This window comes from Triturus cristatus, chromosome 8 (genome assembly GCF_964204655.1).
Source record: "Triturus cristatus chromosome 8, aTriCri1.1, whole genome shotgun sequence".
Classification (NCBI taxonomy): domain Eukaryota; kingdom Metazoa; phylum Chordata; class Amphibia; order Caudata; family Salamandridae; genus Triturus; species Triturus cristatus.
Window position 1 is genome coordinate 864,356,318 of NC_140591.1, and position 576,716 is coordinate 864,933,033.

General features: G+C 46.8%; 1 protein-coding gene, 1 long non-coding RNA gene and 1 other non-coding gene across 3 annotated transcripts; 1 reads left to right on the forward strand and 2 right to left on the reverse strand.

The window, feature by feature from the left end:
• Nucleotides 1-19,872: 19,872 nt before the first annotated feature.
• LOC146805187 (uncharacterized) lies at nt 19,873-470,111 on the reverse strand. Its single transcript, XM_085623778.1, has 6 exons — nt 470,087-470,111; nt 469,331-469,370; nt 332,431-332,557; nt 84,922-84,963; nt 61,317-61,358; nt 19,873-19,917 (listed from the first exon to the last, which is right to left on the reverse strand). The coding sequence occupies exons 1-6, from the start codon at nt 470,109-470,111 to the stop codon at nt 19,873-19,875; spliced, it is 321 nt and encodes a 106-aa protein (XP_085479904.1).
• Nucleotides 222,586-222,693, reverse strand: LOC146805188 (U6 spliceosomal RNA). Its single transcript, XR_014968135.1, has one exon. It is a non-coding gene; the product is annotated as a U6 spliceosomal RNA (small nuclear RNA).
• On the forward strand, nt 226,016-238,676 carry LOC146805189 (uncharacterized). The gene is made up of 4 exons (XR_014967434.1): nt 226,016-226,060; nt 236,683-236,795; nt 238,120-238,170; nt 238,617-238,676. It is a non-coding gene; the product is annotated as an uncharacterized LOC146805189 (long non-coding RNA).
• Nucleotides 470,112-576,716: the final 106,605 nt, after the last annotated feature.

Here is a 576,716-nt window from a genome sequence, read left to right on the forward strand (position 1 = left end):
AAGATTGCAGTATAGCTGAATGTTCTGGAAGCCAGCTGGCAGATGAAAATGTAGGTTGTATCAAAGCATAAAGAGGATTGATACGCTGGGCATAATTAGGAATGTAAGTCCTCCCAAAATTTAAAAATCCCAGCAAAGTCTGAAGTTTCTTCAGTGTAGATGGAGACTGCAATCTTGCACATTTCTCCAGAAAGTGGGGGGCTAGGCCCCTACCTTCATTGTTGAGCTCGTAGCCCAAAAGGAGCACTCCATGGTAAGCGATGTGTGATATGGCAAAGTTGAATTTGTAACTGTACTCGGCAAACATAAGTATGATGCGGTCGACACGGCATAGATGCGGCCATAGTTCATCGTCCGTCAGATAAATATCATCAACGTACGAGTATGCATCAGGGTCAATGCTGTCTAGCAAAGAGACAACACACGCAGTGAACACCCCGGGGCTATTCTTATATCCCACAGGCAAATGGCAATTTATTTTTGTTTTCCACCGGCCGTGACTGCTGTCCATTGACTGCATTCAGGAGCCAGATAACGACTACAGAAGCCATTGGAAATATCAAGTGTTGAATTATATTTCTTATGAAGAAGGCTGTCTACAAGTACAGAGCTATAAGTAAACTGTACCGCAAATTTGCGACAATGAGAATTCAAATGTCGGTAATCCAACACAATGCGATAAGACCCATCGGGTTTGGCTACTGTAAAAAGAGGATTATTCATCGGTGACACACGTCTCAATCACACCTTGATACTCCAACTCAGTCAGAACATCATAAATGGGGGCTTTAGCCTCCCGCCGGATGGGATATTGGGGTTGAGCTGTGGCATGGAACGTAATGGTATCTCATGTGCCGGAGAATCTTCATCCCAGCCCACTTGGTTACTGTACACCGCCGGTGCAAGGGCCAAAGCGCACTCAGATGCAAAAGCTTTTGCATGCTCCTCAGGGACATAACGCGAAAAACTCAGAAGTATCCTGTCCTCCCCTCTAGATGCAGCTAGAACAAACGGTGGGGGCCAATTTGCCTCCGTTGACAAAATGTTGTAAGAAGAGGTTAGATTTTCCCCAAAACCCCTGTAATAACACGCTCTATGTGACCTTCAATTTGAAAGACAATGTTATTCAATATATCTGGGGGGCAAGTCGGGTGTCTGCTGTTTCCACAGTAATGAAAGTTTCAGTTGCTGTCACCTCCAGACAAGGACGCAGTGCCTCCCGTACTATGGTAACTTTCCGCTGCGCTGTCGAGCAGAGTCACTGCCTAAGTCCAATCCAGTAGTCGGATTCTCACCGTCTGAGGCATATCTCGCTGTCAAAGCAGCAACCTTCTTTTGAAATGGTGGATGAAACTGAGGCAGCTCCTCTTGTTTGGCTTTAACGTCAAACTGTCGAGGTTGATCCCGTCCCTTTTGCGTCGATGGCCCTTTGACACGACCTAGGTGGTCCCCAGCACCAAGTTGTGAGCCCAATGTGTCCTGTAAAGAATGAGGAGAGCATTGTTCAGAGACTTGAAATCTATCAGGTGACTTAAGTTTAGCGATATCGCGCAAATCATAAGTATGTTCAGAAGTCTCAGGGGTTGGTGAACCAGCACACGACCCCTGCTTCTGTTGCTGCTGCCCCTTATTTTTATTTTTCCAATTCTTTTTTAGAAAAGAATGGTTTTCCATCCCTATCAGATTGGGTTTTCGGCACTTGGGGCTGCGCCTGTGCTTGAGAAAAGGGCTTAACCCCCAGACTATTGCGCCCTATAGTTTTGTAATCTTTTGCAATAATCTTCGCCAATTCTCGTGATTTGTCTACGTCAGCCACGGTCTCCAGGTGGTTAGCCACCTGAAAGCTCATAGCATCCCCCTTAACATTAGCAAGGATCATATCAGCCACCACGTCGAACACCCTCAACAGTCGCATACCCAATTCCACAGCCACTTCGGCTCCATGCTCATCTTGAGCATGCTTAATCACGGACGAGAGTACGGTCATGGAAGGGGAGCCGAAGCACATTGAATATACCGCTGCAAATACTTTACCTTAAGTAGTACAGTCAGCTAAGTCAATAACCAGGTCTTTAGGTAAGATCACAGTGAAAATCCTGTGTTTTTCCATAAGAGTAGTATTTGGAAAGACTGCCTCAAGTTGCCCAAACTTTTTAGCAAGCCAATAAGGAAACTCGTCCTTATTCAGGGGATGCTTGCCCATTACAGATTTGATCATGATGGGACTGATGCTCAAAGCAGCAGGCCCTGCCTGTTGCGTAGCAGCCCCAGGCGGTCCCGCCTGGAAATTCCGTGAAACTAAGTGAAGAACAGCTCTATGAACGCGTATCAACGAGGTATGCAACACGCGAAGCTCTGCAAGTGTAGCAGTAGTAGCATAACGCGGGTGTGGAGTATATCCAGTCAAAAAGGGCCATGTGGCCCCATCAATCGATATGGGGCCCAAACGGACCGGCGTTAGTGGGTGAGGAAGGGCGCCATTGGACCAAATTTGGTGTTGCCAAGCTGTGAGCAGAACTTCAAGAGACATGTAAGGGCGATAGCCTACAGGAAGGGCCGTGGCAGTATATTCGTGAAGCAGATTATCCATTCCGTTAACTGCCGGAAATGTGACCCATGAATAAAATACCTCGAAAGGATAAACTGCATTATCCTCAACTACAAAGATGAGCACAACCCCAGCATCAGGGACTCCATGCTGAGTCAAATAGGCTTTGATTGCGCCTCTATTAGGCGGCGGAATGGCTACTGCCGCCATGATCAAGAAAATATAGAAAAAACTTCTGTGTGGCAGCATGATAGTGAGTCTAACAAGTAAAGGGAAAGACCTTTTAAAATTTAAGCTTGAAAAACCTATAAAAAATTCACAATATAGGACAATACACCATCACGACCGTCTCCGGAAACAGAAGTGAAGGTATTGTGGACAAGCACAAGACCTACTCAAGCGTCTCGCAGATAAGAACCAGACTAAACATTGGCGGCGCCATGTTTCAGGGATTCTGCACATATACAGAACTATGCACAAGAAACCAGGACCTTGGTTTTTACGGGTGTACCAACCTATCACCTTTGTGCCCGCAATCCCTAAAACCCATAAGCTATAGTGACTCATTCGTTCTCCGAAATAATAACGAAGCTACCAATGATTAGACAACCCAGAACACAACACTCCTGACTTGCTCAGGAGTCACGGTAGCAAGACAACCCTTTTGCTTACTCACTCATAGTTGTCCACAATAAGAGTAATCAGAGTCAAGGTATAGTTCAGAATGTTTATTTAAACTAAGGTGCAGTACAGGTGCCAGCAACAATATGCATAAACACAATATCGTTAGCATTGTTACAATTCCATAGAATACAAAAGGGGATGTCATTTTATAAAGACAGAGGAAAAGGATTATAGGACCTAACCACCCTCCCCGTGGTAAGAAATAGTTTATTACAAAACAAAAGACCTCTGGGCGTTGTCAGCAGACCCCATACCTCAAGGCTTAGATGAGAGGTTTACATCTCAGGGCCAGCACATCTCTCCTCTCTGAAAACTCTCCAAGTGTTCAGAATAACATGCAGTTCTGCAATATTAATGCACGCGACTTTCAGTAGTACAGCTGTGTGTTTGTTATGTCTAGGTGCCAGGGGCTGACCAGAACAAAATAACAAGGGGCATTGTTTATCGACCTTGTACATCATGTGCAGACTAAACCCCAGAGAACAGCAGAGAACGTGAAAAGCAGACAGTTCTCATGTGAAAGGCAAAAACAAAGTCTTTTAAAATAAATGCATGTAGTAACGTGCGCAAAAGCAGCCTCATGGCAGCTCATGCTAACTTAGCAATGTCGACAATGAACCTACCAACCATACAACACTTTCTGCAAGTGTTCTCTATCATAAGTTGAGGAGCTTGTAATGGGTTCTCTTTATCTGACATGCCCTAGCAGAATTACAAGTTCTATCATGAATGTGCCCACTCCTTGTTTGTAATGGGCTTACCCAATTCCTTTTCCTATCTTTTCTCAGCCAGGGCTTTGCTGGTATCATGGAGAATTCTATATATAATGGAGATTGTATGTTTATTAGTTTGGGTGCTTATGAGCCACTTCTCAAATGCTGTCAGTGGTCCAGAAGCACCCTCTCCTACATCAGGGTGGAGGGTCCAGAGTTGCACCTGGAAAAAAGTGAGGCCTTTGCTCTCATGGAAATGGTACAAATGCTTAAAATCCTTGAACGATAATATTTACCCATTTTTATACAGGAATCTCACCATGACACGTGTAATCTCTTCATTTCTTTTATGCGAAGGTATCCACAGCAGGGCGAAAATCAGGATTAAATGATAGTAAAAGGGGAAGGAGAAGTGGTGAGACCCTCTATGTCATCCCTTACCCCATGCCTGTAATGTGGTTCTTATAATAGTAGAGGAAAACAGGCCCCAGCTTCTGTGTCATCAATATAACCATGGAATTTATGATGTGGGCACTATAGCTATCAAATGGTCTATGCTGCGCTATTGTTTATCAGTTTCCATATTTCCCAAATCTGCAAAGTATCTCAATACGGAGGCTAGGTGGTAATTAAGAATGTGTGGAACCTCCAAGCCCCCAGCATGCGGTGTTCAACATGTATGTTTAGTCAATATTCTATTTTTTTTTTTAAATGTCTTTATTGATTTTCCTTTTACAGTAACATCACCCCTAGCCCACACACCCCCAACCCCTCTTCCCCCCTTCCCCTTCTATTCAAACATCAGCACCATTTACAAAGTTTCCAAAGACACTTGGAGCATAAAAACGGGTGAGGAGCGTTGAAGCTCGCATTTGCTAGAATACAAAAAATATTGTCGTTCTTACTTTATTGAATACTTGCCTTTTGATGATTTTTTCAAATCTAAGTATAGTTAGACATCCATTGTACCAGTGGATCCCATATCAACATGCCTCTCTTATATTTATTGCGCCCTTTTCTTCTATATATGGCTACCTCCAGACTGCATGTTGCTAATAGCCGGGCCCTCCATTGTTGGAACGTCGGTGGGTTTGGATCTAGCCAGGCTGAGGCTATGCATATCCTTAGAATGGCCATAGCTACAAAGATCAGACAGTGCATACATTTTGGACGGATGCAATCTGCTGTGCCCAACAATATTTCCTCTATAGAAATATAGATAGCTGTTCCAAAAATTTCTGATATAAAATCGGAAATCTCCCTTATTATATTTGACAAAGCTTTACAGGAGGCAAAAATATGTACACTGTCGGCCTCAAATAGTGAACATCGTGGGCATGTTGTACCTTTCCCTATCCCCCACTTTGCTATTTTCTTCGGGGTATAATATAATGAGAAAAACGTTTTATAGTACTGAGCTTGCAGTTTAACTGACATAAATCAGGACTGTGACATTTCGAAGGATCGAAGAGGGGTTTGAGGTAATAGATCTAACTTTGTCTGCCACATATCAATCTGTTTCTCCATATCATCAGAACCCAATGAATTCAGGAATTCATATATCTCCCCAATAGTTAAGCTAGATTTTTTGCATATCCGGTCCATGATTTGTGTTGCCTGGAATTTTTCCCTACCCCCCCCCCCCCCCTTTTTTGTCAAAAAGTCCCTAACCTGCAGGTATTTAAAAAAATCCCTATGGCTGAGGTCGTAGTCGTTACGTAGTTCTTCAAAGGTCTTCAAGCCAGATCTATTAAAGAAACAGCCAAGCTGTAATATCCCTATTTGTATCCACCAATCCATACAACTATCATCAAATATCTCGGGGAGATCATTATTTTTGGATACAGGGGTATAATATGAGTATCATCCAAAACCCAGCATTTTACGAGCACAGCTCCACACCTTATATATCCCATAGATACTCTTGAATTTTACTTTCTTAAAATAATTATCGTTAATGTGTCGCCAAAAGCACCCTTCAGAGCACCTTCCTAGTATAAGTGTTTGTGGGGTAGGTATGATATTGCCAATGGGCTCTAGAGATATAAGTGCTGAGCAGTATCTCAAAACCTTAGCCCAATAATACAATTTGAAATGAGGCATAGCCATACCCCCTCTATCTTTTGGGAGTGTGATATACTTTAAAGCCCGGCGTGGCTTTTTATAGCCCCATTAGAATCTGGAGAACATAGAATTGATAGATCTGAACAGTTGAGGGGGAAATTCTAAATAAATGGTCCTGAAAAAATATAAGAATCTGGGAAGATACAGCATTTTAATCACATTACATCTCCCTCCTATCGTTAGATGTAGGTTGTTAAGACGTATCAGTTCTTTTTTTGTACGTTGAATCAGAGGCTCTACGTTATTCCTAACTATGTTATCCACCTCTGCCGAGATACTCACTCTGAGATACATGGCTTTGTCAATAACTCTGACATCTCTCATCTTGATCTTATCATTGAGAATGATCTGCGTTTTACTCTGGTTTAATTTATAGCCAGAGACTGCTCCGAAAAGTAGAGCCTCTTTTTCTATCGCGACAATTGCTTTGATTGGATTACTGGTAACTATAGCAATATCATCTGCGAAGGCTAGTGTTTTAGTCTCGAATTCTTGTACCCATATTGGAGGAATTAACATATTTTGCTCTAACCTACGAATAAACGGGTCAATGTAGATCGCAAAAAGAAGAGGAGAACACGGACACCCCTGTCTTGTCCCCCTTGTGATGGTTATTTTTTCTGACAACATCCCATTTATTAATACCCTAGCGATAGGTTCAACATATAGCATTTGTATTGCCTTAAGGAATCGCTGACTAATCCCACTATGTAGCATTGCGGCCCAGGAGACCCTATCAAAAGCTTTTTCGGCGTCGAGTAAAATGAGCGCCATAGGGTCTCCTGTCGCCTGGGTAAAGTCAAAAAGAGAGATTACCCTTTGGACATGGTCGATTGTAGATCTTCCGGGGATAAACCCGTGTTGACGTTCCAATACACTCTTATGAATAATTGGTGCTAATTGGTTTGCTAGTAGTTTAGAGTATATTTTAGAATCTCCATTGATCAATGTAATGGGGCGATAGGACCCAGGTTCTAGAGGATCTTTGATTTTTTTTAGAAAAACTACAATTTTGGCAGATGACCATGAAGCTGGTGGTCTTCCACCCTCGAAGATATGAACAGTTCCTGCATGATATCTTTTAGTTGTGTTGAAAATTTAACATAAAATTCTGTTGGGATACCATCCATTCCAGCGGCTTTCCCTGTAGTAAGGCTGGTCATGGATAACAAAATTTCCTCCCAGAATGGAATACTATCTAAGCTTTCCTGGTCCTCTTTTTCCAATCTTGTTGAGACGTTTAAGTTTAAGTTTAGGTATGTCTCTGATCTACCCGTTTGATTCTCTATTGTTTCCTAGAGATTCTGATAGAATTTTTGAAATACCATTCTAATCTCGGAAGATTCAGATTTGAGGCCAGTCTCTGGATCCATAATCTCTTTAACGAGATTGGCTGAATATTCTTCCCTAATACGTATCGCCAGCTGATGGCCAACCTGTTCGCTCCACTCATAGATTTTCTCCTTATGAGCTGTGGCTTTGGCGACTACCTTTTCCGTTAGAATATCAATGATCTGGTTTTTAGCTGCCGCAACTCGATTTAGTTCATTCTCAGGTGCACCTCCCTCCTGGATAACCTTGGTCAGCTCCCCTTCAGCCCTACCCAAATTACCCTGGAGTATTGCCATTTTTATTTTAGCCTCTTTATTAGAGCTGAGAGAAAACTGCATTGTCTCCCCTCTAATACTAGCCTTTAAGGCATCCCAGACCACATCAATTGTAGTACTACCAACATTAACCTCTAAAAAACCCGGTATCCATTTAATCATATGTTGACAAAATTTCTCATTCCCCAAAAATGCTCTTTCGAATGTCTTAATCTTAGGCTTATTTAGCCCATTTTCGAGATTTAACACAAGAGGATTGTGGTCCGATAAAATTCTTGGTGTTTTTTCCATTATACTGCCGAACCTCAACGTACTAGACATGAGTATATAATCTAGCCGGACAAGCTGAGAGTGCGGGTATGAATAGTACGTGAATCCCGGATCCCGAGGATGCCCCCCCGGCCAGCAATCAACTAAACCATGTGATACACACAAATTTTGTAATGCCTGAAAAACTTTTGGTTTCCGCCCTAAATATCTGAAATCTGGATCTGACAACCACTCCCCTGGTAAATGTATATTAAGGTCTCCACACACAATTAAAGGAAGAGGCCAGTGGGATAGTTCGTTAGCCATATGTAACAGCACATCAGGATCATCACTGACATTTCCATAGATAGTACACAGAGTCATTTTGTTTCTCCCGGAGTCATAATGACACTCTGCGATAGCCCAGCGACCGAATTTGTCCGCTAATGTACGTGTGAATTGGAGATCTCCCCCTTTAGCCAGGATTGCCATCCCCCTTACTCGTGCCCCTTGTGTTGAGGCTGTAATCAGTTGATACCCTAATGTTTTCAACAAATATTGTTGTGACCCCTCTACATGTGTCTCTTGTAAACATAAGATATTGGCGCCAATCCCCTGTAGCCCTACCATAACTCTCTGCCTTTTCTTGCTGTCGTTAAGACCACAAATATTTATAGTGGCAATTTTCAATTTGGCCATGTTGTTATTTATTCAAATGATCCATGTCAGAGAGAGATAATCTCCCTTGTTGCACACCAAATTTGTCAGGTACTAATACTAGTATTCTTAGTCTGTTCTTATATTGGCCCCTCCACCCTCTAGTTGTCACATAATCCTTGTGTCTGGAACTTCCCCTCCCCCCCACCCCCACCCCCAACCCCCACCATACTTTAGGCAACCAGGCTCAATCCTGAGCCTGTGTGATAGCGTCTGAACAGATCTCGCCCACCCTCCACATCCCCCATCACCAAGCCATTAATACCTACAGTTGCCTCTTGCCTCTTCCCTTCTCCTCTTCCCCTCTATCCCTCTCCCCACTCCTCATCACTTTATCCCTCAGATTCTCCCAAAAGAAAAAAAAGAGAAAAATAATAAGGGGGAGTGGGAGAACGACAAGAAAAAAGAGATGGAGTGTCATTAGATCAAACAGGAGAATCCTACTGTAGTCCAATTAAATAACCACAAGATATAGTATAGGACAAGAAATAGTGTTCATATTCTAGGCGGATCCTGCTTTGACAATAGTTATTTCCTTAAGTAATTGCTCCGCTTGGATTTCTGAGGTAAAAAACCGTGTCCGACCTAGCGAGATAACCTTCAATTTGGCGGGATTTTGAAGGAAAGCGGCAGCACCAGCTTTTTGAAATGGTGTGATCAGCTGTCGTAATCGCCAACGCCTTTCCACTGTTGCGTGTGCAATTTCTGGTTTGGCGAAGAATGAGAAATTATCCCAATTCCGTTTTTTATTGGGTCTAGCCAAATCGTATATTGCCTGACGGAGCAAAAAGTTTCCAAAATAGATCAGAATGACTCTGGGATATGTCTGGTTATTTTGCGGACGTTTAGATAAATACATTGGGAATCTATGCACCCTCTGGATCTCCTTCTCCCAGTCCCAGTGTGCTAATTCCGGAAACGCATTGTGATCGTGGGGAGTCAGCGGGCTGGAATATCAGGCAAGGAGGCCGTATATAGTGTGCAATATTCTTCTTTTATTGTGCCGAGGCACTTCGTGCAACAGGACAGTATATGGAGACAGGTCCGAACAGAAAGATACACGAGAATCGGTGTTGGGTTCGTCTGTCGCGGTCATCTTCCTTGGGGCTCCCCTGACCTCCAGATCTTCGTCGTCGTCCGCAGTGTAGGATGGATGGGCACCTCGGAGGGTAGTGAGAGAGAAAATATAGAAGGAGCCGTTAGTCCTGCTGAAGCTCTAGACCGTTGCTGTCACCGTAACCAGGAGTGAGAAAGATGAAGAGACCGTGAGGAAAAGGTATGGGAAGGAGGTGGGATGAATAGGTTTAAGATAAGAGGGGTGCTCGGAAGAAAGTTGTGCGGGCTGTTATGTACAATGTGGAAGATGCTGTACAATATCTACAACGGGACCTATCAGGGTGCAATGGCGTGCCTAGGATAGAGGGTACATATATACAGGGGAACTATCGTACATACGGGCACCTAGGGTGTTCTACCGAAGGAAGCTGGTACTCACGGGCTCCGCCGTAACTCTCCTCTGAGTTACGGCCGCTCTTCAGCCACCTCCGGAGGACTCCACCAATCTTCAGACCACTCTTCGGGTTCGCCGTTCCCATCCTCTCCGTCCGCCGCACCTCCTGCCGAAAGCTCCTGCCACGATCCTCTGACGCCTTCTGTCTCTCGTCTTCCGTCTTTTCTGTCTCCGGCTGGGAACTGGGAGGAGGGACTTCCGGGAGCAAGAGGTAGTCCTTCCGGTGGGTCGTCGTTCAGGATAGGTTTCTGCAATAGAGAGAGGGGCGGGGTTCCTGTGGTCACGGAAGCTGTGGCTGACACACCGGATCGCGCGCCCTGGAATGAAGGAGTACTGTGGGGAAGTGCTACCCCGGGTAGGGGAAGTAAGGGAGGCAGTACCCGTGGGAGGGAGACTTCGTCACATTCCCTTCCCCTAGCTGTCTTTCTTGTAGGGGGTATGGACAGTGGATAGCGGGAGAGGAAGTCCGCATTGCCTTGTTCTATACCCTTCCGATGCACCTTTTGAAGTGGTATGGTTGGAGAGCCAGAAACCACCGCAGAACACGATCGTTGTGTCCTTTGTTCCGAGCCATCCACTCAAGGGGGGCATGATCGGTGAAGATAGTAAAGTCTCGTCCTTCTAGGTAATAGCGAAGGCTGTCCACAGCCCATTTAATTGCCAGGGCTTCCTTCTCCACAACGGCATAGTTCTCTTCTCTTGGGAATAGCTTCCTGCTGAGGTAGAGGATGGGCTTTTCGTTCCCCTCAGGGTCTTTTTGTGACAGCACCGCCCCTAATCCCTGTTCTGAAGCGTCTGTCTGGAGCAGGAAGGGTTGAGAATAATCAGGGCTTACTAACACGGGACTGGAGGTCAGGGCGTTTTTCAGATCTGAAAAAGCATGCTACAATAAGGACGTCGGGTTTTTCAGGATGGCCTCTGTTTTCATGGATTATTTTAACAGGTCAGTGAGCGGGGCCGCCCTTTGGGAAAAATTAGGCACAAATCTTCGATAGTATCCCAGGAGACCTAGAAAGGCACGTAGGTCTTTTCGGGTCTGGGGAAATGGGAGGGAACGTATCGCTTCTGTTTTGCTTTTCTGGGGCCGGATCAGGCCCTCTCCCAGGAGGTATCCCAAATATTTAACGGTTTGAGCCGCTAGGGTGGTTTTGGCGGGGTTAATCGTAAAACCATAGGAGCCCAGGGAGGCGATGACATTGTGAAGATGTTCCAAGTGTTGTGACCAGGTATCGCTATAAATGACTATATCGTCTAGATATGCTCCTGCATACTGAGTGTGAGGCCGTAAGATGTGATTCATGGCCCGTTGAAACGTGGCGGGTGCGCCATGGAGGCCAAACGGGAGGACAAGTAACTGATATAGTCCTTCAGGGGTGGAAAACGCCGTTTTCTTTCGGTCTTCTTTTCTGAGGGGTATCTGCCAATACCCCTTATAGAGGTCTAATGTGGAGATGTACTGGGCTTTTCCTATGCGCTCGACCATCTCGTCGACGCGGGGCAATGGATACGTGTCAAAGGAAGATATTTTATTGACTTCCCGGAAATCGATGCAAAATCTAACAGACCCGTCAGGTTTGGGTACAAGCACTATCGGAGAGTTCCAGTCGCTTACTGAGGGTTCTATAATGCCCATTTTTAACATTTGGTCTATTTCCTGGTGTATAACAGCCCTGCGGGCTTCAGGGACCCTATATGGCCTTTGTCTGACCACCTTCCCAGGACTCGTGTGTATGGTGTGTTCGGTGATGGTGGTACGACCGGGTGAAGAAGAAAACACCTGTCGTAATGGATAGAGGTGATGTTTCAGCTCAGTACATTGTGGTGTGGGTAGGACGGGGTCTATGCAAGGGGAAAAAGAGAGGGATTCCCGAGCAACAGAGCTAGCTAGGACGGGACGAGGTCCTTCCCATTTTTTTAGCAAGTTGATATGATAAATCTGGGTGGTACCCCGTGTGGGGTCCAGATTCACTTCATAGGTGACAGGGGTTACTTGTCGGAGGATGGTATAGGGACCCTGCCACTGTCCTAGGAGTTTTTGGTCGGATGAGGGCATCATCAAGAGAACCAAATCACCCACGGAGAATACCCGGTGTTTTGTGCCCCTATCGTATTGACCTTTCTGTTTTTCTTGAGCCTGTGCTAGGTTCTGGTGTACGATGTCCCTTATGAGAGACAAGTGTGTTTTCAGGTTTTCTATGTATTCTGGGAGGGGACGAGTGCGATCTGGTTCCGTCTCCCAGGCTTCTTGGGCCATATCAAATAGGGAACGAGGAGGTCGGCCATAAAACAATTCGTATGGTGAATAACCTGTGCTGCTCTGAGGCTTACAACGGATCGCGAATAAGGCAAGGGGTAGCATTTCCTCCCACCTTTTCGCTTCCAGACCCAATAGTTTTTTCAGGGTTTGCTTTAAAGTGGCATTGTATCGCTCCACTAACCCATCGGTTTGTGGATGATACGCTGAGGTACGTATTTGTTTAATCCCTAGCTGGGAGCAGACTTGTTTCATGAGGGCTGAAACAAAAGGCGTACCCTGATCAGTCAGGATCTCCCTGGGAAACCCCACCCTAGAAAACACAGAGATGAGGGCTTTGGCAACGTTTTGGGTAGTGGGATGTCGCAGTGGAAGGGCTTCAGGAAAACGGGTGGCATAGTCCACAATAACGAGGGCGTATCGACAGCCGCTCCGAGAGGGAATCAATGGCCCTATGATGTCCATCCCTACCCTACTGAACGGGACGTCAATAACGGGAAGGGGTTGTAGGGGTACCCGAGGGGGCCGGTATCTACTATGTTTTTGACAGACCGGGCACTCCCTGCAATACGTTTTAATGTTTTGGTGCACCCCGAGCCAATAGAATCTTTCTAAAATCACTTGGCTGGTTTTCTCGTCTCCGAAATGTCCACCCAGGAGATGGCTGTGGGCAAGAAACAGGACCTTCTCGCGAAAGGGGCCAGGTATGAGAAGTTGTGGTTTTTGTTGGGTCCCTCCCTTTCGATAGAACAACCCATGTTTCTTATAGAAGTAAGGACCTACGATAAGGGGATCCTCGTGGTCTAACGCCTTGGCCCATGCTTCCTGCAGTACGGGATCCTCTCGCTGCGCTGCCCTGAACTCTCTGTCGGTTTGCCACGGGTGTTCATCGGGGACCACTGGGAAAACAGCAGCGTACTCTCTTTTCTCCTTCTTTTTCTGGGTCTTGGTCTTTGGCATTTTGTATGCAGTCCCAGGGGAGGAAGGTCCCTGAGGGAACGGGGCTTCACCCCACCAACGAGTCAGGGAATCAGTTGTGTCCTGTAGAAGCCCCGGTAGGCCCATATAGTCACTCCCCAGAATGGCCTGTTCCGGGAGAGTAGGGACAAGACCGACGGTGAGGGTGGTTCCGGGATCTTTGGGGTGTTGGACTTGTACTTGTGTGGTGGGGTAGTTTTTTGTATCTCCGTGAACGCACTGAATGGCGACCATACCCGACGTAGGGCCCACGGGTTTTGGCAAGAGCTGGGGCCGAAGAACGCTCTGTCTACATCCTGAGTCAGCCAAGGCCATAAGTGATTGTCCATCGATATTTACCGGATAGTGGAACGACGGAGGTGCCATACTGGGACCGAACACACAGTTCCTGGCTAGTCCCACCTCCATGGGTTCCTCCTTGTGGGGGCACATCCGAGCAATATGACCAAAACCCCCACAATTGTAGCATTGGGGTCCGGGGTTAGTAGGTCTGGGTGGTAGAGGGTATGGAACCAGAGGGAGGGGTTCGGGTCGTTTCTGGAGAGAAGGACAGGGTGGTCTGAGGCCTATGGAGGGATGTGGTTTGTGGGACTGATCCTCCTTGCTTCGTTGCGTCTCCTGTGCCCGACTGTAGGCACTCGCGATTTCCACCGCTGTGTCCAAGGTAAGACGTGCATGTTGTCGCACCCACCTTTGAGTGCCGGGGTGTAAAGAAATCAAAAATTGTTCTAAGTATATTTTTTCTAAGATGTCCTCCTTGATGGCGGCTTCTGGTCTCAACCAGCGATTGGCCAGGTCCTTAATCCTGAACGATAGGGCTCTGGGGGTTTCTTGTGGTCCTTCCTTGATTTGGCGTAATTTCATGCGATAGGTTTCGTCATCAATGCCCAACCGTTCAAGGATACATTTCTTGATGTCCGCATACGGAGTGACACCCTGTACGTTAGCCTGTTGATATGCAGCCTGTAAGTCGCCGGTCAATAAGGGTCCCAAGTAGTGACCCCAACGGTCGGCCGGCCATGAAGCAGCCTGTGCCAACCTTTCAAAATTAGTAAAGAAAAAATCAGGGTCCTCGCCGGGCACGTACTTTTGGAGAATCACTGATGGCAGGGAGGCCGTTGGTCTCTGATGTTCCAACACAGAGGTCAGTTTCCCCATGGCTTGCTCATGGGTGTCTCCCTGTCCCCGTAAGACATCGTGAAGTTGGCCTCGGTCATCTTCGGCTGTCTTCAAAAAGCACTCCATTAGTTTTCCCAACTACTCCTGAGACTCAGCCATTTTCTTCATCACGGCCTTCATGCTTCCAGCTAATCCCACTTCTGACTCCAACTGTGATCGTGGGGAGTCAGCGGGCTGGAATATCAGGCAAGGAGGCCGTATATAGTGTGCAATATTCTTCTTTTATTGTGCCGAGGCACTTCGTGCAACAGGACAGTATATGGAGACAGGTCCGAACAGAAAGATACACGAGAATCGGTGTTGGGTTCGTCTGTCGCGGTCGTCTTCCTTGGGGCTCCCCTGACGTCCAGATCTTCTTCGTCGTCCGCAGTGTAGGATGGATGGGCACCTCGGAGGGTAGTGAGAGAGAAAATATAGAAGGAGCCGTTAGTCCTGCTGAAGCTCTAGACCGTTGCTGTCACCGTAACCAGGAGTGAGAAAGATGAAGAGACCGTGAGGAAAAGGTATGGGAAGGAGGTGGGATGAATAGGTTTAAGATAAGAGGGGTGCTCGTAAGAAAGTCGTGCGGGCTGTTATGTACAATGTGGAAGATGCTGTACAATATCTACAACGGGGCCTATCAGGGTGCAATGGCGTGCCTAGGATAGAGGGTACATATATACAGGGGAACTATCGTACATACGGGCACCTAGGGTGTTCTACCGAAGGAAGCTGGTACTCACGGGCTCCGCCGTAACTCTCCTTCGAGTTACGGCAACTCTTCAGCCACCTCCGGAGGACTCCACCAATCTTCAGACCACTCTTCGGGTTCGCCGTTCCCGTCCTCTCCGTCCGCCGCACCTCCTGCCGAAAGCTCCTGCCACGATCCTCCGACGCCTTCTGTCTCTCGTCTTCCGTCTTTTCTGTCTCCGGCTGGGAACTGGGAGGAGGGACTTCCGGGAGCAAGAGGTAGTCCTTCCGGTGGGTCGTCGTTCGGGATAGGTTTCTGCAATAGAGAGAGGGGCGGGGTTCCTGTGGTCACGGAAGCTGTGGCTGACACTCCGGATCGCGCGCCCTGGAATGAAGGAGTACTGTGGGGAAGTGCTACCCCGGGTAGGGGAAGTAAGGGAGGCAGGACCCGTGGGAGGGAGACTTCGTCACACGCATTTTAAAACAAATTAATAGAAAATGCGCGAATGTCGCTCCCTTCGCTGTTCTCTGGGATCCCTAAAATCCTTAGGTTGTTCCGTCGTTGGCGATTCTCCGCCTCCTCGAGTTTCCACATAATGTCTTTTACCGCATCTTCTTGAGATGTTGCCTGAGTTTTTAGCATATCGACAGTAGTTTCCAGGCCCCTGTCCGATTTCCCACCATAGACATTCTTTCTACTATTTCAGTACAGGTCTTCCCAATTTTGCGTACCGAACCCTGCAATTTTTTTGCAGCCACTCGAGCATGGCGATTTTCAGTTTTGACCTCATTTTGAAACGCATTTAATTTTCGCAGAATCATGGTTAATGTAGGTTCAGAGGATAGATCAGGGTCTCTAGGAGCCTCCAACCGCCCTGAAGTTACCCCATGTAGTGTCGCCAGGGATTGCATATGTGTATCTGAATAATCCCATTTGAGTTCTTTCTCTTCCTCCATTCCATCCTGTGGATAGGTTTTTTTCTTTCCTTCAGAAAGTCTCTTAGATTTCCTGTGAGTTTTTCTGTTCTCCTGTTGACTACAGTTACTCGTGGAAGTATCTGCGCATCTATCGTCACTACTACCACTTTGTGATTCGATAAAATCTGAATCGGCAGATTCCTCATTCAATGAGAAAAAGTTCTCCGTGGGGTCGGGAGATAGCTAGCCCAATTCTGTAGCTTCTGCGAGACGTACTTCCCCCACAACTGTCACAGGGATGGCCTGTTCAATATTAACATCCATTTCCCTGTTTCCGTTAACTTTAGCTTTAGCACTAACAAGAAGGGTAGATATTGCCAAACAGTCCACACTCTCTTGCTGGATGGTTGCAGGGGAATCGGCCATAGCCAGCACCGTAGTCTCATTGTTAACCCCCCAGGAGGCTCGCCTACTTCCCAACAAGTCTTCATCGACCTGGGCTCCCCCGACTCTCTCAGAATTATCTTCAGTGTTAATCATACTAGTATCCTCTTTAGATAGCTTGCTCCTTTGCTGCCCCTCTCTGTTCATGTCTTTCTTAGCGAACAAGCTACTAATTACCGGCTGATTTCTCACTAGTCCGACGGCTGGTATGCTGCCTTCAGTGCGAGCATTACAGTTCTTTCCATTCTTGGATTTACTATTTTTAAAGCTCTTACCCGTGCCTTGGCCAGGTTTCTTGGCCCCAAAGTCTGCTTTTAATTCCATAGCCGGGTGTACCCCGGGAGTACTTGCTGGGATCGAGGAGCGCGTCTTGCTGCGAGCTCCTCGCGCTGCCGTCACCATTCCTTCGTTCTTCCTCCTAAGCACCACCGTAGCGTCTGCGTTGCTAGGCAACTCTAGCTGGCGTCCGGTGGGATTCCACCCGGTTACCACCGACAGCAGTAGCCGTGCAAGTGCCTCCCAGTGCGAGTAACAGCTTTTACTCAACCACAGTCCAGCCTCCCGCTTCACCGTCGGTCCCCGTACTTTTCTTTGCCAGCACAGGGAATCGGCATAACCAGGACCCATCTTTAAGCAGCGCCCGACAATGCAGCCATCCACGAACTGGGCGAAGCGATGGAGCGATGCGGAGGTGAGCTCCGAGACCTCTCACTCAGCCGCCATCTTGCCCTCATTCAGCGTTTAGTCAATATTCTAGATGTAATATTAGATCAGATATAAGAATTTATCACCAATTGAAATTGGGTTATGTAATCTTTCACAACCCTAACTGGAAGGGCTTGAAATAGGTAAAGGGTTCTCTTGTGGTACTGTAAATTTTGGAACCATGTCGGAGGCATGGCCCTACCATGACGATTTTGGTATCAGCGAACCGCAAATGACAAAAGCGGTATGTACGAGTGTTTTCGCTATGTTTCACCGATGAATTCACCGTGTATGCGATACTATATATTGAACCTTCGGGTTCCATTTTAGAACAGTAGCCATTTTGTGGTTGCCCTCACATAGGCCGCGCATGAAGGCCATGCAGAGGCCTGAAGGACACGTACACCTTTTGTGACTTCTTCGTGACCTGTGCAAGCTGACTCCACTGCCCGGGTTCAATCCTGTCCGGCCGGTTGCTGTCACTGCGGCCAAATGAGATTAGCATCAGGGCTCGACACATCATAAAGTCTTTTCATCCTACGCATTCCCTGACCAATCTCTTTCACATCTGACTCTGTTTCCTACTTTATAGCTTGAACTGAAATGTGGGAATGTCATCATGATTCTGCTTTTCCTTTGTTGTAAAAATATGCGAATGACCACTTGTAAAGTAAGGGCGGTGTTGCCCGAAGCATAATATTCTGTATAAAAGAGAAGATTGGTTTTTGGTTCAGGGGCAGTCTCCTGAGAACATACACTGTGCTGTACTTCTCGGACACCTGTGATTGGTCTGCAGCCAATAAATTTGATCTTTGACTTCACCTGGAAGACTCTGTGTTTCTGTAGTCTGAAACAGGAAGAACTCGAAGTCTTCGGGTATGCACCCTGGCACCGCTGGGTTGGTTCCGAAAAACCCAGTACTTCAGTTGGCTCCCAACGTGGGGCGATTTCAGCGGTACCGGTCCAAGCCAGAGGTTCGTGAGGAGCTTCGTGTGAAAATTCTGGAGGAAGGCCGCCACTTCATCGACCCCTGCATGTCGACGTGGTCCGAAAGTCTTTACTGCGAGGTTCTCCGCGTCCCGACGGCTACTAAGGACTGCTGCCCTGACTATCGCCCTGTTTTGGACCCTCGATAATTTGGTAGAGCGAAACGATTGAGAGAGTCTTCTGGTGACGTCATCGATACCTCAGTTAAGTATAAGTGGAGCGTCTCCCAATAAGTCTGTTTGGTATCCCTTCGGGATCGCTTTGATTTGGAACTTGCAAGTCCCAAAGCCGAAGGACTCGTGTATTCACGAGACTATCGTATTCGATAATCCTTTGAAGTTTGAAACTAGACTAGTGAGCGAAGATGCCTGGTTCTAGTATATTTGGGAATTTGTTTTGTTTGGGTTGTAATAGGGATTCCCGGTTAGAGGAATCGTGTCCGGTTCCTCCGATTGGGACTCCAACTTATGAGCTTTATGTGAAACACGGCGTGGGCCCCATTACGTATAATGAAGTATGGGTCCGGTACACCAGGAAGGATGGTGTCTTAAAATGGCCCCAAAATGGTAGTTTTGAAACAGAGGTTTTGGATAATTTGGAGGTTAAATTATTTAAGAAGAAAGCCCGGCCGGCAATGTTTGATTCTTTCCGCCTATGGCGAAAGGAAGCCAAACAGAAAGAGATTAAATTAGCAAAGAAAAATAAAAGAGAGAAAGGTATGTCGATAATGCAAGCAGCTTTGCAGTTTAAAGATAATGAAGAAGAACAAATGAATGAGCAGTTGCACAGGCAACGCAAATTAGTGATAGACAAATGTTATCCAGTTTTGACGCCTCTTCAGCAAGACGCGTCAAAAGATAAAGAGAAAGATTGCCTAATGTCACATTTATTGAGTTCGCCACCCCCGTATGCGCAGAGTGCTACAGCACCTCCGCAACCTTTAAATGTACAGCCTCCAGTAAATCTACCGCAAATTCTTCCTCAGACGCCAGCTCCTTTTCAGTTGGCTCCTATCCCTACGGCGCAGGCCTCTCAAGGGCTGCCGGCTTCGCTATCTGTCCCTTCTGTGCTTCCTGCAACTTTGCCTAGTTCCTCAACTGCCTCTCCTGGTGCTCTTTCTGATACTACTTCTGTACCGGTATCTGCACCCGTTTATCTCCCTTCTGTCTTTCCTCCCATTCTTGCTTCAACTTCTCCTTCTGCACGACAGCGAATTACTAGTGCGGTCGCTAGTCTTATGTCGCCTCTCTTTGGGTCATCGAGTGCAACCCCTGATTCACAACGTAAGCAGTTGCGTAGTCAGCTGCCTGGTTCGGTTGAGAAAGAAGTATTAAACCGTATGGCGCATAAATGGGTTGTTTATCCTTCACGATATGATGTGGAGTCTGTCGTAAGTGTCTTTCATCAATGGGAAGAACCAAAACAGAGATATGTTTTTGAGAAAATGTGTGAATTCCTTTGTGAGGAATTGGAAGATCATGGTTCAGACTCAATCCCGCAGGAGTTGTGTCGTATACGGTTCAATTTCGCTCAAGGTATGATTGTAGGCCCAGATGTAGATAAAGCAGTTGCAACATTGTTGTCTTTCAGGAATGATGATTGTCCTCAATCGTTGTTAGATCAGGAGTTCCCTGTGGGGAAGAAGGTAAAAGCACGACAATATCCAATGAGAGAAGTTCCAGGTATTGTTGGTGTGCCAGCTCATTTTCAGCGTGTTTGGGTACATGTTCCATGGAAACGAGCTGAAGTGATAGCGCTTAAGCAGACATTGCCTGACCCCCGTAAAAATCCTGCAGGATATTATAAGGAGCTATCACAGACTGCAGAATCGTGTATCATGTATCTAGCCGACATAGATATGTTGTTCGGAAACGTTGTTCCACAGCCTTTGTGGGGACAGATTCGCAATACAGATCATGCGCCAGAGTTAGGTGATATATGGGCTAATATCATTGCTGCAGACACTAGACAAGTTGGTGGTGCTAAGCCTGAGCCTTTGGTAGCAGAACTCCCTGGTAAAATTATCACCTACATGAAAACTTTGATGCCCGCAATGCGTGTGAATTGGGACAAATTATCTGCATGTAAGCAAAAGAAAGATGAGTCAGCGTCAGATTTTTTCACCAGGTTTGAAGAAACGTTTATTGACCATAGTGGACAAGATATGAGTACGGAAGGTGGTCAAAGATTATTTGTTGATACATTTGTGCATAACCTACTTCCAGAGTTGTGTAAGAAATTGAAAGATTCTGAAAGTTCTTGGGCTGTTTCCTCTTCAGCGCAAATACTGGCTACTGCACAGTATTATGAAAATAGGGATAAAGATGAGAAGGATAGAGCAGACAAGAAAACGAAAGAATTAAAGACGAAGGTTCTTTTACAGCAGGCATACCCGCCACGTGGAGGTCAGAATAACTATAAGCAAGGTCAGAATAACTATCAACAACCTCAACAGTTTCAGAATAACTCACAAATGTTCGGGTATTCTCAACCACGTGTCCCTAAAGGCCCCAATCAGTGTTCGTATTGCAAAGAAGAAGGTCATTTTAAGTATAGTTGTCCTAAATTGTTGCAGCGCACGAATAATGCTTATGGTGTAAGAGGTAGAGGTGGTCAGCAAGCTTCTAGAGGTAGAGGACGTGGGAATGTTCCTCAGAACACGCGTTCACTCCCGCCACAAAACACGATGAATAGTTTTGATCAACAAGCTAATGCAACTACTACGACAGCTCAGTATTATAGTAATGACTATTATGCAGAAGATGGGAATGACGGAAGTAACAATTACTAGGACAGCCATAGACAAAGAGAGGGAGTCATTTCAGTGCCAGTGGATCAAAGTGGACCGTATGTCAAGGTGACTACAATGAGTGTGTCAGAACCTTTCCTGTTGGACACTGGTGCTGCGAAGAGTTCAATTAAGCATTCAAAACTCCCTGGCGCGCCTTTGTCTGGCAACATGAATGTTTCGGTAGGTTTTTCTGGCGCCCCTGTTAAGAACCCTATCTCTAGTCCTATGTCTCTTTCTGTTGGCCCTTGTAAGTTGGAAGCATCCCTTATCCTTACGACAGGTTGTGGTGAGAACTTGTTAGGATTGGATTTTTTTAAAAGATTACATGCAACATTGTATTGTTCTCCCTCGGGAATACAGCTTACACTGGGTAAAGAAGTAATTTCTCCAATGTATTTGTCGAAAAATAAACTGCCAACTGAATTGACGTATCTTCCAGATGTCCTTTGGGCTACTGGTCCTAATGATGTGGGACTCTTGGAAATACCGCCATATGTGGTTACTTTGAAAGAAAATGTTAAAATGCCACGCATTCCCCAGTTTAAAATCTCTAATGAAGGTAAGGAAGCGTTGTTAGCGATCATCTATGATTTGATTGAAAAGGATGTAATTGAAGAGACAAGAGGCAACATTTGCAAAATAGTCCTGTTCTGCCTGTTTTGAAACGTACTGACCCTTCTCAGCCACCTGTTTACAGATTTGTGATTGATCTTAGGGAGGTCAATAAGATAGTTGTGCCACAGTTTCCAGTTGTCCCTGATATAACTGCTTTGTTGACTATGATTCCAGCTTCCGCTGCTTGGTTCTCAGTGATTGATTTAAAGAATGCTTTCTTTAGTATCCCAATTGCAGAGGACAGTAGGGATATTTTTGGGTTCAGTTTAGGAGGCCGAAGTTTCCGTTTTAAACGTGCTCCACAGGGCTACTGTGAAAGTCCATCAATATATAGTCAAGCTTTAAAAGCACAGCTTGACGCACTTGTTTTACCTGATGGTGCTACTCTAGTTCAGTATGTTGATGATTTACTCATAGCCGCAGATACTGAGGAAATTTGTAAAAAGGCGACCTCGTCATTGTTGCGTCATTTGTCTGATTTGAATCACAAAGTGTCTCTTTCAAAAATGCAATATTGTCGACAAGAAGTGACCTACTTAGGTCATCTCTTATCGAAGGAGGGAAGGAAACTGACCCCAGAAAGAATCCAGGCAGTTGCGAAATTGAGTGTGCCTAGAACACAGAGAGAAGTGCGTGCTTTCTTGGGCATTACATCCTACTGCAGGCAGTGGATACCGAGTTTTTCGTTGTTGGCCAAACCTTTGATAGCATTAACCTGTAAAGATGTACCAAATCCCGTCCCCTGGTCTGAAGATTGTCAGAAAAGTTTTTTGGAATTGCGTAAAGCATTATGTTCGGCTCCTGTGTTGGGTACTCCCGACTACAGTAAACCTTTTACATTGTATGTTCATGAGAAGGACGGTTGTGCATTGTCAGTGTTGACACAGTCTTTTGGAGACAAACAACGTCCATGCGCGTATTTTTCGTCGGTTAGTGATGAATAATACGTTGATTGTGATGGTTTCACATGCAGTAGACACATTGTTAAACAGGACCAAGACACAGCACTTAACTAGTGCTCGATTATCGAGTTATGAGTTAACATTGTTAGCGAGTAATGTGCACATAAAGAGGTGCGACACGTTGAATCCGGCTACATTATTGCCGATTGCGACAGACACGGATGGTGAGATTGAACAGCATGATTGTCTGTACAAGACAGAAGAAGAAACAAAAGGGAGAGTGGATCTTAAAGATACTCCTCTGGTTGAGTGTGATGGTACCTTATGGGTGGATGGTTCGTGCTTCAAGCTTCCGAATGGTGATACGACTGCAGCATATGCTATCACGACTTTGCACACGATTGTTGAAACTGCACGTATACCACATAATTCGGCTCAAGCAGCAGAGTTAATTGCACTTACAAGAGCATGTGTGTTGTCGAAAGGAATGAAAGTGAACATATATACTGACAGTCAATACGCCTTTGGCGTGGCCCATAGTTTTGGGCGTTTATGGAAAGAACGTGGTTTCCTGACTTCGCATGGAGCTAAAATTCAGAATGGTCAACTGGTGAATGAGCTCCTTGAGTCATTGACCTTACCGTTACAAGTTGCAATTGTAAAATGCAGTGCACACAAGAAAGTTACTGATGATGTTGGTCGTGGTAATGCATTTGCTGACGAAGTTGCGAAAGAAACAGCAAAGGGTGTGACAACTCGAATGTATGTTGCAGGCACAGCAAGATGGGTTGGCGATGTTGGAATGTGTGAAGACACGATAGAAAGTGTAAAGTCCCTTCAAGCTGAGGCCACAGAGAAAGAACTGAGTATGTGGAGAGAAAGTAAGGGTAGATTGGATGAGAATGGTTGTTGGGTTGATTTGTCAGAACACCGGCGATGGTTGTTACCTGATGCGTATGTACTTGCAGTAGTGACAATGGCCCATGGAATGGCTCATATTAGTGTGAAAGGAATTTGTAAGTTGTTGGCTCCAGTATGGCAAAATGCTGGGATTCCAAAGTGTGCGGAAAATGTGGTCAAGAATTGTATGGTATGTCTGAAATACAACCCTGGTAGGGGAACCCCAACTCCAGCTGGTCATTTTGCGCCTCCGACGTATCCGTTTGAGGTTTTGCAGCTAGATTTCATCCATATGGAAAGGTGCAACAATTTAAAATACGTACTCGTTGTTGTCTGTGCCTTCTCAAGATGGATAGAAGCATATCCCTTGAAAGACAATACTGCCTTATCCACAGCTAAAGTTCTTGTCAAAGAATTTTTCCCTAGGTTTGGAATGCCGAGAATAGTCTGGAGTGATAACGGGAGTGAGTTTGTTGGTCACGTAATGCAGAATGTATGTGAAGGATTAGGTATTAGGCAGAAATTCCACGCTGCAAATCATCCCCAATCAGCTGGACTAGTAGAGTGCTACAATGGCACCCTTAAACTCAAGTTGGCTAAGGTCCAAGCAAGCTCTGGTCTTAAATGGCCTGATGCTCTGCCCTTAGCACTCCTATCCACAAGAATGACTGTCCATTCGAGAGTGGGACTTAGTCCCTATGAAATTGTCTTCGGCCGCCCAGCAAACATTTGGGGTGTGCCAAGACCGACAAAATTCAGTGAAATTGAACATCCAGTACTGCTTGATTATCTGTATGAATTGACGGCTAAATTGCGTGTCTTACACCAACAGGTTCACGATACTCTGCCTCAGGTCTCTGCAGCTCCAGGACACCCTATCAGACCTGGCACCTGGGTGCTGATCAAAACCTTCCAGCGGAAAACAAACGATGAGCCCCGCTGGACCGGTCCTCATCTCGTCCTTCTCTCGACAAGATCAGCCATCCGTGTGAAGGGGAAGAAGAATTGGATCCACGGCGTCCACTGCAATAGGATTCCTTTGCCTTTACCTTACGACTGGTGGGTCCAGGAGGGAATTGCTGATTCTGAGACCGAGACTGTTAGAATGGGGAACCTCTGGTTGGCACAGGTAGGTACTTGTGACAAGCAGCGGTCCCTTCTATTCAGGGCGAGAGAATTACCCCTTCAGAACAACCCCTGCTCACCCTATAGGTAGTGTGGAGCGAGCAGTCAGGGCTAAACTTCAGGGCGCTGTCGGTTAAGCATTTATAATAACACACAGTAAATCACAACGATCCCCCACAAACGGACACCAGGCGTAAGTTGTATCAAAAATACGGATGCTTTATATAAAAGATTCTTTGTTACGCAGGCATGTACAAGACCATCAATAACGGTTGCGAAATGGAAGCCACAAGATGATAATTAGGCACTGTTCTTGTCTTTGGTAACTTATTCGATCACGAGCGCTTCACAGGGCTCGGTTGAGTCGGTCCAGTCACGATGATGCGCAGTGCACCCGGGGTACAGTGATACGGGGAAATCAGAACGTTGCGGACCCCGAGTCCGATAGAGAGTTCACTGTACCTGGGAACGTGCGATGTGCTTGGACGAGTCTTCGGGGGAGATGCAGGTTCTGCACCTCGCGGGTCTCCGGATCAAGAATTCAGCGGGCGGCTCTCGGTAGACAGGTGCGGCCCAGGGCCTCCGACACGGACTGTGCGGGAGGTCACTGCGGAGGGCGGCACGGTCAGACTCAGGCTGGGAGGTGAAGCGGGGCGGCCGGATACGTTACGACGTACGGGCGGCCGTCCGAGGCTTGGTTTCACTTCCCAATTAGAAATCCGGCGAGAGGGCGAGAGGGCACCAGGCACGCTCCAGTGGCAGGCAGGTGACAGGGAAGCGGGGCGGCCAGCCTCGATGGGTCCAGAGCGACTCAGGTAGAGCGGGGCTCTCGGCGAGGGGAGGCCGCCAGGCTTCTGGGTGTCACGGCCCTAGGAGGGGTGGCAAGGTGCGCAGAGCACTCCGGCGGGAGAAAGCACACGGCTCGAGTTCTCAGACGAGCGGAGACACGGTGAACCCACTGGTCCTGGGGTTCAGTTCAGGGGGCAAGCTCTTCTTCCAAGCCCTTGGAGATAGTTGAAGAACAAAGTGCAAAAGTCTCTTTCAGTCTTTTTCCTCTCCTTCCTCAGCAAGGCACCTACTGCAGGCCAGTCCCTCAGGTCAGGGAAAGTTACTCCTCCTTCAGCTTCTTCCAGGTCCTTCTAGTCGGGCAGAGTTCCTTCGTGGTTCAATCTGGATCTGATTTCTTAGGAGCCAGGCTCCTACTTTTATACAGTGATTCTTTTGTTCTTTAGCACCAGGGGGCCTGGGCCTGGCTCAGTCCAGTTCTGGAGTACTTTTTTTGGTGACTCTGCTCTTTCCTTTCAGCAGCAGGGCAGAGACATCAGCCGCTCCACAGGGGGCGGAGCCGGCTTTGTGGTGGCAGAGCACAGGTCTATTCAAGAGTCAGGGTGTACTCCTCCCACCCATCCTGGTGTAATCTCTCTACCCACCACCTGGCAGCCAACCTGTCTCCTGGAATCCCCCAGCCCTGCTCCTGTACTGTTGCTAGGCAGAACACACACCCACAGCAGAGGCGGACTGAGATGGTTAGGCACGCAAAGGCTAACTTTCTAAAAGTAGCATTTGCAAACCCAGGATATTAAAATAACCTTTACTAAAAGATGTATTTTATTATCCCGAGTTCAGGCATACTAAACATGACTTTCTACCATGCTCTCTGAGTCCACTGGGGTCACAGCGTGTAGCGATCCCAGCAGCCCATTCTGGCCTATGGAGAGCAGGTAGCCTTCAATAGTGAAAAACGAAAATGGCTGTAATTCACTATTAAGACATGCCACACACATCAGGGCATGTCCTACCTTATGCCTACAATGCACCCTGCGCTTAGGCCTACCAGAGGGGTGACTAACATGTAGTTAAGGGAAGGTTTAGGGACTGGCAAGTGGGGACACTTGCTCGGTCAGCGCGACGGTACCAGACCGCGCGCAGGTTCTGCAGTGGCAGATCTTAGACACATTTTACCCCGCTGCTTCGTGGGTGGCACAATCAGTGCTGCAAGCCCACTAGCAGCATTTGGATATACAAGCCCTTGGCACCCCTGGTGCACTCTACTAGGGACTGATAGTAAACCAAATATGCCAAACGTGGAAGTCAATTCACATAATACATTTTACCATCGGGAGCACTTGCACTGTGGCACTGGATGGCAGTGGCACAGTGCCCTGAGCAGCTAACACCAACACAAAAACACATTGAGGCACAGACAAAAATGGAAGGGTGACCCACGCCAATGGTGCCAGGTCTAACACGTGTCTCCTCCAGCTGAAAAGTGGGGAGAACTACCCTACCCCAGGGAGTTCTTCATCACTAAGGCGGAAAAACCTGGACAGACCGTCAGCATTGGCGTGATCTGTGCCAGGGCGATGCTCCACCGTAAAGTCCATACCCTGTAGGGAGATGGACCACCTCAACAGTTTTGGGTTCTCACCCCTCATTTGCATCAACCATCTGAGGGGCCTGTGGTCGGTCTGAACTCGGAAGTGAGACCCAAACAAGTAGGGTCTTAGCTTCTTCAGCGCCCAGACCACAGCAAATGCTTCTCGTTCTATCGCACTCCACCTTTGTTCCCGGGGAAGTAACCTCCTGCTAATAAAGGCTACTGGTTGGTCAAAGCCCTCCTCAGTGATCTGTGAGAGAACAGCCCCTACACCATGCTCTGATGCATCCGTCTGTACCAGGAACTCTTTGGAGAAGTCAGGAGCCAAGAGCACGGGCGCCGTGCACATGGCAGTTTTCAGGGTGTCGAAGGCTTTCTGACAGGTGTCAGTCCATATCACTTTCCTGGGCTGCTTCTTCGAAGTCAGCTCTGTCAAGGGGGCAACGATGCTGCCATACCCCTTGACAAACCTCCTGTAGTACCCTGTGAGTCCTAAAAAGGCCCTCACCTCCGTCTGGGTCTTTGGGGGCTCCCAAGCCAGGATGGTTTCAACTTTGGGTTGGAGGGGCGCACCTGGCCGCTCCCCACTTGGTGTCCCAAGTACACCACTGAACCCTGCCCGATCTGACACTTGCTTGCCTTGATCGTGAGGCCTGCCTTGCGCAGCGCCATCAACACTTCCCAGAGATGTTGCAGGTGTTCTTTCCATGTGCCGCTGAACACTGCGATGTCATCCAGGTAGGCGGCGCTGAACTCGGTCAGCCCAGCCAACACCTGGTTGACCAACCTCTGGAAGGTGGCAGGGGCATTCTTCATCCCAAAGGGCATCACTCGGAACTGGTAATGCCCATCTGGTGTAGAGAATGCGGACCTCTCTTTGGCCCCATCAGTTAAGGCGATCTGCCAGTACCCAGACGTTAAATCAAACGTGCTGAGGTACCGTGCAGCCCCTAACCGAGGGCGCGTCAGTCTTCATGACTGAGTTGAGTCCTCGGTAGTCCACACAGAACCGGAGTTCGGGCGTGGCACCCGGCGCTGCAGCCTTTGGGACCAAGACCACTGGGCTGGCCCAAGGACTGCTGGAGGACTCAACCACCCCTAGAGCAAGCATCTTCGAGACCTCCTCTTTGATGCAGGCTCTGACCCTGTCAGTTACCCGGTAGGCTTTGTGCTTCACAGGTAAGCTGTCTCCTGTATCTACATCATGGACGCACCAATTTGTGATTCCAGGAACCAGGGAGAACAGGTCAGGAAACTGCCCCAGCAGCTGGCGGCAGTCACCCTGTTGCTCAGGGGTCAGGGTGGGTGAGAGGTTAACTCCATCCACTGACCCGTCTCGCTCTGAGGCTACCAAGAGGTCAGGAAGAGGCTCGGACTCCTCTTCCGTCCCATCATCGGTGGCCAAGAGCATGCCCACTTCGGACCTCTCCAAGTGGGGCTTCAGTCGATTGACATGTAGGACCCTTAAGGGGTTCCTAGGAGACCGCAAGTTCACCAAGTAGGTGACAGAACTCTTGCGCTCCACAATCTCAAAGGGTCCTGTCCACTTGTCCTGGAGTGCACAAGGCTCCACAGGGGCCAGGACCCACACTTTTTGACCAGGTTGAAGCTCAACCAGAGTGGCATTCTGGTCGTACCACCGCTTCATTTCCTCCTGGCTGGCTTCCAGGTTTGCCTCAGCAAGTTGCCTGAAACGCCTAGTCTGGTTCCGGAAAGCCAGCATGTAACTGTATACATTCTGGGGAGGTTTCCTGGGAGATTGCTCCCAGCCTTCCTTGACCAGACTAAGAGGTCCTCCTACTGGGTGGCCGTACAAAAGCTCAAAGGGACTGAACCCTAGAGACTTTTGTGGCACCTCGCGGTACGCAAAGAGAAGGCATGGTAAGAGGACGTCCCACTTACGCCTCATGGGTTCCTCGAGACCCATAATCATGCCCTTCAGGGTTCGGTTGAAGCGCTCAACCAACCCGTTTCCTTCGGGATGGTAAGGAGTGGTGAACTTGTAGGTCACACCACACTCTTGCCAAAGGGACTTCATATATTTCGATATGAAGTTGGTCCCCCTGTCAGACACCACCTCTAGAGGGAATCCTACTCGTGAGAAAATTCCCATCAGTGCCCGTCCCACCACGGGGGCCGTCACTGTCCTCAGAGGGATGGCTTCAGGGTACCGGGTGGCATGGTCCACCAAGACCAGGATAAACCTGTTGCCCATGGCTGTCTTGGGGTCCAGTGGCCCCACAATGTCAATCCCCACCCGCTGGAATGGGGTACTGACCACAGGGAGAGGTTGGAGTGGAGCTCTCAGCTTCCTTCCACTCTTGCCACTTGCCTGGCAAGTCTGGCATGTCCTGCAGTGAGTGTCAGAACTCCTGCGCATTTGGGGCCAATAAAAGTGGGTGACAAGCCTTTCAAAGGTCTTGTCCTGCCCCAAATGTCCTGCTAAGGGTACGTCGTGAGCCAGCCCCAGTAGGAAGGCTCTGAACTTCTGGGGTACCACCAGCGCACGGGCTGACCCAGGTTCAGCAACCTTAGGCTCTGAGTATAGGAGGTCGTTCTCCCAGTAGATCAAGTGAGTTCCGGACTGATCACCATTGGCCTGGGCTGCAGCCTGCTGCCGCATACCCTCTAGAGAGGGGCACTCTTTCTGCTCCCTGCAGAATTCCTCCCTGGTGGGGCCTCCTTCTTGCTGCCAATGGGTCAGCTCAGGCAGGTCCCCCAGTTCGGCTATCTGTTCCCCGGTAGGCTCCAGGGCATCCCCCTCAAGGTCTGCTTCCTCCTGGGCCGTGGGAACTTCAGGAGCCGGATTCCCGTGCCTCCTGTGCCCTCTCCCTAAGGCCGGTTCCTGGGCCTCTCCCTCAGGCTCCAGGGTTCCTTCAACACCCCTACTGGCTGCCATTGACCGGGTGGTCACGCACGCCCAATCAGGTAAGCCCACCATCCGCAGGTGAGTTGTCTTCTCCACCTTTTCCCAAGGGGAGCTCTCCAAATCGTTACCTAGGAGACAATCAACAGGCATGGCCTCTCTCACAGCCACTTGCAGAGTACCAGAGACCCCCCCCCCACTCAAAGGGAACCTGAGCCATTGGACACTGACTCTCTGTGTTGTCGGCGTTGACAACACGGCAGAATGCGTGTGGAACAACCTGCTCTTGAGACACCAGGTGTTGCTTGACAGCAGTCACACTGGCTCCTGTATCTCTAAGAGCCCCCACCCTTCGGCCATTTATGGTCACCCACTGCCCATACTTTTGAGTATTGGCGGGCAGTTGGGCCTCAGCGACCATCTCACTGTCTCCTAATGAGACCAGGGTCATCTGTACGGGATCCCCCGCCCCTTGGACATCTATCTCCCTCCCAAAGGCTACACTATTCACCTGCTTAGGGGGTGGAGCACCAGAGGGTGCTGGTTTACCATACAGGGGGCACTTGGGATCCACGGAAATGTGCCCCAGGTTGTTACACTTGTAACATCTGAGGGGCCCTCTTTGAACAGGGTTACCTGTCGGGGCCCCGGTCGGCTTCGGGGGTGGGGGTGGCTGAGAACCTTTCCCTTGGTTCCCTTGGGAATTACTTTGGGGCCCTCTGTAGAACTCCCTCTGTTTACCCTTGTCCCCCCCACTCTTCTGCTGGGGACCCTGAACACCCTTGGCGGGGCCCCCCACGGGACCCTTGTGGACCCTGGTGCTGATCCAGCGGTCCGCCTCCTCAGCAAGCTTCCTAGGGTTAGTCAGCTTGCTATCGATCAGGTGCTGGCGTAGCTTAGGAAAACAATTATCCGACAAGTGCTCCCATGCAATTAAATCAAACAGCCCTTGGTAATCATTCACTTTGCTACCCTTCACCCAACCATCCAGCGCTCTGCAAAAAAAGGTCACATATTCTACATAAGTGGTACCAGGTTTCTTGGTGCAATCCCTAAATCTCTGTCTGTACAATTCAGGAGTTAACCCATACCTCGTCATAAGAGCCTCCTTCATGTGTGGATAGGATGTTTTGACCTCAGAGGGGAGATCCAGCAGTGTGTCCCGCCCTTCACTCAGGAACCTTCCCCACAACCCCGCTCCCCAATCTTTCTCAGGGACCCGGTGGGAGGACATGGCTACTTCATAGGCCCTGAACCACTGCCCAATATCATCCTGCTTATAATATTCTTTGACTACATCTTTAGGAATGTGCACCCTTGACTCTGTTGAATTGCTGCCACCAGAGGGTGAGTTGTCTAAACTCCTGGCCTTGAGATCCAACTCCCTCATTTTTACCTCATGCTCCATGCCCAGTCTTTGCCTTTCCATCTCCATTTGCAGTTTTGCCATCTCCACCTCATGTGCTCGTGCAGCACTCCTGTCGGCCATCTCCTCTGGCGACAGGCCTCTGCTAGGCTCAAAAACACCTTCTGGGGGTATCACCTCCCGTGCATTCTCTGGGAACTTTGATTCGTGCCAGGCTCTCAGCGCTTTCACGTACTGATCCTTGGTGCCAAGTCCACTTTGCTTAATTCTGTACTTGGAGAGATATCCTTTCAGGACATCATTTGTGCACTTCCTCAGTGCCTCTGGCTCCCAATCGATGTCATCCACTCCAGAGAATACAGAGGACACTCCGCCTCCACTGACTGAGCTAGGCATGGTTTCTTAAAGTGGAGATTCTTCTTTAGCAACAACTGTCAATCAATCTGTGGCTGCGTTATAGGTCTGCTCTACGTGGTGATCAATAATTCACTGTATGTAAATCATAAATGCAAATTCGAAATCCCACCGCTGCCACCAATGTTAGAATGGGGAACCTCTGGTTGGCACAGGTAGGTACTTGTGACAAGCAGCGGTCCCTTCTTCTATTTAGGGCGAGAGAATTACCCCTTCAGAACAACCCCTGCTCACCCTATAGGTAGTGTGGCGCGAGCAGTCAGGGCTAAACTTCAGGGTGCTGTCGGTTAAGCATTTATAATAACACACAGTAAATCACAACGATCCCCCACAAACGGACACCAGGCGTAAGTTGTATCAAAAATACGGATGCTTTATATAAAAGATTCTTTGTTACGCAGGCATGTACAAGACCATCAATAACGGTTGCGAAATGGAAGCCACAAGATGATAATTAGGCACTGTTCTTGTCTTTGGTAACTTATTCGATCACGAGCGCTTCACAGAGCTCGGTTGAGTCGGTCCAGTCACGATGATGCGCAGTGCACCCGGGGTACAGTGATACGGGGAAATCAGAACGTTGCGGACCCCGAGTCCGATAGAGAGTTCACTGTACCTGGGAACGTGCGATGTGCTTGGACGAGTCTTCGGGGGAGATGCAGGTTCTGCACCTCGCGGGTCTCCGGATCAAGAATTCAGCGGGCGGCTCTCGGTAGACAGGTGCGGCCCAGGGCCTCCGACACGGACTGTGCGGGAGGTCACTGCGGAGGGCGGCACGGTCAGACTCAGGCTGGGAGGTGAAGCGGGGCGGCTGGATACGTTACGACGTACGGGCGGCCGTCCGAGGCTTGGTTTCACTTCCCAATTAGAAATCCGGCGGGAGGGCGAGAGGGCACCAGGCACGCTCCAGTGGCAGGCAGGTGACAGGGAAGCGGGGCGGCCAGCCTCGATGGGTCCAGAGCGACTCAGGTAGAGCGGGGCTCTCGGCGAGGGGAGGCGGCCAGGCTTCTGGGTGTCACGGCCCTAGGAGGGGTGGCAAGGTGCGCAGAGCACTCCGGCGGGAGAAAGCACACGGCTCGAGTTCTCAGACGAGCGGAGACACGGTGAACCCACTGGTCCTGGGGTTCAGTTCAGGGGGCAAGCTCTTCTTCCAAGCCCTTGGAGATAGTTGAAGAACAAAGTGCAAAAGTCTCTTTCAGTCTTTTTCCTCTCCTTCCTCAGCAAGGCACCTACTGCAGGCCAGTCCCTCAGGTCAGGGAAAGTTACTCCTCCTTCAGCTTCTTCCAGGTCCTTCTAGTCGGGCAGAGTTCCTTCGTGGTTCAATCTGGATCTGATTTCTGAGGAGCCAGGCTCCTACTTTTATACAGTGATTCTTTTGTTCTTTAGCACCAGGGGGCCTGGGCCTGGCTCAGTCCAGTTCTGGAGTACTTTGTTTGGTGACTCTGCTCTTTCCTTTCAGCAGCAGGGCAGAGACATCAGCTGCTCCACAGGGGGCGGAGCCGGCTTTGTGGTGGCAGAGCACAGGTCTATTCAAGAGTCAGGGTGTACTCCTCCCACCCATCCTGGTGTAATCTCTCTACCCACCACCTGGCAGCCAACCTGTCTCCTGGAATCCCCCAGCCCTGCTCCTGTACTGTTGCTAGGCAGAACACACACCCACAGCAGAGGCGGACTGAGATGGTTAGGCACGCAAAGGCTAACTTTCTAAAAGTAGCATTTGCAAACCCAGGATATTAAAATAACCTTTACTAAAAGATGTATTTTATTATCCCGAGTTCAGGCATACTAAACATGACTTTCTACCATGCTCTCTGAGTCCACTGGGGTCACAGCGTGTAGCGATCCCAGCAGCCCATTCTGGCCTATGGAGAGCAGGTAGCCTTCAATAGTGAAAAACGAAAATGGCTGTAATTCACTATTAAGACATGCCACACACATCAGGGCATGTCCTACCTTATGCCTACAATGCACCCTGCGCTTAGGCCTACCAGAGGGGTGACTAACATGTAGTTAAGGGAAGGTTTAGGGACTGGCAAGTGGGGACACTTGCTCGGTCAGCGCGACGGTACCAGACCGCGCGCAGGTTCTGCAGTGGCAGATCCTAGACACATTTTACCCCGCTGCTTCGGTGGGTGGCACAATCAGTGCTGCAAGCCCACTAGCAGCATTTGGATATACAAGCCCTTGGCACCCCTGGTGCACTCTACTAGGGACTGATAGTAAACCAAATATGCCAAATGTGGAAGTCAATTCACATAATACATTTTACCATCGGGAGCACTCGCACTGTGGCACTGGATGGCAGTGGCACAGTGCCCTGAGCAGCTAACACCAACACAAAAACACATTGAGGCACAGACAAAAATGGAAGGGTGACCCACGCCAATGGTGCCAGGTCTAACAGAGACTGTACCTCGTTTTGTGCCTTTCAGTGACGCACGTGTAAAAGGAACAATTACTGAACAACAGAGTGACAATATTTTGCAAGAGGCTGTCCCGCCGTCAATTCGATTAGACACTACAGAACCTGAACTTTTATTTCAAGATCAGACAGTACCGGAAAAAGATCGCTATAACTTGAGGTCAAAGACTATGGACAAATAAAATTATCGTCTCTTCCTATTTTTGACACCGCCGCTCTCCCATCTGAAGAACTATTTTGATTTTTGTTTTTCGAACCACCATCCGGGTTCAGCTGTAGGGTCGCGGTGCCAAGACTTTGGAATACAAACCGAAGACGTTAGGTCAACGGTTCTGGTTGGTCTAGGGCATTTCCCTGGACTAACAGGCGTATTCTTTAGCAGAAGACACCCAACCGCCGCGAACAGCACGATTAGAGGATGGAGTTTTTCGAGATGGAGAGACCCGCTGAGGAAATAAATTTCAAGAATAGAATATGTAAAGTAATGAATAGGAAAAGTTTTATAATATTATGTTTGCTTGTGCTATTTAGTATCATGACATTTTCTGTAGGTTATGTATTATTGTCTTTTAAAGTGTCATTTGCACCCACTATGCAACCCATACCTCCTCCTACTGACTCTTCGCACTCTTTTCACCCTCTGCCTGAACATGAACAAGCTAGACGTTCTGAGTTCGTAAACAATTCGTTTATTCAGCTTTTGCACCAACACCAACTAGTTATGAACACAACAAATTGCTGGGTGTGTGGTCTGATGCCACATACCATTGAAAAGGGTATTCCGTATCTGGTGCTGCCGTTTAGCTCAATGGGTCATCATGGGCGTTCCAGACCATGTTCCTCTATGCTCTCGAAACTTATTCCCCGCGACCACCGCGTTCTATTAGACCTAACTCCAACAATAAAGCATTAATGAGAGGAGTTACAGACATGAGTAGAGATATCGAGGCATATTCATCCATTCCCAAGGATGAATTGCGACCTTATATTGGTTGGAACGCGACGGGGTATAGCATTAGTCTGAACGAAAAACAGCGTAGAAGTTCATCCCCGATTTGGGTCGTACCCCACATGGGTCGGTTTTGCTTGCAAGGCAATGGTCAGAATCCAAGAGCTCAACTAGGGAAAAGTGACTGTACTGAAACTTACGCTTTCCCATCACAGTTTTCCCCTGCATTTCTGGCTGCCAAGGGTACATACTTTGTTTGTAATGATCGAGCATATACGTGGTTGCCCCCTGATTTCTCGGGCACGTGTTATGTTGCAAACTTGTTACCGCCGACATTTACTGCTGCCTCTGATTATCACAAGACCAGAGTTGTAAGAGGCGTTGTTAGTCAGGAAGATACTGCCGGTCAGGAAGCAGGAGACTTCTTCTTGGGTTTCTTGCCGTTTTGGAGACCAATGGTCAATAGTAGGAACCTGAGACAACTGATCCGTGTAGTTGAATCGACTGTTAATGTAACGGCCGGTGCCCTTGGTAACTTGACAGCTGAGCTCCAAGCGGATCGCCTCATGACGTTGCAGAACCGTATGGTTCTAGATGTTATACTTGCAGACCGTGGTGGGGTATGTAAGGTTATCCAATCAAGTTGTTGTATTTTCATACCAGATAACGCACCAACAGTTTATCAGGCCATCTCCAAATTACATAAAATTTCCGAATCTATTCACGTGGATAAATGAGATTGGTCGATGATGGGGTGGTTCTGGGAAATGATATCAGCTTGGGGATGGAAGATCCTAATAGTCACTGGGATGATCTTAGCTATTCTTTTCCTGTTCTGTCTATGTATACAGTGTGCTCCTGTAATGTGTAGCCTCTGTGTTACATCATGTGTAAGGAAACCTGTATCAAAAGACGAGCTAAGCAATAGGATGATGCTACAGCAACATCTCCATGGCTTTATGAATACAGACTTGGACTCAGACTAAAATAAGATTAGATAGTTGTTGCCTATGTAAGGGCAAAAGGAGGGTCTGTGGTACTGTAAATTTTGGATCCATGTCGGAGGCATGGCCCTACCATGACGATTTTGGTATCAGCGAACCGCAAATGACAAAAGCGGTATGTACGAGTGTTTTCGCTATGTTTCACCGATGAATTCACCGTGTATGCGATACTATATATTGAACCTTCGGGTTTCATTTTAGAACAGTAGCCATTTTGTGGTTGCCCTCACATAGGCCGCGCACGAAGGCCATGCAGAGGCCTGAAGGACACGTACACCTTTTGTGACTTCTTCGTGACCTGTGCAAGCTGACTCCACTGCCCGGGGTCAATCCTGTCCGGCCGGTTCCTGTCACTGCGGCCAAATGAGATTAGCATCAGGGCTCGACACATCATAAAGTCTTTTCATCCTACGCATTCCCTGACCAATCTCTTTCACATCTGACTCTGTTTCCTACTTTATAGCTTGTTTTACGAGGAGGAGGTACTCACTTTTATTGGGGTCTGCCGATATCTGATGAGGGTTCTGAAACTTGCTAGGTAAATAATTATGGGCCGGATGAACTGAAATGTGGGAATGTCATCATGACTCTGCTTTTCCTTTGTTGTAAAAATATGCGAATGACCACTTGTAAAGTAAGGGCGGTGTTGCCCGAAGCATAATATTCTGTATAAAAGAGAAGATTGTTTTTTTGGTTCAGGGGCAGTCTCCTGAGAACATACACTGTGCTGTACTTCTCGGACACCTGTGATTGGTCTGCAGCCAATAAATTCGATCTTTGACTTCACCTGGAAGACTCTGTGTTTCTGTAGTCTGAAACAGGAAGAACTCGAAGTCTTCGGGTGTGCACCCTGGCACCGCTGGGTTGGTTCCGAAAAACCCAGTACTTCCCTCTGGAGAATATTTGTTTTGACAATAGCTATTCTGTCTAGCCAGGAGAAGAGTTGAAGTTTACACCTTGCCAAGTCTCTTTTAAGCTCTTTAAGCAAAGCAGAATAATTTGAGTGAACGACTTTAGCAATGGAAGAGCACAACTTAACCCCAAGTAAGTGCTCAGCTTTATATCAAATGGGATTGGCAGGGTCACTCCAAGTTGCTGTAGTAGTGGGTGCAGCAACAGTGCCTTTGTTTTCCCCAGGTTCATTTTAAACCTAATTTGCTATACGTCTGAAGTGGGACAGCTCAGTAAGTAAAGGAATGCTTATATGCATCTGTTTGCCTCTCTCAAATGGCAGCCCTGTGTTCCTTCATCCAAAGTCAACACACTACCTATGATAGGTGCAGCTGGTGAAGGGTCTTTCACCTTTTGCAATGCTTCTAACAACTAATCTATTTGGGCCTGGACGAACCTTCTTAGCCTCCCTGTTTTTACTGACTTTACCCCAAATTTCGTTTTTGCCTGTATCCTTACTTAGAAATGTAGGAATTTCTCTGGTCTTTACATTTCACTTTGGAGCCAGTCTGTTAAAGGGTTCTCTCTCTTTCTGGCCTAGAGGCATGCTACTCTAGTCCATTGTTAGCTAGCCACTTGTAAGCCAACACTGCAAGCTTCTGTGAATCCCCATAACTTAAATCAGGTATAGTGCCAGTGGGGAGAACACTCCTCCTTCAGTCACTCTATAATCATTGACTGGTTAAGGTCATGAAAATCTTTGGCCTCCATATCTCTCAAACACTCATTCCAATAGCGCAATGCGCCATCAATCTCTAAAAGAAGCTCTCTCACTTTCTTTGGATCTCTGAAGGAACTGAGCTAGCTTCGCCCAAACGATCTGATCAGAGCTTGCTTCATTTATTCATAGTTCATTCACTCAACTTCAATGATTTTTTTCACGCACTGACTAGCGCTCCTCCTGTGGACAAGTGATTAATGAAAAGTGCTGCCTTATTCACATCATTCGAAACCTACGCTCTACAAGAGATCTTAAAACTCAAAAACCACTCCAAAATATACTAACTTTCCACATACATGGATATAGACGCTGTTGAAAGCTTTGCAGGTACACCTGTAGTGTTGGATATGGAATCACTTTTGCCAGATGTAGCTGTCTCTGCTTCCATCCTGAGTTTTTTCTTCTCTAAAAAAATTTCCTCTACAATTCTCTCTCTTTTTCTAGCCTATATATTTCATTTTCCTGCCTTTTCTTTTCTATTTCCCTATCCTCTTTCTCTCTCCCTTTTTCTTATTCCTCCTGTCTATCTCGCTTCAACTTGTTCCCGGTGAGCTAATCTCAACATCTGAATTTGAACTCCACAACATTCTTCTCTTCCTCAGGTGTAGGTTCTGGAGTGCCAACTGCAAGTTCAAGGTATCAGTCAGACCTAAATCATTCAAAGGAATAACTCTTAGAGTTAATGGCAGTGGTCCACTAAGAATTGGGGTTATGGAGTATGTCTCAGGGAAATACTGGAAGGCAAATTTAGGAAAGCACATGGGGTGTGTATGGGGAATGCCTTTGCCAAGAGAGGCTGAAACCACTGCGCTCCATTCCTGGGTTCCTGTCACAGTACTCACTCCAGAGCCTATCACATTCTCTTCCCTACCACGGGTTTCTGTAACTAGTCTTCAATAAAACTGTCAAGAATTTCCTTATCCTTGTTTCTGAAAGCCCTCATCCCTTTCCCCAAACAAAGACCCCTCAAATGTTCCAAGGACGAGTGTTAAAGTCAACTCCCATCAACCATGTATCTCCATTGTACTGTGCAGGTAGTGCTGTGTTCAAGATGAACTTACACTGTTCGGTTCAAGAAAGTTGGATCTGAAACTTGCAGATTTCACTGCTAGCTGACAACTGTCAGACACCTTTCAGGGGCTACAGGGCTTGCAGGGGCTACTGAGCCCCAGAGGTTCTTTTGCCACTAGTGATCATTTGCCACTAGTGTCCTGGGGCCCTTCCTATCATGACTCTACAAACTGGGCCAAATACAACTCTTTCTGCATTTGACTCTCAGGGTAGTGCTGGTGTAAATTCCAATGTATCTTATAGAGGTAGTGTCAGAGGCAAAAGTCAAGAAATCAAAATCTATTAAGAGTACAATAACTTAATGTCTAGCTGAGTGCTTGTGTTTTTGTAAGAGCAAGTTCTTTATTCACAGAAAAAAACCTAAATACTACAAAATGAAATGAGGTCAGACGATACAGGGCTTTATCCCTAACTGTGATTTTAGTAAGTTCTTCACCCCGCCTCATGGATCCCTCCCCAACGTGCGACCCTATCTGTGCAGTCTCCTATATTGTAGCAGGGGAACGAATTAGGCACAGATGACATGTTCTCAGATATGGCTCTGACTCAGGGTATCTCCACATGCCAGGTCAGTCAATTTGGCCACAGTCCAGCTATTCTATGCCCGTCAAATAAAACACGCTGTTCAGTGAAAGCAGTGGAAGAAACGGATGTAGGAGCCGTACCTGCGATGAACATCACTGGCATCGACTTCAAGTCTGAGACCCAGATCAAGTGTCCTACGATTCCTGCACGTGGCCAAGATGCTGTTTTTGCATTTTAAAATCTGCCACTCAAGGAGATTTCTTGAGAGTCTTATGGGGACACTGTCAGGTTTTGTTCTATGGGGACTTTGGTGTATTGTAGGACTATTCCCTGCCAGACATTGCCTACCTCACAGAGAAGAATCGTACAAGGGAGGCCAATTTAAGACCACCTATTGCCTTGTCACAGACTTGATTCTAACTGTGTTTTGTCTATCCAGCTGACCGTTATTACTAGTCCTTCTAACGTAGTATGCCATCTTCAAAGGTTTCTTTACTGGGTACAATGAACTCTTTGAACTATGATCTATCTAAGTCTGCAGGGCCTCAAGTACTTGTGCTGATGTTTAATCTGGAAGGGGAGGAGGATGAAGCGGGTAGGGCTCACTATGACATTTTATTGTGTGTTGAAAAGGTTTTATCTTCGATTTTGGCTTTACTGGATAGATCAGTTGCTAATTCTGATCATGTGCTGTCCCCAATTTTAATAGGGGTGCAGCACCTCACCTCCTTTGGCCCTTGCCCAAGGAAGGAAGAGAAGGGTATTGAAGTGAAATCTCAGGCCTCCCAAACTAACATGGTGGCCCAAAAAAACAAGCATTGAAAATGCAATAGGTCCTGCCCTCGTTTAAGTTAAAGCAATTCTGTTTGTAATTAGGCGGCTTTCTAGCTATTAGTGTTTTTCAAACTTTCGTAAAAATAACATGCATATGTATGCATATATGTATATGTGTACGTATGCATGCATTTATATTTGTATTTATATAAATATGCAGATGTATATGTATGTTTATATATGTATGTATATATACACATACATATACATAAATGCATATGCATATATATGCATTTATATATATATATATTTATACATCTGTGTGCGCGTAGAGAGAGGTAGAGAGAGGTAGCGAGTAGTAGAGAGAGAGGTAGTGAGAGAGGTAGAGCGGTAGAGAGAGGTAGAGAGTAGAGAATAGAGAGTGAGTAGTAGAAAGAGTAGTAGAGAGTGAGTAGTATAGAGTAGTAGAGAGCAGTAAAGGGTGAGTAGTAGAGAGTAGTGGAGAGTGAGTAGAGAGTGAGTAGTAGAGAGTGAGTAGTAGAGAGTGAATAGAGAGTGAGTAGTAGAGAGTGAGTAGTAGAGTGAGAAGTAGAGAGTAGTAGAGAGTGAGTAGTAGAGAGTAGAGAGTAGTAGAGAGTGAATAGTAGAGAGTGAGTAGTAGAGAGTAGTAGAGAGTAGTAAAGTGAGTAGTAGAGAGTAGTATAGAGTATTAGAGAGTAGAGTAGTAGAGAGTGAGTAGTAAAGAGTGAGTAGTAGAGAGTAGTGGAGAGAGAGTAGTAGAGAGTGAGTAGAAGAGAGTAGTAGAGAGTGAGTAGTAGAGAGTAGTAGAGAGTGAGTAGTAGAGAGTGAGTAGTAGAGAGTAGTGGAGAAAGAGTAGTAGAGACTGAGTAGTAGAGAATAGTAGAGAATGAGAAGTAGAGAGATAGTAGATGATAGAGAGTAGTAGAGAGTAGAGAGTAGTAGAGAGTGAGTAGTAGAGAGTAGTAGAAAGTGAGTAGTAGGGAGTAGTAGAAAGAGAGTAGTAGAGAGTGAGTAGTAGAGAGTAGAGAGCAGTAGAGAGTGAGTAGTATAGAGTAGTAGAGAGTGAGGAGTAGAGAGTGAGGAGTAGAGAGTAGTAGAGAGCGAGTAGTAGAGAGAGGTAGAGAGGCAGAGAGGTAGATAGAGAAAGGCTTTGAAGATGAAACCAGAGACGGCAATAATCATGCTGTTCTTTTGAGATCTACCAATACATCCAAAATGGCGGACAATACACCACAGCTGACACGGGTTAGGCGGAGGGTCGAACCCTTCACCCTGCATACACACAGCAAAAGCGACCTTTCTTTCTCTTACATGACTACCACGCAGGTTTGGATGGCAGGTCTCAAGAGTCGCCTTGTCCCCCAACCCCACTGTTCATTCAGCACACTTAAATGTGAGGGATTTATTCAAAAGCATGAATGCCCTGGGGGCGTCGCCACTCACAGAAACTCTTCACCGCCTGACAGGAGTAATAATTACAGTTAGGGCTGCTCGGGTAGTTCAAATGCTGGTTCCATATGTGACTGGCTCCTGATCAACCTATGAAATATATCACCTCATCTACATGCGCAAGTTCACCTATACCAATAAAGCCATGGCACCTGTGCAGGCTTCATCAACTTGGCACATGCTGGGACGGTAGATGGCAGTCAGGTCTAACCCAAGACAGGACCTCACTTCAAGCACATGCCTCCCCTCCGTAACCTGCAGGAGCACTGATACGCCCATTACCCGGCTGTTATGCTGTGCAGCATGTGTATAGTGCTTACTACCCATGTGTGAGGCTTTACAGCGCTTACCGCACGGGCAGCAAGCTACACCGTAGGGAGTGTGTTTGTTTTGGGCCTGGGTGAGAAGTGTTTTGATGTCGTGTGTGAGGATTACTGAGGTGAGGTTACGGGACGGGGCACCTGACGGTCCCTAGTGTCACCTCCGAAATCACTCTGACCTTCCGCCAGACTTCAGAGGCCTTGCACAGCCTTGCTTTGAGATCAAGAGCCTTAAAGACTTTAAAAAAATGCCTGCCAGTTGTGATGCTAAGACCTTTAGCAATAAGGTCACCCAAGTGATCCAATACTCCAAAAAGAAGTAGTCACCCTTACCTGATAATAAAAAAAAAACAAGCTGAAAGACACGCCGTGCGCGTGCCCATGTGCTATCCGGGCCCAAGCTGATGCAGACGCCATTAGGCGAGACCTAAAAAAAAAACTAACATGGTGGCAAAAAATTTGAGGTCACATATTTGGGGCAATCTAACTGCAATCCAGAAGCCACAAAGGATGCTGACATTGGGCCTTTCTCTTCTTCTCTTAATCACTTGTCTGAAGAGCATTGTCAAGAAGCTCAAAGCGCCAATGTAAGCATGACTGAGAAGCCCTTTCCTATTTTTTCAATCTTTAATAAAGGGGCATCCCCTCCCACTGGTGTTGTTGTCCCCCTAGATGATCATTCTAGTGTTCATTCAAATAGGGCTTCCACAAGTGGTGTTTCTTCTGTGAAAAGGGCCCCCTCTGGATGTAATAGTGTAAAACGCCTGAAGGAAATAAGGAAAGAACCCGGTTCATTATAAATTTAAGTCTAAAAAAATAAAAATTTTAAAACGTTTTACAAGAGTTCCCCCCTTATTCCGTGACCTAAAGCAGAAGTGTCAAAGAATGCCCCCTTAAATCTAGAACCGGAGTCTGATTCTTCAGAAATAATTAGTAGGCATTCTTTCTCTGATATAATAGAAGTACCAATTTTGAATTGCCATCAGCAGGAGAAGGGGTTAACTCCGGATATGGGGGTACCTGTTTATAGTAGAAGGGTCAGCACAAAAGTGGGTTTAGTGAAAGAGGATATCAGGTTGGGATCTGCAGATGTCAACTTGTTGAGCATTGGAAAAGAAGGTCACGAGCCCCCCATGAAGTTGAGAGGCTCCCCAAAAGATCTTCATGAGTCTCCCCCTGTGGGGTATTGTCTCCATGCACTGTTCCTAAGTTTGACAGAATCCTAAATGGGGCGGCTTCTCAATTTTTTCCATCAGCACAGCCAGCCCTTTCGGGGGCTGGCCCAAAACATAACATAATAATAATTCTAGTGGAGGACCAGAGTTTGACAACATCTCTAATTCCTTGAATTTTATTTCTTTGTTTGATAATGAATTGGGCCCACTGAATAGAAGGTTCATTCTACCTCTCTTAACTAGAAATTGTGGCCCAGCGTCTTTTAACAAGCAGAGATATTGATTATATGTATCTGGGTATCCTTGCCCCCCTTCTGAGTTCTAGGGTCACATTTAGCTTGAGAATTGTTGCAATGCTGATCCTAGGCAATGGAGATCACTTCTGGAAAAAAAGCATTGATGTATTTCCATTTGAGATGATTACAGCTCCTAAGCTTGCTAGCCTTTGTTTGGGCCCTCAGGAGTCTACTCAAGATCCACACAGTAGAAGGGGGACTGCAAATTTGAAGGACGTCCCAATCTCTATTGGTAGAGACACAGGGAGCACAGTGATAAACATTGTGGGATATCAGGACCCATGGGCCAGGGAATCTGGGAACGGTGAAGAGTTAGCACATTGGAGTTGGGCAGCAGGCATCGTGAATGCTTCAAAAAGGATTACTAAACTTCTAATGTTGAGAGGTAGCCCCTTGGGTAAAATTATTTCTTCTAATATGGCTGGCCTGGGACAGTCTAATTCTAAATTGAATGTTATAATAAGCGCTTTAGTCCATTGATACTTAGCTGCAGGGAACTTGGATTTTTTCAGATTTTAAATAGGAGAATTACTTTGAGTTTTCCTGTGCGGCAAAATTATCTCAGTAAAAGGCCACGCCAGTGTTGGTATAGCTTTTCTACTCAATAGTGGCATAAATTTGAATCCTAAGGTGTTTCTTCATTTCTCAAAACTCTGCATCTGCATAAAGTTAGCCTTGTTCAATGCAATAGGAGGACCGTATTCATCCTTCCTGTTAGTAAATGTTTATATCCCTCCTGGGAAGTCTCACAATATCTTAGTTGACTCTATGCTCTCTTTTGTCCAAAATATCAGTGCTTCAGAAGACAGCTCGTTGATTGTTATTGTAGGGGATTTAAATACCAAAATCTCGAACTGTGCCTCTATGACTTTTGGAAATTTGAGTTGGATGATATATGGAGCTCCCTGAAGTCAACCGATCAGATCAGATAGACGGAGTTTACGTTTCCTGGAATGCCTGAGATCTAACTAATTAATTGCTCTGAATGGCAGGTTTCTAGAGGACTCCAGAGACTCCTTTACTTTTTATTCCTCTTGAGGGCAATCATTAATTGATTATTTGGTGGTATCTTACCAAATGTTTGGTGTTTGTACCCAATTTGAGGTATTGAGGAGAGATTTGAGCGATCACAGCATCCTCTCTGGGGTTATTGACTTAGAGTTTAAGGCGCTCAACTACTGGAACTCCAGAAAAAGACACTGCAGTCTATGACAAAATAAATGGCTGCACTTTTTGGTCAAGTAATAATATACTGAACTGGGCCTCTCATATTAAAACAGCAACTTTAGGCCCCCTTGTTACCACATCAGATAACCCTATCCCTGTGGTTTGAATAGCAGTTGTCTCTTTTTCGAACCTTTGGGAGCAAAAATAGAAGTACTAATCTTAAGTCCCCTGTGACTATCTCTTGGGTGGTAAAAAAGGTAAACCGTGATATTAACTCCCCAGTGAGAAAACAATTTAAGTTGCTGTCATTAATGAGGCAAAGGGAAATTAACCTGTTGAAGTGTGCAAGAACTAGATTGAAGATGGCTAAACAAAGAAAGGAGAATGGTCAGAAATTAATTAAGTTGAGAAGCAGTCCTGTCTTGTGGATGTCCACACTTGGATGGGAGAGTCCTCCCTCAAACTAAACGGCTCAAAGACGGAATTACTGCTGCTGGGGAGTAAATCTACCCTCCTTCCCCCACTCAGCTGGCCTGGTTGTATGGGTGAACCTCCTGCCCCCAAGGAAGCTATTAAGAGCCTTGGAGTCTGGTTAGAACCGGACCTGTCACTCCGTACCCACGCCAAGAAAACAGCAGGAGTGTGTTATGCCTTACTTAGGTCGGCTCGGAAAATCTTCCCTCTTCTTCCGTTAACATCAAGGAAGTTGCTGATTCAGGGTCTCATAACATCTCGACTTGACTATAGCAATGCTATTTTCTTGGGCGCCCCTGAATCTACCTTTAAGATCCTGCAACAGGTCCAAAACGCGGCGGCAAGGCTGCTCATGGACATCCCGAGGATGCAATCTGCGAAGCCGGCACTAAAGGCATTGCATTGGCTCCCTGTGCGGGAGAGAGTGACTTTTAAGGCACTTTGCTTGGCTCATAAAATCCTTTTAGGGAAAGGCCCCCTCATCCTAAAGAATCTTGTCACGGCTTACAAAGCAAGCAGAACGCTGCGCTCAGAGAGGCAACACCTCCTATTTGTCCCTAGAGTAAAAAAGGCCCGCACTGGGGGAAGAAGATTCTCCTTTAATACAGCAAAGCTCTGGAACTCGCTCCCGCTTAAACTACGCGCTGAGACCTGTACATTGCGCTTCCGCAAAGGTCTTAAAACCTTTTTATTCCCTGGATAACGTGTCATTGCTGTTCTCCATCTTGGATTGGATGTTTGTCGGGAAGCGCCGGGATGCCCAAGGGTAGCTGCGCGCTATATAAGATTTTAAATAATAATAATAATAATAAGCTGCTTCATCTTGTGATTCATGTAAATACTGGTCTTTAATAGCCCAATATTGTGATTCCAAAATAAGGGTGTGGCCATTCATATATCCGATGAAGAGTGGACTCAATATATTTCGCATATACACTTTCAATTCTAGCTGTAGCACTCAGATGGAGTTTAACATTGGGACAGCTTCTTTGAATTTATATGGTCCTCCCTCTTGTGAGAAGATGAGAGGGTTTCATTAGGTCAGAAGGTCCTCTGGGGCAATGGCCAGTACAAACTCCGATATTCCTGACTAAACATGAAGTTACTGTGTGGGCTGTTTGAAGATTGTTACCTTACTGGGGTTATACCGTACTCCAGGAAGGGAAGTGTTGTTGTTCATTTATATAAAAAGGGTCCCAAAACCTCTCCTGCCAGTTTTAGGCAGATGTCATTACTGGATGTTATTGGGAAATTGTTCGCCAAGAGGATACTTCTTCAGCTTTAGCATTGGGCTTGTAGTAATAATATTGTTCCAGTTGAGCAGGCCAGCTTTCGCAAGAACTGTGGAACTTCAGATAATGTTACAGCCCTTCAAACTTCAATAGAAAACTACCTTGTTGGTAAAGGCATGAAGTGCCTGAGTGGTTATCTCCCAGGTTGGGTACAGTGATAGTTTCCGACACGTCTTCTGTTCTTTGACAGTCTCTCCTCTGCAAATGTATGATGGAGGTTGCAGCATACCAGTTCCAGGGACCAATGCACAGCATCTCGGGCTTTTGCAACCTCTCAGACCGTGTGATTCCATTAGGAGTAGCATGTTTACCTGCGCCAGCGATGAGTCTTCCTCTTATGTTAGCTGCTACACAGCACCATCTTGCAGTGGATGGCATAGACACAGGCATACTTCGAGTTGATAGTGTCTTTGGCGGCAGTTCTCGACCAGAACTGAGTGAAGAGATCAAGAGAATTTCTCACACTAAGGGTCGCCAATGCTTTCGCTCTCTAACACAGTCTGCTTTCTCTGAGTGTTCCTCCTGCTGAGAACATGCTGGGTTTCTCATCCTGGATAGGCTTTACTCCAACAGGGCAAGGCACACTCCTTTTCCTTCTAAGAAGGATGGCTTCTGGGCACTAGACATCACCTGAGCTCTGTCACCAGAAAGTGAACACTTCAAGTTCTGTCTACTTCCCTCTAGGAGACTGGCCGTCACCCAGACACCAGCCCTGGTTGTGCAGCAGCTTTTTGAGTCCCCATAAAGAGCAATCCTTGTGGGTTTATTTGGATCTCACTTTTGTACACATTTTCTAGACAAGGGGTTTGGATCCACTGTCGCAAACTTGAAAAATATTTTGGGGTGATTTGGTCCAAATCTAGATCAATGAAGGGAACTCAGGACCCACCCTAGACCTCCCATCTTTCTATCTTGCTATCCAATAAATGTCTGTATTTATTCCTGGCAAAAGACCCCTGCTAAAAAAATAGAGTCGTAATAAGGAGGTCACTTAACTTTTATTTCTGGTCAGTAAATTTGATGAAATGGTCAAAACCTTTGACCGGATTTAGAAAAGAAAATGGCTACTATTGTCCCTAATGAGTTACGAAGGTCCCTTTCCTCCAGCCGTGTTAAATATATAAATGTAAGCACCGTAAGGAATGAGGGTCCCAGGGGCATAGCTTCCATTGGTGCAGAAGATGCAGTGGCACCAGGGCTCAGAGTGCTAACAGACCCTTTGAACCCCGTATATTTCCTTGAAATAGGGCCCATGACACACTGGCTATGGCACAGGAGGGTCCATAAAATTAGAATGGCGATTGTGGGATTTCAGGGGTCCATAAAATTAAAATGGCGATTGTGGGATTTCATTCCCTAAAACCATTTTCCAATGGCGTTAGGGACTATTTATATTTTATTTCATAGCTTAGTTATGGTTTAATACAACAACATAAACCTGTTTATGTACAAGTCAATGCATTAATAAATATACATACATAATAAATACATTTCATCCACCATCTCTTGCTATTTAGCGCCGGTTTGCGTGATGATAATTCATGAAACTCTACCAAGTATTTACATATTGAGTAAACAGTGAAATAAAAAACGCATCAGGCCTGTGAAGGGATTCTGTGATGAGTGTCTGTCTAGTCACGCCGCACATTTCACAGAGCGACTGACGTCAATACCATTGTTACATAGGAAGCAGCAGCCGTTGTAACGTAGCGACAACCGGGATGCCCCACAATCCTATCACGCTTCAAACCGCTAGATTTACAGTTGAAGAACACTGAGTAGGGTTGAAAGTACGCCGGATTATCCACCAAAGAGCCGCAGTGACGTGTTCATCAGCGTTATCACAAGATCTGTTAAGGTAACCGCAACTATGAGGCTTTTGTGAGGCAATCTAAGCCACTTGCGCAAAAATAGCATAATGGGGAACTCGGGTTGCCTCTTTGCTGTAAAAATATATGTGCCACAGGCGCACAACACCCATTGGGCTCACCAGGCTTCAGCCCCAACCCCCCCCCCCCCCCCCCCCCTCCCCCCTCATGTGTGTCAGCCCGGGCTGAAACAGCCTCGGGGGCTGGCGTCAGTCTAATTGCAGCCGGACCCGAGTACTTCACAGGTCCTTAAAAGACCATTCACTCGTTAATGAGGCTTTTGTTGTGTTTTCACCCCTTCTTACAGCCACTCTGCCTATGGCTGGAAGACTTAGCCCCCCCAAAATCTTTTTCAGCCCCCCCCCCCCCCCCCCCGAAATATGGCTCTAGTTGCCCGCCTGATGTACCATACTACCATAAATATATGTGGACCTCACAGGACTCAGCAGGGACGAAAGAGATGTAATGTGCTCAATGGGGGCAAGGGGTGGCAGGCAGGATGTGCTGGGGCCGTATCACGAAGGGTGTTTCTGGCAGAGTGCAGAGCCGAGTGCCCGTTTTATGCGCTTGCAGGGCGTAAAGTGAATTAATATTTTTATCCGATTTTTCTGAGGTAGTGTTTTACTTTCAGAAATCATAGTTCGGAAACGGCAATTTTTTTTTCTATTTCTGAGCTGTGCGGTCTGAAAATAAAGTACTAATGGCCAGATGTATCAACGCTTTTGGTGATTGCAAACGGGCCGCTTCGCAGAATCGGCCCGTTTCCGAACGCAAAAATGTGTTTTGCAATGTATGAAAGATTTTGAATTTGCAATATGGGTAATCTCAATTATTTGGTTGGGGGTCATTTGCAAATTCCTAGAAAAATTCATTTTTAAGCATTTTTCTAAGTGCCATGTGGCGTACTATGTGCACCACATGTGCACACATGCATATCTTAGGGGTACAACATGGTGTCCTTTTGGCACCCTTGAAATTGCATGCGCAATTTGCGAGTACCTATAGGGTACTCGCAAATTGTGCATGCAATTCCCATTCATTCCTACGTGCCTCTAGGCCGATAGAAATGAATGGGAAGCCATTCCTTATTTGCGACTCGCAAATAAGGAATGCGTAGGAATCACAATTTTATTTGCGAAACCTACATACATTGCATTTTGCGAGTCCATAATAGCAAATCGGTAAAATTTGCTATAAAGGACTCGCAAAATACAATGATTATACATCTGGCCCTAAGGGCCAGATCTTGGACCATTGGCATTAAGTCGCAATTTGCAAGTCGCTAATGCCAATGTACTACATGCGATTCCCAATGGGGTCGCAAATTGCATGCCTCCTCAATATTCATGAGGCACCCACACTTTGCGATCCCGTTTGCAATGGCTGGCCCTCCCAGGTATGGTGGCCTGCTGGGCTCAGCAGACAATGCCTGGATCTGCTTTTAAATAAAGGTGTTTTAAAAAAAGAAAAATGAAACTTTTTGTTTCATTTTTTAAGGTCAGGTAGTTGCCCCTGGGACCACTGCCTGCCCCTAAAATATATTTTCCCCTGCATTCACAAAGGGGAAGGGGTGCTTTACCACCCTCTTGAAGAGGGAAGTAAATTTCGAGTGTTTTGCGACCGCAATTGCGATTGCAAAACATTCTTACATAGGGTAGCGAGTCGCTATTAGGAAGGGACGCCCTTGGAACGCCCCTTCCTAAAAGAGAGTCGCAAATCCTAATAGATTGCAACTCGATAAATAGGGTTTGGACATGGCCCATTGGTATTTTAGCATGCGCATGCATAAATGGGGCGTACATCTGGCCCCTACCTCTGAGAAATGCCGGTTCAAATGGATCCACTATATACGCCCTGCAAGAGTGTAAAACTCTAAGGGCCAGATGTACGACCCACCAATTTGCGATTCTCAAATTGCGTTGCATTTGCGACTCGCATTTTGCGACTTACAAATTAGGATGTATAACAATGTTCCAGACAATGTTTGCGATTCCCAATGGGGTCGCATATTGCATGCCTCATGAATATTCATGAGGCTGTCGCAATTTGTGACCCCATTGGGAATGGCTAGCACTCCCAGGGATGGTGGCCTGCTGGGGTCAGTAGACCACCATGTCTGGGACTGCTTTTATATAAAGCAGTCTTTTTTTTTTTTTAATACAGCCCGTTTTCCTTAAAGGAAAACGGGCTGCATTTAAAAAGAAAAATGCAACTTTTCAGTTTCATTTCTTTGAGGGCAGGCAGCGGTCCCTGGGACCACTGCCTGCTTATAAAAATATTTTCTCACATACTCACAAATGGAAAGGGGTCCTCTCTAGACTCCTTCCTGTTTGCGAGTGGTTTACTACCTACTTGCAGTTGGTGGTAAACTGTAAGCATTTTGCGACCGCAAATGCGGTCGCAAAACAATTGCACATGGCATGGTGACTCGCTTTTAGGAAGGGATGCCCCTTGCTAATAGCGGGAGTTGTAAATGCTATTTTGCGAGTCAGTGACTCGCAAAATTGCATATGTACATGCCCTTACCCTTTTTTGTGGTTGCAAACAGGAGGATCTCTTGTTTGCGGCCTCAAAAAAGGGTCGTACATCTGGCCCTTAAACTGTGGTGGGCAAGCAATGCTTCATTGTATGGTTTGTCCACAATCCAAAGTGAATAATTGGGTAAACAGCTGTTTTTAAGTTTACCACTGAAAAATGTTAAGCATCACATCTCAAAGACAGCCGAAGATTCAACTTGGTCTCGCCCTACCCCATGTAAAGGTGTCCCCGTACCCAGTCATCAGTAGAACCCTCACATACATCTCTGTCCTGATTTCCATCATACACTATTCTACTGGGATTGGGAAATTTGCTGAACTTTCACAATGCACTTAAAGAACAAGTTACTTAGCTTCGGTAACGATGTATCTGTAAGAAACATTAGTTAGTTAGATTCCTCACCTTAGAATATCCCCAGGCGTCAGGCTGGATCCGGAAGATTTTTTGTAGCAATACCCCTTGCGTCGCTAGGCGTCGTCTGCGGCTCCGCGTCCGTCGTCGGCGTCGTGCGCCGGGATGACATCGTCGGAGTACTTAGACGCCGCCCTCACGCGCTGACATCAGTTCTTGGACATAGCTTTCCGCGCCAGGGACGCTGAGCCATGCAAGAGACTGACACTGGTGCCAAAAAACTAGGGCCCTGGAGGGAAGATCCTTAATCCTAGATGTCGGTTCGCAGAACGGGGAGGCTGGGTAGGTCGGTGAGGAATCTAACTAACTAATGTTTCTTACAGATACATTGTTACCGAAGGTAAGTAACTTGTTCATCTGAAAGAAACACGTTAGTTAGATTCCTCACCTTAGAATAGATACCCCAGCAATACCAACCCCGGAGGTGGGTCTGCGAACCAAGATCACACCAGAAAGTCCTGGAGAACAGAACGGCCAAAGTGGCCATCTCTCCGGACTTGACTGTCCAGGCAATAATGTCTGGCGAACGTGTGTAGTGAAGCCCACGTCGCCGCCTGACAGATGTCCTGCAAAGGGACTCCCCTTACCAAAGCAGTAGTTGCGGCTGTGGCCCGGGTGGAATGGGCTCTGAGCCCAACAGGAGGGACCTTCTTCGCCAAAGAATAGCAGAGTTTAATACACAACACGACCCACCGCAAGATGGTCCGCTTGTGTACGGCTTTACCCTTCTTAGCCCCTACGTATCCAACAAAAAGTTGGTCGTCCACCCGGAACTTTTTTGTGCGGTCCAAATAAAAAGACAGCGCACGTTTTGGGTCCAGACGGTGGACCCTCTCTTCACCTTTTGAAGGATGCGGAGGCGGGAAGAAGGTGGGCAACGTGACCGATTGCCCGATGTGAAAGAAAGTCACGACTTTAGGAAGGAAAGAAGGACGTGTCTGGAGGACAACCTTATCCGGATGAACCGAAAGGAAGGGAGGTTTGATGGACAGAGCCTGGAGCTCACTCACCCGCCTAGCGGAGGTGATAGCCACCAGGAAAGCCGTTTTCAGAGTCAGAAGACGAATGGGACAGTTGTGAAGGGGCTCAAAGGGAGCGCACATCAGATAAGTGAGAACGAGGTTCAAGTCCCACTGAGGCATTACGAAAGGGATAGGCGGGTACAAATGAGTAATGCCCTTGAAAAAGCATGAAACAATAGGGGACTTGAAAAGAGAAGGCTGATCAGGCAGCCGTAAGAAAGCAGAGATTGCAGCAAGATAACCTTTCAAGGTGCCCAGAGCAGAGCCCTGCTGGGCCAAAGAAAGAAGAAAGAAAGAGGAGAACCTCAGAAAGAGGGGAGGAAAGGGGATCCACAGCCTTTGCTGTGCACCATGCCACAAATTTATTCCACCGGCAGGCGTATACCGTCTTTGTGGAGGGACGCCTGGCTGCCAGAATCACATCACAGACTTCAGGAGGCAAGTCAAATGGCATCAACTGCCGTCGCTCAATCTACACGCATGGAGGTGGAGACTAGACAGGTTCAGGTGGAGGACTGTCCCCTGCTGCTGCGACAGAAGGTCCTCCTGAAGAGGCAGTCGAATCGGGGGATCGATGAACATACTGAGTAGCTCGGGATACCAGTACCTTCGTGCCCAATCCGGAGCCACTAAGATGACTTGGGCCCGGTCGCGCCTGATCTTCTTCAGCACTCTGGGCAGAAGTGGTATGGGCGGAAAGGCGTACAACAGACCGCAACTCCACTCGCGACAAAAAGCGTCTCCGAGCGAGTGCCATCTTGGAAATTCCAACGCGCAGAACTGCTGACATTGCGTGTTCTCTTCGGTGGCGAATAGATCTAACCAAGGCTCTCCCCACTGTAGAAAGAGACCTTGCGCCACGTCCGAGTTCAGACGCCATTCGTGATCCATCATGCACCGGTGGCTGAGTTCGTCCGCTCTGGCGTTCAGAGAGCACGCCAGATGTTGAACCACCAGAGTGATGCCCTGATGTTCCAGCCATGTCCAGAGGCGCAGAGCCTCCTGACAAAGGGCCCACGACCCCACCCCGCCCTGCTTGTTGCAATACCACATGGCGGTGGTGTTGTCCGTGAACACCTGCACAACACTTCCCCGGACAGAGGGAAGGAAGGCTTTCAGTGTAAGTCGGATCGCTCTCAGCTCCAAAAGGTTGATATGGAGCCGAGTCTCCGCCGGAGACCAGAGGCCTCTGATCTCCGCCTCTCCCACATGGCCCCCCATCCCAGGAGGGACGCATCCGTCACTACTACATGCTCCGGTTGGGGTAGGGAGAGGGATCTGCCGCTGACCCAATCGCGATTCGTGAGCCACCACTGCAGCTGTTTCGCAGTGCCCTCCGAGATCAAGACATGGTCGGACAGGTTGCCTCGATGCTGGGCCCACTGAAACTTCAGGTCCCACTGCAGAGCCCGCATCCGCCACCTGGCGTGAGGTACCAACAGGATGCAGGAGGCCATCAGCCCCAGAAGCCGCAGCACCAACCTGACCGAAACCCGGGATAGAGGCCGAAAGATGGGAATCACAGCCTAAATATCCCGGACCCGCTGTTCCGGCGGATAGACCCGGAATAGCGCCGAATCGAGAACCGCTCCGATAAAGAGGAGCTTCTGAGAGGGACTCAGGTGCGACTTCGGCACATTGATGTAGAACCCCAGCGAATGCAGGAGGTCGGCCGTAGTATGGAGGTGGGAGATGACTTACTGGGGCGAGCCCGCCTGCAACGGCCAGTCGTCGAGATAGGGGAAGACTGGAACCCCTGATCTGCGCAGATGAGCTGCGAACACCGCCATCACTTTCGTGAACACCCGAGGGGCACTGGTGAGTCCGAAGGGGAGCACGGTGAACTGAAAGTGCTCCTGACCCACCGTGAACCGCAGGTAACGCCGGTGGGCCGGCAGGACGGGGATGTGGAAATAAGCGTCCTGCAAGTCCAATGCTACCATCCGGTCTCCCGGGTCTAGGGCAGCTAGAACCTGAGCCAACGTTAGCATCTTGAACCGTTCTTTTCGAAGGAAGACGTTCACGCTCCTGAGGTCCAAGATTGGGCGCAGGCCCCCTTTGCCTTCTTGGGAACCAGAAAGTAGTGGGAATCACAACCACGACCTACTTCTGGACCAGGAACGCGCTCGACAGCCCTTTTGGCCAAGAGGGCCGATACTTTCTCCCGTAGAAGATGCAAATGATCCCCCGACATACGGTGGTTTTGTAGTGGCATGGCTGGAGGGGTCGTCTCGAAGGGGAGGGAGAAGCCCCTTCGGACAATTTGCAGCACCCACCTGTCCGACGTGATGGTGCGCCAGTGGAGTAGGTGATGGCGAACTCTGCCGCCCACTGGCGTGGAATGGGCCTGAAACTCGGACTAGGAGGGCTTTGAGGCGGATGCTGCCGGGGTGGATGTGGACTGACCGGCACGTTGTCCTCCAGTTCCGCCTCGGCGGAAGCCACGCCCGCGACCACGTGCAGGTTGGTTCTGCGGCCAGTGGCTGGGCGGACGTGAGGAGGCCCCTTCCTTGCCCACAAAAGGGGCGAAAGGCGGAAGTTGCGGCCGCGGGGCCGAGAGACCCAAGGACTTGGCCGTGGCCCGGGAGTCCTTGAACCGAGCCAGCGCACTGTCCGCCTTCTCACCAAAAAGGCGAGTGCCATCAAAGGGCATGTCCATGAGGGAACTCTGGACATCCCCTGGATCTCAGCCAGGCGTGACGCCGAAGCGCCACCGTGGTGCTCATCGCCCGACCTAGCGAGTCCGTGGTGTAAAGTCCACACCTGATGGCATGCCGTGCTGCATCTCGCCCATCTGCAAGTGCTTGGGTGAGCCGTGTCCGGGCCTCCTCCGGACACAGGGGCAGCACGTCCTCCACCACATCCCACAGAGAGTGGGAATAACGATCCAAAAGGCAAGCGGTATGTAAGGACCGCAGTCCCAAACTCAGGACTGAGAACAGTTTCTTGCCAAACTGTTCGAGGCTCTTGGATTCCCGATCCGGAGGAGCGGACGGGAAGGAGGATTGGGAGGTTGAGGCCTGGATAACCAGGCTCTCGGGGTGGGGTGTTGAAAGAGGAAACTGGGGTCGCCCGGAGCAGGGCGGTGGCGCCAGGCAACGTTCCGGTCCACAGGAGGGACTGTGGAGGGCTTGGACCAAGTGCCCTGTAGAACGTCTATGAGGGCCTCATTAAACTGCAGCAGAGGCTCAGTGGAGCTTGCTGTCGGTTGTAGGATCTCGGTGAGGACGTTCGTCCTCACTGCCACAGCAGACAACTCCAACCCAAGGGCTTCGGCCGCCTTGCGCAGCACCACAGAAAAAGCTGCTCCCTCCTCCGAGGACACAGTCAGAGGAGAGATGAAACCAGCGTCTGGGGAGTTATCCAGACCGCTGGCATCCCCCAATTCCTCTGCCCAGTCCTGGGAAAGTTGGGCCTGTGCGGCCAGAGGGTCCTCAGACCCCTCCCAGTCGCCCTCGTCATCCGATTCCCGATAAACGGGAGGAATGATCGGAGCCGGACGGTAGATGAACCGGTCACCCATCGGCGCCGGCGTCGGACGGCGCCGCACCGACGCCGGGTCCGGACCGGGGCTAAACTGGGGAATGACGGCGTCGGTGGTGGAACCGGTGTCGGTGCCGGCATAGGAGGCGTTGTGAGGTCGACCGGCACCGGCAGAGATCCAGGCCTGGATCTCTTGGGGACCTGCGGTGTCGGGGCCTGAGCCGTCGACGGCGCCGGGGCCAGAGCCGCCGGCATGCGAAGTCGCCCAGTCGAACCTGCGGGGCCCGAAGACGCGCCAGCAGGCGTCGACGGCGGAGCCTGGCTCCTCATGGCCATGAGGAAGGCACTGACCTCCGTCGGAGTCGCGTCAGTATGGGGGCGGACACGACTCCTGTGGCTCCGGCGGAGCCGCGGTGGTGGAACCACTCGGACCCTCAGCCGGATCGCGCGACCGGCGAGGGGAGTCCGAAGAGCGATGTCGTCTCTTGGACTTCTTAGAATGTTTGGAGTGTTTGGACTTACCAGACGACCCAGACGAGCGATGATGATGGCTTCGACTCCGCGACCGGTCCTTGGACCTCCTCCTGGACCAGGACCGAAAGTGGCGCGGAGCCGAGTGCCGAAGCTCGAGTAGCTTACGGGACCGCTCCCGCCTAGCCTTCGACGTCAAGGCCTGGCAATCCAGGCACGACTCCGCGTCGTGGTCGGCTCCCAAACAGTACAGGCACCGGCGATGGTGATCTGTCACCGACATCAAGCGATGACAGGCGTCACAGGCCTTAAAACCAGGCATGCTACCGGCACCATAGTCGAGTCGATGACCAAAAAGGGTTCAAAAAGTTAGTCAAAAAATGACTAGGGGTAAGCTCTCCCGGATCGGCGCTTACTGGCACGGAAAAAGAAGAACTGACGTCAGCGTGCGAGGGCGGCGTCTAAGTACTCTGACGACGTCATCCCGGCACACGACGCTGACGACAGACGCGGAGCCGCAGACGACGCCTAGCGACGCGCACGGGGTATTGCTACAAAAAATCTTCCGGATCCAGCCTGACGCCTGGGGATATTCTAAGGTGAAGAATCTAACTAACGTGTTTCTTTCAGATTCCGACTTATTGTATTGCACTGTATTCCAAGCACAAATATCAACAGAGCTCTCACAACATAATTCTAGCTTCACCTTTGTATGCACTAATAGAAATGATTCAACGTCGATACAGGTAAAAAAATGTGGACTGCGGAATCCCTGCCCATCTTAATCCAACTTCCCACTGCCAGCATTACCTAACCTAGAAACATACTGTTAAGAATGACAAAGCTTGTGTATCTCACTTATGTTTATTTGTTGTTAAAATGTGTTATTTTTTATATGGCGCTTGCCACTATTCATCATCATATTTCTGAATTGCCTGTGCTTCATACATAGGTTTTTAATTATGACCTTTCAACTGCTAATTGCCATGTGGGCCACTGTTAGAAATGGGATCTCTGGTTGGCTAAGGCTTGCGCCAAAGCCAGGCAGAGCCCAACACTCTAGTCAGGGCAAGGGAGTTACACACCAAAGATAACCCCTGCTCACCCCCTTGGTAGCTTGGCACGAGCAGTCAGGCTTATCCCGGTGGCAATGTGTAAGGCATTTCGCACGCACACAGCAACAACATCCCAGGCACACTGCAAAAGGAACTCCACACAAGGTTATATAAAAAAATAGCCTTTGTAGTCTCATAACACATTAGAATAGTACTCACATAATAAACATGGCACCACCTGGCACTAGGTCATATTTAGGCGTGATATACATTCTGCGCCAACCTCACCAGCATAAACACATTATGCAACCCTCTCATAAGTCTAAACGCATTAGACCCAAACCTCCTAAGCATAACTCACATTAGGAGATAATCTCACTGGCATAAACATATTATGCAATAACCTCATAAATCTAAACGCATTAGACAATAACCTCACACATAAACGCATATGCATAAAACAGGGTGCATAAATCATAGTACATGAATCACATTTCCTAGCACCACATAAACCACATTAGGGCCTGGCGCCCTATTACCCTCACAGTCCCCCTGGCCAAGTTGCCTTCTACAAGGGGGCTCAAAGTGCCCTATGTCCACAATGTCAGGGCAGCTGCCAATGTAGCAGAGTCTCAAAGTTCGCCATTGCGCTAGGGCACAGGAGTGCATCTCACTCCTATCTCATCTCTCAATAATACCCCCAAAGAATGAATGGCCTAAACGTTGCAGCTGCCCACTACTTCCTGGGCAGCTGTGAATCAGATAAGGCCTGGCACCACGGTGCCTCTTCTGTCCCTCTCAGGGACTCTCTCACACAAGGTGGCCAAATGGGCATGGGCCCCTCAGGGCCCTACGAACAACTGTGCCCACGTGTCAACTGCCCGCTACTGCGGTGTAGCTGTGACATCACTCCAAAAGGAGGTCCCCGCCACATCTGTGCCCTCTGGACCCCCCTTGGCTCTCAAAGCAAGCCACCATTGTTGGGCGGCCCGCTCTCTTGCGGGACTGCCCAGGCACCAACAATGCGCCTCGCTTTGCCCATACAACTCTGGGGCCCACTGGGGCTCTCTTTCACCAAAGGAACATGCCACCCAAACGTTGGAGCGGCCCGCTGCTAGGCGGGGCCGCTCAGACTCGTAGCACTCACCGGGACAGGCGAAGGCAGGGCTATCCTCTCTCCGCTGAGGACCGGTAGCACTTTGCTTGTTTTCTGCTCGCGGCGTGGGGCCTCCCTTCCCTCCTGGGAGTCCCGTGCTGCCATCGGCGGCCTCTGCCACCTTTTCCCTTCACCTGGGTCCTCTCCTGGGACTCGGGACTGTACCGCGGTGCATGTGGAGGCGAGGTAGGCTCCCGTCCTCCTTTCCTTGCCGGGGTTCCCATCTGCTCACGGGAGACCCAGGCTACAGTGCTCACATCAGTCGGCCGGCCCCCTCCTCACCAGTGGCGTGCGCGGGACTTCCCTCGAAAAACCGGAAGTCCCGCCCGCCATCAGGCACCATGTTGCCTGACTTCCTCCTGGCTGCGGTGGTGATCGTTTTCCCAGCTCAGAGGCGGGGTGGGCACCCGCGAACGCCGAAAACGCGGGGTGGGCATTATTCAACAGCAAAAGCGGCCATGTGGGGTGGCACCCACCACCCAAATAAAATAATAAGCAGGGTGGGCACACGCAACCACGGATCACGGGGAAGTCCCCACGCTAGGGACTCCCTCTCTCTCCCTCAATGCAGCACGGCGCTGCAAAGCCAGTTCGCTCCTTTTCTGGGCAAAATGAGAATCCAGCACAGCGCTCATGAGGCACATAGAGCTCCAGAAGAGTCCTTTTCAAAGATAAAGGGGCAATGCAGGGCCCAGGGAGGCAAGCCCTCCTGGCAGCCTCCCCCTGGGCCCCAGCAGCAGCACACCCCAGTGGGAACAGCACAAATACAGCACACTGGACATTCTCATGGGGTCACAGCCCCTATATTTATATCACTCTTCCCTTTGTGTCACAGCACAGGGTTTGGGGATACCAGTCAGGACTGGTTTAGGGGGGATTTGAAGCACTTTGTTTTGCTCGGCTCCTCTCCCCTTTGTCAGGTGGGGGCTCAGTGATCAGACACACCACAGGGGGTGGAGTCAGGTGTCAGGTGCAGCTCCGCCCTCGCATCTACATGCAGATCTCTCTATTTATCCCTGGGCTGACTCACCCTGTCTCCTGGAGTCACCCACACCTCTCAGCTCCTGTCAATCACAAGCCAGACATGCAATTCACATCAGGCAGGCAGACACACGGCACACAGAAATGCAAACTTCTAAAAGTGGTATTTCTCCACCAGTCACCATAAATCTGCGCACACCATTGCGCAGCATTCATTCTCACGAGATCATACATACTAAACTCGCCCCTGCACTCCTCTCATACCAGAAATTACCATGGATACACATATCACCCATGCATTCCTATGGGAGGGCAGCCCAATCTCACCACATGCACTCAGAGTGCGCACGCACTTTACACTGGGCCACAGTGCTAAGGTGCTCGGAGGCCTAAAATCACTACCACTATGTCAGAGCTTAAGGCAAAAAGTTCAGGGGTGAACCTGCCACAAAGGGCCAAGTCCAACAGCCACTTTCAGTCAGTCCTAGATATGTATGTATCAATAGCCCTTCTTATGCTGTGAAATTTAAGAGTATATTCTATATTCGTAGAAATTAGGCCCAAGTGGGATTTCGATTACACCTGTGCAATTTGCTTAATTTCTGTCATTACACATTTTTTTCCGTAAAATTAAGACATTACACCACATGGTGTAATTGGGGGTCATTTGGCTGTACAGTCCTATCGTGGGAGCAAAGGAACAATGCGGACAGACACAATGCAAGCAGATGCAGTTCGCTGCACTTCTGCATTTTCAGCTATATTTTGGTACAAAAGAAATCAAAATAAAGATGCACTTTGTGCTGAAAAATAGCACACAAAAGCCAGATATAATGTTTGTATAATTTAGTGTTACTACGCAAACAGAAAGTACGAACAGTTTGCATACCCCTACGAACGAAACTAAGGGGCACATGTATCATTCTACAGATAGCAAAGGGGCAGGTTGGCAGAATCTGCCCCTTTGCAAGCGGCATTTTCGCATTTGTGATTCCTATGGGCCTCTAGTTCCATAGGATTGAATGGGAAGCTATTCCTTAATTGCGAATCGCTATTTTTTTTGCAATTCCTACATTCATCAGGAATTGCGATTCCTAAACAGCTATTTCAAAAAAATCGCTATTAGGGAATTGCAATTCCTTATGTTGATGCATGTGCCCCTTACGGCCTAATTTGGATGTCGGTGGGACTGCAACTGACAGGTTGTTAGTGGTGGTCTCACTGGCATCCAGGGCAACAGTCCAACCACCGGATTACAATGAGGGCAGTTGAAGTGTAGTGGTCGCAGAGATAGACCGCCGCCTCTACCGGATCAAGGATCCAATTGGGTGCTTGGCACACGGTGCACTGATGTGCACAAAGTGCTTTTTCATACAGCGGCTTGTGCTGCGGCTCTTTTCCTGGACTACAGCACAAGCCACTGTAGAAAAAGGCATTTTACGACTGCCAGCACGCCCGTCCTATTGTAATCGGGCAGATGGAACCTCTGACAACCATAGTACTGATGGCCTAAGTCCCAGAATGCCAATTGCTATGATATAAAAACAAATTATTGAAAAAAACACATTATTTTATATTGGAAAGTTTAAAGTGGTTTCAACACCATCCTACGTTACTGAGTATTGTTGTATGGCTAAAACCAATAAAAAGCCCCACTCTGAAAAGATACACTACACAAATTTCAAATAATGAAAAAAAGACACTAAAGCTCTAGATTATAACATGCCTACAGGATCACATTTCTTAAGGCTTGTTTCGTAAGGGTTATGCATCTGCTCCTGTACTGTCCAATGAGAGGAGAGAAGGAGTTGGGATAGGAGTGATAATTAGGATTTAAAAGAGAAACAGACGCACTTCAAAATATTGAACATTATAGAGTACACCAGAATCCTTTACAGAGGCCAGACTCTGGATGAGAAGACCTTTACTTCAGAAGCTGTTAGCATATTACACAGATGGAAGTGATAGGTTGGCAATGCCAGTAAAGTACCTACAGTGCAATTGCGACCAAGACACAGTTCCAACTTCAATTTTAACCCCAGACTAAATATTATTTTAAAATGCAAATAAATACTCACAAGGTAGGACAAGCGTTTATTCTCCGCATTGATTTTCTCCAACTGCAGTTTTGGAAAAATGTGAAAAGAACAAATTAAATTGTGTTGCGATTTGTATCACTGAGTTCACGATAATGTGTAACATAATCTTAGCAGATATTTATTTGTAAAAGTCAATCAACTTTACGTACAGGGAAGATGCAATGTGCCGAGTTTGATTTGCAGGTAAACCTAAATATCTCATTGGTCCAGTCCCTTGAATAAGGATAAATAAATTCCTATTTGAATCTGAATACTTACGGTTAATTTTCATTGCACTGAGTGATAATCTTTATCAAAGTCTTTCTATTAGGAGGGTGTGTCATGTCAGGTTAACGGGCAACCATGCATGTCCTTAATATATAACTGGTGCGTTATCACTTTGTCCCTTTGTCCCTTTTCTTCATCACAATCTTCATATGATGACGATATGTGTAAATGTACCAATTCTTTGGCCAACAACCATCTGTATTCGCCAACAACTCGGGGCCTCTTGTGTATACTGACGCCAAATCATAATTTGGGATGTTACACAACTGTCTGCAAATAAGTCAAATCAATGGCTTAGAACACTGCCATTGCCACTCGTGCTTTGAGAACATGAAAACGCCTAATTGCAGAAAGACAATATTTCTAATAGACTATAATATAATGAAGAAATAGAAGGCCAAACTGAAACCTGTAGAGACCCTACACCATAATATCACGCATATATACTATCCTCCAAGAATGATACTGGCTAAAAGATGTCCAGGGACTGTAAGAGGCGACAGTTCGGTGAAGGGCACATATATTCTTTTTAAACTTTTTTACAAAATGTTAAAAACTTCAATGTACATACATGCAGCCCACGATTTCTCCAAAGCCGTTAATGGTAACCGACAAAATTTTATTTTACAATCAGCTTCCCAAAGCACTAGCCACAACCTCTGGATAGTGGTGTGGAAATGAGCAGCTCAAAGTGTGGGTTATTTGTCACAAATAGTCGAACAGACCGCACATATCTTATTAAAAAACACACTGTTATCGGTAATCTGGGCTGCCCACATCAGGCCAGCACCCCTCCATATGTTATCCTCGGCCACCCTGCTTGTTCAGGGCATGATTGCTCGTATGTTAACAAGAATGCCTGTACCAGGCCTAAGATAGTCGTGGGTCTGCTGGCCCGTGGACTTATGGAGTAGTAGGATTTCAACTGGTTATGACAGTATAAAAGATCTTTTAGCCAGGTTTGCACAGCATGGAGCCCATTCCTTCCCCAAGGTTATGTCACTAGAGCTATGCAGGTAAACCACTGTACACTAACTACATGGGGTGTTAATGATTCATTGTCTGGGATCACGCTCCCCTGGTCTGCTTCCCATTGTGCCCTTACATTGGGCACCACAACTAAAGACTCAACTTGCATTATGAATAACTTCCTGTTCTCTATAAGCTTACTAGATTGGGTAGTAATAAGCAGCATTAGTATTTTACAGGAAAAGGGTTCCTGAGGAAAAGACAGGTAGTACTCCTTATATAATGCCAGGAATCGAAGTTATGTAAAAGTGTCAAGTACAGAGGAATCCTCCCCACCCATGAAAGCCAAATAGTCTAAGATTTGAGTGTCCAGAAAGATATCCCTAATCTTGTGTGCCCCCATTTTTGTAGTCTCTGAAAAATGGATCTCTCTCCGGTAAGTTGTGTTAGTGGATTTTGATTAAGGGGCTGCTTTAGGAGTAGAGTGTAGGGCATGCCAGTGTTTGGAGAAACCCATTTTAAACTAGTTGGGTGCTTACCACTGAGTTTTTTTTTTTTTTTTTTTTAACAAACAAGGTCTTTATTGGTATCATCAGTCGTACAGCTCAACCCCTGCCTACATCCCTTCGGGCCGGCAGGGCCAAAGTAACAGTGCTAGGTGGCACGTAGGGTGGGGTGGGGCAAAATACACAGCAAGCCGCCTACAACCCCATGTGGGGCCGGCCGCGTCAGGGTGGGGCAGCGGTAACGACACAGGGTGACTTAGATCTGGTTTTTTTTAGGTTTTTCTTCTGATATAATCATTTAACAGAGACAGAACTAGGGAGGGGGAAACCACAAACCGTGAAGTGTGTGCCAGGGTATGCGCGCCGAGGTAGGTCGTGTTAGTATACGCAGTGGGGATGTAGACTGGGGGCGGGTCGGGGACGTCGTTGCTCATGCAATCCTGTTGTGTCTAACCTGGCGAGATTACTCTCTGCCTCCGCGCTAGGGGGGCGCACCCGGCCAGTGTGAAAGGAGGGATGCGATCCATTCGGTGTTGTGGTCAGAGTATGGGTGCTTACCACTGAGTTAATCTCAGCATGGCTATGGTGGGAAGCTTTTTCAATCATTGCAACCAGTGGAAGTGGGTGTGCTGTCCCGTGTTCTATCTCCAAGTTTGTCATGTACGGGGTGGATGCAGCCAGCCAAAATGAGCCTAGGCACGGTAACAGTATAGCTCATTGTCCGACACCAACAGACCCCTTTGATGACAAGGCAGTGCCAGTATCTTCCAACTGACTCTAGGTTGTTTGCCCACCCAGTCAAGTGTTTTGAAGAATTGCTGATTCAGGGGAATGTGGACAATACAAAACAAATATAGCAGCTTGGGCAAAACTATTATTTTCATAAGGACAATCAGGGATATAGGGAACTGTTGCCAAAGTCACCCCGTATTGTTCGGCAATAGCTGTGGGTTTGTCCCAACCAATCCACACTCCGAGGAATCTGTCTGACGTTGAGCTACAGGGAAGGGGAATCCAGTACATAACCCTGCCTGCCGTTAGTGGTAAGATTGTAGCTTTATTACACTTTATCATAATACCTGACAGTGCTTTGAGTGGTGAGTGAAATTGGATTGTTGGTTGATTAGAGTGTGAGTCCTGTTCAAGCAACAGCCACAATCCCTTACAGGATGAACAACAAGAAACACCTAAATAAACCTATGCTTAACTCTGGGTAGCTTAGCAGAAAAAGCAGTAAGGCTAAATTTACAGGCAATGTTTCCAGTATTTATGCAGCACACAAATAGCAATAAAGTGAAAAAATAACATAAGAAAAATCCCACACCAATTTAGAAAACTAGAGCAAATTGTAATAAATTATTTGACACCAACACAACAAAAATCGAATTCATAGAACCAGAGTTATGAATTTTTAAAGTTTTTAGTAAAAATGAGCACCTAAAAAATGAAAGCATTAATGCTGACATCTAGTCGTTTGAGACTGGGTCAAAGTCGAAAAATGTGACTGACTGCGATGAAGCACAGTTCGGATACAAGAAGTGTATTGGGTCCAGTAATCGCTTACCTTTGGATGGAGAAATTTTGAGAAAAATGCTCTGAGAAGATAAAGTTCAGTGGGGCAAGGCTGCAGGTGGTATCCAAGGAGGAAGAGTTGTCCTTGGGGAGCCTTGGGTCAAAGTCGTGGTGAAGATTTCTATGTCCAGACTTGGTCACTTTTTTGGAAGTCGAAAATCTCCAGTGGGAAGAGACAGGAGTTTGTAGCCTAAGACAGTTCGAGGGGCCATTGGTGAAGGACCTACAAGATTTGCAGCTGCAGAGAAGAACGTAACGGGAACAGCTGCAAAGTCAGGCCGACCGGCAATGCACTATGGACAGATACACAAGTAGGTTGATCCAGGTCTACTCTCGATGCTCAAAGAAGTTTTTAGCTACAAAAGTCCTCAGTTTTTAATTTTGGCTATCTGGGAACATTTAGTACCGCAGTCAAGGGTCTAGACTGGTGGGACACAACTTGGGGGTTCAGCCCTCAAACAGGCTGGGTCCAGGTGCGTTTTCAAGATGGTGGGAGCCTTTTATGTCTCTGTGGTTCTGAACAGGTGGCCTGCTTAGTAGCCCTTGGAGCCACTCTGGTTCAGGTGAAGATGCAGGGCTCAAACAGCCGGGCTGGCCTCTGAGGACTAAAGGAAGGCCCCAGGCAGAAAAGCAGTCCTTCTATGTACAGTAAAGCAGTCTTGCAGAGTTCACATTAGGTCACAGCAGCAGACAGTCCTCTGAGAGTTGTTCTGCGGGTCCAGGAGTGAGACTGATTATCCTTTTTTTAAACCACATGTCTTTCCTCTGGGAGATGGGAGAAACTTCTAGAAAGTCTTTGAAGTGTATAGAATGTCTTGACTTCCCTGCCCTCGCTCCAAGCTGGCTGCAGTGACAATGTGGATGTGATAGTCCTTTGTGTGAAGTCAAAGCACAGTCTATTCATTTGCAAGTGGGGCTATGCTCAGCTCTCCCCACCCCCATCCTACCAACAGATGGACCAATCAATTGCAACTAATCCCTCCATTGTGTGACATTGAGGAATTCACAAAGGGCCTGATTAACAGAACTAATTTAAGACAAAATCCTAAATTTACTACCATTTACTCATTTTGGTATTCAAAGAAGGCACTTACTCATTTTGGTATTCACAGAAGGCACTTACTCATTGATGAGTAAGTGCCTTCTGTGAATACCAAAAGAGTAAGTCCCTTCTGTGAATACCAAAATGAGTAAGTGCCTTCTGTGAATACCAAAATGGTAGTAGGATTAGGATTTTGTATTAAGTTAGTTCTGTGATTCGGGCCCAAAGTCTGTCAGTTACGTCCAGTCATGTGACCCAAGACAGGCGGCAGACACAAAAGGGCTAAGGGCAGGAAAATGGCAATTTTCTAAAAGTGACATTTCCAAAACAATAATGTAAAAATCTGACTTTACTGCTGAAGAGATTTTTTTATTTCAATTTCATAGATAACAAACATGAATTGGCTACCAGGTCCCAATTAAAACTTACCACTTTTTAATGTAATAAGGCAACCCAATGTTATCCTATGAGAGAAGTAGGTCTCACAGTAGTGAAAAACACTTTTAGGTGTTATTCACTACCAGTAGATGTGAAATTTTAAAGTGCATGCCAAACCCTTTAAGTACAATTCACCCGGACCTATCGGCTACCCATGGTTTACCTTAAGTGTGACTTATATGCAATATAAGGGGAGTTTAAGGCTTGGGTGTTTCAATCTAACAGACAAGTGATCAGAGAAGGTGTGTTCAAGGTGCTCTACCACTTTGGTCCATCCACATACATTATGTGGGCCCAGCCAGTGGTTGAATCATGCCCATGCTGGGTGGAAATCTATGTCTCCATAGCAATATAAGCCCATTAGTGTTCATAATGTCCGCTAGGGCTGCCACAGCATAGTGGTGCATGCAGGTCTCAAAGTTTGAGCAGTCCAGATACTTGTTTACGACTAAATAGAAATCACCAACCCACAGTATCGGTTTGAGTTGATAATGAAATGTATTTGTTCCAAATCTGTCAACGAAAGTCAGGGTTGTCAGTGTTCAGGCTGTATGTGTTAGTATAATATGTTCCTTATTTATTAAAGCTTGGATTAAATTGAAGAGACCTTGTGTGTTGTTAACCTAATGAAGGGTTTTGAAAGGGAAACCATGCTATACCTGGAGGGCGGTCCATCTGTTGTAAAAAGAGTAGCTAGTGAGTGATTTTACAGTACACAGATTTATCAATATTACATTGAACACAGGGTTTGACACTTCAACAAGTGTTAGATCTTGAGCACCAAGATACCCATAGTCTGCATTCATCAAAGGAACACCCCATCCAGGTCAGCGTGAGACAGAGTGTCAAAAAGCAGGGGGATCATTCCTGGCCTATGAGCTACCCTGCTACTTCCCTCTGTACTCCCCCACCTCCCCCACACCTTCTCCCACTTCCTGGAATAGCCTCTGCTTTGATATATAACTCTCTCTGCCTGACTACACCAATCCAAGTGTTGTTTCCAGGTTGTCAGGTTTAGTGGGAGGTCTGCACCCCAAGCCCTGGCTATGTTCCTTTGCCATTATAGCAGACAGCATGAGTCACTTCTTCTGGTATTTAGGCCAGACCTCTTAATCCCTTATACACAGGAGAAGCCATCTCACTTCTAGTGGGACCTCCACCATGTGCCCTCCACCATAACCCTTGCAATCTCTCCCCAATACCCCAGGATAGATGGACACTCCAACAGTATGTGGAAAACTGATCCCTTCGGTCATGCAGCCCCTAGCACATTTGTCTGAGTCGCTGCATCCCAGTATATACATAAGCGACCTAGAGAAATAGGACCTGTGCAGTATTCTTAGTTGTACTAGTCTTGAATGAGACCTAATGGCCACTTCCCTTGGACTCTGGAGCACCTCATCTCAATCTCCGTCCTCCATCAGTCCCAAGTTGGCCTCCAAAGCCTCCCTCAGCAGCCCCAGGGGATCCGGGGAGTTGTGTACGATCTTCTCTTACGTCAGAGAGATGGCCTTTGCCGTCATAGGGTCTGGCAGAAGCCTTTCCTCCAGTGGCATGTACTCCATTAATTGTTATCCCATTGTGATGTATCTTGAGTGCGTGACTCAGTTGTAAGTGGCGAAACCTTTCTGTTTCTGCCAAATTGTACTCTGTCGGCAACTCCTCAAACGGGGACCGGATTTGCCAAATGTCACCCAATGAGTCTTTCCCCAGTAGTCCCCACCTGTGAAATTGTGGTGAATGAGCCACTTTTGTGGTCTGACACCCTATGATGACCCTCAACCACCACTATTTTGTACTGACTTAAGTGTGTTATGTTACCTTAGCCTTAATGTAGGATGGGTTTGCATATGCCTGCTTTTCTTCTGCCTTTTAGTGGAATAGTCTTTCCAAGAATAGAAGGTATGGGATGTTGATGTGCAGTCTTGTGGGTGGTGGTGCACACATGTGCTCAATGTTGTATACTGAGGGATTAAGTGTATAATGTTATTTGGGTTAGGTGAATTATGACTTTGACCTATTGGTTTTGACGTGGTCTAATGTCATTCTGCCTTCTGACTTTACCTTGCTTCAAAGTTTTCTGTGTGTACAGTGGTGCTTGTAAGTTGTGTGGATGAGAATTATAGGTGCTCCTTGCTTTTTGATTCCATCTTGCTTTGGGCCTTTGTGTGCATGGCTTAACTAACTCCATTTTCATGCAGAAGCCATTTTCTGTGCCTGCACGAAGAAGAGGGCATGTTTTGCTTTCCTCCTGTTTTTACTGACTAGAGAGAACTGGTTCTTATCAGAGGAATGTACATGGTTTGACTCATAGCCATAGCAAAGGCCTGATCAACCGTTGCTGTGACCTTAGAGCAAGCTGGTACGGGCTCTCATGAGAACGAGGGGGCGGGCTTGCTAGAAGCTGCGCTGTGTTTTGAATGTGTATTAAAAAGGGGAGTCTACATTGGCCTGGTGGAAGTTCATCCGTGGAGCAGACGTGCTGTCATGGAAAAAGTGGTGTCACCTCTGAGCTTTCGCCCCCGGTTCAAGCAATGGACTCCCCTTGAACAAAGCGGGGTGAAATGATGGAGCATTAGGTGAGGTGTCTCTGCTACTGTCTCTTGATTCTTTTCTGAATTCTTTCCTTTCCTTCTTATTTTCTGATTCTTATATCCATACATATATATTTCTACATATATATTTGCCTTGATTTTGTTTCAATCATACTATTGATATGTTAGAGTCTGCTATGTTAGGTGCATTTGGCTTACTGTGTGGTGCTATTTACAAATAAATACATCCCAGATATACCAATTCGTCTTTTCCTTGTAGCAGGTGGTGTGAACTCTTCTTGGCCAAGTATTATGTTGTAGAAGGATGGGTGAATTCCCTTCTAGCAGGTAATTGTGTTATAGGAAGTTGTGCTACTTACTCCTGACAAGTGATGCGCAAATTATTGTTTTCTTGCCTTGCCTTTGGGGGAGTGTTGAAAGTTTGCCCACCTTAGGAAGTGCTGTGTATATGTTATATTCCATAAGTTTGGAACTGATATTCTCTCCCTGGGAAAGTGACGGTACATTCCTTGGTCCAGGGGAGATCGGTTGCAGGATGTGAACGTTGATTTAAAAAGGGGAAGAAATATGTTTTTTAGAAATTGAAAGCAGACTGTTAGATATCAATTGATTTATTTGCATGAGGGTAGCCCATATGATGTGTTGGCTCGTGAAGTGAGCTAATTGTGCTGTGTTAGAATTGGTGTGTGTGTGTTTAAGTGTGTTTTGTAAAAAGTGCTTATAAATAGCTTGCTATGTTAGGCAGAAAGGGCTGGATCCCTTTCAAGTGTTTGTTAAGGAATGCATATAAAATTTTTCAGTTGCAAAGTGATTGTACGATGTCAGAGCATAACAGTGATACGTGGGACTCCGAGATTACAGACTCCGGAGTTGCGATGGAGGGTGTTAATCAGCAGGAGATTTATGACATTTTAGACAGAGACAGCGGTGTTATTTTAAATGTGTTGGTTTATATGCATCAAACATGTGAGCATTTGCTAAAAGAACGTAGTGAGTTGAAAACAGAGCTAGTTGATGCCCAGTTTGAAAATATACCTTTGAAGACAGAATTAAACGTGTACCAGGCTCTGAAGCTGTTTACTTTGACCAGCCAGAATGATGCAGATGTGATAAATGTAACAGAGAATGCAGACTACGAGCTACACAGACAGTTTTAATTAATTCTTCTGAGGAGGTTTTTCAACCAGAAAGAAATGTGCAGGAAAGTAAACAGACTAACGTTTTAGGCTTAACGATCACCGGTTGCGGATATAAATTAGACATGACGGTGAATGATACATTTTGCTTCAAAAGAGAAATGCAACAATATGATTTTGACAGGACAGTGCAGGGAAAGAAAAGGTCATTTTTAAATTCAGATACTGGACAGAACAGCGTTAGAGAAAATGTAGTTTGCCTATGGGAGATTGCAATGGTTATTAAGTGGCATGTACAGACAGAAAAACAGTTTGCACAGGATTTAATAGAAGGTCCTGAGGTGGAATTTGAAACACAAGATTTCCAAGTGAAGGTGCCCCATGTTACAAAGGAAATTAATTTGAAACAGTACAGAATGCCAGATGGGGGTGAAGGGATCAGTGAGATCATGCAGGGCTTGACAGATTGAGGTGGTGACCCTAATTGTGTAGCCTGTGCGCAAATGTGATAATTCTTGGCGCATGACAGTTGATTATTGTGAACTGAACAAATATATACCTTCTTTGACTGATGCTGTCCCAGATATTGTTACAGAAGTAGCATGGGACTTGATATGTGACTTCTGATATTGCCAATGCTTTTTTCTTTTTGATATGTCAAGAGCAGTTTAGTTTTTTTTTTTCCTGGGGTGATAGACTAATGACAGTTAAGGATTTGCTTGAATTAGTTAGACAGAATGGGGGAGCATTTTCAGATTAAAGAATGTGAAGTCTTGCTGGAGGTCAGGAGAGGTCAAAGCTGTTTTTCCTCTCAGACATGTAAAGAGCTGTTCTGGGAGTGGGTCATTTGAAAGCGTCTTTGAGATTGATGTTTTGGAGGCTTGCAATGAGATCATCCAGCAACGCTGAGAAGAGTTCAGGCTTTCAGTGAAGTCTGAGGAGGAATTGCTACAGGAGGGGTCATCCCAGCTCCTCTCCCCGGCAGACAGAGACAGCTTCTTGGAGATAGACATCTGGGAGGCTTGCAAAGGCGCAGGTTCTCCTCCCCCCCATGAGGAGAGTCGCAGAGCAGATAGAAGCAGACAAAATTTTGGCAGGAGTGCAGAGCACTTCGACCTTGGAAGAGATAAGGTGCGAGCTAGAGACAGCAGAGAAGTCTCTGCTTGTTATGTTTGGCGAGGGGCCAGTTGGTGTCCGCAGAGATTTTTTGTGAAGGGGGGCAGCACCTGTGAGGGGTGCAGTGAGAGAAGTGAGAAAAGGAGACTGCCCCAGCCCTTCTTGCTGTGCAAAGAAAAAGAGAGATTTTACCAAGAATTCAGAGGCTGAAGCGTTGGTAGAATTCTTAGACAATTCCCCAAAGCTAGAGGAGAGCTATGTAGACAGACATGTAAATATTATACTTTCAGAAATGCAAGACAGAAAAAGTGTGCTTTTGAAAAATGTTTTTGGCAAGACGAGTGATGCTTGTTTCTTTTTCAGATTCGCCCAGTTCTCCGCGTGTGAGTGGGACTCCCTTCTCCCGTGTGAGTGGGGCCCTCCCTTCATTTGTTTTGAATTATGTATTTTTGTGTAGCCACTTCAACACATGAGTTGCTGTTTCAACATGTGCTTTTTAGTAGTTGTGCCTTTCAATTTAGAAATGTGGTTTTACATGATTTTGCTTTCAATTGAGATATGCAGTGCTTTAATGATAGTTTTGTTTTTCAGTTATGATATACAGTTGCTATTTGCGTTGCAATGATTCAATTTTTGCAGTTAAGAGATGCAGTGCTTCATTTATAGTTGTGCCTTTAGTAAAGAATTTAGTTTTTGAAATATGTGAATGGTGATGATCGATGGTCATGGGGTGCAATGTGGTGAATGAGCCACTTTTGTGGTCTGACACCCTATGATGACCCTCAACCACCACCATTTTGTACTGACTTAAGTGTGTTATGTTACTTTAGCCTTAATGTAGGATGGGTTTGCATATGCCTGCTTTTCTTCTGCCTTTAGTGGAATAGTCTTTCCAAGAATAGAAGGTATGGGATGTTGAGGTGCAGTCTTGTGGGTGGTGGTGCACACATGTGCTCAATGTTGTATACTGAGGGATTAAGTGTATAATGTTATTTGGGTTACGTGAATTATGACTTTGACCTATTGGCTTTGACGTGGTCTAATGTCATTCTGCCTTCTGACTTTACCTTGCTTCAAACTTTTCTGTGTGCACAGTGGTGCTTGTAAGTTGTGTGGATGAGAATTATAGGTGCTCCTTGCTTTTTGATTCCATCTTGCTTTGGGCCTTTGTGTGCATGGCTTAACTAACTCCATTTTCATGCTGAAGCCATTTTCTGTGCCTGCACGAAGAAGAGGGCATGTTTTGCTTTCCTCCTGTTTTTACTGACTAGAGAGAACTGGTTCTTATCAGAGGAATGTACATGGTTTGACTCGTAGCCATAGCAAAGGCCTGATCAACCGTTGCTGTGACCTTAGAGCAAGCTGGTACGGGCTCTCATGAGAACGAGGGGGCGGGCTTGCTAGAAGCTTCGCTGTGTTTTGAATGTGTATTAAAAAGGGGAGTCTACACTGGCCTGGTGGAAGTTCATCCATGGAGCAGACGTGCTGTCATGGAAAAAGTGGTGTCACCTCTGAGCTTTCGCCCGGTTCAAGCAATGGACTCCCCTTGAACAAAGAGGGGTGAAATGATGGAGCATTAGGTGAGGTGTCTCTGCTACTAACTGGCTCTTGATTCTTTTCTGAATTCTTTCCTTTCCTTCTTATTTTCTGATTCTTATATCCATACATATATATTTCTACATATATATTTGCCTTGATTTTGTTTCAATCATACTATTGATATGTTAGAGTCTGCTATGTTAGGTGCATTTGGCTTACTGTGTGGTGCTATTTACAAATAAATACATCACAGATATACCAATTTGTCTTTTCCTTGTAGCAGGAGGTGTGGACTCTTCTTGACCAAGTATTATGTTGTAGAAGGATGGGTGAATTCCCTTCTAGCAGGTTTTTGTGTTATAGGAAGTTGTGCTACTTACTCCTGACAAGTGATGCGCAAATTATTGTTTTCTTGCCTTGCGGGGAGTGTTGAAAGTTTGCCCACCTTAGGAAGTGCTGTGTATATGTTATATTCCATAAATTTGGAACTGATATTCTCTCCCTGGGAAAGTGACGGTACATTCCTTGGTCCAGGGGAGATCTAAATTTTGTCATTACAGAAATTATTCCAGGTTTCCCACATCTTTTAGTAGATCACTGTCCCAGAGAGGGATTTTCTCTGTCAGTTTGCCTGCACAATTCAAATACTGAAGGACTTCATGCCATATTTGAATCACTGTCTGGGTGTGCAGTGGCATCTGACGTATTTCGTTCTTGCGGTATAGCACCGTAAATTTCAAATGTTTTGCGACCGCAATTGCGATTGCAAAACATTCTTACATAGGGTAGCACGGCGCTATTAGGAAGGGATGCACTTGGAACGCCCCTTCCTAATAGAGAGTCGCAAATAATAACAAGGGTTTGGACATGGCCTATTGGTATTTTAGCATGCACATGCATAAATGGGGCGAACATCCGGCCCCTACCTCTGAGAAATGCCGGTTCAAATGAATCCACTATGTACGCCCTGCAAGAGTGTAAAACTCTAAGGGCCAGATGTACGACCCACCAATTTGCGATTCTCAAATTGCGTTGCATTTGCGACTCGCAATTTGCGACTTGCAAATTAGGATGTATAACAATGTTCCAGACAATGTTTGCGATTCCCAATGCGGTCGCAAATTGCATGCCTCATGAATATTCATGAGGCTGTCGCAATTTGCAACCCCATTGGGAATGGCTAGCACTCCCAGGGATGGTGGCCTGCTGGGGTCAGTTGACCCCCATGTCTGGGACTGCTTTCATATAAAGCAGTCTTTTTTGTTTTAATAGAGCCCGTTTTCCTTAAAGGAAAACATGCTGCATTTAAAAAGAAAAATGAAACTTTTCAGTTTCATTTCTTTAAGGGCAGGCATCAGTCCCTGGGACCACTGCCTGCTTATAAAAATATTTTCTCACATACTCACAAATGGAAAGGGGTCCCCTCTGGACCCCTTCCTGTTTGTGAGTGGTTTACTACCTACTTGCAGTTGGTGGTAAACTGTAAGCATTTTGCGACCACAAATGCGGTTGCAAAACAATTGTACATGGCATGGTGACTCGCTTTTAGGAAGGGATGCTGTTGTGTTCTTACATGTATCTTTTACTATGCTTGTTGTGTTTTCTCTTACATTCTAGTTCCATTTAGAATGTACTTGTAGAACTTCAGCTTGCACTGGGCCAGTTGTACTGGGCCTCCCTGAGCATCTGAAGGTTCCTGTTGCTGTGCTGCTTTAATCCACAATAAATTTCTTAAATCTCTTAGCTATCAATTTCTTTCATTGGCGACGCGCGTGAGGAACACTTTTCTCAACGGAATAAGAAGGCCATTTCCAGTGAGATCCGGTTATTTTGGACAAGCGCATTACCACGGAAAAGAAGAAGAAAAGAATTACCAGCACTATAAAAAAAAAAAAGGAGAATATTGGACATTCAGCACAGGTGGAGATCGTTAACTACCTGCGGGTTTTGAATACACCAACGACGCTTTCTGCATCCTTTAAACTTTCCCCATCGTCTTCGCAAGCTGATTTGGATCGTAAAGCCATCATTTTTCCTGAAGAATTTTCCTCGTCAGCCTTCCTGAACGTCATACATGCGCATTGCATTCTGGGAGCCGAAATGGTCTCTGGGAACGTGCATGTATGACGCAAACGACGTGGCGGCCATTTTATTGTTGTTGGTTACTCTCTTAGCAACCACACGATCGGAAAAAGGAAATCACACACAGCGTGCAAGAATTCAGACCGTTTCTGTTTTGTGTGCTGCATCGTTGCTTGCTACTAGCAGTTACCAGTCAAGAGGTCAGTACACTTAAGAAACTGTGAGGAATAGATATTATGGAAAAGAGAGTCACAACTTTAATTTATAAAATATGAAGGCAGATTCAACAAACTTTTGTTTAAAAAAAAGTATCTTCTCTAACTTATAAATCGTAAATATTTTAATTAAGAGATTTCTCTGAAAAAAAAACTTTTGGTGGATATTTTGGGTCTAATTGTTGCTTCAGCTATATTTATTTTCCGGCAATCACACAAAGAATATCTTCATTGTTCTTCATTTATAAAAAAAAAAAAAGAAGGGGGCTTCACAGACAACTTAATGGACAAAGACTATTACAAAGGAAGTTAAAGTGATTGAAAGTTAACACTATGCAATTTGATCCGCCAGCAAAGTTTTTGCAAACAAAAGGTGACCCACCACTTCCATGGGCTAGATGGAAGGAGGAATTTATTAATTACATGAAAGCGATTGATGGTGAAAGAATGGGAGCGGAAAGAAAAAAAAAGTATTTTGTTACACTGTTTAGGTTCAGAAGGACAAATGGTGTTTAGAGCCTTACCACAGATAAGTATTACATAAAATGGAGAAGCAACTAATGTATACAATGAAGCATTACTTAGGATAGAAAAGAGATTGAAACTGAGAAGTAATATAGCCTTGAATAGGTTCAAATTCTATACTAGGGTACAAGAAGAAGGTGTCATTTGATGGCTTTTTAAAAAGTTTGCGCACTTTAATCTTACATTGTAACTTTGGTCTCTTATCATTTCATCTGTGATGTTACCAAATTACAGTTCATGTAAGATATAAGGAAACACAAAAACAACTATGGGTGATCCAAAATTATCAGAAGCCATTTCCACAGCAAAAGCGTTTGAGCAGACGGAAAAGTGGATGCATGTAGTAAAGGATAATTGTAACAAATCTGATAAACCTGAAGAAATTGCTGTGGTCAAAAGCCAACTTGATCTTAAAAATGAAACTCATAATTTGAATTCAACGTCAGTTCAAAATTCTAATCTTAATACCCCTAAAAGGTTTGATAGAATGGGGAAAAATTTACTTTGCTACAGGTGTGGGAACAGAAATCATATGGCTTCATTTTCTGGATGTCCAGCCATTAAAAGAGAATGTAAGAACTGCGGAAGGATTGGACATTTTGCAAACATGTGTAGGGATCAGAGGAAATATCCTGCACAATATCGTTCCAGAATTTCATGTACTTCTCAAGGACCCACACAGGAACTTAATGATACAGTAAATGGTGATATATCACAAACTTCAGGTTTTGTTGTGTCTCTCCTAGATTACATTTCTATCATTAAGGATAATGAGATTTTGGCAACTAAAAAAACACCTATGTGTGTGGTTCAGATATGTAATGTGAATTTAGATCTCATGGCAGATTCTGGACAATAATATCTAAACAATATTTTGAGGAAAAACTTATGGGTGTTTTTGACTTGGATAAGATTTATTCACCAGATATAAATCCAGTAAGTTATGATGGTTCACGAATTGACTTGATGGGTTATTTCAAAACATCAATAGTGTTCAAGACCAGAAAGGCAGATATACACCTGTATGTTTCAGTCAAAGGGATAAATGTATTAGGTTGGAGGGACCAATGGAAGCTTGGAATAATGTTGAATCTAAGACTTAAAGAACCCGAGGTATTGGATGAATCATTTAATAATATGTACATCTCATTTACAGGACCTGAGGATATGGAAAAGTTCATTAAGGATTCATATAAGGAAGTTTTCACAGACTCTCTAGGGAAACTTTATTCTCATCAAATTAAACTCAAAAGTAATGCTACACCGGTTAGACAAAAAATTAGACCGGTACCGTTAAATGTAAGAGATGAGTTAAAAGAGATGTTAACAGAATTAGCATCAGAGGGCATTATTGAACCTATCAATTCATCTGAATGGGTTTCACCCATTGTTTTAGTCCGCAAACCGGATAAAAAATTAAGGTTGTGTGTGGACTTAAGAGCATTGAATTCTGAAATTGTTGTGGATTGTCACCCGTTACCAAATATAAACGAGGTGGTGTCACTATTGGAAGGTGCAAAGGTGTTTTCCACTTTTGATTTGAGGTCAGCATATCATCAAGTTCCTCTAACAGATGATTCTAAAATGTTAACAGCTTTCATCACTCCACAGGGCTTATATCAATATAACCGAATGCCCTTTGGTTTGGCCTCTGCGGCATCGTTGTTTCAGAGAATAATGTTTAACATCTTCAAAGACATTGATGGCTTCGTAAAATGCTTTCAAGATGATATTTTGATCTTTTCTTCAAATGATGAAGAACATCTAAAACATCTGTCACTAGTGTGTGATAGATTAAAAAGAAATGGATTGACTCTTAAAGCTCACAAATGTAAAATGTTTAAAAAGTCGATGGAATATTTTGGTCATACTTTAACCTGGGATGGAGTGATTCCTAAAAAATCTAATGTTGATGGAATTTTAAATGCTCCTTCTCCAAAGACCAAGGAACAGTTACTAGCTTTTGCAGGAATGTGCGAGTATTATTCTAAATTTGTGCCAAATTTTGCTAGTAAAATGAAGCCCTTGAGGAGATTGTTGAGAAAAAAAAAAGTGTTTGAATGGTCAGAAGAACAAGAACATGCTTGCAATGTTATTAAGCAGGATATTTTAAATGCTCCAATTCTAAGACCTTTTTGCATGAACAAACATTGTGTGAACACTGTTGATGCAAGCTTATATGGAATTGGTGGCGTACTCTCACAAAAATGTGGAAATGAAGAGTGGAATGTATGCTTTGCCTCTAGAACCCTAAATGAGACTGAAAGGCGTTATGCCGTTATAGAAAAAGAGTTACTCGCATGTGTATGGGCAATTGAACATTAGAGGAATTATATTTGGGGTGCGAACTTTACTTTGAGAACAGACCACAAACCCTTAGTTAACATACTTTCTCCAGGTTGAGGGTTGAACTCCACAGCTAGAATTGCTAGGTTGACATCCAGGTTGCAAGAATATTGTTTTAAGGCTGAGTTTGTCCCAGAAAAATGTTACAGCAGACTTTATGTCACGTCATCCTTGTCACTCAGATTCAGATATAAAAGATGATGAATTAGAAATTGTTACTACTATTCAGGATGTTGTAGTAGGTGCGTTTTCAGATATATCTGAGGAGTCATGGAAATCTAGTGAAGTGAATGATTCTCTGTAGAAGTTAATGAAGGAATACATTCTGGAAGGCTGGCCTAGGAGAAAGGATATTAGCGAAGAACTTGTTCCCATGTTTAATGTTGCAGAACAATTAGAATTAGAGGGTGATTTTGTTTCTAAAAATGGAAAGTGTGTTCCACCGTTTGGAGTGCGTGCGATAATTCTTAAGTTAGCCCATAAGTCACATCCAGGAATGTCGGCTATGAAACGCTTAATTAGATCTTATTTTTGGTGGCCAGGAATGGACCGCATGGCAGATCGTGTTGTTAGGGAGTGTGATGTTTGCATTTCTAATGAAAAAATGTTTAAAGTCTGTGTTCCTCCTCTTAAGAGTACTGAATGGCCGGAGGAACCCTGGAAGAAATTGGCATTTGATATATCTGGTCCTTTCTTAAATCTTCCATTATGCGTTAGTTCTAGTAGATTACCACTCAAAATGGCCAGAGGTCAAATTTGTTCCGATGGCTACCACGACTAGAGTTGTTGAATTCTTTAAAGAGATTTTCGCTAGAGAAGGTTGTCCATCAGTCATTGTCACTGATAATGGGGTTCAGTTGACTTCAAAAGGTATGGAAGGGTATCTTAAATGTCACAATATCAAACATGTCACTACATCATTGTATGCACCACACGGTTGAACGCTTCAACCTTGTACTAAAGAATTACATATCTGATATTCTTAAGCAGACACAGGATTGGAAGAATGCGTTAAGGGAAAATTGTGGATGTAAAGAATTACTCCACATTCTGTTACTGAAGTCAGCCCATTTCGTCTGTTGAAGGGAAGAGAGCCTGTTTCTCATATTTGTCCATGGTGGCTCAAAGAGAAGTGTGACAATAACATCAGGAATGATTGCAACAGTATAGATACTAGCATTATTGTTAAAGAAAAACAAAAAAAATATAGAGAATGGTATGACAATATATGGAATACAAAGGAGCATAATTTTAGAGGAGGTGAATATGTGAGAATTAAAAAACCTCGTTTCCTAAGCAAGTGTGCGAGCAAGTTCTCTAAATCCATTAAAATCACCAAAGTTTTTAGAAATTCACTTATAACTCAGGATGGTAAGATTTGGAATGTCAGAAGTGTCCTGTGAATACTAGGCCCATCCATAATTCCAGTCAGGTCAATTATAATCTCTTGCATTCAAATTTACCTGCTCCCGTCAGATCTCAGGAGTTACCTCACACTAGTTGTGATACCACAATGTTACACAATGATTCTGTTGCTCTGAGAGTTAAAGACTCCTCTCGCCCAAGGTCTTTACCCACGAAATTGTTAGGGTGTGTTAGATAGTTTTTTTTGTATGCTCCTGTTCAATATTAGTTGCTCATTTGTCTGTTTGTTTTTTTAAAATTATTTTTATATAAGGGAGTTATGTTGTATTCTTACATGTATCTTTTACTATGCTTGTTGTGTTTTCTCTTACATTCTAGTTCCATTTAGAATGTACTTGTAGAACTTCAGCTTGCACTGGGCCAGTTGTACTGGGCTTCCCTGAGCATCTGAAGGTTCCTGTTGCTGTGCTGCTTTTATCCACAATACATTTCTTAAATCTCTTGGATATCAATTTCTTTCAGATGCTCCTTCCTAATAGCGGGAGATGTAAATGTTATTTTGCGAGTCAGTGACTCACAAAATTGTATATGTACATGCCCTTACTCTTTTTTGCGGTCGCAAACTGGAGAATCTCCTGTTTGCGGCCTCAAAAAAGGGTCGTACATATGGCCCTTAAACTGTGGTGCGCAAGCAATGCTCTTCATTGTATGGTTTGTCCACAATCCAAAGTGAATAATTGGGTAAACAGCTGTTTTTAAGTTAACCACTGAAAAAGTGTGTTTAGCATCTCATCTCAAAGACAGCCGAAGATTCAATTTGGTCTCACCCTACCCCATGTAAAGGTGTCCCCGTACCCAGTCATCAGTAGAACCTTCACATACATCTCTGTCCTGATTTCCATTATACACTATTCTACTGGAATTAGGAAATTTGCTGAACTTTCACAATGCACTTAAATCCGACTTATTGTATTGCACTGTATTCCAAGCACAAATATCAACAGAGCTCTCACAATATACTTTTAGCTTCACCTTTGTATGGACTAATAGAAATGATTCAACGTCGATACAGGTAAAAAAATGTGGACTGCGGAATCCCTGCCCATCTTAATCCAACTTCCCACTGCCAGCATTACCTAACCTAGAAACAGACTGTTGAGAATGAGAAAGCTTGTGTATCTCACTTATGTTTATTTGTTGGTAAAATGTGTTATTTTCTATATGACATTTGCCACTATTCATCATCATATTTCTGAATTGCCTGTGCTTCATACTTAGGTTTTTAATTATGAACTTTCAACTTCTAATTGCCATGTGGGCCACTGTTAGAAATGGGATCTCTGGTTGGCTAAGGCTTGCGCCAAAGCCAGGCAGAGCCCAACACTCTAGTCAGGGCAAGGGAGTTACACACCAAAGATAACCCCTGCTCACCCCCTTGGTAGCTTGGCACGAGCAGTCTTATCCCGGTGGCAATGTGTAAGGCATTTGCGCACGCACACAGCAACAACATCCCAGGCACACGACAAAAGGAACTCCACACAAGGTTATATAAAAAAATAGCCTTTGTATTCTCATAACACATTAGAATAGTACTCACATAATATACATGGCGCCACCTGGCACTAGGTCATATTTACAAGAGATTATTTACACCTGACAGGGCCCACTGGACCACTGTCAGAACGATTACAAATCGAACTTAGTAACATTAAAACATACTATAAACGTACAACCAGTAACCACTGGTAATCACTGTACTTAGCATCAACCTGTAACATAAAATCACATTATGCACAGTATCACATTTAGGCGTGATATACATTCTGCACCAACATCACCAGCATAAACACATTATGCAACCCTCTCATAAGTCTAAACGCATTAGACCCTAACCTCCTAAGCATAACTCACATTAGGAGATAATCTCACTGGCATAAACATATTATGCAATAACCTCATAAGTCTAAACGCATTAGACAATAACCTCACACATAAACGCATATGCATAAAACAGGATGCATAAATCATAGTACATGAATCACATTTCCAAGCACCACATAAACCACATTAGGGCCTGGAGCCCTATTACCCTCACAGTCCCCCTGGCCAAGTGGCCTTTTACAAGGGGGCTCAAAGTGCCCTATGTCCACAATGTCAGGGCAGCTGCCAATGCAGCAGAGTCTCAAAGTGCACCATTGCGCTAGGGCACAGGAGTGCATCTCACTCCTATCTCAGTTCACAATAATACCCCCAAAGAATGAATGGCCTAAACGTTGCAGCTGCCCACTACTTGCTGGGCAGTTGTGAATCAGATAAGGCCTGGCACCACTGTGCCTCTTCTGTCCTTCTCAGGGACTCTCTCACACAAGGTGGCCAAATGGGCATGGGCCCCTCAGGGCCCTACGAACAACTGTGCCCACGTGGCAACTGCCCGCTACTGCGGTGCAGCTGTGACATCACTCCAAAAGGGGGGCCCCGGCACGTATGTGCCCTCTGGACCCCCCGTGGCTCTCAAACCATGCCACCATTGTTAGGGTGGCCCGCTCTCTTGCGGGACCGCCCAGGCACCAACAATGCACCTCGCTTTGCCCCTACAACTCTGGGGCCCACTGGGGCGCTCTTTCACCAAAGGAACATGCCCCCCAAACGTTGGAGCGGCCCGCTGCCAGGCGGGGCCGCTCAGACTCGTAGCACTCACCGGGACAGGCGAAGGCAGGGCTCTCCTCTCTCCGCTGAGGACCGGGAGCACTTTGCTTGTTTTCTGGTCGCGGCGTGGGGCCTCCCTTCCCTCCTTCGGAGTCCTGCGCTGCCATTGGCGGTCTCTGCCGCCTTTTCTCTTCACCTGGGCTCCCTCCTGGGACCTGGGACTGTACCGCGGTGCGTGTGGAGGAGGGGTAGGCTCCCGTCCTCCTTTCCTTGCCGGGGCTGCCATCTGCCCACGGGAGCCCCGGGCTGCAGCGCTCACATCACTCGGCCGCCCCTCCCCAAACCAGCGGCGGGCGCGGGACTTCCCTCGAAAAACCGGAAGTCCCGCCCGCCGCCAGGCACCATGTTGCCTGGCTTCCTCCTGGCCGCGGCGGTGACCGTTTTCACGGCTCAGAGGCGGAGTGGGCACCCGCAAATGCCGAAAACGCGGGGTAGGCATTATTCAACAGCAAAAGCGGCCATGTGGGTTGGGCACCCACCACCCAAATAAAATAATAAGCAGGGTGGGCACCCGCAACCACGGATCATGGGGAAGTCCCCACGCTAGGGACTCCCTCTCTCTTCCTCGAGGCAGCCCGGCGCTGCAAAGCCGGCTCGCTCCTTTTCCGGTCAAAATGAGAATCCAGCACAGCGCTCATGAGGCACGTAGAGCTCCAGAAGAGTCCTTTTCAAAGATAAAGGGGCAATGCAGGGCCCAGGGAGGCAAGCCCTCCTGGCAGCCTCCCCCTGGGCCCCAGCAGCAGCACACCCCAGCGGGAACAGCACAAATACAGCACACTGGACATTTTCATGGGGTCACAGCCTCTATATTTATATCACTCTTCCCTTTGTGTCACAGCACAGGGTTTGGGGATAACAGTCAGGACTGGTTTAGGGGTGATTTGGAGCACTTTTTTTTGCTCAGCTCCTCTCCCCTTTCTCAGGTGGGGGCTCAGTGATCAGACACACCACAGGGGCTGGAGCCAGCATTGTGGAGGGAAGGCACAGCCCTATTCAGGTCTCAGGTGAAGCTCCTCCCTCCCATCTGCATGCAGATCTCTTTATTCATCTCTGGGCTGACTCACCCTGTCTCCTGGAGTCACCCACACCTCTCAGCTCCTGTCAATCACAAGCCAGACATGCAATTCACATCAGGCAGGCAGACACACGGCACACAGAAATGCAAACTTCTAAAAGTGGTATTTCTCCACCAGTCACCATAAATCTGCGCACACCATTGTGCAGCATTTATTCTCACAAGTTCATACATACAAAACTCACCCCTGCACTCCTCTCATACCAGAAATTACCATGGATACACATATCCCCCATGCATTCCTATGGGAGGGCAGGCCAATCTCACCACATGCACTCAGAGTGCGCACGCACTTTACACTAGGCCACAGTGCTAAAGTGCTCAGAGGCCTAAAATCACTACCACTATGTCAGAGCTTAAGGCAAAAAGTTCAGGGGTGAACCTGCCACAAAGGGCAAAGTCCAACAGCCACTTTCAGTCAGTCCTAGATATGTATCAATAGCCCTTCTTATGCTGTGAAATGTAAGAGTATATTCTATATTCGTAGAAATTAGGCCCAAGTGGGATTTCGATTACACCTGTGCAATTTGCTTAATTTCTAGCATCACACATTTTTTTCCGCAAAATTAACCCATTACACCACATGGTGTAATTGGGGGGTCATTTGGCTGTACAGTCCTATCGTGGGAGCAAAGGAACAATGCGGACAGACACAATGCAAGCAGATGCAGTTCGCTGCACTTCTGCATTTTGAGCTATATTTTGGTACAAAAGAAATCAAAACAAAGATGCACTTTGTGCTGAAAAATAGCACACAAAAGCCAGATATAATGTTTGTATAATTTAGTGTTACTACGCAAACAGAAAGTATGAACAGTTTGCACACCCCTACGAAAGAAACTAAGGGGCACATGCATCATTCTGCTGATAGCAAAGGGGCAGGTTGGCAGAATCTGCCTGTTTGCAAGCGGTATTTTCACATTTGTGATGCATCAACCCAAATGCAAATTTGCAATTTAATCGCAAAATTTGCGATTACTTAAATTGCAAATGCATTTAGGGACTCGCAAATTGCAATTCCCTAAATGCACTGCATGATGCAATTGTGAATTGCGATTTCGCAATTAGGGATCGCAAATTACCATCAACTTAAAAGTTGATAGTAATTTACGAAAACTTTGAAAAATGCACTAAAGTGCATTTTTCAAATTTCCATGTTACACACACACATGCCCTTGTGGCATATATGTGCGCAACATGTGGTCACATGGCAATTTCAGGGGTGCATCAGGGTGTCCTTTTGGCACCCTTGAAATTGCATGCGCAATTTGCGAATACCTATTTGGTACTTGCAAATTGCGCATGCAATTATTCAATCCTATGGGCCTCTAGGTCCACAGGATTGAATGGGAAGCTATTCCTTAATTGCGGATCCAATTGGGTGCCTGGCACACGGTGCACTGATGTGCACAAAGTGCTTTTTTCTACAGCGGCTTGTGCTGCGGCTCTTTTCCTGGGTCGCAGCACAAGCCACTGTAGAAAAAGGAATTTTACAACCGCCAGCACGGCCGTCCTATTGTAATCGGGCAGATGGAACCTCTGACAGCCATAGTACTGATGGCCTAAGTCCCAGAATGAGAATTGCTGCTATATAAAAACAGCTTATTGAAAAAAAACATTATTTTCTGTTTGAAAGTTTAAAGTGGTTTCAACACCATCCTACGTTACTGAGTATTGTTGTATGGCTAAAACCAATAAAAAGTCCCCCTCTGAAAAGATACACTACACTAATTTCAAACAATGAAAAAAACACACTAAAGCTCTAGACTATAACATGCTTACAGGATCACTTTTCTTAAGGCTTGTTTCATAAGGGTTATGCATCTGCTCCTGTACTGTCCAATGAGAGGAGAGAAGGAGTTGGGATAGGAGTGATAATTAGGATTTAAAAGAGAAACAGACACACTTCAAAATATTGAACATTATAGATTACACTAGAATCCTTTACAGAGGCCAGACTCTGGATGAGAAGACCTTTACTTCAGAAGCTGTTAGCATATTACACAGATGGAAGTGATAGGTTGGCAATGCCAGTAAAGTACCTACACGGCAATTGCGACCAAGACACAGTTCCAACTTCAATTTTAACCCCAGACTAAATATTATTTTAAAATGCAAATAAATACTCACAAGGTTGGACAAGTGTTCATTCCCCGCATTGAGTTTCTCCAACTGCAGTTTTGGAAAAATGTGAAAAGAACAAATTAAATTGTGTTGCGATTTGTATCACTGAGTTCACGATAATGTGTAACATAATCTTAGCAGATATTTATTTGTAAAAGTCAATCAACTTTACGTACAGGGAAGGTGCAATGTGCCGAGTTTAATTTGCAGGTAAACCTAAATATCTCATTGGTCCAGTCCTTTGAATAAGGATAAATCAATTCCTATTTGAATCTGAATACTTACGGTTAACTTTCATTGCCTTCTGTGAATACCAAAAGAGTAAGTTCCTTCTGTGAATACCAAAATGAGTAAGTGCCTTCTGTGAATACCAAAATGGTAGTAGGATTAGGATTTTGTATTAAGTTAGTTCTGTGATTCCGGCCCAAAGTCTGTCAGTTACATCCAGTCATGTGACCCAAGACAGGCGGCAGACACAAAAGGGCTAAGGGCAGGAAAATGGCAATTTTCTAAAAGTGACATTTTCAAAACAATAATGTAAAAATCTGACTTTACTGCTAAAGAGTTTTTTTTATTCAAATTTCATAGATAACAAACATGAATTGGCTACCTGGTCCCAATCAAAACTTACCATTTTTTAATGTAATAAGGCAACCCAATGTTATCCTATGAGAGAAGTAGGGATCACAGTAGTGAAAAACACTTTTAGGTGTTATTCACTACCAGTACATGTAAAATTTAAAAGTGCATGCCCAACCCTTTAAATACAATTCACCCGGACCTATCGGCTACCCATGGTTTACCTTAAGTGTGACTTATATGCAATATAAGGGGAGTTTAAGGCTTGGGTGTTTCAATCTAACAGACGAGTGATCAGAGAAGGTGTGTGCAAGGTGCTCAACCACTTTGGTCCATCCACATACATTATGTGGGGCCAGCCAGTGGTTGAGTCATGCCCATGCTGTGTGGAAATCTATGTTTCCATAGAAATATAAGCCCATTAGTGTTCATAATGTCCGCTAGGGCTGCCACAGCATAGTGGTGCATGCAGGTCTCAAAGTTTGAGCAGTCCAGATACTTGCTTACAACTAAATAGAAATCACCAACCCACAGTATCGGTTTGAGTTGATCATGAAATGCATTTGTTCCATATCTGTCTACGAAAGTCAGGGTTGTCAGTGTTCGGGCTGTATGTGTTAGTATAATATGTTTCTTATTTATTAAAGCTTGGATTAAATTGAAGAGACCTTGTGTGTTGTTAACCTAATGAAGGGTTTTGAAAGGGGAATCATGCTATACCTGGAGGGCGGTCCATCTGCTGTAAGAAGAGTAGCTAGTGAGTGATGTGACTGTTCTATTTTAGTCTTTTAAACGTTCTGTGTATTCAACATTTTACAGTACACAGATTTATCAATATTACATTGAACACAGGGTTTGACACTTTAACAATTGTTAGATCTTGAGTACCAAGATACCCATAGGCTGTATTCATCAAAGGAACACCCCATCCAGGTCAGCGTGAGACAGAGTGTCAAAAAACAGGGGGATCATTCCTGGCCTATGGGCTACCCTGCTACTTCCCTCTGTACACCCCCTTCTCCCACTTCCTGGAACAGCCTCTGCTTTGATATATAACTCTCTCTGCCTGACTACACCAATCCAAGTGTTGTTTCCAGGTTGTCAGGTTTAGTGAGAGCCACTTCTTCTGGTATTTAGGCCAGGCCTCTTAATCCCTTATACACAGGAGAAGCCATCTCGCCTCTAGTGGGACCCCCACCATGTGACCTCCACCATAACCCTTGCAATCTCTCACCAATTCCCCAGGATAGATGGACACTCCAACAGTATGTGGAAAACTGATCCCTTCGGTCATGCAGCCCCTAGCACATTTGTCGGAGTCGCTGCATCCCAGTGTATACATAAGCGACCTAGAGAAATAGGACCTGTGCAGTATTCTTAGTTGTACTAGTCTTGAATGAGACCTAATGGCCACTTTCCTTGGACTCTGGAGCACCTCATCTCAATCGCCGTCCTCCATCAGTCCCAAGTTGGCCTCCAAAGCCTCCCTCAGCAGCCCCAGGGGATCCTGGGAGTTGTGTACGATCTTCTCTTACGTCAGAGAGATGGCCTTTGCCGTCATAGGGTCTAGCAGAAGCCTGTCCTCCAGTGGCGTGTACTTCATTAATTGTTCTCCCATTGTGATGTCTCTTGAGTGCGTGACTCAGTTGTAAGTGGCGAAACCTTTCTGTTTCTGCCAAATTGTACTCTGTCGGCAACTCCTCAAACGCAATCAGGGCCCGGCTTTGCCAAATGTCACCCAATGAGTCTTTCCCCAGTAGTCCCCACTTGTGGAATTATTCCAGGTTTCCCACATCTTTTAGTAGATCACTGTCCCAGAGAGGGATTTTCTATGTCAGTTTGCCTGCACAATTTAAATACTGATGGACCTCATGCCATATTTGAATCACTGTCTGGGTGTGCAGTGGCATCTGACGTATTTCGTTCTTGCAGTATAGCGCCGTTAGGTAACCCCTCTCGCCCATCGCCTGACGGTCCACTCGATAAAACGGCTCCTCTTTGTCAGCATAATCCCACGCATTGACCTTGGTCAACTGCGCTGCCCAGTAGTATCTCCTGATGTCTGGGACTGCCAGACTCCATCATACACACTGCTCTGTAACTAGTATAGTGCTATTATGGAGCGCCCCCATTTCAAAGGAACACGCGTAATTCCTCATCTATTTTTCTGAAGTGTTCGGGTGGGACCTTACAAGGTGCTCCCTGGAGAATGTATAGAAACTGGGGCAAGGCCATCATTTTAAAGAGGACCGCCCTGCCCATGAGAGACAAAAGGATGCCTCTCCAGTGCGTCACATCCCCCCTAAAATGCTCAATCAGTGGGAGGAGATTATCTTCTAAGAAATCCTTAGGGTCCCTGGACACCTGGATACCCAGGTACTTAAACCATGTTTGCACAAGCAAAGGCGTATCACTTGCCAATCTAGGTGGGGTGTCCCAGTTAATCTGGTAGCCAGAACAGCTACCGAAAAGCCAAAACTTGTGAAGCAGGCTAGCCACCGTGCCACAGGGTTGGGTGACGAAAAGGAGTATATCATCAGCGTAGAACGAGATACGCTTTTCCCACTCTCCAGTTTCCTTGATGTCCCGCACTAGATGGTCTCCCCGGACCCATGTGCCAAGGACTCAAATGCCAGCACTAAGATCGTAGGAGACAGCGGGCATCTCTGCATTATTCCGCACCGCAATGCAAAGCCTTTGGACACAGAACCCTTGACTCTAACCCATGCCCTTCGGTCGCTGTATAGGAGATAGATAAGATAAGATAGATTTTAGTGCAGAATTACTTCAAATCATTGCAATTCTTCCAAAGAGATCAAAGAGATATTAAAAACAGTTTTCTTTCTCTATTAAGAAGAGTTTGTGTCTGGCGTGGCTAAAATTCCTAGTGGTCTTCTGTAGGAAGAATAGATTTTATTGTAGACATGAATTTGACAAAATGGGCGTCCATCTGGGCAGAGTCACCCTTCATGCACTCCTCTACGGCCTCTTGGCATGTCCGTAAGTTAAGGATGCGCCAAATTGGACGGAGCCAAAAATTTGCAGGGGGCGCAGGATCTTACAAATGCATATACCATGAATTAAAGTTTCTTCCCCTTTGCCGCAAAAACGGCACTGAGAGGGCGTGTCTTCCTTATACTTCTGTCCATACTTATATGCCATCAGAAGTATTAGACCAAAATGTAGCCTCATTAAATGGTGTTTCACTGACGGCTTCATGGCGGATGTTAAATAGTGTGGTAGGGTTTCAGGAGCATAAAGTTTTGACGCCCAGCTGCCATTGGAAAGATTTTTCAAGCCTAGCATATCATGTTCGGCTGACAAGATCTTTGCTTGTTTGGATAACAGTTTTTCAGCCACACCTATGGGTAACAAACTTGACCATATGTCGTGGGCTTCCTGTGCATTCAAACAGTGCATTAGAAATGAACTCCAAGTGTATTTAGGGTTGTTTAACAGAGACCAGATTAAGGGTAATTTGGCATAGTTTCTATAAAACTTACAAAAGAATGAAAAGTGTAATATAGTTTGCCTGCTCTGGCCATCACACAGGCAAGGCAGAAGATCAAGATTGGCATGAAAACCGAGGGGAAAGCAAAGTAAAAATTTCACAGTGCCTATCTTCTTAAGCAGAAAAGGAGTCCCCTCTCCCACTGACCTATAGGTTTTGTAAGGTAGCTAGCCAACTGGTAAAATGTAATCTCGATTGACATAAAAGCAACTTCAGATGGTTTCTTGGACTCCCTGTCTAGCCATGCCTTGATGTAATGTGTATAGACTGCAGTTCGAACTTCTCTTTTGCTAACAGTATCTGTCTCATTTGGGCTTACAAAAATGTGTTCGTAGTTAATCCTGCCTAGACTTGAGCGCACCTCAGCTAGCCATGGAATGTACATTCCCTTTTCACATTTAAGGCAATCTTCTATAATCTCTTGTGTGAGGGTGGCCGCGTTTTTTCCCCCAAATAGCTAGCCACGAGAAAGCAGAACGTGACTGTATGTAGCCTTTGATATCAAGTAAGTTCAATTTGCTACGGCAAGCGTATTGGGGCGTGGAGATGGGGGCACCTAAAAGCTTCCGGTAAAAGCTATTTTCTTCACACTGGATGCTGCAGCCCCTTGAGAAGTCCCAGCCCTCTGCGCCATAGGTGGCCATGCGGATGTACTGGAGTTAAAAAAAAAAAAAACTAAGACAGCTCCAGTCATCCTCGGTTGTGGTAGGCTAGGAAGTGAGTTAATAGATTTGGAGAACTTGTTCCTACAACATGCCATGTGGTCAGACCAGGAGCTATTATCAGCAAAAAAAGCATTTGCAATGCAATAGGTCTCGCAATGACCTTGTTTTGAGCTATTGGCATTGAAAATGTAATTTTTTTTTTTCTCTTCGTGAAGCATTAATCAAGTATTGGCGTTGTAAATGACAATGTCTTTTATCCCCTGTTGAGCCCCGCATACAGACATACAAACTGGCACACATGCATCCACATGCTGAGAAACACACGCACCCCGTGAGACAGACACACTTATACACAGAGGCACACCGGTGCACCGAAGCACGTGATCACACACGCAGGCACACTGAATCACAGGCATACTGAAGCTTTGGTTCTCGTAGACTAGCCGACACAACAGACACTGTTACACTGAGTAGGGGCGCACACATGCTGAGAGGGATGTTTTAATTATCAAGCTCAAGGTGCTCACTGTAAAAGTCAAGAGGAGTGAAAGACTGACGTGACATTATCAAGTTGAAACTGAGTAATTACACACGTCTGCAACACATGCTCAGCCTCCTGAGCTAATTTTGTGTCAAGAACACATATACCGGAGACCTTGACCCAATGCACTTCCATTGTGAGCCTGAGGATGCTGATGGTAAGTGCTGCACTTTCCAACATCATCCTCAGGCCCGGGGTGGGTGTTGGTAATGATGATATATAGACTCACCCTCTGGAAGAAGCTGTAAGTGCCCAGGGGAGGTCGTGTAAATCCCAGAATGCCAGGGCCGCAGTGGCTATTGTTACGCCACTGGTATCACACCGGCCACAAACATGTATCACATACACTTAGATGTTGATACTAAGTACCTTTTGTTTGTACAGTTCCTCCGCTGTGCCAAAGTAACAACCTAGAATGGGTAAGGCAACAAAACAAGGTATACCTCTGAATGTGCATGGCTGAGATGCTCTCAGCAAGTGCCAAATAAATCCTTTTAGTGAACGAGAAACGCCCTCTATTACAGACTAGTGAGGGAAGATCATTAATGAAACTTTCCTTTTTCGCACCACTTTGGCTTGTGCTGCATACAGACCCTGTACCAAGGTTGGGATACACCAGTCTGTGCTGCAAAGGGCTTCCATAAACTTGGCATGCAGTAGGCTGGGGCTTTTAATGTTTACATGCTCTGTACACGTGGACTCTAAAATTTAAACTGTCAGCCCTGCTGCACTTTTTAAGCACTGGCGCTTTAATTGTGTGGCGTCGCACCATCATTGGACAATCACTGTGACAGGGCAATGGTGGCCACTGCCCACTGCCTGACCAAACAACCAGCTGGCACAGTAGTTATCATCAACTGACCCTACGGTACCTTCAAGGCCAGCACTCTCAATCATTTAGCACAGTTATTAGAGACTTGACCAAAAAGGTTTTCAAAAGGTCCCCTTAGACTATGTACATGGTTTTTGTCTACTCATGTTACCTTTTTGTTTTTTAACCCATTGTTTTTATCATGTAAGAGCTCTAAATAACTGTATCGTGATTAATAAAATCTATTAGAACATTGGAATGTTGGAAGCTCCATTGAAAACAATGGAGTGCTCCGGGCTTATAATGGCTGGTATAAGCCCGGAGCACCAACATTCCAATGTGTCTTTGTTCACAGCTCTGGCTGTGAACAAAGACTTCAGGGAGCCTGAGGGGATTTGAATCCCCTCGCGCTCCCTGAAGGCTTTGTTTTGTTAGAACATTCTGCCCTCTAGTGGCAGAATGTTCTAATAGCCTTATAGCCCGTCGTAGCAGGGCTATACCGGCTTTTAAAGTCCCTCTGCTTTGTTAAAGTCCCTCGCCTTCGGCTCGGGCCTTTAACGCTGCAGCGGGCCTTTAACAGCCGGTATAGCCCGCTACAGCGGGCTATAAGGCTATATTACATTGTTCAATACTACTCAAAAGTCACATGACTTTCCAGGGAGTCTGGCTGGAAGCCTGCGACTGACTCAGCTCCCAGACATACTTTTGGAAAATGTTATGGATTCCAAATAAAGGCGGCACGTTCGAGCGGGAGAGGAAATTTACAAAAGTACTTTTACACATTTTTTCTAAGAATCGGGGCCAAAACGTTCAAGGTGGCTTGCTAAAATACATTATAGAAAGACAGCATGGTGGAGATGAAAGCTAGAACAGCGCCGCGAAGCTTTACTTAATAGGAATACGCCGCTAAACAATTGTATTAAATACATGTGTGATGTGTACTTATCCGATTTGTGCGTACTGCAGGTGGATTGGCGCGTTTCAAATGTTCTTTTTATCCATACAGGTGGCATCTCCTCTCTAGAGAGGTTCGCTGAGGCGGATCCAGAAACGGGGATTCTTAGTACAAGCTGTAAACGAGACATTCTCTCCGAGGGGGTCTCGCGCTGCCCTGGGCTGCGAACGTACTCCTCGTAGTAGACCAGAATATCCATGAACTACTATTAAAAGCACTAAATGTATGCAAATGACACTCTCTTTCCTCAAAAAGAGGTTTCAATGTTGCTGGTCATTTTGGGAATTTTGTAAACGCTGCAGGTCACAGCCGTTCGGTCACTTCTGAGCGCGTTTGATTATCAGCCCAATCATTGTAGAGGGTGGAGTCATTTTGTGCGGAGAGTGCTATTACATACTCTTTGCCAAGGTGGTGGCATCATGTTGTAACCAGTTGACTATGTGAATCAACGCAGAGGTGGCCCCTGGCACGGGAAGCAAACAGGTGGCCGACTTCCTGCTTCAAGGCAGATGAAACTGCAGGCAGCTAATGGTAACGTCGTGCCCTCGGTTACCTGCAACAGGCATATTATACTAATAATAACACCTCCAATATTTCAAAAAATAGTACTAGAAATAATACCGAAGGAAGAAAACATAAAATGCCAGCGAACATATTGCAGATAAAAACAATACTACAGCTAGTAATATTTACAATGACACTAACAAGTAGGAACAGCAATAAACGGTTATACTTGTTAACCGTAAAATAATAACAACAAAACCATTTGTTATTACGATTATCGATGTAAAAGAAAAGCCTCCTTTTCGAAGCGACCCTTCCTTGCAGGGATCTAATTTAATTCTTTCACCTCCGTTCTCGATCTTCTAGTGGAACAATACATACATTGACTCACTTAATATAATAATATACCAATAATAAAATATAATGGGGTAAGAATAAATGTAACAGCAATATTAGTCGTCACAGCCTGTCCTGGAGTGTCTGGTGGTGGTGGTCGGGGTATGGGAATTTGCCATGTTTATTACCTCGACAGGTAAGGTCAAATTGCTGATGTCTGTTGCGTAGTTTGGTTGTGTGAGATTATCTGCATCTTTTATTGTTGTTGTTTTTCGGGTGAGGTCATATTCTTGTTTATCATCAGCTTTCGAGATGCTGGCCCGAACGTCTTGTGTGTCAATAGTCCTTTGCACTGGAGCCTCAAAGGGATCATGACTGTACCACTGGATTCTTGTCCTAGTGCCAGTCGTGTTGCCTCCTGGTCACTCACTGCTACAGGGGCGTTCTTTACTTAGTATAGAGAACAAATACCAATACCCAGCCCACAAGCTACACCAAACCTAATCTACAGCCTTCAAGCCAGCTCAGTCAATTCGAACCGCTAACCACTAAAGATGTACTCTCCTTGCTCGCATCGGCTAAGTCCGGGGCTCCCAGTGACCTGTGCCCTCCGAGGGTTATGGCCTTTATTGCACCATGCTGTGCCGCAGAAGTCCGAGCTATATTTAACAGCTCTATAGAAACAGGCACCATCCCTCCTAGCTGGAAGGAAGCCTTCGTTCGCACTATCTTGAAAAAGCCAACGGCAGACCCCCTCATGTTCGCTAACTATCGGCCCGTATCACTGCTCCCTCTACTGGCAAAATCACTAGAAGCAGCCATAAACAAACAACTGAATCATTATCTTGAAACGAACGATCTCTTGGATCCTTCGCAATCAGGCTTTAGACCGGGCTTCAGCACGGAAACGGCTATCCTTGCGGTCACAGACTCACTGAGGCTAGACATGGATGCGGGAGGATCAGCCATCCTTGTTCTCTTAGATATCTCCGCAGCATTCGACACGATTTCGCACTCTAAGCTGCTAGAGAGACTGAGAGGTTGTGGCATTCAAGATCTAGGCCCCTACATTGATTGCCTATGTTATGTTAAACAATACGTATGTTTTATTTAATATATGTTGGAACTATTGTTCTATTGTCTGTCAGGTTACATTCATTTATTGTAAATTTAGAAATGTTATTACTTCAAGATCTGCATATTCGTTATATCGGATTCACTGATACATGACCATAATTGGTAGACTGTGTGCCGATTAATCATTTGAATTTGGAGTATTGTTTTTAAATCGCTGTTCCAATTGTATCCTACCCCCGGTACACACAGACCTTATTAGCCCCGTTGGAACTACAGAGGCCTTGCCCCGGTGAGTCTTTCTACTCTGACTCTCTTAACGACGCACCGTCACGACGTGCACGGTTACCCGGTGCGCTTCATATAACTAGAGCGCATGCGCCCCCGGTTCCTCCGGTTGAGACGCCACGGGAACACACTCTGCATTAGATGCAGGTAAGAACGCTAGGATACCTTCAGTTCCTAATCCACGACGCGGGCCTACTGGTACTCATTCCCCTTGGTTTCCCCTTAGAACGACTGCCGTAATTGAATTCCGGTTTCCCTGGAACAAGCTGCCGAACGGATTGAGTCCGCGTTACAGAACGGCCCTTGTCCGGGATATGTGATGCCCAAATTGGCTCCCTGTGTTACACTGCTGATCGGATTGAGTCCGCGTTGCAGGTATTGTGAATTTTAAATAATCTTATGCCCCCACATGCGCATCCCAGCGAATAGATCGCCGACTTGGCCCTGACACCGTCCACTTCTGTTTAATTTCAGTTCCAGTGTCTGTGGACCACACACATGGTTTTTGAATTATTGCCACTATAGAATTCTGGTTGAACCTATCCTGGATTCACGCTAGGTAAGCATACACCCGCTCTGTCAGGTGTTAATCTAATGAGCTATACAACATCCTGATTATCTAACTGACACCTCCCCTCCCTCCTTTTTAGACCCCCTAGTCAAGTTGAGGACTCCGTCAGGTTGCCCCTCCTTCTCTATTGTCCTGAAGAAGACCCGCATGGTCAAGGCAACAAATTACCGCAGTACCCTAAGACGGGTCGAAACGTCGACACCCCCTTACGAATGAGCCTGGTACACGTCCCTTACCCAACGTGCCAAAATATGAATTGGATTCTATATTGAAAATTGTGACTCTATCTATGTATACGTGACCAGGACACCCTGTACGGTGAATTGTAAACCGTCTAATTTGTTATGCATCTTAATTCTTCTATTGTTTTCTGAGAAATTTCTCTTCACACACTCACTTCTCAGCACCCTTATTCTATGCACGTTCCCTCTGGAGCAACCCTGCGCCGAACTTTTATACGAATTGTTGTAAATAAATAAATACCGCTAAATCCAAAGTAGGATGTTGTATTGCTTCAAATTTAGTTTCTTGAGCTATGATAAATGAAATTCAGCTCCAAACGTAATGAGATGACACATTACTGAATTGTGAAGTATTGAGTCAGGACCATTGTTTGTTGTATTGATGAGTTGATAGGCAGACCTAATTATTACTTGGGGCTAATGCACGAGATCCATGCTGGTCATTTCTGGACATAATACTGGTTTAAAGTGAGGTCCCGATCTTTTTGGAAGTCTGGGACTCCGAACATGACCATGGCTGTTGATGAGCCTCACTAGGTTTCCTGTTGCCGGAACGTCTGGGTTCGCCCAAGAGTAGTTTTTGTTTAGCGAGTCGTCAGGTCGGCTTTCTCAGGATTCCCTTTGAAAGGTGGTCAGGACCTTGATCTCTTGGTTGAGTAGGGATATGGGCCGATAGGAGCTACACATTTCTGGGGGATTTTCCCTGTCTAGGTATGGCCACAATGGTAGCCGCACGCTGGTCTTCTGGGAGGTACCCTATATCGTTGGCCATCTGAAACATATTTAGCATATGTTTTGCCACTATGCTTATTACCCCTTTATAGGGTTCGACTGGAAGGCCATTGGGGCCTGCCACCTTGCCCAATTGCAGGTCTTTACCATTGCTCAGTGGTGCCTACTCTACTCCTAAAACCTAGTTGACATGGTTTTAGAATAAGATTATCTTTGGACCAAGTTTTGATATATGGATTTTCCTTCGATGTACCAGAAGCGTTTTCTGGCTCGTTGCCCCAATAACATCATCACATTTGTTTATATTGCAGTACGAGGCCAATGAGACAAAGAGCCCCTGGAGGCCCACTGGGGTTCGGTCAAGGAGAATCGTGTCATCTGTGTATTGTATTGATTGAATTTTGGTGGATGTGATTTTAGGCGGAAATGCTCGAGTGAGAGCCAGCCACTCGGGCAGGTCCGATAGGTACAGATTGAAAAGTAGTGGAGCCATTATGCACCCTTGCTTTAGGCCCCTGTTGGTCATGTTTTTTTTTAGTCATTGACCATTCAGAAGAAACTCTTATTTTTACCCAGGTATCAGTGTACAGTGCGATGACAGCATTTGATAGGGATAGCGGGATACCACAATTATTTAATTGAACCACAAATCTGGGGCAGAAATCGCTTTCAAAAGCTGTTTGGAAGTTGATGAACCCCAGATACAGCGACTTTCCTTTTGTGGCAAGCGTGCACTCGATCATGTGAGCCAGACAGGTCAGGTTGTATTTGACGTGGCAGCCTTTTCAAAATCCGGTTTGAGCGTATGGACTCAATATGCGGTCTTCCACCCAGGTAGTGAATTCTTGAAGTAAAATACTTGCATAGCCCTTCCCTTCAACGTCAAGGAGAGCGTTCATCCGGTACTTTTGGTGGCTAGAACAGGAGCCTTTTTTATGAATGGGAACAAGGAGAGTACCTTGCCAGAAGTCAGGATTCGATCGACCCATTCTGCTTACCTCGAATAGGGAGCACAAGAGTAAAACCCACTTGTGCGTCAAAGCTTTGTACACCTTCGTCGGTATGCTTTTTGGGCCGGGCACCCCTCCTGGGTAAATTTTTTAAATAATAAGTGCGACTTTAGTTGGTGTTATGTTGATGGTGGGCTCCCATCCTGTCTGAAAGTTGGCATGGCTAGAGCTGTGGTGGCCAGACCGTTTGCTATTAGTGGGCTCTACGTAGAGTGTTTCAATGTGAGCCTCCACTCGGCAGGAGTAATGTTTGTTACAGTTGATGTCTGGCACATTTGTTAACCCAGCTCCAGAATCTCCTTTGGTCCTTTGATTTTATAATTTCGTGAGCAATTACCCAGAGGTGGTCTTCTTTCATCCTCTGGTAGGGGACTCTTGCTTTCCTGTACTCCTTGCGAGTAATTTTATCCTGCTAGGGGGTCACACAGTATGGAACTGGTTGAGGGCCTAGTTTTGTTACTATAGATCAAACTTTTTCATTGATGTCCATCGGAGTGCTGGAGGTTCTTTCTTTTAGGAAAGCTGGGTACTTAACTGGTGCCACCAGACTGGTCTGGATTCCCCAGTCCCCCTGTCGATTTTTGTTCTTCGTTAGGGCAGAGTCCACGTCTTTACTGTAGAAGCTTACTTCCAAGGCCTTATTTTTCTGATGGATACATCTGCCAGTGGATTCCTCACCTTGTGAATATCCCCTGCGCCAGCAACATTCGGAAACTTTTGTAGCAGTCCACGCCGATGGGGTCGAAGACGACGTCACACAGACACGGCTCCGCTCGCGACTCCACTGACGTCACCGGCTCCATAAGAAGACCTCGTTGGCGTGATGACGTCAGTTCCCTTTTTTCCGCGCCGTCGATGCCAACGGATTTCGGGAATCGTTGCTAGTAGCTTCACTGTTACTTTGTGTATTCTTCTGAGTTTCATCTGTATCTCTTCGAGAAGATGTCGACAAAGAAGTCGGGTTTCAAGCCCTGTCGGGAATGTGGCAAGCACATGTCTATTACAGACCTACATGAAGACTGTGTTTGGTGTCTCTCATCCGACCACGATGTGGATGGTTGTTCCAGCTCCCCCAAAAGATGAGCTCCAAAGCTCTTAAAGAAAGGGAGGCAAAGCTTTTCATCGCTCGGATGAAGAAGGAAAAAAGAGGAAGAAGGAAGTCTAGATCCAGGTTGAGGTCGGCGTAAAAGCTTTTCATCGCTCGGATGAAGAAGGAAAAAAGAGGAAGAAGGAAGTCTAGATCCAGGTCGAGGTCGGCGTCAAAGTCGACTTCGGGGCATGCTTCGAGAAGCAAGAAGCATAAGAAGAAGAAGAGGCATTCTTCTCATCATCACTCCGATAAAAGTTCGGCTCCGAAGTCGAAGTCACCGACTCGACGCCAGAGGGAGTCCGTGTCTCCTTCTCCAGTCCCGACGTCACCTCCAGTTCCTTCTTCTCCAGTGGCTTCGCCGGCTCCGGCTACATCTCCGGTTCCGGTGCCATCCCCGACGCCGGTTCCATCTCCGGCTTCATCTCCGGCTCCGTCTCCGGCCCCGGTGGAGGATCTTCAAGCCCCGGGTGAGCCTGTGACGCCGTTTGTTCCACCGTCGGCTCCGGCAGGCCCGAGTCCGGTGATACCTGACCAGTACCCTGCATTCCCTGGACCAGGTCAGGACCCCTCGCATTATCTAAATGCCATGTACGGGGTGTTTTCAAGGGCCATGTATACCTCTGGTGCACCTGCGGGTCCGATGGGTCCGATGGCTTTTAATTTGGGAGTGCCGCAGGTCTATCCTCAAGCTCCATTCATGCCGTTCTTTCCGGCAATGCCGTCTTGGCATCTACCGGCGCCGAGGATGTCGAGGCCGCTTCCCTCTTCACCGGCGCCGGCTCGACCTCGTACGATGCCGGCTGCTCCTGCGGATCCACGTTCGACGCCGGTGCCGGCGCCGTCGGATTCGAACACGGTGCCGCCGACGCCGCTGGTGCGGATTCGATCCAGAAGGGAAGCACAGAGAGTGGTGGATGAAAGGAGGTGTCTTTTGGAAGAAGCTGAAGAGGGAGAGCTGGTTGAGTCTGATGAGGTGTTTGAGGAGCTAAAGGAGGCTAGTGGGCTGGATTTGTCTCCTGAGTGGGAAATCACTCCACCATCAGATGAGCCCTCAAAAGATGCAGCGCCGTATCATGCGGTCATCAGGAAGGCTGCGGAGCTGTTAGACCTTCAGTTACCAACCACGGAATTCAGGTCTAATATTCTTACTGAGGTGCTGCATTCGCCTTCTGCAGTTTCGGAGCCTTTGTTGCCCTTGAATGAGGCCATTATTGACCCTGTACTAGAGGTATGGCGTAAACATTTTTCGGCTTCCGCGGTCTCTAGGACAGTCGCAAGGAGGTATAGGGCGGCTCCAGGGGATCCTGAGTTTTTAACTTCGCACCTATCGCCTGAGAGCCTGGTGGTTCAGGCTGCTTGTCCGGAAAGTCCAAGGGTGCCTTCCCTCAGGTTCCAGGGGACAGAGAGGCCAAAAAGATAGACGAGTTGGCCAAAAAGGTCTTTTCATCGGCCAGCATGGCCCTAAAGTCGACAAACGCAACTTGTCTCTTGGGGCGCTATATCCATGCGCTCATGGACTCAGCGAAAAAATTGGCACCAAAGTTATCGGAGGAAGATAGGGCCGGCTTCAATGAAGTTCTGACTGATGCCCAGGCGGCTGCACGCCAAGTAATTCAAAGTGGACTGGACACAGCAGACTCAGTTGCCAGAGTCATGGGGTCTTCTGTCGCCACCAGGAGGGGTGCGTGGCTAAAGTCCCCTGAATTCTCCCAGGATGTGCAGTCGACTTTGATGGACCTGCCATTTGATGGGTCTGGTTTGTTCGGTAAAAAGGCGGATGCTGCTCTTGAACGCTTCAAGGAGAGCAAGGCTACGGCTAGGTCGTTGGGCCTTCAATCCCAGCCAAGGGGATCTTTCACAAGATATAGAGGCTTCGGAAGGGCGACTTTTCGCTCTTTCAGACAGACCCAGCAATAGCAACAGCAACAACAGCAAGGTTCTTTGTCCAAAGGATACAGAGGAAGAATCAGGGGCCGCTCATGTGGCCGTCAACTCTCCTCCTCTTCTTTCTCTTCCTCTGCCCCTCCCACCTCCGCAAAGCAGCCCTAGATCCGACATTCTGGATCATGCTGGTCCTGTGGGGGGCCAGCTTACCCATTTTCTACAAGATTGGGAATCTGTAACTACAGGTCTCTGGGTTCTGGATCTTGTAGAAAATGGGTACGCCCTTCCCTTTCGGGAATTCCCTCCAAATTACCCTCCTTGTCAAGGGGCTTGCTCGGAGGACCATCGTCTTCTCCTGCAGGAGGAAGTCCTGAAGTTGTTTCAGAAAGGTGCGATAGAGGTGGTTCCAGAGCAGGAGAGGGGTCAGGGATGCTACTCCCGGTATTTCCTGATTCCGAAAAAGGACGGCAGATTGCGTCCGATATTGGACCTCAGAATCTTGAATCTTTTTCTAAAGCAAGAAAAGTTCAAGATGCTCACCCTTGCTCAGGTTCTTCTAGCGCTGAATCAGGAGGACTGGATGGTGTCGATCGACTTGCAGGATGCGTATTTCCACATCCCCATCCTGAAGTCGCACAGGAAGTATGTCCGGTTTACGGTAGGATTGCAACATTATCAGTTTGCGGTCCTTCCGTTTAGTTTTACTTCTGCACCCCGAGTCTTCACGAAGGTGATGGCAGTGGTGGCAGCCCATCTCAGAAGGTCGGGGATCTCCGTTTTCCCCTATCTGGACGACTGGCTGATCAAGGCGGAGTCGCTAGAGAAGGTGCTGCATCATCTGCGGGATACAACTCAGCTGTTGTACAACTTGGGTTTTTCAATAAATGTGCCCAAATCTCACCTGGTGCCCTCTCAGCGCAACCTGTTCATAGGTGCGGTACTGGACACTACTGTTTGTCGAGCATTCCCTCCTCCTCAAAGGATTCTCGACATTCAGGAAATGATTCCTTTATTTTACAACGGAGCGGTCGTTCCGGTTCTGAAGGTCCTTCGCCTGCTCGGTCTGTTTGCTTCCTGCATTCTGTTGGTCAACCATGCACGCTGGCACATGAGAGCGCTCCAGTGGTGCCTCCGCAAGCAGTGGTATCAGCACAAGGGAGATCTCAGGGAGTCTGTGAGGATCTCCAGAGAAGCTGCAGCGGATCTATCTTGGTGGAGCATGGAGGGCAATCTGTCTCAAGGAAAGCCCTTTCATCTTCCTCCATCGGTAGCCACAGTGATAACGGATGCATCCACCTTAGGGTGGGGTGCTCATCTGGGGGATCTGGATCCAGAGGAAAGGTTGCTTCACATCAACCTTCTGGAATTGCGGGAGATACGTTTGGCGCGCAAGGCCTTCCTCCCTTCCCTTCGCGGTCAGTCTGTTCAAGTCCTGACGGACAACACTACCGCGATGTGGTATATAAACAAACAGGGAGGAGTGGGGTCTCTTTGTCTCTGCAGAGAGGCCCTGCGTCTATGGTCCTGGGCTCAGGACCATCAGATTTGTCTGATGGCAAATCATCTGGCAGGGGTGCTAAACGTGCGTGCGGATAGTCTCAGTCGGCAGTTCTCAGCCAACCACGAGTGGAGGCTCCATCCGGAGGTGGTTCGTTACGTCTTTCGGACGTGGGGGACTCCTCGGGTGGACCTGTTTGCCACCCGCGAGAACGCGCACTGTCTGTCATTCTGCAGTCTCCAGTATCCTATGCAGGGAGCATTGGGGGACGCGTTTCAGTTGAGTTGAGGCTCACGACTCCTTTACGCATTTCCTCCCATACCCTTGATTCCTCGGGTTCTGAGGAAGATTCGCCAAGACCGGGCCCAAGTCATATTGATCGCCCCGGATTGGCCAAGAAGGGTGTGGTATACGGATCTTCTCCACCTCTCCTCGTGCCCTCCGCTCCGTCTCCCTCTGAGGGCAGACCTCCTCTCGCAATAGGAGGGGCAGGTTCTACATCCCCACCTCCAGAGCTTACACCTTCATGCCTCAAGATTGAACGGGGCAACCTGAATTCTTTCTCTCTCCCGCCGGATGTGGTGGATGTTATTTTATCGGCCAGGCGACACTCCACCAAATCTATTTATTCATATAGGTGGTCTAAATTTATTTGCTGGTGTGGAGAGAGGTCCATTGATCCCTTGAAGGCTCGTCTGTCTAACATTTTGCAGTTTGCCCTTTCTCTTGCTCAGCAAGGCTTTGCTGTGGCTACTGTGAAGGGATATTTGTCGGCTTTATCGGCTTTCCTTTGTTTGCCGGATCAGCCATCGCTGTTCAAGTCACCTATTGTTCTTCGTTTTATAAAGGGCCTTACAAACAAGTTTCCTCCAACTCCCTTTATTGTGCCTCAATGGGACTTAAACCTTGTATTAACCTATCTTATGGGTTCTCCCTTCGAGCCCTTACACAAGTGTCCCTTGAGGCTGTTGTCCTTTAAGACAGTATTCCTCGTTGCGATCACCTCGGCAAGGAGGGTAAGTGAACTTCAAGCTCTAAGTTCAAAACCCCCATTCTTGACCATTCATGCTGAACGAATGGTACTCAGGACCAGGGCTGCGTTTTTGCCTAAGGTGGTAACTCCCTTCCATCTGGGGCAGTCCATTACCCTTCCTTCTTTCTATCCTCCCCCTTCCAAGGAGGAGGAGAGACTTCACCGCTTGGACCCTAAGAGGGCGGTGAGCTTCTACCTGGACAGGACAAAGGACTCCAGGATTGATGACCAGCTCTTTGTGGGCTTTGCTGGCTGCAGGAAAGGTCGAGCGGTGCACAAGCGCACCCTTTCCAGGTGGATTGTCTTGTGCATCACGATATGCTACTCCCTAGCTGGTAAGGAGCCTCCGGAGGGTTTGAGGGCTCATTCTACCAGAGCAAAGTCTTCTACATCTGCCTTAACTAGGGGTGTTCCGGTGGAGGAAATTTGTAGGGCGGCAACTTGGGCCTCCCTCCACACCTTCGCAAAACATTATTGCTTAGACACCGAGGTGAGGAGGGACGGACATTTTGCGCGATCCGTCCTTCAGGACTTTCTGGTATAGAGGGATGGACACCCTCCTCCGGGAGTGGGGACTGCTGTGGAATCTATTCACAAGGTGAGGAATCCACTGGCAGATGTATCCATCAGAAGAACAATTTACTTACCTTCGGTAACGCTTTTTCAGAAAAAGCGTTACCGAAGGTAAGTAACTTGTTCTTTAGCTGCCATCTTTTGGCGGTTTTCTTACATTCACCCAGTTCCAACTCTAAAATAACCAGTGCATGATCCGGGAGCCCGTTCTGAAGAATTGTTTGTGACCTAGTAAAAACCAAACGCCTAGAGATAAGAAAAAAATCGATACGCGAGAAAGAATGGAATCTACCTGAAAGACAAGTATAAGCGATTTCAGTAGGAAATACGGCCCGCCTAGGGTCAACTATATCAAGCATTGAGCTATAGCTTTGAAACGATTTAAAAGATTTTTGCTTTAACTGTTTTTTTGCATTAGATGAGGAATCAAGTTTCGGATTCATTAACAAATTGAAATCCCCTCCCACAATTATCGCGCCTGAAACTTGGATTAATGATTGAAATAATTCTTCATATGGGGCATAAAGACTAGCAAGCGTCAAAGATCTATGTCCTAGATTACAGGTGACCCAATACCATCTTCCGTTTTGATCACTCGCTAAGTTAACTACCTCGGCCTGAAGTTTCTTACTGAGAAAAATCGCTGTGCCCCTATGGGCTGCAGAAGATGAAGAGAAACCCCTATACGCAGCCCAAGATTTGAACATTGAAAAATCTACTATTTTCCCTGCTGGAATATGGGTCTCTTGTAACAGGATAGCAGAGGGGTCCTCAATCCAGGCCTCAATGGCCCTCATTTTCCTCTTATTATTAAGGCCATTTACATTAAGAGACCACCTTCAATAATTCCCTATTTCCCATTTATCTTGTTTCCCATTTGCCTTTTACGATAAACAAGACAGGTTCCTATATTCCCAGATGGATATAAAAGACAATAAGAAAATTTTAGAACTCCCATTTTGGCACACAATATACACATCGAGACAAACAAAATAACTTGCTCCCCTTCTTCATATCTAAATAGCGATGAACAGATGTATTGGAATCTAAAATATTGTTTTTGTTTTTTCCCACATGCTCCCTTTCCACCCCCGTGTTGCCTCCTTGAGCCATTGTTGCCTGAGCAGATGGCTGCCCCAGCTCAGAGCCAGGCAACCTAACCCCCCACCCTTTTACTGGCACAATGACCTAGTGCCTAGTGCTGCTGATCAGCACCCCCCCTGCCCTCCCCTCCCCTTCGTAAACAAAAAGAGAGAAGCAGCCTATTAACAGTATTTTGACATCAAACAAGAAACAAAAAGCTCACACCAAGGGAAAAAAACACAAAAACCGACAAAGAAGAGAATAACAACCCACTAAGAACAAGTAGCTCTTTGCCTTTCCAAGAATAAGCCCCTTGCAACCTCCTAACTGAGAACTGACTTAACGCCATTAGGGTTTATCCATAGATATCTGCTGCAGTAATTCCTGCGCATCTGGGACACTGCAAAAGATGTGGAATCTACCCTTAACTAGCATCTTCAGCTTACTCTGATGGGCTATCATAGCTTGCGCCCCTTGAGCCTCCTTAAACAAATGTAACATTTTAACAAATTCTTTCCGCCTTTTTGCTGACATATCTGAAAAAATACGGCATACTGGTACGTATGCAGAGGAAAACTGTGTTTGTCTAATGACTTTTGATAAAAGCTGTTCCTTGACCCTAAAGTCCCCAAAGTTAACCAAGATACTCCGTGGAAACTTGGGATTAGGAGGGAGGTGTGCTGGAAACCGATGAGCTCTCCACTAAAGGACATTTTTCTTTAAAAATTAGTCGATCCATTGTAGCGTCTGTTGGCCCTCAATGCCCTCTGGGATACCCAGGATTCGATGACTTGAGCGCCTCGAATGGTTCTTCAACTCTTCCAGCTTAAATTCCAATGTGGTTCTCTGGGCCTGAAAGCTGGCAACTTTGAGATTCATAGATGACACCTGATCTTCCAATTGAGAAATCCTGGTTTCGGCCTCTGAGAGCCATGCCGGGATCTGAGCCATGTTCTCCTCAATCTTTGTCAGGCGCGCATGGATTGCTGCGATCTCTGCAGATTGGAAGGTTTTTTAACTTACAAATTTCTCAAACTAAGCAGACTCTTGGCGTCCCATTGCATGGAAAAAGAGCTGCTGTCTAGAGAAGGATTAATCTGATTTACATTAGACCTATCCTCCTCCTTAAAACTCTCTGGATCGACTAGCACAGATATCTCTGGTAAAATCAGAATAGGCACTTCTGGGACCACCGGAAGAGGATGACCCATAGACCTTTCTCCGGCTAGTAGGTTGAACACGCTTGAAGATGGAAGGGTGGCAGGAGAGGGATGAGTACCAGTCTCAGTGTTCACGTTTTCGGGGCCTAAGTACGAAGAGTTAACAGCTGGAAGGAGGTAATTCCCTTCTATCTCCTGCTCGGCTTCAGCTGAGACCCTACCTTGTTTAGTTTTGGCAAAAATAGGGTATTTTCTATACTCTGTAGACCCACCCACTGTGCCATCAGATGTCGTGGTTACTTTAGTCAAAGCAGCGGAAATTGGAGAAATCGCCCTTAAGGAAGCCATCTCACTAGGGCTTATAGAAGAGTCTGAATCCGTGAGAGGTGCTCCATACAGATATGGTTTAGTGGCCTCAGCACATGTCATCTCAGCGAACTCAGATAGGAGGGGAAGATCTTTTCTAAATGTGGCTGCGTGGTTTGACCGCGCCGTGGCCTGTCCAACTCATTTTTTCGCTTTTTGGCCCAGATTCGGAGACTCAGACTGAACAATCCCTTTAGCTCCTTTGGTAAGTTTTCGCATGATGTACTGCTGACCATGCCCCACTGCCAGTCACTGACCAGGAATGCAGCCCAATTTACTGAAGGGGCCTTATGGGGCCTCCCCAGTGACCCTCAGCCAAAGTGAGTAAAAACGAGATCTTCACTTACCCCCTCTTGGTGAGAAACCTAGAGCTCCCAGAGGCAATGATGTCCAATCCTCGTGCCACTGCCGTCAGCATCCGTGCAAACCAACAAAAGCCAGAAGTAGCATGGCCCTAGGGCAGGGAGAATCTTGTCTTGCGTTAACACCCGCGCCAGTACCAGAGTTTTCTGTTCCTGCTATTCTGGCCTGTCCTGTGGTGCTAATGGCGCTATTGACTCCTCGTACTGGTCCCTGGTACTTTCTCAGGCTAGGAGCGGAAGAGAAAGAAAAAAAAAAAGGGAGTGGGCCTGCAGATGGGGAAAAATATAAATCCCTTCCCTCTTTGAAGAATTTTAAGGAACCGCCGGTTGCCGGTTGTCTGCCTGCCTGCTGGAGTGTCAAAAAGAAAAGACCCCGGCTTCTGAGGCTTCTGAGGCTCCGCAGCTCCAGAGCTTCGGCGCTGATGGCAGTGGCGGTTCCGTGGCTCCTCGGAGCTCCTCGCAGCTGTTGCCGTTGCTAGCGTCTGACGTCAGAGGGGAAGTGAGGGAGAGTGTTTGCGACCCTCTCTCAGCCGATCAGCATCTCCGACACAACAATAGTGCAGTGTAGCCATCTCTTGAACGTATACTAGCTATTGACTTCGCCTTTCATTTGACTATTCATATGCTGCTCCCATGGTCAACACGATGATAGAAACATGTCTTTGAACTCACGCTCCTCACCCAACATTTTACATTTAGGACATTCTACTTCCAACATCCTTCCAATCACACACTTCAAAAAGGACATTCAGAAACCTGAAGCAAGTCGAAGCACTTTGCAGCCTTGTCAGAGTTATAAAGTGCTTCACTAATGACGTAATGCAATACAATACTTAGCATTGGCAAGATAAACAAAGTACTGCATATATACTCTTTAAATCAATTTAGTCTTTCCGAGCCTGAGTGGATGTTTTAATGCCAGTAGAAGTTAAAACATCATCAAACAGCTAAAAGAACGCTTAACGCTAACTAAGAACGTTCTACAATTGCAAGCAGTTTGCGCATTAATCGGGGTTTTGAGTTTGCAGTTATAGTGCTGTCTATGAGGTTTCAACTATATCTTTTAGACTATTAAAAACGTGTAGAATTTCTGCAGGAACAGTAGCAGAATTCCAAGTCTTTGCACCTCAGAATGGCAGAAAACGCATTGTACTATCAGGTTATCATTGATTCTGTGGTGCAAATCTCAGAATGAAGTAGTAATACCACAGATACAGCAGCCTGTGGTATCAGTATTATTTGTCTGGTGCAGTATAATGACACAGATATCATAATGAAGCTCACAGTATCTCAACATCATGGCATAGAAAGGAATGACTGTTTCTTATTTCTGAGAATAACATAGAATGGAGTAGAAATTGAAAAAAAAAATGAAAGAAAAAGATTGTTGAGCATGAACGGATAGCTTCCAAGGAACCTAGTGGATGATAAAGGTATTTGATGCTTGTAGACATGATGGCTTTTCCAACATTGAAATTATGGTCTTGAGAAAGCCATTAAGATGTACGTATTGGCATCTTTTCTTTGCTTTACACCGCACCTGTACCTAAATGCTATACATTTGACTCAAGAATTGTAAAGCTGGAAAGAGGACATATAAAGATATGTTAATCTTTTAATAATTCTAAGGAGCATCACTGTAGTTTGTACATATATATATATATATATATATATACACCACTATTAGGAATATTGCAGTAACAATGTTGAAATGTTTAATCTGTGTTGTGGTTCATTGCAAGCTGCACGTGATTGTTTGAAAAAGCAGACAATGCTTGTATTTTTTTCCATGGGCATGTTCGCCCTAATTTTGTAGGTCCTTTTACTGCTCTTCACCGCTATGGTACATTTCCTAATAAAATTACTTCAAATAGCGAAAAACGGGGACAAAAATCACTGTACTATGAAGCAGAAACAAAAAAAGTGCCTAATTAGTCGCCAAAATGTATATACTTTATTAGGTGTAGTAGCAGGGAGCTATTTGAGAGTGCACAGGAGCAGGCCGACCTTCCATATTATTAGAACCAATGGTGTTTACTTTAAGACTCCCATTCTTTTTCAAATGAGGAAGTAAGTCATCTTGAGCGCTCCTCCCAAGCCTTGGTATTCAAAGTAACCTTAGCCGCAGAGGATGCTTTTTAGGTCTCCGCTTGACAGTACACGCGCTGTCTCGAAGAGACGTGTTTATTCTGTGGGCTTCAGCCCACTCACAAACTTCCCATTTGCTCACTCCGTCGTCTTTCTCTTACTCTTTGTCACCATTTGTCCCTGGCATGCATGGTCATGTCTCTCCTTTTGTATGGCCCTCCCCTCACAGCATGGACCAATTACTTGTAAACATCCACTGCTCCTGCTTTTATGACCATTTATGACCTACTTTTCTCTTTCTTTTTCAGAACCCTACACAGTGCTTGTGCTTTTGCCAGTTACATATTCCCCCTTCCAACCGTACTCATTCCCCGTCCACATATCACCCCTTCCTCTCCCGTCACTGCTTTTCCCACTCTTGCTGCTTTCTGTTTCCCCCGCCCCTCCCTCCCAACTCTGCCTGCTCCCACACACCTCCTGGTGCTTGCCCCATCCACAGAACAGCCCCTCCCACATAACTGCTTTTCCCATCGTTTCTGCTTTTAGTTTCGCTACCTCCTTCTTTCTGTCACTGCTTGCTTCCTCACACTTCCTGGTGCTTGCCCAGTCCACAGATCATCCACTGCCCCGTCACTGCCTAAGCTTTACTTCACTGCCATCTCCTTCCTTCTGTCTGTTTACTCCCTCACACCTCCTGGTGCTTGCGCCATCCACATCTTCCGCTCCCCCAACCCTGTCACTGCTTTAAACCCCCAATGCAGTCTGTTTCGTTCTAGTGAGTGGTAGTATTCTGCCTTTTAATGTCCTATTAGTGTATACCTGACGTGCTGATAGGAGCATGCGTGCACGGCTACTATTACTTGGCACACGTGTAGTCTCTATCTATTTTCTGCACGTGTGGGTACTAGGTATGTGTGTATGGTTACACTCTATGTGGTAATTCTGCAATGGTGTTTATAGGTGGAAAATCAGACCCCAAGTGTATCAGATATGCATTATCACAGGGCATGTCAGAGCTTCTAAAGTACCTGTGTCTTTTGTTGTGATTGCATAGCCACGTTTCTCCTGTGCAAAATGATTGAACTGTTCTTGTCTCACTTTGTTGCTTTTCATTTGATAGGGTGGGATTCTGTTTCTTCAAATTTCTCTCGTCATGACATTTTCTTACTTTTTCGGCATTCATCGGTGAAGCGCTTCCATGCGCCATTGTTGCTTAGCTTGGATTCTCTTCAAACGAGCCAGACTGAGTCTTGATGTCAGAATCTCCCACAATAGATATGTATCCCACAGTGGTGGAGAATACACATTAGTTGTTAAAATACCCCTCACACACCAAAAGGGCCCTTGGTGTCATGCTTCATCATAGGGGTCTTCCCGCCCCTCTACGGGACGAGGCGTGCTACAACCTACGTTTGCGTGGGAGCACTGATATTTATGAGACAACTATGTGTGATGCGGGGGTGTGAGAGGAAGGGTCTGGAGTGAATGGAAAAGTGAATTAAAAAATACCTGGCTCTGTGGTTTAGAAAATTTTAATATACTATTGAGCTGGTAGTAGTAAAAGGTGGAGGGGAGGAGGTGTGGATGCCTCAATGAGCTGTGCCTCCTATGTCTGCCGACATGTTTCGAAGCTCCCCAAGCTTCTTCTTCAGGACCTGAAGGATCCCTTCCTAAAACTTACTTTGTCGTGTAATAACGTAAATGTAAAGTAGAATAGGTAGTGTGCCAGGAAGTAAGTAAACTCCCAGGGTACGTAATGCCTAAACAGGTCTTGTATGGTCGATAAACCTAAAAGAAAACACAAAAGGGGAAGATAAAAGCCATATTCACGTGGCTAGATGATCAATCCAAAGTGAGCATTCAGTGATTTGAAAAAGAAGTGATATAATAATCTCCTTTTAACGCTATCCATAACGTTATCACGTGTTCTGTTGTGAAAATAATGGGTGAAAATAGACACAAACATTAGACAGAACGCACATATAACATAAAGCACACACTCTATACAAAAAGGAACAAGGTTCCTATAATCATACTGTCCCAATTCAATAGTTGTCCAGATCGATGGGAGGACGTCAAAATATCAACCTACTTGTTGTAGAGAAATGAAAGACCTCATGAGCTTGTAGACCGAGTGGTAGGAGTGCCTAATAGGCTATCTACAAGAAGGGAAAAAGAATGGTATATGCAAAAATAAGCCTCAGGACTTACGGGGAAAACCGCCCGGATTGGGCACACCCTGGACTAACGGCTATGCCGTACTTACAACTCCAAGGAACAATGCCCTGCCACGATTATCAGCCCGGTCAGCTCCATCGGTAGGACTGAGCAGGAGGGCGGGTGTTTAAGTACAGGCTCCAATCGGGATAAACGCGCGAAAACCAGTGACTGCACCGTGGCGCGTTGATCCGCTGACTCTGATGTCAAAGACCCGGAACCGGAAATAGACGGGCCGGGTCAAAGACGTGTAATAGTGAATAAAAGGTGTTTTTTTAAATAAAGTGTTATTTAACAAAAAGAAGATTAAAGTATACCAGAGCACTGGGTAAGAAGTAGAATCGGAGGGAAAACCCTCGGATTGCAATCCGTTGGTGGTGGGCAGAAAAATATCCGCATCGGTGGAAAATTCATTACCGATATAATAAAGTAAAATAAACCACAGTTTAATGTAATAAAGTTTGGACACAATAACTCTCCCGAATATTGGAAGTAGACTATTATTGGATGTGTCAGAGATGGACCCGTAAATATTCAATGGCAGCGAAATACCAAGAATGGGGTGAGTTAAATAGTCACTGCAGTGAGCCTAAAACCGGCAGAAACACAATGTTGGAGAGGCAACTAGGTGTATCAAAAAAGGAACGTATGTACTCAATGGGAGCCATCCGCCCTAAAACGGGGGTGATTCACATAGTCATTGGAGTAAGCAACAGACGGGCAGAAGTACAGTGTTGTGGCGGCAATAACCTGGGAGACGGTTATCAGAGGACAGCTCTTTGTATGAAAAAAGAGGGAGGGAAGGGGGTTGGCAACAATCGCACATCCTAGTGACCGTCACTGTTACATAAATTATCGGTATGTCAATGGTTACACAGATGTGTTTGAGATTCACAAGAGGAACTGATTCCATGGTATGTCGTCATTGAGCCCACAGATATGGGTTCCAAGGCGGAACACCCAGCGTTGTTCCTTTTCAAAAAGGCCATTTTCTCCATCAAGTCGTTCGATCACTGTCCACTGTAAGTCATCAATACCATGTTTGTTAGATATATAGTGACTGGACATCTTTGTGGTACTACTACCACATCTGATATTACTTCGATGTTCTCCGACACAAATCTTGACTGGTCTGGTGGTCATACCCACGTATTCGAGACCACATGGGCAAGTGATTAGGTAGACCACATTTTTGCTATTACAATTAGTAAAGCTTCTCTGGTCCCACTTATCACCATTCCTGAATTTGATGTGCCTACTTCTTTTAGTGAGGTAGCATGTACTACAATCCCCGCATGGGTGGTGTCCCTGTATAGGTGGTAGCATGCCCTCATGTATAGATCTAGGTGTGTTCCTAGGTCGGGTATGAACGAGCAAGTCTCTGAGATTTCTACCTCTTTTGTGTGCAAACATAGGTTTTGTGATGTTGAGACCGCAACTATTCAGAAGACGCCAATGTTTGTTCACTATCTTTGTGATTTTGTTAGAATGTGTGTTATAAGTGGTTACACATATAGATCTCTCTGCGGCCTGAGTGACCACTTTGTCTTCCAACAAGGCTTCTCTGTTGTTGTTCCTCGCCCTCTTAAGGGCTCTGTCAATGACTCTGTTAGGGTAATTCCGTCTGATCAGTTTAGTACGCAGTTCGGATGCTTGCTTCTTAAACTCACGTATTTCAGTACAGTTCCTCCGTAGACGTAGGAATTGCCCATACGGTAGATTCTCCCTTAGATGGCGGGGTGAAAGCTATCGAACAGGAGTAGGCAGTTTTTAGCGGTTGCTTTGAAATGTGTGGTGGTTTTTAGTGTGCCTTCATCTGGATAGATATTGAGATCCAGAAAGACCAAGTTGTCACATGATACTGTGTGTGTGAATTTGAGAAATTAATTTTGTTGATTGAGCCACAGTATAAAAGCTTCGGTTGAGTCAGCATCACCCTCCCAAATGACCAGAACATCATCAATGTATCTTTTCCAGACCTTGATGTGTGAGAGGAAAGGGTTGATGGTGTTTCAGAATTTTGTTAGCTTCTAGATGGTGTTCATAGAGGCCTGCCAGGCTCGGAGCGAAGGTACTCCCCATGCTGGTACCGTGTCTTTGTCCATATATTTGATTAGCATACATGAAGAAGTTTCTGGTGAGTGCTAAAGATACGCACTCCATTACTACATTGCGTGGTGTCTGATAATCCCAAGGTGCGGAGAACAGTACTTCCTCTATAATGAGCAACGTTTCATCATGAGGGAGGCTTGTATAGAGACTCTCCACATCTAGTCCCATAAGGAGATTCTTAGTGGGGTCAAAATCAATGTCCTTCAGCAGTTGTAGGACACTTTTTGTATCTCGTAAGTAGGTACTCGTGGTTTGGACCAAGGGACGGAGAAACGCATCTGCGAACCTAGATAGTGGTTCCAAGATGGAGTTTAGCCTGGAAACTATGGGTCTTCCAGGAGGAGACCCGAGGTTTTTGTGGATCTTAGGTATTGTATAAAAATAGGGGACCCTGGGACACTTATTAACCAGAAAATCAGCCTATTTTTTAGAGATCCAGTCATTAGCTAGCGCCTCTTCCACCATTGTGGTGATTCTGATCCAGATAGATTCTGTGGGGTCTTCCTGAAGAATGCCATAATTCCTACGATCATCGAGGAGTTTCCTACACTCGTTATCATAGTTGTCTGTTGTTTGCAACACAATCGCTCCACCCTTATCTGCGGGTTTGATTATGATGTCTTGATTCATTGATAATTGGCGTATGACCTCCTTTTCTTCCCTTGACGTATTCTGAAAGGTGTTATTGTTCACTGTTGAGATACCTTGTATTTCCCCCATTACAGCTTTCTCAAAGGCAAGGATTTCCACAGAAAGTGTGGAATCAGGAGGGACAAAGGTAGATTTGTTACGTAAACCTGTGTCCTTTCTGTTCCCCTCAGTTGCAGGTAGGTTTTTAAAGAACACTTTCAACTTGAGTTTGCGAATGAACTCTGTAATCTCAGTACAAGTTTTGAATTTATCAAAACGGTTCGTGGGTACAAAGCCCAGTCCTCTCTCAAGGACTTTCCTCTGTGTTGGTGTAAGGACCAAGTTGGTTAGGTTTACCACTAGATTTACTTCCGGCTGGTTGATGGCTGGGGGGGCATGTTGTTGGTCATGCTCCTGGTTGACACTCGAGGGGTCTCCGTCTCTGGTGTGGACCAATGGACGTTGTACCCACCTCTGTTCCGACCCCTTCGTGGTCCCTGGCGCACCCCTAAAAAAGGTGGTGGAGCCTGATAGTTATAATCGTATTCTTGTGGAGGTGGTATCCACTGTGGAAAAGGTCCACCCATCATGGGCGGACCATATGGGTACGGGGGGTATGATGGTGGTCCTTGATAGCCATTCCATCCCCTACCTCTTGGGAAGAAAGGACGTTGATTTTGATTGTCCCTCCCTCTGTTATAACGTCTCCACTTCCTCTACTAGAGTTCGAATTATCCGAGCCAGTATCAGAGGAGTCTCCGTCGGAGTTATAGTCTTGGTTCTTTGAGACATAGTCATCTCGTGTATAAGGATACACTCGTTCATGACTGAAGCGTGCTGTGTCCTTCTTCAGTTTGTTATATTTGCTTTGTTTAAAAGTCATTTCAAAATCAGTAATTTCTTGGTTGAGTTCCTCTAAACGCTTCTTGAGAACACTAGGGGATATATAGGCTTTCAAACGAACTTCCAAGTTTTGAATATCGATCTTCAATTCTTGTGTAAGTCTGGTGGCGGTTTTAATAATCAGGACTAGCCAGTCCCGAGTGCAATGCCAAGATATCAATGACCAGTCACGTTTAAAAGTTTTATCCTGTTGGAAAATATAAGGTTCGTTGCGGACTATAAGGCCCTGAGGGGCCGCATTTGCCCGTAGATATTCAGTCATCACTAACCCATGAAGAGCAGTCCTTATTTGGGTCCTCCTCAGATTGGCTAGTTCATCCCAATCCGCATTGTTTGGACCAGGGTCGGTGTTACTCAGCCCTTCAAAGGGGTTAATAGCTGCCAAGATCCTCTCCACTTCATCCTCCACGAAGGTCAAACCCATATTATCTGCCATGTTAAATTGTAGGGGATGGGATAATAGTATGACTAAATAGAAAGAATGTGTGCTTAGTGTGTGTGAGAAAAAAGGGGGGGGGGGGAAATACCCCTGGCAAAGGAATCTAAAGTACTGCAGAATAAAGTACTAGTACCAGAAATACTGGAGATAAGAGGGAAAAGAAACTCCCACAGCTGCACGCTGTCTATAATATGAAAAGGAACAAAGTGGGGAGTAGAAAGGTACCACTCAGAGGAGTAGTGGGGGTGGATACATCCTCCTAGTCATAAGTTAATAAACATAGTGACCCACAGATAGGTATAATATGTTAGAATCTCCCACAATAGATACGTATCCCACAGTGGTGGAGAATACACATTAGTTGTTAAAATACTTTACATTTACGTTATTACACGACACAGTGAGTTTTAGGAAGGGATCCTTAAGGTCCTGAAGAAGAAGCTTGGGGAGCTTCGAAACATGTCGGCAGACATAGGAGGCAGAGCTCATTGAGGCATCCACACCTCCTCCCCTCCACCTTTTACTAATACCAGCTCAATGGTATATCTAAACCACAGAGCCAGGTATTTTTTTATTCACTTTTCCATTCACTCCAGACCCTTCCTCTCACACCCCCGCATCACACATAGTTGTCTCATAAATATCAGTGCTCCCACGCAAACGTAGGTTGTAGCACGCCCCGTCCTATAGAGGGGCGGGAAGACCCCTATGATGAAGCATGACACCAAGGGCCCTTTTGGTGTGTGAGGGGTATTTTAACAACTAATGTGTATTCTCCACCACTGTGGGATACATATCTATTGTGGGAGATTCTAACATATTATACCTATCTGTGGGTGGATCACTATGTTTATTAACTTATGACTGGGAGGATGTATCCACCCCCACTACTCTTCTGAGTGGTACCTCTCTACTCCCCACTTTGTTCCTTTTCATGAGTCTTGATGTCACCAAGGTCTGCCTGCCCCTTAGTGTCCATGGCAAAAGTAGCCCTTTTGATGTGGTTGCTGATGCAATGTATTTCCTCATGTTCACTACTGTAAACCATCCTAACATTCTTATTCTTTTGGGCAGTTATATATAGCACCAACACCACCTGAATGTATTGGAGCGCTTTACATTAGCACCAGTTCCTTTTTTTGTGCAGTTTTATTCAGCGCCAATACTACCCAAAGGTATTGGAGTGCTTTACATTACCACCAGTTACTTTTTTCTAAACTTTATTTACCATTTTAAACATACAATAGCATTGTTTATGAGTGCTCACTGTCTTATACACATCAACTTAGGCAAACAGAAAGAAAAATGCAGCCAGCGACTAATGTATGATACAGTACTGAAGGCAATCGTTTTATACAAGTCTAAAGAATATCAACTCTTGCTTGCCCATCCGTCCCACCCACCCCAGTGAATATTCTCCCACAACCGGGTATAAGTTTAACAACAAGCTGTATGAATTCTTAACTGAGCAATGTACCAGTCAACACTCAATACTAAAGCTTGACCCAATACCTCACTCCTGTGGGGACTATACCCTGTTCTAAGGCAGAAGGCGAGTGTAATGTAGCCACATATTTTTTAAGGGAGCCCTAGATATCTTTCGGGCGTGAGGATTGTGGCAAGGTGCTAGCATAGAAATCGCTATTTATGTTGCAATATGTTAGGATGTTTAACCAGCTCTTTAGTGCGGGTGCCGATTTGCATCCCCATTTGATAGCGATCTCTCTCTCTGCCAATTACAGACCAATGGCAAAGAATTTCCAGACCCCTTGGGGAAGTTGGCCACATATCCTAGTAGAGCAACCTCAAGTGTGGGTGAGAACTCCAACTCCACCATTTCCCCCAGTGTCTGAAACACTGCCTCCCAATAATTTTGGATCTTAGCGCAATTCCAGGTGAGGTGTGAGAAGTCTTCGTGAGGAGCCCCCCATTTCAGGCAACAATGAGGCCTGCTCGGATCAATTCTATGTGATTTCACGGGAGTACTGTAACTCTGACACAGAAATTTGAAGTGAATCAGTTTATGATGACTATTCAGGGAAACTTCTTTTGTTTGTGTGCAGCACTTGGACTATTGTTCGTCTAAAATGGGATTCCGCAGGTTTGCCTCCCAGGCTGCACGGATCTTGGTGTTGTCAACGGAGATTACCCATGCACATGTTCTGTATAACTTAGAGATGAGTTGTCCCCCCCAACGTTCTCAATGATAGTGGTAAGTGGGGTAAACGATTCAGGCTCCAATGGAAAGTTTGGCATAGCGCCCTTAAAGCCGAGTGAACCCGGTTCAGGACAAACTGATCCATAAATGACGCCGTGCTGAACCTTTCCCCTTCCGTAACTGGAAATACATGCCCACCAGGGAATAAGTCCCCCACTGTGCTAATGTCATAATTAGTGAGTGTGCTCTGTATTAATCTCTCACCCATAATTGGGACCTGTTGGACTTGGCCCTTTTTCAGGGTCATCCCTGAACGTTTTGCCTTCCTTCTATATTTTTTCTGACTTGTTGGCTGTTTTATGACTCTGGGCACTTTCCCACTGCTGATCAGTGCTAAAGTGCATATGCTCTCCCTATTGTAAATTGATGCATGGATTAGTAACTCCATGATTGGCTGGTTCTGTTTACCTGTCAGACCGTAGTACAGTACACCAGGAGTGCCCAGGGCTGGTGATCCAAATGCTGCTGGTGGGCTTGCAGCACTGTTTATGCCACCCACAGAAGCAGCCTGTTAAAGTGTGTCTCAGGTCTGCCATTGCAGAGCCTGTGTGCAGTCTGGTCCTGCCATGCTGACTGGGCAAGTGCAGCCACCTGCCAGTCCCTAAACCTTCCCTTTTCTTCATATCAGACACCCCTATGATAGGCCGAAGGGCAGGGTGCATTGTCGTGATGTGTGTGGCATGTCCTAATAGTGAATTACAGCCATTTTCGTTTTTCACTATTGCAAGACTATCTGTTTCCCATAGGCCAGAATGGGCAGTTTGATTATTACATCCTATAATCCTAACTAACTCAGGGAACATGGTAGAAATTCGAGTTTAGTATGCCAGAACTCAGAATGATAAAATACATCTTTAGTGAAGTTGGTTTTAACATTCTGTGTTTGAAAATACCACTTTTAGAAAGTAGGTAGGTATTTTCTTGCCTATCCATCCAAGCCTGCCTCTGCTAGGTTGTATATTCCTTGTCTGGAGTTTAAGTGACAGAGGCGGGGGGATCCCAGGAGACAGGGTGAGTTAGCACAGGGCTGAATAGAGAGATCTGCATGCAGATGGGTGGGAAGAGTTGCACCTGGGACCTGAATAGGGCTGTGCCTTTCCTCCACAATGCTGGCTCCACCTCCTGTGGTGCGTCTGATGTCTCTGCCCTGCTCTCTGAAAGGAAAGAAGGAGTCATGTAAACAGAGTGCTCCAGGACTGACCAGAACTGGTTTGGACTAGGCAAAGGCCTCTCTGCCTTAGGAGAACAAAGACAAATTGAGTATAAATATTGGGACCCAAACCCAAGAACTTTAGATCACTTTTGGGAAACAAGAAGAAACCTTTGCTGAGGAGAGGAACCAGAAAGACTGAGTAGAGACTATCCCTAAGCTTGAGGGATTGGCCTGCAGTGGTTGCCTGACTGCCACAGAGAGGAGAAAGTAACTTTGTGTGTACTTTATTCAACTTGTGAAGGATCTCCAAGGGCTTGAGAAAGAGCTTGCCTCCTGCTGAAGTCTCAGGGACAACAGACTTCAACCACCAGCTCTCCAAGAGTTCTTTGGAAGTATCTGCAGTTGTGTTGGGCTCTCTAAGGGACTGCGTGTCGCAAGGAGCTGGAAGCGAGACTCACGAAGAAGAAGCGTAACACCACCACAGCCGCTGTCGTCGCATCACTGAACAAGGGTGTCGCCACTGAGGCTGTCGTATCGCATCGCAGAAGCGTCTCGCATCACTGAAGATGCGTGTCGCCGCAACAGTCGCTGTCGTCACATCATTGAAGAAGGGTGTCGCCACTGTAGCTGTCGCATTGCATCGCAGAAGCATCTCGCATCACCGGAGAAGCATGTCGCCGCCACAGCCGCTGTCGTCGCATCACTGAACAAGGGTGTCGCTGCTGCAGCTGTCGCATCACATTGCAGAAGCGTCTCGCATCACTGGAGAAGAGTGTAGCCGCTGCAGCCGCTGTCGTAGCATCACTGAACAAGGGTGTCGCCGCTGCAGCTGTCACATCGCATCGCCAAAGCGTCTCACATCACCGGAGAAGCGTGTCGCAGGGCCTGTCGCGGCTCAGAAAAATCGTTGAGTCGCTGCACGGCCGTTGGGCGTGCACGCATCATGCCGCATCAAGAAGAAGACGCCATCTTTGTTTCATTGCACCGGATCTTCATCGCATCACGGCGTTGCGGGCCGCCTCACCACGGAAGCGCAGTAAGAAACCGATGCATCACCGTTCCTGCGTGTAAGGAACCAACGCATCACCTTCCCTGCAACACTTACCCACCCCCCGCCCGTTGCTGTTGTCCCCCGCTGAGCTCTGTTGCACAGATCCCCTCCTCCACCAACTCTGTTTTTCACATTTTTTGCACAATTTTATGTTGCGCCAACAACACCCGCAGGTATTGGAGCACTTTACATAAGCACCAGTTACTGTTTTTTGTGCAGCTTTATATAGTGCCGACACCACCCGAAGGAATTAAAGTGCTTTACATTAGCACCAGTTACTTTACACAAGGACACATTCACTTTTGTTGGGAGGTGGAAATTAAGTGATTTGCCCAATATCAAGGATGTAAAGCAGACGCCAAAACTCGAAAGCGGTTTACCAGCTCCATAGTTGTCAGCCTTGGCCCTCACGCCACAGTCTATCCCGAAAGGACTCCATATCATCTCCCTAGCCTCTGCCTCAGTTCCACATTTTGTGATTACGGATAAATCACTTAATCTTCCCGTTTCTAAACCCAACAAGCATTGGCATAGTCAGTAGTTATCTCGAAGAGGCGTGTTGTGTTCTATCTGTGGGATTACAGGCTTTCCATCTCCTGCCATTGGTAAACTTCAGTTTTGCTCTTATTTTCTTTGCTGCCATTTGTCGTGGCTTGCATGTGTCATGACCCTTCTTGTGTTTGGCCCTCAAATAGTGAATGGACCAAGTATGTATCTCCTTACACTGCTCCTGGTTTACGCAGCTATTTTTCCTTCGTGTTCAAGCTGTCTCCCTTGTACACATACACACATATTACTAAAATACATGCACATGTACTCAAACTAATGCGTTTCTTAAAATGTTGTTAAAACATGAACAGCACTTGTTTATTTTCTGCACGATCTGATGGTATTGGAGTGCTATCCCCGTCCTCCGTGTTGCCATGGTGTGAACATGAGCCAATGGTATTGGAGGGCTTTAAGTGCTCACCAGTTACATCCCACAACTACACATTCATTTTTGTTGTTGATCCAGCTTCAATTAAGGTATTTTTCCCTCCTTCATTGTTGCTTCCTCTCACTCTCTCCCGCCATTGTTTTCCTATCTCACCATCGCCTCCTCCTTCCCTGCTTGACCCATCGCCCTACGACCTCCCTCATCATTGCAGCTTTTACTTAAAATATTTTTACACGATCCAATGGTATTGGAGTGATTGCTCCATCCTCCATCTTGCCATAATGCTAACACCAGCTGATGGTATTCTAGCGTGTATAGCGCTCACCAGTTACATTACACAATGACACATTCATTGTCGGACGCAGGGGGAAGCATATGTGATTTGCCCAGAATCGCAAACTGTTCAGCCGACCCGGAGATTTGAACCCGGCTCCCCAGTTCCCCTGTCAGCAGCTCTGTCCATTATGTCACATCCTCGTTTCACTTCAAAGCTCCTCATCTGTTTCTCACTATCACTTCCACATTTGTTCAGCAATAATCCATCAACACCAAAGAACACTGGCAAAGACAATAGATTGTGACAATGACCGAGCTATTGGCCTTGTCAATGTGAATGTCAATAGCTCGGGAATTGCTGAGGCCTATTGGCTTTGCCAATGCTTGTTAAACTCCTGGCGCGCATGCATCTTATGCTGGATATTTGTCCAAAAACTGGACTTCTTTGGAGCTAGGTTTCTTTGAAGAGACCTGGCCTGCTCACTTTCCGAGACCCATATTCAGGATTCAAAGGGGTGCAATTTGTTAACTGATTCTATTTAAAAACAAAAGTATGCATTTTGTTGCAGAATGCAGCCATTCTTTATGTTGTTTTATATCCAAATATACTTAGTTAATAATGCTTTACTTCAAATCACTTTCAATGCAACACTTTGTCCACAAAACTAACCTTCTTGGCATTAAATCAAAAATGGATAGATGAAAAGCTGTGTTAACCGTGTGTGTAATAACTTTAATAAGTATAAATAAGTAGATTCACTGCCCATGACCTACTGTCAGTGCAAGTATAGAGTGTATCTTGAGAAAAAAACATTGGAGAGCAGGTTGTGTTCTGCGTTGTGCTTGTTAATCAATTAGTTTGCCATCAAACATATTTGAAGGAAAGTGATGGGAAACAAGGTGCTGACCCTTAAGCTACATTTCTTAGTGAGGCACAATAAGTGCTAAAGCAACTACAGTTTTCTTTTTACTGGTGTGATTTTGTGATGCAATGTCATTTTTTTGCTATTTGGTGTGCGCTACAATCTTTTGGACACTTCAAACTCTGCATAAAGATGTTTTTCCGTTTACACTAGATAGTACGCAATCGCCAAATGATTTTACTGATTTCAGCAAAAGAAAAAAGAAGACTTCCAGTTCCAATAACTCAAAAGTGAGAAAATAAGCAAGATGCATGGTACATTGCTGCTCCCAACACTGCAGATTGTCCCTGCCCACACCCATCACCAATTAATTGCTGCTTTCAGCCTTTGAAAAGGAGTCCATTTTTCAAGAGGGGGAGATAATAATATTATTCTTCTGCAAGGCTCCTGGTTAAACCACATCGCAAAAGGGAATGATCCCTTCTTTTTGTGAGAGGCATTATATCAAATGATTAACCATGGTTTCCATGTGAAAATAACACACATTGCAGAGTTGACACAATCCAGTGTTAAATGTACAAGTAAATTCTAAAAGAGATATTTAGGCTGGACTCGGAATGCTGTCTCGGACTTCTTTTGGGGGCATTTACTTGCGGCAACATCACCCTGGTGGGATTTTAATCCCAGGACTCACCATCAGCCTTCCTTTTCCACTCGCTAGGCGGCAACACACCCTGGAGGGGCTCAAAGGCCCAGGGAGCCTTGCGTGACACAGGTGCAGGTGCTTTCCTTGCGCTCAAAGGCACTGCCTCTCTTCCCACGGCACGGGACTCGGAATGCTGTCTCGGACTTCTTTTGGGGGCATTTACTTGCGGCAACATCACCCTGGTGGGATTTTAATCCCAGGACTCACCATCAGCCTTTCCTTTCCACTCTCTGGGCGGCAACACACCCTGTTGCCCCCACAGCCGGTCGCTCCTCACCCCTGCTCTGCCGCTCCTCACCCCTGCTCTGCCGCTGCTGGCCGCTTCTTGCTGCCTGCCTGACCACTGCTGCTGACGCCGATTCCGCTTCACCGCCGCTGCCCCTCGCCTCCCGGTAGGTGCTGCTTCCTGCTCCCTGCCGGCCGCTGCCCCCCTTCTTTCCGCTCTCTCTCTCCGCCGCCGTTGCCCCTGGGTAGCTTCCCTCGTTCTTTCCCGCCGCTGACCCCACTGACCCGCCTCCCCTCGCAGCCCATTGGCCACCCCGCTCCCGCCTCCCAGCTGACCCTCCCTCCCGGCTCCTTACTTATGACGCCCCCTGAGCGTGCAGCGGGAGCGCCGATTGAGCGCCGAAGGTGCGCCAAAGGTAAGCCCGTCCGCGCCTGGACCGCGCCGAGCGCCAGACCCCCTGGCCCCCGCGTCCGCCCCCCCCCCGCAGGACCTACGAGGCCGCCACACTCAACGCACTCAACACCGGCCGGACCCCCGGATGCTACCGAGCATCCCCGCGACGCACTCAGGGACCCTTCATCTGCTGATCCTGCAACTTCTCCTGCCTCCGAACGTGCTCCGACGGACAACAGCAACCACCTCAAGTGCATCCTGATCAACACCCGCTCCGTCCACAGACACGCAGTGGAACTCTGGAACCTCCTCGACACCGCATCTCCAGACGTCGCCTCCAGACGTCGCCTTCCTCACGGAAACCTGGATGAACGCCTCCTCAGCCCCTGACATCGCCATCGCCATCCCGGACGGCTACAAGATCATCAGGAGGGATCGCATCAACCAGACCGGAGGAGGTATCGCCATCGTCCACAAGAACACCATCCGCATCACGACCAACTCCGAAGACACCCTCACAGCCGCCGAACACCTGCACTTCCAGATCCACACCGACCCCAAGACCACCCTCAGAGGCACCCTCATCTACAGACCCCGGGGACCGCGCACACAATTCTGCGAAGACATCACGGACTTCATCAGCCCACATGCCCTCCCATCCACCGACTACATCCTCCTCGGGGACCTCAACTTCCACCTGGAGAACAACAAGGACCGCAACACCACCGCCCTGCTGGACAACCTCGCCAACCTCGGACTCAAGCAACTGGTCAACACCCCCACCCACTACGCCGGCCACACGCTCGATCCCGTCTTCTCATCCAGCAAGCACATCACCTTCAGCCATTCCACCGGACTTCACTGGACTGACCACAGCTGCGTCCACTTCAGTTACAGAAAGAACACGGTCCACCACCACCCGAAGCCGGTTCCCCACAGAAACTGGAGCAAGATCACCGCCGACCAGCTCGCCACCTCCCTCAGCCAGAGCCCACCTGTCAGGACAACGGACCCCAACGCAGCAGCCCGCAACTTCACGCAGTGGCTGACCTCCTGTGCCGACGACCTCGCCCCACTGAAGAACCCACTCACCAGGCCACCTGAGAGACCTGCACTGGCCCCCTGGTTCACCGAGGAACTCAAGGACTCCAAGAAGGCCTGCCGCATCCTCGAGAAGGCCTGGCTCCTCGACAAAACCACCGACAACATGACCGCCCTCAAACACGCCACCCGCAGACATCACCAGCTCATCCGCACCACCAAGAAGAAATCTCTGAAGGAACGACTGGACAACAACGCCCATGACAGCAAGGAGCTCTTCAACATCGTCAAGGAGTTCTCCAACCCGAGCACCGGCAACAACGACATCACTCCTTCACAGGACCTCTGCGACTCCCTCGCCTCGTACTTCCACCGCAAGATTGCCGACATCCACAACAGTTTCGGTGCTCCTCCCCCGCACCCATCGGTCAAACCCGCGCACCCCGCCGCCACCCTCCAGACATGGACCGAGGTGACCGCCGATGACACGGCCCGCATGATGAACACCATCCACTCCGGATCTCCGACCGACCCGTGTCCCCACCATATCTTCAACAAGGCAGACTCCACCATCGCACCCCACCTCCAAGACATCATCAACACCTCCTTCGACACAGCCACCTTCCCGGAGAGCTGGAAGCATGCCGAGCTCAGCGCCCTGCTGAAGAAACCAACAGCAGACCCGACCGACCTCAAGAACTTCCGCCCCATCTCGCTCCTTCCTTTCCCTGCCAAAGTCATCGAGAAGGTCATCAACAAGCAACTGTCCGCCTTCCTCGAGACGAACGGATCCCTCGACCCATCGCAGTCCGGATTCAGAGCCAACCACAGCACCGAGACCGCCCTCATCGCAGCCACCGACGACATCCGAGCCCTGCTCGACAACAGAGAAACAGCGGCGCTTATCCTCCTGGACCTCTCCGCAGCATTTGACACGGTCTGCCACCGCACCCTAGTCCAACGCCTCTACGACACCGGCATCCAAGGGAAGGCTCTGGAATGGATCACCTCATACCTCGCCGGCAGAACACAGAGAGTACGCCTCCCTCCGTTCTGCTCCGAGGCCACCGAAGTCATCTGCGGCGTCCCGCAAGGATCGTCGCTCAGCCCCACCCTCTTCAACGTCTACATGAAACCCCTCGCCGCCATCGCGCGCCAACACAACCTCAACATCATCTCCTACGCCGACGACACCCAGCTCATCCTCTCCCTCACCAGAGACCCCGACACCGCCAAAGCCAGCCTACACGAAGGGATGAGAGACGTCGCCGAATGGATGACCATCAGCCGCCTGAAACTGAACGCAGACAAGACAGAAGTCCTCATCCTTGGGCCATCACCCTCCGCATGGGACGACTCCTGGTGGCCCCCGGCCCTAGGCACCGCACCCAAGCCAACGGACCACGCACGCAACTTGGGCTTCATCCTGGACTCCTCCCTTTCGATGACCAGACAAGTCAACGCCGCCTCCTCATCATGCTTCCACACCCTCCGCATGCTCCGCAAGATCTGCCGATGGATCCCGACCGAAACCAGGAAGACGGTCACCCAGGCCCTCGTCACCAGCCGACTAGACTACGGAAACACCCTCTACGCCGGAACCACAGCCAAGCTTCAGAAAAAACTCCAGCGTATCCAGAACGCCTCCGCCCGACTCATCCTGGACGTCCCCCGACGCAGCCACATCTCGAGCCACCTGAGAGACCTGCACTGGCTCCCTGTCAACAAGAGAATCACGTTCAGACTCCTCACCCACGCACACAAATCCCTCCACGACCTGGGCCCAAGGTACCTCAACGACCGCCTGACCTTCTACACGCCCACCCGCCAGCTACGATCCGCGCACCTCGCCCTCGCCGCCGTTCCCCGCATCCAGAGAGCCACCGCCGTAGGAAGTTCCTTCTCCTACCTGGCGGCTAAGACTTGGAACTCCGTGCCCATCCGCCTGCGGTTGACCCAGGACCACCTCGCCTTCAGGAAACAGCTCAAGACCTGGCTGTTCGAGCAGTAGCAAACCCCCTCCCCCAAGCGCCTTGAGACCCTTCCGGGTGAGTAGTGCGCGATACAAATTCCTTGATTGATTGATTGATTGTTGGGACTCCAAGTCCCAGGGAGCCTTGCGTGACACAGGTGCAGGTGCTTTCCTCGCGCTCAAAGGCCCTGCCTCTCTTCCTGTAGTGTGGGACGTGCGCGGGCTGCGCGCGGGCGAAGCTGGGCCAAGGGTAGGCCCGTCCTTGCCCATCAGTGCCAGGAAGTGGCGGAACATGGCCATCCCTCTTACATTTGGTTGCGACTGCACTACGATTTTGCTTGGACACTCATTGGACATTGTGGTTTCATTCAAGTACTGTACAAATGTGCTGTCTCCCCATCTGCAGGGATTTCAAGCATTGTACTAACTATGAAAACCCATCGCGCTCTTGGGGGGCTAGTGTTGTGCTCCTGTGGAGCATTGCACATATCTGGGAAAGGCCGGCTTGGTTCCAGTTGATATCTTGAATCTAAGAAGCATGGGGAAAAGGAAAACCATGGAGAGCAGTGGAGGCGGGGGTGGTTGTGGGAGGAATTGGGCGAGACAATAAGGGGAAGAGGACCAGGAAAACGCATAAACATGCAGGCAGTAATTGTGGTTTGGACCAGATAGATGGCCTCATTAGTGAATGTGAGGATATCTTACAAGGTAATCCAACCACGTAGTCTGAAACTGTTAAATACCCCCCAGCACCTCACTCATCCCACCAACCCTAGCATGAGCCGCCAGCCAGCTATTCCTGCTATGTCGCACAAATCTACTAGATAAGGGGGCCCGCGCCAATCGGGGAGGGAAAAATAGGTACTGTGAGAGATAACCAGCCTACCAATAAGTCCATAAGCAGTAGTTCCCAACAGGCGGGATCCGTTATTTCTTGTTCTAATAGATTTTTACCATTAGCGGATCCGCCTGAGGGGGATAGGGTAGACCGGTTGCAGCATTCCCCCCCCCCCCCCACTCTGCCTCCCCGGCCCCCACAGATTTCCAGTATAGAGTTAGGCCCAAGTCATGATACCGACCCCCAGGAAACACACAGTCTCATTAATACTCTCAGATTAGAAATAGAGACCATGAGAACTATAATTGAGGGCCTCACTTCTATGGTTAATCTCCTATTACATAAGGATTCATCTTGTCCTGAGTAAACTAAGCCTATGACAAGACATTAATTCCAACTCTGCAAGGCAAATCACTCCACACGTGAGGTAGCTAATAGTGACAATGGTCTCCACCATAAGGTTCCCACGCCGCCCACCCCTACCGTTAAGTCCCAAATATTAGCGCCAGTTCCTCCGAGGACCAAGGGCCTAAATGACTCAAGCATAAGTCAGCATAACACTGACCGCTGCAGGCCATCATCAGTGCAGGCACATTTAACCTGTACTAGACCTACTTCCTCATCTCTGGAACATTACTCCTCACATAGCTTAAAACAATGCCCGGCTGATTTCCCTAGTTCAAATTTGTACAATGTACACAAAATCTATATGGTCAACGTATCCAAGTATGATACCAGAAACGGCATTGAAAATGTAGACTAACAAAGCCATCCATTGGATTCGCCATGTTTGGGGTTGCCGTTCAGTCATTCGGGAAGATATAATCAGGGCGCATAGACTCACCTCCCGAGTGCAACCACCTGAGTGCAACCATTAGATTGTATTGAGCTTACATTGAATGGGGCTGATCTTGTCGAAAATCTCCTTTCTCTGGTATTCTCCACTTGCTCCCCAGAAAGTTCTTCCATCCAGTTCAGGCAGTTTCCACCTAGTAGCACGAGCTGGCGACCCTCTGAGCAACCATCTCCTTGACTTGCGGTATCTTCCTCCCTGGAGGCTAATGATTGACTGCAGCATAAGTTACAAAACTATCCGGAATCCCTTGCTGGCTCACTTATGCATAGGGATACTCTTTTTAATATTCCCTTTAGTACCCAGCTCTCAAGCACACCTCCTGATCTGGTATTGAGGAACACACCTATAACACCTCTCTCTCTGATAGGGATGCAGGTATCCAGTGGTGCTGTTTTTAACATTCCCAATGGGCAAAGGTCATGTTCCCATATTTCAACCAGGATATCTGTGATATCTTGGAATATAGCTGGATTGAGGTCAAGGGTCACCTCTCCTTTATTGACCAGTTTGACATCTGTCTTTTTCAAGAAACCCGGTTGCTGGATCCCCTCTACCGTACAGGTTATTTAAATTATTATATCTCTGCCTCCAGTGGGGGAAAAGGACCACCTTCAGGGGGCCTGACAATTTGGGTCTGCCAAGAAATTGGCTTTGTAATTCAAATACTCTGGATGCAGAGTAAGGGCATTCTCACAATCAGGTTGAAGTGCATAGTTGACATGTATAATGTCTACGCAAGAGGATCCAAGGGGAAGAAGTCGGAAGTTTTAGTGGCTCTCGACGTCCTATTAGATTTGCCCTCCCGGGGTTCTAACGTCCTAATTGCGGGTGATTTTAATGTTTCTTTTGAGCCTCTTACCAACGAGAAATGTGAGCTTACCACTGAGGAAGATGCTCAGTGGGGTATCCCTAAATTAGAATTAGCACCCATAAAAAATGGTCGGATGTGGCTATCCAAATTAATGCCATTTGCCTGGAAAATAGCCTACGGGCGGCAAATGGTAGATCCCCATCTGATAGGCATTGGGCTAAAACATTTAGTAATGCCTTCAGCGCTAGCCGCTTAGACTATTTACTGACCAATTTGCAACTATGGCATGCTCTTAGGGATATGGTCGTGGAAGAGCGGCCAGAGAGTGATCACAACCCCCTATGTGCGACTTTGGATATGATGCCACAGAGGGAACCTACACAGTCTGGGAGTAACTTGCATACTCTTGATGAGGTCCCAGCAAACGATATGAGACGTCTAAAATGGGTTAATATACTTGATAAACCTGAAGTTCTTGTAATAATATCTACGGACACTGTTGGTGCAATAGCTGAGCTTGAGGCTTGCGTGGCCAACTCAGCGGCTTTGAAGTCCGTATTTGGCATACATGATAAATTCTTTGCCCAGTCACGCACCTACTTTATTAGGCAATGTAAGGCTAAAGGTATTCAACCACATAAATCCTCCCACTGGTTTAGCGAAGAATGTAAAGTGGCGCATAGTACACTAGGGGATGCAATTAAAGAGGGGGACCCTGGCAAAGTACGGTTATTAAGGCAATCTTATAGGAAAGTTCAGGAAGAGGCCAAAAAAGCCTGGGACGAGAATAGGTGGCAGGATCTCCTACTAGCATGTGCCAGTAAAAATCCTAAGCAGTTCTGGAATATAGTTAAGTGGGATAGGGATGGCCAGCCATCACAGCCACAGAATCATGTAACACAGGGCCAATGGGTCAACCACTTTAAGCCCCATTATGCCTGCAGTGTAGATGAGAGGGTGGTGGAAGAGCCCCTGCATTTGTATTATCTAGGCACGGCTTTTGATGAGGCTGATTTTAGTTTTGCCCTGGGAGCAGTTTTGGGCGGAAAAGCACCGGGCCCAGATGGTATCCTGGCAGACATTTTTCTCCATAACAAAAATAAATGGTGCCAGTACATTTTGTTGCTGGCCAATGCAATCGCCCTGGGTGCACCAGTTCCAGATTCCTGGATAGGGGCTTAGATTATTCCCGTTTTTTATAAAAGGGGATAAATCTCACCCTGGGAACTACAGGCCTATTAGCTTAAAAGATTCCTTGCATAAGATAATGGGGCAGCTAGTCCTAAACAAGGTACAGGATTGGATTGACGAACAGGGCATCCTATCCCCTCTGCAGGCAGGCTTTCGGGCCTGTACCAGTACTATTGACCAGGTACTTCGATTCACCCTGCTTTACTGGAAGACGGTGGTCTTGGACAAGGGGAGCTTGCATGCTGCCTTTGTAGACCTTAAATCAGCCTTTGACCTTGTGTCTCGTAGCAAATTATGGGTAGTACTGTTAGAGTTAGGGATGTCCCCTGAATTATATTAACCCTCATTGTTAGACTCCATGAGGGAAATTTTGCTAAAATCTGTTGGGGCGCGCAGAGTAATGTTACTAATCCCTTTTGTATAGAGAGAGATGTGCGCCAAGGTTGCGTAATGACACCACACTATTCTCTCTGTTTATTGATGGGGTTGCTAAATTCATGGAGTCCACCCCCACAGACACCCCAGACCTCACAGGTGTTAAAATCCCTATTTTAATGTTCGCGCAAGACACGTTAATTATCCCAAAAACGCTGTGTGGACTCCGGCAAGCTTTACTACTCTTTGTGGAGTTGTGTCACTTACGGGGCCTGTACATTAACGTATCAAAAACAAAATATGATGTCTTTTAATCCTAATAAAGCATTTAGAGGAGGCATAGTGTTAAATAACCGACCCCTAGAACAAGTCACTGACTTTACATATTTGAGGGTCATCTTGCAGAAGGACCTGAGGGGGAATCAGCAGCTTGATATGGCCTCGTTGAAGCACCGGCAACTGGCAGGCGTTTTACAAACTGAGTTTAACTCTTCTTTCACAAGACCAGTACGGTTCTACAAATATATAACATGAAAGTGGTCAGTTCCTCCTTATACGGGGCCGAGCTTTGGGGTTTCGAGAACCTTTCCAAGTTATCTGCTGCAGAAAACAGGTTCCTCCGCAAGATCACCAACCTCCCGCAAAGCACCCCAGTGTGCCCACTGCTCTATGATCTAGGCAGGAAGGCACTGGCTGACATATCAAGACTGTGCCCTCTTCTTTATTGGCGGAGAATCTGGTACACACCAGAACTGGCTACCTATGCCGCAAGCCTCAAGAATTTAATCAGAGCAGACCGTTTTAATAAAATAAAATGTCTGCAGGAGGTTAGAGACTCCTTAATAAGTATTGGCATGGCATCATTATGGGAGAATCCTGCGGGCACCTCGTTCCCTCCTAAAGCGGTTTTAAAAGCAAAATACTAGGAATGTGTGACCTAAAACACATATAGGAATAGTGACACTTCATCACTTACTGGAAGATTCCTAGAAGGTAAATTAGTCCCAAGACTGGAACAGTGCTGGGATTTAATTACCAAGCACACGATCGGAAGTTATACTTCCAATTTAGAGTTAGCTCTTTACCAGTAAGTTCATTTACTGCATAATGGGACAATTTAGGTATTGACTCCTGTCCCATCTGTTGTACCCATTTAGAGTCATTGGCCCATTTGCTGTTTGTTTGTCCAGCTTACGCTGTCCCTCACCGAGCATGGCTGACACGATTTTGCAGATTACTGGGTATCAGAAGTAATGACATTGCACTAATACTATTGCGCTCGTAAACATCAGCACCCATTGTCATTGCTTTGGCAAAGTTTTTGGGGTGATCTTGGGCCATTAGATCACAGGCTCGGGCTCTTTCAGTGGACTGAAGCCGTATATGTATATGATAGGTGGAGCTGGTCTCCTATACATTAGATATTGTTGCATTGTTCTGGTTATGTCTGTGATGCAATAGTTATGTCCTTGTACTTAATCTGACCAATTGTTAGTGCTTGAGAGGTTTTATAAGTCTAATACTTTTAGCTCTTTCTTTATTCTATTTATGAATTCTATTACCTCAGAGGACAGTTTTTAAATAGTTTTAACTGTTTTAATATTAAGGGTTTTTTACCTGTGTATATATATATGTTTTAATGTACTTTTTCTATGTTATGCTTTGATGACACTTCTGTCGAATAAATGAAATTATATTTTTATTGACTGATTGTCCAGGCTCGGTGACCAATTCTGACAGAGAGAGACGATCAGTTACCTAGTCACTAAAGCTGTCTCAATCCCAGTTACAAACTTTATGCAATAACCGCCATAGACTTCAAAGTGGTGGTCCTGATGCTGAGGATACAGGATGTTGAAAGATGCACTTGGTGCAGTTGGGGATCTTCCTGTGGTGGGTCCCAGGTCAATGGTCCAGGTGGGGTGACCTTGGTCACTGGGGTCGCTGTCCTTCGAATTCTATTTTGATTCAGCAGAGGTCCACTCATGACTGGGCTATTGGTTTCCAGTCACAGCAGGTCCTGCAGTTTCCTTAGGTGAAGGCTTGTGTCTGTCGTTGGCAACCAAACTGCTTCCTGGTGACTCTCCTGGGTCTGACTTATTCGGGTGCAACTTTTGAGGGATGAAGAGTGGTTTCCTTGGCTGCATGTTGGCAGTCAGCAGTAATTCGAGGGAAGTGGCTACTGACAGGCCAGGACTGGCTACTTCAGCTTTAATGGCCCTGGTGCTGGAACAGAGTCAACCAACTGACTCTTGGAGTTCACTTTTTCTGTCTGGAGCTCGGGACTGTCTTTTCCACAAACTGGGCACCATAGGCGCAGTCCTCTCTTTGCTAGCCCAAGGAGTAGCAGGTGCTGTCCATCTGCTGGTGCAGTCTCTTTTGCCAGGTTCAGGGATCATCAAGGCAGCCCTCCTTCAGTTCTCCAATCCAGATGTGATCTGAGGTTCAGAGTGCCAGTAGGGCCATTTTATGCCCAGAAAGTACCCTGGGGAGATAAAGGGATTACTAGCCAATAGGATACAAGGTATCCTCCTGCCTTATGACTTCTGACTATGTTTGGCATGTTATATATCCCAGAAAGCATTATTCTGCCCACTTCTGAAGATGTCTGAACCCCCTCTCTCATTGTGAGAAATTTGGTAGCTCACCCTAGAGGTGTGGCTACATGTTGTCTACACGCCCACAGATTCCCCTCTCTGTTCTTATTGACAGCCCATCTACCTGAATCCTCTCGAGTGTGGTTGCCATTTGCCCATTAAAGGTGGCTTCTCCTTTGAAGCTTGCCATCTGGGAAACACGATGTGTGGCTTCCTGTGAGAGGGAAGTATCACCCCCATATGCAGCAGACCGCTATTGTTCCTGTGCTTGGGAGTCATTCACACTCCTCCCAAGAAGGCAAAAGGCTGTCTGGTGGCCAGCATTTGTGAATGGCCACCAGAATAACTAGACAGTAGAGTGGCAACTTTCTAAAAGTAGCTTTTCCCTAAAAGTGACATTAATCCAACTTAGACATCAAGTTGGGTTTGATGCCACGATTAATTTCATACCTTGAAGTACCAAGTTTAGTAGTCTCCATTCAAAGTTAGCAGGGCTGAGATATCAGCCTGTAACTCTTTTCTTGGCAATGGGGATACTAACTTTTCCACAGGAAAATGACAAATTGGGGCTTTTACTGTTAGGACACAAGGAAACATGGGTCTTACCTACTATTATACAGCACCCAGCGTTATGGGTCAATATACCTTTCTTAGGGATGACATATATATTCAATCAATCAATATTTACTATATTTCAGCTTATAAAAAAACATTAAAGTATTACATACATAAATAGAATAAAAAACATTGTAACATACAAATCAATTCTCAGCGTTATAAAGGGCATGGTTAAAAATCCACCTTAAAAATATGTAGTTTAGAATGAGAAAGTAAGCTCTTTAAAGTGCACTTACAACATGTGACAGAGAATGCATGTGTTAAGGACGCAATGGCCCCAGTTTGAGCTGTCAAACCTCTTTAGCTAGCTTGCTCGATCTACTTCTCCATGCCCAGAGAAGAAACCTAGAAGTGGCAAGAACAATTTGCTCCTTTGTGACACATCTTAGGAGCCTAAGAGCTTCCCAATAGTGTAATGTACCCAAATGTTTGCAGATTGGCACAATCTACCTTCTACGAGGAAGAGCTTAGCCTTGGCAAAAAAAAAAGAAAAAATACTCTTCCGTCTCTGGTAGAGTAGGGCAAAAACAACAATTAGTAGATGACGTGGACCCCACTTGCCTGTGAAGGATCTGAGCAGTAGGGTACCAGTTCTAAATGTAATATACGCTTTTGGCTTGCAAGGGTCTGATCCTATCTAGATAATGCTCAAAACTAGATACACATTTGTGCTAGAGAAATTTTTCAGTATATACTTCCCTCATTTCAATCATTCCATATTCTGGCAAATATAAACTCAGAAAAGCTTCCCTCACCTTAATGGCTATATCTTTACTCATTACAGTTGGGTTGTGCAATGTTTCCGCTATTTTAATAGCTGCACAGAGATGTTTTACCTTCTTTAGCCACGGCGTGCATGCACTTTTGTCTACGGTAAGGAGTTCAGCTAAAGCGTCCCGGTAAGATATCAGTTCCTGTGTTGTCCAAAGGAGTATGCAGTACATCAAGTATTACAGGAGCACCACAGAGACTACTTTACTTAGTGCCAATTCGAAGCGTAAAAGTGTCAGAGGTGAACTTAAAAGCAAGCTGAGCAGTGACCTGATGAATTTGTTCTCTGTTAGTACAAGAGAGGACACATTGGCATAGCCCCAGACCCCTACTCCATATGCAGCCCACTCCAGGGCAGTAGCCCTGTAGACTTTAAGTGCTGGGGATACCAATTCACTGGAAGTGGCCTTATGTTTCCAAACTACAGCTGCTGCTCTTTGGTGTAGCGTGGCTCTACTTTTGTCTATCTGGCCAGCCCAGGACAGATTGCCGGCTACTCTGACGTCCAGATAGTTGAAGTACCTCACTGGTTCCAGTGACTCCCCCTCCCCCTCCACCACCATCCTCCCTCTAAAGGAACAATTGGGATTCAGAGCCATAAATTTAGATCTTGTGGAATTTATCTCTAGGCCCCTTGATGCACAAAAGATGTTAAACTGTCGAAGAGGGACTGGAGGCCTAATGCAGTACTAGAGAACAATAGCGTGTCGAGGGGCGTGGCTACGCTGTGCTGCGAAATGGCCGCGCATTAGCTCGGCTCCGCCGGCCGAGTATAATTAATCTGGGTAATAATCCTCCATTCGGCCCCAAAAGCCTACTGACGGTACGCTGCAGGACAAGTGTACACAGCGGGAGTGGGGAGACCCGTACAGCGACGACAATACAGCGTCTGACTGCGGTGAAGAGCGTGCGGCCCTATCTGACTCCGGGACAGAGGAGCCCGGACCTCGGGTGATTGCTGCCCCGGAGTGCTGGAGCCGTTGTGAGGAGAGCACCGGGGCGCAACAGGCGGCATCCGGAGGTGAAGAGAGGCACTCAGCGATCCGGACGTGGGGCTTGCGTGAGCCCCCCATCCCCCAGCGCATTGCTGCGTTGACTGCGGCTGGAGGCACCGTACCGCCTGGACCATATGGTGAGTCCCGGGGGGCGAAGGAGGAGATACGCGCAAAACATGGAGGAGGCCCAGCACGCAATATAGACTCGGCGCGTTGGGAACATAGATGTGTGGCGTGTGAGCGCTGTGGCATACCAGTGCCTGATGATGCCATCTCGCTGGAGGCTTTTCGGGAGTGCCGATTCTGGAGGGCTCCGCGTGTAACAACCGGCGGTGCGCACATGCACGCTATGTTAGACCCCTGCGCTTGGACATTGCATAGCGGCCCTGGATGTTGCCTGCCACGGTGGTGGAGGAGGGGCGGTGCTCCCAGATCCTTTACGGGCTCCCGTTGACTTGGGGCAGTAGACATCCACTATGGCAGTACTGGCGGCCCTATGTCTCTAAACAAAGAGTAGCCTTGGAGGGCTGCTGGCTCAATTGGATTGTCTTGGGGGCCCATCTGGAATAAGCGGTGTATGAGTGCACAGCCTGTGTTCAACACACCCCACACGCCTCGGATATGCAGATTGCGGTGGCGTGTATCGGTCTAAGGTGGTGCCCAAGAGTGATAGCTATTATTGGGAGTTCAGCGCTAACTGTACAAAACTGTGGTCTTTGCGATTGAGTGAGGATTGTTTAATTACAATTGAGAAATAGCTGCCCGACCAGCCCGCAGCGACCCTAGCGCCGTGGAACAAACAGCAGCACACTTCGGGTGGAGACTGGCACATGTCGAAGGTGCGGAGTTTTTACGATACGAGGCGTGCTCCTGTGTGAGGTGTCGGATATCTGCACGAAAGGCAGCTCTGCTCTGGACCCACATTGCTGTAAGTCACTAAACGCCAGCCACAATGGGTAAACCTGACACACGCCAACCAAAAATACCCTTCGAAAAGAAAGCCAGCAAGACACCTGAAGGTGAACTACGACAGCAGAGCCCAACAGACGACACAGCCGGGGCGCTCCTACCGTTAGAGGACATTCGTACTATGTTCAAGGATCTGAAATCCAGTATCCAGGGTCTGGATTCCAAGATGGACTCAATGGCGGACAGACTCGACAGGATGTCGCAAAGGGTAGACAAGCAGGAAGGCCGAACGGAAGCACTAGAAACCAGAGTTGCGGAGAATGAAGAGGGACATGCGGAAATGGAAAAAAAACTGCGCGAGATGGACGGGGTGCTGCACGCCATCACAGTGAAAAACGAGGATTTGGAAGCCAGGTCCAGAAGAAATAACGTACGCGTTACGGGAATATCGGAAACAACAGACATGCAGAACACAGAAAAATACGTAGAGACTATGTTGAAAGATCTCTTCGGGGATGCCTTATCTGCCATGTTCCTGGTGGAGAGGGCTCATAGAGTGCTGGGCCCTAGGCCACGGCCAGGAGCGCCGCCACGTCCCATCCTAGCGAGGATCTTAAATTACAGGGACCGAGATACGATACTAAGATTGGCACGGGAAAAAGGAGATATACAATATGGTGGTAATAATATTGCGCTCTACCCTGACTTCACGCAGAAAGTCCAGGCGGCCCGTAGAGAGTTTCTACCAGCAAAGAAGCTATTTCAACAGGTGGGAACCCGATATTCACTGATCCATCCAGCCAAGCTGCGAGTCCAGGGCCCCGGGAAGCCCACATTTTTCATTGATGCAAAGGCAGCATTGACATATGCAAAAAAACTGCCCAAAGAACAGAGGTCGAGTGGCAGCCCGTTGGCCCGTCCCGAGACAAATGATCTCAGTGACAATGACTGAGGGACTTGGTGGAATGTGGTAGTTGTGCAGATAAGTATTTCATACTGACCTCCTTTTTCTTTTCACATAGAAGGTAGCTGCCGAAGGGTACTCCCTCCACATACAAATATGCGCTGTTGTCACATGATAAGCTGTTAGCGCACCTATGTTTTGTTAATAGTACAGTCAAGGCTTGCAATAAAGATGTATATGTTTTATGTTTATGTTTTCTTTTGGGGCATTTAGTTTATACTCGGCCACCCTGCCAAGAGTGCAGGGGAGTATGACGGCGGACCCACGCTCCCCTGGGATGATTGCCTCAAAGTTCCTAATATGGAGCTCTTATTTAAAGTTGGGGGGTTTAGGAGGGGAGGGCATCACAACCTGATTGGGGGGGTTGGTGTGGGTGGGGAGGGGGGGAGTGTAACGCTTACCCTGAAAACTATATTACAAGGGAATTGCACACCAAGATATATGCAGTGAATCCGGTAGAGGATCCGTCGGCTCCGACGCCGGTTCCTCCCCGGCTGGATACAGGTTTGAATCCATACCCGCAATTCCTGACTCCAGGGGCGGATCCATCGCATTTTTTAAATGCAATGTATGGAGTTTTTCAAAGAGCAGCCTTTCCATCCGGTGCACCTTCAGGTCCCATGGGTCCGCTGGCATTCAGTTTGGGTGTGCCACAACACTATGCTCAGGCACCATTAATGCCCTTCATGCCGATGGCGCCGTCATGGCAGTTCCTGGCGCCGTCAGGAGAGCCTTCCTCCCGGCCTCGTCTGGATCGTGTGCCTTCTTCGGAGCCTCCCTCGATGCCGGTGCCAGCTCCAGCTGCGCCACGTGTGACACCGCCGACTCCATCGGCGCAGACGAGTCCGCGAACGGCGCCACCGACGCCATGTCCACGGATTCGTTCTTGAAGAGAGGCTCAGAGACTTATAGAAGAGGAGCAGTATCGTGCAGAGGAAGTGGAGGAAGGTGAATTAGATGACTCAATGGATGAGTTTGAAGGTATTCAGGAGGCAAGCAGATTGGACACCACTCCTGAGTGGGAACTTTCTTCTTCGAGGTCTTCTCCGCCTCAAGAGCTGGCTCCTTACCATTTGGTAATAAAGAAGGCTGTGGAGAGGTTCTTCATTCGCCTTCCTCAATTGTTGAGCCTCTCTTGCCTTTTAATGAGGCCATCCTGGATCCTATTATGGATGTTTGGTGCAAGCCACTTTCTTCGCCTGCTGTTTCGAGGACTGTGGCTAGAAGATATAGAGTAGCTCTAGGGGATCCGAGCTTCCTTTCTTCTCATCCGTCTCCAGAGAGTTTGGTAGTGCAAGCATCCTGCTCCATACAATCTTCGGGGACTTTTCCACAAGCTCCAGCTGACAGAGACTCAAAGAAAATTGAACAGTCAGCTAAAAAGGTTTTCTCACCAGCTAGTATGGCACTGAAGTCAACTAATGCCACTTGTTTGTTGGGCCACTACATTCACGCTTTAATGGACTCTGTAAAGTAATTGACCCCCAAATTGCCTGATGAGGAGAAGGGTTGTTTCATGGAGGTTCTTTCAGACGCTCAGGCTGCAGTTAGGCAGGTAATCCAGTCAGGCCTGGATACGGCTGACTCTGTTGCCAGAGTAATGTGTTCTTCCATAGCCACAATAAGACAGGCTTGGCTCCGCTCTTCTGGATTTTCACCTGATGTTCAGGCCACTCTTGTTGACTTACCCTTTGATGGGACAAATCTTTTTGGAGAGAAAGCGGATTCTGCCTTACAGAAGTTCAAGGATAGCAGAGCGACTGCGAAATCATTAGGATTGCAGACCCAGTCGAAGGGTTTTGGCTTCAGAAAGTATAGGGGTTTTGGAAGGTCTTCCTTTCGCTGCCATTTGCCTGGAAAATAGCCTACGGGCGGCAAATGGTAGATCCCCATCTGATAGGCATTGGGCTAAAACATTTAGTAATGCCTTCAGCGCTAGCCGCTTAGACTATTTACTGACCAATTTGCAACTATGGCATGCTCTTAGGGATATGGTCGTGGAAGAGCGGCCAGAGAGTGATCACAACCCCCTATGTGCGACTTTGGATATGATGCCACAGAGGGAACCTACACAGTCTGGGAGTAACTTGCATACTCTTGATGAGGTCCCAGCAAACGATATGAGACGTCTAAAATGGGTTAATATACTTGATAAACCTGAAGTTCTTGTAATAATATCTACGGACACTGTTGGTGCAATAGCTGAGCTTGAGGCTTGCGTGGCCAACTCGGCGGCTTTGAAGTCCGTATTTGGCATACATGATAAATTCTTTGCCCAGTCACGCACCTACTTTATTAGGCAATGTAAGGCTAAAGGTATTCAACCACATAAATCCTCCCACTGGTTTAGCGAAGAATGTAAAGTGGCGCATAGTACACTAGGGGATGCAATTAAAGAGGGGGACCCTGGCAAAGTACGGTTATTAAGGCAATCTTATAGGAAAGTTCAGGAAAAGGCCAAAAAAGCCTGGGACGAGAATAGGTGGCAGGATCTCCTACTAGCATGTGCCAGTAAAAATCCTAAGCAGTTCTGGAATATAGTTAAGTGGAATAGGGATGGCCAGCCATCACAGCCACAGAATCATGTAACACAGGACCAATGGGTCAACCACTTTAAGCCCCATTATGCCTGCAGTGTAGATGAGAGGGTGGTGGAAGAGCCCCTGCATTTGTATTATCTAGGCACGGCTTTTGATGAGGCTGATTTTAGTTTTGCCCTGGGAGCAGTTTTGGGCGGAAAAGCACCGGGCCCAGATGGTATCCTGGCAGACATTTTTCTCCATAACAAAAATAAATGGTGCCAGTACATTTTGTTGCTGGCCAATGCAATCGCCCTGGGTGCACCAGTCCCAGATTCCTGGATAGGGGCTTAGATTATTCCCGTTTTTTATAAAAGGGGATAAATCTCACCCTGGGAACTACAGGCCTATTAGCTTAAAAGATTCCTTGCATAAGATAATGGGGCAGCTAGTCCTAAACAAGGTACAGGATTGGATTGACGAACAGGGCATCCTATCCCCTCTGCAGGCAGGCTTTCGGGCCTGTACCAGTACTATTGACCAGGTACTTCGATTCACCCTGCTTTACTGGAAGACGGTGGTCTTGGACAAGGGGAGCTTGCATGCTGCCTTTGTGGACCTTAAATCAGCCTTTGACCTTGTATCTCGTAGCAAATTATGGGTAGTACTGTTAGAGTTAGGGATGTCCCCTGAATTATATTAACCCTCATTGTTAGACTCCATGAGGGACATTTTGCTAAAATCTGTTGGGGCGCGCAGTGTAATGTTACTAATCCCTTTTGTATAGAGAGAGATGTGCGCCAAGGTTGCGTAATGGCACCACACTATTCTCTCTGTTTATTGATGGGGTTGCTAAATTCATGGAGTCCACCCCCACAGACACCCCAGACCTCACAGGTGTTAAAATCCCTATTTTAATGTTCGCGCAAGACACGTTAATTATCCCAAAAACGCTGTGTGGCCTCCGGCAAGCTTTACTACTCTTTGTGGAGTTGTGTCACTTACGGGGCCTGTACATTAACGTGTCAAAAACAAAATATGATGTCTTTTAATCCTAATAAAGCATTTAGAGGAGGCATAGTGTTAAATAACCGACCCCTAGAACAAGTCACTGACTTTACATATTTGAGGGTCATCTTGCAGAAGGACCTGAGGGGGAATCAGCAGCTTGATATGGCCTCGTTGAAGCACCGGCAACTGGCAGGCGTTTTACAAACTGAGTTTAACTCTTCTTTCACAAGACCAGTACGGTTCTACAAATATATAACATGAAAGTGGTCAGTTCCTCCTTATACGGGGCCGAGCTTTGGGGTTTCGAGAACCTTTCCAAGTTATCTGCTGCAGAAAACAGGTTCCTCCGCAAGATCACCAACCTCCCGCAAAGCACCCCAGTGTGCCCACTGCTCTATGATCTAGGCAGGAAGGCACTGGCTGACATATCAAGACTGTGCCCTCTTCTTTATTGGCGGAGAATCTGGTACACACCAGAACTGGCTACCTATGCCGCAAGCCTCAAGAATTTAATCAGAGCAGACCGTTTTAATAAAATAAAATGTCTGCAGGAGGTTAGAGACTCCTTAATAAGTATTGGCATGGCATCATTATGGGAGAATCCTGCGGGCACCTCGTTCCCTCCTAAAGCGGTTTTAAAAGCAAAATACTAGGAATGTGTGACCTAAAACACATATAGGAATAGTGACACTTCATCACTTACTGGAAGATTCCTAGAAGGTAAATTAGTCCCAAGACTGGAACAGTGCTGGGATTTAATTACCAAGCACACGATCGGAAGTTATACTTCCAATTTAGGGTTAGCTCTTTACCAGTAAGTTCATTTACTGCATAATGGGACAATTTAGGTATTGACTCTTGTCCCATCTGTTGTACCCATTTAGAGTCATTGGCCCATTTGCTGTTTGTTTGTCCAGCTTACGCTGTCCCTCACCGAGCATGGCTGACACGATTTTGCAGATTACTGGGTATCAGAAGTAATGACATTGCACTAATACTATTGCGCTCGTAAACATCAGCACCCATTGTCATTGCTTTGGCAAAGTTTTTGGGGTGATCTTGGGCCATTAGATCACAGGCTCGGGCTCTTTCAGTGGACTGAAGCCGTATATGTATATGATAGGTGGAGCTGGTCTCCTATACATTAGATATCGTTGCATTGTTCTGGTTATGTCTGTGATGCAATAGTTATGTCCTTGTACTTAATCTGACCAATTGTTAGTGCTTGAGAGGTTTTATAAGTCTAATACTTTTAGCTCTTTCTTTATTCTATTTATGAATTCTATTACCTCAGAGGACAGTTTTTAAATAGTTTTAACTGTTTTAATATTAAGGGTTTTTTACCTGTGTATATATATATGTTTTAATGAACTTTTTCTATGTTATGCTTTGATGACACTTCTGTCGAATAAATGAAATTATATTTTTATTGACTGATTGTCCAGGCTCGGTGACCAATTCTGACAGAGAGAGACGATCAGTTACCTAGTCACTAAAGCTGTCTCAATCCCAGTTACAAACTTTATGCAATAACCGCCATAGACTTCAAAGTGGTGGTCCTGATGCTGAGGATACAGGATGTTGAAAGATGCACTTGGTGCAGTTGGGGATCTTCCTGTGGTGGGTCCCAGGTCAATGGTCCAGGTGGGGTGACCTTGGTCACTGGGGTCGCTGTCCTTCGAATTCTATTTTGATTCAGCAGAGGTCCACTCATGACTGGGCTATTGGTTTCCAGTCACAGCAGGTCCTGCAGTTTCCTTAGGTGAAGGCTTGTGTCTGTCGTTGGCAACCAAACTGCTTCCTGGTGGCTCTCCTGGGTCTGACTTATTCGGGTGCAACTTTTGAGGGATGAAGAGTGGTTTCCTTGGCTGCATGTTGGCAGTCAGCAGTAATTCGAGGGAAGTGGCTACTGACAGGCCAAGACTGGCTACTTCAGCTTTAATGGCCCTGGTGCTGGAACAGAGTCAACCAACTGACTCTTGGAGTTCACTTTTTCTGTCTGGAGCTCGGGACTGTCTTTTCCACAAACTGGGCACCATAGGCGCAGTCCTCTTTTTGCTAGCCCAAGGAGTAGCAGGTGCTGTCCATCTGCTGGTGCAGTCTCTTTTGCCAGGTTCAGGGATCATCAAGGCAGCCCTCCTTCAGTTCTCCAATCCAGATGTGATCTGAGGTTCAGAGTGCCAGTAGGGCCATTTATGCCCAGAAAGTACCCTGGGGAGATAAAGGGATTACTAGCCAATAGGATACAAGGTATCCTCCTGCCTTATGACTTCTGACTATGTTTGGCATGTTATCTATCCCAGAAAGCATTATTCTGCCCACTTCTGAAGATGTCTGAACCCCCTCTCTCATTGTGAGAAATTTGGTAGCTCACCCTAGAGGTGTGGCTACATGTTGTCTACACGCCCACGGATTCCCCTCTCTGTTCTTATTGACAGCCCATCTACCTGAATCCTCTCGAGTGTGGTTGCCATTTGCCCATTAAAGGTGGCTTCTCCTTTGAAGCTTGCCATTTGGGAAACACGATGTGTGGCTTCCTGTGAGAGGGAAGTATCACCCCCATATGCAGCAGACCGCTATTGTTCCTGTGCTTGGGAGTCATTCACACTCCTCCCAAGAAGGCAAAAGGCTGTCTGGTGGCCAGCATTTGTGAATGGCCACCAGAATAACTAGACAGTAGAGTGGCAACTTTCTAAAAGTAGCTTTTCCCTAAAAGTGACATTAATCCAACTTAGACATCAAGTTGGGTTTGATGCCACGATTAATTTCATACCTTGAAGTACCAAGTTTAGTAGTCTCCATTCAAAGTTAGCAGGGCTGAGATATCAGCCTGTAACTCTTTTCTTGGCAATGGGGATACTAACTTTTCCACAGGAAAATGACAAATTGGGGCTTTTACTGTTAGGACACAAGGAAACATGGGTCTTACCTACTATTATACAGCACCCAGCGTTATGGGTCAATATACCTTTCTTAGGGATGACATATATATTCAATCAATCAATATTTACTATATTTCAGCTTATAAAAAAACATGAAAGTATTACATACATAAATAGAATAAAAAACATTGTAACATACAAATCAATTCTCAGCGTTATAAAGGGCATGGTTAAAAATCCACCTTAAAAATATGTAGTTTAGAATGAGAAAGTAAGCTCTTTAAAGTGCACTTACAACATGTGACAGAGAATGCATGTGTTAAGGACACAATGGCCCCAGTTTGAGCTGTCAAACCTCTTTAGCTAGCTTGCTCGATCTACTTCTCCATGCCCAGAGAAGAAACCTAGAAGTGGCAAAAACAATTTGCTCCTTTGTGACACATCTTAGGAGCCTAAGAGCTTCCCAATAGTGTAATGTACCCAAATGTTTGCAGATTGGCACAATCTACCTTCTTCGAGGAAGAGCTTAGCCTTGGCAAAAAAAAAGAAAAAATACTCTTCCGTCTCTGGTAGAGTAGGGCAAAAACAACAATTAGTAGATGACGTGGACCCCACTTGCCTGTGAAGGATCTGAGCAGTAGAGTACCAGTTCTAAATGTAATATACGCTTTTGGCTTGCAAGGGTCTGATCCTATCTAGATAATGCTCAAAACTAGATACACATTTGTGCTAGAGAAATTTTTCAGTATATACTTCCCTCATTTCAATCATTCCATATTCTGGCAAATATAAACTCAGAAAAGCTTCCCTCACCTTAATGGCTATATCTTTACTCATTACAGTTGGGTTGTGCAATGTTTCCGCTATTTTAATAGCTGCACAGAGATGTTTTACCTTCTTTAGCCACGGCGTGCATGCACTTTTGTCTACGGTAAGGAGTTCAGCTAAAGCGTCCCGGTAAGATATCAGTTCCTGTGTTGTCCAAAGGAGTATGCAGTACATCAAGTATTACAGGAGCACCACAGAGACTACTTTACTTAGTGCCAATTCGAAGCGTAAAAGTGTCAGAGGTGAACTTAAAAGCAAGCTGAGCAGTGACCTGATGAATTTGTTCTCTGTTAGTACAAGAGAGGATACATTGGCATAGCCCCAGACCCCCACTCCATATGCAGCCCACTCCAGGGCAGTAGCCCTGTAAACTTTAAGTGCTGGAGATACCAATTCACTGGAAGTGGCCTTATGTTTCCAAACTACAGCTGCTGCTCTTTGGTGTAGCGTGGCTCTACTTTTGTCTATCTGGCCAGCCCAGGACAGATTGTCGGCTACTCTGACGTCCAGATAGTTGAAGTACCTCACTGGTTCCAGTGACTCCCCCTCCACCTCCACCACCATCCTCCCTCTAAAGGAACAATTGGGATTCAGAGCCATAAATTTAGATTTTGTGGAATTGATCTCTAGGCCCCTTGATGCACAAAAGATGTTAAACTGTCGAAGAGGGACTGGAGGCCTAATGCAGTACTAGAGAACAATAGCGTGTCGAGGGGCGTGGCTACGCTGTGCTGCGAAATGGCCGCGCATTAGCTCGGCTCCGCCGGCCGAGTATAATTAATCTGGGTAATAATCCTCCATTCGGCCCCAAAAGCCTACTGACGGTACGCTGCAGGACAAGTGTACACAGCGGGAGTGGGGAGACCTGTACAGCGACGACAATACAGCGTCTGACTGCGGTGAAGAGCGTGCGGCCCTATCTGACTCCGGGACAGAGGAGCCCGGACCTCGGGTGATTGCTGCCCCGGAGTGCTGGAGCTGTTGTGAGGAGAGCACCGGGGCGCAACAGGCGGCATCCGGAGGTGAAGAGAGGCACTCAGCGATCCGGACGTGGGGCTTGCGTGAGCCCCCCATCCCCCAGCGCATCGCTGCGTTGACTGCGGCTGGAGGCACCGTACCGCCTGGACCATATGGTGAGTCCCGGGGGGCGAAGGAGGAGATACGCGCAAAACATGGAGGAGGCCCAGCACGCAATATAGACTCGGCGCGTTGGGAACATAGATGTGTGGCGTGTGAGCGCTGTGGCATACCAGTGCCTGATGATGCCATCTCGCTGGAGGCTTTTCGGGAGTGCCGATTCTGGAGGGCTCCGCGTGTAACAACCGGCGGTGCGCACATGCACGCTATGTTAGACCCCTGCGCTTGGACATTGCATAGCGGCCCTGGATGTTGCCTGCCACGGTGGTGGAGGAGGGGCGGTGCTCCCAGATCCTTTACGGGCTCCCGTTGACTTGGGGCAGTAGACATCCACTATGGCAGTACTGGCGGCCCTATGTCTCTAAACAAAGAGTAGCCTTGGAGGGCTGCTGGCTCAATTGGATTGTCTTGGGGGCCCATCTGGAATAAGCGGTGTATGAGTGCACAGCCTGTGTTCAACACACCCCACACGCCTCGGATATGCAGATTGCGGTGGCGTGTATCGGTCTAAGGTGGTGCCCAAGAGTGATAGCTATTATTGGGAGTTCAGCGCTAACTGTACAAAACTGTGGTCTTTGCGATTGAGTGAGGATTGTTTAATTACAATTGAGAAATAGCTGCCCGACCAGCCCGCAGCGACCCTAGCGCCGTGGAACAAACAGCAGCACACTTCGGGTGGAGACTGGCACATGTCGAAGGTGCGGAGTTTTTACGATACGAGGCGTGCTCCTGTGTGAGGTGTCGGATATCTGCACGAAAGGCAGCTCTGCTCTGGACCCACATTGCTGCAAGTCACTAAACGCCAGCCACAATGGGTAAACCTGACACACGCCAACCAAAAATACCCTTCGAAAAGAAAGCCAGCAAGACACCTGAAGGTGAACTACGACAGCAGAGCCCAACAGACGACACAGCCGGGGCGCTCCTACCGTTAGAGGACATTCGTACTATGTTCAAGGATCTGAAATCCAGTATCCAGGGTCTGGATTCCAAGATGGACTCAATGGCGGACAGACTCGACAGGATGTCGCAAAGGGTAGACAAGCAGGAAGGCCGAACGGAAGCACTAGAAACCAGAGTTGCGGAGAATGAAGAGGGACATGCGGAAATGGAAAAAAAACTGCGCGAGATGGACGGGGTGCTGCACGCCATCACAGTGAAAAACGAGGATTTGGAAGCCAGGTCCAGAAGAAATAACGTACGCGTTACGGGAATATCGGAAACAACAGACATGCAGAACACAGAAAAATACATAGAGACTATGTTGAAAGATCTCTTCGGGGATGCCTTATCTGCCATGTTCCTGGTGGAGAGGGCTCATAGAGTGCTGGGCCCTAGGCCACGGCCAGGAGCGCCGCCACGTCCCATCCTAGCGAGGATCTTAAATTACAGGGACCGAGATACGATACTAAGATTGGCACGGGAAAAAGGAGATATACAATATGGTGGTAATAATATTGCGCTCTACCCTGACTTCACGCAGAAAGTCCAGGCGGCCCGTAGAGAGTTTCTACCAGCAAAGAAGATATTTCAACAGGTGGGAACCCGATATTCACTGATCCATCCAGCCAAGCTGCGAGTCCAGGGCCCCGGGAAGCCCACATTTTTCATTGATGCAAAGGCAGCATTGGCATATGCAAAAAAACTGCCCAAAGAACAGAGGTCGAGTGGCAGCCCGTTGGCCCGTCCCGAGACAAATGATCTCAGTGACAATGACTGAGGGACTTGGTGGAATGTGGTAGTTGTGCAGATAAGTATTTCATACTGACCTCCCTTTTCTTTTCACATAGAAGGTAGCTGCCGGAGGGTACTCCCTCCACATACAAATATGCGCTGTTGTCACATGATAAGCTGTTAGCGCACCTATGTTTTGTTAATAGTACAGTCAAGGCTTGCAATAAAGATGTATATGTTTTATGTTTATGTTTTCTTTTGGGGCATTTAGTTTATACTCGGCCACCCTGCCAAGAGTGCAGGGGAGTATGACGGCGGACCCACGCTCCCCTGGGATGATTGCCTCAAAGTTCCAAATATGGAGCTCTTATTTAAAGTTGGGGGGTTTAGGAGGGGAGGGCATCACAACCTGATTGGGGGGGTTGGTGTGGGTGGGGAGGGGGGGGGAGTGTAACGCTTACCCTGAAAACTATATTACAAGGGAATTGCACACCAAGATATATGCAGTTGTTGCTACCTGTAGTTGCTTACCAGATGTTTATTGTTGCCGAAGACGTAGATCCTGATACCTGGGCTAATACTCTTGGAATGGCTACTATAGAGTATGATATGATATTTGCAATATGCCCAGTTTCTTGCTTGCATGCTTGACATGTCACATCTAAGATGTCTTACGTGGAATGTACGAGGTCTTAACGACCATAGAAAGGCGAGACTGGTACACTCATACCTCACTAGACATGCAGTAGACATTTGTTTACTACAAGAAACGCACCTAACGGGAGATATGGTACGCATGCTTAGACATAACAGGTGGGGCGAGGTGGTGGACTGTGGATACTCCAACTACTCCCGGGGGTAGCGATACTCCTACGTAGGGGACTGCAGTGGCGCACGCACAACACTGTGTTGGACAGTGAAGGACGATATATAATTTTACAAGGTACACTGTACAACACGCCCATGGTGATAATCAACGTATATGGCCCGAACACTGACGCTCCAGACTTTTTTCAACATATTAGACACCTGGTGCAGTCCTTGGCCCCTGCTGCGGTGCTCTGGGGCGGAGATTTCAATGTAGTCCTCTCGGAGGGGGTAGATAGAAGTGGAACATCTCGTGAACATCATAAGAGGGCAGCCACAATGCTACAGGACATCAAGTCAGAACTAGAGCTTGTAGATTCCTGGAGATCGTTACACCCCACACTTAGAGAAGGTAGATGCGTGTCATACTATTAGAACGCATGGTCATGGCTTGATTACTGGCTATTGTCTAGAGACATGCACACGTGGGTAACTGAAGCAGCTCACCACTCACGCACCCTCTCGGATCATGCGCCTGCGCAACTGACACTTAAAATACCAGATCCATATATTACCCCATTTAGCTGGAGATTTCCTTCAGGGGCGCTGCTAGATCAGGTATTCCGTGAGGAACTTCGGGGAAAGATAGAGGAATACTTTACAATTAATGCAGGTACAGTGGAATCTCACGGTGTGCTCTGGGAGGTGTTTAAAGCGGTGATACAGAGAGACTGTATAGACCTCAAGAAAGGGGTTCTTGGCGATATTCGCAACACACTACAAAAACTGGAAAGGGAGATAGGTGAGCTTGAACGGGCTAGAGGGGGAACAACCTTTACAACGCAACTATTACAACGCACTACACTTACAACACAACTTTTACAGCGCAACATCCACTACAACGCATTCCATTACATCGCATGACACTACAACGCATTTTTAAAAACTACCTTTACAATGCATTCCATTACATCGCATACTACCTTTACAACGCATACCATTACAACGCATAATATTACATTGCATTTAAGGTAAGTATTACTATTCTTACTCCAGGGGGTGCAACAGTGGGGTAAGTATTGGATAGTATAGGGGTACAACCCTTACACTATCCAACACTTACCCTACTGTTGCACCCCCTGGAGTTAGAATAGTAAATTTTACCCCTATACTATCCAACACTTACACTACTGTTGCACCCCCTGGAGTTAGAATAGTAAATTTTACCCCTATACTATCCAACACTTACCCTACTGTTGCACCCCTTGGAATTAGAATAGTAAATTTTACCCCTATACTATCCAACACTTACCCTAATGTTGCACCCCCTGGAGTTAGAATAGTCATTTTTACCCCTATACTATCCAATACTTACCTTAAATGAATGTAAAATTATGCGTTGTAATGGTATGCGTTGTAAAGGTAGTATGCGATGTAATGGAATGCGTTGTAAAGGTAGTTTTTTAAAATGCGTTGTAGTGTCATGCGATGTAATGGAATGCGTTGTAGTGGATGTTGCGTTGTAAAAATTGCGTTGTAAGTGCATGCGTTGTAAAAGTATGCGTTGTAACGTCATACATCCGGCTAGAGAGCACGACCGGTCCCAGACTATAGCAGCGCAGATCAGAAACAAAATGTCAGAGTTCGAAGCGGAAGCGGAAAGGGAAACAGCGTATTTACATAAACATGCCAAAGCGCGACGTTATGGAGAGGGAGATAGAGCCGGGAAAACGCTAGCAGGCCTACTGAGAAAGCCTAAAGGAGCTGACTACATAACCGAATTATTCACAGAGGATGGGGTAAGGGTCAGAACACCGCCGCAAATCCTCACTACTATGTCTGGGTACTATGAGAAGCTATATACCTCCCAATCTAACACTCCACAATCTGACATAGTGGAATACCTGGAAACTGTGGCGTTGGCATGGTTTAGTGACAGGGCTAGACAGTACATGGAGCTACCCATCATGGTCGAAGATATTAAGCAGGTGATCAGCGACATGCCGGCGGGCAAAGTGCCGGGAGCAGACGGGTTGACGGCAGCCTTTTATAAGGAATACTCAGATCTAATAGCACCACATCTCCTACAGGTATATCTGGAGGCGATGGAGAGAGGGTGCCTCCCGCCCACTCTGCGTGAGGCTACCATTATCTCCCTGCTGAAACCAGATAAAGATCCTACAGCACCTGAATCGTACCGGCCCTTATCCCTAATAAACTTAGACGCAAAAATATACGCCAAACTTAAAGCAAACCGACTGCAACCCATGCTGCCGCAGATAGCACTGCCGGACCAATCCGGTTTTATACCAGGCCGCTCTGCAGCACACAATCTGCGTACGCTGTTTGGCTTGTTGCATTATCTGGCCCCACATGTTCAGGCCATAGCCACATTGTTAGACGCCACAAAGGCGTTTGACTCGCTGGAATGGCGATTTTTATTTACACTGTTACCCCGATTAGGATTTAGCCCCCTATTCACCCGACAAATACAGCTGCTCTATGTGGGCCCCACGGCACGAGTAAGGATTAATGGGCAGGTGTCCGAGCCGTTTGCCATAACACGGGGAACTAGACAGGGATGCCCGCTATCGCCCCTGCTGTTTGCCAGTGCCACTGAGCCATTGGCGGCTCGGCTGCGGCAGCACCATGCTCAGAGGGGTATAGGGTTCACGTCCAGGGGACTGTTGATATCTATGTACGCAGACGATATGATAATATATCTCACGAACCCGAAAGAAAACTTTACAACTGTTATGGGAGAGTTAGTCCGATATGGTGGGCTTGCAGACATCCAGATTAACTGGGCAAAATCGGTGATCTTCCCACTCACGGAGGAGACCACTCCAGTGGATGTGGAGTTTCCTATACAGTGGGCAGATGCTGAAGTTAAATATTTGGGGATACGGGTGAGCAGATCACTCCAGGAAATATGGCTTGCTAATTATGTGAAAGTAATGGACTGGATAAAGAGCAAGATAGTGAGGTGGAGACAACTACCTATCTCACTGATGGGTCGTATATCTCTCATCAAGATGGTACTCCTGCCCAAATTACTATATTTGTTTGTCAACATCCCAATGCCATTGAATACACACTTCTTTCGGAAATTGCGCTCCAATATGATAGGTCTGGTATGGGCGGGTAGGCAGCCTAGGGATGCATGGAAGCTGCTGACTCTACCATTTGCGCAGGGTGGATTGGGAGCTCCCGATTTTAAATTATATACATATAGCGCCCAAGCACAGTATTTACATTTTTGGCAACACCCAACACCTTTTTCAGCCACATGTGGCGATAGAATTAGATAAGGTGGCCCCCATGCCACTGCGCACAGCTGTATATCAGCCTTACAAGAGACCGCATTCAGAAATAGACACGGTAGAGACCGTGCGGTGGGCTTGGATGAGAATTGCGCAGAGAGCCAGGCTTGGGGAACTTTACGCCCCATCCAGGCCAATTGGGGGAAACCCGCTATTAACTCCGTTAATGGACAAAGCAGTTGCATCAAGAGCAAAGGCACGGGCATTGGATACAGGTAGCGACCTATTCCCTGTCGACATGTTTCTGTCATTGCAGCAGATGTGTAACCCAGATACCCCTACGGCGTCAGACATGTTGCTGTACTATCAGATCAGGGCTGCATGCCGCGCCAGATACTCATCATTTCCACAGGCCCCCCCTGCACTGCCAGCATTAGAGAATATATTGGCAAACCCCTCACCCCGTAAACTGATTACGCGTATTTATAAAATAACACAAAAAGAGTCACCCTTAATCACATGCACCGCACGGGCAGAATGGGAAAAAGACCTCAACTTCACTATAACGGAAAAACAATGGCAGTATTGCTGTTCACAATTAGAAAACCTATCCCCCAATTATAGACTTAGATTAATTCATTTTAACTTTTTACATAGATTGTACAGGACACCCTTCCAACTGCATCGTATGGGCATCTGCTCAGACACGACATGCTGGAGATGCGGGGCATGGGAAGCCACATTTGCCCATCTAGCGTGGCGCTGTAAACCGGTCGAAAGCTATTGGATGTCGGTGTTGAGGCATATCAGGCAGATAACCCATATCGAGATACGGGTATCCCCGCTGACAGCGCTTCTGGGTCACGTGGCGGACGTCCCGAAAAAGTCTCGTAAACTCACGTCCATGCTACTTTTGTTGGCTAAGAGACAGGTGGCGCTTACTTGGAAGAAACGACAGGGCCCTACAATAGCGGCATGGTTAAATAACGTCATATATTGCAAGGACCAGTTTGTTTCTGATCTGGATATTTGGCAACCATTTGCCTCTTGGCTGGAAGCGGGAGGTTCGGACCTTTGCAAGAATTAGGAGTATGCACCGTGGGCAGGCGGCTAGGACTGGAGGTGGTCATTGTTTGTATCTGTAGGTGCTGTAGGGTATAGTAAATAAGAGGTATGAATCCGGGATCGGGGACATGTAAGGACATAGACGCTTAGTTAAATTACATCACTACAAGGCATCACATGGTACACGGGGTAGCAATACAGTTCATGTATATAGGGTAGGCACGAGGGGACGGGGGGATTTTCGGGTGGTTACATTAAGTTATATTGTGAATAAATATATGACACATGCTGTGACAGGCTCATCAAAAGGCGGTGGGATGCCTCTGCAACCAAACTTGTTCTCGCTGCCGGCCCGTTGGGTTGTAGGCATGAAAGCTGTGTATTGGTAGTCAAGTGCTATTGCAATCGATGCTGCCGGCCTCCGGGTTGTGTGCAAAAAGCTGTGTCGGGAAATTTTGTTTAAATAAAAATTTAACAAAAAAAAAGAACAATAGCGTGTCATCTGTGAACATATGAACAGGGCTACTAATGCCTGCAGATTTTCATGCATCATGTTTACAGTTTGCCAGGTAGTCAACCACAACATTAATATATAGACTAAACAGTGCGGTGTGAGCACGCATCCCTGTTTTATGCCACGGTTTTTGGTAGCCTAGGCATGAGGTCCCCCATATTCCACCTGACCTGGCCAAAGGTCTTAGAGTGCAAGGTTTTCAGAATTCTTAGTAGTTCATCAGGGATGCCTTAATATTCTGGAACCCTCCATTGGTTATCCCTAGGTACCAGCTGAAAGCGGCCCTAATGCCCATGAAGGCCGCGTATATGTGATCTCGCTTCAAGGCAATGTATTTCCAACACATCGTCTTGAAGGAGAACACTTGATCCAGGGTGCTGACCTTGCTCCTAAATCCGACTTGCCTGTCATAGAGCATATGGTGATCTGTTATCCATGATAGTAGTCCACACAAAACATGTTTGCAGAAGATTTCCTGACTGATATCAATCAAGCTGATTGGTCTATATTTGGCAGGGATGTCCCAACTTCCATTCTTGTAGATGTGAACTATGATGGATTCACGCCAAGAGGGTGGAATATCCTCCCCTCTCATAATGGCGTCACTCAAAGTATTCAAGGAAGGGACCCAGATTTTAGGTTGGGATAAATACATATCTGCTTGGATGCCATTGGGCCGGGTGCTTTTTGCTCTTCATTTGATGTAATGCATGTGCTGTTTCTACCAGGCCAAATACTATCATGGCTCCATCCTCATTTGCATCATTGTGCTCAGTGTAAGCCATTATGGGTTCACAGTCACAGGAATATGGGTCACCATCCCACTTCCTGTAGAACTCTGAGAAGTGGGTGACCCAGAAGTCTAAGTGTACACCTGCATCAGGATGACTATCTATGGTGCTACTCCCATTGGCTATCATTTTCCAGAATACCTTCATATTCTTGTATCAAGTGAATCTGTTAGGTTGTCCCATTGTGCCACCTCCCAACTGCTTTTGCACTTAACCAAAATTGCCCTGTCTTCTTCTGGCCTCAATTATCTCCCTGAGTTCTCCTTTCTTAACCACTTTGAGTACAGCTATTTTGGCAAAACTGCATTCGCTCCCATGAAAATCCCCAGCACTTCCCACCTCCATCAGAAACATCCAGAAACACCTGTCTTTCAGGAAGACTCTAAAGACCTGGCTTTTCACCTAAGACTGTTCTCTTTTTGGTTCTTCTTCTTAGACCATTCCTGCAGTTAGTTTTTATTTCTGGACTAGCGCTGGGAAACCCTGTCTTTGGAGCAGCTATGCCCTATATACAATTTTTAACATAACATACCATACCACCCAAGGCGAGATCCCGGCAACTGACAACTTGCCTCTCCTTAGTAAAATAGTATTTTAGCTGGTCCATCAATTAACATAATTGCTTATGAAGTTGATCAGGCTTTTGTCAATTAGCTCTTATGGGCCTATTATTACACGTATGATTGAAAGATTTGGGACATGGTTGTAACATTTTCTGAAATCAGGGCCCATTTTGCACTCCAACTATTATTCGTAGTGGTAATCATGCTAGAAGGAATGTTGCATGTGAGAGGCATGTTCGTAAAGGGACCAGTTTGGATTTGGGCGCACAGCACTTCATGGTCCCTGTCCATTCTAGGGACCACTTCCATGTCGACTATGTGGGGCCACAGTTTGGTGTCAAGGATGATATAATCAATGTGGCTTGTATAAAACTCTCTTTTGAAAGTGGGATGGGGAGGAAGGTCAGTGAGAGTATGCCCATTCAGTTCCCTCAGCCTATGTGTGGCCGTCAGGTCAGAAAATATGTTCAACAACGTTTGACTGCCTATGGTCTGTTTCTGCGGCAGCAGAAGACACCCCCTGGAATTGATGCTCTTCATCAATCAGGGCTAGAAATGGAGTCCCTACCCGGAATGGTGCATTCCAGTCACCTGCAATGCAATTATTTTAGGCCAGTTGTGATGTAACTGGTCAATTATATCAGAGATTCGATCTATAGTAATTGACTGTGTGTTAAAGGGGAGAGCGCGTAAGTTGATGTTTATGATGGTGATGAGGCTAAACTCACGTGGACTGTCTGTGGGAATACCTATGCCCAGTATATCTTTGCAGTCAGTCGAAATTCTTTTAATTTTGGGAAACATTTCCATTTTTATCCATATCAGCAAGCCTCCCGAGGCTCTGCCTGCTGATGGAGGTATAGCATTTGTTGTAAATGAAATATCCCATGACCTAAAGACCGGCTCTGTTGCCGATGTCTCCTGGAGCAGCACAATAGGATGTTGATCTATAAAGGTACCCCATTCTGGGTCTGCTAGCTTGGCTCTTAGCCTGCTACATTCCAAGATAGTAACCTTATGGTATCAGTTGAGCAGGAAAGCCATCCAGGGTTGTGAGCATTTGAGTAAATACACTGAGGCTTATCTGCCTCTGGGAGAGGCAGAACAGCCCTGTAATTGCACCTTTCCCCTGCTAACATAAACATCGCACATGGGGGCAGCCAGGATTTTTGTAACTATTAAGGGGTGTTTTTACTGCGATTGTATTAATATAACCTTCTTACTCTTGTGATTTTGTAGTCTATCTACTGCTGAAAATTTTGGGTAAATGAGGGACTCTTGACCTGGCTGTGGACAAAGAATAGGCTTAGAGCTGTAGGCATTAGTAATGTCAGGTGTAAACTGTAGATGGTTGATCTTTAGGCTTATGTTAGACCCTAGGTTTGGCCTGAACCTGTATTCCAGTGGTGTAAGTCCATCAACGAGCTCGTAATTTACAAGCCGTAATCCAATATAGTTTAGAGTTGGATGTTTATCTGTTAAGTGAGAAGCACTTAGTATATCCTCCTTAAATCAATATTACTAAGGGAGGTTTGGGCTTTGCCATGAGTTCAAATGGCAAAATCAAACTAGCAGTTTAAAACTGCTCTTCGAGTCTTCAGTGGCAGGCTGGGAGCCATGCTGTGCTTTGTCACATGCAGGATGGCAAATCTGTGCTGCAGCCCTGAGTGGGCACTTTAACCTTCAGGCCCTGGATACCCCTGGCTCCATACACAAGGGACTTGTAAATAAGGTAACTTATAGCAATTGGGGGTAGCCAAATCAACACATGTTTTGAAAAAGGTTATAGCCTTGTCACTAAGGTCTGGAGGCCTCAGTGCACTCTCAGAGTAAAAAAAAACAACAGCAGCATCATTCCAAAGCTTTTGGGGCAATCAAGCAAAAAGAGGCATTTCCTTACAACAATTCAGCAAAAGATGGTTCTTTTCTGCACCACTTTTCCTTTATTTGCTCCTGTGAACCCAACAGAGAACCGATCGTCCACTCAGTGTTCTCTGGTACAATTGATTTAGAAACTAACAGTCCCTTTTGGATCTAGCTGATGTAACAAGGATGCACAAATCCAAAGTACCAGCATGTCTAGGTAGAAGTTAGCATATGAAGGGTTAACAGATGAGGCCTGAAGCTCGCCCACTAGTACCCTTTAATAATGCCTAAAGCAAGGCATTTCTGAGCTAGGGACAACACAAACAACAAAACTTTGGATAGCTTGGCATGAAGTTGGTCGACCTGTTTGGTTGTTCGCCAGGCCACAAGCTTGGCCCACTGAGAGGTGTATACAGATTTGGTAGAGGGATGCCTGGCTGCCAGGATGATGTCAACGAGAGATGGAGGTCAAAAGTATTCAACGTTTGCTGCTCAATTTCCAAGCATGGAGGTGAAGGATGCACATGTTAGGGTGCAGGACACTGCCATGTTGCTGTCACATGAGATACTCCTGGAGGGTAGCCTAATCAGAGGACAAATGCTCATGCCTAGGATTTTGGAATACCATACTGTCCATAATCAATCTGGAGCTGCTACGAGGACTTGGGGCTGATTTTTCTTTATTTTCTTCTAAACTTAGGGCAGGAGTGGTATCGCATCTAGGAGTCCTGTGTTTCACTCCACGAGTAATGTGTCTCTGAGTGCCAGCCTCTTTAGAAACACCAACATGCAGAGAAGGTGTAATTTCATGTTCTCGTGAGCCAAATTGAGCCCAGGTTTGCCCCATTCACAGAAGAGACCTTACTTCACTTCCATGTGCAACTGTCATTCATGATCCACTAGACATCAACGGCTTAGTTTGCCCTCATTGGTGTTCAAATATCGTGTGAAGTGGCACACCACTAGGAAAATCGCCTGCTGTTCCAGCCACATCCAGAGGCACGGTGCCTCCAGGCACAGGGCCCACAACCTCCCACACCCTGCTTGTTTATGGTCCATGATGTTGTGGTGTTGTCTGTGAACAACTGAATCAGCCTCCTGTAGATGAATAGCAGGAAGGCTTTCAACACGAAGTGGGTGGCTCTTAAATGCAACAGGTTGATGTGGAACCGAGCCTCCACCAAAGACCAGAGGTCTCTGATCTCCACCTCTCCCGGAATAGCCGCCCCAACCCCAAAGTGATGCATCGGTCACCATTGTCAGCTGTGGGTGGGGTAGGGGGAAGGGCCTTCTGCTCACCCATTTGTAGTCCTGCAGCCACTACAGCAGATCCTGTGCAGTCTTCTCTGAATTCTGGACCTGGTTGGAGAAGTCCCCAGAGTGCATGTTGCCTCTGGGACTTCAGAGCGTCCATATGCCACCAACTGTGTTTCGCAAACAAATGATGGATGGAATGCTGAATAAATCATACATTCACCCCCAGTCAAGAGATTTGGGTTAAATCCATCGTTCTTTTGCTCACCATGCCATTCCAGTTTAGACTCAGCCATATGCAAATCAGTCTTGACCCTGTGCCTCCTAGGACCAGTCTAGACCGAACTGCCAAGCTAGGTCCTCCCTGGACCGGAAACAAGCATCCTGGGACCGGTTTCTGGGTATTACCCTTCATCAGCCAGGCTAGCTTGAATCCAGTGGCAGAGTGAGCAAGGGACCCACATCTGAGCATACCCATCCCCCTTAGGGTGAAAAGTGCTACGCAAACAAATGATGGACGGAATACTGAATAAATCATACATTTACTCCAGTCAAGAGATCTAGGTTAAATCCATCGTTCTTTTGCTCACCATGCCACCCCAGTTTAGACCCAGCCATATGCAAATGAGTTAAACATAGGATGCCTATGCACACGTTAACAGGTAATGTTTTGTAAGTACAAACAGTAATGGAGAGAACAAGAGTTCAAAAAACACTTAGTGAGTCCAATAAAGTGTATCTTTCTTGTTTTAATATGGATCCGTTGCCCAGCCAACATGTGTTTCATCCGGGTGTGAACCCACGACTTCTTCAGGGCTATCAGGCATACCGCAAGTCTTAAACTCTTCTCAAGTATTCATATGCAAATGAGTCTTAACCCTGTGCCTCCTGGGAACAGTCTAGACTGAACTGCCAAGCCAGGTCCTCCCTTCTTCAGGGCTATCAGGCATACCGCAAGTCTTAAACTCTTCTCAAGTATTCATATGCAAATGAGTCTTAACCCTGTGCCTCCTGGGAACAGTCTAGACTGAACTGCCAAGCCAGGTCCTCCCTGGACCGGAAACAAGCATCCTGGGATCGGTTTCTGGGTATTACCTTTCATCAGCCAGGCTGGCTTGAATCCAGTGGCAGAGTGAGCAAGGGGCCCATGTCTGAGCATACCCATCCCACTTAGGGTGAAAAGTGCTACGCAAACAAATGATGGACGGAATACTGAATAAATCATACATTTACTCCAGTCAAGAGATCTAGGTTAAATCCATCGTTCTTTTGCTCACCATGCCATTCCAGTTTAGACTCAGCCATATGCAAATCAGTCTTGACCCTGTGCCTCCTAGGACCAGTCCAGACCGAACTGCCAAGCCAGGTCCTCCCTGGACCGGAAACAAGCATCCTGGGACCGGTTTCTGGGTATTACCCTTCATCAGCCAGGCTAGCTTGAATCCAGTGGCAGAGTGAGCAAGGGACCCACATCTGAGCATACCCATCCCACTTAGGGTGAAAAGTGCTAAGCAAACAAATGATGGACGGAATACTGAATAAATCATACATTTACTCCAGTCAAGAGATCTAGGTTAAATCCATCGTTCTTTTGCTCACCATGCCACCCCAGTTTAGACCCAGCCATATGCAAATGAGTTAAACATAGGATGCCTATGCACACGTTAACAGGTAATGTTTTGTAAGTACAAACAGTAATGGAGAGAACAAGAGTTCAAAAAACACTTAGTGAGTCCAATAAAGTGTATCTTTCTTGTTTTAATATGGATCCGTTGCCCAGCCAACATGTGTTTCATCCGGGTGTGAACCCACGACTTCTTCAGGGCTATCAGGCATACCGCAAGTCTTAAACTCTTCTCAAGTATTCATATGCAAATGAGTCTTAACCCTGTGCCTCCTGGGAACAGTCCAGACTGAACTGCCAAGCCAGGTCCTCCCTGGACCGGAAACAAGCATCCTGGGATCGGTTTCTGGGTATTACCTTTCATCAGCCAGGCTGGCTTGAATCCAGTGGCAGAGTGAGCAAGGGGCCCATGTCTGAGCATACCCATCCCACTTAGGGTGAAAATTGCTACGCAAACAAATGATGGACGGAATACTGAATAAATCATACATTTACTCCAGTCAAGAGATCTAGGTTAAATCCATCGTTCTTTTGCTCACCATGCCACCCCAGTTTAGACCCAGCCATATGCAAATGAGTTAAACATAGGATGCCTATGCACACGTTAACAGGTAATGTTTTGTAAGTACAAACAGTAAAGGAGAGAACAAGAGTTCAAAAAACACTTAGTGAGTCCAATAAAGTGTATCTTTCTTGTTTTAATATGGATCCGTTGCCCAGCCAACATGTGTTTCATCCGGGTGTGAACCCACGACTTCTTCAGGGCTATCAGGCATACCGCAAGTCTTAAACTCTTCTCAAGTATTCATATGCAAATGAGTCTTAACCCTGTGCCTCCTGGGAACAGTCCAGACTGAACTGCCAAGCCAGGTCCTCCCTGGACCGGAAACAAGCATCCTGGGATCGGTTTCTGGGTATTACCTTTCATCAGCCAGGCTGGCTTGAATCCAGTGGCAGAGTGAGCAAGGGGCCCATGTCTGAGCATACCCATCCCACTTAGGGTGAAAATTGCTACGCAAACAAATGATGGATGGAATGCTGAATAAAATACATACATTCACCCCAGTCAAGAGATCTAGGTTTGTGGGTATTACCTTTCATCAGCCAGGCTAGCTTGAATCCAGTGGCAGAGTGAGCAAGGGACCCACGTCTGGGCATAACTATCCCACTTAAGGTGAAAAGTGTTACGCAAACAAGTGTGTTTGGCCAACAGGATGCAGGGTGCCATCAGTTCCAGCAGCCTCAAAGTCATTGTCACTGGTCTCAAAGACCGAGGCTGAAACATCAGGGTCAAAGCCTGAATGTCACGGACTCTCTGTTCCAGGGGATAAGCACAAAACTACACCATGTCCAAAATGGCTCTGATGAAAGAGAGAATCTGTGACTTTGGCACATTTATAATGAATCCCAACGATGTTTGTTGATCCGCTGTGGTCTGGAGGTGATTTACAATTGCCTGGGGCGAGCCCTCCTTCAGCAGCCAGTCATCAAGGTAGGAGAAGACTGAAACCTCAGACCTCTGAATGTGGGCTGCGACCACCACCATAGCTTTTGTGAATATCCAAGGGGCACTGGTGAGGACAAACAGGAGCACCGTGAAGTGAAAATGCTGCTGACCCACTGTGAATTGCTGATAGTGCCTATGGGCCTGCAAGACGGGATGTGAAAATAAGTATCCTGCCAGGTCCAAAGCTATCATCCAGCCTCCAGGGCAGGGCCAAGCTGAGTATCTTGAATTCGTTTTTCCAGTGCCTGGGGTATGGTTGACTGGGCCACATGTTGCCTCTTGTTCCCCCATGGCCTGTGGAAATCTCAGTCATGGCCACAAAAGGGCTGAGTATTCCACTGTGCCTGAGGTGTGGTTTGACGGTCCTAAAAGCCACTAAAGAAACCACCACAAGGGTGAAAATGAGAAGGCATCTGACATGGTATTGTGAACAAGCCCAAGTAATTCACTGTAGCCCTAATGTCTTTAAACCACTCAAGCTCAGCCTTGTCCACGAAAAAAGAGAAATCAATAAATGGCATCTCCATAAGACTTTTATTCGGAGTACTACACAAACTTGGCACACCGACTACGTTGGGTCCCAGACTAACGCTGGATCCCCTATCCAGGCTCCATTCCTGAGGCAGGCGCGGTTATCTTTCCTGCTGAAACACCAATGGTGATGCAGCACGTGCAATGAAATTTGTTTTATTTATTTACATTACTCCAGTCGGCCGTGAGCCGGAGTTTACTACCCCCTACCCTGCCCCTCCCCCGCCCTGCCCCACCATCCCGCAGCACTCCCTCCAGCTACTGTGGCTGGACCATAGCCATCATGTATGGCTTGTGAAAGGATGTGACTTGCTTAGTCAACTGGACAGATCTGTCCCATGACCCACCAGGCATGTGGTATTCACGGAACGGATGTATGACGTTACAACGCATACTTTTACAACGCATGCACTTACAACGCATTTTTTACAACGCAACATCCACTACAACGCATTCCATTACATCGCATGACACTACAACGCATTTTTAAAAACTACCTTTACAACGCATTCCATTACATCGCATACTACCTTTACAACGCATACCATTACAACGCATAATATTACATTGCATTTAAGGTAAGTGTTGGATAGTATAGGGGTAAAATTTACTATTCTCACTCCAGGGGGTGCAACAGTAGGGTAAGTGTTGGATAGTGTAGGGGTAAAAATTACTATTCTAACTCCAGGGGGTGCAACAGTAGAGTAAGTGTTGGATAGTATAGGGGTAAAAATTACTATTCTAACTCCAGGGGGTGCAACAGTAGGGTAAGTGTTGGATAGTATAGGGGTAAAAATTACTATTCTAACTCCAGGGGGTGCAACAGTAGGGTAAGTGTTGGATAGTATAGGGGTAAAAATTACTATTCTAACTCCAAGGGGTGCAACAGTAGGGAAAGTGTTGGATAGTATAGGGGTAAAAATTACTATTCTAACTCCAGGGGGTGCAACAGTAGGGTAAGTGTTGGATAGTATAGGGGTAAAAATTACTATTCTAACTCCAGGGGGTGCAACAGTAGGGTAAGTGTTGGATGGTATAGGGGTAAAAATTACTATTCTAACTCCAGGGGGTGCAACAGTAGGGTAAGTGTTGGATAGTATAGGGGTAAAAATTGCTATTCTAACTCCAGGGGGTGCAACAGTAGGGTAAGTGTTGGATAGTATAGGGGTAAAAATTACTATTCTAACTCCAGGGGGTGCAACAGTAGGGAAAGTGTTGGATAGTATAGGGGTAAAAATTACTATTCTAACTCCAGGGGGTGCAACAGTAGGGTAAGTGTTGGATAGTGTAGTGTAATATTATGCGTTGTAATGGTATGCGTTGTAAAGGTAGTATGCGATGTAATGGAATGCGTTGTGAAGGTAGTTTTTAAAAATGCGTTGTAGTGTCATGCGATGTAATGGAATGCGTTGTAGTGGATGTTGCATTGTAAAAAATGCGTTGTAAGTGTTGTGCGTTGTAAAAGTTGCGTTGTAAACGTTGTTCCCCTCACGGAACGCAAGGCAAGGTTGATGGATAAGAACGCTCTGCATCCAAATGTATCAATGTTTGGACTTCCTATCAGGAAGAGCCATAGGGAAGACACTAGGGTTAATTTTACTGACCACTCATCAGACTCTCAGGAGGAGGGTGTTAAATGAGAAAGTCCCAGTCACTAGGTCCAGAGCGATGGCGATGGGCAAACTGTTGGTTGACCTGGGGCCCCGTATAGAGTTTGGCCCAGGTTCCCAAAAGTGTGTTGTAAGAACCTTGTTAAATGGGAATAGAGGCTAAAAACTAGTCTAGCCTGGCTAATGCACTTCAGTTAGCACGCACTTCAGTTAGCACTTTGGTCTTCACTTCCTGATTGGGCAGCTGGATTTCTACAGCCTGCCTAATCAGCATAGCAATGGATGCGTTCTCCTCAGTAGCAGGCCTGGAGGTGAAAAAAAGACAGTGTCTGGAGGTGTATCTAGGCCACTAGCGTCTTGAAGGTCATCATAGTAATTGTCATCCTGGTATTGCAGGGCAATTTTGTCTCCTGCATTCAAATATCCGTTGTCAGAGTCAGTACCAAATGTGCCATGGAGAAACTGTTCTTTCCCATGTGATAGAGAGACACTATCAAAATCAGAAGGATTGCCTGGATTGAAAGGAATAAGCAGCGTTGAGCTTGGCCTTGTGCAGTGTCGGTGTGGCACAGTCTTGGAGTCGGACAGCACTGTGGGTTGGCTGCTGTCATCTGGCATCAGTAAAGTCAGTATCGGCATTGGTGGATCGCACTCCGCAATAAAGAGTGACGCTGGAAGCATATCCGGTACTGAAGTCAGTACTGATTCTGTCACGGATCCAGAGACCCAATTGGTGCTGAGGGACATCCCACCGATGGAGCCCCAATTGAGTAGCCTCTCAGATCGATGGGACTCGATGGCATGGCCGGGGAGCCGGCTATGTATATTAGTGAAGCATCATCTCCTGGAACTCTAAAATCTGCTGTGGAGTCACCGAGGGAAAATCAGGACGTTGCAGGCGGGGTTAGAAACAGGATCTGCAGAATGACTTTGGGAGTGGATCCTGGAGGCTCTATGATGATCTTGTGTCCTCTCTGGGGATGTAAAGCAGTGGAACAGGGACAAGTTCTGCTTGGACTTCTAGTTCGTCTTCTTGGACCTGTTGTGGGAATATCTTCAGTCCGGGACCAGGATCTCTTTCATGACTTCAACCAATGTGAAGACTTTCGGTGGCAGCCAATGAACAACTTTAACTTCCAGATGGCTTTAGGGTGCAACATTCGTTGCAAACATCAGAGTCGTGGAATGCCCAAGGCAGATCAAGTAGGGATCAGAGACAGACGTGTCCCTGACATTTCCAAGAAGGCCAAAACTCTGTTTTGTTGCTGGACATTCCTTTGCAGACTGGAAGACATTTTAGAAAAAAACTAAAAATGTTTGAGAAAAAGTGGTCAAATGACCAGAGGTAGCTCTGGATTCATGAGACAGAGTTGAAAGTTCCTCCTCTTGGGGCGCAGGAATACTGCTTCAAAGTTTTCCAGATCCAGTTTGACGCCTGGGGACTATTCTAAGGTGCGGAATCTACAGTTAGAAGTCTCTATCAGGAGAATCTTTTACACGCAAAGTGTTTTGTAGTACTTTTTTTTTAGAAAGTGCTTCTTCCAGGTGGTTAGCTGTGCATAAACAAAATTAACTCAAAACCGACCTTCAGAAAACAAAAATTAAAAGATGGCTAGCCTAATCCGCATGAAAGGCGCCTTTATTGAAATAACTCGACAATGAAGGATATAAATAAACGGGGAGAAAGATTGGCGCTAGAGTACCTAAAAGCCTGTTTTGGAGTGCCTGGGAAAAGGAGTAATTGCAAGGTCCATCAGATCAGATTTTGTGGCATAAAAATAGAAGTGTGGCATCTTTGGCATACATCATTAAGAGTTAAGAATGTGCATATACAAGCTCTGTTCCTCACCTTGGCACTGGAGCGAAATGCCCGCTGTAGAGGGTGAGGGGGCATACATATTTTCTTTTGCACATTGAAGGCTAATGTTGCATTCTCTTGTTGCATCTCGGCACCGAACGTATCTGGGATTGTTGAACATATAACATCAAAGGCAATGAGCGTCTTTGATGGACAACTTAAGCATGTCCAACAACTCATTGACTATGCTGCATTTACAGCGCGACTGCCTATAGACTGTGCCAGTATTTCGATCTGTGCTTGGAAACAGTCAAGCTAAAAATGTTGGTCTTGCATGAACATTCATTGAAGGGGGTAAAACTCTCCACAGTTATCTAGGGTCTGCTCATATGATCACGCAGATACATTCATTAATTAATTCCCCGTTAATCTCTGCCTGCAGTCTTCTTCTGGAGCTCAACTTCCAAGTCTGAAATCCATTTTTCCCCACCTGTGGTAAAACCCAAACACAATTCTGGAGCAACGCTTAAAAAGAGACATATTTCCCCCAGCCTGCTGCGCTCCTGCAGGCTGGGTGAATGATCCCATCTCCGGGAAGGCGGCAGATAATGTTTTCTACCTACCTACACCATGGGTATATTCACAGCATGCGCCGGCACATCGTGACCTCTTGTGTGCAGAGCCAATAGCGGGACAGGATTGAAACACGGATCAAAAAGCCTTTCTATCAAAGACAGATCAAAGAGGCTGTCTATATGTGCTACCATTGCTTAATTTGAGACGGTGGTTGCAAGAGAGGGAAAACACCCAAGATGGAAAGTATCTGGCTTTCAAGAGCGCCGCCGCCCCCCTCACCTGGTGTCTTTTTTCCTTCTCATTGTGAGATTCTGGCTGCAGGAGGGAGACTCATAAGGCTGGGTCTTCTTCACCTCACCTGCCTCCATGCCTCCTATGATTTCTGACCTTGGAGATTGGAGTCAGAGCGTGCGGTTGGGGCTTGTTGGACTATGTAGCTGAATCCTGAATTTCCTGGACTGGGTCACGTTGGCCTTTCATGCTTTCACTCACAGCTGACTTGGCAGACTAGTTCTTTACATCTCCAACAACTGGGCCCATGCTTGTGCATTTGGATCTGCGCTCTTTGTCGCGTTGCGGGGAAGTCATTGGCCTCGTTGCCTCGTTATTCTCCTTGTCTCCACCTCCTTATTTTGAGGTTCTTGTTGAGACTCCTTATGCTTGTGATATAGGGGGCCATATCTTGAACAATGTGCAGATCAGGTGTGCAGACCTCCATTCACACGGCTGCAGGCATGTGTCTGTTATTTGTAAACCCCTAATCACCGGTTTTGGTGCATGCCACTGTTCTGATTACAGCAGATGTCCAGAATCAGTCAGTGCACATGTGATTTGTTTGGCTCACAAAGAATATGATAAAATAGCATAGTGTTAGTAATTTTTACCATGTCCTCAATTAGGAACACCTGATCATGAAGTGTGTATTATCTGATGCAAATCGTAATGTGAGCACCAGCACTAGTCACAGCAAAGGGCATGTGCACAAACCCAACTAATGCCACGTGCACATGTTTCACAATATGCCCCCTTGTTTTTATATTTCATGCATTTTACATGAGTGTGGCTGTTATAATACATATCATTGACTGATTTTCTCTTTTTTTTCACGAAGGGTTGTTTCTCCTGGCCAATTGTCCTGTCTTTATTCTTGTATTCTTTATCAGCTTCTGATGGGATACAGTATAGATTTATTAAATGTTGTTAAACTCTTTGCTATAAGAGTTGGAGAAATCTATTACGTGTTCTGTTGCCCTTCATCTAGGTAAGTTCACGCTATAGAAAAACCAAATTTCACATTCAGACATGCATAAAAAATGAATTAGAGATAAACTCAGCCAGGCAATTTGTCTATACATTGCAGCAAATTGTACTTGGTGTGAATAGAACTCACTCAGCTTGAGATGTGGGACACATTTTGTTACTGTGAAGGGCTTGCACAAGTCATCTATACCACTGACTTAGTGAGGAGCAATAATAGAAATGGGTATTGGAGGAGACATGACTAGGGTTCATGCTCAGATTGGAAGAATTATGTGACTGTTGAAAGGATGGGGGTGAAGACTGGAGTTTATGGCCAAAGTGGAGTCCAAATGAAGGAGACCCACAACATGGTTGCAGTTGGCAGCTGAGCGGAATTACTGACTGGAGCTGGATAGAGATGCAGACTGGCAGTCCAAGTAGGTATAAGGCTCTTGGTTGAAACATGTGAGTGGGGGCAAATAAGCTTGTGTGTACATTTGCTGGTCATCAAGTGCTTCAGCAAGGTATCTACTTCAAGGTTACCCACCAGGTGCCTCAGCGCACACGTCTTGTAGAGGGTGTGGAATTTGCTGTTTACTTTGAGACACCTCCCTCAAGGGGCCTAGGGAGACACTATATAAGACAGGCTGCACTTAGTTCCCCATTCAAGGCAAGTCCCAAAAGCACTAAAGCTGCTCAATAGATCGCAACAACTCACCATTATTGCTATGCTCCATTTGTTAAAGACTACCGCCTGAGTTAAAAATATTCCTGAAACTATAAGTGACAGATCGATCCTCTTTTTTCAAGAATTTGGGCCTGATTTAGATCTCGGCGGATGGAATACTCCTCACAAACATGAAGGATATCCCGTCTACCATATCACGATCTCCATCGGATATATTGGGATCATAATAGAGCTGACGAGATATCCGTCGCGTTTGTGTCGGAGTATTGCTCTCTGTCAACATCTAAACCGCCCTTAGTCTTAACGCTTGCACCCTCCAGGTGTGTTCATCTTTCACTTTCCACAGCTCATGATACTTGTGGTTTTGTTGGCTTGATCGGCATCATTATCTTTCACACTTCATCACATGCCCCATCTTGGTCTTCAATCTAAATAGTCTATTTTTAAGGGACTGTTTGATGCCGAGGTCCACCTGTGTCTTGATTACCCCACCCCACAATAAACCAAACTCAAAAGCATAACATGCACTGGTGGTTGAAAGTTAACTTGGCACAAGGCCAGGAACAAGCAAAACCAGTGGCTGAAAATAATAACTCTTTGGTAGAAATTTGGAAATGTAAAACATTTATACACTCACAAAAGGGATGGAAGTCTGTTTCATTCCGTCTGAATAATAGAGGGACTTCAAGATTCTACCTTCAAAGATCTCTTACATGCACTGACAGGTTTACATGAGATATGCTATCGTAAAGTTAATGTGAGGGTAAAAAAGTAAATCTTAAACGACAATGCTTGATTTAAATTAAGGGCTCTGGAGGATGGGGCATGCGAGCATGCCTCCCTGCACATGCTGAGGCAACCCAGCTGGGTTCTTCTCTCATGTTATTTGGCCCTGCCTGGCTCAACAAGCCTACTGGGTCTCAGTCCATGAACAGATCATGAACAGACTACAAGTAGCAGCAGAGTTGGATCCTCGAGTGATACTGCTGGGGATAATGGATGGCTGGCTCTACACTACATACCATAGGTTATTTTCAGGTATTGGGTACCTCGTGGCAAACGGAACATTGGTGGTCACCGATCCTTCTGCCATGGTCTACCTGGTAGAGAGGTATGAACTTCCGCTGTGATGCTGAAAAGAAGATATATAGGTGGAGAGGTTGTGTCAAAAAGCATATGAAAGTCTGGGGGGCATGGATCTCATAGTGAGAGGGTGTTGTGATTCTGTTCACTTGGACTGGGGTGACTACGTTAAGTTTGTAAGTGCAGGGGTGAATGATCCATACTTTAAGTTTATCTATAATATTATTGCTTGTCCCTTGCAAATATGCAACCTTTTATTGGACAAAGCTTTGTTCAAAATCAAGAAAAAGATTTATAAAAATAAACAAATAAATGTTTTTCATAAATGCCAACATGTAGTTGTATATCAGCCACTTCTCCCTTTGAAGACACTTCCTGCAAATCCATAAAAAACAAAAGTACACTACGGAAAATGTAATGAAGCCCTCTTAAAATTAACAAGCCGATGCTTCAGCACTCTCTCAACATCCTGACGTGCCGTCTGAAATTGGGCTGGTATATGAACCCCATACTGGTAGGGATTGTAAAATAATGTAAAAGAAGGCATTAAATAACCTCACTGCATGCGTAAAGCAGTGGACAGAGATATAGGATCCCCTCCACCATCCCTGGTGCAGATGAAGAGGTAAAGGGCCTTCAGCAGTCTTTCATAGTTCAGATTCAGAATGCAAACCGGATTCGAGGGGGAGTATGTGGTAGCAGCACAGGCTGGAAGCGGAGGCAAGAATTTCCTGGCCACTGAAGGAATCCAATGCAGGCGGTTTACAGGGTTGTATCAAAAGTGAAAGCCCTAGGCATACATGAGAACAAGCATTGGCATAGCCAATAGGTCTCGCGTTTGGGACCTTTTAAATGTTTAGCCATGCAGCACAGTATCCATTATATTACATTAGCCATAAAGACATATACTGGGTCTATTACTTCCAGGCATTACTTCAAGTCCTTTGACAGTGTTGGCATTCTGATGCCTATGCAAATTCGAGCATGCAGACACACACAGAAGAAACACTGCGTGCGCGCACACACACACACACACACTACTGACAGCCACTGCACACAGACACCGCACAGACAGGCACCGCATGCGCACACACATTGCAGACAGGCACTGCATACACACACTGCAGACAGGCACCACACACACATACAGCAATGGCATACCATCTACCACTACCCTACGGCTCTGTGCGAATGGCTGCAGACTTGACTCAGGTGGTAGGCCTTACATATTTTTTTCTACAGTTTTATAAAGTGCAAACTCAAACCAAAGATATTGTGCCAGTTTCCATTTGCACCAGTTACATTACACAATGTCCCTTGTTTTTTTATTCGAGGGCAAAAAAGTTATTTCTACGAAATCACAAAATTTTAGACAGGCGAACGTGGTTCCACAGTTACAAAGTCGGAAGCTCGGGCTGTAGTGGCACAACTTGTCCAAGCTGTATGAGTCAATGAGTGCAGTGGGAGAAAGGAGAATGCAGCTACGTTTTGGGGAGAGTCTTGCCTTAGGGGATGTTATATGAGCCTAAGACTGCTTCCATCAAAAATAATGTGAGGTTGTTCCTCACATATAAACAAATATATATTTTGAGGACTTGACGGTACATTAAAGTTGAAATGTCTATTGTAATAGGTCTAAAAGTTAATATTCATCGTACATGCAGAAAGCAATGTGTAAGACCTTATTTGGAAAAAAGTGCTCCTGCACTAGTAGCCATTGACGCTGGATACCGCTTTCCAGCCTTTTATATCAAACACATTCCGGTGCAGGATTAGCAGATGTAGGCAGAGGCCATTTTAAATCGCCTTGGGAGGAAAAATGTGGCTATGAAAACATTGTAGCAGCTATTTATGCAAAGGGTGCTTAAAACACTTCATATGTAACGAAGATTAAAATACAAACTGAGGCACTGTTAAGAGGAGAAATAATATTATTGAGGTGCTCCAAAAAGCTGCATACTTTAAGTTTGAAAAGACAGCGATAAGGCAAACAAGTCTATGTCTGCCTGGCCTCGCTGCAAACTTTCACGGACTTCAGTATTCAATGAAATCAAAAAGCAGTACTTAAGAGCAGCACTCTGACAAAGTCGATCTCAGTAATATTTATGGGTGATAATACAATGGTAAACTGTAGTTCATGTAGCGCGTGTGCTTCAAGTGCAGGAAAGCGCTAGGTCGACAGACTCGGCGCTAGCGTAGCAGCGGGCCTTAACCCCTTCGATGCTCATAACGGAGCAGTTCCGTCATGAGCATCGGTTGGGCTGTGCTTATGACGGAACCGCTCTGTCATGAGCACAGCCCCTGGGGGAAGTGCTGGCGCTCCTCTCCTGGGGCATCGATTTTGGCACCACATAGGGGGTTGGCAGTGAAAGAGTTTCCGCTGCCACCCCCGAGCCCCCCCCCCCACGCTTTCCCATGACGTCAGCACGCACAGCGCGTGCCAACATCACCAGGAAGCGCTGGACGCGCTGGAAATCATTTCTTTCCAGCGCGTCCAGCGAAGGAGGTACGTGTTTTGTCTTCGGTGGGGCGGGGGGCCAAATCAGGATGCCTTGAGGCATTGGGGAGAGGAAAGAGTATTTCCTCTCCCCTGATGTCTCAATGCAGGGCATTCCTGCTTCACGATCGCGCACAGCGCCGTGATCGTGGAGCAGGAATGCCCCACTAGACACCAGGGATGTTGTTTTTAAAAAAAAGGAAGCGACCCCTTGGACAAGGGTCGCTTCCTATAGGGGCCAATTGTAATTAAGACTTTTCTGACCCCCATGGGGACAGATCGATCATTTTTTCGGCCGTTTCTGGACCGGGGGGGGGGGGGCAGAAAAGCCCACTAGACCCAGGGATTAGCTGTGTTATTTAAATGGAAGCGACCCCTTAGGCAAGGGTTGCTTCCAGGGGGGCAGTTTTATTTGATTGGATATTCTGCCTCATTGTTTTGGCCTCACTGGCCCCAGGGGGGGGGGCAGAATCCCCCACTGGACACCAGGGCATTTAGTTAAAATGTGATGGAAGTGTCACTTCCAGGGGGCCATTTTATTTTGTAATGGGAATTCTGCCCCCCCCCACCCCCCCGGGGGCAGATCGGCCCATTTTTTGAACCCCCACTAGACGCCAGGGAATTATCTTACATAAAAATGGAAGCGACCCCTTGGGCAAGGGTCACTTCCAGGGGGCAATTTTTTTTTTAATGTGTATTCTGCCCCCCCGGGGGCAGATCGGCATTTTTATTGGGCATTTCTGCCCCCAGGGGCAGAAATCCCCACTAGACACCAGGGACTCATTTTAAAAATGAAATTGGAGTGACCCCTTGGGCAACAGTCGCTGCTAGGGGGCACATTGTTTTTGTATGCCTATTCTGCCCCCCCCGGGGACAGATTAGCCTGGGTTTTTTTGCCTTTTTGCTCGGGGGCAGAAAACCCCACTAGACACCAGGGACTTCTTTTAAATTAAAATGGAAGCAACCCCTTGGCCAAGGGTCACTTCCAGGGAGCAGATTTTTTCATATGTGTATTCTGCCCCTCTGGGGGCAGATAGGGGGCAGGTCAGCCTATTTGTGTGCCCTTTCTGCCCCCGGGAGGGGCAGAAAACCCCACTAGGCACTAGGGATTTTGTTTTGTGAGTAATGGAAGTGACATGGTTGCTTCCTGGGGACAGATCTGCCCCTTTTTTGGCCTTTCTGCCCTAGGCAGGAGGGGGGAGGCAGAAAACCCTACTAGGCACTAGGGATTTATTACTTTTGCAAGGGGGCAAATTTCTGTCTGCTTATTTCTGCCCCACCTGAGGGGCAGATTGGCCTGGCAGACAACCTCACCCGATTCCTTGGGCAAGATCACCCCCTATTTTTCTCAGCCCTATTTGAAGGCCTATCTGGCCGATTGACCATTTGGGTAGTAATATAGCATGTTATAATGTTAATTGTTTTTTTTTTGTGAATTGCAATTGTAATGCTTTATTTTTCATTTTTTGTTCTAGGTGAAGGCTTTTGCTCTTTAGACTGTTCCAGGTTGCGGTTTCGTTACTGGTGGTTCTGCTGTTTGTGTAGTTGCATATGTTTGGTAAGAGACTTTTTCTGTACAATGTAAATGAGTTTCATTTCTAAGCATGAATTTGTTTTTTGCAAATGGTGTAATAATAGCAGTATGTTTGGCTTCTAGTTTTTGAGTGTCAAAAACTTTTTGCATTTGTGCTCGATGTGTATTTTGTTGTCTTGTGAGTAATTTGTTTGGTTTTTTCTTTCTAATGGGATATCGTTGTTTTTTGCTGTGTCTCTGCAGAGTAGGTGCTGGTGAGTGCAGCTGTCTCTTGTAAGTGAATTGTATAGTTTTTGAGTATATAGGGCCTCATGTAGGTAAATAAATTTTACCGTTTCTAAAATACCGAGCCGTACCGAATCGGTAAATTAGAATCGGTAAGTTATATGTAGGTAAAAATTCGGTAACAGTTACCGATTCGGTAACATTCGGTAATCACGATTCGGAATTCACCGAATCGGTAAATACCGAGGTGGTATTTACCGATTCGGTAAATACCGAGGTGGTATTTACCGAATCGGTAAATACCGAGGTGGTATTTACCGAATCGGAAAATACCGAGGACACTACCACCTTCCCATTACTAAGAAGCTAAAATTATTTCTATGCTAATAGAAGGTCTCTTAGGCGTGAATAGGGGACCCCATACCTCAAAGATCAGCTTAGTGAAATCACATCACAGGAGCATCAGGAGTCTTCTCGCAGGAAGGCTCGTCTTCGGTCTGAATAATAAACATGATGTCTGTGATATTAAAAGCACCAACTTTCAGGTATTTGCAGCTGCGCGTGTGTCATGGCTAAATAGTGGGTCGATCAACCTAGAGTGGAAAACATGCATTGTGTAATATTCCAGACTGTTTGTCACACCATGTACAGACCAAGGTCGCTGCGCAGAGCTTGGGATGGTAACAACAGATTGCTCTCGTGTGAAGCAAGTCTCGAGTCAGCAGTTTATTTAAGAAATAACATGTAAACGCAGTGTCGTGTGCAAAGACAAAAAGATGGCTGTCTAACATTTAACGTGGTTATGCGAACTTAACAATGTATGTACGTATTCAGGGAGAACTCACTACACGCCCCCTTGATCGAAGCACTATTTAATAGGCAAGAAAAGAGAGAACGCAGAGTTCAGTTTCGTCAGAGCAGAACAAGGCGTAACCAATGCTGCGCCAAAGTCCGAAACTACAAAAAATAGCAGCATAGAATTCTAAAAAAAAATGCAAGTAGATAAAAAAACTCAAAACGACCATCAGGAAGAGAAAAAAGAGAAATAAAAGAAATAAATGTTGCGCCAGGGTGCTGTCCAGTAGCACAGGCGCAATGGACGACAGTCCAGTTAATCCATGAATGTATAGGCAGCATATGTGGCCACTGCTTCCAACAAAAAATCGTTTGCAGGGCCACTGAAAGTCTCAGCCATCCAATTAAGTAAAGAAAAGGAACATACGTGTTCTCCAACCATCGGAGCCTCTAGCACAATCAGAGGGCACCCGGAATGTTCCTCCAAATAGCTCATAGCCAAGAAGTCGTAGGCGGCCGCCGAGATGTCCCAATTACCCAGGATACCATGCGTCGCACCACAGGCCATAATCCGGACACCAGAACAGGCCAACTCGTGAGACACTAAGGGCCTCATCAGTCGATCGAAATCCGGCACCGGAGACACCATGTTGGTCAAGCACAAATCCAGAGGCCATTCAAAGGGACAATCCAGGCAGTGAAATACAGGTTGTACGTAGGTGAAGTAGGAATACCTGAAGGATAATCCATAAGCCAGGCTCACAGTCGCCAATGGCAAAGTACCATACAAGTCAAGCATCCTATCACGAAGAAGATGCAGACGGGACAGGTGCTCGTGTGGCACAGAAGGAGCAGCCATTCCGGAGTATAAAAAGGAAAAGCAGCACACCTGCCACTAGCGCCAGAAGCAGCGGGACACCTCCAAAGATGCTCGAGAAAAGTGAATGAAAAAATGCCGGAATCACACCAAAAATAGTTTGGAAAGAGGTCACGAGACCCGAGCCCACAAGTATAAAAAAATGAGCCAGGCCGGTCGTGGACGAGGCATTGAAAATAGTTTGGATCAAAGAGCCGAAATGCAGGGGGAGGTCAGTATTCAGAAGCGCCCGTACCTCAGTGCGCGTATTAGCAACGTGAAGGACAAATGTTTCACGAGAGGAAGTCAATGGCACCTCTTTTTGGGACAATAGCGCTCTTATTCTGCTCAACTTGTTGAACTCTGCTTTCAAGGTCGGAATCGAAGGCCAGATGGAAACATCCAGCCGCCCATGCGGGGGTGGAAAGAGAACATTATTGCAGCAGACAACCCTCTGCGATACAGTTACTATATATGGGATTCCCACTAACATCCCGCAGCAAGCTTCATTATTCAAAATTAAATAACTACCGTTTGCAAGCAGCGTGAAAGAAGGCGTAATCACAGCCACTGGGACACCTCGTAGGACGCAGGCCAAATTCGGGGCTTGTACATTGCATGCACCGTGTAATTGAATGTGCCTACATACCAAGGAATGATCTGGTGTCGTGGTACATTCCTCGCCTTTCAAATACACCTCAGTTCCGTCCCTAGTACATCTATACGTAAAGGGGAGGGACCAAACCTCATGCATGAAAGCGGTGCGCAGCGGTTCATACCTACCCAAAGCATAATGTTTCATACAAGACGTAAACTTAAACAGCGCGAAAGGGAGAGTTATCAATCCGTGTACTAACCACGTAGCTGAATTGATCTCCGCTACAGAGAAAGGCAACGGTTCTAACTTTTCAATCTGTAACAATGAATATGTAGCATCCTTCATGGACATAAATCGCTGCTTGTCAGTAAGGTTGTAGGGAAGGAATAACGATGTAGTGGTCAGATAGTCCCAAGGGACCCTCCCTGCCTTTAACGTCTGCAACGTCCATGCAAACTGCATAACAGAACGCAACTGGTTGTGACCATGATATAACACAGACATATCATCATGCACAATATCAACAACCGAAGAAACAATATTGTCTAATGTATAAATCCTAGAAGAGAGAGTGCTAATGCTATTATCTATAACGGCTACAACCTTCTCCATGTTTGCTTGATCAATAGCTCTCAATCTGGAAGCCGCCTCAATCTGCGACAACTTCCAGACTTCGTTGTAAATAGCATACGCCCGCCTTTTGGTTCTGCCACCCACAGGACCCTTAACAAAATCATTCAAATCGGTATGCACATTGATGGAGTGGGTGGACTTCCTGTTCCTGTAGATGTGCTCTGTGTCAGCTGGTGGACAGATTGGGATGTGTGTACCATCAATACAGCCGATGACATGGGGGAACTGTGCCATGTGATAAAAGTCTGTTTTTGTTTTCTGCAGTGCAGCCTGTGTGTTGGGGAAGCTGATGTAGTGGTGCATTCTCTGCATCATGGCATCCAGGAACTTCCTGAAGAAACGTGACAGGCAACTCTGGGATACACCACCCACCGCAGCTATCACCACCTGATAACTGCCGGATGCCAGCTGATGTAGGCTGCAGAGCACCTGCACATGTGGGGGTATGGCGTGCGCCCTTCTTATTGGCTGGTCCAGGAGTGGGTGAAGGTCCCTGATTAAGTCCATGATGGTTTCGGGGTGTAGCCTGTACCTCTCATGTATCTCTGCATCAGTCAGCTGGAATAGTGTGATGCGCTGTCTGTAGATGCGTTCCTCCCGTCGCAAAACCCTCAGTCCTGCTGCCTGTAGACGTAGGCGCCTTGCAATGACATACATAGCGGCCATGTTGTCCACGCTGTTGCATTTTGGGATTGCTTATATGCACTGTTGATGGTTACCACCTGCTTTCAATCCGTGTTAATTACCGACTCTTATTTACCGATTTTCTTGGATTTCTTAATTACCGAGTGCTCCTACATGTCATTTTGATTTTTACCACTTCATATTTACCACTTCATATTTACCGATTCGTTAAGTATGTATTCGGTAAATCTGATTCGGTATTTTAGAATTCGGTAAATATGATTCGGTATTTACCGCCTCATATTTACCGAAAAGTCGTTTTTGGACTCCTACATCTCACTTGTCTGAATACCGGTCGGTAACGGCATATTTACCGAATATCGGCCGTTACCGACCGGTATTTGGCTACCTACATGAGGCCCATAGATCTTTGTGATAAAGGCACACTTTTTTTACTTACTTGTTTTGCACAGTGTTGGTTGTTGTTGACTTGTTTGTGCAGTCTTCTTTCTTAGTAAGGATAATGGCTAGCCGCAGGATTACTGCTCAGCAGGTTGTTGGTATGCTTTTTGAGTCTACCTCTGACCATGGTTCAGAGAGTGACTCTGCATCTGAGGCAGAGGAGGCAGGGGACGATTCTGGCAGTGAGTTTTCTCTCCACATGGAATCATCGGATGATGAAGATACTCTAAGTGCAGATGAAGTGCCTGTGTTAGAGGAGGAGATTGATGTGCCGATAGTGCGGCAAGAGGCATCTGGGCTGCAGCCTGGGGCTGCAAGGGTTCCCGTTGGTGTAGTGCAGCAAGAGGCATCTGGGCTGTAGCCTGCGGCTGCAAGGCTTCCCGTTGGTGTAGTGCAGCAAGAGGCATCTGGGACTGCAAGGCTTCCCGTTGGTATAATGCAGCAAGAGGCATCTGGGCTGCAGCCTGGGGCTGCAGGGCTTCCTGTTAAAAGTGCTGAGTTGAAAGGGTTGCCCCAGGCTTGGTGCAGCCGGCATTGCCAGACTTTACTGGAGTTCCAGGGTGTAGAGTGAATACTGAAAACTTTTTGCTGATACATTTTTTTCAGTTGTTTATGGACGATGTGCTTTTGGCAGAGATTGTTGAGCAGACTTATTTGTATGCCGAACAGTTTTTGAGGGTCAACAGTGCCAGTCTTAAGCCCCACTCTAGAGCTACCCAGTGGACTCCCACAAATCTAGAAGAGATAAAGAAGTTCTTGGGTTTAACTTTTTTGATGGGCTTGCTAAGGAAGCCATTAATGTCTTCATATTGGTCTACTAGTCCCTTGATGGCAACTGCTATTTTTCTGGCAGTCATGAGTCGTGATAGGTATTTGCTTCTGCTTCAGATGATGCATTTTGTCGATAATGGTTTAGCGTTGCCACAAGATCGGATGTATGACGTTACAACGCATGCTTTTACACCGCATGCCGTTACAACGCATTTTTTACACCGCAAGATCTGTTACAACGCCAGCCTTTACAACGCATGCTTTTACAACGACGTACACTAGATGGAGTGCTGACATTAGAAATGTATAATTTACTATTCTAACTCCAGTCCACGTTGCAGTAGGGAAGGTGTTTGGATAGTAAAACTACACTATTTCTAATGTTAGCACGCCATCTAGTGCATTTCGTTGTAATAGCATGCGTTGTAATGGCATGCGTTGTAACAGATTTTGCGTTGTAATAGTTTCGTTGTAATGGTAGTGCGGTGTAAAAGTTGCGTTGTGAAGGTTGTTCACCCACAAGATCACCCTTTTTAAGATTCGGTCTGTCATTGATCACTTTGTTGATCGATTTTCTGAGATCTATTCTCCTGGGAAGGAAATTGCAGTGGATGAGTCTTTGGTGTTGTTCAAGGGCCGCTTGGTTTTTAGGCAATACATTCCTAGTAAGAGGGCACGCTATGGAATTAAGCTGTATATGCTGTGTGACAGTAGGACTGGATATGTCTCTAATTTCAGGGTGTACACCGGTAAGGAATCCAGGATTAACCCCCCCTGGTTGTCCATCCACTTTTAGAGTGACTGAGAAAATTGTGTGGGAACTTGGTAGAGGATTTTTTAACAAAGGCCACCATTTATATGTATATAACTTCTACAGTGGTGAGCGGTGTGGTGGACACTGTTGCTTGTGGCTCAATCCGCTCTAACCGTAAAGGTTTCCCAAAAGAACTGGTTTGTCAAACGCTTGTGCGGGGACAGTGCAGTGCGTTGCGTTGCGAGGAGCTTCTAGCTGTGAAGTTTTCAGACAGGCGAGATGTCTACATGCTGACTACTATCCATGATGAAAGCACTGTACCTGTGTCTGTTTGGGGTCAGGTTGCTGAAGCGCGCAAACCTGTGTGGATTTTAGACTATAATAGGCACATGGTTGGTGTTGACAGAGTAGATCAGAGGTTGGAACCTTACGCTGCTCTTCGTAAGGCTTACATTTGGTACTAGAAGTTGGCTATCCATCTTTTCCACTTGGCAACCTTTCATGCTTTTGTTGTGTTCCAGGATTCTTGCCCTGAGTCAAAGATGACTTTTGCTAAGTTTCAGGAGTCTGTAATAGGCAGCCTTGTTTTAGTGGAACAGGCAAGTGTTCCTAGAGTTGGAGTGGTGGAGGATGTTGCTAGATTGAAAGATCGCCACTTTCCTGATCACATTCCTCCCACACCCTCAAAAGACTTTCCCAGTAGGAGATGTAGAGTCTGTTGGCGAAGAGGTATGCGGAAGGAGACTCGTATGTACTGCCCCGAGTGTCCTTCTAACCCTGGGCTGTGTGTGCCTTCTTGTTTTAGAATGTACCACACACAAAATAATTTTTGGGAGCATCCATGAGTGGTAAAGTGAACTGTCTTGCCTCTATTGTTTAATATTTTTTGTTCAGTTTCAAGGTTGGCATTTGTGTAGTGTATTTAGTTTCAGTTTTTGTGTTAGTAGATTTTTATCTATTTGCAATTTTTTTGTGTTTTCTTATTTATATAAAAAAAATCCTAAATGTGATGGCGGTGTGCATGGAGTGGCGCTTGTCTGGCGGTGTACGTGGTCTGGCGCTTGGCTGGTAGTGTGTTTGGATTGGCGCTTGGCTGGCGGTGTGTTTGTACTGGCACTTGGCTGGTGGTGTTTGTGAACTGGCGCTTGGCTGGCGGTGTGATGTGCGTGGACTGGCGCATGGCTGACGGTGTGGTGTGCGTAGACTGGCGCTTGGCTGGCGGTGTGCATGGACTGGCGCTTGACTGGCAGTGTGCGTGGACTGGCGCTTGGCTGGCGGTGTGGTGTGCGTGGACTGGCGCTTGGTTGGCGGTGAGCGTGGACTGGCGCTTGGCTGGAGGTGTGTTTGTATTGACGCTTGGCTGGCGGTTTGCGTGGACTTGCGCTTGGCTGGCAGTGTGCGTAGACTGGCGCTTGGATGGTGGTGTTGTGTGCGTGGACTGGCGCTTGGCTGGTGGTGTGCGTGGACTGGCACATGGCTGACAGTGTGGTGTGCATGGACTGGCACTTGGCTGGCGGTGTGTTTGTACTGGCACTTGGCTGGTGGTGTGTTTGGACTGGTGCTTGGCTGGTAGTGTGCGTGGACTGGCGCTTGGCTGATGGTGTGTGTGGACTTGCGCTTGGCTGGTGGTGTGTTGTGCGTGGACTGGTCCTTGACTGGCGGTGTGTCTGGACTGGCACATGTCTGACGGTGTGGTGTGCATGGACTGGTGCTTGGCTGGCGGTGTGCATGGACTTGCACTTGGCTGGCGGTGTGATGTGCGTGGACTGGCGCTTTGCTGGCAGTGTGTGAGTAGTGACTAGCTGCTGGTCACTACACACACTGCTAGCCAAACGCCACTCAACGTAATCCGTGTGCTGGTGTGGTTGCTGTGTCAGGAATGTGGGCGTGTGAAAGTGATTGGCCCTTGAATGGCGCTGTCTGCTGGTGTGAGTGTTGTAATGTGCTGGGCCCGTGGCTGGCGTTGTGAATGGTTTTGTATGTGTCACACGTCTGAAAGGTGTATGAATGGCCTGTAAAGAGGTTGGTGCCTTGTCGTGGCTTTACAGCTCACGAGCTGTGAGTCAATGGTTCAGTTTCTCGTCCTTTCAATTAACAGTGCATTTCATTTTTGTGAAATCTCTGGTTAATACAACTGTATATACTGAACCATCACTCACCCTCGTGCCAAATCCAACCAGTATGTATGAGTGCTTGAGGAATTGGTGGTTGTGCATAAAAATGTGTCTTTTCTATTTTTGTCAAGCAGGGTGTACCTTGTCCTTTTTTGTGAATGTTGTAATGTGTTGGTTTTGTGCCTGGTGGTGTAAATGGTCTTGTGTGTATCATGTTTGAAAGGTGTGCGAATGGCCTGTAAAGCGGTTGGTACCTTGAAGTGGCTTTACAGCTCACGAGCTGCGAGTCACTGGTTCAGTTTTTTGTCCATTCAATTATTGACAGTGCATTTCATTTTTGTGAAATCTCTTGTTAATGCATTTTTATATACTGAACCATCACTCGCCCTCGTGCCCAATCCAACCAGTATGTGTGCGTGCTTGAGGAATAGATGGCTGTGCAGTAATCTGTACAACTGTAGTTTTTTTCGTAAACTAAACACCCATGGGAGTGCATGGTGATGTCTCTCTTGTGGTTCCCAACAAGTTATCTTACCCATAATGTCCTGCAAACCTCAAAATGTGACTGTGACATTTTCCTTGTATTATTGTGCCCAAATTTACACACGGCGGAAAGTAACAACAAATTTCCAACCCCCCAGCATTTCTCCAAGTATCCCAATAGAAATGGTACCTCACTTGTATGGGTGGGCCAAGTACCATCTATTGAGGCGGCATCAAAATTACCTATCACAAACCAACCTGGTTTTGCATGGGGGTTCCATGACTTTTTGGCCCGGTGCTCGGCAGCCATCTAGCGAAACCTACCTAACCCACACATTTCTGAAAACTAGACACCCAGGGGCTTCCAGAGAGGTATGGCTTGCGTGGATCCCCCAACATTTCCTTAAGCAGAATCCCCTGCAAACCTCAATTTTAGCTGAAACAAATCACTTTTTTCACACATTTTTGTGTGGGAAAGTTGTGGCATCACCGGGCTCACACAAATTTTACACCACCCACTTTCCCCCAGGTCTCCCGATAAGAATGGTGCCTCACTTGTGTGGGAGGCCCAAGTACCCGTGAAAGGCAAGGGCCCAAAACGTAGTGAGGCGTCATCAAAATTGGAAGGAGGTTGGAAGCACAAAAAATAGCAAAAATAGGCTATGTCCCAGAAAAATGCCCAAACTGTATAAAAAATGTGGTTTTCTGACAAAAGTCTGTCATTCCCTAAAAGCTGGCAAAATTGTGATTTCAGCCCCACAAACCCTTTTTTGATACCATTTGCAGAGGAAAACCCAGACGCTTTCATTTGCAGCAAATTTTTCCAATTTTTCCCCCAAAAAACAACATTTTGCTGTATTTTGGTTAATTACTGGGACCCCTCCAGGGGAATCCACAAACCCTGGGTACATTGAGAATCCCCATGATGTTGGAAGAAAAGGACGCAAATTTGGTGTAGATACCTTATGTGATCAAAAAGTTACAGGGGCCTAAGCGCGCACTACCCCAAATAGCCCAAAAAAGGCTTAGCAAGGGGGGGGGGGGGGGGGGGGAGGCCTAGCAGCGAAGGGGTTAACTGATTTCAAATTCCAAGTTTTCTTAATTGATCAGGCATTTACCTCCACATGCCACCGGGTGGCGAACATGCCTATTTCATGGAACTGTTTGGTTTCCAACTAAACCAGTGGACAAATGAAAGAGTTACGAAGCAGAAAACTATATATTTCACGTCGTCAACATAGAACACTCTAAACTCGTTGGTTGGAAACGACATCACTTGTTGAAGTATGTGGAAATAAAACAACGTACCACAAGTAGAAAACTGCACAGTACAATAAAGCGGGCTTTTCTAACGTGCGCTGCGAAAGTGAAAGTGATCGCGATGCACATCACTTAATGACCAGTGAAAGACAGATGGCGGCAGCGCACGTGCACGCTCACGTGAACGCAAGCGCTAGGCCAGCCAAAGCATGGGGTAGCAATTTCAAAACCCCGCTTACAAAATGTCATAAAATATTTAGGAACATGGTTACTTTAAAGATGGTATGGCAAGTGGGTGAGGCTGCATGTAAATATATATGTTGCTCTAAAGGAAGCTGAATGATTGAAGAGAAAATGCTTATACCTATGTTTTAACAAAATTAAAAAAGATGGGGTGCATGTAACCCCCGTAACATTGCATGCTGACTGGTGAAGTAAGGCTGCTCTGGATGTAGGATGGCTTCTGTAGCTATGAAATCGAGGTTAATTTCATTTGGGTGTGAATATGGATCAAGTGTAGCATCAGTGGGTCAATTTTTCTGATCTGAAACTATACTTAGAAAGTTGAGAGGATTGCAAGGCCGTTAAAAAGAGGGCACTGAAGTTGAGCGAATCAGATTTTCTTAAGGTTGATCACCATAGTTAAAGGTTGGTGGAGCAGGAGCCCCATTGTAAATTAGTGGGCTTCCTGCCAAATTTGTGGTTCCCCCATTCTATTCAGGAGTGTGTAAAGCACCAAGAGTTTTGAGTCAGAGCCTCAGCTGGCTCTGCAGTCAATCAATTTTGGTCCGGCAGCCTGCTTCCCATAGAGACGCTGGGTCACTGGGGTATTCGCCACTCACGACTGTAACTCGTTTTCGTTGCTCAGGTTCACTTTGCTAGACATGGCGGACCTGGGCTGGGAAAACGTGTGTGTGTACATTTTGATTTTGAATGAGGCCGAAGTCACTTTGGATCCTGTGTCTGCTTGTTGGAGTGGGGAATTCCAGGTTTTACAAAGTAAGGGGCATATCATCAACGGCCAGCGATAATTATCGCTGGCCGTGTTTAGCGTGCACAAAATTAACGCAGCCTATCGCCGGATTCTATCACCCGGTGAGCGCACTATCAGCAAGGCGCATCGCCGAGGCGATAGAAATCACGGCAATAGCGGCGATAAGGGGCAATAACGTAGGATAACCTGCGATACTAAAGCAGCGACAGTGAAAAACATCGGTGATAGGGAGATGTTGACTCAGGATGACGATCCACCTCCCATGTTAAACATGGCTACGTCAAAGATTTAGCAGGCGTAAGGAACCGGCGATAAAGCCGGTGAGCGCTACTTTTAATGTCGCTAGGCCGGTTAGCGATTCCCTTGTTAATAGGAAGATCCTTTGTTAGCGATCATTTTTGCTGTATTTCTCAGGGGAACGCCTACCTCGTATCTCATTAGCGATGTGAGGCGATGAGAAAATGGGTGCCGAAGCATGGATTCACGCGTTAGCCTGTCCATGCTGATAGGGCGATAAAATTATCGCTGCCTTTCGTCCAAAAACGGACGCAAAAGCAACGATAATTTTTTATCGATGGCTTCTTGATATTACCCTTAGATGTTTAGCAGTTCCCCCCCATCAGATAAAATTATTAAGAGGCAGACTATAAAGAAAAAATATTTTAGGTCCAGGAATCCAGGAGCCAGGGTATCACACTTGAAACCCCATGTAGGCTGTTCATACTACATATTAGGGGAGGCACTTTGCTGTCTGCTGAAAATGAAACAAATATCCCGGAGACTCTAATATGAATTCAGACATTAAAAATATAGAGATAGTACTTATGACTGAAGGTGAGATTTTCTACTAGGCCACAGCAGAAGAGATATTTTTCCTGAAGCGACAGGAGGCTGTATTAATTAATCCTACAAGGGTCGGGCCAAGCTGAGGACATCTTTTATCTGCTTGCACTGATGTTAGATTAGAGACTTGTCTCACATTGGACAATCCTAACCCAGAGGAAGTTCCTGCTTTTGTCCTACTATGTGCAGGCATTAAAAAACTGATTTCAAAAACCTGTAGTTCCACTCAGTCCTGACCCTAGGTGATTTAACAGCACTTGCTCTAGGGCAAACAGAGAACTTAGAGCCGCTCTATCAGCTTTCCCCAGAGACCCTAACGCTACCAAATTACTATGGTATATTTATAAAAGAGCAGTGAAACAGATGCAAGATGTGATTTTAAAAGAGCACTGGAGTAACTTTGCCTGTGCTGCAAAGTTTAGTAATACAAATGGTTTTTGGACAGCCGCCAAGTCACTGAGAGCGTTTGGCAATACACTCACCCCGTTAAGTTGTAATATAACGAGTGAAGCATGGGTAGCCCATTTTTCAAAAATATATGCTGTTACATCTCAGTGCGAAGATACTTTTGGCAACCTCGCTGCTGCTCAAATCCAAATATCTTTATCGGAAATTGAGGATGCAATTAACCAGAGTCTGGGCAACAAAGCTCCGGGCCCGGATGGGCTACCAATCGACCTTATAAAATCTAGGCCAGAGTTCTGGGCCCCTTTGCTACTCAATGTTTTTAATAATTTGACAACAACTAAAATCCCCAATACTTGGTCTACAACTGTAATTGTTCCCATCTTTAAAAAGGGAGATAGATCCAACCAGAGCTGTTATAGACCACTCTCTCTAATTGATAATACTCTTAAGATATTGGGGAGGGTCTTATTTAACAAAATCAGAACTTGGGCAGAGGAGGAAGACATATTAAACAAATGCCAGCTGGGTTTCCGAAGTCATCTTCGAACGGTGGAACAGTGTCTCAATCTTAATTTAATTATAGGAAAATATACCATCGCTCGACACAGTCCCCTTTACCTAGCATTTATGGATCTCACCTCCGCATTTGATTTTGTTAATAGATCTCAGCTTTGGCAATGCCTTTTAGACTACGGGTTGGACAAAGTCATGGTGTATTTTTTAGCGTATCTACATAGGGATTTAAGGGCTCGGGTGAGTATAAGCACGGATGGGGCAGTTTCAGGGGACATAGTGGTTGGAAGAGGCGTCAGACAAGGGTGTGTCCTGGCCCCACTTTTATTTATTTTATATGTTAATGAGCTACATAATGCGTTGTCTGACCAAACCACAGATGTCCCAATAATTAATGGTAATAAACTGCCTGCTCTATTATATGCAGACGATGCTGTTTTAATGGGACGCACACCCAATGCTCTGCGTATTTTAGTTAGGGGTTTTGTAGTTTTTATGAATAGTCTGAATCTTTGCACGAATTTTAACAAATCTTTTTTAATGTGTTGTGGTCCTAAAAAATGCCTTATTAATGTCATTACCTCGGGCTCAGATACCCTGTTACGCACTCGCACTTTCCCGTACTTGGGTTTACAATTTTCAGATAGTGGATCCTGGGCACCTCATTTGGCATATGGCCGGACCAAATTTTTAAAAGCAGTTAATTCGATAATAAGTCTCCCTCAACCAAAAAGAATCGAGGTAGTACTGTCCCTACTTAAAATTTATAGGACACAATGTGTACCAATCATGACTTATGGGGCTGAAATTTGGGGTTTCATAAACCTGAAAAGTGTCCAGGTTGAAGAAAATAGATTTTGCAGGAGAATTAAAATTATCTTACTTTCTTACTTATAGGATTATTTTAGGGTCCGCCCTGTCATGTTTTGGCTGAAGGTCTGGCAAAACCCGGCAGCCTCGCTAACAAGGGAGATTATAGTTGATTGTTTAAATGTGACAGGGGAGGAGACATACCATGGCTCGCACAAGTACAGGCAAATCTGAAAAGAGTTAATCTTGGTCATATCTTTCATAAACCAGACCAACTAGATGGAATTGATAAAAAGATTGTCCGCAAAGTCTTTTACAAATACTATGGGGACATAAGATATGCACATGAACACACCTAAGTATCCGTGGCACAATATATATCAATGGCAGAAGAAGGTGAACCTTTCTTTTGTTTACCAGCTAGTTATCTTTTAAGAGATATCACTCGTTGGGAGCGAAGCCTTCTTTTTCGCCTTAGATCCGGCACACTAAAATACTTGCTGTGTTTTCCCTTAGGCTATCAACCCAACATTGAGGATTTGGCTTGCCCCTGTGGCAACCTAGGAAAGCAGTGTATGTTGCATTTCTTGTTCTTCAGCACTTTCTATCAAAAGTATAGTATGTAGCTACTGATCCCATTTTTTAGGGCTAATGGAATAACAGATTTTAAGGTTGCATATAAAACTATTCTTCAGCTTAATGGCAAGGATTTAACATTTCGAGTTTGCACTTTTAAAAAAATGGATATCCGCTCACGTTCTTCCATGAATTCTTGAATGTTGGACTAGGACGCACTACATGCACTTTTTTATTTTATACTTAAACAGGGTAATATGTGATATGAGCGATATCTGGACGTATAGAGCACATGTGTGGAATTTAATAAGTTTGTCCTTTATGTGCATAAATGTCTATCTAATTCAGGTCCAACTAGTTCTCTAGTGTCTTCCTAGCCGATCTTTGCTGTCAAGCAATCTTGGCCTGGCTCTGGTTCCCAGAATCAAAAGGTCTCGGCAAGGGGGTCGAACATTTTATTTCCTGGGACTAAAGCTTTGGAGATCCCTCCCTCCTGATCTAAGGTCTTGTCATTCCCTTCTGATGTTCCAGAAGAAGTTAAAAACCTGGCTTTTCTAACTGTTTGGAGTAGGAATTATTTCTTCTACAGTGTTTTCGGATCGGTTTAGTTGGCAAAGTGCTGGGAAACCCTTTCTGGCTATATAAATCCTATTAACATAACATAACCTGCAAAATTCCTATACAGCATGTCTTTACAAGATCAAAACTGCCTGCTTTGAAAATATGGGCCACTTTTCTAGCTTTTGGTTTCGCTAGTGGTGGCCATTATTATTTTGGTGCCAGGGCCTATTTTCTGTCCCAGTTCGACCTTGCACTTGATGATAGTGGACGTTGCTACAAACTAGGACATTGTACCCAATGAGTACTGCTTTGTCTTGTCATTTAGATTGCATGTCAAGGACAGTTAGGTAACAGAGATTTGGCCTGCATTGGTAAATGACACCCAAAATTATTTGGCTACATATCCTCCTCAGCTATCAGTGCTCTATGCTGTTTACCACACATAAGTAACAGTGAAAAAAAGAAAGATCAATGCAGAGACGAACTCATGAACAGACATGGAAAGAGTACAAGACAGACAAAGAGTCAGACAAATGCAAAGAAACAGGTAGATATAAAGAGTGAGGTGTGATGAGTGTGCATGTGTACACTGAGAGAAATATTCATGGAAAGAGACCGATGTCAAGATACAGATTCATTGAGGAAGGGAATAGCCAGAGGCAGAGGAGAGCCAAATATAGACAGAGATGGGTGTTTATTCAGAGAGGGACAAACAGGAATGGTGGGAGCATGCTATGTTTGGAAATGGTGGCTTGTCTAATTCACCTCTGGTGAAATGATTAAAGGAACCCTAGATTGTTCTCACATCACTAACAAGGAAGCTACTCCTGAGGCTCTATCACCATTTGGTGGCTTTTCTGTTACTTTAGTGGTGGCTCCATAAAGCAGAATCCTGACGTGGCATATATTTACCATCAGACTCTGTCCTGGAGCTTTCTAATGAATAATTCTATGGGCAACTCATGAGTTCACCCCAGGTGCTGGACTTGATCTGGAAAAGTTGAAATAGCTCTACTGCACTGGTATGTGCTACCATGGCTTCAGATCGACTCCTGTGCCTCCCTGAACATTACATAATAAGCCATGTAAGGCACCTCTCTGGTGGGGTGACATTAGTTTCACTTTTTCATGCCCTTTGACACAGATCCAGAGTTGCTGTCTGCTGTCTGCTGGAATGTCACAGGGCCTTTATGGAAAATGCCAAGTCCACAAAAGTCAGGATCTCACTGACTTCATTCCTGCCCAAAATCTTTCTGGATTCCTAATATGTCTGTTGTTGGAGTATGGATCCTGCACATGCTTTCAAGTCTGCCTATGTTGTAGCTTCATGTATTCTGTGTCTATTGAGGAAAGGGAAGGGACTTCTTTAACATCTAAATTGGACATAGGTTTCCAGCTCAGATCCTATTCACATGACAGATGTAAAGGGAAAACTTAATTCCCAGAAATGTCCTCCCACACCGGGTGAAGTACATGCCAAACAATGGAACCTTCTTCCTCTTGATATCTCTCCAAGTGTCTGGCAGGTTATCTGATTGGTGGGGCCATTCCCTGACTCTGACCTCAACATCTCCTTTGGAACTGTATCACGTCCTAGACGGTATGAGCCGGCACTGGTGCCCTGTTCCATTCTAGCTCTACTACCTGTGCTTTCAGTCTTACTACCGTCTTTTCTGACTTTTCTGCATCTTCTGCGGACCCTGCTCAAGTGGTGGTTTTCACCCAAAGTCTTGACGGCTATAATCCAACCACATGTTGGTCCCTCTATTGCACATTTGGGCCCAAGGTACCTGCAGGATTTTGACCATGTAACCACTGGAAGCCTCTACCCAGCAGATGCAAGAGATGTAGTTCCAGCTGCCCTTTTGCAACCAGAGTCCTTGAGGGCTGTTCCCGTAGATGCTGCCACTCATGGCACTGGGTTTGAATGCATATTCAGAGTTCCCTAGGGCCAGGAAAGTTCTGGCCAAAGTGAAATGCTTGGTGAAGGCCAATCTCGAGTTTCCTGATCACCCTATTCGAAGTTAAGATAAAGTCTTTCAGGTGAAGAAGGGCAGTATTGAAGAGGACACCTTTAAATCATATTCAGATGCTGATGAATATCCCTATTTGAGTCTCCAAAATGTCAGTCACTTAAATATTTATAGTGAGGTTTACCCTGATTTTCTCTCAGTTGTCTCTTCAGAAGACAGTTTTTCTTTCAATCCATTCTTAATGCAAAGCCGCTGAGGTCCTAGAATTTTTGTTACCAGTTGCAGAGATAAAGATTATTTTGCTGACAGAAACTCTTTAGCTCAGTTCCTCCACAAGGGAACCTTTATTACCTCTTCATGAGATCCTTTTGACCCACCTGGATTAAGCTGGCCTCTGCCCAAACCATCTACTGGATCATTTCCAAATGATCTAAAATGTGTATCTTCTCACCCTTCGCCTGAATGTCTAGTACTTCAGTCTCCATTATGTTCCACACTTATGATACTTTTTCCTTATATCAATCTGATAGAAGAGTCTCAATAGACCAAGGTGTTGGGGGAAGATATTTCCCTAACCTGGAGCCTGGCTCTTTGTTTATGAACGGCATGACAAGGCAGGTCTTCTGGCTTCTTGGATCCGGAGTTCGATTCGACCACAGTGACCTGCTACATTACGATGTCTTGGTGAGCTTCTGGAAGTATTTGTCCCAGAGCTTTCAGCAGGTAAACCATCCCAATCAAGCCGATTCATGAGTCGACAATACCAACTTAACTCTCTACGTCGAGCCAGTCTCATCCCAGAGCTTATCTGCTAAACTAAGCAGAAAGTTTCTAAACTTTCAAATCTTGAAGTTTCTTGGTCCACTAGCTCAGACCTAGGGTTTCAAGATCTAGATTGCATCTTGTGGACTAGGACTCTGTTTCCCAGAATGCGCCTGCACAGTCCAGAAAAAATCCAGTTGCAACTGGTCTGTTGGGGTGATTCTGTCTTTGGGTTTGCAGGCGACTTCTTCTAGCTCTATCGTACCCGTTGCTGATCAGGGAGTCACTTCTTTTCCTTTGAGTCAGGCACAGTCCTTTTGATATGAGTCCCGTGCAGACCCATTGTCATTTTCCCTATGTTATCATGAGCACATTGCAGACTGTCCTTTGCCTTGCACACATTACTCTGAAGATATGTTTTGCTATGTCACGTAATGTCCTTTCACACAGAACATGCTATTGTTTTTGCGTTCTGTTCTTTCCCGGGATTTAGCTGAACATGTAGACAAGGTCGAACAACAATGCCCCTTGTTATTCTGTTCTGGTCAGGCCCTAGCACCTAGACAAAACACACAAACGCAGCTGTTGGTTGAGAGCTTGTACTTCTTGTCATATAGGTATGCACAAATAGGTAACACATACTTGGAGAGGGACCTTTCCAGGGGAAAAATGGTGACAGTGCTTGGGATGTAGAACTTTCCTCTGTGTTTTCTGAGATACGGGGTCTGCTTCTAACAACTGGAGATCTTCTGATATATAATCATTCTGCTTCTGTAGAATGGGAGGGAGGTTACATTGTCCCATATAATGACTGCTCCATTTATGATTTATGGACTACTTGCTATGCTAACCGTATTTCTGTTAGGCATTCTCTTACTTGTTGTGGCATGTATAATGCACACTAGAGCACAATAGTTAAAATAAATATTTTAAACGTTACTCGGACCTCTATCAGAACTTATTATGGACTACTACGAGTGTGAGAGCAAAAGGGTGTGTCCTGTCATCGTGATACCTGAGAGGGTCGGGAGTGCCATGTTCTGGGGTGTCTAATCACTTGCTCCTCTGTGAGTGAGTAGGAGGGCAAGTGAGACACCATAGCTAGTTGGTACTGGGCTCATGGGTCCCCAGGTGGTAGGATGACTCAGTCCCAGCATACTAAAGTTCCATGATCACAAGCATAATTCTGTGACTCCGCAGAATCCCTGCAACATGGCGCCGCCAACGTTTGGTCTGGTACTTAATCACGGGACCCCTGAGTAGCAATTGTGCATGTCTACAATACCCTCACACCGTTTTCTGGAGAAGTCCATCCTGAGAGGGCTTTGCCTCCTCAGTTTCAGGGTACACCTATTGCTGTAGGTTTTTCAAGCTTGAAGTTTAAAAGGTTTTCGAACCATTTTGTGCTACCGTTTGTTTCCATTGTCTTTCAGTTATGGCGAAGCCAATTCCAATTCCTGCTCATTGTCGTGCTGTGCTTACTCAACATTTGTTGCAACCTGGGGTCTCCAATGCGGGGTCTATTGTTGCTAATATGGTTGAAGCGGATCCTGCGTATTGTTTCGAAGTTTTTACTCCTGGGTTACATTTCCTGCTGTGGGTGCGAATGATAATTCTTTTCATGCTTATACTCCTACAGCTGTACCGGCAGCTTATCATCCTTATGCGGTTATTGAGGTTCCTCTTATGGCCTGGGAGCACCAAATTTGGTTTAATGGTGCCCTACCCCATCCTATTTCTTTCATTCGTATGGGCCCCTTGAGTATTGATGGGGCAACTTGGCCTGTTTATCTTAATGCGAATTTCGCAGTTTCGCAGAGGTTTGCTTGTTGTATGGTCAGGCTGTTCTTCATGGACACCTGATCCAATTTAGTACCCTTGCTTTTCTGGTGGCCCCACCTGGGGCTGCACCTCCGGTGCAGCCTGCTCCAGGTGGAGGTCTTGTGATTAGCCCCATTATAATTAATTCAGTGATGGGCAAACGTCCTCCGAATCATGAGGACTTGCTGTTTTGGATTGCTCAGAAAATGGAGCAGTTTGATGCAGTTTTCTCTCTTACGGGTCCTGTTAAAAAGCACAGGATCCTTACTATGTGCTTGTCTATTGGACTGATTCCTCTTTTAGCCAACTACAACACCTTGGGGATGGTGTTTGCCTCATAGTATACACTTTGGTATGGCACCCCCTCCATGGGCGTTCTTCCAAGCATTCTTACACAGGTACAGGATGAACATGGGGCAGGTCCTGCCCTTGATCTGGAGATGAAATTACTGGGCATTTTTCCTGTAGTCTCTGGAATGATTATTTCCAATATTAAAGGTGAAGCAACATCTTTAATGATTCATCAACGCCTTTTGGCAGCGCCTGACCTTGATTGGGAATGCGAGTTACCGATTATTATTGCTAATGTCTTTGGGACGCAATAATTTGGGAGTTAGACCGTCTCCTCAGTCTCAGGGTAAGCCCCCAGCTGCTAAGGAGGGATGTCCAGTCTTTCCTAAAAGGACTGGGGACAAAAAAATAAACAGCAACAGAGCAAGGGTCTCACGGTGGTTCGCCACCACTGGATGCTTCTGAACGTAGATATGATTTGCGTGATCTCTCTAAGATTCAAACTCCTGAGAGGTTCCAGGTTCCTGATCCTCGTTCCTTTCAGGAATCATCGGATCAATGGTACGACAGAGGAGGGTGACAGGATCGCAGACAAGGTGAGTCTATGCAACCCCAGCAGGACCCGCAATGCTCTTTTGATGTGAAGGTCAAAAGAGAGAAACCCCTTTCGTATAGAGCCCCGTTCCAGAAGGAAAAAGTTGCCCCTTTAACGGCAAAGTATGCCCCAGATGGTGAGAACCCTCCTCCTGGACAGAAGTTAGGCAGTGACCCTCCTCAACAGCGCAGAAGAAGTTACCGTAGTGCAGTAGAGACTCCACCCATTTCTGGAGGTGAAAACAACTGATACTTTTGTCACTGTTGAAACTGCAGATACCCGTATAGCACCACCTCATTGACTTTATTAAGTCGACATGCAAATTGAAGGTGACATTAAACACACCGTAAATGCTGTTTTTGAGGACAACTTGACGTCTTCTTATGAAATTTCACTGGTGTAGGTCGATTGGTATCCCCCCTTTGTTTTTGCTTGACCTCGAGGTGAGGATGTGATAATTCCTTACTTTTTGCAATACATCCCTGATGAGAATAGCCATGTCTATGCCTCGGAGTGGGCTCTTGCCCCTAGTTCCTGGCTTATACCGCAATCAAGCTGGTTGGTATAAGGATTCTCCCACCCATGTTGGGTCTGTTCACTGTGTTCCACAACCACAATATCTGATTAAACGTGACACAAAGGCATCCGTTAAAGAGTTTCTGACTAAATTGGAGTATTAGGGTGTGATTAAACCCTGAGTCTCTTTTCCGGTTTTGAAACCTGCTGGCTCATATTGCATTGTTTTAGATTAAAAACATCTGAATAGTCATACCTGTACTTTTGCAGTACAAAACACACCTACAACGGCATTGATAAATAATATTGTGCGTAAAAAGTTTAAAACTACATTGGATATTTCCAATGGCTTTTTTAGTCACAACCTGGCTCCAAAGAGCCGGGACTTGACTGCATTCAGCGCCCTTGGCAATCAGAGACAGTATGTGAGATTGCCTATGGGGTATAGGAAGAGCCCTGGGGTTTTTGTGGGCTGTATTGTGTCGCTTTTAAATGAAATTGATCCTGATGCCTTTTCTTATGTTGATGACATATACCTGACAGACGATGAATTTTATCGCTATCTTGTGTGAGTGGATCACATCATTACACGGTTTGCAGATTTAGGATACAAATTCAATTTTGCGAAATCCCATGTTGCATTTCCAGCAGTTCTCTTTCTTGGTTATGAATTGAAAATTGAGGGTAGGTGTTTGGCCCCCCCATTTTTTGGAGAAGTGTGCTCAATTGCAATCTCCATCTACTATCAAGAAATTGTTGTCCCTACTTGGTTTTATTTAACTTTGGCCAGACTTACATTCCCGATTATGGTCTGCATATCAAACCTCTCTATGCTTTGATACATCCTTTCTTTTCAGCTTTTTTTCTGCTTCCTCTTGGCTTCCAGAATATACCACTTTGCTGTGTGCTGTGCAGTCTGACTTGCTTGCAACGCAGTTTTTACCAACTAGATTGAATACTACAAATGTGGCCATCCGGGTTACCCCCGGAGCGATCGGTTTCCCATCTGTATGCTACTGCAGAATTACGTTTCTCTGAAACTGAAAAAATTCTGACAGCTGTGCAGATGGCAGCTCTGAGAGAACATCCTCTGGCACAAGGTAAGCACATTTTTGTTGTTTTCTCCCATCACCGCCCTGGAGCCAGTCACAAAGGCCGGTGCCCCTAATTCTAAAGCACTTCATCCCCATTGGATTCAATGTGCTGCATCATTGATGTCGCTGATGTCAGTTTTGTTTTTGACCCCTCTTTACATACACAAGAATTTCTTCAGTGAGAACACGTTAACCCTCTTCCTTCTTCCATTCTTCCTTTGGATAATTACAAATGTCTCATTTTCACTGATAGTTTGACTCAACCAGCCATTGGTTCGAAGCAGGCTTATTCAGTCGCCTGTATGATTGTGGGAGGTACCATGAATTTTTTTTTTTTACATCTACCTTGGTGTACACACTGTCACTTGGAGATTGCACGGCTCAATTGTCCAAGTTTTGTGCACTCTTATTGGCTGTTGAATATACTGATCCTAAGTTACCCACCCAAATTGTGTGATTCGTTTTACGGTATACAATCCTTGAATGACAACTTGTTTCTTTGCGAACAAAATAATTTCTGTGATTCTAAATGTAGCACAATCAAGCACAAAATGCTTTGATTTTGGGTAGCTGCCCTTAAGGCACACTTACCTTTTGCACCTGTTGTCCATACATTAGGACATCAATGTGCGGGAGCTCATGCTGTTTGTAATTTATTGGCTGATGACGCAGCCAAATCTGCAGTAGCCACAGTACGAGTAGCAGCTGTTACTGAAATTGACGATGACATTTTGGTGACGATTGCCGCTACTAAGGAGGGCACTCAGTTTCCACAGGGTTTCCTTTCATGATATACTTATCAGTTAACTACTGACAAAGTTCCCTTTGTTTCAATTCCTACCGTTGGCGATCGCATGATTCCCAACCTTGACTTCAGATATTCTCCCATTGTAGCTGCTCATGAAGGCATGGCTTCTGCTCACGCTGGAGTTCCAGCTACTGTTTCTCTTTTACAACTTTATCAGTGGCTCAGGTTATGTCAGCAAACTCATAAATATGTCCTTTGTTGTGATGTATGTCAACAAATTAAGAGTTCTCCTGTGTTGCGTCCACCGCAGACTCGTCTGTTTATTTCTAATCATCCTTTTGGCTGTACCCTTATCATCAGACACTGCTTTCAAATTTATTTTGGTTGCAGTGGATTCTTGTACCAGGTTCCTCTGGGTTTGGCCACAGCGCTCTGCTGACGCTCGCCCTGTTATAAAAGATTTGCATATCTTTGTCGGGACTTATGCCTGTGTTACTTTTCATTTAGACCAAGGTCCAGCTTTTGCCTCCAAGGCTTACCATGATTCGATGAAGTCCTTGAGAGTGCAGGTACATTTCTCATCTCCATATAGGCCCGAGGGCAATTCAGGGCTGGAGCAGATGAACCGTTACTTAAAGCAATCTCTAACAGCAAGGGTATTAGGTAAGGCCGTGGCTTTTTAATTCACCTTTATGGGGTTCAACGTGCTCTTAACAATCTCCCAAGAAGATCTCTAGGTGGGCAGACCTTCTCCGAAATGCTCTTTGGAATCTAAATGTTTGTTCCAGACCTTGAAGGTCTAGACGTTGTGGCTGCAACCTTTGACTTTGATAACCACTGAGCTGTCTTACAGGATCGACAAAAGTGTTGTGATACACTGGCAAAGTCTCATTTGACATCAACTTCCCCAGAGGAAACAGCAGTTCTGATTCCAGTTTCCAGCTGGCTCCCTAAATTTGGTGATCTGGTTTGTGAAAAGGTGGTGATCAAGAAAGAATTTGGTCCCTCCTACCGTGCTCCTGTTCCAGTGCTTGGTCTCCGGGGTGCCCGAATTGCGATTTTACCTCCTCTGCCAGGATCCAAGCATAATTTCTTTATTTCAATTGACCATGTCAAGCTACACCAAACGGCCAATACTGAATAGTATGCCTCAGTGTGTCCCAGGACGGAATATCCCTTTACAGCCTGTGTGTTCCATTCTTTCTGATTCTTCCTGGCTGTTAGGTGGAGATCTTGAGTATACTTATGAGATGATGTCTGTCTTACCTTCAATACCATCCACAATGGAAATCGTTTATTATGATACACCCCTTGAGTCCCCGGCGGGACTGCAAGCCTCAAGTTTACCTCCAGTATCATAGCCTCCATTATTTCAGCTGAGTTCTTCTGGATATTATATTGACCGAGACACTTTTTTTTTGGCCACTTCTTCATTGTCTTCAGTATTATCCCAATCACCGGCGATGACTTGTGTATTTATCTTGTTTGAAACGCACGTATCCAGTTCCACCATGTACGTATGTCTGGAACATGTTTTCTATGGTATTTTTGTTCATGTGGATTGGATTTGTGATAGTTTTTTTCCTTTTGATTAATGGTCATTACCTCCCAGAATGTTCTGCTGCAGTACTTGTCGATGGGATGTTGGCCCCAGGTTTTAATGTCTGCCCCAGTCTCTCTAGTAGTGGCTGAATGTTCATTGTCCAGGCGAGCACAGTGTCAGGAGTGACGTCTACTCCTAGGTATTTAAAACCTTTGGAGACCATTGGTATAGCAGATGCCCATTGTAAGTTTTACATGTGAGGAGAGACCGGGAAGAAGGTAGATTTGCTCAAGTTGATTAACAGGCCAGATAATACTCCAAATATCTGGAGGATCTTGACTTACCGAGGTCCCAAAGTCTCGGTAGCAATTAAAAAGATCAAATTATCATCCAGATACTGGGCAATTCTGTCTTAGGGTCCAAGTCCCCATTCGAATCATGTAACCTGCGTGTCAATTTTAAGCCACCCTGCTAATAGTTCTGTTGCAATAGCAAACAACTGGAGCGACAATGACCACCCCTGTTGTGTACCCATCACCACAGGAAAAGACTCAGAAGTCATAGAGCCCATTCTAACATGTGCAGTCAGATCTGTATATAAGAGCTTACCATAATTAATTTTGCCCCAATTTTGAAGCTTTGGAGGAGGAATAAGTATGTCCAACTGACCGAGTCAAATCCTCTCTCAATGCCCGCCAGCTGTATTTCTGTAGATCTGTTTAACTTGTCTGCTAGGGCTATGGCATTGTTTAGTGGCCTAATATTGTGGCGAGTGGTGAGTCTGGGCACAAATTCTGCATGGTCTGGGTGAATCAGTGAGGAGACAATTTAAGCTAATCGGTGCACTAGTGCCTTGGCCATAATCCTAACTTCTGCATTCAGAAGGTAGATGGGGCAGTAGGAGGAGCATATATCTGAGGGCTTTCCCAGCTTGGGGAGCACCACAATTTCAGCCTTACCGAAGTTGGGGGGACATTTGCCATGTTTGGTCGCATCATTGATTACATTCGTTAAAGGTTCACTCAGTTTGTGTGTGAATGACTTAAAAAACTCATTAGGAAATCTGTTGGGACCTGGCATTTTTCCAGGCTGGAGTCAGCTAAAGGCTGCAGTGAGCTCTCCGTCTGACCGGTCTTCTTCTAGTGATTGTCCTCCAGAGTCAGAGAGTATCTGAAGGGGTAAATCAGCTAGGAAGCTATTGATTAATGTTATGGATGGATTGTCGCTGTGTGTGTATATACTATTGTCTTATTGTGCAAATTAATGGGCAATGGCTGTGTCCCCGGTGATTCTTTGGTAATTCGAATTAAGAAGATTTGGGATAGGGCCATGAGGCATGATATTAGAACAGAGATAGTGTAGCAGTTTGCTGGCCTTGTCCATCCATTGGTAGATATGCGATTGTGAGGCTAGCCAGACCATTTTAGTCTTGTCAAGTAGAGTACTCCTCAGTTGTGCTTGAGCTAGATCAAGTTTGCTGTGCAGCATTTGGTTAGGGTTGGCTACATACTTTTGTTCCAGATGTTGAATCTGCGCTTCCCGTTCCCACATTGCCCGTTATTTTCTGCTGTTTTTTTGCAGTCAAGTAACTAGTAACTTGTAGTCAAGTAAGTATTGATCTATCGTATCTCCTATGTGTGAGGTTAGCTCAGGGTTGCGGAGGCACCAAGCCAACAGTCGCCATTGTAGAGAGGCTTGGTGTTGACCCTCTCTTAGGTTAAGTATAACGGGGGAGTGATGGGAGAGGCTCTGAGGAAGGATTCATTTGTCAAGCACTTTATGCATTTCTGTTTTAGGAACAAAGAAGTAATCAAGGTGAAATAACATGCCATGTTCCCCAGAATGAAAGGTGTAACCTTTCCAGCTGGGTCAGTTTGATATCTGAGACAGAAAGTAAGACCCCGGGGAAGATTTGGTGTAATTTACTGGGTGTGAGATATTCTCTGGCTAGGATATTAAACTGTATGAACGTGAATCTGTCAGAGCCCCCCAAGGCTTACCTTCCGCTTGAGGGGTGATCCTGCAGAGGCGACAAGAACCACCACCCCCGTTTCCCACCTCACCCTAGTTGGGGGTGAGCACCGACTAGGACAAGGGGGTACCAGGGGTAGAAGTCAGATAGGAGCGAGTCTAGATGGCGCCCTCGACACCAAGCTGTGTGGGGAAAGAAGGGAACACGATTACCTTACTGCCAGTCCCTTCTCTCCACCACTCTGTGTCATACCAGCCCACTGACCACGGGATTACCTTGTGCGATGTCGCGTGGCAACCTCCATGGAACGTGTCTCCAGTTCCCAGTCCCAGGACTGCAGCGGCCTCAGGATTGGCGAACGTGCAGCACAGCAGTTAGTGTGAACCAAAATCAAATAAACAAAACCAGCGCTCCTGCATAAATAATAAGGATGTCCCCTGTGCAGCTAACCGACACACTCCTGTGTTTCGTTACTAGGAGAGGGAAATGGAACTCCCACGTAGGACCACAAGCTTGCTAACGCCTGCACGGGGTTCTAATCCGGCCAGTTAGGGATGTAACCAAAATCATCAAACCAGCGCTCCTGCGCAAATAATAAAATTCACTGTGAGTAACCCAACCCACCGTACACACGCCGGTGTGCAGTGGCTGGAGAAATGAACACTGAGTAACGGGTGCCCCACTGGTGCGAGGCGGCATAGACGGTCGTCCCAATGGCCTCTGTGCACCCTATGTGGGAAACAGTACCTGTGCGGGTAGAAGTCCGAAGCAGCGTCCCCTCGTCAGTGGTTGTCGGAGTTGTCCGGAGCGGCGTCTCTCCTTCGGTGGCGTTGGCAAGAATCCAAAGCGCTTGTCAGCCGGAGTTCCCGGCTGTTAAGCGCGTCCACCCGGAAGTGAGTATTTCGGCCTTCCGCTTCCGTCTCTTGTGATCTAGACCGCTAACCCGTTTCTCCTCGGGTAGCAGTACGGCTCACGGAACCATGACAGAATCGTGAGTTTCTGGACACTTTCCAGGGATATTCTAGGTCACCCCCTATTGTGATTCCTTTAATAGTCATTGTATGAAGTCTTCCCACTGCTCCTATAGGGGCTGATGGAACACTCCTGTTGGTCTAGGATATCTGTGTCTAGCCAATCAATCAGTGTGCAACTGTTGCCTATAGTGTGTATGCAAAAGCTACTCGATCCAGGACCGCCAGTGGGCTATCATTTGAGCTCCCACTCAAAAAGCTTAGAGAACTTGCCTGAGGTACCCTCTAGGATATTGAATGCCTGTTCAAGGGCATTCTGAGCCTCTGTTGCCCCAGTAAATACTTGAGGGAGATAGAGGTTAGTTAAGAAGTTTACAGGAGGTGTTGTTGTGGCAGGCGGGGAGAGGTGTATAAAGTGGTGTAGTACTGTCTGAAGGTTACATTAATTTCATTACGAGCATGTATCAAGTGTTCCTCCGGGGTTCTAATGGCAGTGATAGGGTGCTGTGGAGCTGGAGGGCAAATTAGCCATGCTAGCAAATGGCCTTCCTTATATCTTTTGGCATGTACCTTCTCTGTGTATGTCACCCAGTCTAGGCTGATATATAAAGTGGACAACCCAATATACCCTTGAGGGCTTGGGTAAATACAAATGTACTGGTAGAAGGATGCCTTCAAGGGATTTTTTTTGAATACTCTGTTGTATAATTGTTCAATATAGGATAAATGTATACCTATAGATCAAATCTCACATGGAGTACAAGTATTGTAGGCTGTACACTATGCTTTTGTCAGTCAGTCAAAAGCTTTTATTCGATATGCAAGATATCTTGTAAGCACATTAAAAAATACAATAGACACATAAAAATCACAGTTACAAGAAGCCAGTATACGAAGCATAAGAATATAAAAAAGGGCATAAATTTCCCATAATAAATTACCTAAAAAGAGAATTAAACAGCTACTGACAATCTCTTGCAGCGAATAAGCCAGGACCACTTTAAAAATTTCGCAATTCCACACACAAAGAGAGGGGAAGTGTCCGTAGTTAAAATACGCAGGGCTTCAAGGTGACTACGTGTACCCATATTGCGACAGAGGGGTTTCAACCAGACACCCCTGGGCCTTGCATAATCCGGGCAAACAAATAAGACATGTGCAATAGTCTCAGCCTTGCTAGGGCAACATGCACAATTGGGAGAAATGCGGGGCACAGGTGACCAACTCGAAACCAATGCACCTAGGGGGAGGCATCCAACTCTAAATTTGAAATAAAGGGCTCGGTCATAAGGGAGAGTTATCAAGTCCAGGTAGGGTTCAAAAGCCACAGTGTCTTTAATTTGCAAAAAGGCGACAGTCGACTTGCAGTGGTTAGAGGTTGTATTTAACCGCTCCGCACACCAGTTCCAATAATGCGCCTTGACAACTTCTTTTGTGGGGGCTGAACGTGATGCTTTTGTCATATATATGTGTATCACCTCAAAGTAGTTGAATCAAATAATCAAATAATCAAATAATCAGAAAAAGCAAAAGGTGTGTAGAAAAAGTCAAATTTATATCAATAAATGTTAATTAGGGTACCTAAAATGTGGACAGCTATACATAAATTTGGAAGGAAAGGAGTACATTCAATAGGTCCTTCACTAAAGATAGATCAAACACTTTTTCTCAACAATATTACAAAATTATGTAGAAAACAGTGTGAAAAGTCGACGTTTCGGTCTTTTAAATTTCAATGCGTAAGACCATCTTCAGGACAAAGTGGATTTAAAAGTTGACCCCTGGAAGTATGCTCTTGTATAAATCAAGAGTGGATGTTTACAATCTCCGCTTTCACCAGTCAATGGTAAAATGATACCTTCTTGTAGTCAATCTTATTTAAACACAGCAGACAAACGCGTGTCTTTATGATTAACAGGATGCTAGTCATTTGTTAATCAGCCTTCAAAACGCACAAATTTAGTTTGAAGTATTACTTGTTGTGCACGGACATTTCGGCTACTTTATTAGTCGGGAGGCTTAAGGTTCGAAGCGAGGTTCCGAACAGATCTCTTCGTGGAGTATAAATATCTTCCTTCGAAAGTTACTGACAGTAGTTCGGCAGTTGTTCAAGCGGCATGAAGTCGGGTGACACAAAGGCGTTGTGGCGTTGGCGAGAATCCAAAGCGCTTGTCAGCCGGAGTTCCCGGCTGTTAAGCGCGTCCACCCGGAAGTGAGTATTTCGGCCTTCCGCTTCCGTCTCTTGTGATCTAGACCGCTAACCCGTTTCTCCTCGGGTAGCGGTACGGCTCACGGAACCATGACAGAATCGTGAGTTTCTGGACACTTTCCAGGAATATTCCAGGTCACCCCCTATTGTGATTCCTTTAATAGTCATTGTATGAAGTCTTCCCACTGCTCCTATAGGGGCTGATGGAACACTCCTGTTGGTCTAGGATATCTGTGTCTAGCCAATCAATCAGTGTGCAACTGTTGCCTATAGTGTGTATGCAAAAGCTACTCGATCCGGGACCGCCAGTGGGCTATCATTTGAGCTCCCACTCAAAAAGCTTAGAGAACTTGCCTGAGGTACCCTCTAGGATATTGAATGCCTGTTCAAGGGCATTCTGAGCCTCTGTTGCCCCAGTAAATACTTGAGGGAGATAGAGGTTAGTCAAGAAGTTTACAGGAGGTGTTGTTGTGGCAGGTGGGGAGAGGTGTATAAAGTGGTGTAGTACTGTCTGAAGGTTACATTAATTTCATTACGAGCATGTATCATGTGTTCCTCCGGGGTTCTAATGGGAGTGATAGGGTGCTGTGGAGCTGGAGGGCAAATTAGCCATGCTAGCAAATGGCCTTCCTTATATCTTTTGGCATGTACCTTCTCTGTGTATGTCACCCAGTCTAGGCGTCACATTCGTTCCAGCACGGTGGCGTGTGTAATGCATCCCTCCTGTAAGCAGAGAAGCTTTGTTGGGTTGCATGCTGCAGCTTATTCCATTTCCAATAAGAATATCTCTACCTGTCTCAGTTTAGTTCGGAGTGCCCCATAGACCCCATTTGTGGTGTGGGTGCAGGTTCCCCGGATCAATACTTCAAAGCTTCCCATTCAGCGAGACGTGATCCAGTCGTATATACAAGGGGGCCGATTCACAGAACTAACTTAAGACAAAATCCTAAACTTACTACTGTTGGTATTCACAGAAGTTAGGATTTTGTCTTAAGTTTGTCTTAAGACAGACTTAAGACAGACTTAAGACAGACGTAAGACGAGGAGCCTAGCGCGCAACCAAGATGGCCGCGTAGGTGCGAGGCTCCCGAGGACCTCCGCGACCTCCTGAATTAATCCTGGCGATATCCTGTCCTTGTTGAGGGGACTGTGTTGGGGAACCGGAGCTGAGGCGCCACCCGTTTTTTGGGCTCGAATCGGACCCCGGACGCCGGTGGGAGCATCGATCGAAGGTTGCGGCCTTCTCCTCGCCGGCCCCCCGGATTGGAGTAGTGGGGCGATCCGGGGACAAAGTGAATAACAGCGGCGAGCGGGGCTGGGCGACTGGCGTACCCCGCACTTTCACTTTCGCTTTTGCGCCCTCCTAGCTCTCAAGCGGGGTCGGACTGCGGAGCGGGGTGCGGTGGTGTGGCCTTGTCCAGGAGCCCGGCTGACCCGCCGGCGGTGGGTTGACCCGCGGTTCGGTGGTCGCCCCTGCCCCCCCCCTGGCACCCGTGACTTGGTATAGCGGCCCGTTTGGGGAGCTTGGCACGACGGTGGAAGAGCCAGCATGTCCACCAAACAAGATGGCGACCGGGCGAAGGTGAAGACGACCCGCCGTGGCACGGCGCACCAGGCCAACAGTATGGACCGCTACACGCTCCAGAAGGGTTCTCCGGAGACATCGCGTGCATCCCCGGTGGGCCCGACGGAGGCATCCGCTCATCCGGTGGATCTGACCCTCCGGGACGTCATGGGCGCCATCGCAGAGATGAAGGCCTCGGTGGACCAGCGTTTCGACACCTTAGCGCAAAAAATAGACTCGGTCCTGGTGGATGTGAGCCTTGTGAGGGCAGACTTGTCCAAAACAAACGACCGAGTCGACTCCCTGGCCCACACCACAACGAGCCTCACGACAGACGTGGTGGCCCTCCAGAAGGAGGTGCGCCGGCTTGGCCAGGCGAGCGCCCTGATGGACCGGCGACTGGAGGACTCCGAGGGTCGGGCCCGGAGGAATAATGTCCGTATTGTGGGGGTGCCGGAGGGACGAGAGGCGGAGGCGGCGGATCTTTTCGTGGAAGAGTTGATCCTGACCCATCTCCAGCCCCGGGGGCTGAGTAAGCTTTTTGCGGTGGAGCGTGCTCACCGGGTCCCCGGGGGCAGACCTAAGACTGGTGCCCCGCCGCGGCCTCTCATTGCCCGGATTTTTAATTTTCGGGACAGAGATGCTATCCTCCAGACCTCCAGACAACAGGGACCGGTCAAGCTTGACAACATGGAGGTACATTTCTACCCAGACTTTACTCCGGCGGTCCAGAAGCAGCGACAGAGCTTTCTTGGTGTTAAACGTCGCCTAAGGGACCTGAACCTCAAGTACTCAATGCTCTTTCCAGCTAAGCTGAGGGTAGAGGTGGATGGTCGCACGCACTTCTTCGACCGGCCCGAGGCGGCTGGACACTGGCTGGACACTCTGCCTGGAGATCGGGGCCGGGGGGGCGGGGGGGGCGCGGCTGGCGAGGAGGGCCCGCCGGATCAGAATTGAGGGGTGACTGAATAGGCCTTGCTCTGGACGTTGTTCCTTCACCATTTATTGATTGCGTATGCTCCCCTCCTATGGAGGTCGTGCGGGGTCTGTTGGGGGCTTCCCTCCTCCTCTGGGGGACTAGTTAGTATTTTAGCTATGGGGCGACAGGCACACTGCACTTTGGGGGGGCTGTCTGGGCTCATGCAGGGGTGCAGGGAGGGGGGAGTTTTGTTGGGACCGGGGGGTGGGGGGGGTGTGTTGTTTGTTAGCACCGCAGGGCAAACCCGCTACTATGTTGTTGTTTTTAGGATGCTCGATGGGGGACGACCGATTGTTTCGACGTATGATGGGGGGTAGGGATTTGACTGTGTTGTCATGGAATGTTAACGGCCTGGGGGATAGGATTAAGCGTGGTGTGGTCCTGCAGTACTTAAAACGTATTTCACCAGATGTTGTCTTCCTGCAGGAGACGCACCTTATAGGTAACTCCTTTCATGCAATGAACCGGCGGGGATATCGTTTGGCGGCCCATTCCGGCTTCACCTCGGGCTCGCGGGGGGTGGGTATTATGATCAAGAACTCGCTCCCGTTGGAGATTGATGAGGTGCGCCATGATGAGAGGGGACGCTACACGGTTCTGGTGGGAAGAATGGAGGGTAGAGTGTTTATCTTTATATCAGTGTACGTCCCGCCTGGGTTACAAGCCACCACATTCGCGGACCTGGGGCGCCTCCTTCTGGACCTCCCGAGTGGCCTGCTGGTGGTTGGAGGGGATTTTAATGCGGTAGCCTCTGGGTCTATGGATCGCCATCCCCCTAGGGACCTCCCCCGGGCACAGGCGTGGCTGCCCGGCCTTCTGGACACGCTGGGCCTGGTGGATTGCTGGCGATTAAAGCATCCCGCATTGCGACAGTACACCTTCCACTCGGGTGCCCATGGTAGCCTCTCGCGGCTTGATTACATCCTTGTCCCGGCGGCCCATGCAGGGAGGGTGGGGGAGGTGCGCCATCTGGCGCGGGGTATCTCAGACCACTCCCCATTGTTGTTGCATTTCGATGTCTTCCCGAGGGGGGATGGCAGGGTGGCCCCAATCAATGCATGGTATTTGCGCGACCCCACTATTCGTGCCGATTTGATCAAATCCCTACAGCGATATTTCGATGAGAATGTGGGGTCGGTCTCTTCGGCCATCTCCCTGTGGGAGGCTTTCAAGGTAGTCCTTAGAGGGGAGGCCCTCTCCTTTATCTCCCATGCCCGGCGGCGCGAGCGGGAGGAGGTGACCCGGGTAGAGGCCGAGATTGCAGAACTGGAGGGTGACCTGGGGAGCGGGGTAACAGACGACAAGTTGCATGTTCTACACCTAAAGCAGGCGGCCTATCGGGCCCTCGTCACGGAGGCGGCCAGGGGCCTCAGTAGAGAGCAGCAGGGGCGATTGTATGATGTGGGTGATAAGGCTGGCAAATTGATTGCGTGGTTGGATAAGAGGGAGAGAGCAAGCCGCGTGGTGCCTTTGATTGAGAGTGTTGATGGTGCGTGTGTCACTGAGCCGGAAGCCATTGTCTCCTGCTTCGCGGATTATTTCCGCGAAGTCTACTCCCCGGTTTCCCCCTGCTCGGAGGCAGATTCCCATGCCCTGCTTCGGGACATCGCACTGCCCTCCCTAACGGTGGAGGACAGGGATTCGCTGGACGCCCCTCCCACATCGGACGAAATTGCCTTGGCTATTCGCTCGGTTGCATCCGGCAAGGCCATGGGCCCCAATGGTATTCCCATCGAGCTCTACAAGCTACGCCCGGATGTGTTGGCGCCCCACCTGCGCGCGATGTTCCTGGCGGCCCACTCGCGGGGTTCCCTCCCGCCGGACCAGCGTCTGGCCACAATTGTGGTGATCCACAAGGAGGGGAAGCCCCGTGAACGGGTCACATCCTATAGGCCGATTTCGCTTTTGAACGCGGAGCCCAAAATCCTCGCCAAGGTGTTGGCCAACAGGTTGGTTGGCGTGGTGGGCGATTTGGTCCACCAAGACCAATCTGGCTTTATACCGCACCGCAACACGGCGCTCAATCTGCGGCGCTTGCACGGGGTGCTCGCGCGTGTCCCATTTGTGCGGGAGCCGGCCATCTTGGCGTCCTTGGACGCCACCATGGCGTTTGATACGCTTGAATGGCCATACATCTGGGCGATGCTGGCGAAATTCGGGTTTGGCCCGGGTTTCATTAGCTGGGTCAAATTGCTATATTCGGGCCCATTGGCGCAGGTGGTAGTGAATGGGCGAGTCTCGGCCCCATTCGCGCTGGGGAGGGGTACGCGACAGGGTTGCCCCCTGTCGCCTCTCCTGTTTGCCCTGGCCCTGGAGCCCCTGGCGGAGTGGCTGCGGTGGCACCCTTCTATCCGTGGTCTCCGCTGGACCCCCGAGCATGAGGACCGTGTGTCCCTCTATGCTGACGATATCCTTCTGTATCTCGCCTCCCCGCGTAAATCACTGATCGTCCTGGTTGATGTTTTGCGCTCATTCGGTCGCAACTCAGGCCTGGTCATCAACTGGGCGAAATCCTGTGTCTATGTGCTTTCCGGGGAGGCTCCGGCCCTACCACGGGACTGTCCGATCCAGATTGCCTCCCAAGGTTTTCGGTACCTGGGTATCTATATCACTCTTGACCCGGAGGCCCGCTATGAGCGGAATTTGCTGCCCCCCCTCCGGCGCTTGAGGGAGGACGTGGTGCGCTGGCGGCGTCTGCCGCTCTCGCCGCTCGGCCGAGCGGCCTTGTTTAAAATGATGTCCCTGCCACGCTTCCTCTACGCCCTCCAGAATACTATGGACTTGGTCCCGGCACGCTATTTCCGTGAGGTGGAGGGCCTCCAGCGGCGCCTGTTCTGGGACGGGAGGCCGCGCATTGCTCTGGCTAAATTGACGCTCCCGTGGTACGATGGGGGGATCGCCCTCCCTGACATTAAACGGTATTGCTGGGCCTCCCAACTAGCTGCAATTAATCATGGCCTTTACGGGCCCGCCTTGAACCCGGCATTTGAGATGGATAAGATGCTCCTGCCCGGTGGCGATTACAATCGAGCGCTCTACGCTGGCGCGCCCGACTCCCGTTTGACGGGACCGACGCGTGTCATGGTGCGTGTCTGGCACGCGGCTAATGCAGCTATGGGGTGGAAGGACCGTTTGACCCGGGCGTCACCGCTGTATGCGTCTGAGAGGTTGGGCTCCCTGTGGACGTCGAAGGGCTTCGAGAAGTGGGACACGATCGGAATCAGCACGGTGGGAGATCTCTGGACGAGGGGGGGATTCAAAACTTTTGAGACGCTGCAGGCGGAGTTCCAGCTGCAGGGCAGTGAGTACTTTCGGTACCTACAGGTCCGCCATGCGCTGGGCTCCGTCTTCCCGGATGTCGCATCCATTCCGGAGTCTTCCCCCCTGGAGGACAGAGTCCTAGATGGCCATGTCCCGGACAGCACGATCTCCCTCATATACAAAAAACTGATCAACGATAGATCGTGCCTGCTGACTAGTCTCCGCGAGGCTTGGGTTGCCGACGGGCTGGAGCTGGACGACGAGGATTGGATTTCCGCGGTGGCCTCTCCGAAAGAGGTGGCCATCCCGGCTCGCCTTCGTTTCGTCCAGCTCAAGATCCTTCACCGGGTTTACGTGACGGGGCCAAGGCTTCTGCGTATGGGTTTTGCTGGTGACGGAATGTGTAAGCGTGGCTGTGGTGCGTTGGCGACTTTCATGCATATACTGTGGGAGTTCCCGAAGGTGGAGCGATTCTGGCGTGGTGTGCATGAGGTCCTGCGTGTGGTTACGCGTGTCGCGCTGCTGCCTGAAGCGAGGAGATGCTTGCTGAATGTATGGGAACCGAATGACTATTCGGTCCCGCAGACGCGGTGGGTGACTCTGGGATACATGATAGCCAAGCGCGACATTGCTCAATTGTGGGGATCCCAGAGGCCCCCTGCGGTGTCGGCCTGGAAAGAGCATATGGATTGGTGTATGTTTTGTGAAAAGGTGGTGTATGTGGCGAGAGGTAAGCCTGGGGCGTGGGTGAAACTCTGGGGCCCCTGGAACGCCTACCGCGGGGGTATTTGTGAGCCACCACTGCTACCGGCTGCCTCGCCTGCTCCGTCTCCCTAGACGGCCCCCCTCCCTCGGCCGCGGGCGCGCGGTCCCCCAGTCCCTGATCTAGTCCCATTCCCCTCTCCAGAGTTCTGCTGCTGGTTTGGATCCCCCACTTATGGAGCACGTGCTGTCACTTTGGATCGCGGGTTGCCTTGCGGGTGTGGTTTTTTGGTGTTGTTTTGTTTCAAGAAAAGGGAACCGTACTGTGGGCTTGGAGCTGTGTGGCCTGCACCATTGATTACTCCTGTTTCACTGCTCTGCACTGCCGAGAGACTTTTACTGTATGTATGCAATATGCTTTTGTCATTCTAGCGGCCGGCCGGATGGTTGTAGGCCCATACCTGTAACTTTTACAAACTGCAATAAACGGTTTCAAAAAAAAAAAAAAAAAAGACAGACGTAAGACAAACTTAAGACAAAATCCTAACTTCTGTGAATACCAAAAGTAGTAAGTTTAGGATTTTGTCTTAAGTCAGTTCTGAGAATCGGGCCCATTGTCTTGAAAATAGGGTTGGATTGCCTAGCTAAGCTCTTCTTTGAATGCTGTGTCTTCCAGTCATTTTGGCAGGAACTTCCATGTAGGGTATTTAGCTCCAGTTCAAAACCACCTCTATATGGTTATGAGCTGATAAGGATTTTCCAAGTAAACTGTATGGAAAGGTCCTAGAATGTTCAGTGTCCAAATAACAGAATTTGTGGTCGCATCCGGAAAGTGACTCGGCATCAGTGTTACACCGTCCATCTCCTACTACCCAGGACCCTCGAGATCAGGCCCACCCGCCTCCCTCACACGAACACTGGACTGTTCCTTAATGCTGCTTTCCGGCTTTTAACACGCCAATACTGAACTTCTGAACACTCGCGAACTCTTACTCTGCTTGTTCATATGAAGAACTATTGCAGACACCCTCTGCACACTCTCAATTCTGGACACCCAGCCGGGTTGGAATTATCACCGGCTTGTGGCCCTGAAGAAGTCACGGGATCACTCCCATAGGTGACGAAACACGTGTCGGCTGGTTGCTTTTTTCGTACCACATTGATTAAATTTATTTTCAACTCATCATTCCGGTGTCGACCACAAATTCTGTTATTTGGACACTGAACATTCTAGGACCATACTTTAACCCAAACTACGTGTGCCGGGACTTTGTTGCTCATCCTATTTTGTGGGTTTCTGGACTCACATAACTACGAGGTTTTTGAGGTGTTTTGTTCCCCTGACCTGGTAGCACCGTATACACACCTGACTTTGCCAACATACGCATAATTTAGATGGAGCGCCACACTCCCTGTCATCACGAACAAATCCTTAATTAGACATACACTGTATGGTAAGTCAGTGTTTGTAAGGCAGTGGTGTAGAATATCTGGTCTAGCCACACATGTAGTTGGCGGAGGGTATAATTAAAATGAATATTCTAACTGTTCTGGGTGCAGTAACCTCCACACATCCACTAGGTGGTAGAGAGTGTAACCATGTTGTTAAGTCTTTAGCATTACATGCTGCTGGTGTTGTAGGGAGGGGAGGGTGTGTAAGATCAATAGTAAAATCATTAAAGCCACCACCCGCACTAGCTGAGTGCTTGGTGTTCCTTATGTTCTAGAGATAGCTTCTCAGGGCTGATTTGAGGATGTCTTTATTTTGGGGTGTCTAGACTTGTTCTACATATGCAATCCAGTTGCTTGCAGTGACATTTCGTAAGCCTGATTTTACTGTGTACCAGCTAGCCAGTTGTCGGGCTCTTGCCATTGGGTTGCTCTTTAGAGGAGCTAGGGTGTTGGTGCGTGCGGTGATCCAGCTTTTGAGGTTCTTGATAGAATTCAGCTCTGGACGGTGTGTGGACAGCATGGAAGCCTACTGCTCTTCTGTGATATTTTTTCATCTGCGGTGGGTGGTTCTGTGGTGGTAGGTCTGTGTGGTGCTGAATGGGTATGCTGAAAGTGAAGAGAGAGTGGCCTGTCACGGTCATAGTTGCTGGCTTGTCACCTGTGATGTTGCTGAGTGAGAAATAAACTGGGTCAAATAGGTGGGTTATGGAACATCTTGGGTGACACCAAGGTTTCTATGTTTTTCTAGAAATACTTTAGAGTGTGGGTCAGTGTGGTTTACTAGTTGAAATTTAGGTACTCCGAAAGTGCTGACGTTTTATTATGAGGGTTGCGACAAAGTCTGTGATACTGCTGGCAAAATTGGTGCGGTGTCCTGGTGGTTTGTATACAAGGGTTCCGCTAAGGGAGAAGTTGGCTGTGATGCATATCTTGAACGTGAGGTATTCCATGTAGCTGGTGTGGGTGTCCATGTAGGTGGTGCAGCTGATGTTATCTTTGAATATGATGGGTACTTCTTCACCTCTGGGTTTGTGCTGTCGGTCTTACCCTGGCAATCTTGTAGCCTGCGGGGTTGGCTGTAGCACTGAGCCATGATTCCCTGAGGAAGAGCAGGTCTGTAGCATGGTCATGCAGTAGTTCCCATTTCTGATGGATACATCTGCCAGTGGATTCCTCACCTTGTGAATATCCCCTGCGCCAGCAACATTCGGAAACTTTTGTAGCAGTCCACGCCGATGGGGTCGAAGACGTCACAGAGACACGGCTCCGCTCGCGACTCCGCTGACGTCACCGGCTCCATAAGAAGACCTCGTCGGCGTGATGACGTCAGTTCCCTTTTTTCCGCGCCGACGACGCCAACGGATTTCGGGAATCGTTACTAGTAGCTTCTTTGGTTACTCTGTGTATTTTCTGGGTTTTCTCTGTGCTTTCTTCGGGAAGATGTCGACAAGGAAGTCAGGTTTCAAGCTCTGTTGAGAGTGTGGAAAGCACATGTCCATAACAGACCCGCACGAGGATTGTGTTTGGTGTCTTTCATCCGATCACGATGTGGATGGTTGCTCCAGCTGCCGGAAGATGAGCTCGAAAGCTCTTAAAGAAAGAGAGGCGAAGCTTTTCATCGCTCGGATGAAGAAGGAAAAAAGAGGTAGAAAGAAGTCAAGATCCAGGTCGAGGTCGAGGTCGGTGTCGAAGTCGACTTTGGGGCATGCTTCAAGAAGTAAGAAGCATAAGAAGAAGAGGAGGCACTCTTCACATCATCATTCTGATAAAGGTTCGGCTCCAAAGTCGAAGTCGCCTGTTCGACGCCGGAGAGAGTCCGTGTCTCCTTCCCGGCTTCACCTCCAGCTCCTTCTTCTCCGGTGACTTCGCCGGCTCCGGCAGCATCTCCGGTTCCGGTGTCATCCCCGACGCCGGTTCCATCTCCGGCTCCAGCTTATTCTCCGTCTCCGTCTCCGGCCCCGGTCGAGGATCTTCAAGTCCCGGGTGAGCCTGTGACGCCGCTTGTTCCACCGTCGGCGCCGGCAGGCCCGAGTCTGTTGTTACCTGACCAGTATCCTGCATTCCCTGGTCCAGGTCAGGACCCCACGCATTATTTAAATGCCATGTACGGGGTGTTTTCAAGGGCCATGTATACCTCTGGTGCACCTGTGGGTCCGATGGGTCTGATGGCTTTCAATCTGGGAGTGCCGCAGGTCTATCCTCAAGCACCATTCATGCCATTCTTTTCGGCGACGCCGTCTTGGCAGCTACCGGCGCCGAGAGCATCGACGCCACTTCCCTCTTCACCGGCGCCGGCTCGACATCGTTCGACGCCGGCTGCTCCAGCGGATCCACGTTCGACGCCGGCTCCGGCGCCGTCGGTTTCGAACACGGCGCCGCTGACGCCACTGGTGCGGATTCGATCCAGAAGGGAAGCGCAGAGGCTGGTGGATGAGAGAAGGTTTCTTGTGGAGGAAACTGAAGAGGGAGAGTTAGGTGAATCTGATGAGGTGTTTGAAGAGCTAAAGGAGGCAAGTGGATTGGATTTGTCTCCAGAATGGGAAATCACTCCACCATCAGATGAGCCCTCAAAGGATGCAGCGCCGTATCATGGGGTCATCAGGAAGGCTGCGGAGTTGTTAGACCTTCAGTTGCAGACCAAGGAGTTCAGGTCTAACATTCTCACGGAGGTTCTACATTCGCCAACTGCAGTCTCGGAGCCTTTGTTGCCCTTTAATGAGGCCATTATTGATCCTGTACTGGAGGTATGGCGCAAGCCTTTTTCTGCTCCTGCGGTCTCCAGGACAGTCGCAAAGAGATATAGAGCGGCTCCAGGGGACCCTGAATTTTTAACTTCGCACCCATCGCCTGAGAGCTTGGTAGTTCAGGCGGCTTGTTCGGGAAGGTCTAAAGGAGCCTTTCCTCAGGTTCCAGGGGACAGAGAGGCCAAAAAGGTGGACCAATCGGCCAAGAAGGTCTTTTCATCAGCCAGTATGGCTCTTAAGTCTACAAATGCGACGTGTTTCATGGGGCGCTATATCCACGTGCTCATGGACTCGGCGAAGAAATTGGCACCAAAGCTATCGGAAGAGGATAGAGCCGGCTTCAATGAGGTTCTGCACGCCAAGTCATTCAAAGTGGACTGGACACAGCAGACTCAGTTGCCAGAGTTATGGGGTCTTCTGTCGCCACTAGGAGGGGTGCATGGCTAAAGTCCTCTGAATTCTCCACGGATGTGCAGTCGGCTTTATTGGACTTGCCTTTTCATGGGTCTGGTTTGTTCGGAAAGAAGGCGGATGCTGCTCTCGAACGCTTTAAGGAGAGTAAGGCTACGGCTAGGTCGTTGGGTCTTTAATCCCAGCCGAGAGGATCTTTCAAGAGATATAGAGGCTTTGGAAGGACGACTTTTCGTACTTATAGATCGGCCCAGCAGCAGCAGCAACAGCAAGGTTCTTTGTCCAAGGGTTACAGAGGAAGAATTAGGGGTCGCTCACGTGGCCGTCAACTCTCCTCCTCCTCCTCTTCCTCAGCTCCTCCCACCACCGCAAAACAGCCCTAGATCCGACATTCCGGATCATGCTGGTCCTGTGGGGGGGCGGCTTACCCATTTTCTACAGGATTGGGAATCTGTAACTACAGATCTCTGGGTTCTGGATCTTGTAGAAAATGGGTACGCCCTTCCCTTTCTGGAATTCCCTCCAAATTACCCTCCTTGTCAAGGGGCTTGCTCGGAGGACCACCGTCTTCTCCTACAGGAGGAAGTCCTGAAGTTGTTTCAGAAAGGTGCGATAGAGGTGGTTCCAGAGCAGGAGAGGGGTCAGGGATGCTACTCCCGGTATTTCCTGATTCCCAAAAAGGACGGCAGATTACGTCCGATCTTGGAACTCAAAATCTTGAACTTTTTCACATATTTTCACATTCCCATCCTGAAGTCGCACAGGAAGTATCTCCGGTTTACAGTAGGGTCGCAACATTATCAGTTTGCGGTCCTTCCGTTTGGTCTTACTTCGGCACCTCGAGTCTTCACGAAGGTGATGGCAGTGGTGGCAGCCCATCTCAGAAGGTCGGGGATCTCAGTTTTCCCCTATCTGGACGACTGGCTGATCAAAGCGGAGTCGCCAGAGAAGGTGCTGCATCATCTGCGGGATACAACTCAACTGTTGTACAACTTGGGTTTTTCAATAAACGTGCCCAAATCTCACCTGGTGCCCTCTCAGCGCAACCTGTTCATAGGTGCGGTACTGGACACTACTGTTTGTCGAGCATTCCCTCCTCCTCAAAGGATTCTCGACATTCAGGAAATGATTCCTTTATTTTACAACGGAGCGGTTGTTCCGGTTCTGAAGGTCCTTCGCCTGCTCGGTCTGTTTGCTTTCTGTATTCTGTTGGTCAACCATGCACGCTGGCACATGAGGGCGCTCCAGTGGTGCCTCCGCAAGCAGTGGTATCAGCACAAGGGAGATCTCAGGGAGTCTGTGAGGATCTCCAGAGAAGCTGCAGCGGATCTGTCTTGGTGGAGCATGGAGGGCAATCTGTCTCAAGGAAAGCCCTTTCATCTTCCTCCATCGGTGGCCACAGTGATAACGGATGCATCCACCTTAGGGTGGGGTGCTCATCTGGGGGATCTGGAGATCAAGGGTCTTTGATCTCCAGAGGAAAGGTTGCTTCACATCAACCTTCTGGAGTTACGGGCGATACGTTTGGCGCTCAAGGCCTTCCTCCCTTCCCTTCGCGGTCAGTCTGTTCAAGTCCTGACGGACAACACTACCGCGATGTGGTATATAAACAAACAGGGAGGAGTGGGGTCTCTTTGTCTCTGCAGAGAGGCACTGCGTCTATGGTCCTGGGCTCAGGACTATCAGATTTGTCTGATGGCAAATCATCTAGCCGGGGTTCTGAACGTACGTGCGGACAGTCTCAGTCGGCAGTTCTTCGCCGACCACGAGTGGAGGCTTCATCCAGAGGTAGTTCGTCACATCTTTCGGATGTGGGGAACTCCTCGGGTGGATCTGTTCGCCACTCACGAGAATGCTCACTGCCCGTCATTCTGCAGTCTCCAGTATCCAATGCAGGGAGCGTTGGGGGACGCGTTTCAGTTGAGTTGGGGCTCACGACTCCTTTACGCGTTTCCTCCCATAACCTTGATTCCTCGGGTTCTGAGGAAGATTCGCCAAGACCGGGCCCAAGTTATTTTGGTCGCCCCGGATTGGCCAAGAAGGGTGTGGTATACAGATCTTCTCCACCTCTCCTCGTGCCCTCCGCTCCGTCTCCCTCTGAGGGCAGACCTCCTCTCTCAGTCGGAGGGGCAGGTTCTACACTCCCACCTTCAGAGGTTACACCTTCATGCCTGGAGATTGAACGGGGCAACCTGAATTCTTTCACTCTCCCGCCTGATGTGGTGGATGTTATTTTATCGGCCAGGCGACACTCCACCAAATCTATATATTCATGTAGGTGGTCTAAATTTGTGCTTTGGTGCGGAGAGAGGTCCATTGATCCATTGAAGGCTCGTCTATCTAACATTCTACAGTTTGCCCTTTCTCTGGCTCAGCAAGGCTTTGCTGTGGCTACTGTAAAAGGGTACTTGTCGGCTTTGTCGGCTTTCCTTTGTTTGCCGAATCAGCCGTCGTTATTTAAATCACCTATTGTTCTTCGTTTTATAAAGTGCCTTACAAACAAGTTTCCTCCAACTTCTTTTATTATGCCTCAATGGGACTTAAACCTGGTGTTATCTTATCTTATGGGTTCTCCCTTCGAGCCCTTACATAAATGTCCCTTGAGGCTGTTGTCCTTTAAGACAGTATTCCTCATTGCAATCACCTCGGCAAGGAGGGTAAGTGAGCTTCAAGCTCTATGTTTAAAACCCCCATTCTTGACCATTCATGCTGAACGAATGGTACTCAGGACCAGGGCTACGTTTTTGCCTAAGGTGGTAACTCCCTTCCATCTGGGGCAGTCCATTACCCTTCCTTCCTTCTATCCTCCCCCTCACCCTTCCAAGGAGGAGGAGAGACTTCACCGCTTGGACACTAAGAGGGCGGTGAGCTTTTACCTGGACAGGACAAAGGACTTCAGGGTTGATGACCAGCTCTTCGTGGGCTTTGCTGGCTGCAGGAAGGGTCGAGCGGTGCACAAGCGCACCCTTTCCATGTGGATTGTCTTGTGTATCAAGATCTGCTACTCCCTGGCTGGTAAGGAGCCTCCGGAGGGTTTGAGGGCTCATTCTACCAGGGCAAAGTCTTCTACGTCTGCCTTATCTAGGGGTGTTCCTGTGGAGGACATTTGTAGGGCGGCAACTTGGGCCTCCCTCCACACCTTCGCAAAACATTATTGCTTGGACACCGAGGTGAGGAGGGACGGACACTTTTCTCGTTCCGTCCTTCAGGACTTTCTGGTATAGAGGGATGGACACCCTCCTCCGGGAGTGGGGACTGCTGTGGAATCTATTCACAAGGTGAGGAATCCACTGGCAGAGGTATCCATCAGAAGAACAAGTTACTTACCTTCGGTAACGCTTTTTCTGGTGGATACAGTATCTGCCTGTGGATTCCTCACTGACCCACCCGCCTCCCCGTTGTCCATCCTTCTATACCTACAATTCTGTTGATGATTTTTCAATATGTATCTGTGACTGTTAAAGGCATTGTAATATTTCTTTTGTCTTGCTATTATTCTCCACACTATGTGTGTTGCTTTGCATATTGTGTACTGTGTATACTGTGTATGTATATTACTGTCAGTCCGTCCGTGTGCCTCGAAGGCACGGAAAAAAGGGGCGGAACTGACGTCATCACGCCGACGAGGTCTTCTTATGGAGCCGGTGACGTCAGCGGAGTCGCGAGCGGAGCCGTGTCTCTGTGACGTCGTCTTCGACCCTATCGGCGTGGACTGCTACAAAAGTTTCAGAATGTTGCTGGCGCAGGGGATATTCACAAGGTGAGGAATCCACAGGCAGATACTGTATCCACCAAAAAAAGCGTTACCGAAGGTAAGTAACTTGTTCATCTCTGTTGTGTGTTTGGTGAACAAGCGAGTGTTAAGGAGCATGTGTGGCATGTTGTGTGGGTGGTGTTTGATCTCAGTGAGTGAGTGGCTGGTTATTGTGATTGCAAGCAAGCGGGTGCTCTTGGTGCAGAAGTGGTGGGTATAGGGCGTGGGAGAGTGCACGAGAGCACGCAGGCAGCACATGTGAGCACTCCTTGCGTTTTCTGTGGTACTGTGTGGCAGAAGTACAGCGAGCAACGGCCAGGGTTGAAAGCATGGAGGAGCATGACAAGGTAGTTGTGGGAAAGCAGAGAATCAGGTTTCCTGGTGCTGGGCGCATTTCAGGTGCAGAGAGGCACATATAGGCTTGCCCATGGCTGTCCACACTGCAGCCACCATTCTTAAAGTCTTAAGAGTGGGAGAAGCTCATGGTGTCATGGGCAGGAAACCAAAGATATCCCTTACTGTGCAGCTGGATGATGGGAAATCAAGTTCTGTTGCTTGACTTGTTTTAAAGATGGTTTTGGCAGGAAAGCACAGATGACACTTCCTGTGCAGATGGATGATGGGAAATCCAGTGATGTCACTTTCTGTGCAGATGGTTGTTGGGAAATAAGGCCTCTTGCTTGGTTTCTGATTTAAAAAAATAGTTTTGGTGGGAAAACTATAGATGTCAATTCCTGTGCTGATGGATGATGGGCAATCTAGTGATATCACTTCCTATGCAGATGGGTGATGAGAAATGAAGTCCTCTTTATTGGCTTCTCCTTTTAATGATGTTTTTGGCGGGAAACCAGAGATGTCACTTCAGTTTGCAGATGGATGATGGGAAATCCATTGAATACATTTTCTGTGCAGATGTGCGATGGGAATTCCAGTGATGTCACTTCCTGTGCAGATAGGTGATTGGAACAAAATATAAACTGGCAAATTTCAGGACGTTTTCACTTTTGTGAGGAGCCACAACTTTCAAATGTAATGCAGATTCATAAACCAGCAGATATGGTTTTATTGAAAATTTCACTCCCATTGACCAAACAGCTCAAAACTAAACATTATCAGCAGAAATCTAAATCTGCTAAAAGTCTGACACCTTTCATGTGGATTCAGTAAAAGATGGCGATTTTAGTAGCAAATGAGCAGTATCCCCCCCCCCCCCCCCACCATAAATGTGCACCCTCTTTGAGGGACCTGCATGAAAATACAAAAAACAAAAGTAGACCCACCGTGCTAAGTGACTGCCAAATCTTGTGCAGGGCCATCAAATGGTGCCACATTTATAAGCAAATCAGTGATGTTTTAACCACCCCTTTAACTTTGCCTCCTCCCCTCAATCCCCATTGGACCTGTACACAGCATGAAATACTCTGCTGTAACTTGCTAACTGTTTAGCATATTTTATGCAGATGGATTCAATCGTGCAAAAGTTATAAGCAAATTGAAATTTTATTGCACCCCTCCCCCATTGATGGATTTGGACAAAAGTTAAAACACCTATGAAAACAGATCCTTTTAATGGTTTACCAACTTTGGGAAGACTCATCACACAGTGGATAATTACAAGAGTAGAGGAGCACATTATCCATAGTGGTTTACTAGTTGAAATGTAGGTACTCTAAAGGTGCTGATGTTTTATTATGAGGGGTGTGACAAAGTCTGTGATGCCGCTGGCAAAATTGGTGCGGTGTCCTGGTGGTTTGTATACAAGGGTTCCGCTCAGGGGAAGTTGGCTGTGATGCATCTCTTTAATGTGAGGTATTTCATGTAGCTGGTGTGGGTGTCCGTGTAGGTGGTGCAGCTGATGATATCTTTGAATATGATGGGTACCTCTTCACCGCTGGGTTTGTGCTGACGGTCTTACCCTGGCAATCTTGTAGCCTGCGGGGTTGGCTGTAGCACTGTCAGGTACAGAGGCTGGGTTGAGCCATGATTCCCTGAAGAAGGGCAGGTCTGTAGCATGGTCATGCACTAGGTCCCATATCTCGGTTGTGTGTTTGGTGAACAAGTGAGTGTTGAGGAGCATGTGTGGCATGTTGTGTGGGTGGTGTTTGATCTCAGTGAGTGAGTGGCTGGTTATTGTGATTGCAAGCAAGAGGGAGCTCTTGGTGCGGAAGTGGTGGGTATAGGGTGTGGGCGAGTGCACGAGAGCACGCAGGCAGCACATGTGAACACTCCTTGTGTTTTATGTGGTACTGTGTGGCAGTAGTACAGCAAGCAACGGCCAGGGTTGAAAGCATGGAGGAGCATGACATGGTAGTTGTGGGAAGGCAGAGAATCAGGGTTCCTGGCGCTGGGCACATTTCAGGTGCAGAGAGGCACATATAGGCTTGCCCGTGGCTGTCCACACTGCAGCCACCATTCAAAAGTCTTAGGAGGGGGAGAAGCTCATTGTGCCATGGGCAGGAAACCAAAGATATCCCTTCCTGTGCAGCTGGATGATGGGAAATCAAGTTCTGTTTCTTGACTTGTTTTAAAGATGGTTTTGGCAGGAAAGCAGAGATAATACTTCCTGTGCAGACGAATGATGGGAAATCCAGTGATGTCACTTTCTGTACAGATGGGTGTTGGGAAATAAGGTCCTCTTGATTGGCTTCTGATTTTAATAAATGGTTTTGGTGGGAAACTATAGATGTCAATTCCTGTGCTGATGGATGAAGGGAAATCTAGTGATATCCCTTCCTATGGAGATGGGTGATGAGAAATGAAGTCCTCTTTATTGGCTTCTCCTTTTAATTATGTTCACTTCCTGTGCAGATGGGTGATTGGAACATAATATAAACTGGGACATTTCAGGACTTTTTCACTTTTGTGTTTGAGGAGCCACAACTTTCAAATTTAATGCAGATTCATAAACCAGCAGATATGGTTTTATTGAAAATGTCACTCCCATTGACCAAACAGCTCAAAACTAAACATTATCAGCAGAAATCTGCTAAAAGTCTGACACCTTTCATGTGGGTTCAGTAAAAGATGGCGATTTTATTAGCAAATGAGCAGTATTGCCCCCATCATAAATCTGCACCCTCTTTGATGGACCTGCATGAAAATACAAAAAACAAAAGTAGACTTACCATGCTAAGTGACTGCCAAATCTTGTGCAGGGCCATCAAATGGGGCCAAATTTATAAGCAAATCAGTATTGTTTTAACCACCCCTTTAACTTTGCCTCCTCCCCTCACTCCCCATTGGATCTGTCCAAAGCCTGAAATACTTGGCTGTAACTTGCTAACTGTTTGGCATATTTTATGCAGATGAATTGAATTGTGCTAAAGTTAGAAGCAAATTGAAATTTTATTGCACCCCCCACATTGATGGATTTGGACAAAAGTTAAAATACCAATGTTAAAAAATCCTTCTAATGGTTTGCCAACTTGGGGCAGACTCATCACACAGTGGATAATTACAAGGGTAGAGGAGCACATTATCCACAGGTGTTACTAACTGACATCAAAGAGTCCCACACAATTAAGGCATAGAGCATATATCCTACATTCATATATAGAAATTTATTTTTGCAGATGAAACAACAAAGCCACTTTTTCTCATAAAAACTGAAACTTTTAGTGTCCTTATTTTTTACTTCTTTTTTTTTGTATGTCTTCATATCATTATACAAAAAACACGATACATCCAAGACACAGGCTACGCGTTCGTCCCAACTTCACTGGACTTTTTCAGGGCAAAAGTTAAATCTTGGATAATCCAAGTCCCCAAAGTAATCAAGCATCAATCCCTCCAAAATGTATCTAATCCATATGCAAAAGGCACATAATCCATGACGAGTTTTGTCAGCAACCACTGCGCGTTCCCAGAGTGCATTCCAAACATGCCCAAGTCTGGTTATACAATGTAACCAGACTTGGGCATGTTTTGAATGCCTTAATTGTGTGGGACTCTTTGATCCCTTACCGAAGTCGAATACTACATTTAGTGGTTAACCTGTCTTTTTATAGCATTCGAAGACTAATTTATGCCAATTTTAGTATTCAATAGTGTTCTTTTTGGGAAGGCTAGTGCATGAAGACTACTGATATGTGAGTGGTACTTCTCGAGTACTAACAGAATACTAAGCACATACCTATTTGTAATCGCATTGTCTTCATTTACAATGCAGAACATTTAGTGAATACAAACAATTTGAATACTACTGGACTTTACCCAGACTACTATTAACATTCTATTCAAGCTGCATGCTGAATGGTAGATCGTTGCCTTATTTATTATACTATTTGTATGCCTTATTTATTATACTATTGTGGTATTTTTGTAGTGTAGGGTAGTGTTTTAGGGTTTAGGGTAGTGCTCTGGGGTCGTGCAGGGTAGTGTTTGAGTGTGGTGACTGGACTGGAGGTCTGGGGAGGGTTGTCCTGGGGTAGTGTTTTGGGGTTTAGGGTAGCTTTGTGGTGTTAAAGTGTAGTGTTTTAGAGTATAGGGTAGTGCTGGGGGGTCGTGCAGGGTAGTGTTTGAGTGTAGGGACCGGACTGGTGGTTGTGCTGGGGGTAGTGTTTTTGGGTTTAGGGTAGTGCTGGGAGGTCGTGCAGGGTAGTGTTTGAGTGTAGGGACCGGACTGGGGGTTTGTGCTGGGGGTAGTGTTTTAGGGTAGTGTTGTGGTGTTTGTGTAGGGTAGTGTTTTAGGCTTTAGGGTAGTGCTGGAGGGTCATGCAGGGTAGTGTTTGAGTGTGGGGACCAGACTCGGTGTCGGGGGAGGGTCGTGCTGGGGGTAGTGTTTTGGGGTTTAGGGTAGTGTTGTGGTGTTTGTGTAGTGAATGGTTTTAGGGTAGTGCTGGGGGTTCGTGCAGGGTAGTGTTTGAGTGAAGGGACAGGACTGGGGGTCGGGGGAGGGTCATGCTGGGGGTAGTGTTTTAAGGTAGTGTTGTGGGGTTTGTGTAGTGTAGGGTAGTGTTTTACGGTTTAGGGTAGTGCTGGAGGGTCGTGCAGGGTAGTGTTTAAGTGTGGGGACTGGACTGGGGGTCAGGGGAGGGTCATTTTAGGGGTTGTGTTTTAGGGTTTAGGGTAGTGTTGTGGTGTTTCTGTAGTGTAGGGTAGTGTTTTAGGATAGTGTGGGCGGTCGTGCAGGGTAGTGTTTGAGTGTGGGACCCAGACTGGGGGTCGGGGGAGGGTCGTGCTGGGGGTAGTGTTTTAGGGTAGTGTTGTGGTGTTTGTGTAGTGTAGGGTAGTATTTTAGGGTAGTGCTGGGGGGTCGTGCAGGGTACTGTTTGAGTGTGGGGACTGGACTGGGGGTCGGGGGAGGGCCGTGCTGGGGGTATAGTGTTTTAGAGTTTAGGGTGTTTTCAACTCTGCAATTAAACCTACAGTGCACGCATCAGAGACTTCAATGCTAGAAGGCCTAATGTGCTATGCAGATAATAAATCCCAAATTCAGTTTATTTTCAAACAGTTGCTTTTTATATATGTTAGCTCAAATCCGGGCCCTGTCCTCCAGGCGCCCGCTGCAAAGACGGATCATACACCTGCACTTGAGCAGCCGTGAGGTTACCTGATGGCCATGAGTGGCATTGACAGGAGCCGAATGCCCCAGTTGTCTTCCATTAGAAGCAGCGCGGGGACAGTCCGTGCTAGGGGCTAAATATGTCCCCGTGCAGATGCGGCGTACACAGAACAAGCCAGCAGATATAAAAAGCGTTAGAAATCAGCCCTTCTATCCCAGTTGCACACGTTACACGAGAGCTCACGGTGCCAGCTTTCTCCTACCCAAGTGTTTCTCCCACAGTGCACGAAAGAGCTCACGTGGACAAATAAGGCAGCAAAATACCAGTGGGGCAGCACAGTATGCTAATACAGTTTTAGCATGCCACGCTCTTAATTACATCGGCCAATATGAGAGATTTCTCGGGCCAATGTCAAGATCAGACTTCTAAACCAATCGGAAATGCTCCCCGAAGTTCATTGGAACGCAATCTGCACAACACCCGTCTTCTAAGAACTTTCCCTGAGAGAAACAAAAAAGGGGCAAAAATAGCATCAACTTATCTGTCTTCGTGGACAAGCGGCAGTGGCCATTTTGAAGCATCATATCATGAGCAATGCCCTGATTACTTACCAGTAATCTTCATTACTCCGAGTATAGTCTTCCTCGCCACATGACTAACACAGTGAGCTTCAGCTCCACACCAGAACCCTCCAAAGCAAAAAGTCAGCATCCCATGCCTCCCATCCCCTCCCAATATGGCCGACCCAGTACACCCATGACCTCTATAAGAGGCGGGCCGGCCCAACCCATCAGCCTGAAACTACCAAGCACAAACATGAAGCCGATAGCCAGACAGGGAGGGAGGGATGGGAACTCATGTGGCGAGGAAGACTATACTCGGAGTAATGAAGATTACCGGTAAGTAATCGGGGCATTACCTCCTCGTTAGTCTTCCTCGCCACATGACTAACACAGTGAGCACATACCAAAGCCAAACGGCTTCATGGAAACTCACAAGAAACCAGCAGACCAGAAGGGAACGCCCACGAACGAGGGCAAAACCCAACAGGCCAGAACGAGCGGAAGGACCACCCAGGGGAGAGGCAACCACGAGCAGGAAGAACCAGCCCGGGACCGAAAGACACCGGGAAGGACAAAAACCCGGACCCCAGAGAAACGAAGCGCCGGCAGGAACAAGCCGCAAGCAAAGGCCAAGGGGGGACAGAGAAAGGCTCCGGACCAGACCGCACGGAGCCAAAGGCCACAGAAAACAGGCCCCAGAGAGCAAGCCGGACCACACACACCAGGACCGGCCAACGGACAACCCGAAAAAGGGAAACCGAATTAACAGAGGGCAACCCCACCACAGCGACCCAGCAAAAAAGACACAGCAGAAAGGGAGACGCAGTCTGACAAACACAGCAACCCCTCAAGGGAGAACACCACCCGCGAGAGAGCCGAATCCACCAGAGGAACGGAGCAGCGGAACCAGACATAAGCAAACTGGCAAGAGCCGCAAGAAGGGAAAAGGGGTGCAGAAGAGAAACAGAAGGGGAAAAAAAACCCAGTCATACAAAGGACCCCCCGGAAGGGACCGCGACCCCAAGGAGAGAACCCAGGCAGGAACAAGGGAACAAAAAGACCCAGGAAGGTGACGGAAATGACACCGAAGAGACCCGGCCACCAAGGGAACTCAACCAGGTCACAGCAGAAAGCGGAGAACCCAAATGACCACCCACGCACAGAAGGCAGGGAAAAGGCAGCGCCACGGAACGAGCCCGCACCTCACAGGGACCAAGCAAGCCGCCGAAGCGAGCACCCACCAAAGGCGAGAAGGACAGAAGGGCAGGGTGAAAACCGAACCCGAGCCACGTCAAGACCCCCAGAGAGCCACCAAAGCCAACAGGCCCCGGAACCCCAAACCCAGGGACAAAAGACGAGGACACAAGCCATACCGGAAGCGCACGGGCCCGCCAGGGAGCAGAGAACCGAAGGCACAGCACCCCCGGACACCCAACAGCACATCCGGAAACAAAAACCCGCAAGTGAAAAAAGACATCAGGGGCAGGCCCAAGCGAGCACCACCAACCGGACAAAAAGCCCGGCCCACAAGCCCAGAAACTCCGGCAGAAGAAGGAACGAGAAGGCCGAAGAGCCAACACCGGAGACCCAAAGGGAGCAAACAGCACCAAAGGGACCCAGAAGAACACCGCCACACAGGCAGCCACAAACAGGGGAGAACGCCGCAAACACCCGGGAGCACGAGGCAGGGCCAGCAAGGCAGGGGAAAACCTCAGAGCAACCACGGAACGGCAAACAGAAGCCAGACGGGCCCCTGACCCAGCACAGAACAATAAAGTTCACGCCAACCCTAACGGGTATTGTAGAGCTGAATAACACATGCCTGTCATCGTCCAACAAAATGGACTCCAACGTAACAACCACAAAGGGATAAAAGGCAGAGTGGACTCAACAGGATAAAAAACTTCGACCAAGAGGTCGAACATAGGCCCCTGCGGGAGACGCATCAGTCCATTGAGCCACCAGAAACCAAACCTCCCAGCCGTACCAGGACAGAGGCGGGAAGGGCCCGGGGCAAACCGAACCAAGGAAGAACCAGAGGCACCGAGACCAACTGGAAGGAGAAAAAAACAGCCAGGCAACAAGACTGTATGGAACGCTACAGAATATGCGTGTAATCCGTGCGCAGGGACCATGCAAATCCTCTCCGAAACGTACCAGTCCGAGAACATGCGCAGCCGAAGCGAGCACCCAAAACACGATACGAGGAAGGCCCCCACCAAGTCAGACAACCCCAACAGTAAAAACCAGGGGAGCAAATCAAACCCCACGACAGGAGCCGACCAGAGAAGGACACGCGAGACCGCCAAAAAGCGACCCAGCAGAAAAAGGAAAGAACGCCCACCCCACCAGAGGCGGGCACCGAACCCCTGGACCGACCAAACAGGCCCGAACAGAAGGACCACAACAAAAATACCAACCCCCAGGGGGCAAGGAGAAGCACGGCGAATGCAAGAAGCCGACAGGAAAAGGGGAGCAAGAGCCACCCGCCGAGACAGGGAGCAGGAGGAGGAGGGAGCGGCAAAGCCGCAGACCCGGACAAGACAGGCCGAGTCCAAGAAGGACCCCATAGCCCACAGCACCTGGAAGTCCCAGGCGGGCCCCCAACCGGGCACCAACCCGGCCCGACCCAGCTCAACCACTGAAAGCAGGCTAGGCCAGGAGCAGTCAGGGCGGCAAGGCCCAGGCCCCACAGCCCCAGGAAAACCCCGGAGGACGGCCAACCAGCAACCGACAGGGACAGACCCCGCACAACAGCGGGAACAGGAGCCCACAGAACGAAAGAACCGGGGGTACAGAGCGGACACTGACGGCAAGCCGAAAGCCAACCGAGCCCCGTGCCCCTAACAGCACACCCACAACAGAGGGGGCCGAGGGACCCTCACGCTCACAGGCCCAACAGTCGGAAAAACAGATAAGCCCACAGCCGCCCCCACAGAGAGGGGCAGCCAAACGCCCAAACCCAAACCCCAGAGCCCGCTATAGCAGGGCATCAAGCACAAGGCGGCGGGGGGAGGGGGGAGTGCAGGACAGGGCCGCGAGGGCCAGAAGGAGGGGGAACCAGCAAGTGAGCCCGACAAAGCAGTGCCTACACCCGGGAGCCCCGAACAAACGGGGCAGAGCAGCAGGAGCGGGGGGAGAAGGAAGGCAACACACCGCCCGTGTGCAGGAAGGACGACAGCGTAGTATAAGAACAATCGCATAGAGCCACCACCGCCTGCCCCCGAAGGGAAGGCGGTTGGCGCAACCCACCCCCACACGGCCATAGTGACAGAGTCAGCACACAGGCGCCCGAAGCGGACGCAACAGATCACCAAGCCACCAGGCCAACGGAACACAACAACGCCCCCAACGGGGCGACAAGGGCATGGCACAGCCGCCAAGAGAGGGCAACACAGAACCGGAGGAGGAAGAGTCAAGCACCCGGCCATACCCCCAACCACCAGGACAGAACACGCGTAGCAAAGTGAAGCAAAGCCATGGAAACCAAGAAGCCCCAGAAGCAGGACAAAACCAAAGGCACAACACACCTACCACAGAAGGACGAAGGGCTGAGCGGACCCCCGGGATCCGAACCGGCGACCATGTCGCCTAAACAGAATCTAATGAACCTGCAACCTGGAGAGCAAGAGGGTAGGTGCACTGTGAACTGAAGGAAACGCCAGCGCCCATACACCAGCCAGAGCAAGCAGAGACAATGCAAGACCAGGGAAAGCCGCAGCGCGAAAAGGACCAGCGCGCATGCCAGACATCACAAAAAAGCGAAACGACCGGCGTCTCAGAGCATTAAGTGTGGATAGTACACAACATACTCCACCATGCAAAGAAGAGTATGAAAGGCAACCAATGCACGACACCTAGCAGCATATGCGCAACTCGAACCCTAGTCCCGTGAGAACAGCAACAACCCTAGGCACAGGACGCACCAATGAGCAATAGCTCCAGGTCGTCAGGGAGAGCCAGCGCGGGACAAACCAAACCCCGCCACCGGGACAACGAGCCGGCCAGAAAACAGAAACGGCATGGGGAGTCCCAAGCCGGGAGGCCCAGAGCCGAAACCACGCAGAGACCGACACCTTAAGGTATCAGTGCGCCGTTAGTATGTCACAAGCGTAAAGAGGCACAGGGAAATAAGGCGAACAGCCCAGAATACTAAAATTCTGCTCACGGAATGCATGTCCCGGGCTAACCTCAGCAAACTAAGCATGCCCCATAACAACTGCCCCTCCACGTATCGCTGTGCGAGTGGAATCCCATGGGGGACCTGCATGGTTCAAGGGAGGATGGCAGCGCATTTCAAAGACTTTAACCCCGTTCAGCAAGCCAGGCCCCCCAGCCCCCACCCGCCACGGCATCCAACTCGCAGAGCCGCCGCCCGCCTCCGCGCCGAAGCGGGAGGCGCACGCCGTAAGTCGCAGCTCGGGGCCGAAAACAGCCACGTGAACCCCCCGCCCGATCGAGAGACCCGGGGGAGGCAAGGCAGAGGCCACACACGGACAACGCCGCACAGCCGCCGCCCGCACGTCAAGGAAAGGCGGGCGGCGCAATCAATGGGAAACCGGAAAAAAGCACAAAGGGAGCGCTTGTAGAAGGGGGGAGTCACAGCGAGGTACAGAAGGCACGAAGCCATACAAACGCCCCCCAGGGAAACACAGAAAAGGGCACAGAAATAACCGCCCCCACGCATCCCCGCCCCCCCCTGAAAAACCCACGGCTCGCTAAAGCAGAGCCTAACCAGCACGAAGGAGGAAGCAATGGATTCCATAATCCAACCTCTATACCGGGGGCCAAAAGCAGGGGGAAACAAACAGAGTCCAAGCCCCTAGGGTCCGCTAGAGCAGGACCTCCAACCTGAGACCCACGTACCTGCTACAGCAGGCACCACTTACCTGACGCATCTGGAGAGACGTGCGCAGAACAAAAAAAAAAAAAATGGGTTGGGCCGGCCCGCCTCTTATAGAGGTCATGGGTGTACTGGGTCGGCCATATTGGGAGGGGATGGGAGGCATGGGATGCTGACTTTTTGCTTTGGAGGGTTCTGGTGTGGAGCTGAAGCTCACTGTGTTAGTCATGTGGCGAGGAAGACTAACGAGGAGGTAATGCATTCACGCCTAAAACGACAGCGGTTAAAAATAGTTTTACAAACAAATAACCAATTCCTAAAGAATGATAGGATTGTAACCTTATATTTATTGAATTTAAGGCATCTATTTTGAAAAGGTAGCCGAGTAAATTGTATCATCATAAGACGGGAGCTTCAAAGCTATTAAATGACAACGTATTGTTTTATTATTTCTGCAGCCTTGGGTTCGTGTTCCTAACATCACTTCAAGATAACGGGTCTGATTCGTGAACTATTTCTCCGCGTCCTTCTTTTGTGTCTTTACTTTTTTATCTGTATCATTCCCCAATGTCAGTGTGCGAAGTGCGGAACGTGGCGATTGCATGGTTAGGCGATTCCCAGGATGCCTCACGACTCTTCCCAGCCGCCGGGGGCAATGGAGCTGCCTGGAGCGAGCCGCCTGGGGCCTACATTTCGCGGGAAGCTTTGGCAGAGGTAGGACATCGGAAGTCCAAAGCACGACAGGTCCAATAAAACAGCAGATGGATGCAAAGGCGGGGGAGGGGCGAGAAAACGCACAGGCCCTGTTGTTAACTGCTGACATATCTGTCCTGACCAGTGTGTCTGGCGCGGTGGCACCTTATCCACAAGTCACACTGCCAAATCGACCTCGCTTGTGTTGCGCAGCTGCTTAAGTTTGAGCCAGGATTCGAACAAGTAACGGGCATGCGAGGTCCATCAGCAGAAGGGAAGGCCATAAAGCTTCTAAAATCTTACCTTCCCAGTTGTTGTCTCCATAGAGAGAGGCCAAGTCGAGCCGCGGCACCTCGTGGGCAAAGCTCTCTCACGCAGGTACCTCCACCTCTTGGCCCCTCTGCGTGGAAACCTGCAAGAGAACCCAAGAGCCAGGCTTAGAAAGGCGGCATCCGCTAGAAACCACCGAGCAGCCCTCTGTTCAAAGCCACAACAAGGTCTGTTGCTTCCAGTTCACAAGTCCCAGCCCGCTTGCCAGTGACTCGCTTGGTAGGGCGCGTTATTTTAACTAGGTTGAAGGATTGGGCGGTCGAAAATAAGATTTTAACAGATTGTCAGTATGGTTTCCAGGCAGGACGTTCGACTATAACACAGTGTCTTAATCTGTACCTGTTGCTTAACAAATACACGGTGGTAAATCCTGGTTCGATTCATCTCGCCTTCATGGACCTCTCATCAGCTTTTGATTGTGTCAACAGGTCTAAGCTCTGGCGGGCCATGGAGGCGAGAGGGGCAGACACGGGGTTGGTTAATTTTTTGAGGGATTTGCATTCCTCGACTCGAGCAAATGTCAGGTATGACAAGGATTTAAAGGTCACAGCGGACTTTCCCATTAAGAAAGGCGTAAGGCAAGGATGCATTATGGCCCCGTTTTTATTTAACTTTTACATTAATGACCTTGAGAGGACCCTGGTTGAGACTGGTGCAGATTTCCCGCGAATAGCAGGAAGGGGTATTCCCCTCCTGCTGTACGCGGATGACGCTGTACTTTTAGCCAGAACCGAAATTGGGCTTCAGACACTGTTAAATGCCTTCCATGGGTTTATGTCCATGTTAGATCTGAAGATTAACACCTCAAAGTCATATACTATGAGTTTGGGCAAACGATCAAGGAAGTCTTTTATTTTTAAAACAGGGGGAGACAAAATTCCAAGCACCAATGTTTTTTCCTACCTGGGAGTCCTATTCGATGAAAAACTAAAATGGGATGCCGTTATACATAAAAAAAGGGGGGAGATGGCTCGGGCTAATGCAGCAATTTTTTAACTTCGCCACTAAAATGGGGAAGAAACCCACAGGGGCTATGCTGCAGGTATACAAATCAAAGAGCATTGCCATAGCAACTTATGGAAGCGAGTTGTGGGGACGTGTTGTGACATTGGCTCATTCTCATTATTAACACCGCAAAGAGAATAGCGGATGCCTTGCTTATCAAGATCCAGACAGCGGAGGGTGCTATTAAGGTCATCATTCAAACCACTACATACAAAACCAAGTTAGCAGAAATTAATGCTGAACTTGCAGAGAATAGGGAGTACCTGATGAAGCAAAAGATATCCAAGCTTCAAAAAGATATCAAGAAGTTTTCTGCTGAAAAGGTTTACCCCTATCTCCGAGCAGATTATACCTCAACAGTCACAGGGTATTCGTCAGATGAAGGTTCAGGACCCTCTAGACGGAATTCCTCATCAAACAGTGATTCGAGTACAGGGAGTTGGAACGGCAACAATAGGAAAGCAAGACCATTCCAGGCACCAAGATTTCCGGCATTTAACATACCCCCATACCAGGTACCACCTATGTGGCAATATCCCATGTACCATCAAGGCCCTCCACCACCATTTTTTCCACCTGGCATGCAACAACCTTTTACTTCTGTTATGCAACAACCTTTTTTAGACAGAGGCTGGGGCAGAGGAAGAGGGCGCAGAAGAGGGCGACAACAACAAAAAAGAGTCCAGTGGCAGGAACTCCCTCCCAGGACAATGGAAACCAGGAGTCAAACCAGGGACATGAGAGATTGATTGTCAATCTCTCCTCCCGAATAATCACTCCTGTGGAAGAATTAGTACTCCAAAAAGGACTGGGCTATGTTCCTACACCCAAAATTGATAGGTTTCGAGATACTTGTGAGGTTCAGAACCTTTTCCGCAAAGTGAGACTTCAAGCTTTCTTCCAGGATAGCCCCCCGCCAACCAATGATGATTCAGGGCTCCATAGACCATCGACATTCACACCCACTCGCAGTATGGTCCCTCCTGAAGTACTAACTTTTGAACAGGCTGTCCTCAAGGACTTGAACACTGATACCAAGTGCGTCCCCTTCAACAACTTGTCCAATATTGAGTCATTGGCCATTAAAACCTTGGCCAACGATAAATCTATCGTTATCAAACAAGCGGACAAAGGGGGAGCCACTGTTATTTGGTCCGCAGATGAATATGACATTGAATGTCGTAGGCAACTCAACAATACCAGATACTATGTTCCTATCAAAGACGATCCTACCCCCAGGTTGAATAGGACCATTTGTGCCATGGTCTCGACTGCTGAACTAGAAGGGTGGATTTCGAAAAAGGAGGCCATTTTTCTGACAGCAAAAGAACCAGTGACCCCCTTTTTCTACTGTCTCCCCAAAATACACAAAGGGACTACACCGGTGCCCGGCCGACCCATTGTGTCAGGCATAGGGTCCATCCTGGAACCGCTGTCACAATTTGTGGATCATTTCATTCAACCCTTAGTGACCAGGACAACTTCTTACATTCGCGACACGACCGATGTCTTGCGCCTTCTTGAGGGGTTTCAGAACCCACAGGAAATAGACCTTTTAGTGACTCTTGACGTTGAGTCGCTTTACACAAATATTCCTCAACAAGCGACTCTTGAGGTCATTGAGGATGCCTTGATGAACAGCGATCATTCATTTCACACTCCTGTGCCATTCATTATGGAGTGTGCCAGTCTTGCCCTCACTCAAAATTTCTTTGAATATAATACCCAGCTATATCATCAAATCCAGGGGACTTCCATGGGCAGTACATTCGCGCCGAGTCTAGCATGTATGTACATGTCGGCCTTCGAAGCTAGGGACATACACCACTCCTCCAACCCCTACGCCGCGAATGTACTGCTCTGGAAAAGGTTCATTGATGATATCCTTATCCTTTGGAAAGGAGAATACACCGAGTGCATAGCATTTTGCACCTGGATGAATACATTGAACCCTTATTTGCGTTTCTCACACACCATTTCTGACTCAGAAGTTCCCTTCTTGGACCTTTGTATCCGCCTCAATGACAATAAGGTCACCACGAGTCTTTACCGCAAACCCACCGACAGGAATAGCCTACTCCTCTTTAGCAGCTTTCATCCAAAAGCATTGAGGGAAAATCTGCCATTTGGGCAATTCTTGCGCATCAGGAGAAATTGCAGTTCTGTGACGGATTACCAGAAAGAATCAGGTATGCTCATGGAAGATCTGCTTAAACGAGACTATCCTCGCCATGTGGTAGCAAAGGCTCGCAAACGAGCCAGAAACAACAACAGGGAGAGCTTGTTGGACATTAACATCAAGGCACCTGATAAGTCCATCACATGTGTCACTACCTTCACCCCGGACTCCAACAGGATCAAATCCATCATTAAAAAACACTGGGGCATTCTTAACACCGGCGATTTGGATTTACAGACCCCCAGATTTGCATTTAAGCGCACGAGCAACCTTAAGGATCTACTGATCCATACTAGACCTAGGAAACCTATCCACAGTTCGCAAAGAATGCTATGGGATCTTCCCCCAGTCAAAGGGCACTATCCCTGTGGGTCATGCTCCATGTGTGCCCAAACTCTCACCAACAAAGAAGTGATATTGCCTAACGGTCTTACATGGAACATTACCAAACACACAAACTGTAACTCTTCGAACTGTGTTTACATGATGCAATGCCCATGTGGCCTTCCCTATATAGGCATGACGACGCGCACAGTGAAGACTCGTATGTTAGAACATAAGAGTAGCTTCCGATGCGCAAAAACCAATACTAAAATGACTACCCATTATCATCTTGAACGTCATCCTCCAAACTCTTTCAAATGGATTGTCCTTGAATCACACCCTCAAATGTCAAAGAGAAGCCTCTTCAGACTTGAACAACGTTGGGTCCTGAGATTGGCCGCGGACACTACGGGCCTTAATGAGGACATTCCGTGGAGTATGCTGACCTGATCTCACCAGTTTTCTTTCCTTGAGTTACTACTTCCTCTTGACTGTCACCCTCATAAAATAATACCTTCTTTTTTGCAAGTAAATAAGAGTATCCTGGTGTATGATGGGGCACTGTTAATATGAACTCCCCAGCTGCTTCATATAATTTCCCAGCGGGCCACTCTGACCCCTATGGAGTCCTTTTCTTAACCCGAGTGCCTCCTACACTTTGCCACGTTAGCCGGTGTTGGTGTGCGCCGTCCATTATTGACGGGGTTTGCCTTCGTGCGTTGTCATATTGCCATGACAACGAGTAGGACGCGCAGCCCCGTACGTTCGTTTGCTGTTAGCGTTCTAGCTAACCCGGCGTCAGCACGCTCCCGTCTGACTCCTGCCTCTCGCGTGAGCTTGCCGGTGGGGGCTGTTATACGGGCAAGGCGCGTTTAGACACCACCAGTCTACAGCGGCTGGCGCGTCACTAGGTGGACGGCGTGTATCGAGTAAACAGAACAGTGAGTACTGAACTATTGACCCTGAGAGCATCGTCCTTGTCGGTCACGCTTCCATTTTTCATCCTGTTTTGTATGGTTTCTGCAAGCGCATTCTATGTACAATTAGCGCACCACGCTGGCCACACGAATTCCATGATCAGACTCACTTCTTCTTGTTCCCTCGATCACTGGCGTGTTCATCCATTATAGCTCGCACAATGTTGGGAACTGGCTTGTTTAATTAGTAACACTCGGTAATTTGGCAGCCTCATTGCCATAGCTCCCCCTGATGGTGTCGAAGCGGTCACCACGGAGTCTATTGCCATGTGTTATTCGAGTAGCAAAGCTTGGAGTGACACTGGTATTTCCGCTTCACGGACTAATCCCAATGATGTTGGATACAATTGCTCTACTACCTGTGATTGTTCTATTTATGTTCTTTGTTTCCCTCATCCCAGGACACTATAATTTAGTGTGTACTCCTCCCAGCCTTATATACAGCACAACCAAGGAGGGTGAGTTCCTTTGGATGAATTATTTATCATAATGTGATTTATCTAACATAAATTGATGGGTTGTGGCATCAGTTATTGGATATTGTGCCTCTTTTATATATTTTTATATACTTGCGTTTGGTTTCTTTACAAGTCCTCCATACATTGCTCACCATTTATGCATGCCACGGTTGGCTTGACACCACTATTTGTCCTAAGTAACCGCTGATGCAATGCATACATTGTTTTAACTTTATTTGTTGTTTATGCTTTCGTTGTTATTTTCTTTCTCTGCAGGTGTGCTTTTTAACTACGGTACCACACTTTTTTAGGGTGCTGTATGCGTGCTCACTACTCTGTCTCTTATAGACATTGGGCACCACCAAAGAGGTGTAGGTAGCCGCATTTATTCCCTGGTCCTGATGAATTGCCATTTACTATATACAAAGGCAAGAAACATGTTGACCTCTTGATCACGTCAGCACATACACTCACTTAACTATTGGTGTCACATGTGCAGACTGTATATTTTTTAACCAGGATGGTGACCACACTGCATTAAAATTATTTAGTGGATCACCTACCCCTGTTTTAATCACTTTAACTCCATTTGCACCTACACTCACATATGTCTTAATACTGTTTCTTCAACCCCACACACACATCACTCACCGGCGTTGGAATAAAAGATCTCCGCTAGGAAGGCCCTACTAGGTGCCTGATCGGGCATTGCACTCGCCGGCCCGATAAGGAGCAAAGACCCGGTGATGAAGCAAGACACCCGCTTGTTGGGTGTGTGAGGGTCTTCTTTTCCAATTAAGGAGTAACCTTTACTCCTGCTTCTCACTATAGTTCCCTGTCACCACTGTGCGACCCACTTGTTATTCTGTCACACCTTACGTTAACGTTAGGAACTGCATACCTTCTGTTTTCACTATTGCTTGGGCATGTATGCTGGACCTTGATAACGATAAAATTTATTGTTATTTTTTCAAGCCCTCTTCTCCCTCGATTTGTTTAATAAGGATGCATTATGGCCCCGTTTTTATTTAACTTTTACATTAATGACCTTGAGAGGACCCTGGTTGAGACTGGTGCAGATTTCCCGCGAATAGCAGGAAGGGGTATTCCCCTCCTGCTGTACGCGGATGACGCTGTACTTTTAGCCAGAACCGAAATTGGGCTTCAGACACTGTTAAATGCCTTCCATGGGTTTATGTCCATGTTAGATCTGAAGATTAACACCTCAAAGTCATATACTATGAGTTTGGGCAAACGATCAAGGAAGTCTTTTATTTTTAAAACAGGGGGAGACAAAATTCCAAGCACCAATGTTTTTTCTTACCTGGGAGTCCTATTCGATGAAAAACTAAAATGGGATGCCGTTATACATAAAAAAAGGGGGGAGATGGCTCGGGCTAATGCAGCAATTTTTAACTTCGCCACTAAAATGGGGAAGAAACCCACAGGGGCTATGCTGCAGGTATACAAATCAAAGAGCATTGCCATAGCAACTTATGGAAGCGAGTTGTGGGGACGTGTTGTGACAACTCCTATTCAGGTCGAGGAAAACAAGTTCCTAAAAAGACTTTTATGTGTCCCGTCCAGTACTTCAAACTTGATGGTTCACGAAGAACTTGGAGTACCCTATATAGCCGACCAGATCGCAATGAGCCCCATGACTTTCTGGCTACAGTGTTGGATAAACAAAGATATACCCCTGACTCAGGAGATATTCAGAGACTGCCTGTCTTTAGAGAATAAGTTACGGATCCCGTGGTTTTCCTATATCAAGAAAGGATTTGAATCAATTGGAAGGGGTTCCTTGTTCTCTAAACCTGAAGAAATCCATAAAAAGGACATTGAATTGGTCAAATCCCTCTTCTTGAATTACAGGATACAAGAGAGGGAAGGGATTGAGTTAGCAAAACCTAGTGTTCGGTCATACATTGTTTTAAAAACCTCATATACCACCGAACCATATCTGATGTCTACCCTTACCTCCCACGAAAATGTTTTATTAACCAGGTTTAGGTGTAACACATTCCATCTTTTATTGGCTAGACCTAAAGTGGGTCATTTGGGACAGACGTTACCGATATGTGGTTGCGATGGACAATCCCCACAAAACCTAGTACATTTTATGTTCTTTTGTAACTTTTACTCTGTCCCTAGGAAAACATATCTGATACCAATTTTAAAGAAAATGAATTTTACCCAAGTTAAACCTGCTCTAATGTTTTTACAATTACTGCACATGGATTGTATATATTTTATTGTCTGTTTTTTAAAATCAATAATGAAATCAAGAGCGGTTATGGATTGCTAAACTGTCAAGGGAACTTTATATGGGGTTGTGGTTTCTTTTTAAATTGTATGTATATGACTTTTTATGAATTTAAACTCTAAATTCGAAATAAAGTATCTTTTGACTTGACTTGACTTGACTCGCTTGGCGAATACGAAAATATCTGTCCCTCGGCCCACCTCGAACCCGGCTCCTTGAGAGGGGGTTCAGACATTCAGGGATCTGTGGCCCAGCCGAGGCGGCAGAGGCAGTGATCACTTGCATTTATCAGTGTTGTGTGAGATCAAGGGAACTGTGGCGAATGGCTTCACCGTTCACCTTAGCAGATTTTGGACGCGTTATATGCGCCTTCAGATCAGGCTCTATTCAGGCCTAACAGTCATTAATTGCTCCTGCAGGGGGTAGCACCCACTTGTCAGTGTAAGTCTTCAGATGTTCATCGTTGTAGTGACGGAGTCCGGCTAAAATCCGATCGATTTAGGACACTGTTTGTGGGATCTTTCATTCACAGTAGGAGTCAGCTTCCACCTGTATGACAAATCGCCGGATTTCTGCTCTTGAAAGAGGGTTCCTCGCTGTACAAGGGCCATATGTTCCCAGGTCGGACTTTACTGCAGCGACATTGCATCCATGGCTGCCGGCCTGGGGGGAGTGTGAAGTTCAGGTGATGTGCGCCTTCCTGCGTTATTAGCAAGCAATGACGGGAAGGTGAGGCCATTAAGGTGCAAATGAGGGCCTGCACGGCTCCAAGCTTGGGGCTGGTTTTCACAGAAGGGGCTGTGCTTTCATATTGTGCAGAGTTTTAGAACTTGACCCGAATCCAGTATCAGAGCGCTTTACATATCACCAGTTACGTTACATGAGGACACAGGGGCGTAACACAGGCCCCCGCGGTGCGGGGGCCCCCCCACGCTCCAGGGGCCCCCTCACTTTCAGCGGAGGGAGATGGCTCATGCGCCTGCAAGCAAGCAGTTTTCGAAACTCAAAAGGTGCTCCTGCGCGCACGGCCTCCCCAAGTCCCCATAAATTAAAACTGTTGCACGCACGCCACTGTGACGGCCTCTCCGAGTCTTCCCCCTCTTTCTGTCTCGCTCCTCAGTTATTGAAAACCGAGACTTTAAGAAACTTTAAGAAACGGGTATTACCCTCTCTTTCCTCCTTTCGTTTATTTGCTCCCCTGTGAAATGGATCCAAAAAAGAAAAACATTTTTGTTGGAAACGTTGTCTTTTTCTGACACAAGCAGCCTCCGGGTGGAGAGAAATAAAACATTCCAAATGTGAAAAATAAATAAGTAATTAAAGCAAGACAGAGTGGTGGCAAGGTGGCTAGATTGATTTATTTACACCTAAACACATTAGCGCCACTTTACAGTGTTTGCCAGTGAAGTGATACTTTCGTTTTCTCCTCTCTTTGAACAACATTCCCTGTGTGGGGAAGTGCACCTTGCCTGGAGGTACTGAAATACCTGCTTGATGGGTGAATTGGAAAACAAAATGTGTACTGTGTGTTTACAAATTTGGGGGCATATCATTAAGGCGAAGCGATAAAATTATCGTCGCTTTAGCGTACGTTTTTCGGCGAAAATCGGCGATAATTTTATCGCACCATCAGCAAGGACACGCTAACGCGTGTTCCTATGCCTCTTCGCCGGTTTCCTTAATGACTATCATAGTAACGCCATTGATGTGCAAAGTGGGCGTACCCGAGTATAATAACGTGGGAAAGGGCGCTAACTGACCTATCTCCTATCAACAATCTCGTCGCTAACCTTCCTAGCGACGAGAAAAGTAGCGTTAACCACGCTTATCGCAGGTTACTTTACGCCTGCTATTATTCTTACTAAGCCATATAAACCTATGGTAGGTGGATTGTGGGCATAAGCACACCCTCCTCTATGAACAAGGAATCACCTATCGCTGTGCGACAGCAATTTCCAGCGATAATCGCACATTTTGCAGCTATCGCTTGGATTTTTATCGCTTTGGAGATAAGAGTTGCTGATAGCACGCTATCTCCGCATCAAAATCCAGCGATAGCCGGCGATAATTATCCTCGTGCTAAGCTCGCTTATCGATAATTATCGCCAGCTGTTGCTGATATGCCCCTTGGGGGCATAATATCAAGGACGGCGATAAAATGATCGCCGAGGCAGGAAACTGCCGCTAAAGCAGCGATAATGGGCTTGATAATATGCCGCAGAGAATTCCAATAGAAGCCCATGTTCACACCAGAACATGGGCTTCTATTGGAATTCTCTGCGGCATATTATCAAGCCCATTATCGCCGCTTTTAGTGGCAGTTTCCTGCAGTTAAAGCGGCAATAATTTTAATGCCGTCCTTCATAATATGCCCCGTGGTCTTTTTAAACCATACTGCCTATGTTTTGAAAGGATATAAGCAAGTGGCCCAGTCAGGTGGTTCAGGTCAGTCCTTGTGAGGGAAGCTGCTGGACTTGTTTTTACCATGCACTTTGAAAGTATTTTCACCTTGATGCAAGAAGAAAGTTGGATTGTTTTACAAAACATGCTTGATTTTTGTATATTGCTGGACTGGTGATTGCTTTATTTTGTACTTTGAAAGTATTTGCACTTTTTATTTTGCTTTACCACTACAGTTAGTATAGATTGTCATTAGGTACTTGCTGATATGGTTTGTTTTTATCCTACAGTGTTATTTATGGTGTTGCTTGCACTTGTCTGTAATACGTGTACTTTAAATCTTGTATTTAGCATTGTTTACACTACAGAAATGATAAATTAAAACAGATAAACATCTGCATTAATGTTCTGAAGCATCCAAACAGTTTTCTTCCTCAGCCTTGTTTGCCTGCCTGTTTTGCAGTGCTTACTAATAAAGACATTATGATTGGATTTTCTTCCTCAGTTCACGTTATCATGCACAACCCTTGACAGTCGCTAGTGTGTGGCATGCAGATAATTCACCAGTCTATTTCTCTTGACTTTCACAGGATACTGAGTTATAGCTTGTGTACTTCTCATGTACATTGTCAGTTTAGTTTTTATGGAATTGCAGGTTTGTGTTGGTCTTTCAAAGTTTCAAGGTATTGTCAATTCTATTTCAGACCCTTCACGTCCACTTCTCCCAGGAGTACTAATCAGGGAACTGCTGCTGTCTACATGAGGGGAAAAGGAAGGCAGCCTGGAGCACCATTTGGCGTCGTGACAGCAGTAAAAGGTAAGCTACAAAAACGTTTAAGGCTCTGTGAGTGCCTGAGGAAGTAGTCTTGCTCCCATTGCCAACACTGGTGATATGCTGACCCTAACATAATGGTTTTTCCTTGGCAACCATTGCATGATACCCAACCTTTGGAAAACTTTGTCCAAGTCACAAAAAGGGTCATTCTTGGCCATATGTGAGCACGCATGATATGTTGGCTACCTCTGGTAAAATGCTGGGTTGGGTATAATGGTAGGAATTCCTGTCCTGTTGTTGGCTTCCATGATATGATGGTGCCTGTCTTTCGCATGTGCAAAGTGGTGATTGGCCGTAGGGTTTTGTATTTTATATTTCAATGTTTTATTGGTACCACAGTGGCTACTGTGCTGGGTACCCTAGTACCAGGCACTGATACCGGGGTACCTGCGGCCCAATCTTCTTCTTCTTTTCTGTTTTTACCTGTTGGGAATTAAAGTGGGGTGTCCCAAAGGCCAAGGCATGCCTATCCTGACCCCTATGTGTTCTTTCATGTTTTCTTTCCCCCTTCAGGACTAGAGGATTGAGATGGCTGACCCAACATTCTCAATTTTGTGGACAGCCAATCAGGCTCCACCCTTTCACTTTGAATGGGCCAATCGCAGATTATTTGGCACCAATGGTTCATTTATTTTTAAGTTTTAACTGGTGTTTACCCTAACATAACCTGTACATTTGTAATGCATACGTTCAGCGAAAAGGTATCTTGTTGCTCATTAATAGATGTTTGTTGTTACCCAACATATTGGTACTCATTTTATCAACCTCGGGATAAAAGGCTGAATGGATTGGGATTTGAACTCGTTGCTGTGAGGTCATGTATAGACTCCTACAGTGGATGCATTAGTCCACGAAGACAAGAGACCAGCTCATCATGATCTCCATTTTGATGCTAATTTCTCAACAATGGCTGAACAGATTTACACCAAATAACCAAAAGCAGGGTTTCTCTATAAAGTTCTAACATTTTGCTGATCAATTTTGGTATAATTTCTGCATAACTTTCCATGATGAAGCCAAAGTGATTTGTTTTAAAAAAAAATGTTTTTAATGAAACGTTACCAAGGCTATTAAAGTAAAAAATGCCTTCTCTGGCCAAACTAGAACTAAACTGTGGTGACTGTGTAATAAATGTATGACATTCACCACTCAATATGCCATAATATGGTGTATGGTTAGTGAAACTTAACCACACATTCTGTCTCAGTTTATGCTTAAGAAGTTAAATTCACAATGTTATGTGCCTATTTACAAAACACTTTTTTGCATTAGTAAATCACTTATATCTCCTCGTCAATTATTACAGCTATTCATCAGATTGCCCTGCTACTGGTCGGAAAAATAAGAACATTTCAAGGTAAGAATGGTTGCTAAAAAGGTAAGTGAAACTCATATTTTAAAACCAAGTGAGTAGCAGCAATTTTGACCACATAACCCAAAACACCTAATTATCTGGCACTTTCCCTTTGTACTCCTCACCTGCCTATCTTGGAAATAAGTTTGTTTACCAAATGCAGACCCTTAAATAACAAAATAAGAAGAAACGCCTACTGCATTGTAGGCTCGTTGAAGTACTAATCTTCAGTCATTAACAAAACCACTCAATATCCCTCTCAGTTTTGCCAGACCCTACTCAAAGCCACTGTGCTTCTTGATCACTATACCATCACCCACTCACAACACATCCTAGTAACACTACTCACCACTAAACATTTTTCTTCTTATTCGCTGCTGCTGGTAAATATTTGAGAATCAACATGCAACTGTATTTACATTATCTCAAGAAATTGTCAATCTATGTAGGGGCCACTGGAATTATGCAGCTGAAGAAGACCAAATCATGGGGCATAGTTGACTAAATTATGTGGTAAGAAAAGGCAAATTTTGTAGACGAATGCAGCACATTTTGTGACCTATTTTTGCATTTATTATTTTGGCATTTTTATTGTTGACACTGGCTTAGCAAAGGTTTTACTCCATAAGCACTACTTTAAAACTCAAATACAGCAATAGGCTACAGAAAGATGACCCATCAACCTTCACAAAAGGACTTCCACTATGCTGCAACAGATTAGTAACTCTGCTCTATGCCACTCCACTGTACGTCACTCAACGCGACTCCACTCTGTCACTCCAATACATGACACTATCTGCCACTCCATTCTACAACACACTATTCCACTCTTCGCAATTCCACACTGCAACACTCCACACCACTAGCTAGTGCACAACATGGCTAAAACACATTGGCAAAGCCAATAGCTCTTCCATAGGCAAATAGCATTGAAATGTCATATCACACACTTGTGTCCAGTTGCATTTCCTTTAAAAAAAAATGTACAAGTCAATGCCATAAACGCCTTACACAAACGTGTTTAGTGAATTGTTTTTATAAGTTCTAACATTAATGGAGTCTGGTGGACAATCAACATAGGAGGAATTAGAACAATTACTTTTTTATCTGAATTGAATTTTGCACAATTGTTCATTTTGGGTAGCCTGAAAACAAACGGTGGTGATCCTGTCTGGTCATGGACCAAGTGGGAATTCAGTCAGGTTCTCGACAATTCAACTGGCTCTCTACTTGCAGGAGGAGGGGTTTCCTGGTACAATCCTGTGTATGTCTGGGTTTGCTCCTTTGCTTTGTGCTTCTCCAACGATCTCTTGCTCCAGTCTTCTCATACCACAATTATAAAATGCTTCCTAATAGCATGACTAATGAGTTTGTAACAGGCGTATTAGAATCATTGACTTCCAAGATATGTAAAATATAAAATTTAGTCCAAAAGCCATCATTTAAAAGAAGCCTTGTGCAAGCAACCAAATGAATAAAATTGCTATAAATTAATCAGAATTAATGCGACTTGTGTTCAATTAACATTCAATTTGAATTCTGCTACCCTTACTTGAGTCTTCACAATCATTGCCGTTAGTCTTCAGATATTGCTCACAAAGAATACCGCTAGTCTTCAAACAGTGGTCACAATCAATGAGACTAGCCTTCATTTTGCTCTTGAAAATAGCACAAGAGCTGCAAAAAAAACCCCAACAGAATACTACTAAGCTTCAAATACTATTCTTCTAGAATACTACTAGTCTTCTTTTAGCAATCAATTGAAGTGTTCATCATGTATTTGAAGGGTAATTGAGTAGAACTAATATTCCCTCGTTTGCATATTTCGGCTTGTGGGCATACTACTTAGTCTTCATGCATACTAAATGAATACTACATTTTAATAGTAAATGAATACCACTGTAAACGCTGAAATCACACTAAATGAAGAGCTTTCATTTTGGTGAGGGATGTCAGTTAGTAACATCTATGGTTACTGTGCTCCTCTACCCTTGTAATTATCTACTTTAATTTCATGTTTTTGTAACGGTTGACCCGAAGAGTGAGCACTTTTTAACTAATTGGACAAATAGAGTGCAGCGATTACAGGCCACAACCATCTTTTCTGCTGCTTTGTACTTGTTGAAAACTAAAACAGCGATATGATTAAGCATTCACTAAAGACATTAACTCTCCTGCCTTAGAAAATGTTTGTTGTCTTATGTTGACTAATGTCTGGACTCCATTTTGTATTGTCATGTCTCCACGTGCTGTGCACGAGAAGAGTCCTTCCTTCTCGCTAGTTGCTCTTGTAAATCTGCCTAGTAACAGTCTATAAATAGCTCTTTTGTCCGTCAGGCGCATGCCCAGACTTGACCACATCTGTTATCAGTTAGTCCTTACTTGACCATGTTTTCGCGGGATCAGGATATTGCTTACTCCGCCCACATATTGGTTCTGTATAGAAAATGTCCATAAAAGGGAATATTCTTCGCTTCATGTTGTATCCACCCACTTATGAGCCCCTCTGTTGTGTATAAAAGGGGACCGCGTACGCAAGTTTTTGTGCTACTCTGTGCAATACTGAAGAGTGTTGTATAGGTTGTAGGACCACCCTTAAGGGTTAATAAACTTTGTCTTTGTATTTGCAGCTTCCGTGCCAACTTCCTTCTAACTTTTGTTACAGGAGAGCGAACCCTTGTATTCTGCGGGCCTAGCTGGGGCCTGTATTCATCAATTGGCGCCCGTCACGTGGGGCTCATCGGCGACTCGGATGCTCGAAGGATTGGTCGTGACGAAGGTGAGGAATTTGGCCGGGGATGTGATCACTGCCAGCGGCGGTTTTAGTCCTGGCATCCCGAGGTTTCTTCCCTCCCTTCCGAACTGACCTTCTGGGTGGCGCCGGTCCTCGACTGAGACCTCTTCTGTCGGTTTGCTGCGATAGCCGTTTGGGCGAATTTTGGAACTTGGCAGTTGGAATCTGGACACTCTTGATTGGTAAGAACCGTTGTACGGTACTTGCTCCGAGTTTTGAAGCCTGGGATGGCTATTTGAGTTTGATTTGTGATGACCGGTCATATTTTGTATTGATTACTGTGAGAATATATGCGTTGCAACACATATAGGCAGGTAATGTGGAGATATTTCTCCGGAATTGTGACAATTTGAACGGCACAAAGTTTAAGTGCCATTTTTGACAATACTGCATATTCTGCATTATTTTTGAGCATGCCTGCTGTCAGCGCACTCCGTAAGTGGTGCTGCTGTTTTGGAAACCGGTTAAATCTCGAGGAATCTGCTCCAGCCCCCCCAGAGGGGACTCCTAATAGGGATATGTATGTGAAGCATGGTCTTTCCTCTATAATGTACAGCACAGTGTGGAGGAAATACACCAAAAAGGATCCTGAGTTACGATGGCCTTTGTATGGATCGTTTGATATGCGTAAGATTGAGTATGTGGAACAGTGTATGTGTAAACGGCGTGCTCGGCAAGACATGTTTGAATGTGTACGGTTATGGGTGAAGGAAGTGCGTGAACGAGAGAAACGTGAGAAAGCGCTGTTTGATAAAGAACAACGGAAAAATGATCATGTGAGAGCACAGGAAGCGAAGCGTCGGGAGGAAAGGGAACTGGCGGAGAGACAAGAGAAAGAGCGTAGGTTGCAAGTCTCGGGTCAGTATGCTGTCCGCCAGCCACTTTATCCTGTCCTTACTAATCTTGAAGATGATTTTTATTTACTAGATCGCTCTCCGCCCCCTTATGTTGGCACGTCCGCCCCGAGATCGCAGGATTCTGGATCGGTTTCGGATAAGGTAGACACGCGGTCCATGTTATCAACTGACCGTATGGGTGAGCTTCGGAAAATTTATTTTCGTGCGCTTAAGGGCAAGCTATCTCTTTCTGAATTATTGGAATCTTTGGAACATTGGCAGGATAAAGAGCAGCTGTATTTTCTTGAAACCTTTTCTCATGATGTGATTACTGCTTTTCGGAAGTATTCTGATGTTTTTGAGCCTGATGCTGTAGTTTTAGATGCTAAAGCATTACGTAACGGTACTTTTTCTCCCTCTAAGGTACCCGATGCGGTCCGACGGCTGTTTGCATTGCGGGACGCGGCGTCTGAACTTAAAGAGAAAGCCCGCCTAAAAGCAGGGGAAACGGAGCAATCGGATTCCCGTACCGGCGGCGACCAATCATCTACCTCCCATTCAGATAAGAGTGAACTAGTGCATGCTAAACCGATGCGAGAGGCGGCACCTTTGTATGTTCCTCCTAATGGAGCAGGAAATAGTTCAGATATATCTTCCCCCGATGCTAGGGGATATTTTGTGTACAATTGGGTTTATACTCCCTGGCACAGGGCTGATGTTATGGCATTAAAGAATGCATTACCTGATCCCCGCAAGAATCCAGCGGCCTTTTACGAAGAGGTCGAAGGGGCCTTGAATTCTTGTACGATGACTTTAGCAGATATAGATTTGTTTTTTGGGCTCATTTTACCGCCGGATATGTGGCGATCTGTGCGGAAGGTGGATGATGTTACCGCTTTTAAGGCTAGGTGGTCTGAGATTGAGGATGAGGATAGGGAGAGAAAACCCGCGCAAAAACCACCCCAGCTTATTTTAGATCTTCCTGCTGCTATCTTGACTAAATTGAAAACAATTATCCCCCCTAAAAAGATTGATTGGAATATGTTAGCATCATGTAAACAGAAGGTTGACGAATCTGTTTCAGACTTTTTTACACGTTTTGAGGAAACGTTTCATGATTTCAGCGGTCAGTCACTTACGGATGATATGGGTCGACATCTTTTCGTCGATAAATATGTGGCAAATTTATTACCGGGAATAGCAGCTCGCTTAAAAGCGAGTGAAAGTTCCTGGTCCACGTCGTCTCCGGCATCCCTCCTGACTATGGCTCAGTATTATGAGCGTCAGGAACAAGAAGCGAAGGGGCATGAGGAGAAGAAATCAAAAGATTTGAAAACTAAGGTGATGTTAGCACAAGTATATGGTCCGCCTCGTCGGGGTGTCGACAGAGGTAGAGGAGGATCTTATGGTCCCCCTTCCGGTCGATCAGATGTTAATAGAAATCAATGTGCGTATTGTAAACAGTCGGGCCATTGGGCCAGAGAATGTCCGGTATTATATGCATCTCGCCAGGGACGTGGCTAGGGACCACCGCGAGGAAGAGGGGGCTTTTCGAACTCCAGGGGGCATTCCAGTGATCGTGCTCGCTTTGAGCCTAACGTGCAGCAACGAGATAGACCTAACGTATTTGATCGGCAAAATCAGTATCAAATGACTGGGAATGACCGCCCTGGGTACTATGATTCGCAGCATGCATAGGATTGCGTTGGATGGGGGTTGGAATCAGTGGAAGTACCGGTTGATCAGCAGGGTCCTTATGTTTCATCAAGTGTTTTGGGGTCTACTGATCGGTTCCTAGTTGATACCGGAGCTACTCGCAGTGCACTGTCCAAACAATTGGTTCCGAGGGCTCCCCCATCTGGCTTAATGGTTACATCGGTAGGGTTTGATGGTACACTCTCTCGCAGCCCTCTTTCTCGACCCCTTTCCTTCCATGTTGATCACTTTTCTGCACCCTGTCCGTTTTTGCTCGCTCCGAACACACCCGACAACATTATGGGTCTCGATATGCTTAAGCACTTCAGAGCTACAATCCGCTGCTCCCCTACTGGAGTACGTGTTATATTAAACGATAATCACCCCCTGACAGATCGGATGTGTGTGGTTGCGGAGGATGCTGCATTGGCATCCCTCCCTCATTCTTTGTGGGCCACTTCGGATACTGATGTGGGACAGATGGTGATTCCGCCTGTCCACATTAGTGTCCAGGAGGGTGCGGTTTTACCGCGCCTTCCACAGTATCGTATTTCCCAAGAGGGGGAGGAGGCACTCATACAGATTGTGCAGGATTTGATTAAGGTGGGAGTGGTGGAGGAAGTTCCCTATAATGTTTGCAACAGTCCTATTCTACCCATTTTGAAGAAATATACTGACACCAGGGTTTATCGCTTTATCATTGACTTAAGAGAGGTGAATAAGATAGTGATACCTCAGTATCCAGTGGTTTCTGATATCACGACGTTACTCACTTTGGTCCCGCCAACGGCGACTATATTTTCAGTCATTGATTTGAAAAATGCCTTCTTTTCGATTCATATTCATCCTGATAGCCGATATCTTTTCGGCTTCACTTTGAATAATAGGTCTTATAGATTTTGCAGAGTCCCTCAGGGTTATACAGAGAGCCCTAGTATTTACAGTCAAGCATTGAAAAGGCAGTTGGATTCTTTTGTTCTGCCTGAGGGTGTCGCCCTCATACAATATGTCGATGACATCTTGTTGGCGGCTGACACTTCTGAGCTGTGTGAGCAGTGTACGTTATCCTTGCTTTCCTTTTTGGCATCTCACAATCACAAAGTGTCGAGGAAGAAATTGCAATTCTGTAGACCAAAGGTGACTTATTTGGGTCACCTTTTGTCTAAGGAGGGGCGTGCACTTACACCAGATCGTATTCAAGCAATTTTGGACACACCAGTACCTTCCACACAGAAGGATGTGCGTGCATTCTTGGGTTTGGCCTCTTTCTGTAGGCAATGGATATTGGGGTTCTCACACATAGCTAAGCCATTGTTAGCACTTTTGACAAAAGACACTCCGATTCCTCTTCCCTGGTCCAATGAGTGTGAAATTGCCTTTCAGCAATAACGACAAGCCCTTTGTTCAGCACCAGTGTTAGGTACCCCTGATTATACGAAGCCCTTCTCACTGTATGTGCATGAGAAAGATGGATGTGCATTATCAGTTCTAATGCAGATGCACGGCGACAAGCAGCGCCCGTGTGCATATTTTTCGGCTGTACTTGATCCTGTTGCCCGAGCATTACCAGGGTGTTTTCGCTCGGTTGCGGCGATAGCTGTGTCAATACGCCAAAGTGAGGGGATTGTGTTATCTCACAAGCTGCTGGTATTAGTTCCCCATGCTGTGGATGCCCTGCTTAATCAGACAAAGACGCAGCATCTGACCAGTGCCCGTTTAGCGGGATATGAGTTGACGCTTTTGGCTCCTCATATTACGTTAAAGAGGTGTGTAACATTAAATCCAGCCACATTGTTGCCATTTCCGGAAAATCAGCCTGAAGCACGAAAAACACATGACTGTATTCTCGTGACTGAGGAACAGACAAAGGGTCGTATTGATCTCCAGGATACGCCCTTTACAGATGTAGATGGAGAACTGTGGGTGGACGGATCATGCCTGAAGCTACCAGATGGTACGACTTCAGCAGCGTATGCAATTACCACATTACAAACAATAGTGGAGACAGCACGCATACCGCAGAAATCAGCTCAAGCAGCGGAACTGATAGCATTAACACGAGCGTGTGAGCTCAGTGCAGGATTGCGTGTGAATGTTTATACAGATAGCCGCTATGCCTTCGGAGTAGCGCACGATTTCGGCCTACTCTGGAAGGAGAGAGGGTTTCTAACGTCACATGGAACCCAGATAATGTATGGGGAGTTAGTTCACAATCTTTTGACTGCACTAACATATCCAAAGAAGATTGCTATAGTTAAATGCAGTGCCCATAAGAAGGTGGTTGATAAAGTTGGAGAAGGGAATGCTTTAGCAGACCGGGTGGCACGAGAGACTGCGATGCAGCCTGGTGCTACTGCAATGTATGTTGTGAAGTCGCAGACAGAAAGATGGCACGATGCCAGGAGAGAAGTGCTGGATATACAGAGGACCGCTTCCGATAAGGAACGGGAGCAATGGTCCAATGATGGAGAATTAGATGATGAAGGGTGTTGGCGAAGTAAGCAGATGGATAAATGGAAGTTACCCACAGCTTTCGTACAACCTATGGTTCAGATGGCACATGGACTAGCGCATGTCGGAGCTTCCGCAATTCTCAAATTACTCACACGAGTTTGGGAGCATCCGGAGATCGCTAGTACGGCAAAAAGGGTAGTGCAGACCTGTATGATTTGCCTGAGGTACAACCCAGGAAAGGGTACACGAACTCCAGCAGGAGGGTTTGCGACACCCACTGCACCCTTTGAGGTTCTGCAGATGGATTACATTCAGCTTGAGCGCTGTAACAATCTGAAGTATGTTCTAGTAGTGGTTTGTGCCTTCAGTAAATGGGTGGAGGCCTACCCTACGAAAGACAATACTGCAATGACTACAGTGAAGATGCTATTGAAGGAGTTTTTCCCTCGATATGGGGTTTGCAGATTGCTGTGGAGTGATAACGGGCCTCATTTTGTAGCAGATGTTATTAAATATGTCCTGAAAGGCCTAGGCATAACGCAGAAATTTCATGCGGTGTTTCACCCGCAATCTACGGGACTGGTTGAGAAATATAACGGTACTCTGAAGCTAAAAATTGCTAAGATTCAAGCTTCGACTTCTTTGACTTGGCCAGATGCTTTACCGCTGGCATTATTGTCAATTAGATCGATACCGCATTCTCGGACCAGTCTCACACCCTATGAGACTGTGTTTGGGCGCCCAATGAATATTTGGGGCCCACCAAAACCACAGTCAATGTATGATGTACCTTGTGTAATGATGAGTGATTATCTGGCACAGTTAACGGATAATTTGGTTTCTATTCATCAACAGGTTCGAGAAGCGCTCCCTGATCGGTCCACAGGTGAAGGCCATAACCTCCGACCTGGTGATTTGGTGATGGTAAAGGCTTTCCAAAGGACGAACAGTCTGGAACCGAGATGGGTTGGCCCTGAGCAAGTTCTGCTCGCAACAAGGACAGCTGTGCGAGTTTCCAATCGGAAGAACTGGATCCACTCCTTGCACTGTCGTAAAGTGCCGTCTGGATTGGTGGATCCTGCTGTGTTGACCGACCATCGAGAAATCCTGACTGCGGAGAAAGGCCGTGCCGTGGAACCAAACGACACTGCGGAGCTCTTCCCGGACTAAGTGATCCCCGGAGAGGGAGATATCATCTTCGACCGAGGAAGTGATTTTCCTTTTTTTGTATCCAGATACGTTGTCAGAACGGCCCTTAGGTTAGTGAAACGGAGAGCCAATGAGGCAAGGGGGGGGGATCAGCCCTGCATTAGTACAGCGACACCCGTCTTGGCCCGCTGGTGAAGAAATCAACCGCTGCCTAAGGGGAAGAGTTCTGACAACCTTTTAGTTTCAGGAAGATATTGACTTTTTACTGCAAGATGGAAAAGAAGAAGATTCTTTGTGCAACAGGTTTTATTATTACTGTAGCCATTGTTGGTATAGCTACATGGTTTGTTGAGGATGTGACTCCTGCCCGGGAGTTGCTTGTTTTGACTACCCCAGTGCCTGAGGAGCACTACTTTTATACACTTCCGTATCAAGAATTGAAGCATCGTCAGTCTTATTTGAATAACACTTTCATCCAGATGTTGCATCATACCCACGTTGCTACGAATGCTACGAACTGTTGGATATGTGGTATGATGCCAGCTCATCAAAAGAAAGGAGGAACGCCATTCATACCTCTTCCCTTTTCTCATAATGGCTCTTGTAGAGCATGGTACACTTTGCTTTTTGCCACGCGGAAACCTACAGTGGGACGATTACTTTTCAGACTTAATAGGGAATGTCATCAAGATAGAGATGGCTATCCACAAGCGAATGGAACAATATGGGAATGGGAAGAATATCGACCAGACAATGAATCGATTCCCTACATCTTCACGAACACCAGAGACACTACAGGACAAGAGCGCTTTGTGATTCAAGTGGCGCAAGCTCAAGCGGACCTGTGTGTCCAGAGTGTGGGTCATATTCCTGTTGGTGTTAGTGATTGTATTATTATTTTGAATATAGATGGGTTAAATAATAGTACTTTCTTAGCCTCCCATAATACATACTTTGTATGTGGGAATAAGGGTTATTACCGCTTACCGGCCGGCTGGTCTGGAGTATGTTATGTAGCGTTTTTATTACCTCCTGTATTCTTAGCACCTGCATCCTATCATAAAGATTTGAAGCTGCTGAACAATGTAACTGTAAATAGGTATAAACGCACTCTATCTATTGATGATGTTGATCAAACTGATACGAGTTTGCAACAGTATATTGATTTTAACTTAGGATTGTTTTTCTTTGTTGGAGCTGCCCTAAATAGTAGGAAGGTTCGAAGATTGACAAGAGTCGTAGAGGCTGTGACGAATCAAACCGCTGCTGCTCTTGGGAATCTTACGGAAGAATTACAAATTACTAGAATTGTTGCATTACAGAATCGTATGGTATTAGATGTTATGTTAGCTGATAGAGGTGGAGCATGTAAAATTATCGGAAGTAGTTGTTGTGTGTTCATTCCTGATCATACGCCATCAGTTTATAATGCTATCAATAAATTGCATAAAATTGCGGCTGAGATCCATACAGAAAATGGCACTTGGTCCTTTTCTGGATGGTTTTGGGCATTGATCACTACATGGGGATGGAAGGTTTTAACTGGTCTCTGTATTATTGTAGCAGTTTTGTTTTCCTGTTGCATCTGTGTCCAATGCGGTCCTTTACTCTGTTCTCTATGTGTGTCATTTTGTATTCCTGATAAGAAAGCTATCGCCAATGTCACCCATCAGAAACATTTAACCAAAGAAGTGGAAGAGATGATGAAAATTTACATATTTGATGATTATCCTAATAGGCCGAATGTCTTCAGTAAATGCTGAAAGGGTCGTCTGTTGAAAACTAAAACAGCGATATGATTAAGCATTCACTAAAGACATTAACTCTCCTGCCTTAGAAAATGTTTGTTGTCTTATGTTGACTAATGTCTGGACTCCATTTTGTATTGTCATGTCTCCACATGCTGTGCAGGAGAAGAGTCCTTCCTTCTCGCTAGTTGCTCTTGTAAATCTGCCTAGTAACAGTCTATAAATAGCTCTTTTGTCCGTCTGGCGCATGCCCAGACTTGACCACATCTGTTATCAGTTAGTCCTTGCTTGACCATGTTTTCGCGGGCTCAGGATATTGCTTACTCCGCCCACATATTGGTTCTGTATCGAAAATGTCCATAAAAGGGAATATTCTTCGCTTCATGTTGTATCCACCCACTTATGAGCCCCTCTGTTGTGTATAAAAGGGGACCGCGTACGCAAGTTCTTGTGCTACTCTGTGCAATACTGAAGAGTGTTGTATAGGTTGTAGGACCACCCTTAAGGGTTAATAAACTTTGTCTTTGTATTTGCAGCTTCCGTGCCAACTTCCTTCTAACTTTTGTTACAGGAGAGCGAACCCTTGTATTCTGCGGGCCTAGCTGGGGCCTGTATTCATCATACTCATCACACAGTGCCAGGGATATTGACATATAAACACTTCCCCCGCCTTAACTGCCCAAGCTTGATGAATCTGACACATTTGAAAGTGCAAAAAATTATCTCACCATATTAATTGACTGACAAATTTCAGACATATTCCTCAACAGGGCGAAAGTTAAAAGCAAATCAAAAAATAGCTTTTCAACTTACAAGATATACGAAAGTGTTAACCCTTTCAACCCCACCAGGCATCTTTTAGAAACACTAATATCTCAAAAATACCTGAATAGATTTGCATCAAACCATGAAAAACACACTTTCTGAGTGAAATTCTAATATATTAATCCCTAGTTTTGGGTAAATCCACTGAGCTTTTTTTTGCTGCAGCTGTGATCAATATTTCTTGTGGGAACTAAAATGGGCAAATAGATATGTTTTGACCCCCTCTTTAACTTATTTTCCCCTGCACAAAAGAGCACAGAAATTAGCATGCCAGACCTTTTTTTGTATGTGATGAAAGAGTGCAAAGTTTGGTGCAGATGCTTTTCTGGGGACCAAAGTTACAGACAAATCAAAAGTAGGGAGGTGGACATAGCCTGGACCAAACTCCCATGGGTGGCCAACCCCTAGCTGAGCACAGTTGTGAGCAGCGCAGGGTTTGGGCGCAGGGCCATGTTTTGTTTAATTTTTTCCACCCAAGCTACTCCTGTGTCACTCCTGCAGGAATGCACAGGGGCTCAGCAGCTTACCGCGGTCAATCAGAGCGATTGAGAACCCTGGCCCTGCAGTACCAAGATGGCCGACAGGATAAAAAAGTCCTCTCTGCCAGTCAAAGTATTGTCCTGCTGAACCAACCATCCAGATAGCTCTGTTTTTTAACCTTATTTTTCAAAAATAGCTGAATAGATTTATGCCAAAGTCACCAAAAGCATGCTTCTGAGTAAAGATCTAGCTTTCTGCCATATTTCATGTAATTCTGTTCAGACACTTTTTCTGTATTGTCTAAAATTCCCATGGGAAATTGCATTGGGAAACATGTGTTATGGAACCTCCGCCTTTTTTCAGCCCTGGCTTCATGTTTAACCTTGAAACTTTCCAGGTAGATTAACTTTTTTTGTGAAAGTCTTGTGAAGATTCATCTAATGGTGCGTGTGTGTGTGTGTGTGTGTGTGTGTGTGTGTGTGTGTATATATATATTTTCAAGTCAAGTTTCAAAGCTTTATTCGACAGCATGTCATAAAAGCAGAACATCCTAATGGTACTATAAATACTATAATAAAAATATATAAATTTAAAAATACATTAAAAATCATGATGCTGGCGAATATTATTAAAAGAGTCATCAATGATTAAAATCAATTTAAAAATAAGATCTGGATTAATTAAAATTGATCATACATCATTTGGTGTCAAAAGTTCATAGACCAACTTCTAAAAACTTTAGGGTGCGAGAGCGTATTATCCAGGCCCACCCTAGAAATTTTGCAACAGCAATAGCCAAGCAGGGAGTGCAATCTGATTCAAGTATTCTTAGGGCCTCCTTATATCTACGTGTTCCCAAATTTGAACATACTGGTTTTAACCACCTATGACGTGGAGCGACGTACAGCGGACACACAAACAACAAATGGCCTATGTCCTCAATCAGATTTAAACAATAGGGACATTTATTATCCTGGGAAGATGACCATCTATGGGTAAATGCTTTTACAGGAAGGGACCCAATTCTAAACTGAAAATACAGTTTTCTGTCAGTGGGCCTTTCTATAATGTCCCAAAATGCCTTGCGAAATGGTATAGATTTAATGTCAAAATAGTGACCCGTTAGGTTGGTATTTTGACCAGAGCTAAAGGCAAATGTCAATGTCATGTCCCGATACAATTTTTTAAGGGTAGACTTAGATGGGAAACTTGAACCATTTGAGTCATTCCATAAATGCCCTAGTTCTAATTTTATTAGCAGGCCTCTAATTTCTTTAAGCCATAGAATGGAATGGAAGCGGTCTGCCCTAATGATATCCTTCAAGGCGATGGCATAATGGGCTAGTTCAGGAGTTACCATTATCCGTCGCCAGTAAAGGAGTGGGCGTAATCGTGCCATATCCTCAACTTTTTTCCTGCCTAGGTCATATGTAAGCGGAATCATTGGGGTACTTTGGGGAACTCCTGTTAGGCAGCGTAAAAACTTATTTTCTGCCAATCTTAATTGGTTCAGATTAGCAAAGCCCCATAATTCCGAGCCATACAAGGAAGCGCTAACTGCTTTCATGTTATAGATTTCCAAAGCAGGAGTAATGGGCTTAGTCAAAGAAGATTTGTATTTAGAAATGATTGCACCTGCTAACTGATGGAATTTTAAAGCAGCCATGTCAATGTGGTTTGACCATTTCATATTGTTCTGGAGGGATATTCCTAAGTATGTGAATGCCTCAAATATATATATATATATATACATAGCAAAAAGGCCTATTATGATGGCGGGAAGATCGCCATCTGTACCTGATTTACCCCCCACCCCCCCCCCCATATTAGTATGGCGCCGGCACCGCGGCGGACGGAAAGACCGACCACCACTTTTCCGCCAGCAGGCAATCGTTATGATTGCTGTCGTGCGGATCTGGGGAGAAATTATGGTGGCGGTGCCGAGCAGGCACCATCATCCATATTATGATGTGCAAATTTAAAGGCCTTTCCTCGGCGGCGATGCCGCCATGGAAAGGTTGGGGTAAATTGCTTTGGGGGCCCGTTACAGGCCGTCGGGGGGTGGGGGGGCTGTACTTGGGGGTACCTATGGTACCCCCTTACATTTCCATACACAAGGTGGCAGGCACCACGCGGTGCCTGTCACGTTGTGCATTGCAATGCAAACCATGCAATGTTAAAGGCCACAATGCGCCCGCCAGTGTGGCGGGCGCATCCTAATTCGCCTCGTGGGACCGCCGCACCTCTGGCGGTCGGTCCCATTTTCCCTTACAGTGTCCGCCCGCCATCGTAATAGGGCCCACAGTGTTTTATTCCAAAGAACAGCATATCATTTTCGTTTCCTTTTCCTCATGCATTTCGGCTTGAAGTACAGCCTTGATCACAGGTGAAAACAATTATATGCAAAGTGCGTTGGTGCATGCTTAAAAACCATTTTGTCATATAACTCAGTTTAAAAAAACATTTCCCATAGTGCACTGTAAAATACTCTTCAATGTTGAAATGTAAAAATACTTTGTTAATGTTCTGTATTTTCAATTCATTTTCTTTCAGGGCACTAATGTTCAACACGCAGTTATTTTAATAGCAGTCTGGTTTACTTGTCATATTTGCATGGTGCTCTGATATGACAAGTCTTAGGAAAGCACTGGTATTCTGGAAAGATCAGGAGGAAAAGCTTTCCTCTCTGAATCCTTTGCTCACCTTCACATTTCACTGTATTGGGATAATCGTCTTCTTTCCAAGTGGAGGCAAGCAGGTCATGCCCCTGAATGAAATCCAAACAAGACCTCCGAGTCAAAGGGTCCCCGACCCTGCAGGGCTGCTTCAGGACAATGGGTGCGGAGCAACCCATCAATCACATACACAGCCAAAAGGCTGAAGCCCAGTTCCAGGAGACACAGGTGCCGATCACGATCCGGTAAAAAATTCCCCCGTGCGACTCGTATCGGGTCTTTTTACCGTACGAATCGTACAAGTGCCGTACGAACTGGCAATCACGATTCGCATGGTAAAAAGTCCATACGAACCGCACCGGGAATCATTCCCCACACGTCCTCGGGTCGGAAAATGTGTCCGACACGTCCTCGGACGATTTACCTTACAAACGTAAAAATCCAAGTCCGACCGAGGAATCACGATCCATCCCGTGCGTCCGAGCCTACAACCGTATGGAAAAAACACCGTCCGCACCGAACACCTATAGCAACCATGGAGACATGTGCCCGCATACGCGCCCAACACTCCCCCCAGCCCCCGTACGTCCGACAGGTACCCCCCGTATATGTATACCCCCACCCGTCTATGTACACCCCAGTACGTTCCAGTCGTACCCCCACCCCAGTACGTGTCGTACCACCGTCAATGTACACCCCCCCACCCCTGTACGTGTCGTACCACCGTCTATGTACACCCCAGTACGTTCCAGTCGCACCCCCACCCAGTACGTGTCGTACCCCCCGTGTACCTACACCCCAGTACGTTCGAGCCACACCCCCACCCCAGTACGTGTCACAGCCCCGTCTACCTACACCCCAGTACGTTCCAGTCGTACCCCCACCCCAGTACGTGTCGTACCCCCCGTGTACCTACACCCCAGTACGTTCGAGCCACACCCCCACCCCAGTACGTGTCACAGCCCCGTCTACCTACACCCCAGTACGTTCCAGTCGTACCCCCACCCCAGTACGTGTCGTACCCCCCGTGTACCTACACCCCAGTACGTTCGAGCCACACCCCCACCCCAGTACGTGTCATAGCCCCGTCTACCTACACCCCAGTACGTTCCAGTCGTACCCCCACCCCAGTACGTGTCGTACCCCCCGTGTACCTACACCCCAGTACGTTCGAGCCACACCCCCACCCCAGTACGTGTCATGGCCCCGTCTACCTACACCCCAGTACGTTCCAGTCGTACCCCCACCCCAGTACGTGTCGTACCACGTCAATGTACACCCCCCCACCCCTGTACGTGTCGTACCACCGTCAATGTACACCCCCCCACCCCTGTACGTGTCGTACCACCGTCAATGTACACCCCCCCACCCCTGTACGTGTCGTACCACCGTCTATGTACACCCCAGTACGTTCCAGTCGTACCCCCACCCCAGTACGTGTCGTACCACCGTCAATGTACACCCCCCCACCCCTGTACGTGTCGTACCACCGTCAATGTACACCCCCCCACCCCTGTACGTGTCGTACCACCGTCAATGTACACCCCCCCACCCCTGTACGTGTCGTACCACCGTCTATGTACACCCCAGTACGTTCCAGTCGTACCCCCACCCCAGTACGTGTCGTACCACCGTCAATGTACACCCCCCCACCCCTGTACGTGTCGTACCACCGTCTATGTACACCCCAGTACGTTCCAGTCGTACCCCCACCCCAGTACGTGTCGTACCACCGTCAATGTACACCCCCCCACCCCTGTACGTGTCGTACCACCGTCTATGTACACCCCAGTACGTTCCAGTCGCACCCCCACCCCAGTACGTGTCGTACCCCCCGTGTACCTACACCCCAGTACGTTCGAGCCACACCCCCACCCCAGTACGTGTCACAGCCCCGTCTACCTACACCCCAGTACGTTCCAGTCGTACCCCCACCCCAGTACGTGTCGTACCCCCCGTGTACCTACACCCCAGTACGTTCGAGCCACACCCCCACCCCAGTACGTGTCATAGCCCCGTCTACCTACACCCCAGTACGTTCCAGTCGTACCCCCACCCCAGTACGTGTCGTACCCCCCGTGTACCTACACCCCAGTACGTTCGAGCCACACCCCCACCCCAGTACGTGTCATGGCCCCGTCTACCTACACCCCAGTACGTTCCAGTCGTACCCCCACCCCAGTACGTGTCGTACCACCGTCAATGTACACCCCCCCACCCCTGTACGTGTCGTACCACCGTCAATGTACACCCCCCCACCCCTGTACGTGTCGTACCACCGTCAATGTACACCCCCCCACCCCTGTACGTGTCGTACCACCGTCAATGTACACCCCCCCACCCCTGTACGTGTCGTACCACCGTCTATGTACACCCCAGTACGTTCCAGTTGTACCCCCACCCCAGTACGTGTCGTACCACCGTCAATGTACACCCCCCCACCCCTGTACGTGTCGTAACACCGTCTATGTACACCCCCCCACCCCTGTACGTGTCGTACCACCGTCTATGTACACCCCAGTACGTTCCAGTCGTACCCCCACCCCAGTACGTGTCGTACCACCGTCAATGTACACCCCCCCACCCCTGTACGTGTCGTACCACCGTCTATGTACACCCCCCCACCCCTGTACGTGTCGTACCACCGTCTATGTACACCCCAGTACGTTCCAGTCGTACCCCCACCCCAGTACGTTCCTGGCGCACCCCCAACACAACCTCCTAAGTACGGAGCGCACCCCATGCCCCAACATCACAACCGCATGTAAGAGTCGTACAAAGCCACACACAAGGACCAAATCGTACAACCAAATGGCCCATGTACACACCGTACACACGCTCAAAACGCACGTACACAACAAGGACAAAACAAAACAACTCAACAATACACCATTCGAAAGGCACACAGCCACTAAACATGGCCAACAACCACTAAAATAACACAATCACTGACCTGCAACTGTCAAAAACAAACAGAGGCCCAATACACCACCACTCCTTATAACACACCCACCCAAAATTCAAACACTGCCACACCCACCCATGGACCAATAAAAAGGGCCCACACACACAAACCATGAGCCTTTGCAACAGACCCACTGCTGCCAGACACCACAGAACCAGACTACAAGCGACACCACATCTTACACTTGCACACCTTCACACGACCACCCTCACAAACACCCTCTCATCACATTCACACACACACACAACCATCCACACCCCCCCCCCAACATCCACACACCCCCCACACCCACACCATCCCCACCCACACCCCTCACCATGCCCACTACCAAGAATCCAAAGTTCAGTCACCGAGAGTTGGAGGTCCTTGTTGATCAAATCCTCAGAGTCGAGCCACAGATCTTTGGAACATTGGTCAGAAGCACCAGCCAGGCAGCCAAAACAGCCATGTGGCAGACCATCGTCGATGCTGTGAATGCTGTTGCGGACACCAGGAGGACCAAGCAGGATTGCCAGAACAGGTGGTACGATCTGCGGAGGAGGGTCAGAGCCAAGAGACAGGAGGAACACGACCAGGCCAACGCCACCGGAGGAGGGCCCTCCCGCAGACCCGTACAGTACCATCCCTGGGAGGAGAGGGTGATGGCCATACTGCCGGTGGAGGCAGTTGAAGGAGTAGAAGGACTCCGAGACCCGGGTGAGTACACAAACAACGCACCTCACATGGGGGGAACTGCAACCACAACCAAAATTAATTTCTGATGGATACATCTGCCAGTGGATTCCTCACCTTGTGAATATCCCCTGCGCCAGCATTCCACGGAACTTTTCTTCCCCAGCATTCCACGTCGACGTGGGCGACGTCACAATACATCGGCTCCGCACGCGACTCCGTACGACGTCATCGGAGCCATAAGAAGCCCACGTCGGCGTGATGACGTCAGTTCCCTTTTTTCCGCGCCGTCGACGCGCAACGGTTTTTTCCCAGTGCTCTCTAGATACTTTGTAATCTAGTGGTGTATTCTTGTTAAAATCGGAATGTCTTCGACGAGGAAGTCGGGCTTTAAGCCCTGTAGGGAGTGCGGAGGCCTGATGTCCATGACGGATCCGCATCAGAATTGTTTATGGTGTCTCTCTTCTGATCATGATGTGGATGAGTGCGGGTGCTGTAGGAGCATGAATCCTAAAGCACTGAAGGAGAGGAAGACCAAACTCTTCATGAAGAAGATCGGTGAGGAGAAGAGAGGGAGGAAAAAGGAGAAGTCCAGGCGGGAGTCTTCGACTTCGAGGTCGTCGAAGTCGAAGAAGCACCATAAGAAGAGGAAGCATTCTTCTCGGCGTCGGTCCTCGAAGTCTAAGAGGTCGAGGTCGGCTTCGCCTCGTCGACGTCAGAGCAAGATCTTGTCTCCTTCGCCTTCTCCGGATAAGTCTTCGAAGTCTCCCTCTCCGAAGCGGACTCCGGCTCGTTCCCCGACGCCGTCTCCGGCGCCGTCCAAGGCTTCGACTCCTGGTCGGGTGGAATCTGATGTGGAGCAGGAGCAGGAAGAGTCTGTCCCGGTGCCTGATGACTCCGTGGTTCCGGTGGAGGATTCGGAGGAGCCGACGCCGGTGGCTCCACAGGAGGATACAGGGGCAGTTCCTTATCCCCAATTCCCGGCTCCAGGTACGGATCCTTCGGGATTTCTGAATGCCATGTATGGCATTTTTCAGAGAGCATCCTTCCCATCCGGAGCACCAGCAGGTCCCGTGGGTCCGATGGCGTTTTCTCTGGGAGTGCCGCAGCAATATGCTCAGGCTCCTTTTATGCCTTTTATGCCGATGGCGCCTTCTTGGCAGTTTCCGGCGCCGGTTGGGAATCCGGCTCGACCTCGGATGGATGGTCAATCTTCGGAGCCTTCTTTGACGCCGAGGCCGACTCCATCGACGCCGCATCCGGCGCCGCCGACTCCACCTGTAGCGCCTCCGACGCCGATGCCTTTGGCTCCACCGACGCCGCGTACGACGTCGACGACGCCGGCTCCCCGGAATCGATCGAGGCGTGAAGCCCAAAGGGTTTTGGAGGAGGAAAGATTTCGTGCTGAGGTGGAAGAAGGTGAGGTCGACTCTTCTTCGGACGAGTTTGGAGGTATAGAGGTAGCAAGTGGTTTGGATACCACCCCGGAGTGGGAGCATGCTTCTGCAAGGTCTTCTCCACCACAGGAATTGGCGCCCTACCATGTTGTGATCAAGAAGGCCGCGGAGTTGTTAGATCTGCAGCTGCCCTCTGTGGAATACAAGTCCAATCTGCTCACAGAGGTGTTGCACTCCCCGACGTCGGCTTCTGAGCCTTTGCTACCTTTCAATGAGGCTCTCTTGGAACCAGTATTGGAGGTGTGGAAGAAGCCTCTGTCAGCTCCAGCAGTTTGCAGGCAGGTGGCAAGGAGATACAGGGTTGCGCCAGGAGACCCGGATTTTTTATCCACGCATCCTTCTCCGGAGAGCCTAGTGGTGCAGGCTTCATGTTCTAAACATGCTTCGGGTGCTTTCCCCCAATCTCCTGCTGATAGGGAGTCGAAGAAAGTTGATCAGGCGGCCAAAAAGTCTTTCTCCTCAGGAAGTATGGCATTGAAGTCATCAAATGCTACGTGCTTGCTGGGGCGTTATGTTCATGCCCTGATGGACTCTATAAAGACTCTGGCCCCTAAGTTACCTGAGGGGGATAAGTCGTCCTTCATGGAGGTTGTGGCGGACACTCAGGCAGCTGCCAGGCAGGTGATCCAGTCTGGGCTGGATACGGCGGACTCTGTGGCGAGAATTATGGGGTCGTCCATTGCCGCAAGGAGACAAGCTTGGCTCCGTTCCTCAGGGTTTTCTGCGGATGTCCAGGCCACGCTGGTGGATCTGCCCTTTGATGGACAAAAGTTGTTTGGGGAGAAGGCAGATTCTGCTCTTCAACGTTTTAAGGACAGTAGGTTAACGGCGAAGTCCTTGGGTCTGCAGGTTCCTGTGAGAGGTTCAACTTTCCGTAAGGTTAGGGGATTCGGAAGGTCATCCTTTCGCTCCTTCCGACAGCCACAACAACAGCAGCAACAACAGCAGCAGAATCCCCTCTATCGCTCCTATAGAGGGAAGCAAAGGGGTCGGAGAGGTTCTGGTCGTAACCCCTCTTCTTCCTCCTCCTCCTCTGCTCCAAATGAGGCTTCAGGGAAGCAGCCCTAGATCCCCCATCCCGGATCATGTAAGACCTGTGGGGGGTCGGGTGTCCTACTTTCTACGGGGTTGGAAATCTGTTACAACCGACCTTTGGGTTTTGAACCTCGTAGAGACTGGGTACGCCCTTCCCTTTCGGGAGTTTCCTCCCCCTTACCCTCCTTGCCAAGGTTATTGCTCGGAGGACCACCTGCTTCTCCTGCAGAAAGAAGTTCTGGCCTTGTTTCAGAAGGGCGCAATAGAGGTGGTTCCGGAGCAGGAAAGGGGTCAGGGATGCTACTCCCGGTATTTCCTGATCCCCAAGAAGGACGGCAGATTGCGTCCGATTCTGGACCTCAGAATCTTGAATTTTTACCTGAAACAGGAGAAGTTCAAGATGCTGACCCTTGCGCAGGTTCTTCAAGCGTTGCAGCAAGGAGACTGGATGGTGTCGCTCGACTTGCAGGACGCGTACTTCCATGTCCCAATCCTGAAGTCGCACAGGAAGTATCTCCGTTTTACGGTTGGGTCGCAACATTATCAGTTTGCGGTCCTCCCGTTTGGTCTTACTACTGCACCTCGAGTCTTCACAAAGGTGATGGCAGTGGTGGCTGCTCATCTCAGGAGGTCGGGGATTCCGGTTTTCCCCTACCTGGACGACTGGCTTCTGAAGGCAGAGTCCCCAGAGATGGTGCAGCGTCATCTGCAGGTGACAACTCAGCTGTTATTCGACTTGGGTTTTTCGATCAATGTGCCCAAGTCTCACCTGGTGCCCTCTCAACGCAACCTGTTTATAGGGGCAGTACTGGACACTACTGTGTGTCGAGCATTCCCTCCTCCTCAAAGGATTCTCGACATTCAGGAGATGGTCCCTTTATTCCACAGTGGAGCGGTTGTTCCAGTTCTGAAGGTCCTTCGCCTGCTCGGTCTGTTCGCTTCCTGCATTCTGTTGGTCAACCATGCACGCTGGCACATGAGGGCGCTCCAGTGGTGCCTCCGCAAGCAGTGGTATCAGCACAACGGGGATCTCGGGGAGTCGATCAAGATCTCCGGAGAAGCTGCAGCGGATCTGTCTTGGTGGAGCGTGGAGGGCAATCTGTCCCAAGGAAAGCCTTTCCATCTACCTCCATCGGTGGCCACAGTGATAACGGATGCCTCCACCCTAGGGTGGGGTGCTCATCTGGGGGATCTGGAGATCAAGGGTCTTTGGTCTCCAGAGGAGAGGTTGTTTCATATCAACCTTCTGGAGTTGCGGGCGATTCGTTTGGCACTCAAGGCCTTTCTCCCTTCCCTTCGCGGTCGGTCAGTTCAAGTCCTGACGGACAACACGACCGCGATGTGGTATATAAACAAACAGGGGGGAGTAGGGTCTCTTTGTCTCTGCAGAGAGGCCCTGCGGCTGTGGTCCTGGGCTCAGGACCATCAGATTTGTCTGATGGCAAATCATCTGGCCGGGGTGCTGAATGTGCGTGCGGACAGTCTCAGTCGGCAGTTCTCCGCCGACCACGAGTGGAGGCTCCATCCGGAGGTGGTTCGTCACGTCTTTCGGACGTGGGGGACTCCTCGGGTGGACCTGTTTGCCACCCGAGAGAACGCGCACTGCCCGTCATTCTGCAGTCTCCAGTTTCCGATGCAGGGGGCGTTGGGGGACGCGTTTCAGTTGAGTTGGGGTTCACGACTCCTTTACGCGTTTCCTCCCATACCCTTGATTCCTCGGGTTCTGAGGAAAATTCGCCAAGACCGGGCCCAAGTCATTTTGGTCGCCCCGGACTGGCCAAGAAGGGTGTGGTACACAGATCTTCTCCACCTCTCCTCGTGCCCTCCGCTCCGTCTCCCTCTGAGGGCAGACCTCCTCTCGCAGTCGGAGGGGCAGGTTCTTCACCCCCACCTCCAGAGCTTACACCTTCATGCCTGGAGATTGAACGGGGCAACCTGAGTTCCTTCTCTCTCCCACCTGATGTGGTGGACGTTATTTTATCGGCCAGGCGACACTCCACCAAGTCCATATACTCCTACAGGTGGTCTAAGTTTGTAAAGTGGTGTGGAGAGAGATCCATTGACCCTTTAAAGGCTCATCTTTCTGATGTGCTTCAGTTTGCTCTTTCCTTGGCTCAGCAGGGCTGTGCTGTGGCCACGGTCAAGGGCTACCTTTCGGCCTTATCGGCATTTCTGTGCCTTCCAGATCAACCTTCGTTATTTAAATCTCCGGTTGTTCTGAGGTTCATCAAGGGCCTTACAAACATGTTTCCTCCTACTCCATTTGTAATGCCTCAGTGGGACCTTAATCTTGTCTTAACCTTTTTAATGGGGTCCCCATTTGAGCCTCTTCATAATTGTCCTTTGAGGCTGTTGTCCTTTAAGGTGGTTTTTCTTGTAGCCATAACCTCGGCAAGGAGGGTAAGTGAGCTTCAAGCTCTTAGTTCCAAACCTCCTTTTCTTACCTTACATGCTGAAAGGATGGTTCTCAGGACCAGGGCTGCTTTCCTGCCAAAAGTTGTTACTCCTTTCCATTTGGGGCAGTCTATTACCCTCCCTGTTTTTTATCCACCCCCTCATCCTTCCAAAGAGGAAGAAAGACTCCATCGCCTTGACCCGAAGAGGGCTATGAGTTTTTATTTGGACAGGACCAAGGACTTTCGTGTTGATGACCAGCTTTTTATTGGCTACGTTGGTCGTTCTAAAGGTAAAGCGGTGCACAAGCGCACGCTGTCAAGATGGATAATACTGACCATCAAGATCTGCTACGCCCTGGCTGGTAAGACTCCTCCTGAGGGTATTCGTGCTCACTCTACTAGAGCTAAGTCTTCAACATCTGCTCTGGCCCGGGGTGTTCCTGTGGCAGATATTTGTAAGGCCGCGACTTGGGCCTCCCTCCATACTTTCGCAAAGCATTATTGCTTGGACTCTGAGATGAGGAGGGAGGGCCACTTCGCGCGCTCTGTCTTGCAGGACTTTCTAGTATAGAAAGGTGGACACCCTCCTCCGGGAGTGGGGACTGCTGTGGGAATCTATTCACAAGGTGAGGAATCCACTGGCAGATGTATCCATCAGAAGAACAAGTTACTTACCTTCGGTAACGATTTTTCTGGTGGATACAGTATCTGCCTGTGGATTCCTCACCAACCCACCCGCCTCCCGTTGTCCACCTTTTGTATACTATGAAATAGGTCTTGTTTGAAATGCTTATATTTTCTCTTGTACATTTGTAGGTAATGCTTGTTGATTAGCATTCCTTTGTTTTGTATGCTATGTATATGTATTGGTTTTTCTATATACTGTGTATACTTGGGTTTGTCGTTGGTTCACCTGTTCGCCTCGAAGGCACGGAAAAAATGGGTGGAACTGACGTCATCACGCCGACGTGGGCTTCTTATGGCTCCGATGACGTCGTACGGAGTCGCGTGCGGAGCCGATGTATTGTGACGTCGCCCACGTCGACGTGGAATGCTGGGGAAGAAAAGTTCCGTGGAATGCTGGCGCAGGGGATATTCACAAGGTGAGGAATCCACAGGCAGATACTGTATCCACCAGAAAAATCGTTACCGAAGGTAAGTAACTTGTTCAACAGGCACGCAACCACCACAAGCCATCGCATTACTCAACCACACTCCATGAGCAGGCACATGCCACTGCTGCCACCATGCCCCATGCACCCAGCTGGACAATGTCAAGTCACAGGCCACAGAAGACAACAACACATGACACGGTAACCCGGATGGCGGGAGGCTGGGCACCAAGAATCACATAGTGCGACTCCAAAGCAGACAACAATGCCCTCTGCCCATATGGCCTAGGTCACAGCCAGACAAACACTGTGTCCCAACACAGGAATGACTTGCCAGCAAATGGCGGATGCCTTGCATCAACACATGGGGGTGAAGGCACTGTTTTGCACATGCCAGCAGCTAATGAACAGCCAACAGTGTGAAAGAGTGGCAGCACACACCACCACAGCAGCAGCGCACAGACACACAGCAGACAAAATGGGTGCCTGGAGATCAGAAACAAACTCACATCAACAGGCCAAGGGCCACTCAAAGATCTGCTAACAGTGTGTGCCCAGGAAGCTGGGCCAAGGTGACAGAGGGTGACACACGGAGGGAGGGAGAGGGGGACACAGAGGGAGGGAGAGGGGGACTGAGAGGGAGGGAGACGGACAGAGGGAGGAGGCTGACACACAGAGGGAGGGAGAGGGGGACAGAGAGGGAGGGAGAGGGGGACACAGAGGGAGGGAGAGGGGGACTGAGAGGGAGGGAGACGGACAGAGGGAGGAGGCTGACACACAGAGGGAGGGAGAGGGGGACAGAGAGGGAGGGAGAGGGGGACAGAGAGGGAGGGAGACACAGGAAGATGGACAGAGGGAGGAGGCTGACACACAGAGGGAGGGAGAGGGGGACACAGAGGGAGGGAGACACAGGAAGATGGACAGAGGGAGGAGGCTGACACACAGAGGGAGGGAGAGGGGGACACAGAGGGAGGGAGACACAGGAAGATGGACAGAGGGAGGAGGCTGACACACAGAGGGAGGGAGAGGGGGACAGAGAGGGAGGGAGAGGGGGACACAGAGGGAGGGAGAGGGGGACACAGAGGGAGGGAGAGGGGGACAGAGAGGGAGGGAGAGGGGGACAGAGAAGGAGGGAGACACAGGGAGAGCAAATCAGTCCTGTGGTGTGTGGGAATGTCTGCTCGTCAGCAGGTGGACTGCGTGCATGTAGACAAGGGTGGCCAGTGCCAGAACCCCCCCTCTTCATCATGGCAAAACGCAGGGCCATGTCACAACCTGTACACGAGCACAAGGACAGCCACCTGCATCATATGAGTGTGTGGATCCACTCCATGTGCACATGTACAGTGCTACAAGGAAGGCGCAAATGCATAGCTCGGCACACATGCACACTCCACTGCTGACTGCAGTCACACTTGACGCAGCAAGTAAGACTGTGCCACACATAGTTAAAGGGGCCAAATTGGTGCCCAAGGGACACACACATGCACAAGTGCACTGTGAGTGGAATGCAAGACAGATCCTAATTCCAAGAGGAAATGTGCCAACTTTGTAACGGATGAAACATGGATGTTGCATGGATCAAAATTAACATTTTCTCTCTCACACACAGGTCAACGGCAGCGACCACTCTCACCACTCTGCGGACGACCCCGACCGACCTGGCCCCTCTGGTGTCCAACCACCTGCAGCACCTGCGTCAGGTACAACCGTGCCAACCACCACCCCCACTCCTGCCACATCCCAGGAGACACCCAGGATCCCTGCCCCAACACCACAATGCAGCCAGGCTCGCCAGGAGGGACACGGTGTCCCGGGCACCCAGGAGGAGGCAGGCGACAACGCCAATGCCACCCCTCAGGGGTCCCGGAGACCCGATGTGCCCACAAGTGCAGGCCAGACGCAAGTGGGCAGGGGTGGTGGGAGTGGAGGACGGCGGAGGCGCGAGCCTGACCAGTTGGCTGGGGATCCGGTATTTTCACATGTCCGTAACATCCTGGACTCATACCGGCAGGACACCACGGGCATGGCCCAGGTTGTGTCCGTCCTCGAGGGGATCAAGGTCCAGCAGGCCCAGCAACATGCGGAGCTAATAGCCTGTCTACAGCTACACCAACGGAGGATGGAGGACAGACAGGCTGAGCAAGTGACGGCGTCCCAGGGGATTCACGCTGAACTCCGTCGGATGGCCGACACCATGGCCGACCCTCCCTGTGCCAGAAGGCGGAGAACATCACCACCCACAGGGAGGGATCATGAGGAGGAGGAGGAAACATCCGACGGAGCATCCCAGACGTCGTCACGGCCTGCTGCTGAGGTTCCCCGCAGGAAGCCGGGTCGTCCACGGAAAGGACCGTGAGGGTGGCTGCTACATCACCATCTCCCAGGACACCTGGCCTGGCACCTGGCCCACTGGAGCAACAGCATCACAGCATCAAGAGACATTCTCTGCCACATGGCCCTGCTGGTCACTGGCTGACCAATGTTGACAAAGACTGTGGCATGGACTCTGAGGATTTCCAATGGCAAGGACACCAACTCCCCTACTGAACTTTGGATTCCCTAATCCCGGAAAGCCCCCCACTTTGTCCCCCCCCCCCTAATAAATCACACTATTAAGAGTAGATGCCTGCTGGTAGCATTATTACCTAACATGTGTCTTGTACAGTCTAAACATGCCTGAGTCATCTGTTCACTTCAACCATCCACACCCTGGGGCCTGAGTCTGGCACAGGACACATGGGTCACAGTTTATTAGGCAAGACAGACATGGAGCACCATACACACCCGTGATGTGCAGAACCAGCTGAGGGGGTGGCCGAACAACCGTGCTGACAGACACATTGAGTACAGCAACAGTCATGCGCAGAGGTCAGGGAACCTGGCCCGTGTCCTGGGGGGCACCCAGGTACGTGTAGACAGGTGGCAGAACCATGTCCTGCAAGCTTGAGTCCGGTGGATGCAGAGAATGGGGGCCTGGACAACGTTGGATGCATGGGGATGGCACATGTCACACTACCCACACAGTCATGGACATCATGCCCAATACACAGTCTCAGCACACACACACAGCTTGCATCTTGCCACTCGACACATTGACACATAGCCACAATCTGGGAATACCATGCCAGACATGCAGGATGCACCGTGCCAACACACCAGCATTGACTGAGCAGAGGCACCTTGGAGGCATAGGGACACCTTTAATAGTCATGTTTTTGGGATTGCAGAGGCAACTTGAAGTACACATGAACACATCATGTGGAGTAACATGTGGCTCAAACACTGGCACCCCCCTTCTGCAGCACAAATGCGTGATAGCCATGGTACTGGCACACAAGCGTCGGCTAACAGCTAAATACCCACAGCTGCACACGGAGAGCCTGCCATACACCATAGATCCGCTGATGTGGAAGTCCCACGCCATGTCAAGCCAATGTCAACCGTATGTGTCCGAGGGCAGTGTCACACACATTGATGCCATCATCACAATCCACCATCCCATCACTGATGACTGACAACCAGGCAGCCCATCTATTCTGGTGTACCCAGCTGCATGTCGTGTCCCATGGGGATGCCACATGACTGCAGAGGAACCAAACCCCGACCTGGGCAGTGTGCACACATCGTGAACAACTGCCACACCCAATACACCCCAGATGCATCCCTTACCCCATGGAGACTTCCAAACGTGTCCGTGCCTGTAACGCTGAGTCAGCCCACGATGCCATGTCCATGAGGAATAGCAGTGCCACAACAATGCAACCAGCAGATGGCATGCGCAGGTACCTGGGGAAGAGAGACACACAAGAAGTCAGCCACAAAAAGCACAGCCACTTGCATGTGCATTGACTCGACACATGTATGGATGACAACATGCTAGGTCACAATTATGACTGGGGAAATACTACCATCACTGCCACCATCACTCCAGTGACACACCCACACACACCTCTGACTCACGTGCCATACATGCAGGTGGACACACACATCACAACACATGCCACACGGGGACCAAGGCGTGCACACTCAGACACTGGTACTCACCACTAAGCAAAGAAGTCGCGTATGAGCCGAGTCCGGATGTCCTCTTGCGGCTCCACATCCTCCACATCACTAGCCCCATTGCCAAGCCCTTCGTCCTCCAAGGGTGGATGGTCCTCGTCATGTTGATTCAGGATGAGTGGCACAGCTCTTTCAACTGCCATGTTGTGCAGCATGCAGCAGACCATGAAGATCTTGCAAACCTTTGCCGGGGCATATGGGAGTGCGCCGCCGGTCTTGTGGAGGCACCGGAATCGGCTCTTCAGCATGCCAAACGTCCTCTCTATCACTCGCCTTGTCCGGCCATGGGCGGTGTTGTAGCGGAGCTGGGCCGGCGTGATGGGGTTGCGGAGAGGTGTCAGCAGCCAAGGCATGTTGGGATAGCCAGCGTCCCCTAAATGGAAAGCACATGGATATCGTTAGAACTGGCGAAGCGGTAGTGCTGCTCGGCCAAACAGAATACAGGACAGACAGACTGTACCCACCAACAACACATGCTCGTTCGTTGCGCAGCTGCATCATCATATCAGGCATCCCGCTACGCCTCATGATGTAGGCATCGTGTGCTGATCCTGGGAAACGAGCACAGACATGTGAAATCACCATGTTGGAAGAATAAGCGTCTTAGGGAAAGACGACCTCACAATAGCACTCTGTAGCGGAGGAGCCGCTTTAATAAAGTGATGCAAACGATTTTTCGTGAATTTGTACTTTTTAATTCATATTGAGTTCATATGATTATTCACATGGTCTTTATCAATTCATGCTGACGTGATGGTGGTTTGAGACCACGAAATTATATTATATCCATCAGAGAACGTTAAGCCAATTATTTACAGATATCCCCGATGCATTTCGGGACATGCCCTTCGTCAGGGGGAATTCTACAAAAAAAATAGATAGAAGAGGAAGTAAGCCAGAGATCCAGGACGTATACTGAATACAAGGAATCAACGGAACTTAATTAACGATTTTATAAACAGGGTAAGAGCGGTGAATTAGTAAAGGCACAGAAATCGATGATCAGTGCAGAAAAGCGGGAATGGGGTGGGAGGGTGTGGTAATACGTAAAGCAAGGTAAAGACAACACCGAAAAAAGGCAAATGTCGGTTTTCACGACGTGGGTGAAAGTTTAACGGAAAATGATACATGCGAACATAATTCGAGTGGCGTGAAAGTCGGTCGTAGAAACCACAAATGTATTTGACAAGTGCGACAGAAGATAACCCCCAGATTATTAGCGAACAAATAAATACCTGATTGGCCACGAACGTGTAAGCGGTAAAGAAATCCAGTAGGAGTGAGTAAAACTAAGCCACCTGAAATACGGAGTTAAATATGTGTAACCCGGAAGTAATAAGCCCGAAATAGGAAGTGGTGAACCCAAACAAACGCGCAAGATGGTCACGTGATTAATGAAGATAGAGGACAAACTGACAAAAATAGAAAAGAAAGACTAGATGTAGGGGCAGAAATAATACGACAATGAAAAATAAGGAAATATCAAGATGAGAAAAAATCGAAAATGAGAAAAACAAGTTGCATATGAACATAAACAGAAAGACAAAAATAAACATATTAAAGGGGTGAAAAAACGAAAAAAGTAGGTTACATGTAAACATAAACGAAAAGACAAAAATGAACATAGTGGAGGGGTGAGGTACAGCAACGAGACTACATAACAGGGTACAAAATCATGATTACAGGAAACAGCTGTATTCAAAACGTTCATTAAGCCCATATGGGTAAACTGAATTCAATTTGTGAATCCAATAAAGTTCACGCTGTAATAACACAGCTCCATTGTCTTTGCCTCTTTGTGTTTTGACTTGTTCCAGAATCAAGAATCTGAGTTGGCTGCAGTTATGGTTGTTCTCCATGTAGTGTTTTGCGACAGTGGATTTGATGTTCTTCGTTCTGATGTTACTTTTGTGCTCAATAAGTCTCGTTTTCATTTTTCTTTCTGTTTTGCCCACATAAGGGAGTCCACACGGGCATTTGAGCAGGTACACTACGTTGTTGCTGTCGCATGTAGCTGTAACTTTGAGTTTGATGGGTGTGCCTTTAGAGGGATGCATGAGGGTCGTACCCTTAATGATGTTATTACAGCCGCCACAATTTAAACAAGGGATAGTACCTTTGAATGTTATTGCGGAATCTGGAGGGTTCTTGTTGAGTAGTTGCTGTAAATTATGTGTTCTTTGGTAGGCAAAAATAGGCAACTCATTAAAGATGCCTTTAAAGTCAGGCTCAGATTGTAACAGTGGCCAATATTTTCGGATGGTGGTTTTGATTTTTTGACTTTGTCTAGAGTATTTGGATACAAAAACAGTACGTGAGTCCTTGGAAGTGGTGGACACTTGGGGGTGTAGTAGTTCTCTCCGATTTTTGGTTTGAGCTCTTACCACAGCTTCTTGAAGAATGGGATCGGGGTATGCTCTTTTCTTGAATTTGTCAATGAGGCGATGGCTTTGTTCTTGATAGATCTCGTCAGTAGACGAAATACGTTTTATTCTCAAGAGTTGGGAATATGGTAAGTGTTTTTTTAGTGATTTTTGATGAAAACTGGAAAAATGTAATAAGTTATTCCGATCAGTACTTTTGGTAAACACAGATGTAATGAATTGATGGTTGGAAATGGAAATGTCAACATCCAAAAAAGTGATCTGATTGTGATTGATTTCATGAGTGAATTGAATGCGTTCGTTTATGGTGTTAAGTTGGGTGATCAGAGATAATAATTCCGTCTTAGAGCCTTTCCAGATGAGGAAGATGTCGTCAATGTATCTGTTAAACATCAGTAAGTTTTTTGTCCAAGCCTCCTGTGTAAGTATGTAATCAAGTTCGAAACGGTGCATGAAAAGATTGGCGTATGCTGGAGCAGCGCAATTTCCCATGGATGTTCCGGAAAGTTGAATGTAGTAGTTGTTGTTCCACGTGAAATAGCTGTGATACAGAGTGAAGTGCATCAGCTCAAGTAAGAAAATTTTCATGTCCTCATCTTGATCAGTGTCAATCAGAAAAGATTCAATGGCCTGTATACCCAGATTGTGAGGAATGGAAGTGTACAAAGACTTAACGTCAATGGTACATAAGAGAAGGTGATCCGATTCTTGAATCTGAATGTGGTTGAGTTTGTTAAGAAAATCTGTAGTGTCCTTCAAGTACGTGGACATTGATTGAACTAGCGGTTGCAAATGTCTATCAAGGTATTTGCCAATAGGTTCATGAATTGAGTTCCTGGTGGAGACAATAGGTCTGAATGGTGGTTTCTCCAGATTTTTATGGATCTTTGGTATCATGTACAGATACGGGACATTTGGATGGTCTACTAAGAGGAAACGTTTGTCTCTATCATTGATAGTGCCGAATTGTAATGCCTTATTGATGATGGTTGACAAAATGAGAGAAAATTCTGTGGTAGGATCTGTCATGAGTTTTTGGTAGATGTTGGAATCGTTTACATGACTTTCCACATTGTCGATGTAAAAAGAAGTATCCAAAATAACAAGAGCCCCGCCTTTGTCCGCTTTGCAAAATGTGATGTTTTTGTCTCTTGATAATTGTTGGATAATGTTGTGTTCTTTGGTGGACAAATTGCTAACTTTCAGTTGTTGATCAGAAAAAAGTAGGCTTAGCTCTTTTCCTACAATCAATTCAAAATTATCAAGAATTTTATGACTTATAGGGGCCATGAATTTACTTTTTGGGCGTAAGTCCATAAGTGTTCCTTTGTCTTGAGTAGTGGTGGGTTCAATGACGTTGGTAAAAAAATGCTTGAGTCGAAGGTTTCGCATGAACTTGAACAAGTTAACTTGAGTTTCCAAATTGTTGGTATTATATGTGGGTACAAAAGAAGACCCCTTCTGCAGTGTTTGAATTTGTTGAGGTGTTAGAGCTGTTTTAGAGATGTTAATTACTAGGTTCTCTGGCTCCTTGTTGATTTCGCTATAGGCGTATCTTTTGTTCTTGCGTTGGGACCTCCTGGTTCGTCTCGTGCGGATGAGCCTCTTCCTAAAAAAGGAACTGATTCATTTGGAGTTTCAGTGGAAGTAGATGGTTGATTATTGCTTGGTCCAGTAGTTTGTTTAGACATAGGTCTCCTAGGTTGCGTTTGTGAGTCGTCAGATGAAGTTGTTTCACCATCTGTAGATCGGTTATAAGGTCTTTGTTGTCTGCGTGTAGCGTATACGTCTGCCCATGTATACACCTCTCCCAACTTATAATCAACGGTGTCTCTCTTGAATTTCCGTAATTTAGTTTCGTTGATTTCAGTTTGGTACTTGTCAAGTTGACCATTGATGTCTTCAAGGGTTTTGGTCATTTCTTCAGGGGTTATTTTTTCACTCAAGACAAAGGAACACTTATGGACTTACGCCCAAAAAGTAAATTCATGGCCCCTATAAGTCATAAAATTCTTGATAATTTTGAATTGATTGTAGGAAAAGAGCTAAGCCTACTTTTTTCTGATCAACAACTGAAAGTTAGCAATTTGTCCACCAAAGAACATAACATTATCCAACAATTATCAAGAGACAAAAACATCACATTTTGCAAAGCGGACAAAGGCGGGGCTCTTGTTATTTTGGATACTTCTTTTTACATCGACAATGTGGAAAGTCATGTAAACGATTCCAACATCTACCAAAAACTCATGACAGATCCTACCACAGAATTTTCTCTCATTTTGTCAACCATCATCAATAAGGCATTACAATTCGGCACTATCAATGATAGAGACAAACGTTTCCTCTTAGTAGACCATCCAAATGTCCCGTATCTGTACATGATACCAAAGATCCATAAAAATCTGGAGAAACCACCATTCAGACCTATTGTCTCCACCAGGAACTCAATTCATGAACCTATTGGCAAATACCTTGATAGACATTTGCAACCGCTAGTTCAATCAATGTCCACGTACTTGAAGGACACTACAGATTTTCTTAACAAACTCAACCACATTCAGATTCAAGAATCGGATCACCTTCTCTTATGTACCATTGACGTTAAGTCTTTGTACACTTCCATTCCTCACAATCTGGGTATACAGGCCATTGAATCTTTTCTGATTGACACTGATCAAGATGAGGACATGAAAATTTTCTTACTTGAGCTGATGCACTTCACTCTGTATCACAGCTATTTCACGTGGAACAACAACTACTACATTCAACTTTCCGGAACATCCATGGGAAATTGCGCTGCTCCAGCATACGCCAATCTTTTCATGCACCGTTTCGAACTTGATTACATACTTACACAGGAGGCTTGGACAAAAAACTTACTGATGTTTAACAGATACATTGACGACATCTTCCTCATCTGGAAAGGCTCTAAGACGGAATTATTATCTCTGATCACCCAACTTAACACCATAAACGAACGCATTCAATTCACTCATGAAATCAATCACAATCAGATCACTTTTTTGGATGTTGACATTTCCATTTCCAACCATCAATTCATTACATCTGTGTTTACCAAAAGTACTGATCGGAATAACTTATTACATTTTTCCAGTTTTCATCAAAAATCACTAAAAAAACACTTACCATATTCCCAACTCTTGAGAATAAAACGTATTTCGTCTACTGACGAGATCTATCAAGAACAAAGCCATCGCCTCATTGACAAATTCAAGAAAAGAGCATACCCCGATCCCATTCTTCAAGAAGCTGTGGTAAGAGCTCAAACCAAAAATCGGAGAGAACTACTACACCCCCAAGTGTCCACCACTTCCAAGGACTCACGTACTGTTTTTGTATCCAAATACTCTAGACAAAGTCAAAAAATCAAAACCACCATCCGAAAATATTGGCCACTGTTACAATCTGAGCCTGACTTTAAAGGCATCTTTAATGAGTTGCCTATTTTTGCCTACCAAAGAACACATAATTTACAGCAACTACTCAACAAGAACCCTCCAGATTCCGCAATAACATTCAAAGGTACTATCCCTTGTTTAAATTGTGGCGGCTGTAATAACATCATTAAGGGTACGACCCTCATGCATCCCTCTAAAGGCACACCCATCAAACTCAAAGTTACAGCTACATGCGACAGCAACAACGTAGTGTACCTGCTCAAATGCCCGTGTGGACTCCCTTATGTGGGCAAAACAGAAAGAAAAATGAAAACGAGACTTATTGAGCACAAAAGTAACATCAGAACGAAGAACATCAAATCCACTGTCGCAAAACACTACATGGAGAACAACCATAACTGCAGCCAACTCAGATTCTTGATTCTGGAACAAGTCAAAACACAAAGAGGCAAAGACAATGGAGCTGTGTTATTACAGCGTGAACTTTATTGGATTCACAAATTGAATTCAGTTTACCCATATGGGCTTAATGAACGTTTTGAATACAGCTGTTTCCTGTAATCATGATTTTGTACCCTGTTATGTAGTCTCGTTGCTGTACCTCACCCCTCCACTATGTTCATTTTTGTCTTTTCGTTTATGTTTACATGTAACCTACTTTTTTCGTTTTTTCACCCCTTTAATATGTTTATTTTTGTCTTTCTGTTTATGTTCATATGCAACTTGTTTTTCTCATTTTCGATTTTTTCTCATCTTGATATTTCCTTATTTTTCATTGTCGTATTATTTCTGCCCCTACATCTAGTCTTTCTTTTCTATTTTTGTCAGTTTGTCCTCTATCTTCATTAATCACGTGACCATCTTGCGCGTTTGTTTGGGTTCACCACTTCCTATTTCGGGCTTATTACTTCCGGGTTACACATATTTAACTCCGTATTTCAGGTGGCTTAGTTTTACTCACTCCTACTGGATTTCTTTACCGCTTACACGTTCGTGGCCAATCAGGTATTTATTTGTTCGCTAATAATCTGGGGGTTATCTTCTGTCGCACTTGTCAAATACATTTGTGGTTTCTACGACCGACTTTCACGCCACTCGAATTATGTTCGCATGTATCATTTTCCGTTAAACTTTCACCCACGTCGTGAAAACCGACATTTGCCTTTTTTCGGTGTTGTCTTTACCTTGCTTTACGTATTACCACACCCTCCCACCCCATTCCCGCTTTTCTGCACTGATCATCGATTTCTGTGCCTTTACTAATTCACCGCTCTTACCCTGTTTATAAAATCGTTAATTAAGTTCCGTTGATTCCTTGTATTCAGTATACGTCCTGGATCTCTGGCTTACTTCCTCTTCTATCTATTTTTTTTGTAGAATTCCCCCTGACGAAGGGCATGTCCCGAAATGCATCGGGGATATCTGTAAATAATTGGCTTAACGTTCTCTGATGGATATAATATAATTTCGTGGTCTCAAACCACCATCACGTCAGCATGAATTGATAAAGACCATGTGAATAATCATATGAACTCAATATGAATTAAAAAGTACAAATTCACGAAAAATCGTTTGCATCACTTTATTAAAGCGGCTCCTCCGCTACAGAGTGCTATTGTGAGGTCGTCTTTCCCTAAGACGCTTATTCTTCTAGTTTGATCCACACCTCTTCGATTAGGAGGTGGTCTCACCAGCACCTAAACATTCTCAAATTGATACGACCTAATTAAACTTTATCTACCTGTGAGTGCAACCGTCCATTCCAATTTTTCTATTTAAATCACCATGTTGGACAGACACACCACAAGGGCATTGATGGAGTGGTAGTGCTTCCGATTGCGGTACGCCACCTCCCGTGCGTGTGGTGGTACCAAACCTACATGTGTCCCATCTATGGACCCAATGACATGGGGCATCCCTCCCAGGGCATAGAAACCACGCTTGACCTCAGTCATCTGTTCAGGGGTTGGGAACTTGATGAAGTCATCCAGGTGAATCAACATGGCCTCCAAGAAATCATGCAGCACACCGCTGAACATCCTCTGGGACATGCCACCAACATGAGCTATGGTATTTTGGAAGGTACCCGTGGCAAGGAAATGTAGGGCAGCCATTACCTTCAGCTGGGGTGTCAGTGCCGTAGGATACCTGTGCTGCGGTTGCAGGTGTGGTGCCAGTCTCGCCGTCAGCTCCAGAATCAACGGTTGGGTGAAGCGGTAGAGCCGGATCCTGTCATTCTCCTGCATGGTGGCCAAGTCTGGAATTCTTCGGGCAACAGGAGGCGCTCTGCAGTAATTTGGAAGTGACAAGGAAGAGTGAGTGCACTACGAGAACAACTCATGTCTACTGAGCACATGTAAATCTGGCAATACACACATGCCACATAGGGAGTCAGGCATGTGCTACATGCCCAGGACACGTATGGATGCAAGGTGACACTCCTTCCAAGACCCAGCTACACACGGTGATTGAGAACCTCCTGTCAAGAATTCCTGTCATACAAGGGAAACACGCCCTTATGTAAACAGGAGAGCTGTTACATAACTCAAGGAAAACACGCCCTTATGTAAACAGGAGAGCTGTTACATAACTCAAGGGAAACACGCCCTTATGTAAACAGGAGAGCTGTTACATAACTCAAGGGAAACACGCCCTTATGTAAACAGGAGAGCTGTTACATAACTCAAGGAAACACGCCCTTATGTAAACAGGAGAGCTGTTACATAACTCAAGGAAAACACGCCCTATAAAGGGAGGAACCGGGAGGTACAACGCTGTCGGATATTGTGTTCACACCGACGTACCTGCTTCGTGAAGAGCAGTGTTCCGGAGTGGTGCTCCAGTAAGGCAAGAACGGAGGTAGGTCGAGTCGTTACTCCCTGGGCCGTGTCTTGCCCCATCGTCACCTGTGAAGGACCCGGAAGCTCTACCGGTCAACCATTGAGCTTCGCTTTTTGACTCGGCTGAGTCCAAGCGCAGTGGCGCTTTTGCTGGTTGGAGTCGTAACTCCCAGCCCGACCAGAGACACAGGGACTGCCAGCTGTAACGCACACCAGGAGGTGTTTGCCGCGTTACAGACTCGGAAGTCCACAGGATCGATCGAGCGGCTGCTCTCGGTTCAGTCTTCTTGCTTGTGATTGGGGTATCGGTGACGCATCACCAGGAGGTGACTCCGCGTCCCGGTGCAGTCTGAGGAAGAGGTTGAGCGGCTGCTCCCTTCAGGTAGAGACCCCGGCTGGGTGTTTCCCTGACTCCTCGATTCTCCCCAACACTCTTCGTGCCCCTCACAGCCTACCGATTGGCATTGTCGGCCATTTCATTTCTGCCCTCTGTTGGCATACGCCGGGACCGGCGTATATGCAGAGGACGATTAGGACCATCCGTGCTGTGGGCTGGTAACGTACTTAGCCTGGAGGATTCCAGTGACTATAACTTGTTTATTCTTTGTATTATATTTGCCTTCATTAAAACAACTAACCCTTCACTAGTGGTTGCGTCCTCATTGTCGTGTCTGTTAAACGATCCTGAGACGTTCAGGGCGTTACACCTCCCCATGCCACGCCATGAAAATAGCTGTGTCCCAGTGCAAGTGCACTGCCCGACGCAAGACAGGAGTGACATACACCCACACATCAGCAGAAGTGTGATGCCGATTGCAGAGACTGGCAGCGGAACACTTGAGCCACAGGTCACATGACATTACACTAGTCCAGCCCACACACCTTGCCATGAAGGTGCACATGTCATGACTCACCACACATTCCTTGTGAGTTTGCTGACATGGCCTTGTCACGCTACTCCGTGTCCCTTGCATACATGTGCACCTCACATCCGAGAACACATGTGGCATGGTGTTGGGAACAGTGTGCAATGACAATCTACACACAGCCACATGTTGGTTGCTGCAACGGCTGCAGCTTTTGAGGGTGCTACAACATCAACCTGATGTAAATCCCGGACACATATATGGCATAGTCACATTGTGCACTGTGGGTAGTGATAAGTCATGTGTCATGACCCCTGTACCTGGCATCATGGGACACTTCCGTGTGTTGGTGTCGGTGCCATGCCAGTGACGCTCACCCCAAGTGCGCAGTCCCACATGCACACATGTCAAAGGAGTCAAGGGCATGCCTAGCACACATTGCACCCTCACACAGTACACATGTACACATCTCATCATACATCTGGTGCCTTCTCCACTCAGGAGGCATGTTCCACATCACAGCCTGTGACACCTGTGCCCCACACATGTGGTAATGCACAGACGATGCCTTGATGTCCATTCCTGGACAAGTATGTCCATCCATGGACAAGTATGTCCGCCCTATTCCTACATGTGTGTCGCCTATCACCACAGTGATGTGTAAAATCCGCCGTACTGCTGCTGAGAGGGCCTGTGCATGTTCCCAAATCACTGTGGGAGTGCTGCCGTATGTGTACCCATCGTGATGGCGAGCGTAGATGCGAGTGTACGGTCCGTGTCACTACGGGTACGCATACGCGTGCAGACCCATAGTGATGGAGAGGGTAGGCATGCATGTACGGGCCGTTGCCATGCATTTGGGGTGCCCTAGGGCCCCCACACGCACCGTACCTGTGTGTGATGCTCCAAATTACATAGGGGACAAGTATTAAGGCCTACATGCATGCTGGTTGTCATGGAGACCAAGTTCAAAATTCGAAATTGTTCTGGAAGGTGCACAGCAGAAGTCAGTTGGAATTTGTCTACTTTGTTGCAATGTGTTTGTGGGGCTGACATCATGCAGGAGAATGAAACCGATAGAGAACACACAGACTGCTAGGTTTGTAGGGATTGGTGGAAACATAGGATGCAAATGTGAGTGACCAATCTCTCTGTACTCCTGTGCATGAGACTGGGCAGAAGGGCACATATAAGGCAGCCAGGTCCCATGAGGGAGCACTTGCCTGCACATCTTTGCATTCGTCGACCCAGCTGCTGCTACTGATTCCCTGGAACCATGTCAAGGGCTGTGGAGAGGACACAGCCATTCACCCTGGAGGAGAACATGGCTCTGCTGGATGTGATCCTCCCACAGTACCCCATGCTGTATGGGCGACCAGGGTATCAGGTGAGTGCATAGGCCACTGCCACAGACTGTCCCTATGTTGTGACTGTGACTTCTGCCATTGCGTCCAGGTGTAACACACATGCCATGTACTGTCGGGGGGGTCCCAGGGGGGGGGGTGCCTGATGTCTCCCAGCAGTGCCCTGAGACAGGAGGGGTGGGGGCCTATCACTCACAGCAGTGCCCTGAGACAGGAGGGGTGGGTACAGAGTGCTCCCAGCAGTGCCCTGAGACAGGAGGGGTGGGTACAGTGTGCTCCCAGCAGTGCCCTGAGACAGGAGGGGTGTGTGCCTATCACTAACAGCAGTGCCCTGAGACAGGAGGGGTGGGTACAGAGTGCTCCCAGCAGTGCCCTGAGACAGGAGGGGTGGGTACAGTGTGCTCCCAGCAGTGCCCTGAGACAGGAGGGGTGTGTGCCTATCACTAACAGCAGTGCCCTGAGACAGGAGGGGTGGGTGTGATGCACAGTGTGAGCCTTGATCATTGATTGTGACATTGCCATCATTCCACCTGTGTACCCACTGTGGCACGTAGTGCTTTTTCCCCTCACCAGGGGATGATGTCCCTATGACAAAGGTGCAATGCGTTGGCTGCATGACATGCCTTGTTGTAACCAGCTAATTTGTACCCATATGTCTCTCTGTGACATGTGGCTGGTGTATTGATGTGGTGTCACTTGTTCTTCCTCACAGGTAGGCGCCACTGCCAAGGAGCAGATCTGGCTGACCGCCGTCAGTGCCGTGAGGCGTGTGGATGGTCGGAGGCGGAGCCTGCCCCAGGTGAGGCAACGCTGGCAGGATATCCGGTGCTGGACGCGGAGGATTGCACGGCTCCTGCTGGGGGACTCACCTGAGAGCCACAAGAACCGCGGCCGCCGCCGTCTGAGCCACCTCCACAGGCGTGTGCTGCCGGTGGTCTTTCCAGACCTGGAGAGGCGCTTACAGGCGATGCAGCAGCCGGAAGGGGGTAGGTACATGTGTGTTTGTTGTGTGTCACCGGCATTTGTAAGGGCACAGTAGCATGAATTCACTGGCAGGGTTTAAAGGTGCTGTGCAGATCCTGTTTGCCCCAGTATAGCGCTGTGCCCCTGCCACCCTTCCCCTCCTTGCAATGTGTTCCCTGGTCTGTGTGTAGTCACTCCTCCACAGGGTAATGTAGGCTGGCGCTTTGTCCACGGGAACAATGTCTGTAGCATCATGTGTGGGGGTGGTGTGTAACAGGTTGTGGGACATTGCCTGTGCACTGTCAAGTTCACTGCATGTGGGTTCCATATCAGTTGGCACTGATGCTGACTCCAGACATGGGAGTTGGTCTCTCATGTGTCATGCCTTACAGCGCGCATGTCCCATGTAGTGGCCTGTGACATGATGTGCATGAGTGTGCGATACACATAGTGCAGGGATGGTGACGTGTGTTGCAGTCATTACCATTCAGTAGCATGTAGTTGCGTGCCCACTACTGTCCCCTGGGGCACCTTTTCCTCAGTGGTGTATGTGTCATCATAAACGTGGCCACTGTCAGTGTCTACAGCGTAAGTTGTGCTCTCTGCCATTGTCCCCTGTCACCATGTATATAGACGTGCTATTTTGTACAGGTGTCCACTGTGCAGCCTGACCTGATTGTCCTTCTTCATACTCACAGTTGCCAGTGCCTGTGTGTCTTGCTATACTCATCTGAGGATGGGCACTGGTACCACATTATTTGTACAGGCGCACCTTGGCTGTTTGGCGTTCAATCTCGCTTTTTGCCTGCCCCTGTGTGTATCACCCAGACTATGAGATGTTGGTGCCACCTGTGTCTCAACAATTTGCCTCGTGTAGGGTCTTGTTGGGGCGGGCAATGCCTATGTGTTAAATCCTGATTACCACTTGCTGGGTCTGGGCAGTGTGTGATGTGTCTGGACACACACGCAATGTGCAGTGACAGAGTCATGTTGTGCATGTTTTCAGCATTACCTATGCAGCATGTGTCTCAAGTTCATGGATATGGTCCCTGGTCATCGGTATTTTCGCCAACGCTGTGTGGTGCAGATGCAGTGCTGGATTGTCCCCAGGGCCTGGGTGCTATGTCAGACTCCTTTTCCTGTGTTTAGCTATTGTCTCATGCTCTCCATGGTATTTCAGTGGCATGGTGGCTCAACCAACTGTGTGTTTCATGCCCTACATCGGTACCCTGTTCAGTAGATGTTAGGGATCTTCCTTTTCAGGCCATGCAATGTTACCTATGTGGATTGGACTCATGTGACAGATGTGTACAGATGTCTGATTATTTCTGTCTCTCCACCCTGCCCACAGCATCGTCGGGGGACACAGAGGGAGACATGGACACAGACCAGGCGGAGGGACCGAGCACCAGTGCCAGCCGTGACATCGGGTCTGGCACATCGAGTGGTACAGAGGCGGAGGAGAGTGTGGCCGAGGACCTGTCGACTGGCACATCAGACTACGAAGCTGACAGGTCCGGGGACGATGTCTCCGAGTGGGCGGAGGCTGCACCAGCAGCTGACAGCGGAACAACACCTCGCACCGCCCCCTCAGTTTCCACCAGCCGCCTCCCACTTGCTCGTGTCCCTTCCCAGCGTGCCCGGTCACAGCATGTCTCCTTCCTGCCAGGCACCGCACCCCCTGCCCCTGTCTCCACTGCTGCCGCCAATGCAGAGTCTGTGGACATCCAGCGGCAACTGCAGGTTGGTCAGGCTGCGATCCTTAATGTCCTCCATGCCCACGGCAAAACCCTCACCAACATCGAGGCTTTCTTGGAGGGCATTCATTCATCGCAGGCTGACCAACGCAACTTGCTGAGGTCCATCGACTCCACACTGACTGCAGCAGTGGGTCTCCTGCAGCGCGACCTCCCCCCACCTACCCCTGCCCCATCCACACTTCCCACTCCCATGCCTGTCACACGTACACCCAGACGTCGGCATGCACCCACATCAACGGACACGGGCACCACACCAGCAGGGAAGGTCCACCGCACTCCTCCTGACACGCACACACAGGGTGAGGTAGGCACACCCACTGGGTCGGGGGGCAAACGTGTGACACGCAGCCATAGTGGGAGTCCGCATTCCACCCAGTCCACTCCCTCCAAATCCCCTCCCCTCAGCTCTCCTGGCCACATCTCCCCCAAGGACACCTTCATGGCCGCTCTGTCCCTGAGCCCCACAGTTACACCACCACGCAAGCGGTCAAGGAGGTCCCCGGTCAGGGTGGTTGAGTCTCCCCCCCTGTCTCCACCCTCCCCCGGTGGCGCTGCGACCCATCCCTCTGACCCCCCCCCCTCCTTGGGGCCTGAGGTCCCTTCGGGTGCAGGGGACTCCCTGGAGGACCTTGCAAAGGTGTGTAGTGCCATCCTGGCCTCCGCCTTTGGCACTGACCCACCCCCTGTGGTGGAGTCCTCCATCCCTGCACCCACAACGCCGCCCCTTTGCCCTGATGTCCCTGCGGTGCCTGTTGCTTCCCCCCCCCCTGATGCCCTCACCAGTGTGGAAGACGATGCCATTTGACTGTGCAGGCAATGTAGGGGACACGCATCCCACTGTGTCCCCCATCCAGCTGAGAATCATTGACTGCCCTATGGGCTTTGTGAAGATTGAACTGCCTGCGATCCACGGACATTGTGCTCATGCTGAATAAAGCTTAATTTTGTTTTCATTATCACACTACTGCTATGCTGGTATTGGTGTTGGTGGGGCTGCTACATGGTTTTGGGTGGTGTATAAGGGTTTGGGTGTGTGGGATGTGTAGTAGTGTACTGCTCATTGGTGGGACCCTGTGATCTGTGTGCCATCACAAGGTGTTGGCTAACTTTCTTTGTTCATGTAAGCAGTTACTGCATGGTGCACTTGTCCCAGGGTGTATTCCTTCCTCTGTGTACCCAGCTTTCTTCCCTGCAGGGTGTTCCCAATGTTTAGCGCAGAGCTGTGTCTACATGAGCTGTGTGTGTGACGGAGCCCTTCTACTTTGGCCATGCATGCAGGGCCATGTCTCCACCTGCGACAATCGTGGCATCCTTGGTGATCACTGTACTTGTGTGTGGAGTCTGTTGACATGAGTTCATGGGGACATGTTCCCTTGTAGCCAGTATGCATGTGGATAATTCTGGCCTCACACACATGTGTTACACCCCTCCTGTATCAGGGCACTGCTGGGAGTGATGGGCACCCACCCCTCCTGTCTCAGGGCACTGCTGGGAGGACTCCACACCCACCCCTCCTGTCTCAGGGCACTGCTGGGAGGACTCTGCACCCACCCCTCCTGTCTCAGGGCACTGCTGGGAGGACTCCACACCCACCCCTCCTGTCTCAGGGCACTGCTGGGAGGACTCCACACCCACCCCTCCTGTCTCAGGGCACTGCTGGGAGGACTCCACACCCACCCCTCCTGTCTCAGGGCACTGCTGGGAGGGCTCTGCACACACACCTCCTGTCTCTGGGCACTGCTGGGAGGACTCTGCACACACCCCTCCTGGGTCTGGACACTGCTGGGGGGACTCTGCACACACCCCTCCTGGGTCTGGACACTGCTGGGAGGACTCTGCACCCACCCCTCCTGTCTCAGGGCACTGCTGGGAGGACTCTGCACACACCCCTCCTGGGTCTGGACACTGCTGGGAGGACTCCACACCCACCCCTCCTGTCTCAGGGCACTGCTGGGAGGACTCTGCACCCACCCCTCCTGTCTCAGGGCACTGCTGGGAGGACTCCACACCCACCCCTCCTGTCTCAGGGCACTGCTGGGAGGACTCTGCACCCACCCCTCCTGTCTCAGGGCACTGCTGGGAGGACTCCACACCCACCCCTCCTGTCTCAGGGCACTGCTGGGAGGACTCCGCACCCACCCCTCCTGTCTCAGGGCACTGCTGGGAGGACTCCACACCCACCCCTCCTGGGTCTGGACACTGCTGGGAGGACTCTGCACCCACCCCTCCTGTCTCAGGGCACTGCTGGGAGGACTCTGCACACACCCCTCCTGGGTCTGGACACTGCTGGGAGGACTCCACACCCACCCCTCCTGTCTCAGGGCACTGCTGGGAGGACTCTGCACCCACCCCTCCTGTCTCAGGGCACTGCTGGGAGGACTCCACACCCACCCCTCCTGTCTCTGGGCACTGCTGGGAGGACTCTGCACACACCCCTCCTGGGTCTGGACACTGCTGGGGGGACTCTGCACACACCCCTCCTGGGTCTGGACACTGCTGGGAGGACTCTGCACCCACCCCTCCTGTCTCAGGGCACTGCTGGGAGGACTCTGCACACACACCTCCTGTCTCTGGGCACTGCTGGGAGGACTCTGCACACACCCCTCCTGGGTCTGGACACTGCTGGGGGGACTCTGCACACACCCCTCCTGGGTCTGGACACTGCTGGGAGGACTCTGCACCCACCCCTCCTGTCTCAGGGCACTGCTGGGAGGACTCTGCACACACCCCTCCTGGGTCTGGACACTGCTGGGAGGACTCCACACCCACCCCTCCTGTCTCAGGGCACTGCTGGGAGGACTCTGCACCCACCCCTCCTGTCTCAGGGCACTGCTGGGAGGACTCCACACCCACCCCTCCTGTCTCTGGGCACTGCTGGGAGGACTCTGCACACACCCCTCCTGGGTCTGGACACTGCTGGGGGGACTCTGCACACACCCCTCCTGGGTCTGGACACTGCTGGGAGGACTCTGCACCCACCCCTCCTGTCTCAGGGCACTGCTGGGAGGACTCTGCACACACCCTCCTGTCTCTGGGCACTGCTGGGAGGACTCTGCACACGCACCTCCAATTTTTGGATATGTACGCTTGGGACATACACGGTGTGGGTGCGCTCCATGCATTCGAGGTGAGGGTACGGGTCGTACTTACACTGTTGGGGTGGGGGGTACGCTCCATGCATACGCGGGTGAGGGTTCGTGTCGTACTTACACTGTTGGCATGGGGGTACGCTCCATGCATACGCGGGTGGGGGTACGGGTCGTACTTACACTGGTGGGGGTGGGGGTACGGTCCGTACGTCCGCGGGTGAGGGTTCGAGTCGTACTTACACTGTTGGGGTGGGGGGTACGCTCCTTGCATACGCGGGTGGGGGTACGGGTCGTACTTACACTGGTGGGGGTGGGGGTACGGTCCGTACGTCCGCGGGTGAGGGTTCGAGTCGTACTTACACTGTTGGGGTGGGGGGTACGCTCCTTGCATACGCGGGTGGGGGTACGGCTCGTACTTACACTGGTGGGGGTGGGGGTATGGTCCGTACATCCGCGGGTGAGGGTTCGAGTCGTACTTACACTGTTGGGGTGGGGGGCACGCTCCATGCATACGCGGGTGGGGGTACGGGTCGTACTTACACTGTTGGCATGGGGGTTACGCTCCATGCATACGCGGGTGAGGGTACGGGTCGTACTTACACTGTTGGCATGGGGGGTACGCTCCATGCATACGCGGGTGGGGGTACGGGTCGTACTTACACTGGTGGGGGTGGGGGTACGGTCCGTACGTCCGCGGGTGAGGGTTCGAGTCGTACTTACACTGTTGGGGTGGGGGGTACGCTCCATGCATACGCGGGTGGGGGTACGGGTCGTACTTACACTGTTGGCATGGGGGGTACGCTCCATGCATACGCGGGTGGGGGTACGGGTCGTACTTACACTGTTGGCATGGGGGGTACGCTCCATGCATTCGCGGGTGGGGGTACGGGTCGTACTTCCACTGTTGGCATGGGGGGTACGGTCCGTACGTCCGCGGGTGAGGGTTCGAGTCGTACTTACACTGTTGGGGTGGGGGTACGCTCCATGCATACGCGGGTGGGGGTAGGGTCCGTACATATCCGTCCCCACGCTATGTGATGCTTGTGCGGGCCGTACCCAGGCCTTTGCCACGTGGGTACGATCCGTCCCGCCATTGTTGGGGTGACGTGTGTGTGGGCGTGGTACGACTCGTACCCACGCTCTTCAGGCGTGGGTACGGGACGTACCTGTCTGGTTGTGTTGCCGGTTCGCGTGGTGACGGACTTCCGTTGTGGCGGTCGCTGGCTTATCAGGACACACCCCCACCCCCTCGTGGTGACCAGGGCATGGGAGTCAGGTATGTCCAGGCCATGTGTGACTTATGTGGTTGTTTTGTGGTCTGCCCTGGTCGTGCCACCCCCACCCCACCCCACTTTCCCCCCTCCCTTAGTTATTCTGACCTTCTGCGGCATCTGCGTAGGTGCCTGTAGAGCAGGTGGACTGCTATGAGGGCAGGGATGACTCGTAGGTTCGGGTCCATGTCTGTCCGTCGCGTACTGGTACTCCAATCGCGTCGTCCTGTCGCGTACGGGTCCTCCTTGGTGGCGTCGTCCTGTGTGTCCGTCACGTACTGGTCCTCCTTGTTCGCGTCGTCGTCTGTCCGTCGCGTACTGGTGGTCCTTGTTCGCGTCGTCCTGATTTCCCGGCAGTTTTTGGCTGCCGCAAAATATTCACCGTGCGGGGTGACGTCGGTGCGAATCGTGATTCCTGGGTCGTGAATGGCTGGCTGCGAGCGTCCCGACGTCAGGTCGGCACTTTCCCGGATCGCATTGGTAGGTGTTTTTTTGTTCGGTCGGACTTTTTTACGAATCGTACGGTCATGGTGTACCCGTGCGATTCGTAATTCCTTGTTTGTAGAAATTGACGACCGGGTACGCGTCGGACGGAGAATATGCTCCGTCCGACGGTTCGTACCCGGTTTTTACCGGATCGTGATCGGCACCACAGTGTTTTATTCCAAAGAACAGCAGCGCATTTTTGTTTCCTTTTCCTTGCGGGAAATGTATTTTTGAACTGAGTCATGGATATGTATATATATTTGAGCTATGATTTTTTGTTGTAGCTTTTAACCATCAGTGGTGACAACATAACAATAGAAGCTCTGTAGGAAATTCCTTTGTATCACAGTTTTTTGTTCCATTCAGCCATTTGGCAAAGATTAAGAGTCAGGTATACACAGGCAGATTTGGTTTTAAACTCAAGTTAATAAGCAAATGTAACTTTTGTACATGTGCCATGAACCCAGAAGGGGTTCCATAAAGGATTTTCTGGCCGGTGTAAATGGGTTACGAGTGCAAATGTCTCCTGTACCCAAACTTTTTATTGTGGCATGTCATAGTTTTAGTTTTTCTACACTTATTCCAAGATTATGATTAGCCACTGTTATCCCTAGTGCTACTTCATGAAGGCACTTTCCTCTGCTAGTCTCTGTTGCATATTAATTTGCTCACATTTGGGAATGTCGCTCTTGTTTTCCTTATTGTAGATTATGTTACATTGTCTTTATTACTCTTTGTTAACTTTACTCCCATATCGATATTTTGCTTGGTATCTAGATTTGGATCACTTTTCTTTACATCTCGAGTTCATGTTCCTCTGGTTACTTTCATGGACTGGCACCACTTCTCCTGAGGAGCCTGCGAGGCTCCCCCTGCACGCTCCTTCACCCGGTCCCTCCCTGGGGACACGGGACTTGGCAGGTGAGCCCGCGAGGCTCCAGACGACTTCCTCTTTGCGGGTGGAGGCCTTGTGTGCTTCGCCTCGCCCGCTCCTCTCTTCACCCAGGCCCCTTCCTGGGACCCGGCACTTGGATGTGGGGCCCGCAAGGCTCCAGACTTCTTCGGCAGCACGTCCCAGTGCGGGGTGGGCACCTGCCTGGGTCTTCGAACGTGGTGCTTCTGGCCTCACTGCCCTTCCGCTTCCGTCTGCAAGGCCCCGTGGATCATGGCACAAATCTTTCCTCCTTTCTCTTGGCGGCAATGAGGGGTAGGCTCCCTCTTCATTAAAAATATACAGCGGGGTGGGCACCCACTCAACGTGGCAAAAATGCGGGGTAGGCACCCGCGATTTTAGGCAATCATAAAGCGGGGTGGGCTCCCGCTTAGAAACATGAAATTGCGGGGTGTGCACCCGCTCCTCTGCTTCACGGGGGAACCCTTCACGACTGGGTTCCCTTCTCCAAGGGCCGCAGCGCCGCACTGCGAAGCCCACACTCTCCCCTCCATTTAGGGGCTAGTAGATTTAAAATAAAACCACTAGGAGCCACAACTCATTAGCCAAAAGGTCTCCCAGGTCCTCAGGGATAAAAGGGGGCAATGCAGGGCCCAGAGAGGCAAGCCATCATGGCAGCCCCACTGGGCCCTAGTTTTATACAATAACAAGTGGTATAAAGGAATAAATACAAAATAATGTCTGAGTAGAGCACATTTAATTGCCCTCTCCACAATTATTATTTCTTGATGAATTGGATCAAAACATTTTTATAATCTACATTGACAATGGCTCCTGATCAAAGAAGGAGAAAACACAAAAAAAGGACATATATCACAACATTTATATACAAAACCAAAAAGATATTAATATATAACACAATAACCCTACAGAAATTATTCTCACTAGTGTCCTCCTTTCAGTTCTGGAATGGACCACTAAGAGGTAGTCCGTATGGCACACTTAAAACTAATCAAATAGTACCACTCGTTCTGGTGTGACACCCTATAATTCCAAACAATCACTATGATTCCGTTGACTCCTCATTAGAAGTGTCTACGTGACCACGTTTCAGCCTTAATACTTCTTAGGCCTCCTCAGGACAGGGTCAATACATAAATCTCTCTAACCAATAGCATGGCCAAATATTCGGGGTATACAGCAATACAAAGCCTTCTCAGTAATCAGGCCACAATGCACCTCCTAGAGTAAACGCTGGAGTTCCTTCCTCACGAGTACATATACATATGCACCATTATTATTATTTATCCATGTTGAATTCGCAATACTCAAACGCAACATTCAGTCGATCTCGGGGTAATCTATCACCTCTCTTCCTCTTCTTCTTTGGTCTGCAGCCACACACGGTCTAGCAGCAGCAGCCCTCCCCGGCAGGATTCAGGAACAAGGACTGAACAACATCATGGGGTCACAGTCCCTCTACTTATACCACATAATCCTTTGTCTTAGTGCAGGGCTTGGGGAGCCAGATGCAACTGGTTCAGGGGGGATTTGGAGCACTTTGTTTTGCAAGCTTCTCTTCGCCTTTGTCAGGTGGGGGCTAGGTGGTCAGACACACCACAAGGGGCGGAGCCAGCATTGTACAGGGCAGGTACACTCCTATTCAGAGTCAGGGGATTACTCCTCCGACTACTCCCAGCACATATGTCCTATTCAGCCCAGTGCTGAATCACCCTGCCCCTCCTGGAGTCACACACACCTCCCAGCCCCTGTCACTCACAAGCCAGGCATGCAATTCACATCAGGCATGCAGATTCATAGCACACAGAAATTCCAACTTCTAAAAGTGGTATTTCCCAAGTAGTCATAATAAAGTGCGCACATCATTGCGCAGCATTTATTCTCACAATTTTTTACACACTAGACTTGACCACACAGCTCCTTTCATAACAGGAATTACCACTACCACACACTGAGCAGGGAATACTCAATGCATTCCTATGGGAAGGCAGGCCAATCTCACCAATGTAACACAGAGAGCGTACACACTTTACACTGGACCACAATGCTAAAGGGCCCACTTACCAGTCCCTAAACCTTCCCTTTTCTACAAGTTAGACACCCCTAAGGTAGGCCCTAGGGCAGGGTGCATTGTATGTGAAAGGTAGGACATGCCCTGATGTGAGTAGCATGTCCTGATAGTGAATTACAGCCCATTTCGTTTTTCACTATTGCAAGGCTACCTGTCACCAAGGCCAGAATGGGCAATTTGATTAGAACACCTTATAATACTAACTGTCCCAGGGAACATGGTAGGAATTCGAGTTTAGTATGCCTGAACTCAGAATGATAAAAAGCATCTTTTAGTGAAGTTGGTTTTGACATTCTGTGTTTGAAAATACCACTTTTATTTTAGAAAGTAGGTATTTTCTTGCCTAACCATCCAAGCCTGCCTGCTAGATTGTGATTGCATGTCTGGTTTGTGAGTGACAGGGACTGGGGAGGCTCCAGGAGACAGGGTGAGTCAGCACAAGGCTGAATAGACCTATCTGCATGTAGAGTGGTGGGAGGAGTAGCACCTGGGCCTGAATAGAACTGTGCCTGCCTTCCACAAGCTGGCTCCACCTCCTGTAGTTTGTCTGAGGACCCTGGCCCACACTGACAAAGGAAGAAGGTGTACACTGGCAGAATGCACCCCGTACCGGTTTGGACTAGGTACAGGACCCTCTGCCTTCAGAGGACACATGATTTAATGGTATAAATATTGGGGCCCAGACCCCAGGACTTTAGATCACTTCTGGGAAAACAAGACAAACCTTTGCCAAGGAGAAGAACCAAGGAAGCTGCAGGAGTGTGGACTGCCCCTCTGCCAGTGTGCTGTTTGCTGGGTTGGCCTGCAGTAGTTTATTCATTGCCAAGGAAAGGAGAAAGAAATGTTAAGGAACTTTCATCATCTTGCAGAATATTTCTCCAAGGGCTTGAATTTGAGCTTGCTTCCGGTCTGAAGTCTCAAGGATACAAAAGACTTCACCCCTTCTGTTTGCCAGCATTTGGAACTTGCTGTTCTAGCTGCTACAGAAGGAAATTGCAACACCGACGCCGGCGAGCGACGCCGTACTCTGCCTCGAAGCCGTGAGCGCTGTTCCGACTTACAATGTAGACCTGACGCCGGCCGCCGTGCCACTTCGACCCCAGTGAGCTACTTCCTAACCTGCCATAAGCAGTGAGCGCTGCTCCGACTTACGACGTAGGCCCGACACCTGCTGCTGTGAAGTGGGCATCATTGCGGAGCCGATCCTCAACGTGGGTGGTCAAGAATCCATCGACTAGGTATTTGGAACTTGCTGTTCTAGCTGCTACAGAAGGAAATTGCAACACCGGCGAGCGACGCCGTACTCTGCCTCGAAGCCATGAGCGCTGCTCCGACTTACAATGTAGACCTGACGCCGGCTGCCGTGCCACTTCGACCACAGCGAGCGACATCCTAACCTGCCATAAGCCGTGAGCGCTGCTCCAACTTGCGACGTAGGTCCGATGCCTGCTACTGTGAAGTCGGCATCATTGCGGTGCTGATCATCGACGTGGGTGGTCAAGAATCCATCGACATCGTGACATCGTATGGAACCGTGGTTTCGGTGTCATTGTGACGTCACCTCCTCTCCGGTAAGAAACCGACGCCTCCCCTGCTTTGCGCAAGCATCAAGGACCCAGCACATCACCCCCCGAAGCAAGTAACCGACACCGCACAGCGCCAACGGCACCGCATCTCCCCAACGCCGTGAGTTGTCTTTGTTTTTGCTTTTCCAAGGTACTGTTTTGTGTGGGTCTGTTTTGACACCAGGCCCGACACCGCGCACCTTGCGGTCGGCACCGTACTTTGGGATATCTTTGACCTTGACGTTGTGATAACTCCAGTTGTGATTATCTGTTGCTAAAAACGGCTTTTGAGTGAATAACCTATTTTTGAAATACCTCTACCATCTTGAAGTATTATTTTCGATTACAGTATTGTGGCCTTATGTTAAGTCTATATAAAGAGTACTTATTTTGATAAAACCTGTGTGGTGTCCATCTGTAGTGTTTTCACTGTATTGCTGTATGTGTTCACAAATGCTTTACACACTGCCTCTGAGATAAGCCTGTCGGCTCGTGCCAAGCTACCAAGGGGGTGAACAGGGGTTATCCAGGAGTGTAATCCCCTTTCCCTGACTAGAAGCAAAGGTCCCTATTTGGTCAAAGGTGCAAGCCATTTCCAATTAGAGACCCCCAGTTCTAACACTGCTGTCATGGTGACAGCAGCATTGTGATTGGTTTATTGGAGCCTTTGTGTGCTTCCTGCTTCCGACAGAAACAAAAGAGGATGGAGGCGAGGCGGCGGCCAGCAGTCAGGTAAGACAATTTATTGATTTTCTACCCCCACCCATTTTATTGATTTTCTAACCCCCTTCACCCCCCACGCCCCTTGTACTTTTCGCTGGCAGCAACAACTGGTTTCACTGAAGGATGATATCACCACATTTCAGCATGTTCTTGTGAGAGGTGCATCAAAAGTGAACATTCCTTTGGAGACACCACAAGCAACCATTTATGTAATTATGGCACCTCTAAAGAGCAGCTGAAGGTGTCATCAAGACCCCTTCTCCATCTTGCACTGAAGTAATTGAAACTGGCTGAGGGAAGGTTCCTTACGCCTGCCAATGTGAAGATGGCATCCACATGCCTCCTAAAAAAGTATAAACCTCCTCAACAGGATTCAGACTTCTTAAGGTCGGACCCCAAGCAGGACTTAGTTATTGTCACATCTGCCAGTCATTGGTGCACCCTGATAGAGAAAGTAAAATAATTGACAGTGCTATGGCATTTAAGACAGCAGGAACTGCCCTGCTTGCTTGCTTTCACAGATAATTTCTTACGACGTCAACAGAACTTTGAGAACTTGAACAGAGAAAATTCCCTAATATTGAATCAGATGATCTGCACTACATTTGACTTGGCTGTGTTGGTGGCAACAGGATATTATCATGGGGTATTTTAAGGTCATCCTGGCTGCACCATAGCACAACACAAATTTTTGAAAATTCTGTTTTTACATTCCTCTTTATTTGGACAACATGGAGAAGAGAACATACTAAAAGTGAATCATCATGCAAACACCCTCAGAGCTCTAAGCTGTGAGCCTTAAAGAAAAGAAACGGCTCTTTGGGTCTAAATGCGAGCAGATTGATCTTTGCAATTATCTGCAGTGTTCTAACTCTTTGCTGGACCTACCAACAAAAGCAACATCAACAACAGGGCCGGAGGTATCCTTATCAGAGAAAAGGTTCTGAGAATAATGCTCAGAACCCAACAACTGCCAGTGACACCTCAGCCCCCCTCTATTTGCAACTCCAGTGAGGAGGTGCTCTCCAACAAATGGGTAGGTACTAAATATTGTGATATATGGATATTCAATATATTGCTAGGCAACTCTACGACCAATTCCTCCAAAACCAACATCAAGGCACCAGCTAACTATCTTGAGGAAAGAAACTTTGAAAACTCCAATAGAAATGCGCAATTGAGCCAGTACCATTTGCACATAGTTGAACTGGGATATATTCAAAATTCTTTCTAATTCAGAAGACACTTCCAAAATGAGAATTCAGACTAATTCTAGCCTAATTCTAGTTAAAAACTTGGCCATCTGTCAGGAAAAGACAAATCTAGGCGCCTTCAAGGTCAAAATATAATTCTACAACATAGCAAGTCAAAACAGAACTCTCAAGAATACAATGGATATTTGTTTTATGAAAAAAACTATGATTCCCAAGATGCTGTGCAAATTAGCCCAAGATACACAGATGATGGACGGAATGCAGAGCAAATCAAACATTCACCCCAAGTCAAGAGATCTGAGTTAAATCCATTGTTCTTTTGCTCACAATGCAACCCCAGTTTAGACCCAGCCATATGCAAATCAGTCTTGACCCTGTGCCTCATGGGAACAGTCCAGATCAAACTGCCAAGCCTGGTCCTCCCTGGACCGGAAACAAGCATCCTGGGACAGGTTTTGGGGCTTCACCCCTCATCAGCCAGGCTAGCTTGAATCCAATAGCACAGTGAGCCCGTGACTCACTTCTGGGCATACCCAGTGCACTTAGGGCGTGAAAGCAAAAGACACACAGATGATAGACGAAATGCAGAGCAAATCAAACATTCACCCCCAGTCAAGAGATCTGGGTGAAGTCCATTGATCTTTTGCTCACCATGTCATCCCAGTTTACACCTAGCCATACCCAACCGGTCCTAGGATGCTTGTTTCCAGTCCAGGGAGGACCTGGCTTGGCAGTTGGAATTGGCCAGTTCCCATGGGGAACAGGGTCAAGACTGATTTGCATATGGCTGGGTCTAAACTGGAATGGCATTTGGAGCTAAAACACTATGGAATTAGGCCCATATCTCTGTACTGGGGTGAATGTATGACATTGCTCAGCATTCTGTCCAGCAATTGTTGTTTTTGCATTTGTCATCCCGAGTGGGAAGGATATGCCCGGACGTCGGTTCTGTGCTCTCCATGACAGTGGAGTCATGCTAGCCTCGCTGATGAGTGGTGAAACCCGGAAACCGGTCCTAGGATGCTTGTTTCCAGTTTAGGGAGGACCTGGCTTGGCAATTCGGGCATTGACTGTTCCCATGGGGAACAGGGTCAAGACTGATTTGCATATGACTGAGTCTAAACTGGAATGGCATGGTGAGCTAAAAAGCGATAGACTTTGGCCCAGATCTCTGTTCTGGGATGAATGTACGACATTGTTCAGCATTCTGTCCATCACTTGTTCATATTAGCCCAACAGACTTTAGCTAAGAGGCCTATTTAAGAGGTATGCACATGGTGGCTTTCGTAATTATTGAACCATTGTTTGTTTTCCCTTGAGGGGCCCTTTAGAAGCTCCGTAGGAGGGCGCAGTCTTCTTTGTTTGGTCCGCAGTTCCAAAGACACATCAGTATTGGTGTTTCCCTTCTTGCCGAACTTGTATTTAAGGAATTCTGAGGATTCATTCTGTTTCAAGTGACCTTGGCACACCGGCTACTGTGCGTCTCCATAATTCAGTGCATTCCGTGCTGTGGAAGAAGTATCTTGCTGTGTTCTGGTTGAACGAGTTTATTTTTCACAGGTCGTCATTCCTGTTGACACACTTCTGGGAGTTTGTGAAGTTCATTGGAAAGCAACAAGCATTTAAGAGAGACAATTAAACCTACTTCCAGATATGTAAAATCATTTTTGTTTTTATTATTCTTCTGTGGGCTTACTTTGAAGCTTCCATTGTATGTGGCAGTGCTTTATATTTTGATGTATGAAAACTATACAAGGAAAGGATTATGCACTTTCTTTTTATAAGGGAAAGAAAAGAAACTGAGCTAATGTGGTGTACCTAATATTCTGAGAAGTATCTCTTAAGACTTTAAGCTCTAGTAGCTTTTTCTTTTTTTTTGCTGTGAGCACCATTTGAGCCAAAGACTCTATTTGGGGATGAGAATGTTTGTGGCATGTACTTTTTCTCCCATCAAACATATACAAGTCATGTCTGGGAGAGTGTGTCTCAAAAGGGTAAACAGTTAAAATATTGAAGTTAAAATATCGAGATGACAAAATAGCGAGTTTTAAATATCGAGAGGGCAGAATATCGACTGTTGAAAATATAGTAGTGTAGAATATCGATATGCAAGTAAGAAATAACGTTTTTTATAATATCAAAGTTAGCAATATTGTCATAATATCGTTGTTAAAAAATAGCTATACTTTTTTTAGTGTTTTAAATGTTAGTATATGTGTTAAAAGTATATATTATTTTTGAAATGTATTTTTGAATTTTTTTTAAAGTAATGAATTTTATATTAAATTATTTTTGTGTATTTTAGTTCTGAAGCGGGTCGTGGGTTTATAGGTGAATAGGGTGGGAAGTAATGTAATTATAATATATTAATTAAGATTTTTTTTGAATTAATTATTTGTTAATTAATTTTTGTGTAATTTTATTCCGTAGCGGGTTGTGGGTTTATAGGGGAATAGGGTGGGAAGTAATTTAATGTAAATTAATTAATAAGTTAATGTATTAATATGTTTATATTTAATAATGTATATTGTTAATTGTGTTAATTAATTATAAATTAATTATAAATTGATTAATAATAATTAATACTGTATTGGTAAATATATTGTGTTAAAAATGTATTAATTTTTTATTAATTTAATATTAATTTGTTAATATGTTAATTGTGTACTTTTTTAGGAGTGGGTTGAGGGTTGATAGGGGAGTAGGGTGGGAAGTAATTTAATTTTTATTAAAATGTAAAATATTTTTATATACTATTTTTTAAAGTTATTTTATAGTGTTAATTGTGTGAATTAATTTATATTTGATGGTTATTAATTTTATCATTAATTGTTATTAGTTAATTAATTGATCATTAATGATGTTAATTGATTCATATTTTACAATATTGGTGGTGATGTTTATAGAATATGGTGGGAGGTAAAAAAAATGTTTTAATTAATTAATTGTTAATTAATGTTAATTATATTGCACGAGTGGGAATACTAAATTAATCCCCTACGCTATCCAACACGTTCCCTACTGTTGCACTCGCTGGAGTGGGAATAGTAATTTTTACCCACCCGCTATCCAACACTTTCCCTACTTTTGCACTTGGTGGAGTGGGAATAGTAATTTTTACACACCCGCTATCCAACAGTTTCCCTATGGCTACACTCGTTGGAGTGGGAATAGTAATTTTTACCCACCTGTTATCCAATACTTTCCCTACTGTTACACTCATTGGAGTGGGAATGGTAATTTCTACCCTCCCACTATCCAACACTTTCCCTACTGTTGCAGTAGCTGCAGTGGGAATCGTAATTTTTACTCAACTGCTATCCAAAATGTTCCCTACTGTTGTACTCACAAGAGTGGGAATAGTCATTTTTACCCTCCCACTATCCAACACTTTCCCTACTGTTACACTTGGTGGTGTGGGAATACTAAATCATTCCCACTCGCTATCAGTTTTCCTACTGTTGCAATCTCTGGAATGGGAATAGTAATTTTTACCCACCCGCTATCCAACACTTTCCCTACTCTTGCACTCACTGAAGTAGGAATAGTCATTTTTACCCTTCCGCTATGCAACACTTTCCCTACTGTTACACTTGGAGTGGGAATAGTAATTTTATCCCCTACGCTATGCAACGTTTTCCCTACTGTTATAATTAATGTAGTGTGAAATATTATTATTTTATGATATATAAAATTATTTTTTATATTTATATTACAGGTTTATTTGTATAAATGTGTAATTGTAATTATGTTTTTAATACTTTATAATTAAATGTAATAATTATTAATATTAAGTTAATATATATAAAAAATTAATTCTGCATTGTAACATTTTTTTACATTACATTTCATATTTATTATTTTTTTTTTTAAATAATTCTGACTGTTTTATCTAATTATATTTATAAGTTAATGTTATATTATTTTTAAGACATAAAAAAAATATATTTTTACAACTATATTTTTAACAACGATATTTTGGTATCGATAATTTGGTACTTACCTTTTTGGAGCTAGGAAGTCGATATTTTGTCCATTGATATTTTGGACACGATATTCTGGTACCTCGATATTCTGACTGACTATATTATGTCAGTGATCCTCTCAAAAGATAGTGGACTACAATGTCATTTATTGTTTATTTTGATAGCAGTTACCCTTCATTTCTAAGCTACTCATTAGACGAATGGTTGAGTTCCTGCTGCAGCGCAAACATTTCTCATTTTGAAAGATTGGAGAAAATGCCCATAGATAGGTATAATAATAAGGAGATATCCCTTACTACTTTGCATTCATCGACATTACAGTGAAGACAATTTTTTATGTTTCTTTATTACAGATCTCCTTCCCAGCAGTTCCTTTCCTATTTCCAGTGGTGTTTCCTCCGCTAAGGCGGAGGAGCGTCACCCCACTGATTTGAAGCAGTGCAAGAAAGGAAAAATAAAAAGATAATACGGTAATGTTATAATTTTATTTTGTCCCTCTGTGGCAGCTTTGCGTGACGGGGCTGCTCTGTTAGCAGGGTAGGGGAGGATTGTTAGCCCCCTCCTAAGTGCGCAATGACTGTTTGGCCGGCCCTATGAGGCTGACCAAACAGTCATTGCGCCCATCGTATGTTCTCCATGCAGGCTGCATTACAGCCTGCGTAGAGAACATGGCCATGCCCCCAGTCCCTGGCTGAGCGCCATACCACGGGGCTCAGACAAATCACAATGCTGTATTGCAGCGTTGTAATTGTTCAGGGGAGCCTGGCTGCCTGCTTCGTGTTCTGAGTAGAGATGACGGAGAGACGCGACGGTAAGGTATGTTTTAATTTATTTTTATAATCCTCTCACACCCCCCCCTCACCCCTTGCCCCCCACCCCGACCCCCAATTCGTGCCAGCCGCTACTGCCTATTTCTTTTTCCCCACTCAATCACTCCACACTTCTGTGCCCTCACGGTAATCAGAATCGGTGATAATGAGGGGTAGACCATATCTGAGCTTCACACTGATCCAGAGGAGCTCGGTCTTATTAGACCATTACTTGACACCAACAAGTGAATCAAGAAACAGACACTGCTTAAACTTGCTCTTCACCAAATTGAACGGCACCTAAGACAAGCAGATTGGATGTATGAAATATAATTGGTGCAATATACTTACTAGACACCTATTTTCACATCCCAGCATTAAATACAACAGAAAATGTCAGAGATTCATAGCAAGGACTTCACATTTCCAGTACACATTGCTTCCTTTTGAACTGAAACCTGCCATATGGATACTTTTTACAATGCACTGCAGCTGTAGTGGCAGCGCCCCTCCTTCATCAAGAAATAGTCACTTGTCTCTACCTAGACAACTGGCTGACAAAGACACATAATCCTTTGAAAGTGAAACAGAGCTTCCAAAAGCCAACATCTTTGTTACTCAGCCACATTATCAACACCAGTTCAAATCCTATTTTATCTAGGGGCAGCAAGAAACACAAACCAAAGAAAAATGTTTCCTGTGGAGTAGAGAGCATCACCAATCCGAGATGAAGGTCAGCTTCTTCTGAGGAATACCAATCCAGCAGCCTGCCAAGCCTCCTCACCTCTCTAAACCATGCAACTCCATTGTCCCAAATGTGAGACTGCATACAAGACAACTCCAACAGTTCCTGGAGAATCAGTAATTTCAAATGAGAAATAATTGGGATGGAATGCTCTACTCGTCAATACATTCAACACAGACTTTCTCATGGTGATGCAAGGAGAGAACTTGCATCAAGGAGTACCTTTTCAACAAAATCCTCCATCACAGATAATTGTCACAGATGCATCTCATTCAGGATGGGGAGCTCACCTAGATGCTTTTTCGCTGGTGGTTGGAGGGGGAGACTAAGAGCCGTTCACCTGGCTCTAGGCCTTCCTAGTATCTTTGATGAAAAATGCAATTCTCATTCAAATGAATAACACGCCCATGTACTGTCTGAACAAATAGGAATGCATGAGATCAGACCACTGCCTCTGGAGACACATATGTTCTGCCTATGAGCCTTTTCCAGCACTCTCTCAATAAAGGCATGCCTATGCCAAGTGCTCTTAATGAAGAGTCATATTTTAAAGTTGCTTTTACAGTTTTATGAGGGAAAACAAAAGTGGGTGTTGGACGACCAAGTTCTTCAAATCCTCACTGAATGGTGTTATCCGCCAATAGTCATCTTTGCAAGTTAAAATAAATACAAAGACTTCACAGCCAGGATTCCAGAAGGGGGCTCATTGGGAAATGCCCTCACAATGAACGGGTCAAATACACTCCACTATGCCTTTCCCTATTCCATTTACACCTTTTGTAATTTGGAAGTTCCGGAGTTACCAAGTAACAATGATCCTCATAGCACAAAACTGGTGAAGACAGTGGTGGTACCAAGAGCTGTTGTAGATGTTCATCTGTCCACTCAAGAGATTGCTATGCAAACCATACATATAGACCAGACTACAGGGATTTCCATCTGAAATTTATATCACTGAATTTGGCAGCTGACTCCTGAACTAAAAAAACAACAGTATTTAAACCTTCCACATGTAAGTATGGAAATACTCAAGGAAGTCAATAGTTAATTCACAAGGATGTTTTACTTATTCAAATGTAAGAGGTTTGGTTTATGATGCCAACCGAAAGACCATAATCGAATAACCTGTCAAGAGGGTGTCATAATTCTGTACCTCTTATGCTTGGCACAATCCAAGTTACAAATCTTGTCTATAAAGGTCCATCTCGATGCTATCCAGGTTTACATGAAAATCTTTCTTCATAATCTCTATCATCAGGGATTTTTGAAGGCCTATATAAAGTATTCCTACCCATTAGGGCACCACCTCACCCTTTGGAGCTTAATGTGGTTTCGTCAAAGCTTATGGGAACTCTATTTGAGCCAATTCACAAGGGTTCAATGTAGCATATTTCTTGGAAGACAACTTTTCCAATAGCTATAACATTAGCCCATAGGGTAAGTGAAATTCAAACCCTCTCAACTGTTGAACCTTACACTGTGTTTCTCTCAGAGTAGTAGTTATGAGGACTCACCCTTCCTTTCCTGTAAAAGTAGTCCCTCTCTTGTGAGAGTAGTGTTGAAATTCCACATAAACCACACTGTTGTGTTGTGAGAGTAGTGTTGAAATTCCACATAAACCAAACTGTTGTGTTGCTGGTTTTCTTTCCCAACCTAAACTACAAGTAAGTAACTATTTCATATCTTTCCTTCTTTTCTTATTACCCCTTAGCCATGTTCTTAAGGGTCCCATGAAGTCTTGCATTGCTGACCAACCTAGTGCTTCCATCACTCATGCTCCTCTTTCATATCTGACATATTAGGACCCATCGGCCCACTTGGTGCCCACCTGGGAAGGAAGGATCTGTTGCATTTCATCCACAGCTATCAGGCAACATTCTATTTTGGCAATGATATTTGAGAATATGCTCTCTTGAGACATGGACATTTTGAACATGATCTCTATTTCTGACTGACAAGTCTAATGAGTGTGTTCCCACTATCGCTTCCTTAGCTACGTACATCTTAGTTGCACGGCCCAAAATCTTAATGGGAGGTGACACCCATTTTGTGTCATCATAAAGCCTTATGTACCACACAAATATGATTGATTGTGTTTCGCACTCCAAATTATGGGTCATTATGAAAGAGATTTGCATTGACGCATTGATAATTACTTTTAGTCGTCAAATGTATGTCCAAGCCACCACTTGTGTTCATTATGGCAGGGATGGAGAATGCGCAAGGCTTTTTAAATTAAAACCGGGTGTAAGACAGGGTTGCGTCCTTGACCCCTTTTTATTTTCATTATACACCAATGGGGTGCAGGCAGCCTTGATGGGAAACTCGAAAGATGTACCTACCTTTAACGCAGCACTCCTCCCAATACTGCTTTATGCAGATGATGCTGAGTTAATTGCAAGAACTGGGGTGGTGCTACAGAAACTTATAGATGCCTATTCCAAATTCATGACTAGTCTGGATCTTCGTGTCACTGAAGCCAAATCCTTTGTATTGGTAGTAGGCACACAACCAAAAAACTCCCATTGTTTCACAAAGGGGCTCGTAGATTGGCAGTGGTGGATATTTTTACTTACCTAGGGGTTGTGTTTGCAAGAAAATATAATTGGTCAAACATGGGGGATAATAGGACCCTAGCTATGGAGAAAAGTGTCAGGGGTATCTTCATTAAGAAGCTGGGTTCCAAGAATATTGAGGTAATAAAAAAGATGTATGCCGCATCATACGGGGCGGGGGTGTGGGGGATGGTGGCAATTGATTAATTACAAAGAATAGAGGATAGCATTTACAAAAGATTACTAGCACGCCCATGTAATTGTGAAAAATGTATTTGTCACGCTGAGCTAGCATATATTTCAGACATAGTGAGACTTGCTCCGATTATGTTATGACACTTGATCTGGAAGGGAGACACGGTTAGCGTGACCCAAAATATTATCATGGACAACCTGGCCATATACAATGTACATAAGATAACATGACTGCAATACGTGAAAACAACATTGGAAAGTCTGTGTTTGGGGTGTCTTTGTTAAACGTTCCAGTTGTAGATCTATGTCCAAAGAAAGAATTAAACAAATATTCCTAGATAAGTATGCAAGCGACCCAGCAGAAACAAGTCACACTAAAACCTCAGTAAAGCATGCTTGTATTGTGAAAAGCAGGGGTGCAGTTCATCCCTGCACCCTGTGGCTGGCACCCTAAGGTGCCTGCCACCGGGTGCAGGGATCCACAGAGGGGCACCATAGGTGCCCCCAGGCAGCCATTTGGCAGCCTTGCACCCATGGGGTTCTACTGGGGGCCCCCAAAGACAGATTCCGACTGCCTTTTCGTGCCGGAAATACCGGCACGAAAAGGCAGTGAAAAACTGCCATCGTACTCTCTCAGTCGTAAAGAGGCAGCCGGGGGAGTACTGATGTATTTCCAGATGGCGGATGGGCTCTCCGAGCCTGTCGTCTGCCATCCGGAAATCCGAGTCGGATTTGGTGGTGGTCACATCCTGATCGGGTGAGCGGCACTGCCGCATCCATGGCGTATGGTCCCGGTTTACACCAGGATCGCGGACGGACTCCAGTCCATCCTAATGAGTGCCTAAACTAACCCCCTTGCTAGACTACTTAGAAGACACTTGGGAGGGAAGGCTACATAGGTCAGAACACCGTAGACAACCAAAGTTCCAAATACCCTGTGGAACGTCTATGATAACACTCTAGCTCGAAAAGCTAAAACTAACAAAGTGGTGGAAGGATGGCATGATGAGCTAAGGCTAGAGCAATCCCTAACTAAAATCGGCCCTAAACTTAGTAAACAAACAAAAACAATGTATGAATACCCACAACACAAAACCCGACTATTTCCAAACAGCAAAGGGCTAGAATACCTGGACATGATTGCTAAAGCTATACTCTAAACAAAAAACTATGCTAAACATCATCAACATTTTAAAATCACAAAAAATGTAAACAACATAATTCTATATTTTTTTTTTATTAATAATTATATTGGCATTTAAAATTTAAAAATGAACACAAAATATGACATAATATATTTATTAAATTAAAAAAGAAACGGACAAACCAATGTAACAAAAAACATTTCCCACCCATGATGATAAAAATAACTTAGTTATATTGTAGTAGAGGATCCTCAAAAACAAAAAAATCTGAAGTAGATGAATCGAAAGACAAATCCATTTGAAAAGAAAGCCCACAAAAAATGCAAAAATTTAACTGTGGAAAAAATGGGTCCAACCACGCAATCCTCTCAATAACAAAACCCTCATAAACCCAAAAAGTAGCTGAAAAAAATGCTTCAACAAACACGAAAAATAAAAGGAAATGTAAAAGTAACTTGTTTTAAAAAAAAAAAAAAATGTTTTCCTTTTAACAAAAAATAAACATGTCATTAGCCCCATCCATTCATGAAACGGGAAACCTTTGAAGAAAAAAAAACACCCTCCCATAATAACATGTATAAACCCACACACATTAATATCAACATTAAATACAAGATAATAGAATTAAACAACACACAACTAACACTACATATCACTCTACTTCTATCCAACACTACGTCAAACACATAAAACACTGAACACCAAAAATGAACAAATAATATCCTAACAAATCTAATTACACTACTATTACCTTGCCCCTACCCTAAAACTACCCTATTACTAAATTAAATTAAACTAACCTTAATCGACGAAACACATCTCTTAACCGCGAGGTTCTGTCTTCCAAAATGACCTAAAAACAACAGATAGACAGAAACAAAACGGGTGCGTAATAAAAACGAAAAAAGACTAACTCCCCATAGAGAAGAACGGTGAAATATTGAAAAAATGCAAAACAATTAAATATATATTTTATGTTAAAAAAATACAGAAATTAATAAAATAGACATTAAGGGGTCCATTAGGATAATGGGCGGATTGCCACTGCCCATATGGCGGTGGAGATCCGCCCGCCAAAAACATTACCATGGTGGGGGGACCCCGGCGGACGGGAACACTGTCCTCCATTTTCCGCCGGTAGTCAATCCGCCCGATTGCCTACCGGGCGGAAAAGCAGTTTATATGGTGGCGGTGTGGTAGACACCGCCATCCATATTAAAATGCAGGCGGGGACCGTTGCCGCCACGGAAAGGCAGGCGGTTTTTGCCATTGGGGGCGCGTAGCGAGCCCCCAGGAATTCTGGGGGTGGGGGGGGTGCACCCCCTGCAGGTCCATGCAGAACATGGCAGGCACCACGCGGTGCCTGCCACGTTGTGCATGGATGTGCACGACATGCCTTCTTGGCATTGGCACTGCCCGCCACAATGTCAAGTATGCAGGATGCACCCACCAGTGTAGCGGGCGCATCCTAATACCACCAATGGGACCCCCGCACCGATGGCGGGTGGTCCCATACCCCGAGAGGATGTGGGCGGACAAAGTCCTTCCGCCATCCGAATTACCCTCTAAATATTTTATTATCAAAAAACAAATATAATAATTACTATATATTTAAATGTATGTGTGTTGCATATACTGTTAATGTGCAACCAATATGAATATATTTAATTAAAAACCATAGGTTAAAAAATATGTTTGTTGAAAAGATTGTACATTAATTTATATTTTTTAATATTCTTTTATTACAAATATTCAATATACTAAATAATGTACAAAATTACATATTATGTAATTGTCCAAAATAATATATAAAATGTATTAAAAATGTAAAAAGAAAAGTACACAAATGTTTACCTTTTGTCATAAAAATTAAACTGTTTATAATTAAACTGTTTATAATTAAAGAACTAAAAATATATTTACTTTACTATTACATGACTATACTTCAAACAATTTACAATTTTTCAAAACTGTTAAAAATAAATATGTAAAAATATATTTTTAATTTTGCAAGTGTACATAAAAAATGTATGTTAAAATATATTATAGTTTATAATAAATTCTGAATAAAATCAACATTTCTAAATCATGTTTGTAATATTGTGAAAAATGATATAATAAAACCAAATAAAAACAATTTAATTATGAACCAAAAAAAACACGTGTTTGCAAATAAAAATGTTAACAATCAAAAATAACATGTCTCCTTTCTTATTTCCATGCACATATAAACTCTAAAAAAAATACATAATAAACAATAACAAATTACTATTCCTAACTCCAAAACCAACTAAACTCAGGGAACGTGCTGTGGAATAAACCGCAAAAAATTACTATTCCAACTCCAAAACCAACTAAACTCCGGGAAAGTGCTGAATAATAAACCATGTTAAATTACTACTCCAAACCCAACTAAACTTAGGAAAGTGCTGAATAATAAACCATAATGAATTCCCATTCCAATTCCAAAACCAACTAAACTCAGGTAAAGTGCTGGATAATACAGTAAAAAAAACTATTCCAACTCCAAAACCAACTAAACTCTGGGAACGTGCTGTATAATAAACCCAGAAAAATTACTATTCCAACTCCAAAACCAACTAAACTTAGGGAAAGTGCTGGATAATAAACCCAAAAGAATTACTGTTCCAACTCCAAAACCAAATAAACTCAGGGAAAGTGCTGGATAATAAACCCCCAAAAATTACTATTTCAGCTCCGAAACCAACTAAACTCAGGAAAGTGCTGAATAATAAACCATAATGAATTCCCATTCCAACTCCAAAACCAACTAAACTCAGGGAAAGTGCTGGATAATAAAGTAAAAAAAAACTATTCCAACTCCGAAACCAACTAACCTCAGGGAACGTGCTGTATAATAAACCCAGAAAAATTACTATTCCAACTCCAGAACCAACTAAACTCAGGGAAAGTGCAGGATAATAAACCCAAAAGAATTACTGTTCCAACTCCAAAGCCAACTAAACTCAGGGAAAGTGCTGGATAATAAACCATAATAAATTACTATTCCAACTCTAAAACCAAATAAACTCATGGAAAGTGTGAGATAATAAACCCCCAAAAAATAACTTTTCCAGCTCCAAAACCAACTAAACTCATGTAAAGTGCTGGATAATAAACCCCAAAAAATGTCCTATTCCTAACCCCCCCCAAAATAAATGAAAATACTACTTAACAAAAACATTACAAATACACAAATTTAAAATTATTTGAAACCCAAAAAAAAGTACATTTATTCAACCAAAAGTAAAAATGAAACACAATTTTTAAAAAAGAATTGTCACAAAAATTGAAAATAAAATGTAAGATAAAAAAATATTACTAATTGTAATTATGTAAAAAATTATAATACTTAGGGGCCGATTCCGATCCTGTATTTTTTTTGCCCACCCGACTCGTATCGGTAAATTTTTCCATACAAATTGTACAAGTCCCGTCCGACCCGCGAAGTACGATTCGTATGGGAAAAATACAACTTTTCCCGATCCGATTTGTACAAATCGGATCGGGAAAAGTTGTACGAGATGGACCCGGACACTTTTCCATACAAATTGTAAAAATGCAGTCCGACTGTACTAGTACGATCTGGACCGGCTTTCCGATTTACGATTTGTATGGAAAACGTCCCGTACACGGGGAATGCCATTACCCACTACGAAGCGAACTTTGTACGACTCGTATCCCGGGAAAAGTTGTTCCCGGGGTGCGAGTTGTACAGGGGTACGAGTCGTACAGGCATACACCCCCGTGCGTTGTGTATGTACGGTGCGTACCCCAACATCGCGTACCCCAACATCGCATACCCCAACATCGCGTATGTACTGTGCGTACCCCCAACATCGCGTACCCCAACATCGCGTACCCCAACATCGCGTATGTACGGTGCGTACATACGCGATGTTGGGGTACGCGATGTTGGGGTACGCGATGTTGGGGGTACGCACAGTACATACACGATGTTGGGGTACGCACCGTACATACACAACGCACGGGGGTGTATGCCTGTACGACTCGTACCCCTAGGGACTCTGCTTTTACAGCTGTTTTTGGCTACTGTAAGGAAAGAGCCGTACGGAGTGCCGTAGGAACGAATCGTACTTGCTGGGCTGGAAACCGCTGCTGAAATACATACAGACGTCGCGTGCAAGCTGTTCCGGATCAGAATCATTGGGTTATTTTAGCTGTATGGTCTTTTGTACGGTTTGTATGGAAAGAGGCTTTCTGTACGAATCGTACTTCCTAGGTTGTAAGAAAAGTTTACCGGGTACGAGTTGTACGGGAAAAACGCTCCATACAACGATTTGTACAGCCTTTTTCCAGGAGTGGAATCGGCACCTAAATGTGAAACGCCCTTCTCACAAAAATAAAAATACGTGAATATTAAATTCTACATTACAGCAACATTTAAAAATTCTAATATTTCCAATTCTTTTTTAAACTACAAATAATGAGAAAAAAATAAAATATTTTTTACATTAAATTATAAAATATTAAACTAATCATATATATTTATTTAAAATAATTATAAAAAACATTTTCTAAAATATTTCACACAATTTACATCAAAATTATTAGCACCCGAAAAAAATCTAAATATTTTTAAATGTAAACATTTAGGTGCCAATTCCGATCCGGTAAAAAAATTCCCCGTCCGACTCGTATCCGGATTTTTTTCCGTCCGAATCGTCAAAGTAGCGTACAAACTGCCAAGTACGATTCGAACGGAAAAAAGTCCATACGAATCGCATTGGGAAGATTTCCCCACACGTCCTCGGGTCGGGAAAAGTCACCGACACGTCCCCGGGCGAGAAACCCACCGTGCGGAAAAATAAAGTCCGACTGCGCAAGTACGATCCCTCCCGTCCTCCCCATTTCACAACCGTACGCAAAAAACACCGTCCGAACCGAACTCCCATAGCAACCATGGAGACATGTGCCCGCATACGCGCCGAACACCCCACCACCCCCCGCCCGCGTATGTACGCCCCGAACCCCCACCCGTGTATGTACGCACCGAACCACCAGCCGTGTATGTACGCACCAAACCCCCCCCCCAGCCCTGTATGTACGCACCGAACCACCAGCCGTGTATGTACGCCCCCGAACCCCCCCCAGCCGTGTATGTACGGACCGAACCACCAGCCGTGTATGTACGCACCAAACACCCACCCGTGTATGTACGCCCCCGAACCCCCCCCAGCCGTGTATGTACGCACCGAACCACCAGCCGTGTATGTACGCACCAAACACCCACCCGTGTATGTACGCCCCCGAACCCCCCCCCAGCCGTGTATGTACGCACCGAACCACCAGCCGTGTATGTACGCCCCCGAACCCCCCCCCAGCCGTGTATGTACGCACCGAACCACCAGCCGTGTATGTACGCACCAAACCCCCACCCCAGCCGTGTATGTACGCACCGAACCACCAGCCGTGTATGTACGCACCAAACACCCACCCATGTATGTACGCCCCCGAACCCCCCCCCCAGCCGTGTATGTACGCACCGAACCACCAGCCGTGTATGTACGCCCCCGAACCCCCCCCCAGCCGTGTATGTACGCACCGAACCACCAGCCGTGTATGTACGCACCAAACACCCACCCGTGTATGTACGCCCCCGAACCCCCCCCCAGCCGTGTATGTACGCACCGAACCACCAGCCGTGTATGTACGCACCAAACACCCACCCGTGTATGTACGCCCCCGAACCCCCCCCCAGCCGTGTATGTACGCACCGAACCACCAGCCGTGTATGTACGCACCGAACCACCAGCCGTGTATGTACGCCCCCGAACCCCCCCCAGCCGTGTATGTACGCACCGAACCACCAGCCGTGTATGTACGCACCAAACCCCCACCCCAGCCGTGTATGTACGCACCGAACCACCAGCCGTGTATGTACGCACCAAACACCCACCCATGTATGTACGCCCCCGAACCCCCCCCCCAGCCGTGTATGTACGCACCGAACCACCAGCCGTGTATGTACGCCCCCGAACCCCCCCCCAGCCGTGTATGTACGCACCGAACCACCAGCCGTGTATGTACGCACCAAACACCCACCCGTGTATGTACGCCCCCGAACCCCCCCCCAGCCGTGTATGTACGCACCGAACCACCAGCCGTGTATGTACGCCCCCGAACCCCCCCCAGCCGTGTATGTACGCACCGAACCACCAGCCGTGTATGTACGCACCAAACCCCCACCCCAGCCGTGTATGTACGCACCGAACCACCAGCCGTGTATGTACGCACCAAACACCCACCCGTGTATGTACGCCCCCGAACCCCCCCCAGCCGTGTATGTACGCACCGAACCACCAGCCGTGTATGTACGCCCCCGAACCCCCCCCCAGCCGTGTATGTACGCACCAAACACCCACCCATGTATGTACGCCCCCGAACCCCCCCCCCAGCCGTGTATGTACGCACCGAACCACCAGCCGTGTATGTACGCCCCCGAACCCCCCCCCAGCCGTGTATGTACGCACCGAACCACCAGCCGTGTATGTACGCACCAAACACCCACCCGTGTATGTACGCCCCCGAACCCCCCCCCAGCCGTGTATGTACGCACCGAACCACCAGCCGTGTATGTACGCACCAAACACCCACCCGTGTATGTACGCCCCCGAACCCCCCCCCAGCCGTGTATGTACGCACCGAACCACCAGCCGTGTATGTACGCACCGAACCACCAGCCGTGTATGTACGCCCCCGAACCCCCCCCAGCCGTGTATGTACGCACCGAACCACCAGCCGTGTATGTACGCCCCCGAACCCCCCCCAGCCGTGTATGTACGCACCGAACCACCAGCCGTGTATGTACGCACCAAACCCCCACCCCAGCCGTGTATGTACGCACCGAACCACCACCCCACCAGGGAATGTACGGACCGCACCCCCACCAGTGCATGTACGGACCGTACTGACGCCAAAAAAACACGTACTGAACCCGGACAAACCATATTTACACAAGGAGAGTCAAGTAGAGTTTCCCCACACCACCAAACAGGCCCAACAACCCCACAAACATCACATACACTCACCTGCAACTGCCAAACTGCCAAACAGAGGCCCAAAACTCAATCACTCCTCATAACACACCCACACAAATTTCAAACACAGCCACACCCACAAATGGACCAATAAAAATGGACCACACACACAAACCATGAGCCTTTGCAACAGACCCACTGCTGCCAGAGCCCACAGACGACCCACACCACCATACTTGAACCTCACACTTGCATACCTTCACACAACCACCTACACAAACACCCCCTCATCACATTCACACACACACCTCCACTACCACACCCACACACCCACAGCCATCCACACCCACACCCCCACAACCACACCCCACGCCATGTCCACCACCAAGAATCCAAAGTTCACAAAGGAGGAGCTGGAGATCCTTGTCGACGAAATCCTCAGAGTCGAGCCACAGCTCTTTGGGACATTGGTCAGACAGACCAGCATATCCGAAAAAACCGCCATGTGGCAGAGGATCGTCGATTCTGTGAATGCTGTTGGGACAACCAGAAGGACCAGGCACGAGTGCCAATCCAGGTGGTACGATCTGCGGAGGACGGTCAAGAGGAAGATGACTGACAATCACAACCAGGGGAACATCACTGGAGGAGGGCCGCCCCCCAGACCGGTACAATACCATCCCTGGGAGGAGAAGGTGATGTCCACGCTGGCGGTGGAGGGACTACACGGACTGCCAGGACTCCCAGACCCTGGTGAGTACACAAACAACTCACCTCACATGGGGGGGATGCCATACACAATCAATCATGCATGCCACCCCCCCCAAGCCACCACCGGACACAACAACACTCCACAAACACACACATGCCACTGGCACCTCCATGCCCCATGCATCAATCAGGGCCATGCCAAGTCACAGGCCACACAATACACCAACACAACACAGGATGTGGTCGATGCTGGGAGTGGGGGCAGCAAAACTAACATTGAGCAACTCACAAGCACACAACAATGCCCTCAGCCCATATGGCCCAGGGCACAGCCATACAAACTGTGTGTACCCACACAGTACTGTCTTGCCTGCAAATGATGGCTGCCATGCAGGATGCCATGGGTCTGAAGGCACAATTTGCACATAACAGCAGACAATGAAGATGCATCGCTCTGATAGAGTCTCAGCACACACCGCCACAGCAGCAGCCTACACTCAGACACACTGCCCAATGGGTGCCCGGAGAACAGGGACTAACTCACATGAACAAGCCAATGGCCATTCAAAGACCGGCTAACTGTGTGTGCCCAGGAAGCTGGCCTGAGGTGACAGAGAGTGACAAAGAGAGGGAGGGAGAGGGGGAATGAGAGGGAAGGAGACAGAGGGGGGACACAGGGAGACAGACAGAGGGAGGGAGTAGGGTGACAGAGGGAGACCGACAGAGGGAGGGAGGAGGGTGACAGAGGGAGGGAGGAAGGGAGACACAGGGAGACTAAATCACCCTTGGGTGGTGTGGCCATGTCCACTCGTCAGCCGGTGGACTGTGTGCATGCAGACCAGGTCTGGCAGTGCCTCAACCCCCCCTTCCGTAGATGAAGACCGGTCCATGTGTCAATCTGTGCACGAGTCCATCCGTGCTGCAGGCACAGACCTAACCACACACCCAGTATACCCACCCACCGTGTCGGTAAGAACCCTGTCACAAATGCTTCAGTCCCCTACCTGCAACATCAAATTGCCTTGCCAAAACACCATTTGGCCACGTACAGTGCAACACGTAAGGCGCCTCTGCATGGCTCGCTACGCCCGCACACCACACTGCTGACTGTGTACCCAAATAGATGCATCAACTAAGATTGTGTCTCACACATGCGTAAAGCCCTGACAGCTGTGGCCAAGGGACATAGCCATGCACAAGTGCACTGTGAGAGGAATGCAGGACAGATCCAACTACCCAGAGGAAGAGTGCCAAATCAGAAATGCATGCAACATGGATGCCACATGTGACACTGTCAACATTGTCTCTCTCACACACAGGTCAACGTCGACGAACACCCCCCAACACTGGGGGGGAAGTCACACAGGACCAGGCTCCGCGGGATGATGACCCCACCGCCAGCGATGACTCTCACCACTCCGTGGATGACCCAGACCAACCTGGCCCCTCTGGTGTCCAACCACCTGCAGCACCTGCGTCAGGTACAACTGTGCCAACCACCACCCCCATTCCTGCCACATCCCAGGAGACGTCCAGGAGCCCTGCCCGCACACGACCACCCAGCCAGTCTGGCCAGGAGGGACACGGTCCTCCGGGCACCCAGGAGGAGGCAGGCGGCAACGCAGATGCCATCCCTCAGGGGTCCCGGAGACCCGATGCACCCACAACGGCAGGCCAGGTGCACGTGGGCAGGGGTGGCGGGAGTGGAGGACGGCGGAGGCGCGAACCTGACCAGGCAGCTCAGGACCCGGTAGTGTCCCAGGTCAGCAACATCCTGGATACATACCGGCGTGACACCAGGGGCATGGACCAGATTGCGTCCACCCTCAATGACATCAAGGGGACCCTCCAGGAGATGAAGACCCTGCAGTCCCAGCAACATGCCTGTCAACTGCAACACCAAGGAAGGATGGAGGATAGACAGGCTGAGCTCGTGGCGGTGCAAACCCAAATGACCGGTGTACTCCGTCGGATTGCCGACAACATGGGCAACCCTCCCTGTGGCACCAGGCGAAGGCCATTACCAGACACAGGGAGGGATCAGGAGGAGGAGGATTCATCCGACGGAGCGTCACAGACATCGTCACGGACTGCTTCCGAGGGTCCCCGCAGGAAGGTGGGTCGTCCACGAAAAAGACTGTGAGAGTCAGCAGAACATCACCATCTCCCAGGTCACCTGGCCTGGCACCTGGCCCTCTGGCCCAATAGCAGCACATGACATTGTCTGCCACATGGACTTGCTGGTCACTGTCTGACCTATGTTGACGAAGACTGTGGCATGGACTCTGACATTTTGCTACGACAAGGATACCAACTCCCCCAGTGAACTTTGGATTCTACACTCCCGCTGTGCACCTCTTGTCATCCCCACAAACCCGTACCCCACCACAAATAAATTAATCACACTTACAAGATGATGCCGTGATTCTACATTATTACAATACATGTGTGTGTCGTACAGTCAAAGCATGCCTGATCTCAGAATTAACTCCAACCATCCAAACCGTGGGGTCGCAGTCTTGCCCAGGACACACATGGGTCCCAATGTCTCATCTGATACAGACATGGAGTACCAAACTCACCTGTGCTGGGCCCAACCAGCTGAGTGGTTCCCGCACAACTGTGGCTACAGACACATTCAGGGGAGCAACAGTCATGCGCAGAGGTCAGGGATCATGTGGAGTGACCTGGCTTGCCGCTCCCAGGTATGTCTAGACATGTGTCCCTACAATGTGCAGCATGCTTGCGTCAGGCGGATGTTGAGAATGGTGGCTAGGCCAAGGTTGGATGCATGGAGATGCCAGAATGCAGTTTAGGATCACTGTGCCACATGGTTGTGTTGGGGTTGTGGGCTGCATCATGAGTGTGGGCGTGGATCTAGAAGGTCATCCTGCAGCTGGCTGTGAAACATTCCCCCCATCCCGTTAGGACGTTGATGTGGCCTGGTTGCCCGACGCAGTAGCAGAGCTGTGCAGATGCACTCCGGATATGGACAAGTACCATGGGAGTCGTGAGGCACATGTCCGTAGACTGCAGGGTAGGATTCTACACAGATGTTGTAGTTTCCCTGGGGGATGGTCTCTCTTGCCTTGAGGTGGATGGAACTGTGCATCTTGTGCATAATACAGTTCCCACTCCCTGACAAACCCCTAGCATCTTGTCACTCTACACATAGACACATATGCACCACCTATGAAAACTATGCCAGACCTGCGGCACGCACAGTGGCAACAGGGCACCATTGACAGGGAAGAGGCACCTTGGAGACAGAGGGACAAATTTATTAGTCATGTGTGTTGGAATGACAATGATACTCTGTCAACACATACACAGGTCATGTGGATGTACATGTGGGAGCAACACTGGCACCCCCCATTGCAACACAGATGCTGGCATCCCATTGACCTGGCACACAAGTGACGGATAACAGCTAAACACCCCCTGCTGCCACGGAGAGGCCGCTATACACCATTGAGGCCCTGATGGGGCAATCACACACCATGTCAACCCGGTGCAACCTGTATGTTTCCGAGGCCAGTGTTACACACAATGATGGCCTCATCACAATCCCCAATCCCCTGCCACATGACAGTCACCAAGTCTGAGCATGGCTCCAGGTGAAGCCTGCCCCATGTCATGTTCCCCATGTAGGATCACCATGTATGCAAATGGAACACACATGAACCGGAGAAGTGCACACAGACTACAAACAATTCACACACCCAAAACGACGTGAGGCATCCCTTACCCTGAGGAGATTTCAACACTTGCCCGTGCATGTGACGCTGAATCAGCACATGTCGCTGTGTTCATGAGGAGTAGCAGGAGCACAACAATGCCACCAGCAGACAGCATGCACATGGACCTGTGGAAGAGAGACACACAAGGATTCAGCACAAAGGAGCACATCCGCAAGCATGTACTTAACACGTATCATGTTGTTAACATGACAGGTGACAATGATGACCCTCAGACAACATCCTTCCATTGCGCCATCACTTGAGTGACACTTCAATACACACCACTGACTCACTTGGCAGACATGCAGATGGACACACACATTGCAACACATGCCACACACGGCCCAATGCGTGCACACTCAGACACTGGAACTCACCACTAAGCAAAGAAGTTGCGTATGAGCCGACTCCGCATGTCCTCCACAGCCTCCTCCTCCTCCACATCACTTGCCCCGTCACCAAGCCCTTCATCCTCCACGGGTGGATGGTCCTGGTCATCTTGATCCAGTATGAGTGGAACAGCTTCCTCCACTGCCATGTTGTGCAGCATGCAGCAGACGATGATGATCTTGCACACCTTCACCGGGGCATATGGGAGTGCTCCGCCGGTCTTGTGGAGGCACCGGAATCGGCTCTTCAGAAGTCCAAACGTCCTCTCAATGACTCTCCTGGTCCGCCCATGTGCGTTGTTGTAGAGGTGCTCGGCAGCCGTGCTGGGGTTGCGGACAGGCGTCATCAGCCATGGCATGTTGGGATAGCCAGCGTCCCCTACAAGGAAACATCATGGACAGAAGTGTGTCAGCACAGGCAGTGAGATTGGAAGATGACGCCAAACACTGAACTGCCAGAGTCTACCCACCAACAATACATGCTCGCTCGTTCCGCAGCTGCAGCATCATTTCTGGCACCCTGCTACGCCTCATGATGAAGGCATCGTGTGCTGATCCTGGAAAGCGAACACAGACATGTGAAATCACCATGTTGGACAGACACACCACAAGGGCATTAATGGAGTGATAATGTTTGCGATTCCTATACACCACCTCCTGTGCCTGTGGTGGTACCAACGCAACATGTGTCCCATCTATGGACCCAATGACATGGGGCATCCCTCCCAGGGCATAGAACTCACGCTTGACATCTGTCAACTGCTCACGATTTGGGAATTTAATGTACTCATCCAGGTGAACCAACATGGCCTCTAAGAAATCATGCAGAACACGGCTGAACATCGTCTGGGACATGCCCCCGACATCAGCAATGGTATGTTGGAACGTACCCGTGGCAAGGAAATGTAGGGCTGCCATCACCTTCAACTTGGGTGTCAGTGCACTTGGATACCTGTGGCGCGGGAGGAGTTGTGCTTCCAGCCGGCCAGTCAACTCATCAATCAACCGTTGGCTGAATCTGTAGCGGCGTATACAGTCCCGTTCATGCAGGGCAGCAATGTCTGGCATACGTCGAGGGAGAGGCGGAGCCCTGCAGTGAAATGGAAGGAACACCTAAGAGTGAGCACTGTACAACAACATCGTCAATGCACTGAGCACATGTTACACAGCCAATACACATATGCCACGTTGTGAGTCAGGTCTGTGCCACAGTTCCTGGACACGAACGCCAGTCAGGTTACACTCCTACCAAGGGACAGCCACTAACGGAGGGGGGCAAGATCACGATGACATGGCATGAGACTAGCTGTGGGCCAGTGTAAGTGAACATGCACACGCATCACAGGATTCACAGACATCCACACATGTGCAGAGGTAGTATGCGTATGGTACAGACAGGTAGTTGGATGCGATATGCACTGGTCACATGTCATAGGAATAGGACAGGCCACACACATTGCCTTTGAGGAGTACATGTCGAGACAGAACATACATAGGGAGCATGTGGATATGTACTTGTGTTGATACTCCGTGTAGTTGGATACATACACACCTCATGGCAAATCACATATGTGGGCTGGTGTGCGGAACAGTGTGCCATGCCCATCGACACACAGACACATGTTGGCAGCAGCAACTGCTGACACATTGAATCACACACCTACAGCAAAATCATGGAAAGACATGCCACACACATGACATGGTTGCAGCATGCAACGCAGCCATACACGTGTCATATGTAATATTCCGTGTACCTGGCATCAGGGGACAGGTGCGGGTGTCCGTGACTGGGACATGCAAGTGACTCATGGCTCCACTAGTGTGTACGACATGCACACATGTCAAAGGAGTGCAGGGGATGTGTGGTACAATGCGCACCATCACACACGACATGTGTACACAGCTCATCATACATGTGCTTTGCCCACACCTCAGGGGTAAAGTGCCACATCACATCCTGACACACCTGTGTCACACACAGGTGGTATTGCACAGACAATGCATTGGTGTCCACCCTTGGCAATACCTGTCCGCTCCATTCCTGTCTGTGTGCCGCCTGTCACCACTGACAGTTGTTATACGCACCGTACATACGCTCGGAGCGCGTGTATAGGGTCCCTGGGCCAATATTGCCGCTGGCGTATGCGTACGCCACAGTAGTACGGACTGTACACGCGCTTGTACGGTCCGGATCACAATATTGCCGCTGGCGTATGCGTACGCCACAGTAGTACGGACTGTACACGCGCTTGTACGGTCCGGATCACAATATGGGCGCTGGCGTATGCGTACGCCACAGTAGTACGGACTGTACACGCGCTTGTACGGTCCGGATCACAATATGGGCGCTGGCGTATGCGTACGCCACAGTAGTACGGACTGTACACGCGCTTGTACGGTCCGGATCACAATATGGGCGCTGGCGTATGCGTACGCCACAGTAGTACGGACTGTACACGCGCTTGTACGGTCCGTACTACTGTGGCGTACGCATACGCCAGCGCCCTTATTGTGATCCGGACCGTACAAGCGCGTGTACAGTCCGTACTACTGTGGCGTACGCATACGCCAGCGCCCATATTGTGATCCGGACCGTACAAGCGCGTGTACAGTCCGTACTACTGTGGCGTACGCATACGCCAGCGCCCATATTGTGATCCGGACCGTACAAGCGCGTGTACAGTCCGTACTACTGTGGCGTACGCATACGCCAGCGCCCATATTGTGATCCGGACCGTACAAGCGCGTGTACAGTCCGTACTACTGTGGCGTACGCATACGCCAGCGGCAATATTGTGATCCGGACCGTACAAGCGCATGTACGGTCGGTATCACTGCTTGTGGGGTGCCCTAGGGCGTGGAACGCACCGTACCTGTGTGTAAATGTATGAAAACACATAGGGGACACATGAGGGACAAGTATAAGGGCCGAAATGCCTGATGGTTGCCATGGAGACTGAGTTAAATTTTTGAATTTGAGCACCAGGTGCACAGCAGAAGTCAGTTTGAAAGAATCTACATTGTTGCAATGTGGATGTTGACTTGACATCATTATCAAAACTGAAACCATGCAAAGCCACACACTGGGGTAGGTTTGAAGGGATTGGATGAAACGTAGGATGCTAATGTGACTGACCAATCAATCTGTACTCCTATACATGAACAGGCCAGCCAGGCATATATAAGGCAGCCAGGTCCCATGAGAGAGCACTTGCCTGCACATCCATTCATCCATGACCACTGCTGCTGATAGTGATTCCTCTGGCACCATGTCCAGGACTGTGGAGAGGTCACAGCCATTCACCCAGGAGGAGAACCTTGCCCTGATAGATGTGATCCTCCCACAGTTCCAGAGCCTGTATGGTCGACCAGGGGTTCAGGTGAGTGCAGACTCCACTAGCTTAGACTGTGCCCCTTTTGTGTGACAGTGACTTCTGGCATTGTGTCCATGTGTGACAGACATGCACTGTTGTTTGGAGTGGGTCCCAGGGTGTGGAAGGCCTCATGTCACCCATGCAGAGCATGCTGTGTTTCCTGTGTGCACTCCTCACTTGCATAGTGCCTACTGTGACAATGAATGCAAGGTGCATGGCACATTCTGCCTGCATACTCCTCCTGGGGATGTTGTTTCCACAGTCCTGATGTGATCCTGTGTTCCCCCCAGTGTGACAGGTGTCAGTACCCATGGATGTGTGTTTGTTCAGTGTACCTGTGCTGTGAGTGTCCAAAGGCCGTGTTCGTCCCCTGCACATTGGTGTGTGTGTTAGTCCCCTGTCATGTGGGTGAGTGCATATGGGGAGTGTTGCACACAAGCAGCATGAGGGATGGATATGGCCTGGCCATCGGATGTGAGCAGGGAGCAGTGCTGTGTGCATGCCGTGCTGAGCCAGCCCCACACCTGTGACACCCCCGTCTACTGGCACATGGGCAGAGTGAGGTGTGTACCCGCAGTTGGCAATGCCATGTGATTGTCCTGTACCTGTGTGTGTCTGTGTACTCTGCTGAGGTAGCATCAGTGTGCTGGGGCAGGTGACTGCTGTGAGGTGCTGTACATAATCCTGGTGTAGCCTGTGAGGCACAGTGTGATCCCTGGTCAGTGAGTGTGTGGTACCCCTCATGCCACCCGTGTGCTTCCACTGGCACGTAGTGCATTTGGCCTTCCACAGTGGATAATGTCCCTATGACAAAGGTGCAATTAGTTGCATGCATACCATGGCCTGTTCATAATGAGGATTGTTCTATATGTGTGTCTCTGTGTCTTTGCTCATGTGGATTAATGTATTCTCTCTTTTGCATCCTCACAGGTAGGCGCCATTGCCAAGGGGGAGATCTGGAGGGAAGCCGTCAGTGCCGTGAGGGGTACAGAGGGTCGGAGGCGGAGCCTGTCTCAGGTGAGGAAACGCTGGCAGGACATCCGGTGCTGGACGAGGAGGATTGCACGGCTCCTGCTGGGGGACTCACCTGAGAGCCGTAAGAACCGTGGCCGCCGTCGTCTGACCCACATCCAGAAGCGTGTGCTGGCGGTGGTCTTCCCCGATATGGACAGGCGCCTACAGGAGAGGCAGCAGCAGGAAGGGGGTAGGTACATGTGTGTCAGTTGTGTGTCCCCAGCCAATGTAAGTGTGCAGTTGCATGGATACACTGCCAGGGTTTGATTGTGCAGTGCGTCAACTTCTCCACAAAGTAGCACAGTGCTGTTCTCACTCCCTCCCTTCCCCTCCTTGCAATGTGTTCCCTGGTCTGTCGCCACTCTTGCACAAGGTTATTTATGCAGGCAGTTCATGCAGGTGCCCTATGCTATCAGCATCATGTGTGGGGGTGATGTGCCACAGGTATGGGGACCTTGCGTGTGCCATGGCCAATTTCAGTCATTGTGGTGTCCATGTCACTTGGCACTGATTGTGAATCACGACATAGGGGTGTGTCTCCAAAATGTACAGCCTTCCAGCATGCATGTCCAATTGTGTGCCCTCTGACATGATGTGCCTGAGTGGGAGGCCTGCTAAGTGCAGGGACGGTTGCTTAATTTGCAGTCATGTCCATCCTGGACCATGGAGGAGTGTGGGCACTACTGTGCCCTGGGGCACCTCTTCCTAGGTATCATGTGCGTCATCCAACAATATGGCCATTCACTGTGTCTTTGCCATGGGTTGCGTAGGGTGGCATTGTACCCTGGGCTCAACTGTTAGGACCTACAGGTTGCTACATGTGTCCACTGTACAGGGGGACCCATTTTGCTTGTGCATACTCACAGTGGGCATTACCTGTGTGTGTTGTTGAGACAATCTGATGATGTTTGCCTGTCAATGATGTGTGGACATGGCCACCAGGGGCTGTGTGTTTACAGTCATGAATTAGTGGAGGCCATGTGTTTCCATCCCAGAGTAAGAGGTGTACATACTTTCTCCGTCTCAATGAGATTGTCTCAGGTGTGGGTGGTTTGTGCGTACAAGGCCTACATGTCAGAAGCTTCATCCTCCTTGCTGGGTTTAGCCTGTGTGTGATGTTTGACTGGACATACGCTCAAGGTGCAGTGACCCTGTCATGTGTGGCCTGGTTTCATGTATTGCCTTTGCAGCATGCGGCAAGAGTAAATGGATATGATTCATGCTCATCCCTTTTTGACGACGCAGTGTGGTGCAGGTGCTGTGCACATTTGTCCCCAGAGGCTGACTCCTCTCTAAAATTTCAGGTGCAGTGATTTGCTGTTGTGTCATGATCTCCATTGTGTCTCAGTGGCATGGTGGGTAGAAAAACTGTGTGTTCCATGGCCTACATGTGTACATTGTTTTGTAGGTGTTACTCCTGTTGCTTTTCAGGCTATGCAATGTGACCTATGTATATTTGACTCATGTGACATAAGTGTACAGGTGTCTGATTTTCTCCTGTCTCTTCACCTTGCCCACAGCATCGCCGGGGGACACGGAAGGAGACACTAGCACGGACCGGGAGGAGAGATTGAGCACCAGTACCAGCAGTGCTGTCCTGTCTGGCACATGGAGTGGCACGGAGGCCGAAGGGAGTGAGGCGGAGGACCTGTTGACTGCCAACACAGACTATGACGCAGACGGGTCCGAGGCTGAGCTCCCAGAGGTGGCGGAGTCTGCCCCCCCAGCTGATGGCAGCCCTCCACATCCCCCCGCCACCTCAGGTTCCATCACCGGCCTCCCACATGCTCGTGGCCCTTCCCTCCGTGCTCGGTCCCCACATGTCTCCTTCCTGCCAGGCACCGCACCCCCTGCCCCTGTCACCACTGCTGCGGTGAGTGCGGAGTCTGTGGACATCCTGAGGCAGTTGCAGGTTGGTCAGACTGCGATGCTAAATGTCCTCCATGCCCACACCCAGGTGCTGACCCAGATGGAGGCATACATGGAGGGCATGTCGGCTGCGCAGTCTGACCAACGGCAGTTGCTGAGGTCCATAGACTCCACACTGACTGCAGCACTGGATCTCCTGCAGCGCTGCGTAACACCCCCTACCCCTGCCCCATCCACAATTCCCACTCCCGTGCCTGTCCCACGCACATCCAGACGTCAGCGTGCACGCACCCCAACAGACACAGGCACCACACCACCAGGGAAGTCGAAGCGCACACCTCCTGTCACGCACACACAGGGTGAGGAAGGCACACCCACTGGGTCGGGGGGGAAACGTAGAACACGCAGCCACAGTGGGAGTCCGCATTCCACACAACCCACTCCCTCCAAATCCACTCCCCTTAGCTCTCCTGGCCAACAGTCAGTGACAGCATCATCCACTGCGAGTGTGCCCCCCAGCCCCAGGATGACACCACCCCGCAAGCGGTGGAGGCGGGACCCGGCCAGGGGAGTTGAGTCCCCCACCCTGTCCACACCCTCCCCCAGTGGCGCTGCGACCCATCCCTTTGCCCCCCCCCCCTCCTTGGGGCCTGTGGTTGGATTGGGTACGGGGGAGTCGCTGGGGGAACTTGCCGACGTGTGCAGCGCCATTCTGTCCTCCACCTTTGGCGCTGGCACCCCCCCTGTGGCAGATTCATCCCTCCCTGCACCCACAACACCTACCCTTTCCCCTCCTGTCCCTGCGGTGCCTGTTTCCACCCTCCCCCCTGATGCCCCCTCTTCTGTGGATGAAATGGACTTGTGAACTGTGCAGGCAAGCTAGGGGACACACGTCCCGATGTGTACCCCCCCCCCGGACATTGCTGCTGGGCTGGCCCATGGCCCTTGTACATAGTGGACATTTTCTCTGATATATTTTCCTGCTGAATAAAGCCTTTTCTTTTTGTTTTGCACACTGATGCTTTCCTGGACTTGCTGTTGGTGCTGGTGCTCCCTGCGTTGGGGTGGTGATAATGTGTTAGGGGTCTGTGAAATGTTGGAGTGTGCTGCTCATGGGGTGTACCCTGCCATCTGCGTGCCATCACAAAGGTCTCTGCAAATGGTATTTGGTCATGTTTGCTCTCACTGTATGGTGACATTGTCCCAAGGTGTGTTCCGTCCTCTGTGGCCCAGGCCATTTTTCCTGCAGGGTGTCTCCCAAATGCTGTGCTGTGCTGTGTCTACATTTCCTGGATGTGTGAGGGTTGCCTTTCAATATAGCCATGCTGGCTCAGCGATGGCTCCGCCTGCATCTGGGGTATCACCCTTGTAGGTCACTGAACTTGTTGATGGGGTATATTGTCCGATGTCTGGGCACTGCTGGGAGTGATAGGTACACACCCCTCCTGTGTCTGGGCACTGCTGGGAGTGATAGGCACACACCCCTCCTGTGTCTGGGCACTGCTGGGAGGACCCTGCACCCACCCCTCCTGTGTCTGGGCACTGCTGGGAGGACCCTGCACCCACCCCTCCTGTGTCTGGGCACTGCTGGGAGTGATAGGTACACACCCCTCCTGTGTCTGGGCACTGCTGGGAGGACCCTGCACCCACCCCTCCTGTGTCTGGGCACTGCTGGGAGGACCCTGCACCCACCCCTCCTGTGTCTGGGCACTGCTGGGGGTGTTTTGCACACCCCATTCTTATAGCAGGTTCGGTGCGTACATGCACGGGTGGGGGTTTGGTGCGTACATACACGGGTGGGGGTTCGGTCCGTACATACACGGGTGGGGGTTCGGGGCGTACATACTCTGCTGGGGTGGGGGTTCGGTGCGTACATACACGGGTGGTGGTTCGGTGCGTACATACACGGCTGGGGTGGGGGTTTGGTGCGTACATACACGGGTGGGGGTTCGGGGCGTACATACCAGGGTGGGGTGGGGGTTCGGGGCGTACATACACGGGTGGCGCTTGGGTGCGTACATACACGGGTGGCGGTTCGGGGCGTACATACACGGGTGGGGGTTCGGGGCGTACATACCAGGGTGGGGTGGGGGTTCGGGGCGTACATACACGGGTGGCGCTTGGGTGCGTACATACACGGGTGGCGGTTCGGGGCGTACATACACGGGTGGGGGTTCGGGGCGTACATACACGAGTGGGGTGGGGTTTCGGTCCGTACATACACGGGTGGGGGTTCGGGGCGTACATACTCTGCTGGGGTGGGGGTTCGGTCCGTACATACACGGGTGGTGGTTCGGTGCGTACATACACGGCTGGGGTGGGGGTTTGGTGCGTACATACACGGCTGGTGGTTCGGTGCGTACATACACGGCTGGGGTGGGGGTTTGGTGCGTACATACACGGCTGGTGGTTCGGTGCGTACATACACGGCTGGGGGGGGGTTCGGGGGCGTACATACACGGGTGGTGGTTTGGTGCGTACATACACGGCTGGGGTGGGGGTTCGGTCCGTACATACACGGGTGGGGGTTCGGGGCGTACATACTCTGCTGGGGTGGGGGTTCGGTCCGTACATACACGGGTGGGGGTTCGGGGCGTACATACTCTGCTGGGGTGTGTGTTAGGTGCGTACATACACGGGTGGGGGTTTGGTGCGTACATACACGGCTGGTGGTTCGGTGCGTACATACACGGCTGGGGGGGGTTAGGGGGCGTACATACACGGGTGGTGGTTTGGTGCGTACATACACGGCTGGGGTGGGGGTTCGGTCCGTACATACACGGGTGGGGGTTCGGGGCGTACATACTCTGCTGGGGTGGGGGTTCGGGGGCGTACATACACGGGTGGTGGTTCGGTGCGTACATACACGGGTGGTGGTTCGGTGCGTACATACACGGCTGGGGTGGGGGTTTGGTGCGTACATACACGGCTGGTGTGGTGGTTTGGTGCGTACATACACGGGTGGGGGTTTGGTGCGTACATACACGGCTGGGGGTTCGGGGCGTACATACCAGGGTGGGGTGGGGGTTCGGGGCGTACATGCACGGGTGGCGCTTGGGTGCGTACATACACGGGTGGGGGTTCGGGGCGTACATACCAGGGTGGGGTGGGGGTTCGGGGCGTACATACACGGGTGGCGCTTGGGTGCGTACATACACGGGTGGCGGTTCGGGGCGTACATACACGGGTGGGGGTTCGGGGCGTACATACACGAGTGGGGGTTCGGGGCGTACATGCACGGGTGGGGGTACGGGCCGTACTTCCACGGGTGGGGGTACGGTCCGTACATACCCCTGCCCACGCTCTGCGTGCCTGGGTACGGGCCGTACCCATGCCTTTGGTGTGTGGGTACGGTGCGTCCCACCATTGTTGCGGGCCGTGGGGTCCGCACCGTACACAGGCCTTGGGGGCGTGGCTACGGGTCGTACCACGCGTACCCCTACATGACCCCAGCAATGCTGGTACGAGCTGTACCAAGGCCTTTCTGACGTGGGTACGGGCCGTACCGCTATTGTTGGAGTGACGTAGGGGGACGCGTGGTACGTTCCGTACCCACGCTCTTGCGGCCTGGGTAGGGTACGTACCGGTTCGCGTGACCATCCACTTCCGTTGTGGCGGACGCTTGCGTTGCTGGCCTTGCCCCCACCCCCTGGAAGTGACCAGGCCCTGATGGTCAGGTATGTCCAGGCCATGTGTGATTTGGTACCATGTGTTGGTGTTGTGTGTCCTGCCCCTGCCCCCCCCTTTGCCCCTGGTTGTTGTGCTGACCTTCTGCGGCGTCTGCGTCGGTTCCTGTACGCCAGGTGGACTGCTAGGAGGGCAGGGATGGCACGTAGGTTCGGGTCCATGTCTGTTCGTCGCGTCCAGCTGCTCCTTGCGTGTGTCGTCCTGATTTCCCGGCAGTTTTTGGCAGCCGGTAAATATTTTCCGTGCGGGATGACGTCGGTTCGAATCGTACTTCCTGGTTCGTGAAACGTAGGCTGGATGCGTACCGACGTCACGTCGGCTCCTTTCAGGATCGGAATTGTGTTTAGTTTCTGTTCGGTCGGTGTTTTGTTCGAATCGTACGGAAATGGTGTTTCCGTATGAATCGTACTTGCATTTTCGGATGGATTTCGCACCGGGTACGAGTCGGACGGAGAAAAGGCTCCGTCCGACGGTTCGTACCCGGTTTTTACCGGATCGGAATTGGCACCTTAGGGGGCCATTACGATGAACTGTAACGGTACACGGGACCAACCGTTAGAGCTGCGGCTGTCCCGCTATGGCAATTAGGCTTACACTGCCACGGTGGCAGTGGCATCTCACATATATTGCATTGCGGTGGGCGGTGCTGTAAGTAGCACCCGCCACAATGTAATATATGCATGTTGTACGTTGGCATGCACCGCGCAATGCCTGCTACCTTGTCCATGCCAATGTTGGGAGGTACCATAGGTACCCCCCACCGCCCTGGGATCTTGCAACTGGTCCCCAAAGCGAAAACCGCATGCCTTTCCATAAGGCATTGAAAATGCCACATACTAATATGGATGGCGGTGCCTGCAAGGGACCGCCACCATATTATGGGCCTTTTTGCCTACTGGCGGAAAAGCGGCAGACGGTCTTTCCGTCCGCCGTGGAACCCCCCCGCCAAGCTAATGTGGCGGGGGGTAAAAGGCCGTCCAGTGGGGTGTGTTGGCGGGTGGATCGCCCGCCATGTTAATGGGCCCCTTACATTTGTTTTTTTTAATTATTTATATGTTTCATAAATATTTTTCAGGAATATTTATTTTTAACCAACATTTGTAAATTACTCCCCACCCTTATCCCCTATACACTCAACATCCCTCTACTAAATTTGTACATAAAATAAAAAAATATATACAAATGTAAATAAATATTTTTAAATTACTCCCCACCCTTATCCCCTCTAAACTCAACATCCCGCTCCTAAAAATTAAATAAAAAACAAACACTTTAAAAAAATATTTACGAAACCAACATTTTTACATTACACAAAAATCGATATTTTTAACAACGAAAAAACGTACCTCGATATTTTACACCATCGATATTCTTCGCTCGATATTCATGCAATTCGATATTTCTGTGCCGATATTCTGTCTCTGCACCCGTTTCATCCGGAGTTAGATTTTGTGGGAACTATATACCATTAATGATGGGCTTTCCCTAGAATATTTATTCGTTAAACTATCTGTATGTCCATGCGGTAAAAGGTCAGTCCAGTTCGACCACATATATTATTTTTTGTGTGTTTTTATAACTCACATAGGAAAAGGTACATTCTCCCACTTCTACGAAAATACCATTTCAAACAATGCTAACATGTGTTTCATTTGATAAATCAATTGTCTAATCCCTATGGTTGTTATAGTACAGCATCGTTTTTTATTGTCCTCCTGGTTTACTAGAAGGGCCTTGACAGAATGGGATAGTGAAGTATAAAAGGGAGATAACTCAGATTAAGATCAATAGCACAACACATTGTATAGCTTTGCGGGGATTTGCCTTTTTAATCATTGGATTTTATATATAAATTTTAATTATGTTTTATGAGGCATGTAATATGATATACACAAACATTTGTACATTATACCTGATTATTAAAAAAGCTTCACAGATTGGGTCAGTAAATGATAAATGGAGATTACGTAGATCAAGATCGAGGTCACAAAGCACAGGTTATTTTAACCATCGGATTTTATAGATTAATTTTTAGGTCTGTCGTAAGAGGCATTTTATATGTATGTACACATTTATGTCAGATGGATTTATTTTATCTAATGTACTTTATATGCACTGGAAACAATGCGAAATAAAGATTTATGATGATGATTAATAAAATAACATCACAAACTAATGCAAGTTAGACAAGGCAGGTGTTACATGATATGTCATATTGACTTTTATCAGAAATGTGGCAGCAAGATTTTAAATAAGAACTTGCAGATTGCCTATTTTGGCAGCACCAGATAGATTGCATCACAGAAATCAAGGCAGGAAGAGCCATGCATTAATTGTAGATATCTTTAGCGTAAATGTAAATAAATTCAACATTTTCTCCAAAATAGAAATCTGGAGGAAATAGCTTTGTGGACCAGGATATATCTGAAGATTCAGAGATAATCTGAAACACCTAGATTCCTTCCTATATGAGAGATGAGTGGAGCTGAGATTCGTATGGTCTAGGTCATTGTAACTCAATAGGTTGCCAGTTGATGGTGCAAACCATGTTGCACATCTCTTCAATCAGTCCTAAAGGGAGAGCGGTGTCTGAATAAGAATAACTTCTTCTGGCTGTCAGAGCCACTACCCCATGAATTGGACCCTGGTCTCTGCGAAACAGAGGATCTCCTAGAGGAGACTTAGAATTTTTATCCTGCCTTTGAGAGCATTGCCAAGCTGATGCTGCAGTGAAACCCATTTGCATTATCAGCTCTGGAAATCATGGCAAGTATTTTTATGTGCACTGGCGTGGTCCAGAGTCTCAAAAGTCTCCATGCTGTTAACTACTTTAGATGCAATAGGTGTATGAGGCATTTCTAGTCCCCAAGGAAGATTTTGCAGATGTATCATCGGTATTAGAAGATGACGGATTTGATTTGATTTTTAGATTTGTAAAGCGCAACGATTGCCCGAGGGCGTCTTGGTGCTTGAATTGGCTAGACGTAAATGAAGAGCAACGACGCCTTAACTAGCAGGACTCCGCGATCAGTTCACGAAAAGCCATGTTTTTAATGATTTTCTGAAGGCAATAAGAGAGGTGCTGTTTTTAATCACTAGTGGTAGAAGATTCCAGGCTTTTGCAGTTCCTATTAGAAAACTTCTGCCTCCCCAACGTGCCTGTCTGTACCTCGGTATTTGAAGCAGTTTTGACTGTGAGGATCTAAGAGTTCTAGGTGGAACATAGCATTTCAAATGTGATTTCAGATATAGGGGACCTCTGCCCTCGAGTGCTTTAAATGCAATACATTGCGATTTGAATATTATTCTTTTTTTCACTGGTAACCAGTGCAGCGCACCTAGTCGGTATGACACGGATTCATATTTCGGAATGTCCAAAATCAGGCTGGCTGCAGCGTTCTGTAAGCGTTGCAATTTTTGTAGATATTGGGCCTGGATCCCCAAATAGAGGGCGTTGCAATAATCCAACCTGGACAGCGCTAAGGTAGTTACTAGAGTTTTTAGAACATTGGCGGGAATAAAGGAGCGAATCTTCCTGATAATTTTCAGAATACCCCAAAAGGTGGCAGAGAGGTTATTGATATGGGTGTCAAAGGTCAGTTTATTGTCAAAGATCACACCTAGATTTCTGGCCTTGACGACAGGTGTTGGGCAATCTCCCAGGTTAGCCAGCCACCATTTCGGCGACCAGATTAAAGGGTTGGAGCCCAACAGCAGAACTTCCGTTTTCTCCCCATTCAGCTTTAGACAATTGGTCTGCAACCAGATGTTAACATGAGACATACAATTGTTAAAGCGATCAGCAGTCTTGTCCTCGTTGTTAGTCATGGACACGACCACCTGGGTGTCGTCAGCATAGGAGATCACGGAAAAACCATATTGCCTGATTATTGTGGCCAGAGGAGCCACATAAATGTTAAACAGCGTGGGACTCAGGAACGAGCCCTGAGGCACCCCGCACGGTAGATTGAAGACTTTGGAGCTGGAGCCGCCCAGTTCTACTGAGAAGGATCTATCAGCAAGATATGAGGTTAGAAGAGCAGTAGCAGAATCCTGCATGCCCAGCTCCACCAATCTGTCAATTAGTATTGTATGATTGACAGTGTTGAAGGCCGCCGATAGGTCTAACAAAATCAAGGCGGCCTTCCCTCCTTCATCTAGCGGTTTTCTAAGCTCCTCAGTTGCTGTAATCAGAGCGGTCTCCGCTCCGTGGCCCTCTCTGAAGCCATATTGGGAGTGGTCTAAAAGATTGTTCGAGGAAATATAAGAGGTAAGCTGGGTATTAAGTAATTTCTCCAGTACCTTCGATGGAAAAGATATTCTGGAGGTTGGCCGATAGTTACTAGGATCCTCTGGATCCAGATGGAGTTTCTTCAACAGAGGTAGTACGGAAGCCACCTTCCAGGCCTCAGGGAACTGTCCTGAAAGTATTACTTCAGAGAACAGTAAGCCCAGTTGTTCACTAAGTATTTTTGGAAATAAGTTGAAGATTGTTTGGGGGCAAGGGTCTATTGGGGCCCCAGATTTGGTTGCCTTTACTGTTCCAATGATCTGTTCGCACGAAGGGATGGAGAAGGAGAAGCTAGTTTGTGGCATGCAAGGATCAGCCACTGACTTTGGAGATTTGGTAGAGGGAGGATTGCTCTTCAAAAATCTTTTATATACTGTCTCTACCTTGTTGACGAATGCCCGATCTAGAGAATTACAAAACTCCGGGCTGCTGTCTATATTGGATTTGGCCGGAAGCTTGGCTAGTTTTTTAACAGTGGAGAAAAGTTTACTGCTAGAATTCTTAGCCTCCAAGAGTTTTGCTGTATAGTATTTGCTTTTTTCCTCAATAATTAGCCTCTTATATAACGACATTGATTGAGCATATATTATTTTTGACCTCCACTGTCTTTCCGTTCTTCTACATTATTGTTTTTGAGTTCTTAATTTTTCAGAGAACCAGGGTTCGGATGGCTTTTTCCTTCTAGAAATGATAGTTTTTAAGGGTGCTGCGGTGTCTACCGCCTTTTTGACCCATGATGTCAGAGTATAAGCTGCTTCATTCGCATCTCCTGCCATCACAGGTTTGGTTTCCATTAGTGAAGTATGGAGAGAGTTAATGTCAATGTTGGCCCAGTCTTGGTACGTGAATGCAACAGGTGTAATAGTTGTTGCTATTTGTTGCGGGCTAGCATTAATTAAGAAAATAATAGCTTTATGGTCAGGCCAAGGGACTGGTAGCACCTCAGATATTTTAAGCATGGCATTAGAGGTAATGATGCCGCCCAGGGTATGCCCTGCAACATGAGTAGCTTCTCTGACTAGTTGTTCCATAGAGAGACCTGACATAACATCAGTGAGTTCGATAATTTTGTCATCAGCTAAGTTTTCTAAATGGTAGTTAAAGTCTCCTAAAACTGTGTAATCTGTATAGTTTATGCTGGCTTCCAGAAAAGGGCTTATTCTGTCCAGCAGGGGGGTCTGAGCCTTAGGTGGACGGTAAATTAACAGTCAATTTAGAGAGTAGTTGTTATTAAGCAGAATCTGGAATGATAAAAGTTCGCAGTCATGGGAGGTACCAGACGAGGATCCTGTTACTGATCTTCTTTGGCAATAATGGCTAGCCCCCATCCCCGTTTGCATGTCCTATCAGCTCTGGTGATTGTAAATCCAGTGGGAAGTGCAAGTGTCAGATCAGGATCGGAAGTTGCGTCCGACCAAGTTTCTGTTACAAAGACTAAGTCAAGCTTATGGCTCTCAATAATCTCAGCCATTTCGGTATTATGTTTGATTAGCGAGCGCGCGTTAATCAGCATGGCTTTGATGTCTTTGGTAGCATGCGGATACACAGGTTTTATCAGTAATGACCACAGCTTACTTTTCGTAAAGCTAAATTGTAGTAAGCAATGCTCACACTTTTTTGTCTCCTTCAAAGGATCCAGTCTGGATCAGCAAGGTGTGGCCGGCCCTGAATTCCATTTTATTAGTTTATCTCGGGCGTAGGTGATTTTATTTGAAGGTTTAGGGTGATGAGATCCAGGGTTTCTGGGCCTAGGCCCGGGCCAGGCATGGACTGGCGCAGACGGGCTTGCCTTTGGCGGCCCGCCCGCTGCACGCGTCCGTTGCGCGTGCACCGTGCCATCTGGTCTTGTAGCATTCTTTCGCGCCAAGACCTGCCCGCTGACCCGCCCCACAATCCCAAGCATTAAAGCACCAGTGACAGGCCTAAAAACGCCCTCTGCACAACGGCACTTGCCGGGTCGGACCGTGGTGGCGGTGAATGTGCAAATATGCAGTGTTTTTAAAAACAGCAATATTACATCAGTAAAAGCGATGATCAGGTATAGTTAAAAAGAATACAATCGGAGCAGCTGGCAGCGCCTCCATCTTACATAGGTCTTGCCGCATCTACTGCGTGTGCGCCGAGCCTTCTGGTCTTGTAGTGTTCTTTCGCGCCAAGACCTGCCCGCTGACCCGTCCCAAAAATCCCAAGCCTTAAAGCACCAGTGACAGGCCTAAAAACGCCCTCTGCACAACGGCATTTGCTGGGTTGGACCGGGGCGGCGGTGAATGTGCAAATATGCAGTGTTTTTAAAAACAGCAATATTACATCAGTAAAAGTGATGACCAGGTATAACTAAAAAGAATACAATCGGAGCAGCTAGCAGCGCCTCCGTCTTATATAGGTCTTGCTGCATCTGCTGCGTGTGCGCCGAGCCTTCTGGTCTTGTAGCATTCTTTCACGCCAAGACCTGCCCGCTGAACCGCCCCACAATCCCAAGCCTTAAAGCACCAGTGACAGGCCTAAAAACGTCCTCCGCACAACAGCACTTGCCGGGTCGGACCGGGGCGGTGGTGAATGTGCAAATATGCAGTGTTTTTAAAAACAGCAATATTAAATCAGTAAAAGCGATGATCAGGTATAGTTAAAAAGAATACAATCGGAGCAGCTAGCAGTGCCTCCGTCTTACATAGGTCTTGCCGCATCTGCTGCGCGTGCACCGATCCTTCTAGTCTTGTAGCGTTCTTTCGCGCCAAGACCTGCCCGCTGACCCGCCCCACAATCCCAAGCATTAAAGCACCAGTGACAGGCCTAAAAACGCCCTCCGCACAACGGCACTTGCCGGGTCGGACCGGGGTGGCGGTGAATGTGCAAATATGCAGTGTTTTTAAAAACAGCAATATTACATCAGTAAAAGCGATGATCAGGTATAGTTAAAAAGAATACAATCGGAGCAGCTAGCAGCGCCTCCGTCGTACATAGGTCTTGCCGCATCTGCTGCGCGTGCGCCGAGCCTTCTGGTCTTGTAGTATTCTTTCGCGCCAAGACCTGCCCGCTGACCCGCCCCACAATCCCAGGCCTTAAAGCACCAGTGACAGGCCTAAAAACGCCCTCCGCACAACGGCACTTGCCGGGTCGGACCGGGGTGGCGGTGAATGTGCAAATATGCAGTGTTTTTAAAAACAGCAATATTACATCAGTAAAAGCGATGATCAGGTATAATTAAAAAGAATACAATCGGAGCAGCTAGCAGCACCTCCGTCTTACATAGGTCTTTCTGCATCGAGGAGGAGGAGAAAGATCCTCATATTACGATTCAGAAATGTACCTACACGTATGTCAGCAGAGTCTCCGCACATATAAATGTAGATTTTAGTATTACATGTGGGAACGACACAGCGGAGTGGGTGAGAAAAGGGGCAGACATACTACTTAAGGGAATTGGATTAGGGTGGAGTAAAATAGATTTACAGAAGGTCAGGGAGGGGGTTTTGGAGGAGCATCACTCATCCACACACGTGTAGGCCAATTGCATTACTCTGGGATGTGAAGACATGTCCCTTAGACTTTTGTAGTAAGTTTACACTCAGGGTTTGTAACCAAAGTAATAACATTTCTACAAAGTGTATGTAGGCCTAGGGTGTGTAAATAAAAAAATGGGCTTAAAATACAACTAGTATATATAATATTGATGAAAAAGCATTACGGACATGTTTAAGTTTGCTGAGTGCTCAAATACTGTCTTCTTTTTCTTCTACCATCCCCCAAAAGCAGGGCAGTTTGGAGTTTTTCAATGCGCCATGATGACAGAAGTTGCCACTACCATAGTTATAAGATGTTTTAAATTGGTTTTCAACCAGTCTCCATCCATATGTTGTGGAAAGTGCAAAAATACAGTTATTGGTTTGGTGGTGCTAAGCCCCTGTCCAGAGGAGATGGATAAAAATGGGATGGGGGAAAAGTTAAATGAATCTTTGAGACATAAGGTCAGCTGCACTAAGCATTTTAACAACAGCAATATTACATCAAAAGCTTGGATTCTGCATTCATGATAGCTTAAAATGCTATTTCTTATTCACAAACCTATTTTAGAAGTTGGAAAAGATTTTTCGCTTCCTAAACTAGATTCTGAATGGACACCGATTCAGAGTCTGGAAGAGGCATGTTGTCAGTGTCCCTTCCAAACACCAAATCAATATCTGGTGTATAATATTTTGCAACTGAAATCTGGTAACCTGATATTCAACCAACGCCTCAAAGGAGGTTGTAACCCAGTCTCACAAGAGAAGGGGTCCCCTTGGGTCCCCTTGCCCTTTGTGAATATTGAAAAAAAAGTTTGTTTAATAGGAGCCAGTATTCAATGGGATCCCTGCCTCCTTTTAAACACATTTTTAAAAAACTTTTCTTTTTAAAACTAGTCCCATTAGGAAAACAGGCTTCTTTTTAAAAAAAATTGTAATTGAAAAGAAATACCAGACATGGTGGTTGGCTGACCCCAGCAAGTCACCATCCCTATAATGGCCTCTAGGTGTAATTTGTGACCTATCTCATTAACATGCATGAGGTAGGTTGGATTCCAACCCACTAGTACAAAGGTCGGTTATTAAAAAATCTTTACTTGTCACAAAAACTGCAAGCAGTATTTTGCGGCCAATTTTTAGTGCATCTGGCAGATAGCCCTACTCTCTGGCATTTTGTGACATACACTGCTGACAATTATCCGCATTATTGTGGTCAGACAAGCAAACCTAAAACTATAATGGCTGTTCTCTTTGTTATTCTTTATGTCACACTTTGAACAATTCCAGATTTTCACAATTTCAGAGAGCACGATTCTGATTTTTTTTTTAAATGAGTGCATACACACGGGGTAAAAAGTGGAGATAGCAATGAAACAAGGGCCACAGTGTTGTGGGGGTCCTATCTGTGGGCTAACCTGAAAAAAAGCATAAAGTTGGTGAGTGCAGTTATTGTAAATGCTGCATGGCTGGTTACCATAAAGGGATAACACGTAATACTTTTTCATCCTCTATTTTATACCTTAATAGGAAAAAGAACAGTATTTTTAATTTCTTGTTTTCTTCAACATCTTTGTTATTGGAAAAAGCAGCCTAAAGCGCAATGCAAAAGTAGTATCCTATTTCATTCACCTAATTTGAACCTTTTTGTTGCTTGGCAAAAGGAACTCTAATCACAGGTCGTAAGAATACTGAATGCCCTTGCAAGGCTACTTTTTCATGCACACAATTCTGAAATGTGCAAACTAACAGTATACTTGTCCTTCTTAAAATGTTTCTGTCGCTCTCATCACCCCTCATACACTGATCACTCCTCACTCCATGCTTGTCTCTTTCAGGAATGACGCAGAATGAAAGTTTCAAAAGTGGCACGCTCTCCCTTTCCCAAACATTTCACAGACTTGCAAGTGCAAGCAAATGTCATGAAAGATATAATATCACTTACATATTGTTTTGTCATTACAAGTAATTCTTCTTCCACCTCCATATTTACTTTAACTTGACTCTCCAATTCTGGGTTGTCATCTATTGTATTCAACGAAGGGTCTCCTTCTCCTGGACTTGAATCTTTGCTATAAGAGGCAAAAGGAATAGGAAGTGAATCTTAGGTGGCATTAACATTTATGTAACTAAGATGAATAATTGCCACAAAGTGTGCTCTTCTCATGAACGCACATCAGTCCTTCCTCCTTGATAACATACCCTTTGGATTATACTTTCTGTACCCACTGGTATGTTGCATCCAGACTCTGGTTGTCTGCAACAGCTCCTTTATTACCAATTAAAAATTCCTCTCTGTCAAAGCCAGTGTTTTTGTTTCTTGGCCATATGGCTAGGTGTCCTGACAGCTAGTTATTTCCCTGAATCTTCTACAGACGAAAATCGATCTTATTTGGCACATTTGCAAACACGGTCTCTCAAAGAACATAGAGGATATGTACAAGGCAGTGGAGGAGGGAGGTGTTGGCCTACGTGGCTTAACACCTCTCTCCTCCACTTCTAAAACGCAAGGCTGCACCATCTTCTCATGAAAGCACATCAGTCCTTCCTCCTTGATAACATACCCTTTGGATTATACTTTCTGTACCCACTGGTATGTTGCATCCAGACTGTGGTTGTCTGCAACAGCTCCTTTATTACCAATTAAAACTTCCTCTCTGTCAAAGCCAGTGTTTTTGTTTCTTGGCCACATGGCTAGGTGTCCTGACAGCTAGTTGTTTCCCTGAATCTTCTACTGACGACAATTGATCTTATTTGGCACATTTGCATACACGGTCTCTCAAAGAACATAGCGGATATGTACAATGCAGTGGAGGAGGGAGGTGTTAGCCTTCCTGGCTTAACACCTCTCTCCTCCACTTCTAAAACGCAAGGCTGCACCATATTTACCACAAAAAGTTATAGACTGCAATAATGAGCCAGGAGGCTTATTGCCCAACGGTGGGGGTCAGCAGAAGCCCCTAGTCTTATTAAATGGAAAGCTGGATATGACAGATGCAGAATGCTTTTAAAAACTTTTTACAATGTGCTTGGCTTTCTAAGAAAACACCACAAAATCTGTGGTGGATGGATAGAATATTGTGGTATGCCTGATTAAGACTCAAAAACACAAAAGTCCCTGTTATTAATCTAAAAGGCCTACGGTGTTGTCCTTAGCCAAGTGTCAATTGTTCACAAGCTCGATAGATTATCTTAAAAAAAGACTGTTATTCTATATCAATCTATTTACTGAAAGGATTTACCCTACGATCTATCTTAAAATCACTGTATATTGTATATGCACAAAAAAACCTTTTGAGAAACTTATTAATTAAAAACAAAATCATTTATTACATTTATAAAAAATAAATTATACAATGTATCTCTACCTCCCAGGATGGGTTACGCTCTTTAATAATCACAAGAAGAACTAATCATCATAATTAAAAGTCATCATAGTTAAAAGTCGACGCAGCGTTTCGGTGATATTCTTAATCTTTCCACCTTCTTCAGGACTAAAAAGTTTCATCAAATCTAAAATGAAAGATTTTTTCTATTTTTACCAACTTATTACTCAAAAGTGCAATTTACAGTGTTATAAATATTCAATACAGTAATTGTTTTCATTGATTACATACTTCTTAACCTATCACAAAAACCTCTTATTTATTCACGCTACGTTCAATAAAGACTCGGAACAGACACTTGGCTATATATTATCTTGTTGTTCTTGACAATCCTATACAAAATAAACACTTTTAAGTTGTACAAGCATATCTCCTGCTCAAGATAATAATACTTTCAAAATAGAAGGTGAAAACACATACCTCATCTTAGATTGAATAGACGTTAGAATAGACTATCCAAGGGGGATGACCCTCCAAATTTATATTTTCTGCCTGCTGGTTATTCAGCCTATAGTGTAAAGAGGTACCATTCTTTAGTGTATCATCTAATATCACTGTTCTTTATTAAACATTAAAGGGACAATGCTGGCGTACCTTATTAATAGTTGAGATAGTACATTTTATCCGCAAAAGCCACCGTAAATGTATTCATTTGCAGAGTAAAGACCACTTTTAATCATTTGTGGACTTTTTCTCTAAAGGAACATGTAATGAGATAATATTTGGATAATCTCTTAAAATATAGACACAAACTGGTTTGAGAATTATGATCATATTAAATTCCACAGAAGTAATAAAGGTTCCTTTAAATAACTGAGGCTTAGGAACAACAAAGATATATAGGGATATAAAAGTAATGATGTATTATGTTCATTTATACATAGGTTCTTACAGAATCAAGTGGAAAGAGAAGATACATTGAGAGTAATCACTTCTCCTGATCAATTTAGTGGCATTTCCTTAAAATTGAAGAAAAGAAAAGGATTTGTACTCTACCAAGCCTTGTGGTGAGCAGTGGATACTAAACTTTAGACAATTAAAAAAATGTTTTGAGTATTCCCTGCAATCTTTTAATAATGAATGATGCTTTCTTATTACATGTTCCTTTAGAGAAAAAGTCCTCAAATGATTAAAAGTGGTCTTTACTCTACAAATGAATACATTTACGGTGGCTTTTGCGGATAAAATATAATACTTCAACTATTAATAAGGTACGCCAGCATTGTCCCTTTAATGTTTAATAAAGAACAGTGATATTAGATGATACACTAAAGAAAGGTACCTCTTTACACTATAGGCTGAATAACCAGCAGGCAGAAAATATAAATTTGGAGGGTCATCCCCCTTGGATAGTCTATTCTAACGTCTATTTAATCTAAGATGAGGTATGTGTTTTTGTTATAATCTCCATCATTGCATTTGGTATAGCCCAACCCCCCTTCCCACTCTGACCCAGTTGGTACGCCCGGGCTGTGGAAGCTCACCTTAGAATGTTGTGTAACGTAGATTCTATGTGACTGAGGAGAGCGGATGATCAGAATAAAGAGAGTCACACTTACCTCGTGTGTGGTCTATCTTTTTCATAACACTGGCGACGCCTGCGGAGGGGGCAGCTGGTCATCTCCCCTTTTTACGTGTTCTCTCCTGAATAATGCCCATGTACTAGGCAGTCTTGGGTTTGGAGTTACTATTCTGCTTCTGTGGTGGTGACTCTGTTCCTCCACCCTGGCGCTGTCTGATCAACGTCAGCTGGCATCCTTGCTTCAGGTTGAAGGAGAACGATTCCTGTCAAGTGGAGAGTGACGAGTCGCCTCAGCGTCCAGTGAGGGACTGTGATCGTGGTGGTGACTCTGCGCGATTTGTGGCGCTGTTCTTTCAAATTGAGTTGACGCTGTGTCATCTAACATCATCGCTTCAGGTGGAGGGAGAAGGATTCTGTCAGGAGGAGAGTGTGGAAATTCGCAACGGCGCTTCAGTGAAGGACCGGGTGTGTGCTCCGTGTGCCGTTCCTTGGGCTAGCGGAACAAATCGAAGCTCCTTGAGTGTGGCTGTTGCGCTTTATTCCTGAAGAGGAGGTTTTCCTTCGACATCATGTGGGAACAACTGCCTTTGCGTAGCTCATCTCCGGCGTTGGTCTCCGTCCGGCAACTGCTGTTCCTGTGAGGCTGCCTTCCTGAGGGGGCGTTCTGCTCCGCCCCGTTGTGTCGTCTACCGGCGCACCAGTACCTCCAGGGCCGGTCTGCAGTCTCTGGTGGTTCGCAGCGAAACCTTTCCACCGGCGCTCCAGTCTTTTTGGCCTGTCTGAAGCCTCCGGACTACAAGTAAGGTCCAACCAGTTTTCTTTATTCGTTTATGCCCGCACACTGTTGTGTGGTATACTCTTCATGGCCATATCTATTGCGTGAGCATCCTCCTCTGTGATATGCACACAGGATTGTGCATCTCAAAATCGTGCATCAGCGTGTCCTACTGTGGCACGCACACATTCTGGTCAGTTTATGCCTTACTTAAAACAAGAGTACCTCCCATGGTGACTCGCACTCCTTAGTGCGTTTGATTTGGCGTGACTCCTTTGAATTGTTGGAAAGCGTAATCCTGCTTTTGCTTGCCTTGCCTCCTGCATCAGTCTGGTTGCCATTAACTGCACTTCCTCTATTTTTGGTCAAGGTTACAAGTAATATAGCGTTTCATCTTTGTAACCTCACGAAATGGGCACTCCGGGCATGAGTCAACCTCCGTCTTTCCTCAATGACTGTGGTGATCCAGAGATACATTGGAAAGATTGGACAAAGCTATTTGAGTCTTATTTAATCGCCATGGGAGGTGAAAGATTCTCTCCTCTGCGCAAACAACACATCTTGTTACACAATTTGGGTGTTCATGGACGGAAAGTTTACGAAACTTTACCTGAACCAGAGTTGGAAGAGGATGAAAATTTTGATGTGTATGACATTACTATGATGAAATTGGAGTCACATTTTGGTGACAAGGTCAATGTGGTGCTTGAACGCCATAAGTTTTTTAGTCGCACCCAAGGAAAGGGGGAGTCGATTAATAATTACATAGCAGCCCTGAGAGGCCTTACACAATTGTGTGATTTTGGTGACTTGAATGATTCCCTTATAAGAGATCAACTTGTAAGGTGTACAAATAGTGGAAAAGTGCAAGAGAAACTGTTGGCGAAAAATCCATCTCTAAAGGATGCCGTTTCTATTGCACAATCTGTGGAGCACACCGCAAAGTGTGTCAGAGAAATGAAAATTAAAGAGGATGTTGTGGCAGCCATTCAGAGTGAAGGGCCAGAGAGAGAAGTTTTTAAGGTTAACAAGAGAGAGGAGAGTAAAAGCACACCATACAGTAATCCAGGAAGGGAGACCCAAGGGTTGAAATGTTTTAGGTGTGGCAGCAATAACCACCTGGCCAACAGCCCCTTTTGTACTGCACGGGGGGTATTATGTAAAAAATGTAATAGAAGAGGACATTTAGCCAGGGTGTGCAGGGAGGGTTCTAGTTCAAGTAGCCCTGCTAGGAGTGTAAACACCAGTGGAGAATCGCAAGCTAGATTCGTTTTTCAGGTGAAAGATAGCCAAGAAGTGGAAAGGACAAATTATCCTAAATGTGTCATTCTCATTGACAACAAACCTCTTGAGGTGTATGCGGACTCGTGTTCACCGTTTACGTTGGTTAATCTAGCTGATTTTGAGAATTCCTTGGGGGGTGACAAGGGTATGCTGGTTCCCCCTGATATATCGCCGGAGGGATACACTAGAGACCCTATCCCTTTGGTGGGAATGGTCAGTAGTCACATAGACTTCAAGGGTAGAACCATTGTAGGCAAGGTGTATGTAGTGGAGAGGGGTGCGAACCTGTTGGGGTGGAAACACCAGAAAGATCTGGGAATCATCCTGGATCCCAACAATGAGAACCAGGTCATCCTAGTAGACATTCCCAATAGCAATAACCTTATACAAGAGGCGTTTCCCGACCTCTTCACCGAAAAATTGGGAAAGTTGAAGGATTTCCAACACAGAATAAAAGTCAAGAGGAGCGCTAAACCAGTGGTCCACAGAGCGCGACCAGTTCCCTTCCGTTTGAGAGAAGTCCTCAAAAGCGAGTTAGATAAATTGTGCGACATGGGTGTCATTCAACCAATAGAGGCGTCAGAATGGTTGGCCCCTTTAGTTATTGCTTCTAAAGCCAATGGTAGTGGTATTCGTGTTTGTGTGGACTTGCGCAGTCTCAATGACAATATCTGGGTGGAGAGGTTCCCACTGCCCAACATAAATGAGATGCTGAGCACTATGGGGAAAGGTTGTTACTTCTCGGTCATAGACTTATCGATGGCGTACCATCAGGTTGAGTTACATCCTGAGTCAAGACCCCTAACGGCATTTTCATCACCGTTTGGGGCCTACATGTTCATCAGGATGCCCTTCGGACTGGCTTCGGCCGCATCTGTTTTTCAAAAAGTCATGCAAAAGGTATTGGAGGGTACTAAAAATACGCTGTGTTTCCAGGATGACATACTGATGTATGGGGCAACGGAGGAGGAACATGATGATATCCTCAACACAGTGTGCCAGAGATTGTCTAAAGCGGGTTTAACCGTCAAACTGGATAAGTGCAAGATCAAAGTGACTTCTGTGGATTACTTGGGTCACACCATATCTAAGGAGGGGTTTAAACCAAAGCACAGTCTGATTCAAGCGGTCAGGGATGCGGCAAACCCTTCAAGCAAAGAGGAGCTTAAATCCTTCCTAGGCCTTGTTGAATACATGTCAAAGTATGTGAAAAACTTTGCGGATCTGTGTGAAGGCCTACGTGAACTTTTAAAGAAATACAGAGAATTTGTGTGGGAGGAGAGACATAGTAGGATAGTGAAGTCAATAAAAGAGTGTATCCTGGGTTCACCTGCACTAGGGTCGTTCGACCCACGGAAAAAAACTATCCTCACCACGGATGCATCCAATAAAGGGTTGGGCGCGATGCTGTCACAAAAGGATAAAGGCCAAGATACAATTATAGCTTTTGCATCACGTACCCTAAATTCAGCGGAAAAAAACTATTCAGTCATTGAGAGGGAGGCGTTGGCATGCTACTGGGCCGTCAATCATTTTAAGTTTTTCCTGTGGGGGATGCAATTTGTTATACATACAGACCACAAGCCTCTGACCTTTATGTTCTCGTCTAAAAGTGTACATAACAATTCCCCGAGAATTTCTAAATGGGTCCTGGGTTTAGAAAACTACTGCTTTAAGGTGGAGTACCTCCCAGGTCCAGAGAATGTAATTGCGGACTATTTATCTAGGGCACCACTGGTGGATTATTCAAGTGAGGAACAGTTGGATGTCCCCATTTTAGCCATACATCTCCCTGCTTTAAGTAAAGAGGAATGGGACGCCAGTGTGAGGGAGGACAGTGAAATGAGCATTCTAAAACAGTTTATCCTCAAGGGGTGGCCTGAGACTCGCTCACAAGTTCCAGATTCCATCAAGGACTTTTGGGAGGTGAGGTATGAATTGTCAATAGTGTCGGAGGTGGTACATCGTGGGAACAGAGCGGTTCCTCCCAAGAGTTTGAGGAACAAAATTATTGACTTGGCACACGAGGGTCATTTAGGGAGGAGCCTCACTAAGAACAAAGTTAGGAGCTGTTTCTGGTTCCCAAAAATGGACTCTATGGTTGAACAAAAAGTAAGGGAGTGCATTAGCTGTGCTAATAGTGACAAAAGCAAAATCACACACAATACTCCCTTATCCCCGGTTGAAGTTCCGGAGATTCCTTGGACAAAACTAGCTGTTGACATTATTGGTCCTATGGAAATCCTGGGTACACAAAAGAGGTTCATGTTTGTTCTTGTTGATTATACCTCTCATTGGGTGAATTTTAAATTTACTTCATCTACCACGACAAGCAACCTTATCTCATTTTTAAAGAGTGTCTTCGTATATGAGGGCATCCCAACAACATTGGTGACAGACAATGGGGTGCAGTTTACTTCAGACACTATGAAGTTGTTTTTAGAGAATCTCAATATAAAGCATGAGAAAACTGCTCTCTATTGCCCAAGAGCCAATGGGTTGGTAGAGAGGGCCAATCGGCTTATCAAAGAGCACATCCAATTGGCCATCACCAGTGGATTCGATGTAGAAGATTCGTTAAGAGAGTGCATCTGGTCTTACCATACCACTCCCAATCTTGTCACAGGGGTGTCTCCTTTTGCGTGTTTAAGAGGGAGGGAACCCTGCACCAAAATGAACCCGGGGTGGTTGGGAGGAGGAAGAAGGGTAGTCCCCGACCTTGGTAAGAGTAGAGTGAAGATTTCTCAACACCAACGCAAATACAAAGGATGGTACGACCAGAAGCATGGCGTTAAAGCCCAGGAGTACAAGGTTGGCTCCACTGTACAGGTTAAGATGCCCACTCATGTTCCTCCAGGACGCAGCAAGTACCATACACACCAGGGTGTGGTTAAGTGTGGTCGCAATGTAGTTCGCCTGGAGAATGGACAGACATGGAGCAAAGACAGAGTGGTTAACTCACCCCAACTGTGAAGCCTTTCCATTGTTTCCCCACATAAGGAGATGTGTTATAATCTCCATCATTGCATTTGGTATAGCCCAACCCCCCTTCCCACTCTGACCCAGTTGGTACGCCCGGGCTGTGGAAGCTCACCTTAGAATGTTGTGTAACGTAGATTCTATGTGACTGAGGAGAGCGGATGATCAGAATAAAGAGAGTCACACTTACCTCGTGTGTGGTCTATCTTTTTCAAAACAGTTTTCACCTTCTATGTTGAAGGTATTATTATCTTGAGCAGGAGATATGCTTGTACAACTTAAAAGTGTTTATTTTGTATAGGATTGTCAAGAACAACAAGATAATATATAGCCAAGTGTCTGTTCTGAGTAGTTAGTGAAAGTAGCGTGAATAAATAAGAGGTTTTTGTGATAGGTTAAGAAGTATGTAATCAATGAAAACAAGTACTGTATTGAATATTTATAACACTGTAAATTGCACTTTTGAGTAATAAGTTGGTAAAAATAGAAAAAATCTTCTTTTATTTTAGATTTGATGAAACTTTTTAGTCCTGAAGAAGGTGGAAAATTAAGAATATCACCGAAATGCTGCGTCGACTTAACTATGATGACTTTTAATTATGATGATTAGTTTTTCTTGTGATTATTAAAGAGTGTAACCCATCCTGGGAGGTAGAGATACATTGTATAATTTATTTTTTATAAATGTAATAAATGATTTTGTTTCTAATTAATAAGTTTCTCAAAAGGTTTTTTAGTTCATATACAATATACAGTGTTTTTAAGATAGATCAAAGGGTAAATCCTTTCAGTAAATAGATTGATATAGAATAACAGTCTTTTTTTAAGATAATCTATCGAGCTTGTGAACAATTGACACTTGGTTAAGGACAACACCGTAGGCCTTTTAGATTAATAACAGGGACTTTTGTGTTTTTGATTACTGATACCGTCCCTTTGTGTGTTTCACATTGGGGTAACTCCCCTCTTATTTTTTTTTTTATTTTTTTTTTTAAAGAAACCTTTATTGCACTTCAAGAAGATACAAGCATGGGCCTACAACCACTGGGGCCGGCCGCTAATGGGCACAGTAATCATAAACACAACGCCATACAGCCATGTTAGGTCAAAATCAACAAGCCCCCCAGAAATCCATAGGCAGTGTAGCAAGCAGCTGCTGTAGTCCACAAGCAATCAGAAACGACGGTTTCATATTTTAAATAAAAGACAAAAATACAACATCACACACACAAGGCAATAAGAATCATGAGTAACAGTATGTGCTCCCCGGGTCGGGGGGATCCACGGATTCGTAGGGAAGGGAAGGGGGGGGCGGGTGGCAGAGAGAAAGACAAATTTGATACTTCACACAGCCATAGAGGAATGCGCGGGCTAGGGAGACAGAGCAACATCAACTTCCCGTGTCAGCGGTGGGGCGCAAATATCTCCACGATAGGAATTCCACAGACCCCACACCTTAATCCATTTCCTGGGCTTGCCTCTCGCTACATACACCGTCTTCTCTCTGAACATGCACCAGTCCATATTCTCCTTCCAGACCGAGACCGTGGGTGACCTCTGGGAACCCCACAATTGCGCAATGTCACGCTTCGCCACCATATATCCCAAAGTCACCCACTGCGTCTGCGCCACATTATAATCATTCGGCTCCCAAACATTCAGCAAACACCTCCTAGCCTCTGGCAACAAAGCAACATGCGTGACCTCCAATACCGCATGCACCCGATTCCAGAACCGAGTCACCTCCGGACACTCCCATAGAACATGGAGGAAAGTACCCAGCAATCCACACCCAGGCTTACACATACCATCCACCGAATAACCCATACGCATCAGACCGGGCCCCGTGACATACACTCTATGGAGTATCTTCAGCTGGACGAATCGAAGGCGGGCCGGGATAGCCACCTCCTTCGGGGAGTCCACCGCTGATACCCAATCCTCATCATCCAGCTCCAGACCATCCGCAATCCATGCCTCCCGCAGATGGGTCAGCAAGTCCGTTCGATCGTTAATAAGCTTTTTATAGATCAAGGAAATGGTACTGTCGGGCACATACCCATCTAACACTCTATCCTCCAACGGGGAGTACTCTGGGATAGCCGCAACATCCGGAAACACTGAACACAACGCATGATAGACCTGGGCGTACCGGAAGTACTCCCTATCATTCAACTTATATTCCGTTTTCAGCATGTCAAACGTTTTAAATTTCCCTTTCGCCCAGAGATCACCCACCTTGCATATACCAATCATATCCCATTTCTCAAATCCTATCGTTGTCCACAGACAGCCCAGCCGCTGAGAGGCATACAGCGGTGTCGCCCGAGTTAAGCGATCCCTCCACCCCATCGCAGAATTCGCCGCATGCCACACACGCACCGCGACTTGCGTCGGGCCTGTCAATCGTGCATCGGGAGACATCGAGTACAGTGCCCTATTGTAATCTCCACCCGGCAGTAGCAGTTTATCCATCTCAAAAGCCGGGTTCAGGGCAGGTCCGTACATCCCGTGATTCACCGCCGCCAGCTGGGAGGCCCAATAATATCGTTTGATGTTGGGGAGGGCGACCCCCCCATCATACCACGGGAGTGTCAACTTGGCAAGAGCAATCCGCGGCCGCCCGTCCCAGAACAATTGCCGCTGAAGACTCTCCACCTCACGGAAGTAACGGGCCGGTACAACGTCCATCGTATTTTGTAAAGCATACAAGAAGCGAGGCAGCGACATCATTTTAAACAACGCCGCACGGCCGAGCGGCAAGATCGGCAGCCGTTGCCAACCCGCAACGTCGGCCTTCAGGCGCTGAAGTGGAGGGAGAAGGTTCCGCTCATAACGGGCCACAGGGTCTAGTGTTATAAAAATTCCCAAATACTTGAACCCCCTTTGCGCAATTTGAATAGGGCAACCCCGCGGAAGGAGGGGAGCCTCTCCCGAGAGGACGTACACACATGACTTAGCCCAGTTGATAACCAGGCCAGAGTTGCGACCAAAAGAGTTCAACACGTCCACCAATACGATTAACGATTTTCGAGGAGAAGTGAGATACAGGAGAATGTCGTCTGCGTAAAGGGAGACACGGTCCTCAAATTCCGGCGTCCATCTAATGCCTCGCAACGAAGGGTTCCATCGCAGCCATGCAGAGAGAGGTTCCAAGGAGAGTGCAAAGAGGAGAGGCGACAGCGGACAACCCTGCCGCGTACCTCTGCCCAGCGTAAAGGGCGCCGACTCCCCTCTTATTTTTGATGCCTGATTAAGACTTCACTTGTCTACTAATATAAGAGACTGATTTGCTGACACCAAAGGAAGTCACCTACTGTATACTGTAGAATCATGTACAGATATTTACATGTATGAGTGTCAGAAAATACATACCATTATGGTTCAGCCAAAAAATAAGGAAGGTACCTAGGCACAAAAATCCAACTATACAAAAATATTTATCTAATTCAAGTAATTAAAAACCTGTCAATACATTAGGTTCTCATTATTAGAATGAATTTACACAGAATCAAATTTCTTCGTAATTGTTATGATGCATCTTATATTAAAAAAAAATATTACAAAAACCAAATCAAGTAGACTACTCATTCATACTTCAAATTACTTAAAAAACATGTTGGAGTGACTACAAATGAATGTGGAGCATACTCTTCATTCGAATGTCTAATCCACTTTTCATGTTTGTGAGTATCAGAAGATGCACCAGTCTTGTTATTTTACAAAGTAATTTAATTTCAGTAAAAATGTCAATATAACAGTTTATATACCTCACCCTTGATACTCACTAATGCATTGACTGATACACTGCACACTTGCTTAAACTCACTGTCTAAACCTGTAGAAACTGACAATAATTCCAGTATATGACCCTCACCTATGCGCTCTTTTGCAGAAACAAACTTATTTAGTCTCACTAAGCACCCGCTCACTACAGCTTAGCCAAAGTCCTAACTCATGCACTCTTTTATATCAATACAATCATGCTTTCATTCACTGTCTCGCCAAACACACACTCACTCCAACTCACCCTTGCACTCATTCACTAATAATATACTTTTGCATTTACTCACTGTTTAAACATGAACTTACTCGCACTAACTCAAGCATAACCTTCACTCAATCACAGAAACGCAATGGCTCACTTTTACAACAAACACTCATTCGCACAAATCCATCAACCAGATTCATGCACTCACTCTCATTAACACCGTCAGGCACATGAAACATGTAGCAGAAATATTTCTTCCCATTAACAAAAAAGAATGCCCCCCCCCCCTGCAGCACATTATAGTACTTACCCCTGGTATTAGCAAGCACTCACACTAGCGCATGTGTGATCCTAATTTTGCACACACACTAGCACACATGTGATGCTAATCCTGCAGTCAGATCTGGTTAATCAGATGAAAGCCGAACAAAAAAGAAACTGCCACCCATCTATCATTTAGCATGATAGAGGTGACTGAGAAGGAGAAGAAGGAGCAGAAGGAGTGAATAGCTGAGAGAGAGGGCGCAGCAAGAGGTGGGTATGATGAAGCAAGAGACAGCAGAAGGAAGAGTTATCAGAGATGAAAGAGGGGAGCGGAGCATTAGGATGTATTGAGGGCTGATTGAGATAACCGCTTCAGTTGTGTACTAACCGATTGCCATGTACACACTCCAAAACACTCCTTTCACTCAACTGACTCTCCATGTATCACACCAGCTCACTAATGACGTTCAGTCACAACAATGCATTCATGTACCCACTCACTATTTAACCACGCATCCTCGGAAAACAGTAGTCACCCGAACCCCCCAAGTCTTAAACAGTTTTTACTGAGAACGGAGAGCTTTGTAAATGCACACAGTTTAGTAATCAATTCATTCATAAAAATAAGCAATATCGAATAAGCAATGAAGATTAAAGTCATTTTACTCGTACCATTAACATTCTTTAAAACTTGGCCCATATATTTCATGCAGTTGCCTCCTGCCCATCCGAGTTTTATCGCTTAAGATTGTTGCTTCCAGTTTAGAGTTGTAACACATCTGCCCACCACTTATATCCGTAGCGGATACAGGGTTAATACAATCATCGGCAGTACAAAACGTAGCTATTGTGGTATCTGTAAATACTATAAAGTGCACTATCAGGGGGTCGATTCACATCAGTGCCCACCTGTGTAGCTTCACCGATGTAAGCATCCCACTCATGCACTCACTCTCATTAGTACACATGGATTCACTTACTGAAAACTGTCCTCCACTAGTTCAGCCACAACTACCTCTTCTACTATCACATCGATAAACATATGCATTCATAAATTCTTACCAAAAACACACTCACCAACTCACGCGATACTCATTCATGCACATGCGTATACAAATGCACTCTTGCATTCACAGTCTCAACATGCAACACTGACTCAAGTATGACATTAACTCATGCACTCACTACGACACCCATAACCTTCACTCACACCCTCACTCGCATCAATGCACGCGGGCATTTTTAAAGCACATCTAAAAAATACTTGACCAAAATTCAAGAATGAGCATACAGAGCAAAGTAGTTGCTAACTGTCTCAACACACACAAGCTCTCTCTAGCTCACCCAAGATTCTTGGTTATGCACTAATATTAAGGTACATTCATTGACTCACTGTACACTCTTGCACACAAGCTAAACAATTGCTCTCACTTATTACTCACATAAAAAATTCATGTAGAGGAGATGTGATCCAGCAGCTATAGCAGTGGTTTTTGGAACCAGGGAACCCAAGTTCAAATTCCAACCATGGCACTTTGCTCACCATAATGTGATTGTGGGCAAATTACTTACTCACCCATTACCCACTGTGTCCATAAAGGTATTAGTTTAATCGCAACTTGGTGTATACAATTTTGTAGGTCATCTCCCAAACACAATCCATGTAATGATTAGCACGCCATTGTGACCAAGCTAGGATAGCACAATATAAATAACAATACATACACACATACATTAATTCACGGCATCACCAATTACCAGTTCACGCAAGCCCACCATTGACACTCAGTCATGCCGTCACTGATACAACACACTCAAGCATTCACTTACTGTCGCAGTAAGTAGGTACTTACAATAAGTCAGGCTCATGTCCATCACTCACAACAATGCACTCATTCACTCTCATACTAGCAAAGCCAAGTCATTCACTTCATCACACTGATGCACAACTCTCATACCAGCTAAGCCACAACATTCACTTCATCAATCCGATGCACTAACTCAATCTCTAACCTCACACCCACCAAAAACAGCTCATCCAAGACCCCCCCCTCAAGCTCGAAATCAAATCAACTCACTCATCCCCTTAATTCACTGTCTTTCTAAGTACCCATCACCTTTTCACTTAGGGTGGCCTCTCATACACTCAGTCAGTCAGTAAAACTTTATTCGATTTTTCAAAACAACATCATAAAAGTGAATATATACAAATGATTGTTAGTAAAAACAATATCTAAAAACACAGTATCATTGATTAAAATAGCATGTAATTCAGGAAAACCTAGTTATTCCATTCTCAATGTAGCTCATAGATACCACAATAAGAAGAACCACACTTTCAATGTAGGTAAAAGTTGTAAAAATAGTGAAGCTGGTCTAACTTATTTAAAATCCATGGGTAACATAACATAATTTTGATGAATCTGGGACATATCAGGACAATTTGCAAGGTATCGGGAATAAATTCATAATCACAGCCACACACTGGAATTTCAAATTCTTCGAACCAGCCACCATTGGATAACATATGGTGAAGGATCAAATTTAGTCTAAAACAGGTCAGCAGCCTCTGATGGTGACAGGGCCTATCCAGATTAAAGTACGGTTCCATGTCACTCACTGATTCAACCATAATAAAGTGGCACATAGATCCTTTGGTCTAAGGGAGAGCCTCTTGCTCTGCTACCACCCTTGAAATAAAAGTCCACTTGACCCAATCAATATCTGCTTTGACAATGCAAACAGGATTATAAAAGAGGTCCGGTCTCCCTAGGTCTCTAAAATTACGCAAAATGTATTGCAACCTAGGAATATGTAATATGTTTTCCAATTCCATACTATCACACACAATTAAAGTAATTAAAGGTTTAGCTCATCCTTTATTCAACTGATAACCATAATAACAAAGGACAGAGGTGAATAAAATCTGATATATATCCTGTGACCAACACTTCATGTGCGAACTCTGATAATATGTATAATGTTTAAAAGTCCTCTAAAAAACTTAATCTACACCCTGAATGGGTAAAATGGGCGCATATCCCCAAATTTCGCAGCCAAAACTAGGCATGGGAATACATTTAGCTTTAAAGATATCAAACACTGCCTTTATATTTGTGCACCCCAACCCCAGGAGAAATCGTCAATACTACAAATGACACTTTTAAAAGACATTACGCTGTTATTAACACTAATTGCCAATTAAAAATGAGAGTTGAGCAAAATGCCCTGATAGAAAAAGTTGTCTACCCTGCTAATGTGATGTCTTTTTAACTCAAAGTTCAGTGATTTAATGCTTTGGGGTCCCACCACATGATATTTCTTGTCATTGATCGCAAGATCAAGACTGTCCATGAAACTGATGATAAGGTCTAAAAGTCGCTGCAGGCCCCTCGCTGCCACGCAACTAAAACAGCATTGTCTACATACAGAAGGGCAGGCACCAAATGATCACCTACTCTAGCAGCATCTTGAGCCTGTTCAATTAAAACATACTTTAGTTGAAAAAAAAGAAAGGGATCCAGTATACAACCTTGATGAACCCCTCTCTTCAAACTAAAGTGCCATGTGCATTTCCCATTTGGACCATATCTCATCGAGGCCATAAGACCATTGTGCAAATCACACAAGAACGTGACAAGTGCAGGCTAGACCCCCATGGATCCCTTTACTGCCCAGAGCTAGGCTCTATTGACACTGTCAAATGCCAAACTGTGATCCATAAAGGCCAGATGGAATGCACCCTCCCTTTGCTTTGGTGTACTTAGTAATGAGCAATTAAGGTTTTGCTCAAAGGTACCCCACCCTGGTCTGAAACCATGTTGTAAATCCGACAGAATATTTCTTTATTTTATTTGTTAGGTGCACAAATCATGCCCAAGGGGGATCTCTCAGCGCCGAAGCCGACAGATACAGATTATACGGTGATTAAAGATCAAGGAGTTTCTTGAAGTGGGTTAGGTCTGAGCAAGAACGAAGGGGCAAGGGTAGCTGATTTTAGTATTTGAGAGCCAAGAAAGAAAAAGAGCAGCCACCATATCTATCTGTATGGATACGTTTGGGGCATAGCAATAGTAGCTCACTGGATCTGAGCCAGCGTACCACGATAAAAGGCTGCAGTTTGTTTTTAAGATAACATGGTCCCTTCCCATGCAGAGATTTAAAGACCAAACACATAAGTTTGAAGAGTGCACACTATCTTTATGGGAAGCCAATGAAGGGTGCTTAATAAAGGTTCATATGGAGATTACGGAGAAAGATTACAGATGAGGCGCGCTGCTATGTTCTGTACCACCTGAAGTCTAGAGAAAATGCCTTCATTCATTGCGACCACAAGGGTATTCCCATAGTCCAGGCGGCTCACTATCAACGCCTGGACAAGGGTTTTCCTAGCATGCAGAGGTGCACAATGAATAGCCTTCCTAAGCATGCGCATCAGGCCAAAACAGGTTCCAGAGATAGTTTTAACATGCTTATCCATAGAGAGATTATAGTCCAAAATTTGTAACCAATTTTTTGGGTGTCGGGGAAGGTCCAAGTTCGGATGGCCACCAACCAGCAGACCAGATTGAATGAGCCTTCCCAAAAAGTAGGATCTCCGTCTTATTGATGTTATTAGCAGTCATCCATGATGCAATTTTGAACATACAGTGTTTGAATTTGACTTAGGTAATTTCCAGATTAGAATCCATGGTGATGACAAGCTGCATGTCATCAGCATATGAGATTTTATTAAAGCCACATGACCTGATAAGCCTGGCCAGGGCAGCCACATATATGTTAAAAAGGATAGGGGTCAGAATCGATCCCTGAAGCACCCCTTTGTCCAGGACCATGAATTAAGAACATTAAGGATCCATCCATTTCAGAGCTTTGCAGCTGACACCAATCTCCTCCAATCATTGAATTAGAATTGGGTGGAAGATGGTATCAAATGCAGTTGATAGATCAAGGAGAATGAGCATATCTGAATTCCGCTGATCTAAAGCGAGTCTGATTGTGTCGGTGACCCCCATTAATGCTGCCTCCGTGCTATAAGAAGCACAGAAGCCTGACTGGGAGGGATCGAACAAGGAGTTGGATTCTAAAAAAGACACCAATTGGTGGTTTACCAATGAATCTGAAACTATGGCGACAAACAAGAGCAGTGATATAGGCCTATAATTTTGCATGTCCGTAGGATCAGCCATAGGTTTTTTAAAGAATGGGTCTGATCTGTGCAGTTTTCCACTTGGATGGCAGCTTAACCGAAAGATTGCATTGATCTGTGATGGGGCAAGAAGTATTGGGGCCAAAGTGGTAATGACATGGGGGGGGCGGGACCCAGTGGGGATCCAGATTTAATCCCATTTAGCTGATCCTAGACTTGATCAGGGGTAGCAAAATTAAGAAGCTCCAGGGTAGAGGACTGGGTGTTAACTGGGACTTCTGAAGAAGCTAGTTTTGTCAGTGCACATTATTTGAAAGAGATTGGTAAATATTATTGATCTTTTGTTATAAATGCACTGCAAGATCATCACAGAGCATCTGAGATGCTGGGATGGTAGAACTATAAGTGGTCGGATTGGTGAATTCTTTAAAAAAAATGTAAAAGCTCTTTTGAGGAATTCTTTGCAGAGTTAATTCTGTCAACAATGTGGGTCCTTCTTGCAATATTGCAGTGTTTTAGATATTTTCCTAATGCAATTTTATAGATGAGTTTTTCCTCATCTCATCTGATTTAGACTTTCTCCATTTGTGCTCATGTTTCCTACATATAGATTTTTCATTTTTTAGGGATTCAGTATACCAAGGTGCGGGAAGATTTCTTTTTTATTTTACTCAATATCAGGGTAGCAATGGTGTCTAAGACCTGGATTAATGAGTCCTCAAAAACCTTCAAAGTGAGATCCATATCTTCATAGTACCTCAAAAGAGGAGGAATAAAGGCAGGGGAGAAAGTAGAAGGAACTACCTTCTTCCAAGTTCTTGTGAGTTTCAAGACATTGAAATAGACAGCACTAGATTTATGAAAGGCCAAATGAAAGTTTAGAGAGAAGTGATCAGTCCACACCCGGACAATTGGATCAACCAATAAATCGTGGGCATTGGTGAATTCCACATCAAGGGTATGTCTGGCAATGTGGCTGGGACCAACTACCTTTTGATAGAGACCAAGGGATTCTAGATCTGTGAGAAGACGGATTGAATCAGAATCAAATTGATTGTCCACATGATACCTAAAATCCCCTAAGAGCAGAAAGTGGTCTGCTGCTAAGATATGCAGGGCTAACCACTCCATAAGCTTAGAGCTGAAATCTTTCTTTTTACCAGAAGGACGTTAGACTAAATCCCCCTTCCAGCTTAGATTTGAGGTGGTTTCTAGTTGAAAGATAATCATTTCCAACCAAGAAGTGAAGCATGAATCCAAGCATTTAATCTTTAACAGGCTTAATGCGGCAATAGCCACTCCACCTCCCATTTTTAACTGCCTGTCAAGTCTAGTTAAATTAAAATCATCAGGGAATGCTACTGTAATAGATGGGGAGGTGGTGGAGTGCAGCCATGTTTCAGTGATAATGCATAGACCTGGTTTATTAGTGTCTAAAAGATCTCAGAGCTCTGAAGCAAGTGTCTGGATGGAGCGCACATTGAGATATAAGCTGTGTAGCAAAAGAGGTAGTACACCTAGAGGTATCAGGAGAAATACAATTTTTACAAGTTTGTAGAGCTATGCCCTGTGGTATTATATTATGTTCACTTACCCAGACAATCAGAGAGTCCAATAAAACCTTACCTATGGTTTGATCTGCTCTGCTCCTCGTTTTAAAACTGGTACAATCACTCGCAGCAGCTCCACCAAGACTTCCACGCATGCACTCACATGAACACATATATTCACTCATTGTACACAACCCTCACACCAGCTCACCTATGGCCCAATGTTATGTACTCATTGATGCACTGCACTCTTGCATGCATTCACAGCCTCAATACGCACATACACTAATTCTAGAGCATCACTCATGCACTGACTTACAGCAGCACATGTATTCACTGTCTCACAGAGCACTCAGTCATAACACTTCACCCAAAACCCTTACACATGTATTCATTAATTTCTCATCAAGAACCTACTGACTACAGCTGAACCAAGACCCACAGTCATTTACTCATTCACATCAACATACATGCATTTACTCACTTACACCTACTCGCACATGACCCTCCATCATGCAGTCATTCACATCAACACCCTCATGGTTCACTATCTCCATTCATCCTTTTAACACCAGTTCACCCATGGTCCTCACTTTGGCACAGATGTACTACACCGCATTACCTCTACGTCCCTCATCCTCGACCCAGTCATCACTAATGTGGTATTCCACTTGACAGGAAACAAAATAGGAAATGGATTTAGGCTCCACCCACCCTCCTGCCAGGGGCTATAAGTACATAGCCAACAGAAAGCACATCCTGTTTTGTTTCCTGTCAGTGGACCTGACGGGGACGCTGGGGTAGGTGCTGGGCACTTACCTGCTTCGTGTTGTCCTGTAGTTTCCTCCTCTGCTGGGCTCTGGGGATGCTCATGGACCTTAGTGGGAGCTACTTGAGTCGGGCTGCTTGACTTCCTGGACTCCTTCGGGTTCCTAGTTACCAGTTCTGCTGGGCTGCGCTGGTTTCCTGGGGTCCTGTTGTCAGGTGAGTTCTTCCCTGCTGCGCCTCCACTTGCACTGTGGTCCTGCCTGTCGGCTGCTGCAGCTGGTTTGGGGATTTGTGTTCTTTTTTTCTGCCGTCCTTGGGCTGCCTGAGGAGTCCATTTCTGTGGAGCGTCCGGGTTGGGTTCCGGATGCTCCCCGTGCAGCGCGTCTTTTCGGGGCACTCAGATTGTGCTCTGAGTGCTCCGGTCTGCTTCTTTGTTGTACCGCCCAGATGCGGACTTAGCGGACTTTGCGGAGCGCCCGGGGTGGTGTTCAGGCGCTCCGTGTGCGGCTAATTCTTTTTCGGTGCACTCGGGTTTGGCTCCGAGTGCTCCGCTGTGCTGTTTTTTGGGCCGCTCTGGTGCAGCCTTTGTGGAGCGCCCAAGGTGGGGTCTGTGCGCTCCGTGTGCTGCGGTTCTTTGGGAGCACTCGGGTTGGGTTCCGAGTGCTCCTTTCTGCCTCCCAAGCTGCTGCAGCCGATGTAGTGCGCCCGGGTGGGCTCCGGGTGCTCTACTGCTCCGTAGTGCTCCGTGCCCTTCGCGCCGAGGCCTTGACGAGTTTTCGGCCTTCGGTGGCAGTGATGGGTGGTGTTTTGTAGTTTAGGGATTGGCCACACCCGCTCCCACCTCGCTCAGCTGTTTTCCCTTGCCGGTTGATTAAGGGCAGTTTCCGGCTTGTTTTTTGTTTAATGTAGGGGGGGGGGGTCGCATTCTGGTCTGTTCCTGCCTATGTTGGTTGTGTGCGCTGGGTCCTGTCTTTGATGTTCATGATGGGGAAACATCACAAAAAGCGAAAGCATGTGTCTCCTATTTCCTCTTCCTCTTTCCCTGCTGACAGTGGGGATTCTGCCCCTGCGGTGAAGCGGGTCAGGTTGGATGACGTCAGATTAATGCGCCTGATTTTGGAGACTTTGTCTGATCTGAAGTCCTCCAAGAAGTCTGCTGGGAGTCGTTCTGTGTATCTAAAGGACCCAATGGCGGCGATTTATGCGCCAACAGCCGAGGCCTCCAAATTGCCAAGCCCTATTTTTCCAAATAGAACAAATGCTCCCTCTGTGCAAATTTTGATAAATTTTGATAATCAACAACGATGCTTCAATAGGGAAGCAGCCCCCACAGAAACCAATGACAGATCAACCACCGAGTAAGCTGGTAACAGTAAAAGCTCAGGTGCACCAGTTTAAATCTACAACAAATGCAAGGGAAAGAACTAGAAGCGTAAACAAGGGAAGTGCAGAGGAATTCATGGAGGAAAAACCAAAATCTTAACCAAATAATTCAAGCAGAAGTACAATAATCAGAGATACAGTAACCGAGGGAAACATGACTCGGAGGAACTCATGGGGAAATTGTTAAAGTTAAGTGAAGCATCAAAGCAGACAGCCCAAGAGGAGGAACCCTGGTCAAACTCATTTTCTTTATCTAATGATCTCAATTTTCTAGAAATTATAGAACCAATAACACAGAAAAAAGAATCTCAAGTGAACGCCTTGCTATCAGTAACTTGTACAGAAGCCCAACAGAGCAGACTGGGTATGGCGGTATCAACCCCACGAAGCCCGCCGGCTAATAATGAGCAACAACGGATTGAATTGGATGATAGCAGACGTTCACTAACGGATCTTTCAGCACCAATAACAATCTCATCCGTTAGTATGACAGATCATGAGTCAGGGGTTTCGGGGAAGTGCCATGAACAACAGCCGAGTACACAATGGAGTCAGCCCTTGCTAGGCACACTGGACCAAGCAATAAGGGTGCTAAATTATCAATCCGACAAAATGGAAGTCCAAATAGACCTCATAAATCTAATTGCTGGTCACATCTCAGGTATAAACGCGAAGATGGACTTAATTACGTCCCTATTAACTAACAGGGGAAAGCAGGAGGATCAAACATTCAAAGATAAACAATTGCCTGACTGCGGCTGCGGGAGTATAATTGAGAAATTGTCAAGTCTCCCGGACATATTAAAGGACATTTTAGGGGCCGTAAAATTAACCTGTAACAACAAGCGGTACATGGAAACTCAACATAAGATGGACATGACGGCAACTTCAAAATGCAACAACTTAATAACTAAGTCAAGTAGCAAAACAAGCCGCGAGCGAGAGCAAGTGGAATTCGATGAGCAACTGGACACAATAGATAATCTAATGGAAACAAAACAGAATTCCCTTATGACCTCGCCCCTTGTAAAACCGACAAAAAGGCAAAGAAAACGTGCAAGGAAGGCTAGGCTTAAATACAAAAAGCAACAAAGCATAGATTCAGAAAAAAACTTTTCAATATTTAAAATGAAAACACCTCGAGGAGGCAAAAATAAATCACTGAATGAGTCCCCGCGTGGGGAAGTATTAACTGACGTTGTCCAACTGAAACATACTTTAGAACCCATTCCAACGGAAGAAGGCTCAGTTACCACAGTTAACACTGTCCCGAATCAATGTCTCCTTACAGATGTAGGATGCCGTCAACAAAAGAAATAGATCTAAAATATAGACAGGAATCGCGGGTTCCTGAACGACCGGAATCAATCAAAGACGTGGGGCAAGCAGGAACATCTCAAATCATAGAAATAAATGCCTCCTGGAATAACACACGCCGACAAACAGCAACAGGAGATGAATTTTCATACTGGAATGAGGAAAGTAAGACACAGAAAGAACAAAGAAGACGGGAAAATTCAACAAACAAAAAGCTTCTGGAGAAAATAAAAATTCATCCTCAACCAAAGATAGCTCCTGAGGCGGAAGCCGGGAGCCTTGCGCGTTAATTTTAAAAACTTATTTTGCTGCTAAACTGCTTTTATCTGTGTATATTCTTACCCTGAGCACTCCCCTTTGAAACCGAGTTGCCGCTCACGCCGCACAGCTGACTGGAACGCTGCTGCGGGTGCAACCATCCCCGTGCCGCCAATCACGCGGACAGTGAGGCAACGCCCACCGCCACGAGGACACGCCCTCGTCCCTGGCATTTAAACAGCGCTATAACTCAAGCGCGCCATTACCAAAGATAGCTCCTGAGGCGGAAGCCGGGAGCCTTGCGCGTTAATTTTAAAAACTTATTTTGCTGCTAAACTGCTTTTATCTGTGTATATTCTTACCCTGAGCACTCCCCTTTGAAACCGAGTTGCCGCTCACGCCGCACAGCTGACTGGAACGCTGCTGCGGGTGCAACCATTCCCGTGCCGCCAATCACGCGGACAGTGAGGCAACGCCCACCGCCACGAGGACACACCCTCTCTTCTTCTCCACTTATAAAATATGTGCATAGGTCGGACGCGAAGCGGACGTGCGCAGCGGGCGCGCCGCCGGCAAGCCCGTCTGCGCCCGTCCGCGACCGACCGGGACTAGGGGCTACACCCCCTGCCGGTTCGGATCAAAAATCGTCCACACACATTCGCTACTCTCACAGCGAACTGTTAGCCTTACGCAATAGTAACAAGGGCATAAAAACACATCTGTGTACCAAACTGGGGCCAGGACTATCATACGGACCGTTTTCCTGCCTCACTTGTCGCTGGTCCAGCATGGGTCAAACTCTATTTGGAAACCATACAACTCGTGATAAAAACCATATGATTCTGGACTGTCTGTATTTCAATGCCAGATCTTTACCCAGGCATGCCCTGGACATCTGGGACCTACTTATATCAAAGACTCCGGATCTAGTTTTCATCACGGAAACTTGGCTATCCGAGAACAACGCCCCAGATTTAGCAAACGCCCTCCCCCCTAACTACAAAGTCATCTCGCAAAATAGACTTGGTAAAAGAGGAGGGGGAGTCACTGTGACATTCAGAGAACAATTAACATGCCTAGTGGAACCTACAATCGCCCACATTGAACATCAGACCTTACCTTTTAAAGTACTCTACGAGGGTCTTACCATCTTAGCTGGCGCAGTTATATACAATCCTCCCGGACAACAAGCTGGCCTCGGCGCCAAATTACTCAATCAACTACTGCCACTCTGTCTGATACACAAAAACTATTTAATCATTGGCGATTTTAACATTCATTTTGAAAATATGGACTCTCCGGTTGCTTCCCAGCTTGAATACGACATGGGAAGTCTTAATCTCAAGCAGTGGGTAGTGGGCCCTACTCATACAGCCGGTCATACCTTAGACCTACTATTCACTAATATTGAATCCACCAGCATAAAAGAGATCCAGCCTCTATCCTGGTCAGATAATTCCCTCATTTCCTTTTCATTGGGCCTTCTCGGTAAATCTTTAAAATCTAAAGCTGTTTCTTATATGTCTAAACTAGCTTGGAGGCTAATCAATAAATCGAGCTTTGAGGAACACTTTCAAGTGGTCAATGTCAAACCATCGGAGGATTCCTCTGTTTACCCTATTGGACGCTGGAATACTACAAACATTAAATAAACTAGCCCCGATGCGGGAATCCAGAAAAAAATCTCCAACAGAGAAATGGTATACCCCTCATCTAAAAAACCTTAAAAAGGAATGCAAAAAAGCTGAACACTTATGGAGACAATCCAAAGACAGCGAAACGAGATTAACCTATGTTCACAAACGAAATCAGTACATTCTTGCCATTAAAAACTCAAAAAAGGGTTACTTTACCCAGCGTATCCAAGAAAACAGCAACTCAGCGAAAGAGCTGTTTAGGATTGTGAAGGAGCTCCGTAAACCACCTAGCATTTCACAAACACTCACTCCCTCGATTGAGGCCTGTGAGCGTATCAGTATTTTCTTTTCTGATAAAATTAAGAAAATATACTCCTCTTTCATTTCCCAATCTACTCACAATCATTCAGATAACTTATCTTAAATCGTGACGTCACCAGAAACATCCATGACCCTACCAGATACAGAAAATACACCCCGCCTAACCAGCTTTGAACCATTTTCAGAAGATGAGGTTCTGGCAGTCCTAAATACAATCAAATCAGGATGACCTTCGGACCCTTGTCCTCATTTTGTGTTCGCAGAAATTGCGTCTACGCTTTGCCCCCTGATCACTCGACTCTTCAACAAATCACTAACCACCGCTACCTTTCCTGAGGTCTGGAAGCACGCCTCTGTGACTCCCCTTTTAAAAAAAGCTGGTTCTGATATTCTCAATCCTGAGAACTATAGACCGATTTCTCAGCTTCCTTATCTTTCTAAGGCTCTAGAGAAATTGGTCAATGTACAGCTGACTAGATATCTAGAAAGTAATTCCCTTCTAGACAGTTTCCAGACTGGCTTTAGAGCCAATAACAGCACTGAGACAACGCTGCTGGCAGTATCGGACAGTATCAGATCCTCCACCGATCAAGGTGGAGCGGTGGCTCTGATACTGCTGGATCTGTCAGCGGCGTTTGATACGGTATCACATAAGTGCCTGCTGAACATACTTCAGAGTAAAGGAGTCCAATCTACGGCGTTTAATTGGATACACTCTTTCCTGAGCAACCGTACCCAGGCAGTACATATGGGTCAGTTCCACTCAAGGCCCAATTCCATCTGCTGCGGGGTTCCCCAGGGCGCCTCACTGAGTCCCACCCTTTTTAATGTCTACATATCATCCCTCGTGGACATTGGAAGAAAGTGGGGTATTGGCATCTGCTCTTATGCGGATGATACGCAGTTGATGGTGACTATGGATGAGGGACCAGAGGTATGTAAAGCTAAGTTACACGACTGTCTCTCGGAAATGGCACAATGGATGCATGACCATTGCCTAAAGCTAAATGCAGGCAAAACAGAGATTCTCCTGTTCGGTGGCGCCAAACGTATGTGGGATGACACATGGTGGCCACCTTCATTGGGATTGGCCCCTACTCCAAAACAACATGCCAGAAACCTAGGAATCATCATGGACGATGCCTTGTCCATGAAGGACCATGTCCGATCCCTTTTTGGCAAGGGCTTTGCCATACTAAAACTTCTTGCAAGGATATTTCCTTGGATACCCCTAGACTGCAGACGTTCAGTTACACAGGCTCTATTGGTCAGTCGCCTGGATTACGGCAATGCACTATTTGTAGGGATAAACGAACATCTATTCTCCCGCCTACAGGTTTTGCAAAATCTGGCGGCTAAACTTATCTGCAATAAAGGTAATCGAGACTCGGCATCGGAATGCTTAAAAAAACTTCATTGGCTCCCGATGCGTCAGAGGGCTGCTTTTAAACTACTTAGTCATGCCCATAGGGCCCTACACAAGACTGGCCCCACAATTCTTCAAGGGAAAATTGAATTTTATGTACCCAATAGGAACATACGCTCCTGTCATTCAGCTCTAGCTAAAACGAAACGTATTTTCAAAGTCAGAACAGGTGGTCACTCTTTTTCCCATCTAGCAGCAAAAAGGTGGAATGAACTTCCTACCGACCTGAGACATACTACAAACTATCTCCAGTTCCGAAAGAATTTAAAAACCCACCTCTTCCCCAACTCCTAATTGTCTCAGCACATGTCAGCAGCAGCTTCTTTGGTATAAAGCGCCGTGATATCCCTTGGGATGAGTGTTGCGCTCTACAAATACCATACATAAATAAATAAATAAATAAACCCCAACATAATCCATTAAAGGTTACAATAATTGGAAAGGATCGAAGATGCACGCTACCTACCACGGAACCAGACCCCGAGTTAACAAGGACAAGGACAACAAGGAACCTGGGCAAAACAGAGAGAAAAAAGGAGAAGATGAATGAAGATCTAGCGGAACAAGAAGCCCACGCCATGTGTGACTCATTAATAACAAGTAATCCTGCAGCTGCTAAAGATGATATTTTTCAATCTCCCGAAGGCTTTAAAAACTATTAAGAGGCATATGAATCAAAACTGACATTCGTGCCAGAATATCCTACTAAAGGAAGGCAGGATATTCTGAACCGAGGGAACTTGTTAAAGTGGTTCAAAGAAATCCCAGAACTAAAAGGGATAGCCTCACAAGATTTAATAGCTGTGGAATTCCAACAAAAAAGATTAAATCCAGATATTGAAGAATCCGTGACAACTTGGGCCTCAAAGGAATTAGTGGCTAAGATATATTTAACAAGACCAAGATTTGGAGCCTGGGTAATCACGTTGATGCTACACAAACGTCCAAGGGACCCTTATTCCCTCCTAAATAGTCCAAGAATTTCAAAAAAGGAAGAGAGTCGGGAAAAGCCAGAATTCTTGTATAAGAGGCGCTCGATCCACCACGCCTGTAACGTCACTTACTGGAAATGGGGTCAACATAACAGTAAGTACACAAAATGCGGGAAGCCGAGCATTGGACAAGATGGATTGGTCAAGGGTGCCAAAGGCGTTAAACAAAAAGCATACCTAATGAAGAATCAAAACTAATAACGGATGTAGAAACGCAGGACCAAATCTCGAAGGAAATAAGGCCGAATAGTGTCACGATCTGCTCATGGAACATCCACGGTTTTAAAGAAATGGACCAGGACCACGAAACCCTAGCCTTTTTCCAACAACAAGATATAATCTTGCTCCAGGAAACTTGGAATACGACTCCAACTTCAATTCCAGGATTTAAAGAACATCACATTTTCGCAGAAAGATTTTCACCTTTTGGACGCCCACGAGTTGGTTTATCGATATATGTGGCCCTAAAATATGACTAGTTGACTGAAGAACAGGATGAAGGGGTTAACTGGGTACAAGTGATTAAAATTAGGGTAAATCCCCACAAAAAAAATTAAAGTGGCAACTTCTACTGATCAATGTTTACATTCACCCAGAGAGGAAGACTCAAAGAAACATATTCTACATTAATGACCCTGATAAAAGCAATGCAAAGATCTTATGAGCAATTCTCTATGTTCATCTCAGGAGATTTCAATTGTAATCTCATAACCAAAAATCGGGTCGAAGGAAACAAGCAAGCGAATTGGGGAGGACGAATAATAACGAACAATCTAGAAGACCGGGGATTGAGAATCCTGAATGTCAACACAAAGGGAGTTACACCAGTGGCTATAACATACTTGAGTGGTAAGGTTCGCTCAACAATAGACTTCATGTTTATTAGTAATCAGTTATTCCCCTGCATTGAAACATTCGAAATCACCCAACGCATAGAAAGTGATCACTTCCCCCAATTAACGAGAATGAATATCTCTCTTACTCCGGCCCAAACAATTAATTCCCTTACACAACATGCCGAAACGTTTAATCTAAGAAAATTAAAATGGCGAGGTGGAGACTTGAAAAGCATTCAGGAGACAGCAAGGGAATATGTGAGCAAATTTGGGCCACAGTCAGAGGATGAGCGCTTAAATAACTGGGAACAGCTGGCCCTGGTCCTCACCCAAAAGTTTACAGCTTTGCCGGGTAGTCAAAGAAGAATAAACACCAGGAGGGAACCATGGTTCAATATAGACCTACGAGACCAAAAGAGAAGGGTCGTAAGAGAGGTCCGATTACAAACGCAGGCGATAAGAACGCAGCAGTCAACACCCCGTTCGAACGGGTCGGGATCGACATCGTGGGGCCCCTGGACCCCCGGACCGCCCTGGGTCACCGCTTCATCCTGGTTCTCGTTGACCACGCCACCCGATACCCTGAGGCCATCCCTCTTCGAACTGTGACAGCCCCCGTGGTGGGCCGGGCCTTAATGGGAATCTTTTCAAGAGTGGGGTTCCCCCGGGAGGTGGTGAGCGATCGGGGTACGAACTTTATATCGAAATACATGCGGTCCCTGTGGCAGCAATGCGGGGTCACATACAAGTTCACCACCCCTTACCACCCCCAGGGGAACGGACTGGTCGAGCGGTTCAACAGAACCTTAAAGGGGATGATCAAGGGCCTGGAAGAGCCCCTAAGGCGGAGATGGGATGTCCTGCTGCCTTGCCTCCTGTTTGCCTATCGGGAGGTCCCGCAGAAATCACTGGGGTTCAGCCCTTTCAAACTGTTGTGCGGGCATCCTGTCCGAGGGCCCCTCAGCCTGGTCAAGGAGGGCTGGGAGACGAACCTCCGAGATGCCCCTCCCGACGTCTACAGATACCTCCTGACCCTGCGGAACCAGACTCGGAGGTTCCAGGCCCTGGCCGAAGCCAACCTCGAGGCCAGCCAAGAGGACATGAAACGCTGGTATGATCAAAATGCCTCTACCATCGAGTTCGAGCCGGGCCAGCAAGTCTGGGTCATGTCACCTGTAGACCCCTGCGCCCTGCAGGACAAATGGACCGGGCCCTTCAAGGTGGTGGAGAAGAAGAGCCCCGTCACCTACCTGGTCGACATGGAGTCTCCCAGGAACCCCCTCCGGGTTCTACACGCAAACCGGCTCAAACCCCACTTTGCCCGAACAGAAATAAGCCTGCTGCTAGCGACCGACGATGGGGACGAAGGCGATTCCGAGCCCCTACCCGACCTCCTGGGGTCCTCCGACCAAGACGGCTCCATAGAGGGCGTCAGACTCGCCCCCACCCTGACCTCGGAACAGCGCCACGACTGTCAGCAACTGTTACAACCCTTCGCTGCCCTCTTCTCCCTCACTCCTGGGGTGACTCCCTGGTGCGTCCACGACGTCGACACCGGGGACAGTCCCCCCGTGCGACACAGAGCCTACAGGGTGCCCGACCGGGTGCGGGCCTGCATCCAAGCCGAGGTCTCGAAGATGCTAGCCCTCGGGGTCATCGAACCGTCTGACAGTCCGTGGGCCAGCCCCGTGGTCCTGGTGCCAAAGGCCGCCGCCCCAGGCACCCCCCCGGAATTAAGATTTTGTGTGGACTACCGGGGATAGAATGCCGTCACCAAGACCGATGCCCATACCCTTCCTCGGGCAGACGAACTAATCGACCGCCTAGGAGCCGCTCGCTACCTAAACACCTTTGATCTTACCGCCGGGTACTGGCAGATCAGGCTCACCCCCGGCGCCCGTGAAAGATCCGCTTTCTCCACCCCCGATGGGCACTACCACTTTCAGGTGATGCCCTTCGGCATGAAGAATGCCCCGGCGACCTTCCAGAGACTGGTGAACAAGGTTCTGGCCGGGCTGGAAGCCTTCAGCGCCGCATACTTAGACGACATTGCCGTATACAGCAGCCACTGGGCTGAGCACCTGGGGCACCTCAAAGAAGTCCTGGCCGCCCTCCAAAGGTTCGGGCTCACAATAAAGGCCAGCAAATGCCAGATAGGCCAAGGATCTGTGACCTATCTGGGTCATCAAGTGGGAAGCGGCCAGGTGGCTCCCCTCCAGCAGAAAGTTGATGCCATCCGGGCCTGGGAGCCCCCCACCACCCAGACCGCTGTCAGGGCCTTCTTGGGCCTCACAGGATATTACCGGCGGTTCATCAAGAACTATGGGAGCATTGTAGGCCCCCTCACGGAGCTCACTTCGAAAAAGCAGCCCAAGATGGTGCACTGAACACCCCGCTGCCAGACGGCTTTCGAGACCCTCAAAACAGCGATGTGTACTGCCCCTGTGCTGCAGGCCCCTGACTACGACAAGGAGTTGGTAGTGCAGACGGATGCCTCCGAGTACGGAATTGGGGCAGTCCTTTCCCAGGTGGATTCGGAGGGTCTCGATAGGCCCGTGGCCTTCATCAGCCGACGACTGCTGCCCCGGGAGCAGCGGTGGAGCACCATCGAGCGGGAAGCCTTCGCTGTAGTATGGGCCCTCAAAAAGCTCCGGCCCTACCTCTTCGGCACCCACTTCCGGGTCCAAACCGACCACCGGCCCTTGCGGTGGTTAATGCAGATGAGAGGCGAGAACCCCAAGCTGCTGCGATGGTCCATCTCTCTGCAAGGAATGGACTTTACAGTCGAACACCGGCCCGGCAATGACCACGCCAACGCCGACGGCCTGTCCCGCTTCTTCCGCCTTGGCGAGGAGAACCCCCAAGGAGATGGCTGACTCTCCCTGCCTTCGGCTGGGGGGGACGCCTGTTGGACCCGGCCTCATGGGGTGGTCCTAACCCTCTTGGATTGTACTTGTTTCCCCGCACTAGCCTACGCGGCCCGCTTTTCCAGGCCATACGGGGACCCCTCTACCCTTCGGGGTCCCCCTTGGATTATACTTGTTTCCCCGCACCAGCCTACGCAGCCCGGCTTCCCCCGGCCTCGGCCCCAGTGAAGCCCCGACATCGAGGCACCAAGATCTGGCCAGGGGGCACCACATGGCCACTCCACCACTCCCGGAGGAGGGGAGTTTCGATGGGACCCCCCACCGTCCCCCAACGCCTGGGTGCGATCGTCCTCCGGCCTCCCTGGGCCTGGCGCCTCTCCCGCAGGGCGTCTGGCCTCTCCCAGCCCGGTCTCTCCGCCCCCCAGGCGCAATGGTCCGGACATCAAAGGGCTCCAGACCTATATCTGGGGCGACCCCACAACAGGACAGCAGTTGTATCCCGGAGTCAAGAGCCCTGCTGATTGAATCGCGGCTGACCCTACGGAGAAGAACTCTTTCCTGAACTGTACCTCGAGCCCTGCTGACTGCGTCGCGGCTCCACCTTGCTGAGAAGAAGACCCTCACGGAACATCGGGGCCCTGCTGACGCTGTTGCGGCCCAACCTCGCTGAAACCTCCCTCGGAGCCCTGCTGACCTCGTCGCGGCTCGAGCTAGCTGAACCACCCTCGGAGCCCTGCTGACCTCGTCGCGGCTCGAGCTAGTTGAACTGACCACCAGAGCCCTGCTGACGCCGTCGCGGCTCGACCACTCCAAGACACGGAGCCCCTCCAGCTTGAGGATAAGAACTGGGCACAAGGTACCCCCGTACCAGGCTGGTACTAAGACTGTCCCGCTACCCCGTCCCTACCAAGACTTTGAGACTCTTGTGGATCCCTCGATCCTCTTGTAACTATTGCCGAAGTAACCTGCTTTTGATGATAAAAAGATACTAGTTTGATACCAATCCCGAGTCCTGTGTGGTGGTGTTACTGAGCTGGTACGATTATAGGAGAAGGACCTCTCTTAGGAGGCTTCTCAGCGGCGCTCGGCTACTTCCTTGTGGTGAGGAGGCCCCCCTTGGGTGGTTCCAACGACCCCCAGAGGTCCGCCTTCCAACAGGGTGGCATTCCAAACGATAGTTTTTTTGCCTACCTGGCCAACTCAGTTTGGACCCAACCATATGCAAATCAGTCTTTACCCTCCTCCAATAGGAGCAGTCCTGCCCGAACTGCCAGGCCAGGTCCTCCCTGAACCAGTACACATAACCCTATTGGGATTCTCCCTGATTTTGCTAAGAATTGTTTTGAAGTGTTTCTCTGGTTTAACTTTGTGTGGTCTCTTCCTTTGAGAGGGGTTGGGGAAGAGTCATTGCCTCAGAGAGTGAAACCCGTTCCTGGCAGGCACTGGTAAAACCCATAACAGAGACTATTGCGGAGCAGAGGCCAAAAATTCATTCAATGGGTTTGTGCAGGAGATTGTCATGGGGTGGAAAAGAAGACAAGGAGAAAGTGTGGAAGTTGATAGAAAAGGCAAAAAGGCAGCAGAAATGAAGAAAAACAAAAGGACAGAATGAAATAGAGGTGGATACAATGAGGTTGGGAGCAGAAGGGCAGCTATGGAGGCAAGATATTGAGGAGGGAAAGAATGGAGGGGTGAGACTGGGATATGAAGTAGAGCGAATAAAAGAAGAGGAGAGACAGGGTAAGAAAATGAACAAGTAAATAGGAAAGACACATTGGAAATGAAGATTGGAGTGTAGAGAAAACGAGAACAGATATGAACAGGGATTGGAAAGTAAGTAAAGGTAATAGGAAAGGAGAAAAGTAGGAAGGACAGAAATAATAGAAATATGGACAAGAAAGACAATTTGGCAGGGTGAGGGAGAGGGGAGATATGAGTGTAAAGAGAAAAGGAGACATGTATGGAGAGGATGAGCTATGGAAGTGAGATAGAAAAAGGAAACCGTTAGTAAGCCAGAATGGGCGAGGAAAAGAAAGTGAACCATATAAAGGAGAAGAAAAAGAGAGGGAAAGAAAGATGAAAACGATGATAAAAGAACCAAAAGAGGATAGATAGACCAAGAGGTGACAAACAAGGTCAGAATCAAGGAGAGGAACAAGGTGAGAAAGTAGTATAGTCAAGATATAGATTTGATAGAGTAACGGTGGAATGAGAGAACAGGGAGATTAGAGAGACTTTGTGGGAGAGAGAAGAGTAGGATGTAGATTGAAGAGAGGAGACAGAATGAGGGAAAATTGGGGCAGATCGGAAATAGAGTACAAAAAGTGGGAGTGTAAGGAAGAGTAGTGAGAGAAAAAACTAAAAAAAAAAAAGGAGAAAGGTGATAAGGACAAGCTAGGAGATCGAGTGGAAATGGACAGGGATAGAAAAAGGTGCATAGAGATAGCAAATAGAGAGTAATTATGGGTATAATGATTAGGGCACTAGATGCAGTGGCAACCACGCCCAGGGGGGCAGGGAGCCCTCTACGCCCCAGTAGTTGGTGTCTTTTAATACCCCACCTTAATTTGTTTCTGGTTTGGATTAGGGCTCATGGCACTCTTACAATGCCACTGATTTTAGTAGCTTGCACACCGCACATGCTTATTAGGTTGTTGCTTATCTTCAGTGCACACAGACTTAATTGCAGTGCACAAAGCACCTTTATTGCTGCACATAGAAGAAAAAGATTAGAGGGAGCATTGCTCTGTGACCTTCCATTTTAGTTACCACTAGATTAGACTACATTCAAAATGAAAGCCAGTGCAACTATGGTCATGAACCACATATACTTTACTCACAGCTGTGACTAACATTTACTATCACACGTGTGATAGCTGTTTCATACACCGATGGGCAAATGACCTATTTGTAGGTACTGGCATACAACTGAAAGAAGTGGGAGATGCTAGCTGGCCATCTCCCAAACAGACTGCGAGTAAAACGGTCTGCCCTGCTAACTAAAACAGTATCACATCCACCACTGTCAGTCCTCTGCAGCCTAGTGAAGTGCCAGTTCACTCACTTGTGGAAGTATGGTGCACACAGTGTGCTACTCTAACCTCAGTGCCTCGCTCTGGGCTCATTCCTCTTCAAAGCAGGCCTCAGTACACTTGCATGATCATTGTGTGTACTGAGGTGGGGGTCAAAGCACAATATTTTGCTTTGATGATCTCTGGACAGGTGTCATGCTCTTCTCAGCCATGAAGAGGAACCTTTCTCCACCCCAGAAGTTGCCTTTTAAAGAGCTAAGACAAAAGACAAGCAGTCCCTTGCAGCATTGCAATTGTTTGTAAGAGTGGGAATAAGAGATCGTGACCAAAGAGAGTAGTTTACTTCAACACGATATGCAGAGTTGCCACCCCCACTTGTCCCCGACAGTCAGAAGAGCTTTGCTATTAAAGAGGAGAAGAATGTATTTGCCTCTCAGTGAGCAAACCCAAAATCTGACCGAAATGATCATGTTGTGGTCCTGCTACTGTAGAAGTCAGTTTCTTGTCATGTCACCTTTCCACCCAGAGCATGTATCTTACATTCCTGAACATAGTCATTGGTCTCAATCCACTTATAGATAAAGTAGTCAATAATCAATCTAAGGGGGGCGTGGCTTGCAGCCGAGAGAAATGGCTGCGGCGTAGAGGAGCTCCGAGACGGCGCACGTTCCCCGATTAATCCGGCACAAATGTGGTAGGAGCCTGGCATAAACGCACCCTTAAAGACATCTATAAATATCAGAATACAAAGGGCACCCCCTGATTACGTTTTGTACGCTGAATAACCACGCTGATTAAGACAGTGGAGTTGATAGATCCACAGCGGCCTACGCACATGTTGGAAGCCTGGGCCTTAGTGCAGGGGCCTGGAGGAAGCGATGGCAGACTGACGTGACGGCGACGCTCAGGGCACTTGAGGGCGCTAGGAGCAGGGGCGATCACCTGGGCTGGATAACCCTCTGAACATTTAGTGAGGGAGCGGCGAAGTGAGGGCCCGGTGGGCATAAGAGCCAGCCAGTGGGAGGTGACACAAGGGCCCATCAGACTTGATCTCTAACACCTCCACCGCCACCGAACCCAGGAGCAGTGTCCAAACGGTGTAGCACGTTACACGGAGCGGAGACCCATAGACTGGGAGGCGCCTCCTCCAATCTCGCCCTGTAATGGGCCCACCCTGCTGAGATACACACAAAGGAGTCCCGGCCTGCATCGGCTGCGGTGGCTGCTACCTTGCCAACCCGCTATCTTACCGAGTGCCCGGGAAAACCGACAGGCCGCGTGTGCCCAGTAGACACACGGCAGGCGGCGGCGACTACCGTCCAGTGATTGGATATAGGCACATAGAGACCTTGGTAACCAGCCGTAGATGGGGGGCAGAGGGCCTCGCACAACTCCGCAGCTCAAGCTGGATAAATATGTGTATTCCAAAAACTCTTCAGCATTGCCTGAACGACGGGCCCCAACAGAGGAGGCCCTCACACCTGAGGATATAATGTCTGCCCTCAATAACGTGCAAACTACAGTGGGATCGATCTCCTCAGATGTCTCCTTTCTGAGAGCGGACTTTCAGAAAATGGCTGCCAGAGTCTCCGAGGTGGAGAAGGTGGCGACCGCCCTTGCGACAGACACCAGCGACTTACAACGGAAGGTCAGTCAGAAGCCGACAACAAGATCATGGCGGCCAAGCTGGACGACCAGGAAGCGCGCTCTCAACGCATTAATGTTAGAATCACGGGAGTCCCGGAGAGCGAACGAAGCCAAGCCATAGATCTCTACGTCGAAGACCTTATTAAAACCCGACTCCAGCCCAAGGGGCTCTCCACCTTCTTTTCAGTGGAAAGGGCGCATACAGTCCCAGGAGGCAAGCCTAAACCGGGCGCCCCCCCAGACCTATCCTGGCCCGTATTTTCAATTTTCGAGATCGAGACGTCATACTACAGACTGCGCGGGTGGCTCCCCCACTGCGTATCCAGAACTCAGTGGTGTCATTGTTCCCCGAGTACACTGCGACAGTCATAAAGAGAAGGAGAAGCTTCCTGGAGGTAAAAAAAGAACTCAGAAGCAGAGAGCTAGCATACTCCATGCTGTTCCCGGCCAAGCTGCGAGTGGTGGCGGATGGAAAAACGTGGTTTTTCGAAACACTGGAGGAGGCCCGGGACTGGCTAGAAGGTTGGCGACAGGTAGGAGGACCCCGACGGGCAGGAAGACACCCGCAACGACTCCAAGAGGGGAACGAAGCGGGGGATCGCACTACCGAGAACAACGAGGAGGACTCCCTGCATCGAAGGCCGGGCAGCGATGACCAATGTCCTTAACCTGTTGAGTAATATCCTGTTGCATGGACCGGCCCGAAATCAGTAACAAGCCCCAAAAAAACCAAAAAAAAGAAAGATAAGAAAGAAGAGAAAAGAAGTGACTGTGGAGCTGGACCCGCGTTGCCGAGACCTGCCAGACACAACCAGAATATGAATGGCACATCACATCGGAACTCTGGCGATGCACTTGCATGATAAGACTGACAACTGGATTATCGTCTTTGAGCAAGGGGATGCCAAGACACTTCTCGGACTTCCTCCCCCCGCACGCAAGTACTGTTTAATGGGATCGAAGCACTCTGCATTGTTGGGGAGGCGAGTAGTTGGGAATCCATCTGGCACGGGAGCAGGGAGGGTGGAGGAGGGGGGTTTGTTCTTTTTTCTCCAAGGGGATTTTGTTTCTTGTTCTTAGTTGTTGTTTACTTCGCATTACACATACGAGCACATGGACATCTAGTTGAATCAGTCATACAAAACTCACTACACATGCCGGATACAGCGCTGACTAAGACCCGCCTTCATGCCTTCGTCACCAGATCCACAAGTTTATGACAGACACGACCCTTGGCTCACAGGTAAATAATGCTCCTACACTGGGGTCGCCCTTGACCGTAGTCTCCTGGAATGTAAACGGCCTTGGTAATAAGATAAAGAGAGGCCTAGTGTTGCAATACCTCAAAAGACATACCCCATCAGTCACCCTGATATAAGAAACGCACTTGGTTGGTACAGCAGTCTAAGCATTGGACAGATGGGTCTTTAAAATGGTGACCCACTCTGAATTCACATCGGGTTCTAGGGGGGCCGGGATCCTGCTCTGTAAGAGCTGCCCTCTGATACTGACCGCAACCTGGACTGATGATCAGGGTCGATTTGCAGTGGCCTCCTGTCAGTAGGAGGGGCGAGTTTTGAACTTTGTCTCGGTGTACATTCCTCCGGCACTACACACGATAGCGTTCCAGGCAAGTTCCTGCTTGACCTGCCCACCGGCAGCTTATAATAGGAGGCGATTTCAACACCATAATGGATGCCACACGGGACAGGCGTCCGCCTAGGGGTCATGGAACAGGTGCATCACCCCTACAAGATTTCACTGACGCACTTGGTTTAGTGGATATCTGGCGCGTGCGTCACCCTTCAGAACACCAATATACACATCACTCAGGCGCGCATGACAGTCTTTCCCGGATAGACTATTTTTTCACCGCCCAAACAGGTTTAGACAAAATACAGGAGATCAAACATCTCCCGAGAGGCATCTCCAATCATTCACCCCTACTATTAACATATACATCACGTCTTATGGGTTGGAGACATATTTTCCCCATCCACACGGGATACCTCAAAGTTTCACATATTAAGAAAACCATGCACAAGACCTCGGAGCACTACTTTCAGGACAACACGCATATAGTTGATTCTCCAATTGTCCTCTGGGAGGCTTACAAGACGGTCATGCGTGGACAAGCCATCCCAATGATCACTGCACATAAACACGCACTAGCGCAATAAATATTGGAATTGGAACGAGCGGTAGAACGCACGGAGGGCGATCATGCAACAGATCCCAGTGACACCAACACCCATGCTCTAAACTTATCTCGGCAGGCGTACAGGGACCATGTATGGAAGGTGGCCAGGGCACGGATCGCGAAAACACGACACACGATCTACAAAGTGGAGGACACGGCTGGCAAGTTACTGGCATGGCTAGACAAAAAGGAGAGGGCCAGCCGTTGGGTGGCACAACTTAGGTTACCTACCGAAGAGATGATAGCAGACTCGAATGATATCGCAATGGCATTTGCGCATCATTTCGAAACAGTATACACTCCCATAGCAACGGCGACAGTCGAGGAAAATCTAGAATTCTTACGAGACATACAGCTCCCACGACTGACACCACAAGATGCACAACTACTAGAAGTGGACCTCACTACTGAGGAAATCACTGCAGCCATTAAGGGACTCCAGCCCGGAAAGCCGCTGGGACCCAACGGGATCCCGGTGGAATGGTACAAAAGAGAGACGGACACACTGGTACCACACTTGTTGAGAATGTACCAAGCCAGTTTGGCGGAGGGGATGCTCCCACGAGACCAGAGGGTGGCTACACTCATAGCGATACTCAAACCCGGTAAACCCCCTCAGGAGTGTTTCTCCTACCGACCGATCTCGCTCCTCAATTTGGAAAGGCGCTAGCGGCCAGACTGCAACCCCATTTGGCGACGCTCATACATCCGGACCAATCCGGATTCATGCTAGGCAGAAACACAGCGATGAACCTTAGACGCCTGCACGGTATACTAGCTAGTGCACCCGTCATACAAGAAGCGGCGGTCATCCTCTCACTGGATGCCAGTATGGCCTTTGATCGGGTAGAGTGGCCATTTCTTTTTGCGGTACTGCAGCGCTTTGGGTTTGGACCCAAAATCTGTGCATGGATAAAGCTACTATACTCACAGCCACTGGCGCAGGTAGCGGTCAATGGGCGATTGTCGGAAGACTTTCCGCTGGGGCGAGGGACCAGACAAGGCTGCCCCCTCTCCCCATTACTGTTTGCGTTAGTATTGGAGCCGCTTGCGGCATGGATTCGGACTGACCCAGTAGTAAAAGGATTGAAATGGACAGAGGACTGGGAGGACCGTATCTCCCTATACGCAGATGATATTTTATTATATTTGACACACCCAGAGCGCTCCCTCAATTGCCTGTTAGACATTTGCACCTCATATGGCAGAGTCTCCGGTTACTCCATCAACTGGAACAAGTCTGTGCTATAAATACTCAAAGGCCCTCCCCCACGCTTGCCCAGAGGGCCGAAATACAGATAGCATCTGACGGATTCAGGTATCTTGGTGTTCGAGGCATGTGGGCTGCTGAATTCATATCTGTGCATAGATCGCCGCCTAGTGTTGGGTCCGGATGTTTGCACGTTGTTGTCCTGGAAGAGTCTTCGAAGTATCCTGAGATAGGTGACTCCTCCCCTGGACCACAGTGCGCATGGGCATCCTCTCCATCCTCAGATTGTTTTTTTCCGCCATTGGGTTCGGATGTGCTTATCTTGACTCAAGTTAGGGAAAACTTTTTTCAGGCCAAAAGGCCTTTTAGTTCGCGTCGGTACTGTTCCCGATCGGTATCGACAGTTACTTGTTAGTTTACTGACTTCAAAAACAACTTTTTCGCATAGACCATCGACACCATCGACGATGGAATCGAGGACACCATTCAAGCGGTGCCCTGTTTGCAATGCGAAATATCCCCATGTCGACATCCACCCGGTGTGCAACAAATGCCTTTCACCGGATCATGACGAATCCACATGTATGGCCTGTGCCAGATTCCGATCCAAAAAGACTCTCCGGAATCGACGAGCAGCGAGACTTGAAGCGCAGCAAGCGGCACCGGCCCCGACCAACATCTTCAGCGCCGAGGACGAAGATGTGGAAGGCGTGGAGAACCTACCCTCCAGCCCCGCTTCCGAACAGGATTCCGGATCGGAAGACATCGAAGAACAACTCTTCCACAGGGATGAAGCCGACACCGAGGTAGGAGACTACGATGAGGCCTTAGGGGCCGAAGAAAGTAGCTCCGGTGACGAGCAAGGCCTACCCGTACAGACGGAGGATATTCCAGTGCGTCAGTCTATGGCTCCGGTCGAGGGATCGCCTTCGGGCCTTACCCAAGACCTATCCCGCAGTTCTTCGGCCCCGCCCTCGGGCCCGGCCTGGGACATTCAGCGACAGCCATTAGTTCCCTTCCTCGAAACCGAAACCAAAAGTCGTGTCGGTTCCTCAGAAACCGAAACTGAAAGTGACACTGGTCGGATCGAAGCCCACTACACCTTCGACGACAGCCAAACCCGTCGGCACCGACCGCACCAAACGGGACTTTGGTGCCGAACTCGCAGCAGCCGACGTCGGCGCCGACACACGGAAAAAGGCCATCGGTACCGCCAAACCGCCTCGGCACCCGGCACCGAAACAATCGGCTCCGGCCACAAAGGTCAAAATGGCCGCTGCATCGCACACCGCTTCGAAAGCAGCACCTAAGGCCCAATCATCGACGCCGTCGACGGCTACTACCTCTCCTCGACTCGATGACCCCGTGGCCCCGAAGAAGCCCACGCCTGCCTCTACAGAACCGCTCGGCGCCAAAGAACCGTCAGGTGCGACAAGTTGCAGCGTCCTTGCAACGCATCAAAGAAAAGGCAGCCCTCCAGGACACGTCGGGCTCCGAGCCGAAAAAAGCTCAAAAAGCTTCTCCAGCAACAGCCAACATCACTTTTGGCCTGCCGCCATCCACGGCGCCCAAAATGTTTGAAATCAGAACACGTGTCACCCAAACTAGGATCACACCTGCCGAACGCTCTCCTACGGAGACGTCACCGTCCCACATCATCGATGCCGACACCGGCAGAATTATGCTCCACAAGCGGAGAATATCTTCCGAGCAAACTTTGGACTCCTACCGGATCCCGCTAAAGAAAAAGCTGCCAGCGGATTCGGAACCAGTTCTTTACGAACGTCTCCATACCTCTTATTCAGATCCACAGCCCTTCTCTCCGACACCCTCCGAAACCGACGTTTTGGAGGACTACATGGGTGACGACGTCCCCTACCCCAGGGAGATGGACCCTGAAGGCCAACAGGACCCTGACCAGGCTTGGGATGACCCTGTAGACCCGGGTGCACCTATGGATACACAGGACACGCAGCTATATGGCGCGAAAACGTCTCCCACAGAGGACACTGCCGCATTCAACGCCCTCATTGAACGTGCTGCGGCCAATCATGGTGTACAACTCCACTCTGACACAATCGAGGACGATTTTCTAATGGATACTTTCGCATCCTCAGAAAGGAATATCAAAACTCTACCCATGTTGAAAGGTGTCCTCAAACCAGCAAAGGACATTTTCAAAGAACCCACCAGGGCAAGAGTAATAAACCCCAGGATCGACAAGAAATATAGGTCGGCGCCTGGGGACCCTACGTACATTAGAGGCCAGTTGCATCTGGATTCCATCGTAGTCGCTAATGCTCGCAAACGGGCGCACTCGCAGACAACTGGGGATGCTCCTCCCCCGGACAAAGAGTCCAAGGTGCTAGAGACCTCCGGCAAGCGGGTTTCAGCCCAGGCAGCTAACATTTGGCGTATTGCCAATACCCAGGCGCTCCTAGCTCGCTACGATCGCGCACACTATGACACATTAGAAACCCTACTCCAACATCTCCCTGACCAATACAAAGAGGGAGCAGAGATCCTCATCTCCTCACGAACGCATCCATTAAGTGTGCACTGGATGCCGCAGATACAGCTGCTAGAGCAATAAATACCAGCGTCATGCTACGACGACACGCCTGGTTACGAATCTCCGAATTCAAACCTGAGGTTCAAAATAACATCCTCAATCAGCCGGTCAACCCCGACTACTTATTCGGACCAGAAGTTGACACCACACTAGAAAAAATAAAAAAGGACACAGACACTGCAAAGTCCATGGGGGCTCTCCAAACGCAGACCTTTCGGAGTGGCTCCTTTCGTCGCCCCAGAAATAGAGGAGCAGGTAGAGGACAGGGGTCACAGCAAACCTACAACAAGGGCAACACACAAAGTACCTACGATAAAAACACCCGGGGTGGATATCGTGGCTCCAGCACAAAGGGCAGAGGACGCAGATACGGCAATACTAGGTCCTCCCCCAAGAACAAACAGGGACGCCCTCTCCCTTCCTCCCGACCACATAACACCTGTCGGGGGAAGGCTACAAAGGTTCCTGTCCACGTGGAACACCATCACCACGGACAGGTGGGTCAAAGATATTATCAAACACGGTTACTGCCTAGAATTAACCTCCACTCCACCCACAATACCGCCAAGACACCGTCCTATGTCCTCAGAGCACTTAGCGCTATTACAGCAGGAAGTGCTAAGTATGCTGAAAAAAGGCGCAATAGAGGTCGTACCCGTCCACGAGCAAGGTGCGGGGGTGTACTCCCTGTACTTCTTAATACCAAAAAAGGACGGGTCACTCAGACCTATACTAGACCTGAGACCCCTCAACCGCTACATTCTCTCAGAGCATTTCCACATGCTCACCCTACAACAAGTCCTCCCGCTGCTCAAACAGGGAGACTTCATGGCCACGCTAGACCTCAAAGATGCGTATTTCCACATACCCATTCACCCCTCACACAGAAAATATCTCAGGTTCACTATTCAAGGGCAGCACTACCAATTCAAGGTTCTTCCCTTCGGCGTGACAACAGCACCCAGAGTCTTCACAAAGTGCCTAGCTACTGTGGCTGCACATCTACGGAGGCAACACATTCACGTCTACCCTTACCTGGACGACTGGCTTGTTCAGGCAAAGTCAGCCCAGCAATGTGCCAGCCACATGTCCCGCACCATTCACCTTCTTCACAGTCTGGGGTTCTCACTAAATTACCCAAAATCACATCTCCAACCCGCACACGTACAACAGTACCTAGGTGCGACCATAGACACTCTGGCAGCCACAGCTCAGCCAAATTTAGTGAGGATCAACAGCATGCAAATGCTGATTTCCAAGTTCAAACCCCAACACTCCCTTCCTGCGCGAGTGTTCATGCAGTTGATAGGCATGATGGCCTCCTGCATTTTCATAGTCCCACACGCGAGACTACATATGCGCCCGCTTCAGGAGTGCTTAGCACGTCAATGGAATCAGGCTCACGGGCAACTAAAAGACCTAGTGTTGGTGAGCGGTCGGGCATACAACTCTGCATTGGTGGAATCCACAAAACCTTTGCAAGGGCCGACCATTCCAAGAGCCTGTTCCACAAATAATACTGACAGCGGACGCGTCTCTCCAGGGATGGGGAGCTCATGTACTCAACTACACAGTGCAGGGACTATGGACAATACAACAAAAGAAGATGCACATCAACCTCCTAGAACTGATGGCAATCTTCCTGGCAATGAAAGCATTCAAAGTACACTTGTGCAACAAAGTCGTGTTGATCCGGACGGACAACATGACTGCCATGTACTACATACAGAAGCAGGGAGGAACACACTCTCCACAGTTGTCTCATCTGGCTCAGAGCATGTGGAAGTGGGCCATTCAGAGGAACATGTTCCTCATGGCGGAACACCTCCCCGACAAGGACAACCAGATGGCGGATCTGCTCAGCAGACACAGCCACCAGATGCACGAGTGGGAGTTACACCCATCAGTGCTCCAACCGTACTTCCAGCAGTGGGGTCATCCAGAGATAGAACTATTCGCCACAAGCGAAAACGCAAAATGCCAAAGCTTTGCCGCCAGGTTCCCACATCCGCAGTCGCAGGGCAATGCGATATGGATGAACTGGTCCGGCAGATTTGCGTACGCTTTTCCCCCAGCACCATTGATACCGCTGGTGGCACGCAAACTCAGACAACACTCACTAACACTCGTCCTGGTTGCTCCAACATGGGCACGCCAACCATGGTACACCACCTTTCTCGAACTTTCCGTGGTGCCACATCAAAGGCTGCGGATCAAACCCGCGCATTTGACGCAGAACCATGGAGAGATTCAGCACCCAGATCCGCAACAGCTGAACCTGGCAATCTGGCTCCTGAAGTCCTAGAGTTTGGCTACCTAAACCTGCCACCTGACTGTATGGACATCATTAAGGAAGCTAGAAGACCCACTACCAGAGCTTGCTATGCAGCCAAATGGAAAAGGTTCGTAATTTATTGCAATAACAATGACATTAACCCGCTAGACGCATCCATCCAAAACATAATTTGTTACCTCTTACACCTATACCGATGCAATCTGGCATACACCTCAATACGTGTCCATTTGACCGCAATATCAGCCTATCTCCAGAACAGGCAGCACCTCTCTTTATTCAGAGTGCCTGCCATCAAAGCATTCTTGGAAGGACTCAAACGGGTAATTCCTCCAAGCCACCCACCAGCTCCAATGTGGAACCTCAACTTGGTCCTCACACGTCTGATGGGTCCACCCTTCGAACCTCTACACTCATGCGAGATTCAATTCCTCACCTGGAAAGTAGCTTTCCTAGTAGCGATCACTTCTTTGAGGAGAGTTAGTGAACTCCAGGCACTAACCGTTCAAGAGCCATTCATACAGGTTCACGCTAACAGGGTCGTACTACGTACCAACCCCAAATTCATGCCCAAGGTGATATCGCAGTTCCACATGAATCAAACTATTGAACTGCCAGTTTTCTTTCACAACCCACAAACTGTCGCAGAAAGAGCACTCCATACACTGGATGTAAAGAGAGCCCTCATGTACTATATAGACAGGACTAAAGTCTTTAGGAAAACAAAACAACTTTTCGTTGCCTTTGCCCCACACCACAAAGGTAACGCCATCTCCAAAGCAGGTATAGCCAGATGGATCGTTAAATGTATTCAAATTTGCTATCAAAAAGCTAAACGCACATTAACGATTCCCCCACGAGCCCACTCAACACGTAAGTTAGGGGCCTCCATGGCTTTCCTGGGAAACATTCCTTTGCATGATATATGTAGAGCAGCCACCTGGTCCACTACACATACCTTTACCAAACACTATTGTGTAGATGTGCAATCAAAACAGCAGGCAGCTGTAGGACAGGCTGTTCTCAAAACTCTTTTTCAGACCGCTGCAGCTGGCACTGGTAGCCGCCGCTAATAGAGGGTACTGCTATATATTCTATGCACAGATATGAATTCAGCAGCCCACATGCCTCGAACTGAATATGCTACTTACCAGTATGCATCTGTTCTTGGCATGTAGGGCTGCTGACATTCCGAGTCCTCACCTCTGGAGGACCGTTTGCTAACCGACTCTCTAACGAAAAAAGCTATCTCATTAACATACCGGAAACTGGTTAACAACCAGAAAGACCCCACACAGACCCTTAGGGAGAGATGGCAGGCGGAGATGAGTGAGATGGACGAGCAAGATTGGCAGGAGGCGCTGGCGTCCCCACGAGAGGTGGCGACCCCCTCCAGACTAAAGCTTATACTGCATAGAACATACTTCACAAGACCGACACTTCACAAAATAGGGAAGGCGGACACGCTGCTTTGCCTTAAGGGCTGTGGGTCTATAGGTACATTCTACCACACTATCTGGGACTGTCCCAACATTCAACAATATTAGAGGGCGGTGATGGCCACAATAACCCAGGTCTGCGGGGTTGATGTCCCCCCTGAGCCACGGAGATGCCTACTTAATGTGTGGGAGCCAACAGATCTCAACCACGCAGCACAGGAATGGGTAACACTGACCATCGCATCAGCCAAGCGAAACATTGCACAACACTGGGGAGCACCGACGGTCCCCTCCCATCAGCAATGGTGCCGAGACCTTGATAGCGCCATGGTGGCAGGAAAGGCAGTTTTTATTAATAGAGGATGCCCCTGAAAGTGGACATGTGTGTGGGGAAACTGGAACACTTTTCGGGAAAACATATGTGCCCCTCCACCTGAGGACTCAGAACCGGACTTGAGCGTCTAAAATGTCGATGGTGTGGTCCCCATTGGTGTCCATTTAGGTGGGGAAGGCTAAATTGTGCGAATTGTATTATAAGAGATCTGATCCGAACATATTTCAATTTATAACTTGGAATGTACATTGATAACGCTTGGTATGTGATGTTGGCAAATGACTGTATTAATCATGATGATGTATTGCTCGATTTGTTGTATTTACTAATGGTAATAAAGAAAAACAAATTAAAATAAATACATAAATAATCAATCTAAAGTGGGACAGTCCTCAAACATGTAGTCAAGTTTCCTCCTCTACGTTTTCTTCCCTTTATCCCGCTATTTTCCAAGAAGCCGTCATCCAAATATTACTATTCCTCTAAGTCTCTACATTGAAAAAACTGACACATTTTTTCCTTACTTCTCCCTCTTTGATAACACAATGCCATTTATTCCTGATCGTTCAGTGAAAAAGCATTTCTTCCACTAGCATTAAAAAATGCACCTGCTCACCAGCTCTAGCCATCCTCTCTACATCTTGTTGTATGCCCCATTTAAATGTACAGGCATCTTTCCTGATAATAGCTATTCCCCCCAGCACTCACCTCATTGTGAATGGATCTCACCTAACACCCCCTTTTCTATCTCTTGTCTTCTTGTGTTTTGCTTTAGTATCCTGAAGTTCTTATTAAAAGGTGATGGGTTTCCTATTGGTCAGATAGCCCATAACATTCAACACCTGAGTAACCTATTTAATCAGTTGGATACACTGGAGGAACCCATACTATTATTAAATACAGCCCCACTCATTACTGATGCGCACAGTGTAGGTTCTAGGATCTTTTAGTGATCCCTCCTTGCCACTAAAAAGCTGACAAACTTAATATCTGTTGACTTTAGCCACTCCTCTGCTAGAAGTGCCTTCGAAACTTGCAGAATATTATTATGATTAAATACATTGTTCACCCCAGAGAGACATATAATGGAGTAAAAACTAGGCAGTAATCTGAAGTTTTTGCTCTCACCCAACTGCATGACTTCTCTCTCTGGAAAATATTCCTGTGCTATAATTCTCATAGATTCTCTCATTTGGGTTTTGTTTTTAAAAATGTTTATTTATTTTGTATGTAATTAAAATCTTTACAAATATAACAATATCAGTAAAAACTCCAAGTGAATGGTTCTCAGTCACTTCAAAATCCATAAAATGCCCCTGCCTCACTTCCTCTAGTAAAAGACTTGAGATCCACGTATGTGTAAGTTTTGTATCCAGACATTTTTGTGAGCGAGGCAAGTGAATGCCATATTGCAAGTGCTCAGGCTTCAGTTGGTAAAAAGTTTTAAAAAACATAATGTCACAGCGATTACAATGCGTCTTCTTGCTTGATGTATTCCCAGTTTTTTTTTAAACGTCTTTTTATTAAACATAAACAAGCTTCAGATTTATTCCCAGTTTTAAACTTGTTCAAAATAATTTTGACATATTTCTAAAATCCAGCCAAAACTGTCATGTCAGCTGAGTTAAAACAAAGTACTGGAGCCTCCTTGCCAGTGCGTATCCCATTCTGTAGGAATATGGGTTTCAGCAATGTACAACGAGCAGATCCACATTTTCTGCACCAGCAGAATAAATGCATAAGGGATTATTTTTTATAGTTGCAGAACCTATATATCCGAATGGTGTTAGACCTATTTCTCCAGGCAGTGCTTAATTTGTACAAAACTGAGTGCCGGGACACTTCTCGGAAAGCCAATGCTGCCTACATCACCCATCGACCCTGCCAGCACTTCCAAAGACAGAACCAACACCGCTACTTGCCATCGCACTCCTATGAGTGCGACAATTCAGGCTACTCCAGGCCACCCAAAGCTATAATAATGGTGAGAGGAGAGGTATTATTCATTTCTAATGTTTTTCAACTTGTAAACACGTGTTTTGTGCTCCTCTCAAAATTAGACAGCGCCACCATGTGGTGTACTGTCACTAGAGCAGGTGTTGACAATTAAGTGCCGGTGCAGAGCACCAAAAACCACTGGTTCAAATTAAGCACTGTTCCAGTGTAATCAGAAGTCAATTGTGGGTAGGGTCAGAAATCTTGCGAACATATGCCCAGCTCATTGTTGTGAGCATGGGGTTTTGTAGGATGGCGTTATGAGTCTTAAGTTTTCAAGAGCTTGCAAAGATTCTTGAATTGGAGTCTCTTGATAATGCTGTAACCTTTTTTCTCAATAAATATTTCAAGGCCATATAAGAAAGACTGCTTGACCCTAAAGTATCTAAATTCAGTAGTAAGTCGGTACTCTCCGTGTCTGGGTATCTGTCCCATTTATTAGATGGTATGTTAAAGATCTCTTGAAGTACTGTTTTTTTTAGCATCCCCTCTTTGGCATGCACTATCTGATGGCAGTATCTGAGAAATTACTCCTTGCATACTAGATTGCGTTTTAGTAGGCTGAATTCCAACCTAATGTAGGCCTGTTATGTGTACTGAAATAGCTGGAATATCAGTCTACAAGTTATAATATATTGCAGCTCATGCAAGGTGGAACCCATTTAAGGACGAGAAGATTGTTGAAACCAGTTTGGCCTTACGATGGCTTCTGCTGATGGACTATAAAACTTCGCATTTAGTCAGCACAGTGCAAATGTTTGGTTACGTGCTTCTTTCCTTTGAAGTTATACGGGCTGATGATTTACTCTTATCCAATAGCCAAAGTCCCAAATGTTGTAAATTAATCCATTTTAGATACACCTGAATTTCAGACTCTCTTTGATTTCCCCAAAATTGTTGCCTTTGTTTTGCTTGCATTTACCATCAGCTTGTTGTTCAAATTGTATTTATGGAGCTCATCCAACAACTGCTGTAATCTAATATAATCAAAACACTTTATTTCGGCCACCAGGACCATAAAAGTACAATTCATTACAATATACGACATACATCACAGGATAAAATAAAAAATGATTATTGTCTAATATATATATGATTATAAAAATGAGACAATGTCATTAAAGCCAAAATTTTGATAAAATATTAGAATGGGACGTACATGGATGTGGGACGTCAAACAAGGGAGTCATGCAGAGCTATGCTGCGAAGCACCCACATTGCACCCAAGAATTTAGCAATAGAAATAACCATTACTGTGCAAGAATCTGATCTGAGAATGCGGAGAGCTCCTTGATTGTTCCGTACACCTATTAACTTACAAATCGGTACCAACCAATTATGCCAAGGGGATGTACAGCCAGCACAGGCGAAGAAGACACGAGAAACACTCTCCTTCTGGTGGTCACAAATGGGACAAGTGCTACACTCTTCCAATATGATGTTGTAAGTGGGAAAGTGCTGTGCAAAACTGAAAAATTGAGTTTTCTATGCAATGGTATAATCACCACGTCCCAAAATAGCTCCCGCCACCGAAGGGAGTTGATATCCATATAATGACTGGATAACTTGGCGGTGGCTGACTTCTGAGCATCCTCCACAAGTGACCGGTATTTAATTTTCATCTTGGCCATGGATGGAAACAGAAGTTTTTGGTTAGTCCCATAAATCATTAAGTCCTAATGAGTATAAGACTGACTTCATATCTGTAAGACATGAGATTTTGTTAAAGTGATCAGCCTTCATGACATTCTTTAAGCTGTCAATGTATTCAGCTAGTTCGGGAGAGGTCCACAGGCGACTCTGGTACAAAAATGGCCGCAGACGAATTTTGTCCGTGACCCTAGTGATGCCTAGGTCCCAAAATAATGGATATAACGAATTACTAATTGGGAGAGGTGTCAAGTTCCTAAGGAATTTATTCTCAGATTTTATAATATCATCATGTTTTGAAACCCCTCACAACTCAGCCCTGTAGAAAGCTGACTCCAGGCCCTTCACTTCATTGATTCTAAGTGTAGGTGAGATGGGTTTGGAGTAGGATGTCAAACTCCTTGAGTGTTATGCCAGAAATCTGCTTTAGCCTAGTATTGGCCTGACTAATATCCAGTTGCCAAGACATACCCTCTGCAAAGGTGACCCTCAAATAGGCAAAGGAATCAACTTGTTCTAAAGCAACTCCTCCCAAGAATAATTTACTCTTAAAACATCTATGCTGTTTGAAAGACATCACCTTGGTTTTTAAAGTGTTGATTTTCAAGCCCTGGCTCACTCCTTTACAGATCAGTACTCTTTCTGTCAGCTGGGTCTGAGTCCCTCCCCACCGTATGGGTGCGTAATAAAGAGCTGGCATTCCCAAATCAGCCAGGATACTCCAAAATTTGTGTCTTGAAATAAAGTCAAAAGCCGATTTTCAGTCGACAAAGGCGACATAAAGACTGCCTCCACGAATAAGCACAGTTCTCCAGTAAATTAACTTAAGTCGAAAACCCTGGCTCGGAAGCCTGCTTGAAAAGGGCTAAGGATATTGTTCTCGTCCATCCAATTTTGGTATCTTATTAAGTAGGCCCCGGCCAAAGATTTTCTAGACACAATCTATAAGGCTTATTGGCTTGTAGTTGGAGGATAAGGAAAGGTCACCTTTTTTTAAATATGGATAAAACTATAGCACCTTTCCATTAATCAGGAATGGGGGTCCACTGCAATTGCATTGGCTAAGGCTAGGATGTAAAGAGCCTAGGGCTCTATGTTGGTTAAAAAATACCGACTGGAATACTAGTGCCTGTAGATATTGGCAATTTCATACATCGGCATGGCACTGAATTTTGACTGGGGTACTATGGAATCCATTGGTGCTAAAGGGTCTGCAGGATTGCCACCATATAGAGTACCAAAATATTTTACCCACTCAGAGGTGGCCAAAGTATTGGCCAAAGACTGTGTAGCTCCTGAGCAATCCTGAGCCACCAAAGCCCACAATTTGGACGAATCACCAATGGAACATATGTCCAAAAGGGCCCTCTATCTCTGTCCGTCACACTCTTTTTTTAGCATACTTTCCTTAGAGTTAGTATACGGACCATGTCTTTGATAACTAATAGGTGAATGATGACACAACATTCACTATTATACCATGAATGGTGCCATCTTTTTTTTCATTCTTCCTAAATGATATATTGGGGGTTATAAAAAGAGAACTTTTTATTAAAATGCCTCATGCATTGTGCCCATTTGGTCTTCTACACAATCGCAGGCCTCTCCAATCTGCGTAAGGACTGCGTTGAGGCCGTCTTGAATCACAGCCTGAATTTGTGGGCGAGCAACAATCTGCGGCCATTTCAGATGGCGTTTGTCCCCTGCAAAGGCGAACTTCCTGGTATATGCAGGTGGTTCACAGTCTAAGTAGATTCCTTCACAAAAGGCCATAAAGGTTGCAGATAGGGTAGTGTGGTTGCTATCAGTTCTTTTGAGGACTGTCATATCAATGACTGTTGACCACAACCTCAAATTGACCAAAATGTAGTCTATACGGCTGAGTCTATATGGCTTGAATGGGATGGCCTGTTATAAGTGTGAGCACCTTTGGTTCAGATTTTGTATGATCACTAAGTGTTCTCAAGCCATGCTCAACAGTAAGTGCCTTTAAGTAGACTGCAGAATGAGCCCAGGTATATGTGGAATTTCAAGGAGAAGAACTTCCCAGGATACATCCTCATCCTCTGCTATAACCACGTCTTGGTCATCCAATGGCTCAAATGTGGTGTTGAAGTCACCTCCTATGTTAAGGTAATGTTGAGAGAATGAGTCAAGAGCATGAGCATGATCAGGAGCTTGAAGGGTACTTGAAACTGAGCCCTTACTGGTCCCCTTGCATAATTATTAAGAATGGTTACCATAGTAGAATTATCTATAACTAATTGTTTCCCCAGTAAGTCAGGAGAATTGGTTCTGAGTTGGTATACCGTACAATATAAGTAATTCCTAATCCAGATTACCAGACCCACTGCTGCCCAACCTCTCAGACTAGGATGGCAGGCACAAAAAAATTAAGATAACCTTGCCTATAGACAGGATCGACTGACCAAATTTCTTGTAAAAGACAAATATTATATTTGTCCATTAGGAGATTTAATTCCTGAAGGGATATTTTAGATCTAAGACCTGCTATATTCCACAAAATTAACTGATAATTATTATAATTAATGTTTTATTTGGCCTGGCTAAATGTTATGAAGAGCAAGGACAGGGGGCTACTTTCTGGATCGATGGACCTGATATTACTGGGATCAAAGATAGGCATGTTACAGAGCGTAGAGTCATAAACAGCTGAACACAAAAGTTGGGTAAGGAGGTCACAAGGAGCAATACTTATAGACTGGCTCACTGGGAACCTTGGTTGGTTGGAATGATTGGGGCCCACAACTACCTTCGAGCAAAGTCGTTGCAAATAAGATTGCCAATTGCTGACAGACTGATGTAATCATTTTTGTTTACTTCAAGATGAGATCATCTGTATATTGTAAAATCTGAATTTTACATGTACCTATCTTTTTTCAAATATAATTTGTTCAGTAACGAAAAGGAACTTCCTAACACATGCGCATATCATATCACTGCAATATCTCATATCAGTTGCGTCAACACATACTCATATGCTACTATTTTTATCTTCATACCTTCCAGGGTTCACATATTAACGTTCTTTGGATATATTATGAGATGTATACAAGTGTTAGAATCGTACCAACTTATATCTCTCTTTAGTAGCATTCATTGTATAACTGGGAGGGAGTAATCCATAGACTATGGACTGTCGTTTAAGTGGTGCCAACTTATAATCATCCCATATTTTTAATAGAACTGTGTAACTCGTGTAACTTAAAACTTAACTGGTTGTGCATTGGGGTCCTGGTCATGTATTCATATCCTCGTTGTAAGGCAAGACACCAGAGTATTTGGAGTGTAGGGTCAGAGGTGGGCGAGGGAAAATCGGTAGATGTACTACAGGTGGTTTGCGGTTGCTGGCCGTTGAAGGTGTTTTATATACCCTGAGAGGAGGCGGACGTGGAGTGTGGGCATACCACTGTCAGTGCCCTTTCTAATTGATGTGTCAGGTTCCAGATTTGTTGGTGTGTTGTGATTAAGATTCCCCTCTGCTGGTCCTGCTTGCTTGTACCCTTCCACAATGTATCCGCTGTTTGCCTAAATGTCACCCCTGTCCTATTGCCTTTCACTCTGGTCTTGGTCTGGGTTTTCCCATGTGTCTAGTATCTATCTCCAGTGACCTGCTATTGGGCGTTGTCTCAACCCCCTCAGTTCTTCTCTTGTTAGGACCCTACCCTCCGCGCCCGCCCAGTGAGTCTTATCTCGCTTCCAAGTATCTAAGACCGATCCAGTCACAGATTTCCAGGTCATCGCTGTTCGTCTCCTGGCTAGAACTAGTGCGAGATCTAGAAATCTGTTTCCCACATTTCTTTTGGGTAGCCTGGGAAGTAGTCCCAGCAGGCACACCCCAACTGTAGGCTTCAATGTGCAGCCCATTGCTGCGCCTGAGAGCCTTAAAACGTATTTCTAGAATCGGCGAATCATGGCACATTCCCAGGTCATGTGTTCAAAATCTGTGTCTTCGAGGTTGCATCTCGGACACTTATGTGCCTCCCCACCGAAGACCATCTGAAGTCTGTGAGGTGTCATGTAGGTCATGTGGGTGTAGTTAAATTGAGTATACTTCAAACTAGTATTGCGGGGGACTTTCTTAGCGTACGCTAGGATTCTAACCCTTTTCGTGCCGGTGATGTCCTTTCCTAGAATAGTATCCCAACTGCTGCGCAACTTTGTCAGGGGTGTGTGGGTAATTTCCAGTTGGTAAGCATTAAACCACTTCACTTGGTGTATCGCAGTGCCTAGAGCAATAACGAAGTACCTCATGCGTCTTGGATTCTTCTTGCTCACCCCCCCCATACTGCCTAAAAGGTGCGGCGTACGATCTCATAAGTTAGGAACTGACCTGGTGGTAGGCCATTATCCTCCCTGAGGTCCCCGAAAGGTTCTAGAGTCGAGTGTTAATAACAGTCTCCCACTGACATCAGCCCAGCCTCAGCCAAGGCCTCATTAATGCTGGGGTCAGCGTTGTCCTTGGGTTACCAAGAGGGAGTCCCACCAGGGGTAGGTCTGGGGTGTATAGAGAGGTTTTCCCTATCTGAGACAGGCTGCGCTTCCAGCAATGTAAAACTGTTATTTGGAACAAAGATAAATGGAATGTTCACTGTGGGATCCATGATTTTGGCCAACACTAGGTCTGGAGTGGTTCCTAAGTCAGTTTGGTGGGTCCCCTCCGGACCCGTGCCCACCAGCCACTGTGCCAGCCACTATAGCTGGGTGGCCAGGAAATATAGTTCGACGCTTTCCACTCCCAGACCCCCCCTCAGATGATGGACGTTTTAAGGTTGTTAATGCAATCATTAGATCCCGCAGCAGAGAATCCAATTTTCTAAACCATGAGGCTGGAATTGTGATGGGAAGATTAGTGAAGTAGCATAGGAGGCATGGCAGCATAACCATTTTGGAAAGGTAGGCCCTGGCAATAATCGGAAGTTGGAGAGAGCACCAAAAGGGGACACTGGATCTCAGGGATCCAAGAGCTTTTCCAAGGTTGCCCTCACAAAGGTCCTCCAGCGAGTGAAAGACCTGGATCGCCAGGTACCGGAAGGCCCAGTTAATATCTTCCACCACACGTGGAGGGCGGGCCATATCAGCAGCGATCGGGAAGAGGTAAGTTTTAGTGCAATTCACTCTAAGTCCAGATAGCCGTTCAGCCCCCCATTGAGTCATTAAGATAAATCGTCAGATCGTCTACATATATGGAAATAGTATGTGTGTTACTCCCAGGATTATGGAGAGTCCCGCACCTCCCTGTCTGAACAAGGCAGTCAGGGGTTCAATCGCTAATGAAAACAAGAGGGGCGACAGTGGGCAACCCTGTCATGTGCCCCGAAAGATACCATATTCTGAGGAGACTGTGTTGAGACTGTGTACCCTGGCTTTGGGGCGATTATAAAGTAGCCGTACCCAACGTACCCATCCATCACCCATGCCCATGCAACGCATGGCTGCGAACAGATAATCCCACTGCACTGTATCAAAGGCTTTTTCAAGGTATACTGACAGAAAAGCCGCAGCAGGTAGTCACCAAACGTCTGGGTGGTACAACAGGGAATATATCTGGCACAGATTGAATGAGGTACTTCGGGCTGGGATAAATCCGTTCTGGTCTGTGTGGACCAGATCCGGCATAAGGAGCAATATGCAGAGCGCTTGGACCTTGCTAAGGATTTTAAAATCCATGTTAATCATGAAAAGCGGTCAGAAATCCATGACCTCCGCCTCTGCTGTGGGCTTTTTGGGAAGCGGAACCACCAATGCAGTCTCTGTGGACTCTGGGAGATGCCTCAACTTGTGAGATTCAGCATACAATTTCTCAAACAGAATGGTAAGTTTCGAGGCAAAAGTAAGTAAAACTCCGCCGGAATGCCGTCGGACCCCAGGGTTTTCCCTGTATCCATGGTCTTAATTGCTACGCTGATCTGGTGCTCTGTCACTGGCCCTCCCATCTCAACCGCCACCGGTCTATCAAGCGGCCGGGGGTGCAGCACCTCCGATAAGTTTTTTAGGGTTTCTGGAGTCACCCGGGGTAGGGCGCGATAAAGGATTGTGTAATAGTCACAAAATGCAGTATTAATAGCCTCCCGAGAGAAATGTGTGCCTCTCGTAGTAGACAGAACTTGTGTAATCAAGGAACCCTGCGTATCCGGCCTGATCAGCCGTGCCAGTGATCTACCTGGTCTCCCCTCCTCTTCCTGTGCTAGGTTCCCCCTGTAGTCATAACTCCGCAACCGGTTAAGTGCTCGGTGGTATAACGCGCATGTTTGTTTCAGGTTGTCATTCCTGTCCATTATAGAATGTGTGAAATTTATTTTCTAGGACTTCCAGTTCCCGATGAAGTTCTCTTTTAGCCCCAATTGACTGTGCCATGTAGTGCCCCTCATCACTACCTTGAACGCCTCCCATTCCACTAGTGATGTAGAGGCCATGTGTGAATTATTGGCAAAATAGATATCTATAGCTGCGCCTACCGTGTCTTTAAAACAGGCGTCTTCAAGTGCCACTGGGTTTAACCGTCACAGCAGTATTGGTGGCCGTTTCGGCACCGGTTGGAGAGTGGGCAACAAGAGACTATGATCTGAGAAGGTGCATCCCTGATACTCTGAATGGGTGGTGGAGCAACTCAGGCCAGGTATGCTCAAAAATATGTCAAGGCGGGTGTGTAGTTGGTGCAGTGGGGAGTAGCATCAGTAGTCGCATTCCTGAGTGTGTTGCATTCTCCAGGTGTCTTCCAACCTCCAATCTCGAAACCCCGCTGCTGTATGGTGGGCCTGGGCACCCGGCAATGGGGGGTGTGAGTGGTCAAGGAAAACATCAGTGACGCAATGGAAGTCACTCCCCCAGCAGTACGTTTGGGGTTTGCACCTCCGCCAGTTGGGCCGAAAGGCCCTGGAGAAATACCACATGGTCTTCATTAGGGTCGTATACACTACCCAATGTGATGTCCTGCCCAAGGAGCCTGCATCCACCTTCTTTATCTATGAGCGTGTGTAAGGGTTCAAAAGTTATGCCAGACCTCACCCAAATCAATGTGCCACGGGTGTATGCAGAGTAAGAGATGGCGAATAACTGCATCTCTCCACCTCCTGAGTCATTTCTTTGCCTCGCCACGGGTGAGATGTGTTTCCTGAAGGAGAGCAATCTGCACTCCTCTCCTTCGTAGATACCTGTGTAAATTGTTACCTTTAACGGTGGAGACCATTCCCCTAATGTTCCATGTCAGCATTCTCAGTGTGTGCTGTTTGGTGGCCATTGTAAAAGGACTGGGTGATCAGCCCGACAGTTTCCACCACACTAATCCTGCCCTCCCAATCTGGAACCAAGAAATCAGGACCCCTCCTGCAAAATGAACAGAAATAAAAATATTGAGCAGCCTAGCAACGGCCAGCCACCCAAACTGCAAACAAGCCATCGTGGTCATCGTGAGGCCTCCACCATCGCCGGGTGGGGAATGCCAAGGGGGATAGGCCACAGCCTGCAAACCACTGTTTCCAAGATATCTTCCATGTCGCGAGCAACTCTTGCGCCGGCCCATGAAATCTGTGACACTAGTCTGTTTGGCAATATTCATGGCAAAGTGTTCTGCATTGTCCCAATGTATGCCTCTCCTCCAGAGAGACTCTGTGTAGTCAGAGGTCATCAGCCATTCTCGGAGTTATGCATGGCAGCTTGATATTGTCTGCGTGCAAATTATAAGATTCAGAGCCCTCGGTCTCCTTAGTCGAACCAGAGCCATGTTCTGGGGCTGAATCAGCAGGTCTCACAATGTCGGCCACGGCCTGCAGGGTGGCGGCTCTCTCCCTCTCAGAAGAGCTGTGTTTTTAGGCGGTTTCTGTTTCAACCTGGTTCTTGTCCGCTTTCCTGACCTCCGTGCAGTGTCAGTTTGCTCAGGTTTCTCTCCGGATCTGTAAAATTCGAGCCATTCCCAGACTGCCTTCGGAGATTCGCAGAAGTGAGTCTTCCCATCCAATATTATGTGGAGCCTGGAGGGGAAGATCAGGGAGTACTGCAAGCTCTCTTCCCGTTATGCCTTCTTGAATGCGCAGTATGAGGCACGCCATCTCTCTACATCTGCTGTGTAATCAGGTAACATAGAGACCCTGCTGTTGTTTACTATGAACGGACCTTCCGTGTGGGCCTTCTGTAGGATAACATCCCTATCTCTATTGTGGAGGAGCTTCGCCACCACCGACCACGGCAGGCGCCCTGGGGCCAAGGGTCTGGAGGGGACCCTGTGTGCTTAACAAGCATATAAAATGCAGTGAGGCTCTCCGGGGCTACCACCGTGAGGAGCCAGGTTTCCAGGAAGGTGGCCATGTCCGTGCCATCTGCCCCCTCCGGTAAGGCACTATCAGTGAGCTCAACGACTTGGCGAGTGAGGCTTTGTTGTCTGGGCAACATTTTGTGATCGAGGCTTCTGCCATTTTCACTCTCTCTGTCAACTTATGGTGCTCAGTTTGGTGCATCCAGCCCCACCGAGACAGTGCTGATATCCTGGTGTAGAGTGGGGAAGGTGTTCCAGGTTTTTGCGGCGAGGTGAGAGAATGGTCTGCCACCAGCGGTCGCTCGACGGTGGCAAGGGAGAGGTCAGCGGAGCGAAGCTGGCAGTTCAGGGTGTAGAAGGTGAGTCGTTCGTTGAGGTACGCTGGTCCAGTGTTGTGGAGAGCTTTGTGAGCGTGGGTGAGGAGCTTGAAGGTGATCCTCTTGTTGACGGGGAGCCAGTGTAGGTCTTTCAGGTGGGCTGTGATGATTCTGTGGCGGGGGATGTCGAGGATGAGTCATGCAGAGGCGTTCTGTATGCGTTGTAGTCGTTTCTGGAGTTTGGCTGATGTTCCTGCGTAGAGAGCGTTGCCGTAGTCCAGTCTGCTGATGACGAGGGCCAGGGTGACTGTCATTCTGGTACCGGTGGGGATCCATCTGTAGATCTTGCGGAGCATGCGGATGGTGTTGAAGCAGGAGGAGGAGACTATGTTCACTGGATGACTCCCAGGGTGCGTGCGTGGTTAGTCGGTGTCGGTGCAGCTCCCAGTGCGGCCGGCCACCATGAGTCGTCCCAGGCGGAGGGGGTGGATCCGATGATGAGGACCTCCGTCTTGTCCGAGTTCAGTTTCAGGCGGCTGATCGTCATCCATTCCTTCGTAGAGGTTGGATTTGGTGGTGGTGGGGTCCTTGGTGAGGGAGAGGATCAGCTGGGTGTCGTCGGCGTATGAGACGATGTTGAGGTCATGCAATCTGGCGATGTTGGCGAGCGGTGCCATGTAGATGTTGAAGAGTGTCGGGCAGAGGGAAGATCCTTGGGCTACGTCGCAGATGATCTTGGTGTCTTTAGAGTGGAAGGGGGGGAGGCGGACACTGGTTCTGCCAGTGAGGAAGGAGTTGGTCCAGTCCAGTGCTTTGTGGAGGCGTGTGCAGAGGGTGTGGTGGCAGACTGTGTCGAATGCGGCCGAGAGGTCCTGGAGGATGAGGGCCGTGGTTTCTCCATTGTCCATCATGGCCCTGATGTCGTCTTATGTAATGGATGCAGTATAGATACCCCCTGCAATTGCAGAACCTGTACATATGTGAAGGAGGCTTGACACAACGGTGTTAAATACTGGGACCTGAAGTCTATATCTGCTCTAAATAGTGGACCCAGTAAACCATTTGGGCCTGGTGTGCCCTCTTCTCGCATTGTATCCAGTAAGGTTCTAACTAGAGTCAGGTTAATGTGCTCACCATTTGTGTTACTGTCATAATCCTCTCATTAGGCTTCTTTACTTCAGGATCCATGTTTTCAATTCTGTATTTGTTATTTAGGTGTGCTACTCATTTTTATTGCAGTATGCAATTTCCATTTTTATACGTTGTTTCCTGAAGACTATTTACATAGTGTCAGAATTATGGCTGGATATTGCACCCTAAAAATGCATGTAGTCGTAATACTTTACTTTGCCCCTCCAGAGAGATTCTAATACAATCTCCTTACCTTTCTTAATGTGCATTTCCCTTTTTCATTTAAGTTATCTCTCTAATATTTTACTTGCTTTCATCATATCTGCTATTTGTTTTTTGCAGCTGACAATTATAGTTTTGGTCTCATATGTCCAACACTGAACATTTTATTTTCAACAATACCTCTAGCTCCGCAAAGTCAAGTATGTATCGAGGTGAATATATATGGTTATCTCATTATAGAGCCTATTCCTTTTTTCAACTTAGGAAGAAAATGTACCTCTATTAACACCAGTTGCGAGCATTTAAACCCCTATTTTGCAATATTGCACCATTTAGCCTCTTGATTGCTCACTAGTCTCAGTATCATCTGAGGTGCCAACTAAATTAGCTTCCTCTTCAAATCCAATGTAAGATTGAGATTGGCAATCAAGGGGCGATGGTCTCTTTCTCATCGCTGGAGGCAGACCAATTGTCTACAACACTCACTGATGGCTTTGCTTACGAAAATGTAATCTAATCTTATGTTGTTCCCAGCATTGATGTGCTGAAGAGAAAGAAGATTGCATGCCTGAAAGATGTACTGCAGCTTGTGTTATATTGTAAAGGGGTTCCTTAACAAAACTACATATTGGCGCGGGACAGGGAAATAAACCAGAGTATAAAGGAAAAATCCCACCTCCAAACCAGCTCAGAAGAAATCAACAATGTATAAAGGCCACACCATGCAATTCAAAATTGTTCATAAAAATATCAAAAATGCTTTATTTCAGTTTTTTCTCTTTTTCTAATTATATATATTCGATAAATGTGCTTAATCAAACATATTTTCCACAAAATCATAAACCTCCCACCCATCAAAATGCATACCTCACAATCACCCAAATTCTACACTCAACCATTCATACTATAAAAACAAAACTTTTATAGAGCCTTTACATGGAACATCTCTGAACAAACCATCCTAAACAGAGTCATCGAAACAAGCTAACATGGGTGGTCAAATCCAAGCATGTATCAGAATTTCATCTGTAATAGCGTCTTGGTACATGTAATATACATTTTAAAAAAATCTCCTTTTTATATATGATGTTTACTTCATGCAAGTTTTAATCATGGATTGGTGTTACCAAGGATCTAGAGCTGGTGCTGATGTGCATTTCAGTACTGGTGATCAGCCGACCACCGACCTTCTTCAGGGGTCACACTGATGGTTTACAGGTAAATAATCAATAAAAACATGGAAGGGAGGGAAGAGAACAAGATGGCCATAATAAACATTTAATCTAGAAAGAAAAAAACATTGTTTAGAATGAAGCAAATCCTCAATATGTGAAGCATAGGTTTTTTGCATTTTACCTTAGTGTGCTGCTTTGTCTGGGCTATACGATTTGTTCTGGGTTAGACACTGTTGGACCTGTCAGCCCTAGGGTGGTCTCCCCATCTATTTTTGATCGTGCCTCATTTTTTCCACCCTCATTTTTATGTTGGACTAGGTGTCCGGGCGCCTTTTCACTGCCAATCAGTGTTAAGGTGCAGGTGCTCCCTTCTCCCAAGATGGCTGCCACAGGCCCCTGCTACTGCAGAGTGGTCTTTATTAGTAGCACCCTAGCTGCCAGGAGCTGGCTGGAACCCCACAACAATGTTGCGACACCAGCCCGCCTTTTTGTCCCATAGGTAGAATGGGGAAGCTCCTGGAATATGCTGGAACCTTCTAGAAGGGAGGTGTGGTTTTTACTTTTGCCGCCTTGGCTAGAGGTCACCTGACCTAGGGCTACTTAAGTGAGGGAGGGATCTTTTTCTAGTTAGTTGGCCAGTGGGGTAAAGCAGAGCTGGAGAATCCACGCAGGAGTTGTAGGCGGTAGGGCCTAGCCAGGGACTTATGCCTCTGAGAGTGACAGGATTTAGGTGCTGCCTCTTAAGTGAGTGAGGGATCCTGTAAAGCCCACTGATCTTGCCCAGCAGTAGGAGGACCCAGGGAACCTCTGCCCAGCCTGACTAGGAAGGACCTAGTCGCCAACTCAATCCCTACCCCCTAGTAACAGAACCCCTCAAGGGCGCCAGAGACATCTGCGCCATCAAGACTTTACATAGCAACTGAAAGCGGAACCTGAATGCTGAGATTTCATGACAAAACTGAACACTGTAACTGAGTGCCAAAAGCTGATCGCGGAATTGCTGGGGATCAACCAGGTATCGGCGCTGTGACCCCTGCGCCCCCTGACCTGGCCTGGGATCCCCTGCATCAAGCCCCGTTGAGCGCGGAGCCCTCCGGCTTAATTTGAGCCCCCCCCTGAAGCGGGGATCGGAGCGCGCTCACCGCTGCGACCCTGAAGCCTGAAGTGTGCCCCCTCCTCGTGTCGAGGCCCGCGGAGAAGCCCGGGGCCCCGTCGCTGCCATCGCAGCTACTGAAGGAGGTGCGCGAGGTCGTGGCCTGCCCCAGTGCGGAGAAATCGACTGCGTAGTCTGGAGCTGGTTGCCGCAAGACGACGAGAGCAAGGTAAGCCAGGAGGCTTGGGAAGGACCCCGGTGCGCCCCCTACAAACCGGGAGCCGCACCACACCCTGAGACCCTGGTTCCCCCTCCGTGGGAGTCCCCCGCTCACCCCCGTCGTTTGACACCCCTCCGAGGGATTTGACCCTGTCTACCAGACTGTCCCCGAAGCGTGGTGCCCCACGAACTGCACAGAAGCACTTGAAGCTGCTCGCTCCGAGTAGCGTGGTGCCCCACGAACTGCACAGGAGTACGGGAGGCTTACTTGTACGAGTAGCGCTGTGCTGCGCCCGGCTCCCAAGCGTCGATCTGGCATATTACGAGTCGCGCTATGTTCGCGGCTCGATGTTAAAATATCCTATGTTTACAGGCTTTGCTCTGAAGTGATCTCTGTTCCATTATTACGAGTAACGCTATATTTGCAGGTTTGCTCTGAAGTGATCTCTGTTCCATTATTACGAGTAACGCTATGTTTGCAGGCTTTACTCTGAAGTGATCTATGTTCCAATATTACGAGTCGTGCTATGTTCGCGGCTCGATGTTAAAGTAACGCTATGTTTACAGGTTTACTCTGAAGTGATCTATGTTCCATTATTACGAGTTACGCTATGTTTGCAGGTTTGCTCTGAAGTGATCTATGTTCCATTATTACAAGTAACGCTATATTTGCAGGTTTGCTCTGAAGTGTATCATGCTCCGTTATTACGAGTAACGCTATGTCCGTAGGCGCTGTTTACAGGAATCCAATGCGCCCTTATTACGAGTAGCGGTATGATTACAGGCTCTGCTCAGAAGTGTCTAAAGCTTAGCGGTAATCGCCCACTGTGGCGTTAAGAGTACTAGGAGTGGCGGTGAACCAACAAAGTCTGCTCTGAGTCCCGGCTTGCCCCTGGGGTGGCGCTATAATCCCCAGACTTACACAGAGGGTAAGGTTGACAAGTGTGGCCTAGGGCCTCTGGGGAGATTACTCGTAAAGGTTGTACTAGTGAATATTATGCTGGTGAATCAAATGCTAATCCATGTGAACCGCATGTACATCTCATGAACTGCATTTACATCTAACTGTGGATAAACTTGAGTATTTGCATAAATTATACAGTGTGGCGTCCCTTATTGTGTGCGTCCCCCGTTTCAGAGGATGCGTGGGTTGTATGGTCGCTTTACACACAAGCCTTTGGGTGCCCAGCTGCTCGTGTCACGTTACCCCCTTAGGGCCTGGTGACCCCAGGTCTTACATTGTTGGCGAGCGGTGGGATATTAGGACCTGCGACCATACAGCACCCTTCCGTGAGGCGGAGGGCGCCACAATTAAACGCCTATTCTTTTAAAGCTCTGCAACTACTAATTGCTGCATTTATTGATTCCACTGTCCAGGCTGAGAGTGTAAAAGAATCCTGGTTAGCTGGTAACTGTCACCCATATCCTAGGAATTTCTTCCTTAGTAGCTAGGTCCCCACCTGTCAAGATGGAATTCCGGTTAGCTGACCTCGAGGGGTACACTGTAAAGCAACTGAGAGAGTTCGGGCAGGGGATGGGGGTGCCTGCGGTGCGGAAGGCCAAAGGACCGGAACTCCGCACCGCCATCAGGGCATGGGTAGAGGCCCACCCAGAAGGGAGAGGGGATGAGGGACAGGAGGCGCCAGATGCACCTCAGGAGGAGAGCGCCCAGGAAGTACTAGAGGTACTAAATATAGACGAGTCTGAAGGTGTGCCACCAGGGAGACGTTCTGGGGCCAGCAGTAGGACAGGGTCTAGGAGGAGTGCGTCTCCAGAGGAGTACGAGGACAGGAGGGAAGAGAGGCAATTAAAGTGGGAGCTAGCGAAATTGGAACATGAAAGAGAAAACAAGAGATGGGCAATGGAGGAAAAGAAGCTGGCGCACGAGCTTCAGCTAAAAGAGTTGGAACTGCGCGCCCTCCAATTGAATGCGTCCAACAAGGACAATGGTGGCAGCATACCTAAAGAGTCTCACGAGTCAAAATTTTACCTACCCAAGGAAGTCATTGCCAATTACACAGTGGGAGACGACATTGCTAAACGGTTGGAGGCATACGAGGTAGCCTTGACTGCCCATGGGATACCCAAGAGTAATTGGGGAGGTGGTTTATATCGTTATATACCTCCCAATGTCAGGGACACCCTGTTATATTTGGCCAAGGCGGATCAGGTCAGGTATGCCCCCATGAAAGAGGCCTTACTCAAGAAGTTTGGTCTTAACCCCGAGAGGTACAGGCAGAAGTTCCGTGGCAGCCATAAGCTGTCCACACAGACGTGGGTGGATTTTTTTGATTTTGCCCGCAAGGCACTAGATGGTTGGGTGCGTGGCAGCGAGGTGCAGGACTACCAGGGGTTGTACGATCTTTTTTTAAGGGAGCACCTCTTGGATAAGTGCTTTCCGGAGCTGCGCCAACATCTGGTGGACCGCAAGTTGATGGATCCCCGTGAGCTTGCGGAGGAGGCGGATATTTGGGTGAGCACCCGGGTGTCTCACAAGGGCCCCAGGGGAGATGGCTTGAAAGGCGGACAGGGTTTCCCCCAGAAGAAAGAGGGGGGAGATAAAAAGGTGGAGTTCTCAAAAGGCCCCCAAAATAAGTTTGGGGAGGAAGTAGGAACCCCACCCCCGTCCAACTCCACAAGACCCACTTACCCTGACAGGAGTCAGCAGCCAAGGATAGTGCGGTGCTACGAATGTGGGGAGATTGGACACTACAAGGGAGATCCCAAGTGTCGCAAGCGACCCCCAGCCCCAACGGGCGGGAAAAGCCCCGGGGTGAGTAGTATAGCGCTTGGGGTGGAGCTGCCCTTAGATAGGGAAGGGGAGTGGACAGGCCTGACCCTGGTTTCACTCGGGGATAGAGAGGTGGTCCCCGTAGTGTCCTTGCCCCCGAACACTGCTAAATATCAGAAGAGGGTGAGAATTAATGGGGAGGAGGTGGAGGCTCTGAGGGACACAGGTGCCAGCATGACCACTGTAGTGAGGCGGCTGGTGTCCCCAGACCAAGTAGTCCCCGAGGAGTTCCATCTGGCCGTATTGGCTGACGGCAGTGTGAGTCACTATCCAGTGGCTCGTGTTCCATTTGAGTGGGGAGAAGTCAAAGGCCTACTACGAGTTGCGGTGAGCCCTGCCTTGCCTGTGGGGTGCTTGCTAGGGAACGACCTGGAGCACACCAAGTGGAGAGATGTCGAGTTTCAATCTCACACCGAGATGCTGGGATTACCAGGGTGGACTTGCGTAGTCACGCGGTCCATGGCTGCCCGGCATGGAATTCACCCTGGGTTGGAGCCTGGAATCATGGCCCAACCCAACGCCAAGAGTGGAAAGAAGAAGGTGGTAGAGGACACGCCCCGTGAGATGGATGGGGAGGCCGCAGAGGTGCCCCCGGAGTCCGCGGAGGTGGATGTCGTTCCCGTGGAGGACTTACCGACCTTTGCTGACTGGCATGTGGAAGGAGGGCCTATCCGGGAGGAATTTTGTCAGGCACAAAGGGCGTGCCCCACGCTTGAAGGCATGCGGCGACAGGCCGAAGCCCAAGTGGCCAGTCAGGAAACGGGAGGATATCATGTGTATTGGGAGGATGGTCTCCTATACAGTGAGCCCAAGGTGCCGGTACATGGATCTTCGAGGGCCATAGTGGTCCCCCAATGTTACCGGGCCTACCTGCTGGAGTTAGCGCATGAGATACCCTTAGCCGGACATCTGGGTCAGGACAAAACATTTGCGCGGTTGGTCCCACATTTTTATTGGCCCAGGATGAGGATTGCCTCAGACGCCAGGCTAATGGCAAGACTGGGACTAAATTGAAGGTCCCTTTGGAACCGCTCCCGGTGGTCGGGACCCCTTTTGAGAGGGTCGGTATCGATATTGTTGGGCCGTTGGACCCTCCAACCTCATCGGGACACCGGTTCATTCTGGTTTTGGTGGACCACGCCACTCGGTACCCAGAGGCTATTCCTCTGAGGACCATCACTGCACCGGTGGTGGCGCGGGCACCGTTGGGGATTTTTACCCGAGTGGGATTCCCCAAGGTCGTGGTGTCGGACAGGGGCACAAATTTTATGTCGGCCTATATGCAGGCCATGTGGAAGGAGTGTGGGGTGACCTACCGGTTCTCCACTCCTTACCACCCCCAGACTAACGGACTTGTGGAGCGCTTCAATAAGACGTTGAAGGGAATGATCCGAAGCCTGCCAGAAGGCTTGAGGCGTAAATGGGACGTCCTCCTCCCCTGCTTGTTGTTCTCCTACCGGGAGGTACCGCAGAAGGGAGTCGAGTTCAGCCCGTTTGAGTTGTTCTATGGCCATCCCGTTAGGGGTCCCCTCAGCTTGGTGAAGGAGGGGTGGTAGAAGACTTCGCAGAAGCTTCCCCGTGATATTGTCAGCTACATGTTGGCATTCCGCAGCCAGATGGCCAAGCTGTGGAAGGCGGCCTCAGAGAACCTAGAGGCTAGCCAGACCGTTATGAAGGAGTGGTATGACCGCAACGCTCGGACAGTCGAGTTGGACGTTGGATAGAAGGTGTGGGTCATGAAACCTGGGGAGCTTTGTGCCCTCTAGGACCGGTGGACTGGCCCGTACGACATTGTGTAGCGACGAGGCCAGACCACGTACGTTGTGGATTTGAAAACCCCCCGACAGCCCCTTGGGGTGTTCCATGTCAACCGCCTGAAGCCGCACCATGAGCGATCCGAGCTTGCTCTCCTTATGGTGACGGAAGGGAGCGAAGAGGAAGACAGTGAAGCTCTTCCTGACCTTCTAGCGGTACAAGAGAAGGATGGTTCGGTGGAAGGTGTAGTCCTCTCCCCATCCTTGACCCCAGAGCAACAGAGGGACTGTCGCCATGTCCTGGGACAGTACACCTCGTTGTTCTCCCTCACGCCTGGAATCACTCATCTGTGTACCCATGATGTGGACACAGGGGACAGCCCTCCGGTGAAGAACAAGTCTTACCGGCTCTCTGACCGAGTGAAGGATAGCATCCAGCGTGAGGTGGCAAAGATGCTGGAGCTGGGGGTGATCGAACCTTCCATCAGCCCGTGGGCTAGTCCGGTGGTGTTGGTGCCGAAGGCGGCCCCACCGGGTACCACACCAGAACTTCGGTTTTGTGGGGACTACAGGGGGTTGAACTCAGTCACGAGGACAGATGCTCACCCCATCCCACGTGCAGACGAGCTGGTGAACCGGCTGGGAGCAGCCCGGTACCTCAGCACCATTGATCTGACATCTGGATATTGGCAGATTGCCATGGCCGATGGAGCAAGGGAGAAGACAGCGTTCTCCACCCCCGAGGGCCACTACCAGTTCCGAGTGATGCCCTTTGGGCTCAAAAATGCTCCGGCCACATTCCAGCGGTTAGTGAATCAGGTACTATCTGGTCTGGAGTCCTTCTCAGCGGCCTACCTGGATGATATAGCTGTCTTCAGTAGCACCTGGGAGGACCATCTGCAGCACCTCCAGGAGGTATTGCAGGCGCTGCAACGCGCTGGCCTAACAATTAAAGCCAGCAAGTGCCAGATTGGACAGGGATCTGTCGTGTACCTGGGACACCTGGTGGGCGGAGGTAAGGTGCAACCCCTCCAGGCCAAAAAAGAAACCATCTTGGCTTGGGAGCCCCCCAAGACCCAAACAGAGGTCCGAGCTTTCCTCGGCCTCACTGGGTATTACCGCCGGTTCGTCAAGGGATATGGTACCATCGTAACCCCCTTGACGGAATTGACCTCGAAGAAGCAACCTCGCAAGGTTGTATGGACAGCTGCTTGCCAAGAAGCCTTTGATACGCTGACACATGCGATGTGTACCGCTCCAGTACTAGCAACACCAGATTTCAGCAAGGAATTCATTGTGCAGACAGACGCCTCAGAGCACGGCATAGGTGCGGTGCTCTCGCAACTCAACACTGAGGGCCAAGATCAACCAGTGGCCTTCATATCCAGGAGACTCCTCCCTCGGGAACGGCGATGGAGCACCATTGAGAGAGAAGCCTTCGCGGTGGTCTGGGCTCTGAAGAAGTTGAGGCCAAATCTCTTTGGAACTCACTTCCTCATTCAGACCGACCACCGACCCCTTCGCTGGCTCATGCAGATGAGAGGGGAAAACCCCAAGTTGTTGAGGTGGTCCATTTCCCTACAGTGGATGGATTTTCGGGTGGAACATCGGCCCGGAGTTGACCACGCCAATGCTGACGGTCTCTCCAGGTTTTTCCGCCTTAGCGATGAGAACTCCCTAGAGGTTGGGTAGCTCTCCCCTCTTTCGGCTGGGGGGGGCGTGTGTTGAACCTGTCAGCCCTAGGGTGGTCTCCCCATCTATTTTTGATCGTGCCTCATTTGTTTCCACCCTCATTTTTATGTTGGACTAGGTCTCAGGGCGCCTTTTCACTGCCAATCAGTGTTAAGGTGCAGGTGCTCCCTTCTCCCAAGATGGCTGCCATAGGCCCCTGCTACTGCAGAGTGGTCTTTATTAGTAGCACCCTAGCTGCCAGGAGCTGGCTGGAACCCCACAACAATGTTGCGACACCAGCCCGCCTTTTTGTCCCATAGGTAGAATGGGGAAGCTCCTGGAATATGCTGGAACCTTCTAGAAGGGAGGTGTGGTTTTTACTTTTGCCGCCTTGGCTAGAGGTCACCTGACCTAGGGCTACTTAAGTGAGGGAGGGAACTTTTTCTAGTTAGTTGGCCAGTGGGGTAAAGCAGAGCTGGAGAATCCACGCAGGAGTTGTAGGCGGTAGGGCCTAGCCAGGGACTTATGCCTCTGAGAGTGACAGGATTTAGGTGCTGCCTCTTAAGTGAGTGAGGGATCCTGTAAAGCCCACTGATCTTGCCCAGCAGTTGGAGGACCCAGGGAACCTCTGCCCAGCCTGACTAGGAAGGACCTAGTCGCCAACTCAATCCCTACCCCCTAGTAACAGAACCCTTCAAGGGCGCCAGAGACATCTGCGCCATCAAGACTTTACATAGCAACTGAAAGCGGAACCTGAATGCTGAGATTTCATGACAAAACTGAACACTGAAACTGAGTGCCAAAAGCTGATCGCGGAATTGCTGGGGATCAACCAGGTATCGGCGCTGTGACCCCTGCGCCCCCTGACCTGGCCTGGGATCCCCTGCATCAAGCCCCGTTGAGCGCGGAGCCCTCCGGCTTAATTTGAGCCCCCCCCCTGAAGCGGGGATCGGAGCGCGCTCACCGCCGCGACCCTGAAGCCTGAAGTGTGGCCCCTCCTCGTGTCGAGGCCCGCGGAGAAGCCCGAGGCCCCGTCGTTGCCGTTGCAGCTACTGAAGGAGGTGCGCGAGGTCGTGGCCTGCCCCAGCGCGGAGAAATCGACTGCGGAGTCTGGAGCTGGTTGCCGCAAGACGACAAGAGCAAGGTAAGCCAGGAGGCTTGGGAAGGACCCCGGTGCGCCCCCTACAGACCGGGAGCCGCACCGCACCCTGAGACCCTGGTTCCCCCTCCGTGGGAGTCCCCCGCACACCCCCGTCGTTTGACACCCCTCCGAGGGATTTGACCCTGTCTACCAGACTGTCCCCGAAGCGTGGTGCCCCACGAACTGCACAGAAGCACTTGAAGCTGCTCGCTCCGAGTAGCGCGGTGCCCCGCGAACTGCACAGGAGTACGGAAGGCTTACTTGTACGAGTGGCGCTGTGCAGCGCGCCCGGCTCCCAAGCGTCAATCTGGCATATTACGAGTCGCGCTATGTTCGCGGCTCGATGTTAAAATATCCTATGTTTACAGGCTTTTCTCTGAAGTGATCTCTGTTCCATTATTACGAGTAACGCTATATTTGCAGGTTTGCTCTGAAGTGATCTCTGTTCCATTATTACGAGTAACGCTATGTTTGCAGGTTTTACTCTGAAGTGATCTATGTTCCATTATTACGAGTAACGCTATATTTGCAGGTTTGCTCTGAAGTGTATCATGCTCCGTTATTACGAGTAACGCTATGTCCGTAGGCGCTGTTTACAGGAATCCAATGCGCCCTTATTACGAGTAGCGGTATGATTACAGGCTCTGCTCAGAAGTGTCTAATGCTTAGCGGTAATCGCCCACTGAGGCGCTAAGGGTACTAGGGGTGGCGGTGAACCAACAAAGTCTGCCCTGAGTCCAGGCTTGCCCCTGGGGTGGCGCTATAATCCCCAGACTTACACAGAGGGTAAGGTTGACAAGTGTGGCCTAGGGCCTCTGGGGAGATTACTCGTAAAGGTTATACTAGTGAATATTATGCTGGTGAATCAAAAGCTAATCCATGTGAACCGCATGTACATCTCATGAACTGCATTTACATCTAACTGTGGATAAACTTGAGTATTTGCATAAATTATACAGTGTGGCGTCCCTTATTGTGTGCGTCCCCCGTTTCTGAGGATGCGTGGGTTGTATGGTCGCTTTACACACAAGCCTTTAGGTGCCCAGCCGCTCGTGTCACGTTACCCCCTTAGGGCCTGGTGACCCCAGGTCTTACAGACACATATTTGGATATCCCTTTGGGGTGTTAGGTGCAAAGGAATAGTATGATTCAGATCCCTAGTAAGCCAACGTTAGGACCTATGACCTAAAATGAAGACTGTTAAAACATTTGGGTTTTCAGATGATCAATTTGCCAGACTAATTATTCAAACATTCACAGTGGATAAACCCATTGTCGATTCACAGGTACAAGAGGAGGAATGGATCCAATTGCTAAATTTGAAGAAAAAGACAAAAATGACAGAGCTACATGCCAATTTCATGCTGGAGCGTCTCAAGGTGGAGTTATTCCCATGGGTGTGAGAGTCAGAAACATTCCTGGTCTCTTTTTTGAACTACATAGGTTTCTAGAGAAATGGTCTATGATCTCCAACTGCTGTGGGCGGGATTGAATGATCCTAATTATAGCGTATGCTAGGGAAGTAGTGATTGTCTTGAACAAATAAATAGAAGAACTAGATCAAACATTTTGGAAGAAGCGAAAAAAAACCGAAACAAAGTAAATGCGGAAATGGAGTCCTATAACGAGTACCTTTGAAAAAGAAAATGGAGAAATTAAGAAGGCACTTGAGGTATTTCTCACAGGAAAGAACCTATCCATATCTACAGAAAGATTTTTATATTGGAGGCAACCACAGAGAAGTGGAGAAGTGTGGCTCAATGATTAGAGCGGCAGACCCTGATGCAGAGGTCTAGCCCGGGACCAGGGTTCAATTCCTCGCCTCGGCGGGTCTTGGGCTCAAAAAATTCCACGGACCTGATAATTATCGCCTCTGTGCCTATTCCAATGATGGAGTCCCACTCTGCAACTCTGGGCAATAGCTTGCTTAATCTCCACAACGGCCCCCACAACGCTAAGGATGCCTGGCCTCCACCGTGGGGGTGCCCAGGAGTGGACGCCTCACAGGGAAAGCCAGGATGGGTTCCACAGCGGTATTCGTACAAGCGCCTTGAGACCCTTGCGGGTGAGTAGTGTGCTCTACATGTATCAATTTACAATTTACATAGAGGAAACTCTAAAGCCCCACGTGCCAAAAGGAGAACAAAGGTCACTTTCTCTGAAGCTTCAGATGGGAAGTTCTAACAGACATACTCAGTTTAATGACAGAAGTTCTAGCAGACATAGTTTAATGACAGACAAGATACATTTTTCACATACAACACTTTTTTAGAACCAAAGAGGGGGTCCCAGAGGACGGTATTAAAATTGAAGGAGGCCGATATTACCAGCAGGACCACTCCCCATCAATATCTTCAGACCCAACATCATCAGTACTGAAGATAATCTTCCTATATTCAACCTGACAAAATCAGATTTTGACCCAGCGACCATGGAAGTTCTCACTTAGGGACTCTTTTGTGCCAACTACAAGAATTGATCAGTTTGAATTTATTAAAGACCTTCATGCTTTTTACAGAAGAATAAGGCTAAAAAACTATTTTTTTAACAAAGAATCTATCCCTGATCTCAACCTGTTACGGGAGGCTTCAGAATTTAGGCGGTACTATCTAAAATGACAAAAATCTGCAGATTTGTTCCTGACCCCTCTAACAATCTTTCTGGTGACCACTGTAAAGCACTTATGGCACTCCAACAAAGGAATGAAGTCACCATTAAACCCTGGGACAAAGGGGGTGGCATTATCTTGTTTGACATGGAAGACCACACAAAGAAAATGAGAAATATGCTAGTAAACCCTGAACATTATATCCACATTGGAGGAGATCTTGTTTCTAGGATTATTCCCAAAATTAAGAGAATGTGCAAGAAAGCTCTTCAAGATAACCTTATTACCAAATCTGAATGTGAATATCTTCAGCCTCAGAATCCCAAAACTGCAGTTATGTATGGGGCTCCAAAAATGCTCAGAGACAAAACAAATAGCCCCTAAGACCCATTGTTTCCATGACTGGATCGGTGAGAGAACGTTTGTTGAAATACATACATACCTTCCGAAAACCTTTGTGTCTGGATTCACTTCATTTATTAAAGGTACTGGTCATATGATCTCAAAGATAGAGGGCCTCCCATTCAATCCCAACATGGAATTCCTAATAACTATGGCCAAAGAGTCCCTCTACACAAATATTCCACAACATGAAGCATGGGAAGCCCATTTTGCAATGTAAGGCTCCGGCCAGACTTCATGAATTTAAACTGGAATGTTGTAACATTGTTGAAAGGAGAAGCTTTTGAGTTTCATGGAGATATTTTCAAACAGATAAAGGGAGTAAGCGTGGGGGCTGCACAAGCCCCAACCTTGGCAAACATCTACATGGGTCTATTTGAAAGTAAATGTATTTATAACAAGAGAGCACCATTCTTCGCAAATGTAAAGAGTTGGGCAAGATTTTTAGATTACATTTTGTTTGATATGGGATGGGGAAGAGGAGACTCTCCTCAAATTTATCAGCTGGATAAATCTCGGCAATAAAAACTTTAAATTCACACCGGACATTAGCATTGGTACAGTTGGGTTTCTTCACATTTGGATTGTAAATGAAGATGGTCATCTACAAGTATCACTGAACACTGACACTAAGCCCATAGTTCGCAACACTTTGCTTCATTTTCAGAGCTTGCACCCTAGATGTCAACGTCAAAGTATTCGTTTTGGTCAGTTTTTAGGAATATGTAGAAATTGTGGTACCACTATCAAATATGACCGAAATGCTCAACATTTAAAAGACAAGCTTTTAAAAAGAGGATACCCCAGAAAGCTAATTAGAGAAGCTTATAAGGGAGACAAATACTACAACTGGGAAAGAATGTTTGAGAATAAGCAGCAAAGAACAGAATGATAACTTAGTCTGTGTTGTTAGACGCTCGAATATCAATGAAAATTAGACAAGTTATCAATTCACAGTCACACATTTAAATCCTGATGCGAAATGAATCTATCCAAACCATTATTTGCATTTAAACGCAACAGAAATCTGAGACAGATTGGTGATAGCAAGACCCAAGGTAAACTCTTAGGTTATCCAAAAATCAATCACAGGACCTAATCCCATCAAAGGTAACCACCGTTGTGGTTAATGCCATGCGTGTTATACAGCTATACTTTCTGATACCATTACATATGACAAGAAGACAGTCAGACTAGAAAGCATGGCCAACTGTAGAACCCAAAATGTAATATACTTTATCATCAGTCCCTATAAATTGGGATATGTTGGAGAATCTAGTAGAGAATTTAGAATAAAATACAGGGAACATAAGTCTGCAATTCAAAACCACAGACTTTAGGCACCTATGGTAGATCACTGTATGGAATTTAATCATACTGAGAATCCAGTGAATTGGACCATTCTAGACACATTCATGGAAATAAGAAACAGATGGTACAGCATATAGAAAAAAGTGGGACTTTTTTGGATGTTCTACTAAGATACAGTTAAAAAAGGTCTTAAGGACCGCATCCCATGAAAAAATGCTCTACAGTAGGTGTATTGGTATCCCCACATTTCTTCTTACTAGATAGGGCTTGTTCCCCCTTGAATTTATCTTTTGAAGTTTTAAGACATTGCAAGCCCTTTCTATACCCTTGGTTTATTCATTTTTTGTATAAGGTTGCCCAAACTGTACTCCTTTCATATGGCACACGTTTCTGGCAAATTTGTTCTGTTATCTTGTTGATATGAGATTCATTTTTGGCAAGGGGACTGGAACACTCACATGCTTCCTCTCATATATATATATACTAGACCATTCAAATATGACCGCCATTTCCATCCGCCTTTCTTTCCTGTCCTTGTACAGTATATGTAGCATTATGTAGCGTATATTTGCTGGGAGGATGGCATTCATCATTCTAATCATTAGTTGTTTCCACTTTATATTAGTCATTAAACAGCATTTCCCTTATGGCCCTTCTTTTTTCTTTTCCAAATTTGTGTGCTTTATTCGGTACTTGCCATTTGGCCATTCGCTTTGTACTCCTTCAATCTGGCAGACATGTTGGCTAATTCACTTTCTGCCAGCCTCATTAGTTTTTCACTACGTACTCTCCTGTACGTCCATCACACTAATTGGCAGGTACGTTCATTTTGGCCTCTTTATAGGACATGAACTTTCAGTCCTGCAGCACTTGTTTCTTCGTCTTTGGCAAGAGCACATGCCGAACTGGGACTTTGATTGTTTTTTATTGGAGAAGCCTGCTTTTATCTAAAGTAAGTACCTAGGCAGCCTTTACTCCTAGAGGTGTTTTATCATCAAGGTCCCTTGTAGGGTACGCCTTCTCCTTTGCGCCCATTTAATTTTATTGATTTTCCTTTTTTTTCCTGTTTTTTATATTTTGTAGATTATCCAGTTACCTACCTTGTTTATCTGTCTCAGGGCTTTGCGGCCCATGGGGTACAGGCTAGATCTGCCCATACTTTTCCTTGTATCTCCTCATTCAGTTTATTCATTAGAGGACACATTTGCATAGGTAACTGAGTCCCTGCATGATATGCGATATGATCTCTATGCCTTTCTTGTCTTCCATTTGCACAACCTTATTTTGATCATGTTTTTGCAGTGCAATACCATTCCTCCTGGTGTTGATTTTGAGCTGGATTTTTTATTGCATTTCGGGCTCACAGTCAATTTCACCCTTCTATTGACTTGGTGCATCTCTTGAAGATAAGGTTCATCGCCATATAGTTTTCTGTTTAAGTGTATTAGGGTTACTACTTACATGGGCTCCTTCATCTCCAAATCTTCAACAATGCAGGCACCACTATTGCCACAGACTCTGCCGCACTATCAACTGCTCCATCGACTCCGCCACCTTCCCGAAAGACAGGACACACGCCGAGATCAACCCCCTGCTGAAGAAAACCTCTGCCAACCTGACAGACCTCAAGAACTTCACACAAATCTTTCTTCTCTCCTTCCCAGCCAAGGTCATTGAGAAGGCCATCAACGCCCAACTTTCTAAGTTCATTGAAGCAAACCAGATCCTAGACCTCTCCCAATCCAGCTTCCAAAGCAACCATAGCACCAAGACCACCCTCCTTGCTGCCACAGATGACGTCATTGCCCTCCTTCACCGAGGCGAAACTGCAGCCCTCATACTCCTGGACCTCTCAGCCACCTTCAATACCGTGTCTTACCGCACCCTGTGAACAGGACTCCACAACACCGGCATCCGCAACAAAGCCCTGGAATGGATAACCTCCTTCCTTATCGGCTGAACACAGAGAGTCAGACTACCTCTGTTCCTCTCTGAAACCACAGAAATCAGCTGTGGAGTGCCTCAGAGCTCCCCCCTGAGCCTCTGCTTTTTAACATGTACATGGCCCCGCTTGCAGCCATTGTCGGGAACCATCGTCTCCTATGCTGACGACATCCCACTGATCAGCAGCTAAATTGGCAACACACTCTACGCCAGCATCACCTGGAAACTCTTCAAGAATCTTCGGAACACCTCCGTCAGACTCATCCTTCCTATCCCCCACCACCTAAGAGACCTCCATTGTCTCCCATTCAACAAACAAATCACCTTCAAGCACCTCACACACACTCACAAAGCCCTACACAACGCGGGACCAGTATACCTCAACCACCGCCTCACATTCGATATACCCCTCCAGAGACCTCTGCACCGCACAACTGCCCTGGCTACCGTTCCACTTATCTGAGAGACCACAGACAGAGGTAGATACTTCTGCTACCACACAGCAAAGACGACACCCTGCCTCTGCACCTCAGGCCATCACCATCACTGTCTCAATTCAGGAAGAACCTCAAGACCTGGCTCTTCAACTGAACCAGAGCACCTCAACAGACAAGCAGCTCACCCCACCCCCCAACGCAGCACTTTGACATCCTTATGGGCGAGTAGTCATCCTTTACACAATATTGATTGATTCATACAGTGATGTTTGTCATCACAATAGGCATTGGCATGCTAGGGTGAAGGGCTATAAGGCAACTTTTTTATTGGTCAGCACAACCTTTTTTATTGGTCAGCACTGTTTTTGTACGGAGTGAAGGGCTATAAGGTAACTTCTTTATTGGTCAGCACTTTTTTGGTACACGGTTCTTTATGCTTGCACAATAGATGCATGTATGCTCTGGCTTGAGGCACATTTTGGTCTATGAATATCTGTAGGTCTGGTTGAGTCTTTCATGTTGTCTCTACTTTGCAGATTGAGGCATTTTTTTGTTTCTTAAAATGATGTATTTATTTCTAGATTTGAATTTATATTATGGCCAGCTTGTTCTCCTTCCTCTTTTCCTTGTTTTGAATGGTTACTTACCTGTAAACCATCAGTGCGTGCCCTGAAGAAGGTGGGTGGTCGGCTGATCACCAGCACCGAAACGTATGTTCGCACCAGCACTAGAGCCTTGGGGACACTAATCAATGATTAAAACATATATAAAGTAAACATCATATACAAAATGGAGAACAAAAGTGAATTTACATTATATGTAACAAGACGCTTTAACAGATGAATTACTGATATACTCTTGGATTTGATCATCCTTATTAGCTTGTTTCTATGACTCCATTTAGGATGGTTTGTCCAAGGATATTCCATGTAAAGGCTCAACACAAGCTTTGTTTTGTTTTTAATGTATGAATGGTTGAGTGTAGTATGTGGGTATTTATGGTATGTGGAAATTCTGAGTGATTTTGAAGTATGCATTTTGATGGGTGGGAGTTTTAAGATTTTGTTGAAAATATACGTTTGATAAAGCACATGTATTGAATATCTATATGAATTGCAAAAAAAGAACAAACCAAAATATACATTTCAGAAAAATTATATTATTTTTCTGAACAATGTTGAATTGCTTTGTGTGGCTTATGTATATATATATATATATAGTTGATTTTATTCTGAGCTGGCTTGAGGTGGGTTTTTTCTGTTGTTCTCTGTTTTGCAACTAGTGAACTTTTTGCATGAGCCACCAAAATTGGGTAAGGTTTGAGCCAGATTTTTCATGTTTCAGCTGAGTAGATGTTTCTTGATAACCATCTATGCGTAGTTAGACTGTGCTCCATGTTTCTTGTGCACATGTCATTTCCCTGTATTAAGGAATTCTAGAGCCTCTTTTCTGTATGCTTTCTTTTAGGAACCAGCACTAGAGCCTTGGGGACACTAATCAATGATTAAAACATGTATAAAGTGTTAGCTGTTTCGTGAGTTGTTATTAGGAATAGTGCTAGTTCCTTAAAGAAAGTGTGGGAGTCTGCCTGTTCCAGTCTACCATCCTTTTAGCTTCCTGAGATGAATTCGTACTTGGGTGTTCCCAATTTGCCCTAAAGTTGGTGGGCAGTTTGCACCTTTGAGGATGCTGTTCCTTCCTATGTTGCTATAACCCATCCTCTGTGGGCTGAGGAGTACCAATGGATAGCTCTCTGGCTCCAAAAGCTTGATGTCAATTGCCCAAATGTCTGTATTTCAATCAGAATGTGGCCTAACAGCTAGAGCGGTCGACCTCGAAGCCAGGGAACCATGTTCAAGTCTCTGCAGGGATGCTTAACATTCTGTGATTGTGGGCAAATCACTTAATCTCCCCATGCCTACCAAAAATTAATGTGTCCATCTGTAACGTGGCTGATGCTCATGCAAAGCGTTCTGATGCCTTTAGATCGAGTTTGCACTAAATAAAACTCTAACAAAAAAAACGAATTTGCCTTTACTTCTGAATACCAGGATTTGATTGTCATCAAGTACTTTCATCGGCGGCTCCCTGCCTGCATTTTTGGCCACATTTGTTCCTTGCCACACGAGCTGGGAAGGGACTTCATCCCCCGCATTTACAATGCTTCCAGTTTCCCGCAGCGCAGGTACTTTCATCAGTGGCTCCCTGTCTGCATTTTCAGCCACATTTGTTCCTAGCCACACACGCTGGGGTGGGACTTTGTCCCCCCAGTGTGCATTGAGGTGGGGAGGAGCCTCAGAACATTTAAAACTGCCTCCAGCATCTCATCAATCTCAAAACTGCCTCCAGCTTCTTGCAGAGCGGGACGCTCCCGGGCCAAGATGGGCCTGTCCTCGCCTGTCATCACCCAGAAGATGCCAGGCCATTACTCGATCATTTGAGTTGTGGGACCACTGCCAATTAAGAGCCAAGTAAGCTGAATTTCCTTTCATCTATCTCAAGTTATGTTATGCTTCCAAATGCTCTTTTGTTATCGGCTGCTACTTTTAGACTGGGTAAACGAAAAGCATCAGAAGCTCAAAACCCCTCACTAGTGCAAAAGAGCCAAGGAAACCTGCAAAGGATAAAGTTAGTCCTTCCATAGCTGCTACTAGGAACTGTTCTCTCGACGATATTGACCGCCTAATCATGCTAAATACAAATGTAACAGCTACCAGTGGCAGATCAAACCGGACTAAAGTGCCTGATATGTTAAAAAAGGAACCACCTTTGAACAGCTCACCCACTCTTGTGATAACATCTGTGAAATTACCCCAAGCACTCTGAGGGTCCCTGAAATCCTTAGATGTTTGGAACAAACAGCCTGCACGGTTAGTGAGGTTCCCTGAGCAGAAGTATGTATTGCAACTCGGCTTCACCTTAGCCCACAAGTCAACATTCTTTCCAATATCCCCAGCTCAAACAGGTTTGCCCCTTTGGCCGCAACTGAGCCGACTCCCTCAACCTGCATTGAATGTCACGTCTCGCTGCCAGTTCAATCCACACCGCAAGCAAACAACAAGTGTGTAAATGCTGCCCAGAAGTTTTTATCAAGTGCTGAGGATGCATTTCTTCACCAAAAAATGGACAACTTAAAAGGGTTGCTAGTTTCTCTCTCTACAAATTACAAATATGCAGAACAAACAATGCTGCTGTAAATGCTCATGTAGCGAGGGACCAGAGAGGTAACAGTGCAGTTGCAGTATTGGCCTTAAATTTACAGGAAAGAGCAACCATCACAACCCCTTATGCTTAATGCATCGAGCATTGATTATGCTGCCATAAACCAATCTCTGCTGGATTTTAAGGATACGGGACACTTAAATTCTTCAAAAAATGCTTTACTGCTGCAGAGGACACTGGAAGGCTCTACTACGTCAGTACATGCAATGAAGCCTTGGGTACATCCTCCCAGCCCCCGATTTCCTTCTGCCCCTTATATCGGCGGACTCCCTACCAAATACATCCATGGTACAAGAAATCCCCTAGTTATCAGCAACCGGCATCAGCCTCGTTCTCGTACTCTGAGGCATTCTCTAATACACAGCATTTAGGGCAACAATGGAAGAACTCTTTACATGACTCAAGTACCAAAACAAACTCAAGGGAAATTCGAGGCTACTGATTCATTGACTAATAAGGTCACACATTGGCTGTGGACAGAACGCAAATGTCTTTCCAAAGTGAGATCAGACATCAAATACACCAATCACTGCAGCCCAGAAACAAACATTTTTGACAACATCTCTGTGCTAATGAATGACGATTTATTAGTTGACAATTTTATCAATTTGAACTATGCACAAGCCATCTTGAGTGATCAAACAAGACCAACATCTGGCTGAAATTGCTACCTCCAACAAAAAGCTCTACACTTGGCAGCAGGAAGTGCCTCGGCAACGTCTGCCCGCAGAAACCTTGTCTGGAAGCCTGACCAGGGGCATCTAATTTGAACACAATTGACTGATTACTTGAACCAGCTGGGTCTGTTGCAAGGGGCCAGTGCCCTACTCCTGGCATAGAGGTTTGCAATAGTACAACTAGGTCACATGGTTACGACTATTCAGCTGCTGCATCTCTTCTACAAAATAACAATCTGCCACAGCTTCACACCCAAGGGGTGCTTTGAACTCCTGCCCAAGTTTGTCTATGATCTCTTAAAATTGGCATGTATTAAACTTAAACTTGTAGACTTGGATTGGTTATCTTATATTACTAATTAAGATGTCTGTATGTTTCAGGAGACTTGGGCTACAACCAAGGTGTGTATCAATGGTTTTTCAACGTATAGTGTAAAGTGCAACCTCCGGAGAAGCACAGACGAGCTAGTGATGGGCTGCTTATCCTGTTGAGAATTATTTACATTGTACCCATTCAGCTCTGACAATAATTTCTCCTGATATGATGGGGGTCTCACTTAAATTTCCTTCAGATATGAAATTGTTTTAATGAATTTTCTATGCTAGAACAGTGTCTGCTCGTTGTGAGTCCCTGGTTTGAACTCTTTTAGTTGAGTTAATTGAAATTAATCAACATTATGCTAAGATAATAGTAGCCGGCAATATCAATACTTCTTTTGAACCATCCTCTTAGATCAGCAAGCTTACTGAAGCAGAACATTCCCCAGTTAGATGGGAAGCAGCAGTGTATTTTCTATTGCACTGTTCTCCAGCTAACCAAGGTTTTTGTAGGCCGGGGCATTAAGGCTTGCAATGAAAGCACCCACTCAGATTCCTTCAGGCTGCCTAATTTCAAGCTAGGTTTTTACAAAAGCCCTATTGATTATGTCTTCATAGATGTCAGGTTATGGCCCATGCTGGAGGACATGAAGGTTGACGCTTGTCTTGATAGTGATCATAAATCTTTGCTTGTAACTCTTTCTGGCAAAGCATAGATAAAGGCCAATACTGCTTGTTGTACCATTTTACCAGAACCTCTGTTGGCCGGTAACCATAGGAGAGTCACTTGGCACATGTAATTACCAACCACAAAATGTATGCAGAGATATATGGCCTATTTGTGTCCTTTTTATCTGATTTTGAAATGTCCTTAGTTGACGGGCCAGTACCACTCACCTGAAATCCAGGGGACCACGGGAGCAAAGCTTGTATGCCCACACCCCGTGAGACAGTCTTCCACACCTGGAAAAAAACAGGATATGAGCGATTAGCCCCAGGGGGAAGGGGTAGGGGACAAGGAATGGGAGTAGAAGGAGGTGAACAAACACTGGTCAGTAGCTTCAGTTACTGGTGATTCGGATGGATGGTAACTCACAGTATGGATTGTGACTTGCAGTGTTTGAAAAGCCCATGAGTTTACCAATTATATTCATTTGACACCTTTATGGTACAAGGCACAGTGAAAGTCAGGTTTTCAGGCTTCACCTTGAGCAAGCGCAAAATAATTATCATATAACTGTTGGCGTCCACAGTTATTGAGTTTTCATTATTTGCACCTATGCCTTCATCATGTTTTATCTCCATATGTAAGCTGATGCTGAAGAGGCTTTAATTCAAGCACATTGTCATCCTGGGCTGAGGAGGCCCTTTAGCAGCATAGGCAGTCTTTTGAAAAACAAATATAGAGGTGCCTCTTAAAATAAAAGCTCTTACAGTTTTTTTCTGGAGAAATTTTGTTAATACCCTAAGCAGATAAACAAGCTACGATAGTCACAAATCTTATGCGAGTCTGATTCAAAACTGAACTGTCAGTGCACTGACCTTGCGCTCTCAGTAAGAGAGTGTAGGGAGGGGTTTCACTAGTCTTTGTCTTTTCCTTTTCAGGTTTCGTCCAGTGATGCCTGAAAGGTGGGGATCTGTAAAGGCCGCTGTCAAGGAGACAAAGTTGTGTAGCAGTAGATTCATCGGTGACGCACTGCCTGGAACTCCCAGGCTTGAGTAGAGGAAGCTTGATGAATGATGAAGGCAGAAGAAGCCCATGGCGGTCCAAGCAGGGGTCAAACAGGAGGTAGATATCTCGAACACAAGGAACTGAATGTGGCAGCGTGGGTGATTTAAAGTCACTGTATTGTGTGCTTACTCATCCTGGGCGGGGCCAAACCTGGGTTGGAGACCATGTGTCTGATGAGCTCATTCATCCTGTTTATGTGTGTATGCTTGATGAGCTTAGTCCATCCCGTTTACTGTTTGTGCTGATTGCTCATCTTTCCTTCCTACTCATTTGGAGCCTAGTTTATCCTGTTTACTCTGTGTGTTGATGGCTCATCTTTCCTGCCTACTCATTTGGAGCCTAGTTCATCCTGTTTACTGTGTGCAATGAGGAATCATCTTTCCTGCTTACTCAACTTTAGTGGGTTCAAGCCGGGTGCCAAGGGATTACCCATCTTTCCTGTTTACTCATCTTGAGCGGGGTCAATCGAGTGCCAAGGCCATGTGATTAAAGCACCGATCAGCAGTGTGCTAAAGACACAAGTTGAGTGGATTATCTAACACATGCATTAATACATAACCATAAAGCATAGTTGCCTAGTAGTGGAGGGAGGGAGGCCTAGGGGGTCATTAAGTATTTGAACAATTCAAGTAGCACCCACAGGGAGAGGGTCATTGTTGTAATGAGGTGTTCAGACTGAGCTTGCCCCGGCGAAAGAGGTTAGATGGTTAAACCCAGAATGCAAAATTGCCAAAGGAAGATTAAAATGGAACCTCAGGTCTGCTACTGCAGGCTGTGTAAGCTGGTGATTGCACCACTTACTTTAGATATAGGTTCACTATATCTATATATATCACAAAACTTATAACCTTATAAGTCACCCCTATAGCAGGCCTTAACAATCCCGAAGGCAGGGTGCTGGGTTCTTCGTGAGAGGGTGCTCCTGCATGAGCAGGCCCCCTCTGCAGCCTACGGAAACCATTCTCCCGGGTTGTACATAATACTGCCAGACATATAGGTGCATTATAACCTCATGGTAAATGCTATCTCGAAAACTACTGCAACGAAGTATGTCGTGTTTGGTGTCAAACACCTTGGAATCATACCTCCACACCAGTAACTGGTGTGGGAGGTATGATTCCTTCCCTCGGAACCAAGGTTCCGGGGGTACCTAATCCTACCGGCACTAGCCTTCTCGAGCTTTACTGCAAAAAATGGATGCTGCTAGCCACAGACACAAGTATGCCCTCCTGCTGCTGATCCAAGCTCAAGCAGAGGAAGGCCGCACAATTGGTATCCTGTCACAGGGGGGTGTGACCACTTCCCAGACAGGATTTAGTGTATTGTGGCTGGCACAAGGGGCACACTTGGTGTCCCTGTGCATAGTCCAGCTCAAACCAGTTCTGGGAGCCATTTGCTCCTGCTCTGGCGCGAAACTGGACAAAGAACATGGGTTTAGACACTCCTCTGTCCTGACACTCCCTTAGGAGGGTACCTAGAATCTGTCCAACCATCCTCCATGGGTATAAAATGGGTTACCTGGCTACAGGGCTCGACTTTGTCTTCCCTTGCTGTCCGCAGCCTCACCAGTGTCCGTGATTCATAGAGGCTCCTTGCAGGACCCTGTGGACCTACAAAAACCACCAAAGTATCTCCCTTGGAGTGGAGGAGTCACTCCCCTGCAACGCAGGCACCGTAATGCAACTGACCAGTTTGCTGATCCTGAGCTCCTGCAGATTTCGAAGGCTCCAGCAACACCGGAGGTGGGTTTCTGAAGGTCTCTGAGGTTCAGCTACCTTCTCACCGTTTGAGGCCAGTATACCGCGTGGGGACCTCATAACTCAAACCCCTGTGCATCGCGTTCATTTGCCGCAGCACATGTTTGTTGTCGTGCAACAATTCCGTGCATTGGGCTATCTGTAGCCCAGACCCCAGTGCATCTTTTCCACAAAGGACTCTGGCCTCTTCGCACTCTGTGCCCTGCTAGCTTCTATCTTGTGAAACTGCCTGAGGTCCCCTCGCGACTCCTGTGCCTCCGGCCTATGGGTCCACTTGAGGGCCAACTTTGCTTTTCTTGGGGTCCCCTGGCTGCTCCAGGCCTGTCCTGACTCCCCTTGATGTGGTGAGTATCCTGGTCCTTGCTCGGCCAGATCGACACCGAATTTGACTATCTTCGTTGGTTGCTGCTGCCAAGGCTTGTTGTTGCTCCCGCCGGACACCAACCCATTAGCACTCGACATCCATCATGGGACAGCTCGCTTCCAGCTTCTGGTCATCCTAGACATCTCCTGGTCCTCGCAGCTGAAGAGTCAAGATCACCATCATCACACCTGAAGCACCCAACATCAGTGGGCATCCGTCTACCGAGCCCCTGGTCACTCCAAAGTGACCCAGACTCTGTCCCCTCTGTTTGCAGGTTCTTCTCACCTATAATCCACATTTGGATTCCACCGGACACTTTTCATACTTCCAGCAGCAGCAAATCCTTGTCGAATTCCATAGAGAACGACAAGGGTTTCCGACGCTACTTCGTGCCTATGCAGCCGGCTCCTCTGGGATAGGTAACTCTAGTACAAAGGTATCCGGGGGTGGGGTGGCTCTCCAACCTCTTAAATTCCAAGAGTTGTCGTCGTAATCTGCTGGGAAGGGTCCTTAATCTCTAATTTTCCAACCGCGACTTTCCAATTGAATAGTACGGAGCACGTGGTCGTGTTCTCACTCTGCACCCGTCCTCCGCGGGGTCCCTACTTACTCACCTTGGGTGGTTCCTTGGGGTCCCAGCAATTCCACACCTTCTAGACTAGGTCTAGTCTCCAGTCGTGGTTCTTATACAACTTATTTAGAATATGGTTTGGTCTCCCTGTGGAGCCCACTGTGCATTGAGCTACGTATGATTGATTCACTGCAACTGTATTATTTGAATTGTGTTTTATCCTTTTGTAGAGAATACTAGAAAGTGTTATATTTAATAAATACATATTTTTATAACTACTGTGGGGTTTCCCTTTCATTTAACCAATACTGTAAGGTTGCATTCTGGTAAAACAAGCTGCTTAACATTATTTTCAGACTTAGCATGAAGGCTGCTCTCCATAGCTAACTCTAGGATAGCTTTCTATTAAGGTTATCCTTAACTTAATCACCATAAGGGTTGTTTGGACTGGTGCAAGGTGCCCATTTTAATTAGTGTTACAACAAACAAATGATGGACGGAATGCTGACAATGCAGACATTTTTCCCCAGTCAAGAGATCTGGGTTAAATCCATCGTTCTTTTGCCCACTACACCACCCCAGTTTGGACATGGCCATATGCAAATCAGTCTTGACCCTGTGCCTCATGGGAACAGTCCAGCCCGAACTGCCAAGCCATGTCTTCCCTGGACCGGAATCAAGCATCCTAGGACCGGTTTCTGGCTATCAGCCGTCATCAGCCAGGATAGCTTGACTCCAGTGGCGTAGTGAGCACGGGTCCCACGTCTGGGAATACCCATCCAACTTAGGGCGAAAAGCGTTACAACAAACAAATGATGGACGGAATGCTGACAATGCAGACATTCTCCCCAGTCAAGAGATCTGGGTTAAATCCATCGTTCTTTTGCCCACTACACCACCCCAGTTTAGACATGGCCATATGCAAATCAGTCTTGACCCTGTGCCTCATGGGAACAGTCCAGCCCGAACTGCCAAGCCATGTCTTCCCTGGACCGGAATCAAGCATCCTAGGACCGGTTTCTGGCTATCAGCCGTCATCAGCCAGCATAGCTTGACTCCAGTGGCGTAGTGAGCACGGGTCCCACGTCTGGGAATACCCATCCCACTTAGGGCGAAAAGCGTTACAACAAACAAATGATGGACAGAATGCTGACAATGCAGACATTCTCCCTGAGTCAAGAGATCTGGGTTAAATCCATCGTTCTTTTGCCCACTACACCACCCCAGTTTAGACATGGCCATATGCAAATCAGTCTTGACCCTGTGCCTCATGGGAACAATCCAGCCTGAACTGCCAAGCCATGTCTTCCCTGGACCGGAATCAAGCATCCTAGGACCGGTTTCTGGCTATCAGCCGTCATCAGCCAGGATAGCTTGACTCCAGTGGCGTAGTGAGCACGGGTCCCACGTCTGGGAATACCCATCCCACTTAGGGCGAAAAGCGTTACAACAAACAAATGATGGACGGAATGCTGACAATGCAGACATTCTCCCCCAGTCAAGAGATCTGGGTTAAATCCATCGTTCTTTTGCCCACTACACCTAACGCTTTTCGCCCTAAGTGGGATGGGTATTCCCAGACGTGGGACCCGTGCTCACTACGCCACTGGAGTCAAGCTATCCTGGCTGACGGCTGATAGCCAGAAACCGGTCCTAGGATGCTTGATTCCGGTCCAGGGAAGACATGGCTTGGCAGTTCGGGCTGGACTGTTCCCATGAGGCACAGGGTCAAGACTGATTTGCATATGGCCATGTCTAAACTGGGGTGGCGTAGTGGGCAAAAGAACGATGGATTTAACCCAGATCTCTTGACTGGGGGAGAATGTCTGCATTGTCAGCATTCCGTCCATCAATTGTTTGTTGTAACGCTTTTCGCCCTAAGTGGGATGGGTATTCCCAGACGTGGGACCCGTGCTCACTACGCCACTGGAGTCAAGCTATCCTGGCTGATGACGGCTGATAGTCAGAAACCGGTCCTAGAATGCTTGATTCCGGTCCAGGGAACACATGGCTTGGCAGTTCGGGCTGGACTGTTCCCATGAGGCACAGGGTCAAGACTGATTTGTATATGGCCATGTCTAAACTGGGGTGGCGTAGTGGGCAAAAGAACGATGGATTTAACCCAGATCTCTTGACTGGGGGAGAATGTCTGCATTGTCAGCATTCCGTCCATCAATTGTTTGTTGTAACGCTTTTCGCCCTAAGTGGGATGGGTATTCCCAGACGTGGGACCCGTGCTCACTACGCCACTGGAGTCAAGCTATCCTGGCTGATGACGGCTGATAGCCAGAAACCGGTCCTAGGATGCTTGATTCCGGTCCAGGGAAGACATGGCTTGGCAGTTCGGGCTGGACTGTTCCCATGAGGCACAGGGTCAAGACTGATTTGCATATGGCCATGTCTAAACTGGGGTGGCGTAGTGGGCTAAAGAACGATGGATTTAACCCAGATCTCTTGACTGGGGGAGAATGTCTGCATTGTCAGCATTCCGTCCATCAATTGTTTGTTGTAACGCTTTTCGCCCTAAGTGGGATGGGTATTACCAGACGTGGGACCCGTGCTCACTACGCCACTGGAGTCAAGCTATCCTGGCTGATGACGGCTGATAGCCAGAAACCGGTCCTAGGATGCCTGATTCCGGTCCAGGGAAGACATGGCTTGGCAGTTCGGGCTGGACTGTTCCCATGAGGCACAGGGTCAAGACTGATTTGCATATGGCCATGTCTAAACTGGGGTGGCGTAGTGGGCAAAAGAACGATGGATTTAACCCAGATCTCTTGACTGGGGGAGAATGTCTGCATTGTCAGCATTCCGTCCATCAATTGTTTGTTGTAACGCTTTTCGCCCTAAGTGGGATGGGTATTCCCAGACGTGGGACCCGTGCTCACTACGCCACTGGAGTCAAGCTATCCTGGCTGATGACGGCTGATAGCCAGAAACCGGTCCTAGGATGCTTGATTCCGGTCCAGGGAAGACATGGCTTGGCAGTTCGGGCTGGACTGTTCCCATGAGGCACAGGGTCAAGACTGATTTGCATATGGCCATGTCTAAACTGGGGTGGCGTAGTGGGCAAAAGAACGATGGATTTAACCCAGATCTCTTGACTGGGGGAGAATGTCTGCATTGTCAGCATTCCGTCCATCAATTGTTTGTTGTAACGCTTTTCCCACTAAGTGGGATGGGTATTCCCAGACGTGGGACCCGTGCTCACTACGCCACTGGAGTCAAGCTATCCTGGCTGATGACGGCTGATAGCCAGAAACCGGTCCTAGGATGCTTGATTCCGGTCCAGGGAAGACATGGCTTGGCAGTTCGGGCTGGACTGTTCCCATGAGGCACAGGGTCAAGACTGATTTGCATATGGCCATGTCTAAACTGGGGTGGCGTAGTGGGCAAAAGAACGATGGATTTAACCCAGATCTCTTGACTGGGGGAGAATGTCTGCATTGTCAGCATTCCGTCCATCAATTGTTTGTTGTAACGCTTTTCGCCCTAAGTGGGATGGGTATTCCCAGACGTGGGACCCGTGCTCACTACGCCACTGGAGTCAAGCTATCCTGGCTGATGACGGCTGATAGCCAGAAACAGGTCCTAGGATGCTTAATTCCGGTCCAGGGAAGACGTGGCTTGGCAGTTCGGGCTGGACTGTTCCCATGAGGCACAGGGTCAAGACTGATTTGCATATGGCCATGTCTAAACTGGGGTGGCGTAGTGGGCAAAAGAACGATGAATTTAACCCAGATCTCTTGACTGGGGGAGAATGTCTGCATTGTCAGCATTCCGTCCATCAATTGTTTGTTGTAACGCGTTTTAATTAGTGGACAGCATATATCAGAACGACCCCTCACACGGTGCTTCGGTAGAGATAAAAGAGGCTAGGGGTAGCTATGAATCTGCCCTCATTAACGCCAAGAAAAACTGGGATAAAAAAATCTGGCAAGATCTACTTCTAGCCATTTCCGTGAAGAACAATAGCTCCTTCTGGCAAATCCTGTCCCACGACAGCAGTGATAGTCATAGAACATATCATCATCACATTCAACCTGAGAGTTGGGTAACCCATTTCAATAAGCTGTATGCCCCATAGGATTTTGTTTCCGATTGTGACACTTTTCAAAATCGGGGACGACAATTTCTAGCAGTGATGGAACAGTAGCAGAGGTGGTGGAAATAGACCCTGTGCATTTACCTTTAGAAGACAGCACTATATCATACATCTACTTAAGTCAGCAAAAGCACCCAGCTCCAAGCTGGTGTGCAACCAAAGACCAGCACGTTTGACCAGGTATTCAGCCGCGCTCTCCTTTACTGGAAATATGCATTACTACTGAAGCAAAACTGTATGTAGCCTTTTTGGACCTTAGGGCTGCTTTTTACTTTTTTCCCAGATAGAATCTGTGGAGAGTTTTTCTCAAGAAGGGTGCTCCCGGGAAATTGGTCAAACTTATGGCTACATTTCAGGTCCATTGGAGTAACAAGGGGGAACTGACAGATCGTATTCCAATATAGCGATGCATACGACAGGGGTGCGTCCTCGCTCCTATTCTATTTACTCTGCATATAAATAATATGGTGCAGATGCTTTTAGAGTACCAGAATGATTCACCTCTTTTAAATAACAAGAGAGTACTAATTTTACTCTTCACTGATGATTCCTGATGAAAGAATGTATAGTATAGATTAGCTAGGAGACAGAATATCTGAGAAATTCAGCTGGGAGCCCCAACTCAACCAATCTTCACTCCTTATACAACACAAATCAAAGGCTATTTTTGCAGTTGCAAAAGAAAACGTGCTCTCGGTCAGTGTCTCCTGCACTGGAAGTCTACAGTGCAAAGGCCCAGAGTGCTGCGGTCCTCGGTGAGGAGGTTTGGAGATGCTGACAGTCAAGCAGCTGTCCACTGCAGAAAACACCTTTGCGAGATCACTGCTTGAAGGCCTGGTCAGCACCCCCTCAATCCTGCTTTTCTTTGATTTGGGTATCAATAAAATCTCAGACATGCTATTGTTGAAACCCTTGGTGTACTGGGTTTCTCTGTAGGCCACACTGGAACTAAGGGAATACTGGTACTTATGAAAGAACCAGTCATTGAGGCAATGAAAGGGAGGAATGCGCCAATATTGTGTTCAATGAATATATTTGTTAATGATATAAGCTACTACGTATTCGCATTTACAACGGATCTCTTATTGTAAACTGAAGATAAGAGTGCCTCAGTAGGCCCACTTCAGAATCAGTCACCAGAGTCTGTTTGTACGAGGAGAGCAAGGATGACAAGCTTTACCGGGTCTCCACAAGAGTTAAAGTGCTATCACTCCCATGTGTCTCATATTTCCAAAGAACTTTGAAATGAGACACTTTGCTTGGTTATCAGCATCTTCTATTTTGATATTCACCTCTATTGCAGTTAGGACTGGTATTTTACATGCCCTCATTACGAGAGAAGTTTCAAAGCATGGGCAAAGTGGACAATTGCCCGGGGCCCCTACCTTTCAAGGGCCCCCTGGGAAAGTGAACTATTTTCCTATCTCCCTTCAATTTCTCTATCTCAACCTTTAAAGTATAGTTCCATATTGTTCAGCATCATGGGCTTAAATTAGTACAACAATTGGGTAATAAATTTAATGTTGCTCTGAACAGGTCTCCAAAATATTTCTTGCCCGGGGCAACCAAAATCCTTAGTATTAACTGTCATTAATGACTTAGAACCAAATTTAGATCTCGGCGTAAGGGTTACTCCGTCACAACAGTGACGGATATCCTGTCTGCCAAAATATAAATCCCATTATATCCTATAGGGTTTATATTTTGGAGGATAGGATATCCGTCACCGTTGTGAAGGAGTGACCCATCCGTCAAGATCTAAATAAAGTCCTTAATTATTACAGACCAAGAGGCACGTTCACTATTAATTGACGCAACGCAGCTCAGCAAGGGAACTTGATGTGTACTGCATGAAATGGAAAAAGCTAAAATTCTCAATTTTTACAAAGCTAAGGAACATTTTTACCCTCTACCTGTACTGGCTCACTGTGTGCTGCCTAGCGCCAACATTAGCACCTCTGCACCATGCTGCAAAGGGGGGAACAACCTTTACAACGCAACTTTTACAACGCACTACCATTCCAACGCATTTTTTACAACGCATAATCCATTACAACGCATGATATTACAACGCATGACACTACAACGCATTTTTAAAAACTACCTTTACAACGCATTCCATTACAACGCATACTACCATTACAACGCATACCATTACAACGCATAATATTACACTATACTATCCAACACTTACCCTACTGATGCACCCCCTGGAGTTAGAATAGGAATTTTTACCCCTATACTATCCAACACTTACCCTACTGATGCACCCCCTGGAGTTAGAATAGTAATTTTTACCCCTATACTATCCAACACTTACCCTACTGATGCACCCCCTGGAGTTAGAATAGTAATTTTTACCCCTATACTATCCAACACTTACCCTACTGATGCACCCCCTGGAGTTAGAATAGTAATTTTTACCCCTATACTATCCAACACTTACCCTACTGATGCACCCCCTGGAGTTAGAATAGTAATTTTTACCCCTATACTATCCAACACTTACCCTACTGATGCACCCCCTGGAGTTAGAATAGTAATTTTTACCCCTATACTATCCAACACTTACCCTACTGATGCACCCCCTGGAGTTAGAATAGTAATTTTTACCCCTATACTATCCAACACTTACCCTACTGATGCACCCCCTGGAGTTAGAATAGTAATTTTTACCCCTATACTATCCAACACTTACCCTACTGATGCACCCCCTGGAGTTAGAATAGTAATTTTTACCCCTATACTATCCAACACTTACCCTACTGATGCACCCCCTGGAGTTAGAATAGTAATTTTTACCCCTATACTATCCAACACTTTCCCTACTGATGCACCCCCTGGAGTTAGAATAGTAATTTTTACCCCTATACTATCCAACACTTACCCTACTGTTGCACCCCCTGGAGTTAGAATAGTAATTTTTACCCCTATACTATCCAACACTTTCCCTACTGTTGCACCCCCTGGAGTTAGAATAGTAATTTTTACCCCTACACTATCCAACACTTACCCTACTGTTGCACCCCCTGGAGTTAGAATAGTAATTTTTACCCCTACACTATCCAACACTTACCCTACTGTTGCACCCCCTGGAGTTAGAATAGTAATTTTTACCCCTACACTATCCAACACTTACCCAACTGTTGCACCCCCTGGAGTTAGAATAGTAATTTTTACCCCTATACTATCTAATACTTACCTTAAATGCAATTTAATATTATGCGTTGTAATGGTATGCGTTGTAAAGGTAGTATGCGTTGTAATGGTAGTGCGTTGTAAAGGTATTTTTTAAAAATGCGTTGTAGTGTCATGCGTTGTAATGTCATGCGTTGTAATGGATTATGCGTTGTAAAAAATGCGTTGTAAGTGCATGCGTTGTAATAGTGTGCGTTGTAACGTCATACATCCTGCAAAGGTGCCTGAATTACCAGGGAGTGTTATTTTTGTGCAAGAAGAGGTAACATACTTCACAAAAACAAGCCTTAGAAGCATGTACCTCTTTCCATGTGTGTGCACCATTTTGGACCAAATCCAGGCTTACAAGTCTTTGTAAATTTGGGTTTGCAACAAAATCCATGGGTGTACTCATGGAAAGGCTCAGCCTCCATTTGTTAAAGCCTACCTAGTGCAAAATAATGCACGGCAGCGCTGTGTGGCCTATTAAATAACAAAAATGATTTTTTGATGGGACTGCACTACAAAAGTGACACAACTGCGATGCTAAATCATTGTACACCTGAGCCCAAATGTTAGCTTTTGTCAGAAAACTTGCAGCATGGCACGCTTGGCATCCTACCCTTCCTGAGAGCAAAACAACCTTTACATTGTGCACTTGTCCCACTTAGCATCACTGACACTCCTGGTCATCTACTAGCTACTACACATCACTTACTGGGCAGGCAGGGTGAAAGGGAAAATTACCAGTGTTAGGCCTGGCTCCGTAGTTTTTCAGAGTCCTCCAGCTGACAGAGACACCATGGGGCATATTAACAAGGGCCGGCGATAAATATCGCAATGCGCGCTTAGCGCTTGCATATTTATCGCCGGGTATCTCTGGAATTTATCGCCCAGTTAGCGAGTTTTTAACAACGCGCATCGCCGAGGCAATAAAAATTCCAGAGATAGTGTGGATATCGCCGTTTTCCACCATGGATGATAGGGCCTGTGGTCTTAGCCACAGAATCCACCCCCTATGTTCAGTATGCCTTAGTCAGGAATTTAACAGACGTTAAATTCCTGCGTTAAGGCATACTTAACGTGATTTTAAAAATCGCTACCCTTCCTTGTTAATATCGCGAAGCTGCCTTCGCGATATTTTCCCTAGTTGGTTTCACAGCCACGCCTACTTTGCATCTCATTAGCGATGCAAAGTTAGGCGTGCTGGAAACGGGAGCGTGTCTTTGCTGATTAGGCGATGAAATCATCGCCGCTTTTCGCCCAAAAACGGATGCAAAAGCGCCTATAATTTCATATTGCCGCCCTGTTAATATGCCCCCCATATTCTGCAAACTGTGTGCCACCCCTCTGGACAATACTTTTTTATGCAGCATAGTAGTGGGCAGGTAGCCATACACAAAGGTCAAATAAAGTCTGAATGTATCATGCACAGAGCTCCAAGACATGCAACTATTGCATTATACTGGCCATGGGATGCTGATAAAATGGGTCCGGGGGGTTGGTTTAGTGTTAGGAGCCTAGGAATGGTTTGCATCATTTGGTAAAGGATAGTGGATCATTTCCACAGCTATCAGTGTACTATCCCTTGCACTGATCAGTCAACACAAAGGTGCTTGCAGTGCATTTATAAAAGAATGCCTCTCTGCGACTTAGCATTAGCCATATCAGAATGCAATGAATGCTACTTACTCTGACCTTTCATGCTATTATCTTAAAAATGATTGGTTTTGCCTGGTTCAGATGAGAAGCTCCACCAAGTTGTGATGTGATAAGCCGCTTGCTAGAACACCATAGCCTATTGGACTGATGCCTCAAGGAGATGAACCTTGAACACCTACCTACACTTAAGGCCCCAGTGCTCTTCCCTAATCAGCCAGCACCGGACACCAAATGTGTTCTTCCTTGAACAAGTTAACCCATGGACTTCTATGCGACTACCAGGATTATGAGAAATGTCATTCAATAGTATAGTTTTTTTTCCTAATCTGTGAAACTTTTGTATCAACAATTAGAACAAAGGGGCCCTGTAAATGACAAAATCTGAAATTATGCCAGTAAAAACAACTATCCAAATGTCTTGGTCAAACAAGAAAATTCACCATTTAGATCACCATTTGTGTAGCAAAAAAAATGACCTAGGACATTAGTTACAAATTCCAGCGAACCACAAAAATGATTCTGGCACTTAAATAGCCCTAATTTACAAGGACCACACAACCTTCCCTATATCTGAAGGACTCTGCGCTTTTTTATAGTGTTTATTACATCTTAAATTGTATTACATAATTGTTGAACAGGTTCAATCAAAATAGGACCTCCAATGGTGCATATAGTTTTAAATTAACAACCCTTTTCCATACTAACATACCATTAAACATATATGCCCATTATTACATAAATCTATATGCTGCATATTGATTCCCACATACCCTAAAGAGCATTTATTTGATAAAACATCAAAACAAAAATAACCCCTCCTGTCGGATTTTAATCTCGATAAATTTCAGCAGCTCAAATGAGACAAAAATGTATCTGCTGAAAACTGCCCGATAAATACCTGGGGTATGCCTACTATTTCAAATTTTAATGGGGACCTCATAACTGGTGATACTGATTTATGCACATTTATTGCATCCTATAAATAACGATCCCCATGGCACCATTATTTATGGGTGTGATAAATATCAAACAAATACTGAGGCCCTAATAATCGAGGAGACTGGGCTGTTATTTGAGAAGTAAGATCTGTTTAAACCAGCATTACCTAACTCTTAAATATAATGTGCATAAAAGTAGAAGATGCTTCAGTGCTTTCTCTTGCTCCTTGCAAGAGGGGCATCCATTAAAAGAATGACCCCATCTCTCATTTATATACTCTCCCTGTCATTGGTTGATATCCCAGTTTAAATGAGTTGTACAGCTTCATATAATTCAATGTTCAATTAAAAGTAAGGTATAGTTCTCTCCCCACATGTTTGCACATCTAGGTATAGTCATGCTAGCTTGGCATCGGCTCTTTCCTTCATCTTATCTACTTCAAATCAGGCTCCAACATTTTGCCTTAAATCACATTTTCATCAGACACAGGCAATAACATGTTTTCAAAAATCCTTGTAGTCAGGATTTGTTAATAGATGTTTATAGCTCAGAACCACACAAGGCTGCCTGGACCTTGCAGGCCTATTCTTTCAGTATTTTTCTTTTTAATTGTAGAGCCTATGATCACACCAGATCTTTGCCCAGAACAGTAGTGGTTTCAGCACTAGCTCATGCCTGATGCCGATCCCAGGATCCAACAAGAGGGGCACCAAAAGATTACATCAGTTAAGATAGTGTTTGTTTAAGACACTGCCTCTCCATACCCACCAACACTTCAGATTTTACTTGCTTCACATCTCTGCTCCATGAAATGTTGTTGGGATTACTGATGCCTTATTACAATCTAATATCAGCCCAACTGCTCTGCCATCTCCACTCCTTCTAAATGTTACTACTTTCTGCATATGTATTGCTAAGCTGGTCTTTCCCAATTCTCTCAATATTATACCCAATGCCCAGAAAGTCAAAAGCTAAAACTTTCCATCATGGCACCAGTCATTGCCCTCCCTTAATATAATATAATCACCTCTGCCCTGGCAAAACTCACCACCAAAGATTACCACTGACTCATCTAGAATGTTCGGCAATGCTCCTCAGGGAGCATCAAGCTGGATGAAAGTCAATGAATTGATCTGGATCTAAGTCAAAGAATAGATCCCACCATTAATAAAGGAATGAAAACATTAGGCACTAACTTTATGCCATCCCTGGCCCATAGGGAATTGTTTTGTTCCCTTTCCATCCTGACAATGATGGACACATCCTCCTGTGCAGGCTCCTAATGGCCACTAGAGGTTAGGTAGGAGTTTCCAGCACCATTAAATTGAGCCCTTAGATGTCTGTTAATGGCATCAAACACAGTCTTCAAATCTGTGAAAGTGACTGAGTACTCATTTCCCAATGTCCAAACGCAACTAATTAATTGAAGGTAGAAGACTTGCTCACCCTTTTCTGCACCTCTTACAAAGAAAGTCTGCATATGTAAAATAATGTTCTTTTCATTTGTCCATTGCTCCATGTGTACTAAGAATAATTTGCCAAATTTTGCGCAAGTAATCTATTAAGGAGCTGGTTTCCAACTATACAGAGGAGTGATGAGGTTGTGCTTTCTCAAACTGCTGTTTCTTTTATCGGCTATCAAGCTACTAGGATATGAGATGAGATGACAGTAAAGTTAGAGCTCCAAGAAGGGTAGAAAGCAGAGTGTTGATGTTCACAGATGACCTTATTCTGTTTGCTGCTTCTGGGATCTTCTGAGATTGCTGCAAACGGTCTGTAGTACCAATATGTTGCACAGAAGGGGACAATCCCTAAGATTTTGCACTTTCTCCTTGTCTTACTAGACCCTCTGTTGTGAGTTCTCTGCGTGACTCTCATAATGCATCAACTGTGGCCACTCCAAATACAAATAGAAAGCATATTTATATGAACCTTTATATTGCTGATTAATATGTGACATGAATTTCACATCAGAAATCGACGAATTGAAACCTCGCTGGTTTACAACATTTTCTATTCACTGCATTGAATGAACCATTTTAGCAAATTTTGAATTTCCCTAGTGTCAACTTAGAAAATCCAGGCCCTTTGGATTAAAAATAAAATGTGCACCTGTGGCAATATTGAATGTGCTGTAGCTGGTAACTAAAGTCAAAGAAATAGCTTTTTTGTTTCCCATTGATGAGTCTAATGATCCAGAAATTGTAGCCACTGCAGATGACACTTGGATGTTAAAGGCCTTAATTCTAGCTTATGTCTTTATGTAAATGTGTATTTTATAAACAAAATCAACAGCTTCTGTTCATGAGATTTGGTCAACTCATCCACCTATTAAGCAATACATTTTGAAACTGTCTACCTTGATAACTGGAATCACACACATCCCAAACAATATTTTGTGATTGTAGGTAAACACTACGAGTCCCCATTATGAATCTGGTGGCCAGGAGCAGTGAAGTAATTGCTACATTCAAGGGGTATCACACAGTACATTAAATAACACCAAACTACAATTACAAAAATAGAACGTAAGCAAGAAAAACTTGAAAAAGCATGGTGGATAATTTGCTAACAGCTAACAAAATATAGACTGCATGAATCATTTTAGAGGGTGAAGAAATGAGCACTGATTAGGAAAATCTGGAAAACCTACTCAAGAGATGGATTGGGTTGAGATTCACAGCCAGGTTTCTAGCAGTTGAAAGGAATTAAACCAGTCATAAGCAACAAGGAGAGGACAGATCAAAAGGGGTGATATATTTGCAATGGCCATTCTCTTATCAATTGCTGATTAGCAATTTCCTTGAGAAATTGTTCTTTTCCTTGAAGAAACTTAATTAGATTTGACCAGGTAGTCTACAAATAACACAATCATTTGCATTTATGAGTCATTATAGGACAATAGTCAGATAGATTCTTTTGATCGTGGTGGTATACCTTGATTTGAAAACCAAAGCAGTTCAGTAAAGACCGATAAAAATCACATACTTTCTTCTTTCAGAGCCTTCACTATGGAATTAAATGTCCTTATGCATGGTCTAGCTGTCTTTCTTAAAGTATTAAAGGTGTAGGAAGGTGTGTCTGTAAAAGGAATAAACGTTTCAACACAGTATTCATGAAAGGCATCCAAGCGAGGGGTAACATTGTTAAGGTAAAAGGGCTGCATCAGCATACCCAGTTAATCACAGAAAACTACTCAAAAAGATGTACAACTGAATGCTTTCAAAATGAATATATATCACAGATATATTCACAGTGTACATATCCCACATTTAACTAGGAAACATGTAAAAGTAAAGGTAAAATACTTATGTCTTAATCTTACCTGTCCATGGTCTGCAGTCTGACGTACTAAAATAAATAAATTATATACAAATTCTATATAAAAAAACTATACTATGGGGATTCAAAAATAAAGGAGTAGGAATTAATAAAAAAATAATTGTATAACAAAATATAATAAATAAGGTTGGTCAGTTTTTCAGACGTACTAAAAATAAATAAATTCTATACAAATTCTATATAAAAAACTATACTATGGGGATTCAAAAATAAAGGAGTAGGAATTAATAAAAAAATAATTGGATGACAAAATATAATAAATAAGGTTGGTCAGTTTTTCAGACGTACTAAAAATAAATAAATTCTATACAAATTCTATATAAATAACTATACTATGGGGATTTAAAAATAAAGGAGTAGGAATTAATAAAAAAATAATTGTATAACAAAATATAACGAATAAGGTTGGGTAAATTCTCTTAAATCAGTGAAAACGAAATACAGCTTGCTCCTCTGGCATCAGTAGTCGCAATGAACAGTCAGGCAACCTGACTAGCCTCATGGGCAGCCATTACAACATAACCAGCAGGTGACAAGTTCACTACATCATAGAGGATTGTGTTTATATATAAAAACTTCAGTCTCCAGCCACAGGTATCATTGCCCTACAGTTTCAGGATATATTTAAGAAATTGCATTTGGCCTACAGATTTCTAAAACAAGTTTGCATCAAATGAAGGAAATCAATATTGTTTAATGTACACCTTAAAAATTATATTTCCTAAGCATATAATACAGTTCTGACCTAAAAAGTACAGACACCAGTTTGCTCAGTAATTCTGAAGTACCATCAGTAGGGTACAGTGCTATCAATATCTTTGTTTCTTTATTTTTGTGAGTTTTTTTCAGTGGAAATTAGGAAAGTGTTGGAGTTAGAGTATATCATAGAATTGTGTGATTTACTTTCAGTCACAGGAGATGCCAGTAGTATTGACTGATATTGAGGATTTTACCACTCTTGAAGGGAAAGATTAACATAGTACCTGTTTTTCTCTTTATTTTTTTAAGATCTTTAAAATCAGAAGGATTAGATATTCTTAGGTAAAGTTGTGTACCATCATTTTTGTATGTTTGGCGATTCCATTTTCCAGGAGCAGTGGAACCAGTGGTTTCATGTAGAGCAGTGGTACTCAAAAGTATGGCCCACGGGCCGCTGGCAGCCCTGCAGACCTCTCCTTGCCACCCGCAGACCTTCAACTAGGAAAGAACAGCAGAGAAATAAAAGCTGCCCCAGTTCCATTTTTTACCATTCTTACTGACCAATCAACTTTGCTTCCTGGTTCTGGGCTTTTTTCCTATAGGGCCGGTTCAGGTGGAACGCTCAGGATTCTTTAAACCAAACATGGTTATATTAGGTGCCTCCCACATACAATTGCCTTAGTTTCAACAAAAGCTAATGAGAAAAATAGATTCCACCGTTTTATTCGAAATCTCCCATTTTCCAGTTTTGAAACAGTGTTGTGTTTTTTACCTGTCCTGATAATCTCCCTGTCTCCCTGGGTATGGCTCAGCATCAATTCAGCCCTCAAGCACATCCCAGATTGTACTGTGTGGCCCTTGAGAAAATATTTATGAGTACCCATGATGTAGAGGCTTGACTGGAAAAGAATAAGGTAGAAGCAAATGCGAGATCTGAAGTCATACATTTTCATGAATTTTGATCGTGAAGTAAAGGGTGAAAAACATTTCAGGACTCAACCTTCTATTCCTATTCAGTGGGAGGAGCTGTTGAAGAGTGTTTAGTAATCTACTATAAGATAGGTCCAACAGTGCTGGAAGGCAAATGTCACTCTCATCCATAATGTAAAGAATGTTATCAACAAACTTGATGCATTTTGGATATAAACCAGATTGGAAAGAGATTAGTCAGTCCCCATTCCATACACGAAACATGACTTACTGGGTCTACGCCCTACCCTGCCTAAAGCTTGCTGTAAATCTCTGAAAACCTCTGAACCTTGGTAACATGGAGCCCAGTGTCATCATCTCACCATTCCTTTAAACTTTTTTCTTTTAATTGCGAATCCCTGGCAAATCACAAAGTCGAAATGCCTGACTTTCTTGAGGAACATAGGCCAAATGCAATCTTTCTGACTGAGACATGGCTCAATGAGGGCTCCTCCCCAGACATCTTGCAAGCCATTATGCAAGGCAACACTATTTTCAGGCAAAACAAGCATCTATGGAAGGGGGGGGGGGAATTGCCATCAATTTTAAAAGAGTTCTCCAATGCTCCCTTTCTCAGCTCTCTATTGAGGGCTGTGAAGCTTCCTTTTTCTCCCTGGCTCTCTCAAAAAACATTGTTGTGTCAGGAACTCTCATCGATTGCTTCCCTCCCCCCGAGGGCCTATGTAGAATTTGTCCACATTACTAGCTTACACACTGTTTCCTCTAGCTATGCTCTTCTCCAATCTGTTGGTGTTAAGTGATTTTAACATTCATCTGGATGACACCAACTGCCCGGCAGCCAAAGCCTTAATTGGTTGTCTGGAGAGACTGCAACTTCTCCAGCTAGTGCTCACCCCTATGCACAGATTGGGGCATATCTTCGACCCTGTGTTCACCAACATGGCGCTAATTGAAACTCGACCACCTATTCTTCTGGCCTGGTGAGATCACTTGCCCATTCCTTTAAACTTATTCCAAGATAAATTGCCAGTAAATCTTGCTCCTGCCACCACCTGGGCACGGAGACGGTCTAAAGGGACCCCTGAGAGGCTCAATCAGGCTCTGGAAAATCACAGTCTGATTCTGGACCATGGTGTAGATGAAGCCAGCATTCAACTGGCCAGCTGGCTCAAAGAAGCAGTAGACCATATTGCCCCCGTGGTTAAACAAGCCACACAGAGACAAAAGCCCTCAGCAGGATGGTTCAATTATGTACTTTCTGTCTTCAAAAAGAAATGTAGGAAGCTCAAGAGTCTCTGGCGCAGAAAGCTTGTTGCCGAGCAGATTATGAGGTGGCATTAAAAACATTTCACCAGCTTATCAATCAGTCCCGCCGAGACTACTATTTACTGAAAAAGTGGAGAACATTTACATCTCCTTTCCGGTGAAAGCTAGAAGTCACCCACAGCTGGAGATGTGGTTTGACTCTTCAGCTGACAGTGTCAAGCTTCTGCAATTTTGCCCAATGCAACTTATGGAATTAAATTTCCTGTGTGCCACATCAAATCTGGATCTCCAGCAGTCTTAATTTCTCCTTCTATCTTGGAGCAGCGCCACAAGATAATTCAACCTGTCTTGTGTGAATAAATTAATCTCACCCTGTCCTCCTGCCATGTCCCCCAGCAGTGGAAACACGCCATAGTGGTCCTCCTCTTTAAAAACCCTGTACTTGACCCATCTAAACCTCAAAACTATCGACCTATATCAGTGCTGCCTCTCTTTTCCAAGATAGCTGAAAAACATGTGGATAGGCAGATCTCCGGTTTCCTGGAGGTCAGTGAGCTCCTATAAAGGATCCAGCCAGGCACTGAGTCTGCCTTGCTGCTAACCTGCGAGTCTGCACAGTGGATTATGGATGAGGGTAACACTGCAGCAATTCTTATGCTTGACCTCAGTGCCGCATTCGATACCGTATCCCATAATATCCTGGTCAAGAGGCTCTTGAACTGTGGCATTAGTGGCAAGGCGCTGATTTGGCTGTCCTCATTTTTGCAGGGATGTACTTTTCAGGCCTCACAAAAGCCATTTCACTCGACGGTACACTCCCTTCTGCAAAGAGTGCCGCAGGACTCTTCACAGAACCCAACACTTTTTAACATCTATGTCCGCCCTCTGGCAGAAGTCATTGAGCACTATGGTTTTACCATTATTTCATACGCTAATGACAGCAAATTGTCATCACAAGAGGTCGTTGAGCTCTATGGTTTTACCATTCTTTCATAGGCTAATGACACGCAAATTGTTATCACCATATCTCAGAACAGCGGGATCACTGCCTCATCTGCCTTATCCATCTGCACTGGCTTATCAGAGGTTGCTGCCTGAGTGGACCTTAACTGCTTGAAGCTGAATACCTGGGAAGACGAAGATATTTGTCCTGCGTAAGCACCTTAATATCTGGTCCAACGCCTGATGGCCTGGTGGCCTGATAGTCTCGGTCCTCTATTGAATTCTTTATTAAGATTTGGCTCTCAAATGAGGTCCACAGTAGGATAAGACAAATTACATAAAATTTGAGTCACAATTTTATGATAATAATACTATTAAATAAATACATATTTAAATACTTTACCCATCATCCGTTAAATTGATTTAAATACATACGCAATTTCATTATAATTAAAATTTCTGTGAATAAAATCAATTCAGAAAAAGGTTACAATTTTGTGCACATGATCCACTCTCCCATAGCTGCAAAGATCATGTGCAAAGACAGTCATAACAGGAGTCTGCATACAGACCCAAAATTTACGTTCTTGCTAATAGCAGTTACCGTGGGCCAAGATAGTGAACAGGTATTCAGTTTAAATCTCCAATGAATCCCACAATTAACTCCCCCCGCATAGCAGCAATCAATATATGTAAGTTACTCCACTAGAAAAAAAGCCAAATAAATTCCTTCCCCTCGTACAGCAATACTCTAAAAAAATGTCAATAAGTTCAAAAACTCCTTAAAAAAAGCTAAATATTTTTGAGCATATTATTTCATTCTTTGGATTTAAAAGAAACTCACATGCTGCAGCTACGGCTTTAACATTATTCTGTAAAAACATTGGCTGCAGCAACCAGTATCGATGCCATAACAGGGCTGGACAGACAAACAAAACATTATTGAGGTTCTGGATCCCCAAATTACACATGTTACAATATTTTCCTGTTCTCACGGAAGAAGACAAATTTACCAATAAATCATTTAACAGAAGTAGATTCATAAGGAATAAAATCAACAAGCGGCCGATATCATGATCCAGTTTCCAAGGTAGCTACCTCTGAGCTACTCTTGGATCACAAGATGAGGATATTACCTCCAACCTGTTCTTTATCCTGCAGCATTTGAGATCTCTCTGAAAAATAACAGTACATCTAGTACTCTTTAAAAAGTTTTTACATTTTAAAACAGAAAGCGAAGACACACTCTTCCTGTGCATTAATATAATTCAACGCAAGATTAAAATCAGAGGAGAAGTAATATGTATCTGCTTCTGAACCAACAATTTCCTGGTTCAAAAAGACCTTTATAGAATCCGACTCACTATTCTTCAGCTGATAGCCCCACCAACACGCTCTTGTTAATCTTTGAACACATGAGCTTATCAGGCCGAATTCTGATCTCATAGCAGTGGCTGGAACAGATGTATTAAAATTACATAATTTACACAAGATCTGGCCTACTATCTTTTCAAGGAAGCCCATTTTTCTACCTGAATAGGTTCAATATCAGGGGCAATGTTTAATGTGGGCTTTATCGTTTGTGCAGGCAGTTATTATTTTCCCCAAGTAAAGATAAGAATTTACAATCTCAAGTTTCTCCAAGCCAATACTTTATACATACTTGCAATTCTTTCCACACTTTCTACTTTTTAGAATCAAGATTTTACTCTTAGAAACATTTCTCTTCAGATATTGTGCGGCAGTATACTTCTGAAGCGACATTAGCTTCTTATACAACCCATCAGGAGTTAAATCTATAATTACAATATAGTCTGAGTACATCAGACAAGAAAAGGGACGGCCACCTATCTTCGGCGTATCACCCTTATTAGGAGCAAAGTAATTGGACAAATCTACAACATACAGAGAGAAAAGAAGAGAGGCCAACAAGCATTGTTGCTCAACCCATTTTTGCTGTTTATACGGAGGATAATCCTTGATCTCTCCCTAATAGCCCCTGACACCAAGTGGAAGAGTGTAAAGTAATACTAAGTGTTAGAAGGGGGCAGACATACCTATTTTTGTAGTTTTTTGCCGAGTGTTGGTCAATCTACCTTATCGAAGGCTATTGAAAAATGAATGAATGCAACATATAAATTTGTCCCTCAAATTTAAGTGTACTTGTCCTCAACCAGTTTCAGTATACAGCTATTATCCAAAGTGCAGTGTTTTTCCTAAATCCTGTTTGTTCAATGGAAATAATTATTTCCTCCATTACCCAACCAGTGCGGTGATCCAAAATACTCTGGGCAAAAACTTTGCCTACCATATCTAATAAAGAAATTTGGCGATAGTTGCCAGCAAGGTGTCTAAGATCCTTTTTAATTTAAAAAGTGGAGTTTAATTTCTTCAAGGGCAGGAGGGGGGAGTACTCCCCTGCTGGTAACAATAAGCAAAAAGAGGAGTAAGATATGAAGCCCACAACATAGGCTATGTTTATTACTGACATAGGTATTTCATAAGGACTTATTGCTCCAGAAGCTCTCATTCTCTTAATGAATCTGACAATCTCACACCTCGAAGGAGCGTAGCATAGCTGGGACAATGCAGATGTTACAGTTTTAAGGGAAGATGACCAAACTGAATCAGGGTTGGCAGAATTGAGTTCCTCAAATTAACTTCTCCAATCTTCCTTAATGGGAAGGGAAGATTTTACCCTAGAACCACAACTATCTGCAATTATTTCCCCAGTACATTTTAGCATCATTCCCTCATGCCTCCTCTTTTATCTGGACCCAGTTATAATCTTCCTTTTCTTTCCTTAGGAAACATTTTTTCTGTAATCTTTTCCTCTTTAAAAGATTGACTAATTTACTTCGGTCAAAGGAGAAATTCTGGGATTGAGTCCTCACTAATTTATTTTAATGTATTACTAGATCAGGATATGGTCTCCGCCGGGTTGGTATGTGAATAGTTTTACAGGCAAAAAGCAGAGTATTTATACAGAGTCCAAATGATACCAATGGGTCTGGAAGACAAACCTGCTGATCTCCTTCTAATATTGTCTGCTGCTGATCTCCTACTAATATTATCAGTGTATCTTTTACTGTTAAAGATGCTTTGGTATTCCAGTACATTCTACAGTCAGATTTTTTTAAACCAACTAATTTATCTTCAAAATTCCAAGGGCCTACTTCTTTTATGGTCACATCAATTTTACAGCATATGATCACTATAGGTATTTTCTTGCACTTTCATATGTGACAACCTATTAAAAGTGACAGCTGAAGCAATTATATAATCAATAATAGACCACCAAAATAGATTTATGCGTAACCTTTACTGGTATATACTTTTCTATTCTTCCATTATCAATTAGAAAATCTGTATTTCTCAAAGCTCATAATAAGAGCAAACCTCGATTATCTACTCGACTATTATTAGGAAACATAACTGGAGGAATTTTTAAAGCTTCCTCTTTCGAGGCATTTGCAATCAACCTTAAACTGTGAGTAGAAACTTTGACATTCAGATCGCCATCCAGTACTAAATGTATACAATCGTCTCTTATCATAGTAATAGAAATAACATCAAACAGGTTCTTCAATAGGTAAGCATGAGAGGAGTCTGGAGGGATGTAAGCATTTACAAATAATAGTGAACCTATACTTTCATGATTCTCCCTAAATTCTATCTTGACCGCCTGAATTAAATTAGAGACATGGGAAATATCTTTATATAACCATATAAAATTAGTACTGAGCAATATCGCTATGCCTCCTTTCGCATGTCCTCTCTTCACCGGGAATCCAGGATAACTTAATACAATATATTCTTCTACTGACCAATTCTTTACAATCTAAGATTCTTGAATGCACACTATATCAGCTTTCAGTTCTTTCAAGAATACCAGTTTATTTTTATCAGTGAATAAGCTGGCTGCTTTCCAAGAAATTAATTTAAGACCCTTACTAGGAGCAATTCTTAAACTTTAAACCTGTAGAACTGTTAGAATTAGGAGCTTCCACCACCCAGCTCAATTTCTTATCTTCCTGTTCTGCAGTTGCTTTTTTTTCTCTCTCTCTGAGAGCAGAGAAACTCTCCGACTTCCTTTTCCAAAAGAGACAAGCATTTTACTTTCCCTCGCCAATTGAGGGGCTTCTAAGAGAGAGAGACCAGAATGGGAGTTGACCTTGCCATTAACACCATTAAAATTCAATGAAAACATTTTGGAGTCTCTCTTCTGTGGGACAAGACCATCAATACCACGACATCACAACTTATCACTGTTCAAGATTATTATGTTGGAAATCATCTTGGACTAAAAAGTCACTCTAACCCCTCCATGACTACCATGATCTAAAACTTGAACCAGAGCAAGGTCACTACTCTGTGCCATTTGAAAGTCGAGGATATCCGAAAAACAACCCAATATTAAAAACCTATTCAGATACAACTCCTGATCGAAAATGGAAACAAATTCTAAAGACAGAGGCACAGACAACGGGTTATTAGCAGAAACATCCCTACCATTAGGATTATAAATAACATTACACTCCAATGTAGATAAGATTAATGCAGCATTAGGGTTCAAATTATATTTAAAGACACCATTACTGGGCTATAAACAGGTACATTATCTCCTTGCAAGTCCTATGTTAGATCACAGAAGTCCCCTGGTGTCAACAAAGAGAATCTTGCACTTGCTTCAATTTGTCCTCCTTTCACCTTCGCAGCAGTTGGGACTGAATTTGAGATCGAAGCGAAGTCTTCTTGTTCTTTTTTTATTAATTCTATTTAGCTTTTTCCTCTTTGCATTCCTATGCGTGTTCTCACTTTTATTTTTATTTTTTATCTTCCTCTCCTCCTCTACAAGTGGCAGGACTATAACATCTTCTTTGAAAGATGGGGAAGACATTCTTTGCCTTTCTCGCTTTTGTCTCGTTAAAACACAGGAAGGTTGAAGACAATAACAAACTGTCCTCTAACTTAAATAACTCAAAGAACTTCAGTAAGGAAAAAAGCTGATCTTGAAGGAGGTGCCTGCCTGGGTCCTAAAGTCCATGCAACTATAATTTGAGGCAACAGTCACTTGTCAAGACTTATTTGAGTTTGACCTACAAATTTATGTTGGAACAGGCATACCTCCTATAGAAAAAAATGATTTATTAAAGAATTTAGCAAAAGGAGAGGTGGCGTTTTCAGCTAGAGCATTTGTCCAAAATAAAAGATTTTGTTAGGGACAGTAAAGAATCCAAAATGTGATCAGAATTGGTCACAGACTTGTCCATCAGAGCCTGTATTGAGGAAAAAACTCTTTGTAGACAATGCAGAGAATCGGAAAACAGATCTTCTTTCCCCAGTAGATTACATAATGAATGTGGACTCAAACACAATTCTGGAGTTACTAACGTCCTTAAATTTATTATGGAATTTACACTGGGTGTACTGCTAAAAAGCTGCACCTTGATGGTGGGACCAATAGGTGCATATTTTCTACTGGATTTGAAAAAGGTAGGATATCAGTGGATACTTTAGATGCCTGTGGTCCATTAGTGGCAAAATCAATATCAATATCAGGGAAGGTAAAATCTTCCATCAAAGGTCCTTCCTCTGTGGTTATACTTGACTGGATCACATGATCTCAGAGTGTATTACAGATTTAGTTTGTCCCAGGGAATATTTCAACTTCTACTCTTTTCGATGGGCAATTCAGACTTATTCTCCATCACGGCCACTTCATTTAATCCTGCTTCTTTTTTAGAGAAAAAAGTGGAAATAGCATTAAAACCGTTTAGGGTATTTATCTGTACCGACTTATTTCTCAGGGGTTTGGCTTTGGACTTTTTACAGGCTCTTTTTAAGACAAACTTCCCAGAGTGCAGCTTCTTGGGGCCATACCTCAACCCTCCACACCCCTCAGCCACTGGCCTTATACCCAAACGGGCACAGTTTCATCAAATTCCCACCTGGTTGAGGCCTCTAAAGACCAGATTTGTCCAGCGATTAAAACTCTGGCAGCTAAGAGCTATGGGATATTTAGCAGTTCCCAAAAATGTTCACTCTGTTCTCACTCTGGCTCTCACTGAGCAGTCTACACTTGAGAAGCCCACTCCTTGGCACGGAAGGCAAAGGTGAGAAGGGAGAGCGCGGTTGCGGGTGCCCTACAGGAGCAATCCGCACGACCTAATGCCGGCAGCTTCAGCACCTGCAATAAGGGACATGCGGCCCTGAGCCTCACCTGCTCTCCTAAGACCAATCCCAAATCATGGTGGGGAGTTTTTCTCAGGTGGTACAAGCCGCACCTGAATCATGACAGGCCACCTCTGCCCCAACCCCAGATATACCTTTGAGAGCAGCCAAAGTGCTGCGTTGTGTCCACTGAGTCAAACTCCAAGCTATAAATTCAAATTTCCTGAGTTCTGGAGTCAGGAATTCCGGGTCTCTCTGGATCTCTACAACACACACAGTGGCGCCACCTCAGCTTCTCTGCCCTCTGCTTGCATATTCAAGGCAACTATCTCCGTTCTAGTTAGCATATAATGCTGTGTAGCAATACTTCCATGGAACCATTTTTTGTATCTATGTTAATTTGCTCCCATTACTGGGCTCCTGTTACTAAACTGGGGAAGGGGAGTGGAAAATGAAAGGGATGGGGGAGGGCAGCCGGAGTGCTCATGAACCCCCTACAGGCTGCACCTGGACCTAGCTGGGCTGCTTCCGCAGTGGGACCAGCTCTCACTAACTGGAGGATACCTGAAGCCTTCTCATGCCTGCCACTACCCCTCCTGTTTCCCCCCTCCTACCTTGCCTTCGCACTCCTGTGCTGTGTTGGTGCTAATCCAGGCACTGATGCTGGTGCTGGAAGTTAGTTCGGAGTTCAGCGTCCTTTTTCTTCTGGCTACAGCAAATACGACTAGCAGGTGACAAGCTCAGTAGCGTTAAGTGGAATGCAGGCACACTGGAGCAATTGGCTGCAACAACTGCATCAGTAGTTAAGGGCTATTAAGGCCGGTGCCACTTTCCATATGCACTCCTAATATCATAGGCTGGTGTTGAAGTCATAACAAGCGCACCAGCATGTTGTTCAGCTTCTCTGCTCCTTATAACTCCTTGAGGCTGCGGGCTGCTATTGAGGTGGCTGGTGCTAATTTTGCTTTTCCTTTTTCAATCCATGCTAATTGGAGCAGCTGCCAGAGCTGCCTACCTGCACGCAGCCCCCCCTCGGCATATGGTTGCGTTGCAAGTGGCACAAGCACACCGGCGCTTGTAGTTTTTGCAGAAGTCACGGAACAGTGAGGCAGGAAGAGAACACCAATGCAGCATCCGCTGCTGCACAAGCCAACACTGACTGCCTGCCTCTGCTCCTTGATGTGCTTGTGGTTACTATGCACGCCTCCTGGCAATGTTGGTATGTCGAATGTTGGTACCTGCCGATGTCGGTACCTGTGACCGGGGTGTACCATCCAGTCCGTTCTCTGCTCCCACTCTGTATGGTGTGCAGCGTGCTACCACTGTACCAGAAGCAGAAACAGAAATAAAATGGTCCTCTACCACCTTCCAAGCATAAAGTCAACAATTTGAGCATCTGGTTGGATGAAAAACTTTCCTTAGATGGCCAGATCAATTCCCTTGCAGTAAAATGTTTTGGTATGCTGAGATCCTTGAAGAAAATTCTCCATCTCTTACCTGAATCTGCCCAAAAAACTGTTGTCCATGGCACTGGTTATATCCAGACTGGACTACTGTAATGTCCTCTACTTGGGTGTATCTCAGTACCAATTGTAAAGGCTTCAACAGGTCCAGAACGTGGCTGTTCAGGCACTGCTCACACTTCCCAAGCTTGCCTCCATCAGTACCGCTCTGAGAAAACTCCATTGGCTGCCAGTGAAGCAAAGAATGACCTTCAAAGCTCTCTGCTATTGATACAGGACTCTCTCTCCTTAAGGCTCCGATTACCTTCAGTTGATGAAAACTCCTTATGTTCCGACTCAAAATCACATTTCAAGAAGCCAGAATTGGAAGAAGTGCTTTCAGTCATCTTGCACCACAAGTCTGGAACTTCCTCCCAGCTGGAATCCGGCTAGCTTCTTCTGAAACTTTTTTTCAAGAGGAAATTGAAAACCTGGCTCTCTGGATTTGGCTAAGACATATCCAGCTGTGAGGGCAGCTCCTATTCTCCGAAGTGAGTATCCTAGCACTGGGACACTTCACAAGAAGTGACTATGCACTTTACAATAAGCATTATTAGTATTATCAGTAAGTAGAGGCGCACTGTCCAATGCAACACTGTAGAATATAAGTAACTGAGTTGATAATGATGCACACAGGGTTGGACTGACCTATAAGGCAGTCAGGCAGTGTCCGATGGGCTGTTCTAACAGGTCAGAGTGTGGGTCGTTTTTGGCTGTTAATGGGACTGTTTCTGGTCTGCTGGGCCTGTTATTACTATTAATTGCCCTGATATTAAAACAAGCAGCAAACTCAAATCCATGCAGTCTTCAAACCTTACAAAACTAATACACAGCATTCAAAACTGCCCCAATATGCAAACATAGGCAACCTTTTTAGCCGTCTAATTCACTAATTGGTGGGCGCTATTATTTTAGTGCAGAGGCCTAGTCTCTGTCTAAGTCTGACCCCACATGCACACCTGATCTCCGCTTCTTATAAAGTACAATTTGGTCTCCATATTACAAATCCATACTGTCCATTATGTTAATTGGGTGCTCGGACTTCAAGAGACCCTCTTATCCAAAAGATTTCTAAGGCAGGAATTATAAAGTTCCATTTCGCATCTAATATAATCACCTGCACACCAATATTAGTATCACAAATATTATGCATAGTAAGTCCGAACAATTGTGTTTATTATTGTTACATATAAACATAGGATCCAGAATGTTGGTAATGTATCAAGAATAGTAAGGGTGGGAGTTTGCTTCCATGCATTCCATAGATTGCTGTGAATTATGGTTAAACTCCTTTAGTTTTATTGAGTCTATATTTGTGAAGGCAGGAGTAGCCACCGAGAACTAAGTTCTCGAAAGATGGTGAGGAGGTTAGAGGAACTACATTTCAGTGACAAAATACCTAGGTCTGTGGTTCTTAACTTCTGATCGCGGGATCCCTCTTCAGGGGTTTCCTGTCAAGACCCCACAAGACTTACCTTCCGCTTGTGAAGTGATCTCGCAGGGAAGACATGAACAATCACCACCGTCTCCCATCCTACCCTAGTAAAGGCTTAAGTACTGATCAGGATGAAGATGGGACCGGTTGAGGAAGTCCTAAAGGTATGGGAAGACGGTTCATATGAAGACTTGAATGGTACGCCCCCTGGTGTTCTTGGCACCCCTCTATGAAACACCACCTGTGAGAAAAAGCATATGGGCAACACTAACACCACTGATACAGACTCACGCACAACAGTGCTCAGAGAAATGTGTAGTCACCTGGGACGCAGCGCCTTAATGGATGGAAGGAGAAGTCTTCACTAGGGATGGGAATGAACACAAAGCGCAACTGCGCGGATTGTCAAGTAAGCAAAACAAAAATGTGCTTCCCCCTTCCTCCCCACAGTGCAAAACAAGACCCCAGCAGAAAGTTGCTACGCTGTAGACATTTGAAAATGCCCAGTTACAGTCTGAGTAGGCAAACTCAGGGTGGACTTGTCCTCCAACTTTCCATCACCAGCTCTTAAGCCAAGGCCTGAAGCCTTTCTGATTACAGGCATCCCCAATCATCCATGGCAGTCCAAACCACAGAACCCTCCTTCATCATTTTTATTAAGCGCACAGTGCAAAACAGAACCATCAGCAACAGAAACAGGTCAAAGCTTATTCTGAAAGGCAAATAGTGGTTCCACTACGAATGATGTCTCAGGGGTAAGGTCTTAATAGGTAGATGTAATTGGAGCTGATGGCAAAGCCTGAGTCAAAGTCAAATCCTTTGATGTGAACTTAGCATGGATGCTCTTTATGTCTGCTGTCTGAAGGGGTCTGCCCCTTTGATTCTCTCTCTCTGGGAGGTTTGACTACTGGCTTCCTCTCTCTAAATTAGGCTGCCTGTTCCCTGCAACCATGTCCTTTACTGCATGCATTTGTGTGTGAATGTTGCGGGTGTGTATACACGGTGTGTGCGTGTAGTAGCACACTGAGGGGCATATTCTCAAGAACGTGTGCTAAACATCGCCAAATCAGCGTAACGCAACATTGCATATCGCAGTCTATCACGGTAAAACAACGCCGTGTTAACGTAGTATTCTCAACACGGCGGCAGCATGCGATAGTCCCTCGATAACGCGTCAAATGACCACGTTAAAATCAACGCGCCGCCGCAAAATGCGAAACACCAACACCAGAAAAGGTGCGATGAGGCCAATCGCGATATACAAATCAGCGATAACCAGCGACAGGCCTGTAATTCTCACGCGTCATGCGGGAAAATGCACCATAAAAGCAGAGTAAAAAACGATGAGATGACAATGTACGAGCACAACCCCACATCCGTGACGCAGAACAAATGTCCATTCTCCCGCACCAAATAGGCATCTCCTCACAGTCACAACGTATATTGACATGCAGTCTGCATGTAAACCGCGCCAATGCTGAAACATGCATGGAACACACTGTGAAACCGCATCTCCCTTTCACATCGCAGAGGGACAAGCCACCTCTCCTGCACACAGACGTGTCATGACCATGATCAATCAATTATGAAAGCGTGGACGAATGGAGGGGTAGTGACTCCCACTTACGTACATGTTGCCCATGTTGTGGGACTTGAGTCACAGGGGGCATCCCTGCATCATGGAGGTACATATCTGACCCCAAAAGGAGCCCTGTTGTCACCTGTAGGTCACAAATGGCAGTCAAAATGGAATGATTTGGGACACATGTGAAACGCCGAAGAGTGGGATTCCCTACTAACTGTGACACACAGAACTGGCATTTCGAATACGTGACACCATAAAGAGCCTCTCTGCACAGAGGTGACACACCCACCATCCATGAACACATCATAAAAATGTTAGCCCCACTTGTCGCACACACACCTGTCTGAGTGATGTGCCTGTACAGATGAGTGACCTGCACTCAGGGAATGTGCTTTTGGAATGCATTTATTTGCACATGCTGTGCCTGTGGTCATTTTGTACTGTCCCATGATTGCTAAGGACTGTCACAATGTGACGTGCTCATGTGAAGAAATTATCAATGATGTTGTTATTATGGGCTATTCCTGCTGCAGCTACAGTGGGGTGTGGTCGACCTGCCTCATCTTCATCATCATCGTCCGGTGCATCTGGCACTTGTATCCATGAGGCATTGCTGCGTACCCACAACATGCAACAATCATCTTGCACACGATGCCTGGGCTGTACAGGAGCCTTCCACCTGTGACGTCCAGGCACCTGAAACGTGACTTCAACACGCCAAATGTGCGTTCCACGATGCCCCTGGTGTGTTTGTGGGCCAAATTGTACTGCCTCTGGGCCTGTGTGTTCGGGGCTCGGAGGAGTGTCATCATCCAAGCGCAGAGTGCATATCCTTGGTCACCTATGACAGTGCAGAGAGACACGAGTCAATAGTTGGTTCAGCATGATGTGTTGGCAGGCTCACTGGTTCATTTATGTGTGTGATATGTGTGACTTTGTGATTCCTGTATGACATGTACTGCTTGTTGCAAATGAGCGGAATCAATGTGTATTACTTGGCCTCACTGCTGCTCCTCCCTCCCCCGAGCCTATTCACTAGTGTGCGCAGCGCGGTTGCATCACTTGCACCCCTATGGCACACCATTGTCATGCCTATCTGCGCATGTCCACAAGCCTGACAATGACACAGTGAAGTTGTGCGCTGAAGGTGGGCGGCCACGTGTGTGTAGGCCTATGGTAGAGACAGAGAGACACAGATGTAGAGTTCATGCCTGGCTGAACTCGGCATGCGGTGGAGGGTAGACCTTTGGCCTATGCTGCGGAAATAGCGACACACACAACAAGTTGGAATGTCTGATCCCGGACCCCGAGCGAGCTTGCGTGCCTTCATTAATCCCTTCGGCTGAGCCCGCACTCCGGGGGCATGCTACATAGCAACATTGTATATTGTATGACGGGTGGCGCCGACACTACACCAGAGACACACGCATTAGCAACTTCCTTGGCAAGGCCTAATCTCAACCACGCACAGAGCCACGTGTTGAATGACCACACCCCTACGCTGTACTGCCGTACACTGGTCCAGTACCTTACGCTGACAGGGGGTCCGACACAGCTACATGTCCCAAGTCTACCCCACTGCCTGAGGTGACAAGGTTGCACCCGCTGTACACAGCACAATGTAATGTGGTATAGCCCGGGGCTCTCATGCATACATAATGACCACACGGACACACTAAGATAATTTGTGGAACTGGCTACGGGCACGTGCGCCTGGCACCTTTTATTGACATGGTCATACGTCCAGTGACGCCTGTGCTGGATAGGTGTTGGGTAGTGTAAGCCACCCCTCAAGGGTTGGTTGGTGCTGGCAACAACTACAACAGTGATCAGACAATCAGAAGTTCAAAGGACAAACAGCAAGGGTCCATGACTTGAGCTGCACAGGGTTAGTGGTCCTGGATGCACTGCGGCAGGCACACCCGCAAGGGACGGTGAGTCGCGGTGCACTGAGATAGGGCCACGTGAGCTGAGCGGGTCCTCGTTGATGTCCAAAGAGAATGTCGCAGAGTGTTAAGGGGGACATTGGAAGGTGTCCATCCAGGGCATGATGTAGAGGGCAGAAGCAAGCAGAAACAGGCAATATGGAGGAGTTGAATGCTACAGTCTACTTTTTCCCACCATGTCAGTATCAGCTACATGATGATGATGATGACAACACCCAGGCCATAGACTCAGATGCCACCAAAGTTCAACCAGAGAGTGTCTCTGACTCCCATGGCACAGAGTCAGTGGCACCAGAGCTGGAAGGGGATGCAGTCTGCAATGAGGCCTGTACAATGATATCAAGTCAGCCATAAATAAATCAAGGCTCAGTTCCAAATGTGTGACCTACAGGACCGCAGTGTGGGCCGTAGGCAGTGGTCAGCATGGGCCCACAGCCACATGTCGTTGGCTTACGATGCACAAAGTTAGGGGCACCAGAGCAGTTGTTGGTAGTGCTCGATCACCTCCGTAACGAGGATCCTTTTTCCTCAGGATTGAATCACGTCTTCCTCTGACTCCTCTCCTTGTGTACAATGATGTGTACTCTGCCATTGCATAATCAAGACTCAGTTCCAAATGTGTGACCTACTCGACCGCAGTGTAGGCCGGAGGCAGAAGTCAGCAAGGGCCCACAGACACGTGTGGTCGGAATTCTATGCACAGAGTTGGTGGCACCACATTAAAGGGAGTATAGTGACATAAAAACAGCCATTAAATATGTACTCTGCCATTGTGTAATCAAGAAACAATTCCAAATGTGTGACCTACTTGTCTGTTGGGTATGCCAGTGGAGTAAGTCAACGAGAAAGGAGGACTGCGTGCCTTAATCCCGGAGGCCGTATGGTCTGAGGAGGCTGCCACGGTCGCGGGCCTCGAGCTTGGACCTTGCATCCAAACGTGGTGGGTCCTCTTGGAGACACGCAGGTGTCGGAAGGTGAGCAGTGAGGCCTGTATGCGCAGGGGCGGGCAAGACAAGGTCTGGGGACCAGTGGCCTAGTGTGCAGCAGGCGCACAGGATCGCAGGCAACACCGCTCACGGCGTTGGCCTCGTGGCAGGGTGAGAGGCGCCGGCCTGGCAGACACGTTGGCCATTCCGCAAGAGAAGAACACCTATGACTACGTGCTTTTTATTCACACCCCTGCGCTAGCCTGGCGTATGCCGGGTCAGCCCACTCTGCACACGCTTACAGGGGGGACGTAACAGGCTTCATCTCCGAGATCTTCCTGTCTGGCTGGGGTGACATGGTTGTGTCAATTGTCCACAACACTACCCCCACCTGCAGTATATGTCGACATGGATATGCCTGTGCTCTGCATACTGCAGTCTGTCCAGCACATACACGCCACACTTGACATTGTGTGCATTCTCATTCATGGGTCACTTGCCTCCTTTGCACATGCCTGGTTCCCACCTCTCCCCACACTCTGCTATTGTGTGGCTGAGGTGCCATGCCGTTGATGTTTCATGTACATGGGTAGCCCAGGTTACCGCAGTACATTGTGCTGTCGTGTGTGGTGGGTGCGCAAGTTGTTTGACATGTTGTATGTGAGTTTGTAATGTGTGCATTCCCAGAGTTGTGAGTTTCATGATTGTGGAGTTGAGGTGTGTTGTGTGTTCATTTGGTACTTACCAACAAGCACTGCATTTCCGTAAGTGCCATCCTGGAAGCGCCGGTTGATGATGGACTGTCGGAAGATGTACGAGTCATGCACACTGCATGGGTAGTTTGCGAAGACATTGGTGAAGAGTCAAAGGTGGTCCACTGCACATTGATGGAATGAGTGTGCTTTCTGTTGCGGTAATTGTGTGCAGTGTTGGCAGGGGGCAGAAGTAGGACATGTGTGCAGTCAATTGCCCCAACACGTGTGGAAATCCAGCTATGGCGTAGAAGCCTTGCTTAGTCTCCAGCTGTTGCTGCACAGTGTTGGGAAGTATAGGTACTGGGGTACCAAGCTGATGATGGCATCCAGGACAGGTGTGAGGAACTTGGATAGGACTGGTTGTGAGACTCCTCCGACTCTGGCGGTTGTTGGTTGGAATGTCCCAGAGGACAATAGGTGCAACACAGCCAGCAGCTTTGTCTGAGGTGGGATGTTGGTTGCCCGCTGTGTTAGAACCGTCAGCCTGTGGGCAGTGATGTTCAGGATGCGGAGGATGGTTGTCCTTTTGAGTCTGTAGTGGCCAATGACATTCTCTGGTGTTAAGTCTGTAAGGCTGGTGCGTTTCCTGAAGGTCCGCTGTATTTGACTGCGCTGCCTCTGTGGTGGGCCGGGAGGTGGGGGGGGTTTGGGGGGCAGTGGTGGGCCTGGGGTTGGTGGCGGTGGGTGTTGTGGCTCTTTTGGGGCTCCGAGCTGCATGATGAATAGCTCCATGGCATCTGTAGTTCTTCAGGTGTGGCTCTAAGATGGGCTCCCTTTTCTGGTGCCGGTTGTTGTCCAATTTTGCACCAGGTCAGAGCAGGTGTTAAATTCCTGCTGCTAACGCGCCTTATTGCCTGTTTTGTGATCTTATGTCTTATCTGGAGGGTCGTTGAGAAGGTTGCGAAGTGGTGTGTTTGCTGCTTTTTGCATGAGAATGCCTACTCTGCATCTCATTAGTGTTAGTTGCCGGTGTCATCTGTGGCGATGTTTTTAGCGGCTGCTATCGCAGGTAAACTGGTTATATGGGCTGTTAGCACTGGCTTGTGACTGGGGCGATACATTTATTGCCAATTTGTCTTTGATAAAGTGCCGATAACTCAGCGATACATCCTTGAGAATATACCCCTGAGTGTAATGATTTATTGTGGACACAGCATAATGCGTTTTGGGTTTAGATTTCCATATTGTGGATTGTGTACTAAATGGGTGGTGAAGGTAGCCTGCCAGATGAGCCATGAATATTGATGGGGTCTTCAATGCATTGATGAAGCCTTTGTGATAAACTATACTCTAGAGTGGGAAACAACAGGAGGCAGTGGTTCTCTCTGAAGTGAGGATATAGTCTTTGCCCATGTCTTGCCCTTTTGTTCCCGTTGGGGTGTTACTCCCATCAGGTTGATAGGTGTGGAGTGTGAAGGCTTCTCCCTATTTGAGCCTGTGTTGTAAGGTTCTCCGAGTCAGAGAATCCCACGCCAAGCCCTCATTTCTGCTGACACTTCAAAACAAAGCGTGTACCAGGCCTGTCTCAAAGGAATGGTAAAAGGAGAAGAACCACCTGAAACCAGTCCCAGACATGTGACTATAGAATCCACATAATGTGTCTGAAAACGTAGTATGAAATGGGGATGCAACCACAAGTTAGTGTCAATGACCAGTGCCCAATCAACACCACTGCAAGGGTTTAGACAATCTTCTGTGATCCAGGTCTGGTGTCCCTGACAACCAGTTTCATAGCCAGGTTTGAAGCAATCAACTTGGATCAAATGATTCCTGCTGGAAGCACTCTGAGGATCTTTCCTAAGAAAAATAATCTGCCTTTGTTGTTGAGGGAGAAGCACTGGAGGTGTTTCGGGGCAAGCAGAATGCTGAAGGGAGAGCCTAGCCCAGCTGCCTGGAAGTGTGAGGCTATGAACATTTGAAACAATAACCAGTAGTTCTTGCTCTCTCTTCAAGACTATGGACAGTGCTGTGAAAGTACACTTTCCTGATTTTTATGACTTCAATAACCCTGCAGTCCGAGGACTCCAAGAGCAACTGTAGTCCCCTATCATTCGCCAACATTACCCATTTTTTGAGTATTTCCTATTAAATAAAATAGACACACAGGAAAGCTCATAGACATCTAATACATGTTTATTGCAAAAATATCAACGGATCAGCGTTTTGTTCTTGGTCAATTGTAGCATGTAATGCTAAATTCCATACATTTCGGTGCATCACTATACACTTTTTCTCAATGCAAGCTAATGGAGGAAAGAACATGTGGTACAGGCTATTAAACCTGCAATTATTTCACTACATGTCTCTGTTGGAGAAGATAAATAAGGAAAGATAACCATTGAAATTAATTTAGAATGAGAGTTAAAAGATCCTAATTTTGGAAAATCACGGCCCTTCCCCGCCATGATTTTGTCTAGGAAAACTGAAATATATCCTAAAAAGGCACTACCAATCATACATGCAAACAATGAAAAGGATAAGTAAAATTGGTTCCTGTCAGTACAGCTGGGCCAGTATAGGACTGGCTCATCTGCATATTAGTACTTTCTTGCATGTTGCACTCTAATCTTTGGGCTGTCCAGCAAGGCATGGTTCTGTTTTTCATCTATTGATGGATATCTGAATCTATCAGCTGATTGTAAGGCGGCAATGACTCATTGGCCTATGGTGCTGAGAGAGAGACGTGCCCTTTGGAATCTTCCCACATCCAGTGAGTGAAACAAGAGTTCCTTTGTTTGCACAGTCTAGTAATACCTAAAGTCTGGCTTCAAGAAGGACCCATTGGCAGCTAGTTCTCTAATGGGGTGATATATTGACCTTAGCAAGTACTTTCCAAGGAAACAGGTAAGGTTTTTTGAAGGAGGAGAATTTTTCAAATCCTAAGAGGAGGTTCAGTCCCACAATAGAATTCATGTGTGTTGGAGACGCTTAGCAGCTTCCAGTCACTCCTGTAGCCAGAAACTACATAATGACCATATAAGCTGAGGGTTCAGACTCTCTCTTCCCTTCATTACTGTCATATGGATATTCAAAACGCTTGTAGATATTCATTTAACCAGGTTGTGATATGGTCATTTATTTGAAAATCTCCAATAAAAAACAGCTTAAAAATGTATAGAAAGGAAGACACATGAGGTGCTTTGTCAGTGAGGTTTCCCTATGCCAACTTTGGACAGCAGATAGCCTGTATTAAAGAAGGATCCAGTGAAGAGCTGTCTCTCCTGGCAGCTTGCTTCCACACTCAACTACACCTCCTTACCATCATCGGAACCAAGGTACTGGTAGACTTCCATTTGCTATTGCACCCCCGTGGAGGATTTTTGGACGCCATCTTGGCTTGGGGAATTGCTGGGCCATTGTCGGGCGCCATATTGGGGGAGTAGGCGTGCAGCCTATGCGCGGACGGTGTATTTAAGCCGGGCAGTTGTACGGGTCAGCTGGACAAGGTAACAGAGCTACTACCTGCCTTAGACACCAGCGCATAGTGTAACGCAGCGCTATTTCGAATTTTAGATTCTCCTGTTTTAATATTTGTTTTTCTTTATAATTTTCTTACCCCTGTTTTTATCTGAGTCGCGGTCCTCTTACCTGCATTGTAAATTGTTTGTGCACCGCTGTTTGGCGGGTCCTGTCCTCGGGGGGAAGCGTGGAGGATTTTTGGACGCCATCTTGGCTTGGGGAATTGCTGGGCCATTGTCGGGCGCCATGTTGGGGGAGTAGGCGTGCAACCTATGCGCGGACGGTGTATTTAAGCCGGGCAGTTGTACGGGTCAGCTGGACAAGGTAACAGAGCTACTACCTGCCTTAGACACCAGCGCATAGTGTAACGCAGCGCTATTTCGAATTTTAGATTCTCCTGTTTTAATATTTGTTTTTCTTTATAATTTTCTTACCCCTGTTTTTATCTGAGTCGCGGTCCTCTTACCTGCATTGTAAATTGTTTGTGCACCGCTGTTTGGCGGGTCCTGTCCTCGGGGGGAAGCGTGGAGGATTTTTGGACGCCATCTTGGCTTGGGGAATTGCTGGGCCATTGTCGGGCGCCATATTGGGGGAGTAGGCGTGCAGCCTATGCGCGGACGGTGTATTTAACCCAGCCATTTGAACGCGCAGCGGTGACGCGCAGTGGTGGGCGCCTTCCCTGCGCCTGAGTCGTGCCAGAGTCCTGCCCGTCTGCGCTCGTCAGCGCTACGGCAGGGCTAGGGCAGGATACTCAGGTGGATGACCATGCTTGCAGCTAATTATCTACGTAGCTTCCGGAACAGGGTGAGTGGATGTGCGCATGGGGCCCTTGACCCTCTTTCCGGCCCTGTGCAGTGCGCCGGATGTAGATTTGAGCTTCCACTGTCTTTGCCTATTAGGGCCTTACAGCCTCCACCAAGTGTTATTAATGTAGTAGACCGTTCTGCGGTCTCTCACCGGCAAACTACTTTTAAAATATTTCATCTGAACGTGAGATCGTTGGTCTGTCATTATTTAGATGTTTTTACTTTACTTACAGACGAAAGACCGGATATATTTTTTTTAACGGAAACCTGGTTACATGACAACGCTACGGCGGCGATAAATCTTGCCTTACCTACGGATTATACTATGTACACCTTACACCGTAATTCGAGAGGTGGCGGGATTGCGGCCGTGGTTAAGACATGCTATCCTTGTTCATGGAATGCTATAGGTATAGCGGGTTGCGAAAGTGCTCACTTCGCAATCTCGATGACCCCTCAATTCACCTTTTCTGGTCTGGTTATTTACAAACCCCCTGGTCCTGATGATGCCTTTCGAACGGCTCTTCCAGAGGTGGTCTCTTCTTTAGCCCTTAGATCAGCAAACTTTAGTATAATAGGTGATCTTAACCTTCACATGGATGCTCCTCAATCCTCTGCGGTGAGTAGTTTTCTCGCAGATCTTGAGGCGTTACGACTATATCAGCAAATTAGCTGTCAGACCTATGTAGGGGGTCATATTTTGGACCCTTTTTTGACGAATCTGGATAATGCGAAGGCACTGCCGCCTAAACCGATAATCTGGACAGACCACTACTTGATCGAAATCCGGATTATTTCGAACATCTCTCCTTTTAAAAGTACTACACCCGCCGTCTTTAAACGCCCTTGGAGGAATTTGAATTTGGAAGATTTTCACCAGCTTCTGTTACAACATCTTCCAGAACATCCTACAGATGTTGCCTCCGGGTATGACCATTTTTGTAAATGGTTGACCCATGCTTTAGACACCTTAATACCAGCGGGTTGGAGTAAGACTAGGCCTGGCCATTCAAGCCCATGGTAAGATGAATCCCTTAGGCTCCTTAAGGTCGCCTGTAAAAGGGCAGAAAGAGCCTGGCGCAAGGCATACGATCCCATTCTTAAACAGGGATATCAGGCCAGCATTAAGCTGTATCATCGAGCTATTTGCAAAGCACGGGCCTCTTTCTATTCCTCAGAATTTAAGAACTGTGCTAACCCAACCAAATTAATCTTTAAGATTTTTAAAGATTTAACTAATATGAAAACCTTAGTGTTGGGGAATGGCTCTCTGGCTCACTGTGAAGAGTTAGCATCTTTTTTTGTGGAAAAAGTGGATGCGATTTACAGATCCTTTCCCTCCTCTACTACATCTATTAACAATGTAGGATCTACGCATGGTATTTCCAGTCCATTGTTAGTGCTTCCTGTGCCATCCCAGGAAGAGTTTGATTCCTTAGTTGTGAGAGTTAAATCGGGTTCTCCGGTGGACCCTTTGAGACCTGCACAATTTAGGGAATCTGCTGAGATCTGTCTCCCGCTTCTTCACAATCTTATCAGGTTATCTTTTGTTTCTGGGACGGTACCCATAAAATGGAAGCAAGCCATGGTTATGCCGATATTGAAAAAGTCTACTTTAGACCCAACAAAACCAGAACATTATCGGCCCATCTCTCTACTTCCATGGATTTCTAAGATCGCTGAGGCTCATGCCAATAATATTCTATCTGCTCATCTTTTAAACACAGGCATTCTTCATCCCTCCCAGAATGGCTTTAGGGCAGGCCATAGCACAGAGACAGCTCTGTTGGCTATGGTTGAGCACCTACGGAGGATGTTAGACTCTGGACAGACGGCGGCACTGATCCTTTTGGATCTCAGTGCCGCTTTCGATACTGTCTCCCACCCGATTTTGCTTCAGAGATTAAGAGAAGCCGGAGTGGAGGGTACTGCTTTAGACTGGTTTCGTTCATTTTTGGCTGAGCGCACTTTTAAAGTGTTTACACCTCCCTATGAGTCTACTCCTCGCTACATTTCCCAAGGAGTTCCGCAGGGTTCGGCACTTAGTCCGACCCTGTTTAACTTGTATGTGCAACCACTGATGGTGGTTGCCAATAAATGGGGCCTAACTATGGTGTCCTACGCTGATGACACCCAATTAGCGGTGGCACTAAACGGGAATACTGCGTTGGATGCCTCTAATTTTCAGAGGGCCCTTAAGGAGGTGGCAAGCTGGATGACGGATAACCGTCTCCAACTTAATGCTACTAAAACTGAAGTTTTAGTATTGGGCAAAGAAGCTCACCTTTGGGGAGATGATTGGTGGCCATCAGAGCTTGGCCAAGCCCCTATCCCGGTGACACAGGTGAAGAATCTTGGGGTTTGGCTTGATGCCAATTTATCATTTACCCCTCATACAAAAAAGGGCGCGGGTACCTGTTTTGGTGCCCTTCAGAGTCTTAGGCCCATTTTTAAATTTTTTGATGCCTCCACTAGGCAACTCATAGTCCAGGCTATGATTCTTTCCAGATTGGATTACGCCAGTGCACTTTTATTGGGCACCAACCAAGCAGAGCTTACACGCCTTCAGCGTGTGCAAAATGCGGCTGCCAGAATGTTGGTCGGTTTGCCTAAGTTCTGTTCAGTTAGGCGTTCCATTTTGGATCTTCATTGGTTGCCCGTTAGGCAGAGGATTGAGTTCAAAGCATTGTGCCTGGTTTTTAAAATCTTGAAGTCTGCCGCTCCTCCTATTTTAGCTCAGACCATTTCTTATTACATCCCCGCTAGAGCATTACGATCAACGGGTCAATTTCTGGCTAAGGTTCCTCGTTTTAAAAAAGCCAGAGTGGGTGGCCGCTCATTTGGCGTTTTGGCAGCTAGCCTCTGGAACACACTGCCTGTTAGTATTCGTTCTATTTCTGACTTGCTGCCTTTCAGAAAGGCTGTGAAAACATTTTTGTTTCCTTTGGCCTAATGGTTGCGGTTGGTTACCACGCGTCTGGTGTTATGTTACTTGTTCTATTATAGCGCCGGGACGCCACTTGGCTGTGGCATCTGCGCGCTTTATAAATATAAATAACATAACATAACATAACATACAGTCAGCCCCTGAAAACTTGGTTGGTGACGGAACACCAGTTCTCACCAAAACCCTACAATACACTGAGAAGCCCTTTGCAAAATGTGACAAGCATTGGCGTTCTGATCCCCTTTGGCAGGAGAGAGGGCCCATAGGGGCAACTGCTCAGATGTCCTGTTTACTCACCTGCTTAGGAATTGTGCACTAGTCCACTCTTTACCTCTTTGTTTCAGTTAGCCTGAAGAAAACGCGTTTCTTACCTTGATCCCATACCTTGACCCTAGAAATGATGGCACATCAGATAATTTTCTGATACAACAACATCCGGACCCACCTCTATGGCAGCACACCTCATATCACTAAATATCCGCTAACCTGTGTATACTAATAAAGGATTGTAAGAAGGAGACTATTCCTGCTTTTTAATATCTAAATGAAGTCACTACATGGTCTACTCAATGCACAGAGTCTAGGCTCCATATCTGTGCAAATGACACCCACTTACTAGACAACTCCCCTACCCCACCTCCCCCGACAGAAACATTAAGCCATCCAATTAGCTGTAAATTACACAAGACTGGATATGCGAGTGGTGACTAGTACTCCATGCCAAGAAGACAGAAATTATGTTTTCAGGCACTTGGGCTATAATCTGAAATTGGTTAAAGAAATAAGTCCATCCGGTAGGGTAAAAAAACATGTTTTTTCTTATAGACAACATTTTATTGCCATTTTTAACAGAACAACAGTGCGCACCCCACGCCCTTCCTTCCTCTCCACCCCGCAGTAGTACAGCAGAATCTACAGAAAGACTCGAATCAGTTCTTTGGATTCTGCATCATTTCTTAGACCATCGTAGTCCCACATCTTGCCTCACACCCAGGCATATTTCCGTGGACGGCACCGTACTCCGTAGATCGTCTCATACATTTTTGAACACCAATCCATTGCCCTTGTGGGTGGGGAACTCCATTTTCGTGCTTTGTTGCACTTGGCCAAGGCTTATGCAACACCCACCAATGTCCGTTCACCCTTGTTCCTTCTTATATCTGTCAGGAAACCCACCCTGGGCATGAGGTCAGTGTGTCTCCCTAGCACCCGTGTAAGCTTTCTCATTATGCGCTCTAAAAATTATACAATGTCTGAGCCTTGCCAGACCACATGAAAAAAATCTGCATCAGAGTGGATGTAATGGAAACATTGGGGTGGGGAGAGTCTTCCCACCAGCCAGAGGCTGCGGGGGGGTCAAGTAGGTCATGTGGAGGACGTTTAGTTGAACAGACATGGATTGTTTTTGATAGCCTACTCAGTTTGGCAGTGTGAAATTAATAGGAGGGGGAGCCCCCCTCACCCTCTAGAGCTTGGGCCATGCCTTTCTAAAAGGAAAAAATAAGAAGTAGTTTTTTAGTAATTTATTTTATTGAATTTTCAAATACAGAACATAGGAATAAAGACAAAAAGCAATGCATATCTGAAAGGAATAGGCAAAACAATAAAACAACAGAAAACAAATGCAAATCACTAGTATCACAATCCATGGATCAAATAAACAACACTGATAAAGAGGGGATTGGGGGGGCAATGAGAAGGCAGGCGAGGCAAAGCGTCTTAAGAGAGGAAACAACTCAGGGGGTTAGAAGGCGATATTTCACTTAGTATTTTGCATGTTGCCTGACTACCGCAAAGACACTTTACAGTAAGACAACAGCCAAAAGGGGGATCTGGATCAACAGCCATATCACACCATTGCATGCATGGGATGAAAACAACCCCTAACATTAATTAGTCATCAGAAGCATCAGGGTTAGACATTTGGATTGCACAGTATTGAGCAAAGAGACTCCAGAAACTCTTTGGGCGGTTAGTCGGAGGCCTCATCTCATTGTAAACCTCTGATTGAGTATGACAATATAATATATCTCTCTCCCATTCCACCAAAGCGGGCAATGGTCCTCTCCTCCATCTCATCGCCAATCTGCGCTTGGCTAAGAGGAGGCCTAAAGCAACCAATTTACACATTACCTTCTTAAGAGGTTTGGTGTATCCTAGCAGGGCCAACAATCGATCTGGGGATAAGGGTGATCCTATGATGTCGCTAAGTTTATGAAAGATCGTAACCCAATATTGTGCTACCGGGGGGCATAGCCAAGCCAGATGAAAAAAAACCACTCGGGGGGCACCACAACGCTTACAGCTGTCAGTTTCTCGTAATCCAAACTGGAACAGGTGCAAGGGGGAATGATACACTCTATTCAGGAACTTAAAATGGGCAAGTCGGTGTCGGCTGTTTATAGAAATTTGGGGAGTTACAGTACAACAGTAGAGCCAGACATCGTCCTTGATGGGGGGGTCAATGTCAGATTGCCACGCCTGTCGAGCTTTGTTTAGGGAGGGGTACCTTCGTGGCAAGGACCGAGGTGTACAATTTGGAGATCAGTTTGCTCGGGCTCTGGGCACATAAAAGTAGAGTCAGAGGGAGAATGTCCAGGGGTTCCTGAATCTCCTCACCCAGGACCGCCTGTAAGGCATGACGAGTTCTAAAAACATTAAATTTAGTCAGTGCTGTGTGTTCGTCAGTAGTGCCCGCCACCTCCTCCCATGTGCGCACCCGCCCCCCTCGAAATAGATCCCCCATAGTCTGTATATGTAGCTTGTAAAGAGAGTCAAGGGTGCCCCTGTCCGAGCTGGGCCCAAACCATTGGCACCACTCAAACCGCAATCGGGGGGAATAGAGCTGCGCGCCATCGTGCATATCAAGGAGCGCATTCCATGCATGGGCAACGGTGTTGATTGAGTCGAGAATGCCACATCTGCGCGAAGGGGCCTGTGTGAGAAAACGTGGCAGAGAGTGCGGGACAGCTGCAACCCCCTCCACTTGAAGATGGGGTAGCTCCCGGGGCCCATGTACCCAGCTATATGCATGAGCGGCTCTGTAATACAATTGCAGGTTCGGGCCATTTAATCCTCCAGAGGAATATGAGAGGATTAGTGTGTCCAACGCCACCCTCGGGGTCCCACCCGCCCATGCTAGTTTTGTCATTAATGAGCGGAGGTCACGAAACATGTGCTGCGGGAGGACTATAGGTATATTAACAAAGAGGAAAAGTAGGCTTGGGAGGACAACCATTTTCATCAGTGCAACACGGCCAGTCAAAGAAAGGGGGAGACGTATCCAACGATCGATGTCATCTGTGAGCTTTCCTATTGCTGTCCCGTAGTTGGTCCTCAAGATCACGTCTGCATCAGAGTGTATCTGGATGCCCAGGTATCGCACAGGCTCCGTAGTCCACTGCAGCAGGTATTCTAACGTGAATTGCAGTGTCGCAGGCGTCAAGGGGTATATGAGAGACTTATCCCAATTAATCGATAAACCAGAAAGGCGCCCAAAACGAGGACCTCTCAGATTACCGAGGATAGATTAACTTCGGGGTCCCTGACCTACAGGAGGGTGTCATCAGCTTATGCAGTTGTGATGAGATTGTATCGGGGGAAGCAGAGTCCTCTGTGACTGTGGTATTCTCGTAAAGCCTGCAGCAGCGGTTCAGCTGCAACGTGTACAACAGCGGAGACAGCGGGCACCCCTGACGGGTGCCCCGGGAGATTGGAAACTTTGCCGACACCGCATCGCCCGCTCGGACCCTGGCCATAGGAGCATGATACAACACTGAAATCAGCTGCAGTTACACTCCACCAACACCCATTCGGGTCAGTACAGCCTTCATAAATTTCCATTCAATTGAATCAAAGGCCCTTTCGGCGTCAAGGAAGACTGCCGCAGCCTTGACCTCAGGCCTCACGTGCTGCAGGGCACCAAAGACAGTACGAATATTCTGCGTGAGTGTACGACCAGGGATAAACCCGGCTTGCTCAGGTCCAATCAGTTGAGGGAGGAGCGGGGATAGTCGGTTTGCAAGAATTTTGACGTATAATTTGGCCTCCATGCTGAGGAGTGATAGGGGGCGGTGGGACGAGCATTTAAGTGAATCTTTATTGGGTTTTAATAAGGTAATAATTAGCGCCTCGCACAAGGAAGGGGGCATACAACCATCAGCGGCAATGTCGAGAAATAAAGTAATAAGATGGTGAATAAGAAGGTCGCTGAAGCTTTTATAAAATGCGACCGTTAAGCCGTCCATACCGGGGGCACTCCCTTCTCGCATGGAACCCAACGCAAGGCGGACCTCCGCAACCTCAATAGGCCTCATCAAGAACTCACGATGCCAGTTCTGCAATGTGAGACCGGCCTCACGGCGTAGGCCCTCCCGATCATCCAGCCAACCTGCAACCACCCCAAGACACGGCATCTCCGACTCCGGCCGCCCCAGCCACACAGACCGAGGGCCGGCCAGAGCCCCCGCCAGACTCGACACCCTACCACGCATGTCCGACCAAGGGAGCAGGAACCCCCCGAGCCAGACCGAGAGGCGCCAGCCCAGTCACACCTCGGATCGCCTTCCCCCGGGAGGGCTCGATCGGCCACCAGGCCCCTGTGGCGCAGGCGCCTCGCCTGCCGAGCGTCTGGGGTCCCTCCCAGACCCACCTGAAAAGACCAAAGGAACGAGCGGCAGGAAATCCCGCCGAACCCCCCTCAGTCACCAAGGCCCCTCTCTGCGAGGACTCCGGACTTCAAAGGGTATGGGGAGTATAATAAGGGGTGCCGGAGGGACGAATGGTAGAGAAGACCTGGAACCATCGGAGCCCTGCTGACGCTGTCGCGGCTCCCGAACACCGAACCACCTGGGCCTGCTGAGTGACTCGCGGCCTCCAACCATTGAACCATCTGAGCCCTGCTGACGCGGTCGCGGCTCCCGAACTCCGAACCACCTGTGCCTGCTGAGTGACTCGCGGCCCCCGACCATTGAACCACCTGAGCCCTGCTGACGAGGTCGCGGCTCCCAAACTCTGAACTACCTGTGCCTGCTGAGTGACTCGCGGCTCTCCCCTCAAGGAAGATTGGCAAGAGATCGCCAAGAGAAACAACCCCCTCCAGCTCGAGGATTGTGAGCTGTCCGTAGGGTACTTTGCAGAGACTCTATATTCAAAGACTGTCCCGCTACCCCCATTCCCCTACCACCGATTTGTAGTCTCTTGTGGCACTGATGTACTACTTGCAACTTGGATCATAAAGATCCCTTGAACCCTTCGATAAAAGAACCTATCGTCTTACGAAGAAATACGTGTGGTGTCCCTCTGTTCGTAGTGTAAGCTCAGGGTGTGCGCGCCTGGTTCGGCCTACTTGGGAGAGGTGGGTCAAAGGGGTGGGCAAGACGTGTATCGAACCCCTCTCCGGCGAACGCCTTTCCAACATGCAACCATGGGAGTTGTATATATTCCAGGTAGCCGGCTATTTCCTCATCGCTAGGGGAGAGGTTGGAACTGTACAGATCTTGGTAATAGGAACAGAATCGTGGACTGATCGCAGCGTTCTCCGTCAGCAATGATCCACCCTCGTCCTCAATCTCAACAACTGCCCCAGATCCTGCCCTGTGCCGCGCCAATGCCGCCAGTACCGAGCCCGGGCAAGCAGACTCACCATAGGCTCTGGCAGAAGCATACTTGCCCATATGTTTGATTTCCCGATCAACTTCCTCGTGGAATTCAGCTATAGTGGACTTAATCTGTTCACTAAGCGCAGTATCATCAGTATTGGTCCGCCGCGCCTCTAGTTTGGCCAGTTGAGACTCCAATAAGGTTAAGCGGTCCCGGATAGCGCGAAGGACTCCTGCATGTTTACTGATAGCCACTCCACGTATATACACATTAAACGCCTCCCACACCGTAGCAAAGGAGTCGACCGTGCCCACATTATTAGTAAAGAACTCAAAGATTGCTTCATTCAGGTCAGAGCGGAAAACAGCATCCAATAAGGAGTAGGGGGGGAATTGCCATGAAAATGGGGGAGTGGTGCGGAGAGGGGCAGCAAGAGAAAACAAAACTGGGGAATGATCTGAGAAGGTGCGAGGAAGGACTGAGCAGACTAACACCCTAGCAATCATGTTGTGTGGGATAAACTTATAGTCGATTCGGGTATGAACATCATGTGGTTCTGAATAGTGTGTATACCCACCCTGGATGTGCGAACGCGACCTCCACACATCAGCTAAATGTAATTGTAAGGTAACGTCTAGCACCGCTTTAGCTGAAGCAGAGAGCGGGCGGGAAGGGCCCCGCGAGCGGTCAAGGGCTATGTCCATGATACAGTTAAAGTCGCCTCCCCAGATAATCGGAAGGGAGATGCGGCTCTGGAGTAGTGTAAACAGGGATCGATAGAAGCCGGGGTCATCATAGTTGGGGCCGTAAGTGTTAACTACTAAGAATTCCCAGAGGGGGCCATAACACCGTGACACTGTGTATCTGCCTGCCGTGTCTGTAAGCAAAGGCTCGAGTCGGAGGCCTGCTGTAGGACTGATCAATGTTAAGACGCCCCTTGAGTGTGAGGTAAAGTAAGCTGCATGGGAGGTGTTCGCTAGCCCGTGCTTTGCAAGGAGAGCATTGCCCGGACGCAGGTGCGTCTCCTGCAGCAGTGCTATATCTACTTCCCTACGCCTCAGGTATGCAAGTATTTTGTGCACTTTGCGACAATCGTTTAAGCCCCTCACATTCCAAGTCAAAAAGGTCAGGCGCCGCGGCGCTTCAGCTCTGGGTTGCATATTTGACATTATGAGTACATAAAGGGAGAGAAAAACATCTACACAGAGGTAGTCCTCGCCCGCCATCCCCCACATCCTGTAAAAGAAAAAAGGTGATCCAAGCATAAAATGTTGAGCAATCAAATAAAACATACCATAAACACACACCTCCCCCCACCCACGCCCCGCAAACCCCAAAACTGCAGAGGCAAGTCACCACCCCCCCAACCCTCACTAAGAAGCAAATCAAATGTGAGGGAGTCCCACCAATCTCTCCTATGAAACACCCAACGACAAAAAGTGGAACAACCCCCCGCTCAAACACTGCATGCAATTATTAATCCTACAACAGCTTATCTGTGATTAGTTAGGAGCAAGGAGCGTGCAGAGCAACTCTACTTAGGGGAAGCAGGATAACAGCAGAGAGGCAAGCCCCCAAGGAAAAGGCCGATGCCCAGGTTGCACACTCCGAGTAGCCAGAGGGCCATGTTAATAAGGAAATCCAAATAGAAGGAGAAAACATACACCAGAGCAACATGTGATCAGGTACATCTCACTCACCACAAGGCCCCAGTGAACCATTAGAAAGCACAGTGACCAGCTTCAAAACCAATAACTATAAGAGCAGGATAGAAACATTTTGTATAAAGAAGTTATCACCAGACACTCAGTCATTGTCATCCATAGTTCCGGCGTCTGCATTCTGTGAAGGGGAGGCTTGTTGAGTGTTCGGGTGCTTGTTGGCCCTCTCCCATTCTCGGAAGGCCTTTTGAAGTGATTGCGGGTCTTGGTATATACGCGGCTTCCCATCAAAGAGGACCTTCAGTCTGGCAGGATATAACATAGCATATTCAATGTGATGGTCCCACAGTTTACGTTTCATTGAGGTGAACTGCCGCCACGCCTCCTGTACTTTTAGGGTGAAGTCGGGGAACCCACCTCTCTCTCTTGCCTTCCGCAGTGCGGCGTCTCTGTCCCGATAATTCAGGAATTTTGCGATGATGGGGCGAGGCGGGCCTCCTAGCTGGGGTCGAGGACCAAGCGACCGGTGTGCCCTCTCAACCATGAATAGATGAGAGAAGGTGTCTGCACCTAGGAGGGAGGTCAGAAGGCGCTCCACGAATTGCTCCATGTTTCCCACAGCAGTAGACTTTGCCAGGCCCGTGATGAGCAGATTGCTGCGGCGCGACTGAGCTTCAAGATCCTCCGCTTTGTCTTGAAGGGCCGAGAGGGCACGCTCCATCTGCTTCCGTGTGTCTCCTGCATCCATCTGAGCCTCCTCCACCCCGGTTATGCAGCGCTCCGCCATATCTAGGCGCTCAGAGTGTTTGACGACGCGCTCGGAGACCTGGTCCATTCTATAAGCCAGGGAGTCTATCTTGGTGTCAATGGCAGTAAGGCCCCGCTGCATGGAGCAATGATCTGTTTAATGTCGGGTCTCCCTCCTCGTTGCGCCGGGATTTGCATTGCTGGAATTGGAGTTGAGGCTGGGTCCTGTCGACCTTCCCAATGTCGTCAGGTGAAGCAGGTAAGTACTCGCAGCGGCGGAGATACCGGAATCTCTAAGACACAAGGTAAGGTCACCACGCTGTGTCAAATGGTCCAGATCCAGAGCGAGGGGAGCAGCACAGCGTCTCAGTGTCGCCAGAGGCAAAGGTGGTAGTGGAGAGCCTGTGGGGGGGGGACCAGTCTCCAAGTCAGCCGCAGCCACAAGGGGACCAGTGCTAGTATTGTCCGCCTATAAAGCACCAGTCTGCCCAAATAGCGTAGATTCCAGCCCTCAGAAGCACCCCCAGGTGGGCAATGGGTGAGGGCACTCACCAGGGAGATCCTGATTCTGCCTCAAGCCTAGGGAGCATCCTGCTGCAAAGCGCAAGGGGCACGTACCGTCCAGAAGGCACTCCGAGCAGGCACTCAAAATGGCCACACCACCAGCATCGGGGACAAGTCCAGGTAAGGAAGCACAAGATCGCTGGGAGACGGACCCTCGGGAGCCCCAGCAGGCAGTAAGGAGCCATCGTGGTCCCTCCGTTGTGCGTGCTTTATAACTGCAACCGCCACTGCCGCGGACAAAACTGCGGCCGCAGTAGCGTCCAGTGCGGAGCCAGGAAGCGCGGCCCAGGTGGTGGGAGCTCTGGGCAGCGCCAAACTCCAGTTTGGGGATTTGCAGGCTGTGCCACGCCGCGGCAGCCGAGCCCCAACAGACCTCAGGAAATGGAAGCTTGGGCGCAGTCGGGCACTCTCCCCGGGATCGCCGTCATCTAGGGGACTAGCCCCCATGCTAGGTAGTTTGCTGCTGCAGGATTTTGTGCAGATTCGTGAAGAAATAGTGGTGGCATAGAGCGGAGCTCTAGCAGGTTGCGGCCATCTTTCGGCCGGGCAAGCTACGCCCCATTAAGAAGTAGTTCTAACAGCATAGATAAACAAATATTTAAAAAAGATGTACACTTATTATTTCTAATCTTACTGGGACTGAGATCACCCTTTAAGATTGAATTCTGTGTATTCAGTTGGACATAGTAAAATCATTAATAGAGAGCTGCCATTCGCTACACTAGATGTAACACTTGCTGGGGTGACATTTGTTCCACATAGTCCTGAAGAGACCACAAATTACAACGTCAAAATGGTCAGACCCACACCCCCAGAAATTACGCCAAACAAGAAGAAATAATACAGAATTAGAATTTTGTTGTAGACCAATTTCGAAGCCATAGCTATATGGAATTGATTTGTGCACTATATGAGTTGGTCTATTTTATTTTTGTGGTCATACTTGGAGATTACATAAATGTGTTGCCTTTAGTAACATTGTATTGTTCGTCACCACAGTCCTAATGTTCACCTGCACATAAATGTTGTTCTCTGACATTTCTTTTAATGCATGGTGTTAAAAAATGTATAATTGTGTTTGTAAAATATGTTAGTTATGTGACACAATAAAACATTGTGATGTGAACTGTTTCTTGATGTCAGTGTTCTTCTTGACTGTAGAACAGCAATGCCTCTAATTATGATTGTATTCTGTCCAATTGAATATACAGGAGTCAATCTTAAAGGGTGATTTCAGTCCCAGTGAGGTTACACATAATACGTTTACCTCTTCTTGAAATGTTTGTCTATCCATCCTTTTAGTGATACTTCTTAGTCTTTCCTCTTATTTAGTATGGCAGGGCTGGTCACGCAGTTGACCTGTCATGTGAGTAGCTTACTATACCATTACACACTCTATATCTCTAGAGGATTGAAGAAGGCAGAGACAAAATAGCCAGAGCCATAGCGGGGTCAAGGATTGAATATTTTAGAACCCTCTTTGTTGGAGCCACCAAGAGGATGCTAAACTGAGTACAACACAAATCCATAATTTTGCAGCTGCGTTGGTAGCTGACTTAAATTAGTGTGACAATGTCAGGATTGGTTTTCAAAAACCTCATCGACTCCCAGTAGTGGAATGAAATTCAGAGCATCAATCATGATTTTTAAAATCGCTCATATGGGTTGTCTGGTACATTTGAAGACTAAAATAATAGCACATACGACCTGAAACGCACTTCTCAAATAGGAGTTGTTTGGAGACTTCCCCAGGGGAGGAAGGAGTACCTTAGGCTTTGATCATTTTAGGAAACGTTATACACCTTGCTATTCTGCTGTCATGTATGCTATGAGATGTTGGCCCATGTCAGAATCTATAAATTGGAACCTTATAAATGTCTAGCTTGACATGAATTTCTCATTGAATGTAGTTGTAGTACTTGCTGCCCATTATTCCCTCCTGTTCTAAAGAGAATATTCCTTGTGTACTTCCTTATGCATTGTGCTGGCCTGGTTGAACTGTCACTGCCTTGTGCCAGCTTTTGTTTGTGTGCATATTTATGTCGGACATTGTCATCTACAGCTTCTGTCTATATCCTTTCTATAGATCCCTCTCTCCTCTATGATAGCGAGACAATTATCTCATACATCCCACACTAGAGTGGGGACCAAGAGATGAGCCCAGGTCAGATTACTGGGCCCTGGCTCTCTCCCATAAGGAAGGTCAGTGGATGCTTGGGTTTATCTGCACCTTTACTTCTACCACTACCTGTTATACATGTAACTGGAGCAATCCTCAACCTAAAAACAATCAAGCGTAGGAGTAACATTGCTCCCTAAACAACGCGATTCTCAGGGAAAAGGGAAACAACAGTAACAACCCTTTCTCTCTTATTATAACACAATTCTCCGGGAAAAGAGAAAAAAAAAACAGCAACAACCCTTTCTCTTTTATTCAGAGAGGAAAAATCTCTGATGAACTCTGTTAACAGTTGCTGCTAAATAGCCTTATTTATTGTATTGATACTTCCATTGTGGTATAACGTCTATTATATATTTGGAACTTCAACTAAAAATGCAAAATACGTCTATCAAGGTAAAGGAAAGCTAGACAGTACTTAAGAACTCACAGCGTTTGCTTTAGGGGAAATATTTCTGCGCAGAGACCTCATGAAAATGTAAAATAGGGCTCAGGTTACCTAAAGAAAGTTCCTATAAATGGAGGTGAAAAGCCATGGTCAGATGTAAGGCAAACAGGCATTTGGAAAGCCATACATCAGCCTGTGGAAAGGAACTGTAATTGCAAACTAATGTCACCTTGTGCTCTAGGAAAGTGCTCTTTAACAATAACCCTAAAAGTTAACAATGAGGGAATGTCACTTGTGTGCTCCCTTTTTCTTGGTGTGACGATAGTAATTGGGAAACAGCCCTTGCTTGGTACATTAACTTTGTCGTTGTTTGTGAACTGAAAGTAATTGAATGTGTGATTCAGTAAACATTGACCTTCTAGTAGCTTCATTCTAGTGCAGGCTAACAGAGGGAGGGGGTACCGTTGCAGCATGTCCATTTATCATTTCATCCATCCACGCACACACTGACACCGTTATACAGCCCTTCACTTATTCTTCCATTTACACCATCATTCATACCTTCACCCATCGGTACTCTTACCCATTCATCCACCCATGTATTGACTCAATGGGCAGAATGACAATATACTTACAAGAGATGTCATCAATCGGGAGTCTGATTTGAGGCCTACTGGAGTTCAGGTATTCAGGAGGCATTTCATTACTCTGAATATGTTATGCTAAACTAATGCATTGATCTGTAAATTGGATACACGATTCAGGATGTGAATAATGCTGGTTGGTTAGCGATCTGTGATGAACAATATTTAAGATGTATCTACCTTTCACCCTTATTTCATGTTTGATGGCTGAGATGTTTCTGATGATGGTTCTTGTATACGTGAAGTAGCGGGTCAGTAGACAACCAGTGCTAGGTCTTATTTTAGATCTCCCTGCAGCCCCTGAAAAAATACAGTAGCTTCATCAGCCCAAGCTGTTTCTGTGACCAGTTGTTGATACTGACTAATTCAGTTCTTGGTAGTCCTTTTTTAGCATTGATAAGCCACCAAGAGCAGATTGGGCGGGAGGGTCTTTTGCCAAAAATCACTTGGAATTGATTGCTACATTGAGTCAGTTGTTTAACTTGATTCAGGATTAGCGGTGATGCCAACAGAAGCTATACAGGGTAGAACAAAGTTTATATTTGGACTATCATCAGCAAAATATTGTGGCAGTTCCAAAAAACATAGCTGGCACTGCGCCAAAAAATTCTGAAACCTATGCAAATCCCCACCAAAGCTCTCAGACGGTGATAGAGTATGGTTATTAATCATTGGTGAATTACTTTGTTTCTACATTACCAGTTGTTCTTACGTTTGGATGTGTTATTCTTAATCACAATAAGATTTTGTATACAACATTAAGATGTAACAGAGGTAGGTTAACTGAGAGTTATTCAAATAATTCGATGGAACAGAAAGCTCGTTGTTGACAAGCATCATATATTTTTGCAGTAGCTTGTGTCATGGCTTAAATGGGGTTTTCAGACCGGCCGATAAGCGGCCTGACAAACTCAAGTACCAAATGTGAAGACTCACTCAATGCCTACATCAGTGGGTCTAGAAAAAACAGGCAAGGGGCGTGAGAGAAAATAAATCAACTGGATATCACTCTTCCAAAAGGGGGTTGTTTCAGTGTAGGGATGACCCAAGCATATTTTGATGTTGCAGAGACATGGCTTATTAAACCAGCTACAAGAAACCCATAGGAAAAAAACACCAGCAGGTTTGAACATATACGATATATCAAAGTTTGAGAGGCCTACGAGTTGTGGCAGCTTTGATGAGCCTCAAATAGACCAGGAATCCACCCAATGATGTCACCGCAAACTTATTCTTCAGATGCTAGTATCAAGCGACAGCGAAGCACACAAGAACATTACCAGCAGTTCAAGGAAGACCTAATTGTAATATATAGAGGGACACCGAGGAAAAGAGAAACAACAAACAAGAGTGACGGACAAGTGAAAGCGAAGAGCCATAACTTCTCTCAACGCATTGCCAGCCAAACCCTGTGTCCCTTGAGCGGCTTTTAATACAGCTCTGCCCCCAGTTAACTGGAGGGCACCCAAATTAAGTAGGTGAGTAGACCAACCTTTCTAGCAGTTAGTGCTGTGCTATTCCCAATAATCCGCTAAACCATTTTCCACCACATCCAACCCACATATACATTATGCCTGCCTAATTTTGTGTCTGCACCAAGCCTGAATCTGGACACTGAACAACGCTACGTAGAGAGTCCGGGAGCACCCTAGGGCAGTGGCATAATATAAGCAACCCGCAGCCCCCATGGAGCTTTGGCACCCAAGTCCCAGGGGGGGCCTCAGACCCGTACACTGGCCTGAGACCTCCTGATTGAGTCCGGATGGATCCCCTCCATGCATCTTGCAGGGAGGCCCTCTCAAGTTTTGCTATGCCACTGCACTAAGGCACTGACACTAATGGCAAAGGTTAAAGGACAAACAAATTGCCTTGATTGGAGGCCTTTAACAACTATGAGAGAGAACAGGAAAGTGGGGAAGCCATCTCCTGCTCCTACCTGTGGACACTCATGTAAAAGGTTATCAACTTGCTGTGAGAACTTTTTTCTTTGCATTTATTTATTGGTTTTACGACAAATAAGCAGTACTTAATTTTTTTTAAATATAAGCATCAGGGTCCTCATCAGGAGGCTAATGCAGGCTGTACCACCCATTGTCTATACAAACGCTGCCATTGACAGTACCAACATAACTACTAACTATCACACTCCTACAAGTGTGACAATTCAGAATTTTCTATGCCCCAAAAGGTATAAGAATGGCTTTAGAAGCAGGTATTAGTCCTTTTTTATGTATATTGAGATAATAACCATGTCATACCTGCCGGTGTTGACAATTAGGCGGCACCTGAAGTCACCAGCTGAAATTAAGCAGTGCAAATAGCAACAAGATATAAAGGGAATTTCTCATGAACAAAACATGCATGTTGGGGTCACAAAGCTATATTGATGTCTCGCCAGCAAGGTGATAAGCTCAGTGTTGTGGCTATTGACACATTGAACACTTAAAGAGACAGCCAGATATTGACACATTTAACACTCATAGAGACAGCCTTTAAATTACACGTTTTCCAATTGCATTTACGTATAATGGCCAGCAGGCATGCAGCAGTAAATAAACTTTACTATTTACTTGACCTGTGGCTAAATGACAGAAATTAAGTACTGTTTGGACAGAGGTCAAGGAAATAAAACAGAAACTTCAATGTTCACTCGGTCAATGGCTACATAGCAAACATTATGCATTATCCGGCGAGTTGCCAGGCAATTTGCTGGCAAAATAGCAAACGTTATGCATAGTTTGGCCAGTGAATAGCATAGAAGCTTCATTGTTAACCTGAATGCTGTATAAATAGCAGAAATTATGTACTATTTGGCCATTGGCCTTGAAAATAGCAAAAAGGTTTCACTATTTACTTGGTTTCTTGCTCAATAGCAAACATTATGTACTCTTTACCCAGCGGCCACACAAATAGCAAGACTACTTCCTAATTTACCTGCCCACTGACTGTATAAAATAAACTATGTACTTTGTGACCAGCACCCATACAAATATCAAAGAAACATTATTTTTCACCTGGGGGCTGGCTAAATAGCGACATTGTGCACAATTTGGCCAGTACACATGTATATAGCAGAGAAAATTCACTATGGAACTGGCTGCTGTCTAAACAGCTGAAAGTATGTATTCTTTATTATACTTAGCACAGATTTAAATAGGCACTTACAACCCGGTAGAATTGCAAACAAGAAGTGAACACAATTGGCACTAACTCACAGGTCTAAAGTTCCCATTATTCATCGGAAAGCAGTAGCGGCCCCTTGTGGGAGTGCTGCGGGGTGGGGGAGGGGCAGGGTGGGGGGTAGTAAACTCCGGCTCACGGCCGAATGGAGTTAAGGAAATACAATTCATTTAATTTAATTGTATTTATTTCCTTAACTGCATTCGGCCGTAAGCCGGAGTTCACTACCCCCCACCCTGCCCGTCCCGCCCCACAGCACTCCCACGAAGAGCCACTACTGTTGGAAAGAATGCCTGAATGTTTGCAAGTTAATGTGGAAGACATGGCACAGAATGCCACTCCATTATTCTAAAGGCATAGACACAGCAACTTAAGGGTCCATTATGGAGCTCTCACTTTACTCCACAAATGCTTCTTTATGTTTACCTGAAGAGGTGGCCAGTGATAAAGATGATTAGATCCTTAGCAAGACTAGGTGCAACTGTTTACTCTGCTATATCTGGGTATTTTTTTCGCTTACACACAATGTCATGGGAATGTGCCTGGGCAGATGTAAGATTCCAAAATGGCTACATGTTATCAGAACATCTGTTTTTCTGCCTTGAGTTTTCATGCAAAGAAACATTGCAATCTTAAATGAGCAACTCTGGTTCAAATCAAGGAAACAAATTAGAATAAAACTCCTGAAAAACAAGTATTTTCTAAAAGAAACCGCCAGAACTGGACAAGTTGTATCCCAGTGAGAGGGTGCCATCTGATATTTAGGATAATCTTTTCAAAATAGAAACAATTGCAAAGAACTCCTTATGTAAGTCATCAATGCAGTATAATTGAGAAGTTTCATTCCAGTCTCATCACAGAATGGAAACAAATGTATATCTTCAAGAAATAGTCTATGTATCTAGCCAACTGTCAGTCAATGCCAAATGTCTTCATAGTTATGTTCTGCAAGTAGATATTAAATATATCTACATGACTATGTGGTTGGGAATATCATTGTGTAATTCATTTCAAAAGAAGTGACAGGGTGAGAGCCTTAAGGATATTCCCTGCATAATCCAATTTCTAAATATGTGATTTTTAAAAGACAGCCTTTATGCATTGCTTTTATAGACCTGTTGAGACAACTGAAGTTCCAAATTCATGGGTATTGATTATCCTCTCTGTAAATTCTTTCTATTTTTTTACCAAATAATGTAGCACTGATTTCTTACAGCCAGCACTCGAGCTGCAGACTCGACAAATATTGCCACATAGGTGCTCTGGTGCTATGCAGTGGAGTCTCACCACCTATTTTATTTTCTGCATGTAAATAAAATGCATTTAGTCTTTCAACCGCCACTTTCTGTGTCCCGTAGACCGACAATGAAATGATTCTTCCTTCTCTATGCCTGTTGTTTTGGTACTAGTTGTATTAACAAAGAATGTATTGCAGAAATCTATAGAAACATTTTATATGTTTTCAGAATAATCCTCATGAGAGGTTGAGAGATCAAAGGAGCGTGATTGTTTTATTATTCCATTGTACTTCAAAGATCAAAAACATTTTACCAAATTCAAGAAAAGCCATCTGCATGGCTTGGAAGTGCTATTCCACCATACCATGTTAGTTTCTCCATCTATTCCTGTGTTCCAGCGTGATGAACTGAACAATCATGTGTGTCCTCTGCAAGTACTCCATCCATTTGCTTTTCTGTTTGGTGGGGCCCTGATGATGAGTGACACCAAAATTGCACCCATTGTGAGTGAGACTGACCACTGATGCTCCCCCAGTTCCCACTTACGCTAGTATCATAGCAGTCAATATTACTGTGGTTCCCGCCCCCCCCCTTTCCTTTTCCCTTAGGCGTGGGGCAGAAACACTTGAGGGGGAAATTACGGGATTCCTTTATTAGTTGTTATGGAGGCAGTTCACGTAAGGAGGTCAGGGACGTTTTCTTGGTACTGTCTCAGTCTTTGGGTATAAAACAAAAAGGTGGGGGGGGAATAAATGTCTTGACAGTCTTCAAGGGGGGGGGGAAGCTGTAGTGGTTGTCAGCTGCGGTCAGACGGTTCTTCTTCTTTGCCAGGGGTCGCGATGGGTGGCAGGTTCCCTCAGGACAAGAAAAGAGGAACAACAGGATCAGTAAGCAAGTCACGGGTTGATTTGCGCCACCACCGACACCCTCAAGTAGTGTTTGTGTGCAAGATAGTGTTGTCTAAAGAGAAGGAAGTGCTAGAAACAATGGTGTGTGACCCACAAAGGGACAGGGGAGGGAAGAAGAGAGAAAAGGGCTCTCTATAGTCCTGCCCTCCACCAGCCTAGCGTGAGGAATGTAAACAGGGGTACTTGCCTCCAGCCACGGCCCCCCGGGGTCGTGGCTGTCGGAGTCTGGCCGCCCACTCCCTTCTCTCCGCGGGGCCGGCTGGACTCATGCGCGGTGCCACAGGGCGGTATGCTGGACTCCTCTTGAGTCTTCTTGGGCTCCTCTTCCTCCGTTGTGGTGTCGTTTTCTGCCTCGCTCCTGCTAGCCTCCGAAATGCCAAAGTCCTCGGCGCTGCTTTTCTGCTTCCTACTTTGAAGGTCCTCCTCCTGCTTCAGTGCTCCGCGTGGGGAAAAGACTAGACCGCCTATGCTGTTCTCAGGCGGTCTAGTCGCGGGCGCCATCTTGGAAGTCCCTCTACTCGCGAGTAGCGCGGGACTACATGGCTTTCCCTCCAGGCATGGACGTTCGGGCCATGTGTCAGAGGGATACCATGAAAGAAAATCCACATTTCCTTGAGCACGGCCCGTGGCATGGATGGTCTGAAAAGAAAAAGGTTGCAAGGATAGGAACCATCGCAGTATTTTGGGGTTAGTGTCCTTTTGGGTAGCAAGCCAAGTGAGAGGGGCATGATCAGTTATTAGGAAAAATGGTCGACCCAAAAGGTAGTATTGTAGGGCCCCCATATCCCATTTGATTGCCAGGCATTTTTTTTCCATTGTTGAGTAATGGGTCTCACGTTGGAATAACTTACGACTGAGATACAGTATAGGCCTCAGTTCGCCTTTTTGGTCAGGTTGAGAGAGGATAGCTCCCAAACCACGGTCCGAAGCGTCCGTCTGTAGGACAAAGGGCTTTTCAAAATTGGGACACATCAATACAGGGGCCTGACATAACAGGGTCTTTAAGATTTCAAAGCTATGGTCTTGGGAGTCCTTCCACTCTAGCTTGTTATTGGGGTATCGTTGTGCTAACAAGTCGGTCAGAGGGGAGGCTAGGGAGGAGAAATTAGGAATAAAACGTTGGTAATAGCCTACTAGACCAAGGAAAGCTCCTCCGTCCGTTTTGGTGGCTGCTCGAGGTATGGCCCGTATTGCTTCTAACTTGGTGTGCTGGGGTTGTAGTGTCCCATCTTTGATGGAATACACCAAGTATTCTATATGGTTGGTTCCCAGGGTTGTTTTTTTCGGATTGAGTGTGAGACCTGCCTGTTGTAGGGAAGAGAAGAGACGTCGGAGGTGTTTTAGATGTGTCTCCCAATCAGGGCTGTAGACCACAATATCATCCAGATAGGCTACCGCATATTGTTGGTGGGCCCGTAAAACAATGTCCATTAACCTCTGGAATGTTGCGGGGGCTCCGTGTAGCCCAAAGGGCATGACCTTGAAGTGGTACGGGCCTGAGGGGGTGAAAAAGGCAGTTTTTTCTCGAGCAGCAGGATGGAGAGGGATCTGCCAGTACCCCTTTGTTAGATCGATAGTGGACATTACCCAGGCCCCTTCGAGTCTCTCTATCAATTCATCAACTCTCGGCATGGGGTAGCTATCAAATTTGGAGTGAGCATTTAACTGGCGGAAGTCAATACAAAACCGGAGACTACCATCCGGTTTGGGTACTAGGACTACTGGGGAACACCAATTGCTCTGTCAGGGTTCTATGATATCGGCCCGTAACATTGCCTCTACTTCCTGTTCCACAGCCTGTCGCCTCGCGGCAGGTATGCGGTAGGGTTTTAGTTTTATGACTGTCCCCGCCTCAGTTGTTATTTTATGGTGTACTAGAGTTGTTCTTCCCGGGTTACTGGAACAAACGCCGGGAAATTCCTTCAAAAGGCAATACAGTTGTGTTCTTTCGCTCTGGGTAAGCGATTCCCCTACCTTGGGGTTTTCTGTGAGTGATGACTTTGAAGGCCGGTCGGGGATTTCCAGAGATTTGGTATAGGTGATATTGTTTACAGCCACTACAGGATCCCTATCTTGCGAGGGCGGGTCCACCCATTTTTTTAATAAGTTGATGTGGTAGATCTGTTCCCTGGCTCTGGTTCCAGGTACGGCTACTCTATAAGTGACGGGGGTTAACCGGTTGACTACTGTATAGGGGCCTTGCCAGGTTGCCAATAATTTCTTTTCGGAGGTGCAAAGCTTGTTCCCTGAACACAAGGGGATCCAGGAGTTGTTCTCTTTTTGAGGTCGGGGTCCCACAGATTCTATAGAGGAGTCCCTGCTTGATAAGGAAATATGGTCCTACCTTATTGGGGTCTTCTTTGTAGGCCCGGTTCCATGCCTGGGTTAGGGTGCTGTCATCTCGTTGGGCACTGCGGAAGCTACGGGCTGGCCATTCACTGTTTTCTGGGGAGGAAAGAAAACAAGTAACAGGGGGACATAGGGATTTTGCATAACTTATCCGGTCTTTTCTTTTCTCTGACCTGGATTTCGGTACTTTAGTTTGTTTTTGGGTAAAGTCAGAGGACGAGAAGGGTGCTTCTTGTAACCAGTCTATTTCTGGGGATTTGCTGGACACACTAGTTAGGTAGTCGTTAAACCGGGGAAGATCTGTTCCCAGTATAACCCTTTCTGGGAGAGCAGGGACAATGCCGACCTGTCGCACCTGGGCTTCCCCATCTATCTCCATGAGAACGTTGGCTACGGGGTACTGGCGTACGTCACCGTGGACACAGGACACCTGTATATAGGCCTCAGTCTGGACATGATTAAGGGGGACAAGATCTTGGGATATCACTGTGTGGTGACACCCTGTGTCTAATAGGGTGTCAATAGGTCGGCCATTAAGGCGGATGGTCTTCCTGTATCTGGAGACATCTCCTCCCGTAGCTAAGATTCTTCCCCGAGTCAGTCCAACCTCCATGGGTTCTACTGTTTCTTTCCTTTCTGGACAATTTCTGGCTATATGTCCCCACTCCATGCATTTGAAACACTGAGGCCCGGAAGTTGAAGGAAAGAATGGTGGGGTTGGTTTCGTCAGCCCCCTTCCTATGTTGGGTGTTTTGCTTTCGGTTGGCCTAAGGGAGGTTCTCAGAGTAACGGGTGGTGGTGCCTTTACGGGCTGTGCTTAGAAGTCCGGGGACCGGTGATAGGCACATGCAAGGTCCACCGCCGTTTGAACGGTTAAATGGGGATGTTGTTTCAACCAGGATCTAGTATTGGTAGGGAGGGCATCTAGATATTGTTCTAGGTAGATCTTTTCTGTAACCTCCTCCATGGTGGAGTTATTGGGTTGTAACCACCTTTCGCCCAAATCTCTGATGTGGTAGTATAAGGCTCTGGGATTGTCGCCCATCCCTCATTTCTCCTTACGGAATTTGGACCAATAGTATTCCGTATCATATCCCAACCGTTCAAGGATCATCTTCTTTATGTAAGGATAGGGTGTGTCTCTAGCGGGGTTAGCAGCCTGGTACGCAGCTTGCAGTTCACCTGAAAGGAGGGGAGCTATATATTGACCCCATCGTTCGGGAGGCCAACTAGCTGTTGTGGCCACCCTCTCGAAGTTGACGAAAAAATAATCGGGGTCCTCCCCTTCCTGGTATTTTTGGAGCACTGAACTGGGGATGTTGGGATGGACCCGAGCTGTTGTTATGGCGTCGGTTAATCGCAGTATAGCGGTGTCCTGGACTTGTTGATTCGTCACTAGAAGGGAGGCTTGTTCTTTCAGGGCAGCCTGAAAGACTTCTGTGTCTTTCTGGGCTGCGTGCGTTTGGCTTTCCAGGACCAGTTGTAGGTGTCTCTGCCCCTCTGCTAACTGGGCGATCATCTCCTCCATGGTGACGGGTTGGGCCATAGTGTCTTAAATGACGTTATCCCACTTCTGACACCACTGTGGTTCCCGCCCCCCCCCCTTTCCTTTTCCCTTAGGCGTAAGTGAGGCAGAAACACTTGAGGGGGAAATTACGGGATTCCTTTATTAGTTGTTATGGAGGCAGTTCACGTAAGGAGGTCAGGGACGTTTGCTTGGTACTGTCTCAGTCTTTGGGTATAAAACAAAAAGGTGGGGGGGATGGAATAAATGTCTTGACAGTCTTCGGGGGGGAAGGAAAAGCTGTAGTGGTTGTCAGCTGCGGTCAGACGGTTCTTCTTCTTTGCCAGGGGTCGCGATGGGTGGCAGGTTCCCTCAGGACAAGAAAAGAGGAACAACAGGATCAGTAAGCAAGTCACGGGTTGATTTGCGCCACCACCGACACCCTCAAGCAGTGTTTGTGTGCAAGATAGTGTTGTCTACAGAGAAGGAAGTGCTAGAAACAATGGTGTGTGACCCACAGGGGAAGGAAGAAGAGAGAAAAGGGCTCTCTATAGTCCTGCCCTCCACCAGCCTAGCGTGAGGAATGTAAACAGGGGTACTTGCCTCCAGCCACGGCCCTCCGGGGTCGTGGCTGTCGGAGTCTGGCCGCCCTCTCCCTCCTCTCCGCGGGGCCGGCTGGACTCATGCGCGGTGCCACAGGGGGGTATGCTGGACTCCTCTTGAGTCTTCTTGGGCTCCTCTTCCTCCGTTGTGGTGTCGTTTTCTGCCTCGCTCCTGCGAGCCTCCGAAACGCCAAAGTCCTCCGCGCTGCTTTTCTGCTTCCTATTTTGAAGGTCCTCCTTCTGCTTCAGCGCGCCACGTGGGGAAAAGACTAGACCGCCTATGCTGTTCTTCGGCGGTCTAGTCGCGGGCGCCATCTTGGAAGAACCGCTACTCGTGAGTAGCGCGGGACTACAATTACATTGTAAAACATTGTAACTACTTCCGAAACAAAAGGTTAATACTTTAATGGTTGATATTAGGATATGTGTACAGTTTATTAAATTTGGATTCTTGTAGACACATGTATCAAAATAGTTGATGTGACATTCATATCCAGCTATATCATCACCAGTTGTCGAATAGATTATGTTGAAAAGTAGACACCAACACTTTTCAAATATTTATCTTTTATTCTGATTATTATTATTATTGTAAAAACAACCACAAACATATTGGACAGATACATTTTATTAGATTATGATGAAAACATACTCCTATTTAAATACAAGTCTTTATTTAAAGTTAATAGGCGTTTTCCATCTGTCCTATTTCTGAGTGAAAACTTGCAGAGCACAAGAGCTCAGAGCTTAACAATAATCCAAAAGACACAATGCTGTGTTGTCCAACCTGTGGTTATTTTAGTGTAAAAAAAGTACTGTAATCTCACAGGAAAACTAAATACTGCACAGTTCAAATAGGAATATAGTTACCAGACTGTAATCTCATCTACAAAAGAGAATATCTCCGGGCTCTAGGAGTTCCCTTAATATCTATGACGTGGGATCATACAATAAATTTCAATCAGCGTAAGTGCTGCTGGGCTTAGTGTGGCATTCCTCCAATGTAGGGAGTTCATCTTCAGCAGGTGTGGTCATCCAGACTGGATGCAGACATGTGCTTGATTTCAGCAGTTGCAGTCCTTATGTCATGGTCCCAGCCGGGGGTGCTCTGCTTTACGAATGTTGGCTTCCGGTTTTCGGAGCACGCACCGCTGACAGGTTAGCGGTCTAGTGCTCACAGAACGCTAGGAAACACTTCCGGGTGAGGCAGCATTTAACCACGGCGCCCATTCCCGTCAGTGCTTCCAGTACTGGATACGTGCTGCTGCTCCTACCGCCTATTCTACACAGCGGACCTTCGCCTCCGGACTCTCGTGGAGGTGACCCAGCAGAGACGCAAGGAAGCGTCAACATCTTGGACCGCCTCCCGTTTCAGCACCCTCGCAGGTTCTTGCCGCACCACGCTAAAGGAAGCGTGGTTGCAGCATATGCCTGACTCTTCCTGTGACACACGCAGGAAGCGTGGTCACGGACATTCTTTGCCCTTTCGCCACACAGTAGCGCCTTGCATCTTGTACTCGTGACACACGCAGAAAGCATGGTCACGGGCTTTCTTTGCCCCTTCACCGCGCAGGAGCGTATTTGCATCTTATTTTCGTGATACGCACAGGGAAGCGTGTTCACGTTATTTCTTCACCGCGCAGGAACGCATTTGCACATTGTGTTCGTGACACGCACAGGGAAGCGTGCTCACGTTATTTCTTAACCGCGCAGGAGCGCATTTGCACATTGTCTTCGTGACACGCACAGGGAAGCGTGTTCATGTGTTTACTTCCTGGGGTATCACCGCACAGGAGCGCATTTGCATCATATTTTCGTGACACGCATAGGGAAGCGCGTTCATGCTCTTACTTTACCTGAGTATCACCGCGCAGGAGCACCCTTGTTTACTCCATTGCATATTGCTGTCCGGCAAGTATGCATGGCATTCCTTGACCCTCTGCACATAAGACGTCGGGATCGTTGATACAGCCCTCTATCTGAGGAACCACCAATGGAAACGCAACTATCAGGTGCCAGGCGACTATTGACTCTTGCTACCAGCTTTGCATTTGTGTGGTTGTTGTGCATGTATGTGTGGTCCAAGAAAGGAAGGCAGACGCACTAATTACTGTTGTTCCTCTGTTTAGCTGGCGATACCCCAGAGAGCGCCCCCGGTCTAGCGTGACTCCTCCCCTGATCCTCACCGACTAAGTCTTTTCCCGATACCATTAGGCATCTTCCCCTGGTCTCCTCCGTGCCTGGGTCTGTCTCTTCACCTTGATCAGGTAGGGAGGGAAGTGGTGGAGGTTGGTCACGGCATCCCTGCGAGATAGCTCCACGAGTGAAACAGGTAAGACTTGTGGGGCCCTGACACCTTGGGCTGGATTGTATGTGGATGTTCATCTTCGGCAGCTACAGCTACAGTGGCTCAACTTGCATGGTAGCCTCAGCGTCAGCCAGCGGTGCACCCGTCTCTTAGCACATGGCATGGATGCAGGAAAAAACAATGTTGCTCTTTAGTTGAATGTCTTGACTCAGTTCAGTACGGGAACCGCTCAGGGCCACAGAAGATCCCTCACATCACAGGTTGACTCCTGGATACTCTCCTTCTGGTATTCAGCTTCTTCAGGGTGGTTTTCATGTTTTTCATAAAAAGAAACACTCTGGGATTCTCCTCCTGGACAGTCTCTCCTCCTGCAAAAGGCAAAACCTCTGCTCTCTCCTTCCCTCTCTGAGAAGTGAGACAGGCAGCTTTGAGGTACTTCTAGGTACCAGAAATGGGTTGTTACAGTTGACACCCATGGTTGCAAAGGCAGTGTTTGGAGGTTGGGGAGGAGGTCAACCTTAATTCCAATCCAGGCTACACAAGGAATCACATAGTGAACAACGTTTCTCTGCAAGTAAACTGCCTTTCCCAGAGCTCTTTGCCAGCTGTAGTAGATGTATGACAGACCATTCAAGCCATTACCACGCATGGCTTTACAACGTGGTCATTACAACAACCGCTACACTATCACGCAACGAAATGAGCATTGTGACATCATGTATGGTAAAAGCATATGTGAGGTAAAAACTCACCAGGTAGTGTGACCCCAAATTGTATCATATTTATGTGTATATATATATATATTATCTACTGGCGGTCGCCAGTAGATAGTTATAGTTAGGACCCTGTTTCCATAGGAAATCCGCAACATTCTATTTGGAATAACTTTGGCGCCGGTCGACGAATCCTCGCGAACTTTTCAAAATAGGTGGGGCGCTACGCTCCGCTCCTACCCTGAAAGTCTCGGGGGGATTCGTCAAGCGGGGGCTGAGAAAAAAGGGGGGTCCCAAAACGCGTTTTTCCCATGCATTTTTCCATAGGACCTTTAGACACAGCTACAGCCCGAACGGCTGAACAGAATTACTTGAAATTTGGCAGAGAGATAGTCCTCAGGTCAAGGAAGTGCCTTTTGTAGGTCTGGTGTAAATCTGTTCAGTAGTTCCTGAGAAAATAGCATTTAAATCAATATATATAGCTGAGCCAGCTTACGGTGCGCTTACCGTACTTCGCTTATTTAGAGCTTGAAATTCTTCTGGGTGTGCCAGCCCTTGGGTAAAACTTTCTTTCAATACATTAGTGGCTTGCCCGGCCACGGCGTGGCACCACCGCAGTAACAGCGGGTCTGCCTCTGCCTCTGATTAGCCATGAGGCGGAACGGGAGATGCTCTTTTGATTGTATGAGCGATTGCACAAGGACAATCCTAATTCCCTGCTTTTTTATTTTACGGTGCGCTTACCGTGCGCTTACGGTAAGCTTACCGTATGCGTACGGTGACGTGCGCGAGCGCGATTCTGATTGGCTGTTAGATCTTAGTAAACATTCGAATCGTTCGAAACCAGGAAGCTGCGGCCGCCATTTTCTCTCTCGCACTCTGAGAGCAGGAGGAAAAACAAAGGCAAAAAACATGTAAAGAGACTGTTTAGACAGCGCCAAACCACCTAACCTTGGTAAATGTGTCCCCAAAGAACCCCCAAGGGCAAAAAATCTTTTTGAATTTTTTTTGAAAAATCGCCGATTACGCTTACCGTACGCGTACGGTGAAAATTATTTAAAAAAAAAAAAATTATCCACACTCTCCCTACCCCGTGTGCAAATGGTGCTGGAAGCGCACCATTTGTGCCTGGCCTATTACTCCCCAAAAAAATTTAAAAGCTTACCTTTCACAACGATGCGCATAATCCGTCCTCCATGTGCGCACGGTGCGCGAAGCGCATCGTGCGTACATGGCCCATCTAGCGTAACGTGGGCACGCGGTGCACGTAGCGCACCGCGTGCCCACCGTGCGTGCACGGCACTAACTGCGTAAAGTGGGCGCGCGATCCTGTGCTGATGACATATGTGTCTTTATGAAAAAAATTATTTGTAATATATGTATAGCTAAAATTTAATGGAAGAAGACATGGGCAAATAAGTGTCTAAATACAGTATTAGCATCAGCAGAGGATTGCGGTCGCGTGAGTTATAGTTGCCTGCACTAACTATAACGGGGGAATTTCATTGGTTTTTTATCAGTAAAATGTCCAGCTAACTATAACATGTGTGAAACCTATGGTTTTTTCACTGAATTTGCAAGGTTTTTTAAATGCTAATTCCTAACTATAACGTGTGTGAAACCTATGGTTTTTTCAGTGAATATATATATATATATATATATATATATATATATATATATATATTGAAAGAAAGTTTTACCCGAGGCTGGCACAAATGAGGCGGAATGGGAGATGCTCTTTTGATTGTATGAGCGGTTGCACAAGGACAATCCTAATTCCCTGCTTTTTATTTTTTTAAGGACTGCCAGCAGCGTGTGACCCACTGGGGTTGGATTGTACTACGAATCCCACCATGCATCTCTGCTCATTGGAGCGACTACCTACGAGATGTTGAAATATAAGAGGACAAGATTCGTTGCACACAGCTGTTGTCAATTTGCATTGGTCCATGAGGAAGAGTTACAATCGAAACGCGTCGGACCTGAGATGCAGGGGGGGACTGTGCCCTTGCACTTCGCTTATTTAGAGCTTGAAATTCTTCTGGGTGTGCCAGCCCTTGGGTAAAACTTTCTTTCAATACATTAGTGGCTTGCCCGGCCACGGCGTGGCACCACCGCAGTAACAGCGGGTCTGCCTCTGCCTCTGATTAGCCATGAGGCGGAACGGGAGATGCTCTTTTGATTGTATGAGCGATTGCACAAGGACAATCCTAATTCCCTGCTTTTTTATTTTTTTAAGGACTGCCAGCAGCGTGTGACCCACTGGGGTTGGATTGTACTACGAATCCCACCATGCATCTCTGCTCATTGGAGCGAGTACCAACGAGATGTTGATATATAAGAGGACAAGTTTTGTTGCACACAGCTGTTGTCAATTTGCATTGGTCCATGAGGAAGAGTTACACTCGAAACGCGTCGGACCTGAGACGCAGTGGGGGACTGTGCCTTTGCACTTCGCTGATTTAGAGCTTGAAATTCTTCTGGGTGTGCCAGCCTTGGGTAAAACTTTCTTTCAATACATTAGTGGCTTACCCGGCCACGGCGTGGCACCACCGCGGTAACAGCGGGTCTGCCTCTGCCTCTGATTAGCCATGAGGCGGAACGGGAGATGCTCTTTTGATTGTATGAACTATTGCACAAGGACAATCCTAATTCCCTGCTTTTTAATTTTTTTAAGGACTGCCAGCAGCGTGTGACCCACTGGGGTTGGACTGTACTACGAATCTCACCATGCATCTCTGCTCATTGGAGCGAGTACCTACGAGATGTTGAAATATAAGAGGACAAGATTCGTTGCACACAGCTGTTGTCAATTTGCATTGGTCCATGAGGAAGAGTTACACTCGAAACGCGTCGGACCTGAGACGCAGTGGGGGACTGTGCCTTTGCACTTTGCTGATTTAGAGCTTGAAATTCTTCTGGGTGTGCCAGCCTTGGGTAAAACTTTCTTTCAATACATTAGTGGCTTACCCGGCCACGGCGTGGCACCACCGCGGTAACAGCGGGTCTGCCTCTGCCTCTGATTAGCCATGAGGTGGAACGGGAGATGCTCTTTTGATTGTATGAGTGATTGCACAAGGACAATCCTAATTCCCTGCTTTTTTATTTTTTTAAGGACTGCCAGCAGCGTGTGACCCACTGGGGTTGGATTGTACTACGAACCCCACCATGCATCTCTGCTCATTGGAGCGAGTACCTACGAGATGTTGAAATATAAGAGGACAAGATTTGTTGCACACAGCTGTTGTCAATTTGCATTGGTCCATGAGGAAGAGTTACACTCGAAACGCATCGGACCTGAGACGCAGTGGGGGACTGTGCCTTTGCACTTCGCTGATTTAGAGCTTGAAATTCTTCTGGGTGTGCCAGCCTCGGGTAAAACTTTCTTTCAATACAGTCAGTCAAGAAAGCTTTATTCGACGATTGTCATAAAAGCATACAGATTCCATACATTTACAAGACAATACATTTTAAAATATTTTAGAATAGTTTAAAACAATAAATAAATAGAGATATTTACAGAATAATTGAGCAATTCAAGGGAAGGGAAATTAATCAGGACAACACTTTGCTCCTAATCACCCATGCCCTTCCAAGAAACTTTGCAACAGATATGTAAACAAGTGAGATTTCAGCAGACCGTAAAATACGAACTGCCACCTTGGTGTTTCTTGCACCCAAGGTCCGGCACATTGGTTTAAGCCAGGTCTGTCGAGGAATTACATAGGAAGGGCATTGGAACAGAAAGTGATTAACAGATTCGATCGGTGCAGTACAACCGGGACAATTAAGCACATTTTCTGTGGACCATCTAGATGTAAACTCTCTTACTGGGAGACTACCAACTCTGAACTGAAAATAAAGCTTCCTGTCCAAAGGATTGGTAATATCGTCCCAAAAGGGTGCCAAGGAAATAGTGTCCTTAAAGTCCAAGAAGATGCCAGATAGTGAAAGCGGTGCTGTAGATCTGAAGACTCGGGAAGCTACCATTTCCCAGTACAAAGCCTTCAGTACTTGTTTAGTGGTGAAGCAAGCATTTTGAGGATCCTCCCACAGGTTTTTTAAGCCCAGGTCCCGAAGCGACTCATAGATCCTGCGGAGCCACTTGACCTTGCGACAAATGTCCAATTTGATAATGTCCATGAGGCCAAGAGCAAAAAGCCTAAGTTCGGGGGTAACCCATAAACGCCGCCAGTATAGGATAAGGCGGAATGAGGCAATTAATGCTATTGGTCTCATACCAAGGTCATAAAGCAGGGGACAAAGGGCAGTACTCTGAGGTAGTTTGGTTAGATTTCGAAAGAAATTATTTTCAGAGGAAGATAGTTTATGTACATTTTCAAATCCCCACAGCTCAACTCCGTAAAGTGCAGCTCCAACCACTTTGGCATCATACACCCGAAGTGCAGGATCAATAGGTTTAGTCAAAGATTTAGCATGTTCTTTGCTTAATGCACCAGAGAGTTGGGAGTGCTTAAGAGATGCCAGGTCCACCTGCTTTTTCCAACCCAGATCATGCTGAATACAAATGCCCAAATAGGTAAAATCTTGGACCTGGTCCAGTAACAAATTATTCATAAATATCTTACATTTAGCAGATTTTGGCTGATTAAAAGACATAAATTTGGATTTTAAAACATTCATTTCGAGCCCACGGGCTAGACAGAACTCCTCGAACAATCCAAGGGACCTCTGTAGGCCGCTCTGGGTTTTAGAAATTATAAGGCAATCGTCGGCAAACATTAAAATAGGGATTTTCGCACCTGCCAGAGAGGGGGCATCCACATTCGCGTCTATTAATAGTTTTGCTACGTCATTGATATACAGAGAAAATAAGGTTGGCACAAGGACGCAGCCCTGCCTGACCCCCTTCTGGATAGGGAACTGCCTGGTCACTTGTCCAACACCACCCCATCTAATCTGCGCAAAATTCTCTACATGGAGTCTAGCAATTAGAGAAACTAGAGCAGCTGGCATCCCCAAGTTGTCTAGGACAGCCCATAGGGTTTTCCGAGGAACTAGATCAAAGGCTGCCCTAAGATCAATAAAGGCAGCATATAGGCTGCCTCCCCCCAGGTAAACCACCTTCCAATAGAGCATAGCAAAATGCAGCACCTGGTCGATGGTGCTTATTCTTGCTCTAAAGCCAGCTTGTAGGTGGGAAAGGATTGCATTGTCTAGGGCCCAATCCAGCACTTTGCTCAGGATCAACCTGCCTAGGATCTTTTGTGTGGTATCAATCAGGCTGATTGGACGATAGTTTACAGGGAGAGACTTGTCCCCCTTCTTGAACACTGGAATGATTTCTGCTCCTTTCCAGGACATGGGAACCGGGGCGCCTCTAGCAATCAAATTGGCTAAGATTAAGATATAGTTACCCCATGACTCGCTGTTACACAAGAAAATATCAACAGGAACTCCATCCATCCCAGGAGCCCTTCCAGGAACCATCGACTTGAAGGCAGTAACAACATCACCCAAAGTAAAGGCGTCTTCATTGTAGAAAATACATTGATAGTTTGAAGATGGGCACATGTTTTCGTCAATGGCATATAGGGATTCAAAATGCTTGACCCAATCGTCTTGTGAGACCCAATTTTGTGGTTTATCAGGCTTACCTCCAACCCCCCCATTTAAAAACAGACCAGAATCGTCTCATGTCCTTATGGGCACCTGCTTCCCTAAGTTCCTGCCATCTTTGGAAGTCCCACACTCTCTTAGCTTTAAAAATAGCTTGCTTATAAGCATATCTAGCAGGACGAACTAAGGAGTTATCACCAGATTTCAGTGCGGTGCCCAGATTAACACGAGCATCTCTACAATCGGTAGAATACCACCGTAGTGAGGAGTCGTAGTTGGGTTTAGTTTTTTTACGGGGTCTTACAAAGATATCTTTAAGTTCTGAGAAGAAGGATTCGTGGATCGAGGTTCCGAATTTACAATGCGGTGCCGAGGGGCACTGGTTAAGTGCAGCCCCTATGTCCTGAGTGGCAAGCACTAATCTGTTAAAAAAATAAGTAAGACATTCTTGACTTTGAGCAACCTTCGCCCACTTTACATGACGCATATCATTAGAAATAGCTACATCTTGATGGGGCTGTAGAGAAAAATTACTATGGGCAATGGGAGTCACCCAAAACGAGGAAGTTAGAGAGAGAGGGTTGTGATCACTCTCCAATCTGTCTATAACTTCCATGCCCTTCAGGGTTTCCCATAGATCTAAAGATAATAGGATATAATCTATCCTGCTGGTACGGGAGCCACTCTTAAAGGTGATTGATCCGGATTTATCTTGTTCAGACCTGCCGTTAGTGGCACGAAGCCCCTTGTTCAAGCAAAGGGCGTTGATCTGGATTGCCAGTTCAGACCAACGAATGACAGGTTCAAGATCTAAACATGGAACACCCCATAGACCATCCTCAACCTCCGAGATACTCCAATCTATACCAGAAAGGGGTTCAAAGGTTACATTAAAATCACCACCTAAAATTACATGAGAGTGCTGGGAGTAAAGAAGCAACAGTTCATCCAAACGTGCTATGATATCAGACTTCTTGCCCCCAGTACTTCTAGCGTAGATATTATAAATATCCAGCAGTTTGCCATCTCTAAACTTAAGCTTAAGTAGCTGGATATCTGGATGAGAAGTAGGGAGCTCCTTAACAGCAATACCTAGGTCCTGTCTAATCCAGATGGTGAGACCACCTGAGGGACGCCCCTTTTTGCCCTTTGCGGCCAAGACGTTAAAATTCAAAAAACCCGCTAAGAACTGAGCCTCAAGTAGCCAGGTCTCCTGGAATAAGCAAATATCATAAGAATTGATAAATAGTACCCAGTTTGGATCATTCAACTTAGATTTCAATCCTGCGATATTCCAGGACAGGAGTGTACCAGACTCAGGGAGGGTTACACTGACTTCTTGGATGATCTCCGGGATGCTATTCAGTGGAGTGATCCTTATCGGATCTACGGAGAGACATTGCTTATCCATACTAACCAGGGTACCAATGTTAGGGACTTTGTTAATCTCCGGGATACTATTCAGTGAGGTAATCCTAGCAGGGTCAATGGAAGCATATTGCTTATCCATACTAGCCGGGGTACCGATATTAGGGACTTTAATGGGCAAAGAAGAGGAAACAGGGGAAGCCACTAGGCTATCCTCTTTACAAAGTCAATCATTTAATTCTAGGCAGGACTCTCCCGAGAACTGCTGACAAGCACCACCTGGGCAAGAAGATTGGATAGGGGAAGACTTGATTTGGATTGTGGAATAGTCGGGAGGACAACTTCTGAACTCCAGATTGATTAGGTTATCTGCTATGGTGGGATCATGAAAAATGACCTCTATATGGTCCATACCTTTACCTTGCTGAGAAATCCTGCTGGCTCCCGCTATATCAGCTCCGATTACAGAGCAGCAACCCCTTACATGTCTGAACCAGTGTATAACCTTGTTAATCAGAGATTCACTGGTTTCATAATCGGACCCAGAGGACAATCTAGGGCCGTTTATCATAAAGACTTTTCGTGGATGAAAAATACGACTATATGGCCCATGTGTTTGTGTTTGATGGTTAAGATTACCTCTAGGATTGATTCTTTCAATACATTAGTGGCTTACCCGGCCACGGCGTGGCACCACCGGGGTAACAGCGGGTCTGCCTCTGCCTCTAATTGGCCATGAGGCGGAACGGGAGATGCTCTTTTGATTGTATGAGCGATTGCACAAGGACAATCCTAATTCCCTGCTTTTTATTTTTTTAAGGACTGCCAGCAGCGTGTGACCCACTGGGGTTGGATTGTACTACGAATCCCACCATGCATCTCTGCTCATTGGAGCGAGTACCTACGAGATGTTGAAATATAAGAGGACAAGATTCGTTGCACACAGCTGTTGTCAATTTGCATTGGTCCATGAGGAAGAGTTACACTCGAAACGCGTCGGACCTGAGACGCAGTGGGGGACTGTGCCTTTGCACTTCGCGGATTTAGAGCTTGAAAATCTTCTGGGTGTGCCAGCCTTGGGTGAAACTTTCTTTCAATACATTAGTGGCTTACCCGGCCACGGCGTGGCACCACCGCGGTAACAGCAGGTCTGCCTCTGATTAGGCATGAGGCAGAACGGGAGATGCTCTTTTGATTGTATGAGCGATTGCACAAGGACAATCCTAATTCCCTGCTTTTTAATTTTTTTAAGGACTGCCAGCAGCGTGTGACCCACTGGGTTTGGATTGTACTACGAATCCCACCATGCATCTCTGCTCATTGGAGCGAGTACCTACGAGATGTTGAAATATAAGAGGACAAGATTCGTTGCACACAGCTGTTGTCAATTTGCATTGGTCCATGAGGAAGAGTTACACTCGAAACGCGTCGGACCTGAGACGCAGTGGTGGACTGTGCCTTTGCCCTTCGCTGATTTGGAGCTTGAAATTCTTCTGGGTGTGCCAGCCTTGGGTAAAACTTTCTTTCAATATATAGATATATATATATACATATACATAATATATATATTGCAGAAGTGTGTAACTTTGAAACGCGTAAGGCAGAGAGAAAAATCCAAGGTCAGAAATGCTTGTTTGCTTTTAATGAAACCGGCTTCGAGTGCAGCACCAAATCGAGGGTTCTTTGCTTGCAATCAATACTTACGGCCAATCCAGCCGTGGCGCTGCACCACCCCATAAGATGATTACAAGGGGGCCAGGGAGACACAGAACTGTTCGAAGTCTCTGAGCTGGAAACCGGAAGGCTTAATTACGGAGCATTTCTCATCACGGAGGCCCACTGGAGGGCTGAAATAATACAGTAAATTGGTATTAGAGTGCAGTACCCACTAAAGGAATAATTTATAAAGGACACACTGAAATCTACTGAAAGAAAAAAGCACTATGCAATACAAGTCCCAGCATGCAGTACTCTACTGAACTTACCTGTTTCCAATTAAAGGACGTTATAAATAACATGCTGGTAAGAGTGCCCTTTTTTATAACTGCCTCAGTACTGGGATGCCTGTGACCAAGAAGTGTGTAACTTTGAAACGCGTAAGGCAGAGAGAAAAATCCAAGGTCAGAAATGCTTGTTTGCTTTTAATGAAACCGGCTTCGAGTGCAGCACCAAATCGAGGGTTCTTTGCTTGCAATCAATACTTACGGCCAATCCAGCCGTGGCGCTGCACCACCCCATAAGATGATTACAAGGGGGCCAGGGAGACACAGAACTGTTCGAAGTCTCTGAGCTGGAAACCGGAAGGCTTAATTACGGAGCATTTCTCATCACGGAGGCCCACTGGAGGGCTGAAATAATACAGTAAATTGGTATTAGAGTGCAGTACCCACTAAAGGAATAATTTATAAAGGACACACTGAAATCTACTGAAAGAAAAAAGCACTATGCAATACAAGTCCCAGCATGCAGTACTCTACTGAACTTACCTGTTTCCAATTAAAGGACGTTATAAATAACATGCTGGTAAGAGTGCCCTTTTTTATAACTGTCTCAGTACTGGGATGCCTGTGACCAAGAAGTGTGTAACTTTGAAACGCGTAAGGCAGAGAGAAAAATCCAAGGTCAGAAATGCTTGTTTGCTTTTAATGAAACCGGCTTCGAGTGCAGCACCAAATCGAGGGTTCTTTGCTTGCAATATATATATATATATATATATTCACTTAAAAAACCATAGGTTTCACACAGGTTATAGTTAGGTGGACATTTCCCTCGTAAAAAACCAGTGAAATTCCCCCGTTATAGTTAGTTCAGATAACTATAACTCGCGTGGCCGCCACTCAACTGCTCATGACGTCACATATTACATCACTCCTGACATGGTCAGTGGCATCACTCATGACATCACTGATGACATCATCCTTGTGATAGAGTGGCGGTCACGCGAGTTATAGTTATCTGAACTAACTATAACGGGGGAATTTCATTGGTTTTTTACGAGGGAAATGTCCACCTAACTATAACCTGTGTGAAACCTATGGTTTTTTAAGTGAGTTTGCAAGGTTTTTTAAATGCTAATTCCTAACTATAACGTGTGTGAAACCTATGGTTTTTTAAGTGAATTTGTATGGTTTTTTAAATGCTAAGTTATGTATTTATTAATATTTTTTTTTTTAAGGTTTTTCACCGTGTGCGCACCGTGCGCGCAGTGGGCACGCTGGGCGCTTCGCACACCGCGCTCCCACGTTACGCAGTTCGTACCGTGCACGCACGGTGCGCGCACTCAGCGATTTTTAAAAAAAATTAAAATCTTTTTTTTGGCCTTTCGGGGTCCTCCTGTGACCCCTGACAAGGGCTAGGGGGTCAGGAACTCCCTACCCTGCCCCCTGTTCACGTTCGCCACCTTTGTTTTTCGCAGCCTCAGACTGCGAGAGACAAAATGGCGGCCGACACTTCCTGATTTCGACCGATTCTAATGTTTACTGACATCTAACAACCAATCAGAATTACGTGCGCGGCTATAGATATGTATGTATTTTTAACTGCAATTTTCTCAGGAACTAATGAACAGATTGACTCCAGATATGCAAAAGGCATATCCCTGACCTGAGGACTACCTCTTTGCCAAATTTAAAGTAATTCTGTTCAGCCGTTTGGGCTGTACCTTGGACTAAAGGTCCCTATGGAAAATTGCATGGGAAAAACGCGTTTTGGGACCCCCCTTTTTTCTCAGCCCCCGCTTGACGAATCCCCCCGAGACTTTCAGGGTACGAGCGGAGCAGGGCGCCCCACCTATTTTGAAAATTTCGCGAGGATTCGTCAATCGGCGCCAAAGTTATTCCAAATAGAATGTTGCGGATTTCCTATGGAAACACGGTCCTAACTATAACTATCTACTGGCGACCGCCAGTAGATAATATATATGCACACACACACACACACACATATATGTAATTATCTTTATCGATATATATATATATATATATATACATCCACATGCAAACACCCTTGCCACATCAAAAACCATCTCCACCCTAAACCCTAAAAATACCCTTACAACCCAAAAACCCATACACGCCCTAAACCCTAAAAATATCTTTGCCACTTCAAAGCCCACACCCACCCTAAACCCTAAACACCCATTACCATCCAAAACCCATACCTACCCTAAACCCAAATACTCACACCCACCCTAAACCCTAAAAGTTTATCTTGCCACCCAAAAACCCATATCCACCCTAAACCCTAAAAATGTCCTTGCCACCAAAAACCCATACCTACCAGAAACCCTAAAAGCCCCCCAACAACCTATACCTGCCCTAAACCCTAAACATTCCCTTGCCACCCAAAAACCAATAGCCACCCTAAAATTATCCTTGCCACTCAAAATCCTAAAACCTGAAAATGTCCTTACTACCCTAAAACCCATTCCCACCCTAAATACTAAAAATTCCCTTGCGACACAAATACCCGTACCCACACTAAACATTCACTTACCATCCAAAACCCCAAACCCTAAAAATTCCTTCAACTCATAAACCAACGTACTAAAATTTTTTTATGCCAATAACTTTGGTGCCACTTGACGAATCTTCACAATATTTCCATAAAATTTCCTTTTTTTCGGTTCAGCTGCTATGTTGAAAGTTTCGGGGTGATCCGTCTAGCGGGCGGCGAGAAAAAAGGGGATCACAAAACGCATTTTCCCTATGTTAAGTCTAAGGGGATTTTTCTTTTATTTTTTTTACACTACAGCCTGAACAGCTGAACAGAATAACACCAAATTTGGCAGAAAGCTAGATGTTGATCCAGAAAGCAAGCTTCATGTGATTTGGTGCTAATCCATTAAGTAGTTTCAGAGATATTCAAGTTTAAAAAATATAAATATCTGGTAGCCTAAAAATCTATGTAATTTGATTAGCTGCCAACAATTCAACCAGAAAGTATTGACAGCCATCTTGGGACCAATATACATGAGAGCACCCCCATTGAAATGCATTGTAGTGAATGGCAGGTTTTGAGGGTCACAAAAAGGAGAACGTATAAACAGTGATGACAGAATTACCATCATTTGTTGATCGTACGATACTCATTTTAAGAATAGTGGAGTGTTCTAAGATGATTTTACATTTTGAAAAAGCGTTGTGCTGGTATTTCCTGAATCATGTTTGAGAGAAAACTGTTTTCTCATGATTTCCCTGTAGAGGTTGTGGAAGGTGCTCCAGAAGCTAAAATGCCAAGAGTATTTTCTGTAAATTCACACTATCTTTATCAGCCATATGAAACTGAGGTGTGACTTTCTAAGTAAATCATGTACGTCCAACAGGAGCAGCCTGTCAGTTGATTCACTTGTGTTCTACTGCAGCCTCCCATACATACAGACCCGATTCAGGCAGGAGACTCCTGATGTTTTTAAGCCCAAATGGGCTTTATTTTCTCTGTCTCCTGCATAAGAGCTCCTCTTTTTCAATGTGAATCAATGAAGAAAATCAATTCCCAGGATTCTTTTTCAAAATCTCCCTTTTATCAAGTTCAAAATGTTTGCAAATATGGTACATTGGATCACGGAAGGTAGGAGGAATGAGGTAGAGACTTAGACTCGGATAAGACAGAACAGGAGGAAGGTGGGCACCAAACTAAACTTACAGAGCAGACATCAGGGGTTGTTGCAGCACAATATACCACACAGGGCAAATGGGATGTCAGTGCAGCACAAAGGACCATGTAAAGCAATGGGGGGGCAGGGCCATGTACATTGACAACATCGAGCAGACGGGAAGGAGGCAAGAGCAGCAAGCTGACCATACCAGACAAAAAGGAGGGATAGTTGGAGTATAACGGACCATGAAGGGAGGAGGGCAGGGGCAGGGGCACGACAAAGGACCAGACAAGGCAGGAGGGAGAGGATAGGGGTCTGCACATGGAAAACAGAGGCCGGGAGCAAGGGGACAGGGCAGGAGCAGGGATGGGAACTGGAAGCAACACACACCATAGAGGGCAACAGTGAGACTATAATGGCATATACACAGACATTGGAGGAAAGGTGGTAGGGCAGGTCAGGGGCAGCAAATTGACTACGCAGGGCAGGTGGGAGGGGATGTGGCAGCTCAGAAGACCATGCATGACAAGCAGGAGGATTAGTGGCAGCACAATGGCCATGGAGAACAAAAGGAAGAGGTAGGGACCCAGCACACCCAAAAGAGGACAGGGGAAGGGGCTTCACAGTAGACCATGCAGGGCAGTCAGAAGGAGAAGTTGCAGCAAAACAGAGCATGGAGGACAGACGGGAGTGGCAGCAAAATGGACCATGGAGGACAGGAGAGAGGGGGTGGGGCATTGAACTTGGACAGGCAAGGTGGAGGTAGCAGGGACAGGCGGAAGCTATCTGAGGCTAAGGAGGAGGGGTGGGCAGGGACATCAAGCTTGGTGAGGTGCAGTGGCAACACATCAAACCATGCAGGACAGGAGGGAGGGGGTGCGTGCATGGACTTGGTATACAGAGGGTAGGGAGGAGATGGATGGGGCAGCCAGCTAACTGTTTAGGGCAGGCAGGAAGGGCAGTGGCAGAACAATAGAAACAAATGGCTGTAATGAGGAAGCAGGGTCATGGATTTGGACAATGGATGGCAAGGAGAGGGGCAGGAGCAGCGAGCTTGGATGGTGGCAGCACATTGTCAGGCCAGGCCCTGTGGTTAACCCCCCACTATGATATGCAATGGGCATCTTACTTAACTTTATAAGCACCTTAGAAGTTCACCAAAAAAAAGTAACGTTACAGGGTTATTATACTTAGGAAATAGAATTTAAAAACCTAGAAATTTACTTAAAAAAACAAAGGTTAGAGGAACATTATAGTTAGGCTCAAACTTCACTCCTACAACACCAGTGAAATTCAGTAGTTATAGTTACCTAAGCTAACTATAATGTATGCCACCACAATGCACTGCTTATGACCTCACATATTAGCTCACTCGTGACATGGTTAGTGACATTACTCATGACAACGCTGATGACATCTCAAATTACATCCCTGATGACATCATCAAGTGATTGTTAGTGTTTTCCAAAGGTTGATGTGTTTTAAACATATATTCTAAGGTACTACAAAATTACCACATACACCCAGATATACAGATTTGGTTTCCTATAATATCCCTAAAACTACTGAATGGATTTACACCAAATAAAAAAACGTGTGATCTCGGAGCAGAATCTATCTGTCTCCCAAATTTTGTGTAATTCTGTCCAGCAGTTCGGGCTGCAGGAGTGTCTGAAGACTCTAGGTAATTAACTTGGAAAACGCACTTTTTATGACCTCCGCCTATTTCTACGCCCCTGAAACTTTCCATGCACGGTTAGAATCACCGGCGCACTTTTTGGGGAAAAGTTGTGAAGATTCGTCAACCGGCGAAAAGATATAGGCAAGTCAAAAAACACTAAAAATCCCCTTGCCATTCAATAACTCATACCCACTCTAACCCCTAAAAATTCCCATGGCAATCAAAAACCTATATCCACCCTAAAGCCTAAAAATTCCCTTGCCATCCTAAGCCCTAACAAATCCCTTGCCCCCAAAAAGACCTATACCCACCCTAAACTCTAAAAATTCCCTTGCCACCCAAAAACCCATACCCTCCCTAAACCCATACAAATTCACCTGCCACCCAAAAACCCATACTCAAACTAAACCCTAAGAAATAACTTACCACCCAAAAACCCATCACCACAAAAAAAACTAAAAATTACCTTGGCACCCAAAAACTCATGCCCAAGCTAAACCCCAAAAAAATACCTTACCACCCAAAAACACACTCTCATCCTAAACCCTAAAAATTCTCTTATCACACAAAAACCCATACACGCTTAAACCCTAAAACATCCCTTGCCACCAAGAAACCCACACCCACCTTAAATGGCAAAAATTCCTTGCCACCCAAAAACCCATACACACCCTAAACCCTAAAAAATGTATTACCACCCAAAAATCAATACCTATCCTAAACCCTAAAAATTCCCTTTCCACCTAAAAACCCATACCCACCCTAAACCCTAAAGGTTCCCTTGCCACCCAAAACCCATGCCCACCATAAACCCTAAAAATCTCTTACCTCCCAAATAACCATACTCGCCCTAAACCCTGAAAATGTAATGGCCACCTAAAACTCATACCCACCCTAAACCCTAAAAACTCTCTTGCCACCCAAAAAACGATACTTAACCTAAACCCTAAGAAATCCCTTACCACCTAAAGACCCATACCCACCTAAAGCCATACAAAATCTATTGCCACCCAAAAGCACATACCCACCCTAAACAATCCCTTGCCACCCAAAAATCCAAACAAATGCTAAACTCAAAAAAATTAATTATCACCGAAAAACCCATACCCGCCCTAAACCCTAAAAAATTCATTATCAACCAAAAACTCATACCCACCCTAAACCCTAAAGGTTCCCTTGCCACCCAAAAACCATACCCACCCTAAACCCTAAAAAATCCCTTACCTACCTAAATACCCACACCCACCGTAAACCCTAAAAATTCCCTTGCCACCCAAAAACCTATACCCACCCTACACTCTAAAAAATCCCTTACCTACCTAAATACCGATACCCACCCTCTACCTTAAACATTCATTTGCCACCCAAAAACTCATACCCACCCTAAACCCTGAGAAATCCCTTACCACCTAAAAAACCATACCCACCCTAAGCCATAAAAAATCCATTGCCACCCAAAAATCCATGCCCACCCTAAATCCTAAAGATTCTTTTGCTATCCAAAAACCCATGTCCATCTACCCCCAAAAAATCCCTTACCACCCAAAAACCCATATTCACCCAAAACCCTAACAATTTCCTTGCCACCCACAAACCCATACCTACCCTGAACCCTAACAAATCCCTTGCCACCCAAAAACCCAAACAAATGCTAAACCTTAAAAAAAATCAGCACCACCCAAAAACTTATACCCGCCCTTAACCCTAAAGGTTCCCTTGCCACCCAAAAACCCGTACCTGCCCTAAACCCTAAAAAATCCCTTGCCAATTAAAAACCCAAACAAATGCTACACCTTAAAAAATTCATTACCACCCAAAAACCCATATCCATCCTAAACCCTAAAGGTTTCCTTGCCACCCAAAAAGCCATACCTACCCTAAACCTTAAACAATCCCTTACCTACCTAAATACCCACACCTACCCTAAACCTTAAACATTCCTTTGCTACCCAAAAAATCATACCCACCCTAAACCCTGAGAAATCCCTTACCCCGTAAAAAACAATACCCACCCTAAGCCATAAAAATCCATTGGCACCCAAACATCCATGCCCACCCTAAACCCTAAACAATCCCTTACCTATCTGAGTACCGACACTTACCCTAAACATTCCTTTGCCACCCAAAAACCTATACCCACCCTAAACCCTGAGAAATCCCTTACCACCTAAAAATCCATACCCACCCTAAGCCATAAAAAATCCATTGCCAACCAAGAATCCATACGCACCCTAAACCCTAAAAATTCCTTGCCATCTAAAATCTCATACTCACCCAAAACCATAACAATTCCCTTGCTACCCATACGTACCCTAAACCCTAAAAAAATCCCTTGCCACCCAAAAACCCAAACAAATGCTAAACCTTAAAAAAATCATCACCACCCAAAAACCCATGCCCGCCCTAAATCCTAAAGGTTCCCTTGCCACCCACAAACCCATACCTTCCCTAAACCCTAAAAAAATCCCTTGCCACACAAAAACCATACCCACCCAAAACCCTAAAAAATCCCTTACCTACCTAAATACCCACACCCACTCTTAACCCTAAACATTCATTAGCCACCCAAAAACTCATACCCACCCTAAACCCTGAGAAATCCCTTACCACCTAAAAAACCATACCCACCCTAAGCCATAAAAAATCCATTGCCACCCAAAAGGACAAATCAATGTGTGGAATTTTATTGTACAGTAGTATGAAATGTATAGCAGATTGTATAATTTAAAAGACTTTTAGTCCCATAATGTGATTTTAGTTTAAACTTATTTTTATGACACGGTAAACGGTTATGAAATTTGTTCTGTTTAAATCTGTGAATAGTAACATTTTTTTTTTCCTTGGGCAAATTTCATAATTTTATCATTTTTCATCTTTTAATGTCTCATTTTTAACTGATTGCTGTGTGTGTGTGTATATTGTTACTGTCTTTTATGATCTCAATTGATTGAAATAAAGACTATAAATAAATTGAATCCCGTACCACCCAAAAAACCATACTCACCCCAAACCCTAACAATTCCCTTTCCAACCATAAACCCATACCTACCCTAAACCCTAAAAAATTCCATACCACCCAAAAACCCATACCCACCCTAAACCCTAAAGGTTCCCTTACCACTCAAAAAACATACCCACCCTTTAACCCTAAAAAACTCCTCTACCACCCAAAAACCCAAACCCTTCCTAAACCTGAAAACTTTCCTTGTCAAGCAAAAACCCATACCTACCCTAAACCCTAAAAAATCCCTTGCCACTCAAAAACCCAAACAAATGCTACACCTTAAAAAAATCATTATCAACCAAAAACTCATACCCGCCCTAAACCCTAAAGGTTCCCTTGCCACCCAAAAACCATACCCAACCTAAACCCTAAAAAATCCCTTACCTACCTAAATACCCACACCCACCGTAAACCCTAAATATTCCCTTGCCACCCAAAAACCCATACCCACCCTAAACTCAAAAAAATCCCTTACCTACCTAAATACCGACACCTACCCTCTACCTTAAACATTCATTAACCACCCAAAAACTCATACCCGCCCTAAACCCTGAGAAATCCCTTACCACCTAAAAAACCATACCCACCCTAGCCATAAAAAATCCATTGCCACCCAAAAATCCATGCCCACCCTAAATCCTAAAGATTATTTTGCTATCCAAAAACCCATGTCCATCTAACCTAAAAAGAAACCCTTACCACCCAAAAACCCATATTCACCCAAAACCCTAACAATTGCCTTGCCAATCACAAACCCATACCTACCCTAAACCCTAAAAAATCCCTTGCCACCCAAAAACCCAAACAAATGCTAAACTTTAAAAAAAATCATCACCAACCAAAAACTCATACCCGCCTTAAACCCTAAAGGTTCCCTTGCCACCCAAAAACCTGTACCTGCCCTAAACCCTAAAAATTCTCTTGCCAATCAAAAACCCAAACAAATGCTACACCTTAAAAAATTCATTACCACTAAAAAACCCATACCCATCCTAAACCCTAAAGGTTTCCATGCCACCCAAAAAGCCATACCTCCCCTAAATCCTAAACAATCCCGTTACCTACCTAAATACCCACACCTACGCTAAAGCTAAAACATTCCTTTGCCACCCAAAAACTCATACCCTCCCTAAACCCTAAAAAAATCCCTTGCCACACAAAAAACCCGCCCTAAACCCTAAAAAATCCCTTACCTACCTAAATACCCACACCCACTCTTAACCGTAAACATTCATTAGCCACCCAAAAACTTATACCCACCCTAAACCCTGAGAAATCCCTTACCACCTAAAAAACCATACCCACCCTAAGCCATAAAAAATCCATTGCCACCCAAAAGGACAAATCAAAGTGTTTAATTTTATTGTACAGTAGTATGAAATGTATAGCAGATTGTATATTTTAAAAGTCTTTTAGTCCCATAATGCAAATTTAGTTTAAACTTATTTTTATGACACGGTAAACTGTTATGAAATTTGTTCTGTTTAAATCTTTGAATAGTAATGAAAAAAAATTCCTTGGGCAAATTTCATAAGTTTAGAATTTTTCATCTTTTAATGTCTCATTTTCAACTGATTGGTGTGTGTGTGTATATTGTTACTGTCTTTTATGATCTCAATTGATTGAAATAAAGACCATAAATAAATTGAATCCCTTACCACCCAAAAACCCATACTCACCCCAAACCCTAACAATTCCCTTGCCACCCAAAAACCCAAACAAATGCTAAACCTTAAAAAAAATCAGCACCACCCAAAAACTTATACCCGCCCTTAACCCTAAAGGTTCCCTTGCCACCCAAAAACCCGTACCTGCCCTAAACCCTAAAAAATCCCTTGCCAATTAAAAACCCAAACAAATGCTACACCTTAAAAAATTCATTACCACCCAAAAACCCATATCCATCCTAAACCCTAAAGGTTTCCTTGCCACCCAAAAAGCCATACCTACCCTAAACCTTAAACAATCCCTTACCTACCTAAATACCCACACCTACCCTAAACCTTAAACATTCCTTTGCTACCCAAAAAATCATACCCACCCTAAACCCTGAGAAATCCCTTACCCCGTAAAAAACAATACCCACCCTAAGCCATAAAAATCCATTGGCACCCAAACATCCATGCCCACCCTAAACCCTAAACAATCCCTTACCTACCTGAGTACCGACACTTACCCTAAACATTCCTTTGCCACCCAAAAACCTATACCCACCCTAAACCCTGATAAATCCCTTACCACCTAAAAATCCATACCCACCCTAAGCCATAAAAAATCCATTGCCAACCAAGAATCCATACGCACCCTAAACCCTAAAAATTCCTTGCCATCTAAAATCTCATACTCACCCAAAACCATAACAATTCCCTTGCTACCCATACCTACCCTAAACCCTAAAAAAATCCCTTGCCACCCAAAAACCCAAACAAATGCTAAACCTTAAAAAAATCATCACCACCCAAAAACCCATGCCCGCCCTAAATCCTAAAGGTTCCCTTGCCACCCACAAACCCATACCTTCCCTAAACCCTAAAAAAATCCCTTGCCACACAAAAACCATACCCACCCAAAACCCTAAAAAATCCCTTACCTACCTAAATACCCACACCCACTCTTAACCCTAAACATTCATTAGCCACCCAAAAACTCATACCCACCCTAAACCCTGAGAAATCCCTTACCACCTAAAAAACCATACCCACCCTAAGCCATAAAAAATCCATTGCCACCCAAAAGGACAAATCAATGTGTGGAATTTTATTGTACAGTAGTATGAAATGTATAGCAGATTGTATAATTTAAAAGACTTTTAGTCCCATAATGTGATTTTAGTTTAAACTTATTTTTATGACACGGTAAACGGTTATGAAATTTGTTCTGTTTAAATCTGTGAATAGTAACATTTTTTTTTTCCTTGGGCAAATTTCATAATTTTATCATTTTTCATCTTTTAATGTCTCATTTTTAACTGATTGCTGTGTGTGTGTGTATATTGTTACTGTCTTTTATGATCTCAATTGATTGAAATAAAGACTATAAATAAATTGAATCCCGTACCACCCAAAAAACCATACTCACCCCAAACCCTAACAATTCCCTTTCCAACCATAAACCCATACCTACCCTAAACCCTAAAAAATTCCATACCACCCAAAAACCCATACCCACCCTAAACCCTAAAGGTTCCCTTACCACTCAAAAAACATACCCACCCTTTAACCCTAAAAAACTCCTCTACCACCCAAAAACCCAAACCCTTCCTAAACCTGAAAACTTTCCTTGTCAAGCAAAAACCCATACCTACCCTAAACCCTAAAAAATCCCTTGCCACTCAAAAACCCAAACAAATGCTACACCTTAAAAAAATCATTATCAACCAAAAACTCATACCCGCCCTAAACCCTAAAGGTTCCCTTGCCACCCAAAAACCATACCCAACCTAAACCCTAAAAAATCCCTTACCTACCTAAATACCCACACCCACCGTAAACCCTAAATATTCCCTTGCCACCCAAAAACCCATACCCACCCTAAACTCAAAAAAATCCCTTACCTACCTAAATACCGACACCTACCCTCTACCTTAAACATTCATTAACCACCCAAAAACTCATACCCGCACTAAACCCTGAGAAATCCCTTACCACCTAAAAAACCATACCCACCCTAGCCATAAAAAATCCATTGCCACCCAAAAATCCATGCCCACCCTAAATCCTAAAGATTATTTTGCTATCCAAAAACCCATGTCCATCTAACCTAAAAAGAATCCCTTACCACCCAAAAACCCATATTCACCCAAAACCCTAACAATTGCCTTGCCAATCACAAACCCATACCTACCCTAAACCCTAAAAAATCCCTTGCCACCCAAAAACCCAAACAAATGCTAAACTTTAAAAAAAATCATCACCAACCAAAAACTCATACCCGCCTTAAACCCTAAAGGTTCCCTTGCCACCCAAAAACCTATACCTGCCCTAAACCCTAAAAATTATCTTGCCAATCAAAAACCCAAACAAATGCTACACCTTAAAAAATTCATTACCACTAAAAAACCCATACCCATCCTAAACCCTAAAGGTTTCCATGCCACCCAAAAAGCCATACCTCCCCTAAATCCTAAACAATCCCGTTACCTACCTAAATACCCACACCTACGCTAAAGCTAAAACATTCCTTTGCCACCCAAAAACTCATACCCTCCCTAAACCCTAAAAAAATCCCTTGCCACACAAAAAACCCGCCCTAAACCCTAAAAAATCCCTTACCTACCTAAATACCCACACACACTCTTAACCGTAAACATTCATTAGCCACCCAAAAACTTATACCCACCCTAAACCCTGAGAAATCCCTTACCACCTAAAAAACCATACCCACCCTAAGCCATAAAAAATCCATTGCCACCCAAAAGGACAAATCAAAGTGTTTAATTTTATTGTACAGTAGTATGAAATGTATAGCAGATTGTATATTTTAAAAGTCTTTTAGTCCCATAATGCAAATTTAGTTTAAACTTATTTTTATGACACGGTAAACTGTTATGAAATTTGTTCTGTTTAAATCTTTGAATAGTAATAAAAAAAAATTCCTTGGGCAAATTTCATAAGTTTAGAATTTTTCATCTTTTAATGTCTCATTTTCAACTGATTGGTGTGTGTGTGTATATTGTTACTGTCTTTTATGATCTCAATTGATTGAAATAAAGACCATAAATAAATTGAATCCCTTACCACCCAAAAACCCATACTCACCCCAAACCCTAACAATTCCCTTGCCACCCACAAACCCATACCTACCCTAAACCCTAAAAAATCCCTTGCCACCCAAAAACCCAAACAATTGCTACACCTTAAAAAATTAATTATCAACCAAAAACTCATACCCGCCCTAAACCCTAAAGGTTCCCTTGCCACCCAAAAACCATACCCAACCTAAACCCTAAAAATTCCCTTACCTACCTAAATACCCACACCCACCGTAAACACTAAAAAATTTCCTTGCCACCCAAAAACCCATACCCACCCTAAACTCTAAAAAATCCCTTACCTACCTAAATACCGACACCCACCCTCTACCTTAAACATTCATTAACCACCCAAAAACTCATACCCACCCTAAACCCTGAGAAATCCCTTACCGCCTAAAAAACAATACCCACCCTAGCCATAAAAAATCCATTGCCACACAAAAATCCATGCCCACCCTAGATCCTAAAGATTCTTTTGCTAACCAAAAACCCATGTCCATCTACCCTAAAAAGAATCCCTTACCACCCAAAAACCTATATTCACCCAAAACCCTAACAATTCCCTTGCCACCCACAAACCCATACCTACCCTAAACCCTAAAAAATCCCTTGCCACCCAAAAACCCAAACAATTGCTACACCTTAAAAAATTAATTATCAACCAAAAACTCATACCCGCCCTAAACACTAAAGGTTCCCTTGCCACCCAAAAACCATACCCAACCTAAACCCTAAAAATTCCCTTACCTACCTAAATACCCACACCCACCGTAAACACTAAAAAATTTCCTTGCCACCCAAAAACCCATACCCACCCTAAACTCTAAAAAATCCCTTACCTACCTAAATACCGACACCCACCCTCTACCTTAAACTTTCATTAACCACCCAAAAACTCATACCCACCCTAAACCCTGAGAAATCCCTTACCGCCTAAAAAAACAATACCCACCCTAGCCATAAAAAATCCATTGCCACCCAAAAATCCATGCCCACCCTAAATCCTAAAGATACTTTTGCTAACCAAAAACCCATGTCCATCTACCCTAAAAAGAATCCCTTACCACCCAAAAATGGGGAACAGCCATTACAACGCGGTTATTACCATGCTGTGCAGTTACATCGCATGCGTCACAACGCATGCGATGTTACAACGCTATGCCATTAGAACGCAAGTCTGTACATCGACTTGCGCTAGATGGCGTGCTAACATTACAAATAGTGTAGTTTACTATCCCAACACCTTCCCTACTGTTAAGTGGACTGGAGTTGGAATAGTAAATTACACTTTTTTAATGTCAGCACGCCATCTAGCGCAAGTCGATGTAAAGACTTGCGTTCTAATGGCATAGCGTTGTAACATCGCATGTGTTGTAACGCATGCGATGTAACTGCACGCGTGGTAAAAACCCGCGTTGTAATATCATACATCCCCCAAAAACCTATATTCACCCAAAACCCTAACAATTCCCTTTCCACCCACAAACCCATACCTACCGTAAACCCTAAAAAATCCCTTGCCACCCAAAAACCCAAACAAATGCTAAACCTTAAAAAAAATCATCACCACCCACAAACTCATACCCGCCCTAAACCCTAAAGGTTCCCCTGCCACCCAAAAAACTGTACCTGCCCTAAACCCTAAAAAATCCCTTGCCAATCAAAAACCCAAACAAATGTTACATCTTAAAAAATTAATTACCACCCAAAATCCCATACCCGTCCTAAACCCTAAAGGTTTCCTTGCCACCCAATAAGCCATACCTACCCTAAACACTAAACAATCCCTTACCTACCTAAATACCCACACCTACCCTAAACCTTAAACATTCCTTTGCCACCCAAAAACTCATACCCTCCCTAAACCCTGAGAAATCTCTTACAACCTAAAAAACAATACCCACCCTAAGCCATAAAAAATCCATTGCCACCCAAACATCCATGCCCACCCTAAACCCTATAAAATTCCTTTGCCATCCAGAAACCCATATGCATCGAACCCTAAAAAGAATTCTTTACCATCCAAAAACCCATACTCACCCAAAACCCTAAAATTTCCCTTGACACCCACAAACCCACATCTACCCTAAACCCTATAAAAATCCCTTGCCACCCAAAACCCCAAACAAATGCTAAACCTTACAAAATTCATCACCACCCAAAAAGCCATATCCGCCCTAAACCCTAAAGGTTCCCTTGCCACCCAAAAAGCCATACCTACTCTAAACCCTAAAAAATTCCTTGCCACCAAAAACCCAAAGAAATGCTATACCTTAAAAAATTCATTACCACCCAAGAACCTATACCTGCCCTAAACCATAAAGGTTCCCTTGCCACCCAAAAACCATACCCACCCTAAAACCGAAACAATCCCCTACCACCCTAAAAACCACACCATCCCTCAACCCTAAATATTCCTTTGCCACCCAAAAACTCATACCCACCCTAAACCCCGAGAAATCCCTTACCACCTAAAAACCTATACCCACACTAATCCCTAAAAAATCCATTCACACCCAACAACCCATACCCACCCTAAACAATCCCTTGCCACCCAAAAAATACATATAAATGCTAAACTCACCCAAAAACTCATACCCACCCTAATCCCTAAAAAAACCCTTACCACCCAAAAAGCCATACCCACCCTAAACTCTTAAAAAAAATTACCATTCAAAAATACATACCCTCCCTAAACCCTCAAAATTGCTTTGTCACCCAGAAACTCATACCCAGCTAACCAAAAAAAGATTCCCTTACCACCCAAAAACCCATACTCACCCAAAACCCTAACAATTCCCTTGCCACCCACAAACTCACACCTACCATATAAAAATCCCTTGCCATCCAAAAACCCAAACAAATGCTAAATCTTACAAAATTAATCACCACCCACATACCCATATCCGCCCTAAACCCTAAAGGTTCCCTTGCCACCCAAAAAGCCATCCCTACCCTAAACCCTAAAAAATTCCTTGCCACCAAAAACCCAAAGAAATGCTACACCTTAAAAAATTAATTATCAACCAAAAACTCATACCCGCCCTAAACCCTAAAGGTTCCCTTGCCACCCAAAAACCATACCCAACCTAAACCCTAAAAATTCCCTTACCTACCTAAATACCCACACCCACCGTAAACACTAAAAAATTTCCTTGCCACCCAAAAACCCATACCCACCCTAAACTCTAAAAAATCCCTTACCTACCTAAATACCGACACCCACCCTCTACCTTAAACTTTCATTAACCACCCAAAAACTCATACCCACCCTAAACCCTGAGAAATCCCTTACCGCCTAAAAAACAATACCCACCCTAGCCATAAAAAATCCATTGCCACCCAAAAATCCATGCCCACCCTAAATCCTAAAGATACTTTTGCTAACCAAAAACCCATATCCATCTACCCTAAAAAGAATCCCTTACCACCCAAAAACGGGGAACAGCCATTACAACGCGGTTATTACCATGCTGTGCAGTTACATCGCATGCGTTACAACGCATGCGATGTTACAACGCTATGCCATTAGAACGCAAGTCTGTACATCGACTTGCGCTAGATGGCGTGCTAACATTACAAATAGTGTAGTTTACTATCCCAACACCTTCCCTACTGTTAAGTGGACTGGAGTTGGAATAGTAAATTACACTTTTTTAATGTCAGCACGCCATCTAGCGCAAGTCGATGTAAAGACTTGCGTTCTAATGGCATAGCGTTGTAACATCGCATGTGTTGTAACGCATGCGATGTAACTGCACGCGTGGTAAAAACCCGCGTTGTAATATCATACATCCCCCAAAAACCTATATTCACCCAAAACCCTAACAATTCCCTTTCCACCCACAAACCCATACCTACCGTAAACCCTAAAAAATCCCTTGCCACCCAAAAACCCAAACAAATGCTAAACCTTAAAAAAAATCATCACCACCCACAAACTCATACCCGCCCTAAACCCTAAAGGTTCCCCTGCCACCCAAAAAACTGTACCTGCCCTAAACCCTAAAAAATCCCTTGCCAATCAAAAACCCAAACAAATGTTACATCTTAAAAAATTCATTACCACCCAAAATCCCATACCCGTCCTAAACCCTAAAGGTTTCCTTGCCACCCAAAAAGCCATACCTACCCTAAACACTAAACAATCCCTTACCTACCTAAATACCCACACCTACCCTAAACCTTAAACATTCCTTTGCCACCCAAAAACTCATACCCTCCCTAAACCCTGAGAAATCCCTTACAACCTAAAAAACAATACCCACCCTAAGCCATAAAAAATCCATTGCCACCCAAACATCCATGCCCACCCTAAACCCTACAAAATTCCTTTGCCATCCAGAAACCCATATGCATCGAACCCTAAAAAGAATTCTTTACCATCCAAAAACCCATACTCACCCAAAACCCTAAAATTTCCCTTGACACCCACAAACCCACATCTACCCTAAACCCTATAAAAATCCCTTGCCACCCAAAACCCCAAACAAATGCTAAACCTTACAAAATTCATCACCACCCAAAAAGCCATATCCGCCCTAAACCCTAAAGGTTCCCTTGCCACCCAAAAAGCCATACCTACTCTAAACCCTAAAAAATTCCTTGCCACCAAAAACCCAAAGAAATGCTATACCTTAAAAAATTCATTACCACCCAAGAACCTATACCTGCCCTAAACCATAAAGGTTCCCTTGCCACCCAAAAACCATACCCACCCTAAAACCGAAACAATCCCCTACCACCCTAAAAACCACACCATCCCTCAACCCTAAATATTCCTTTGCCACCCAAAAACTCATACCCACCCTAAACCCCGAGAAATCCCTTACCACCTAAAAACCTATACCCACACTAATCCCTAAAAAATCCATTCACACCCAACAACCCATACCCACCCTAAACAATCCCTTGCCACCCAAAAAATACATATAAATGCTAAACTCACCCAAAAACTCATACCCACCCTAATCCCTAAAAAAACCCTTACCACCCAAAAAGCCATACCCACCCTAAACCCTTAAAAAAAATTACCATTCAAAAATACATACCCTCCCTAAACCCTAAAAATTGCTTTGTCACCCAGAAACTCATACCCAGCTAACCAAAAAAAGATTCCCTTACCACCCAAAAACCCATACTCACCCAAAACCCTAACAATTCCCTTGCCACCCACAAACTCACACCTACCATATAAAAATCCCTTGCCATCCAAAAACCCAAACAAATGCTAAATCTTACAAAATTAATCACCACCCACATACCTATATCCGCCCTAAACCCTAAAGGTTCCCTTGCCACCCAAAAAGCCATCCCTACCCTAAACCCTAAAAAATCCCTTGCCACCAAAAACCCAAAGAAATGCTATACCTTAAAAAAATCATTACCACTCAAAAACCCATACCTGCCCTAAACCATAAAGGTTCCCTTGCCACCCAAAATCCATACCCACCCTTAAACCTAAAAAATCCCCTACCACCCAAAAACCCACACTCTCCCTAAACCCTAAAAAACCCTTCCCACCTAAAAACCCATACCCACCCTAAACCCTTAAAACAACATTACCATTCACAAATACATACCCCCCCTAAACCCTAAAAATTGCTTTCTCACCCAGAAACTCATACCCAGCTAACCAAAAAAAGATTCCCTTACCACCCAAAAACCCATACTCACCCAAAACCCTAACAAATCCCTTGCCACCCACAAACTCACACCTACCCTATAAAAATCCCTTGCCACCCAAAAACCCAAACAGATGCTAAACTTTACAAAATTCATCACCACCCACAAACCCATATCCGCCCTAAACTCTAAATGCTCCCTTGCCACCCAAAAAGCCATACCCACTCTAAAACCTAAAAAATCCCCTACCACCCAAAAACCCATAACTGCCCTAAACCATAAAGGTTCCCTTGCCACCCGAAATCCATACCCACCATTAAACCTAAAAAATCCCTGCCCACCCAAAAAACCACACCCTCCCTAAACCCTAAATATTCCTTTTTTCCACCCGAAAACTCATGCCCACTCTAAACCCCGAGAAATCCCTTACCACCCAACAACCCATACCCCTCCCTAAACAATCCCTTCCCAACCAAAAATACATATAAATGCTAAACTCAAAAAAAATAATTTTCACCCAAAAACCCATACCCATCCTAAACCCTTAAAAAACCATTAGCATTCAAAAATACATACCCTCCCTAAACCCTAAAAATTCCTTTGTTAGCCAGAAACTCATACCCAGCTAACCAAATAATCCCTTACCACCCAAAAATCCATACCCCCCGAAATCCCTAATGATCCCCTTTCCACCCAAAAACCATACCTACCCTCAACCTTAAAAAATCCCTTGCCGCCCAAAAATGTAGAAAAATGTTTACCTTATATATATATATATATATATATATATATATATATTACCTACTGGCGGTCGCCAGTAGGTAGTTATAGTTAGGACCCTGTTTCCATAGGAAAACCGCAACATTCTATTTGGAATAACTTTGGCGCCGGTCGACGAATCCTCGCGAATTTTTCAAAACTAATGGGGCGCTACGCTCCGCTCCTACCCTGAAAGTCTCGGGGGGATTCGTCAAGCGGGGGCTGAGATAAAAGGGGGGTCCCAAAACGCGTTTTTCCCATGCATTTTTCCATAGGACCTTTAGACACAGCTACAGCCCGAACGGCTGAACAGAGTTCCTTGAAATTTGGCAGAGAGGTAGTCTACAGGTCAAGGAAGTGCCTTTTGTAGGTTTGGTGTAAATCTGTTCTGTAGATTCCGAGAAAATAGCCTTTAAAACAATATATATATCTGAGCCAGCTTACGGTGCGCTTACGGTGCGCTTACCGTACGCGCACGCCGCCGTGCGCGAGCGCGATTCTGATTGGCTGTTAGATCTTAGTAAATATTTGAATCGGTCGAAACCAGGAAGCGGCGGCCGCCATTTTCTCTCTCGCAGTCTGAGAGGGGGTTAAAAAACAAAGGCCAAAAACATGTAAAGGGGCTGTTTAGACAGCTCCTAAGCACCCAGCCATGTTGAGGGAGTCCTCAAAGACCCCCCAAGGCCAAAAACGGAATTTTAATTTTTTCGATAATTTCGCCGAATACGCTTACCGTACGCGTACGGTAAAAATTAATAAAAATAAAAAAATTATCCATACTCTCCCCAACCCATGTGCAAATGGTGCCCGAAGGGCACCATTTGTTCATGGCATATAACAGATGTGAAAAATTAAAATATTACCTTTCACAACGAAGCGCATCATATGTCCTCCATGTGCGCACGGTGCGCGAAGCGCATCGTGCGTACATGGCCCATCTAGCGTAACGTGGGCACGCGGTGCGCGTAGCGCACCGCGTGCCCACCGTGCGTGCACGGCCCTAACTGCGTAAAGTGGGCGCGCGGTGCGCGAAGCGCACCGCGTGCTCACTGTGCGCGCACCGTGCGCGCACGGAACGAACTGCGTTAAGTGGGCACGCACGCCACGAATGGCGTAAAGTAACTTAGCATTTAAAAAACCGTACAAATTCACTGAAAAAACCATAGGTTTCACACACGTTATAGTTAGGAATTAGCATTTAAAAAACCTTGCAAATTCAGTGAAAAAACCATAGGTTTCACACATGTTATAGTTAGCTGGAAATTTTACTGATAAAAAACCAATGAAATTCCCTCGTTATAGTTAGTGCAGGCAACTATAACTCACGCGACCGCAATCTTCTGCTGATGCTAATACTGTATTTAGACACTTATTTGCCCATGTCTTCTTCCATTAAATTTTAGCTATACATATATTACAAATATTTTTTTTTCATAAAGACACATATGTCATCAGCAGAGGATTGCGGTCGCGTGAGTTATAGTTGCCTGCACTAACTATAACGGGGGAATTTCATTGGTTTTTTATCAGTAAAATTTCCAGCTAACTATAACATGTGTGAAACCTATGGTTTTTTCACTGAATATATATATATAAATACCCTACTGGCAGTCGCCAGTAGGTAGTTATAGTTAGGACCTATTTTCCATAGGCGCCACTTGACGAATCTTCGCGCAATTTTCCAAACTTATGGCCAGCTCCGATCCGCTCCTATCCTGAAAATTTCACGGTGATTCGTCAAGCGGGGGCCGAGAAAAAAGGGGGGTCCCAAAACGCATTTTCCCCATGCATTTTCCCATAGGACCTGTTGACGCAGCTACAGCCCGAACTGCTGAACGGAATTACACCAACTTTGGCAAAGAGGTGGTCCTCAGTTCAGACTCGTGCCTTTTGCTTAAATGGTGTAAATCCGTTCAGTAGTTCCTGAGAAAACCAAAATCAAAATCACATATATATCTGGGCGGAGCCTAACCACACATCTCATCGTGAGATCTGAGTGGCTGTCAGTACTTCATCCAAGAAGTGTTGGCAGCCATCTTGGGACCAATATACATGATAGCACCTCATTAAAAAGCATTGCAGTTAATAGAAGGTTTTAAGACTTTAGTTACATTATAATTCATTTGTTGATGGTACCATACTCATTTTAGGAATTGTGGTGTGTTCTAAGGTGATTTTACCATGTGAAAAAGCCTTCTGCTGTGATATCATGAATCATGTTTGACAGAAAACTATTTTCTCATGCTTTTCCCACAGAGCTTTGGAAGGTGATCTATAAGCTAAACTGAGAGCATATTTTATGTAAATTCACATTATCTTCCTCAGTCATGTGAGAATGAAGTCTGACATTCTCAGTAAAACATGTACATCCAACAAGGGCAGAGACTGTCAGTTGATTCCTTTGTGTTCTACTGCAGCTTCCCAGAGTGTTCTAAAGAACAACTAGAGCGCTAACAGTCCTACTTATGACAAACGTATTGCACACCTGAAGCCATCTTGATTGGAATAAAGTGGTAACTCTTAAAACATTTAATTTAAAAAGGAACAAAATGAGGGGGTTCATTTTGCCATAGAAAGCATGATTAGTGCTGCAGAAAGAAAAATTAGGGCACATTTTGAGTGACTTCTCAAATCCTTTTCTATTTCATAAAAAAATTCTGACATGCAGACTGAAACATGCACTTTGAATACCAGCAGCAGCCTTCCCTGGTGAGCAGTAGCTTTACTACAGTGATCTAATAAGCAACTAGAGTGCTAACATTCTGAATTTATGGCAAATGTGTGACACATCTGAATGCCTTCTTGATGGAATCAAAGTAAAAAAACTGAAAGTATTTCCTACTGAGGAGACTGCCGTAAATGAGGAAATTAGGAAACTTCATAACAAATAAATCTCCCAAGATGGCCACCAGAGACAAAAGAGCCCACAGGTAGCCCAAATATCACCCAGATGTAGCCCACATGTAGCCCAATGACAGAAGTGTGCAAAACACTTATTTTTGGTGTATTTGCAGTTTTATATAGTGCAGACTTGTCAGGTATTGGAGTGCTTTACATGAGCATGGGTTACATCACACAAGATCAAATTCATTTTGGTTGTAGACATGGGGAGATTAAGTGATTTGACCGGAATCACAGAATGTTGAACTGAAGCAGAAACTCCAACCTGGTTCCCCAGTTGCAAAGTCTGCAGCTCTGGAAGTAACACCACATCCTCTCCCCTAAGTGCAACATTTAATCAAGTGGTCAACTGGATAAAAAAAATAAAGATTACAAATAATTTTAAAGTGATTTGTCGCTATTTGAAAACTCAGAAAATATGTCTTCATTTTAGTTTTTTAGAGCACTAACCATAATTTTGATGCAAATAAGACCCTCCTATATATGTAATTTCTAAAGGAAATGCTCTAGGTATTACAGTTTTGATTACATCAAGATGACGTCAGGCGTTCCACACTTTTGTAATAAATATAGAATGTTAGCAATCTAGTTGTTCATTGGGATACTGTTGAGAGGCAGAGGCCAGGGGCACAGACTCTGAAAATTGAAGGCAGGTAGGAGAGTGCAGAGGCAACAATTTGACCACACTGAGCAGGCAGGAAGGGAAGTGGCAGCACAACAGACTATGGAGGGCAGTGGAAAGGGGGGCAGGGGCAATAAACCAACAATACAGGACTGGCAAGAGAGGCTGTGGCAATATAATAGAGCATTGTGGGCAGAAGGAAGAGGCAGTGGTAGTACAACCATACATGCCAACAGACCCGTTTCAGCCAGGAAACGTCCAATGTTTTTAAGCTCAAATGGGCTTTATTTGATCTGTCTCCTGTCTACAATCTCTTCTTTGTCAATGTAACTCAAAGGGGAAAATCAATACCCCAGTTTTTTTTCAAAATCTCCCTCTTACCAAGTTCAAAATGTTCGCAAGTATGGTACATTAGATCATGGTAGGCAGGAGGGATTGGGGTAGGGACATGGATTCGGATAACAGAGGACAGGAGGGACATGGAGAGGTGCACCAAACTGACCCTACAGGGCAGGCATCAGGGTTTGCAGCAGCACAATACACCGCACAGGGCATGCGGGACGGGAGTGCAGCACAGCAAACCATAGAAAGCAATAGGGAGGGGACAGGACCATGCACATGGACAACAGAGAACAGAGGGGAAGAGGCAATGGTAGCTAGCTGAGCATAATGGACAGACAGGAGAGAAAGCTGCAGCATAACAGACCATAAACGGCAGGAGGCACGGATCAGGGGCATTACAATGGAACAGACAAGCCAGGTGGGAGGGAATAGGGGTCTGCACATGGAAACATGGAGGGCTGGGGGCAAGGGGGCAGGGCAGGAGCAGCAAGATGACCATGGAGGTCAGGCAGGAAGGGCACTAGAAACAAGACACACCATGGAGAGCAACAATGAGACTATGATGGCATACAAAGCAAAAACCAAAGGAAATGATGGACGGAGTGTTGAACATTGAAAGCACTCACCCCCAGTCAACTGATCTGGGTTTAATCCATCACCGTTCTTTAGCCCACTCTGCCACCCCAGTTCAGACATGGCCATATGCAAATCAGTCTGACCCTGTGCCTCATGGGAACAGTCCAGCCCGAACTGCCAAGCCATGTCTTCCCTGGACCAGAAACAAGCTTCCTAGGACCGGTTTCTGGCATTTCAGCCGTCTTCAGCCAGGCTTGCTTGAATCCAGTGGCAAAGTGAGCAAGGGACTCACGTCTGAGCATACCCTGCCAACTTATGGCGAACAAAGCAAAAACCAAAGGAAATGATGGACGGTGTGTTGAACATTGCAAGCACTCACCCCCAGTCAACTGATCTGGGTTTAATCCATCACCGTTCTTTAGCCCACTCTGCCACCCCAGTTCAGACATGGCCATATGCAAATCAGTCTGACCCTGTGCCTCATGGGAACAGTCCAGCCCGAACTGCCAAGCCATGTCTTCCCTGGACCGGAAACAAGCTTCCTAGGACAGGTTTCTGGCATTTCAGCCGTCTTCAGCCAGGCTTGCTTGAATCCAGTGGCAAAGTGAGCAAGGGATTCACGTCTGAGCATACCCTGCCAACTTATGGCGAACAAAGCAAAAACCAAAGGAAAAGATGGACGGAGTGTTGAACATTGCAAGCACTCACCCCCAGTCAACTGATCTGGGTTTAATCCATCACCGTTCTTTAGCCCACTCTGCCACCCCAGTTCAGACATGGCCATATGCAAATCAGTCTGACCCTGTGCCTCATGGGAACAGTCCAGCCCGAACTGCCAAGCCATGTCTTCCCTGGACCGGAAACAAGCTTCCTAGAACCGGTTTCAAGCATTTCAGCCGTCTTCAGCCAGGCTTGCTTGAATCCAGTGGCAAAGTGAGCAAGGGACTCACGTCTGAGCATACCCTGCCAACTTATGGCGAACAAAGCAAAAACCAAAGGAAATGATGGACGGAGTGTTGAACATTGCAAGCACTCACCCCCAGTCAACTGATCTGGGTTTAATCCATCACCGTTCTTTAGCCCACTCTGCCACCCCAGTTCAGACATGGCCATATGCAAATCAGTCTGACCCTGTGCCTCATGGGAACAGTCCAGCCCGAACTGCCAAGCCATGTCTTCCCTGGACCAGAAACAAGCTTCCTAGGACCGGTTTCTGGCATTTCAGCCGTCTTCAGCCAGGCTTGCTTGAATCCAGTGGCAAAGTGAGCAAGTGACTCACGTCTGAGCATACCCTGCCAACTTATGGCGAACTAAGCAAAAACCAAAGGAAATGATGGACGGAGTGTTGAACATTGCAAGCACTCACCCCCAGTCAACTGATCTGGGTTTAATCCATCACCGTTCTTTAGCCCACTCTGCCACCCCAGTTCAGACATGGCCATATGCAAATCAGTCTGACCCTGTGCCTCATGGGAACAGTCCAGCCCGAACTGCCAAGCCATGTCTTCCCTGGACCGGAAACAAGCTTCCTAGGACCGGTTTCTGGCATTTCAGCCGTCTTCAGCCAGGCTTGCTTGAATCCAGTGGCAAAGTGAGCAAGGGACTCACGTCTGAGCATACCCTGCCAACTTATGGCGAACAAAGCAAAAACCAAAGGAAATGATGGATGGAGTGTTGAACATTGCAAGCACTCACCCCCAGTCAACTGATCTGGGTTTAATCCATCACCGTTCTTTAGCCCACTCTGCCACCCCAGTTCAGACATGGCCATATGCAAATCAGTCTGACCCTGTGCCTCATGGGAACAGTCCAGCCCGAACTGCCAAGCCATGTCTTCCCTGGACCGGAAACAAGCTTCCTAGGACCGGTTTCTGGCATTTCAGCCGTCTTCAGCCAGGCTTGCTTGAATCCAGTGGCAAAGTGAGCAAGGGACTCACGTCTGAGCATACCCTGCCAACTTATGGCGAACAAAGCGAATACCAAAGGAAATGATGGACGGAGTGTTGAACATTGCAAGCACTCACCCCCAGTCAACTGATCTGGGTTTAATCCATCACCGTTCTTTAGCCCACTCTGCCAGCCCAATTCAGACATGGCCATATGCAAATCAGTCTGACCCTGTGCCTCATGGGAACAGTCCAGCCCAAACTGCCAAGCCATGTCTTTCCTGGACCGGAAACAAGCTTCCTAGGACCGGTTTCTGGCATTTCAGCCGTCTTCAGCCAGGCTTGCTTGAATCCAGTGGCAAAGTGAGCAAGGGACTCACGTCTGAGCATACCCTGCCAACTTATGGCGAACAAAGCAAAAACCAAAGGAAATGATGGACGGAGTGTTGAACATTGCAAGCACTCACCCCCAGTTAACTGATCTGGGTTTAATCCATCACCGTTCTTTAGCCCACTCTGCCACCCCAGTTCAGACATGGCCATATGCAAATCAGTCTGACCCTGTGCCTCATGGGAACAGTCCAGCCCGAACTGCCAAGCCATGTCTTCCCTGGACCGGAAACAAGCTTCCTAGGACCGGTTTCTGGCATTTCAGCCGTCTTCAGCCAGGCTTGCTTGAATCCAGTGGCAAAGTGAGCAAGGGACTCACATCTGAGCATACCCTGCCAACTTATGGCGAACAAAGCAAAAACCAAAGGAAATGATGGACGGAGTGTTGAACATTGCAAGCACCCACCCCCAGTCAACTGATCTGGGTTTAATCCATCACCGTTCTTTAGCCCACTCTGCCACCCCAGTTCAGACATGGCCATATGCAAATCAGTCTGACCCTGTGCCTCATGGGAACAGTCCAGCCCGAACTGCCAAGCCATGTCTTCCCTGGACCAGAAACAAGCTTCCTAGGACCGGTTTCTGGCATTTCAGCCGTCTTCAGCCAGGCTTGCTTGAATCCAGTGGCAAAGTGAGCAAGGGACTCACGTCTGAGCATACCCTGCCAACTTATGGCGAACAAAGCAAAAACCAAAGGAAATGATGGACGGAGTGTTGAACATTGCAAGCACTCACCTCCAGTCAACTGATCTGGGTTTAATCCATCACCGTTCTTTAGCCCACTCTGCCACCCCAGTTCAGACATGGCCATATGCAAATCAGTCTGACCCTGTGCCTCATGGGAACAGTCCAGCCCGAACTGCCAAGCCATGTCTTCCCTGGACCGGAAACAAGCTTCCTAGGACCGGTTTCTGGCATTTCAGCCGTCTTCAGCCAGGCTTGCTTGAATCCAGTGGCAAAGTGAGCAAGGGACTCACGTCTGAGCATACCCTGCCAACTTATGGCGAACAAAGCAAAAACCAAAGGAAAAGATGGACGGAGTGTTGAACATTGCAAGCACTCACCCCCAGTCAACTGATCTGGGTTTAATCCATCACCGTTCTTTAGCCCACTCTGCCACCCCAGTTCAGACATGGCCATATGCAAATCAGTCTGACCCTGTGCCTCATGGGAACAGTCCAGCCCGAACTGCACAGCCATGTCTTCCCTGGACCGGAAACAAGCTTCCTAGAACCGGTTTCAAGCATTTCAGCCGTCTTCAGCCAGGCTTGCTTGAATCCAGTGGCAAAGTGAGCAAGGGACTCACGTCTGAGCATACCCTGCCAACTTATGGCGAACAAAGCAAAAACCAAAGGAAATGATGGACGGAGTGTTGAACATTGCAAGCACTCACCCCCAGTCAACTGATCTGGGTTTAATCCATCACCGTTCTTTAGCCCACTCTGCCACCCCAGTTCAGACATGGCCATATGCAAATCAGTCTGACCCTGTGCCTCATGGGAACAGTCCAGCCCGAACTGCCAAGCCATGTCTTCCCTGGACCGGAAACAAGCTTCCTAGGACCGGTTTCTGGCATTTCAGCCGTCTTCAGCCAGGCTTGCTTGAATCCAGTGGCAAAGTGAGCAAGTGACTCACGTCTGAGCATACCCTGCCAACTTATGGCGAACTAAGCAAAAACCAAAGGAAATGATGGACGGAGTGTTGAACATTGCAAGCACTCACCCCCAGTCAACTGATCTGGGTTTAATCCATCACCGTTCTTTAGCCCACTCTGCCACCCCAGTTCAGACATGGCCATATGCAAATCAGTCTGACCCTGTGCCTCATGGGAACAGTCCAGCCCGAACTGCCAAGCCATGTCTTCCCTGGACCGGAAACAAGCTTCCTAGGACCGGTTTCTGGCATTTCAGCCGTCTTCAGCCAGGCTTGCTTGAATCCAGTGGCAAAGTGAGCAAGGGACTCACGTCTGAGCATACCCTGCCAACTTATGGCGAACAAAGCAAAAACCAAAGGAAATGATGGATGGAGTGTTGAACATTGCAAGCACTCACCCCCAGTCAACTGATCTGGGTTTAATCCATCACCGTTCTTTAGCCCACTCTGCCACCCCAGTTCAGACATGGCCATATGCAAATCAGTCTGACCCTGTGCCTCATGGGAACAGTCCAGCCCGAACTGCCAAGCCATGTCTTCCCTGGACCGGAAACAAGCTTCCTAGGACCGGTTTCTGGCATTTCAGCCGTCTTCAGCCAGGCTTGCTTGAATCCAGTGGCAAAGTGAGCAAGGGACTCACGTCTGAGCATACCCTGCCAACTTATGGCGAACAAAGCGAATACCAAAGGAAATGATGGACGGAGTGTTGAACATTGCAAGCACTCACCCCCAGTCAACTGATCTGGGTTTAATCCATCACCGTTCTTTAGCCCACTCTGCCAGCCCAATTCAGACATGGCCATATGCAAATCAGTCTGACCCTGTGCCTCATGGGAACAGTCCAGCCCAAACTGCCAAGCCATGTCTTTCCTGGACCGGAAACAAGCTTCCTAGGACCGGTTTCTGGCATTTCAGCCGTCTTCAGCCAGGCTTGCTTGAATCCAGTGGCAAAGTGAGCAAGGGACTCACGTCTGAGCATACCCTGCCAACTTATGGCGAACAAAGCAAAAACCAAAGGAAATGATGGACGGAGTGTTGAACATTGCAAGCACTCGCCCCCAGTTAACTGATCTGGGTTTAATCCATCACCGTTCTTTAGCCCACTCTGCCACCCCAGTTCAGACATGGCCATATGCAAATCAGTCTGACCCTGTGCCTCATGGGAACAGTCCAGCCCGAACTGCCAAGCCATGTCTTCCCTGGACCGGAAACAAGCTTCCTAGGACCGGTTTCTGGCATTTCAGCCGTCTTCAGCCAGGCTTGCTTGAATCCAGTGGCAAAGTGAGCAAGGGACTCACATCTGAGCATACCCTGCCAACTTATGGCGAACAAAGCAAAAACCAAAGGAAATGATGGACGGAGTGTTGAACATTGCAAGCACCCACCCCCAGTCAACTGATCTGGGTTTAATCCATCACCGTTCTTTAGCCCACTCTGCCACCCCAGTTCAGACATGGCCATATGCAAATCAGTCTGACCCTGTGCCTCATGGGAACAGTCCAGCCCGAACTGCCAAGCCATGTCTTCCCTGGACCAGAAACAAGCTTCCTAGGACCGGTTTCTGGCATTTCAGCCGTCTTCAGCCAGGCTTGCTTGAATCCAGTGGCAAAGTGAGCAAGGGACTCACGTCTGAGCATACCCTGCCAACTTATGGCGAACAAAGCAAAAACCAAAGGAAATGATGGACGGAGTGTTGAACATTGCAAGCACTCACCTCCAGTCAACTGATCTGGGTTTAATCCATCACCGTTCTTTAGCCCACTCTGCCACCCCAGTTCAGACATGGCCATATGCAAATCAGTCTGACCCTGTGCCTCATGGGAACAGTCCAGCCCGAACTGCCAAGCCATGTCTTCCCTGGACCGGAAACAAGCTTCCTAGGACCGGTTTCTGGCATTTCAGCCGTCTTCAGCCAGGCTTGCTTGAATCCAGTGGCAAAGTGAGCAAGGGACTCACGTCTGAGCATACCCTGCCAACTTATGGCGAACAAAGCAAAAACCAAAGGAAAAGATGGACGGAGTGTTGAACATTGCAAGCACTCACCCCCAGTCAACTGATCTGGGTTTAATCCATCACCGTTCTTTAGCCCACTCTGCCACCCCAGTTCAGACATGGCCATATGCAAATCAGTCTGACCCTGTGCCTCATGGGAACAGTCCAGCCCGAACTGCACAGCCATGTCTTCCCTGGACCGGAAACAAGCTTCCTAGAACCGGTTTCAAGCATTTCAGCCGTCTTCAGCCAGGCTTGCTTGAATCCAGTGGCAAAGTGAGCAAGGGACTCACGTCTGAGCATACCCTGCCAACTTATGGCGAACAAAGCAAAAACCAAAGGAAATGATGGACGGAGTGTTGAACATTGCAAGCACTCACCCCCAGTCAACTGATCTGGGTTTAATCCATCACCGTTCTTTAGCCCACTCTGCCACCCCAGTTCAGACATGGCCATATGCAAATCAGTCTGACCCTGTGCCTCATGGGAACAGTCCAGCCCGAACTGCCAAGCCATGTCTTCCCTGGACCGGAAACAAGCTTCCTAGGACCGGTTTCTGGCATTTCAGCCGTCTTCAGCCAGGCTTGCTTGAATCCAGTGGCAAAGTGAGCAAGTGACTCACGTCTGAGCATACCCTGCCAACTTATGGCGAACTAAGCAAAAACCAAAGGAAATGATGGACGGAGTGTTGAACATTGCAAGCACTCACCCCCAGTCAACTGATCTGGGTTTAATCCATCACCGTTCTTTAGCCCACTCTGCCACCCCAGTTCAGACATGGCCATATGCAAATCAGTCTGACCCTGTGCCTCATGGGAACAGTCCAGCCCGAACTGCCAAGCCATGTCTTCCCTGGACCGGAAACAAGCTTCCTAGGACCGGTTTCTGGCATTTCAGCCGTCTTCAGCCAGGCTTGCTTGAATCCAGTGGCAAAGTGAGCAAGGGACTCACGTCTGAGCATACCCTGCCAACTTATGGCGAACAAAGCAAAAACCAAAGGAAATGATGGATGGAGTGTTGAACATTGCAAGCACTCACCCCCAGTCAACTGATCTGGGTTTAATCCATCACCGTTCTTTAGCCCACTCTGCCACCCCAGTTCAGACATGGCCATATGCAAATCAGTCTGACCCTGTGCCTCATGGGAACAGTCCAGCCCGAACTGCCAAGCCATGTCTTCCCTGGACCGGAAACAAGCTTCCTAGGACCGGTTTCTGGCATTTCAGCCGTCTTCAGCCAGGCTTGCTTGAATCCAGTGGCAAAGTGAGCAAGGGACTCACGTCTGAGCATACCCTGCCAACTTATGGCGAACAAAGCGAAAACCAAAGGAAATGATGGACGGAGTGTTGAACATTGCAAACACTCACCCCCAGTCAACTGATCTGGGTTTAATCCATCACCGTTCTTTAGCCCACTCTGCCACCCCAATTCAGACATGGCCATATGCAAATCAGTCTGACCCTGTGCCTCATGGGAACAGTCCAGCCCAAACTGCCAAGCCATGTCTTTCCTGGACCGGAAACAAGCTTCCTAGGACCGGTTTCTGGCATTTCAGCCGTCTTCAGCCAGGCTTGCTTGAATCCAGTGAGCAAGGGACTCACGTCTGAGCATACCCTGCCAACTTATGGCGAACAAAGCAAAAACCAAAGGAAATGATGGACGGAGTGTTGAACATTGCAAGCACTCACCCCCAGTCAACTGATCTGGGTTTAATCCATCACCGTTCTTTAGCCCTCTCTGCCACCCCAGTTCAGACATGGCCATATGCAAATCAGTCTGACCCTGTGCCTCATGGGAACAGTCCAGCCCGAACTGCCAAGCCATGTCTTCCCTGGACCGGAAACAAGCTTCCTAGGACCGGTTTCTGGCATTTCAGCCGTCTTCAGCCAGGCTTGCTTGAATCCAGTGGCAAAGTGAGCAAGGGACTCACGTCTGAGCATACCCTGCCAACTTATGGCGAACAAAGCAAAAACCAAAGGAAATGATGGACGGAGTGTTGAACATTGCAAGCACTCACCTCCAGTCAACTGATCTGGGTTTAATCCATCACCGTTCTTTAGCCCACTCTGCCACCCCAGTTCAGACATGGCCATATGCAAATCAGTCTGACCCTGTGCCTCATGGGAACAGTCCAGCCCGAACTGCCAAGCCATGTCTTCCCTGGACCGGAAACAAGCTTCCTAGGACCGGTTTCTGGCATTTCATCCGTCTTCAGCCAGGCTTGCTTGAATCCAGTGGCAAAGTGAGCAAGGGACTCACGTCTGAGCATACCCTGCCAACTTATGGCGAACAAAGCAAAAACCAAAGGAAAAGATGGACGGAGTGTTGAACATTGCAAGCACTCACCCCCAGTCAACTGATCTGGGTTTAATCCATCACCGTTCTTTAGCCCACTCTGCCACCCCAGTTCAGACATGGCCATATGCAAATCAGTCTGACCCTGTGCCTCATGGGAACAGTCCAGCCCGAACTGCCAAGCCATGTCTTCCCTGGACCGGAAACAAGCTTCCTAGGACCGGTTTCTGGCATTTCAGCCGTCTTCAGCCAGGCTTGCTTGAATCCAGTGGCAAAGTGAGCAAGGGACTCACGTCTGAGCATACCCTGCCAACTTATGGCGAACAAAGCAAAAACCAAAGGAAAGATGGACGGAGTGTTGAACATTGCAAGCACTCACCTCCAGTCAACTGATCTGGGTTTAATCCATCACCGTTCTTTAGCCCACTCTGCCACCCCAGTTCAGACATGGCCATATGCAAATCAGTCTGACCCTGTGCCTCATGGGAACATTCCAGCCCGAACTCCCAAGCCATGTCTTCCCTGGACCGGAAACAAGCTTCCTAGGACCGGTTTCTGGCATTTCAGCCGTCTTCAGCCGGGCTTGCTTGAATCCAGTGGCAAAGTGAGCAAGGGACTCACGTCTGAGCATACCCTGCCAACTTATGGCGAACAAAGCAAAAACCAAAGGAAATGATGGACGGAGTGTTGAACATTGCAAGCACTCACCCCCAGTCAACTGATCTGGGTTTAATCCATCACCGTTCTTTAGCCCACTCTGCCACCCCAGTTCAGACATGGCCATATGCAAATCAGTCTGACCCTGTGCCTCATGGGAACAGTCCAGCCCAAACTGCCAAGCCATGTCTTCCCTGGACCGGAAACAAGCTTCCTAGGACCGGTTTCTGGCATTTCAGCCATCTTCAACCAGGCTTGCTTGAATCCAGTGGCAAAGTGAGCAAGGGACTCACGTCTGAGCATACCCTGCCAACTTATGGCGAACAAAGCAAAAACCAAAGGAAATGATGGACGGAGTGTTGAACATTGCAAGCACCCACCCCCAGTCAACTGATCTGGGTTTAATCCATCACCGTTCTTTAGCCCACTCTGCCACCCCAGTTCAGACATGGCCATATGCAAATCAGTCTGACCCTGTGCCTCATGGGAACAGTCCAGCCCGAACTGCCAAGCCATGTCTTCCCTGGACCGGAAACAAGCTTCCTAGGACCGGTTTCTGGCATTTCAGCCGTCTTCAGCCAGGCTTGCTTGAATCCAGTGGCAAAGTGAGCAAGGGACTCACGTCTGAGCATACCCTGCCAACTTATGGCGAACAAAGCAAAAACCAAAGGAAATGATGGACGGAGTGTTGAACATTGCAAGCACTCACCCCCAGTCAACTGATCTGGGTTTAATCCATCACCGATCTTTAGCCCACTCTGCCACCCCAGTTCAGATATGGCCATATGCAAATCAGTCTGACCCTGTGCCTCATGGGAACAGTCCAGCCCGAACTGCCAAGCCATGTCTTCCCTGGACCGGAAACAAGCTTCCTAGGACCGGTTTCTGGCATTTCATCCGTCTTCAGCCAGGCTTGCTTGAATCCAGTGGCAAAGTGAGCAAGGGACTCACGTCTGAGCATACCCTGCCAACTTATGGCGAACAAAGCAAAAACCAAAGGAAAAGATGGACGGAGTGTTGAACATTGCAAGCACTCACCCCCAGTCAACTGATCTGGGTTTAATCCATCACCGTTCTTTAGCCCACTCTGCCACCCCAGTTCAGACATGGCCATATGCAAATCAGTCTGACCCTGTGCCTCATGGGAACAGTCCAGCCCGAACTGCCAAGCCATGTCTTCCCTGGACCGGAAACAAGCTTCCTAGGACCGGTTTCTGGCATTTCAGCCGTCTTCAGCCAGGCTTGCTTGAATCCAGTGGCAAAGTGAGCAAGGGACTCACGTCTGAGCATACCCTGCCAACTTATGGCGAACAAAGCAAAAACCAAAGGAAATGATGGACGGAGTGTTGAACATTGCAAGCACTCACCTCCAGTCAACTGATCTGGGTTTAATCCATCACCGTTCTTTAGCCCACTCTGCCACCCCAGTTCAGACATGGCCATATGCAAATCAGTCTGACCCTGTGCCTCATGGGAACATTCCAGCCCGAACTCCCAAGCCATGTCTTCCCTGGACCGGAAACAAGCTTCCTAGGACCGGTTTCTGGCATTTCAGCCGTCTTCAGCCGGGCTTGCTTGAATCCAGTGGCAAAGTGAGCAAGGGACTCACGTCTGAGCATACCCTGCCAACTTATGGCGAACAAAGCAAAAACCAAAGGAAATGATGGACGGAGTGTTGAACATTGCAAGCACTCACCCCCAGTCAACTGATCTGGGTTTAATCCATCACCGTTCTTTAGCCCACTCTGCAACCCCAGTTCAGACATGGCCATATGCAAATCAGTCTGACCCTGTGCCTCATGGGAACAGTCCAGCCCAAACTGCCAAGCCATGTCTTCCCTGGACCGGAAACAAGCTTCCTAGGACCGGTTTCTGGCATTTCAGCCATCTTCAACCAGGCTTGCTTGAATCCAGTGGCAAAGTGAGCAAGGGACTCACGTCTGAGCATACCCTGCCAACTTATGGCGAACAAAGCAAAAACCAAAGGAAATGATGGACGGAGTGTTGAACATTGCAAGCACCCACCCCCAGTCAACTGATCTGGGTTTAATCCATCACCGTTCTTTAGCCCACTCTGCCACCCCAGTTCAGACATGGCCATATGCAAATCAGTCTGACCCTGTGCCTCATGGGAACAGTCCAGCCCGAACTGCCAAGCCATGTCTTCCCTGGACCGGAAACAAGCTTCCTAGGACCGGTTTCTGGCATTTCAGCCGTCTTCAGCCAGGCTTGCTTGAATCCAGTGGCAAAGTGAGCAAGGGACTCACGTCTGAGCATACCCTGCCAACTTATGGCGAACAAAGCAAAAACCAAAGGAAATGATGGACGGAGTGTTGAACATTGCAAGCACTCACCCCCAGTCAACTGATCTGGGTTTAATCCATCACCGATCTTTAGCCCACTCTGCCACCCCAGTTCAGATATGGCCATATGCAAATCAGTCTGACCCTGTGCCTCATGGGAACAGTCCAGCCCGAACTGCCAAGCCATGTCTTCCCTGGACCGGAAACAAGCTTCCTAGGACCGGTTTCTGGCATTTCAGCCGTCTTCAGCCAGGCTTGGCAGTTCGGGCTGGACTGTTCCCATGAGGCACAGGGTCAGACTGATTTGCAAAGGTGTGAAAGTCGGTTGGAGACAATATACAATGTTGCCATGTGGTTGTTGACTTGACATGATGCTCAAATTTTGAATCATGCAAAGGCCCTCACTGGGGAAGGTTTAAAGGGATTGGAGGAAACGTAGGATGCAAATGAGACTGACCAATCACTCTGTACTCCTGTAAATGAAACAGCCCAGCAAGGCAAATATAAGGCAGCCAGGTCCCATGAGAGAGCACTTGCCTGCACAACCTTTCATTCATGACCACTGCTGCTGCTTGTGATTCCTCTGGCACCATGTCCAGGTCTGTGGAGAGGGCCCAGCCATTCACCCTGGAGGAGAATGTGGCATTGGTGGATGTGATCCTCCCACAGTACCCCAGCCTGTATGGGAGACCAGGGGAGCAGGTGAGTGCTGACTCCACTAACTTAGACTGTGCCCCTTTTTTGTGACTGTCACTTCTGGCATTGTGTCCAGGTGTGACAGACATGCAATGTTCTTTAGAGTGGGTCCCGGGGGGGAATGGCTCATGTCTCCCATGCAGAGCATGATGTAGTGCGTGTCTGCACTACTCACTTGCATAGTGCTTACTGTGACAATCACTGCATGGTGCATGCCACATTCAGCCTGGCTAATCCTCTTGGGAATGTTGTTTCTACAGTCCTGATGTGATTCTGTGTTCCCCCCAGTGTGACAGGTGACTGTACCCACAGATGTGTGTGAGTTGAGTGTACCTGTGGTGAGAGTGTCCAAATGATGTGTTCGTCCACTGGACATTGGTGTGTATGTAAGTCCCCTGTCATGTGGGTGAGTGTCTATGTGGAGTGTTTCAGCCCAGATGCATGAGGGATGCATATACCATACCCATCTGATGTGAGCAGGGAGCAGTGCTGTGTGTCTGACGTGCTGGGCTAGCCCAACACCTGTGACACCCCCCAGTCAAGTGGCACATGTGCAGAGTGAAGTTTGTACCCGCAGTTTCCAATGGCAGGTGATTGTCCTGTGCCTGTGTGTGTCTGTGTACTCTGTTGAGGTTGCATCAGTGGCCTGGGGCATGTGACTGCTTTGAGGTGCGGCACAATATCCTGGTGTAGCTTGTGATGCACAGTGTGAGCCAGTATCATTGATTGTGTGGCACCCCTCATTCCACCTGTGTACTTTCAATGCCACGTAGTGCATTTGGCCTTCCCCAGAGGATAATGTCCCTATGACAAAGGTGCAATGAGTTGGCTGCATACTATGCCCTGTTCACACCAGCCAAATAGTTCAAATGTGTGTCTCTGTGACATGTAGCAGGTGTATTGATGTTGTCTCACTTTATCATCCTCACAGGTAGGCACCTATGCCAAGGGGGAGAACTGGCAGGAGGCCGTCAGGGCCGTGAGGTCGGTGGAGGGGCGAAAGCGGAGCCTGGCCCAGGTGAGAAAACGCTGGCAGGATATCCGGTGCTGGACCAGGAGGATCACCCGGGTCCTGCTGGGGGACTCACCAGAGGGTCATAAGAACCGTGGGTGCCGCCGTCTCACCCACATAATGAAGCGTGTTCTGGCGGTGGTCTTCCCAGAGATGGATAGGCGCTTACAGGAGAAGCAGCAGCAGGAAGAGGGTAGGTACATGTGTGTTTGTTGTGTGTCCCCAGCTTTTGGAAGTGCCTAGTCGCATGGATACACTGCCAGGGTTTATATGTGCAGTGCATATCCTGTTCACCCAAGTCAACCCGTGCTGTTCTTCTTCCCTTCCGCCCGTTGACATGTGTACCCTGGTCTGTGTGTAGTCACTCTTGCACAAGGTCATCTAGGCTGCCAGTTAATCCAAGTGCCCAATGCTTGCAGCATCATGTGTGGGGGTGGTGTGCGACATGTGTTGGGACCTTGCCTGTGCCCTGGCCAGTTCAGTCATTGTGGGGTCCATGTTAGTTGCAACTGATGCTGAGTCCCGACATAGGAGTGTGTCTTACAAGTGTACTGCCTTACAGCATGCATGACCAATGTTGTGCCCTCAGACATGATGTGCATGAGTGGGAGATGTGCATAGTGCAGGGACGGTCGCTTCTGTTGCTGTCATATCCATACAGGACCATGGAGGAGTGTGGCCACTACAGTCCCCTGGGGCACCTTTTCCTAGGTATCATGTGTGTCATCCAACAATGTGGACATTCTCTGTGTCTTCAGCATAGGTTGGGCTCTGTGGCATTGTACCCTGGCCTAATTTGTATTTACATAAAGTGTGCTACATGTGTCCACTGTACAGGGTGACCCAATTTGGCTTGTGCATACTCACAGTGGCCAATGCTTGTGTGTCTTGGTACAACTATCTGATGATGGTTGTTTGTCAATTATATGTGTGGACAGGCGCACGAGGGGTACTTTGTGTACACTCAGGATTCATTGAAGGGCATGTTTGTAATCCCCGAGTAGGAGGTGTAAGTACTTCCTCTGTCTCAATCACATTGTCTCAGGTAGGGGGGGGGTTGTGCGGGAAAGGCCTACATGTCTAAACCTTATGTCTCCTTGCCAGGTCTGGCCTGTGTGTGATGATTGTCTGAACATACACTCAACATGCAGTGACCCAGTCATGTTGGGCGTGGTTTAATGTATTTGCTAAGCAGCATGTGCCAAAAGTTAGGAGACATGGTTCCTGCTCATCCCTGTTTTTGGCAACGGTGTGCTGTCCAGATGCTGTGCTCGACTGTCCCCAGGGACTGGCTCCTCTGTCTAATTTGATCTGAAGTTATTTGCTGTTGTGTCATGCTCTCCATTGTTTCCCAGTGGCATGGTGGGTCAACCAACTGTGTGGTGCAGGGCCTACATATGTGCGTAGTATTGTAGATGTTACTCATGTTGTTTTTCATGCTATGCACTGTGACCTATGTAGTTTTGAATCATGTGTCATATGTATACAGGTGTCTGATTTTTCCTGTCTCTTCACCTTGCCCACAGCATCGTCGGGGGAAACCGAGGGAGACACTGGCACGGGCCTTGAGGAGGGATCCAGCACCGGTGCCACCAGTGCTGGTGAGTCTGGTGCAGCGAGTGGCAGGGAGGCCGAGGGGAGTGAGGCGGAGGACCTGTCCAGTCACACCCCCGACTATGACGCTGACGGGTCCGAGGCTGAGCTCCCAGAGGGGGCGGAGGCTGCTCCCAGAGCTGAAAGCAGCACTCCATCTCTCGCCGCCCCCTCCATTGCCATCACCGGCCTCCCACTTGCTCGGGTCCCTTCCGTTCGTGCTAGGCGCCAACATGTCTCCTTCATGCCAGGCACCGCACCCCCTGCCTCTGTCTCCCCTGCTGCCGTCAATGCCGAGTCTGTGGACATTCTGCGGCAGTTGCAGGTTGGTCATAGATCGCAGCTGAATGTCCTCCATGGCCACACCAAACAGCTGACACAGATGGTGTCGTACATGGAGGGCATGCCAGCAGCGATATCTGACCAACGGAGGTTGCTGAGGTCCATAGACTCGTCACTGACTGCAGCAGTGGGTCTCCTACAGCGCTCTGTCCCCCCCTACCCCTGCACCATCCACACTTCCCACTCCCATGCCTGTCCCATGCACACCCAGACGTACCCATGCACGCACCCCACCAGACACAGGCAGCACACCACCAGGGAAGGGCAAGCGCACACCTCCTGTCACGCACACACAGGGGGAAGTAGGCACACCCACTGGGTCGGGGGGCAAACGGAAGATACGCAGCCACAGTGGGAGTCTGCAGTCCTCACGACCCACTTCCTCCAAAACCACTCGCTCTCCTGCCCAACAGTTGGACAAGGAGTCATTCACTGCCAGTGTGTCCCTCAGCTCCAGGGTGACACCACACCGCAAGCGGTGGAGGCACTACCCGGCCAGGGTAGTTGAGTCCCCCACCCTGTCCACACCCTCCCCCAGTAGCGCTGCAACCAATCCCCCCGACCCCTCCCCCCTCCTTGGGGCCGGTGGTTCCTTCGGGTGCAGGGGAGACGCTGGGAGAGCTTGCGTCCGTGTGCAGCGCCATCTTAACCACCACCTTTGGCGCTGCCCCACCCCCTGTGGTGGAGTCGTCCGTCCCTGCACCCACGACACCTACCCTTGCCCCTCCTGTCCCTGCGGTGCCTGGTCCTTCCCCCCCACATGATACCCCCCTTTCTGTGGATGATATGGAAGAGTGAACTGTGCAGGCAAGCTAGGGGAGACGCGTCCCAAAGTGTCCCCCACCAGGACTTCGCACATGGCCTGGCCTATGGGCACCCACCCCTCCTATGTCTGTGCACTGCTGGGAGGACTCTGCACCCACCCCTCCTATGTCTGGGCACTGCTGGGAGTGTTAGGCACCCACCCCTCCTATGTCTGGGCACTGCTGGGAGGCCTCTGGACCCACCTCTCCTATGTCTGGGCACTGCTGGGAGGACTCTGCACCCACCCCTCCTATGTCTGGGCACTGCTGGGAGGACTCTGCACCCACCCCTCCTATGTCTGGGCACTGCTGGGAGGACTCTGTACCCACCCATCCTATGTCTGGGCACTGCTGGGAGGAGTCTGCACCCACCCCTCCTATGTCTGGGCACTGCTGGGAGTGTTAAGCAACCACCCCTCCTATGTCTGGGCACTGCTGGGAGGACTCTGCACCCACCCCTCCTATGTCTGGGCACTGCTGGGAGGACTCTGCACCCACCCCTCCTATGTCTGGGCACTGCTGGGAGGACTCTGCACCCACCCCATTGTTGGGGTGCCGTAGGGGTACGTACTGTACCAATGCCTTTGGGACGTAGGTACGAGTCGTACCGCCATTGTTGGGGTGCCGTAAGGGTAGGCGTGGTAAGACTCGTACCCACGTCCTAATGGCATGGGTACGGTACGTACCCCTACGTCACCACAACAATGGGGGTACGGCCCGTACCCACGTCCCAAAGGCCTGGGTACGGGCCGTAATGCCATTGTTGGGGTGACGTAGGGGTGGGCGTGGTACGACCCGCACCCACGCTCTTAAGGCGTGGGTACGGTGCGTACCACAATTGTTGGGTTGACGTTCCCGTCCATGTCCACTTCCGTTGTGGCGGACGCAGGCCTTGGTGGACACGCCCCCACCCCCGAAGTGACCAGGTCCAGGGGGTCAGGTATGTACAGGGCATGTATGATTTTGAACTTGGGCGGGGGTTATGTTTCCTGCCCCTGACCCCCCTTTGCCCCTGGGTGTTGTTCTGACCTTCTGCGGCGTCTGCGTCGGTTCCTGTACACCAGGTGGACTGCTATGAGGGCCGGGATGGCGCGTAGGTTGGGGTCCATGGCTGTCCGTCGCGTACAGGCGCTCCTTCTGCGCGTCGTCCTGATTTACCGGCAGTTTTTGGCTGCCGTAAGATATTGTCCGTGCGGAGTGACGTGGACACGAATCGTACTTGCTGGTTCGTGAAACGCTGCCTGACTCCGTCCGGACGTCACGTCCGCGGTGTCCCAGATCAGATTTCTGGGCATTTTTTTGTCGGTCGGTGGTTTTTACGAATCGTCCGGAAATGGTGTTTCCGTGCGAATCGTACTTGCATGTTTGTATGGTGTTTTTCCCGGGTACGAGTCGGACGGAGAAAACGCTCCGTCCGACGATTTGTACCCGGGTTTTAACGGATCGGAATCGACACCCATGCGTTGGGGTCCCCCTGTGATTAGCATGACCTCCTCTGTAGTATATAATAGGGCAGGGGATTAAAACTACCTCTTAAAACGCTCCACAGGGCGTGTTTGCACATGTCACCTCAGGCCTTGTCCCCTCCCTTCCCCGCTGTGTAAACACGCCCTGTGGCCGTTTTAAGTTGGGAGATTAAGTCCCCTTGAATCCTGAGGGTCCCTAGGGTCCAACTAGACCACTAGGTACCTCCAGTAAGCGCCACAGTGCTACGTTGCAGAGAGATGTAAAAAGGGGCACAGCCTAGACCATCTCTCTGCAACGCAGCGCAGTGGCGCTTACTGGAAGCACCTGGTGGGCTAGTTGGCCCCCAGGGGCCCTCAGGATTGAAGGGGAATTATTTCCCCAACTTAAACCGCGCTACAGGGCGTGTTTGCACACGTTAACTCAGGCCCCGTCCCCTCCCTTCACCACTGTGTAAGCACGCCCTGTGCCCGTTTTTAGTTGGGAGATTAAGTTCATTTGAATCCTGAGGGTCCCTAGGGTCCAACTAGCCCACTCGGTACGTCCAGTAAGCGCCATTGGAGAGAGGTGTAAAAAGGGGAACGGCCTGCACCACCTCTCTGCAACGCAGAGCAGTGGCGCTTACTGGAAGCACCTGGTGGGCTAGTTGGCCCCAGGGTCCCTCAGGAATGAAAGGGAATTATTTCCCCAACTTAAAACGCGCCACAGGGCGTGTTTGCACACGTTACCTCATGCCCCGTCCCCTCTCTTCACCACTGTGTAAACGCGCCCTGTGGCCATTCTAAGTTGAGAGATTACGTCCCCTTGAATCCTTAGGGTCCCTAGGGTCAAACTAGCCCACTGGGTACCTCCAGTAAGCGCCACAGAGCTGCGTTGCATAGAGGTGTAAAAAGGGGCGTGGCCTCAGAACACCTGTCTGCAACGCAGCTCCCTGGCGCATACTGGAGATGCCTGTTGGGCTAGTTGGCCCTCAGGGACCCTCAGTATTGAAGAGGAATTAATTCCCCAACTTACAACTCGCCAGGGGGCGCGTTTGCAGAGTGCTGCAAGGAGGGGGCGTGGCCTCCGGCACGATGCCGGTCTTTTATTTATTTTATTTTTCTAAGAAGGAGGGCTGTGTGGTCCCCCTTCTTTTTCTAATTTATTGGCCCTGGGGACCCCATCCCCCAGGGCCAGCACCCTAATTTTTTTTTGTTGAAAAAAATAAATTTGGAAGGGGGCTGCGTGGACCCCCTTCCAAGGCCTTAATCGGCCCCAGGGACCCCAACTCCCGAGTCAGGGCCTTTTTTAAAAAAAATTCTTTAGGAGGGGGCTGCGTTGCCCCCCACCCCAGGCCACTTATGGCCCCGGGGACCCCATCCCCCGGGGCCGGCCTTTGTTTTTTATTATTTTAAAAAAATATATATTTATAGAAACACCTAGGACATGCTGGACAAACCGTATGTACCTATCACCATGACGATTTGCGTGATATTCATTAAAAGGCGACCATGCATACAATGAATCCACGTGGAATGTATTTACACCGCTAGTGAAGCTCTGACGTGTCTGACGCCCTACCGTGCCTAATCCTGGCACCCCTGCCGGTGGGTACTCTCCAAGTACACACCCTTGTCGTTTATGTATACAAACATGGGTAGCTATTGACGAGCACATTTAATACACACGCACACCAAGCCATTCAAAGGGGATTCGACAAAAATTCAACCAAACTATGCAAGAAACCCCCCTCACAGTTAATAAAACACACATCCACCGCCAGATATGTAATACTTTTTATTTTACTCTCTGGAAAGGAGACGAACCTCACTTGAGAGTCACAGCGTGCTCCTGGCTGAGCCCAATGCTGTGTTACACCCACCAGTGCCCGCCGATTGCCACACACCTCTGTGTTGTATTCCACCAGCTAGTGCGTATGCAATGACACTCTAGCCCATGTGCACTGTAACACCACCCCGTGAATATGTCATGCCACACTTGCCTTCGCACGGGTTATATTGCCCCATCTAACGTGCCTTCCTCGATGCCTATGTTATAACGCACAGCGCTATGCCATACATATTACAATCTGAGATCCATATCTTTGTCGCAGTGCATATGCAACGTTACACTCCTCAGAACATATTTTATATTACAACTTTAGAGACTAGTTAGGTTACACAACACTGCCCTGTGCATATTACACTCCAAGGCGCATATCGCATAGCACGCGCTTGTGCCTGTGCTATCTCGCGCTCTCCAATCAATCTGTCATTGCGCACAATGTATTGCATATTATATTTCACGCCCCGGTTCATCTTATATCACACTTTTTGGTGCATAGTTTATACCATATACTATATCTAGTTTTCATTTTCAATCGTGCTCTCAGGACTATGTTCTATATAACACTGTGTCCACCTACCCTTTTCACGGGCATTACATTTTGCGATGGGGGGTGGAGGGTCAGGGGGTGTTTCTGCCAAGTGAGCCCGGAGTCACAGTCACAAACGTCCTCTTCTTCCTGAATAAAAGTGAGATTATGCTGCATACTTGTTCATATTTTAAATAGTTCGCACAGACACACATTTTAAAAACAATAAAGTTCCTAATACCCACCTTCTTTGAACAGTTAGCTTGCTGCCCCATCCACCTCCTCCCTATCCTCTGTTGTCTGAATCCATGGACTAGCCTCCTCCCTCCTGCCATGCATGGTCTGATGTCCTGCCACTGCCCTCCATTTAGCATGATGTACCAGTCCACTCCTCCTGCCCTCCATTGCCCAATTCTATGGGCCATCATTGACCTCCTGCTTAGCCTCTGTGCTTAGCTTGCTGCCCCTATTCTCCTTCCCCTGCCCTCCGATGTCTTTGTGCATGCCCCTGCTCCATCCTTTTTGCCCACCATGTTCCATGGACATGCCACTCCTATCTACTCTGAGTGTTCTGTTGAGCTGCCACTCCCCTCCCACCTGCCTAGCATTGTCAGATGACTGTAACCTGTCCCTGCCACCTCCACCCTGCCTGTCCACATGCCATACCCCTATCCTCTTCCTCCTGTCCTACATGGTCCATTGTACTGCCACACCCTTCTGCCCTCCCTGGTCTGTTGTGCTGCAACTGCTCCTCCTGCTTGCCCTGCGTGGTCTGTTGTGAGGCCCCTTCCCCTGAACTCTCTTGTCTGTGCCCAGGCCCTGACCCTCCATTCTATCCTCCATGGTCCTTTGTGCATGCCCCTGCACCCTCCTTCTTGCCCATCATAGCCATTGTGCTGCCACTAATCCTCCCGCTTGCCATGCATTGTCTCTTTGTGCTGCCATGGCCCCTCCCACCTTCCCTGTGTGGTCAGCTAGCTGCCCCTGACCCCCTCCCACCTTTCTTCCATGGTCTGTGTTTATGCCATCATAGCAAAAACCAAAGGAAATGATGGACATAGTGCACCATCACACATGACATGTGTACACAGCTCATCACACATCTATTGGGTTCAAACATGAGGCGATATGTGCCACATCACAGCCTGACACACCTAGTCCCGAGACATATAGGGCTGCACTGACAATGACTTGATGTCCAGCCTTGGCCAAGTATGACAGCTCAATTCCTTTCTGTGTGCCGCCTGTCACCAGTGTAAGCTGTGAAACGCACCGTACACATGCTCTGAGGGCATGTGTAGGGTCCGTATCCCTATGGCGTACACGTACGGCTACACTACCATAGTGATACGGACCCTACACACGCGTGTACGGACCGTATCCCTATGGCGTACGCGTACGGCTACACTACCATAGTGATACGGACCCTACACACGCGTGTACGGACCGTATCACTGTGGCGTACGCGTACGGCTACACTACCATAGTGATACGGACCCTACACACGCCCTCAGAGCGTGTGTACGGTGCGTTTCACAGCTTACACTGGTGACAGGCGGCACACAGAAAGGAATTGAGCTGTCATACTTGGCCAAGGCTGGACATCAAGTCATTGTCAGTGCAGCCCTATATGTCTCGGGACTAGGTGTGTCAGGCTGTGATGTGGCACATATCGCCTCATGTTTGAACCCAATAGATGTGTGATGAGCTGTGTACACATGTCATGTGTGATGGTGCACTATGTGCCACACATCCCCTTCACACCTTTGACATGTGTGCATGTAGTACAGACTTGTGGAGCAATGCATCACTGGCATGGCACAGTCACCAACACCCGCAACGGTCCCCTGATGCCAGGTACACGGATAATTACACCTGACATGTAACTACCGGCGAGGCACGATGTGACTATGTCATGTGTGTGTCATGTGTTCCCATAAGCTTGCTGTTGGTGTTCCGTCAAATGCATCTGCAGTTGCTGCATCCAAGATGTGTCTGTGTGTAGATGGGCATGGCACACCATTATGCACACCAGGACACATGTGGAATCAGACGTAACATGTGTATGTATGCATAGAACATGGACTTGCGAGACAAGGACATATCTGCGTAGTCTCAATGTATGTGTGATCTGTCTTGACATGTACCCTTTCATGGCAAGGTGTGTGGTCTGTCCTTTTTTCAAGGACATGTGACCTGTGCCTCTAGTGTTCCGCAACCTGTCTGTATGATAAACATCCTTATTCTGCACATATGCGGATGTCTGTCACTCCTGTAATGCGTCTGCCTGTTCACTTACACTGGCCCACAGCTAGTTTCATGCCATGTCATGTTGAGCTTGAGAATCCACGTTTGTAGCTGGCCCTTGGCAGGAGTGTCACCTGCCTGGCATACGTGTCCAGGATATATTGCACAGACCTGACTCTTTATGTAGCATATGTGTATTGGCTGTTTAACATGTGCTCAGTACATTTGCATTGTTGTTGTACTGTACTCACTCTTCGTTGTCCCTTCCAAATTACTGCAGGGCTCCGCCTCTCCCCCGACCAATGCCAGACTTGGCTGCCCTGAGGGAACGTGACTGTATACGCCGCTACCGCTTCAACCAACGTTTGATTGAGAACTTGACAGCAAGGCTGGCACCACACCTCCAACCGCTACACAGGAATCCTACTGCACTGACACCCATGATGAAGGTGATGGCAGCCCTACATTTCTTGGCCACGGGTACGTTTCAACATACCATAGCTCATGTTGGTGGCATATCCCAGACCATGTTCAGCCGTGTCCTGCATGATTTTTTAGAGGCCATGTTGCTTCACCTGGATGAGTTTATTCATTTCCCAACTCCTGAGCAGTTGACAGGTGTCAAGGGTGACTTCTATGCCCTGGGAGGGATGCCCCATGTCATTGGGTCTATTGATGGGACACATGTGGCTTTGGTACCACGACAGGCACAGGAGGTAGCCTTCCGCAACCGGAAACATTACCACTCCATTAATGCTCTTGTGGTGTGTCTTGCTAACATGGTGATTTCCCATGTCTGTGCTCGTTTTCCAAGATCAGCACACGATGCCTACATCTTGAGGCGTAGCAGGGTGCCTGAAATGATGCTGCAGCTGCGCAACGAACGAGCATGTCTTGTTGGTGGGTATACTCTGTTACTCCTGTATTTAGCGTCATATTTCTGTCTTACTGCTTCTCCTGACCCACTTCTGTCCATGATGTTTCCATGTAGGGGACTCTGGCTATCCCAACATGCCATGGCTGATCACGCCTCTCCACAACCCCAGAACGGCTGCCGATCACCGTTACAACAACGCCCATGGGCAGACCAGGCGAGTGGTCGAGAGGACCTTTGGCCTCCTGAAGAGCCGATTCCGGTGCCTCCACCAAACTGGCGGCGCACTCCCATATGCAGCAGTGATGGTCTGCAAAATCTTCATCGTGTGCTGCATGCTGCACAACATGGCAGTGGAGAAAGCTGTGCCACACATCCTGGATCCGGATGAGCTGGAAAATCCACCCGTGGAGGATGAGGGGCTTGGTGACGAGGCAAGTGATGTGGAGGAGGAGGAAGAGGACATCCGGAGTCGGCTCATACGCAACTTCTTTGCTTAGTGGTGAGTTGCAGTGTCTGAGTGTGCACGCATTGAGCCTTGTGTGGCATGTGTTGCAATGTGTGGGTCCATCTGCATGTATGGCAAGTGAGTCAGAGGTGTGTTTGGATGTGTCACTCGAGTGATGGTGTAATGAAAGAATGTCTTTCCTGAGACACTATTTTCACCTAGCATGTTGTCAACCTTATACGTGTCGAGTACATGCCCATGCATGCGGATGTGCTTCTTTTGGCTCACTTCTTGTGTGTCGCTTATCCCCAGGTATTTGCGCCTGCTGTCTGCTGGTGGCATTGTTGTGCTCCTGCTATTCCTCATGAATACAGCAACGTGTGCTGAATCAGCGTAACATGCACGGACATGTCGAAAATCATCCTTAGGGTAAGGGATGCAGCACGGCTTTTTTGGTGTGGTATTTGTTTGGAATGTGTGTGCACTGCTCCTGTTCATGTTTGGTTACTTTGCATACATGTAGAATCACCATGGGGCACATGACATGGAGCTGGATTCACCTGAATTGATAGTCACACTTGGTGACAGTCATCTGTAATGTGATTGTGGATTGTGATGAAGGCATCAATGTGTGTAACACTGCCCTCGGAAACATACGGGATGCACCGGGTTGACATAGTGTGGGACATCCCCATTAGAGGCTCAATGGTGAATAGCAACCTCTCCGTGAGCAGCAGGGGGTGTTTGCCTCAAACCCGTCACTTGTGTGCCAGTACAATGGATTTCCTGCATCTTTGGTGCAAAGGGGGGTGCCAGTGTAGGTCCCACATGTTCATCCACATGACCTGTGCATCTGTTAATATAGATGCATTTGCCTTCCGGATCACATGACTAATAAAGGTGTCCCTCAGCCTCCAAGGTGCCTCATCTCTGTCAATGCAGGTCTCTTGCCACTGTGCATGCGGCATGTCTGGCATAGTTATCACAGATTGTGCATATGAGTCTATGTGTAGAGTAGCAAGATGCAAGCTTTTTGTCAGGGATTATGATATGTATTGTGCATGATGTACATGGCTGTGTAGGTATTTTGGCATCTCAGTCCCCACAACGGCCACTTTGCTGCATGTGCATCCATTGTCTGTGTGTGTGCCATGTTGAACCAGACACTCCTTCCTTATCATACACCTTTTGCAGTAGTCCTTTCTGACATGCTTGTGTGCAACTTGTGGCATGGTTTTCAGGACATGGCGCCTGCTGCTGCAGGCCCTGCAGCAAGGGCACACAGAGTTTCTATATTTGCCCTCACACACACGCCTCTAAGTCGCACCCCCCTTTCTCCCTCCACCCATTCATTTTGGTGTAATCTGATTGTGTGTGACACAGTTGCGTTGGCAAAGGCTGGACCGTCTGCACATGCTACGTGCATATTGCACGTGCCTCATGTCCTTGCATGTGCCACATCATGCTACACCATGATGTTGAGGCCACCCACCAAGCAATGTCCATCCAATACATCTGTTGCATGCGCTCAGGCATGCACTCATCGCCCACACAACACCTTTGCATCATGAGTGTGCAACTCCAACTGCCTACACAGCGCTGGCACGCCTTCCAGGCCCCGTCACACCAACCAGGTCATGTCCCTCCTACTCCCCACCGGCTCTGTACCCCAACAAGGCCATGGGAGTGGTACTCCAGGCCTCTGCATGTAGTATGGTGTCATTGTGGGACACATGGCACAGGTATCATGTCTCAGCGTGTCAGTCTACAATGTGTCCAGGATCCCCCTCTACACCATGACATGCGCACTGCATCTCATCATCATCTAGTGTCCCATTACCAGCCAGGTGCTCCCCACCCTCCCCAAAGACGCAGTCCTTGCCAGTTCTCATATTGAATAATGCATGGTATCCATTAGCAGATGGCTGAACATCGGCCACCTGATGCTGGACTTGTACACGACTGAGGTGTTCATCTGCAGATTGTCCCCTTACAGCTGGGTCAACTGCTTGTGTCCCACCCGCAAGGGCCCTGCACAGGCAGACAGTGTCCACGCACACGAGCTGGTGTGCATCATGGATTGCTTGCTCACATGTGCTATGCTGATCATCAGCATCTGTACCCCAGGCTTCAGCACACTCTGCATTATGCACAAGATCCACAGTTCGATCCACCTCAAGGCAAGACAGACCATCCCCCAGGTCAACTACAACATCCGTGTCTAATCCTACCCTGCACTCTACGGAGAAGTACGTTACAACTCCCATGATACTTGTCCACATCCAGGGTGCATCTGCACAGCTCTGCTTCAACATCCGGCGAACCAGCCACATCACCGTCCAACAGAGATAGCTGCAATGGTTCACTGTGAGCTGCAGGATGACCTTCACAATCCACGCCCACACTCAGGATGCAGCCCACCACCACGACCCCAACACAACCTTGTGGCACTGTCATCCAAGACACCATTGTGCCATCTCCATGCATCCAACCTTGGCCTGGCCAACATTCTCCACATCCACCTGACTCCAGCATGCAGGACATAGTTCTCCCACCTGGCTACACATACCTGGGACTCCCACCCCAGGACACTCCACATGATCCCTGACCTCTGCGCATGACTGTTGCTCTTCGAAATAGGTCTGTCCGCACAGTTGTGCAGGCACACCCTCAGCTGGTTGGGCCCATCACGGGTGAGTATGGTGCTCCATGTCTGTCTTGGATGATACATTGTGACCCATGTGTGTCCTGTGCCAGACTCAGACCCCGGGGTATGCATGGTTGGAGTTACTTCAAAACTCAGGCATGGTTTGACTTTCCAACACACACATGTTATGGAATAATGCAAAATGACGGCATCATCTTGTGATTGTGATGATTTTTATTAGTGGTGGGGTACGTGTTTGGGGGGATGTAAAGAGGTGCTCGCCGGGTGTCTGTAATCCAAAGTTCACAGGGGGAGTTGGGATCCTTGCCATTGGAAGTCATCAGAGTCCATGCCACAGTCTTTGTCAACATTGGTCAGACTGTGACCAGCAAGTCCATGTGGCAGAGAATGTCATTGGATGAGGTGCTTCTGTTGCGCCAGAGGGCCAGGTGCCAGGCCAGGTGACCTGGGAGATGGTGATGGTCCGCTGACTCTCACGGTCTTTTGCGTGGACGACCCACCTTCCTCCGGGGACCCTCAGAAGCAGGCCATGACGATGTCTGTGATGCTCCGTCGGACGAATCCTCCTCCTCCTGATCCCTCCCTGTGGCTGGTGGTGATCTTCGCCTGGTGGCACAGGGAGGGTTGCCCATGTTTTCGGCAATCCGACGGAGTGAACGGCTCATGTCCGTTTGCACCGCCACGAGCTCAGCCAGACTTGCCTCCATCCGTCCTTGCTGTTGCTGTTGACTGGCATATTGCTCGGCCTGCATGCTCTTAATCTCATTGAGGGTCTCCACTACCTGGCTGATGCCCCTGGTGTCCCACCGGTATGTGTCCAGGATGTTGCGGACGTGTGACATAACGGGTTCCTCAGCTGCCTGGTCAGGTTGGTGCCCCCGCCTATCTCCACTCCCACCACCCCTGCCCACTTGAGCCTGGCCTGCCGTTGTGGGCATATCGGCTCTCCGGGACCCCTGAGGGATGGCATTTGCGGGGTCGCCTGCCTCCTCCTGGGTGCCCGGAGTACCTTGTCCATCCTGGTCAGACTGGCTGCGTTGTTGTGTGCGAGCAGGGCTCCTGTGTGTATCCAGGGATGTGGCAGGAATGGGGGTGGTGGTTGGCACAGTTGTACCTGACGCAGGTGCTGCAGGTGCTGGGGAACCAGAGGGGCCAGGTTGGTCGGGGTCATCCACGGAGTGGTGAGAGTCGTCGCTGCCGGTGGGATCATCGTCACGCCGAGCATGGTCCTGTGACTCTTTCCCCCCAGTGTTGGGGGGAGATCGACGACATTGCCCTGTGTGTGAGAGAGAGACAATGTTAATGGTGTTTCATGCGACATCAATGTTTCATACATATTCAAGTTGGCACAGTTCCTCTGGGTAGTTGGATATGTCTAGCATTCCTCTCACAGTGCACTTGTGGATGGGTATGTTGCGGGGGACAGATTGATATGTACTCCTGGTTATTTGGCCTGTCTAATGAGTGTTGGGATGCTTATTTGGCTATGGATTGGTATTGTTGTGTCACATATCCATTGTGGGAGTGCCAATTTGCGTTGGCTGCCCCGGGGGTGTGTGCTTGTGTAAGGGGGGGTGTGTGTATGACCGGGCATGCTGTTGGGTGTGGTGTGATTTGTCATTGGGTCTACCAGGTGATGTGTCTATCCCCTCATGGTGCATGCTGGCATGACAGTGAATGTGAGTTCCTGTGGTAGGTAGGTGGCATGTGGAGTTGGTGTTTGAGTGCAAAGTGGTCACAGGATTGCCTTGTGCTGTCTACAGCAGGGCGAAGTGTCATCTACCTTGTCTGTACTTGGCAAGTCCCTGTGCATTGTGCATGGTGCATGGGTATGTCCCTTGGCCACAGCTTTCAACACTTTTCCTATGTGTGACACACTCTTTGTTGTTGCATCATTTTTTAACGCAGTGAGCAGTGTAGCGAGCGTGCGTAGCGAGCGATGCAGAACCGGCTTACGTGTTGCAATGTACGTGGCCAAATGGTGCTTTTTCATATCTATTGGAGAATGCAGGTAGGTAACTTATGCATTAGTGACTGGGTTATAACAAACACAGTGAGTGGGTATACTGGGTGTAGGGTTAGGTTTGTGCCTGCAGCAAGGATCTACTTGTGCACAGTTTGACACATGGCCCAGTGATTTCCAAACGTAAAAGGGGTGTTTCACGCACTGCCAGACCTTGTCAACATGCACACAGTCCACCTGCTGACGAGCAGACATGCCCACACCACCCAAGGGTGATTTTGTCTCCCTCTGTCTCCCTCTCTCCCTCCCTCTGTCACCCTCCTCCCTCTGTCTGTCTCCCTCTCTCCCTCCCTCTGTCACCCTCCTCCCTCTGTCTGTCTCCCTCTGTTGCCCTCTGTCGCCCTCTGTCTCCCTCCCTCTCTCTCCCTCTCCCTCCGTCTGTCTGTCCCCCTCTGTCACCTCAGCCCAGCTTCCTGGGCACACACACTTTGCAGGTCTTTCAAAGGCCATTGGCTTGTTCATGTGGCTTTGTTTAGAATCTCCCGGCCCCCATTGGGCAGAGTGTCTCTGAGTCTGGCGCTGCTGCGGCGGTGTGTGCTGACACTCTTTCACAGTGATGCCTCTTCATTAGCTGCTGTTATGTGCAAATTGGGCCTTCATACCCATGTCATCCTGCGACGCGGCCACCATTTGCAGGCGACACGGTACAGTGTCGGGACACACTGTTTTTATAGCTCTGCCCTAGGCCATATGGGCTGAGGGCATTGGTGTCTGCTTCTGAGTGGCACAATGGTTTTTTGGAGGCTCACCCTCCCGGCATCACGAACATCCTGTCTTGTGTTGGTGTTTTGTGTGGCCTGTGACTGGGCATGGCCTTGCTTGGTGCATGGGGCATGGAGCCGCTAGTGGCATGTGCGTGTTTGTGGAGTGTGATTGTGTCCGGTGATGGCTTTGGGGTAGTTGCGTGCATTATTGGGAGTTGGGTTGTTGATGCGGTTCTCCCCATGTAAGGTGAGTTGTTTGTGTACTCACCAGGCTCGGCGACTCCTTCTACTCCGTGTACTCCCACCGGCGGCAGCATGCGCATCTCCTCCCAGGGATGGTGTCTGCGGGGCGGGCCACCTCCAGTGATGTTCCCCTGGTTATATTCATCTGTCATTTTGCGGCGGACCGTCCTCCGCAGATCGTACCACCTGGCTTGGCATTCATGCCTGGTCCTTCTGATGGGCGCAACAGCATTCACCCTCTCGACGATCCTCTGCCACATGGCTGATTTTGCTGCTACGCTGGTCTGTCTGACCAATGTTCCAAAGAGCTGTGGCTCGACTCTGATGATTTCGTTGACAAGGATCTCCAGCTCCGCTGTTGAGAACTTTGGATTCTTGTCTGTGGGCATGGTGTGGGGTGTGGGTGTGGATGGTTGTGGGTGTGTGTGTGTGGTTGTGAAGGTGTGTGTGTGAATGTGATGAGGGGGTGTTTGTGAAGGTGGTTGTGTGAAGGTGTGCAAGTGTAAGGTGTAGTCAAGGTTCAAGTATGGTGCTGTGGGTTGTCTGTGGGGTCTGGCAGCAGTGGGTCTGTTGCAAAGGCTCATGGTTTGTGTGTGTGGGCCCTTTATATTGGTCCATTTGTGGGTGTGGCTGTGTTTGAACTTTGGGTGGGTGTGTTATAAGGAGTGGTTGTGTTTTGGGCCTCTGTTTACCTGTGTTCGGCACGTATGCGGGCACATGTTTGGACGTCTCCATGGTTGCTATGGGAGATAGCTCCGTACGGTGTTTTTTCCATACGGTTGTGCATTCGGACGGACGGGACGGATCGTACTTGCGCGCTCGGACTTCATTTTACCGAATCGTACGTAAAACTGTCCGGGGACGTGTCGGACACTTTTTCCGACCCAATGACGTGTCGGGGAATTTTCCCAATGCGATTCGTATGGATTTTTTCACATACGAATCGTACTTGCCAGTTTGTACGGGACTTGTACGATTCGTAAGTAAAAAAATCCGGATACGAATCGTACGGGGAATATTTTTCACGGATCGGAATCGACACCATAGTGTTCCCTAGTGTATGTAGGTGTTTTCACTGTATTCTGAGTGTCTTTTAACATAGCACTCGCTCTAGGACTGGTTAGTCAGACTCAGTTACCACCAGTATCCGTCTGAAAAAGTTGAGGGTAGAGGATGATTTTGCAACAAGGCTTCTTTCTGCTCTTCTGTTTGTTCTTTCTGCACGTTATCCTTCTTCCTGCACTTTTCTTCATCTTTGAGGACTTCTGTTGCTTCTTTCTGCATTTCTTTTTTTTCTTTCTGTGCCTTTTTTTCTTCTTTCTTCACATGTCCTATCTCTGTAGGCATAGTTAGAAATTAGCATTTAAAAAACTTTGAAATTCACTGAAAAAACCATAGGTTTCAGGCACGTTATAGTTAGGAATTAGCATTTAAACCAACCTTAGAAATTCACTGAAAAAAACATAGGTTTCAGGGGTGTTATAGCTAGCTGGACTTTTCACTCGTACAAAACCATTGAAATTCCCCCGTTATAGATAGTTCAGCTAACTATAACTCACGCGCCCGCAATGCACTGCTGATGTCGTCACATATTACATCACTCATGACATGGTCAGTGACATCACTCATGACATCACTGATGACATCTCAAATGACATCACTGATGGGGGGTATTACGTAGTGCATAGGTGCATGAATGAGTGACTCACTGTTTGTATGTGTTGAAGACTGCATGTGTGCAGGACTGTATGGGTGGATGAGTGTGTGCATGGGTGTGTTAGTGTCTTTATGAGTAACTACATATGTTTTAAACTAGTATATGTGACTATTTGTGTATATAAGTGAGTATATGTGAGAGTGAGAGATTGCAAGAGTTCCTGTATGAATAAGTATGTGTTTCTATAAGTGATTGTTTAAAAGACTAAGTATGTGTAAGTTTCTGTAGAAGTGTGGTGGTGTGTGTATAACTGTATATGCAAGTAAATGGATGTTTGATTCTTTATTAACATGAGTGACTATGTGTGTGAGTAACTCTATGGATGAGTGGCGTTGTGTAACAGGATGTATAGGTGTATGAGTACATATGATGAGTGAGTACATGTATGAGTGACTGTATAGGACTGTTGGTGAATGAGTGGATGTGTATGTGGATCTTAGAATTACTGAATAGGTTGTTGTAACTGGTATTGGTATGTCCATTGTTTTGAAAATTTTAGTTTCTATTTTTGAATGTGGTTATCAAAGGTTATATTAGGGTGAGAGGAGGTCTGCCACTCTATCACAAGGATGATTTCATCAGTGATATCATTAGTGATGTCATTTGAGATGTCACTGACCATGTCATGAGTGATGTAATATGTGACGTCATCAGCAGTGCATTGCGGGCGCGCAAGTTATGGTTAGCTGAACTAACTATAACGGGGGAATTTCAATGGTTTTGTACGAGTGAAAAGTCCAGCTAACTATAACGCCCCTGAAACCTATGTTTTTTTCAGTGAATTTCTAAGGTTATTTAAATGCTAATTCCTAACTATAACGTGCCTGAAACCTATGGTTTTTTCAGTTAATTTCAAAGGTTTTTTAAATGCTAATTTCTAACTATGCCTACAGAGATAGGGCATGTGAAGAAAGAAGAAAAAACGCACAGAAAGAAAAAAAAGAAATGCAGAAAGAAGCAACAGAAGTCCTCAAAGACGAAGAAAAGTGCAGGAAGAAGGATAACATGCAGAAAGAACAAACAGAAAAGCAGAAAGAAGCCTTGTTGCAAAATCATCCTGGACCCTCAACTTTTTCAGACGGATACTGGTGGTAACTGAGTCTGACTAACCAGTCCTAGAGCCAGTGCTATGTTAAAACACACTCATAATACAGTGAAAACACCTGCATGCACTAGGGAACACTATGCGTTGGGGTCCCCCTGTGATTAGCATGACCTCCTCTGTAAGCCCCTAGTATATAATAGGGCAGGGGATTAAAACGACCTCTCTGCAACGCAGCGCAGTGGCGCTTACTGGAAGCACCTGGTGGGCTAGTTGGCCCCCAGGGTCCCTCAGGATTGAAGGGGAATTATTTCCCCAACTTAAAACGCGCCACAGGGCTTGTTTGCACACGTTAACTCAGGCCCCGTCCCCTCCCCTCACCACTGTGTAAACACGCCCTGTGGCCGTTTTTAGTTGGGAGATTAAGTTAATTTGAATCCTGAGGGTCCCTAGGGTCCAACTAGCCCACTAGGTACCTCCAGTAAGTGCCACAGAGCTGCGTTGCAGAGAGGTGTAAAAAGTGGCACGGCCTGGACCACCTCTCTGGAACGCAGCGCAGTGGCGCTTACTGGAAGCACCTGGTGGGCTAGTTAGCCCCCAGGGGCCCTCAGGATTGAAGGGGAATTATTTCCCCAACTTAAAACGCGCCATAGGGCGTGTTACGTCACCTCAGGCCCCATCCCCTCCCTTCCCCACTGTGTAAACACGCCCTGTGGCCGTTTTTTAAGTTTGGAGATTAAGTCCCCTTGAATTCTGAGGGTCCCTAGGGGCAAAATAGCTCACTAGGTACGTCCAGTAAGCACCACAGAGCTGCGTTGCATAGAGGTGTAAAAAAGGGCGTGGCCTCAGAACACCTGTCTGCAACACAGCTCGCTGGCACATACTGGAGATACCTGTTGGGCGAGTTGGCCCTCAGGGACCCTCAGTATTGAAGGGGAATTAATTCCCCAACTTACAACTGGCCAGTGTGTGCGTTTGCAGAGTGCTACAAGGAGGGGGCGTGGCCTTTGGCGCGATGCCGGTCTTTTATTTCTTTATTTTTTAAGAAGGAGGGCTGTGTGCCCCCCCTTATTTTTCTAATTTATTGGCCCTGGGGACACCATCCCCCCGGGCCTGCACCCGAATTTTTTTTGTTGAAAAAAATTAATTTGGCCCTCCCAAGGCCTTAATCGGCCCTGGGGACCCCAAACCACGGGTCATTGCCATTTTTTTTGTTTCTTTATTCTTTAGGAGGGGGGCTGCGTTGCCTCCCTCTTCACGCCACTTATGGCCCCGGGGACCCCATCCCCCGGGGCCGGCCTTTGTTTTTTATTATTTTTAAAAAAATTCTATTTATAGAAACACCTAGGACATGCTGGACAAACCGTATGTACCTATCACCATGACGATTTGCGTGATATTCATTAAAAGGCGACTATGCATACAATGAATCCACGTGGAATGTATTTACACCGCTAGTGAAGCTCTGACGTGTCTGACGCCCTACCATGCCTAATCCCGGCGCCCCCGCCGGTGGGTACTCTCCAAGTAGACACCCTTGTCGTTTATTTATACAAACATGGGTAGCTATTGACGGGCACATTTAATACTCACGCACACCAAGCCATTCAAAGGGGATTCAACAAAAATTCAACCAAACTATGCAAGAAACCCCCCTCATGGTTATTAAAACACACATCCACTGCGGCAGTGTAATACTTTTTATTTTACTCTCTGGAAAGGAGACGAACCTCACTTGAGAGTCACAGCGTGCTCCTGGCTGAGCCCAATGCTGTGTTACACCCACCAGTGCCCGCCGATTGCCACACACCTCTGTGTTGTATTCCACCAGCTAGTGCGTATGCTATGACACTCTAGCCCATGTGCACTGTAACACCACCCCGTAAATATGTCATGCCACACTTGCCTTCGCACAGGTTATATTGCCCCATCTAACGTGCCTTCCTCGATGCCTATGTTATAACGCACAGCGCTATGCCATACATATTACAATCTGGGATCCAAATCTTTGTCACAGTGCATATGCAACGTTACACTCCCCAGCACATATTTTATATTACAACTTTAGAGACTAGTTAGGTTACACAACACTGCCCTGCGCATATTACACTCCAAGACGCATATCGCATAGCACGTGCTAGTGCCTGTGCTATCTCGCGCTCTCCAATGAATCTGTCATTGCGCACAATGTATTGCATATTATATTTCACGCCCCGGTTCATCTTATATCACACTTTTTGGTGCATAGTTTATACCATATAATATATCTAGTTTTCATTTTCAATCGTGCTCTCAGGACTATGTTCTATATAACACTGCGTCCACCTACCCTTTTCACGGGCATTACATTTTGCGATTGGGGGTGGAGGGTCAGGGGGTGTTTCTGCCAAGTGAGCTCGGAGTCACAGTCACAAACGTCCTCTTCTTCCTGAATAAAAGTGAGTTTATGCTGCATACTTGTTCATATTTTAATTAGTTCGCACAGACACACATTTTAAAAACAATAAAGTTCCTAATACCCACCTTCTTTGAACAGTTAGCTTGCTGCCCCATCCACCTCCTCCCTATCCTCTGTTGTATGAATACATGGACTAGCCTCCTCCCTCCTGCCATGCATGGTCTGATGTGCTGCCACTGCCCTCCATTTAGCATGATGTACCAGTCCACTCCTCCTGCCCTTCATTGCCCAATTCTATGGCCCATCATTGACCCCCTGCTTAGCCTCTGTGCTTAGCTTGCTGCCCCTATTCTCCTTCCCCCTGCCCTCCGATGTCTTTGTGCATGCCCCTGCTCCATCCTTTTTGCCCACCATGTTCCATGGACCTGCCACTCCTATCTACTCTGAGTGTTCTGTTGAGCTGCCACTCCCCTCCCAACTGCCTAGTGATGTCAGATGACTGTAACCTGTCCCTGCCACCTCCACCCTGCCTGTCCACATGCCATGCCCCTATCCCCTTCCTCCTGTCCTCCATGGTCCATTTTACTGCCACACCCTTCTGCCCTCCCTGGTCTGTTGTGCTGCAACTGCTCCTCCTGACGGCCCCACGCGGTCTATTGTGAGGCCCCTTCCCCTGAACTCTCTTGTCTGTGCCCAGGTCCTGACCCTCCCTTCTATCCTCTATGGTCCTTTGTGCATGCCCCTGCACCCTCCTTCTTGCCCATCATAGCCATTGTGCTGCCACTAACCCTCCCGCTTGCCATGCATGGTCTTCTGTGCTGCCATGGCCCCTCCCACCTTCCCTGTGTGGTCAGCTAGCTGCCCCTGACCCCCTCCCACCTTCCCTCCATGGTCTGTGTGTATGCCATCATAGTCTCACTGTTGCTCTCCATGGTGTGTCTTGTTTGTAGTGCCCATCCTGCCTGACCACCATGGTCATCTTGCTGCTCCTGCCCTGCCCCCTTACCCCCAGCCCTCTGTTTCCATGTGCAGACCCCTATTCCCTCCCACCTGGCTTGTCTGTTCCATTGTAATGCCCCTGATCCGTCCCTCCTGCCCTTTATGGTCTGTTATGCTGCAGCTTTCTCTTCTGTCTGTCCATTATGGTCAGCTAGCTACCATTGCCTCTTTCCCCTGTTCTCTGTTGTCCATGTGCATGGTCCTGTCCCCTCCCTATTGCTTTCTATGGATTGTTGTGCTGCACTCCTGCCCCACATGCCCTGTGTGGTATATTGTGCTGCTGCAAAGCCTGATGCCTGCCCTGTAGGGTCAGTTTGGTGCACCTCTCCATGTCCCTCCTGTCCTCTGTAATCCAAGTCCATGTCCCTACCCCAATTCCTCCTGCCTACCATGATCCAATGTACCATACTGCAAACATTTTGAACTTGGCAAGAGGGAGATTTTGAAAAAAACTGGGGTATTGATTTTCCCCTTTGTGTTACATTGAAAAAGAGGAGATTGTAGACAGGAGACAGATCAAATAAAGCCCATTTGAGCTTAAAAAACATTGGACGTTTCCTGGCTGAAATGGGTCTGTTGGCATGTATGGTTGTACTACCACTGCCTCTTCTTTCTGCCCACAATGGTCTATTATATTGCCACAGCCTCTCTTGCCAGTCCGGTATTGTTGGTTTGTTGCCCCTGCCCCCCTTTCCACTGCCCTCCATAGTCTGTTGTGCTGCCACTGCCCTTCCTGCCTGCCCAGTGTGGTCAAATTGATGCCTCTGCACTCTCCTACCTGCCTTCAATTTTCAGAGTCCGTGCCCCTGGCATCTGCCTCTCAACAGTATCCCAATGAACAACTAGATTGCTAACATTCTATATTTATTACAAAAGTGTGGAACGCCTAACGTCATCTTGATGTAATCAAAACTGTGATACCTAGAGCATTTCCTTTAGAAATTACATATATGAGAGGGTCTTATTTGCATCAAAATGATGGTTAGTGCTCTAAAAAACTAAAATGAGGACATATTTTCTGAGTTTTCAAATAGCGACAAAGAGCTGCAGACTTTGCAACTGGGTAGCAAGGTTGGAGTTTCTGCTTCAGCTCAACATTCTGTGATTCTGGTTAAATCACTTAATCTCCCCATGTCTAAAACCAAAAATGTATTTGATCTTGTGTGATGTAACCAATGCTCATGTAAAGCACTCCAATACCCAACAAGTCTGCACTATATAAAACTGCAAATACACAAGAACTAAGTGTTTTGCACACTTCTGTCATTGGGCTACATGTGGGCTACATCTGGGTGATATTTGTGCTGCATTTGTGCTCTTTTGTCTCTGGTGGCCATTTTGGGAGATTTATTTGTTATGAAGTATGCCTAATTTCCTCATTTACTGCAATCTCCTCAGTAGGAAATGCTTTCAGTTTTTTACTTTGATTCCATCAAGAAGGTATTCAGATATGTCACACCTTTGCCATAAATTCTGAATGTTAGCACTCTAGTTGCTCATTAGATCACTGTAGTAAAGCTACTGCTCACCACGGATGTCTGCTGCTGGTATTAAAAGTGCATGTTTCAGTCTGCATATCAGAATTTTTTAATGAAATAGAAGAGGATTTGAGAAGTCACTCAAAATGTGCCCTAATTTTTCTTTCTTGAGCACTAATCATAATTTCTATGGAACAATGAACCCCCTCATTGTGTTCCTTTTTAAATTAAATGTTTTAAGTGTTACCAGTTTATTCCAATCAAGATGGCTTCAGGTGTGCCATACTTTTGTCATAAGTAAGACAGTAAGCGCTCTAGTTGTTCTTAAGAACACTCTGGGACATTCTGTCATAGGGCTATACTTGGGCTACATCTGGGTGATATTTGGGCTACATTTGGGCTCTTTTGTCTCTGGTGGCCATCTTGGGAAATTTATTTGTTATGAAGTTTCCTAATTTCCTCATTTACTGCAGTCTCCTCAGAAGGAAATACTTTCAGTTTTTTACTTTGGTTCCATCAAGAAGGCATTCAAATGTGTCATATCTATAATACTCAAATGGAGACACTGTTCCTGAAGAGGGAAAGGGGAAAAGAGACCAGTTCGGAAAGAGATAAAAGAGACGAACGGCCTAGGCTAGTATTAGGCCCAAATAAGTTTAGATCAGGTGGGGGGGCATAGCTTAGTTTCTCTTGTTGCCCTCACACACCCCGAAGGATGTCATGCTTCATCATTGGGCGTTTGCTCCTCGTCGGGCCGGCGCTGCAATGCCCTCCGGGTCCCCCGAAGGGTCACTTTAGCGGAGATCTTTTAGAGAAAACGCCGTTTGGTGCATGCGGGTGTGTGGTTTGGGTCCTAATAAAAAGATGTGTGGTGATGGAGTGTGTTGGTGACGTGGTAGCCTAAAAATGTCTAAGGGTTACTGGAATAAGGTTTAATGTAAATAGCACCCTTGACATACTAAAAAACCCGTAGGTTGGGTGTTACCTTATTGGAAATGATGTGCCATTAGGTAACTGGTGTGTGGTCATGTGGTCGACATGTTTCGCGCCCCAATGGTCCAAAAAAGGATCCTTGGCGCTTCCTCAGGACCAAAAAAGAGTGAAAGTGAATGTGGACTGAGGGGTACTACCCTCAGTTACTATCCGGGCGTACAATTCGAGATAGCACTGCTCTCTGTGTGAGAGTCAGGTCGCTCCAGGATAAAAAACCTAGGTAAATATGGAAAGAAAGAGAAAGGAGAACATCCTGCCTATTAAAGAATGTTGGGTACATCGTCTCCGGACCAATGAGGTGGGCTTGAACGATGATATACCATGGACTGAATTATAACCCAGCGTGAGGGGTTTTGAGTAGAATTATCAGCACACACCCACAACTACATTATGACGAGCTCATACCAAGCCATAACATGCCCAGGGTCTACTTTGTCTTCGTGATACCTCCCGTTCTGAGCAACCCTGTTCAAAAGAGACAAGAGGCTCTAGAATATGCTCCCCTGAGTCACCTGTCACACAATGACTTTAAGACTGAGGCACCATCTGCCCCTCCCTAGGGGGATTTGTCGCAACTAGGAGCACCCTACCCACGTAACTCCACTTTCCCTTCCTTAGTCTTGATCAATCAGGTAGGCAGCGACCCGATAAACCATGCAGGGTTGGTTATGTAGTTACGTATTTTCTTTCCCCCCCTCCTCCCCCCCACCCTCCCCGATGCCCCCGAGACTCATCAAAACAATAAACTCTCCCGAGTCTACAACTGATTGTACATACATGGGCACCATAACGATCCAACAATAATACAACCTGTTCACATTAGAACGCCGTATTTACTGCACGAGATCGGCTTTTTCGAACTGTGCACATTACCATGGCAACAGCAGTACGCTAGCCAGAGCCATTTTTTGACACACGCATGCGCGTAGTTCGCCTGTCTATCTTTTGCACATGCGCATCAACACACACTAACGCAAACACAGCTGCTCCTCGTAGACGACCGGACACGGGTATCGCCCCAATCAGTCAACGCGGGAACTACAAAAGAAACCCGGAGAGGTCCTCGTCTCCATTCCAGGTAGGAGGACGACTGGGGTAGGTGGTGAAGAGGCCACGCCGGAGCAAAACTGTGAGTAAAAACGCATTTATAGGTACTGAGGAGAGTGGCCATTTACTCAAACATAGTGTATATGACAGCTCAGACAAGTTTGGATTTATTATGAGTAAGGTTGACTAGCAGTTGCCTGTCATTTATTCCTTCTTCACAGCACTAGAAGGTGTGTACGCTCGTCCCCTAACCTATGGAGCATTATTCTCCCCGTTTTTAGGTGAGTGTTGTAACATATCCTAGTAGGAACCCTAATGATATAGACCTACACACTGTATGCCGCATGAGGCTTTGGACATCTGGTTTGATCTCTGCCACGGTCAGTGCCTGGACTAATGGGCGACTCCGATCGGCGACGGGCTGTCTCCATTCCAGGTCTCTTTCCCTGGCCCAGGCGCCCGGTAGCTTATCGTTGAGACCCCATCACGCCACCACCCGTGAGTGGAGGTGATATCCCTTTTGAATGTTTTTTATTATGTACTCGTTTTTTGAATATCTTGGATAGATGAACATTCTTTAATAGGCAGGATGTTCTCCTTTCTCTTTCTTTCCATATTTACCTAGGCTTTTTATCCTGGAGCGACCTGACTCTCACACAGAGAGCAGTGCTATCTCGAATTGTACGCCCGGATAGTAACTGAGGGTAGTACCCCTCAGTCCACATTCACTTTCACTCTTTTTTGGTCCTGAGGAAGCGCCAAGGATCCTTTTTTGGACCATTGGGGCGCGAAACATGTCGACCACATGACCACACACCAGTTACCTAATGGCACATCATTTCCAATAAGGTAACACCCAACCTACGGGTTTTTTAGTATGTCAAGGGTGCTATTTACATTAAACCTTATTCCAGTAACCCTTAGACATTTTTAGGCTACCACGTCACCAACACACTCCATCACCACACATCTTTTTATTAGGACCCAAACCACACACCCGCATGCACCAAACGGCGTTTTCTCTAAAAGATCTCCGCTAAAGTGACCCTTCGGGGGACCCGTAGGGCATTGCAGCGCCGGCCCGACGAGGAGCAAACGCCCAATGATGAAGCATGACATCCTTCGGGGTGTGTGAGGGCAACAAGAGAAACTAAGCTATGCCCCCCCACCTGATCTAAACTTATTTGGGCCTAATACTAGCCTAGGCCGTTCGTCTCTTTTATCTCTTTCCGAACTGGTCTCTTTTCCCCTTTCCCTCTTCAGGAACAGTGTCTCCATTTGAGTATTATAGATATAACACGGAGCATAGACACTGGACCATAACTAGCTCCCGGTCCCCCCCTCTTTTTTATGTATAGATAATTAGCACGGCAGCGTAGCCGAGGGACCCAACCTCACTCTTCTTTCCTACTCCTTCTTCAAATTGAGTACATAAAATGTCAACCTCTAACATGGGGGATAATCTGGGACTCAGGTTTGATGATGACATCGTGGCGGAAATCCTGAGAACCCCCTCACTACTAGATAGTGAGGGTAATATGGCCAGTACGTCATCACAAGGTGACTGAAACTCCCTGGCATCACTTAAGAAATTGCAAGTAAAAGTTGCCATGCATGGCACAATCATGACTGAATATTTGAGAGCAAATGCTGCACCCAATGGCCTAGTGGTTCGCACGGCACCAAGAATCTTCTTGGAAGATCTCATTTTCCGCAAAGAATGGAGCCAGATCGCATGGAAATGCACCCGCGACTGACTCATCCTGATTATTGGCACCGCTAAACGTCTCTCCGAAGCATTAATTATCAAGATCAATATCGCAGAGAATGGACTGAAAACTGGGATCAGTATTTCAGCCTACAAAACCCGTCTAGCAGAAATTAACGCGGAGATGACTGACCACCGAGATTATTTATTACAGCAAAAAGTGTCAAAACTACAAAAAGACATTAAAAGATTCGACAGAGAGAAGATATACCCGTATATCAAAGAGGAATACAGACCATCAGACAGTGATGCGGGCTCAGATGACGGCTCTACAACATCTACGAACTCAGGACGATCCTTGTACAGCAATTCCAGCAATAGCAGCTGGGGTAGGAACGTTAACAAACCAGGCCTACTCCCTCCACCTCCGATGCCACCTATGTACGGCTATGCACACCAACCTTTCCCTCAACAAGGCCCGATGTGGTTTCCAGCCTTTCCGGGTCAACATCCAGGTTTCCAACAACCATTCTTCCCCAATGCACCTCCTCCTTTTCAGAACAGAGGCAGGGGACGAGGCAGAGGCAGAAGAAGAGGGCAAAAACAAGTCCAGTGGCAAGATCAAGAGACACAACAGAGAACAACGAGGAGCTCAACACTCCCAAGACCCTGATAGTGAACCTCACAGATAGACACCTGAACACAGATGAAACGGCAGTCTTGGAACTGGGCTTAGGATTTGTGCCCACCCCCAAGGAGGACAATTTCCGCCTGAACGAGGAGCTACAACAACTCTTCCGAAAGATCCGCATCAAATCCTTTTTCAACAACAACCCCACTCCTGACCGCCAGGACACCGGATTGAGACCACCCTCCAAATTTACTCCATCAGCGGGCATGGTCCCGAGTGAAGTACTGACATTTGAAAAAGCAGTCCTTAAGGAGGCCAACAACCTGAGAAGTCAGCATGTCTTTGACAACCTACCCAAGAAACTCCGTGAGGCGGTACATTCACTCACCGAGGACGAAACCATCATTATAAAACCGGCGGATAAGGGGGGAGCCACCGTCATACTGTCAGTAGATGACTACGAAAGAGAATGCGTAAAACAACTCGGGAGATCTGAGTACTACAAGAAGTTGGAGACTGATCCCACCGAGAGACTTCTATCACGTATACGCATCCTTGTCAACGAAGCTACCAATGAGGGGTGGATCACAGCTCACGAGGCGACTTTCCTTATTAATGAGAACCCTAGGATGCCGTACTTCTACCTACTACCCAAAATACACAAGGGCATCATTCCACCACCAGGACGACCGATCGTCTCTGGAATAGGCTCGCTATTGGAACCACTGAGCAAGTTCAGTGACTTCTTCCTCCGCCCTATGGTCCAAGCGACTCCGGCCTACTTAAAAGACACCAGGGACGTCTTGCACCTGATACAAGAGATCAACGACAACAATACCGAGACCATCAACCTCCTCTTAACTTTAGACGTAGAGGCATTGTATACAAATATCCCGCAAGATGCTACGATTGAAGTAGTTGAACAACTCTTACTCGAGACAGACTTACCCACCAATACACCTGCGGGCTTCATCATAGAACTGATCATGCTGGCCCTTAAGAACAACTTCTTTATGTACAAGACCACCATTTACCATCAGATACAAGGGACCAGCATGGGGAGTACATTCGCGCCGAGTCTGGCAGGGCTGTACATGGCGCACTTTGAGGCTAATAACATCTTTACTGAGAATAACCCCTACAGAGAGAACATGGTAACGTGGAAACGATACATCGATGATGTGCTCATCCTATGGAAGGGTAGTGTGGAGACCTGCCAGGAATTCTACACATGGATAAACAACTTGAACCCTCACCTACGCTTTACCAAAACAGAGAGTGAAAAAGAAATTCCTTTCCTGGATCTACTGATCACCCTCGAAAGGGGAAAACTCAACACTACCGTCTACAGAAAAACGACTGATTGCAACAGTCTACTGGATTTTCACAGCCATCACCCCAAAGCACTGAGGGAAAATTTGCCCTTCGGACAATTCCTGCGGATTCGCAGGAATTGTAGTGACACCCATGAATATGACATTCAAGCAAATTCCCTCACATCTAATCTAAAAGAAAGACATTACCCAGAAAGGATTATACAACGAGCATGCAAACGAGCCAGGAACAACAACCGCCAGGCACTACTAGAAGAAAAGACTAAGGAAACCGATAACACCATCACCTGTGTCACAACCTTTACCCCTCTGTCAAACCAAATCAAAAACATTGTGAACCGTAACTGGAGAATTCTGAACACAGGTAATCTCATGTTGGAGCGCCCCAGGTTTGCGTTCAAGAGGACCACCAACCTACGGGACCAACTGATCAACACGAGACCCCGCGTGAAGACCATTCGTCAGGAATCTACGCTATGGTCCCTCCCTGCTGTTAAAGGCCATTACCCATGCGGCAATTGTAGTGCATGTCCCTTTACCAAACACACGACACACTTGGAGCTGGACAAGGTCACGTGGGACCAACGGAGTCACACAAACTGCAACACAAAAAACTGTGTGTACCTCATCACCTGCCCCTGTACACTGCGCTACGTGGGGATGACCACAAGACAAGTGAAACTAAGGATAAGCGAACATAGGAGTACGATCCGACGGGGGAGAACAGCAACCAGACTAACGAATCATTACATTGAAAAAGGGCATACATGTGATGACATCAAGTGGACAATATTGGAAAACAATCAACATTGGAATAACAACACCCTACTGCGCAGAGAACAACGCTGGGTACATCGTCTCCGGACCAATGAGGTGGGCTTGAACGATGATATACCATGGACTGAATTATAACCCAGCGTGAGGGGTTTTGAGTAGAATTATCAGCACACACCCACAACTACATTATGACGAGCTCATACCAAGCCATAACATGCCCAGGGTCTACTTTGTCTTCGTGATACCTCCCGTTCTGAGCAACCCTGTTCAAAAGAGACAAGAGGCTCTAGAATATGCTCCCCTGAGTCACCTGTCACACAATGACTTTAAGACTGAGGCACCATCTGCCCCTCCCTAGGGGGATTTGTCGCAACTAGGAGCACCCTACCCACGTAACTCCACTTTCCCTTCCTTAGTCTTGATCAATCAGGTAGGCAGCGACCCGATAAACCATGCAGGGTTGGTTATGTAGTTACGTATTTTCTTTCCCCCCCTCCTCCCCCCCACCCTCCCCGATGCCCCCGAGACTCATCAAAACAATAAACTCTCCCGAGTCTACAACTGATTGTACATACATGGGCACCATAACGATCCAACAATAATACAACCTGTTCACATTAGAACGCCGTATTTACTGCACGAGATCGGCTTTTTCGAACTGTGCACATTACCATGGCAACAGCAGTACGCTAGCCAGAGCCATTTTTTGACACACGCATGCGCGTAGTTCGCCTGTCTATCTTTTGCACATGCGCATCAACACACACTAACGCAAACACAGCTGCTCCTCGTAGACGACCGGACACGGGTATCGCCCCAATCAGTCAACGCGGGAACTACAAAAGAAACCCGGAGAGGTCCTCGTCTCCATTCCAGGTAGGAGGACGACTGGGGTAGGTGGTGAAGAGGCCACGCCGGAGCAAAACTGTGAGTAAAAACGCATTTATAGGTACTGAGGAGAGTGGCCATTTACTCAAACATAGTGTATATGACAGCTCAGACAAGTTTGGATTTATTATGAGTAAGGTTGACTAGCAGTTGCCTGTCATTTATTCCTTCTTCACAGCACTAGAAGGTGTGTACGCTCGTCCCCTAACCTATGGAGCATTATTCTCCCCGTTTTTAGGTGAGTGTTGTAACATATCCTAGTAGGAACCCTAATGATATAGACCTACACACTGTATGCCGCATGAGGCTTTGGACATCTGGTTTGATCTCTGCCACGGTCAGTGCCTGGACTAATGGGCGACTCCGATCGGCGACGGGCTGTCTCCATTCCAGGTCTCTTTCCCTGGCCCAGGCGCCCGGTAGCTTATCGTTGAGACCCCATCACGCCACCACCCGTGAGTGGAGGTGATATCCCTTTTGAATGTTTTTTATTATGTACTCGTTTTTTGAATATCTTGGATAGATGAACATTCTTTAATAGGCAGGATGTTCTCCTTTCTCTTTCTTTCCATATTTACCTAGGCTTTTTATCCTGGAGCGACCTGACTCTCACACAGAGAGCAGTAAAAAAATCACCACTAGAATGTGCACCCACTTTCTAGAAAAAGGACATCTTCCAGAGTCATTCACCTGGCTCATATTGGAATCATTTTCGAGCATCACCAAGGATGCTTTACTTACAAAAGAACAGAGGTGGGTGTACAGGTTGGGCACTCATGTGACAGGATTGAATGACGCTATTCCTTGGGCTTCCATCAAACCTCCTTGAATTACGTACCCATTAACACCATCCCCTGACACACTGCACTCTCCTATACTGATATAGAGGCTCATATAGCGAACTTCGTATGTAAAGCCTGAAGAAATGATTTAGAGTGAATCATATAGACCCACAATGCAGACTATGCAACTTAGGATGGCGGCCTCTAAATATACTTCTACATCAATCACCTTTTTAATAAAATATGTCTCCCCCTTAGATATTTTTGACAACAATGTAATTAAGCAGACTCGCAAAATACAACCGGGTCTCAGGGGCGATATGCCGTAACGATTAAATAATGAGAGCAACAATACTTGAAGAGCCGGTGTACGACAAACAATCAACGTACTATGACCCTCACCTAAGATGGCGACCGCATTCGCCACCGGCCGCTGTTAAGCCATACAATTCCGAGTGTTCCTATCACTTCCGGGTCCGCGTCAAACGCCGTCTTCCAATACGGCAACGAGAATCTACACACCGCCGCCCAGTCCTGGTAGAACGGGGTAGGTGTGTACGAGACACGGACTCGGCGTGTCAGTAAGTAGACTTCCTTTTTATTTTATTTTCTGATCTTTATTGTTTTAACTTTGAAACACAAAGAAGGGGTTTTAGAGGATTTTACTCGATACTACGGGACCCATTTAGTTAACAAATAAACGGACACCTTGTAGAATTAGGGATAAGCTTTAATGAGGACGCTAGCCGATCGCTCGTCATGACCCCATACTAAATGTGATATTTATCCCTGAGCTTCACACAATTAGCAGTCAGCATTGACTACGAGACCTTGTAGAGTCAAAACATTAGCTTTAACGAGGCCATGAGTCGAACGTTCATGACGACCCCTCCGAAGCTTAAAGATTTTACACCCAAGGTGATATTTATCCGTGAGCTCCACACAATAAGCAGTTAGTATTGACTATAAGAGCTAGCCTCTAATAAGATATCTCTACACGCCAACCCAGTTTGCATAGTTTACATAGTGCTTTACCATGGGGTTCTTTCAATGTAATCACAGCAAACAGCGACCCAGATATAAAGGTTGGGGCAGCCATTTCGGCAAATACATGCTTTAATTAAAAGACTAAGGATAGTACCTTCACCAAGCATTAGGGTCAGAGCCATAGTTTTCATTGAATGCAACTCTCTACAAAAAAATGAACCATCCTTACCTTCACGATTATACAAAAAGGAGTGTTTTTAAATCAGTAAATATGAGTGTCTCAAGCATTTTTTCAGAATTCAGGATGTATCTACAACAATAAGAGAAGGGGCCACCATGACCCTGGAGTTTTTCATTTTTAACAACCCCCGTTCCTCTAGCTGTGTTCATATATGATTACAGAACGCGAGGAACTCCTTGCGTTCATCTACCAGGAACTGCAGTGGAATATCCTTATGAATTGTTAGGGTAAGTCCATTTATGAATTTTACCAACACCGTGTTTAATAGAAGTCACTTCACAGGGTTCAGTCTTCACTTAGTTTCTTTTCACCTTTCACGTTTAGAGTGCACTTTCACCACATTTGCACTCAGTGGTTCACGAGATATTTAATGTAAACAAACAGTGACTATACTATGCTTTCTGTAACCTCCTTGGCCTTTATCCCCCTACAGGTAGACCGAGCTGCAGGTAACACTATATTTGTGACAGAGACTGCGTACTGTTTATTCAGATATTATTTTAGATGTAGATAGATAAACATCTTTTTGGTCCTGAAGAATCGCCAGAGTACTTCTCTAAATGGAGCGAGAAACATGTCGACCCAACTGAGGCAGTGTATATAACTTAGTTAATAACTCTAGGTTAATAACACTTAACCTCAGAATTTTTTAACTAGGGGAGAAGACTTCCTAATTAATTAGTTGAGTAAGGACTTCGACCCCTATTTTTAAATACCAACGCATTTTTCATCTACATCACTTTAGAGCCCCACACACGCACGCATCCACCGGCTTCATTGGATTTAAAAGATCTCCATAAAAGTGCTTCTTAAACAAGAGCCCGTCGGGTATTGCACCAGCCGACTCGACGCAGGAGCAGCCCGATGATGATGCAATACATTCGAAGGGGTAACGTAAATTACGATACCCTTGAGTTTGTGTGAGGGCCTCAATATCCAATATTTTAAGTGTCCGTGAACACATATTTCCCCCCCTTTTTCTTATCTCACTTATAGGAACAGCTTTGTTTTCGTTGTTGTATCTTCTGAGGGCACACATAGCTGGACCTTCTTTCATAAAGCGCCCTTACGCCCCCCCTGTTCATTTTGTGGATACTCGTTTTTTGAATATCTTGGATAGATGAACATTCTTTAATAGGCAGGATGTTCTCCTTTCTCTTTCTTTCCATATTTACCTAGGCTTTTTATCCTGGAGCGACCTGACTCTCACACAGAGAGCAGTGCTATCTCGAATTGTACGCCCGGATAGTAACTGAGGGTAGTACCCCTCAGTCCACATTCACTTTCACTCTTTTTTGGTCCTGAGGAAGCGCCAAGGATCCTTTTTTGGACCATTGGGGCGCGAAACATGTCGACCACATGACCACACACCAGTTACCTAATGGCACATCATTTCCAATAAGGTAACACCCAACCTACGGGTTTTTTAGTATGTCAAGGGTGCTATTTACATTAAACCTTATTCCAGTAACCCTTAGACATTTTTAGGCTACCACGTCACCAACACACTCCATCACCACACATCTTTTTATTAGGACCCAAACCACACACCCGCATGCACCAAACGGCGTTTTCTCTAAAAGATCTCCGCTAAAGTGACCCTTCGGGGGACCCGTAGGGCATTGCAGCGCCGGCCCGACGAGGAGCAAACGCCCAATGATGAAGCATGACATCCTTCGGGGTGTGTGAGGGCAACAAGAGAAACTAAGCTATGCCCCCCCACCTGATCTAAACTTATTTGGGCCTAATACTAGCCTAGGCCGTTCGTCTCTTTTATCTCTTTCCGAACTGGTCTCTTTTCCCCTTTCCTTCTTCAGGAACAGTGTCTCCATTTGAGTATTATAGATATAACACGGAGCATAGACACTGGACCATAACTAGCTCCCGGTCCCCCCCTCTTTTTTATGTATAGATTCAAATGTGTCACACATTTGCCATAAATTCTGAATGTTAGCACTCAAGTTGCTCATTAGATAACTGTAGTAAAGCTACTGCTCACCAGGGAAGTCTGCTGGTGGTATTCAAAGTGCATGTTTCAGTTTGCATGTCAGATTTTTTTGATGAAATAGAAAAGGATTTGAGAAGTCAAAATGTGCCCTAATTTTTCTTTCTGCAGCACTAATCATAATTTCTATGGCAAAATGAACCCCCTCTATTTGTTCCTTTTTAAATTAAATGTTTTAAGAGTTACCACTTTATTCCAATCAAGATGGCTTCAGGTGTGCAATACGTTTGTCATAAGTAGGACTGTTAGCGCTCTAGTTGTTCTTTAGAACACTCTGGGAAGCTGCAGTAGAACACAAAGGAATCAACTGACAGTCTCTGCCCTTGTTGGATGTACATGTTTTACTGAGAATGTCAGACTTCATTCTCACATGACTGAGGAAGATAATGTGAATTTACATAAAATATGCTTTCAGTTTAGCTTATAGATCACCTTCCAAAGCTCTGTGGGAAAAGCATGAGAAAATAGTTTTCTATCAAACATGATTCATGATATCACAGCAGAAGGCTTTTTCACATGGTAAAATCACCTTAGAACACACCACAATTCCTAAAATGAGTATGGTACCATCAACAAATGAATTATAATGTAACTAAAGTCTTAAAACCTTCTATTAACTGCAATGCTTTTTAATGAGGTGCTATCATGTATATTGGTCCCAAGATGGCTGCCAACACTTCTTGGATGAAGTACTGACAGCCAATCAGATCTCACGATGAGATGTGTGGTTAGGCTCCGCCCAGATATATCTATCTTTTTAACTCTAATTTTCTCAGTCACTACTGAACGGATTTACACCATTTAAGCAAAAGGCACGAGTCTGAACTGAGGACTACCTCGTTGCCAAATTTGGTGTAATTCCGTTCGGCCGTTCGGGATGTAGCTGCGTCAACAGGTCCTATGGGAAAATGCATGGGGAAAAACGTGTTTTGGGACCCCCCTTTTTTCTCGGCCCCTGCTTGACGAATCACCGTGACATTTTCAGGATAGGAGCGGGCCGGAGCTGGCCAAAAGTTTTGAAAATTATGTGAAGATTCGTCAATCGGCGCCAACGTTATTCCAAATAGAATGTTGCGGATTTCCTATGGAAAATAGGTCCTAACTATAACTACCTACTGGCGACTGCCAGTAGGTAATATATATATATATATATATATATATATATATATATATATATATGTTTGTGTGTCATCAGTGTGGTCACTGACCATGTCATTAGTGATGTAATATGAGATGTCATCAGCAGTGCATTGCAGGAGCGCAAGTTATAGTTAGCTCAACTAACTATAACAGCCGAATTTCTCTGGTTTTCTACGAGTGAACTGTCCAACTAACTATAAAGTCCCTGAAACCTGTATTTTTTTCAGTGAATATATACAGATATATACCTACGGGGAGATGCTCAGGAAACGCGTTTGCAGTGAAGACAACGATCTCTTAGAAGCACAACAAGAGAGTAAAAAACGCTTCTTAGAGAGAGGGTATGCTGAACATATAGTGGACAAAGTCATACAAAAGACTAGGAAGTTGTCTAGACAAGATCTGCTATTTGCACAGTAAGGTGCAGCGATGTACTCAAGTAGGCACACAAAAAGACAACAATGATCTGAGACTTATTTTAACATATAACAAACAAAAAGATAGCCTATGTAGGATCATAAAAAGTAACTGGCATCTGGTCCTTAGTGATCCAGTGATGGGGGATAAATTACCATCTAATCCCATCATGCCCTATAGGAAGGCCCCTTCCACAAGCAACTTTTTTGTCAGCAGTAGCCCTGAAATCAATCCAGGATCTAGTTGGTTATCAGGGTGGAAGGGCTTCATACATGGCATCAGTAAGACATCTTTCATGACACCCTTCAGCAAAACACCTACTAAAATAAACAAATTAATAACATGTAAAACAGAGTTTACAATCTACGTGCTGGAGTGCTCTTGTGGACTGCAGTATGTGGGAAGCACAAAAATGCGGGTCCACAAGAGGATCCTCCAGCACTTACGGGCCATAACAAATACTGATATAACAAAACCCAATGGCCCATCACTTTAGGGAAAAGCATGGCAATGACACACAAGAACTAAAGTATTATGTCATTGATTCGATTCCCCCGTTAAGACGAGGAGGTGACAGAGGGGCACGCTTGAGAAAACTCAAAACTAAATATATATTAGAGCTGGACATTAAGAGCCCGAATGGACTCAATACCACAGAGGATTTGTACACATGGCTGTAATGCAGCATTAGCTGAGAACTAGCAATCCATTAACAGATATCAGCCTCAATATCTCTGATGACTATTATATACATTAAGGCATGGAAGCAAAAATTATAGCTGTATTTGAATAATCCCCGATTCGTTCACTTTCTTTTAAAAAAAATTGTAAATCAAATAACAGTTTTTAACAATTAGCACATTTTATGAGCACTTTAATAATAACGTAACCCAGCTCTTCAGAGCTTAAGGGGTCGTTTATTCACAAGGTTTACACTAGTGATATTTTGCACAAACCTTTTAGCACCTTAAGTATCTTGGAACTGCAGAGTTTAAGCCAAATGGGGCAGAAGGCATTTTTAAAACAGTAAGCAACAATACCTCACTTGTTTTAGAATATAAACATGAGGGCAGCCACCAGTTGAACAAATTGTTTTTAGCCGTGTAATGTGTATGTATTTATATTTTAGTGTATTTATACAAATTAATGTATACTCATCTATTGACATCGTGAGGTTACAAACTGAAAACATAGGCAGTTATTAGCTAACAGGATGGAAACATGATTTTAACTTTAGGGAGTGGCTATAGGTATATTATTTATTTATTTAATTTATACATGCTTATTTGCACATTGAGTTGAAAAGTAATAACCATCTGTTACACATGGTGTCATTCTGCTGTTTCAAATTTCGAAGCATTGTCGATAATATGACAGTCTGTTGTTTATATCTATTATACGCACTTGCACTTTAAAAATGGGGAGGTGTGGTCAGCGAGTCATGTGATCAAGGCCTGCATAGGCCAAAATGCGTCATGGCGACACAGCACATAAGAAAAGAAAATAAATATCTGCATGAAATAAGAAGAGTTCGTTCCTGTTTTCCGATTTTTGAAGGCGTAAATCGTGAGGAAAAGGGTTACCTGCAATATATACATATATATATATATATATATATATATATATATATATATTCACTGAAAAAAACATAGTTTCAGAGACATTATAGTTAGAAATTAGCATTTAAAAATCCTTAGAAATTCACAGAAGAAACCATAGGTTTCAGGGGTGTCATAGTTAGCTGGCCATTTCACTCGTACAAAACCATAGAAATTCCTCCATTATAGTTAGTTCTGCTAACTATAACTCACGCGCCCGCAATGCACTGCATCATTCATGACATGGTCAGTGACATCACTGATGACATCTCAAATTACATCACTGATGACATCATCCAGTGAATGTGGTTTAGTTTGAAATTTAAATATGTATTATATATATACAAATCTGTATTGAAGGTTGAGTGGATATATTGTCTGGATGGAGGATTTAGTAGCTGTCTGACTGTCTGTTTAAGTGAGTAATTAAAAGTGTATCACATAATACATGGATTAGTAACTAAACTATGTGAATGTGTGCAGCACTGTCTCGTTGTTGTATAACATGCTGCATCAGTTGGTCACTAACTACATGAGTGTGTATATTAGTTATTGATTAGTTGGGTGAGTATTTGTATGGGACACTCAGTTTGTGTGTGGTTGGATGGTGTGTTTGTAACTCTATGCATAGATGTGTGAATGGTTGATTGACTAGGTGTATAGGTTTAAGAGTGCATGTGGAAACAGTTGTTTGGGTGACTGAGTGTATTTATTTGTGTGTTGGTGAGCGAATATATGAATGAGTGTATAATTGTGATGGTGATTTTTTAACACATTAACTATGAGTTACTATGTGTAATGAATAAATGAGGTGTTGCTGGATAATTGTGTAAGTGAGTAAATGTAAGTGTGAATAATTTTTTTCATTAGTGAGTAGGATGACTGCATAACCGACTAAGATGACTGCTGATGTGTCAATGTGTATATATGTGTATAAGTGCATTTGATAGTGTTCTATTAATTAGTGACTGCATGTATAAATTATTCTGTTGTTGAATGGGTAGTTGTGTGTGTAGACTTAGGAATCAGTGAGAGGGTATGTAGTAACTGGTACTGATGTGTCAATGGTTTCAAATATGGTACTCTGTATTTTACAGTGAGTGATGAAAGGTTATACTAGTGTATGATGAGGTGTATCAGATTGTCACATGGATGATGTCATCAGTGATGTCATTTGAGATGTCATCAGTGATGTCACTGACCATGTCATGAATGATCCAATATGTGACATCATCAGCAGTGCAATGTGGGCGCGCGAGTTATAGTTAGCAGAACTAACTATAAAGGAGGAATTTCTATGGTTTTGTACGAGTGAAATGGCCAGCTAACTATAAGACCCCTGAAAACTATGGTTTTTTCTGTGAATTTCTAAGGTTTTTTAAATGCTAATTTTTAAGTGCGATATTAGTTATACCTATTCTTGTCTACTGATTTTCTACAGTTTTTTTAACTGTTTATTTATAAATATTTTATTCATTAAATAACATTTTTCTGAAAATTGCAACAACAAAAAAATTCAAACTGAAATATTGATTTATTTTCTTGTTTTCATCTTTTATTTTAATATATTTATATTAGTTTCTTTAAAAAAAAATCTAATTTTTTTTCGGAGTCGCGCACTCAAAGCGTACACATCACGGTGGGTGCGTGCATTCTACCCTCCATTTTAGAAAAGTCGTGAAGAATCCACGTACGGTGTGCGACAGCTGCGTGTTTTTCAGTTACATTATATACATTTAATATTATGTGATGTGCGCCATTGGTATGCGACCAGTCCGCGACCCCTGCTCCCGTGCATTCACGACACATACGCATTACGGTACGGGATGCTTGTGCGGTTGCGGGTCCCGCGTGATGTCATATATGTGCTGGGGCGTGCTGGGTGCGCGACTCCCGCAAAAAAAATGTATGTTCAAAAATTATATGTATGTGTCTTTAATATAAATATTATGGCAATAGATTATCTAAGATATTCATAAAAATAATATATTTGTACTTATAATAAACTTATGATATTTTTAAATATATTTTCGCGAAGTCGGATGCGTGCTTCGTGAATGCAGAGGACCAGGTCAGCAGAGCTGCTGTGGAGCCAGAGAAACCAGGTCAGCAGAGCTGTTGTAGAGCCAGAGAACCAGGTCAGCAGAGCTGCTCTAGAGCCTAAGAAGCAGGTCAGCAGAGATGCTCTAGAACCAGAGACCCAGGTCAGCAGAGCTGCTCTAGAGGCAGAGAACCAGGTCAGCAGAGCTGCTGTAGAGCCAGAGAAACCAGGTCAGCAGAGCTGCTTTAGAGGGAGAGAACCAGGTCAGCAGAACTGCTTTAGAGCCAGAGAACCAGGTCAGCAGAGTTGCTCTAGAGCCAGAAAACCAGGTCAGCAGAGCTGCTTTAGAGCCATAGAACCAGGTCAGCAGAGCTGCTCTAGAGGCAGAGAACCAGGTCAGCAGAACTGCTCTAGAGTCAGAGAACCAGGTCAGCAGAGCTGCTTTAGAGCCAGAGAACCAGGCCAGCAGAGCTGCTCTAGTGCCAGAGAACCAGGTCAGCAGAGTTGCTTTAGAGCCAGAGAACCAGGTCAGCAGAGCTGCTTTAGAGCCATAGAACCAGGTCAGCAGAGCTGCTTTAGAGCAAGAGAACCAGGTCAGCAGAGCTGCTCTAGAGGCAGAGAACCAGGTCATCAGAGCTGCTTTAGAGGGAGAGAACCAGGTCAGCAGAGCTGCTCTAGAGCCAGAGAACCAGGTCAGCAGAGCTGCTTTAGAGCCAGAGAACCAGGTCAGCAGAGCTGCTTTAGAGCCATAGAACCAGGTCAGCAGAGCTGCTTTAGAGCCAGAGAACCAGGTCAGCAGAGCTGCTCTAGGGGCAGAGAACCAGGTCAGCAGAGCTGCTTTAGAGGGAGAGAACCAGGTCAGCAGAGCTGCTTTAGAGCCAGAGAACCAGGTCAGCAGAGCTGCTCTAGGGCCAGAGAACCAGGTCAGGAAAGCTGCTTTAGAGCCAAAGAACCAGGTCAGCAGAGCTGCTCTAGAGGCAGAGACCCAGGTCAGCAGAGCTGATTTAGAGGGAGAGAACCAGGTCAGCAGAGCTGCTTTAGAGCCAGAGAACCAGGTCAGCAGAGCTGCTCTTGAGCCAGAGAACAAGGTCAGCAGAGCTGCTTTAGAGCCATAGAACCAGGTCAGCAGAGCTGCTTTAGAGCCAGAGAACCAGGTCAGCAGAGCTGCTCTAGAGCCTAAGAACCGGGTCAGCAGAGCTGCTCTAGAGCCAGAGAACCAGGTCAGCAGAGCTGCTGTAGAGCCAGAGAAGCCAGGTCAGTAGAGCTGCTTTAGAGCGAGAGAACCAGGTCAGCAGAGCAGCTTTAGAGGGAGAGAACCAGGTCAGCAGAGCTGCTTTAGAGCCAAGGGACCAGGTCAGCAGAGCTGCTCTAGAGCCAGAGAACCAGGTAAGCAGAACTGCTTTCGAGCCATAGAACCGGGTCAGCAGAGCTGCTTTAGAGCCAGAGAACCAGGTCAGCAGATCTGCTCTAGAGCCTAAGAACTAGGTCAGCAGAACTGCTTTAGAGCCATAGATCCGGGTCAGCAGAGCTGCTTTAGAGCCAGATAACCAGGTCAGCAGAGCTGCTTTAGAGGGAGAGAACCAGTTCAGCAGAGTTGCTTTAGAGCCAGAGAACCAGGCCAGCAGAGCTGCTTTAGAGCCAGAGAACCAGATCAGCAGAGCTGCTTTAGAGCCAGAAAACCAGGTCAGCAGAGCTGCTCTAGAGCCAGAGAACCAAGTCAGCGGAGCTGCTTTAGAGCCAGAGAACCAGGTCAGCAGAGCTGCTTTAGAGCCAGACAACCAGGTCAGTAGAGATGCTTTAGAGTGAGAGAACCAGGTCAGCAGAGCTGCTCTAGAGCCAGAGAACCATGTCAGCAGGATTGCTTTAGAGCCATAGAACCGGGTTAGCAGAGCTGCTTTAGAGCCAGAGAACCAGGTCAGCAGATCTGTTGTAGAACCAAAGAACCAGATCAGCAGAGCTGCTATGTAGCCTAAGAACTAAGTCAGCAGAGCTGCTCTAGAGCCAAAGAACCAGGTCAGCAGACCTGCTGTAGAGCCAGAAAAAACAGGTCAACAGAGCTGTTTTAGAGGGAGAGGACAAGGTCAGCAGAGCTGCTTCAGAGCCAGAGAACCAGGTCAGCAGAGGTGCTCTAGCTGACACTAACTGACTAACACTGACTGACTAACACTGACTGATTGACACTGACGGACACTGATTGACTGACACTGACTGACACTGACACTGACTGACACTGATTGACTGAAACTGACTGACTATGACTGACACTGATTGACAGTGACTGACTGACACTGACGGACTGACTAACACTGATTGACTGACACTGACTGACACTGATTGACTGACACTGACTGACTACTCTCTACTACTCACACTCTACTACTCTCTACTACTCTCTCTACTACTCACTCTCTACTACTCTCTACTACTCACTCTCTACTACTCTCTACTACTCACTCTCTACTACTCTCGACTACTCACTCTACTACTCTCTACCTACTCTCTACTACTCATTCTCCACGACTCCACTACTCAGTCTCTACTACTCACTCGCTACTACTCTCTACTACTTACTCTCAACTACTATCTCTCTACTACTACTCTCTACTATTCACTCTCTACTACTCACTCTCTACTACGCTCTACCACTCACTCTCTACTACTCTCCTACTCACTCTCTACTACTGTCTCTATACTGCTCACTCTCTACTACTCACTCTACTACTCTCTACTACTCACTCTCAATTCTCTCTCTACTATTCACTCTCTACTACTCACTATCTACTACTCGCTCTCTACTACTCTCTACTACCCACTCTCCACTACTCACTCTCTACTACTCGCTCTCTACTACTCTCTACTACTCACTCTCTAGTTACTCATGTCTACTACTCTACTACTCTCTACTACTCTCTCTACTACTCACTCTCTACTACTCTACCACTCTCTACTACTCAGTCTACTACTCTCTACTACTCACTCTCTACTACTCTCTCTCTACTACTCACTCTCTAATACTCTCTACTACTTACTCTCTACCACTCACTCTCTACGACTCACTCTCTACTACTCGCTCTCAACTACTCTCTACTACTCACTCTACTACTCACTCTCTACTACTCTTTACTACTCACTCTCTACTACTCTCTACTACTCACTCTCTACTACTCCACTACTCTCTACTACTCACTCTCTACTACTCTACTACTCTCTAATACTCTCTCTACTACTCACTCTCTACTACTCTCTCTCCCACTCACTCTCTACTACTATCTACTACTCACCCTCTACTTTTCTGTCTCTACTACTCTCTACTACTCTCTACTACTCACTCTCTACTACTCGCTCTACTACTCGCTCTCTACTACTATATACCACTCACTCTCTTCTACTCTCTCTACTACTCTCTACTACTCACTCTCTACTACTCACTCTACTACTACTCTCTATTACTCTCTACCACTCACTCTACTACTCTACTACTCACTCTCTACTACTCTCTTCTACTGTCTCTATACTGCTCACTCTCTACTACTCACTCTACTACTCTCCACTACTCACTCTCAACTCTCTCTCTACTACTCACTATCTACTATTCACTCTCTACTACTCGCTCTCTACTACTCTCTACTACCCACTCTCCACTACTCACTCTCTACTCCTCTATACTACTCACTCTCTAGTTACTCATGTCTACTACTCTCTACTACTCTCTCTCTACTACTCTACTACTCTCTACTATTCTGTACTACTCACTCTACTACTCTCTACTACTCTCTACCCCTCACTCTCTACTACTCACTCTCTACTACTCAGTCTACTACTCTCTACTACTCACTCTCTACTACTCTTTCTACTATTCACTCTCTACTACTCTCTACTATTCACTCTCTACTACTCTCTACTACTCACTCTCTACTACTCACTCTCTACGACTTACTCTCTACTACTCTCTACCGCTCACTCTCCACTACTCACTCTCTACTACTCGCTCTCAACTACTCTCTACTACTCACTCTCTACTACTCACTCTCTACTACTCACTCTACTATTCACTCTCTACTACTCACTCTCTACTACTCCACTACTCTCTACTACTCACTCTCTAATACTCTCTCTACTACTCACTCTCTACTACTCTCTACTACTCACTCTCTACTACTCTCTCTACTACTATCTACTACTCACTCTCTACTTTTCTGTCTCTACTACTCTCTCTCTATTTCTCACTCTACTACTCGCTCTCTACTACTCTATACCACTCACTCTCTACTACTCACTCTCTACTACTCTTTCTACTATTCACTCTCTACTACTCTCTACTACTCACTCTCTACTACTCACTCTCTACGACTTACTCTCTACTACTCTCTACCGCTCACTCTCCACTACTCACTCTCTACTACTCGCTCTCAACTACTCTCTACTACTCACTCTACTACTCACTCTACTATTCACTCTCTACTACTCTCTACTACTCACTCTCTACTACTCACCTACTCTCTACTACTCACTCTCTACTACTCTCTAATACTCTCTCTACTACTCACTCTCTACTACTCTCTACTACTCACTCTCTCCTACTCTCTCTCCCACTCACTCTCTACTACTATCTACTACTCACTCTCTACTTTTCTGTCTCTACTACTCTCTCTCTGTTTCTCACTCTACTACTCGCTCTCTACTACTCTATACCACTCACTCTCTACTACTCTCTCTCTACTCCTCTCTACTACTCACTCTTTATTACTCCCTCTACTTCTCACTCTACTACTCTCTCTCTACTACTCACTCTCTACTACTCTCTACTACTCACTCTCTACTACTCACTCTCTAATACTCACTCTCTAATACTCTCTACTACTCACTCTCTACTACTCACTCTACTACTCTCTACTACTCACTCTCTGCTATTCTCTCTACTACTCTCTACTCCACTACACTCTACTACTCCACTACTCTCTACTACTCACTCTCTACTACTCTACCACTCTCTCTCTACTATTCTCTACAACTCACGCTCTACTACTCTCTCTATACTACTCACTCTCTACTACTCACTCTCTACTAATCTCTACTACTCACACTCTACTACTCTCTCCACTAATCTCTACTCTCTCTCTACTACTCACTCTACTACTCACTTTCTACTACTCTTTACTACTCACTCTCTACTACTCACTCTCTACTACTCTCTCTACTACTCTCTCTACTACTCTCTCTACTACTCTCTCTCCAATACTCTCATACTCACTCTCTACTACTCTCTCTCTACTACTCACTCTACTATTCACTCTCTACTACTCTCTACTACTCACTCTCTACTACTCTCTCTCTAATACTTTCTCTACTACTCTCTCTCTACTACTCTCTCTACTACTCACTCTCTACTACTCATTCTCTACCCCTCACTCTCTACTACTCACTCTCTACTACTCAGTCTACTACTCTCTACTACTCACTCTCTACTACTCTTTCTACTACTCACTCTCTACTTCTCTCTACTACTCACTCTACTACTCACTCTCTACGACTTACTCTCTACTACTCTCTACCGCTCACTCTCCACTACTCACTCTCTACTACTCGCTCTCAACTACTCTCTACTACTCACTCTACTACTCACTCTCTACTACTCACTCTACTATTCACTCTCTACTACTCACTCTCTACTACTCCACTACTCTCTACTACTCACTCTCTACTACTCTACTACTCTCTAATACTCTCTCTACTACTCACTCTCTACTACTCACTCTCTACTACTCTCCACTACTCACTCTCTACTACTCTCTCTCCCACTCACTCTCTACTATCTACTACTCACTCTCTACTTTTCTGTCTCTACTACTCTCTCTCTATTTCTCACTCTACTACTCACTCTACTACTCGCTCTCTACTACTCTATACCACTCACTCTCTACTACTCTCTCTCTACTCCTCTCTACTACTCACTCTTTATTACTCCCTCTACTTCTCACTCTACTACTCTCTCTACTACTCTCTCTACTACTCTCTCTACTACTCACTCTCTACTACTCTCTACTACTCACTCTCTACTACTCACTCTCTAATACTCTCTACTACTCACTCTCTACTACTCACTCTACTACTCTCTACTACTCACTCTCTGCTATTCTCTCTACTACTCTCTACTCCACTACACTCTACTACTCCACTACTCTCTACTACTCACTCTCTACTACTCACTCTCTACTACTCTCTGCCACTCTCTCTCTACTATTCTCTACAACTCACGCTCTACTACTCTCTCTATACTACTCACTCTCTACTACTCACTCTCTACTAATCTCTACTACTCTCTCCACTAATCTCTACTCTCTCTCTACTACTCACTCTACTACTCACTTTCTACTACTCTTTACTACTCACTCTCTACTACTCTCTCTACTACTCTCTCTACTACTCACTCTCTACTACTCTCTCTCTACTACTCTCTACTACACTCTACTACTCACTCTACTACTCTCTACTACTCTCTACTACTCACTCTCTACTACTCATTCTCTAATACTCACTCTCTACTACTCTTTACTACTCACTCTCTACTACTCTCTCTCTACTACTCACTCTCTACTACTCACTCTACTATTCACTCTCTACTATCTCTACTACTCACTCTCTACTACTCTCTCTACTACTCTCTCTACTACTCTCTCTACTACTCTCTCTACTACTCACTCTCTACTACTCATTCTCTAATACTCACTCTCTACTACTCTCTACTACTCACTCTCTACTTCTCACTCTACTACTCTCAACTACTCACTCTGCTACTCTCGCTACTACTCTCTACTACTCACTCTCTACTCTCTATTACTCACTCTCTACCTCTCTACCTCTTTCTCTACTTCTCTCTACCCCTCTACCTCTAACTCTCTACTTCTACACCTCTACCTCTACACCTCTACCTCTCTGCCTCTCTCTACATCTCTCTACATGCACACATATGCATTTATATATATATGTATATGTATGTGTATATATATATATATATACATATATAAACATGTATATAATCTGCATATCTATATAAATACAAATATAAATGCATGCATACATATACATATATGCATACATATGCATGTTATGTACATGAAGGTTTGAAAAACACTAATACAAGCAAAGCTAAAAAGCCATCTAATTACAAACAGAATTGCTTTAACTTAAACGTGGGCGAGACCTATTGCATTTTCAATGCTTGTTTACTTTGGTTCCATCAAGAAGGCATTCAGATGTGTCACACATTTGCCATAAATCCTGAATGGTAGCACTCTAGTTGCTCATTAGCTTACTGTAGTAAAACTACTGCTCACCAGGGAAATCTGCTGCTGGTATTCAAAGTGCATGTTTCAGTCTGCATGTCAGAATTTTTTAATGAGATAGAAGGGGATTTGAGAAGTCAAAATGTGCCCTAATTTTTCTTTCTGCAGCACTAATAATAATTTCTATGGCAAAATGAACCCCTCATTGTGTTCCTTTTAATGTTTTAAGTGTTACCAGTTTATTCCAATCAAGATGGCTTCAGGTGTGCCATACTTTTGTCATAAGTAAGACAGTAAGCGCTCTAGTTGTTCTTAGAACACTCTGGGACATTCTGTCATTGGGCTATACTTGGGCTACATCTGGGTGATATTTGTGCTACATTTGGGCTCTTTTGTCTCTGGTGGCCATCTTGGGAGACTTATTTGTTATGAAGTTTCCTAATTTCCTCATTTACTACAGTCTCCTCAGTAGGAAATACTTTCAGGTGTTTAACTTTGATTCCATCAAGAAGGCATTCAGATGTGTCACACATTTGCCATGAATTCGGAATGTTAGCACTCTAGTTGCTTATTAGATCACTGTAATAAAACTATTGCTCACCAGGGAAGTCTGCTGCTAGTATTGAAAGTGCATGTTTCAGTCTGCATTTCAGAATTTTTTAATAAAATAGAAGAGGATATGAGAAGAACTCAAAATGTGCCCTAATTTTTCTTTTTTCAGCACTAATCATAATTTCTATGGCAAAATGAACCCCCTCATTGTGTTCCTTTGAAATTAAACTACTGGCTCTCTACTATTCACTCACCACTACTCTCTACTACTCACTCTCTACTACTCACTCTCTACTACTCTCTACTACACACTCTCTATTACTCACTCTATACTACTCTCTACTACTCACTCTACTACTCTACCACTCACTCTCTACTACTTTACTACTCACTCTCTACTACTCTCTCCCCACTACGCCCTCGCTACTACTCACTGTACTACTCTCTACTACTCACTCTCTACTACTCACTCTCTACTAGCTCTCTACTACTCTCTACTACTCACTCTCCACTACTCACTCTCTACTACTCGCTCTCTGCTACTCTCTACTACTCACTCTCTACTAATCACTCTCTAGTACTCTACTACTCTCTACTATTCACTCTCTACTACTCACTCTCTACTATTCACTCTAGTACTCTCTACGACTCACTCTCCACTACTCTACTACTCACTCTCTACTACTCTCTACTACTGTCTCTATACTGCTCACTCTCTACTACTCACTCTACTACTCTCTACTACTCACTCTCAACTCTCTCTCTACTATGCACTCTGACTATTCACTCTCTACTATTCACTCTCTACTACTCACTCTCTACTACTCTCTACTACCCACTCTCCACTACTCACTCTCTACTACTCACTCTCTACTACTCTCTACTACTCACTCTCTAGTTACTCATGTCTACTACTCTACTACTCTCTACTACTCTCTCTATTACTCACACTCTGCTACTCACTCTCTACTACTCTACTACTACTCACTCTCTACTATTCTCTACTACTCACTCTACTACTCTCTACTACTCTCTACTACTCACTCTCTACTACTCTAATACTCACTCTCTACTACTCACTCTCTTCTACTCAGTCTACTACTCTCTACTACTCCCTCTCTACTACTCTCTCTACTACTCACTCTCTACTACTCTCTACTACTCATTCTCTACTACTCACTCTCTACTACTCACTCTTTACTACTCTCTACTGCTCACTCTCCACTACTCACTCTCTACAACTCACTCTCTACTACTCTCTACTACTCACTCTCTACTACTCTTTACTACTCACTCTCTACTACTCTCTACTACTCACTCCCTACTACTCCACTACTTGCTACTACTCACTCTCTACTACTCACTCTCTGCTACTCTACTACTCTCTAATACTCTCTCTACTACTCACTCTCTACTACTCACTCTCTACTATGCTCTCTCCCACTCCCTCTCTACTACTATCAACTACTCACTCTCTACTTTTCTGTCTCTACTACTCTCTACTACTCACTCTACTACTCACTCTACTACTCTCTAATACTCTCTCTACTACTCACTCTCTACTGCTCTCTCTCCACACTCACTCTCTACTATCTACTACTCACTCTCTACTTTTCTATCTCTACTACTCTCTACTACTCACTCTCTACTACTCTCTCTACTACTCTACTACTCTCTAATACTCTCTCTACTACTCACTCTCTACTACTCCCTCTCTACTACTCACTCTATACTACTCTCTCTCCCACTCACTCTCTACTACTATCTACTACTTTTCTGTCTCTACTACTCTCTTCTGCTCTCTACTACTCACTCTCTACTACTCACTCTACTACTCGCTCTCTACTACTCTATACCACTCACTCTCTACTACTCTCTCTCTACTACTCACTCTACTACTCACTCTACTACTCTCTACTACTCACTCTCTGCTATTCTCTCTACTAGTCTCTACTATTCTCTACTCCACTACTCTCTACTACCCCACTACTCTTTACTACTCACTTGCTACTACTCACTCTACTACTCTCTGCCACTCTCTCTCTACTACTCACTCTCTACTACTCTCTCTACTACTCTCTCTACTATTCTCTCTACTACTGTCTACTACTCTCTACTCCTCACTCTCTACTACTCTCTACTTCTCACTCTCTACTACTCACTTTCTACTACTCTCTACTACTCATTCTCTACTACTCTCTCTCTACTATTCTCTACTACTCACTCTACTACTCACTCTCTACTACTCTCTACTACTTTCTCTCTGCTACTCACTCTCTACTACTCTCTACTACTCACTCTCTACTACTCTCTACTATACTTTACTACTCACTCTACTACTCACTCTCTACAGCTCACTCTCTACTACTCACTCTACTACTCTCAACTACTCACTCTCTGCTACTCTCGCTACTACTCACTCTCTACTCTCTACCTCTCTACCTCTCTCTACCTCTCTCTCTACTACTCTCTACTTCTACACCTCTACCTCTACACCTCTACCTCTACACCTTTACCTCTACACCTCTACCTCTCTACCTCTCTCTACAATCTCTCTACACGCACACATATGCACATATATATGCATATACATTTATATATATGTATATGTGTATATATGAAGATGAAGGATCACAAGAAAACAACAGCCAGCCAGGGCAAAAATCTGGATCCCAAAGGATACAATGAGTCACAAAGAAATAAAATATCCAAGAAAGAAGTGACTCAAACAGATAGATTCACCAAAGAACAAAAATATATTTCCACTACAACGTTTCAGCTTCCGCCTTCCTCAGGTAGTACAAGATGGTTTGCTCTGTGGCTGCACAGATGACAGCTGAATTTTCAAAAAGCATCATGAGTGAAGATTCCATTTGGAATGTGGAATCAATGCAGTCCTGAGAGCTCTTGTGATATGCAGTAATCAGGCTGTGTTGTCAGTAATGTTCAGTCCATCTGGATGCAGTGATTTTAAACGGTACATCCAGAAGTTTTCCCTGGAGTCCAGTAGTTCTTCCTTTGAAACATGTTCCACGGGGAAAATCTCAAAGGAAGAACTACTGGACTCCAGGGAAAACTTCTGGATGTACCGTTTAAAATCACTGCATCCAGATGGACTGAACATTACTGACAACACAGCCTGATTACTGCATATCACAAGAGCTCTCAGGACTGCATTGATTCCACATTCCAAATGGAATCTTCACTCATGATGCTTTTTGAAAATTCAGCTGTCATCTGTGCAGCCACAGAGCAAACCATCTTGTACTACCTGAGGAAGGCGGAAGCTGAAACGTTGTAGTGGAAATATATTTTTGTTCTTTGGTGAATC

What these genes read in the sequence shown, in the direction of transcription:
- LOC146805187 (XM_085623778.1), bottom strand. Translation starts at nt 470,111, where the DNA reads ATGTCGCTATTTAGCCAGCCCCCAG. An exon ending in TTGTAATGACAAAACAATAT is followed by an intron (nt 84,964 to 332,430) that starts GTAAGTGATATT and finishes CCAAAACTGCAG; the next exon opens with TTGGAGAAACTCAATGCGGG. An exon ending in ATAAACGCTTGTCCTACCTT is followed by an intron (nt 19,918 to 61,316) that starts GTGAGTATTTAT and finishes TCTTCCCCACAG; the next exon opens with GGAACTCCTGATCTAACAAC.